The 576,716-nt window shown below is 37.9% G+C and overlaps 6 protein-coding genes across 14 annotated transcripts in view; 4 read left to right on the top strand and 2 right to left on the bottom strand.

Annotated features, from left to right (window-relative positions):
• Window positions 1-15,649, top strand: part of LOC135984787 (carbonic anhydrase 2) — an 18,040-nt gene extending 2,391 nt beyond the window's left edge. Inside the window, exons 2-7 of one of the 2 annotated variants that reach the window (XM_065627332.1) lie at window positions 6,500-6,544; window positions 8,765-8,883; window positions 10,422-10,514; window positions 11,280-11,342; window positions 12,347-12,502; window positions 14,846-15,649. In XM_065627332.1, coding sequence (XP_065483404.1) covers window position 6,544; window positions 8,765-8,883; window positions 10,422-10,514; window positions 11,280-11,342; window positions 12,347-12,502; window positions 14,846-14,965 — 552 coding nt within the window. In that variant the 5' untranslated portion in view covers window positions 6,500-6,543 and the 3' untranslated portion in view covers window positions 14,966-15,649. The remainder of the gene's footprint in view (window positions 1-6,499; window positions 6,545-8,764; window positions 8,884-10,421; window positions 10,515-11,279; window positions 11,343-12,346; window positions 12,503-14,845) is intronic. The other variant, XM_065627331.1, reaches the window with a different exon arrangement.
• A 144,342-nt stretch (window positions 15,650-159,991) lies between these two features.
• Window positions 159,992-178,799, top strand: ATP6V0D2 (ATPase H+ transporting V0 subunit d2). The gene is made up of 8 exons (XM_065629584.1): window positions 159,992-160,156; window positions 165,601-165,772; window positions 167,985-168,163; window positions 171,096-171,175; window positions 173,018-173,095; window positions 176,354-176,530; window positions 177,903-177,980; window positions 178,513-178,799. The coding sequence occupies exons 1-8, from the start codon at window positions 160,027-160,029 to the stop codon at window positions 178,672-178,674; spliced, it is 1,056 nt and encodes a 351-aa protein (XP_065485656.1). The 5' UTR covers window positions 159,992-160,026; the 3' UTR covers window positions 178,675-178,799.
• Window positions 178,800-200,471: 21,672 nt separating this feature from the next.
• WWP1 (WW domain containing E3 ubiquitin protein ligase 1) lies at window positions 200,472-263,053 on the top strand. Of its 2 annotated transcripts, none has more exons than XM_065627166.1 (24): window positions 200,472-200,893; window positions 223,115-223,205; window positions 228,033-228,171; window positions 230,549-230,673; window positions 233,407-233,544; window positions 233,642-233,708; window positions 235,828-236,009; window positions 239,114-239,459; window positions 242,751-242,846; window positions 243,484-243,658; window positions 246,411-246,465; window positions 246,560-246,644; window positions 246,746-246,874; window positions 247,805-247,877; window positions 247,969-248,040; window positions 249,085-249,173; window positions 251,947-252,106; window positions 254,901-255,034; window positions 255,119-255,259; window positions 256,630-256,750; window positions 257,949-258,053; window positions 259,273-259,369; window positions 259,686-259,758; window positions 260,899-263,053. In XM_065627166.1, the coding sequence occupies exons 2-24, from the start codon at window positions 223,136-223,138 to the stop codon at window positions 260,996-260,998; spliced, it is 2,772 nt and encodes a 923-aa protein (XP_065483238.1). In that variant the 5' UTR covers window positions 200,472-200,893; window positions 223,115-223,135; the 3' UTR covers window positions 260,999-263,053. The 2 variants fall into 2 exon arrangements, with proteins under 2 accessions (XP_065483238.1, XP_065483239.1); XM_065627167.1 differs by having other exon boundaries at window positions 233,645-233,708.
• An 878-nt stretch (window positions 263,054-263,931) lies between these two features.
• Window positions 263,932-278,930, bottom strand: RMDN1 (regulator of microtubule dynamics 1). Of its 2 annotated transcripts, XM_065627172.1 has the most exons (10): window positions 278,731-278,927; window positions 278,123-278,234; window positions 275,358-275,445; window positions 273,462-273,621; window positions 272,698-272,787; window positions 272,003-272,058; window positions 269,812-269,899; window positions 268,148-268,178; window positions 266,126-266,259; window positions 263,932-264,120 (listed from the first exon to the last, which is right to left on the bottom strand). In XM_065627172.1, exons 1-10 carry the CDS (start codon window positions 278,872-278,874, stop codon window positions 264,082-264,084), a joined length of 942 nt encoding a protein of 313 aa, XP_065483244.1. In that variant the 5' UTR covers window positions 278,875-278,927; the 3' UTR covers window positions 263,932-264,081. The 2 variants fall into 2 exon arrangements, with proteins under 2 accessions (XP_065483244.1, XP_065483245.1); XM_065627173.1 differs by lacking the exons at window positions 263,932-264,120; window positions 268,148-268,178 and having other exon boundaries at window positions 278,731-278,930.
• Window positions 278,931-279,357: 427 nt separating this feature from the next.
• CPNE3 (copine 3) lies at window positions 279,358-412,357 on the top strand. 6 transcript variants are annotated; one of them, XR_010605708.1, is made up of 19 exons: window positions 279,359-279,713; window positions 285,940-286,079; window positions 286,666-286,845; window positions 287,985-288,059; window positions 288,509-288,580; window positions 289,428-289,511; window positions 291,079-291,168; window positions 292,776-292,793; window positions 294,626-294,724; window positions 297,381-297,467; window positions 298,051-298,110; window positions 299,037-299,170; window positions 299,615-299,669; window positions 299,767-299,818; window positions 300,453-300,586; window positions 302,821-303,057; window positions 387,357-387,515; window positions 411,286-411,377; window positions 412,197-412,357. XR_010605708.1 is itself a non-coding variant. In XM_065627170.1 (17 exons), the coding sequence occupies exons 2-17, from the start codon at window positions 285,948-285,950 to the stop codon at window positions 386,106-386,108; spliced, it is 1,575 nt and encodes a 524-aa protein (XP_065483242.1). In that variant the 5' UTR covers window positions 279,358-279,713; window positions 285,940-285,947; the 3' UTR covers window positions 386,109-386,120. The 6 variants fall into 6 exon arrangements, 3 of the variants coding, with proteins under 3 accessions (XP_065483242.1, XP_065483240.1, XP_065483241.1); XR_010605710.1 differs by having other exon boundaries at window positions 387,360-387,515; XR_010605709.1 differs by lacking the exons at window positions 411,286-411,377; window positions 412,197-412,357 and adding an exon at window positions 403,982-404,040.
• CNGB3 (cyclic nucleotide gated channel subunit beta 3) lies at window positions 310,322-374,710 on the bottom strand. Its single transcript, XM_065630256.1, has 18 exons — window positions 374,603-374,710; window positions 371,849-371,924; window positions 361,267-361,378; window positions 343,495-343,649; window positions 341,893-342,078; window positions 341,133-341,341; window positions 339,225-339,275; window positions 337,232-337,318; window positions 335,876-335,940; window positions 332,395-332,517; window positions 325,138-325,279; window positions 323,023-323,182; window positions 322,523-322,620; window positions 321,437-321,520; window positions 319,199-319,317; window positions 314,579-314,725; window positions 312,567-312,747; window positions 310,322-311,393 (listed from the first exon to the last, which is right to left on the bottom strand). Exons 1-18 carry the CDS (start codon window positions 374,708-374,710, stop codon window positions 311,151-311,153), a joined length of 2,346 nt encoding a protein of 781 aa, XP_065486328.1. The 3' UTR covers window positions 310,322-311,150.
• Window positions 412,358-576,716: the final 164,359 nt, after the last annotated feature.

Consider the following 576,716-nt stretch of genomic DNA (forward strand, 5'->3'; position numbering starts at 1 on the left):
TTTGGAAAGACTGAAAATCAGCTTGTATTTAGTAACTTGTGGGGAAAAAATGGCAGGAAAATATAATAATTTAAAGAAATGTCTGTAGGAAGAATGCTTTTTATGAGAAAACTCGGCGCAGAATCGAACATCTGTGACAGGGATCCTCTGACAGACAGGCAGTAACACAGCTCCAGAGTGGGAGGGTAGGAGATGCAAGTAGCGCTGTAATCAGAAACTGATTATTCTTCAGAAAAAAACATTAAACAGATCTCTATGAAGCCAGGTAAGCGTGGATCTTTCAGTATCGTGCTTCCTATTAAAAACTACAGTGCATAGAATCTACCTGGCAGCACACGAATGGCTTCATTTGTATGCAGTTAACTAGGTAACCTACTTTCCTTACACAAAATAGAGATGTCTTTGACTTGACTCTGCTTGATTCACTCCTAACTATGAGTGTAGCGAATTCTCGGTTAGACCACGCAACAGTCACAAGGAGAAACTACATGAGATTATGTGATGTGCTGATATGTTTTACAGAAGACAATGGAACAAAATCCTGTAAATACTTCCCACAGGCTGCAGCGTGTGTTCCTATGAGCTGTCCCACATGCAGTAATGAATTATCTGTGGTAGTAGGCGCAACATGAAGTAATAAGATAATTGTGTGTGATTACTCATGTCTTTAAGATTATTCACAACCAAAGAAGCAGATCCATTAATTAAGAATCTTCAGGCACATAACTAATGACACTGAAGTAAACTGAGCAGCCATTCTAGGTATTAATGTCTGGTTGATTCCTGCTTTCTAGGGTATGCAAAATGATTTCTTGCAATAAAAAAAATACAGGTAGCAAGAGTTTAGTAAAAATAGGTAAGAAAGCTAAAATTCATGTTTGGATAAAACTCTTTGAAAGTAGTTGTTATATATTTGCTGAATCAAAGAAATAAGTAATGTGAATACTGTTGATCACAAGTAACAAGAAGTAGATATCAGAATATTCAAAACTTTGATGTAAAATACTCTTCCTCAAGATGTGTATTTCTTACATTATGTGTCTGCATACAAGAATATGTATTATGAAGCTTCTGCCTTTATCAGTGGAAAAACTAAAAATCTAAAAGAAAAAATAGGATTTCTTAAAGTGATATCCCATCTATATTCTTTAACATGGTAAGGATGTAAAATAAAAGTTTAACTTTTTAAACAAAAATAATCTATGTGCCATTTGCAACTAGTGCATCTTCACAGAAGTAAATGTTTTCTTCTCTGTTCTCAGAAGATCTCATTACTAACAGGTAGAGCTTTATAGACATAACTCTTGATTCAGGTTGTAATTATGCTTATGACCTATACCATTTTCTCTTACAATGATGTTTTAACAGAGAAATTATGTTAAAATCTTTGATAGCTTTAGAATCTGACTTTGTTTTACTTCCTTGCTAGTCTTCTTAGGTATGCTTAGATGTTACTAAGCATGCTTAGAAAAGCTGTCTTCCTAAGCAATTACCCCCAAATCTTCTATTTCAGTTCTTATAATGCAGCCTTTGAATTTCTTGGTTTATGTTACAGCTGTTATATTCCAAAATATACTTCTAAAGGCTTAGTCAGTTCTTGAAGTGTATTCCCTTCGTATTTCATAGTTGCTAGTTGGTAGAAATTGAGTACAGAAAGAAAATTCACAAATCAGCATCGCCATGTTTATGAACATTTTTTATATTTGCTGAAATTCCATTATTTTCTCTTAGAAAAGGTTGTCTTCTATCTTGTGTCCTTGTAGTTTTTGGCATATTTTCTTGGACTTGTATGTAGAAACTGAATAGTGAACTTCCTCTTCCAGTTGCTGCTTAGTTTCTCTTCTCTTTCAGCTCTTACAGTTGCTTTCTTAGTTCTCATGTCCACTGTCTTTTAATAATGGTGAAAGTTCAAGTATTTATAAGCATTATTCTTGAAGATTTTTGAATTTAAATAAAAGCAAAAATTTTATATTATAAAAGTGTCACTAGGAATAAAACTACAAATTCAAGTTCATTCAGTCTTGTATCCCATGATCTGACCTTGCACATACGAGTGAAGCAAATGGTGCTGATAATCGTTAAATTATAATAATGCACCTTATTTTAAGAACTTTATAGCAAAAGAATGTCTCATTAAAGGTACTTATTAAACACTTTATAGCCTGCTGTAAGGCCATGTGTGTCATTTCACTCACTTTGGAAGACAGAAGTAAGCAGGGACTTCTCAGAGCTGTAAAACCACAGGAAGTGACTTTGCTCAAGAAAGCCTCAAGACGCTGAAAGAAGAATTTGTAGCATACTTAAAATGTGTTCTCTATGTTAAGTTTCACAGAAGACTTTTCAGAATTCACCTAAAACCTGCAATTCAGATAGGAAATTCTCACAGCGGTAGGCATTGTATTTTGTGTTTTCTGATCATGAGTATGATGAGCTTATAAAAGGAGGAAGTCAATCAGCAATTAAAGTATTCCATAACAAGAATGTTAAAATATAATATTTTTAGCTGCGGAATCTGACAAAAGTGAATTGCAACTGTGGGGTAAGGCTCTAGAGGCATTACTGAATGTGCTGGTAATTTCTGCTGGTGGACAAGTCTGTTAATTATTCCATTTTTCTTTGTTGCTGCTGAGCTAGAGATAATATTAAAATCCAAGACCGAATTCCAAGTAAATCTGACAGTTTTGCAGATATTTGGTCATAGTAGAACTTTAAAATTATGAGGAGACCCAAGGAAATGTAACTGTATTGACCTTGTAACTAGCACCCCTTGGGAGACTTTCAGTAGTCGTAATCAAATATATTACACAATTTTTCCTATAATTGTGTATAAATATTAATGAGGAAGCTTCAGTTGTCTGGAATTATGACTCACTGTAAACAAACCAATTTATTTTCTTCTATTTGTTATTCAGTGCATTAGCATTGCTTGGTTGGCAGTGAGTTACTCTGAAAGTTGTGCCACTTGCTATTTTCCTACAGTTCTGCTTCAGCAGGTAAACTGAGGAAGAAATGCAGGTCTGCTGTCCTTAAGGCACAACTTTTAATCCAAGTCACTGCTACTGGGCTATTCTTAGGCTTCCCAGCTCCGAAGGTGTAATATTACCTATGCCAGAATAATATTACATGTTATCAGTATACAGTCAAGGATCAAAGGTCCACAATACAGTATAGCCTAAGCAATGTGGTGACTCTTCGGAATCATAAATCAGGGAACTGATTGCTTATAGCTTTAGGGGACTGTATTCAGACACTTGCCCACGTGTCACAAGTACCTTTGTGCACCGGCTGACTAGAAAGTCAGAGGTCCCAGAGGGTGTGTGATCATTAAGTTGTTTCTCTAGTGAACCGAGATCCCCAGAAGCTGCAAAGCCTATGGGAGCAGGTGAGTGGAGTGTCGCTCCGGTGCTTCCAGGAACTGGGAAGGAAGATGAGAGGGCTGGAGGTCAGTCCTGCATGTTTCAGACCTTCTTTTCTTTACAGAGCCCAAAAGTGCACTTCACTTACATAAGCTTTTTATTTTATTTTTTTTTTTTAACGTAAAACTTCTGAGCAGAAATTCGACATGGATTGCGCATTTAAGAATCATGGCAACATCCTTCCCTTCTTCCAAATTCCTCCTCTAGAGGTACTTTTAGTGCAAATCCAGGAGAAACAAGTCAGCTGTTAACAGCTAGGGCCACTTGGAAAAGTTTATTTTTAAGATGCAATGAAGCTCTGTGCCAGATGTTGCCAGGACTGCTCTTTCCAGCTGATGTATTTGTTCATTTAGTTATGGGCCTGAGTGACTGCTGAGTACTTAGAGGCAATACTCACACCTTGAGTTTGTTCATCCTTCGTTAGATCTCAGCATAGTCTGAGCACCATGTCCAATGCACAATTTTCAGTACTGTAAGCAGTTATCACTATCAGAAATTAAGCCCATTATTACTTTTGAGAGAATTTTAATGTTCCAACTGAGTTCTTACAAAGTTGTCAGCTCGTGTGGGGTAAAACATGAGGACTAAAGGCTGATCAGGGACACAGGACAGCGCCTTCCAACTCACAGAGAATCTCCGTTTAAGAGACTACATGAGAAATAAATTCCACTGGTCCCAGGGAGCGGGAGGAAAGTCAATAACCTAAATAGGTTTGTCTCCTTAAGCAGGTCAGAGTCTCTCTGGCTGCTACCCAGTCTGGATGAAATAGTTCAACTGAGGTGAATCAGAACCACTGACCCACTGCCGCTACACACGTCTGCAGACCTGCTGCATTTTGGCAGATGTTTCATTCTGGTCTGTCTCTGTGGAACATCCTTGTTGCCTTATCAGGCTAACCCTCTAGCAAGGTCAGAGTAGGCTGTGGTTGTTTGTGTGTTTTTCTTATGAGATATCAATTACGTAGTTCTTCTTCTGGTGAAACCAATTACAGATGTCTTCTACAAGTATGATCCCTACAGCTCAGTGCTTGCGTGCTGCCTTGCTCTCCTGCTTGTCATGATACAACGTCCTAGGAGGGATGTCCGATAGAGATAACATGCAGAAGGAAACATTTCATAAAATGTGATGCTCTGTAGTTTACATTTCACAGAAGTGGCAGCTCACCCTAACTGAACTCCTCAATCTGTCAGACCGGGAAGCCCATTCTTGCATAAGAACACAAGGCTAATCCCTGAGCATCCTCATAAGAGCCTTTTTTGTGCCATTAATAGTGCATGGTGCTCAAGGCTCTTTTTTCCTCAAGTAATGCTTCGTCTACTTTGTCTCCTCAAGGCCTGTTTCTATCATTCAGATACCTGTGTGTACACAAAAGCTTACACAACATTAACATTTATGTATATACTCTGTGTATATTTATCTACGCACATACCTACAGCATCATATACATGTGCATATCTACTGTAGGCTGATACAAAATCATGGCTTTTTGCCAAAGCAATGTGTGTGCAAGCCAGCTGTCCTCAAAGGCAGATGCTTGAAATGTCCTGCTGCTTGGTATTTGTTTGGTGGTATTTCAATTAGGACTAAATTTCTGAAGTTTTGAGGTCAGGCCGTCCATCGTGCTGTAGCGGACCCATTGTTTCAGCTGCTGGAAGGAGCTTCGCTGTCAGAGGTTTCCATTTGAGGAACGTTTTCTCATTCTGCATTTTCTCAGAGTGATAGAGTAGTATTTTTTCTTAACCATGCTAATAATTTGTATGACAAGATTTCATTCTACCTCATGAAACTACCTTGTAGTTCAGCCATTTCGATTACTTCCTTGACAGGTTTATTGCCTTGATGACATTTATTAGTCTTGTGCTCCATATAGAGAGAACATCCCACAGGAGCTAGCTAACTAACAGTGATTCCACAGTATTCCTGTGAAAATTCACACATGTGGCATCTGTTGCTCCCTGAAAAAAGGTATGAAGTGGGCCACAGTATTTTTTTACAAAGCTGTTCTGTTCTGCATGGGAAAGGCAACTACCCAGTGACTTGCCTTTACACAGAACTGTGAAGTTGTGTGGCCTCAGTAAACAGCCGGCCCAGATGCAGCAAATTGGCCTTTCATTTCTCCGTGTTTCCAAGTATCCTAAGAAAATGTAATGGAGACAAATCTAGTTCACCTTGTTTATTCAAGAAACTCCACACGGTTCATGTGGTGGTTTGACTTTCCAAATTAGCTCTGGTAATACTTATTTTTACCTAATTTAGAAGATATTATGAGATCGTTTAATACGCAGTGCAATATAATTACTGGATGCTACTAGTGTAACTTCTTCAGTAGAGGGTAGAAGGTTGAAAATAGTTACTATTTCTTAATCTAAGCAAAGTAGCTCCAAATTCATCTCACTGTAGCTTTTCAAGTAACTGTAAAATAGAAAAAAAGTTTTGTTTTCAAGTTGTCACCTTGGGCTGTTACACATCTATGGAGACCAGGTCACTGACGTAGATTGTGTTGAGAAGGATGAAACTGTAAGAAAATAATGTGGTTTCCAGGTTGGCTTGTGCTGTCTTCACCTTGCATCTGAAGCTGTGCTATATCACAAATGGGAGCACAGCTATGTAGTTGTTTCCAGGATGGTGTGCACAAATACTGATTTCAAAAGGAAGTGAGCTAATGACGAGGTGCTCAAGTATAGATCAGAATTTTCCCATCCTTCAAAAAATGGGGATGGAAAGACTGGACTTCTGTCATCAATGTGGCCTGAATCTGTGCTCATGTCTCATGGGACAAGGATGGGGAAGTTCCCAGTAGGAAGTTGCTCTGATTCTTGATGAACTTTTACTTTGCAAAAGCTGTTACTGTTTATTCATGGTTGAAAAAGCTTGTGCTAGAAAAAAAAAATGAAGCTCTAACATTTCTACTTTGCCTTTTAAGTTTAATTTTAAATCTTACTTTGGAAAGGCTGAGAACTATTAAAAAAATAACTGCTTAATGTAGGCTAGAACAAGAAGGGCTGTTCTGTAATTAAGCCTGTTGAATTTGTATTCATTTACACTAATCTAATTATTACTTTCTTTGAATGTTCTGCTATGAGTCAAAATAAGCTAGTGCTGGATTTGAGAACCGCAGAATGAGAAAAGTAAGCAAAAACTGCAAAGAGATTTTTTGTGCATCTTTTGAGTTTTATGAGATGTAGCAAAATTTGTGTAGAGAAATAACACTGCAACTGGATTTAAGGAGATTGCATGGTTCTGCTTTTCAGCATGCTTTCCATTGATTAATAATGGCAGACTAACCTGTAATGCGCTAGTGCTTTCTGAGGTTGAGGAATGGTGGAGCCTCAGTCCATTTGTACCTGCGATGAGCAGCAAGTCCATTAGCCAAAGGAACTGAAACATTGCAACTCCATTACATTATTTTTAAATTAAACACAATATTGTGTGGATTAAATGATTTTGCATCTGTAAAGACATAGCAACCAATTACTTCATGTTCAAAAGGAACTAATGCACATTCAGTCGTTGTTCTGAGAAAAACTGTTATGATTTGTAGTCCTGTGCTTGAAACAGTTACGCTTCTTGGCAACTAGCACGTAAAAGTAGAATAAGAAACATGAAAGTAGAATAAGACATGTTCCTATTTAATTACTTTAAGTAGCCATTCTTCTTTGTGTCACATAGCTTGGCAATAGGTAGGGCAAGTCTTGGTCTCTTGACTGTTCAGTGTTGGCTACAGTATCGGAAATTACAAAGACTGCACTGGAACATATATTCACATTTTTCAAAGAGAAACACATGTTGGGAGGCTTCTAAATATATTTTTCAAAGAGGGAGCCCCAGGCAAATGGTAAATTTGTCCACTGAACCCAAATTTTGCATGTGTAAGGCACACCAGTGAAAATAAATGTATTTCATATATATATTATATTTAATTGTCATGTATTCCAGTTGTTTAATCAAATCCTTCTCACCTTATTGCCAAGTATCCATGGCTGCTGTTGTCCATGCTTGCACAAAACCAGAATTTTCCAAACCTGAACAGACAGTGACCTCTTCCTATCTGCATTTGATGCATATTTTCACATGTGCACGTATTGCGATAGTGTCTAGACTAATTGCAGACGGAGAGGAAAGCATCTGTACTCCACAGAACCATTTTGTTTGTGGCACATACACAGAGCACACTTCCATACGTGTTATATCTGATGTCAATGCTCTTCTGTCACTTCATTGTGTATATATTTTTATGTATATTGATCTCTAAGATATAACTTCAAATTACATTTTAAAATATTTTTTAAATATCAACATCTTAAAGATTTAATTTTGAATTTAAGATGTTTAGCAACAGAAAAACAAAACCAAAACACACAAACCAGTGTGAAACCTTGCTCTAGTAACTTAGATAAATAGCTCTATTTAATAGAACTATTTGTTATTGTTCTGCGCTTATGCTGCACTGGAGGAGACATTGTCTGTGCTGTGCGCATTTTGCAGTAATAGGGCTTGATCCTGCATATCGTAATGGTGGTTGGTTGCAGTTTAAGTACAAGGTTAAAACCTACAAGCAGAGCGAGGGAGCTCAGGGGAACTCGCTCCGGTATAATTGAAAGTGTGGCTGGGCATTCCGCTCACAGCAGTCCCATGGCAGGAGTAATGTCAGGTAGTGGAGAGCGTAAGTAAACACCTCATTTCCAACCCATATTTTTAAAAATCTGCCTCCATGGGTATTGCCATTCTCACCATCGTTTTTTTAAAAACTCATTCTTGAGGAGTGAAGGATGGGAGGGACAAGCAATGTGAATTCGCATCTCTGCAGTGCCTTGCCCCGTGCCTGGGCACTTGGACTTGCTGCAGCCCTTGGCTAACAGGTGTTTCGCTTTAATGTGGAACCAAAAGCATTTTACTCAATCCAATCCACCACAGGATTTGCAGGATTAAGGCCTAAATGGATAAAGAGTCTAAAACGAAGGGACACAGTACATTGGTAAATGAAAGATGATTTGGCCTTCAGGTGCGCTTTGATGGAATAACTATATTGGGGGTCTTACAAAGCCTGTTGGCCTTTTTTATTTATTTGGTGACAGAAAAGTTACATCCTTAGCTCTGCCCTCATCACCTGTAATATTAGCATGCCTGTTCAATGAGACACTCTCTGTCACTTATGTTTTTTACACATTTATTACTGATTTTGGCATATTGCAGCAATGTACCATTGAGGATGATCTGGAGCAGCATGGCCGCATGCAGAGCAATGAACTGTAACTCACTCGGAAGACTTGAGATGGATGTTCCCGTTTGAAGTGAGACTCCACGGCAGAGGTTGTGGGACATGCTAATGGAGGCTCTTTGCTTTGCAGTGCTGCAAGGAGGAGCGCTGGATGGGGCCTACAGGCTGGTGCAGTTTCACATTCACTGGGGATCCTGCGAGGGCCAAGGGTCTGAGCACACCGTGGATGGTGTGAAGTGTGATGCAGAGGTAGGTTATGCTTTACCTTCTTCAGTCTTTTGTGTATAATGAATATATATATACTTAAAAAACCAAAACCAACCAACCAAAAAACAACAACAACAAAACCACTATGGAGGCAACTTCTCTACACATCTTCATAGGGCAAGACATTCTGGGGGTTACCACAGAAGATTTTGGTACAATGCCACCTCAGGACCCTGCAGTAGCAGAGGTTAGAATTGGAGGAGTCTTGTATTGTGGTGGGTTTGTTGTAGTTTTTGGTTTGGTTTGGTTTTTGTTTGTGTTGTTGTTGTTGTTGGTTGGTTGGTTTTTTCAGCTACTTCATATCAAAGAGACTACAGAAGTGGAAAAATCCACATTAATTATCCCTGGTTTTTTTTCCCTGCTTTCTCGATGACTCATGAAAATGATGAAGAAATAGAATCGCAGCACCTTTGTACAGGCACATCCCCTTTCCTGGCTTGAGTTTTTAACATCAGAGACATTTAGATAAACAGGATAATTTGGGGTCAGACCCTTTAATCTTTTGGTAGCAAAGAATCAAGGGGAGCTGCGAAGAGGGCAGGGAGCAAAGCGAGACCTTGCAGGCACTACCTGTGATATCCTCAGGACTCCAGATGTCCCTTGGGCCACTTAAGGCTGTATTACAGTCTCATTACGGAAATTGAGTGACTTCAGTGCCTTGCATCCCACCTTTCCTTGTCCCCTGTTTAGAAATCTACCTCTGGATGCTGTGACAGACTTTTTTTTAACCCTTTCATAAATGCACATTGCCTGAATAAACCTGTCGTTTGCATTGACAGATAAAAGAAATGGCCCCACAAATTCATTGGCTCTGCTGCTTTGTCATGAGATAAAGTAGCCTTTGTGTTATCTGAGAAACTTTCCATTACCCGACATCTCTTCATAGTACCATAATTACTTGGTCAACTTGACTTGCAGATATAAGGAAACAGCCAGATGAACTTTATTTTTTAATTTCTGAGTTATTTTGAATTAAAGTAACATCCTGGCTAACATGACCTGGAGATTCATTTAATATTCTTTCAAAAGGCTTTCCAGAAAAGGATGGAACAGTTTTTTAAAACTCTCTAGAATACAGGTCAGATCTGTAGTTAATGCCTCTTCTCCCTAATACTGGACAATTGTTTTTCAGTTTTGATAAGAACTCCAGGATACATAGCAGTAAAATACTATATCAAAATCCTGCAGTCTGCATGCAGGAAAAACTCATGGTGAAGATAACAGGAGCTTCACCAGACTAAAAGCAGAATGATACAGCCACAGTTTGCATTTAAAACTCATCTGGGAATAAGAGTGAGAAGCAAAATAAAATGCATGACAGAAAACTCTTTGCATAAATAAAACTTAAAAGTAGATGAATGATTCAACAAATTCTTAACTGTACACAAGAGTTTTTAAATCTCAGCAGTAAAACACCATCTGCTCTTAATGTTTAATAAATTACTTCCCTGCATCCTCCTTTGTAAAATATTGTGGATGGAATATCATCTTCATAGTTCTTCTTGTTTTCTTGCTCCTAGCTCCATATTGTTCACTGGAATGTAAAATATGGTAAATTTGCTGAAGCTGTGAAGCATCCTGATGGTTTGGCTGTGGTGGGCGTCTTCATGAAGGTTAGTTAAACTTTTTCTTTCGTATTATTTGGATGAGTCCAGGATGTTCATTGTGTTGCAGGGGGACCTAAGGGCCTAAAATATAGAATAAGGCAGCATTACGCTATACTGCGTAAACCCATAGCAGACTAGATGGTGCTACAAATTCTTGACTTTCTCTAAAAGCTGTACACCAGCAATGGAGTATGACTGCCATCCATCACTGTGGTGGCCTTGGAACAGCACTTGGCTTCACCACGACGATGACACTGCCATAACTCTTGCCAGTGAAAGGTGATGCGCATAACTGACAAAGTTGTGTGTGTACGAATCTGCAGTTGGACCAGCCTAAATAACACCTATTTTCCCTTTCCTGTCATTGTTAAATGTCCAGAGCATTTTGTCTTAGTGGAATTGTCTTCACAGCTGGTTGGAGAAGGTGATTGTGCCCCAGCAGTTTGCACTCTGTCCTGGCCTCACTGTATTTTATTAGGAGGGTGACTTCTGTGAAAAAAAGAACAGCTGAAGTCCAAAAATAGGTCCACATACTGTAAAGAAAATATCTTCATTCTGTCCAGTGTCCTTGGCTGACCCATTTGTGCTGACTGTCAACTGGCATGATTTTACAGAGACAGTTCCAGTTGCTTTTGCTGTAATACTCCTGTTATGTAATGAAACGGTGCAGGGAAAATGTGCTATAAAATGTTTCCTTGAAAACTGTATCAGAAAACTAAACATATCATGAGAGTGCATGGTTATTTTCTTTTCATATGGTTTGTATTACAGGTAGGAAATGCCAGGCCCGAAATACAGAAAGTTGTGGATGCTCTGAACTCCATTCAAACCAAGGTAATATTTGCTGTCTCTGATTGACACCAATCCCAACTTTGCTGTTGTCTTCTCCAGAAAGTGGTTTATTTACTACTTCCCAGTCTGCTACATGTACAAAAGTAAAACAAATCTTCCTGCCATCAGCACTAACGCTCCTGTAATCTTAAATGCAGAAGAGATTGAAATGAAGTTGCGGTACAGGGCAGGGAATACTAGGAATGGTGATAATTTTTGTGACTATGTTTCTCTGTCTTGTAACTGCATTTAAACCTATAGGGTAAGATTCAGTGTCTGAATCTAAACTACTCCGCTAGGTACCTTTTCTAGTCAGCGGTGACAGATGCAGAATGCACTTCCCCTCATCTCTGTGTCTGGGGGATAAATTTCCTTCCTTCTCCTCTTGGCTATTTCTAGAGAGAGTCCAGATAAATTTGATCAGGAGATATAACTCTTCGGAAAAAAAAAAAGCGCCTTTCTGTAATTTAAACATCATGTGAAGTGTGTATGTGGTCTTAATGAGCTGAGTAATGAGAAATGAAAAGTACTTCCTGAGTAATTAGGTACCTTCATAGTGGATAAAGGACTGTCCCAATGAGAAATGCGGGCAGGGAAAATAATGAGACTACACGGTCATATCTGTCATCAGGCTCCCTTTGAGGTGAATGGATGTTGCCATTTACTGCAGTGGACTCTCAGATCTCCCAGGTTCTCTATTTTGGTGTACATGACATGTGAAAAATTGTTCCTTCAAGCAGGGTCAAATCATATCTCTAGGAGCAAGGAGCATAAATTCGACATTTGAAACGATAAACAGTGTCTTGAAAGTCTTGAGACGTAAGAAATATATTACTGAAAGTCTTTAACCTGAAGGTGCTGTAGGAGACACTCAACACTACACGCTAAACTAAGTTTCTGCCTTGCTCCAAACATGAAGTTTCCTGTAGAAGTTTTTATTACTGCAAGCCCAGTGTGTATACGTGATCTCTCCCCTGATGCTAGCCCACCTGCTCTCTTTGTTGTAGGGGAAGCAAGCTTCCTTCACAAACTTTGACCCTACTGGGCTGCTTCCTGCATGCAGAGACTACTGGACATACCCCGGCTCGCTGACCACCCCACCACTGCTCGAATGTGTCATCTGGCACGTTCTGAAGGAACCCATCACTGTCAGCCCCGAGCAGGTAGGTCTCCAATGGCTGGTGCCAGTAGATGTGTACTGGGGTCGTATTGATTTCTGTGGTTCAGCCCTCCTGCTGATCCAGGGAATGTCAGTTTCTGTTACTGCACAGCTATGCAGGGCATTAGCTGGCATCACATGTCAAAAATATATATGTGGAGTGGTTATGCTTTTCTGGTAGGACTCCACTTCTATGCGTGGAAGTAGCTTGCTGTAAATCATAAGGCTGTCCCGCATTTGTGGACACAGTCCAGGGAAAATTTGGGGAGGTTTAAAAATGTAATCAGGCTTTCCAGATGACATGGTTAGAGCTGCCGTGTAGTAAAAATGTGGGAAATTTGTAGCACCCATGAAAGGACCATTTGCACAGGCAGAGTTTGCCTAGCATGTATTGTGAGCATCAGCAGGTTTGCTGTACATGCGCACATCATCTATCTGGGTGTGCTTGCCCTGAAAATTCTGGGTTTACCAAGCATCTGAAGAACATGTATTCTGCATCCACAGCCTCACAACGTAGACCTGTAGTTGGTTTGTTGATCTTCCAGCATTTCCAGGACACAGAGCTCATTTTACAAGTTCTACTCAGCGCAGAACAGACTGGGAAGTCCCACGCAGAATTGTGACAATCATAACAAAACTGCCTTGTTTGGAAGAGAAAACTTGCAAATTCCAGAAGTCTGCTGCCTGTAAAAATCCTTTGTTCTGCTGAGCAGTTCGAGGAGGACAGAGTCTTCCTAGCAGGAAGGAGATTGTGCAGATTAAATCACTCCTGGCCCTAGCTTTCTGCACCATCCATTAATGAAATTGCATAGAGGCAAGATTCTATCCTCGGGTTCCCATCTGTGCGCTTGGGAGATAAAAATAGAATCTAGAGCCTATAAATATAAACTAACCCTGAAGGGCTTTAGTTTACCCTTCAAACTCTTAAATCCCCTTTATAAATGGTAGATGTGCTAACAATATACACATAATTCTAGGGGTTTTATTCAGCTGATGTGAAAAAAGTGCAACTGAGCTGTCATGGGACTTAACGTGATAAAAGATAGAAAAAATGACAAGTAAGAACTATTGGAAATAATAATTAAAGCAATGATTACCATTAATAATCTGCAAGGGAGCATTAAAGTTGACACTGTGTACTTGTTCTAAACTACTGGTATTGCTATTGATAGTCCAAGGTTTACAAATATGGTTTTATTATAGGGCAGGAGCACATTTACCAAAATAGAGTTGTTTTTCCTACTACACCTACATTAACCACCTACAAGTGGTAAAAGACACCACTTGTTTCTCCCCCACACAACCCTCCATATTACCATCAACGTTTCAAAAATGGATTTGGGATCAAAACAGCGTGTGTGGCAGCTTGCCTTTTCGTTCCAAACCTGATCAAACAGGAAAACACAAAGCAGAATACTGGCATTGGCTTTAAGTTGAACTGGTATTCCAAAGATAGATAAAAGCTGGATATTACAGCAGGGTGTAGTGAGCCCGTTGTCATTTGCTGTAGTGGCACAGCAGTTCGTGGCAGAGGTTGAGCTCTGAACTTTGTTCTGGTCAGTCGTGAGGGTGAAGTCCTCTCCTGGGCTGGGCACTGCTGGGGGCTTTCTTCCTCAAATGAGGGAACGCCTGGCCTGCAGCCTGACTCGTGAGATCTTGTATCCCACCTACATATTTCTGTCACCAGTTCCAGCTGTCTTTGTGAGACCGTATTTGGGGTGGCGTATTATTTTGGCACAGTCTTTTTATTAGTTTTGCAGATGCCAACTTAAGACATAAAAGAGCTTTCATTACATCAGACTGTACAAACACTGATTTTTCATGAATAAGCACTAGAAGCTTGCAGGGTGCTACTGTTGATGTGCAACAGTTTTTCCACTCACAGCATTTGCAAATCAAGATATCTTGAATGAATTTGGCTGGTTTAATTTGACCCAAGGGTAAGGGTTTTTTGTTTTTAATATATCAACTGGACACAAAAAAATGCTACTTTCAAAAGAGCCAAACCAGTACAACTTGCAAAGGATTCTGAAGGGATTTCAATTCAGATCTGGATCAAGGACAAACAGCTCTTTGTGCATGGGGTTCAGAAAGTGTGTGCCTATGTCTTTGTGCTTCCTTAGTTCTTCTTGCTGGGATATTTTGTGGGCAGGAGAGCCTGTGTCAGGAAATGGTGAGGATGAAATGCAGAGATGCATGGGTGGGCGGTGATGCCATTTCTAGACCATTCATTAGTGCGGGTGAAACTTTTGAGCTGGACCTGTGGCTGAGGCCCAAGGTGTATAATGCCAATAGCCCTGCTGAAACAAGAGCAGGCGTTTGAGGATGTTTGTGCCTTTTTCCACAGATGTGCAAACTCCGTGGCCTTTGCTTCAGCGCTGAGAATGAGCCCGTGTGCCATATGGTGGACAACTGGCGGCCGTGTCAGCCCTTGAAGAACAGAGAAGTCAGAGCTTCCTTCCAGTAACCTCAGCACCGAGGCCGTTCGAAGTTGCTGTGTTTGTGAGGAGCCCCTTTCGCTAAGCACAAATCAAACCTTTGCCGCAACATCTTGTTTCCCAGATCTGTTCTTCGTTTCTTTCACTTTGCATCTAAAAAGCCAGCTGATTAAATGTGAAAGGCTCTTGGCCAAATAGGAAAGGGTTCTTAAGGTGTGGGGTTGGGGGGGGGCATTGAGGGATGGCTGTGTGCATTTTGGTGACTATTATTGCAACTGACACTTGGGTATAACATGTCAAACAGCATGTTGGCTACTTGGGAGAGGATGTGGATAGTGAAATAAGCCATTTTAAGAAACCTCATCCACTGGTGTGATAGTACACATAACTAACGATAACTTGAAGCTTTGTGAAAAGCAGAGGAATACAGAATCTAGATAGGCTTTAGGAAAAAAAAAAGGTATTTTGAGAAAGTAAAGCAAAATGAATATTGAGAATTAGAGTTCTTAGATTTTAAGAAACTGACGTGTAAATATTTTTGAGACCGTTTTACATTTTTACCCATGTTATCAAAAACCTTGACTATGTCTTAATAGTAGTATTGGATTTTTTTTAATTAAAAATGTTCTAAGTTAAGTATTATCTCTAAAAGTTATTACCATAGAAATAATACAAAATATCTTTTCATTGAAATAATATATGCTCTAATTTAAACAGGAAAATAATATTGTATTTTAGATAACTTCTCTAATAAATCTATACTTATATTTTTTGCTTCCATGCTGTTATTTTACCTCAGGAAAGGAGTCACTAATCTGTTTGCATTATTGCATATTAAACATAATTACTGAACATATAGTGTATTGGGAATTGGTTTCAATGGCACTGAAGATGAATGCAAACTATATGGATGTGTTAGGAAATTTTCTCTAAGTAGCTCTCTGATAGACAGCAGAAAGAAGTGTTAGTTTTGAGCAATCATTACAAATTATCATCAAAGTTGACTGCCTAAGAAAAGATCCTGTCACAAGAATTTTGAACAAAATCACACTGAAGAAGGGGCTTTTCCAAAGCAGTTGCTTAAACATTGCCCTTATGTGACAGCCCCAAAGCAAGGTGCCTCATCTTTATGCAGAACCTCTATTCATTGAGTTTCTCCAACTAGACCAAACCTTTCAAGACTGTGTCCCCAGCATTTGGGTTTTAGCCTAACAGTATCATATCATATATGAATGCTTTCAGTGCAAGATCTTTTTTTCAACAGAAATATCGCTGAGCAGACAACTTCCAATAACTTCTGTTGCTGGATCTTTACTAGCTGATTTCTTCTGTTTTCATGAACACATATGCACTAGATAATGTGTTTTAAATCCACAAGATCCTAACAATGCCATGGGGCTACCTTCCTTCTCAGGCTTCTGGCTGTTGTGAGAAAAGCCATCTTAAAATCTCATCTCATTGGATTCTGGTCCTAGGTTTTAAGGCAATTTATTACAAGCTTCCTACTCCATCAGGCATCACTCTAATTTATAAGATATCAGTTGGGAAGCTGGGATCTTGAAACGTGAGAGATGGGAACGAAGCTTTCTCAGAGTGTATACAATCATTTTCAGAAAACTTTGTCAAATCTCTGAAAAGCTTCCCATTTAAAACACCTCCCCCATCCAAAACAAAAACACCAACCCCCAAAAGCAGAACAGAAAAACAAAGTTTTCCTTTGACACAGGTCATTTGTTCTAAGTTCAGCTTTTCTGAATGGAGCCGTGAAGGTACTTGCCTCTTCATACAGCTGTGCTGACTAATACAAGTTCTTCACATTGAGTGGTTTGAATACTTCTCTGACCCACAGGCCTGAGTGCTAATGTAAGTGTCCCCTAAACAATCTAAGGGAGGTTACACCTCTAAAATTAGAGTTATATAATAGATCCAATACATTGTGGCTTAAAGCTGTTGAAGCAAACCGAGAGGGAATGCTTTACAGAATCACAGGATGGCTGAGGTTGGAAGGACTCTGGAGATCATGTGGTCCAACCCTTCTGTTCCAGCAGGGCCACCTAGAGCAGATTGTGTGTCAGTATCTCCAAGGATGGAAATTTATGGGCTTATGACCCACTTATTTCAGCAGGCAGCATCCTTTTGCACTTGTCAGCTCTTTCCTGGAATTGTGCACGTATGCCAGAACTTAGTCTCGAAGGTGGCAACCCTACTCTTTGCATAATGGTTACATGTTATGGCAGTCCTAAAATTAAAAAATAGACACTGAGAGCCCCATATTTTTGAATTTTAAACCCGTATCTTGACAACTATGATACCTGGACTACTAGGTAATAAGACTTTTTGAGAAATGGTAATCTCGTTGGTACCTGTACAGCTTAAATAGTATCCAGGTTGGTGTGTGACAGAGGATGTGAACTGCTTAATGACTAGGGTAAAAACCTGGACACGCCTGTGAAGTTCCAGCCACTGCTGCAATAAAAAGTTCCATATCTCACACTCCATCGCACTTCAAGGTTGCTCTATAAATAGGAAGTAACAGCAAAGACAACCAACATCAGCTGTATATTTATCATCTTGTTTGCAGAAGCCTGTTTACCTGGAATGTTGCCAGTATCATATGTTTGCCTTTGCAGAATATGAAGTATTTTAGTTTTCAGCCAGACAGTGCAAGCTGGTGTTCCCACGTCATACACATGGTGTAAAGGAAGAGCCTGCTGTGTCTCTTACCTGTGTGGTCTACCAGGGAACACTGATCTTCATTTTCCATTTTTTTTCCTTTCTTTTGAAGTGAACAATTTTTGAGGACCACCCCCAAACAAAAATCCTCACAAAACCCCTTCTCCAGCATAAAATGGTACATGGGCTTATCACAAATTAACACTCTGCAGTTAGACTGTTGTGCAGTGGATAGCCTTTTCAAGGAAGACATGTATATTAAGGCCAACCCAGAAATGAAGAAAACAATTTCCCTGGCATTCACGATCAATTTCCTTAATGGTGAATTCCATGAATGTGAACAGAACCATCCAGTTCTTCTTCGTGACTTCTATTTTCCTTTGCTATTTGCTTGTAGGAAGAGGTTATAATTAGGTCTGAAGAGGTTATAATTAGGTGCTGTGTTCCACAGCATGCTTAACACCCATTCTAACATCACACTCAAGACTTGTTTCAGCTGCAAAACTGTTTATGAATTCATAATGAAAAAGAAGAGACCACTTTGGTCATGGAACAGAAGATGCTCCACTGCAGGTAATTGTGTTACTGTCAAGTAGGCAGCTCTGATTAAAGGGAAATTTATTTAGAAGGAAAAAAAAAAGAAAGAAGGCTAGTGTGTTAATCTGAAGTCATTGTAAGATGCTCAGCCAACACTTTGATGGAGGAAAGAGAGAAACACATTCACTTGCAAACTGTTCATTTTGCACAGTTTGTGATCTTGTCTCGCACTTGCCTGCCAACTCCATGTGTTAGAACATTTTATGATTTCTCCACTGCTATTTCTAAGGGTTGGATGTGTCCTAGATTGACATGGGCGAGTAGACTGTGATTAGTGATGTTCCCTGGGAGATTAGATAATAATGCCCTGCATGGAGTCAGCAGTATTTATAGAAGTCCAGATAGTTTGTAGAAGAGTATCACTCATTAAATGACAGCTTTAGGATTTTCTAGCTCTTCAAAGAAAAGCCCTGCAAGCAACAGCTGTGTCAAATCTAATATTGTAGAAACAAGCAGTGATGAAAGTGCAGGCAGGGGCTTTATTGAAACATCAGCCACTTCCTCGTCCAGACCACAGCATCTCACGCAGTCACGTAGCACCTGGTGACAGTTGCTTACACTGAGTGTTTGATATATTTTAAGTCTACCTGGCAACTGGACACTCCACTGCTGTCGCCCTTCCTCTTTCAGTATGACAGTAAAGGGCTGTGCTGCCTCAGTGCCATCGATGGTCCGCTCAAGCTGTGAGACTTCCCAGCCACCAGCCTGGTAAAGGTACGAGTGCTACGGGCGCATGTTTGAAGCCACCATGGCCCCATACCAGACAGTGAGAGGTACAATGATAAAAAATTTCAAGGATCCCTGACTAATTTTACACCACAAGTTTCGCTGTTCTTTTATCCAAGCCACAAACCAAAGCCATTTCAGGTGTGTCCCCATCCCAGTGAGGATTACAGTGTAGTGATTCCGCAAGCTCTCATGTTCATCCAACATCAAGCTCTTCAGGATGCTCGCTTTAGTTCAGAGCTCAAAGGGACGCAGCTGTGTTGCCCAAATTCTCAGCAGGACTCAGTGGTAATATGGTGTAGCTGTGTTTCTCCTGATCCCGGAATAGAGTCAGTTTTGAATAGTGAGGATGTCAATGCACTGCAGCATATGAAACAATACAAAGATATCCTCAGGACTTTTTGAAAAAGGCAATATGTAAGCCCTGATTTTATGATCCTATGTAGTATGAGGCATTGTATATACACATGACAAGAGGTACTCACTGCTCTTTTGAACTCACACCCTGAAACGTAGCAGAAATGCATTGAGAAAATATGCAATGAACACGTGATTAGGGCAGACAGCTGGATATCAGCTACATATTTTTCTTGAGGAGTGGCTTTTAAGGAGTCCCATAACATCATTCAATATTCAAGGACCTGGAAATTTGCTACAAAGTACTAGAATAGAATAGACTATTTCAGTTGGAAGAGACCTATAATGATCATCTACTCCAACTGCCTGACGAAGTTAAAACACATTGTTAAGGGCATTGTCCAAATGCCTCTTAAACACTGACAGGCTTGGGGCATCAACCATCTCTCTAGGAAGCCTTTTCCAGAGTTTAACAAGCCTCTCAGTATATAAATAATTCCTAATGTCCAGTCTAAACCTTCCCTGGTGCAGCTTTGAACCATTCCCACGTTTCCTATCACTGAATCCCAGGGAGAAGAGATCAGCACCTCCCTCTCCACGTCCTCCCCTCGGAAAGCTGTAGAAAGCCATTAGTTTGCCCGTCAACCTCCTTTTCTCCATACTAGACAAGCCCAAAGTCCTTAGCTGCTCCTCATAGGACATTCCTTCCAGCCCTTTCACCAGCTTTGTTGGCTGCTTCTGTCTGGAAAGCCCCAAGATCAATCAGGGAAAAAGTCTATGTGGCACTTGGGTGCCTTGGACCAGGCATAACACAGGCGGAAACCTTTCTCTGTCTGCCGTGCTACACCAAGGCTGTCTCTCAGAGGTACGTCAGACATGCCGAGGCTGACAGGTTTCACAGAACGCAGAGCTAGGCTCTCCTTCTGAATGCTGATCTCCAAAGGCCAAGTCTAAAGGTTCAGCTCAGTCCAGCATATTGGGAGGACTCCACCTGCAGGGTTCACCAGTGTAAGAAGTGGAACCATAATCAGTAAGAATCATCTTTGCTGATCAAGTGTCACCCCATACATAGAGGAACGAAGCAAGCTAGGTTAAGGACTCATAAGAACTTCTCTCCCTCTCTGCTCCACAGCTGTGCCTGCTCCAGTGCCCCTAAGCAGGGAAGGACAGTGGAACGGGAGTGTCCTTTCCAAAAAAAGGAGGAAAGATAGCCAATCATTCTCATTTTGCAAAACTCCATAGCGGCAGGATACTTCTTTGGAGTTACTCAAAGGTCAGGGAAGAGTTTCCTCTTTGCCTGAATTCCTCTTCAACCACCTGACTTGAACTCGACACAAGAAGAAGAACATGAGACTATTTAATAGGATGATACTCATATCAGGTGATGCAGGATATTATAACCTGGATGATGCATCGCTTAATCATGTTATTGATCGTATTTTTTCCAAAAGTCACTGTGAATACTCTAATTACATTATTCTCAAATGACAGTCTTAAATAATATATTCCTTGAATCAAAATCAAAACCAAAAGGCCTCTAGATACTTGCACTGAGCATGTCTTTTAGTTGTTTTAGTCATTAATAACCGTGCCCCAAGAAGGAAGATAGAAGTATTAAAGAACACAAGAGCGGCATTTTTGAAAAAAAAAAAAAAAGAAGATAAAAACAAGGCTTGAAAAAAATACCATCCTCACTCAGAATGTGTTCCTGGGAGACTTTTGAGTGGACAGCATTTTGCAGATCATCTTAAAAGAGGGTGGTAAACATAATTTCCTCCTACTCTCTGCAGAAGAGCATCAGACTCTCTGAAATGCTTTTTCAGTAGTAATGGAAATCATACCCAGATGGCATTTTGAAATGGAAGTATTTTAAATTATTTTAGAGACATAAACAAGCACTCAATGAATGATAAAGCCAACAGGAAAAAAAATGCAGTAATCCCAGGATGAGTAAAATGCCCCTACTGAGACTTCTTAAATACCATGTTCTGCTCTGTGTTTCTCCCTCTGGAGAACTCATCACATCATCAAGGGTGTGGGAGAAGCAATATAAAAAATCACGGCCTGATCATGAAAACTCTGATGTGACTAGTCACTGACATGAGTAATCCCTTCAACTAATGGAAGTTCAATTGTCTTGCCACACTCCCTGTGCAAGAAAGGCCATTTTCCTTCCACGACAAGTGGAATTAGGAGGCTGAATACCTGAAAGGTCAACTGCCCTGTTCCTTTGGATTTCAGTTTAGGAATTAATCCTGAGGAATAGTGGGAAGAGGATAAGATGGAGGAATCACCTGTCATGAAGATGGCCAGGGGAAACGCTCTTCATTTCTCCTCCAGCTTCAGAGATGGTTCCCCAAAGATGTGAATGTGAAACAAGGACTCTGCTACTCTCGTTAGCATCGCACATGCATGGAGGGCTATTTTCAGGCCTTGTACTCCAGGTGCCAGTTTTGAGTTCACAGCCATTGTCATGGCTAAAGGACGAGAAAACCATGAGCTCCTGCTTTTCAAGGCTGCCAGAGTGCCCTATAGAATCAATAGAGAGGTCACCAATGAAGTGCTGTATAACACATGGTCTCTGCATGGCCTCAGCCTCCTACGAGGACCTTGACTTTCCAAGTGTCTTACAAACTCACAGCCTCGCAGGTAGTGGGATAATGTAGCCTTGCAGAAATCTCTTTCTCCATTTGTCACTCCAGAGATGGCTTCTGTCCGAACGGGAGTGAGCTGGCTGGTGGGACTGTTCATGGGAAGAAAGCTGACCATGCTCTGAAGTGATTTGCGGGATCCAGCTCTTCATTTCTGTTAAGTTCTATTTCCATCTAGTTATCTAATCCTTGCAAAGTCCCCAGGTAAAAGGAAATGTCAGATCATTCCCACATGAAAATCCATTCTTATTTCTCAGAGGATTGTGCAAGCATTGAGCAGCTAACTAGGTTAAAGGAAGAGAGGGGACTGTGAAATATCTTTGCCTTTCAGAAAGAAAAATAGCAAACAGGAAAAAGTCTAAGCTTGTGGAAAATTGTGTTTATTTTCATTCTGAGGAATAACTATGTCAGTGTAATAACGATCTGGTCTGTCATGCAACCACCATACTGTGCTTAATAAAGTTATATGATAATAACAAAACACAGGAACAATGTTTTATTAAACCTTGGGCCTCATATCTAACCATTGCAATATATCTGGCTGCATGATAAATGTCAACCCCAATTCATGAGAAGGAAAAGCTTTTCTTCCTTCAATGTATTGTGCTTTCAGTAATATAAACCTTTGAAAAAGTGTTTATTTTTGTCATTCTGAGAGCATTTGTCTTAGAGAGGATATGAAATAGAAAACCAATATACTGATCATCACCCACAACAAATAATCCACATCAAGCCAAACAAAATATTTCGTATTTGGTTAGTAGTTGCTTTTTCTTTGTCTTCTACCCTTTGCACTTAGATCAAAACTGTACCTTTGAAGTATTCACTACTAATAATATGGAAAAACTGGGTCATATGTCTGCTCTAGCAAAAAAATACTATGCACTTCAGACACCATACATTTGCTTGTGGTTGCTTACAGGAACTAGAGATTCCCACTAGGGTTGAAAAAAATCTTTATTAAAAGATGTTTCAAGGGCTCAAACAAAGCTAATTGCCCAAGAGGGATAGAGAGCCAAGTAAAAAGCAGTTCTGTCATAGTCGGCCATCACTCCTCATCATTGTGTTCCCAGGGACTGAAGAGCTAATGACACCGAACTCAGGAAATTCACAGCCTGCAAGCTTGATTAGGTAAGACAGCAAGTCTAATCTGCATTTAATGAATGATTCAGGAATAACTTTTAGAGCCTAACTTTAAGGTAGCAGAGTATTAACAGAAATAGGTACACGCTGTATGCACATCTTGTGACCCAGCTAATTATGGGGATCTGAAAAAGTTGTTACACTTTCAGACAGTTTCAAAATCTGTTCTCTGCTTGTTCTGCCAGCTAAGAAAATCTAGCGTTTTGTTAAAACTTATGCTACTGTGTAAGCACAGGCTAGAAATAGTGAGAGAAAAAGGAAAGCTGGCTAAACCTGTTATTTCTGCAGTGTAGAATAGGCAGACAGATATTTGTGCCTGATGGAGCCCCAGTGTTATTAGTGTGTATTCACAGCAATGTCTGCGAATCAATAAGAGGATCTGGACTGACATTGTTCTGAATACCCCAAGTAAAGATTGCTGAAGATACACAAGTAAATGCAAAGAAAGAAAATTGATCAAATATAAAGAGAAGATTGGGACATTTTCATCGTTTTTAATATCAATTATATTTTCCCTTAAGACAGGGAAAAATAACAATATCTTTTTAAGAGATGATTCTTAGATGTATTATTTTTCAACTAGAAATAATTTGTCAATGTTGGCAGCACTGCAAAATGTCATGAAGGGAAAACTGTATTGACATGCACAACCTGCAGTGATGCCATCAAAGTATCAGTCCTTCCTGAAGTCTGAAAACCCTCCAGCAACTTCCTTTTAATTTAGCAGGAAGAAAATGCTGAGGCATATTTAAAGCTGACTACATGTCAAGATTCCAGTAAGGAAGAGAGATGTTCAAGAACGAGGTATTTTTTTCAGTCCTTCGTCCCTCCATCACTGAAATTCAAGCCCAGAATTCATTCAGCAGGTACCACCACCACTTTTCTCCCTGCCCCTTGCTTCAAGTCTCATGCAACAACCTCCACTGTCCCCTCATCCTCAGTCAGGACCCCAGCACAGTGATCTTGACCTATCGCACACTCTCAGTATAGATTCCCATTTCATTTTCCCCATCTCGAAAATACGGACCTTGGGATAACCAGGGCACTGCGAAACAACAGACACACTCTTTGTGACAAGAAAATATTAGCCGCAAAAGCAATATAGAGGCAGCTTGCAGCAGAGCAGCCAAGGGACAGCGAATTGCTCCTTTGTCGTGGTTAGCAGATTATGATTCCCCTGACTCTTTTGCTGTGTCTCCCTGCTTTCCTGTCCAACAGAGTTTCTTTAGTGCTCTGGACAGCAGTATAGATAAAATCAAAGCATTTGGAATAGCTGTTACCTGCATTTTACAATGGAAGAGATAAAAGCAAACACGTAAATAAAAGTGATCTCCAAAGTCATAGTCTGTACAATCAGAAATAAAACCCAAGGTTCATACATTAACTATGAGACTATTCTTACTTCCCAGCAGTCAGAAATGAGCTACTGATTGCAGGAGCAAGAGAGATGTGCCTGTGAGAGTGAGGGCTCTTGGCCCTTTGAAGCAGCCAAGGGAATCTGGGTTAGACCCAGACAGAAGCATCACTGCTCGTTCAGCCCCTGCTCAAACTGCCAGCTTTGCACCACGGAGCTTTTCCCCTGCATGCTGCTGTATATGCCACCAGCCTTGGGAAGGCTATGACTCAAGATCTCTGCAGACTTACATAGTCGAAAATATCCTCAACAGCTTCAGCTCTTGAAAGGCATTTTAGGATGTAAGAGAAACCTGCAGCAGCAAGCCCAGCCTGAATATGCAGAACTGAGAAAAGTGGCACACTGTGCAGTATTTCTATTATAAATCCTCTGTTCCAAGGGACTGGAATGCAACTGTAATTAATCCTGCAGGATGGAGCTAAGCAAGAGAACATTCTAGAAACATCCATATTAGTTTTCTTTCAGCAAATCTGAAAATATTGCATGTGTATGTGAAACACTGGGCAGATTACTCCAGGGCCTTCAGATTACTTAATTTTCCATGTTAATAAAAATAGATTTAACAGCAAAAACTGGTATACAACTGGGATTTGTAGCAATGGAATTTCATCAAATAAAAATTCTACGACCAAATTAGAGCCTGTCTACCTCTGTTCCCATGTCTCAATCAATGGTCCTTTATTTAGCCCTCCCCCAGTTATGAATTCCGTAGGGTTTTTTTTCACACAAAATCTAGGCTTTTTCTAATGACCATAAACTACATCAGTGCCACAGAATTCATTGACAGAGAGCCATTTGTGGTGCTCCTTGAGTTTGGGCTTTAAAACATGATTCAGGAAATGGATACACCTTAAAGTCCATTTTATGACTGTGGCTCTGTGTCTGCTCCAACTCCTGCTGGTGTTCTAGTAGAAGCTGCGCTGTCAACGTCTATCAATATTTTTTTCAGTGCTTTTTTCCACCTACTCTCACCGGTCATCTGTGAGTTCTACATCCAGACCACCTAGTTAAAAAGAAAAAAGAAAAATAAAAAGGAAAAGACAAAGATACTCTTCAGCCAGTTCAAATATGTTTCCCAAAGGGATGGCAAGCAGAAGTAGATTTAACTGAGATTTTGTTCTTATTTTCTTCTGGATAGGGAAACTCTCTGATAAGTTCATTAATGGCAAAATAACCATAAGAAAAATGTTACTCAGATGGTGTAAGGACAAGATATACTTGATCTGTTGTACGGCACATAATCAGACACTGTGGAAGAAGATGATGGTCAACTTTGTGATTATTTATAGCATGTAAAGATAGACTCTGAAACTGAAGCAACCACAGCCTCTGGTAAATGCTCCACACTATGAACATCAGCAGCTGTAACCATGCACCAGTGAGTCTTTTGTCACTCTTTATGTGCTGTTTGTTTCATTTCACAGAAGATGAATTGCCACAAGTCGTATTCCTTATAATTTTCTTTGGTAAATCTCAATTTTTTTTCAACAGATTCATAACGCTCAATGAAAACTGAGTCATTCACATTTTACCTATTCAGCTGAATAGGTTGTTCTAATTGGAACTTTATGACAGTGTCAATCCTAGTACTTTCTTATGCTAAAATGTTTTTTAAGCGTTCATCTATAGAAATGTGCTGAAGAAAGCTTGGAGTTACAAACTTTAAAGGGATGCTATGCATTTTATATACATTTTTTTCGGCTTAATGCTCTACTTCTGAGTTTTTTGTGGGCTAGGCCATAGTTTCATTGTCACACTGAAAGCAATAAAAGAGTAACATACAACAGAGAGACACAAAAATAAATGTTTAAATATCTCAGTTATACAATAAAAGCTCTTGAATATATCAAACCAAGTACAGAGGAGCCAACCAAAGAAAAAGAGATGGCAATAACTGCATTACTTTCTGAAGGTAACTGACAGGAAATTTTCTACACTGAGATTATTCTTTTTTGCCATAAAGATTAAACATTATCAGTGTTCTGAAAAACTCAGGAAACTACTTTCAACAGTTCCTCAGTACTTGATGGTGTTCATCCCAGAAATCAAGAACAAAAGCTACAAAGGCCCTTAACACTCTATCAGCTTTTAAGAGGTCACTATTGACTCCAGTAGGAAATCTGTTCTAAAACCAGATAGCATTACATTGCCCAGTGTGTTAAGCTGATAACAAAACAGGTAATTTATCATTGAAAGTAACTATGTTTTTCTGTACTTCTTATCCTTATCTTTTAGAAAATGCATGGACTGGAGTAACTGCTGTACTGGGGTTTGGTCAGGAGCAGTGGAGTCTTGTAGCCCCTGCTGAAAGTTACTAACTTAAAACCAATCAAAACAGAAAAAACAGTAAGATAAGAAAAAAGTATCTTTTGTTACCTAAACAAACAGAAAACCTTTTTTCTCATCTTACTGTTATGCAGTTTCTTCTTCATCACTGTAGACTAACACCTATAATCACACTGAACATTAACTCAGATTTATGGTGACAACTCCTGAGTGGGAACAGGAACTGAGATTCAAATCAATAATTTATTAGAGCAAGTAGACTTATGTCCTTGCTCTGCGTGAACATGGAGAGAGGTTTAGCTCCTGCTTTCTTGAGGTGAACATAAAATCAATTCCTTACAATACCCTTTCCCTCCGGAATCCCATTCAGACTTCATGAAGAGTAAAATCTTTCCAGGATTAGGTCTAGTACCTTCCACTAGTACTATACTAACTTAACACCAGTTTCCAGGTTTTCATTTGAATACAGCACAGAGTTGTGGTGGGAGTAAATTACTCTCTGTAAAATTGAACATGATGAGGCATGCAAGGACTTTTAAAAGGGCTTTGAATCATCTTAGTCATCTTCACACTTTCCCCACTGTTTGGCAAATGGTACAAGACGTCTCGTTTCTAAAGGTTCTGTTGCAGGCTGCCTGGTATTGCTTGTGATTCAGCCTTGTCTTTCCAGATACAGTTTTTTTGCAACCCACACACCAGGGAGGCTGTGAAACAACTTTATTTCACTCAGGCTTCGAGTCCTGAAATTGAGTGGCAATTTTCAGAAATATATCAGTACAGAAATCACTAAAAATCCCAGGTATGTTACCAAGGATTTACTTACTTTTGCTGCAAAACAAAACAAAAAAACTAACCAAGGTCAACCAGCCTATATTTACCTGTATTTCTCTCTACTTATCCCTCAGCTGCAGCAGTGGTGAGAATGACTGTTAGAACTGGTACCTCTAGAAATCAAAACCATCAGGCTGAGTGAGATCTGATTAACAGTATCTCAAGATATAGCAACTTTACCCAGTAGTATAGGAAACTTAATTTATAGAGGTTTTTTCTGTGTCAATTTTTCTGCAAGTAAAACTCCAAAATATAAAGCCTTACATGGGCCCTAAATGTATGGGTTTTTTTAAAGTTTAAGTCCAGATAACCGGCTCTGTAATGATCAAAATGCTTCCACATGTTTTTTAGAGCAAGAAAAAAGAGATGTTATATAGATACTTCGAACAAAGTATATATTCTGATTATGGGTGAAATGAATGAATACAAAACATTTGGAGCAATTTTGTCCAGTTATAAACAAAAGTATCACGCAATGGTTTACAGCCAATTTAGTAAGATACGTTTATCCATGACAAGTGTTCTAGAAGTGCTTATGGGTTTGATTATGCTAATATTTCATGTTGGTTTTGCCAGGTGGAGATTCAGACATGCAATATTTTCTGAAGCTAATAAGGGCTACAGCAGAGTGGGGTCTGAGACAAGAGCTCCATGGTTCATTGGGATATGAAACTTCTGACAGCCACAGGAGTGAGCTAGAACTGCGCTGTTTTAATGACAGGGATTTGTACTCATGTTCAGAATTTAAGAGAGCTGCTATGGCAATTTTCAAGAGGATAACACTCATAGCATTATATTCACTTACCAAACCTGACATTTACTGGATATCTAGATTTCATGATACTCAATGCAACTTTTTTTCTTTGGCTTAGCATATAGAAGAAGATATAAGCACCCATTCTGTCTTTAGCAGCTCATCATCTAATTGTAAGTCTTATGTAAATCAACACAAAAATGTCTACTTCTAGAAATGGAATAATCATGGAATGAAAGGAACAGCACTACAGATTCCAGCTCAAGCAAAAAGAAAGGGCATTAAATAGCTGCAGAGTTTTCTAGTGTCACTCATTACATTTGTTTTTAAACTCCTGATGTATGGGGCATTCATATAAGTATGCTTCAGACATTTTGAAATTTTGTCATATGTCTTGTCATATGTATTACGTAATGAGTTATACTTTTGGAGTCCCTATACTCCCAGTCTGGAATTTTAATCATTATTTTTAATGACCTCAGAAAGCCTATAAGTTGCTTTAGGCATTCTCTACAAAGGTCAGCCTCACGCTCAATCAAATTAACATATTTTGTTCTGTCTTGAAATTTAGTACATTTACAATATAAAGACAGCTACGTCATCCACCCTGAGGTATCTGACAGTGATCGTATCCTCTACATCCGTTATCTGTGGGGGATGGAGAAGGGTGAAAGGGGAGTTAGTTATCTTCTGGAGTCTGATTCTACCTGAGCTTCTCACACACCCAGTATGGGCCACCTCTTGTCACTGACTATCAGATGGAATGAAAGCCAATATGAGCGAGCTGTTTCAACAAGTGATCACACAGTCTAAACTAAACTAATCTCTAGTCTGAATCCTGAACCAGGACTTTATTTTGACATGGTCAAAACTCACTGGCCTATGAGATCTGATCTGTGAGACTGGACAAAGAATTCTGGGAGAGAATGGGGGAATGCCCCCTCCCTCCCAAATCCCAGATGGCTGTAGACAGCCATTTCACTCCCTTGACACATGGTTGATTCAGCACCTACATCCAGACGGCCCCAAATAGCTCCAGGATTTGTCACCCAACAACGAATCCCTCGGGGAAACATAACGACCAGAGACATTAACACATGGCAAGACTGCAGACATCTCTCCTCGAACATGGCCACAGTGGCTCCTACTCAGAGAAAAACCTGTGACGGGGCATCAGAGAGATGATTTTGCCAGGTCTCTGCTATCCAAGAATTCCCTCAAGGCAAGGGATACCCCAAATAACTGATTGGTCCTCTTGGGGCCCTTGAGGATAGAAAGGGCATGCCATAACCATGGACGTGTCTTCACAGGGATTTTAGTTGGAGGAAGGTCTGCCACTCTTTGCAGGTATAACTCGTTAATGATACAAGCGCTAATAGGAGATGATGCTCAGCCATGTGAGAGTGTGCGTAGAAAACGAGGTGGGTGGTGATGGGGGGGAAGCCTCTGCAGACGAAGAGGAATGGTCCTGTCAGGATAAGGTTACTTCGTGAATCAGGAACTACAAATCACATGAACTAAAACATTGTTATTAAATGAAGGTCTGCCAGTGTTGTAGCATTAGGATTCAAGACAATTGCCTTTCAGCATATCTTATGGGCTGGCTGTTTCCTTGAAACTTGGTGCTTGCCTAGGACCTTCTGTAAGAACAAAGAAAGCTACTTATCTCTCAGAAGACATCAAATATTTATTGAAATCTTCATTTATTTAGCCACCCACAGAGAAATAGATACAGGAGATCTTAGTTGCTGGGTTGACCTTGACTATTTAAGGAGAAGTATAATGATGCCATTGCAGCAAACAGAGCCTGGCAGAACAAATGCAAGCAGCCACTGCACTAAGATCTCTTGTTTTCTACAAAAGCAGCAGTGGGGAAAAAAGGTAATATTAGGTGAAGGAAACAAGTCTCAGCATGTGGCATCAACATATGGTGGCACCAAATATCAGATGCGAAAGGAGAACTAATGCTATTTGCTGCCCTATTTCACGCCATAATTTCTTCTCTGTAAGATGACTCTGGCATGTATCGTAAGGAACCTGCATGCTGTATGGCGGCCGGTAGCAGCAAATTTGAAATTACTCAAAATAAATGCTATTTGAGTAGCTTCTTCCCTTCTCTTGTATCTTTGCTATTGTTTACGTCTGTGCAAAGCAAGTGTATTGTACTCACAAAACACAGCCATTTTGAGTTGCTTTTTTAAGAAGTAAATGTTTATCTAAATGTTATGGCAATGAAGGAAAAAAGCCCTTTCCAAAAGCTGCAGAGAGTGTTAGAGGTCCATTAAGCTTGACACCATATAAAACTGCAAGATGTGCTCCTGCTCAGAAGACAGGATTGCACTGTGCCTGTAGTTCTCCATCTGGGGAGCCTGTAAGGAAACTAAACATGATTATGGTCCCTTGGTTTTCTTTATTGTACCAAGGGATGAAGTTTACAGTGCACAAGTACAGAGGGAGTGGGATGCTTTGCCTGCTTTCTTTTTTTAAGCTTTCTTGTTTAGGAGGAATATTTGTCACAATCCTGCATGTGTCTTCACCCCAAAGATTTCACTGAGCCAGAGGTGAGGACGGCTGCCCGCTGTCCTGGTTCCCTTTATGCCAAGTCACTGTGAGAGACAGATGCCCAGCAGTGCTGCGTTTTATACACGCTAAAATACATTCCAGTTGTTGAGGGCTTTTAAGACATAGGCGTTGTTGTTAGCTTTTTAAGTCAACTGCTCGTTGCATTCACCCATAAAGGTGGCCTGTGTCATGTAGATATCTTGGAAAAAATTGCATATAATGAGGCATGTGGAGGTAGAAAGGTCAACTGCTTTATAATTCAGGTCAAAGAGGGATTTTTGTGAATGGGAAGGGCTGGGTCAGAGAAAGTTCACAGTTTGATATAGGGGAAGGGGATCAGTATCCCTGAGAGATGCACATATGTTTAGGAGAAGGAATTCGTAAAGATTTCCAAGACAAAACCAAAGGTTCATTTTTCAGAAAAAGAACAAATAAACTCGATTAAGAAAATAAATCCACTTTGCTTATCAGTTTCCTTGAGGAAAGCCTCTAATCTGGAGGTAGTTCACTGAGAAGTGACAGAGGAGGTGAATTCACATGTCCACTAATCGCTCCTTGCCCCCACCCCTGGCCCCCGTGCGACCAACCCGACCTCAAGGCATCCAGTCTAAACCAGGTGAACTCTCCCAGTCTATCTGACCTCGCAGCCAGGCACACTCTTCTAAAAAACATGTTTCTAATGGCCAGAAAGTTTGTCTTCAAAGCAGAGTAGTAAACCAACCTGTCGGCTATGCCTAACCCGTAGGAGGCTGGCGAATTTCCCAACGGGATGAGCAAGGGCGCCAGGTGTACACTAAGAATATCCACCTTGGAGTACATTTGCTCTCCAGCCTCTCTGTGCAGACCCATCTGAGGAGAGTTTTTCTCCAGGCCAGCTACTGCCAATGTATAGTAGCTGCTTTAGCCAGGGGAAATGGGGATGACTTAAGTCAAGGATCTACCACCTTCTTGCTCCTTTTTAACAGGACTGTAAGCAACATTTCTAAGAGGCCCCTTTCCTGTGTGGGTTGTCAAACTCTGGCGATACAGAGGGTAGAAATGTGCCTTTTATGTTCTTTTTCCTTGCATAGCTCTGTAACTCAAGTCAAGCCACGGAGATTTTTTTTTCTTCTTGGCCTGCATAGTTTCATGGCAACAACTTTTCCACAAGCAATACCAGAGATATGTTATTTCTTCTGTAGTAGAAATCGAAAAAAAAATCTATTGTAAAAGGCAGTTTTACAATCACTTTTAAACATTTTTTTTTTCCCTGATATGTACTTAGCATCCCAGGTTGATTATCTCACCAGAATAACAACCTTGTGATGTCACCTTCATGTTACATTCGCTGTGGATATTCTCATGGACATTTTACAAAGAAAGAAATACTTTGATCATCTCTGTATTCAGTGGAACTCAGAAGTGCACCTAAGAAGCGAGATTAAAAAGTATTTTTTAAATGTTGTATGATTTTTTTTTTTTTTCGCTGCAGAAGAAAAAATCTTGGAAGACAGGTGATATAAAATAAGGTAAATATACACTAGAGAAGTATCACCAAACTGCATCAAGCAGTTAAGACGGTTTATTAAGAGACCTATTACAATGCAACTGCCGGGGGCTAATGGTGCAAAAACACTGAAATGAGTTTCCCTTGTTAAGGTGTCTGTGCAGCCTGGACAATAATTCTTGGGCCAAAGCTTATTGACAACACAGGGATATTCTACTGGATTTGACAGTGTCTTGTGAGATCTCTGTATAACATTCTCCTGAAAAAGTTTTCTTGTTGAAACTTTTTAGTTGTCAGTCCAGTGACAGAGATCCTCTGGAATTTAAGAGTCTGGTGATAATCTATAGGGTCAGCTGCATTGTGTATTATCTTCTATACAGGCCATCCAGAAGACTGAAATCACAGTCAAAGGATGGAATGTTTCTTAAAGAAATGTTTAGATTAGACCACTTAAATCTTAATAGATCTTCAACATATATGTTCTTTGCTTTGAATTACGTATTTCCCCCCAAAATGTAGACGCAATTGCCACTTTTTTAAGCAATTAAATGGTGCAAAGATGAAAATATATAATCTGTAGAACTTGATTACAAGGCTAGTTTCCCTTTTTGAGGAATTCAGAAGGACAAGCAAAGGCTTTATGGCTTGGGCATTCTACTTTCACCTTTACAGTACATAAAGACTGCAGTTACATTGGCATTGCAATGGGTAAGGACAATTACGTCCCCATCTGGCTCTTGTGGGGCAGAATAACCTTAAGGTTTGAAATTTGGGGAAGAATGAAATGGAGGATTCCTGTTAGTAACACACAAGAGGCAGAGTTATGTTCTGGTTTTGCAGGCAAAGGTGCTGGAGGTTTGTTAAATCCGTGCATGTCTGGGAATGGGAAGGCCTCGGTGCGTGCACCTCACGGGGAAACAAGAGACGTACTCACACGTGCAGCCAAACTCCAGGCGCCTCTTCTCCCTCCTGTTCTGACATAAAGCCAGAAGGTTTCAGGGAATCTGAAAACTTTTTCACTTCAGGGGCCTAGCCAGCACATGTCCACCCTTGACAGAGGGAAGAGACCAGGGAGACTGTGGCTGCTTTTCTCCAGACGCTGCCATGAATTACCTAGATTTTGTTTGGGACAGTGACTACCAGAAACTCAGAGGATCTAGCCATCCAGCGCAATTTACACCCACACGGCAATGCACAAATTACAAAACGTCTTACCTCATCCCTGTATTTGACCTAAATTGCCCACACCCTTTGCACATATCTCAACTGACTTCTTAGAGTCTCCCACAAAGCAAGGGAAAGGAAGATTATAGGCTGGCTTTTCCACAGGAAAGCAGAGTATCATAAGACTTAGTGAGCTCTAAGAACATGTAAGGACATATCACATAATAACCTCATATTTGAATATTGCCATGAGAACACCTCATCCCAGCTGATCCAGAATCCTTCCTTGGGGGAATGAAAGATCTCAGCCCTCTATAGGATGAAAGAAAATAAGTACCAGGGCAAAGCAGCGACTAAGTCAGCACATTTTTGTCAACCTACAATGAAATGAAAAATGGGTACATTTTCTGTGGTAAATTTCAGTTAGAGAAGAAATTAAGGAAAACCAGAAGCCTCTTTAAAAAAAAAAAAAAAAAAAAAAGAAAAAGAAAAAAAGAAAAAAAAAAGAAAGCAAAACCTTTGTCTTTTTGCTGCTTCAGTTTATTATCTTAAAAAGATCCATAAATTAAGAGATTTTTTTCATGGCTGATAGTTCCCTGCATCCTGCTGCTCTTTGGTTCCTGGGCTAGTTCTGTTGCTGGGTGAAACAGAAAGATATCTTAGAGCCAACACCGCTTTGCACAGTGAGTCACAACCTGGAATAGCTAAAAAGAGCTCCCTGATTTATTCCTGGTCTTAAATGGGAACTGACTTCATTTTTTTTGATCGAAGTGCTGCTGGAAACTGCCCCTCGTGAGCCACCATTAACACTTTTCATCTTGTGTATTTCCCTCTATATTACACGCAATAAACACTGAATTAGGGAATCAAAAGCATATTTGAGGGAATCAAGGACATTCAGAGCATTTCAAGGCAACTTTCACTTAGTGAGTAAATGGATTCCAGATACCAGAGATTTCATGTAATTTCAGATAGAACTGACAGTTCGAAGTCCAGTTTGTGTTCGGTTGTAGGGGATAATACATAGAAAGCAGCCTGCCAAGAAGGGAGCAGAATGATTAAATGAGAGACCCTTGTAAGCAACAGAATTAATGTCATTCCATCTCTCTAGATCAGGTAATCTAAGTCACAGAAGAGTTACTCAAGATATGCTCACACTGATTATCCATTTATTAAGACTTTTAAAGGGAAAAAGAACTTCAAAACTACCTGCCTATTAGAACAATTTAAATAATTTGGGGTTGTAGGACTGATGTAGCAGAGCTTTTTGGTTACAAACACTGCAAAAACACGCAATACACTTTGTCGAGTGACTCCGAATATGTAGCAAAGTATCAAGACACATTTAAAACATAATCCTTTCAGGCTATGTGTTCCCTTATGTCATTAATTTCTTAATGTGTTTTAAATCTACCGACTCACTGCCAGTCTGCAATACTTCTACAGACAGCTTCCCATTCGGAAGACGGTATCCTGAGAGCTGACATCAATGGAAAATGCAAGCATTCAGTTCTTTGCCAGATTTAGCCACACACTGCTCAACGATCTCTTAGAAAACATGACATTTTTTTCCACTACAGTTACTTCACTTAGTAGATGGCATATTTCAAATTACAAAATTCCTAGAATGTCAGCTTCTAGTCCTGGGATAAATTCAGTCTCCTTAAGAAAGAAACAATGAAAGGTTAGTGACTGCAAACAACTAAGTAATAGAAAATGAAGTGTGGATAAACTTTCTTATTTAGCCTACGTGAGGAGTAAACTACCCAAACTGGAAGTAAGGAACAAACTCCACTAGAATGGGTTTACCCTTGACTTAACCTTTGACTCCAAATATATAAACCCTTTTGTGTTTCCTGCAAGGAGTTCAGCAAGTTTCCACTTAAATTCCTCTGCTGACCACAGTTCTGCCTCGTGCTCTTCACCAGCCTTCAGAAAGTTTAAAAGATTCTTCTTCAGATATCCTCATTCCCCAAACATCCTGCCTTCCACTCCTCAAAGGCTATTTTGTATTCATGTACCCTTATTTTTTCAGATAGCAGAATCAATGCACATTGCAGATGTGGCGTTCCTTATTTTAGCCAGGGCCTCCAGTAGGGACGAACGTGCAAACTGGAGCAGCGTCCCAGGAGATGGCTGTTTGCAGTTTGCCAATCTGGGCCGTCTGTACGCAGCACGGATGATTCACCCTGCTGATGCTGACTGTTTCGTCAGCTCTGGGGCAGAGTCAGAAATTGCACAGCTCAGGAGCGATTAAAAATAATATTATTCTCTTTGATACAATATTTTCAAATGGAACTGAATCATTCAATTTCAGATAGTTCTGAAGAGCTGAAATGCTTTGTTGAAGGTCATTTTCTAAATGAATCTTTTTTTAAACAAATATTTTCTTTTTTTTTTTTTTTCCTTTTTGTTTAGACAAGGACCTGTTTGTCTCCTCTTCCTCTGAAAAGCTGAATAAACACTGAAAACGCTTAGCTCCATATCTGAATGCTCAAAGACGCATGGCTAGGAAAAAGTTTCTTTCATGTGCAATGTCTTCTCCAACGCGGACTTGTGGCCCATTTGTAGCCACATAATTTTGTGACTCTTGAGGAAAATCTTCTATACATAACCCTGAAACCAACAGCTTTAATGGCTTCAGACCGCTTAGCCATTCAGTTGCAAATAACATCTACTGAGAGGGCTCACCTGAGAATTTAATTGGTGCCTAAATATTATTTGATTAGTTTTTAAATACCAGCTCCCATTCAAGATTTCAGTTCCCTGGATTCATGTTACCTGAAGGGTGGTGTAAGTCTGGTCATAATCTTTTGTGACGACTACATCCATTGAAATAATGACACCATGAATCACAAGAGTAAAACCTGTATGTACAAGAAGCGGAGTTTTCTTGGCGACTGACCCACTGAGCTAACACTCACCTCTGGAAGATGTCCAGAAAACTTGACATCTTAGCAATGATATAAAATAGCAGCATTTCTTCCGGCTTGCCTTCCTGAAATACAGTCAGGAGTGGAGACTGAAAATGTGAAATCCAGAGCTAGGCTCACAAGGAAGTTTTAACTCACTATTAAAGGGCCCAACTATCAGGATACCTCAGCCCTGAGCTAAGTAGCTGATTGTATGCGTTGCTTCAGATGCATTGCATGCAAAAATGCAAAGCCAGCAAGCTAAGCAGAAGGCACTTGAAACAACAAAAACACATCAGACAACAGAAACTAATAAGATTTAGACCACATCGCTAGCCTGTGGGGAGTCCCCTACTCCCGTATTGATTTCAAACCACTCAACTTCCCCTTGGTGTGAGGCCCCTCTGCCAGCACTTCTCACAAAGCATGACTTTTCCATAGGTGGACCTATCTGAGCATTTATGCAAAAAAAGTACAACTAGAATAGATTCATTCCTGTGATACAGGGTACTTGAACCTACATTTTCCAGTCCCAAACCACTGGAGCTGATGCTGCTCTGGGGTGGGAAAGAGAAGGTTGTTCTCAGTTTCTCTTGTAGAAGCTTTCTCTACCCTTGCAGACTTGTTAAATATTCATTGTGTCCTAGAAAAAAAGACAAGAGTGAGCATGTCACTATAGCTCACTTCTTTCTTATGATTCTCATTTGGGGGAAGTGAAGAATCTCACTTTCTGCTCTCTCCTCCAATTCTAAATTTAAATATTTGAAAAGTAGTACTCTGTTCCACAAGAAACCTAAGGCTTTCTTCTTCTACCCAAGAGCCTTAGCCACTTAATCTCATCTTCTTTTTCTTTCCTGCCTGTGGTCTAATGAATATTTAATTATTCCTTAGAAAGTGGAAGTTAAGAGAACTCGACTCCAGTCTGCTATTAGGTACTCTCTTACAAAGTTTATTCTTGTCCTTGTTCCGCCTTCTGCGAGGGCTCAAACTGTTGGTCATTAGATGTCTGAGGCACAGTAGCACCAACTTTTATATTTTGTGCAGGGCCTTATCTGACAGATAGCCACTGAAAATGCTTGTCACTTGGGCAAGAGAGATGGAGAGCACCTCTTCCACCAAGCTTCAGGGAATTGTGCATCAACTGGTTCCTGAGAATTTGCTATTGTTAAAAATGAGGTATTTCCAGCATACTCAAAGGTGAAACTTAGAGACTTTGCTCATGAACACATAGGTGATTGTGGATTTGGAGAACTCTAAAATAAGGTAAAGCAAAATGTTGCATTTTGATGACGAGAGAAGCAAAGAGAATTCGAAGTCCTAGTTAATTTATTTTGTACTTTTCAGACTGAGTCTTAAGTCCTCTCGTGACCACAGTTTTCTCATTGGAATGATGTGCCAGGGTTTGCATGCAGAAGGCAAGGGAGAGTGTCCAGGTGTTACCTCAGCATGGAATTACCATAGATCGCTCCGAGCTGCCATTATGTCCACCTCAGACATAAAACGTGTTATGAGATAAGGAGGATGTGTGGGGCTGTGCCCACCACGCTGCGAGGCAGCTTGATGGATCAGGCCATAGAGGGCTTGCAGGCACCACTCAGAGGAGGAGCCACTCTAGCACATCTATAGCAACACTGACACTTCCAAGAACCTTTCCCCAGATGCCTTGAGGAGTTTGACTAGCAGTTTCATACTCTGTGTCATGATTGTATTACAGGAGGAACTCTGAAAATAGCACAACATTTTTGATCCTGCTGCCAAAGGCAGAGATGGGATATCTGGCAGCAGAAAGCTGCTGGTTCTGGCAGTAGGAGGGAGGCAGGAGTCAGCACTTGGACTGCATGTCAGGGATCCAAGTTGCTGATTACTTCAAAAAACACCTTTGCAAGTCTGAGCTGAGATAAAGTCAGTCTTCTGTTGTAACCACAAAATTTACGAGATATCCATTTCCCAGGTGTTTAGATCAGTTTGAAGATTACTAGACACTCCTTCCAGATTTATGTTTTGCAGGCAAACATGCAAGATGCATGTTTACGAACAGCTTAGCTACTAAGTAAATGCAATTAGAGAGGGGCACTGGAAATTTGTCCCCAGAAATGCAGCAGTGAGAAGGTTACTTGAATAACAGGAAGTTAACTGAATCCCTGGACACTCACAGTATTACAAACATGAAGTTTGCACAGCACGAAAGAAGTTTATGCAACAGGAAGTGTAACAAGAAGAAATCCAGCTGGCGGCAAACTCAATCAAATATTAAAGATTCCTTAGAAGAGCAGAAATACAAAACCTCAGAAGACCTGCTGCTCTGGTCCTCTGGATTGAGGCTGATCAATGGTCTACACTAAGATCATTCCTGACAGATGTTTGTCTAACCCATCCTAAAAACCTCCAGTGAAGGAGGCTTCACAATTTCCATAGGAGAACATTTTCCGTGCTTTAACAGCCAAAGAGAAGCTTTCTCTTATAATTAGTGAGATCACTTTTGGTGAAATTTAAGCTAATTTATGTTTGCTCTTATGCCTGTTGGTCCTGAAGAACAATTTATAATCATCTTATTTGCGATAACATTTTATTGCAACGAAGGGAGAAAAATGTTTCCTGTCTTACTGGGATCAAATGGAAGAAATAATTGCCTCCCACATCATTGCCAGCTATTGTGAATGCAACCCAGAGTGACTTGCCTGCTTAGCTACAGTGTGAAATTTTTTTACTCATCTTTAGTCTGTGATCTACTGCAACTCCAATTTTTTTCTGGTATCCTATAGCTAAAGGAAAACTCCAAAATCTAGCCTTCTTCTGAAATACATCTTGTGTTCTTGTTACACTGTTTGATTAATTAGCCAGTAAATCAAATTGTTAATTATTTAACTTTTTAGTCTAAGGAGAAATAGAAACCATTATAAGTATATAGCGTATATACATGTCCTTAATTTTTCTCTCTAAAACAGATTTGTTCTTCCCTCTTAAGAATGGAGCTCCCCACTGTGCTGGAAATTACTCAGCATAAAGTGTTAGGAAAATCAAGAGGTATATTTTATAGTTACAAAACTTTTATGAAGGTGGAATGATACTTGCAACTTGTTTATCTATATATATATATATATATAAAATTGACACCAGAGGCATCGACTTGTGTCCTCTTGCTTTGCATAAGTTTAAGGAAATTGTTTCAATATATAGTCCCACTGGAGATCATTAGTCACCTTCTCAAACAAAAACCTCTTAAAAAATATATATCTATTTTAGACATTCACTAACCCAGAGGTTTCAAGAAGAACCCATTTCTGCTTCCAGAATCTGCACTGATACAGAATTAGTCACCATGAACATATATACACTGAGATTTCCAACCGAATGCAATAAAACAGAGTGTCACTAGTAAAAGCATTAAGTTTAAAAATGTTACAATTAAAATACATTTAAAATAACAATGCATTAATAGCTGAAAATCCTGCACTGTTTAGTTTTGTAATTAAGAAGTATTCTGACCCTAGTAATGTTTTCAATATATGGGAGAATATTTAATAGCTAAGAATTAATGATCACAAAAAGAAAAAAACAACAGCAAAAGACAAGTAACTATATGACAGTCGGTAATCTTGGAACAACTGTACTGATGCTGAAATTCTCTTTAAGAACTATATCTTAGGTCATGTGAGTAAAGATAAAGAAAATGAAGTTCACATCCTTGTTAAAGCATAAATAATATTTATTCTTCTTCATCTTTCTTTATTGCATAAATATTCAATTTGAGTGAACCTGTAGCTTCAATATGTAAATTTTTAATAGAATTTTTAATGTGTTCTTCAGTCTCCAATCTTTCTTAATTGCAGTGGGATTATAAAAGCATAGCAGAAGAAACAAAGTAAATCCAAGAATTCGAATGATAAAATAAGATTCAATTTTTATGTAAAAGACTTTTTTTTTTGTAAGAGTAAAAATAAACGGTTAGAAATATCTCTGTTAATCTAGGAAACCTATGCAATCAAAAGGAAGAATGAAAGAGTACAGTCTGAAAATGGCCTGCATCACCTGTATTTTCTGTCAGAAGACAAACAGAAAGAGAGAGAGAATAAAATGATTAAGAACTTATTGAAATACACATGTTCTATATGTTTTGAATGTGTTTTCATGATTCCTTAACTATTTTGCTCTCAACTCAATAAATACTGGCTGTCTACAAATAGGAGGAGCCTTATGCAGTTAAAAGTATACTACACAGAAAACCTAGTGTTACTGTTTATATAGTTATATATCCCAATGTTATTAACAGCCATGCTCTGGGGTTCATGAGGCCATCTTATAGGTAATCGATTAATGTGATATATTTTAAAATCATTATTCAAATAGAAATCAAAAATAGATTTCTCACTATCAGATATTTTGTAAGAAAATGCTATGTGGTTCTGTAGGTTTTTCATAGCTCCTGTGTGATGCAAGTCTAATAATGTACTGTAGGCTTTACGAATGGGGTTTATCTTCTGGCAGAATTTTGTTTTCTGTGTCTATATACCTCACTATGATTGAATTAAAATCTCCTCTATATAACCCTGTTCCATTCTCCACTGCAATATAGTCTTGTTATAGCAATATCTTTTCACAGCAAGGAAACAACAAAATTTAAAACAAAGCTTAGGAAGACCTGAAAAATGTGTTGCTGTTGTGTGAAAAATGGGCCATCCTTTGTGGCAGCTCAGTATAACACTTGGAGTTAAACACTATCTGTCTCACTGTCTTTAGTTTCTCAGACTAAAATTAATTAAAAAAAACCAAGCTTCTGATAAACATGATCCAGGATAAAAAGGAAAAGATAATTTAAGGGAAAAAGTGAAAGGTTTAGTGACTATGCAAGCATCTGTTCATAAGGGTTTGGTTCTTCGCACGTTGTTCCTCCACCAGCCTACAGCGCCCTCACCACTGGCTGCTCCAGTCCCTGCTGCTTTGTACCACCCCCCCACATGGCCCCCTCCTGCCGTCCCCCAGCCCCCTCATCCTACGAACCCCCGGCAAATCCACCCTGCCAGGCCGTGCAGGGAAGGGCTGGCAAGTGGGGAGGACCAAAGCATGGGACCCAGAGCAGCTTCAGCTGCCCAGACTCAGCAGATTGGGTGCTTGGACACCCTGCTTTCCTTGCTGCTTTCTCCTGCTTCCCCCATGGCTGGTGGATCAGATGTCCTGGTCCATCCAGGAGACAGGTGGGAGGGGGCAGCTTGTCTTTGCACTAATGGCCAAAGGTTAGAAAACAGGTTGTGTGAATGTTTCATACCTCCTGGTGTCTGTCCTAGAAAGAAGGAAAAAGGAGTGGGTGAAGGAGACATGTCTCTGTGAGATGCCCACTCCAACCCCAGGAACAGGGCTCTGAGCAGCCCTGGAAGGTACAGATGAAACATAGGAAAAGGTCAGGTGAGCTGGAGCAATGCTGCTCATCTGCTGGGCAGACCATTTTCTGCCTGTAAGTATTGCAACCTTAAATTAGGCTCTATGTAGTTTTGCAAAATTTTTTTCTGCCACACAGCACATACTAATAGAGACTTGTAGGTTCGATTTATGTTATCTTCTGCGGTGTTGTAAAGCAAAAAGAGTATTGCAGTAAGATGCAAGCCTAGGAAATGAAGTAATATCTCACTTGTTAAGAACTGGATGAAAAATAAGATGGTAACAATGCCTACAGTGCATTTCCTTAAGAACTGTGGCTGTAACATTGGCCAGTCTAGAGTAAAGTAAATTCATTAATTTCAGCCTTTTACTTGTTTTACACCAGAAGAGAACCTGGACCTATAGCTCCTTACCATAAAACACCTAATACTGTAACAGAACTAAAAAGGTCTTTAGATTTCACTTTCTTGATAAATATGGAAGAATAAGTTTCATCTTTTTCATTTCGGTACTGACACTGGGAGACCACAGCTCTGCCTAATGATAAGTTACGTAGAGTATGATAATTTGTATACAAGTTATTTATAATGGTATACTGATACTGAATAAAATAGTCAGAACTTGCATTAGGCATATCTATCTGAACACTCAAATAGTCACATGTATTGTAGTAACAAACGAAATAGCCACATGAGAGTGTGGACTGTAAAGATGGTACTAATAAAACACAAAAATAACTCTCAGTGCTATTTCTTTCTTTGGCAATCAGTTTCAATATTTTTATTCTTTAATCTGAAATAAACACAAAATTTTCCATCTATCGGGCAGTTTTCTTTCAGTTCAAATCCTGACAGATGAGGTTTGCTAAACACAAGTATAGCGAGTCTGAAGGTTGGTGAAGTGTCAGTGCTGGTTAATGTACAAACGAAAAGAGGGGAAACAAATACTCAGTCTAATCCATGAGTATGAATTCAATGGTTGTGGCAGATACACCTTTGTATCCATATCCAGATGACAATGCCTATGATTGGGCAGCAGGAAGGTAGAAATACAAGAATGGGTGGCAGATGTGATCCCAAAATAGAAGAATCATTGAGCCTCAGACTCAGAACAGGTTCACAGTTCTGGAACAGGTTCACAGTTCTGGAACGAGAAGTAAACCCAGGGAAAAGGACTGGGCTATGTTGTCAAAGGTCTATATTACATGACAGCAGCCACTTGCAATATCTGATAGACAAAATGATTTATGGAAGCACGTTATATGTTTTAATTTATATTGCAATAGTGGTTTACCTTTATGTAACTCTCTGATTCCTCAACTGCTAAAGAAAAGCAGAGGCTCACCCATGCAAGTAAAGTTATTACAAATCCTGAGTATCATTAGACGTGATGCCCAGTGCACGGAACACTGAGCAATTCTAGTAAACAACAATATCTTCACTGAAACTCCCGAGGTCAGTACTTAATGATCGGAACTTTCTCAGCAGCTGATATGCTGTTGATATGCTGAATAGTTGACTCATGACTGGCCTCACTCAAACCACTCTGTAGCCCAAAGAGGAACTACACCTTATCTAAAATCCCAGTTTGTGCCCATGGAATGTTTTGATGGGCTGTATGTCTTCAGTTCTTCTTAGCTCATGGGGAAACTTTGAAAAAAAGTAATACTTACTACATTCACTTTTCAGTAAGAAATCTCCCTTTTGCACATTTTCAAGATATAATTTTAACTGCTGCTTTGAAAACCAAAGGTGACAAAGCAGAATGGTAAGGGGAAGGTTCAAAGATCAAAGCTTTAGAACTTCCTACAGAAACCTTCCTACTGCTGCTGAGAACATTAATTCCACAGGAAATTTTTCATTTTCTCCGAAGCCCAATTTTCAAAAATATTTTTAGTCACGAATTTTGAGCATCTAGGAAGTCCACTGCCATTGCTGCTATTAAACAGCATTATCAGAATCAGTTTCTTTGCAGGTTGTCATTCTCATTGACACTGGTATAATAGGTGGTTTTCATGTAATACTTGGCATGTGCACACTGTATTCTTATGAGATATTACAAATCATGATAAAGGCAAAGACAGCACAAAGTGCAGGAAATGTTTGTATAGGGCTAGAAAGAAATACACTTGAAAAAAATTGATTAGGCTCTACCAGTAATGAATCCTTCATTTACTTATCCTTGAAGCTATTGCTTCATAGAATCCTCAATCAGACATGTACACATGGATGGACATTTCTTCAAAACACAAAAGCCTGCTTTTGTGTAGAAGAAAGTTTTGCAAATTAAATTGAAATATATTTTTTTAAAAAAAGGGAAGAGTGTACAAGCTAATCTGTGTAATATGAGGACACTGTATTTGTAAGTCTCAAGTGGTTTATGTGATGGCATCCTGTAAATGATAAACCAGAAGTGATAGACAGAAAGTGGAATAGATTTTTGGCTGAATCCTCATGGCTGTTCACAAGACTAATTCTAATTTCATTTAATGCAATTTTCCAAAAAAACCCCTCAAGATTTTCTTCTCAAAGCCCTTTCTTTTCAAATAAGTAACACTAACAAAGTCAACCCTTACTATATATACAGAGGCAGCTTTCCATTGTAACTAAACCCATATGCACATATAGCTAATCAGAACAGCTACCGACTGCATGCGTAATGTAGTGATGGACAGAATGCCTTAATGTAGCAATATGGGTGAGGATGTCAACGTGAGGTTGGGATACATATCCTACTGGAATTTTAATGAGCCATCAATAACAATAATGAGACGCAGCGCATAATAAGGAGCCCTGTCACAATTCCTGGGGCATTTCCCATAGCTGCTCTGGCACAGGGAACAGTTAGCAGATACTGTGCACCAAACGACAGGTTGGATGGAAACTGCCTTGGTTAATGAGCACAGGATTAGGATTCAGAAGTCAAAGATAATGTCCAGATCTGCCACAGATTAGCTGAGATATGGAGGATAATTCAGGTAGCTATTTATGGTGTTTTCTTCACATGCAAGCTTAGGATGGTACTCCCAGTGGGTAAAACACACTATTGGGTCACTTGGGCACAGTGATCCATGACTCTGTGCATGCCCAGAGCACCAGGGAAAAGGCAAGGAGCTGGAGTGTTTGTGACCTCCATGCTGCGCTCCTCTATTAGCCTGCGAGTGCTCTCAGGGATGGTGTTTATACTATACATTTGAGGAAAGCTCTGGGAACTAAACAGATGGAATTAAAGTCATAGAATCATAGAATGTCCTGAGTTGGAAGGCATCTACAAGGATCATCGAGTCCAACGCCTGTCCCTGCATATGACAACCCCACAGTTCACACCGTGTGTCTGAGGGCCTTGTCCAGTCTCTTCTTGAACACTGTCAGGCTTGGGGCTGTGCCTTCTTAAAACTCATCTTTTCTGCCCTTTCAGTACAGAGTAGATGAAGTAAATTGTATTTCCCTTTCCCGTTCCTGATGCACATCAGAAGTTGCAATGCCATGTTCATATTTACAGTATTTTTATATATTTAAGCCTCCAACTGACTACAAAAGGACTGCCAATGGTGATGGAAAGCTTAAAGAAAATTCTTCAGAAGTTTGCCCTTGTAAATCTGAAAACTTTTCTTTTTTTTCCAAATTGTCCAGTTTATATCCTGAGCTGTAAAAAAGAGAAAAATTCTCCCACGCACTGTAAAGCTGACTCATGCACCGCAGGATTACGGCAGCATCACTTCCCTGGAGGATTATCGAGTTACCCAGGGGAAACTGTAGCACATTTGTTCCTCCCTCTTCATGATCATTCATGAAAACACCTACTGAATATTTTGCTGCTGCAGGCAACCTCTCTGATCTGTGTTCTGGCAGGAAGATATTTCTCCCCTTCTGGTTTAACTTTTGAGCTTCAGAAATGTAAATGACCTGAGAAACCTAATGAGCTTTCTATCTGCCCAAAATCTAAAGAAAGACCATGACTTTTGCTGTTGGCTGCTTCAGTAAAATAGTTACTGCAGGTTGGTTTTCATTTGCTTTAGACCAATGCTGACTTTTGAGTTTCCAGTGGACAAGTTTCAGCAATAGGAAGACAACATTGAGAACAGAAACTTGCCTGTAACTGATGTATGTCAGATATTAAAAAAGAATAAATTAAACTAGCACTATTAATTACCATGGAATGAGCTTGCAATAAGTGTTTGTTTGTATTAAGGTTTTGCTCAGCAAACATGAAGAATTCAGACTTTCATTAATTGCAAAGTGATTTCTGAGGCTAATGACAATTAGAGTGTTGGAAGAGAAGTGCAGCCCATTTCATTTAAGAAAAACACAAAGGAACAAAAGGATCGACTCCTGGAAATTGCTTCTGTTTAAAGCTATCAAAAGTCAGCCTTTGACATATGCCATGAAATGTTTGCCACCCTTGTAGAATTAGATCTGAAACACCCTTTCCCCTCTTTTTATGGTTAGGATTTTTTAAGTGCCCAACACCACAAGCATTCATACATGTGATTATCTTTCCATACACAAATAAATATTCAGCAATGGTGTTGCTAATATGTACAAATTTATTTATCTTCTTTAAATCCTGAAGGAGTAGGAACTGTCTTTGTAGCATAAAGCTGACATGCAACGCCCCAGGTAAAACAGCTTTTCACTGGTACTTGGAGGCACTTAAAAAGTACTTTAAAATAATGCTGACAATTTTACAGAAAATGTCAGGAAAATATTACTTCTCATTGCAAAATTTTATATTTTCTTTTGGCAACTGTTTGCCCCAACACAACAAGCTCAGTGTGATTTGAAGACTACATGAACATTAGACCTGAAGGTTAATTCCGACACTTCGAGGAACCCTCTGTGCTCTTTATTGCTCCGGCACTATGTACAAATCCACCTAATTCTCACTGTCCCCAGCCTTCGCTCTCAGAGGAGTGCTGTGGACATTTATTTTCCTTTTTCCCTTTGGGCTGGAAGCCAACTGGCCTTCTCCTCCTCCCTGCCCAAAGACTTTGTCTGACATTTGGGCACCTTGGCCGTAGGCCGAGCTGCTGCCCTCCTCTGCTCCTCACAGGGTGGTGGCTCTGGCGGCTCCTCTAGGAATATTACAAAAACCCTACTGAAGATCCAGTTAGCCTTAGGCCCCAGTTCAGCCAAGCAGCGAGGCACAGGTTTAATTTTAACTGTGATTGCAGTGAAATTGGTTATGCCCTTAAAGTTAATAGGTAAATTATTAAGTTCCATGAGGATCAGGCCTTAATGAATATGCCTTCACTGTCGTGTAATGTTACACTTACAGGGAACTGAAATTCATTTTGAAACTTCAGTATCATTTCTATTCTACACAACTTACTTTTCCTTCTTTTTTTGATACATTTATAGAAAAATCTATCAACTTCTCTCATTAAATAGTTTTTAAAAGTCTTATTTTAAATTTCAATATTCCCCTGGAAATGTGCAAGTATTAGTAATTTTGCCATGAAATTATGGGTATAAATAAAAAATACCTTAACCACGACATCATTTTTGCACAAAACTTTTTTCATTGGGAGGTCATTTTTAATTTAAGAAAATAATTTTCTGCATAATGTTTACCTACATTGTCCAGGCAGCTTTCCCTATTTCATTGTCAAGATGCTCAAAAAGCCAGCGTTCTGCAGAGCAGAAAATGAGGCGCTGCTATTCCAGATGCATCAGATCCCCTCCAGAAGACAATGAGATACTTATTCAAGATCACAGACCACAATACTGAAGTCAATAGACCTTTGTCATTCATATCAGCTGGAACTGTAAAGCACTTACTGCCTTGAAGGATTTGCATCCTTCCTTATTCTTTAAGCTACATATTATGTCCAGGGCACTTTGTATCAAAAAAATTTACTGTTTCTTCTTTATTCTGTTGTAGCATGTTAGAAAGCATATAAGACAGGTATTTTTCTGTTATTTCTGGGATATTAAGAACTGTAGCATTATGGAAGCAAATACATAAAGATTCACTAAGATTGTCTGAAATGAACTCTCGTCTTCCCTGCTGCTTTTTGTCTAGACAATTTTTGCCCTATTCTTTCCCCTCAGTTCCCTCCCATTCCCATTGTTGCTATCCTTATGGTACGGTAAGTATTTCAGAAGATTACTTTACAACTGACCAGACTAGAAGGTCATCCTTGAACTCTTATAGCCTGTAAAGATTATAGAGAGGTTTTTTATACATCAAATTAAAGGGAAAGACTGGCTTTTTTGTTTAAAAAGAGGCTATATTTTGACTGTTCCTTGCACCACACTTAAATTCTGTCACATCTATCATTTTCCTCTGCTGAATAAACCATGTGCTGGATGTCAGCTCAGAGTTCAGCTGAATCTAAACTTGACTGTATCTTGAATATTGAGTTTTTAATCTTTTGTCTCCCTCTAAAAGTTGTGTGGTGTCAGCTGTCTTTGTGCTGTGATTGCTATGCAAGGTCTTGGCTCTATGAAATCAATGGGGATTTTGCCACAGGATTCAGTGGGGCTAAGGTTTCACCCAAGCTGTTTTATTTGTACCCCTTCCGTTTTGTTCTATCCTAAATACACTCACTACAGCTTTTAGATTTAGCTCTCAGATGAAATGCTTTATCTTCTTTGTCAGAAAAAAATAAAGAGATGCTTTTTAAGTTATACAATGTGTTGCCTTTAAACTACTTGAAGAACAGCAAAGGACAAAACGGCGAAAATCTGGATTTGCTTATCTATTAAACTTTAATGCTAGGTATCAGATTAATTTTCCAGACAAAATTATGTTATCACTGTAGAAGTAAACAGGATACTTTTAGAAATGCATAAAGTATAAATATTGATTTTCTGAAGCATAGCATTATGCAGATATTGCCTAACAAACTTTCTGGTTATAAAAATACCTCTGTTCAAAGCCTGACTTGTTAATTTTTCTCATGAAAACATCAAATTTAGCACAAAGCCAGCTGAGTTTCTATGTAAGTTACTTTGCCTTTCTCCATATTTAGAAATAAAATTAAATTGTCCTGATTAGAAGGTTAAAGAATGGAGAATGCAAAGCTGCTGTCTCGTTCTCAGACTTGACATTACCAGGTGCTCGAACAAAGGGAAAAACAACTTAGCCTACCTGGAGCACAAGGCCTAGCACACCAGGTAGCAAGCAAATTAAGTGTTCAGAAAGGCTGCTCAAAAATATGCAAGAATTGGTGAAAATACAGAGCAATGAATAGTGAGTCTAAACTCACATTTTGGTTAAAAAAAAAAAAATAAAGACATTCAAATGATCTCAGCTGGAGAGTTGGATGTTGGTGGTGGTCCAACACTTCTTGGAAAACCTGATCAAGAAGCAAGAACAGAATCACCTGCAGAGCAGGGGAAAGGAGGGACCCTCCACCCACACCTGATGCAGTGTGGGCTTTGCCAACAACCCCACTGGGATGGGGTGCTTCTTGTGGCCTCTGCTTCCACAGCTCACCCCTGTCAGACGAGGCTGGGTAGTACCTGAATTGACTGTTGATTCCCTTGGGAAAAGAAACTTTACTCACCTTCTGTACTTCAAAGCAGAGCCTGTAGAATGCAGAAGTAGCTGGTGACAGAGGAGTGAAGAATTCAAGAAGCAAAGGCAGCAGGTGAGTATGTCTTGGACATTTGAAGTGTCTTTACAATTCCGCATTGTCATGGGATACCTGCAGCACTGTGGGAAGGGAACATGAGTCTTTCCTCTGCTGGAAACAAACCCATTTGTGCGAGCTTGTGTCTTTTTCTTCTCATTAGGCCTCATTTTAGAGAACAAGTTTTTGGTGTATTTTTTTCCATAGACTTAGGATCCTTTTCACCAGTCTTCCTTTGGTTTCACATTTTGAGTAGATAATACAGTGGCATTAGCATTTTATCTGGTGACAGAGGAGATGTACTAACACACCTACCAGACAAAAATGATTAGTGTATAGGCAGACACAAGTGAAAGACATTTAAGCTCTAAGAAGACAGAAAAGAATAGAGAATAATTTACAGCCTCCTCCATAGAACCCTGACTTCAGAAAAGCTCTAAAAAATGTATACTATACAAATAATTGGGGTTTATTATATTAGCTGTGCATGTAGTGCTGTTATGGCAGACATGTTGTGATAGCAACTCATGCATAATACAAATGAAGTGTAAGGTATCCAGTATTTGGCATTGCATTCTTTTCCTCAGTATTTCTGAAACATTGACTGTGACCTTTATTTTTCATTGCATGTGCCTGAAATTGAAGAGTCTTGCATTTTACAGTATGTACACACGCTGAGTTAGGAAAGCCACACAAATATTTATAACATGAAAACTGCACACGCAAATATCCACCTGGTTTCTCAGTTTGTGCACTCAGTGTCTGAATTTGACACCTATGGGTATCAACTGTGGATTCTTAGGCTCTATTTTTAGCTACTTTAAAAGGCAGAAAGAGCTTAGATGGGGAAGAAATGACCTTTCAACTCCCATCAGAAAAAATGTGCTGTAAAATAGGCATTTTTCATACAACCTCAAAAAAAGCTGTAATTTTGTTCTGCATTCTTATGTTACAGTCTTCATCCACTATGATAGCACCTTTCAATAAATATTGCAACTGTGAGAGGCTGTGGGGTCCGGGTTTTGGGTTAGGGTCCAAGTTCTGCCCCACAAGATGTTTGTAGCTTTTCCCCATCTGCTCACTGTGCTTATTTTCTCCAAGGATCTTCCGCTTTTTGCAATCATTCCTCATTGTTGGGTTTTTGTATTGACCACAGGGAACACTCAGAAGCACATGTGAGACTGATGCTTATCTTGCACAGCAGTTGTGGCCTTATTCCTCCAGTCCTCCCCTTCTATGCTGTCACTTCCTACGCCCCACCTCCCCACAAACATTTCCTGCATGTATGTATCACCATTTATATTCTTGCGGGTGTGTATGTAAGCAATTGCAAAAATGTAGTTGACATTTTGGCCTCAATGTGGGCTGGTTTGTGGCCACTTCTATTTACTTCTGCTGAAGAGATGTAAGGAAGTAGCTGAGAAAATTTTGTTTTCTGTTTTCACATGTTAAATGCTTAAGGTTAGTGGGTTTGGAACTTCTAAGGAGTAGAACTCTTACAAATAAACCTCACAGAGAGGAAGGAGAGGTGCTCTTTATGAAATTGAGATTGAGTTAATGAAGGCCTTTGAAGATTAAGATGAAAGACCTGAGTACAAGAACCACCCAACAAAAAAGCTTCATTTCCTCTGGGTACGTGTTGGAATGCTCATCCAAGTCACCGGGAGTTGCCTTAAAGCTTCATAGCGATAACAATCCCATTTGTAATGAAAAAAAAATCTAACCCTGTTCTAGTCATTATTATGGATGCTCTCTAGGAAATCAGACTAAAAATACCAGCAGATAACATTAGAGCACTACAAGATAAAATCTCCACTCAAAACACATTAAAATGAAAGTTGATTTTCATCAGTCCTGGTTGGTATTTGGGGCTAATTCTGTATCACTGAGATGTTCTTGCTGATTTAGCTGCGGAGTGGCAAGAGTCACGGACAGCACAGGAAGAGTAACATATAAGTACCTGAAGAACAGGTTAGTGATCTCTACCAAGAGCTTTCTATACTCTTTACTTATGGCTGTGCAGATGGAGAGCTAACTGTTGTACTGAAGTCCTACATGTGTTATGGTATATTCACAAGGAGTCAGGACTTGCTGGCTGAATAAACGAAATGCCAGTATTTTAATGGGTTGGGCTATATTAAAATTGAGTGTAATTAAAGTGCATAGCTCACTTAACCCTAGGAACACTGAGGTCTGAAAAGGGGCTCAGAGATGTTTTAAATTCAGCTGAGACCAATGTTTCAAGTATTTCATCATCAAGTGATTAACAGTTTCATGACTATAAAAATATTTCATAGGCATCTTTAGCAACCTGACAATACAGTGTTATGGTATTACAACATTATGGAAACTTTTCTTTGTTGGTCAGCACTGTAGCACAAAATTTCTCATGCTAGTGTAATCACAACAGAGACTCATTCCTGGGAAAGTGGGTTGTTTGATTGTTGTTGCAGTCTGTTCTGTCTAATAATCTACGACCCTTTCCAGTAATGATTTTTTTTCAATTTGCTGTAATTCCTATAAAAAAAATTCAACTTAATTTCATAACTGGAATTTAGTAAGCAACAAAGAAAAGCCTTTTATGTTTCTTTCCTAGTACTACTCTGAACTGTACCATTTGGTGTACTGAGTACAACAGCAGAATCCAGAAAACAGGATCCAATCACTATAACATCTCGCTGGCAGCCAGATCTGTGTTTTGCTGATGAACTCAAGGCAAGCTGCTTCACTGAAGACTATTTCCTAAGGGCTTCAGCTGATTAGCTTTAGATAATTCTTAGGTTGAACAAATACTGTCTACAATTGGAGTGATACAGCTGGAAGGTCATCCAAACTTCCAAGTGTCTTCTTCATCCCATGCTGGGGCAAGTCTAGTGGCCTGCAGTTCCTTCTGGGCTCTTTCTGGTCTCAGGCACTTTCTCAGGGGAAAATGAAGCAGCACCTGCTATCTATGCTAGGTAATCAATTTACAGCACACACTTTTTAACCAGCTGGAAATTCACTGTCTGTTTCATTGTTGGTGATGGAAAATGCTGTGTATTGCTTCAGTTGAATATTTTCTTTTTCTTCCTGATGCTGTAAAACTGTAGAACTTCACTAACATCGAAGTGTTTAGTATCTTCCATTTTTTGACAGTGCACAGGAAGGCAATAATCACAGATTCTTGGGTCCAGAGGAAAGGAAATACTGTCTTTATTTTTCTTCAGTGCAGCTCTCCTGTGCTGAAGGCATCTACCATAACTTATGGATAAGTTCTTATTCTGGGAGCACTATCAGTTTAGTGCAAACCTCACTGAAGTTTCTGCCAAATATCGCGGTGATCACACTTACTGTTCTTCATCTCTATTTAGCCTTTTGCAGGAAAACCAGGAGGTTCGTAGGGTTTGTGGAACTAGGGTAGAGTTCACCATGGTTGCTGACAGCGGCACTTTGAGATTCAGATACCAGTATATTAAAAGAAAGCATTCTCATCCTGCACACTGAGATCCCACCAAGCAGGGAAATAGCCCAGTGGTTATTGACAAATCAGGATAGAAACGCATTTTACACAGACTGCCAAGGGTCAGCCATTCTTGGACTGAGCTAAGAGAGAGGGTTTTTTCCCCCCATTGACTACCGGCTGAGTGTAGTCCTAGTTCCTCTGCTAAAGGGGATACAGACTCTGCTCTCTGATGTGCAAAGTGGTAGAAAGCAGGAGAAAGGTTTTCTCAGCAGTGATTGCAGCTGTCCATCTCTACAGGGTGGACCAAGATGGCTCAGGGTCCCACGCGGCACTTCCGTGTGCCTGGAGTTAGAGGAGAGAGTTGAGCTCTTTGGCCGGGATGCCGTTCCAAGAGGAGCAAGTGTTATGACAACACATTCATATTTCAGAGCATTTGCTTGAAAGTAACATCATCTAAACGTGTGCTGGAGATCTGACACTTGTATTTGCTGTGAATGTTACTCTACACTTCATTGTAGACTGCCACTAGGACACAGTAGTCATAATTGGGATTTTTTTTTTTTCTGAAATTTAGGCAAGAAGCTGTGAATATACAGAAAATGTGCTGTGAGCAAACTTAAGAAACACAAGTAAAAATAAAAATCCAGTGGTTCAAAATGTAAGTGTAGGGAAAAATGTAACAAGTCAGACATTACCTGGGAAACCTTGGTAGGAATGTTTTTCCTGCAGATCCCATTCTCTATTCCCATGAAAAGGGCAGAGAAGATACCAGCATTTCCCCCATGAAAAAGAAAAATAAAATACAGACAGATAACTAAGATAAGACCAATGGATTTCTAGAAGAGATAATTTTCATTTTTAACACTCTTTAATGACTACCATGCTGCATAGACCACATCAAAAGAAAGACATCATGCTTCCTTGGGGGATCGGACAGGCTTCTAGCTTTACAGTGGGGGAAAGTTGCACAGACCACTTGAGAACTCTCTTCGGGCACCCACTCGGGGTTTTAAGTGCATAAAACCAGCAGTGCTAATAAGGAAATTAATGAGGCTTAAGACTCATACTGTTCACAATGCAAAGATGCCCGAAGCGTAGTCAGTGATGGGAAGCAAGTTCATTATAGGGCCAAACTGCACATTTTTCATAGGCAGAGTAATGTAATTAAACTCATTCACATGCAAGATGTTATTCATATGAAATCTTTACACTCAGGCTAGAGGTCTATATATTCTACCACCAACAGAAATGGTGATTTGCAAGACCTGTGCCCACATTTGGCTTGTGTTATGAGAACAGATTAGACAATTCCTGCTAAGGTTCATTTTTACTGCCAGAAGGCTATGATTCTTATTTATCAGACTATAGAATTTCAGAAAGGGTGATTTTCCAGGATGGTAGAAAAAGGGAATTATGTCGGTATAAAAGAAGACAGAATTCAGGTTGCCATTTCCAGACATTCTGCAAAGCTTAGCACCACAGGAATGTACTCTCACACTATATCTCTCTATGTGTGTACTTAATGTACGGACAGATATATGAATGTATCTATACACACACACATATGTATGAATAAACACATGTATGCATACCTGCATATATGTAAGCGTGTGTGCTTAAGGTAAGGCTGAGATGTTTTCTCAGCTGTCGAAAAAAAATTTAAAATTGTGTTACGTAAACTGATGGCAAAAGCATTCACTGTAGGAGTCACATTTTGCACAGCTAGTACTTAGAAAGCCAGCACTGTTTGGATTCTTTTCTTGTTGTGTGGCTGGATCAGATTTCTACTTGACATAGTATTACACTTCCAGTGACTTTGTTTAACAGAGGTACAGCATGAGGCATTTAGTTGCTATCTGATGGAAGGGAGCTTGGAGCTATGTAGGCACTATTTTGAATGTGTTTTGGGCTAGGCTGGGGTAAAGAAGGATACTCCTCCATACACTGCTTCAGTGACTTCTCATTATAAACAAGATTTGAAAGATACTGGAAGTCTCATGAAGCATCTCTAGGAAGCTGACAGTGTAAGAAGAGAGTGTTTTACCCATGTAGCTATTAGAATCACAGATCTCAGGCAACCTCTTCACAAAGTGGGACTAAATCTGAAGTTAGACCATGTTGTTCAGGGCCATGTCCAGTCATGACTTGAAAATCTCCAAGCATGGAGGTTCTACAGCCTCTTTGAACAACCTAGTCCAGTGATTCACAACACTCATAGGGACTTTTTTCTTTATATTCAACCAGAATTTCCCTTGCTGCAGCCCGAGACCTTTGCCTTCCCTCCTTTCCCTGTGCACCTCTGAGAAGAGTCTGGCTCTCTTTTCTGTAACTCCCCATTAATCACTGAAGGCAACTAGATCTCCCCTTAGCCTTCTCTTCTCTATATTGAACAAATCTAGGTCTCTTAATTTCTCCTTGCATGCATTTGTGCCCCTCCCCTAATCTTAGTGGATCCATGCTGAACTACACAGTTTGTCCATCTCTCTCTTGTGCTGGGGAGCTCAAAACTTTACACAGTTTTCCCAGTTTAACCTCATTACTGCTGAAACACTAATATTTAATTAACCACACAGATGATATAAAGGCAGAGTCGATTGACATGTAAACCCAATATCAGAGTGAAGGTGTAAGAGCTGTTAGCATTTTCCAGTAGTGCGTCAACATGATAAGTTTCTGAGAATCTAGTAAGTAAGAAGTCTGAAATTACACAAGAGATGTCAACATCCAAATAATATAGAAGACAAATTTTTATAACAGAAACTCTTGTTTCTCTATTCACAGTATGTACTAAATTATCTTTATTCCTTGCAAGACAACTATTTCATACCTTGGTGAATTTGAACAAAGTGCTATTTAAAAATTAAATGTCAACTTGACTGGAAAGAAATTATCCAGAAGTCACTAAAAGGAAAAGGCTGTGATGGATATTTTTTTTTCAGTCTTGCTTACAATTATGATTCTCTTTCTAAAGTCTGTGTAACTTGGTAGTATATGCAAAAGGCACACCGGGAACATGTTGATTTCAAGAGAGGTACTCAAACTTTGTGCAGCAACCTCTATTTTTCATTGTAACTCCCTAGACAATTATTAAGGTATGAGCAATTTCGTGTTATAAACTTCCCTGATGTACTCCTAGTCTTTCGGTCACTGGCGTAATAGGCACTATTATGATGTGGAAATATGCCAATGCACTCACGCTTGATAAGCACATGGTCAGTTGACTTAAAATACAGTTGCTATGCAAAGTGAAGATCTACTTTTTCAAGAAGTGATTCTTGTCCTAAATATAGCCACAAGTGTTGGTACAATTTTTAGAAAAATAACTGTCTCCCATAACTTCAAAAGGACAAGTCAACAATTTCATTACAAAAAAAAAAAAAAGAAGTTATTCCAACACCTACTCAGTGTCCCACTCTTATCCAGTTCTGACTAAGGCAATGCTGACATTGATTTAGGTTTGGCTTTTAGATAGTGCAGTGTTGCCATTAAGCCTTAAAACGTGTATGTTTTGCAGTGTTGCTTTGGAGCATTTTTCAGTGCAGTGTCGACATAAAACTGAGCTCCTCACTCATGAAAAGGTATTTGTGAGATTCTGTACCCTGAGGGCCAGACCAGCTGGGTAATAACCAAAGTTAATGGGGGCAAGGAGCCTCCAGCTTTCGAGCACGACTGTTCTCAGGAACCCAGCTGCAATCTCCATGCTCTCCAGAGAAATTACGTCAACCCAAGGGAGAAAGATAAGTGATAGGATGGAAGGACCTCTTTGAGGTTTGTTTTCTTCTGTCCTGTTGCAGCAGATTATTGTCACAGGAAATGGAGCAGTCTTTGCAGTCAGAAAGATATGGAAACACCATTGTGACTGGTTTGCAATGGGAAGAACTCCTGATAATCAGAGGTCAGATGTAGCTGAACCCTTCTAACCTCCTCATTTTTGTAATAGTCCTAAATAGAAGAGCATGTCAGTTTCTGGTACTGTCCCCTCTCTGCCACAATAAAAAATGAAGTAAATATGAGAAAGAAATAATCCTTGGCATGTTTGCAATATATTTTGAAAGGTCCTATAAGGTTAAGAACATTATCTAGAAAGCCAGCTGTACTCTTTACTCCTCCCTGTTCTTGATAAGTCCCTTACTCAAATGGAGGACAAGTCGAACCTCATTGCACTGACGTTTTGAACTTTATCTGCAGGTTCTTATCTCTTCTGCCACGCAAAATATGTACATGAGAACCCTAATTTCTGCACGTTAGCAGCAAAAAGATTAAAAGAATAAATGCCTTTCATTCAGCTGTTCTCTACAAGCAGAAGACCTGCATGCTGATGAATGAGTACAGTTCGGAATATCAGAGAAGAATGTCAACAGAGCACACACACCTTCCGTCAACAGAACTGAAGACCTTGTTGCTGCTGCATCTTTCTCAGTGCACACGTTGCAGGATGTTTTTTCTCTCAGTTAATACTATTATACACGTCCAGTAACAGGTTGCTGCTCTTATTACTGCTGCTGTGTCTAGCAACCCAAGTAATGAGTGAGGTTGTATCATGGTAGGCACTTCATACAGACAGGGAGTTGTCTGCCTCAGAAAGCTTACACTCTGTATGAACCAAACAGGCTAATGAGGGTGAGAGGGTAAACAATACACAAGGAACTGAAGACCCGTAAGAAAGGCTGGAGGAAGCTGGCTCTTCTTGCACAGTCATGACCCCAATGGACAGATCTCTTCTCTACTGCTTCAACCTGTACTTTGTGGCCAAACGGTGAATTCGGGCAGGGGCCCATCATTTCCAAAGGGCACCTGGAGCTCACAGTGCAAAAGAGCTTAAATCTCTTAGTTTGCCAGGCCTCTTCCCCCCCAGCCGCTGCTGTTGGCCAGCGCAAGGACTCAGTGGTGGTGGGGTGCTCCCAATGGTTTGTGGAGCTCAGCTCTGGCTACAAGAGCAAATAGAAGCTGGCATGTTTTGTATACCCCTCTCACTTGTACCTGATCTGTCTGACTTTGCTTTCTTATCAGCTGAATAATAAAATTAATAGGATAATTGATTTTTCTTTTAATAATGAATACAAATAAAATAAATATATGCTCAGGTTTTTACTTAATGTTAATTGTTATGTGATTAGGACCATCATCTGTTTTGCTTACTTGACACATCAGCACAGTTTGCTACTCTTACAGACATGAAATAATCTAGATTCATGGAAAAATAGAAATGTTACTCAGAACATGTGCACAAGGATCAGTGAAACTCACAGCTGAAAGGGAAATGTAAAGTCTAATTTCTAGTGCATAACATGAGACACAACATTATATTAAGGACTGTAACAATGCATTACAGTCAGTGCGTGACAGAATTTTTAATGTTATGCTTTAAGCAAGAAAGCTACAATTTCCAAAGCTTTTCAAATGTTCCACAGCTTAAAACTACCTTGGTTACCAGAAACACAGCATTGTATGAAGTATCAGGGAAAGAAGGATAGCAGTGATATTTTCTGTTTTGCAATGGCATTGATAAAGCCACGAGCCTGGCAGATGAAAGCATTATCATTATTAGAAATAATACTGTACATAACATCATATGGACTACAAAGTACTTAGCCACTTGTTAAAAACAAAAGCCTCCTTATGCTGACAAATATACAGTCAAAAGAACTAAGTGGGTAAGTTCAGTGTTTCATTACTGAAAGAAATGATGATATGTACAGCGTTATTGACAACTGTGATGTTTTGGGAAACTATTTGCCATTACAAAGATTTTAAAAAGCATATTGTTTTTCGTGGAAATGAATCTTCTATGCTGATAGATATTGTGTTTCTTTTAGAGACAGGCAAATATTTAGAAACTGTCTATTATTTGGACAGAGGATATCCTCTTGGCCAGACACCCTGGCATTTATAAACAAAAATATTTTTAAAAAAGTAATTTCTGTGGGAAATGTTGGTGCTCCAATGTCAATATTAAACTCACCCCTGTTAAAAGGACAGTCAGATACAGGTTATTGGTTGCAGCTTATAGTAAAGGTTTGGTTGCATAAATTGAATCTGGTTTCTATTACTGATATCTCTGTCACTCCTCTTTAAAAATGTGTCTTTTTTTTTTTAATGAATTTTACCAACATGAAAAAAATAATGTTTTGCCCTGTTATGTTTGCTGCCAGCTCTTAATTACAGTATCAGGCTTTATTCTGGTAGTTAACAAATGTTAGCAAGTTTAGAGGCACAGTAGAAGTGATGGGAATCACCATGTTAATGAAACTCGGGTTTAATAATTAAATCCTGGTAACTAGAGAGAAGGGTACGCTTTTAAAAAATCCCTTCAAGGCCTGTGGTTATGTAATTGTTGTGCAGTTTAAGCCCATTACAAATTCCCTGAAGTGAACTATTAGGATTTTTTACTCTACATTGCATAACTTCTTGTGCACCGTGAAGCACATGTGTGGGTACTACCCTTATGCTGGTGGTAGCACTGAACACACTGACATTCAACGGCGCTTCTACGTGTTCCTCAGTCGCGCTGCAACAAGCTCCTGCTGCCGTACACTGAAAGCTTTGCTTTGGCATGCTCCACTTAATGGCAAACTGCCTGGGTACAGGCAGCTGCGAGATGGTATTTCATTACATTTCAAGTCAAGTAGCACTTATCTGTGCACAAAGGGTAGTGCTGGTAGTATTTAACTGAGTAAAAAGAAAGAAGGAGTCATTTATTAATTCTACAAGCTTTTTCTATGACCAAAAGAATTACCCTGTGTGAAAGAGTTCATAGCTCTGAGCACATGAGGTGCTACATTAGATAGCTATGTATTATCCATACTGCTGGATCAATAACACTGAGCAGGGGGTGGTCTATTATGTGGTTTATTCCTTCTTTTGGTCAGGTCAGTTAGTTCAGCACGCATTTGAATTATATTTAATTAAAGCCAATTTAATAATGACAGATTTTCTTTGTACCTTTTACCATTAACAAAAATCTTCCTTTTGCTAAAAAGGGTTCTTGGCTGGGAAAAAGCCAATATTCTTTAACTTACCTTCTGCCCTGAATAGATCCCTTACGTAGAAACTCAAGCCATGTTGCTCAGCAGGCTCGAGTTCATGACTTCTTGAATGTTGAGTGATTACAGAAGATCATTAATGCCTTCATCTGCATTATTGTAGTTGCTAATACGTTATGGAGTTTTCATTTGCTGACTGGTGTAGAGGATTAGAAGAGGGTGGTAATAAAGCATACGTTATGTATAATGTATAAATGTAGATGTGTCCTTCCTCCTCTATATTGCTCTACGTGAGAATCCAGTTCAAAATAACAAAAGCTCCACTCTTACTTGGGTGCAAGGTCGGTGAAAAATATATAAAAAGTGTTCTAAATTTGCAAGTCTTGCTCATATCTGTGGGAGAATTAAGTAAGAAAGCCAGTGTTTTGGAAAACAACAGGAGAAACTGAAATTACAGTTTTTTAAGATATAGGATTTAATAATTCTGTTAGAAGGAGTGACCTGCTTTGAACCTTGGGATGGAATGTGTGCACGTATGCACATGTGTGCATATGCTACATCTAATGGGCTACAGAGATATAAACCATATTTAACATCTTATTTGATGAACTTTACATTTTTTTGCAAGACTATTGCTCATCTGTTCCTTCTGATGAGTTAAGTTACTTCCGTGGCGCTGCACATTTGTGATAACACAGGCTGCTGGGGCTAGTCTGTATAATTTTATCATACCACGGCCAAAAAACCTATCCTGTCCTAACACACAAACATTTTATTTATAGGCCAGTACAGAAACCTTCTCATTCCTTATCTTTTATAACACTACACATAATGTGATATCAGGTAGTGGACAAAATGAAGTTAATTTCAGCTCCATGGGTAACTTGTGGTGTGACTGTTGAAATATAAAAGCAGAGCAGACATGAACAGTGGGATGCTGCAAGGGATCAAACTGTTGTGCTAACATCTCTGAAGCAGCTGTCTCTCTCTTGAGATGGAATAAGTTATCACTTTGGTTACTGCTATTTCAGCATGCAGGAGTGTGACCTGAAACATACAGGGCGTCATGCATCCTTATAAAATCTACAGTGTCCTAATAGTGAGGCAAAGAAGTACTGGGGTCAGAATTTCCACATTGTCACGTGGCTTTTGCTTATCTAAGCAGCAAATGTAGCTGAGTCAAATAACCAGAAATTCTTTTTAATTTTACACCATGCAATCCTAACCTACTTAGGCTACCAAAATATATAGACTCATTTCCAACCTCAAAGAGCACTGAGAACTGCACTGAGAGAGGGTGCTTTGGTCTGCAGTGCTTCTCACCCCTGCATCGCAGAGAAAACCCAGGATTGTCGCCATATTGCCCCAAAACTGGGCATCTACTAAGAACAGCAGATCAAGGAAATGCCTTAATATTTGCTTGAATCCTTGCTGAAGGAAAATGCAATGCCCTATCGACTTTGCTTGATTTTTGACTCAGACCCTCCCGCAGACAGCCCGAAGTAGAAGTCTTGAGACTGTTTAGTTGTTTTTGCCAGCTGAACCACTCTGCTGTTTCTTGTCTGGCACCTGTAAATGTGCCTGCGTGAAAAGGGGTGGTCTGGGCCTCCCACATGTACCACCTTATGATTCCTATCTTTGTCCCAGAGGCAGCGGCTTAATCTTGGAGTAGCAGAGACCTCACACAGGTTGTGCTCTCCTGCATTAGACATGAGATTATAAAAAAAAAAAAACCAAAAACCACACAACAGAAGGAAGTAAAAATATAATTAAGAACTGACACATTCCTTTTGTTGTGTTTCAACATGAAGTAGAATCATTTTTTGGTTTGGATAAGGCATCCATGTCAGTGTTGGTTAAATCACGTCCTTGTCTGCACAAATGAAAGAAAAAAATTCCTTTTTTAAAGGCTTTTGACCCTGGTTTGGGTTGGTTTTTTTTTTTTGGAAGATGGTATTAATGTTGCCTGAATCAATGTTCTGTTTCCTTGCATAGCAATTACACCCACTTTATAGAGATTCAGCATTAATATTTCTAGAAGCTTTAACAGCCTGCCTCAGGACTTTAGAAATGACAGATAAAAGAAAAGTTTTCAAGGTTGTTTACTGTTTCGTAAGACTCAATTCTTTTATGCCATGCATTTTTTATTTATCAAAAACTTATTTGACATTGCCACAGAAAAAAATGATGACTGAGAAGTGTATTTTTTCTCTCAGGTTCAGTAGATATTCATAGTTTGTAAGCCATTTCTTTGAGTTCAGCTGCAGATTTGCTCTCCCACCACTTTGCATCGCTGTCTTTTTACTGGGCAATCTTTGTGAAAGTCCTCAGGCTCAGAGATAGCATCACATTCCTGGAGAACTCGTTTCCTACAGTCTCAGACTATAAGGTCACCTTGGGCTATAGGTTCACACACTGGTTGTGCAGTTCACAGTGTACCAGCAGCAGCAGCCGCTTCTATAGTGGAAAAAATGTATTCCAGTAACCAAAAAATGCCAGTCACTGGTGTATGTGATTAGCACCAATACATGTGCAAATGGAGAGTGCAGATAAAGGACCCAGAGGACATCCTCGAAGAAGAACCACCAAGCAGAAAAGCGTGGATAGGAAAGAAAGAAATTGTCTTTCATATACCTGCCAATAATGGTATGTACTCCATAGAATAAAATATCCTGGGAAGTGAAGACACCACACAGTTCAGTATTGTTGTTGGAGCAAAAAAGTTACTCTGACAAATGGGTGTTTCTCATTCTAAGTTTCAAAGTTTCTCTTTTAAATAGATTAATCTTTTAAATAATGAACAGACACGACTAATTTGCTGAGCTCTTATATAACACTACAATATTTTAATTTGCACATTTTCTGCATTCACATTATCAAAAGTGCTATCCATTTTTGCTTGTATTTCATCTTCAGTAGTTTATTACTCAACACTACAAATGAGTCATTTCTTTTCAGACTGCATTACAGAAAGCAGTGAAGAACAAAACATAAAATTTCCATGAGAGGGAACCAAGAGGAGGTGTTCTGTGCAACGAAGCTGTTTCTGCACCTAAAATCTCATTACAGGCATTAAAATGTCACCTTAAAGGCTCTCTAAACCCTTGACTAGCAGAACAGTGCAGTGTGCCCAACAGGTCCCTGGCCGGAACAGGCAGAGATGAGGTATAAAAAGAAAGATGTCCCTGGCAATACGTTACTTGACTGACATCACTTTCCTGCAGGAATCCAAACCTGACCAGTATGTTCTTCTGACACACACTTCAAACCAAGTCCTACAGCAGCTCTTATTTGTGAGGTGTTAAGAATAGCGGCGCATAGTCCAAAAAATCGCGGAGTTAGATATAAACACTAGATATAGCTGCTGTGAGGTGTGTACAGCTCAGCAAGGCAAACTCTTCAAAGCAAGCCTAGAGAGCATGGGTTTGCCAGGCCTTCAAGCCTAGCACAGGAGCACCATCCTTAGGATGGACAACCTTGGAGAAAGCCTGATGCTCTGCTGTCCCAGGCAGTTACAGCCATATGTGAGCCTAAAGCCAGCCTGGACAACTAGAGTTTGGATTCCCTGAACACATGAAGACAAAGTCCAATGCAATGGTAAACTTGGCCTGCAGTCCCAGAAATTCAACAGTGTGGTACATACAACATAAACCACCACAACTTCATAATCATGTATAACAAGGTACAGTATTTGGTTTCTAACAGATTTGCAGCTCCTCCTGCTACTCCACTTGTTTTTGGAGTCTCATCTCATCTAATTGGTTTTTGCACGAGCAACAACAGAGTTAGAGTCTGAACTCAAGGGATCTGTGTTAATAAAACAGGATTATGATCTTTATGGACCTCAGTCAAAATCTGAGTATTACAACTTCAGATATAAACAGCATGCACAGACGAACTGTTCAAAAGCAAAATTTCTGTTAGTAATTTCTTTTAGCAATGAAAAAAAAGGAGAAGAATATTACATGACATACATGCCAATGTTTCTGCAAGCAGAATGTTTCTCTCAGGCATTACCAGCCAAAGTTGTGTAGGTGTTTCATTAAAAATTTAGAAAAATGCAATAGAAGTATTTTCTATACAAAACTACAGCAAATATTGCAGAGTTTAACTATTATTGCACAGCTCACTGCTTGGGGTAATCAGCAGGACTTTCTCCTCACGGAGGAGCACTCCAAGTAGGGGTCCTAGCCCCTTGCTCAAACACATGAGCCCTATAGCAGAGCAGGCAGGACACAAATCACCCCTTTCCCTATACCGTGCTACCAGTGAGAAACTCTGTGAGGTCACTTAGCTAAATTATGTATCCTCTTGTGTTCAGGAAAAGAAAGGAAACTGATGCCCGGATCAGAAGCACCAAATCCAACTGAAAGCAGTGGGAGTTCGGTGGCTGGGCTCAGTGGAGAGTTTTGAAGAGGGTATTTAGCCAGAATTATGTGCCTATGGGATGACAAGGAGTTCAGAAAGATCCTGCACAGCTCTAAATGAACCTAAACTCATCAGCATTAATCTCCTGGTCTGCACGTTCCTCCTGCTGTGAGCTCTCCTTGCTGACCGCTGCAAAGGCAAATAACACGCTTTCTGCTGACGCCCTGCAGCGGCCTGCTAGGGATGTGGTTTAGGATTTCTCTCTGGATCTTGTCCTGTGTAATTTGTCTTTGGTAACGCAGATATAGCAGGGAACAGTACCCAGAAATAGAGCAGCTAGTGATTTGGGGATTCTGCATTTTCAGTCCCAAAAGTCAGTAATCAGTGAGCACAAGCTGAGCATTTACCATCAAGAATTGCTTTTGAAAACTTGTCTCACTCTTTTTTTTCTTTCTCCCTTCATGACTCATGCTCAGTCTTGCCTTCCTTCACTAATAGTAAAAAAAAGTGCATATTACCATTAAAAAATCTGAAATGATCGTAAAGGACATACTTTTTATAGCTTCACACTGTTAATATTCATTGTACCAGATAAATCGTAACAAGCATTCACTTGCCGACTTGTTCCAAACTAGGTAAACAAAAAATATCCCCATCTTGATGTTAATTTCTTTATTCATTTGCTGACTACAATCAGTTGTGCTCACATTAAGACATGAGAGACACATGACATTCTCTGATGCTTTCTGCCCAGATGGACAGTGAAAGTTTGTCTGAACATAGAACTCTTTGTCTGAGCGCTGCAATGGGTCCGAAGAAGGCAGAAAGTATCTATTCTACAAATATGTATTTATGTGTTCTTAATAAAAACCACAAACAAAATGGTCTTTTCTTCCAGCATTGGAAAAAAATACATGGGAAAGAACTAATTTTTGCTTTGATCCTCATTAGATGCCTTTAGCGGCTGCTGCACTTACAGAAAAAGGTTTCTTCCCTGTATAAGGAGAAGTTGTGTATGGGAAGCAGTGATAAAGCCCGAGGTATGGCTTTCTGAGTGCTTTTGCAAGTAGCTCAGTGGAGCTCACAAATGCCTGTTTAAACTGTTTCAGCTTTGAAGAATTGGCACGAGAATCTTAAAATCAGAAAACACAATATTTACAGCTACTTGACTGAATCTTTTTGAATGAGGGATTATAAGTGCATGACTGCATGGAATTTTAAATTGTATTAAAAAAATACAATATTTATGTAACTGTCCTTCCTGTCGTTTTTTCAGACCTCCAGTATTGTTTCAGAGAAACAGCCCTGCCCAATGCATAAAAATGCATCACAGGACCCTGTTCTCATAGATCTGAAATTTCTTAGTTTAATCTTCACCCAAACAAATATTCCCTCAAATAAAATAGAATAATATTCTCAGTGGCATGCGCTGAATGTTTTCAGTCATTTAGAAGAGTAAACAGGGCCCCCTGTCTGTTCCTGTTTCCTTCGGTCCTGCTTCCTTTCCCATGTGCTTTATTTCTCTGACTGTTTGACCCATGCTCGGGCCTGGCAGGTTCCATCTTCCTTTCTCAGCTCCAACAGCGCTGTGGCACTGCGTAGCCAATGAGCCACCAAAACGAGCTCTGACTTTATTGGGGAACCACGGCCGAGAATTTTCTGCTTCACGGGAAGTGATTCCATGTGGGTGTCAGAGAGGCACTGGACCCTGTCCACATACCAACACATTGCTTCTCTTATCTTGACCGCTGCCTTTTCTTCAATTCCCTACATTTATTTACTGAACTACTGGATTCTTGGCTAGTTTTACTGTGTTTGCTACAGAACAGGCATTTGGGGTTTATTTAACCAATGTATTCTGGGGAAATAAATGCTTATTTTTGTCAAGATATGAGCTAGACTAAAAAAAAAAAGTTCCCTTTGAATTCGCACACCTCAAGCCCCTAAATCCAGACATCATTCCTGAAAGCAGATTTTCAACAGGAAAACAATTAAAAGCATGGTAGCTTAGAAAATTCTTCTCAGCTTGATTGCTGCTTAGATGATGTACAAAATAAGTAGGTAAAAATACAATGCCACACTCAGAGGAATTGTTCTACTTTGAAGCTATATCCAGCTGGCACCTGTTTTGGTGTCATTGATGTCACAGCAGAATATCAGCTATGTTTCTCTTTTTCCTTCTCCCGCTCATTTACCAAAACAGTATGGTGTTCAGTGCTTCCTACCCGGCTTTAAATTTTCACTATTATATACATTTGATAAAGGTTTATGGTGAATATTAATAGTTAAACATTACATGAATATTAAATATTAAATGATGAGTATTAAACAGTTGAATATTAAACAGTTCAAGGATGGCGCAGGAAGAAATGTCTTGGTGATAACTGATCATAACAATATTGCAAAAAACACTAATAGTAATTATTCCTTTGCATCTGAATATACATTATTAAAAAGGTCTTCAGAAATTACAGTCTTTTTGTGATATTTTGTGATCTTAAACATGTGTGGGCCATGATACCAACTACTCTGAGACTTACTAGAGTTTACAAACTCTGTTCTACATCGTCCAACAAGCTGTTTAAGGAGAACAAACAGATTTTTGCTCTGAGCTTATTCACTGGAGCAGAAAGACTACTGATTGGACCCTTGTAGTAGCCACATTTTGTAGCTTCTATTATGATATTTTATGAATTCTTTTGATTTGTGAACTCCTACGTATTTCTGATAGAGATATGGATCCACACAGAGATGTTACTAGCAGAAGGGTTCGCATACCTGCCATAGCATACGGGAATTCTTTTCTTGCTTTTAAAGACTTCCTAAGGAATAATCCACAGAACTCAGGAATTTCCAGAGAGTAGACTGAAAATCCCTATTCCACAATATATTCTTTTGAGTATTCCCTTCTCTCCTCAATTAGATGTACTTCACAAATGCAAGATATGATTATTTAAACCCAGAATAGAAATGAACACCCAAAATGCGGATGACTTAAAAGGATGAAATGGCAATAAAGCCCACCAAGTTTATCAGGAAATAAGAGGCTACAGCCCTCCACATACAGGATGAGTACTTGGTCTTGCTGAATTTCAGGATTCACAGCAAAGCTTGAATTTATCCAGTCTAATTATGTCAAGAATAAGAAGAAATTGCTGTGGACCAAGATACCTTGGCTTTCCAGAAACCTTGTATTTGATTAGAAAGTCTCTATGGAACTATGTTGCCTGCTCTTTAGGCATGGGATGCTGATTCATATTTATAGAGTAACCAGGGTCAGCATGAGACCCCGTGTTAACATTAACAAGCGATAGCTAATATGAGATTGGGAATTCTTGTTATAGCCACTATCTGTAACTCCCTGATGGGTGTCTGTTTAAGCAAAATTCATGGCAAAAGAAAGTCCTACACCAAAGCTTGCAACTACCTTTGGATTTGACTTTGTCAGCAGAAAAGCAAAGAAGAAAGATATATCCTTTGAAAATTGCAGTTGGGCACAAGCAACACCATCAGACACAATTACCTGCTCATCTGTTGTCATGTCAGATAATTATTGGTGCAACTAAGATCAGGATCAGGAAAGATGTGCTCAGTTTTGCAATAATAGCTTGCTGCTAAGGCAATTTCACTGGTAGATTTTGGATAAAGAACGGACACCATCTTGTACTTTTTTTAAGATCACAGTGAGTGAGAAACAGGTGCTTGCGCCTCTCAACAAATCACTTATAGTTTTGGTGGTCTGCAAGGAGCTAGTAAAGAGCAATTTAAGATGTACTTGATGATGTCATATTTCTTGCTTAATAATATACAGGCACTTGTTTAGAGGCTGAGTATAACAGAAATGTTTAACTAGGCACATGAAACCAAATGCAAGCATGAATCTGTGTTGGCATACTCCTGGATAACCATCTGTATCTGCACATACCTGTTATTAACCATTGAAGCTTCTTAAAAGGTTCAGTTATTGATCTCAATTCACAACATCACAAAGAAGTGAATGCACTAAGAGGAATAAATGTTAGCAGGGAGGTACTGATTCTGACCATCTTTTCTTTCTTTTCCAAGCCATGGAGAAAGGCAGCATAATCTGGTCTGACCATGCAGTGCCTAAATAGCCAAACAACTTCTAAAATGCCCAGTAAATTCTTCTGACTTTACTGTAGATTAATTTGGGAACTTAAAAAAAAAAAGTCTTTAAGGGTCTCCAAAGCTGTGTCAGTTCATCAGTTGTCATTGAGGAATATGGTGATCATTGAGTCTCAGCAGCAGAGCAGAGATGAAGGCCTCTTCATCACAGAGAGGAAACAAAAGGCCCCTCTGAGAGACGATACCATCAACTAGGTAGAGGAGTCACTTCCCAAGGGGAAGTGAAATCAAATATCAAATATAATACACACCAGGAAATCACAAAAATCTGCAGGATTCATTAGTTTCCCAGAAGACGTAGATGTTTCTCTAAATCTCAAAAGCTAATGTACATGGTCTTTGTTTTCAGCAAGTGCAACAGGGAGTATGACAAAGATCCTGTTGTCCTTGCCTCCAAACTTATTCATGTTTCCTTGTAAGTTGCTACCTGATGAGCCATTTATATAACTGCCTCCCCAGTTATTTCCTCTGGTGTCTGTGCACCAACAATGTCTAATTTGACTTTGCTTCCTATGATTCTTATCCAGTGCTGCATTTAAATGTCAGCATCCAGCCCAAAAATCAAAGTAAAACAAAATCAACCTATCTTACCTAATATTTTCATGAATTGTTATAATGTCAATAGTCGTGAATATAAATTTGGCTGTGATGGCTCCCTTTCTGAGACATTTTATTCTCTGCTGCTCACTACATCAAAAATTTGATTGTTAGTATAGCTACAGCTCTTCCTACTTATCCGACTTTTCCACCTTTTTCCTCCCTCTCACCTAGACTGCCAAATACTCTTTCTCTTGGTCCCTTTACTGCTCTTTATCTACTTATATGCCAACCAGGGAATATTTTGCTACTAAAGAAATAATTTGGAGATCTTGAATGAATGGCCATATCACTTCAAGCATCTCAGAGTTTCCGCTGTACTCAGAATTATCACTGTCTTACAAGATCAGGTAGAAACTGGCAGGAGCCAACACCTGGTGTTTGTACCACCGCTATTGTTTCATGTAATCCTAACTTGTCTAATATCTAAATGGATTTCTTGTCCACTTCATACAATGTCGTTTTATCAGGAAATTGTTCGTACAATCGTTATAGCTCCTCCCAATCCTGTGCATCATTTTTGCGCTCATGAACTAGCGTCCAAGTAGTATGACAGTGCACTCTGGTGAAGCTATACAGATAATGGTAGCTGTGGTGCCACATCAAGATATTACTTCTATTTACTTAATCATTGATAAGTTAACAGTAAAGGTAGGAGGGGAAACACTTAATTAGGAGGCTTACTTATGATAATGAGTCACTCTATAAATCTGAATGATTAGGACTAGCTACTCAGAAACAGTGTTTTCCACCCCATAAATCTCTGTGGTATTCATTTTGTAGGCCAAAGGTGTACTGAGCTAAAGATCATATTAGCAATCTGTACACCAACTTCAGTGGTGCACTTAATTTGCATAGTAGGGAAAAAGGTGCAGGAGTGTCTGCTTCAAGAGGATGGTGTGGAAGTGGAAGTGGAAGAGGAAGGGATACTGAATTCAGACAAACAGGTTAACTAGTTATCTCTTTAAACATTCACTGTAAGCAATGGAGAGATTCCTCCAGAAGGTGATGCAGGGAATGTAAATAAAGTTCCTGATGTAGGAAGATGTAGAAGAGCTCCTAGCTCTTCAGTGGTTCTTCAGGGAGTCTGTTTGGCTAATTTACCTAGCCAAAGTTGAAGGGTATTAGTATGTCCTCTCACCTCAGTTGTCCTCTCCATTATGTCAGTAGCTGCCACTGGCAGCGTTCAAGCTTCAGGCATCATCCAGCATGTCATTAAAGACCTCAAACTGCTGACTACACCGTGTTTCCCTGTAAAGCTTTGTTTGCCCTGTGAGCTCCGTTTTGACTGTTGAATAGGTGTTTTCAAATGACTTCCATGTAAAAAGATAGATCTTTTCCAAGAAGACGAAGTACAGAAACTCTTCTGAGATCTTGGGCTGAATTTCAATTTTTGTAATAACAGCCTTCTTCTGGAAGCATATGATCCATATTTTTTACAGAAACATTGGTACTTCCTGAATAAATGCTTATTTTCTCTAATATAAATTGTTTATTTTTTTGTCATAAAACTTAGTTGGTCTTATCACACCCCACTGCTGGTATATGCAATAGTCAGAGTTCACTGATCCATTCTTAAGTGACCAGAGGTGTAATGACCCCAGATGCCTGCACACCACTATGCTCAAACACACAAAGACAAGATTTGCATCCAAATGGGTGTTTGGAAGAATACTTTACAGGCCATAATGAAGCTATATTGTTGTGTAACCACTGTTAATGGGCTTTTGCAATTGGCTTTGAAACTGTATTTGAGCATTGCAAAATCAATTACGTGAAAGAATTCAAAACTTTTAGAAAGGTGCAATTCACATTTGATGTCTAATTTAAGGTCTCCAAAGAAAAGCTGGAGCACTTGTCAGTCCCTTGTAACAGATCTTTGCACAAGTATTTCTTTTTAGGTATTGGACTGACTTATATATTGCTCTTTTTACATGAAAGCACTAATTTTAATATGAATCTGAGGTAAGTTTCATAAGATCATATCTTTTTTTTTAGATTTGGAATTGGGAAAGTGTTAAAAAGTTGGCTTTTCCTGGATTTAGTAAGGTAACACTTCTGAATGTCACTTCTGAAAATCTACTCTCTGAAATATTTTCCACAAGGTAATTGGCCTGTTATTAAAATTTTTTGCAAGGCTTCAGTTCTGGCGGTAAAAACACCAATCATGTAGACATACACTACTTTTATTTGTCTGAGTTTCTCCTTTCTATTCAGTAAAGCAGCTTTTGCAGCTAAAGTTGCACCTGTGCATTGTATGGATGAGAGTAAATCTCAGTGAATGATAGACACACCCTACATTAGAAAGCTAAAGACTTCAGCTGCAGATTGTTTCTTGCCTGCTATCTTCTGTGTATCTATCAAATGTCTGATGAGCAAAACTGGAAATTTCATGAAAGCAAGAATTCAAAATAGCTTGAAGTCCCAGATCTGTTAAATTCAGCTTGACTGTAACAATAATTTCCAGCAATAAGTGACTTACGTCTACCACCTCATCATTTTTAGTTAAAGTTGCACTAAGAAGCCTTCAAAATGAATTTAAGCAAACTGAGTTTATATTCGTACTACCCTATGCTTAACAGTGAAATTTGTTTCCGTGTAAAATTTGTTGTATCCTTTCAAAGTTTACTGTTATCTAATTGTACCTTTATAAAAAAAAATCATTATAAGATTTATCAGATTATCATGAGTTTTCACAGAAATATTAGGAAACTTCACGAGTAACTGGCTTGTGACACTACTTGAGATCACAATAGTGTGGCGGATGCACACCCCCGCGACACATATGGAGTAAAGGAAAGCAACAATTACTTTTGATTTGAGTCCAGTAAAGCACTTAGGTAAATGAAAACTGCCATTGTCGTCAACAGAACTGTAGATATTATTAAAGAAAGCGAGATTTACACACTCACATAGATCATCATCCAAGATCTTACTCATTTATATGGATGTAAGGGTTGCATGAGCATTTTTAACTTTCTTAAGTTTGGATATTACCATATAAATGCCTTACATTTTGGCAGTCTAAGGAAGTGAAGTAAGCTGATATGAGTGATAAGGCTGACTGGAGGCTGCAAGACTAAGTACAAGCTAAGTGGTCTGTCCTCTTTTAAAGGTGGTTCACTGTCCCCAACGTGAGTATGGGCTGTTGGCACCCAGTGTGTCGCTCAGTTGTGTCCCTTGCTGCAACTGCCTGAGCTACCTGCATAGACTATGTGTGTGTGCATGCTTGTGTTTTTATCATAAATATGGGGCTATGTGAATCCATCCAGCTTTAAGGAAAAAACATTATATTCTTAGGTGAGATCTAAATGAAATTAATTTAGCTGCTGGAATAGTACTTAAAGGTTGCTTTTCTACAGGCTTGCTTAATGAACAGTTGCTTCATATTAAGCAAAGGGTAGATCCCCTTTTTACATTTTACAAATGAAACTTAAGATTATTCAAAGCAATCGATCTACATGGTAGTAGTAGCTTTTGGAATTTTCCACATCCCTACAAATTTGCAAGTCAGCTTTCACGCTCCCAAATATGCTCTGTCTTCTTTCCTTGTCACTGGTGTCAAACCGAAAGCTGAGTGAAGTCTTATTGCTCACTCTGCTAACAGAAGGACACACAAAAGAAGCAGCTGAGCAAATAATTTTGAAAGAAATAGTCTTGCATAAAATGAGACTATCTTACTCTCAGAGTCATATTTTAGTCAGACTGGTGCTTTAAATTTATAAAAGAAGAAATAGTTTAGTGCCTGTAGAGCTGAACTGATGTTTCCTTTCATTTGAACACCTCAGCCAAGTCCTTGTGAAAAGCAAAGCCTCGCTACCTTTTTGAGCTGGTAAAACAGGCCTTAAGGCTTGCATCTACTTTATATTTAGCTGTTCTTTAGAAATAAAGTTATTTTTAATAAATTACCTTCAATAATTATGAAAGACTAATGCTTTTTGTTTTGTTTTAATTGCCTGAATACAGATGACTCGAAAAGTTGTTGCTGTGATAGTTACATTTTTTTCTATGTATTTATAATATATATGTTTTCTTGCATTTTGTCTATCTTAACTCCTACTGACAGTTTGCTTCAAGAGCTTCCTATGCATCCATTTTAAAAGGCCTATGCCAAATGGAGGGGATTACCTCTAAAAAAGCAGGGAATGCAACACCATCTTCCTCAAGAGTGAAGACTTCTGAGGCTTTAGGTCATGCTTTAATCAAGTAGAAGTTGAGCTTGGTGTAGTTCCTGCTGAATAAAAAAGTTTGTGGATAGTATCATGCCATTATAATACCTAATGGCCCTTTCCAGCTTTCAAAAGCTACACGACCATGTAATGCTCCTTCCCTTGAAAGAAGTGTGAATTTTAAGTGCTGTTTACATGATCAGAAGGTGCAGCCTTCATCAAAATCTGAGCAAGATTCTGTGTTCAAAGATCCCCAAGCCTTGTGAAAGATCATTAATCAATATCAGCCATATAATCTCCTTAGATATTTTAAATAGCAAATGTAATAATTTACATTAATACTGTCAAGGCTAAAATTGGATTTGATTTTCAAATCTAACAGGTGTTATTTGGACAGGTTGGAATGGAGCAGAGCTGCCCCAGCAGGGACTTTGGAGACAGAGGACCTCAGAAGGTCCTCTTCGAGCTTCGGACCACAGAGGGGCAAAAGATATAAACAAAAGCAAGCTTCAGACCATAGGGATAACAGATATTATTACAACCCCTTCCCTACAGCTTTCTATTCCCCTCAGGGATTTGAAGATGTGGGTGGGAAGAGGGGAACTACACAGTGCTCATGTTATGTGACCATATGCTCAAAGGTGTCACCACTCAGTCTTTAACGAGAAAATTTTGGTTCCTCAGTCTTCTGGTAAAACATAGTTTGAAACCCCTGTAGACTACAAGCTTGAGCAGTGGGATTGGCTCCATCTCCTGGGCAGGTGTCGCAGGCTCTTCTGGAGACAGAGACTGTCCTGGGGAAATACTGAGAAGGCAAGTGCTGTATGGAGAATAGCTGCAAATCCCCCATCTTTTACAGGACCTTGCTAGAGGATGGAAATTGTTTAGAGACCATCTTGTTTCTCTGGACTCAGCAGTACCAGCCTCGTCCCTCACCACCACCACCAAAAAAACCAACCAAACAAAAAAAGTGAGTTGTCATCAAAACTTCAGTTTGGTTGTAATAACAAACAGGTTTAATCTGACCTGCATTCTGACTCCAAAGTCATGCTGTCCTTTGGCACTTTAAGAAGTGTACTTAAAGATCCACTAATACTGTCTAAAAAACCCCAACTTTCCATATTTGTGTCACAGGGAGAAGAAAGCGCAGGTGTCTCCACGGGGGAGCCGTGGTCTTCAGCTGTCCACCGCTTACACAGCCCTCTGGACAATACAACTGAACTGGAAGAGGGGCAGGGAGAGGGCTCCCTGTTTCAAAGGATTTGCTATTTTCTCCTCTCCTTCTTTCCTTTCTGTTGTTCTGCCTGATTTTCACTGTGCTCTGTAATGGCCTTAAGGTCAATCTATTGTTATTTAGGAGCGTGATAGAGATATCAGACTGAGTCATGCAATATTTGCCAACTCCACACCTTTCAGCAATCTGCTGCTGTGAGTGGAGGTAAAATAGCTGCTTTTGATTAATACTGCTTCCTAAAGAAAAGCTGTTTTTTAGAAGAAAGTGAGTAAGAAAAGGAGTTATAAAAAGAAAATTACTTTTTAATGTGTTTTCCTAGGGTCTTCATAAGCCTGCAATGAAACGGAAGCTGTCCAGGGCCAGCAGCGTTCACAAATAATGCCTTAGTAACACGTGTATGTAAGTCTGAGAGGGAGAAACAGGAAGGAATTCAACACAGAAGCGTATTTTAAATCCACTGGGGATGCAGGATAAGAATCAATAAGAAAAAAAGTCTGTCTAAAAATTATGATAGGTTACTGAAAATCTGCTTTTCTTTTCACAGAATTTTACACTGATGACATGCAAAACAAGCCCTTAACTGGAAATGAAAAAGTCTACATAAAGCCAACTGTGTGTGAATCATATCTAATGTGAGGCATTACATAAGGCACTAACCTTAATTTTCTTTGCAGCAATCTTGTACTTCAAATTATTTTGCGTTTGCCTTTTAACAGTGTCTAACAAATACATTAAACATCTGTATTGAAGCCCCAAGTGGGCAACCTGTGATGGTTGCACATGTGGTGAGGTACTTGTCAATTTGGAATTTCTCCACTTGCTTGTCATTAAGAAACTATTAGAAACAAAACATGTTGTACTTCTGATAGGAGACAATGCTGCAGAGCAGCTACTGACTGAACTAAAGCTCTGGCTAGATACGTAGGCATGTGTTTACTTTTGCCGCCTTAGCTCTACAAAGCAAATTTTGATAAGTAAGTCCAAACAGAAGGTTAGTGGGGTTTTTTGTGGTTTTTTTTTTTTTTTTGGTTGGTTGGTTGTTTTGTTGTTGTTTTTTTTTTTTTTCTTCCTTCTGGATTTGCCCTTGAGGTCATTGCTCATTTCCCTCCTCCCTGACATATTACAGATATGTGCTCGGGATGCAGCTTTCTAGGCTATCCACAGCTTGCTATTTTAGCTGAGGTTAGTCAGCACTCAGAGTGTTTCTACCTGCATTACTATTTCTATAAAAATAATTAATGTAATAACTAATGATTTGCCCAAACACTCATGTTGGCCCATTTTGAGTGACTTATCACACAATATAGCTGTAGATTTCATGTAATATTTCTCAACTTGAGCTAGTAGCTTGAACCCAAGCTATAGCTTCCAACTGAAATGAAACTTGCCTTTCAGAAAAAAATATACAGGCTTCTCCAGTTCATGGGAAACTCACCATGGGCCTCAGGAGTCTCTTCCAGGTGTTAGGGAACTTAATCAACTGTAGTTCATTTCCAGTTTTTTTAGCTTTATTGGCCTGGGTCAGTGAATTTTGCAATATGAAGTGAAACAACGATCAAGGATTTTCTTGCCTAGACGCCAAGTATGGAACTCATCCACTCTCCCCCAATCTTTGTTCTTTAAAAGCTGGGCATCTAAACTAAATAAATTGTATAACCTCCTTTCCTAGCTTGTGAAAAGACATACGCAGTTCATTTAATCAGCCTTAGACACCTAAACTAGGGCTGGCCAAAGAGAAAGAGGCTGTTTCAGGACTCTTCCCACTCTGTTAACTATGGAGAAAACATGGGCAGTTGAATTGGAGGCCACCTTTTAGGCCACTACAATTACATGAGGTGGACAGCCAAAGTGGATGTGAGTCAGAGTTATCTCCTTCTCGTTGAAAAGCTGTACCATCTGAATTTCCTTATTCTCTCACTGTGTGCCTGTTAAAATTGCAGCAAGTTCTTGTGGGTTTTCTCTGAATCATTATTTGCCCTTGAAGCCCACTATGAAAAGCAACTTCTCAAGCAACAGCAGAGTTTTCTTTCCTACAGGGAGAGCTCTCCTCTACATGAGCAACCTCTTTTCCTGAAACTTTTAAGAGTATTCTTTTTTTAAGACATGACTACTCTTCTGACATATTTGGTAGCAACTGACCAATGGGTTAAGAGTCCTTGGTTAAGCATGGAAGTGTATGGACATGCACCCCCACATGCATGCCCATCCGCCTCACCCCCCCGGCATGTACAAGTGATGTAAGAAATTTTAAATAAGACTGCAAGTAAATATTTGGGGGTAAAAATAAGTGCATGTTCTTGCTTTCACTGAGTAGCTGAGAAACATGAAATGACTGACTGGTAATGAGAAAGCTCTATATTTGCCAGAGTTTGAAAGCTGATTCATAAGTCACACTGATTTAGATAAAAGTGTCAAGTTAGGTGCCTTCTGTGGTTGCTTCCCTTGAATTATTAATTCCTTTCATATTAATTGCTTCAATTACTTCTGTCTACCATTCCTGTCTCATTGCTGTTAATGACCCCTGTAGACTACAGGGTTTTGCTTTCAACAACACTAAGTTTGTATGAAGTTATCCTGAAGTAAGCTATTCTGATAACAGAATGGAAGTTCTGCCCTAAACCAGGGAAGACTAGGAAGAATAATTCTGTTTTTCTGGATTATTCTTTCCACAACAGAAAACTAAATTCAGTGTTTGCCCTTCCATATATAGCTCAAAAACAACTCTGTGCAACACCTTAAGTTAGATTCCACCAGCTCAGCAGTACTTGGATGGAGGACTTGTCAGAATGTGGTGGGGGTGACCACACAGTGGCATCTTGCTTCAGTAAGCACCAAAGTATGAGCATTTGCTTATTTAATATACTATGATCTTCTTGAAACTTGAGAATTTTATAAGAATAAGCTTTTAAAACTCAGTGATGAAATTTTACCTTGGGAAATTAAAATTTATGTAGAATTTCTGCCTGATGAAAGAATCTTCCATATCCCATGCTAAACCGTTGTACTTTGTTGGATGTTGATAAAAAGTTGTCAGGTTCCTTATCAGTAAGCAGCTACATTTAATCAGTGATGTATTATATGTGTGAGGGTGAGTAAAACATTTGGGAATTCTGTGTTACTTGCTAGATTTTTGTTATTGTAGCAACATTGGTTTGTAGCAGCTGTGAAACTTCTGGGGTCTGTTAACAAAAGAACACACAGACATAAGAATGGAAAGACTTGGTGAGAGAAGTAAAATAAAACTAGCACTTGCACAATGATTGGAGACCAATTACTTTATTTTTTTCAGATTTTTTTAAAAAATTATTTTCTGTGTTTTATTAAGTGATTCTATCCTGTTAGCTCCATTTAATCTGTGTGAAAAAGTTGCTCATCTATATATAATTACATGTTGACTTGACCCTCGGCCTCCACCCCATATGAATATACGTGTTACTCTAATATAGGTATGTAATGGAGTTATGCCTATTTACACTGTATGAAATCTAGCCCAGTATCTGCACCCTTTGAAGACACTATGATCTTAAAAAAAGAGAAGTGTATGAAATATCTACAGTAGAATAAATAATGTAATCAAACTGCTGTGAATATTCATTATAATTCTGAAGAATATTTTGCCAATTGCCACCACTTTCATGTATTTTTCCAACAGTTGTGTTCTACTAAGAAAAAATAAGCTATGAAAGATGAATTTCATGGATTCATGCTGTGAAGATTCACAGTAGAGTAGATGTATTAACATTCAATACTGCACTCTGCAAGAAACTCAAGTGACTTCATCAGGGATATTCATGATATGAGATGTAAAACACCATGGTTGTCAAAATATGTCCCTAATCTGGCATGCTCAAATAAATAAGGAGAATGAATTATATAACCCTCACTTTTTGCAAGTATTCAAAAAGAAATGTGGTGAAGAACAAGTTTGTTCAAGACCTGTATTTTGGATCTGCATCGACTTCTACTCACATCAATAAATGCTTGTCAGGGAAAGTAAATGTTTCACAGACTGGATCAAATGCTGGTTAATAAGTTATTTGAGAATCAATCTGTATTTATCCAGGTTCTGCCTTTTAATATGCATTGTTGACTATTTCCGCTTTTAACTCTACATTTCTCTGTGAGTTTACCACTGAGTATTCCAAAAGGAGATTGGTAAAATGCTCTAGTTGAAAAACAAAACACACTGGAAAAATAAAAATGCAATAGATCTGGAAAGCTCATTTTAAATTTATGAGATATTTGAATTTGAATATCTGAATTTGCCAGTCCACAAAGGAGCAAAGAGGAGGCTGCTGGTGAAGAAGTTTCCTGTGGTTCTTCCTTTATAACAACCCACAAAGGAAAGAACTCTCTACTCAAGAAGGCTTTGTAAAGTTGTTCAGTCTGTGCCCACATCAATACTGCTGTCAGGATGGTGACGGAGCTCAGGAAAGCTTTCTGGGCATTAACTTGCCTTACACTTATGTCTGTTCACACATCCACAGCATAAAGACCCTGTCCACTGAGCTGCAGCCTCAAGAAAACACAGAGGTTTTGGTACACTCTGGGTTCAAATAAATTGTAAGGTCTTTTCTAATAGGATGCAGAGTTTGACAAGCTCTTTCAGTATTTACTGTTGGAGGTAACTACATGTAATGCATCCAAGACAGTTTTGCATAAACCAGGGATACTCAGCTTCCACAATGTGGAGCACATCCAAACAGAGGGATAACTTTTTAGTCTCAAATGCCACATTCAGTCTTACAGGCAAATAACAACCCTACGACAGCATTTTTTACAAGGAGTTTTGATATCTTTTCACAACAGTAAGCTAAAAACCAGGCGGTAACACCTAGAACAAGGCAATCCAACAGTTTCCAACAGAACACAGAAGTGCTGACTACTGTCTGGATTGTTCATGGTCTGTAGACCATGAATCATTGCATCCTTTGTAAAAATAGACCTTGGAAACCTACATATCTGACTACCCTTGATATGTGCAAATAAATACTGGATGTAGGGTAAGAAGGCAAAAGGATACAGAAAGAATGATTAGATTTCAGATAATTTTGTGACTCAGGGAGTGGGATGCTGCTTTACTCAAGAGCACGTGTATGCTTCTATGACAATCACAGACCAGTGAGGGCACTGTTTTTTGGAAGACATGAAAGTAGGTTTTTAGCCATTTGGGCGCTAAGAGGTCTCTTGACATAGAAAACTGGGAAAATAAAACCACTTATTAGAAATGGTGAAGTGACTTTAGAGAGGAGCTAGGGAACTGGAAAGGGCAGGTTTGAAGAGGAAGAGTCACTCCCTGGAGCTGTCGAGCTTGAGCAAGATGCTGAAATAAATAAGTATGAAAGCAATAGTTTTCAGGTAAAAAACGCTCCTCTCTCTTTGGTGCTACTCCAGAAAAAAAAAAAAAAATAGAAACCTGTCTGAGAAAACAGATTGCCTTTGTCACGTCTTAGTGGTAAAATTTTAAAAAAACAATGTTGGCTCTCAGACAGCCAGCATAAAGAGCAGGGATGGAAGGACCTGTGCCAGCACAACGCACCTTTCTAACTGTGAAATGGTAACTATGACATCGTTCCTCAGGTTGGTTTAACTTCTAAGAGATAAACAGACCTAGTAGAGGGTGAAAGGAAATTGGTATAGTTCATGACTGAGGACATGTCTTCCTTTTTGTAGGAAATGAAGAAATAAGCAGCATACTTTTGAATTTGGAACAAATCCAAGTTAAATGAACTGATACCTGGAAGGCTGATGACATTCATGCTTTACACAATGTATTAATTCAAAGAAAACCACTAGCAGCCTGAGGCTGGAACAGGTACTTTTAACTCATGTAAATTAATTTATTAAATTAACAAATGATGAGGCTAAAACAATAGAGTTGAGAGGAAATGCAGACATGATTATGAGGGTCAACATAGTGTTGGCTAAGATAAAGCACAACACAGCTTTTCAGAGATGACAGACTGAAGGATTGCTGATACGGAAGATATACAAAACAAATGAGAAGTGAATTTAACAGCAGAGCCATGTTATTTTTCCATGGCCTTGAACTTTCAAAATTTGGCAGAGATTTTTAACAGCATTCATAGGTAGTTATGTTTCTTAATGCTTCTACTAAAAGAATGCTTCTATTACATCTATTAAAATGTTTATAGTTTTGCACTTTTGCATAGTTATATCTGTCCCATGAGAAAAAATTCTGGTTTACCAAGTACTGTCACAGTTGGTAATGGTGACTCTGATTAGGATACACTAGTTATTGAATTTAATAAATAAGAGTAGATGCAATCAAGAAGTATCATTGGCATTTTCAGGTGTGGGGTGGGTTTTTTTGCTTGTTTGTTTGTTTTTTCTTTTTTTTTTTTCTTTTTAAAAGTTCTGTTAGGAAGGCTGAACTCTTCTGTTAAAGGAACAATGCAGATGAAAACTAAGCACTACAGGAAAATGTATTGTTGGCAGTATTGGAGATTTAAAAGTACTGCATTCAAATTGTTAATTTGCTGAAGGAGTTTACATCTCATTCCACCTTGTTTTCATGGCAGATTTCAAAACAAGTTTTCAACAAGATGAGCTGCAAGATCAACTTTGTATCATATGATGTAGGGATAGAAAATCACGCACTTGAAGAAGGGAAGTGTAGGGCTGCTGTACAATTAAATGTTTCCTCTTTTATATCTTGTACATACATCTGAATAATGACTGACTGTAAATTATACTACTTCCCATGGAAAACTAACATCAAATTTTAAAGGCAATTTTTCTGCACTGTGATTGTTCCTGGCTTCTATCACATTTACTAAATTTTCATATATCTATCTGTGCCTTAAGAGACCCACTCACCTGTATTTTGAAAATAAGCCTTAAAAACCTTCCAAACTCAGGGGTAGAAAAGGAAGGAAAATCAGAACCAAGACAGAGTATATGCTGGAAAGAAGAGGGAGTACTTCAGGAGACTATAAATTTCTCTTCATCTTACCAACATGTAGATTCATGTTGGTTATCCACATGGCTGCTGAATCATAGATTTATTTTACAAGTAACCTGTAGATCTTGCAAATAAAAATTCAATGGTGTAAAATCTTTGTATGGACACATAAGACCTGAATAAATCACACCCATTTCAAATATTCTGGTTCTGGAGGTAAGCAACACAGAATATGCAGACAAAAGCAATGCCATCCAAAATATCCTCAGTTTGGGGTCTGTGGAGACAGCGGCAGGGATGTGATGTACTGAGGCTAGAATGGTCATTTTCTGCATGTTCAATGTTAAACAAGATGATAAATCGAGGAGCCAGGAAGTAATTTTTCCCATATTCATTTTAGAGGACAGTAAGAGAAGCTTGTCTTCGTAACATGTGAATGATTCGTATTTTATGCATTTTCAACATGCCCAAGATCTCACTTGCCTCATCCCAATACAACTGGTACTCTAGAGTTCTGTGCTTCAAGTTAAAAGCTTGTGAAAAGGAGTTAAGAGGATTTTGTGATTTATGAGAGGTAGCAACAAGTGTGGAATGGATGTGCTGTGACATCTTCAGAAGAGAACTGATCACCTGTGACCACGGCAGACCCTTCCTGGTGATTACATTGTCCCTCCCAGTCCTCTCACCTATTTTTGTCATGTACCCACCAGTGCTAGAGGCTGTGAAAAGCTATAGTGTCTGCTTGCTGTGTTTATGGAAATCTGTGGGTTTCACACTTGATTCACAGACACCTATGTTACACCACTGATGGCACTAGTTTACAAAGATGGAAAATGATGAGGGCTATCAATTTGTCTACTGACCATATGCATCTGGAGACTAAGAAAACATCTTCACAAGATGGACAGAAGCAGTTTTCCATTTCCACCAGTGTGACTCAGTCCTGACTATTTGGGATTTTTGCTTCACAGTTCAGCATCTGTGCTGGTCTTGCTGCACCTGAAGTCAGTAACAGCAGTCAAAAGTCAGCAAGAGATCTCCCAACAATTCCAAAAGCAAAGAGAAATGATGCTGAACTACCAGGTATCATTCTCCCAGTTCAGGATTAAGCAACACAGTAAAAAAGATACAGCTACCCTTGTCCATTTCATATTGTGTGTAGAGAGAATTTTTGTCCCCCAGTCTTCTAATGTCATCATTGTCTCCTTTCATTGAAAACAAAAAAAAGCAAAACCAAACCACAGACAAATACATATAACAGACTTAGCAATATATTTATATGTATCAGGCTTAGCAATATACTTAAATGGACAGGTGAAAAAATGTCATCTGTAGCTACCCATTTAGCAGCTTGTCATTCTGAGAAATAGAGATGAAAAGTTAAAAAAAATCAATGCATTTTAACTCTGCCATTCCTAGGATTATTCATCCTGTGTATAATTCTCTGCTTCACAGGGAAAACACGTAAAACAATGAATAGACAAGAAGCACTACCAGCAACAGAGAATTTACAAATCTTCAAACGATGTTGAATGTATGTGGGCAGACCATGGCAAAATGTTCACACTGCTTCATCAAACGTAACTAGTTTGCCACTATGTCGTTATACTATAAACAGTGAACTGAAGTTTCTCTGTGGGAGAGTAACCCGAACAAAATGATGGGAAGCAAAAAGACAACTGCTTTTGCAGGTATGGGATGGGACAGGATTTGCTGGTTCCCAGTTCTGTTTATATAATTGAAAAAGTCTTTAAGAATCCACTTCTATCATCATTATTTAAATGGACTCTTAATTTACTCTGAGAACTAGTTGCATTTATTCTGGAAATAAAATCAATGAAATAACGTCTTTAATCTTTGCCCTTGTTGAAATGGAATAATAATTCTGCCTGTCTCAGTTACAGGTTGTGAGGCTGAAACTGTACATGTATGAAAGCGTGCATATTCCACAGTAGTAGATGCTAGTTCAGGAATTACATGTTTTATGATCTTTAGATAGAAGTATCTTCAGAAAAGGTTTTTTGTTAAAAGCAGCAGTATCATTGCTTCTTGTGCTGATAGTACACTAATTTATGGCCACAGTGCAAAACTTTCAAGATTTCCCAGTGCAACAGGTTTATGACTTCAAAATGCAAAGCACAGACATTTTATTTGTAAATCACTGTCTAATATTTACATAGAGATAATCTACCAAGACATCTCCATAGAATTTATTGTGTGGTTTTGCAGTAGTCGTGCAGAAAAATACTGACTGTTTAAAAATACAGTTATTGATTGTTATGATATAATACCATGTAGACTGTCAGTCTGATAAATTTAAAATATTTTTATAAGTTAAATTTGAAATTCAAGAGGTGATTTCAAACATGGATTTATCAACATAATGGATCAGACAGAAATTTATTCCTTCACTTACATTGTAGCACCCTTGGCTGGATTTCAGTTTCTTAGAAGTCAGCTCTCATTAGACTGTGCAAGTTTTAGGCCCCCAAGACAGGAAAGACATTGATAAACTGGAGCAGTTGAGCAGAAGGTCCCCAAGGTGCTAAGGGCTGGAACAGTTGCCCTGTGATGAGAGGCTGCAGGAGCTGGGCTTATTCAACCTGGAGAAGAGATGGCTTGAGTGGGGGCTCACAGCAGCCACCAACACGTTCAGGGAAGGGACTCAGAAGCTGAAGCCAGACTCTTCACAGCAGTGCATGGTGGGAGGAGATGAGACTACGGGCAGAAGTTGAAAGCAAAGAGGCTCAGACTGGAGATAAGGAGACCCTTTTCCACTGGAGACAGCTGGGTTGGGTTCCAGGTTGCCCAAGGAAGCTGTGCTGGCTGCATCCTTGGAGGTTTCCGAACGCCAACAGGTCAGCCCTGAGCAGCCTGGTTTGAGCTCAGATCTGGTCCTGCCTGAGTGGGAGGCTGCACAGAAGACCTGCTGACCTTCCTTGCCACCCGGTTTATCCTGTGTTTCTGTGTTAGCAACTGTCAGAAGGAGACTGACCCATCTAGACATGCCAATGAGCCAAACCACACAACCAGATCCTACAATCCACTGTTCCTTGGGGAGCTCAATAAAATTCTAACATCACCTAGGTCAAGAGCAAAATTCCCAGTGATTTTACCAGAATATCCCCCATTCTCTTTTGTCTTTATGTGTGGAGAAGGAATACTGGAGTTTTGCCATCAGCTCCAGAGAGGTCATGTCACACCAGACAAATAAGGGTGTCCAAGCTATGCGGACCAGAGAGCCTGGGCCAGCTGGAATCTGCACTCAGCTCTTAACTAAGTACCTAAAATTAGATGGACTGAATCCAGGCACGAGAGTTAAAACAACATTGAATATTTGAGGGATTTTTTTCACATGTACCTAATTTAAGGTTGGGCAAAGCTCACTTTTACTTGGGGGCAAATATGTATGGCTAATATTCAGCTTTCAAAGTTAAGCATGTACAATGTGTACATACATACATTTGCCAAAAGTGTGTGGCTGCCAGACAGTGAATACAACTGATCTAATTTTACCTGCTGACACACAGCTAGATATGATCTTATGTCCATAAAGAACTTCAGTCAGTTCTCATGTTGATTAAATTCATAGCTTCTTACATTTCTGTAGGCATGTAATACAAATACATATATGAGACTTGGATGTCTGTCTGGAGTTGCCTCTGCTTCTCACTGAGGGGAAGTTAAAGTACAATGTATTTGAGATCTAAATACTGACATTAGCTAAACTATTTGTTACTTTAAAACACTAAATGCAACAATTCTGGTTTTGTCAGCCTGCCCAGCCCCTGATGTGTGCTGGTTTATAGGAGATTCAGTCTCTCCTTACATTTCTGTGCTCAGTCTCTCAGAATATGGTGGGTTTTTGGTCGTTGTTGGTTTTTTGGTGGTTGTCGTTGTTGGGTTTGTTTGTTTGCTTTTTTGTTGTTTTTGTTTGTGGTTTTTGTTTGTTTGGTTTGGTTTTTTGTTTGTTTGGGTTTTTGTCTTTTTTGTTTGTTTGCTTGTTTTGTTTTTTGTTTTTTTCCTTTTTCCTGGGGAAGCTAGTTAAAAGACAACGGCACTAGATCAATGAAACACAAGGAAAATTGCTGTGAACACACTGAGAATGGTAACTCTGTCTATTGCCATTTTACTCTTTGGGGAATTGGTCTGGGTAAGAGCTTCTTAAGTTTCTCACCTCAACTGAGTCAGTTTCCTTATTTGCCCAGTTAGAGGTGTGTGCCATTTGCTACCCTTTTTTCAGTTACTTCATTTGATTTAAACATTATTTCACCAGAATGATTAACATACAAATTTGGCCCTTAATAAAAATCTATTGCAGTGATGAAACATATATTACGTCATTGTATTACGTTATGAACCACTTATGCAAAGAACTCCAACAAATTTTACACTATGGAAAAATCTATGGCCTAATGAGGGCTAAAGAAATACTTGGGGGTACATAATTAAGAGAACCATCATTTTGACAACATGCATTGTAAAAATTTGTAGTTTTTGCAACTCTGAGAGGAGCTCTCTTTTGTATCATCTTAGACACACAGCTTTATCTAACGTCAGGTATAATGAAAGGTTTCAGTATCAAAACTGTCTTTTAAGTAGGTAAATTTGCATTTTGAATGACAGTGATAAACACGAATTTAAAATATACCACATTCCAGTTAAAAAACCCAACAAACAACAATGAAAAACAACAAACAAAACCAAAACAGACCAAAACAAACCCAAACAACAACAACAAAAAACCAAAAACCAACCAAACAAAACCCGAACAAAAATTCAAGAAAAAATATCTACTTTTCAAGATGTCCCCATAATTAAAGCTAATTTTACTTTCTGGTGTCTATATTACTATAACTGGATCTTTAGACCCACACCCCTGTTTACAGTTCTTTCCTGCCCTTTGTTCTGCCAACAGTTTTTTTGAGGAAAATTACAGGATTGGCATGCTTATAGTTCCTCATGAATAAAGACCAATTCCTGCTAGAAAAGATATATCTGGCTAAACAGCTATCAAGTGGTAAGGGTTTGGCTTGCTTCATCTGTGTTGTTGGCTCAAATCGACTTTCTATTCTATCCACAGGGCACTCCCATAACAAGGCAAAAAGAGGGGAATATATTTACAGGTCTTTCACTGCTCCAAAGAAAGTTCACTAAGATGCTACACCAGAGGTTAAAAATAAATTGTGTAGCCATTTCCAAAAGCATACAATGAATATGACTTTAAACATCACAATATATGGATTTTCTCTACTGTGGTAGTGTTTCTCCTACATGCAGATGCAGGATATCTGTGTTTGAGTTCTCTCTTATGCTTCTTTTCAAAGGTCGAAGGAGTTGCAGCTAGGAATGAAAACTGAACTCTACTTAAAAGTACCCCCTGGTTCTAATAGGATTTGAATTTGGGCCCTAATGCTGATATTTGGATTTGCAGAAAACTTCCAAAGCAACTGGAACAGTCACCTATTCCTACCACAGCCAGAAATCTGGCACTTGCCTACCTAGACTGTTTTGACTTCTTTAATTACAAATTACAATGAAATATGCATTCTGAGGATCTGTGGCACCCCATTCTTTAATAACGAAGTCCAGGTTTATATATGTAGAGGAAATTCCAGGTTCCAATATAGGTTGGGGAATGACCTATTAGAGAGCAGTGTAGGGGAAAGGGACCTGGGGGTCCTGGTGGACAGCAGGATGACCATGAGCCAGCACTGTGCCCTTGTGGCCAGGAAGGCCAATGGCATCCTGGGGTGTATTAGAAGGGCTGTGGTTAGTAGGTCGAGAGAGGCTCTCCTTCCCCTCTACTCTGCCCTGGTGAGACCTCATCTGGAATATTGTGTCCAGTTCTGGGCCCCTCAGTTCAAGAAGGACAGGGAACTGCTGGAGAGAGTCCAGCGCAGGGCCACAAAGATTATGAAGGGAGTGGAGCATCTCCCTTATGAGGAAAGGCTGAGGGAGCTGGGTCTCTTTAGCTTGGAGAAGAGGAGACTGAGGGGTGACCTCACTGATGTTTATAAATATATAAAGGGTGAGTGTCACGAGGATGGAGCCAGGCTCTTCTCGGTGACAACCAACAGTAAGACAAGGGGTAATGGGTTCAAGCTGGAACACAAGAGGTTCCACTTAAATTTGAGAAGAAACTTCTTCTCAGTGAGGGTGACAGAACACTGGAACAGGCTGCCCGGGGAGGTTGTGGAGTCTCCTTCTCTGGAGACATTCAAAACCCGCCTGGACGCCTCCTGTGTAACCTCATCTGGGTGTTCCTGCTCTGGCGGGGGGATTGGACTAGATGATCTTTTGAGGTCGCTTCCAATCCCTAACATTCTGTGATTCTGTGATTCTGTGTGAAATTCAAAATCAGTACTGTGCCACTTAACCAGTGAGTCCCAGTTGAACCACTGGAAAGGATGAGGAGCCTGGGTGGGATGGAGGAAAGGTGCCAGGGAGAAGGCCCTAGGCCTGGGTCTATCTGGTGTGCACAGCCCTGCCATGGCGCGGTGCCAAGGTGGTTTCTGTAATCACCTGCCTTTATGTAGCTTCTGGATGGGTGTAAATTTGAGCCTGAGAAATGTAAACTTCATCATCACAATGATTAAACAAAGTGGAAGCTTTACCTGGTAAATATGTGCCTCAGATAAACAGAAAATGACTCGCATGTATGTGTTGTCTCGGCTGCTGTAACAGGCTGTTAACTGGCACCGTTGCCAGCTAAAAATTGCTGAAAATTTTGGAAAATATTTTTATACCGTGTCTTTCAGCAGTGAAGTTTTATTTTGCGTTTGTTTGTTTGTATTCTTTTAAAATTGCAGCCTGCAGAGAATCATGCTTGTAGTTCATTCCCTGAGCCATGATTTCACTCTTTTTTTTCCATTAAAGAACCTGCAGTTGTTTTCTTTTACAGGTGCCGGAGCATATTTTCAACTAAAACACATTTTTTTCTAAGAGATAGGACAGGTCATTCACGGTAACATCACAGAGTAGCCTTGCCAGGGGAAAAAAACCAGCTTGTCTGACATTTAGAGATTTCTGTTCCTCTGTGGGCTGTGGTAGACGTGTGGCTGGTACAATGATTTCATACTTTTTCAGGTCAGGAGGGTTAGCTTATTACTCAGATCTAAAGCAATGAAGTAAACATTTACAAATTCCTACTTTGCTGATGTTTAATTCGAGTGGGAAGATGGTGAATATACCCAGAAGGTGTGTTGTTTGACATGCTCTGGCTTCAATGCTCCCCCATAAGGTCCATGAATCACAGGCAGTTAAAAAACTGTCTCAGAGAACAAGTTAACTTTAAATAGTTTTCTTTTTAAGGGCTTTGCTGAAAGCCAGGAGGGTTAGCTGCAAGATATTAATAGGCAGCAAAAAAGATATACTTTGATATACTAGAATAAAGATTTCTTTTTCTGTGTTATATAAGTTCATGAGGCATTTGTCATCAAAATTAAACAGGACATGGAGAAAGGACAACACTGCATCCTGGCCTGTAAATGCTATTATTACCACCCTGACAAGGGAAAAAAGTTTCTTCTCCTAGTGTCTATTGAGAAAAGTTCTCTTAATGATTTTATTGGTTATTTGTAATGGTACAGAGATGTTCCTTACTGAGAGATGTGCAAGTTTTTAATGGGGGCTAATATAACACAGTGATACGAAGCCAAGTGACAGCTTTGTATGCCTACAACTTCCATTTGCAAAACCAAATGATAAAGTAGTTCAAAAGTAATTTACAGACAGTGAGCTCATAGTTGTGTCAGCAAGAAAGGAGCAAAGAGCTATTCCATGGAAAGACTTGGGGGACTACTGTAGTTTCAAACAGCCGATTTTCTGCCACAGTTCACAAGAAGATGAACAATAAGCCAGGTAACCTGTAAGGCTCTGGATTCGGCCATGTCTATTTTTGGTCTCAAAAGAAAGACATTTCCCTCCCGATTACCACAGTTCTGTACTAACAAGAGGCAATGTTTGGGAATCTCTGCTAAAGAATGGTCTTCATAATACATGAACATTGATTTGAAATGTTGACTTTTATGCTGGCCCATCTCAGACAAGATCTGAGTCCAGACTGACATGCAAAGATAGACAAGGGTTTCAAAAGAATGTAGTTTTACTGATTAATATCCAGAACTTGAATTTATGCGTCTCCACTTTACTTACAATTTCCAGGATAAAAGAGAACAACCAAAGCTCTTATCATACCAGATGTTAGTCACCCTCCAGGGCGCACATGCCTTCTCTTTGGAAGCCAGTTACTGAATTTGCAGATGTGATTTTTGATTGCTCCACTTGGGAGCCTGTAGGTGTGGGTCATTCTCTTAGGAAGAAGTCAAGCAAAAGTCTGAGTTTATCTCCGAGTCAGATAAACTGTGTTGTCTTCTTAACTGACTTTCAGTCATGCTTTTATTTATGCCCAATTTGATGAACAAAAATAGTGTCAACCCACCCTAGACTTCCCTCCACTAAGTAGGCAGAGAATAATCAGGACAGCAAATAATTTCTATAACACGGAGTTTTTCTCAAGAGGGACTGTTGTCCTTACTTAGATAAACACAAAAGTTTATCATGCGGTTAAAATTCACAGGTAACTGAATTTTAACTGAAAGTGCAATGCAACCATGTCGGTTTAGTAGGGTTATTTAGTCCTAGTCTCATTTTATAATTGAAATACCTATATAAGAGATGTAAATACATATATATTTTCTCGGCTAGAGATGAAATTATTCTAACAGATCCAAAGAGGCTGTGGTCTTTTCTTTGTCAAAAACAGACAATGAGATTGGAGAACACTTTGTAGATCCAAAAGTATCCAGAGTGTCACAGAAATTTAAGGTTTCTCTCTGCAGAGAGTTTGCATCAGGGAATGAGTGCAGAAGGTACCTTCTGGTACCACTATCCCTAGGGGCACCCTGCACATTCAGAGCACTGGCCAGGATGTTAATGCTGCTTTCTCAGTTGCCATTATTTACATACATCTTTGTCTTCATTGCCCTTCTCCCTTATGTTCCAGAGAGACAAGAGCTGCAGCCAGCAAGGTGCTGGTGACAGAGGCTGGAGGCACAGCAGTTCCCTGCTGGAGGAAAGTAAGAAATGTGATGGGTTTTGTGTTGAACTTTCAGCCAATAAGTAGGTAGTTATTCTTCTTGGTAGAAGTCACCAATGGAAAGGAAAAATAAAGGGTCTACCCTGATGTTCAGAAGAATGTGGGGCTTGTCATCATCCAAAACGCAAGCCAATATGGAGGGCAGTGCCATGATTTCTGCTAGAGGACACTGAGGGAGTTCTAGGAATCGCTGTATGTATCAATACAGGGCATGTTCTTGCTGCCCTCTAAGGTTAAAAAGTCACTGGCATGTTCACGGGCATACTGAGCACTCCCAGTAAAGGTGACCTTAGCAGGCAGGTGATCTTGCATCGCGTCCTAGAACAGCATGGTTTGCTTTTTTCCTGCCACACTGCGCCTGTGCTGTCCCTGCTCCTACTTCTCATTTATAGTATCAAGGATAACCCTTATAATCACCACCATTTGGCTATTTGCATTCTACTTTCTGCTATTCTTCTATTTGCTGTCTACTTTTCTGCTTTCTACTCTTATTTTTTGGTTCTTCCTCATGCATATAAAAACAAAACACTGCAGAGGTGCTGACAGAGGTGGCAGAACTTTACTGAATGCTTTGCAAGCAAAGGAGAGACACTCAGGTTTGTCAGTGGCCAATTTAACCTGCATTCCCGTACACATCAACTACTTTATAGGCTTGTGAATCAGAGGAGAACATAGGGTTATTCTAGTAAAATATCCACAAGTCCGGGAGTACATTTGCGTGTGCACAGGAGCTCTGAGATAAGGCTGGGCAGTGAATAATATGGGAGGACAATAAGGAGCAATAAATAACCTGGACTTGCTTTCAGTCATAGCTCTGTGGGTGAGGTCTGTGGGCATAAATGCCAAGCACTAGGAGCTGGTGTGCTGTTCTAGATGCAAACTGTATCTGCCCTTTCACCTAAAAAAATCAAATTAATCTTCAGTGTTGAGCATTGTGTTACCTTTTAACTATAACGAGAATTTAGGTACCTACTGGATGTGTGAACAGCAACGTGTCATTGTTTTAGTTTCAGACTGAACCCTTTGTTCTCTAATTCTCAGAATACATGGCAGAAGAAATTCAAATCTCCTGAAGTGACAGCACAAAATCCCATGGACACGTGAACCAGATTATTACTGTTTTACCCCTAAACAGGAATTCAGAGCAAACCAACTAAAATTAGTGACCTTCTAAAGAGTGTAAGGAACGAGACTAACCTTGTTTAAAGTCATCAGCACTCAAACAGTTCATTAATGCCAGGGTCTAACTGTGCCTGGCCGTTCACTTTATATAGACCTACATTGCTCTAAGACAATTTGCAAACAGTATGACAGAATGGAGAATTGCCTACTCTTGAAATACTCTATTATTAATGAACTCACAGCAGCTCTCTACTGCATTTCAGGATAGGAAGAGAAGAATACCATGTGCAAGTGAAACTGTAGGCTTGTTTGAGTAAGCAGCATGTAATTATCCAGACTGGAAGGTGGCCAGTGCAATGAAGCTGGCACTCTAACACTAACCTTGCAGCATTCAGTTCCCAGCATATTTGCAAACTGTTTGCTGCAGTTCATTTTCCAAGGTTCAGCATTAGATGGGAATATATTCTCTATTATTTTCTGATGGCAGCACATCCTCCTTCTGATTATGGTCCCACAATCTACTTATGCTGCCTAGCTTTAATTCTGATACCTTTAACTTTTCTCTGTTAGGGAAATGGATTAATGAGAACAATAGCTTATTCCTTCCTTTCCAACAGCCTGGATACATTTAAGTGGCAGTGGAAAATTACTCCTCAGAGTCTCCTCTCAGGTTCAGACAACATAGTTCTTAAAATGGTGAGAGCCACGTACGTCAGGGTGGAGGTCATGCACGTCAGAATGAGGGTAATGCTCATCATGAGCACCTTGCGAACAAAGACACTCTCTACTGTGTCCCAGAGAGTATGAGTGATCTTTAAAATCACAACCATTAATAAGCATGCCAAACTTTGCTTATTTTTAATTAATTTAATTTAATTTAATTTATTTAAGCTGCTGTCAAAAGCAATGTTGCCTCTTTCCTCATTCCTCAGACAATATCAAATGACTAAAGGAGGAAGCTCAACAAGTCACTACATGGAATAACTGAGAGGGAAAGGTCATTTGGTTTGTGCTGAGGAGGGAGCAGGAGCCAATTCAGCTGTGGGGTTTGTTTTGGAATGATGTGAAATTAGGTCAGAGGTGCAGAGATTTGTCGAGACAAAGGTTGGTACCTGCAAGGAAGAGGCTATACAGGCTTGATGGCAGAACTCAGTTTACAGGAACAAAACATTTTATGAAGCATAACTTACGAACTCTGCCACCTGGGACTCAGGCAGGGATGCTTAGATCAATGGAAATATCACGCGTCCAGATATTGCATCAGCTTTTGGAAATGGAACCAAACAATAGGTCTTTTAATAATAAAAATATTTCTATTGTGAGCTACCTAGTTAACTCAGCTTTGCATTATCCCATAATGGCAAAGGTTTGGGCCCTTATGATTACATTTTCCAGAGGGAGAGAACAAATTTCACACGGTTTTAAATTTTATGTATATAGGAGCGGGGAGTGAGCCCGTTGCTGGCTGGCTCAGAGCAGGAGGAGTCAGCCCCTAAACAGAAAGCAAAATTGTGAAAAAACAGATGTAACAACAGACAGGAACACGGGCCTCATTGTTCTTCAAGTACATTTCTGCAGCAGGTAGAACGCAGTAATGCTTCATGATTAAAATCTGTGGCATGGAATGACTGCTTGTTTTGTTGTTGGTATTTAGCTAACTCTGATGGATGCCCCTTGATATTATGTCAGGCAAGGTGTAATACTTCATTTTTTTTGATAGAACTGGCTCCTCAGAATAGTAATTTTTCCTCATTAAGATTTTCCTGGGCATCTTCTGTGAAAGTTGTGCTTTGGACACTTTTTTTGTCATGCACCGTTGAAATTGTTGACGTCTTTACTAGGTCAAACAGTAGGATAATTTTGAATTTCAAAAATACTTGTGAGGAGGCTCACTAGAAAGTTCCAGAACATTTTTGAAGACTCACTGTCCCAGAGCTGCCTGCAGATGTTTATTTAACTAACTGCTCCATCACTGAGAATTTTGTTTCGCCTTATTTACAGATGTCAGCATTGGCTCCAAGACAAATCTCTTGAACAACAAAGCTTTTTATCATCATTACTTCTACTGTAGGACCTTCTAAGCATTCATATTCCAGTGCTTCTGCTGCCAAGCGTTTTTGTACTATCTCCTCCTTCTGTGGCTGAGGCCTTTGTGAAAAAGCTGGATAGAATGTTCCATTCACAGCAAGTGCTCATATTTTTTGAGTCTCTACACTCTATCTTTCTTCAAAATGTGGGGGGTTTTTTTACCTCTACATTGTTTCTTTATTAAACTAACTACTTGGAAAGCTGTAAGAGAAGGAAGAATTGAGTTAACTTCGGTAGCAGTATTTTGACCTAGATAGCGGGAGGTTTCCACTCAGAGGCATAATTGTAATAGCATAATAATGAGAATATAAGTGCATATAGCTGCTTAGCATTAGCTGATGTAGTAGCTTGTTAGTACATTGATTCCAGCACTGTTAATATCGGAATTTATCAGTTTTTTTTCTTTCTAAGATTCAATCATACCTGTAATATTTCTACTTCTATGAGTTTCTCTATAGCTAGATAAACATACTCACAGTTTACTCCTGGTATTAGAACCCTCTGTCAGGAAGTAATTTTTGAGATGGATAGGTTCAACTTTCTAAAATATCCATAGAGTTGAAATCTCGCTGTCTTTTCTTCACTTTTCTGTCTGGTACTACCCCAAAAAGCACTTCTAATCTCTAAGATAGCTCATCAGAATTTAATTGCATATGAATATGTTATACATGACATAACATATTATACATTTATGTTCTGATCAAAATGGCCACTATACAAATAACAATTGAGATGTTATTTCAAATGTCCATGAGAAAGCCATAAAATAAAACAGATGGCAAGGGCTAAACAAAACAAATGGTAATCAAAATGGTATTAAGTACTTTGCAAATAGGACAATAGTCTTGATTAGCGTCAGCAGGAATTATAGAGATAATGGGAAGGTCTACAGAGCTCTGAAATGGTTTTTGGTATCACAGTCTGAAATAATCTACTGTGACAGAAACAGATATCACACCAGTTAGTCAGATCAGCTTTCTACATTGACTTCAGAGGGTGTGTTTTCCTCTATGGAGAGCACAGGTCATGATGAAAAATAGAATATGAAAATTCAAAGCTTATTGAAAATTACTTTTTGCTATTTCCTTTTTATTGGTTATGGCAATGAGAGTTAATAACAATGGTGTAAAATGGGAGACTTGTACTTGCTTAGCAACCAGCAGCTCTGAAAAGACACGAAAGGATTTTGTAGACTACTGCAAAGAAAAGTAAAGGTTAAAAGGGGGCTAATTTCATGATAATACACTGAACATTACAAAGCGTACAAATGCTAGTACAATATATAATATTATTTTTTAAAAATGAGTTTTTCTTTATGTAACCCAGCATCCTATCAAAACTGCTCAAATTCAGTTTTTAATGGACCTTTTAAATTTCTTGTAAAGCAGGGTGACCTCCTTAGTAGGAAGGAACATATGGGCAGTGTGATACAGTTCCTCAGATGTCAGAACGGGCTTTGCTTACCAGAGTAGATCTCAGCTATGCCTGGGTATGAATTGGAGCAATTACATACTGAGTGGAACAATTATATTCTGGGAACATATTGTAGAGGCAGATTTACTAATTCAGTCATCAAAGTTATGAGCAAAATATTTACAGTTAAATTAAGGTCAGAAGTATGAAACAAATGAACCCCTGCTGAATTCATTTTCAAAAGTACATAGTAGGATGACAGTGTTTGAGCTGCCAGGGTCAAAATATGAGCCCTATATCTGAAATGTGCCTTTCTCTTGTTTACCTCATAATAAAAATGGAAGTACAACCTCTCCCTTTTATGCGTTTTCCTCCTTCCCTCTACACAAGGGGGAGGGGAATTATAACTCTAACAAAACTATAGAAAGAAAAGACCACAGGGTAAAGTTTATCCTTTAGCTACAGCTGTTGAACTCATTAGTTCCATGGGACCAGCAAGATCCAGCAGAACAAAGATTATGTCTCAGGAGATTTAGCTGATGGGTCCGAGAAGGTCTGATCCAGCTCTCAGAGAAATCAATGTGAACTTTTCCAGAGTTTTCAGAGAAAACTGGATCAGATCCAACAGTCAGAGAATTCTGGGTTAAAGCCGAAATTGATCCTACTTAGTCTTATGTGCTATTTCAGCTCCTTCTCCAGTTAAAAACTGTGAGAGCAAATGAGAAATTACAGAACAAAGCCTGGTTTAATATTGCTTGATCTATGTTTTCCCACAGCTACTCCTATACACTCTATTATCTCAAAAACCATCACATGAAACAGTTAAATACATAAAGTTCACTATACACACAGTTGTTTATTATAAAGACAAGCCTGCTCCCAATGTAGACAATAGAGATAATGGGAAATGCATGTGTTTTAAAAACTGGCTTTAATATGCAAATAATTTTATTTAAAATAAGTATTATTTGTAAGTTGAAACCCAAATTGTCAAAAACGTTGCTGAAATTCGGACTTTGAGTTTTATGGATGTTGATTTTAATGGAACTATTTGGAAATCTGTGTTTTCTAAAGACAAACATCTGGAAAAGATCTTCAATTCCTTTTTAGTTTTCTAATTTCAGTTACTCCAAAGGAAGAAGAAAGCTGGTGGTGTATGAAGTTATACCGATACTCTAAAATATTGCAGCATTAGTTCTATAGTGCGAGTATGAAATTCCTCTCCCTCTACCAAACAGACATTTTCCTTCACATTTTCTGTTTAAAAAATACATAAGACTTGTCCTTCAAATATTTTTTAAGAGAAATATTAGTTCTGGCAGCCAGTATGTTGTAGACGGACCTTGGCAAAATAGAAGTATCTTGCTTAAAAAAGTACCTGCCCTGGAGCATTTAACAAGAATGTCAGACCTTAAACTAGGTCAGCCTTGGAATCCTGAGCAGTCTTCTTGTGACAAGAGTAATGTAAACAACGTGCTGAGTTTTTCTATGCAGTTATCACCCTCATGTTTGCCATATGTCTCTTGGCCTGTTTTTATTATTTCTTTGTTGCTCTCGTTTGGTGCCCAAAGCTTTATTTATGGACACCAAAAAGTTAGATAGAGCTCAGAGCTGGTCAATGTGTCTTCTCAGGCCACAACAGGCAGAGATGCAGGATGGCGGTTCTTGGGGTCAAAGCCGGGAAGATTCATCTCTGTCCAAAAAGCTGGATCACTTGTGTTCCTAGAAGAACTTGACCCCAAACCTCAGGATTCCTTACATGTTTTCTTCCTTTGCAGTGGATGTTATTGACTTTAGAACAGCTCAGAAGAATATGGATGCTTTCAGAGGCTCAGGACACTCCCTGGTGGAGGAGGTGGCTGTTGGGTGTTGGCTGAGCCCAGCACAAGAAGCAAGTGCTGGGAATGGAACTGGGACTGACAGATGACACATTTCCTTCCCTTTACCTCCATGGGATATTTCCATTCTGGAAAACAGAACATGTCCATTTTCCTGGGTCAAAGTCACTAAGGAACAATTAGAAATGTTCCAATTTTATCAAGATACATACGGCAGTCTTTTACAGATGTTTAAGCAGGACTCAGATGAAGCATTGCAGGGGCAAAGGCAAATAACTTTCCTGAATGGATACAAAAATGAAGAAAGTTAGAAACAAGAAAGAACGCTTTATTTTAAGGAGGATTGTAGGAAAACAAGTTCTTTTAGAGTAGCAAGTATTTTTCTGTCAAGTGTATATGTCTCAAACAGTTCACTGTCATATGCCACAATGTGTGTTTTAAAATGGTTCTTATGATCAGGTGTACTACACTTCAAGATATTTTGGGGGATTTTTTTTTAATCTGCACAATTGACATTTACTCAAAACAAACACTTAGGACAATTAATACTAAACAGATTCCTGCAATCAATTCAAGTATGTTTGTACTAAAAATATTTCAGAAAGAAAAATATTCATTTGCTCTAATCTCAGCTGATTTCAAAAAATGTCAACCAAAAATTTAAGAAGTAACGTGTAGATGTAACCTATCTTTCATTGGCCACTGGAACATTGTGCTCTGCAATTCTGCTATCCTGAGTGTATTTTTGTTCGCTATTATTAATAATTAACATTTTGTCCATGAAACAAAATACACTATGGCAGCACACCTGTTAATGACATCGATGAAAACAACAAACTGGCAATAAGCTTGACAGTAAACACAGTTATTATTTAACGTGCAACCTTACTCCTTAGTACTTAGTTTAATTATGTCACTGGAATGCTTGCTTAACATTCCCCATAACGGTTAATGAGCCGATTCTTCCAAAGTCACCTGCTCCTATTAACCAGTAATCTAATCAGGCTAACCCCTATATTTCAGGGAATAACCAATAAAGAAGGCAGCAAGTAGTCGTGAACTCTGCACCCTACTTTGACTGTCATTAATATTAGACTTGTGAATTAGCAGACCACTTGCCAGTACAAATTTAATCTAGATCAGACATAAATCCATAATCATATTTCTGTCAAAATAACCAGAGCGCACAGTTTGCTGTTTTGTCAGTTTTTTTGTTGGCTGAACAGGGATAAATAGTGCTAATCAAGCATAAGGTCTTTTTTTTGTGTGTGTTTAATTGTTTTAAATCACAGCTGAACCAGGAGAATGAACTTATTCCAGTTCAATTCTTTACTCATGTGGCTATATAATTTTCTACCTCAAAGATCACCAAAGTAACTGTTGCCCCAGAAGGTATGAGATTGAATAGGCCAGATTTAGTAAGTAAGGACAGAGAAAGAATTGGGAGGGACATTTTGTACCTCACTAGTTTATGCTGCTGCACGTGACAAAATGAGCAGACATCAAAAAACCTCAAGTGGAAACCCAAAGCCAGGGTAGCGAATTCTGCCCAGCAAGCCCAGCTGGTGCATTTCTCTGACATGTGGGTGGTGTCAAGGCAACAAAGCAGCATCTGTAACAGCTTCGCAGACTGAGGGTGAGATCATTATGTGGGACGTTTCCATTGCTGTGATGGCAAATTTCAGTGCATCGATTACAGCTGAAGGATTCCATCAGAAAATAGAACCAATGGTCAGGAAAGCAAATCCAAAGCATGGTGTGGAGGAGCTGGCTACTCTCTCACCTAAGTAGTTCTCACACAGGTATTCTTCAATCTAAACGTATCTTTTGCATGATCTCTTTTTTCAGTGGGATTCAGCTATTTTACAGGTAGGCAGGGCATAAAATTTCATATTCAGTAACTGTATGGATAGGAAAGGCAGATATATTTTACATTTTGAATTGTAGATTTCAATTTAAAAAACAAGCAGAGAATGACTCCAAACCTACAAGCTGTGCATTGCTAGTTTTTTTAAAGCCACTGGAATTAGAGGCAAAGTTTACAAGACAAAATAAGCAGTCAAACCTGTTCTTAGAAAGAACAGTGTTTCCTCATTTTTGCTTTCTTTGTGCAGTTCCCTAGAAAGCTGACTGTAATGGATGTACAATATGTGGATTAAATATCCCCTCAAACAGCTTTTGGAAGGCAGATTGCTGCCAGCTACTGTATAATAAGTTCTTTGTGGATGTCTGTTGATATATTACTACCAGTTATATGGGGTTCTTCACATTAGCTATTGTTTAAATTGTAGTTTAGTCCTGACAACATATTGCACTTTGCACTGGTTTATTCCCTGATGTGGCATTCCTGTCACTCAATGACTGTCCAGGAGAAACAAAATATGTTGAAGTGGAAACAGACTGGAAATGAAGCTGAGTGCCAAAGAAGCAGAAAAGCACAGACGAGAAAAGTAATTTTCAATACGATCTTCCACCAAGCTGTGTATTTGTTAGAGATTTCAGATTTTTATTTTAAAATATGAGAAGCAATGAAAAACTCTCAAAATAAAAGAAAAACAGGTCTTCTTTATTGTAAGGTTGCTTTTATACCAAAAAGAAGATCTCATTACCATCACAAAATCTGCCACCACCTATTTTCTACTTGTGTAAGGAGAACAAGGCTTGTGACCCTGCTCTTAATCTCAGACTTACACTACTGTTTCTGATATAAATATCACAGATGTGCTCTAGATGAGAGTTACCTCAAAAGTATTTCTTTTGTCATATTTTAATGTGAAGCAGAGCTGGTGTCTCAGGTGATTGCAAAAAAGGAGTACAAAATAATCTAGAGTCAAATAATTGGAATTAATCTCATTAAAAAGGGAATATTTTAGCGAGGACAGGCACACGTGCAAAACTGGGCTTATAGATAAAAAAATGACTAATCTTATTGTTTGGACTCATATTCTGAACAAAAGCTTTCCACAAACTTCAGATTTATAGAGAAAGAATTAGCTTCTGTACCTAAGCAGCAGATTAAGTTCTGGATATGGTAATGACATGCTACAATGTGCTATTAATGGCGTAATCATTACCAAATATTCATAATGAATAAAAGTCTTCAGAAAAATTGATCAAAATGGAAATGTGTTCTGTGCTTTACCTGTATGTATTAGATAAAAAAATCAGTCCCTTCACTGACCACATAATATGGTCCGCTAAGAAAAATCATGAGCAGAAATGCAGGGCTAAATGCAAGCTCAGAAGGCGATGAGACGGATGAGCATCAAAGTGCTGCATGTCCATCCCTTTACATTGCATTTATTCACATTTTGTGTTTTCAGAACTTTTTGTCTGGACTTTTTTCAATGTATTCCCCTCACACATTTTCAAAGTGTGGTAGATAAAAGCCAATGTGATTTTCGAGTGAGTAACTAGGCCTCAACAATGTCAAACAGATTGCAGTAATTTTTCCCCCAGAAATAACACACAAGATTTATTAATTAGCTAAGAGTTAAAATTAGCCTTTGATGTTGGTTTGTCTTGAAAATCATAATGTTTTTGACTCGAGTTCAATTTGAGAGACACAAAGGATTAGTCTGATACATTTTGTTCTTGACATACATAGAACTTGCTGCTTAGCATTACACTATCCCCTAAGAGCCTGCAAGTTTATCATTTAGTAATTTGTTTTAGATTCTTCCCTGAAGCACCTTCTGTCTTCTTTTAAAAAATAGGTATTACAGTATAGTTGTCCTTCCTGTACTCTGTGATGTTACCCTTCATAGTCAGTGATATAGGCACAGTAGTGATTAGTTCCTGAAGTATTTTAACACGAAGTTCGTTAGTTGCTACTGATATTTGTATATCTTGCTATTAAATACATGGTTTTTAGTAAGTCAACTTGGGCCCAAAACAAGAAAACATGATAACCATTATATAGTACTTACTTTTTTGACTACAAATTGATAGAAACAGTTTTAGTCATTTTATGAACAACTCTGGACAGTATCTTCAGCATTTTCAAAAGTATCTGGTGAATGTGGGGGCTTACTGTGTAAGCAGTCAAGCCAGGTTCATCACAGGGAGTGTAAACACCACATAAAGAAAAAGAGAGTGGACTTTTTACACAAATTGCAAGTAGGGAATTCAATAATTCCAAATTTTAATCATCTTCAGCTATGTCTGTAAAAGTAACTCAAGTATTGGGGGGAAAACAAATCTGGGCACTTGCTTTTGTGTACTGTATTTTGGCAAGTTTTCGGCAGCCCCATTTGTACTCTCCCAGAGTACCTCTGGAGATCGTTCAGGGTTTAGCATAAGCCAAAAGTATTCTTAGCTGGCAATTGGCATGGAGCTATAATACATTACTTGTTAACTAAGATGTGGCTGCAGCTATTCCATGCCGGCACTAAAGAACAATCAAATGCATCCTTAATTTATTATGATAATGTATCTATGTTATACCAAAAAGTTAAGATATGGACTCTAACTTCTCCAAAGTTCTGTTTAGTTTTGTGGAGTTTTGCTGCATTTTAATTTATTAATATACTTGAGGACACACCGTCCAACCAGTTAGCTAAACCCACATCAAGGAACCCCTGAGCCTCCAAAGTTTGTGTACATATGTAAAGCGAAAATACACACAGACACATATACACACAGAAAGTACAAATAAAACTTGTTTAAGGCAAAACATCCAAGGTGTGTTTCTTGGAGAGCTTGCTATGTGTGTCTGGCAACATTTTTCACCAAGGATGACTTGTGTTCAACAAAATTCCATTAAAATTGGCTGGGAAAGGAAACAATGAAACTTTGTAGCACCCAGACCACTATAGTGACAGAGAAAATGCCTTATGATTTTCATGACAGTAGGAGAGAACAAGGACACTGAAACTGCAAGTAAATTTGACAGATTTGTCTTTTGTAGTGCAGTTTTCTAGCACAAAATCAGCAAATGTTGAGGAAAAGTGCAAGCAGAAATGATGTGATTAGCATCTGTTCTAAAATAATTAGAAAAACAATAGTATTTGTAAATTGTATGTTTAATATCTGAAGATGAAATCTGTAGATTGATCAAAATTTCACTGTTCTCAGATAGGGAGTTCTCCCTGAGGAAAGGATGCAGGAAGAGGGCTTTGCCCCCTTTATTATTGTTAGAGAAGGCTATTATTTATCACGAGAGTTACATGCACACATATACACACACACACAAATAGTCTAAGTCTCTAGGATTCCTACAACGGAAGTTTGAAGTCCACTTAACTAAACTGTAGAGCATCAAATATGCCGTTCCTCACATGCTAAAGAGCTCTCACAGACTGTTCTCTGCATGTGCTCAGACAAACAGAAGGCTCCGGCAGATCGCTCTGAAGGGAACCGCATCTGAGCTGTGCTGGAATGGCAATAAAGCTTGTGTAGAGTGTGGAGTCCCCCAGTCGCTGACCTCTGTTGTGAGGTCCCTCTGGGAGTTCCATGTGCAGGGTATCAAAAGAAGGGAGACCTTTGAAATAGTAAAATCTCAACTATTTCAGGGCTTCGTGAATCAAAAATCTTACTTTGAATCCAACCAGGAAATTTCAGGGTCTCATTACAAAGGATGAAGGACTGGGAATAAGGAGAAGATAAGGTGATGAATCTGTGATTTCCTTCATAGAGAGGACATGTTTGGTACTCATAGGAGAGGTCAAAACACTGGAAGTTGGTGCTGGGCTGCAAATCTAACAGCAGACTCAAAACAATGGAAATTGAGCTAAACACATCAGGAATGTGGTTGGTTCTCCATCTGTGCCATTTAAAAATCTAGTTGCATAGATTTTAAAAGATATGCTCTGGCTCAAACAGGAACTAGTTCAAGGATTTCTGTGCCTACAAGGTCAGACACAGATGATCATAAAAGTCCTTTCAGTCCTTATAGTACCTGAATCCATATTTCTCCATAAAGTAGTATTACTTAATTCATGTAATTTAACTTAGTCATGTACAAGAGAAGCATCTAGTCTTAAATGGTCATAGGGAATCCCTTTATAAAATCTGGAGAGAGACAGGTGTCCTTAGAGGGCAGTTTATTTTGTCTCCATAGACATTGAGAAGATGAAAACTATCTTTCATGCTGGCATTTTTTGAAGTATGGGTTAGGAAACAAGTTTTTCACCCAGAAGTTGACATTTTTTTTCCATTTGAAAAACAAATGCCTCTTTGACACAGCAGACATATTATAAGCAAAGTCGTATGGAATTTGTAAACATTCTTCCAAAACTCAGTATCCACATCCTTTCAATTTTCATGGTGCCCTAACTTTCTTTTTCAGTCAACTACTTTATATAATAAAAATTGAAAGCAGAAATACCAAAACTCTGAGATGGCAACATTTGCAGCACATTGCAAGTCAGAATGTCCCAGAAGACCTTGCAACAGATCAATTTCTTAGTCAAAAACTTATCAAATATGTTTCAATATTCTTTTTTAAGTATCGGAGTGACTACACCCTGTTTCAAACCATGGTAGCTTAGCTTTCCTGCAGTGACAGTTCTTTCTGATACTATATTAATTAAAAAAAAATAAAGTACTACATTTTTTCTTATTATGGTTAGAGAATGATTACTATTGAAGTGATATTTTTGTGCGCTATGTGTACCCCCAGCGAATATTCACTTTGGAAGCTGCAGACGTCAACTTCCTGACTAGTAGGTGAGCAGACAGATCTCCTACATACACAAAAGACACCAGTCAGCGCCGAGACAGCAGGGAGGCCTTGAACACTTGATCTCAAACAATTAGAGGAAAGCAGTAGCCGAAAGCATGGAATTAGGCTCTTTGAATTAAAGGATAGCATTTCTAGCGAGAGATACAATTCCAGCTTCAGACTGGTTAGATGTGTTTCAAAAGAGACTACATTCAGAATTTAATTAAAGCACATGGGGCTCCATGCTGGTTTAACAATCAGGCCTTACTAATCTGATTTCAAGATCAATGGTATGGCTCGCATGGGTGTCTGGTCCTAGGAAAATTTACAGTAAATTATTGAATCAGAAAAGAGCGTTTATCAAACAAAAACCTGCACTGATGAGACAAACTAAGTTGTGTAAGTAGTTGATCTGTTTGAACAATTCCCTATTTGCTCTGTCTATGTTACTATTGGCCTAAAGTAAGCTTTGATGCAGAACAGTACTGGAAAAACTTTTTTTTGGTGCCTGTAGGCATCTTACTTCAGTTATGATTGGAGAGTATCCACAACTCCTCTTCATTCCAAAGCAGAAAAGGAAGTCTGAGAGATTTCTAACAAAAATTCCTGAAAAGATGTTTACCATAACATCCTTTAGAGTATCTGAGATCTTCAGAAGGAAAACAACTAATAATCCACCAGATTCTCAGTCTCCTCTGTCTGTCAAAATCAGCATGTCCACAGGGAAATCTTATAGTTACACTTGCAGGAGGAGAATTCAATGGCAACTGGTTTGTTTGCTCTTATATTTTCTACGTTTCAGCAATAAACCTAATAGAAACACATATCTGAATGTGTAAGATACTGGTGGCTGCTATTCAGAATGGAAAATTACAGATAGTATAACTGATCATCATTGTGCTGCCAGCAAGTGAAGAGTTACTGAACTCTGCTAAAATGACCTGAAACAGAAGACTCATAGACCAGCTAAATCATAAGGATTCCCAAAGGGAAGGTTAAAAAAAAAAGCAATTTCAAGGTCTGTAAAATTAGGTCTACTTTGTCTATAGAATAAATATTATGAAAGTAAGTTGTAAAAGTTAAATATAATGTGGCCACCAAAAGGAGAAATATTACCTACTAGGCTGTAATAATACATGAACTGTTGTTTTGTTCTGTCAAAATGTTTTTAGTAAATGCAATAGCAGAACTAGCATCTCCTTTATGATTTATACGGATTTTTGTTAATCTGTAATGAGCTATTAAAATCCAAGACACAATGGAATTAATAGCAACAATAACAATAGTGCTTAGTTGCAAGGAGTGATTCTTCCAGAACAGATTTCCTGGTATTTAATTGGAGTAACCACCATGGTAAGTTACTTCCATAGAAATACAGACAAAAGGTGAAGAACAATAAAAAAGACTGGGAAATAATTATGGCCAAGGTAGTTTACACCACAGAAGGACTCATTTATACATCTGTCACTGTTCCTAATCTGTCTTCAGGCCACATATTCCTTCAGAAAGAAATATAGGGCAGCATTTAGCCATCTGGGCTTCCTTCAGATGCATTACTCAGATTATCAACTACACCTCTGGGCATCATAATTCCTGAGCAGAGCTGGCATCCAAACAAGCCGTGTGGCCAAAAGGCACTCAAATCCTAAGACCCCAAGACAGACCATAGTATTTCTTGTTAGTTTGTTTTATAATAAGATGCAAATTCTTAAATTCTACCATAGCTGTGGTACCTAGTTCTGATACATTAATGATCTCAAAGCATATTTCTTTTTATCTTCATTTGTATATAGGATTAGAGAGGTGAAACAACGGTCATCCATGCACTAGATAGAGCCAGACTGCGAAGTATCCAGGTCAGCTATTGCTCTACCTACTAAGCTGATGCATTTTCCACTGTCTATAGAAATTGCTGTATTTAATATGTATTTGTGTTTGTGTAAGAAATCTGTATTCCTTTTGTCTGGATAAAAATGCACTTTTAGCTAACATCATATATTTCCTAATTGCCCATTTGAGCTGTTCCCAAGCACAAAGACATATTTTGAAATAAGAAAACCTTATCTACCTTATCTGTCATTAATATCTGATAGCAAATATTTAGTTACTAAATGGCAAAACAAAAATCCCTATGCTTATTTTAAATGTGATGCAACTCTTCTTCCTGTATACAGACTATGAGTGAAAAAAGGATAGAAGTCTCTGGAAACTATTAAGACCAAGCACAGTGTCAGCAGTGGTTACTTTGGGAACTTGTTCCTCAAATACATGTAAAAAAAGTATGGCTAGAAGGCACATTTGATAAGTCACATCATCCTAACCTACAAATAAAAGTCTAAAGCTTATTAACAAAACTTAATTCTGATACCTCTTGTTGGCCATATCCGGTGACTGCTGCCATTGTAACTATTGTCTTTTATTAGCAATGCACCGTAAAATTACTACTATTTGCCACTCATTATAACACTCAAAAACCAAATTTTTGAGACACTGGTTATGATTCGAAACTAGCTGTCGCAACTGTCTCCTCTAACAATCCTTATGTTCCCCTATATTATTGAAATGAATATTTGTTAACCAAGTCAAGAAAGACTGGATCATTTCATACATTCAATAACAGATATTATTAGTCATGAAACTCTGAGTGTTGAAATGTTTTGATGCATTTCAGAAAATGTAGTAATATTTTGTAGACTGAGTATGATGATACAGTCAAGCACGGAAGTGCATTTTGAACATTAATATTCCTTGCTCTTCTGCAGATGTCTTGATACAAAGGCACCAACTACTTAAGGAAGTGGTGGATTTTCTCCAGACCAGGATGGATGTGTTCGCTACATGCTGAAAATCTCAACCTCTCTCTGACAGCTAACAGCAGATTAACGCTAAAGACAGACTACTGTTTTGCAGCTAGCTGTGCAGACTGCAGAAAACCCCTGCGTTCCTTAGGTTGCTTTCCTCTCTTCGATGGAGGCCATTGTCCCAGCATTCAGATGGCTGAAGGACTATCTGTGTGTGTCCCAGCTCATTTCGGACAATCCCAGACAGGTTTAATCTGGTGGTAATGGTGAATATGACCCCAATTTTTTGCCTGAAGAACCTATGAAACTTTACATGAGCTCTTCAAGACTCAGGAAAAAAGGAACACTGCGTACAGGAGAAAACAGCTTGAAAAGGTACTACCTTGGTCTGCTGACCTCATATCCCAAAGAAGAGAGCAGCTGCCTCAATGCCGTCTGGCCCAATTTATCAAACTTGCCTTCTGCCACTCTTATTTTTTCCTTGAAAGTAATGCAGGAACAGATTGTTAGAGCAGCCCATTCTGACATTTTGCCCAGCCTTAATAGTTTCTAGGGACCATTTTGTCTTTTCCATGTGTGTTCAGTTAGATACACTGCAATGCTAAATACATTGGTGAACATACATATGGATGAACACTTCGGGAACATCTATAGTAGCAGAAGTCTTACAATCTAATTGTACGCAATCAGCAGGACATGACTCTCAGAGTACACAGAGGGTTTTATGTCTGGGAGGTTCTCAAACAACAGGTGCTTTCCAATATGGCCTATGAACAAGTTAACCAGCAGGTAAACTAGAATATGGATTTTCAGCATGTTTGCTCTTTCCTATGAAACCTTTTACCGCAGCTAAACCAATTCAGATCACACAGCACCTGCTCTCCGCGTTACTCAGGGAGCAGCCTTGGAGACCTGCCACTCTAGTAAATGTCATCCCAGAGGCGGGAGCACTCGTGGGCCTGCAGACCCGTTTCCTCAAGTCTGCTTGAACTCAGTGTGATGAAATATTAAAAAGCTGATCTGAGGGACACTGGGCTTCGCTGTATCCAAAGGGAAAAACCCAGGCACAGAGACAGCAGCATGTGCTGCATGATAAATCTGGGATTTTCTCTTCCCCTTAAGCCAAATAAATTGTAGTTCTCTACTTGCAACATGGAGTTCAGAGTCATTATCTTCAGACTTTAACATCCATTCAGAAATCCCAGCAGACAAGAGTTTACAATTAGGGTGGTGACATCCTGTCCACACTCACGAGAATGTCTTTGCATTTTTATCACCTTCCTGCAGTAAAAATACACAATATCATCAATAACAAAACCACTGGGCACAATTCAGTTGCCTAAAGATAGTCCTTTATCACTGAAGATTCCTAGAGTTTCTCACCTGGTCTTCAGCTGTTGCTTCAGAAGTACATGTGTCTTCTGAAGACCCTGTGTGACACAATTACTACTGTTGATGTCTCACATACCCTAAGGCATCTCAGCTGTCATGGGAATAATCAGTCTTCAATTATTGCTACAAAATCCATTATTGATCATCTGTCAAAATATGAGACGCCACTGATCAATGTGTAGGTAAACAGCTTTTCATAAGTCACCTAAGGGCAAAGGATTTTATGAACAGCTGGTCCTCCTGTGAGGATTATGTCAAGCCCTCATTTATAGTCTTAAACTTGTGAGGCTTTTCCTTCATTTTTCTGCATTTGCCTAAAATAAACCTTGCCATCTACTGCTTACTGCTACAATCAGTTAACTGCAGTGCAAAGGTTCTGCATAGCTGCATTTCACTCCAAAACAAGTGACATATGTTGTGTGTGCTACACCATGATCCAAAAATCGTGATTTAGCTTGACAAAGCTGGAATATGTGCCTGTGGAATTTGTTTTTCCCTTTTTTTGGGGGGAAAATAACATTTAAAGGCAGCTGGTAATCTATAATTTCTGTGTCATTGACTGAAATTTTCGAGAAACAGGAGAGAGGTAAGGCACTTAACATAAGTACTACAGTAAAAGTGCAGAGAGATGACAATGTAATAAAGAAATCAATTCCCCGAAACAAACAAAAACCCACAAAGCATTCAGAGTGGATTTTAATTATGTCCCATTTTCATAACCATGTTGAATTGAGGCATTTCTAAAATAGATTCTTACCTTACTACTAAGCCCCCAGATTCTTGTTTTAACAGCAATTTTTAATATTTAAATAAAATCTTAAGTGTTTCACTGCCTAAAGTAAGCACTTACATGTGAATGCTGGAATCTAGGCTTTGCTGTCACTTACATTAATTTGTAATGCTTAACGTTTTCATTTTAAAATGGTCACAGAGAAAAAGCCCGTCCTCAGCTAAGAATGCACGCAACACATGATTTTGATGGGGTGAGAGGAACATCCAGGAAACATAGAATATTCCGTTAAAACCTAAAGAGGTGATTAAAGCATATCCTGTCCTACCATCCACCCCTGTACGGGTAACCACCTCTGCAGCAGCATGCTCCCTCGTTGAGCCCCATGGACTCCCCAGGGCTTTTGCAGAAGGCGTTTGGTTATGGCGCAGGCAACCTCCTTAATATCCAGCCCAAAGGGACAGTGTTGATCGGCTCTGCTCCTACAACCACCAGTCCAGGGGCTGTGGAAAACTCACACTCCCTTAATCCATTTGCCATTTAAAGCAGAAATCAATGAGCTGGTGCTGAATTTCTTTCTGTGGTTTCCCATCCCACCCTGTAGAGTCTCTCCCCCTCAGTCCCTCCCCATGAACATCTCTGGGGTTTGGCTCTCGGCAAGTGACGCAGAGGTGACAGCATCACTCTCTCTCAGTTTTTCTGCTCCCAGGCATTCCAGCTCCTCAGCACACTTCTAATCCAGCCTCTGAGCTCTCAGGAGACATGTTTGGCCTCACTGTCTACCCTTGGCTTTCTGTAGGCCTCAGACTTTTCTTCTGGGCATTCAAATACTTTTCATGGGAGAGCACTCCTTGACATCTGCCAGCTCTACTCTTCTCACAACCTGTTCGTGCTTGATTTAGGACTGCAATCCCAGTCCAATAAACTAAAATTGACCTGAGTTACTGTTGACAGCACAGAACAGTTGCTGATGGGAATCACCAAGAACCTCCCAGCTAAACGTGACCACTTCCTTACCTGCAGTTTACTTGCTTTGTTGTGAGGAATCTGAGTTTACAAACATGGGAGAACAAAGAAAGTTTTCAGAAAGGAATCCACAGCAATACTATGAGCAGCAAACTGACAACTCTTCTACATGTCTTTTCTCCGCAATTTGGCTCTTTGCAAGACAATTTATTTGTGACAAAGAAGGATTTCTTATGTGAACTTGTAAGGAGTCATTCACACCCACAGTGTTGTACGAGTCATTCAACATACAAAGTATTGTGAATAACAAGGAAAACAGATTCAAACTGAAAATCACTGCTCTCCAGATTGCAAGGACCTTGGTCATAATCACACCTTCCTGCTTGTGTTGGTGTATGAGCTGGCTAGGCAGGAGAATGGTCTCCAGGTGCAAAAGAGGCTGAGAACCTCTGCTCCAAACAAAACCTATCTGTAGTCAGCACGAGTGCTTCTCTCAGAGCAAGTCAGACACACTTCCAAAGAACTGAAGTCTTATAATGTCTTTTTTTCATTATCTCTGCACTTGTTTCTCTGCCTTTCACAGATATTTGAAGATCACCATTGGACGTAAAAATATGTTTACATGTAAAAGTCTCTTTTTCTCAACTGGTATAAACCAGTCCTTTGAAGCACAGCACCTGAGTGTTAGCTTTGGATGCCAGTCTTTGATCTGAGGAGGATGGCCTAGTGAACCTGCTGAGAAAGTAGAGTCAACCATAGGAATCTCAAACCCATGCAAAGAGACTGGTTTAAAGGGAGGATCACAAGACTTATCTCCCTTTGCTTCTAGGACTTTGCTTCAAGCTTTTTCAGGTCATTGGCAATAGAAAGTTTCTCACTTCTGCTGGCTCTGTGGTGACTCACGAAAGTGAATGTGGTGTGTTTATTCCACTTATCATGGCCTGGCAACCATATTGCAAAGCCGTAATTAGCAGTAATGATTAAAATCTCAGCAGCCATACTTAAGGCTGAAATCGCTGGTGATTGAACTCTCTGAAAGTTATCCTGCTGTGTCAAGGTTAGACCATGCTATTGTCCCTGCTCCATGGACAGAACTCACCAGGACTGCTAATCAACACGTTTCACAGGCACTATCTGCCCACTCAATTTCTCTTTAATCCCTTATTCCAGGACTGGCAGACCTAATAGCTGTTTTTTAAAATGGAAGGAACATGTAGAAAGACCTATTTTTTAGCATGCATTACATATAAAAATATCGGTGTCAGCTGGCAGGCAACCTTTTCTTTCAAAAATACAGCTTTGCAAGCTAAAGTCCAGCTGGGTTGAAAGGCAACCTTACATAAGCCAGTGCTGTTCTGCCTGTTATTCTCTTCACTCTCAAAGTAGTGAGGGCTGCTCACCACCTCATGTAGAAAAGAAGAAAGGGACGGAAGGAAGGAAGGAAGGAAGGAAGGAAGGAATAGAGAAAGAGAGAAAGAAAGAGAGAAAGAGAGAAAGGGAGAAAGAAAGAGAAAGAGAGAAAGAGAGAAAGAAAGAGCAAGTTACGTGCATTAAATGATGCCAAAAACAGTTGCTCAGGATGATCTCTGTGCTTCAAAGCATAAGAATGAAAACCACCAAGATTTGTTACTATTGTGGCATTTACTGGGAGATGCATCCTATTGAAACCTTTGTAAGCACAGGTCCTGCAGACGTTATGTGCATGGCTGCTCAGGCTTCAAAACATAGGCACTCCTCATACACCATGGCTCGATGATTTTCGAAAGTGTGTTTGGGCTTTATCATTTCTTTGGTCTTTGGATAGGTTTGCAGTATCCAAATTAATCTCAAATGTGACAAAGGTCCTCTTGCAAATTTTCCTTCCTTCCTTCCTTCCTGAATTCATTTATGTGATTGTTATTTTATATGATGTGTTAAACAATTCAAGGAATTAATTTAAGCTGCTCTCCATTATTTAAACTTAAATAAAAAATGCTTGCAGTCAGTTTAGTCCAGAAGGACTGTTATTCTATCTTCTCCTTACCAAGTATATCTTCATTGTTTCCTGATTTGGAGTTCTCCATTTGGAGTATTTGATCTCTGCTCTTTTCAAATAAAGGTTTGCATTTTCACCATGGAGCATTTGTTTTAGTTTGTTTTAGATCAGGAATTTTCACATTAAGGCATCCACTGTCAGAAACTGTTTGACAAATACAAAATGTACATTAAACTCCATAATCAGGTTTAACGCCAGCTCCAGTCAGTAGGAGAAAAACGTTCCATCAATAAATGCAGCACAAAGGGGTTTGCTGTTCTCCACTTTTTCCTAAGTATTTTCAGCTCTAAGGTAAAGCTTTACATAAACCTTGTAAAGAAAATCTCTGAAGGATCTGAATTTCTATCCTGCTAAGCACAGAAAGCACTGATGACTCACTGCAAAGATCTTCCAAACTTATCTGAACACGTCTGATGTGGGATTTGGGTTGGGAATGCATAGGCACAAGTGCGCTCAAAGCACATCCTGGAGTTTCTGGCTGCAGTCTAGTTGGAAGGAGCTTAAAGCAGCTTTCCTTTGGGCTGCCTAGGGCTCCATCGGGCAGAAACAAGCATATAGATTTGCAAACATGAAAAAACCCCAAACGCTGAAAGCCAAGCCACTTCAAATGCTCAGTGTTTCAGGGTTTGGCTCATTTGTATTTCTAGTGAAGAATCATAATAGTATCAGAGCCTACAGCCTCCAGCTCAGTTGCCAAACTCGTCCATGACGCAGTGGGAAAGCAGTTGGAGGGTTTTGGCCCCGTTTGTCTGCACCTGGGAAAGCGATGCTTCGGTGCTATCTCCCGGCTTCCTCCTCCACAGAGAGGGCTCATGCAGCAAGATACGGTGCCACTGCTACCTGGTGTTTGCTCTGTGGTATTGAACAACTCTTCTATTTTTTTTTTTTTTTGAATATAAACACAGAGCTCTGGAAATCAGTTTGTTATAAGAGATAGCGCATATATCTGATGAACAGCTGCGGTGCAGTCAATGCTGCAGCTCACTGGAGCAGCTGGTGCTCCTGGATGGGGCTAGGCAGCTGCCCTGAGGAGACCCACTTGGAGATAGTCAGTAGGGTAAGAGCAAGCAGGTGTCCTCAGCATTCCCTTCTTCTCTCCTACTACAGCACCTTCCCCAGGGCTGCCAGCAGCCTCCTCCGTTCACTCAAGACTGATCTTTCTGCTGACAACAGCTGTCTGCAAAGGCCATGAGGGGAGGGAAAGGTACGGCCAGGCACCTCTTGCACTAAAACGTAGGATACCATCTTGCACTAAAACGTAGGATACCATCTTGCACTAAAACGTAGGATACCACCTTGCACATACATACTGAAGTGTCGCAACGAAGCCACAGTACTAGTGATGAATGGGGACAGGCAGGAAGAACAACCCCTCCCTACTCTCTTCTTAGACAGCGTCAAAATCATACAGCCATACTTTTGTTTATGGAGTCTCCTCACAAACCCCATTAATTTTCCATGTTTAGCTGAAACTGCAACAGCGCTCATCGCCTCCCACAGATGCTGCTGGCCTGGGGTAGCCCTTTCAAATTACACGAGGCTTTGCCATGCTTGGCTTCTACTTCTGTATTGAGCTCCAGGTACCAGGCAGGGCAACTCAGACTACTCAGACTCCCAGGACAAATCCAGGAAATACTGAACACTTCAGAAAAAAAAAAAAAAAAGGACAAAAAGGCAGAGTCAGACATGATGTAATTCAGACTTAAAGGGAACTTGCTAAAGAAGAAACAGAGAGCTGGTAGAGGCATCATCCCTGGAAACAGACATTCTAATTTTTGAACTGTTTGTGTCTGTAGTGTCATTATATGTATTATAACATGCCTTTTTAAAATGAACATGAAAAAACATCAGTCTTCGGCAATGACTGCTGGGAAGATTAGTTTGAGAAAAGCTGCTGCCACAAGCATTTTTAGGGATTTATTACCTGCTCTGGCAGCCAATCCAAAGTCTTGATTTAATTTCTTGTGTTTTGTCAAGATTATAATTAGCTTTAAACTTGTGAAAAAAGACCTGCAAAGCTGAGGTAAGCAAGTTGTTTGTAGCTTGGACCACAGTTTTGCTGGGTATCCCATCCCAAATCCTCCCGGGGACCTTGCCTATATAGTGACTTACTGTAATTTTCCCTGTGATAAAAATAAATTAAAAAGGCCTAGCATCTATTAGTCAGTAAAACACTTAGGTTTTCATTTTCTGTTTGCTAACTAGCAGAGTCCTTCTAACATCCAATGCAGACACAACTTGATTTTAGATTCCAAGATGTTAAAAACTGTCCTGTGTCTCCTTTCCTAATCACCAGCATTTGTAACATGCCCATCTGCCCCCAAACTCCGCACAGACACTGTATTTGGAAGCTGTGAATTTCTGTACAACTCATTTCCTGCAAACTCAGCCAGACTTTAGGACGTGGAACTTGCTTTAATACCGAAGTGGATGTGTTTTATGTCAATATGTTTACACATCAAACAAAACTGAAATGCTACCTTGCTTTGGAAAATATATTCTGACTCAGTTTACCAGGGAAATGTTGTAGGTAAATATCACAGCGCAATCTCTACACAAATGCACTTTTTTTCTTCAAGGACATGTTTGACATTGAGCATTTTTTTGGTGGAAATGGTATTCTGTTAACAACAGAAAAAAAAAATCTCGTTGTAGAGTTTACCACGACTGTTAAAAAATGCATTTTAAGTACAACAAAGAGCCGTGAAATGATATTAACAACACAAAACTAACTAAAGACATTAAAAAGGCACATTTTTTTCTTTTTCTGCTTTCTTTCTGGTTTTGAAGACTTTTTGTCGTTTGGTTACTTTGTCACCATTTTTAAATGCCACATCTATCAGAGACCTTTCTCCTGGCGATGTTAAAGAACCCATTTTGTCAACCTAATCACAGTAATTTCTATCCCTGCAGGTATCCCAAAACAATGTGCTAGGATTATTCATGGAGTTCCAGGGTGAAAAATAGGAAAAAAAAAAGTCAAAATTCTTCTGACTTTTCTTTGTGTTAACCCTGCTACTTCTAAACACAGTGAGTGTGGAATCTTGTTTTATACGATACCTTTGCAGTATGAAAGAAAGGAGGCTGAGAAGAACATTGTCTTGGGACTTACTTGCTTCTGACAGTTTATGTCACAACATTACATTTATTTTAATGAGGGGGTGTTACTTTTCATGTCTACCTATGATAACTAGATTAAAACAAATGGCAAAAGACATGAAAGCAAATTCTAAAGCATTAGACATTTTTATAGGTAATGAAACCACTGTATTAAATTTAAAAATTTAGTCTATTAAATCAGAAAAGATAAACATCGTCGCCTTCCAAAAAAGGGAATGAAATCCCAAAATCTTCATTAATCAGTTATAAAACCAAGCCACGTTGGTTAAAGGTAGACAGAAATGTTTATTCCTCCTCAGAGTTTCCCTGAAGAATTTCCTCCAAAGTTTCTGGTGCTTGTCACTGGCAGAGGAGACACATAAACTCAATCAGGCCAAGAACATGTGCTTGCGTGGCAGCTTCCACGCTGTTACTGTTCCTTGTGTGAACGGCATGAAGAAATTTCAACACACTAGCTATACTGTTAAGGAAAAAATTACCTTTAGCTGCTGAAAAATACAGTCCTGGAGTTCAGCCTCTCATTGAAACAGTGCGTGCAACTGTTTGTGCGGAGAGCACTGTGCAATGCCAGCCACTATGTGTTATATTTTCTTACAGCCCTACGGTGTGGGCAATTCTTGACTTATTATACATCTCCTTCTATCCCCATGTAGCAGGGAATGAAGGGAAAGAAAGCTGCCAGCTACTGGCTGTTAATGCTAACAAACTGAAAGGGGTTACATGGTCACCTTTGCTTCCATCTCACAAAAGTGGAAGAGACATCTGTTTCCTTGGGACTGTATTTATCCGCAGATAAGAACTGTCAAAGAAAAGCTTTTTTTCTTTCTTTCTTTCTTTCTTTTTTAATCTTTGTTTTTCCTTAAAGAAAAAAAAAAGCTTTGTTGTTAGACTAGATAACAGAGCGAAAGAACAAAAGCATGAGGAATAGGACGTTGCTCCAGGTTAGCCCTTATACTGAATTTGGAGAATAAAAGAATCAACTCATATTTTGCTATGAGACAAACAAATGCGAAATAACAATTTTAAGCTAAATACCACCCAGGCCATCATTCTTATGGCTTGATGTGACGTTACAAACTGCAGCTGATTCTACCATTGAAAAGAAGATACTGCTTTGAATTCAGCTAAAGGATAAGAAAAACCAATTTCCACTCAGTCCTCTACCAGCTTTTGCTTCATTCTATATTTCATAATTTATTTGCCCCTCAACAATATTATTTTCTTTGTAGACGGGGCAATTCACTCTTCACCTGGGCAAATAAAGCTACATGCGTATACACTCACTCATGAGATTTTTATGAGCTATTCAACACTTTTCAAATAACCCAATTAACGTACTTTCCTTGTTAAAATTAATTTTTATATTTTCTTCATAAAACTGCCACCTGTACACCATTTGTTTATGGAAAAACTGTAAGGGATTTTAGTATAAGCAAGACATGTGAGTCTAATCTTTCATTCTTCATTTTAATCTCTCTCCTTGATAATTTTATATCAAAGTGTTAATAACATCTTTCTGTTCTTCAGCACAAACTCAAAATACCACATAACTCTTTTTCTACCTAATCACATTGTTTATTGTTTAAAAAAATAATATTTACATTATATGATGCCTCAATCTGTCAAATCTTCTGTTCTACTGCTAACTTCTGTAAACTGTCAGCTGTATGTATTTCTCAAAGAGTGTGAACCATCATGAGATATGTGTCTCTTTCATAACCACCTGAAGAGAACTAGATGCGTAGGTATATTGTGGGTAGAGCCATACATGTTACCCAGCTCTCTTAACCTAACATTGTTAAGACTGTTATCACTGTTGCCTGAATTTTTCCTCTAGTTAATCAACCAAACTCTTGTTTTGAGTCTCGAACCAGATCCAAAGACTTCAGGTGCAGGTTGGTGCTGTCAAGGAAAGAACATTTTCTTTTTCTTTCAGAATAGCTAATGCACTCTCTCAAGGAAACTTCCAGCTACTCCATTCATGCTATTTTACCCTTAGGAAGGATTCAGTTTCAACTTTAATTTTAAAATTGCGCAGACCCATTTAGGTTTAATTCATTGATAAAGTCTTTGGAGGGAGCATTTTCTTTGATGTTTCCATTGATTTCTATGTTTGCATTTCCGGAAAGGGTGAAATTTATGGGCCTGGTATGCACACTCTATCCAGACATAAAATTTGGTAAAAAAATTCCAGACTTGCTACATGACCTCTATGGCTCTCACAGGCACATTAGTTTCTCTACTTCTTATCTGAAGGAAATAAAAATAGATCCAGTCTCTCATAATGCTTCCTAGGTATGAATCAGTACAGGGCCTCCTCCAAAGTCTAATCAGGGTAACATATAAGATCCGCGGTGCACGTCACCTCAGTCTGCAGAGACACAGAAATAACAGCTTTGGTAGAAAGCCAAGACGGCTACTCACTAAGCAAAAGCTGCCAATTTTATTGTTTCTTTCTTTTCTCACTGCTTTTATTCAACTCCCATCTTTCACTGTGTCTTATGATTCTCAAACCTGTTAACTGCCTAGAGTGGATATCACTGCTTCTTTACTACATTTGTACAATGGATTCTTTTGTAAGATAAAGTGTTTGGAGAATTTTAGTCTTTTCTAACAAGGAAGCACAGGAACAGGATGTACAATAACTGTCTGAGCCACCAGAAAGTACAAATGCTGCCTCCAGAAAGCACAACTGTTTTATCATACACATGGCAACTGTGATTTGGGACACTTCACAACTTAGGGAAAATTTTCCTGAGGCAATCTCCAAGTTACTTACATTTCAAATAAGAAATATCTTGCTTGCATATGCGTTTCATTCCTAGCAGACCACCACTAGAAGATGTCTCTGCCATGTCTTATTCTGAAGGTTTGGCTTAAGTGCGCTCCGTCCCTTGTAAGTGAACTGACATATGAGCATTTACGGCTCTTAATCGTTGCAAGCCACACCAGCAATCATCCGAAATACGTTTCTAAGACAGGTTCTTGGGAGTAGAGCTCTATGTGGTGGTAGAGACCGAGGCAGAACGTGGCGCTGGGTGTCTGGGAGAAGTGCCCAGTTTCCTGCTATTGCCCATCTCTGGCCGATCCCTGCACCAGCGGCGCTGGCAGGAGTTTGCCTGTTCTCTGCTCGGAAACAGCCTGCAGCTCTGGGCACCATGTGCCCTCCCGGCCTGGGCACTTGCAGAACAAGGCAGAGAGGATGGGAGCTGGCTGGGGGAGAGGTCCGTTCTCCTCCAAACGACAGATAGAGAAGCCCTTGGGCATCGCACTGAGCAGCAGGGGTTTTCTTTTTAATCTGTCAAAGAATAGTTAACAACTGGAAATGGGCTGTGTAGTTTAGGCATGCATGGAGCATTGTAGACAGTTCAGACACTGAAAGATTCAAAGCAGAAATGAGTCAGTTACTAGGACCATCTTTAAGATGGCATAAATACATATTTACACTATGTAGAATTTAATCAGTGGTTTAATCAGTCACAGGTTTTTAATGGGAGTAGACCTTTGTTCTTTCCCTGGTTATAATTTTGCATCTTTCGGTTCTTTCTTTGTGAAGCCAGATGTGTTTTGCCATGTGTTAAAGTTTTTTCTCCATGTCTTTGTTTTCCTTGACATCTACTTGCTCAACACATCTTGAAAACTCCCAGGAGAGGGACTGGCTTGCTTTGGGGTGGTTGGGGCTCCTTACTCCTGACTGTCTCTCAGTGATTCCTTTCCCTCACTCAGGTAACAGATGGGCTCAGAATGGTACACTTGCACGAATTTCAGGTTACCTAAGGAAGCAAAACTGTAAATTTTGCTGGCTAAATTATTTCACGTGGGCAGCTGAGTCATCTATGCAGCTGGGATAAAAACTGCAAGAAAGAGACGGGGCAGAGAGCTGGGGGAAGGCAGTACTATGGTAGCTACTTTATAAGATGTCCATGCTTGGAAATGGGAGACCATGGTTTTGATTCTGGGAGCCCCCGTTGTGCTCCTTTGTTATATTTCCATTTACTGTTGTCCTTCCTAGTCTTGGCACTGCAGTCTTCTGTTACCAAACTGATGTCCTATTTTGTAGTACTTCAGTGAAAGTTTGTAGGCAGTTGTGGAACTGACTTTGACAACAACCTGTGAAATGTTTGGCGGTGCATAAGTGATTGTTCTGCTTTGAAAGGCATAGTTAATTCTGCTCTAAATGTGTGCGAGCTGTCTCACTTCACTGAATGCATTATGACATTATATTTTCACATTCAAACTTTTATTAGCAGTTTCTGCCTATCAGTGTTGCTTCCATCAAGTATTTCCTACTGGATCACAAGAAAAATAAGTAATTGCTTTTTCCTGTTACTCCAGTGTCCTTTCTAATTCTCCTCCTTAGAAATCTCTACCTTCACCACAGTTTATAGTCTTTTCACTGTTGTGGTTTTTTTGTTTGTTTTGGTTTGGTTTTAATCACATGACAATCTTCCAATGAAGTTCTGAAGTGAGGCTGCATAAAACAAAAAATCTATCAATACAGAATAAGTTTCACAATATGTATAAAAGTATGAGTCTGTACTAGCCTCTGTTTGCAGAGTTTTCCTTTGCTTCATATCCTCATTTTCATATATTTGCCTTGCTTAGACTTTTAGGATCCCAGTCACATAGTCTGAGCCAAATCAGTGAGGTTTCATCCTTATGGCTAGTTATGCCTCCAGGTATTTATGGATTTTGTGCATTGAAGTGCAGATTTTGTGTGTAGTTTTGTATTTATTTTTCCAAAGAGCTATAAAAATGTACAGATTGTGTAACAACAGATAGATAGATAGATAGACAGACAGACAGACAGATACATCTGGCAGTATAAGGCTCACACCTCCAGAGAAAGCATCTTATGTGGGTCTAATGGAAGATCTTGGGAACTACAAACCATCTTGCTAATATTTCTGCTGAGAATCTGATTTAGAAAATTTTATCTTTCCCCAACTAGCTGCCTAGGTGATATGAAATTATGTTCTTACATAGGAAATACCAATTTATTACTTCAGAATACATTAGGCATAAGTCTGTTCTCAAATAGGCGCAACTCGCTCTTAGATACAATTTATTAATAATGATAGAGCAACAGAGTAATTTACAATACTGTGGGAAGCATGTGGCAGTGGTGAAAATATAGAAGTTAAGTAGAGAAGATAAGGACGAAAAACTCACACAGAGTAATACAGGCAACAAACTATGTTTGTTTTTCAATGTGAAGTAAGGCTTTCAAGACTGAAAAATATGGGAGAGTAGCAACTAAGTATTCACTCCATAACATTCAAAGTTCCTTGCCTTTTAAAATTATTCAGTGAATATATGCTAACCAAAAAAGAGAACCAAATAACACACATTCAAGAAGACCATACCCTAACTTATTACTCAGATTGCAGGTAAAACACAAAGACTTAAAACATTTTGCAGATTATGACAAGGATTTTCCCAAATCTTTTACAGATGTTCATCCCCATTGCTAGTTTTAAGTCTATAAAGTCCAACATGGAAATACTATTCATTGCTTTTCTGTAGTAACAAGAACCTTAATTCATCCAGTTTCCTGAAGCACTGTGCTAGAGAATAGAGAGTGCAGGAGAGATCCAAGCTTGTACGATCACTCAGAGGGGTGAGTGGAGATCGCAGAAGAACATGTAAGTCAGTGTACTGTGTCGGAGTGAACATGACAGCTTGGCTTTAGGTCCTATGCTTGTTTGTTTTTCTGTCTGTGCTCATCTCTGCCCATTCACCTTGTCCCACATCTATCTCTGTTCCCAAATCTAGGCTCATCACAACTGATCATTGCCTTTTCCCTGCCAGTCAAACCTATCCTTCATCTTGTTCTTATCCTAAAGATAACAGGTCCATTGAACTCTACTGCACTCAGCCCATATCTACCCTGCCATCTGCTTTGTACTAATCTAATGTAATCCTCAAAAAAAACCAAACCAAAAACCCCAAACAAACCCTCTTGCAAATTCCTGTTTTATTTCTCATGAGATTGTTATATCCAAAATCCAAGAACGTTCCTGTTGTCAGTCAAACCTTGGTACTTATTGAAGGGGCTTCTGTTTTGATCTGCCAGTGAGCCTAGGCCTGGACTGAGCATAACTAAACATGTGTGTTAGAAAGGAAATATCTCCCTGGCAAATGGTAGTTATATGATAATGCTACTTGAGTAAAGTAATGCTGGGGAGAGGGGGCTTTGCCTATGGAGAACTTCTGAAGGATCATGAGTTACCTTTAGGCCACTTGCTTCTGTAGGAATTGAGCATCGCTCTTTAGACGTGTGTGAAATGAAAGCATAAATACCTTGTATATTTATAACTTACTGAAGAGGTTTGGTGTGATTGGTGACTACTTCTCTCACTACTGATTTTTGAGACGTTCCTGAGTTCCTTTGCAAAAGCAGAAAGCTGTCTTTCATATCCCACTGAAACTACTCTGACCAAAAACTCTAAAGATACTTCTGCAACAAGGTCAGAGCTCAACTTCATCCATAAAATGGATGACAGCTAGAGTGACAAACATGTTTTATGGCACCAAGTCTTCCCTCACCCTCCATGCCACATTTCTTCCTTCTGCTCCCCAAAATCTTGCATCACCTCTGCCCCTCTTTGAAGCAGCTCCTGTCTTAATCACCTTTTTGTATCCACCTTATTTCTGTTCATCTCATTTAAAAAAAATAGCTCAAGTGTTATGTCTATGGCATTTACAATGACATTGATTTCTTTACTCCAGATTTCTCTCCTCATATGCGAAGTAAAAATGTTATATTATTTTTCTGACATCTTCTCCTGTTTTTGAAAGGAATTCAGGAGGCAGTAAGAAAAGGTGCAATTTCATTGCATTTGGCTTCTGTTTATAAATGTCTCTGGGTCTCCTCCTTGTATGACCAGGGATTGTGCATTTGGTCCACCGTGCCATCCCACGTCATCCCCATCTTCAGCTTTGGCACAGTTGCAGAATTGCTCAGGTACCTTTAAGAGCTTGAGGAAGCTGAGCAGGGCAGGTAGGCAGCTAAGGTGTTGATTAGATAAAATCAGTGCATACCTAAACTGCAGGCCTTCTTTAAATATATCACACAATACAGCAGCCATTCCTTTCTAAATGAAAGCTCATGTTCAACCTGGACAGATTTGCATGAGCTATAAACAATCCTTTCATTTTACTGGAGAATAATGTAGTTGGATATATATTTAAGTTTAAATAATAAAATATATTATTAATTTTCTAGTCTGTTATGTTTTATAGCTTAACATAACTGATGATACCCAGAACTGTGGGGGCTAGCAATTTTCTTTGAGACAAGTGCAAGCCACAGATTTTCTCTGGCTTGGTGGCTTGCATTTAAAATATTGCATTTAACATTTTTCTCTCTATTATGCTTATCTCTTTTAACATTCAATTATTAATATCTGCTAATATACACTGACATTTAAATATTTTTCTCTATTATTAGTAAGCTCTTCCGTTTGCTGAAAAATGTAGTTTATTCAATGATTTGAACAGAAACTGAACTTTTTGTCAGGTAGCAAATTCATTACAAACAGCTGGTTATCTTTGGTATATTCATAAAAAAGTAATACAGAAGCAAACCTGTGTGAGAAGGAAAGACAGGAAAGGCTCTTTTAATACAGTTTTGTGTTATTTATGTTGAAAAGTATGAGTTTTGGTTGTTTGTTTGTTTTTTTGTGTTTGTTTTTGGGTGTGTGTTGGTGGTTTGTTTTTTTTTTTGGTGCCAGACACTTGCATTTAACTACCACACATTTCTTAGCATGTTCAAACCTCACAATTTGACTGCCTGTGTTTTCACTCCTTCCTGCTGCACTACTGCACTGAACCCTGACCTGTAGAGATTAGCTCACCCGAGAGAAAAGGGTAAAAGGCAATTTGTTCTCCTAACCCTTTTGATCTAATCTTTTCTTCCCAGACTTTCAGGAGGATTACCAGAAAAGGTAGAGTCTGTTAGTACTTTGGTGATTTTTCTGTATTTTATACTTGTTCTTTCCTCCAACAAACGAGTATTTAAATATTACCTTCTGTAACGTGTATTATCAGATTGTAACTGGTGATATGGTACTATAAGATAATCAGCTGTTGTTGAAGTTACAACATTTGTTAAACTAATGACAAAACTACAAGGGCATTACTGTACATTCTCAACATACACAGTCGAAAGGCGTCAGCATGACTGAGGACTTTACACTGGATGTGAAATCAAACAATCATGCAACAAAACTGCTTGAAAAGAATCATGCAGATCAATAAAAGACCTTTTATTTCTCTGTCTTTTATCTAATATTGCCATCCATTGAGCTACCAGTTATTGCCTTCTGGCTACAAGGGCACACACTTTGATGTTCGCACATAGTGAATGAAAGGATCTGACCATAGCAATGGCAAATACTTTGATCTAACAGTTTTACCCAAACTGCACAAAACATTAACAGAATAGCACAAAAGTAAATTAATTACTGAACAACAGGATCTGAGGCTCTTTAGATTCCAATTGTATATAAGAAATATAAATCAGTTTTTGCAGTTCTGAATTACTTTTAAATAAACATGGTGGATGCTATCTATATGCGCTTTTGTAAGTGTGGATATACTTCCTTTATTTCAAGAGAAATAAAACTGAACCCCGACAGATGGAGCATGAGCAAAAGTATATGGAGTTTTTCATTTCTCTAGAACATCAGATTTATTTTTCTCCAGATTTTATTCACCAAAAGGGTAGGTTTACGCTATTTTATTTTTTTTTTAATTTACTACTAGGCTTACAAGTACGCAAAAAGCAGGTCTTATTCCTCAATAGGAACACAGAGGCAAATAGGTTATATGGTCGTACAGCAAATCAGCAGCAGGACTCTACGCAACGCCTAGAAGATCTAACCCCACATACATTGCACTAACCAGCAATCCCCCTGTTTGAACTAGGATCTCATTTCTGTGCAGTTTCTCAAATGGCAAAACCACAAGATGCTCCCAAGCTCATCTGTATTGAAATGCTTTTTTATCTTTTCTGGAGTTCCTCAAACTGATGTACTCTCCTCCTAAACCTGACAGAACATTATTCAGCACCTTGCTAGCCTGATACCTGCACATGCAGGTTCACCTTTGCACCCACTTCTGTTCAACCATTCTCATCTAATTATTCACCCGGTACTGTAGATTGGAACTCTCAACAGGTTTGTAAGGTACAAAGCATCAAACACATCCTTTTGGCCACTTGCCCCTTTAAAATCCAGGTTGTGAATTGATTATCTCAGTCTGACCTTGATTAAAATCCATGCAGTGTGAACCATGGCAGCAGATAATGAAGATGAAAACCTCCCAGTTGCTCAGATGACTTCTCACATGCCATAAACAGACAACATTGTTTGTAACATATATTAACCTACGCTGCATTTTATCTAAGAGTTTAATTGTGAATCAATAAAACACACATTTCTAGGAGGTGTTTGGGCCTTTAAGTATTTGCCAATTAATTACAATCTGCATGTACCATATTGTGCTCTGAACACAAACATCTACTCTGTGTTCTAGATATTCTGGAAATTGTGTACTTTTAGTTTGTATTTTCACCCACCTAAGCAAAAGCAATGCCATGCCAGGACTCACATGCTTCCCAGACTCTGGCATTCAGCCTTCTGTCAGGACAAACATACATTTCTCCTCAATACCTACGTGTGGGAGCCGAACTTTTTGTCGGACACACACTTTCCTTTAATGAGGCTCTCAACAAGCTGACTTGACAAAGCTAATTGTTAAGTTTCCTCTCCTCTTGCACTTTACTTTAGCTACGCTATTGCCCAGTGACTAGATGTGAATAGTTGCTATAATAAGCCATTATTTCTGCAGAGACTATTTGAAGTTTATCTTGCGCAGAACACCAGAATAGAGGGCTGCATGTGCTTTGTTTTACTGAAGCTTTTAAGTTGCTCAGTGAACTGTGATCTTTAAAGAAGCTTGACTTTGATAGCTTTATGTCCTATCAGATTTTTGTCAAAACCAGTGCTAAGCAAGGATCCCATTACTGTTCAAATAGCTGTGTTAATGAATTATAAGCAATACAAGATGACATGGCTGCGTCTTACTATTTTTTCCTTCTCTTCTTCAAATCTCAGTCTTCATTCCTTCTCCTGAAGCCCACCTACAACTCCAAAGCCTTTGGTTAGGGAAGGGAACTCCAAAAGGAACCCGCAATGTCACACTCCCTCAGGTTCACCCCCATTGTTAGAGGATTCAGCCTCTGGCCAACAGTGATACCAGTTCGTACCTGCGTTCACAAAATTTACTATTGTTTTCCCAAGCTTTTCAAGCCTAAATGCAACTGGACTTTCAATGTGCTAAATTTGCTGAAAGGCAGCAGGATGGATTCTGGACCCGCCTTGGTGTCTGACTGGGCTTGTAATGGCCTTTCATACGTTTGCCTGTAAAGGGCTATAAAGGTTGAAAATTAGTACCATGAAATACCGGGGGTGGAGCTGTGTGCGTGTGAAGGATGGGGAGAAGGATGTAAATGCCCACAGAACATATTTGGAATGCAAGTTTAAGAACAAAACCAAAAAAGATATGTCTGATTATGAAAAAAAGACAAAAAATGAACAAGCAAACCACAAACAAACAGAAACAACACAAAAAATAAGGTTCTCTTTGGTCTTACATGGGTTTTTTAGGGCATAGAAGGAAACTTGCAAAGATCATAATACTCATCACAGCGAGTTCTCTGACAAGCGTCTGCAGTTTTGTGAAATGGGCTGTTTTTCACTGATGAAAATCTGCTGCTCTGATTCATCGTCATGTAAAGGGCTCCATCCTGTTTAAATATAGTTATTATCCAAAGTACAGTCCTAAGATGGAGTTCTGTAGTGCCTAGAAGCTGGTAAAGCAGGGTCCAGGCATGGCTTTCTACTCTTTCCAGCTGCCAAAGGGAGCAGGAGACCAGATGCTGGGACATGGGTTCTCTAGTGTTCAGCCAAAGGGAAATTAGCACATTCAGCCACAACCAGTATGTTTTCTTTGTCATTGCAGAAGATAACTGTGCATTTTTAGCTCTGTATTTGGTGATCTTTAATATCAGACGGGGCTTCCAACAGATTCTCTCCCAGAAGCCTGTACTCAAAAAGCTTCAATGAGCAAAACAATACTGAAAGAGCATTTTCAACATACTGACACCAGAGAGTTCTTTCTAGAATAATCCAATACAGACTCTTTCCTACAGTCATATCTTTGTTGTCCAATTCAGCTGCAAATTTCAATATACTATAGAGTTGCAGTAGACTAAGTTATTAACCTACCCATTCCTTGTTCTGTCGCTCTTTTTGCTAAACTGAGTTTACTTTGGTTATATTTATTAAACAAAATCATCTCAGGTGTAAACACTCCAGCCTTAGTGAGAAATGAACACAACAACAGTTAGCAAGGGAAAGGGAAGAGATTTGAGAGTACGTGATAAAGACTGAAAAGGGTCTAGATTAAAACACAATTCCAAAGATAAACGACAAATTCAGCAGAACAAAAATAACTACTTTGACTACATTGCTACAAGTGCAGGTCACCTTGTAATCTAGCATCTGGCTAAACTGTGTGGCTTTCTCTCTAATGGAATACTAATCTGGTTTAGTTGTAATTAGCAAAACCAGCCATCACTTAAATAACAAACATTGAAGATAACTCACATTAGGCCTTCTAATTATGGCAAAGAACATGCACAGCTCTCTTTAATGGCAGCTGTGACTATTATTCAAAAAGGTTTTAAAGAAAACATTAACAGGCAACACATGCATGCCATCAGCCAAGTGCACTCTCACAGGTGCAGCCTGAAGGGCACTTGGAACATCGGGTTTGTTTTTTCAATCCATATCTCAAAGGGCTTGTAATTCGTGGGCTGCCTCAGCAGCAGAGCTCGCCGGGGCCAAGCTTTGTCCCCATGTTCTCCAGTGTGTCTCCTGGGGAGAGCAGGCAGCACTGCCCAACCAAACCTGCTGCGTGCTGGACACCAAATACAGACTCAGGTCATTTTCTAAATTGTCAGAGTCCAGCACAGGCTCTCTGACTATTTTTTTCTTTCTTAGTGAGAGCATACCAAATGATCTCTTAGCAATGATGAGATTTTTATGGCTTAAAATAATTATGCACTAGTCTCTGGAGCTTAATACGTACTATTTAATAGTACGTTGCTCCTTGCCTTCTGGCCACAATATGTCTACAGTGACTCCTTCATGACAGAGTGCTGTAGACAGTCATTTTAACAGCAGAACTCTTACACATTACATAACCTACATTTTTCTCAGCAGTGTCCCATGAAATTAACTGCCTGGATAATTGCAATATTGCATGGAGTCATTAAAGTGCAGTTTCAATCAGTTCGATCAATACAGTGTTTCACTGGGAGAAGTGGAATATTAGTCCAAGATCTGAAGTCTATGATGAAATTGTCAACCATTCCCATGTCTCGTGTCCAGTAAAAAATAATTTTGTCACTTTGAACACTGATGTTCACCAATAGCCTTGGAAGATCAAAATCCAGATTGCCTGCCATGCTTCAAATATATTTCTGCAGACACATCAAGCATGAGAGACTTTTCTCAAATAGGTTCACTAGCCCATAGTAATGGAAAAAAGGAAATAAACTCTTTTGGCACATGCACCTTTTAATCATATGAGTTTGAAAATATTTGAATCCACCACCTTGAAGCATGGCTTATGGCATACAACAAATGTGTGTCCTGAGGGAGGCTCAGCTCTTGTTCCAAAGTCCATGGCTTAGGCCCATGTATGCTGAAGATGTAGGATTGCAGTAAGAGCAGAACAACAAACAAAATTCCCATAAAAGTTTATTACATGCCCTGTTTTGGCTACAGTGAACTTTGGTAAAAGGTGACAGTAATAACCTGTTCCTTGGGCCACATTGTACACATACATTTATTCATCTCACTTTTCCCTCCTTCCTCTCTGGAAATGCTCTGATAAGTGTAATGAAAGATGCTCAGCAATTTTAAGAGCAACAAGTTATTCTTATCTGATGTGAAGACACAAAGATACTTTCTCATCTGTGAAGAGAAAAAAGCTGAAATATAGGACAAGATGATGGCAAATACAAAAAACCCCATACAATTCTATAAATTTGCATGGTGCTTTTCTCAGAGAGATGACGTAGCGTAGCTTTTCAGGGGGATCAGGAAGGGTTGGGGTGAGCAGCAGTATGGTGCAGCTGGGTGACAGCGCTGACAGAGAAGCTTATTCCAACAAACATTAGTACCTCTCACATCAAAGTACAAAAGGCTTCAGGGGTACAGCCATCTCCAGTTTGCTGCCCTACAGTCCTTTTCAAAATCTCTCCTTCCAGCAGGAATATCTACAGCTAGATCTGCAGAAAAGAATACAGACATATCCTGGTTTATACTTATCATTCCTAAGAATAGGTCAAAATCCCACAAAACCTGAGATCCATACCAACATTCAGCTCTGAGAAAACTGAACTTAACCCAGATTTTGTCTAAGTTTAAGGGGAGTTGCTAGTGACACCTGATTCTGGGTGGGTAAAACTTACCCAGAGAAATGAACTCAGACTCAGTTTAAATGGGCAGACAATTACTATTTCTGTGATAGATAACATGTGGCCACATCTACAGAACCAAATGATCTGCCATTTAATCAACATGAAGTCTCATAGTTTTACAGCTTTAACTGAAATTATGCATGGAAACAACATTTCTCGGGAAAGTTTATTCTTAACACTCTTTAAATAACTTCTGATAACACAAAGTAAACTCTAAGGAAAAAAAGGTAAAGTGTTAATAAGATTGGCATACTAAAAATAATGCTGTAATTTTCATTAGTAGCTCTGTTATTCCAGTAGAAGACAGCAGACTGTTGTGACTATATTGGCAAAGCATGATCTGAAGGGAGATCTGTTTCTTTCAGCCAACTGATGTAATTGGGAGAAAAAAACCAACGAAACAGGTACGGTTCAGGCAAAGCTCCAACCTTCGGTTTAGCACAGATTGAAAAAAAAAACCCAAACAACGTGCACTGAGTTTAACTAGATTATGTTAATGAGCTAGGCAATCTGAAAGAGAAGATGCTGATGTCTGTAGAGAACAGGGGAGTTTAAGAAGAGATCAGAAAAGGGAAAGAGAAAGAAAGAAAAATAATGATCTTCGGTGGAACCTTGAAGTCCCTGCATTCCGACAGGGGATGGGGAGGCTGAGATGTGCCATAGAAGTAATAGCTCTCCTCTGTGATTTTGAATTTCATCACAGTAATGATCTTTTTTTCCTAGATGGATCTCTGGAAGGTGCTTCATGTCTCCCTTCAGGACCAGAAGCAGTTCAGAGATGCTGTGTTTTGTCTGTGAAAAATGCAAGATTTTATGTCATAGTATTTACACAAAATTACTTATCTCAACTTTTCCTACTGGAGAAAAGCCTGATCAAATCAAATTCACAAACTCTGTTTGTTAAAAAAACCTGATCTGAATCAAATATCAAAGGCAGTCTGAAACTGGAAGATCCTGGGGATTCATGTACCAGTGCAGATGATTTACTGTTTTACAGCTGGAAGGTTATTTCACAAGATCTCAGTGGTATGAGATCTCAGTCTACATGATACTCACTATCAGGGGAATACTGGTACAGAATTCATAATGAGTACCCAGCATCACTGGTTAAAACCCAGTCTAGGCATGGCAGTGCCAGGCTGAAGTCACCACAGTTATCTCGCCCTTGTCACATTCCCATAAAATCTGTGAAGCATTGCCTAGCCTAGCACACGTTTGGGCGGAGCGTTTTTTCCCCTCTTGAAGCAATGTTAATACAGAACTTGGTTTCCAAAAGTAGCTTGTGAGAGACAGTCCTAGGTGACCCTGAGACAAAAGGGTAGGAGCCACATTGAGCTGCTGGTTCTTGAGTCATAGGGAAGTGGCAGCAGAAGTGTTACAGTGATAACAATTTGACTGTGCGGGAAAGGATGGAGTGGTACCTCTCTCAATAGTTTTGCAAGTTCAGGTCAGGAAATCCCTACTGTCTGAGATGAAACATCATCACTTGCTGAACTACAAAGTTAGTTTTCCCATATAGTGCCGGATATCCTATCTGAAGATATCCTGTGGAAGCAGGATGAGCATGGAAGAGACGGAGTGAACAATAAGTCTGTTTGACTTCACCTTGGAGTCACCCTTTAGAGAATACTGCTCTTCAGGGAGTGTTTCTAATGGGCTACATGGGAACAATCAGTTCTCAACAACATAGTATTTAGGGAATAAGAATGATCTAATTCACCTGCATGTAGTAGAGAATATTTCTTCCAGTATAACAGTAAAGACTTAGAAAGCAATACTACTTACAGTTACCTTCACGAGGAGTATATTTTTAAAAAGCATCTAAACCCGTACGCACACACATACATAAAATGGAACATATTTTGATCCAATCTACTCGCAACAATTGAACTGATGTGAAAGCCTAGTATTCCTGACTTCTTAAAAATAAAACCTGACATTTAACTTCCCCTCCTTTTTTTTTTTTTTTTCCCCTCAGGCGATTTCTATAGACTCAACATCTCCACACACTGGTATGCAGAACTAGGAACAAAATGTACGTTTATTTTCCTTTTTTTTTTTTTTTTTTTTCTGAGAAAATACATCACACTAAACTGTTTTCTAATAGGTAATAACAGGACACTATTCTTCTTTACATTGCATAAATACTTGTTGTGCTATCCCATATTTTAAAGTGATTTTCCAGATGAAAACATTGGTAGCAAAGAAACATACAGGTTTCCTGTATAGAACTGCAGTCATACACAAAATTGAATAAAACTGGCAATATTTATATAATGAGACAACTTGTTAATGAAAGCAGATTAATTGGATATTTTATTCATGTTGCGGGGGGGGGACATTTTTGACTTTCATTTATGTAGTAATTTTTCTTGAGGAAAAAATTCCTGAAATAAAGCTTTTGTCTTCTCTCCAGGCCTCAGTCTCCCATGATGGTGCCAATTTGAAAGTACGGAAGAATTTTCTTCTAAAACCCCTGTTTGTCAAGTATTTTCATAGGTATGCTAGCCCTTGGTTTCTATAAGCAATGTATTTTTTTTCTTACATCGTTTCTACACTGAGAAGTATCCAAGTAGGGCGGCTGAAAAGTGCCATCTGCTGCCTCTGGGAGAAATCGCTGAAGCTGAGCAGTCGCACCATAACTGGAAGAGCCAAAAAAGTTCTGGCACGGTCCTTCTCAGGACACTACAGGAAAGATTAGGAACTTGGGAGGGGACGACAGCATTTTTCTCTCTTAATTTCTGTGCTATGTCAGACTCACAGGGTTTTATTTGTAGCAGCAACAAGATGTTTTCCACTTGGAGAAATGCACTTCAGCAGCATTGACCTTTGTCACAGAGTGCATCATCTGGTACATGTTTGTGGCTTTAAAAACCACTAATGAATATAGTTAGCTATATTCTATGTGTATGTGTATACCTATGTATTGGTATACAGACACAGATCACTCACTATGTTGCTTTTTTGCTTTGGCATACTGGAAATAATTTCATAGGCACTTGTTTAGCACCACAGTTGAATTAAAAAGAGTTGTCAGACATTAAAATTATAGACATAAAGCTCATTCCTTCATCTGTTTCCTCATTCTTTTGTTCTAAAGCTCCTTACCTCTAATGACTTTTAGACCTCATTTCTATGCAGCAGACAAAAAATCCTTAGCTTGTATCCCCATGAACTTCAGAGGAGTGATCCTGGTATGGCTGTCCCGGTTCACTCAGAGGGTACCTCTACCTGAGGTTATTTTTTTTATCTATTCCTGCTTGTGTACTGACATCCTAAATCTGCAAAAAAATCACTTTTCCTTCTTATTCCGGGAAGAACTGATATCTCCTAAAATAGAAGCTGTATTGCGTGCAGATTGTGTGAAGGCTGGGTGGCAGCGCACTAAACCACTGCAGTTATAATCGTCTTCCCCAGCTCCCTGAAAGCTGGAGGACTTTCCAGTTCCTAAGGATGATAAAGAGAAGAGGAGGAGGCAAAAGAAGAAACAGAGGAAGGTTGTTGGGTGCAGCATCACTGCGGGACCTAACAAAGGAACCCGAAGACTCCAAATTAGAAAGTATTCAAACAGACCTAAATCCACTAATTTGTATACCTGTGTTTTGCCAGTGGTTTATTTTTAGCCACTTTGAACATACATTAAGTCTCAGAGAGATGTAGTTGACAATTAATTGCTATTAGGAACATATTTATCATGCAACATAAAGACTCTGAAAATAACTGACCATATGGAACAACTTAATGAGAAATTTTGGTTCTTATATGTAGACAATTATCAGCTACTGCTTTGATCTTGCTCTAGAATTTGGTGACATTCAAACGCATTGGATTACTTTTCTTACAAAAGCCTATGTTTATTCAGTTGGAAGGAGCATGGGACGGCCCACATAATAAAACTTGAAAGTCTTTAATATTTTGGGTGGACAGTTTTTTTTGGGTGGACATGATTTTTTAGTTTCACCCCACCATATGCTATTTTATATACTTCACAGACTGCATCATTTCTTGAAAATATGCCAAATATAGAAACCAAAATAATGTTTTCCAAATAGTCTGTTGTGTTTGTGCATTCCAGCCGAATTCAATCGAGAGTTCACATCCTGTAAAAGATAAAGCTACTTATACTGCATATGAAGAGACATAACCTTCTTGTCATGGTAAAGGGACTTGAGACATCACTGTCAGTTCAGCTTATTTTTCCCACGATGGCTGAAGTGAACCTGATCTACCTGATTTGGGAAGAAGGTGCTCAGTAATTTAGTGCCTTGTATCTGAGTTTCAGTATTTGCTTCCAACTGAGGATACAATAATACTTTAAGTCAATTTGTCTAGTCTAACTTATAATCACACTTTTGACTAAATGGAACAGCACATACAATAGATAGATAAGTCTTGTAAGAAAAAATGTTTGAAGTTTAGATGATGGCTGCATTCAAATTATAGAATTACAGCATTATCTGTCTGATACCCATTTCTGAAGGAGATCTTATGGTACATAAAAGGATAAAATTCAATCTGTGATCTCTTTAGATGAAGAACTCTTTTTATTTCCCCCACCACTACACACTTTTTCTTATATGTTTTTATGTACTCAGCACTTCTCTTAATAGCATAGCCTAAAAAGTATATTTAATGTGATTAAAATTTACAACAGGGGAGAAAAGTAAAAAAACCCACCCTTAACATTTCTACATACGCAATTTAATCTGGAAACAAGTTGGACACATTTTTTTCTTGGCTCAAGGAATTAAACCAAGAATGAGTTCAACTGACAGTTGATTTTTATTTCCTTTGTGACTAAAGAAAAAAATATTTTAATTGATAAAATATCTAGATGTCACTGAAGTTGCAGCATGAACTACATGTATCAATGAAGTGTAAAGCCATTTTTTTCTCCTACTTGTCTGCAGGATGTTTATTACAGCCATAAACCACTTTGCAGCTCTGGACACATAGAATCATAGAATCATTTCATCTGGAAGAGACCTTCAAGATCATTGAATCCAGCCATAACCTAATCTAACTCTAGCACTAAACCATGTCCCTAAGAACCTTGTCTAAACACCTTTTAACACCTCCAGGGATGGTGACTCCACCGCTTCCCTGGGCAGCCTGTTCCAATGCCTGACAACCCTTTCCGTGAAGAGTTTTTTCCTAATATCCAATCTGAACCTCCCCTGGTGCAACTTGAGGTCATTTCCTGTTGTCCCATCACTTGCATGTCCTTGCTTGTCCTATCACATGAAGAGCTTTCCTGTGTTACTTGATAAGCCAAATTAATTATCTCCACAATTCTTTGAATAAAAGTTCCTGATATGCCGATGAGTATAGGAAAACGTTCATTACTCAGTTGGTGAAGACAAAAAAAAAGTGATTGTTTTGTCAAAATAAATAAATGGTCTACAAATAAAATTACAAGTGAGAGACAGTTATATTGGTATATTCCTCACATGAACAAAAAAAAAAAAGATATTTGTAAATACACTCCAGTATTACTATTAATCCATCCCACAGTTTGGATTTGACAATGAGGTTACTGAAGATGTTGACTGAGAGAGACTTGCAAGAAAGTGCCTTGAAATATGAAGGAAAATGAGACTTCGTAGAAAATTGGTTTTGCCTTTTTTTTTTTTTTTTAATGTCATCCCTTACTGGTTAGGGAAGGAATATTGCATGTGCTTTCTACAATGCCACAATGGGTTGTTCTGGAGTCACACAACTTGAGGCCTGGGAACAATGGTGTCACAGCACTCAGAAAGAATAAATGTGTTGTTATATCTTGGAGAACGGTATACTTAATGCCTGTCCTTCTGCCAATTTCCAGGCCTAGCTTGATAAGATCAAAGGTGAAAATAATAGGGAAAAGTTGACTTACAAAATATCTGGTCTAAATTTCCAATACACACTTTCAAATGTTGCCTGCCAACAAAGATATGGATTACATATCCCAAGGCAGTGACAGTTTTGAAAATCTGGGACATTTATAAATAAGCATTTTGAAAAGAATATATTTTGCAGATTAACTGAAGCAGTCAGTGCCACTGCCACTCCATTACCACAGTCAAAAGCATACAGCCCTTTGCCAGGTCTTTTCTCTTGGTATCTCAAAGCCTTTACAGGCTGCTTGAATCCTATAGCCTTTCAGACAGAATATGGAGGTAAGTAGGAACTCTATGTTTATTTGGTTTCAGATACAGATATATGATCCTCATGCATATGTATAACTTATTCAGTAAAATGAAGAAGTTAAACTGGAAAAAAAAAAAAGAAAAAAAAGAAAAAAAAAGGAAAATAAAAGGAAGAAGGAAACATCTCCAAAAATACTGCATTCCTCACATACAGGATACAGGATCTCTCTGCTTTTCAACAGCTAACAAAACATGAGAAATAAAAATCAGAAGAAAGTGCTTAGAAACATCCCTTGACATCTACCAAAAGTCAGGTAGAAATGACTACAGCTGAAAACTAGATCCCAAAGTCAGAAATCCATCAGATCAAAGACTGGTTATTTCTACTGTACACCTGGCATTGAAGTTCTTTAGAAAAGTTTGGGTGACAGTGTCCATTCAGTCAAGCTCAAAACCACAGACATTTTATATGTTCTTGTTTTCTACCTTATACACTTTGGGGGTACACAACTACATTGGTCTTTTTGCTTTATTCTTCCCTTTGCATCCCTTAAGAATCAGGTAAAAAAAACATGCTGTAAGTGAAAGAGAGCATCAGTGACTGGGAAAAATAAGTATGAAATCACTGTAGAGGTGGTCTCATAGCAAACAAGATGTTCTTCCAAAAAGCCTGATGAAAAAGGAGAGGGAAAAACTATCTTCATCATGTTTCTAAAAAGCTGCTGAATAGTTTTGCACCACATGTTCTTCTTTAGTAGGAAAAAAGTGTCTTCCAAGCTCTTCTAACATATAACACTCTACCCCCAGAGAAATCTGCTTCTGCTTTCCAAAAAGTAAGTACTGAACTGAAATGCCACATTGAAAAGTTACTGAGAACGATTTTAAACATCCCAGCCTGAAAAGCAGCGCAACATTTATTGAGTCCATGTTCAACATAAAATGAAATCTGCGGAAAGCATATTCCAGAGGTTACACAAAAAACTCCAGCCTTTCCTCTCGAAAGGGCAGAAATACAAGTGGAAAGTTTTCAAGCATTTATGGTAGGTAATTTTTTTAACAAGAATGCCACCATTGGTTCTCATGGTCTCAAGACTGGAAGAGTAATAGGGCCACTTAGGGGTCCACTCTGGAACTCTGGCAACCAAACCAGTCACAAAACAACATGGTATTATCAAGAAGCAGTTGCTAATTTGAACATTAACTCCTTTTCCAGTTGCTAAAAAAGGCATCAGAGGTGCAATGTCCTGAGAGGTTCAGCTATGTCACACAGAAAGCAGCAAAGCCTCAGGTGGCCATAAGAGTCTGCAAGGAAGAAGAGACAAAACATGGAAGATGAAGAGAATGGCAGGGAACAAATATGAGTAGAAACAAGATTTCTAAAAGGAAAAACCATTCAAAACTAGTGATGTGATTAGCCCTACCTGTTCCTATCCATGTCTGAATCTAACACATCATGTTTTCACCCCATTTCCTTTTATAGACGCTCACACAAGAAAGTAAGCAGTCCACCGTGTTGTTGATAACATCCTATGGTAGGTGATACATCACAGATCTATCCAGTTTCTATCCAACTTCAGCTCTGAGATTCTGTTTCTCCCCTGGCTTTGGTGACGCGTCATTGTAACCTTGGCTACAGGGCAGCTATTGATTTGAAATACAAATACAGTGTGAGAGAATTTCACTGCACAACAGGGTTATTGTGACTGATCTGAACAGCGTCTGTTTCAGCAGCAAATGCAGAACCCCTTGTATCTGATCACCTTGTTAAATGTTTCACACTGCAGTCTGATTTCTTCTTGTGTTTGTCCATGAACTTACAAATAAGACATAAAAACCAGAATGTACACACAACATACTATTCTATTAGTATGGCACAAACGTAGTACTGCAAGTATAGCAACAGAATGATGTCTTTTTCCATTACCAAAGAAAAAAGAATGGTATAAAAATCACAAGACCAATAAAACAAACAAAAAAATTGCCACCAATGCCACCACTGCAGTTATGGTCCAACGTGGACAGAACTTCTTAGGACCATCCATGTTCTACAGCTTAGCTCAACCCACCTACTACCATCATGACCGATGCTCAGGTATTTTTCTCCAAGATTTTTATTACTTCATTTTAACTTCATTGTAATAAAAGCTCTCCCTGCTAGTGAGGCTGTGTGCTGCTGATTGAAGACGGAACTCTGACTTAAAAATTTGGTTCAGATGAATTATGTATTTTGGTCAAAAAATGCTTGGATACAATGCTATTTTGCAGCATGCTTATGATTTTTAAAAAAATAAGTATTGCTATTTAATCATGTTTCAACACGTTTGCACTAGCATGGCTTGTGGAATAGTCTATTCATTGCAAACCTCATGTGGAAATAACCTTTTTTACAGCTGAGTAATATCATATAGTCATTTTTACTTCAATGGAGTGGAGGGAGGATGCAAAACCATACTGAGTTAAAGCAAAATCATTCTACCTGCGTTTGAATAATGAGCAAAGTTGCAGAGCAGCAGTGAGTCTTTGCACACTAGCCCCAGGCTGGCTGCCCCGCCAGCCCCACACCTGCGGGAGCAGCAGTGCAAGGACACCTGGAGCAGCATCCAGGAGGATTTGTGCATGTGTAGCCCAATGCAGCATCTTCCTTCGTAAGCGTTACCTGGGTTGTGCTTCTTGGATCAACGAGACTTGCTCCTGAGGGGAATTGAATTTTCATTAGTTTTTCTCTTCATGATGTAGCACTCATGGTTTGGGCACGATTTTTCAATAAATTGTACAGATGAAAGCATAGTCACTGATATAGCATGTCAAAGCAATCACAATATTATACAAAAAGAGGTCACACTCCTCACACATCTTCTTTTCTGCAAAATAAGTTTAAAGACTCATATCAACTGTTTCAAATGTCTGAGTATTCTTCCAAAATTAATTTCTTACTTGGAGATCAATTCTGAATTGAATCATGGACACTCAGCTGACTTCAAAAACATATGTTCAAAGTCTTTTTTTACAGAAGTGAGCAAACTCAGACGATGGTTACTTCTCAGCCAAGTGACTGCTCTGTCTATCAGACTATAGAGTCAGCCTTTGTCACCAATAACAAAAAGTACTTTTTATTTGAGCCCTAGAAATAAAACCCTCATCGGACAAATGTTGACAAGGCCAGTTACCTGAAAGGGGAGATCTCAAGGAGGCTCCACTCTTTTAGAAATGTGTTTGCCACAGCAGAGCACAGGGCTGAAGAGGTAAAGTCTTAAATTTACCCCAGTACAAATAGGCAGAGCTCTTTGATAGCCAGGTCCTCCAAACCAGAAGCAATTCATGCTTTAGTAATAGTGAATCTCAGTCAGAAATTTCGCATCCATCAAAAAGGCTACATATATTTCTGAGTGAGTCTTGGTCTTAATGAGTGCCTATTTTGAAATATTGCTGCAATAATTTTCTCTTTTATTGAAATTTAATTTCTTCTGGCGAGTGATTGTTTTGGTACCTATTAATGTGAAAATTGTGTAAATTTATGCTATTGTGAAATTTTAATAATTTAATATGACATATTGTACATCCTTGTAATTGTTAAAGAAGTTGCTGGTTTTCTACTGTTACAAAAAAATGGGGACACAGATTCTATATTTTTCCTTGCATCATAAGGACTATATTATGTATGTAAAAGAACTTTCATGGGAATAGAAGTTTAATTTGCTACATTACTAAGTACATTATAATTAATGGAAATTACACATTAAAATATTAGTGCAACATGCTAAAACTTCAATGACTTGCTTACAAATCACCTTTTTTTAATGCAATAAAACATAAAACCACAGGATAAACTTACATTCCAGCCTCTTACCATTTTATTGGATCCCTTCAATGCACTTCTTTACCTAAGAACATGAAGTCAGAACTTGAAGATGTATTTTTATAGAATAAAATTTGTTTGCAGCTGATATATTACCAGGTCTTGGAAAGCATTACATTTAAATGCATGACATTTCCAACAGCAAAAGAAGAGATGTGTCACTGCATACTCTGTGTTTTCACACTGACCTCAAGCATCTGGCTGGACTTCTGCAGGGGAGGAGGTTCAGACCTGAAAATTCTCAGTCTTTCTCTTTCCTCCTGAAGTATTTTACATTTTAGATTCACTAGATGAATTTAGTTTGAAAGTACTCCCTTCCCACAGCAGCAAATCTTTCTGCTGAGTTTGTACCAAGAGGTCTGATCACAGTTTCTAGGCCAGGTAAGAGGAGAGAAGTAGAGGAGAGGAATCCAGAGTTACAGAAACACGAATCCTGCTCATACTTTGGAAGTTCTTATTCAATTTGGATCTGAACAGGAGAAATGTAAATGAGCACGTGTTTTCAGTTAGCCCAGTTACTCAAATTTGAAAGATAAACGTGTTCAGAAATTACAGCTGAGACTTTAAGATATTTTCAGCAGTGGCCTTATTTTATTTCACTTTGAATTCATGTTTAATTGACTTGTTTCACTGTGAAAAGGACATGCTAAATGAAATGCTGAGCATGCATGAACAGATAATAATTTAATATGAAATACAATTGTAATACAACAATAATAATAATATTTTAAATAAATTTAATTAAAAATATTAGGAACACACAGAGAATAATTTCTATTGTAAAAAGCTATTTTTATTGCTACAGCAGAATAACCTTTCTTGTCAATGAAAGGGCCACTGAGAAGGCCTTATACAAACTTACTTAAACACAAAGTGTTTTCTGGAGAAAGTTTTCATAATGGAAAAATATACTCAGAGCAGTATGGCAAATACCAGCAGCAGGAAACTGGAGATGGGATTATGCCAAATTATTTGGCTGCAGTAACATGAATATGCCCTAAAGCCTACTCTGTGAATCAAGGACGTTTATCACACTTAGGTAAATATCATGTAGGAGGTAAGAGAATTTTGATAAAGTTATTTTTATCAAAGCAATTTGGACATGGAGCTTGATTTTCATGTACATTTGGGAACCGACAATATCCAGGTGCAGACTTCAGTGGTTTTGCACATCTGTGCCCTCTGCTTTGAGCCATAAATTGTAACACGGAGTCTTCAGGTACAATGACTAAACCTGCTGCCTACATCGGGGGCCTTATTTCAATGAAAGTGCTTTGTTTACACTTTGAATTACATGATCAGGCAAGCAATGACTTACAACTATCTAAATGGAAAACCATTTTAGGAGATGTGAATTAACATGGAGGATTAAATGATATCTAAAAAAGACTGACAGATAACAGAATATATTCAAAAGCATTCATGTACTCAAAATTCAGTCAAGGATTTTATCGCTGATCATCACAGTTTCAAAGGCGTTTACTCTGGACTACATTAATAATGAAGACCAACACATATTGAAGATATACTCCATCTATTTGTAGGCATCACTTTGCAAAGCCAGACGCTCACAGAACACCATGAGCTGCATCATATGGTAGACAGGAAAATCCTGCAGACGTCTTGGTGAGGAACTCATGCTCTGCAATGCATCTGGGCTTCCATTCTAAAACGTATTTAGAAGCTCCAGTTCTGATTCAAGTAACCAGGTTGTTTCCAAAATGGGATATTTACAGAGGAGTGCGAGAACTCTCTCACTGAGGACTTTGTAATTCACATACTTAAGAACCTTTTCAATACACACTGTGAATACATTTCTGTTTTGAACTTTCCTCCATCTCAAAGTGATAGTCTGCCATGCCTATTCCATGCTTGTCTCAGGTGCAGTTTTTAAACACTTGCAAACAGGATGGTTTCAAGTATTCACAATATCCAAAGTACTTTGTTTTGTAAAGAGCTGGGACCATTGTTATGCTGCATAGCAGCATTTTTAGTAGCTTTCATCTCACTTTTGATGGAAGAGCAAATGACGCTTTTATGCAATTTAGTTTGTACATCCATATTTTGAAGTACCAGACAGTAACTGGAATCTCTGTATCATGAATCCTAAATAGTTTATCAGCTCACTAGCTGAACTAGAGATAGATAACATAATTATTTCATCATTACATCTGCTTTCTCTTCACAAATTTGTAATGAGTTAGTCTTTAACATTAGCTAATAATACACTTAAATGGGGATAATGTATTAGAATGTGTATATGCTTATGTCCCTAAACCCATTTTTTATATATTATGTTTACAAAAGAATCCCATTGAATTGTGACAACAAACTTTTTGAATTTACATGCAAGGAAATTATTTTTAAAAGTTCTACCATCACCATGTCCTTCATATTGAAGTCATCACAATGAAAACCATATACTCTGTAAACACATGCATCTGTAGTAGTCAGACAGATTATGTAAAATGTCTTAAAATAAAGAGAAGTAATAATTAATAATATTTAGCAAGAGTGACTGTGAATCTTTGCTAACTGAATTTTGCAGACTGCTATGTCCACTAATGAGCCCACAAGCTGATTTAGTAGAATTAGTCCTTTGTATTCTCTAGAGTAATATATCCCTCTTTGTATTGCAGGGACAAAAGAGAAGTGTCACCAGGGAGCTGCCTGCCTGCACACACAAACACACTCTATAGAAATTGCCATGTTAGTGGAAGTATGGAGGAATGTCACTAGGAAAACACAGGAAACCCAAGCCAAGGTCTGACATAGTGAAATTCAATTATCAGACATTTTCATTCAGATTTGAAACTGGTATTCCAAAAGCCACTGTTTTGTTACTGCCTGTTAAAAGCCCCTATGGCATTCTTTATGATTATTAGTGAAACAGAAATTAAATGGCAACTGACCCGTACAGTGTTCACTGGAGTCACATGTTTCGGAGACCTAGATACTGCATCTGCATCACTGTGTGATGAGCAGCACGTACATCCCCAATTAGGATCTGCTTTGGAGTGCCAGTATAGATGAATGAAGGAAATTTGATGAAACTTCTTAAATTGATGCCATGCCAGGAATTAATCTTGTTTTCTGTTTTAAAATATACATGATTGGTAAGCTTCTGTTCAATTTAAAAAAAACCAAAACAAAAACAAAACCAAATTATGATGGCTCAGTAATGTTTAAGAGAAATACATTAATTAATAGAGAAGCCCAAAAGATTCAAAATGCCTCTTAAAAGAAGACATAGGAAATATAACTTTGCTGTTAAGTAGTTATACATCGACATTCTGTGATTCTGTGACTATCTCAAATACTGAAAAAACATTGCCATGCACTTTTTAACATGCAAAAGGAACAGCAACATCCTAATTACAGACAAAATAAATCTGCTAACAGCACTGTGCAGGAAGAGCATTGTTTCCCAGGCAGAGTATCCTGAATTACTGTTTGTAAAAAAATACTTCAGTGGCACCTGTAGCTTTAAATATAAAATCAAACTGATCGCTAATTGTGAATTATATCAACCATTTTCTCTGTTTTCCACAGCAACCCATACACTGTCAGCACTAATTTCCTATGGCTCTAGTTCAGGCAGCAATCTGCTCTTTTGCAGCAATCTAGAAAACCAGAAAAAGAAGTCTGCTCTTTGAAGATGCCCGGAAATTGAACTGTTGGTTATAATCCTTTCTATTATGTTTAACTGGTTGAGTATGTTCAACTGGTTGAATGTGTTAAAGACAGACAAAGGTTATCACTATTCTACATGTATTACTTCTGCCTAAACATATGCTACCGCATCATGCAAAAGTATTCATTTCATACAAGCTTTCCCAATTATCTTCTTTTTAATTTTTTTCCAATAAGACATGAAAAGTAGGTTATAATTTCATCATTTCTTAATGCTCTCTAGTGAATCACATTTGAAAGTGTTCAGTGACAAGCGTTTGAGGAACCCTCTGTGTATTTTCTTCTGCTCGTGTAGCAGACATACGGTATCCCATCACACATACACCAAGCATACACATGGTGGATCTGGGAAGAATTAGTCTCCAGCTAATAGTTTCTATCTCTAACCATAGCTCGAAACTTCGTATTCTCCACTATTTGCTTTATATGGTTGGTTTATATAACAAATTTTATAAAAGTCACATTTCCTAATAAGCTTCTGTGAGGCTTGCAGACCTGGTGCCTGCACAGCTCCAGTCTCTACTATATTTTCCCAACACCATGCCTTTGCAGGGTCATGTTTTTTACCAGCAGAGAAAACTTCACTACTGCTTCTCCACACACACTCTAGCAAACTCTTTTTGAAAGCACCTCATCTGCTTCTAGAGATGCCATTTTCTGCAAAGCCAAGTTCTGCACTTGCCTCTGCAGAACAACCAGCGGCTAAGCCTTTCCTAAAGGCTTCCTTGCTACAACAGAAAAGGAACGCAAAGGAACCAGAAAGAGATACATATTAGAGAAGGGGCCCGCCAGTAGTTTGAAAAGCAGTTGAACACCAGTCAGGCATAAGGCACTTCCATTAAAATTTTGTGAAGACCTTATTTAAAGTGTCTCTGCAAGGAAGCCCCAATTTGCCATTGTTCAGCAGGATCTAACATTTTTCTCTGTTAGGCTAGATGAGGGAGATGGAAGCTGGACCTCCCTACACCAGACAAGCTCCAGCTAAGGCTGCCTTCCTTTGTTACCATCAAACTTGCCCAAATGAAATGAACCTAAAATATAACAGCATCTTTAGGCACACAAATGAGAGTCTGGCCATTGAATTTGTATTCATAGAGGTTTGTCCAAATAATAACCCTCTGTCTGCAGTCACTTTCTTATGAACAACATTATTTAAGATGATTTCAGGAGCAGAAAATCAAATCATTCACAGTGGATAGATCTTCTCATAACAAGACACTTTTATCTCAGAAGCAGCAGTGTTGTCAGTACTTGTACATAATTAGGACTAGAAATCGGTAATTTTTCTGTAAAGCAGCTGACTGAACAACAGAGACTATTTTAAATAGATTTCAGTTAAAATCTTTAATATTGAGTCAGATTGCTTATTTGAAAACTTACACACAGCTACGTGGCATTTTGCTTTGCTAAATATTAATGTGCACAGCTTTTAAGGTAAGTCTTGTTTTCTAAACAGTCACTTCCCCTGTGGATTATGGATCCATAGTTATTCATATCCCCTTAGTTGACTGGGGCTGGAAGCAAATTTATCTTCTGGGATTTTGGAAAATCTCATCACGTAATGGAATCTTTAATGCAAAATACAAACTTATCTTAACCTGAAGTTTAGAGAAGGGTCGCATGGGCACCTAGCGTTTTTAATAAAATAATTGAGTACCACAAAATCCCATAGGAATGTGAAAGAAATGTAATAAGCAAAATATATTAAGTGACAGGAAGGTAAAAGTTATGATTAACATTTGAAAGTAAGAAACTTCAAAGCAAAACTAAGTCAGCATTTCCCTCTAAAATGCATGTCTCCTGTCCTCTTTCTTTTAAAGATTTAGGAAACGATAAATAATCCATCGTACAAGTATATACTGTGTTTGATATGAACTTTTAAAATGTGTTACAAGTCATGATACTTTATCATCCCACAAGACTTTTATTCATTGTCATCAAGATCCAAAAAGTATAAATCACCTTGAAATTTCCTTTAAACCCCTTCCTTCACCGTGGTCCCATTAAAGGTATTGCATAGTACCCCACAAGCTTATCTCGTAAGTGGTTTATAGGCTATTTAGAAATATTCTTACATCAGGCACCAGTATTTGACCTTTTTTGCACCATAATTTTGCTGCAGGAGGTGCAATGTGGCAAACAGTAACTAAAAAAATGTTCCAGGTCACTCACAGCGTCTTGGGTCAAGGAAACCATGATACTAAAAGAATACAGGGTCAATGTTGATGTAAAATTTGGCCATTTGGCCATTTACTGTCATTTGTTTTGTGGTTTGTATTTGTCTAATAGCCTGGCATCCAAAGGTATGCCAAAATATTTTTTTGAAGGTTAAACTGATTTCATATGAATTACATGAATTTTAGTATTTTATTATTTGCCTCAGCTTGTTACATTTCAACACTTATAGAAACCAGTAAATCTTTTGTAGGATATGACAGTCATAGAATGTGATAGTACCTGGTCATCATGTACCCATATATCATAGGATTTTGACATTTGTAAATTGTAGTTCTTGTTGCTGCAATAACAAATAAAGCCAAATATTTTAAGAAATCATGAAACACCAGCTTCTTGAAGTTTTAGCTGCAAGTTGTAGCCATGACATCACAGAATCCTTTAGGTTGGAATAGACTTCTATTCCGAAGGCCTGCTTAAAGCAGAGCCAATCTGCACATTAGATCAGGTTGTTCCAGCTGAGTTTTTAAAATCTCTGAGGGTGGTGTTATAGGGGAATCGGGTGGGGTAACCACAAAACCAGAGCCGTACATCTCATATAATCCAAAAGTTATTAGCTTTCCTATTAACAGGATGGAAGTAGCAGCTGAGCAGTGATTTCTGTCCCAAGATTTCTACTCTGCCACATGCACTAATATCACACCCCAGCTCCTCTGAGCCGGTGGGTGCAGATCTGCACCATGAACCGGGGTGGGGGGAACAGGCACTCACTGACCACTCAGTGTGTGAGGTGGCACTTGGGTCCTGACACAGAATTGTTCCACCTCAGGCTCTGCCTTTTACATGTCTGGACATCCTTTCACAGTGTTTCCCTCTCTTTCCAGCCACTAGCGACTGTTGTCTTAATTATTTATTGCTTTCTAAATTAGATTGCAAACATAAGCTGTCAATGGCCTCGCTAATCACACAGCTCCAGGCCAATCTCTTTGACTTTCTCCTTATCTAAGACCAAATACTGACTGTCCCTAGGGAATCTGTCACCCTCCGGTCTCCTGCCCCCAAAATGTTACAGAAAGTGTGAAGCCAGAAGCAATTGCATAACAAGGTTCACTTGTCCTTTTTTGTTTTCCAGCTCATACTGGATTAACCTGGTCAGAGCTGGGCAAATGCAGTCAAGGTCTCATTTGGTTTTGCAGTGGTTTGCTTTGTAAATTGACGGGTATTTGCCTCCTTATATTCAGTCAGAATTCCTCTTGCTGTAATTTGTAGCGTTGTCTCTTGTATTTTATTGCACACCTCTGAGAAGAGTCTGGGTTTATTTTCTCAATAAATTCCCACTAGCCAGTTGAAGTCTGTAAATTAATTCCCCTTACCACATTGGCCTTTTCTGCTGACTCATGTACAGTTCGTTTAAAAAGAACAGAAAGTAAAAGAAAATAATCTAAAATATTACAAAAAAACCCATTCGGCATGCTCCTCCAGAGATAAAATGGCAATTTGTGTACATAGCAAAATATGATCTTAGAAAAATATATGAAAAAGAAAACTTTAACTTAGGGTTTAGGTTTCTTTTAACTTCTTTGTTGTTCATCTTATAGGTAATTGCTTTGTAGATCCATGAGAACGTCAAATTCTCAGAAGTTTACGGGAGGCTTTAAGAAACCTTTCAAGAATGAGAAAGAGCATGGATATTCTCAAATATATTAATTCCATTGAACCCTTCTAAAAATCACATAATACATGAGAAGAGGACGTATACGGCCTTTTCACAAACATTTCCAGTAAAGATTGACTAAGAGGAAATTTCGTTTTAGCAGCTGAAACTTCAACAGAAAGCATGATCAGCCCAGAGACAGCTGTTTGAAACAATCAGTTAGAGCCAGAAATGTAGAATAGTTCAACCCTCATGTTTTTCAGATGTTTCCAAAGTTTACTGATCAACGGAATATATTTAGGTTGCTAGTGCTTATCTTCAATGATGGTGGTAAAACAGGCAATTGGCTACAGGTGGGAAGGCCAATGTATACACCTAATATTTGCCACTGCTGCCATGTAGCCTCATCAAGCTCTTCAGCTTTCTAAAAAGCATTTTCTCTCATCGTAAAAAAAAGGTTGCTAGTCGTTACTTTACTGTGGCAGTGTTAAAACCAAATAAGTAAAGTTCGTTTACTAGTTTTGAAAACACAAGTCGCCATTTAAGTGCTAAGTATATTAGCAACATTTTCAGCCCCTTAGTGCTAAAGGAAAGTCCATCTCTGTATAAATTTATAGGCAAAATACCCTAACATTCCCCCATCTCTGTCACTAAACCATAAGGCTGAGAACAAGAAACAATACAATTTTCTTGAATTAATGAAGCCAAGTTTATGTGCCAAGTTAACCTGCAAAGACAGTTTTGAAGGCAAGTCATAACAAGCCACAGGATTTCCATAAGAAGATTATGGAAAAAGGTGCCTCACTAGAGAAGTTTTACATTGGCTCAAAAGTGTTATACTGAAGCAGTTATGTCTTGAATCAACGCCTGGTAGCTAAAATAAATTAAAGCAATGAAATTCTATATATTTTATTGAATTTATGCTGTAATATATGATTGAGTGTGTGGACAATTATTACTAACATAACTATCTGTAGATAGTTAAGGAAAAAAACTAATCTGAAATACATTTAAATTAATCTGAAATACAGTCTATTCAAGTTTTGGATGATAGAATTATGACATTTCAGATAATTATTCTTATGTCTCCAGGAGCATGGCAACTGAATGAGATCTATGGCCTGTCTAATTCTCTAGCAGTGCCAGAATGTGACTATGTAAAACATTTGTAATGCCCCCTGTCCACAGAGGATAACATCAGACTGTTTGTCTGTAACTTGTAATCCGAAGAAAGTCATATGGATTTTGATTTAATTTAGATTTTATAGATTAAATAGCTATGAATTCTAATAAGTTATTTCCTCCTTTTAATTCAGTCTGTAAGTATCCTCATATAGCAAACTGAAACTTCAGTTTGTGTGCTGCTTGTCTAAATGACAGAGAATAGATATGCCGCCAAAGAACAATCTACATTTAGAGGGGAAGAAAAAAGATTTAAGATTCTCATTGAAATTCACTTTAAATAGGCATAATTTAGTGTAAATGGTGAAGTAATCATTGTTTGCTGAAAGAAATTATGCCATACGTGCAGGATCACAAAAATACTTATAGGGATTTTCACATGCTTCTCACCTCTGATTGCAACTGAGGACATCTAAAAAAAAAAAAAATCCCTAATCTCCAGTTCATGTACAAATTTGGCAGAGTCAGATGGGGAGTCCTGTCCTGCTCAACTAGATATCTTCTTAGTTTGCTCTGCCTTGGAACCTGACATGAGAGCATGTCCACAACACAATACGAGGAGGATGAACAACAATTTAGACCAAATACTAAAAGCAAAGTAGCTTTGATGACACAGAGTTTTCCTGCAGCTGCAGCTCATAATGCCTGTGCTCTACTGAAGGTATTTGGTAGCAAAGCTCATTTATGGCTGCATGAACTGTAGCACAGCTCTGGAATAGAGAAGCATAGATAACATTAATTTATCTTGTGAATATTGTAATTGGCCAAACGTCAATATTTGAAGCCTGAATATTCTCCAAAATCTTGGGACAATAAATGTCTTGAGACAACAATAGTGTATAATAGCATCACAAAAACAGTCTTATCCAGAACTTCACTTTGGAGTATGCTTAATCATACCTTAATCCATCCTAGCTCAGAGGCAGGCAAAGCATTTACTTAAGTTCTGTTGCACTTTAAGAGAAATATGAAGCAACTGGAGGGCATCCAAAGAAGAGCAAAAAGAATGATCAGAGGTCTAAAAAGCATTTACTGTAATAATATATAAATAATTACATAACAGTAATAGTAATGTTTTTCTATGTGTCCATATTGGATGAGATAAAGAAGCAATAAATTCAAATTGCAGAAAGGAAAATTCATATTAGATATTAAGAGAAGCTTTCTATGGATAGTACCACTATGGACAGTGGTAGACAGCAGCTCATAAAGCTTTAGGAATAAGGCAGACAAATATCTGTCAGGAGATACCGCAGAGAGGGAGGGGTCCTGATGATCTTTCCAGGTTCCTTCCAGCCTTGCTGTGCTATTACAGAAGGGAATTTTGTGAGGATGCAGCTTTGCGCTCTTATGTTTTCTGGAGTAAAATGAAAGTACTTTACCAGCTAGGGCTTGACTAAACCAAAAATGGACATTCAATTTCAAATGTTTTTAATAGATATCTAATGTTTTAATCAAAGGTGATTCTCTGCATTTTCAGAGGAAGGAATGGCGTTTGCAAGGGATATTATGATGGTGTAGATTTATTTGATGCTTTGTCTTACAATTTTCAAGCACCTTATAAACATTCTACAGATTTGATGAAAAGGTGAAATATTACAAATTACCCCATTTGGTACCATGCATTTATTTTTTCTGACACTGCTCAAGCTAGAGTGTTTTGGAACATTTTCTATTAATTCAGTATGTTTTACTTGTGCTGCAACTGGATGAAATATACATGATGGAATTGAAGCCTCAGAGCTCTGCCTTAGTAACTAAACGTAATTTTGGTCTAAGAGACAGATCGATATAGAAGTCAAACACACAGAAAGATACACAAGGGCAGAATAGGCAAGTAAAGGAACTGCAGGGCTGAGTTTCAGTTGCGTTCACTAAAGCCATTAGTTTGAATCTTGGAGGTCAGATAACGACTAAACTTTCTTTTCCTGTCTAGATACTTAAATATTTAGGAAATTCTTTAAAAGTTGTAATTCTGAAAGATATAAGTGCTTCATTTTGTATTACTTAAAAAAAAAAAAATCTGTGTAAAACCAGCATTAATTAGACAAACTGGAAACTAAAAGCACTCCTAGATACCAAAAGTCCTTAAAAGAGAACTCCCATTTTTTTCAGATATTTCTGTAGCAATCAGAGCAGAGCACAAAAACAGTCTAGTTATAGGATCTGAACACCATTTCATTTCCTTTCCTTTCATTTCATTTCATTTCATCTCATTTCATACAAAGGCCACTTTGCCCCAATTTTAGCTACTGAAAAAGTTTGCACACAAGTGCACTTATCGTCTGTGAAAGTACCATCAATAAGCCATACTCTGGCCAAAGAAAATGGTAGCTTGATAATCAATGTCCTTTAAGGCAGATAAGTAGATATGCTGGTTTGCAGATGACAGTCAAGGTTGGGTATGCCTGAGCTTAAATGCTATTTTATTCTACACAATTAAGCTGAGCTTATCCCCTTTGAAACATTAACTTTCCCATAAAAAACTACAACTCCTTGGATCAAAAAAGTAGCAGCATAATGAATGTACCTAAATAACGTATCATTTAGCAACCTATGCTGAAAAACTCTGTACTTTTATGAATTTAATTTTAAATTCAAGATAATAACCAGCTGCTGTTCAGGAACACCTCTTAGTTACACCTGTTCCATATTTCCATATTTGTGCACTCTACGTGACTCCACGGGAATCAATAAGTTTACCTGAAATTGCAGTAGCAGAGGATTTAGAGAAGTATAAGTTAAAGCAATTTTTACTGTGAGAAGTCCAACCTAACTTTTTTTCTGGTAAATTGTCTTCTCTATAATTGCAGTTCTTTCCATATCTAATCATTTGTTCACACATGCACCAATTGGAGTGCAAAGACTGTATGTACAGTACCAGCCTAAACCTTTGCTGTATTTTGCTTTTGTTCAAAATATCAAACACCAGGAGCTATAAATGTAATTTGCTCAAGATCATATACAGACCACATGGAGATAAGGGAATTAACTAGCCATTTCATGGTGTTATTTTAAAATATGTTTTTCACCTATCTTCTATGACTGCATAAGACCCTCACATTTTCTTATAAAGTCAGAGTTTGATGAATCTGCTTTCATATATGTAGACAGTAATGTGCTGGTTATTTGTCTTGTGGACCAGATCCTGCACTCTCAAAGTATTTTAAGATTTTCATACATATTTATTATAAATTACTCTGTGAAAACAGCAGCTACTTTACTCATTTAAGCAAGAAAATGATTGTATTTTAAAAAGAGACAAGTATCTTTAAGTTTCACAGTTTCTTTCTCTACTTGAAGTCAGACAAAGTTCTGATCTGTTTGCTGGCATTCATCCTGTCCATAAGACTGTGAATATTTTGGTAACATTATCTCTTATTTCTGATGCACTGGGTCTGGGATTAAGAGGGCCAGAGATGCAAAACTTCCAGACATTTCATTCAATATTCCTGGTATGTGAGCCACAGAGATGCAAGTTTGTACTTTTTAATGCTAAATCAGATCCTAAATGGCCAAGTAATGGATTAAAAAAAAATTACTGTCTCTCCCACCTGTCCCTTGGATCTCTCTGCATACGGATAATCAGGCCCTGGCATTAAAGCTTGTATTTTTCAGTAAAGGAGACAGCTCCAGAATATTTACTGCACTTGCATTAAATTGTAATCTATTACTATTAAATATTTTTGCATTTTTTGTCCAAAGTATGTGACTCTTTACTGGAAAAGACAAAAATGAATTCACTGTCCTGAAGTAACCTCTCCCATGATTCATGTGCTCATTTGGGTTTGTAGGAAAATGAGGTACTAAGAAATTTATCCTGAATAGTCCTTGCATTTCTTCTAGTGTTCAAATCCTGATAACAGTGTGCTCTGGCAGCGCAGTCACCCAGGGTACTGCAGAGTGCTCACGTACAGCTTCATTTCACCAGAATGAACAAAGGGGCTCAAAGAACTCCATATCCAGACTTCAAAAATACACAGTAATTGTTTAAGAACGCGCCTGCCGTTTTACTGAACACTGAGATTAATTTATGAATGGGATTCCTGTGTGTCAGAGGGAGAGCAATCTATAAACAAAAGAGCTTACACAGCTAGTAAGAGACTTATTGAAATGTGGCAGAACATAATTTATGTGTGCATTCTTTCTAAAATTAGGATTTATTTTATCAGCCTTTCCAGCTGCAGTCCTAAGTTATCCTTCTTGTATCTGATGGTAATTTATTTTCTAAAATTTTTATGTAATTAAACAAACATTTTCATTCTATATGTGAAGGAAATGAAACAAACACACTATCAGAGTAAATTTCCTCCTCAGTGCAAATCAGTATCTGATATATTGATTTCATTTTATTAAATAATTGTGGCCACTAGTGTAACCAGTTGCTTTTTCAAAATACATCTGACACTGAACAAATGCAAGATGGAAAAATAATAGTCATTTCATAAATCATCAGAATAACACACATTCAGGTGATACTTTCTAGGCCTGAGGCCAAAGAACTGAGATAATATAACAGGAGCAAATCCAGCTCTGAACTAAAATGTATGGATTAAAATGTAAAATAAACAAATACCATTGAGTATGGAATAAAAAATTGAAAACTATCACCTTGACATTTTCTTGTAAAATAATATTGCTGTCTTTCTTCTGAAAATACGGTCCTATAGAAAAGATTCATTAATCTCTTCATAAAGAATCATTATTCATGCAGGTATCAAGAGAAGGATCTTTGCCACAAATGCCATATCTTTAAAAATTCTAAACCTTATCACCAATATTTCTTGAATCAAGAATCTTGAGAATTGTGATTTAGAGGCTTCTTAATTTATTTTTTAATTTAAGTATTATTATCTTTTAAAGTAATCTAACTTGAAAAGAGAGTTTTGAACAAAATGTAAAGAAAAGATCACAAACATTTTCATTTATATAAAATGATATTTTGGAGAACTGTAACTACACAAATATCTATTTAACAAATCAGCCAGATTTTGCTTTTCTTTCTTATTACATGTGTTAACCAAACAAAAAAAAAAAGTAAGTGCTACTTTATTATCTCCACTGCTATGTTACTTTTTCCATCAGTTACATACGATGCATGAGGATGAAACAGAACATTAATAATCCTACATTTGAATAATTCTTAACAGGTACCAGAGTTAACAGAATGCTTATCGGAAATTAAAAATAAATATTCAAATTGAGTAAAAATACATTCCGAAGTTTAAATGCCCCATTTACAATACACACTGAATTAGCTCAGAACGTCCTTGCATATTTAAAGTTCCTGGCATAGCTGTTCAGTGAACTGCTAGCATTTTAAGAAGGATACTATTGCTCCATCTAGTGAAAAATTTGTAACACATCAGCCTTCAAATCGGAAGCTAAACAACATACTTTTTGATTCTACCCAATTCATGTAGCCAATAGAATTATATTCATCAACAAGTTAAATTATAATCACCCCTCTCTTGGAATAGAATTCTGATCTTGCAGTACACCACATGATTAAGACTTCATTCATAACCTTTTCAGACAGAAGCCATAAATGGAATGTTGAACAGTAACAAGTCTTCAGTGATGCTCACTGATATCATCTTCACTTACTAAGTAGTGGGAAAGTCAATGAAACTAAAACTAGAAAAACATGCCCTCCAGAAAGATTTTTTTTTTTTTTTTTTCCCCAGGTGCTCCACTTTCAGTCAGGTCAGGAAGTGGAAGCAATAGCTCCAGGGCTTGCTGATTTTAAAATTCATTTCTGTGTTGTTTGTTCTACACTGAATACTGAAATGAAAGAAACCAGTACATTCATTCTGGACTCTAATTCATTTTGGACCCTATCTAATGCCTTCTATTAGTTGAACGGTTTGTTGTGTTGTTTTGTTTTGCTTTGTTTTGGTTTTATTTCACACGTTAAATCACAGCCCTTGTTAGCCCATGTGAAGAGACCCATTTTGCATTGGTGCACATTATTATTTCTACATGATGTGCATTGTTCATTTGCACATAATGTTTGTAGAATGTAACATATGTTACATAAGTTGTAGAAGCAACATAAAATGCTGTGAAACTTGCTGCAACACCCTGGGTTTCATGAGGGAAGAAATAATAAGAGGTCTCTTTCATTGCCATGAATATATAGCTGCTCTTTCTCGTATAATAAGTATTTAACAGGGAATCACTGTAGTTAGCAACATGTTACAACACATCAGATTGGAAACTGAGTTTAAAGTGACAGCATATTACAAAAAGAGCCAAAAGTAAAAATTTAATGCTTCTAATTTTATTCTCTTTCATTTTGGATATAAATCTTTAACAGGCTTCGCACTCGCAGCTTTACTCTCTAGTCACAATCAGATCGAATCCATACTATAATCTGAGTTTTTGTCATGTTTTCTGGCATCCATACTCAAGAATAAGAGTTTAGGTAAGTGGTGGTGGCAGCTAGCAAAAGGAAAACAACAAATCATAATAACAATCAGAATGTTCTTCTGCATTTAGTAAACTCACATCAATTTTGAAACTGAAGGAGCTCAGATAGACCAAAGACCATTATGTCACTAAAAGCTATTACATGTATGTATAGCGGTTAAACTTGAATTTTGACAATACTTGATAATACTTCATCTGAAACAAGATTTTTTTAATATATAATGTGCTAAATGATATTCAAAAATTAATATTTTGCAACTCTATCCACCAAGGAACTACCATTTCAAAGTACAGAAAAATATTCCAATTCTCTTTTTGTCTTCTTATGGAGTTTGCAATTATCAGCCATAAAAGGCAGATAGTAGACATCTGGTGTGACACATAGGGTAACACCAGTACAGTCACAGTCATGTTCATCACTTCAGAGTGCTTAATTGCTATGTTTAGAGTAAGAAATAAAGAATCCTTCTGTAATCTATAATCAACCTAATGTTATGTTAACAGAATGATGTATTTTGCATTCATGTACATATTCTGGCTGTTTTTTGAACTGAATATAATTGACAGTCAAAAATATATATTAATGAGCAATCAGAAAAAAAGCTGTAAGAATTTGTACCTGTGCTAGAAATCATTACGGAGAAAATGAAACCATGCAAGTTACAATCATCAGAGTGGCGGAGCTGGTACAGCAGAGAACTGTAACTCAGGGAAGTAATGAACCATTTGCACTTTGCACTGAGTTTTTTTGTACTTCATATTTTCAAGTTTTATCATCCTTATTTTGCTTTCAGAATAGTTCAAGGATAAAACCTTTATGATACCTGAAGGAATCTGAAGATACTACCTGTTGATTGTGATTTTTTTGACAGTTAATGAGTAACTGGTCATTGAAGAAAAGAGTGTTCACCTGCATAAAAACATCTCAGGAAGAGGACTAAAAATTATGATAACAGAAAAAAAGAACTGACACCGTGCAGGGAAAGCCTTAAGGGCATTAAAGATAAACAAAATATCTGAATTCTTGCCATCCTCATTAGAATTATCCAGATGTTGAGTCCTGAGCAGAAGGCTGCTGAGTTCATGTGAATGTCAGCCCCCAATTATTCACACCAAAGTAGCGCAATTTTGTAGGCGAGTGTACAAATTTTGTAAAATTCCAGCTTCACTTCTGAAAACATTCTAGAGCTTTGTTAATTCTCTCAAATCTGCTTTTCGCTAGGTTTACATCTACTGATAATGATTTTCTCCTGGCTCCTCTCCACAGACTTACCATTTTAAGTCTCTGATAAAATCCTTCTTATTATGCTGGCACATAATTCCTTGAACAAAGACCAAAAATCAAAAAGGCTCACTGACCTACAAAGCTGCTAGATTATCTTTTGAAGGCAACGGAGGGGAGAAAGGAAGCTCTTCGATATTTTATAACATCAGTGAGTGATGTTTGTGAACCCAACACCAAAATAACTCTTTTAATTAGGAACAGGAATAAAAAACATATTTTATGTAAATGCAGTTAAAAGCTAATCAAGTGATAGGAAAGTTGGGGGCGCAGAATTGTTGTGCAGACTCTCAGCAAAGACAGTGTGAATTGGCCAGCGGTGAGTTGCACTGGGTGTGCCAGCTGGGTACAACTTTTTTGTTGGTCACAAGGATGGTGCCTCCTGTGCACAAGGGCTGAGCTGTCAGTGAGATCTGCATGGGAATGCACCTTTATCATACTTTAAAAATAGCTAGAAAGCATGGCAGCTGGATTGTGTTCATACAAGTGCAGCCCATCATAATTGTCAATATTTGTGCATTTCATGAAAATAGAACAAATATATTATTTTATTTCATTTATTTTCTTTTTTAAGCAGTTGCAGCTACAGCTGCATTTGGGCTGTTTCTTCGTGGCTCAGAGCAGTTCAGCAAAGCTCAGAAACTGGGACCAGCACAATTGTGTTAGCTGTAGCTGAGCTATGGTTCTGCTACCCACGCTAGCACAGTTCTAGCTTAAAGTGCTACAGTCCATGGGGTATCTAATTGTGTTTCATATTCGTCGTACAAGAACCTCAGGTACTCAACACCTCAGAAAGGCTGAATCTCAGTTTACATATCACAATCAGAATTGTTCTGCTATTATTTCAGAAAATGAAGGATTTCAACAGATCATATTTTGGAAAGATTTTTAGGAATGGCTTTCAACATCAGAAATGTACAGCAGAACCTTCCAGAATTTACAAAGTTTAAGGAGTTTTGATGTAGTTGACTTTCAATGCCAGTGTAAAGATATAAAAAAACAAAACCAAAACTAAAACAAACATTGGAAACATTGCATTCCAAAAGTCTCTAGATCAGTTCAGATACTATTAAGTTGTATTAGAAAATTAAAATAGTTTTAATTTGAATAGCGCGCAGCTCACAACAATATTTATCTAGGTGATCAAAAAAATATCCATTTTTGGTGAGGGAAACAGCTGAAACAACAGGTTATATTTTTAAATCACCTCTGATTTATTAGCAAGGGAAGTGCATTTTGCACTGACAGGATAGGAAGTATAGAGTCAGTGTCAGGTGAAAAATCTCCCACATCCAAACAGAAAGAGTCAGTCTATACAGAGATGAAGAAATCTGTTCCACCCATGCATTGAGCAGCATGATATACTGATAACACTGAATCTGTCACACATAGTGCTAATTATATGTGCAAGCAATTGCACAGTCAAGACTTCAGTGAATTTTGTTTCTGGAAAAGCAAAACTATAATTTAAGCAGAGATCTGCCTGGCTAAAGCTGTTACAAATAGGCTTCTAAATGAGATTCCAAGGTGAAAATACAGCATCTTTAAGTATTTCTAATGAAAAAAGAGTAACTTTGAATTCATGTGATATAGTCGACATTGCACTGGTATAACACTGCTTACTCATCTTCTGCTGATTCTTTGTCACTTGTTCTTCAGTATTAACCTCATGGCTAGGAGCTGTCAACACTGTTAGAAAAAAAAAAAAAGAACAAAAAAGAGGAAGCTCAGAGAAAATCTGCATATAGCAAAAATACAGGTAAAATGGAAATACTTCGTGTGTTGCTTCTGAGGAAATAATCTGTGTTTGTGGGTTTTACTGTTAACCTTAGATTAGCTGAAAACAAACTTTAAAAGCCAGAACTTTTTAATCATATTTATTTCCAAGTTCATTTCTTTCAGTGGAGGTGAAAAAAGAAAAACAAAACCTGAAGAAAGGGGATTTACAGCAGTGCTATGATGACCTCTTGTGGTTAAATAATATATATTTTTTGTTTCACAGTTTCTCAAAAACTATCAGTATCCAAGGTTAAATTCTGCTCTTAGATCTGAACAGTTTTGTGTTGCTAATTCTGCTTAACCTGAACTTCTCTCAAACCTGCTACTAGTATTTGTTTACCTCACTGCCAAAAATTATTTTAAAAATATCTCACTCCACCAACTTACCAGGTGAGAGCATCTTATTTTCTCATATGGTAATTTGTTAAAGCCAATTCACAGCTCAATATAAATAAGTTCATCAATATAAAGAACTGTACTTTTTAATAAAATCATACCCACTACAAAATGCTAAAGAAATCATATGGTAATAGCCACTCATTATAAGAAATTACAAGGATAATGAACTTTCTCTTTTACATAGTTTTAAGGTAAAAATTTAGTGCATTATCTAAATATATGCATTGTGTATAAATAGCTGCTAAAGCTCTTTCCTTTCATCATTTTTTCTTGCAGCAAAAAAATCAGAGAACTGAGCATTTTCTGATGTTGAATGCAATCTATGAAGCTGGATCATGTCATCTGAGACCTTGTCCTCTAAGAGATAAAAATCACGCTGTACTTTAGCCTGATTTTGCTTTTTCCTCAAATAATTCAAAATTACACTGATTTCATGAAACAATATTGCTGAGTGATAATCATAGAATCATAGAATAGTCTGGATTGAAAGGGACCTTCAAAGCTCATCTAATCCAGCCCCTCTGCAATGAGCAGGGACATCTTCAACCAGATCAGGTTGCTCAGAGCCCCGTCCAGCCTGGCCTTGAGTGTCTTCAGGGATGGGGCATCTACCACCTCTCTGGACAACCTGTTCCAGTGTTTTACCACCCTCATTGTAAAAAAATTCTTCCTCACGTCCAGCCTGAATCATCCCTCTTTTAGTTCAAAACCATTACCCTTTGTCCTACTACAACAGGCCCTGCTAAAAAGTCTGAGCCTTCAAGTGATGTTCCTGATGGTATTTATGGATCTTGTGGTAGCACTTTCTCACTGGAGGATCACCAGTGGTGGTATTTGCACCTGCCAGGCAGTATTCACATGACCCTGAACCTTACTAAATTTAGGACCTATTGCAAAGTCATTTCTGCACTGGCTCTTGCTGTCTGAAGTTTTGGAAGCTCGTCGGCAGCATAACCTTGGCCTGCCACCAGCTGGCCATGTGCCACATTTCTGACACGCCGTGATTGCAGCTGGGGGAGGCCTGAATTCAGCTGCCGTGAGACATTACTTGTTTATGTAACACACGCTTTAGAGATGTGTGGGTTCAAAATAAACGTTGCTCTTAGTGTACACAATAATGAGTCCCTGGTGTTATTACTACTCCTGGTTTCTTCTCCTTGAAAAAATGAGAGGCTATTGAGTGAAACACACTAGAACAATGACGACAACAGCAACAACAAAAAAGCAGGTTTAAGTTAAAATGTGGTTATCTTCACCTGTCAATAAGGAAGCACCGACAGTGGTCATGTATCCTGAAAAATCCCCTGGCTTTTGAAACATCATCCACAAACTTATTCTGACAACTTCTGGCATGAGGAGCTGCTGAGCCCTGCTGGCACGCAAACCTGGGAGACAAAACCAAATTGTTTGTCTTGGGGAGAGAGCTGGTTTATTTCTGTTGTCTAATGGGCCTCATCTGTCTCATTCTTCTTTAGCTGGGTTAACTCTGCAGTGCTAAGAACTGGAAGCCTAATTTAGAAGGAGCAAAGTTCAGTACTCTAGGCATCACTTGAACTCCGAAATAACTGCAGTTTGCATATCTGAGCATGCGATTTTTTTTTTTTAATGTCTAAATGCTGTCATTATTTCTGCTGCAGTCAGTTACAGGCGTGGCAATATCCAGCCTGAGACAATTTTAATTTGACCCCCAAGGTGCAGTAGTATTACTCTCTTTGCTGAGCCTGGCCTGCCAGGTGGCTGGTGGCTCATGGCCACTTCTTGCCCTTTAGAGGCTCCTGGCCAAGAAGCCAGCTAGCTGGTGACCTTCTCCCTAGAGAAGGTAGAGGGGTGGCTACTTGGGCAGCAAACCCAGGCACCTCACGCCTTGTTATTTGGCCTACAAAGCCTTACCGTGGCCAGGAGCGAGGCAGCAGAGACAGGAATCACCTGGTGAGCACCAAGTTGTCATCAGTCTCTCTACTCCCAGGATAGGGAACAAAGCCTTATCCCCATGGCTGCTGACTCACAGCTCTTGCTGCAGCCACATTTCAGTGCAAGGGACCAATAGAAAAGCCAAGCCGCACGTCTTCTGCTGACACGATACACCAAACATGTTCAAAGCACTGAAAAGTAAGTGTTGAGATGCAGATAGCAGACAGCTGCTGTAGTTTCTGTTACTGGTGTTGACCCTCCAACCAAGCAGCAGACCTCAGACACCACATTGCAACATTCCCGAGCTCCACTTAACTACATATCTAAATACCACCTAGTGTGCCATAAGGCTTGCCCTTCTAGGAAAGCTTGAAGGCATGTGTTGCATATGCTAGAGAAAGAGGACTTTTTGTGTTGATTACAGAAACATTAGGCACTTTGAACTGTCAGCTCTGGGGCACCTAAATCTGAAAGGCGGCAATCTTAACAGTTCAGTATAAAAGTCACTGATAGATTTAGCAGTTTTGAGTTTAAATTGAATCAAAATCAGGAAGTCTAAAAAGGCACTAAATCTGCATTATTGAAATAGAGATTTATGTTTTTATAATCTTTATTTTTTAAGAGGAAAAATATGAATTATTTCCACATCTTAGTGAATATAACCAGACTATTTTCGTTGGAACTTGGACAAACTATAGTTTTGAGTTAAGTTCTGGATACTCACTTTAAAGGCTAATGAAAGTCGAACCTTTCAAAGATCTTTCACCTATGGGCATGTTCTAATGTTCACTGTAATTATTAGAAAAATCTTATGATTATATTATATTATATAAATCAATAAATAAATCAATAAATATTATACATATTTATTGATAGAGATGTGCTGTAGAAAATATCCAGCAATCAAAAGTGTTAAAAACCAAAAGGTATGCAGAGACACTAAAAAAAGTCTAAGTTTACTGAACAGGCTCACCATTTTAGTGCAGAAATATTTTTTCAATATGTATTCACAGATAACTTCCTGTTTATTTAAGAAATACAAAAATGCTATCAAACTTTGTAATAAGCTTTCCCGTTTTCCAACAAGTACAGTGCATTCTTGCAAGCAATGGTTAAATCTTACACTTCCTTTTTGGCTTCTCTATCAACGATAATAGCTTCATGTGCTGGCTCTAACAGGAGTGAGTTAGATTTGCTGGCTGGCTGTTGTGTAAGCATCAACTATATTGGAACTACACTAGCAGCAAGAAACAGGAAGAAACCAGTTGGTGAAACACAATCATAGGCTGGCAGGAAATAAGTGACTATTTGTCACTCCTTCCCCAGAGAAGAAAAACAGTTGGTGGCAAATATTCAGTACCATAAAGTACCCAGCAGAGAGATTAAATCTCCTTTTCTCCATGCCGGGGTACTCAGAGTTTTACTTCAATGTGGACCATGGCTACTTGGAGGGTCTGGTCCGAGGCTTCAAAGCTGGGATCTTGACAAGTGCAGACTATGTCAACTTAGCACAGTGCGAGACACTAGAAGGTAAGTCTGCTGGTTTACTTTATTTAGGAAGAAATACTGTTTCTTAGGCCTTTGAAGAAGGGAAGGTAAAAGACTAAAGTATTGAGAGCTTATCTTAAAACAGAGATAAACCTGGCACACTTTGAAGAACTGTTCTCGTAATTAAGTTAATAGCTTTCCATAGAAATTACCCTAGGTTTATACAGACTGTGATTTGCAAAGCAATACAGATGATAGGATTTTGTAGTTTACTGATAGAGTTTGGAAATCCCGTCCACAGATTTCCTATGAAGATTGGTACCCTTCTTATAGATTTTAACCTTGCTATAGAACTGTTCAGGTATAGAAGTTTCATATAATTTCAGTTGGATAAAGTAGTTCACAAAATCTTATGAAAAGATTACCATTTGGCACTGAGTTTCTCTACAAAAGATATCATTTTAGTACTTTATTACTTCATGAGTTTTAGGGCAGTGGGAGACATTCTACTTACGAGGAAGAGAAAACTAGACTTCTCAAAGATAAAACTGAACTACTCTCAGGTTTAAGAAAAAAAAAAAGGCAGCTTTTTTCAAGGTGACTTTGCCACAGTAATAAAGAGAACACACGCTAGTTTCCAAAACAGCTTTCTGTGACCAAGACTGGTCACAGCCTGACGAAGATGGACTTGTACAAAGAATCATATGACATACCTCTAGACATCTGGCAGGAAAAAAATGCAACAGAAAAAAAAATCACCTTTCTAAAGGAACATAAAGTTTATTTCCCTCACTCTAAATACAAGCTATAATTGTACACTGAAATAATTTCTATAACATGCAGTATATTAGATTCATTTGGAAAAGGAACAGGGAGAAATAATAAGCTCCCTCTGTTTTGAACATTGGTTGCTTCGTGTATGCAGTAATGGATTTTGTGAAATGAGCAGTGCAGAACCTGATGATTCCCATATACAACCGAGTTTTGAGGCTCTCTAAACTATTCATATAATAACAACATAAGTCTGGAAAAGGTTGCATGCCATTCATCTTGCAGATTAAAACAACTACATTTAAATAGATACATGTAGGTATTCACCTGTCAGCAGGATAAAGTTCCTCTTATAGTTAAAGAAGAGATTGTCAATACAGCAAATGGGATCCAGAGACTATTCAAGTGACTGAGTGCATGTACCTACTTCAGCTGATAAGCTGGAGAGCTGTGTCAGCTCTCCATTCCATACAATGGCAGTTTAGACAGAGAGAACACATGTACACACTTACCCTGAGAACTGAAACCTATTCCTTATGCCAGCTGGGCAAAACCAACAGTTTCTGTAGCCTATTTGTACCAGCAGTTGTGATATATGTGGCTTACACAATTAAATACACTTCTCTTTTTTCTCTGTTCAGCTACATCTCTTTCTCCATTGTAACATTTTCTACTTCTTTTAGACAGCTAACAGATTCCCACCAGTCATCTACCAAATGTATTATTTATAATGAAAATATGAGAAATATTGCATTTGTACATGGGGCTAAATAGACTTATTTCTATGCACATGTAGGATGCTATAATATTGAACTTGCACCACAAGTGTACAGTGCACCAAAAATACAGACCCTTACTTCTAAAGTAAAAAATGCAGCTTTATGCATGCATTGTATCATGTTTCCAATTAAAAGATGCAGCACGTGGATCGGTGCTGTAGTACTATCATGCTTGCCCAATAGTGCCTTCAGCTCATGTGTTCACATTGAAAGGTAATAAATGTATCCCATTCTGTGGCATAGCACCAGACCACAAAAACTGGCCTAAGTTAAAAATACTATAAATATGCTAAAACAAACAAACAGGAACAAAATCAAAACCACTCCAAGTAACGCATAAATAGAATCAAAAAGGTCTTTTAATTTCAGAGTGGTTTTTATATCTCTAGAAGGAAAACCATAATGTCAGTACAGAAGAACTACAAGAAAAACTGTAGGTTACTACTTTACATCTGCTTGGCAGTCACAAAGTACAACAGTGGGAGGGAAATCAAAAAGGGAGAATGCAAATTGACATGATACCATTGTGCCCTGTCAAGTCAGGGCCATACAGAGAGGAGAAGAGGCCTTCAGCTTAACTTGGACATCCTTTTGGGCTTGTTTGAATTATTATAACTTCCAAGGAGCTACCTTGTGGGCTGCAGCTCTGGCTGAAACTTCTGCTGCACGGCATGCTGCTAGTTTGGCCCAATGTCATCACCTCTTTCAGGGATCCCCAGAGAAACCCTGCTGACAGTCTTTGAAGAAGAATATGGGGGCGGGGGGGTGTAAATTCAATGCTTTATTCTTTTCTTGCTTCCTTGTGCGGTGGAAAGACTACTGCGCTCTAGAAGGGGGGCTAGCTTACAGAAAGACAAGCAGCCCAGCTCTGGTCCCACCAACATCACTGAGATAAGTTCACACAAGTTGCCAGAGCCAGGACACTCCGGCAGGCAGTGGCTGAAATAACTGGTGGCAGCTGGCTACCAAAGTGAGGAGCCAGACAAGGCTCCATGTGCTTGGTGCCAAGAGACCAGGTCAACGCTTTGTTCAAGTTCTTGCAATACTCCTTCTTTCTGATCAGCGCCATTTCTGTCTTAACTGTGTCCATTTCAAACTAGTCTCCCTCTGTGCATTATTTCCCTTTAGACATACTGTTGTGTTTGTTTGCTGTTCCATTGTGAGTAAAATCGCGTGATTTAAAATCACGTTACTTAAAGTCATACATTTCCTACATATGATTTTCTTGCATATACTTGTATGAGGAAATACATGACACGGATGGCAATAATACTGACAGCCAAAATACAGGAATTTTCTTTCCTAGGGATCTTGTAGACATGCTGAAAAGTTCAGGGTCTTGTGTAGGTCTCCAAGAGCCTGAGAAAAGGAGCAGCTACAATCACAAAAAAGTACTGGTGAAAAGGTATTTCTGAAGCCCATGTAACACTCAGCCATCTACTCCTGCCGGGTCATCAGCTCATGTTAGTATAATAGTAAAAGTGTCTGTGTTAGTCCTCAGGTATTATTTATGCCAAAATCCAAGAGAAGACTATCATTTAAGACCAGCAGGGCAGTCTCTGAGCTGCACTGAACTCTGTCATGGTGTGAACTCGGATCGTGACATTCCTGATTGATATTATATGGTATTGGAGCTTGTGGATGACTATTTTCTCAATTGTTTTGGCCAAGGCCATGAGATAGGGTTGAATATTCTTTCTTACATAGAATATGCCTGCTGGCATTTATTAAATTGTTTAGAAGAAATACTTCTCTAAAGCAGGCTGTGGAAGTGGTCATAAATCCAAAATTCCCGGGCATAGTATTTCTTGCATAGCTTTTGAGAGCCAGGTGGAGCTATATAATGTGTTACAGCTAATATTTTTCATGCCTTACTTTAGGGCATGGATTCTGAAGCCTCTCAGTCAGTCAGAGTATCAAGGAAGGTAACAGTCTTGTCAAACTACTCTCAGTCAGCAGTTATGGTTTCTGTTCATCTCATGATGATGTTAAACACATCTCAGAATGTTCAGTACTTGGGGCTGATATTTGGGTTTTGCAGTCTGCTTTAGGTACTAAGCCCCTGAAAACCACTGCGTTCAGAATGCACGGAGAGAGTGTGACTCAAGGTAGATATCAGTGGTTCACCTGAAACAGAATTGAAGAAAGCTGGAATTCAGCTCTCTGCATGTAATGAGGTAGTATTATCTGATCGCAGTGTATGCCAAGTATTTTTACCTTTGCAGTAAAAAGAGTTTTCACATGAAATGTAGATGTAACATGAAAATATTAGTGATTTTTTTATAAGTCATTTTACATATTTAGACTAATTTCTGGGCATAATTCTGCATTTTTCTTTATCTCTTAATATTTCTTACCTTTCTCTCTTTCTTGAATTAAGTGGTTTTCATTTTACATATTCTTTCTTCTTCCCTCATGGAAGCCTGTATTAAAACTATGACTACTTCCTAGTATCTGACCGTTGAAAAACCTCTGCCTTCTTTTGTCAACGGTTTTGTGACAATCCATATAATTTTAAGAAGCAATTACTTTACAGTGGTAGTATAAATTCAGTCTGTTGCAGGACAATCTAGAGAAATGCTAACAGTTCAGAGAGCTGAGTGAGGCTGCCTTGTCCAAGGGTCTGTTGCTGAAATGGGTAAAAGGAGCTCGGGTGGCAGCCAACCTGCGGAGAAAACTCTGAGGGATATCTGTCTCAGGAAGCTAGAGTGCTAGATGTAGGAGTCTGAATTTGCAAAGTATTCCATTCATTCTTTTGCTTTACATCTCAGTGTAGGCAGCCTTATTGCATTCTAAGAAAGTATATGCATGGGGAATTAAGAAAGAGCAGCTGCCATACTGATAAATGCACACCTTGCTAACTGCATATTAACTTCCCTTACAGGTACACATTTTTTTTCAGTCAGTGGGAGTGTTGCTGTCTTTTTCCTTAAATATCAGTTCAGATTTTATCTGGAAATCTAATCGTTGTGAATGCCCAAAACAAATCTTTAATTTACAGTAGTTTTAATATAGCCTTTGAACATACTTAGGAAACATAGCAGGGGCTTTTCTAAAAGGAAATGTTAAGCTGCTTTCAACACCAAGAACTATTCAAATGTTTACTTTTGCCTCATGGTAGAAAATGGTTGGCAGAGGAAAATTATCAAATGAATTCTTCGATGCTACAAAAACTTCTTTCAACTTTGTTGTCTAATTAACCCATTTTCCTCAGTTGTCAGGGTCAGGAGCTCAAATAGAATATGTCATGATAACCCAACTTTCTGGAACAGCTTCTTAGGATCTGGTAGCAGCAGCCATAAATCAGACAAATCCAAACCAGAAATGCCAAGAGTGTAACTGTGCCCCTTCAACTGCTCCACGGCAGAAGCCATTTGGAGCCCTGAATCTGAGCCAGGCAGGATGTGTTCTCTTCTTCAGGCAGCCTGATAACATAAGATTATAGTCTTAGGTTATAGTCTGAGATGTAAATGCTTCATATGAAAATGTAAGATCTAAACAAAGCTAAATGATGATTCTTATTGATGTGTAACTGTCCACAGGAGTGCAGGAGACAAAACGACTGACCTGTTATAATAGTGCAAATTAGTCAAAGAGAAATATTGAACAAACCTGAATGAGAAGGGGCACAGGACAACAGTAATTAGCACTGTGCCCAGTGTGGCTGCAAATGAAAGCTGCTGGTGAAACTTCTGACAAACGCATAGATTATTTGTGCTTTCCTGTGGTATACAGCAAGTCTTACTGGTAGAAGGCAGTACAAATTTGCATTAATTATGCACTTACTCTATATTAAATCATGTAAAAAACTTTTCAATAGAGTATGATCACACCCTTGATATAAAAAGATAATGTTAGAAATATTTTTTTAAAATTTGGTTTGTAAACAATATAATGGCAGTTTATTCTCATGATCTTCCTTGAATCTCATTCCAGATTTGAAGTTACATCTACAGACTACAGACTATGGCAACTTCCTGGCTAATGAAACTGGCCCTCTCACTATTTCCACCATCGATGATAAACTGAAAGCCAAACTACTCACAGAATTTCATTACTTTAGAAACCATGCTTTTGAACCACTTGCCACTTTTCTGAATTTTATCACGTAAGTACTGTTACCACATAGCTTATATTATAGACTCAAAGCAAAAGCACAGCTATGAGTTAAAACAGTGCAGATGCATTGTACTGGAATCTCTATTATGTCTCAAAAAGATCAAAATTACTTTGATACTGCAATATTTACATAGTTTATTTGCTAATATACGTTCTGAAATTTTATTTATGAAGAGCTGTTGTCTTTGCAACTAGTTATTTTAAAGAACACAAGCAGGATTTTTTTTTCTTTGTACAGTGGCAGGAGGAGCAGTAGAGATTAAGAAAAATGGTTATTATTTTCAAATATTATCCAAGCCAGAGAACTTGCAAAATATAATTTTGTGAGGGTGACTAATGCAAGATGGGAAACTGGGGCTGTTTAGCCTGGAGAAAAGGAGGCTGAGGGGAGACCTTATCGCTGTCTACAGCTGCCTAAAAGGAGGTCGTAGCATGAAGGGTGTTGGTCTCTTCTGCCAAGTAACAAGCAACAGGACAAGAGCAAAGAGCCTCAAGTTGTGTCAGGAAACATTTAGGTTGGATATTGGGAAACATTTCTTCAATGAAAGGGTTGTCAGGCATTGGAACAGGCTGCCCAGGGATGTGGTAGAGTCACCATTCCTGAAGGTGTTTAAAAGATGTGTAGATGTGGTGCTTAGGGACATGGTTTAGAGGTGGACTTGGCAGTGCCAGGTAGCAGTTAGACTTGATGATCGTAAAGGTCTTTTCCAACCAAAACAATTCTATGATTCTATTACCAATTCTGTGATACACAGCGAACTGATTTAATTCCCAGGCATGCAGCAAGCTCTAGATTTTTTTGGAAGGGGGAAAAACTACGCATCATATACCTACCATACTTCTAATACCATTTGAACATTAAGAATGGAAGAACTTTATGTTGCAAGATACTTAGATCCAAGAGCTGTTTGATGTCAGATGAAGAGAAAGTTCTTCTCCCAATACAGTTACAAACAGACAAAACTTGTAAATAAATATTTTTAAAAGAGATCTGCTTCATAACAGTATAACAACATGGATTAGTGAAACACCACCAGGATATTTAACCTGTTTACTCCCTCTGATCTTATCTTAATATATTATAACAAGGTCACTAGACCGTTCAGTTTACTTTAAAAGGGGTATTTTTATCATAACAGTAAAATAAAGTACATTTTTTTTTCCAAGTGCAGCTGACCAGTTTTACGGTAAGATATCAACAGGACCTTAGAGACTGCCCTAGGACAGCTGTGACCTGAGGCATATAATGTTTACATTTTGCTTAAGTGAAATGAAAGTGAAAATATGAAAATTATAGCAGCCCTTTTCTCACACTGATTGATATGTCTGTGTGCAAGTGTATGCACAAATTCTGCACACTGTTTTCTAGTAATGGAAACACTAGTTTAAGATATTAACACAATTATGAACTATGTTTCATCAGATCCTTGAGCTCCCTCACAGATTTTGTGTGAGACCACATTAATCTCTATATGTCTCTAGCTGCATTCTGAACCAACACCACAAGCTGAAGACTGTAATTCTTGTTATAAGCATCCCCAGGGAATAGCTTCCACATTTTCTAGTTACTGATAAGACTCTTATCAGCCTCTCTGACAGTAAAACAAGTAAGAAGCTGACAGAAAACTTCTACTGAAAACTTTTAGCAATGAAGAAGAAATCTGTGAGAACCTGTTCTTAGCTTCCCAATGGAAGGTTGTTTAAAGCTGTGTGAGAAGAAAGCCCTGAGACTGGTCCATGTGCATGAACTCCGTACTTTTAGTACCTAGCTTCCTATGCACTTCTCTGTCCAGCCAGCCTATAAGAAATAACAAAAACCGAAACTAGAGAAGTTGCTAGCTCAGATGATTTACTTTTTGATACCATTCATTGTCACTTGTTATAGTGAATCTACATTTCACAACTGTCGTGGTTATCATATTCATGTTTCAGTTTCCCCTTCTTTAAAAACGTCCCTCTCCCAAACTCAGTCATGTTTAAAATTAATACCATGTGTTACCTACTTGCTATTTAAAAACTTATGTTTGTTTTTGATAAATGAGACATTGATACAGAGAGAACATACAAACCTGCAAATATTGTGGTCATTTCTGATGTTAGCATTATCACTAATTTTCAAAATTCTTGGGTTTGTATTTTTTCAAAGGAAACTTCATTATAAAGATAAGGTTCATTGCTTTTTCTTTTTCTTTCAAATACAGATACAGCTACATGATTGACAACGTAATTCTTCTAATAACTGGCACATTACATCAGCGGCCCATAGCTGAACTTGTTCCCAAGTGCCATCCACTGGGGAGCTTTGAGCAGATGGAAGCAGTCAGCATTGCCTCCAACCCCACCGAGCTGTTCAGTGCTATTTTGGTTGACACACCATTAGGTAGGAACATCAAATTATTTCTTATTTGCTTCTTGAAACTATTCTTAAGAATATCTCAGATGGAATAACGTTTTCTGCTGAACATGCTTTGTTTTGTTAACAAAAACAATGAAGTGGGGATCAAGCATTTTTGAAGTGGAGTTTAGGACATTTTCTAGTAACATTTATTAACAGCTTCTATATCAACCTTGGGTAGCAGACACAAAGAAAACATTCTACTCGAGAAGTGTAATGGATATCTTTCGTACCCAAAGTGGCCACTGATTTAGAGCTTCTAGATTTTTATTCCAACACCTGCATCTATAATTAAAAAATATAAGATGAAATCTTGCCTATCTCTAGCTAAGGATAAAGAAGAAGACAGTTACTAATGAATATTAGATGTTGTGGTAGAACCTGGATTCCCTCTTGGGATTTGGGCGTGATTCAAACACAGAAAAAAAATCCTTATTTTGAAGAACTAAATCTAAAAGCAAACCAGCGAGGCTTGGGAATGTCACATCCTGCAATTGGGATGAAATTCTGCTCAGTGTGCTGCAGCAGCCAACATGAGCGCACAGAAGCTTACCAGCTGTGGAGCACTGCTGGGAAGGGTACTGAAAATAAGACAGAGCTGGATGGATTTAAACATATATGAAACCACTGTGTGTCCTGAAGTACTGTGAGTGGTTTGCGGTTCTGCTTCTCCAGAAGACAATGTGGGCTGGCCCCAGATGGAAGCCAAACTCTCACTCAGCCTCCAGCAAGAACAGGGGGGAAGAACAAGGGAGAAAAGCAAGGAGCTTGTGGGTTGAGGTCACTGACTACCTACTGCTGCAGGCAAAACAAATTAAACTTGGGGAAAATTGATTTATCATTGATTAATACTTATATATTTACTGATTCAGGCATTAGGAAACAAGCAAACAAACAGAAAGGAACAAACATTTACACACTTTGGGGAAACACTTTTCCTCCCCGCTTTTCCACTCCTTCTCTCCAGGCTCCTCTCCTTTGCCCCCTCGTTCTTACTGCAGGTAACGCTCAGTCCCTGCGGAGAGGCAATGAGCGGTGCCAGGAGCAGCGGGAGTTTACAGTCGGTGTGTGGTGGTTACTCTCTGCTTCTCCTTCCTCCTCACACTTCCCTGCTCCGGCGTGGGCTCTCCACGGGCTGCAGTTCCTGTCAGCAGTATCTGCTCCAGCGTGGGTCCCAGCAGGGAGTACCTGCTCTGGCACCATGGAGCGACTCCTCCTTCGCTCACCTTGGCGTTCCCTCTGCTGTTTCTCAAGGGTTTTTTTTTTTCCCTTCCTCCTCTCTGCATACTGTGTTTTTTGCCCTTTCCTAAATATATTTTCCCAGAGGTGCCACCTGCCTGGCTGAAGGGCTCAGTTGTGCCCTGCGGTGGGTCTGTTGGAGCTGGAACCAGCTGTGTCTGGCACGGGGCAGCCCCGGGCTCTCCTCACAGCAGCCGCCCTGCAGCTCCCGCCGGCAGCACCTGGGCACCCACACCCCGTGCAGGGAAACCAGAGGAGGTCCAGAGCAGAACAGCCAACGTGAACGAGGAGATCGCGCTGCCATGCACAGGCAGACTGAAAAGGCTGGACTGCAGTTTGGAGAGGACAAGGCTGAAGGGAGATATGGACAGTGTTTGCAAAGTCCCAAGGGCAGTAGTTTGTCCACAGTGAGATATGAACCGTTGCTTACCAAATCCTTTAGAAGACCAACCAATGATAAGACAAGGGGCAATGGGTATAAACTGGAACACAGAAGGTTCCATTTAAATTTGAGAAGAAACTTCTTCACAGTGAGGGTGATGGAGCCCTGGAGCAGGCTGCCCAGGGGGGTTGTGGAGTCTCCTTCTCTGGAGACATTCAAAACCCGCCTGGACGCCTCCTGTGTAACCTCATCTGGGTGTTCCTGCTCCGGCAGGGGGATTGGACTGGATGATCTTTCGAGGTCCCTTCCAATCCCTAACATTCTGGGATTCTGTGACCAAATCCCAGCAGAAAACTAGTTTTAAAACAGGTAAGATAAAAGAGACTTTTTACACAGCTGGTACTAAATTTCTAGGAAGTTTTTTGCTGAACAACTTTGTAAAAGCAGAGAGTAGTTTCAGATCTTTAAAAATATAGGACAAATTCCCGTGAGATGGATCTACGAAGAGATACTAAAGCTAACTGTCAGGGCTACATCCTCCAAAGTTCTTCATCCAAAATCCAAATTCTGAAAGAGTAGGAAGGGAGAAGACCACAAAACATGGCCAGGCTCACATGGTCTCTTTAAATACCATCTTCCATTGGTACTGTTTGAGACAACATTCTCTGCCGTGCAGCGCTGGGCTGCCCCGCTGGCATAGCTTAGGAACAGTGAAGGATTGGCATACTTGTGTTGGTTATGAATATAGTATTTTTTAGTGATTCAGCTGCACAAATGAACTTCGCCCTCTGCCTTCCTGTCCAAAAACTTGCTCTTTAGCCAGTTCTGCAGAGGACCTGGAAGCACAGATAGTCAAGGTCAAAGCTTGTGCCCCTGACTAGTTGCAACCTGTTGCCTTTCCCCCACTAAAGAGGGAAAATAGGATTCTCCTTAGCAGTTGCAGAATACCCACATGATTTAAGACAAAAATTATTTTTCACGTTCCTCACTAGGAAATATCCCTAATGCCCAAACCATATAATTCAGAGAAGATTAGTGCTTTCATCAGCATTTCCCATCTGACTCTCTCTGGAGATGTGGACTCTGGCTGCAGCACTGATTGATTCCCTTCACAGCAGATTCTTGCTAAAAAGGAGGGACTAGGAGGATAAGGGGAAAATCAAGAGGATTTCTCTTCCTTTTTTGTACAACAGAAACCTCAGATCCTTGCTCACACACTGGTGAATGGCAATAGACAAGAGATGTATATTATCAGCATGTAGATTTATACTGCAATATAATAAACTCTGCTTTCAGCTGCTTTCTTTCAAGACTGCTTGTCTGAAAATGACCTGGACGAAATGAACATTGAAATAATGCGCAACAAACTCTACAAGGCAAGTTCTTGCAACATAACAATAATACTTGGGGTTTTTCAAAGTGTCTTGGAAAAGGAGGCCGGTATCATTAACCCTGTTTTATGGATGGGGAAACAGAAGCATGATGAAATAAAGCAAGCTGTCTAAGGTCACCTGGTTGATGACAAGTCCAGGAATCAAATCCAGCTCCTTTCATTTGTACTCCACTGTTTGGCGAGCATTCAAATTTAGGTCTGCATCCAAATTCTAATTTAATATCTCATTAATGAAAATGCTTTAGATGTCAGGCTAATATCCGCACCCATTTGTTTATGGACAACTCAGTTATCCACCAAATGCCACGGAACTGTTAGCTCCTAAATGAGCCTAGACAGGCTTTTGGCTAACATTTATTTTTATTTATAAAGCAGACGTGTGATTTGAAAAGGTCCAATTGCTTTGAGTCTAGGTAACACTTTTTTTACTTAAGGGGTTTGTTTAATTTTCATTCCTTTTTAAATTATCTTTAGCATTGCTACAGCACACTGCTGTAAAAATATGCATGTTAACATGTGCCTTGCATTTTCAGAGTACTTTACAAATATTAGCACACAAGTCGATACTTTTAGGATGGTTTATTTAAACGCCATACAATTTTCATTCTATTAATGCTTCCTCTTGGCACATTCTCTCCAAATTCTTTGTTATCTTTATTTCACAGTGGATGCCCCAGACTGCAAGAAGTATTCTTACAGTGATCTGATCACACTAGGGGGGAAGAAAAAAATTCTTCTGTTTGCCTTTCAAATTATATTTATAAATTCCTGAGCCAATATTTGATTCTTAAACATTCTGCTACTTCCTCTCATTCAAAACATCAGTTATGCTAATGTAATTTTAATTATTTCACAGTACTACTAAACTCAACACATCCCATTTGATAACATACAGATTTTATTCCTATATCCATACATTTACACTTACTAAATCTATTATTTTGTTTTTTCTTCTCACTCTTCTAAGTATCAGGGGGATCATTCTGCAAACACTTCTAAATTATTAATAGATCCTTTCTTCTCTGCATCAGCTGTCAATGTGATCAATTCTGTTTCAGCTCTACTATCAGATAGCACAGTACAGAACCTAATGCATAATCTCATGCTGTAGATCCTCCTTGAGATGTCTCTACTTAAAATTCACTTACTTGCATTGTTAGTGACAGCTTCTTTTGACAAGATGGTGTGAAGTTGGTGCAAACGCATTTTGATAACATAAATGTTCCCTGAGACAGTACTCTGGTGGATGGAGAGGCAAGGGAAACAGCATCTCAGATATTTAGGTGCCTTCCTGCACAGGCATTTTGAAATGGATGTGAAGGCCAGAATCCTTAATGGACAAGAGGACTCTGCAGACCGGTATTACAGAAGCTTTGTTTGCTGTTCTGTCCTAATCCAGGGTTTAGGCTAGAGCAGCAGGGATTAGTTTATGTATCCTCGTAGTGCTGGCGCAACAGCCGTGGCATATTCCCAAATCCCCTCCTCCACACTATAAAATCAGAGTTTCCATCAGCCATCTGCTTATTATGCAGTGGAAGCTCAATGGAGCTCAAGATGTTCCATCTTTAGAAAGCAAAGCAAACACAATATTTGTCATATAACATTTTTGAAAACATTTCAACCCATGTTGCAGTAACAAGACATTTGCATTTTAGTATTTCAACTTTCAGTCCAGCAAAGTAATTAAGCACATACTTGAATTTAAATTCATAGGTAGAATTATCAAAGTTAATGGAAGTGTTTAAAAATGAGGTTCATGACTATGTGCTGTTCTGGTCCAAGTCTTAAGTATCATTTAAAATATTTCTCTTCTTCTTTCATGTAGTCTTATCTTGAGGCATTTTATAAGTTTTGTGAAAAACAAGGTGGTACTACAGCAGAAATAATGAGACCTATTCTCGAGGTAAGAAAAATTCAGTCTTTGTACATAAAAGTACTCCATAATGTTTTCATTATTAGGTTACTTTTTTTTTTTTCCTGTTCCTTCTCTCTCCATTTGCAAAGTTACCTGCCAAATGTTTGCTTCTCCACTAAATACTAACTGCTTTTCTAAGACGTAGTGAAGACTTTATTCCAGGATGACTTTTACCTCTTGACTAGAGAAGCAGCTAGTCCATTACCAAGGAGGAGTTAGCCTCAGTTAATATTTTTCTATAACAGATAGCAGAACAAAATCAATGGTTCACTAATCTCAAACTGTTGCCCCTTAACATTTTTCTGCATTACGTATAAAAACTAAAGGGTGGATTGTTCTTACACCTCCTAGCTCAACATTAAATTTGAGATAGCTAAGGTCTGACATTACCGTATATTTACTAATCAATAATCTTTAAGCTTCACAGCACTGTTATGTTTGTTTACTCTCCTATTAAAAATAATAGTTGAAGTTAGAATTTAGTGGCCTTCGGAACTAGTGTCATACAGAAAACTCCAACATACCATGTTTTATTTTTGTCTTAACCCAGAAGAATTTAATATTTATTTTTCCCATTACATAAAAAAATTCCTAATGTCCTCCTCCCCAAAGCATACCTGCAGTGTAGTGAATGATATTTTTGTATCTGTTACTGTAATAAAAGATGCAGAAATTTATAAAATTTAGTTCTCAACATTCAGGTTCATTTTTTTCTTTTCACATGGTTTGTCACAATTCTTTGCGGAGTTTGAGAGCCAGATCACCCATTTGCTTCCACGAGTCTTTTCTTCTGAATGAGCAAAACTTACACTCTGGAAACTAAACAAAATTCACTGAGCTCTGATGATATTACATGAAAAGTTTGCACTATAGGAGAGAGATAATAACCATGGGAGCTCACCCCTGAAGAAAGAGTGAGCCCAAATTACGTCTTACGGAACAATGTCCTAAAAGGGAATGCAATTTCGTATTTTATTTAACGCGTTTATGTTCTAAAGAAAATATTCTTAGTCAAGTTAAATTGGACAGAAATTAAGTATTTTGACTATTATTTTCTGAAAAATAAAAATCAAGAGATTGGCTGGCAGGGGTAAACACATTTCCCACAGTTGATTCAGATTTTTCAGAAAGTTCATTTTTAGCTAAAAATTTATGCTGAGAGCAGACTACTTACAACATTAGTTTAAATATGTTGTAAAACTCTCTTAATTCTAGTGGTAACAGTTTGGTCTGTGATAAGCTTCTTTAAAATCCCTATCTAATGTCAATCGGGTAGGAGGATGAACTTTTCTGTAGCAGATTCCATTTTCCATAACATTTTAATGATCTGAAGACACACATAGAGCAGATTGCTAGTGGCTGAACTCACAAAAAGCCAAAGTTTAATTATTCAAAACAATGCTTGCTGCTTATTCTGTAATCCTATATGTAAGACTACTAACCTGATCCCATCGGAACGAGGCTGAGATATTTAGCTCCCCAATTCCTTGACCACCAGTTACGATGCCAGCCTTCCACATTAAAAGTACGGACGATCTCTCTTCCACCACGGACAACAAATGTTGCATGTTTAACCCTGAATCTGGCAAGAAATGGCAGGACTGCACTGCAGCCGGTGCTGTGCCTGTTGTTAGGGCCACGTGCTAATTCTGAGGTAGCAGACACACTACTTCAGTTTCCCAGGTGGAAACTGAAGCACTTAGGAAATGCTCATCCTGCGACTCCACCTCTACCTGTAGCAATTGAATGGCCCAAGTCACCAAGTAACTGCCTTGTGGCCTTACCCACTGTGTAGAACCTCATGTGCCAATAATTTGATGGGACTGATCCTGCAAATTTTCTCAAACAGGGGGCCACCAGAAGTAGGCCCCAAACCTGCTGGCATTTGTTGCAATTGCAGCTGAGCATACTTTTTTCCAACAAAATATTACAAATCTAACAGCTAGATTTTACATGGCTTTAACAAGTCAAAAAAACAAAGCATTTCTCCTTCCAAAACAGTTTCACTAGGGCTGATATACATGTTCATATTAATAAATTTCACCCTGTTAGTCATTAGCTACAAATCTTTTCAAGTACACTTATTTTCTTCTCATTATTTCTCTATTGTTTATTCATTTTCCTTACTCTGAAGTCAGTGCCAGAGGGCAGCTGGGTCCCTGTTACGCTGTGTTCCAACACACCGGAAGAGGATCTATGAATATGTGCTTATCTGCTAAAGTTGTAGAACTGTGTTGCAACTGCAGACCTATTATTCATCAGAAAATAGTACCTTTCTGCTTAAACAGTTCAAAAATTCACAGCATGAGAAATTTTGTAAACTGCCTAAAATGTGCATATACTGTACACCCTTCACTTGGAAGATTTTCCTGCATAATCCCAGCAACTAGCAAGGGCTCTGCTGTTCTTACAACATGCAAGTGAATAATAAAGGAAAGAAATAAAACCATAGTCAATTTAGATCTCAAGACAGAAGAACAGATTTAAATCAGACAGAATTGAGTAAAATTATTTTTATATACCATTACATTTTTAATTCATACTGTAAGAATGGCAAGTGAAATTTTGCCTAGTACAAAAGAACAACCAGAGATCTAGATATTAGAATGACTTTCAGCCTACTGGTGCAGGGAAAACACAGATACTACAGCATCTAAACCTGGCAGAAGAAATATAGCCCTTGATTCTATGTGTTAAAAAATAACTGTTATTTGAAACACTTGAAAAGTTTGACTTGGCAAGTAAATAGCCTCCTCCACCTTATTAAACTATCGTTTAAATACACGCATTCAGAAATTATTTTTTTTCCAGAATTTCCATTCAGCCTTTACTTTCAACAGCACTCTGAGTTACCCTAGAGTTACCCCTATTGATTCTTGGTCCTTTCCCATATTATTTATAAGAGTATTATTTCATAACTTCAGAAGAGTGTGTGATGAGATTTTTGTTGTCAACATGTGGGTAACTAGGGAAACGAGGAAGTAGCAGAGATGATATTTTCAGTACAAAAATCACAGAAGAAAAAAGCCATGCTTGCAAAATACTGTTTGATTTTCTAGTTAAAGGTTAACAAGTAGTTGCGCATAAGGATTTACAATTTTTAAAATAAGGTATGTTTCTAATGCTCTGAAATCCTTTTTTTTTTGAGTTTCTATAGTTTAGCTTCCTGAAAATAAACATATCCTGGCCTTATTTTAGGATGAGATCTCTAATAACACATCTTTATTCTTTGTTTTGCGTACTAAGTTTGAGGCAGACAGACGTGCCTTTGTCATCACCATCAATTCATTTGGCACTGAGCTGAGTAAAGATGACCGAGAGAAGCTGTATCCAACCTGCGGAAAACTGTATCCAGAAGGCTTACACCTGTTGGCCAATGCAGACGACTACGAGCAAGTGAAGAGTGTTGCAGATTACTATGCAGTATGTAATCTAATTTCTTAAAACAAAAAGCCAAAACACAAATACTGAACATCTCTTGATGTCAGCAAACTTTCCAAGAGTATTCACATAAGTTAAAAGCATTTTTGAGAGAGAAAAGAATCAGCAAAGGAACAAAAGAGGCCATAAAGATGTATATGGAATCAAAGGCCTTTGATATGAAGACATAAGACGTATTATTACCTTAGTACAATACCAAGTTCCTCTTATAGTGATGTTTAAATGAGACCAAATCGCATTCTAGTAAACAAAACCCTTCTTACTTCATTAATCCTCCCCAAACTGAGTTTCACTTCACAGCTGCTCCCTCCAAGATTCTGGAGGAAAAGCATAAGTCATTTCAAAATGAGCTGACCAAACAATTCAGGTCACAGGTGAGTGCAAACCTGATTTATTGCTACTGTACCATCAGAATGCCCTTCTGAAAAGTTTTCTCTAAATCACTGATTGAATCAAAGAAGTAGCTGAAGTTTTTAATACTGATGCTAATAGTGTTGTTATTAAAGACGAACCAATACTTGCTCTATGAACTAGCTGTGATACTCTGACTACCTATAATATTTAAGTTACCTCCAAGTAGGTAAAGAAAACAAAATTATGTGTGGTCTACTGCTTTTTCCACAGAAGAAACAAAGCTGGAGATGCACATTTGTTCCTGTGCATAAGCAGAATGTTAGAAGCATGTGTCACCATGTCAGTGTGTTATAAAGCACGTCTGTTCAAGTGATGGTGGGATATTTAGATGAATTTGGGAACCATTGTACTAGGCCTATACTGTGCTGCTACTTTATAGGAAAAACAAAACAAGTACACAGAGAAGCAAATTACACAGAAATGTATCATGTAAGAAATGGAGTCAAATGTATCTGTGCAGAATATTCCAGGATGACATATCAGGCTAATGGATTTAGATCCAATATTAATGCAGATAAAGCAAATCCGGCTGACTACTGGAAATAAAATGAGCAGCCATGTGAGGATCAGAGTTCAGGGTCTTGGCTCCATTTACAGCTCTGGCTCTGATGGATACTATTTGTACAAGAAGTTCAGTGCTCTCTGTCCAAAGGAGTGAAAGGTCATGTGTCATTCTACAATAAGTCTCTTTTAGTGCCTTCAGTAAATTACTTTAAGCTGTAGGAAATGACAGTAACAAATACAAGAACAAATGTGATTTTTCTTTCTTTTGCTGACTATATGCTTTTAACTTTTGATTTATGTAGAACTGTAATCTATACATGAGTTCTTCTATACAGAAAAATTGTTTAATGTAGATTAATTAATAAAGTAATGTAGGGTGTCTGTGCTGCACAGAAGTAGTACCTTATTTCCATTGAGTGGTTGTCTATGCTTTTAGGAATACAAGGCTGTGTTTGAAGGTGTAGGGAGTGGCACTGGAGAAAAGACATTGGAAGATGCATTTTTTGAACATGAGGTAAGAGCTTCTAACCTTAAAATATCCAAATGAAAGTTACCTACCTGGAATAACATTTAAAACAAGAATGAGGTACTAGGCCTTTGATTCTAGTATACCGCATCATTCAGCTTCATATTCAAGAACACAGTATTTCTATGGCTGTCAACATTTGGCTGCATTAAAATAGAGGGATTTACCTTTTTAAATGAAATAAATCTCAGGATATTCTTCTGTAGACTACTTATAGAACCGTCAGCCTTGACAGCCTATTCAAGAGCCATCTCATATAAAACACTTAATGAAATTTCTTTTGTATAGTCTACTGAAGAAGGTATTTCATCACTGTTCTTTACTTACCTGCAATGTTGCTATAGTCTATTACCAAAATTAATCCAGAGATGACATTTCAATTATATTTATACTCAAAAGACTCCTAAATATAGTCATGGTTGCAAAGCTACGTAGAAATCTTGATCATAAAAGCAATCATACAAATCACATTTGCCTTCTTTAACATTTTATCATAACACTTGTTTCATCTTTTCCACAGGTAAAGCTGAATGTGCTTGCATTCAACAACCAGTTTCACTTTGGAGTATTTTATGCCTATGTAAAGTTAAAGGAACAAGAATGTAGGAATATTGTATGGATCGCTGAATGCATTTCTCAAAGACACAGAACAAAAATTAACAACTACATTCCGATTTTCTAAATCTGAGAATTTATAACCCTACAATGCCCAAAAAAGATCCATTGTTTCATAGAAAAGAAGAAAAATCTTATTTCAGAAGTTAATTCTTATTAGATATTTTAAATTGTATTAATGATCCTCCATAAATACAGCAGTATAAGAAAAAGTAATGTAATTAGAGATGCGAGTAGTTTATAAGGAAATATTTATGGGCTTATTCATAATTTTTGTTGATAGATTTGTTCCCCACTGTGTTGTTTTAATTTAATTGATCAATAAAAACTCCCCTCAAGGCCTCACATACCTACTCTTTCTCTTTTGTGGAAGCAAGCTTTATATCAATAATGTTTGAAAAGCTCTTTAATGGCTTAATTTTTAATTAATGGTTTTCTCAAAGGGACAACTACAACACTACTTCTTTCTTACACTTACGGTCTTTTTCATGGCATATGAGATTGTGTGAAGGACTCAATACACAAACAAGAGAGAAACTTTAGGGTTACTCTGAGATTCTCCTTAAGGAGATCTTCCTGAACCTTTCCAACTGTGACACTTCTCTGCAGCTAAATGTAAATAAGTAACTTCATTTTCATGAAAAAGTTTTCACTTATTCCTTTATGGTCACATGAAGAGCACCATACATTTCAAACAACGGGTGTCTGATCTGCTCCACAGCAATACAAATGTCTTCTCCCAACACACCAAAGACACCATCTTCATGTAGGCTCTAGGAAGATTATGAAACTTGAATGAAAATACCAGCCAAGTCTGTATCAGTTCTGCATCAGACACAAACAACACCAGCTCTGAGCTATTTGAGGACCTGGCTAAAATTGGTAACTAAAAATAGTGCCAACAGTTGAAGCCAGATTGTAGCAGGACAAGATTAATTCTGCTGAAGAAAAAGGAAGGATTTTCAAAAGCAATCAACATTCTGCCTTCCTACTCCATTAAAAAAAAATGCTCTGAAAGAGGCCATAACTTACTTTTCTGCATGACTCCTTAGTTTCAGGCTGCACAACAGCAAATTGCAATCTTCAACTGACTATGCCTCCAGTAATACGATACAGAAATAAAATCCATTTCCTGCTGAGTAGACAGAAGAATAAAATAAATCTGATGTCAACACCTCAGAGTTATGGAAAACATTCAGGCATCATGGTTTTAAGAACTGAGATATATCTCTATAATAGATACAAGTCTGTATGCAGACATACCTAAAAATTAGAAAATTTTACCATTTTTGTAGCTAAAACCACACTTCCTAAATTATAAACATAGCAAAGGGTTCTATCCCAGATCATCTCATACTGATTTAATAGAGAATTAATGAGATTTTTAATATTTTGCTGTATTGTGAATCATAGAGAATTACTTTAAAAACATTTTCAGAGAGTTTCCTTTAGAAATAATTTAGTAGGAATTTAGAAAAATTGACTAAAAAGAAATAAGTGTATCAGAAAATAATACAAATCTTATCTCTATATTGAGGCTTCTTTGTTTAGTTGATCTAGTAATTCAGAAGAAAAAAAAAAGAAAATAATTGAACTATAAGATTTGTAGATTGCAATTTCATTTTGGCATGTGTAGATTCTTCCCTGCACTGCTTTTACTATCTTACTTAATTTTACTTCTTAATTTGTATTCCCCAGTCTAATCTGTGACCAACACTTTCCAGTTCACACCTATATCACAAACTATATCGCAAACTGCAATATAGGGCCACTTTCTCTAAAATTTGCATTTTTCTATATTTTTTAGTAATTGCATTTAAAAATTTTGTTGAGAAGAGGAATAGAAAAGTCACCTGCTTTGGGACACAGAAACTGAATTCATACAACTTAGCATAGCGCACAAATACTTTTCCTGTACTGATAAATCAAACCTCCCTACTTGAACAAAACAAATTAGCTGGATTTCTGCCAAGAATTTTCTGAAGTGATTTGAAGGGGAAAGAATCTGCTCTCCACCCTAAACCATTCTGTGCCAGGGAAGATATGCAGCTGCTATTGCTACGGTCTGTGGATACTGTTGGCTCAGAAAGAAATGAGCAGGAATTTCAGCTTACATGATTGTGTTGTCAGCAGAACTGGTCTCTAGACTATGGAAAGGACAGCAACAGTCTTGATTGATGCTTTTTTTCAATTGATGCTTTTTTCAAAACAACTTTCTAGATATTTGCCAAGTAAGGACAGAATGTACTAGGCACCAATTATACTCAATTTAAGAATAAGCAAGAGAAGCAACAGAGTAAGAAATGATTTAGGACTTTAAAGTTACAAGTCCTCAAGCACCTAGCTTTTTCTGTAAATAATATGATTTACATTAGTCTCTTGTTAGTAAATTAGTCTCCATGCTGGTGTATAGATATATTTACAAATATATATTAAAAATATGATCATATATCCTCTCTAACAACATCTTATAGTGGAAGCCCAGATCACAGAATCACTACTACGAGCATCATTGACTTCTTAATGATAATGTCAGTTCATAGGATAGGGCACCATGAGGTGATGAGCTACTTTTCTTATTCTTCCTCACACCTCTGAAAGAACAGAACCTTGTGTTCACACTTGTAAGTGGCTGCACCTATTCAGACAAATTTTTCAATATGATTATGCAGCCTATGTGTCTCTCCGTGAGAGGTGAAGAGCAGGACCAGGAATGAGCTTCTGATGAGCTCTGAGAGCTGTGAATCTTTCCCATCGTTTGCTGTATCTTAGGCTTGAAGTGGCTGCTGTCTGCTCACAAACAGCAGAGCAGCAGTGAACTGTGGATGGACAGGGCTGGAGTGTTTGAAGCCCAGTCCCTCCTTCCTGCACAAAAGATAATTTGTGTCCATGTGAGGAACTGAAGATTTATTGAATGAATCATATCAGAGTGCGGTCCTAAGACTAACTCTGGACTCAGAGTCAGTTGACAAGAGTAGACTCTCTTATTCTGGTTCTAGCAATTCCAGCATGACTTTCAAGTAACACAAAAAACCAACCCGGTACCATACTTGGCTTATTCTGCACATTTATGGATATTAAAGGTCATATTGTACAACTTAATTTTCTTTCATACATGACAATAAGATGCTTTATGCTTTTACTAAGTATGCCTAAATTACAGAGTATTTTTAACTCTTCAACAACTCAAGACCAAAACAGCAGATCCAAAGTATGTGAACGGAGTGATAGCTGGCAATCATTTGGATTTGCATCAGAATTATAACGCTGTTAGCAAGAAGATCACTGTAATGGTTTAAACAAGAGATAAGACAAAATCCAATGATGTGCTGGACAACTGGATTGCTTTACCAAAGAGTGTGGAGAAATAGTGTAATATAAATCACAGAAAAAACAGATATGATAAATGGCAATAATCCCTATGAGGCAGTTAAAACAGTTTACATGACACAAAAACTCATCTCAAACACACTGAAAATCACTCAGTATATTGCGATATCTCCCAAATGATAAAGAGAAAATAAGAAATGGGATTCAAGAAATAGCAAGACAAACTTCTCAAAGAACCCATGTAAAAGTTTTCATATCGATGATACACAGTGAGAAACATTTGACTGCTTGGAATCCATATTTATTGGGACTTCCAGTTTAAAAAAAAAAAAAAACAAACACACAAAACAACCCACATAACTCAGCTGGCAGAATGCAAACATTCCAGATGTGAAACACGGTCACTGACAATCCCATCTTAGTGTGCAAGCCAGAAATATGAACGCTGTGTTTTCTATTGGTTTGGAGCTTCTCCAGGAGTAAAAAGAAGAAAAACTAATTGCTCTGAAGGTATGCAAGAGATACAAGAGATAACTGCAACAAATATAGGTCACAAATCTACCGACAAGTGCCATTTTTATAGCATAACTCATCTGTTAAAATGAAACTTCAAAGTTCTGAGTCTCTTGGAAGTTATAGGCCTGAAGCAATAACCTTAAAAATTATTAAAAAGTACAGTCTCGTAAGGAGGTGATTATTGCAGAATTTCTTTTTTTTTTTTTTTTTTTTTTACTCTGCCTTTGCAATTATTGTCTGTCATCAAATGACATGCCCAGGGCGGCTCTTACCCTTGGGCATGGTGGAATCTGTTGTCACTGGTATTTTAAAAAGCTTCTTTTTTTGCTGTCTTAATAGTGACATGTAGCAGTGGCATAATGCAGTGAAGTTTAAGAGGAAAATATCATACAAATCAGCACAAGTTATTTATTTTCAAGAAAATACTAACAAGGTGAAATGAATGGTTATATTTTTGAAATGGAAGAAAATGGTCATTTCCACACAAAAGACCTTGTAACTTTGTTGCATGTGCCCCTTTCCACACTCAGCCCAAGTTGCTACCTGTTCTCTGTCAGCTTTGGGACAGTGAGTGAAACCCTCACTGAGTTCTCTAGTCCAGGTACAGGGATACAGAGAACTCGGCAATGCTTTTAAGCATTACTTAACAAAAACAATCTATGGAAATTCATTACGTGTTCTAACTTGCTACTTATAACATGTAACAGCAACTGAGACTAAGCTTGAAAAGGAGCAGGTAGAAGTCACAAAGTCCTTGATAAGATAATGGCCATATTTTCTTGTTTTCCAATCTAGAAAAACTAAATATTCTTGTTAGTATCATATTGAAAATATATACACTGTTCTGTGCCATATTGTTCTCTTAAACTTCTATTTTGTTATATGCACATAGATGTACACACACATACACATACATGTGCATCAACTACCAAATTTTCTACTGAGTCACACACCTGCTAGAATCTGAGAGAGCCAACAGCGGGCAAATCAATCTAGAACAGATTAAAAAATGTTGTTTCACAACACTTTTTTTCCAGTGAAAATGTAAAGAACAATTTTAACATTTGAAAGATTTGTAATAAAATTCATTTAAGTCAAATAAAGCAAAGGAAACTTTTTGCATTTTCAACTACACTGATTAAGATCATTCAGCACAAGAGGCAAATGAGAGCAATTAGATTACAGGCTTGACCTAAGCTCATAACAATTCTTTATACTTATGAAAATACTTCAGTCAAGTTCAGCTGAGCCCTATACCATTGTTGTTTACAACCTCTGACAGTGTTAACCAAAAAACCCAAACAAGCTGGGGTATGGTAGAGTTTGGGACAAAAGCTGTCCCTTATCTGGACAAACCAAAAAACAAAGACAAATAGGCCATATATTCACTGCCCTTAGTAAGGAAATTTGTTAAATTCCAAAAGCCGAAATTATTCTTTTAAAAAGTCTCCCCCCTCAACCAGAATTTTGACGGAAATAGCTTAATGAAATATATATATATTTTAGCAAAAGATAGGACTGAACCATCATAACTGTTAACAAAACCAAAGTGTTTTATCTATCATCTGTTACATGAAGAGGGAGTACTAACACTGTTACAAATGTGCAGAAGCCAAAGGAGCGAAAATAAAACAGATGAAGTTTATTTATAGCAAATATTATGACTTTCATAGATGTATGAAAACCACAAACAAATTCCAAATTACTCCAAACAATATGTTCTAAAATCATTTTATGGCACAAAAAAATTAACAAATGATTTAATAAAAGCATAGAAATACACTCAGTAAAAGCTACTGGAGGTAATAGCCCACCTCTCTGCTCTTGTGGAAAAAAATGACTACTGAATTCGGTGGGAGCAGGGTTAGAATCTCCGGGGCGAGTTGCTGTGTTCGTGTGAGTAGTATACACAAGGTTTATGAGAATAACCTCAACCTGTCTGTATAGCTGCCCAGTGTAGCAGACTGCTGTACGGTGTCCTGCAGAAGCACTATGGTGTGAAGTAGTCAACCAGCACAGGCACTGCGCCCAGCACAGGGCACACAGCACTGAGCAGCTGACTGGAAAAGATAACATTTTCTTAGAACCCTTAGATGTACTAGTGTCGGTGGCTGATGCTGTCAATGCCTTTGAGCACACTTCTTTACCACTCCTCATTGGCAGGAGACAGTAACTGAGCAGTTCTGCCAACACTATTATCACTATTTCCCTCTCTGGTCTTCATGAGCTACAATTAGGGCACTTCTGAGGAGGTGCATTTCAGTTCAGGATCAGAGGTGTGACCACTTGACTAATTAAACAGACCTATTCAGTTTGGACTAGTTGATCTCCAGAGGTCCCTTCCAACCCTAACCATTCTGTGACTCTGTGATATTGAGAGCCAGTCTCATGAACCCTCCTCATTTTGCTCAATATAAGCACACAGAAACCAAACAATGAAAGCCACTGAAACCAGTGAAAGCCACTGCTATTAAAGTGCACTAGTAAAAGTGACTCCATAAAATCATGTCATGACTTCCATATCACAGCCTTATTTCTATCATTCTAATGCAAGGAGTCTGTCATTTAAAGGTGTGAACTTCAATGTTTTTCTCTTAAAAAACCAGCAGTTACAGTTTATAACCTCCACCGTGAAACAGAGGCTATCAGTCTAAATGTGAACATATCAGCGTACCTTTTTCCTCCTATGGTTTTTAGATCAGTCTTTTCTATTGAGTCATGACAAATAAATTATAGTTTGCAGTTTATCTTAATCTCTCATGACTTTATCATTACCAAAGCACAAACCAAGTTTTGCATTAAAACAAACCCTTGCCAAAAGTATTAGCTCACTGATCAAAATGCTGGCCTTTCCAATCAGAGCTACTCATTCCAATCACATGAGCACTAAATGCTATTTTATCTGTTTCTCAGCAAATCAAATGTTTCATTGCACAAGCCTTCAAGAAGTGTGGGCCAGATCTTGAACAAACATTCCACCTAGCTGTCCGGTCTTGTCCTTGAAGTGGGCAGCTCCACATTTCTTGGAACTAACTCCAAAAAAAAAAAATTAAGTTACTAAATCAGATTGCTACCATTCATTCAAGAACTTGGACTACTGTGAACTCTACAGCCCTGAACTGGATTTGAGACCTAGCAGGAAAACAGGATAATGAAGAGGAAATCAAGAAACTAGAAAGTTCGTTCTTATAAGTATTACTTAGGATACAAGGATGTTATTCCATATCCACTGGAACAACTTTATGGATGGCATATGCATTTTTAGGAGTGGGATATTTAAACTCCAGGGCTATAAAACCAGTGCAAATACTAGAATCAAACATGAAGTGAACTAAAGGTAAGACGAGTGATTTCATAACAGGCATTATTGACTGGAATTACACTAAATAGTCCATATATGGCTCTAACGATCTCAAGAATGAAAAAAATAATTCTACTGTCTTCTTAAGAAACTCCGCATGGGATTAATCTCAGAAGCCCCTTTATTGACAGCCAGGACTTCCAACTCTGAAAGAAAATCACTGCTATGAGAAGATCCATATTGTTCTTAAACATCACTCAACAAATGGTATCAGACATGACTTGCCCCTACAGGAGAATTAAAGAGCACAGATCACTAGGCAAACTAAGCTCACTTGATGTTTCTACGGTTTATAGGTAGCAAGACAGGCAGTGAATTGCCATTTTGTGAGAAACAACAGACAGTTAGTAAATAAATGGCAGCTCAGAACAACAGAGACACCTTCATCTTTGGGTGTAAAATATACAGATATTGTTTAATATCCCAGAGTATTTTTAAGCAAAACCCCTAACGCTGTAGAGTTTACTGCACTTAGTGATAACTACGGCTATACACACTGGGAAGGGTGGGAACAGGAGTTTAAAGTAGCGACAACAACTAATGTTGAGGAAGACAATTCAATAAGCTAAATAGGTACCAACAAGGAGGTACAGGATCCACACGTGTACAACCATAATCAGCATTACATTAATCATGATTAGGTTCAGTTTTAGCTGGTTGCTGCTTTTGTTCAAATGTTGAGATTAATAATACGGTGAACGTGCCTTCTGAGAGAAGAATAGAGGACAAAGTTGACCCAGCTCTCCGCCTTCTAACAGATTTAAAGTACTGCAACAATTTTTCTTCTACTTAGCCTCTGTGTTCTTAGGGAATAAAAGTGATAGTATAGTTCCATATGAGTAATGAGCCTCTGAAATGCTGCAGACAAAACATATTTACCAAACGATACTCACTTGTATTCTAATGAAGTGATAGCAATTAAAATGTATGAGCTTTCAAATATGTTCTACTCTTTGATTTTACTTACAAAATAGGTCAGGTAGGTAGCTACATAGGTACGTTTTAATTTGTATTACAATGCCTATAGCTCTTAATCAAGATAATGAGTCCCTTCACCCACCGTCAGAATACACAATCCCAGAGCTAAAACCTGAAGGACTGCCAAGTACATGGCCTCTTCACAGGGTGCCCTAACATTAAGATTTATTTCAGCCCATGTGCTGTCTGGACAGCTTAAGCAACTCAAAGTGGATCCTGCAGACTGAGCGAAGAGATATATATTGCTGATCAACAGCAAATGCTGAGCGCAGGGCACAGCTATACTTCCCCAGAGTGTAAGTGGGCTATCCAGTGCTGGAAAAGGAGGCTGCTCCCAGGTACAGATGCCAACAACTGCATTAACTTATCAATTAAATCCCTCAGCAACCCTTGGGGTTGGCCTCTGCTGCCAGAACCACTTATTTATCTATAGCCAACAGTGAAAGAGCTGAAATTAGTTTTGGCTGGCTGCTGAAGAGCCCAGGCTCAATTAAATATCCTAACCAGAATAAGTTTAAGGCATGAACTTGCAAGTCTCAGACACTGAAAACCAGCTGAAAGTGGGCCCTGAAACCAACAAATTTTAGGTCTCTAGACTTCTCGCAGATGCACACAGTGACTCTGCAGGACAGGAAATAACTTGGAATTGCACCAGCTCCTGCTCCTAAGTGAGTTCAAGCAAGACTGAGTGACTCGTTCAGACTGAGACAATGCTGGGCAAAAGAGAGGCAGAAACCCAGCAAACCAACAGGAAAACTTTGAAATCAAGTGACAGGTGAATTTAGACATTTTGAAGAGTCAGAGGCTGAACAAGGTTTGCTTGGAGCAATTTTAGAATCAATAGCTTCAAGCATGCCAGGATTCTGTTTTCAGTGCCAAAGTCCTAATTGGTTTAAGCCCCATAAACAAAACAGAGTGGAAAAATATTAACGTGTTAGTGCTGGCGGATCAAAGAACAGAGTGATTTCCCAAGGCCGCTTTGGCGAAAGACACAAGAACTGAGCACACATTTCTCAAGTCTTAGCCCAGCATTTCCATCAGAAGATTATTTGTAAAAGATTTATTTCCCAAATAATCTCACCAATAATGCATAGTTAACCTCCCCAAGAGTAGGTCAAATTATTATCAAAGAACAGCTACCCTGAAAAGACTCTCTGTTTTCTCTTTCGTTGTGCTGAACAACCTAAACAAACTGAGTCTTTCCTTGTACATTGCATTTTCTAGATGTCTGATAAAATCTGTTGGTTTGCTCTGGACTCTTTCCAATTAGTACACATCTTCTGAAGTGCACCAATTAAGATTAGTTTTGGGCACAGGACCAGGCACATTAACAAGAAAGATGATTATTAAAAAGCCTCTCAAAACATTTCAGTTTGTGCACTCATGAAGTACACAATATAAGCGAAAAGAAAAATAAATAAAACCTTTCAGAAATTTAAGTCTCCCAGAAGAGTTCTATCACCTACTCAAGGATGCTGGTAAACCAAGTCAGATTATTACTCAGACAGTATTTGTATAATAGTCACAGAAAGAGCAAATAACGGACATATTCTGGCAAAGCCACACAGCATCCAGAATGGGGACAATGATCTAATTCTACTGGAAGAAAAATGGTTAGACAGTCTGTCTCTACGAAATCAGAAATTCAGAAATATACAGACCAATACCAAAACCTGTCATAAACCTGAAAAAACAAAATGACGTCACTTAATGGTACTCTGAGACCAGTTCAGAACTGCTCAACTTTATAGAAATTTTGCTTGAAGACAGTATTGTATTTATCTCAAGTAATGTGTCTGAATGCGAAGGGGAAAAAGAAGCTGTTTTTCAGGAGGTATCAGCTAACATATAGAAAGTTAACACTAGCTGCAATAAGATGATTTGTACAAGAGAAGCAGTAGTGCAGACCAAGTCATATTTTATCCAAATATGTTTGGGTGCAGCTTCTCCTTGTTAGGAAAAAATGATGCTCGCATTCAGCTCAAGGGCTTCTCTACCTGTAACACAGTATTTTATGAATCCTAACATAACTAATACCAAAGTTTCAGGAAATAATATATCAGTACCCTGTTACACCAATTTAATAGGAGTTTGGACAGTGCATGGTGCATGATATAGCTGCACCCCTGCCCTCCACAGTCAGGCACATTCTTGTATTCTTAATATATGAAAATACTTCAAAGTGAAGGGGTCCTGTCTCAGAAAGAAGACTAAACAACAGTACGTTTATTGCTAAGCTGGAAAAAAACTTGTTCTGTGGCAAAAAAAAGAAAAAAACTTTTGTCAAGATGAAACCAGTTGTGAAGAAAAAACCAACCCTTTTTTTCTGTCTTCTTAAAACAATAGCAAAGAATTTTTACCTCCTACCTATAAATACCCTTCAGGTATTTATAGCCTATACAAAGACACAAGTTATCATTATCTATAATAACAAACACAATTAGAGTTGCTTTTTGTCACATTTACAATATCTTGTTTCCACTTTCTTCTAGGGTGAAAGCCACTTGAAATCAATTAATGACCTGCTATCAAGCTTTGTCTTACTCCCCTCCAAAAGCAATGAAAAATTAAATTTATCATATATTATGCCCTTGTTATCTCAAAAAGAGTATTGTGTAAAAGCAAACTTAGAAATGTATGTAAAGTAATGAAAGCATAAGACCTGACGAATTTAAACTAAACTAACCTCCCTGGCTTTTTAAAGCCTCACTGGCTTTTGGAAGCTAGATGCTCAGGAATTCTACTACCTTGTCAGACAGAACTACATTAGTTAGAAAATGAGTCCTCTGGCAAGAACACAGAAAGAAAAAAAAAATCAGAACAACCTAGTTTTATATTAAAAGCAAAATTTAAACAAAACAAAAACACTTCAAAACCGCTATTGCTGCACATCTTGGCAACTCCTTATAGAAGTCCTTGTGAAATTGTCAACATTTCATGCCACCAAGTGAACTGCATACATCAGAGAAATTACAACCAGTCTGTTTACTGTCCAGGTCTAAGTCAATTCGTTTCCTCAGCATGTGAGTGACTGAACTCAATGGAAAAACTCCCCATACAGAGTGACTTTCCCTGATCCACTTTACACTTTCTCTACAATCACCTAACAGTGATTTTCAGAAGTTGGGTGTTGGTTTTTTTGGTGTTTTGTGGTTTTGTTTGTTTGTTTGTTTGCTTGGTTTGTTTTAATTATAAGAGGAAAAACAACAACAAAAATATTTTTGAAATTTAGAAGACCGATTTTGAATTAAACCATGCAGAAAAATAATGTATTAAACTCTCATAGACCTTCCAGAACAGCAGTACAAGGAAACAGCCCTTTCATAACTGAAATACTGACAATGCTAAAGACCACAAGAGATTTTAATAACTGACCAACATGGGACAAAGAGTTAACTCCACTAACTAATGATTACAAAATAAACTCCTTCACAAAGATCACTTGATTTGAGTCTTCTGATTCGAGCCTATCCAGTTTTGTCAGTTACATTGGTTGCAATAAAACAGTGCTTGCAGCTCGGTCTTGTTATGCATTATTAAAATGACATTAACATCCATTATTAAAATGACATTAACATCCATTATTTTAATGACATTATCCACCATTAAAAATGACAGTGAAATTTTAGAATCCTATTAAATATAAAAAATTTGTAACTTTTACACTAAACCTGTATGTTCAAGCTTTGCTTTTTAAAAGAAAATATCTTCTCATCTCCATTACAATGTAATCCAGATTGACTGAAAATGCAATTACAACATCTTAGCTGTTGTCCAAGTCTTGCGTTTGCTGTTTGGCCACTGGTAGTGCAGGAAGCACAGCTGCTGAAAAAATAAAAGTAATACCTTGGAAACAGCAAAGGCTAAGTATGTGGATCACTCGTATGCATAACATTTTAGGAAAGAAATCTGATTCAATTACTACCAAGAGGCTAATGTAATTGAACAAGAACAGATTGCCATAGCTTTGCAGAAAGCCCAAACAGTTGTTTGCTATGAGCAATCTATTTCAGCATAATTCAGGATTATCTCTGCCTTAGAAGGAATATTACGTATGCGGAAATACAAACACTTCCTTCTACTTTTCTTATCATTTCCCTTTCAAATAGGGGCTGACCTTGACCCTTCATGAGTGTATAAAATCACTCAGATGCAAGGTGAGTGACCATTAAAAAAATTACAGATCCAAAATCATATGAGTTGTCTCTTTGTTTCTATATGAATCTTTTACTCCTCTTGTTTCATTGAGTTCAACTTCTGTTAACATCACTCTCATTTTCTTTTTATTTTACTTTCATAAGATAAATGTGAAAATAAACTTATAACCCAAGACAAATCAACAAAATTGGTCTGTGACTTCGCTGAAAGCAGCAAGGCTAGCATGCGCCTCAATGAAGTTAATGTGATACATCTTGGAAAAAAGGGGAGAAAATAAAAAACTTATATTTGAGAAATGCAAGTTAACCCTCTCCTCCTGAATGTAGTTTTTAAGTTAATTCATAATAAAATCTATATCATTAGGGAACTTGGTCTTGCTAACTGATATTTTAATATTATTATAGGTATTTAACACAAGTTAGAATGTTTCAGCATTTTCAATTAAACTGTTATACACCAAAACAATATTTGTCTTTTAATTCTAGACAGGAAAAATAACACATCTTAAAAAGAACTATGATGGTACATGTTTCATTGCCATATGCTATAGATTGTTTATCCTTCAGGAATAGTTAGAATTCTTAGTAGGAGTAATAGTAATAGTAGTAGTAGTAGTAATAATAATAATAATAATGTATGTGGATTTTGCTGATTTCTGTTATTCCAAACAATCCATCTTCCATCACCTTTTTTTTTACAAGCCTACTTTCATTTTTCTCCTACCTGCCACCCTTCAAACATAAGAAAGCTGATGGGTAGTACTATTTTCTGAAAATAGGAACTATCCCTGAGGCCATACTCATAAAGGAGACTTTTTGTGCATACTATCTCACGTCAGTTCTGTAATTCACTCAGTGCCTGGTAGAGAGCCAAAGGAGAGGCCTACAGTTCACACACAGAGATGTGCAAGATAGGACTCACCCTTTAAAAACACAACAAAACAAATCTATTTGAGCTTATCTCCCACATCCATCTTCTACATACCTTTGCATATAGGAATCTATGCACTTGAAATTTCTGAGCTAAATCTCTTCTTCAAAGTCTTACATCAGATAGAGAAAGAACTATAGAAAAATCTGTATTTTCTGAACTAAAAGCCATGAGCTTTCACTCAGGGAAGAAGCTCACATCCCTTCACTATACCACAAACAGCTGAGACTACAGCAGGAAATACTGACTTAGACTCCATTGAATTACTTGTGACATTGCCAATATTTGAGTGACCGTGTCACAAATAGGCCCATCGAAGCAACCGATGTCATCTAGGTGAATGCAGAAGACAAAGGAAAGCGTAAGAGCAGCTCTATTTCAAACGTGTCTTGTAATTCCATCAATTTGTGCTAAAAATTTTACATGTTAAATTGAATGTACAGAATGTAGAAGAAAAACTGCAATGCGTTTTTAAATTAATGAGCAACAGTACACTGATTTCTACAGTTAACATGCAAGTGTTGTTCTATATTAATATGTAATTGGTTAAAACACTCCTGTGTAAGTCATAAGAAAAAAAGTTTTAAAAATAACAATTTAAAAAAATTATTACTCCCTTTTGTGCATAAAAGATTTTAAATAGCAAATTAAATATATATGTATAAATTTTGTACATAATTCTAAAATATACAACATGCACAAATTGCTAGTGAAACTTTAATAACATTCTGGGGACAATGTATCATAGCTGCATTAAAACAGAGAATAATAAAAAAAGTCAAAAGTGGCAAAGTTAAACATTCCCTAGTTTATTCCTGTTAACAGTCTAAATAGTCATTGAAGGAACCATTCACCAAGATTACTGTGTTCTACCAAGGGTCTGTATTGCCTTAAAATTGAAATACATTTAACTTACATTAAACATTGGAATTATACATAAAGGAACAGTACTATACTATAACTGTACTGTAACAGTACTATACTGTAAATACTTGACAAAAAAAGACTTTCACAAGTTGTGAAAACACATGCATGGATTTGTAAAACTATTTTATTTACTGATATACATACAGAACCATGGTCTAATTATTTTTTCCAGTTCGGGAAAAGAAGAGAGGCTTTTCAGAGACAAAAGAAGTACCTGGGCTTGAGAAAAAAGGGCCTGCATGTAAGAATCCAAGAAATGTCAGGGGCAGGTCAGGAGAAAGCTGAGGTTCAAGGTCTTTGTTTTTCCTTAGAACAAAGGAAAGTCAAGTCAAGAGCTCTGCACAGAAATGCAACATGCCCATGTTCTGTCTTAAAGGAAGAGAGAGCTCTCAGCTCTTAAATAACCACAAACATTATAACAACCACTGTAATGTTAAGAGAAAAAATAAATGGTTAAGTCTCAGAAAATACCAAGCTGAAGATTCAGATTTCTTAGTTTTTCTGGTTAATGCTCAAAGCAAGAAAACACAAGAGTAACTTGCAGCTCCAACTGATGGCTGATTGTGGTTCACTTAGGCCATGCTCTCACAAAGGATGAACATCCACTTGAGCATTTTCAGTTATGCTACCTAAGTAGGGCAACAAAGGAAAAAGGACCTGTGGTATCTTACAACAACCTTAATTCTCTGATTGTGGTGTCTAGACCACTACATTCTCAACCTTTTTAACTGAAGGAACTCTTAACCTCTGGAAGGAAAACAAACTCAGAGATCATCTTGTGCTTACTTTGCTGAAGTAGTCATAATGGCTTTCTTTTAGAGGCAAATAAAAATAAAGATTAAAACTTTACCCTAATTTTTATTCTCCTCTTCCATTTTGCTTGTATGTATGGGAGCATACGGCTGTGCAGAAATGTCTGGTTTTGACTTGCTTTTTGAGCTCCCTTTTGATATTTTATTGGTCATCAATTATCCACAGACTATGGGCTGCATAGCATTGCTTTAGGTAGTGCTGCAATTAAATCACATCATTCAGTGAGTACTGGAACTAATGAAGCTTGGTCTCTTAAAGATTTGTTTTTCATGGTTGATTGACTTTGGTGCCTAAGAATGCAAACTCCAGCTGAAGCCTTCTCTTATGGCAGGCATTTACAAGGGCTGCCTGGCTTACTGTTTACTATTTCTCTCCCTGCTCTCCATTCTCCAGCGGTTAATAGTGAGCAGTTTAATAATGTAGCTTTTTCTTTGTGTGTAGCCCTTCCAGGGAACATTTACAGAAGCTTTTTACTATACTCTGCCATCTATTTTCTCAAAGTTTGTAGGAATTTATCAGACTTTGTAAGGCATGTTAGAAGTTGGCCACTGAATTCAAAAGTGTTATGGAGATGTAGGGGTAACTGGTCACTGAACACACACTCAGTAGACGTGTATCTTGCTTCCATATGAAGTGAGGCTAAAATAATTCACCATATTTCAACTTTCTTTTCCAAAACTCAATTGTCCATTTATTGGGGAGAAAAAAATACAAAATCTTGCTACCGAAATACGAACAAAATGAAACAAACTGTTCCCCTCCCTTTACTTAAATGCCCTCCCCGTTCCTCATGCTATGCTCCCACGCTCTCCCGATGCAAACCACTTACTCCCACACACTGGGACCAGAGTCCCTCGTTTTCCATTACCTGTCTCCATACTCTGTCTCAGACATCTAAGCCACACTCAGCCTCCTTATTATCTGCTCCCAACCTCACCTTGTCTCAGTCCTGCTTCCCAGCCAGAAGTGCAGGCAGGCTTCAAAACAGCAACCCTGTGTGCAGCAAGAGACTTCAAACAGTAGCTCAGCATTTATCTGCTACAATTTCAAGAGAGAAGTAAATATACATTAATAAATGTCATGCTGTTGTCAGTGTGAAATCAGTACTTGATAAAAAGATAACTGTAGGCTTTGTCTCCCTTTCAAATGCATTCCAATATGTTCACATAAAAACTGAGTTTTCTGAGTTTAGAGAAGATCTTGCAGTACCAGACTTAAAACAAATTTTTTGTTCATTACAACAGCAGATGAGATGTACTGGTTTGTAATTTTTTTTTCCACAAAGTAAGTCTTACATCCCGTGCTGCTAAGAGATAGCACACCAGAAATGACACCACTTTGACAAGTTGTTTTTGTAGATTTTTAGGATTTGGCACACAAACCTCTAGGCTTACATGAAAAAGTAATAAATTCATTGCTGATTCACCAGTACCTCAATACTTCTTCCAAGTAACAAGTAATAGGATGAGAGGAAATGGCCTCAAGTTGTGCCAGAGGAGGTTTAGATTCAATATTGGGAAAAACTTATTTGTGGAAAGGGTTGTCAGGCATTGGAACAGGCTGCCCAGGGAAGTGGTGGAGTCACCATCCCTGGAGGTGTCTAAAAGATGTGCAGATGTGGCACTTAGGGACATGGTTTAGTGACAGTGCTAGGTTATGGTTGGACTCGATGATCTTGAGGGTGTCTTCCAACCAAAGTGATTCTATGATTCTATGAATAACATCTGAAAAGATGACAATGTCAAAGTATTGAAATAATTGTATTCTCAAAACACAGAGTCATATTCGAAGATGTCTGTACACAGCAAAATACATTTTATAAAATTGTCAGCAAAAATCAATGGGTTTTAGCCCTCTCAGTCATTCACTCATCCTTTGAAGTTACAACTTTTGAATTAATACTTTTTGGTCCAGGATAAAGGTGTAGGAAAAAGACTCTCCTCATAATCCCAAATTTATAGAGAAAGAAACTAGTATTGTCTAAAACCAGAGGCATGCAATTTTACTGATTTCTACTAACTGGAGTCAAGACTTTGCAACTCGTCATTTTTGAATTTCTCCACAATGCTGTTAAAAAAAACTAATCATTTTAATGCAGACACCAAATCATTCCTAGGTATCAAGTTAAATTAAGTGAGCCCAAGGTGATTACTGTTATGTATTATTTACACTGCTACATATGCAAAAATCCTCATATTACAGACTAGAACCTTATTGTGTCAAATATTGCATAAATGGTAGTAGAATGCATATGTCATAACTTAAATTAGATACAACATATGCACACCCCGGAGATGGGAGGAAATAGGAGACAGTAAATAACTGGAAGGTGCAGTACCCAAGTTCCTTAACCAGTGTAAAACTAGAAACTTCAAATTATACGTAGAAAAAACATTACTAAGGTAGGATTCTACTTAAGTATAACATAAAACAACCATATACCACCATAAGGACAAACCCCTGCCCCTTACTTACCATATAAATAAGGTATTTTGTAATGAGAATACATACTTAAGATATAGTTTTACAGACACAACCATATATATGTATATAAATAAAACATACACATAACTATATTCAGTCTGCTTTCAGAACATAATAATCATGGAATCAGAGAGAGAAATATGAGGAGACTGACAGAATGCCAACAGTGCAGACATTCTGTTGTTTCAGGCAGTGTTTATCGTCCTGGAACGGGTACCAATATTGTGCATTGAAAAGCCATTGGTTTAAATGCCTGGACACTGTTGGGAAGAAGGACCAGAAACTAAAACTTTCCAGCTGTTGTAGCTATGTTCCCTAATTGCTGAGTTGTCTGGCAATACTCTCTTGTGCTACTTCAGTGTGCCTTTGTGAAGCTGCACAGAGCTGCCACAGGAGAGAGAATCCTGATCCCAAATCAGACAGCTCTTGTTGGTCACAGTCTGCCTCAAGAAGAGAGACTAGTGTGAGGCTAGGAGGGCACAGAACACAGGTTTTCTGGGTGCCGAGTCCTCTAATCTTTATGATACCATAGGCCTGTTGATCACTGCTCCCATGTTTCCCTCTGATTCTGTCCTTACTGCAACTTCTGTACTTTGTGCTGATTTTGGATCTTTTGTGTACTGGATATACCCTTAACCATGTCTCTCTGATCCACCCTGCCATGGAGGTGAGATGATCTACTGCCCACTGTCTGGACCTCAAACAAACCAGGCATGAGTCAAGCAGCAATTCGTTTGCTGCAGTGAAGACATGAGGTGCCCACTGCACATGCCTACAGACACTGAGTACATCCACTAGCAGGCTTGGATTACTACATCTACAGGGTTTTGTGGCTTGTGCTCTTGAAGACAGAATTTAAGTTCTACTTACATCACATTTCAGGTGCCTAAATGCTTTTTTGAATATGGTCCAAAGAAACTTATCCAAAAGTTTTCTTACTCTATATGAATTTTGTAATAATAAATCTCCATGTAAAAAATAATAATTCCCAGGGAAATCTGTCCTCTACTTTCACCAGATACTGCTTTTTGGATTTTTCATGGTTGGAAGACTAGGGCTGCATAGGCAACCAACACAACCATTTGCATTTAAGACTTGTATGATAAAACTTTGCTCATTTCAAACAACAGAAACCACACATACACACAGACTAGCTCTGCATGCCTTTGCTCAGGTAAAATCAGCTTGTATTTGAGTCTATGAAAGGCAGAAAGATTTGGTTTCAACCTCATCTTTTACTACTGTGTTACTGTTAAGGAAGTTGAATTATTACACTTCACTTTTCTACAGAAATTTTTAAACTATTCTGTAGCATGAGGGGATTATAGTTTAACATAAGGCTTTTGCAAGATATTTAAGAAATTTAAAAAGAGCAGAAATGCAAATAGATGGCATTGTATAGTAATTTTATGTGCTACTAGAGACATTAATTTATAGCTTTACTTGTTCATTTCCTATTAAGTTCTAGAAGAGTTATCCAGAAGTATAGTTTGAGCAAAACTACTGCCACTCACCTAGAGCTTCCAACTAAAGGCTAGCAGTGCTCACTGCCCATTCTCTGCACGCAGTAACAACAACAAAATCATGCACCGAAAAGGAACGGTACCATTCCAGCCAATGAACACTCTTGTCTTTTATAACCTAGATTTTGCAAAAAGCCCATCCTAAAATCCATGCTTATCAAATGTACATTGTTCAACTATACCAGAAAAGATCTATTCGTATCTAAGGAAAACCTAGTGTATCCTGCAGTCTTAGTGTTATCTATTCTGAATCTGAGTTCTCCAAAACTCTACTCACTTCACAAGGAAAAAAAATGCCAGAAATACACTCAAGGATATGCCATTAAAAACTTTCAATGGGCTCATAAATCACTATCACAGGAATATTGTGTGCAGATGATGCTTTTACATTTGTTTGAAATAAATCTTCATGCAGACTCTTTTGCAAAGTTCCAACTTTGGTTGGCTTATGTTTTGATAAGTTTAGTGGCTTGTGAGACATTTCCTGAGGTTAACAGTGTATTTCAACCCTCTAAACAGCAAAACTTGAAGCAATGCGGCTACCAATCCTGCATTAATTCCTCCTGGCCTTGAGCACTGCATGTTAGAATCTGCAAGCTTTACTGGCCACAGCACAGTAAAAATATAAAGGGGGTTATCTGCAAAATGAAGAAAACTGTGTTTGTACTTTTTCAGATACTTAACAAGTATAACTCTTGAGTATAACTTAAATGTTTTCAGCAAGTTTTCAATGTATGGCTTCTAACTGTTATATGTTTATTTATAACCTACTGCCCTAAAAGTAGTCGGAAAAATGCAAGAATCTTGAGGTTTTGTAAGACATTTAGAACCAAACTTGTGACATTAACAGACTTGTGACATTTTGCATTCATGAGTGTATCAAATGTCTTTTAAGAGGGAATAATACTTGGAATGTCACTGTTCCCCAGGGTGAGACAAATATATGACAAAGCTTGTTTTGAAACAGGGAGGAGACAAGCCAGAGACACCCATAACTTCTGTATTGTTTCAAGTCACTACACACTTTTAATACTTCATAAGGCAAGAACGAGGCACTTAGCAATTTTACACATATAATCTATTAAGAAATATACTCATACTTTTCATGAAGTATCAGATTACTGATATTAGTAACAAGTAAAGTCTAGGAGTAAAGAAATTAATAGTTTATGCAAAGGGCAGAGATCGAAATATTGCCATTTACACCTTTACTCACCCTTTGCTGCTGGGAATACGCTGCAGTCAAAAGTTCTTAAATATAAGTTTTCCCCCATTAAAAAGTGTTCCTACCTAAAGGTACAGGTTTGGGGTGGTGGGTTTTTTTTGTTGTTGTTGTTTGTTTTGTTTTGGTTGTTTTGTTGTGGTGGGTTTTTTTCCCCCTATAGATTTCAACTAGATTGCTTTACATCAGAAAAACAAACAAGCAGGAAAGAGAGATGGACCCTAATAGCAGACTCTGGAAGTGCTACCAAAGGATTGTAAAAGTAGTCCCTTGGACTAATTAAGTACCTAATTTTGGACAATCTCAGAACAAAAGCAGGACTGTAGTTTGAATGTCAGCTTAGTTGATGCACAGAAAACAGTACTTCTTGAATTCTGCAAATCAGACGGATTGACTAGGTAACTGTAAACAGTCTTAATGCCCACAATGGATTTTGCAAATGTACAGTTCACATGTTGTGTTACAACTCCTAATTGCAAATACTCAAACTACCAGATTTTTCAGGCACTTGTACTAGTATTACTAGTTAAGAGAAGACTAGTATTGTTTTCTTTTAGAAAAGTCTAATCGAAAATACTTTTGAACTATATATAATATTTCTCTCTTTTCCAAACTTTGTAGTTTAGTTTTCCAATAGATTTTCTATGAATAGGTTGAAAAGTAGTCCTTTTAAGAGCTTCCTTTGTTTTCCTGAAGGAGTTTACATGCCTAAATCAGATTGCTGGCCCTCATGCTGTTTTTTAAAAACAACGAAATACCAGACTTTGCTGGAAGTTGCTTCAGGGTCTCATACTGTAAGCTTTTGTTCCTTTCAATTAACAGTGGCGCTGGACTTTGAGACAAGCACTCAAAGGCCTTGTTTACGCACAAAAGCTCTTGCTGCTGCTGCCTCCATGGATGGTAAGAAGCCAATTGGATGCATAAGAAGCATATTGGATGGTAAGAAGCCAAAGCTTCATTAGCCTTCAACGTAAGGCACAACTTAATCCTCATGTTTGTGAATACGAGTACTTTAGGTATGTCAATCTGCACGGAACGCCGATGCCCTTTTTAAGGGTGGGTGAGGACACGCAGCCCCGCGCCCGCGGCGGGGCAGGTGCTGAGGTGCTGCTGCGGCGGAACTCGCGCTGCAGAGCCGGCCGCGCTGCCGCCCGCCCCCGCCAGCTGCTGCGCCGCCGCCGCGGGGACGCGCCTCTGCCCCATCTCCGTGTGTCCCCCCAAGTGCGGGACGGCAGAAGTTACTCAGGGAGAGAGATCAGACGGCAGCGAAGGGGAGCAGCCGCACAGACCCCTCCGGCTCCGGAACCGGCCGACTGTCAGGGCGGCGGCGGAGCCTCCCCACAGGAGCCCTGCCTGCCTGCGCAGCCGGAGAGGGAGGCGGCTGGAGGAGACACCCCCCGCCTTTATCGCTTGCACACCACCGGGGCGTGCTGGCTGCCGGCGGCTCTGCCGAGCAGCAGCTTTCCCGGGTGGGCAGTGACTGACACAAGCCTTCCTTATCCTGCCCCCGCCAGCGCTGGGCCCGGCCCCTCCTCCCCTGCCTCCGCAGAGGTTGATTCAGTCCGCTCGGCTCTTCTCCCCGCCGCAGCGCCCGAGTTGGTTCAACCCGGGGCAGGCGCTCAGGAATAAGCCCTGTCCCCTTTGAAGAGCGTCGGTTCACGCTCCCCCTCTCCCTCCCACCGCCGCTGCGCACTGCCTGGTTTCGACTGGGCCCTCCCGCCCGGGCGGCGGCGGCAGCTCCACAAGTTCCTGCTCCCCGTGCCCGGGGCGCGCGCGCGGGGCTGGCTCGGCCGTTGGGGGCGCGCGGCGGCGGCGGGAGCAGCGGGAGCAGCAGCAGCGGGAGCAGCACCAGCAGCGGGAGGGGGGTTGTTGTGCCGGAGCCGCCGATGCCCGTGTGAGATGGCATCATTCTGCGCGGCGGCGGCGGCGGAGCGCGGCGCGGAGGGGTGAGGAGCCGCCGCGGCGGCGAGGAGGAGGAGAAAAAGAAGAAAAAGGTGGGAGGAAGGAGAAGGAGGCGGCAGCAGCTGTGAGGCTGCGAGCCACGGTAAGGAAACAAAACAGGCTGTGCCGCAGCCGTCTCGCTTTGCGGTCTGGCCCGGCAGAGCCCGACCGGCCTGAGGAGAAAACGGCGACCGTTTTTCTCCCTCTTCGCCGCCGCTCGGCCGTGGGGAAGCGGGGGCGGCGAGGGCAGGGGGGTGGGCTCTGTGCCGGTGCGAGCTGCCCCTGTCACTGAGGGGCGGGGAGGAGGGGAATGGGCGTGGGGGCTAAAATGGCGAAGGGAGCTGTAGGAAGGTCTCGGTCTTCGGCACTTCAACTCGTCGCGCCCCCCGGGCCGTGCTGCAGGGGGGGTGGCGGCTGTTGCTTCTCCCCTTTCGCTGTCCCCGTTTGGTGACGGGAGGACCGCTGGGTTTCCCTGCCGTCTCCCGCCCTGGCTCATGTCTGGACGGGGCTGAGGGCCTCTCGGCCCACACCTGGCACGGGGAGGGGGTGTCGGGACTTGGGAGAGCCCGTGGAGGTACCGGGTGGGGGTGAAGGAGAGGGCGAGTGTCGCTGGTGTCCAGTGTCAGGCGAATAACCTTGTTTATTCCTGTCTGCGGCCTTTCGAGTGAGGGTGACTGAGGGCTGAGTCCTGACCTGTGTCAACGCTGAGTGGATGGCAAGAGGCATTAGTGACTGGGAGTCAGCGAGGCAGTTCCAGGGCCGGCCCTTGCTTGGCTATCTGGGGGATCAAAGCAGAGGAGAAGGATATTGTTACGTTTCAGTTCACCTTCCTTTGGTGAAACTGGAGAGGGAGGAGGTGAAGAGCCGTTTCCTCACTACAATGAGCTGCTGTCACCCCTCACAATATGTGCAGTGTGCCTTCTCTCAAGAGGAGGGGGCACAGCAGTCTGGGAAGTCGTTACGGTTATTGCTCAAGTTATACGTGTCTGCCAGTCTGTCTGGGTCCCCTTAATGTGTGTTTTGCTGAGCAGGCTGTGAATTCAAGACCTCGAAAGACCTGTTTATGTCATCTATCTTTGTTTATATTGTGGCAAAATGTTATAACTCAGTGGAAGTGTTTATTTACTTGTTTTTATTTGTGATGTCTTTTTTTTGTTTGGAACAATACCAATTCCCATCGCAGTTTAACTAGGATAATCTAGCGCTGCTTCCAGATCTATAAATGTTTAAACTGTACTTCCAAGAGAGAAAAGGACTTAACACTAATAATTTTAATGGGAGCTCTTAAATGTTTGGGTGAAACTATAAAAAGAGCTTTTCATATTTCAGTTGTATTTTCACATGGCACCTGTGTCCTGTAGAAAATCATCAGGATATTTTGCATTAAAGAGACCCCAGGTTATGCAAGTTTAATAACACTGGCTTACTAGATGATACTGACTACAGGTGGCTGGGTTATATTTGGTCATATATGTGAAACACAGTATAGCCTTCATAGTAATAAGTGTCCCCTTAAAATTTGTATTCTGGTTTGATTCCATTGTGATATAGGAACAAACTGAGTACTGGTGGGCTGTGATAAATCCTTCACTAACTTGGGCTGTTGGATTTTTCTTTCATTTTTGTACGCTGCTTTATCAGAGTCCATGTTGGCCAAGATATAAGCTGAATTATTTTCATTGATTTTAATGCTAATAAAGATTAAAGAAATTTTACATAGAAAAAAATCTGAAGGATTTTTTCATCCTTTTGAGAACAATTTTGCAGTTGTAAAAGCACAGAGTTTTTTTGGATTCTTGACAAAGATGCTTTCAAGTGGGGCAACTAGAAGTACTTGCAGCTGATGTTGCTTGTGAAATTGTGGGTTTAGAATCTTTTTGTTGCTTCTCTGGTGTGTATTTTGAGCTATATTTTAAAGATCTGATCCTATAAATGCTGCTAGCTTGAGTAATTTACCACTATCAGTAGTCTTTTTTTCCATCGATACTGTGGAACAATTCCCTTAAATACATAATTATAGTTGAAAACATGAAAACAATTTTACATACCTGGGACTGATTTAATCTCTCTGCATGGGACACCATGTTACCAAAAGGATATGGATTATTTTTGTTGGAAAAATAGTTTACATTTGTTGCTAAACATCAGTGAACAAAACATTGTAACTAGCCTGTGTGTTTTTGTTAAAGGGTTGGTAATAAAGTTTAAATAATCACCTGTCTTTTCCTGAGTCTGTGGAACCCTTGTAAGAAGGAGGAATGTGTGCTACTTCTATTACTTTTCATTTTCCTTCTTATCTTGCCATATAAAGTTGGAAATTTTGCTAAGTTGGAATTTCTACTCAGTTTCCTATTTTTTCTCTTAAAAGAATGTGTGTGGAGAAAGATTTCTCCTGGTCTTTGGATGTGAAGAAGAATCGGGGGTAAGGATCTATGAGAGCAAGTTGGTATTGCATTCAGTTCATTCATGCTTCAGTATTCCTATGCCATTAAAACACTAGATTTGAAAACTAAGATACCATAATAAAATAATAATGACCCAAGCTATGTTTATTATTTGGAAATGACTTGTATTTATGCACTTAGAGCAAACACTCATTGATAGCTTTAAAGAAACACAACCTAAATCCTGCCGCTGCCCCTGCCCCCCGCCCCAACCAAGTTCATCCTAGAATTTAGTTGCTGAAATGCAGATAATTAAGTGAAAAGGCTTAGAGAACGAGTGGATGGAGTGAAAGGCAAAAAAAAAAAAAAAGCTTCCTGCAAACTATGCTTTAATGATTCTTGGAAGTTATTTTTGACTTGGTCATAAAGACTTTCTTCATAAAAACTGAGGAGAAGCAGTGAAGTTACTGATAAACATGTCCTGTCTTTTAAACTAGGTTAGTACTGCTCTTCTGCACAGCGTAATGTTCACTTTGATTTAAAAAAAAAAAAAAAAAAGGCTTTCTAGCTCTGCATCAATTGCATAAAACTCAAAGTCATCAGAAAAGCTGCTGCTGTGTGCCTTCCTGTCTGAAAGTACGTAAATTGGGGCAGGGTTCCTCAGTTTCTATGGCAGTGTCGGATTAATCAAAATCCTGTCGTTTTTGCTGTACTAATTAAACTTGTAAACTAGAACTGCCGAACTCTTCCTTTGAATACGGAGTTAGGCAATGTGTAGTGACATTCTTCGATCTTGCTTTGGTATATGTACCAATGCAGACGTTAGGAGCTGGTTACATCCTGGTCCTTCTTTAAAAGTTTGTTTTCGTTGCATCATGAGGCCACTTCCTTTCTCTGTAGGTGTCAGTTCAGATTTATCATAATTTGCTGACCTTCTCCTGTAGTGACATGAAATAGTCATAGGTAAGGACCATTGGAAGTATCAGAGGTCTCACCTCTCTTTACTTGAAGGAAAATTATATGGCTGGAGAGAGAAGTCTCCTCTTCCTCATCAGCAGGAGTTGGAGTGTCCAGAAGAGGCATTCCAAAGGCTTGTAGAAAAGATCAAATCTTATGAGTGGTGCACCCTCTTGTTTTTTCTTATACAACAGTGACATGGCATGGTTTTTGCTGAAAATTTACTACAATACCTTTTAAGAGGGAGTTTTTGTTTTTAATTGTTTTCTCTAAATGAAAAGTTAAATGCTTCTTGGGATATGTTTTGGCTGTGTTTGAGGACCTGATAGTTTAACCAGGAGCATACTGAAGTTTAGTTCTGTTTTGCAACTGTAGTGTTGCTTTACAGAGGAACACCAGAGATGCCAGGGAAGCTGTCAGAATTACAGTATATCAGAATTATTTACCTGTGAGGCTGCAATGTGTTGATTTTAAATTTCTGAGCATTTCAGGGAAACCTTTATCCTCATGTTACATGTCAGTCTTAGTAGCTACTATGCAGGTATGTAGTATGAAGCAATTAATCATTGCAGGTTTGCATGACTGTATGCTGCTGTGGTTTTGTTACAGCAGATATATGGCAAACCAACCATTTTTTTTCTTTTTTTTTTTAATTCCCTCTCCTCTTAGTCAGTGTTGAGGGTTTTTAAGTTTGTAATCTAATGTATAGTTTGATAGTTCAGTATTGTCAAAAATGTACTTTCAAAATCCTATTTAGAGAGAATATGGATTTGGATTTAACTTGTAAGTTCTACTGACTTTAAAGAATAAGTTAAAATTTACTCAGCTGGTTGTGTTACTTTATAATGGCTTTTGTCTAAAATAAGGTCTTTAGTAAAAATTGGAGTGCAGCATATGTTTTAAAAAGCAGATTGCATTCTTGGGCTTTTGAAACTTTTTTTATTATTCACTGTTTTTCTTTTTGCTGGAATATGTTAGAGATGTTTATGTACTGCTTTAAGTGACTGGAGTCTGAGCATACTTAAATGTAACCAGTTCAAAACCTGAAGATTTCTTAACATCCTCACAGTTAAGGATGTTAACTTGAAGTGATGTAACTGGTACAGCCAGTAGTCTTTCATAGTGAAATTCAGCCTCTGATGTCTAATGTAAGGAATTTTTCATTGGTTCAAATCACTTCAGAATAACTCTTTCAAATATAAGTGTCTGTTACTGAAAACAAAGTAGGACATTCTCTTAATTTATCTTATGTCTAAATGGCATTGAGAATACAAATGTGTTTGTAACTGACCTTCCAAAGTAGTCATAATGGCACAGAATTACTCCATCTACTTTTTTTTTCTATTAGGGTTTTAGAAAATCATTGTGGAGATGGAAGAAAACAATTTAAAAAATGATGAGAAGAGGATGTCACGTTTTAAAAATAAACAGCAAAATAACTTTGTTTTACACATTCAAGTATCTTCACTTTGCAGCCTGAAGTGGGCAGAAGAGAGCTCTTATCTGTACTGCTCTGAGTACAGACAAAAGTATAGAGAGTGTACTCTGCACGTTTCTAGTTACTGGGGTTTCTAACTAAGATTTTTTGCTATAAGCATTAAAATGGAGCAGGAGATTAGCATAAGAGTCCTTTAAAAGAGGAACGAATTAAGGCTTTTAACTGTTCCTCATATATAAGTGGGTGAAAAATATGAGAGAACTTTGGATAGTTTGTGCATTTCAAGGTAGCTAGTGATTTCTCAGTATAAGTCAAATGAAAGGAGTAGTAGTTTTAGAATAGGGAGAAGTAAACAGGAAAGGCAAAATTCGTAATCCGTAAAATTGCACAATATACTTGGGCATCAGAACTGAGAAAAAAGAACACATCTCTAGTTTTGAAACACAGGGCTCTGCTAGTTCTTGAGAAATTCAGTAAGTTTTTTGTTTTGGTTTGGTTTTTTGATTGTTTGTAAGCTTGAACTAAAACTGCTGAACAGATCAAGGTACAGTCATCTTAAAAACTGACCTTGTTTTTACTAACTGTTATATTTGAATTAGTGCTCTTTCATTTTCCGGTATACACAGTGACATTGAAGTATCTCTATGTAAACAAAACAGTCAAAAAGCAAAATAAGTGCATAAGGAAGGCTAAATAGAAGATGAAGAGTAACAGGATTGCCAATCTTCCCTTTTCTCTTCATCCCAGGTTGGAAGCGTATAAGCTGCTTTTTCTAAAATGTCAGTTCCCTTTATTGCTTCATTCTTGGCACTTTTTGTTTTCCACTTCCAGCTACCTTCTTATGCTGTTATCTTTTTAAAAAATGGTCACTGTCTTACTGTAGTAGCTGGAAAGATTTTGTGTTTGAAAAAAATAAAAGAAAAAAGCGCGTTTTGCTTTCTGGATGCAAGTTACAAGGACAGGAAAAAAATAAATTAGTGTTGAAAAATATGGTGGAAGACTGAAAATTGTGTGTCATTTCAAAAATAAAATAAATCTCCGACTCAATGCCTTGTGAGTGATTGCTGACAAAGCTATGTTGTCATGGGATAGTGAGTATTGTTAAGGGAATAGCTATGGGAAGAAAACTAGTTGGAGTCTTTGTTTGTAATATGACAAAAAGACTGCTACTAATGAACTGGCAAAATCTGTAGGTGGCGAAACTATTTATTGAGTAATGGAAGTGGAAACTTCAGAGACATAACAGGGGCTAGTGTAGTATTTGGTAATAGGTACATTTTAGTGTTTACACAAGAGACCTAAAGCGTATTGGAAGGAGTAACTAGAACTATCCATCAAAATGGGCTGTAAATTTAGTATTTAGTAATAAGAGCCCAACATAATTGTGAATTACTCTATGAAAATGTCCCATCAGGAATGGAATAAAGAATAAATGTTGGAATGTATTAAGAAGATAACATATAATAGTTTGCATGCTATTTTTATATGAATTACCTAAGTGAATTTGAAAACTGCTAAATGTTACCATTGTATGACAAGTGGCTCTGGGACTACATGGAAACCTCCTAACTTCAGCTCTTTTACAAATGGACTGTTGTGTTTATTTGTTGTTTGTATTGCATCTTTCATCAGGAAAAATAACTGATTCAGGAGTAAACCATTAGAATAGTACTGCTCCTGTGCAAATAAAATGGAAAATATTGTTTATTTTTAGCATGAAAAGAAGGGAGAAGAGGCCTCCAGCAGAGAACAACAGAACATTGACTAGAATGAGTAAATTTCAGCTTATGCTTTTAACCATTTATTATACAAATAAATAAGGAGATGTTAGAGCACGCTTAGAAAAGTTGAGTACGGTAGTCTATCAAGAAGTAGTTCTTGACAAGATTCAGTTGGGATTGGCTGATGTATGATTCAAAATAAGGAATAGATTGCTATACAGACAAGGAGAAAATCCTTTGCTAAGTAATAGGAATTTTAATTGTACTTCAGTGCTTAAACTAGATGTTTAAATACTTCCTATGAGCAAGTTAGTGTAGACAGCTCACTACAGCCTTTCTTGTTTTGTTTGTGGTTTTTTTTCTTTTTTTAAACTAGTAGGCACAGCTTGTTTTCAGAGTTGGTTGATGTTCTTGTCTATTTTGAGTAAATCTATTATGCTGGTTGCTTCGATTTCAAAGCTTGAAAGGCCATAAGAAATTAAAATAAATCTGTATTAGCAGAGATGTACACTTTGGGCTTATTTTCCTGCATGCTTGAAAATGCTGTGTTTCAATCCCTCCCTATTAAGAGAGGGGAAGAAAGAACACTTTTCCAGATGTTTATTGACACTTCCCCCAGCTTAAAAGTTGATGGTTTCAAAGGTTGGTGTAGAAAAGGTAGGAGTAGAATAAAGAATAAAACAGACAACATAATGGTGCCACTGTTTATATCCACAGTGCATTCCTATCTTGAGAGAATGCTTTGTGCATTTTTTTCATCTTTTCCACTGTCCACCCTATCTCAAAAGATGCATAGTAGAACTGGACAAGGCGCAAACGAGGACAGCAAGGATTGACTGATTTATATGGAAGAATGACAGAATGACTAAGGATTCTTAATACTCTTCAGGCTGGAATACCTGTGTGTCGACCATGTAATGCAAATGGAAGTTATATGGGTAAAGGATGCTGGAGACGTTCATCCCTTTCTTCTTCTGTCTCTAGTATCTGCCCTCAAAACTTCCTTGAAAATCAACATGAATAAGAGAATAATTCTGAAAAGGTTGGATGACCTTTTCTGTGCTGTTTTTGTAGTCACTTGATGTCAAGGCACTGTTGCTCTCAAGCATTAGCTGTTACTGATTTTAGGTTATATAATTTAGTCTTTAGCTTTTCACCAGAAAGGATGCTGACCCTTGTGAGAGTATCTGCATTTCTCGTGAACTCCATCTGTTCACCTAAAATTAAAATAACTAATATTTCAAACACTGTTTTACTGCAAAATTTTAGTTTTCTTAGAGCCTATTGACTCTTTTGTAACATTGAGTTAATATGAAATGTATTTATGTAGTCCAATATTGATCCTTGAGAAGTCAAGCACTGGGCTTTTCTGTTAAGACTTGTGTTATTAATTTTCATGTGTTCAACTAGTCATTTTTGTGTAGTTAAATTCTGGAATCTGATTAACCCAGGTTAGAATCGTATTGGAAAATAATTGGTAGAATCAGGTAGCTCTTTGTTTTAAGAGGTGAGAATTATTTATCACTTGGGAGCCTTGTTAAGGATCAGGTTGAATTCTCGAGCACTGTGGAGACTGAAAGGCTATTTTTTGAAAAAATAAGTGACAGTGCTTGGGTGAGTGCTCTCAGGTAGTAATAGGTAAGATCAGTGCAATCTGTGATTTGAATTAGGACAGACATGTTTTAGTGTTTTAACACTGCTGAGATTGACAGCTGGAAAGAGGCTTTCATAGCACATTTTAAAAAGCAAATATTCAGAGAAAAGAGAGTGAGAACATGCAGTGAATTCTACTTATACCTCTTTGAGCTATTTTTTGAGATAGTTACTGAGGAGAGGTGGATCACGTCAAACCTCTTACTGCTGAAAAATGTGCAAAGGCCCTTTCTACCACTTTAGCCCATAACACTGAGTATAATAGTTTTTTCTTCCCCTTTTCTTTGAAATGTCATCTTCTACTGACTTATCAGAACTGTGGTGAGACTGGGAGACCATTTTGTTAGACAGTATTAATGTATTTCCCATTGTTGGTATTCTTTAATCATGGCTTCTTCATATCCCCACAAAAACAAGGGGAAAGGTGTAACAGAAACAGCAGCACTCTAGGTTAATATCTTTAGTGTTGTTTTATATTCCTTTTGTATTTGTCAGTGTGTTAATTTTGGTGTGACTGCAGTAGAGATGTGCTTACAGTAGTCATGGCTATTGTGACTAATAAGGTGGTGATGACAGGCATGAATTCTTGTGAGTGGATTTTATAAGCTATCTGGGCACTCTTGGTGTGTGCTTAGGCTGCCTGCCTGTTCTGAAGCCAATATTTCTCCATTTTCCGTATTGTTAACGTAGAAATAATATTTGATATGGAAACGCCTACATGAAACTATGGTAAGGTTTTCTTTTTGAAGTGTAGGTATACTAAAATCTGCCTGTATTTTAGAGATATATCTTGGTATGTTACTTTACATTGCACTCGATGCAAGTCTGATAAACAGTAATTTATACCAATCATTAGGATTATCCATAGCAGAAGTCAATCCAGGGAGGCTAAAGACTAGTGTGTACTGGCATGTTATGTATTCTGGCAGATATGAAGGCTATTCAGTTGAATATTAAAATGAGAGAGGAAAATATTCTTCCCTGATTTCTAGACATATGTCTTGGACTGTCAGCCTTTAACTACCATTGTTCTGTTCAAGCAACCTGGAAGTTGTTTACTCCATTCGTTTCTCTGTGTGTGTGGTACTATCTGTAATACACGGAGAAGGCGTTGTGATATGTTTCATTATTTGATATTGTGGTAGGCTCTAGAAGCGTCATCATGAGTAAGATTCACAAGCAATGTGTACCCTAAATATTTTGCTCATAGGTTACTCTGTGAGCAGTAGTACTAGGCTTCATACAAATTCTTACATCATCACAATCCTCTTCTCCCTCTGCTGTTTGAGGCCTTTCTTTCTTGTAGTAAAAAAACACTATGCAGAGCTCCCGCTCAGACTGATTCAGAGCTGTGTCTGTGGTGATTGTGTAGCCTCTGAGCCAGGCAGCATAGGCAGCTTGAGTTCATGCTGCAGCCCTTTGCCCAGCAAGCACAGGAAGTTTTGTCTTTTTACTCTACATAGCTGTTGGTTTTGATAAAGCTCATAGGAACTTGGTATACCAGAAAACATTACTTCTCAGTTTATTTTAACTGAATCTGGTGATGAACATATTCATTTAGAGAGATGGAGATGAAGGGTAGGAAGATGCAAGTGAACAGTATACATCATAAATGTGATGCTTGTTTGGGAAACCCATCTAAAAAGGTCTTTGCTAGTTGTGAGTATAAGGCAGAGCAGAAGAGGCAAACATGTGGTGGAATCGTAATCTGTCATTTGTTTTAACCTCCTGCATAACACTCTGATAAACAGTTTTTAAAAAACTTTTGTATTTGTACCATATTTCTTTTTCTTAGACCCTAATACGAGGCCGGCAATATGTTGTAGATGATGCATGGGTCAATAGTGCAGCATTGGAAACAATGGTCAGGGAATGTGTATGAAAAACAACAACAACAAAATGCAAAACAACAACTGGAAAAAAAAAAAAAAACCACAACCCCCAAAAATAACAACAACAAAAAACCAAAACCAAACCCAACCAGAAAATGAAGTATTTTTATGTAGCTTGCTCTCCATGACAATATGAATGAACAAATATTTATTTTCTGGGCTGAGAGAGTGGGAACTGCATATAGGTCGACTTAAGAAAGATGAATACAGAAATGTTTGTATCAAACCTAGTGTGTGAGGAATATTAGAATGTGTCCAAATGAGGACAACAAAGATGGTTTGACTTAAAGGGTGTGACTTATGAGGAACAGCTGAGGATATTCAGTTTGTTTAGCTTAGAGGAGACTGAAGGGTAATCTCATTGCTGTCTACAACTTCCTCATGAGAGTGAGTGGAGAAGGAGGTGCTGATCTCCTTCTGGTGTCCACTGATAGGATGTGACGGAATGGCTTAAAACCGCATGAGAGGTAGTCCAGATTGGATATTAGGAAACAGTTCTTCACTGGAAGCATGGTCAAGCACTGGAAAAAGCTCCCCAGGGAAGTGGTCATGGCCCCAAGCCTGACAGTCTGCAAGAATAGAATAGAATAGACTATTTCAGTTGGAAGGGACCTACAGCGATCATCTAGTCCAACTGCCTGACCACTTCAGGACTGATCAAAAGTTAAAAGCAAGTTGTTAAGGGCATTATCCAAATGACTCTGCAACAGTGACAGACTTGGGGCATCGACCACCTCTTCAGGAAGCCTGTTCCATTGTTTGCTCATACTCTCTGTAACGAAATACTTCTTAATGTCAAGTCTGAACCTCCCCTGATGGAGCTTTGAACCACTCTGACATGTCCTGTCTCTGGGTACCAGGGAGAAGTCTGCACCTCTCTCTCCTTCCACTCCTCAGGAAGCTGTAGAGAGCTATGACATCACCCCTCAGCCTCCTTTTCTCCAGACTAGACAAGCTGAAAGTCCTTAGCCGCCTCTCATAGGATATTCCTTCCAGTCCTTTCACCAGCTTTCTTGCCATCCTCTGGACACATTCAAGGGTGTTTACATCCTTCTTAAATGGTGGTGCCCAGAACTGTACACAGTACTCCAGGTGAGGCCACACCAATGCTGAATACAGCAGGAGAATCACCTCTTTTGATCAGCTGGTTATACTGTATTTAATACACCCCAGGGTGTGGTTTGACCTCTAGGCTGCCAGGGCTCACTGCTGACTTATGTTGAGCTGCTGTTGTCCAGCAGCCCCAGATCCCTTTCTGCTGGACTGCTCTCCAGCCACTCCTCTATCAATTTATACTTGTGCCTGGTGTTACTCTGTCCCAGGTGCAGAATCTGGCACTTCTTAAAGTGCCATTGATGACTGTCCAGTGTTCCAATCTATCTAGATCCCTCTGCATGGCCTCCTGTCCCTTGAGAGAGTCAACAGCACCCCTCAGTTTGGTATCATCAGCAAACTTGGTAATGGAGCCTTCAACTCCAGCATCCAGATAATTCGTAAATATATTGAACAGAACTAGCCTTAGAATTGATCTCTGAGGAACACCACTGGTGACGGGCCACCAGCCAGATGTAGCCCCGTTCACTATCAGCCTTTGAGCTCTACCCTTCAGCCAGTTCTTTGCCCAGCACACTGTGAACCCACTCATGCCACAGTTGGACAACTTGTTCAGAAGGATGCTGTGAGAGACAGTATCAAAACCTTACTAAAATGCAGAAAAACGACATCTGCTGCCTTCCTTTTGTCTACAAGGTGGGTGACCTTATAAAGGATAGTTAAACAGGAATTTTCCTTTGTGAACCCATGTTGACTGTATCTGATGATTACATTGTACTTTAAATGCTTTCAGTAGTATGTAGTATAATCTTCTCTGTAATTTTTGCAGGAACTGTGGTTAGACTAACAGGTCTGTAGTTTCCTGCATCTTCCTTCATGCAGGGACCTCCCTAGACCTTTGATAGATGATAGAGAGGGATCCTGCCATAGCATCTGCTGGCTCCTTCAGCACTCTGGGATGAATCTCATCAGGCCCCATGGACTTGTGAACATGCAGCTGATAGAGCTGGTCCCTTACAATTTCAGTATGCACACATGGAAAGTCACTGTTTCTGCACTTGTAGTCCTCCGACTCAGGGGACTGGGCAGCCCAAGGTCTATTAGTATCGTTAAAGACTGAGGCCAAAAAAGCATTGAATGCTGCTGCTTTTTCTTCATCCCTGTTAGTCATGTGACCATCTTCAACAAGTATTTAGACCTCTTCTTGCTATTAATGTACTTAAAAAAGACATTCTTGTTATCCGATACAGCACTGGTCAGTTCCAAAACTAACTGAGATTTGGCCTTTTATGTCTTCTCCCTGCATAAATGAAGCACAGCTCTCTAATCTTCCTGCGAAGCCTGACCTTGATTCCAGAGATCGTACAATTTCTTTTTCCTCTTGGGCTCCACGAGGAGTTCCCTATTCAGCCAAGCTGGTCTTCTGCCCAGCTTGCTTGACATACAATGTAGTGGAATTGCCTGCTCCTGTGCTCTTAAAAGGTGTTTCTTAAAAACTGACTAGCACTTGTGGACTCCTAAGTCCTCAAAAGGAGATTCCCAGGGTACTTGCCAAATAGCTCCCTGAATAGCATAATGTTTGCTCTCTTGAAATCCAAGGTAGCAGCTCTGCTGACCTTTTTTTCTCATTATAGAAAAAATTTTAAACTTGACCGTTTTGTGATCACTGTGGCCAAGACAGCCATCTGCCATCACATTTCCTATGAATCCTTCTCTGTTCACTAGTAACAAGTCTAGGAGCATGTCTCCTAGTTGGCTCACTGAGTACTTGTGGCAAGAAGTTAGCTTCCATAAACTCCAAGGATTTCCCAGACTTACTTGTCACTGCAGTATGATATTTCCAGTTGATGTCTAGGAAGCTGAAATCTCCAATAAGGACAAGGGCTACCGATCCAGTGTTTTCTCCTAATTGCTTATAGAATAACTCATCAGTGCTTAGATCTTGGCTGGCCAATTGGTGGTAGACATTCACAATATCTCCTTTGTTTTCCATTCCCCTAATCCTCACCCAGATGCTCTCAACCACATCATTACTAACGGTAAGGGCTGTACAGTTAATCCCTCCCTTACATACAGTGCAGCTCCTCCACCTCACCTGCACTGGGTATCCCTCCTGAACAGCCCGTAGCCCTCCATCGCAGCACTCCAGTTGCTGGACTCATTCCACCAAGTCTCTCTAATCCCAGTGATATTATACCTCTGGGAACTGACCAGTGCCTCCAGTGCAAGACCTGTTCAGACAACGGTCTTAGATACATAATTTAACGTTTAGGTTGCCATTTGTGGAATCAGGAGCTGGACTCAATGATTCCCCTGAGTCTCTTCAATCTCAGGATGTTCTGTGATTTAACAAGAATGGCAGCTTGCTTTCCAGTTCAGGTCTGTAGGGTTGGCAACTAGGAACTTAGTTACAAAATATTTTCAGTGTATCATGGATGTTAAAGTATCTCTGGAGAAGCTGTTAGTTGTCAGGATGAACTAATGGCTTGCCTTGCTGACAAGGCCTTATAGACCCTGAGGAAGAGACTGCTGAAGCTGAAATGCTACTAATGTCAAAACATATCCTAATGAAGCCACTGGTATGTGCTGTGAGTTTGGTGAGTATGTGCTGTGGGCTTGGTGAAAACATGAAAAATTAAATGCTACTCTGTCCCTTACTGTTTTGACTGGTCTGAAGATTCACTTCACTAAGTATGTTGATGGTAACAGAAAGTATGAGGACTTTCTCATAGCTTTATTCTTCTTTGTTGTGTCAAAGTTGTATTTACTACTTAACGTTTTTGTTGGGTCCTTTTTTGGTCCTCTCAGCCTCAAATAAGTCCTTTCTTTGGAGAATGCTTGTAAGCTACTCATAGGTAAAGAACTGAAGGATATTTTCAGTTGAAGATGGTTTTGGTAGTGCTTTTTAGCTTAAACAGGAAGAAGCAAGACATCGTGCTGGCAGAAAAGGACCCGGGGGTTCTGGTGGTCACCAAGTTGAACGTGAGCCAGCAGTGTACCGTTGGGGCAAAGACGACGAGTGATGTCTTGGGCTGTGTTAGACAAAAAATTACCAGCATGGTAAGGGAGGTGTTCCTTCCCTCTTATTCAGTGCTGATGAAGCCACATCTGGAGTCCTGTGCCCACTGCTGGGCTCCTCAGTACAAGAGGGACATGGACATACTGGAGAGAGTTCAACGAGGGGCCATGAAGATGATTAAGGTGATAGAGCACCTCTGAGGAAATGCTGAGAGAGCTGGGGCTGGAGAGTTCAGCCTGGAGAAAACTCAGAGGGACCTCATCAATGTATATAAATACCTGAAGAGTAGGTGCAAAAAGGACAGAGCCGGGCTCTTTTCAGCGGTGCCCAGTGACCAGCAGCAATGGGCACAAACTGAAACACAGGAGATTCCCTCTGAACATCAGGAAGCACTTTTTCATTGTGAAGTTGACTGAACACTGGCACAGCTTGCCCAGGTAGGTTGTGGAGTCTTCCACCTTGGAGATATTTGAAAGACGTCTGGACACAGCCATGGGCAGCTGGCTCTAGGTGGCCCTGTTTGAGCAGGGATGTTAGACCAGACAACCTCCAGAGGTCTTCTCCAACCTCAACCATTCTGTGACTTTGTGATTTGGTATTACAGAATCATAGAATTGTTTATGTTGGGAAAGACCTTTAAGATCATCAAGTCCAACTGTTAACCTAACACTCTCAAGTCTACCACTAAACTGTGTTCATGACACATCTACGTGTCTTTTAAATACCTCCAGAGGTGGCGATTCAACCACTTCCCAGGGCAGTCTGTTCCAATGTTTGACAACCCTTTGAGTGGAGAAATTTTTCCCAATATCCAATCTCCTAGTGCAACTTGAGGCCATTTCCTCTCTTTCTGTCTCTTGATACATGGTAGAAGAGACGGACACCCACCTCACTACAACCCCTTTTAGGTAGTTGTGGAGAGCGATAAGGTCCCCCCAAGCGTCCTTTTCTCCAGGCTAAACAAACCCTCATCCTTCAGCTGCTCCGTATAAGACTTGTACTCCAGACCCTTCACCAGCTTCATTGCCCTTCTCTGAACTCTCTCCAGCACCTCAATGTTTTTCTTGTAGTGAGAGGCCCAAAACTGAACACAGTATTTGGGGTGCAGCCTCACCAGTGCCAAGTACAGTGGTACGATACTTCCCTAGTCCTGCTGACCATGCTGATACAAGCCAGGATGCTGTTGGCCTTTTTGGCCACCTGGGCACACTGCTGGCTCATATTCAGCAGCCTGTTGAACAACGCTCCCAGGTCCTTGTGACTGGCCGCCAACTGGATTTAACTCCACCACAAGTCTTTGGGCCTGGCCATCCAGCCAGTTTTTTACCCAGCAAAGAGTAGGCCCATCCAAGCCATGAGCAGCCAGTTTCTCCAGAAGAATGCTGTGGGAAACAGTGCCAGACTCTTTAGTAAAGTCCAGCTAAACAACATCCACAGCCTTTCCATCATCCACTAATAAGGTCACCTTGTCATAGGAGATGAGGTTAGTCAAGCAGGACCTGCCTTTTACAAAGCCATGCTGACTGGGCCTGATCACTTGAGTGTCCTGTACATGCCATGCGATGGCACTCAAGATGATCTGCTCTATAACCTTCCATGGCAACAAGGTTAGACTGACAGGCCTATAGTTCCCTGGATCTTCCTTCGCACCTTTCTTGTAAAAGGGTGTCACATTTGCTGACCTTCAGTCAACTGGGACCTCCCTAGTGAGCCAGGACTGCTGATAAATGATGGAACATGGCTTGGTGAGCACTTCCACCAGCTCCCTCAGAACCCCATTCAGCTCCATAGAGTTGTATATGTCTAAGTGGTGTAGCAGGTCACTAACCTTTTCCTCTTGGCTTATGAGGGCTTTATTCTTCTCCCTGTCTTCCAGCTCAGGGGGCTGGGTACCCAGAGAACAACTGGTCTTACTTTTAAAGACTGAGGCAAAGAAGATATTAAATACCTCAGCTGTTTCCTCATCCTCTGTCACTATGTTTCCCTCCATATCCAATAGAAGATGGAGATTCTCCTTAGTCCTCCTTTTGTTGTTAATGTATTTACAGTTTGTTGTTTTTTTTGGGTTTGTTTTTTTTTTTAATTGAATTTTATGGCAGTAGCCAGCTAAGTTCTAGATTGGCTTTGGCCCTTATAGTTTTCTCCCTGCATAACCTCATGATGTCCTTGTAGTCCTCCTGAGTTGCCTGCCCCTTCTTCCAAAGTTCATAAAGTCTCTTCATTTCTTGAGTTCCATCAAAATTCTCTGTTCAACCAGGCTGGTCTTCTTCCCCAGTGATTCGTCTTTTGATGCACAGGGACAGCCTGTTCCTGCGCCTTTAAGATTTCCATCTTGAAGAATGTCCAGCCGCCTTAGACTCCTTTGCCCTTCAGAGCTGCCTCCCAAGGGAATTTGCTAAGCAGGCTCCAAAACAGGCCAAAGTCTACCCCCCAGAAGTCCAAGGTGGGAGTTCTGTTGACCCCTCTGCTTCACCAAGAATGGAAAACCCTTATCATTTCATGATCACTGTGCCAAAGATGACCTCCAGCCATCACATTGCCCACAAGTCCTCTGTTGTGAAACAACAGGTCCAGCAGGCACCTTCCCTAGTTGGCATTTTGAGATTTAGAGAAAATTCTTCACAGAGGTGGAAATTTATAAATGCTGTTATTGTTGACTAGATCGTCTTCCATTGAACTGTTGATTCACATGAATTAGGAAATGATCCTTTGATTTCTTTAATAAAATACTATGTCAGCCATTCTGTGGTTTTGCTAGGGTTTTATTTTGTCCTAATGGATCTGTAGTTACCCAAAATAATTTATAGAGCTGAAGTAATACTAATTTTTAACATAATCTGTTATAGGTGTTAATAAATAGATTGTACTCTGTCGGTTGATGTAACGGTTATGTATGATGAGGATGGTTTAAACAGAAGCATTATGATAACATGATCGTTATTTGGCTTCCAAGACTCTTTCTTAATTGATTTTTTAATGTCCAGAAATTTTGAGGGAAGTGGGTTTGTATGTGGCAGTGAAACAGTTCTGAAAGTAAAGCTTCACATCCTTTAGACCAATGATGTTTAACCTGGAACTTGAATAGAAGTGTAGCAAGTTCATATTCAAGAATGGGTGGTGCCTGTAGCCCTTTTAGAATTAATCCTCTAATTTTCAGGAAGATTGTAACTACAAGATGGTGACTCTTACATTGCTGTATGTAATCCTCTTTTTAAGGTTATGTAGAGATAACCTCAAAGGTTTTAACCCTTAATCAACATGTTCAGTAGCCAAACTGGGCATTTATTTTGAGTAATAAGAAAAAGGGATTTAAGGCTGAGGGGAAAAAAAAAAAGTGTGTGCATGATGCAAGAAAGAAGTAACTAGTGCCCATAGGTCATAGTGTTCCCTTACCCATGAATAGCTAGGGCTTGCATTATTTGAAATAAAACTTAAATTTGCTTATTTAAAACAACCCAAATATCTTTCTGTGCTTCTTCACTACCTGTTTTCCTTCTCAAATAGGCTTTCTTGAAAACTAGATCAAGAAAATACTGCTGTTTTGCTTTTGACAACCCTCATTGTGAAAACTTAGCAATTCTCCTAATGAATATCATAGCTTTGTTTAATTGCCATACCATCCTTTCTTTCACCAAGTTCAGACTTGCTTGGTTGAAATTTTGGTTATTTTTGGCCAGACATAGTTTCTTCTGACTCATAAAGACAGGAGGCTGCCAGTCCTTGAAACTTACTGTTTTTTAGTATTTGAAGAATTTCTAGTTGTAGAACTTTTAAAAATCTTTCTCAGTTTATGGTAAATTTTTCTTCTAATAAGGCAAGAGAGTGATGGTGTAATCCCAACCTAGTGCAAAGTCTGTCAGTCCCTCTGCTCTGTGACTTCTTTACTATTCCTGCTTAGTTTCATATAGTATATGCTTGTTCACTCTCTCTGCTGCAACCTTGTCCCCCAGAAACCTGTGATTTTCTTGAGAATATGTATGTTAACACTATTCTTCTAATTCAGTAGCCTTTATTTTTGTTTTCTGCATGTTCCTGATATATTTATAGGTAATGAGCAGATTTACTTCCAGTCTTTATTAATTTCTAGACTGCTCTTTTGTTGTCTTTATTCTCCCAGTAGTGCTCTTCTTGTCCTGTCCTTTTCTTGACTATGACAGAGGGTACTAATACCTTACACAAGGTAACTAATACTGGTTTTATCACTACTGTAAATGGTACATGTGATAAATAGGGTTGCTGTCCTGTGCTGTACCCACCCCCTGCCCCCGTGGCTGCATCATGGTAGTAATTTTCCTATCAAAGGCTCAGGGACCAAGTGTTGGATTATGCTTGTCTTCTTCCATTGTGCAGCAGTGTTTGTCATATATCCAGACCAGTCTTCAGGGAGTAATAGATGTCCAAAGCTCTAGATAAGGTACTTCATCTTGTACAATGTCACTTGGCCAACTTTTCTTCCTGAAGGCTTTGTTTACCTGGAAGAAAGATGTTTGACTGGGAGTGAGTGTGATCCAGTGTGCCTCAGACACTGAAGACGTTTGTTTGTTTGTTTGTTTTCAATAAGACAGCTTTTTGGATCTTGAATGAAAATTACAAACATCATGATGTGAACAGGTCCTTTCTTCTCCCTCCCGGGAGAATCAACCTGCATCAAGGCTGATTAGACAATAACCTATTAACTTCATTTACGAATGTCAGTAGCTGAGTTTGGATAGTTACTAATGCAGGTTGAACAATAGGAGGAAAAACCCCAGTAAAAATAATGATAATTTGTCAGTTACAAAAGTATGTCTAAACTAATTTTTTTAAGGTATGATTAGAAATAGATGGCAGATCTTGGTTTCTTGTTATGAATTTGAGTTTACTTGCCATGGAGTTGATGGCATGTGTTGCTCCTTTGATGTCTTCTGTATCAGTGGCCTCCAAACTGGGGTGTGCAAGACCATCCATTGAGGTGTGGGAAGAAAATATTAGGACTTATATTTTATCTGAAAAATAAGAAAAAAATTAAGCTCTATTTAGGATGCATATTGATGCTGGTGCCCTCACTCAATCTGTATGTCAGATGCTTCTGTGTCATGTGTGGTTTGCGGGTGTCCTGAGGGCAGATTTGCTGTTCCACAATATGGGGGGGTTGGCAGTCACAGTAGCACCTTCACTTGTTCGTTCTCTTTCAGTGTATTACAAGGTATGTAGTTTGTGTGCCTAGTTAGGTGGAATTATGGATTATAATATCTAGTTTTGATTAAACTAACCCTCATAAAAATGGGCAAGTGGCTTAAAAAAATTCCTGCAAAGAAATCATGGATTGAAGGTAAAACTAATAATGTGCACACAAGTGAACAACAAGAACATGGGAGAGTTGATACTTCTCCTACTCCTAATGTGAGCTCCTGGACAGCTGCATTACAAGGTAAAAACAATGGCAATTAGATCTGACAAGACATTGGCCAAAAAATCTGGCTTTATCAAGAAGGCTTTTTGAACTATGGATGTACATCTACTCTTGTTAAAGATGAACCTCACCCTAAGAGGATATTGTACCTGGAGATACCAGCTAATGATAATATGAAGCCATCGCAATTAGCAAGGCATTTAAAAACTAAGCATCCAGAACATGAAGACAAACCTCTACAGTTTGTTCAGTCTTGCAATACTCAGTCTAGTACTTTACAAGATTTAACTAAAGCTAATGATATATCTTTAGAAGCCTCTTTTAATGTTCTCAATGCAAAAGACATAGAAGCCACATACTGTTGGGAAAACACTTGATCTTCCTGCAGCAGTAAAATTGTCTGAAATAATACATGGAAAACAAAATGGTGACAAACTAAAATGCATTTCTTTGTTGGCAGATACTGTTGGATGATGTCTGGAGAACACTGCCAAAGATTTGAAGAAATAAATATTAGAACAAATTACACAGTGTGAGAGGCTTGCTATACAGCTGGATGAAAGTATAGATGTGTTTAATGTGGCTCAGCTTATGGTAGTTTGTAGATTGATTCTGTGTCGATAACGAAAGAACTAAGTCACTAAGGAAAGATGTACCAGAGAACACACATTTTTAACAGTAAATAACTTCTTTAATAATAATTTTTTTAAATGGAAAAACTATGCAAATATCACCACCGATGGAGTGTCTGCTTTGACTGAAATAAAACGAGATTCTGGGGTAAGGTTACAAGGAGAGCACCACACGTGGAATTCGTTCACTGCATCATGCATAGGCAAACAACAAGGAAGTTGGAGCCAGAAATGCACAGAGTGCTGCAGGATGTCACCAATATGGTGAATCGTATGAAAACAAGACCTTTAAATAGTAGGATGTTTACAGTAATTTGTAATAGTATGGGGACTTACAATGAAAATCTTTTGTTCTATGCAGAGGTTTGCTGGTTTATCACGGCAAAGTATGTAGAAGAACTGTAAAATTTAAAGATTAATTATGTGTTTTTCTTTCACAAAAAGACGAGTGTTCTGAATTTGCTGACCTGTAATGGCAAGCAGCTGTCAGGAGTATGCCGACTAACAGACATTTTCGAAAAAATAACAAACTTAATGTGTCAATTCAAGGTGAAGGTGACATTTTAACAATGAGCAAGAAGGAGACTGCTTTTTGAAAGAAACTCGTGCTATGGAGAGAACACTTTGAAAATAGATGTTTGGAAACCTTTCCATCATTGTGTGATTTTGCTGCCGGAAGACACATGTGTCACCTATAGAAACTTGTATCTGTATACTTAAACTTGGAAGCAGAATTTTTTTCACCTGTTTAATAGTCTTCCAAATTAAGAGTTTCAGGAGGTTTTGAATACATTTGTTGAAAATATAAATATGCAACACCTTCCATTAGTTTGCAATAACAACGGATTCGCATGGGAGGAGATGGAAATTTAATGGCCAAATTTCAAGAAAAACCTTTGCATAATTAGTGGATGGGAATTAAAAATGAGTATCACAATTTAGTAAGTGGAGCCAGTGATGCACTTTCATTTGGATTTACATATCTTTGTAAATTGTCTTTTCTGGCTATGACTGCCATTAAAACCAAGTATCGAAATGAACTGAATTTGGAATTGGGCTTTCAAATCACTGTATGACAAAGTGTTAAGCCAACATTTAAAAAATGATGAAGCATTTTCAATCACATGGCTCTCACAAAAAAATCAATAATTTCTTTAGCAAGAGCAAAAGTTTTATACTGTTACTAATAAAAAGTATGTAAAAATACTGTTTATTACATCTTTATTTCATCCTTTCTAATTTCTGGTTTTATGTTTTATAATGTGCATACTATATTAGTACAGTAGTACTTACACATAATTTATAAATATGTATACACATATTGGGGGTTCATACTCAAATTTTTTACTGACAGATGTGCATGTTCAAAAAGATGTGGTGACAAATATTCGATATTATTGATACCAATTAATGTTCACATAAATAAGCATGTGGAAGTTCGTACAGATAACGTAAAACATTTCAAATGTACATATTCTTTTCTCATGACAAACAGTTGTCTGATAGAAACACTGAATATTTCACTTCTAGTTTTGTGTCAGGAGGATGGGAGTGATGTTTGCTCCTGCTTCAAGTGCAGGGATGCCCCAGCTGAGATCAGAGCCACCCTATTTCAGTCACCGAATGATAAGATAGGATGGTCCTTATAAAATGCTTACTGTCTCAATAGATGAGGGAAGTGATTTGTGGGTGGACAATACTGGTATAGAAAGCTGACTGCAAATCTAGGGATAGTATTAAAATGTTCTTTGTCTGAATCACTTGTGTTATTGCTTGAGTTTATTGTTCAGGGGACAGCTTGATTTTCAAGCATGTAAATGTTTCAGACATTTTGTTCATATGAAGTTGTTGATGCTTAGCTCATCTAAAATCAGACCATAAGTGTATCTTCTGGAGACAGGAATACTGATATATCACAGCTGATTTTTGTTTCTTGCTTTGCACAGTTCTAAACTATGTAAACGAATGCATTACTGAAGTGTCTTGGCATCCTCAAAGGTAACTTGGGACAAATTTCTGAAGTATTTATTTTTTTTTTAACTGGTGTTACAAAATAATGCATTCTGCCATACCTAAGTAACATTTGGTAACTTGCTAATTAGTTGAGCATTTTATTTAATAGTTGTAACTAACATGCAGAGATACATACTTTTTAATAAGCTACCTTTGTGCTTTTCTTTCAGGCAAAAGCCTAAACCTCTGACATGGCCACAGCCTCACCAAGATCTGATACAAGTAACAACCATCATGGAAGATTGCAGATGCAAGTAACAGGCAAGTAGTGATTTGTATCATGGTGATTTTTACGGGAAAACATGTTCTAAAAAAACAGTCTTTGAAATGAATGTAAAATATGGATCGGTGTAGTTAATATTTTAATTAATAACCTGAATGTTACAGTTCAGAGTATGACTATGTTATATGTAGATGAATTGAAGCTAGGTAGAGGTTGTGCAGTGAGTTAGATAACAGTTAAATGATCTCTTCCAATTTGAACTAAAAAGAGATTCAGTACAACAGTAGGGACAACTGTAAAGAATTTTGCTTGGAAACAAATAATTTCTGGCACAAATTCTATAGAGGGAACATATATTACTGAAATTCTACAAAGCAGATGAGTGGTTGTAGTGAACCCCAAGCTGAAAATGGGTGCAATGTTATAGTAAAGCTGGAGAAGAACTGGAAGGGATCATAAAATCTGGTAGCCCTTCAAAAGATTAAGGTCTTTGTTTACATATCAGGTAAACATCTTTTGAGAATAACATAGGCGTTCAGTATTATCCTTAGGGCAGCAAGTTGTATTACACAGCCATATGGAATAATTTAGGTTAGAAGGGACGTTTGGGGATTTCTTAGTCCACTTTTCTGCAGAAGGCAAGGCTGCCTTTGAGGTTGGATTAGGTTGTTTAGGAAATTGTCGAGTTGAATTTCGGGTATCTCAAAGACTGTAGGTTACACAACTTTCCTGAGCAGCTGGTTCTGGTCATAAACCACGTCACTGTGAAAATGTTTTCCCTTTAATCCAATTGGAATTTACTATGTTGTGTCTTGTCTGCTTACTTTTTTCCTTCTGCCGTGCTGGTTCTCATAGTTCGAGGCAGAATTCAGCCATCCCACTATCTGCTAGAAGGGAAGCACAGTGGGCTGGCTACAAGCAACTCTGGAAATTTCTGATTGTGTTGGGGACACCATTTTCAGTATATCTTGAACTGACCATGTAGGCTAGGCATTCTGCTACTCGTGGATAAGAACTGGTCAGGGATGTGACAACTGGTGTCAGTCTGTGGTGGATTGACCCTGGCTGGATGCCAGGTGCCCACCAAGCTGTTCTGTCATTCCCCCTCCACAACTGGACAGGGGAGAGAAAATATAATGAAATACTCATGTGTCGAGATAAGGATGGGGAGATCACTCTCCAGTTACCATCATGGGGAAAACAGACTTGACTTGGGGAAAATTAATTTGACTTATTACCAAGCAAATCAGAGTGGGATAATAAGAAATAAAAACTAAATCCTAAACCACCTTCCTGTCACCTCTCCCTTCTTCCCAGGCTCAACTTCACTCCTGATTTCTCTACCTCCTCCCTGCCAGTGGTGCAGGGGGTTGAGGAATGGGGGTTGTAGTTGGTTCATCACACGTTGTCTCTGCCGCTCCTTCCTCCTCCAGGGGAGGACTCCTCACACTCTTGCCCTGCTCCACCGTGGGGTCCCTCCACAGGAGACTGTCCTCCATGAACTTCCCCAATGTGAGTCCTTCCCACAGGCTGCAGTTCTTCACAAACTACTGCAGTGTTGGTTCCTTCCATGGGGTGCAGTCCTTCAGAAACAGACTACTCCAGCGTGGGTCCACTGTGGGGTCACGAGTCCTGCCAGCAAACCTGTTCTAGCATGGGCTCCTCTCTCCACGGAGCCACAGGACCTGCCAGGAGCCTTCTCCAGTGCAGGCTTCCCACAGTGTCACAGCCTCCTTCAGGCATCCACCTGCTCTGATGTGGGGTCCTCCCCAGGCTGCAGGTGTATCTCTGCTCCACTGTGGACTTCCATGGACTGCAGGGGGACAGGCTGCCTCACCCATGGTCTGCACAACAGGCTGCAGGGGAATCTCTACTCAGGTGCTTGGAGCACCTCCTCTTCTTCTCTCACCTCACTGTCTGCAGAGTTGTTTCTCTCACATGTTCTCACTCATTTCTCCCAGCTGCTGTTCCGCAGCAGTTTTTTCCCCTTCTCAAATATGTTATCTCAGAGGCGCTACCACTTTGCGCTGATGGGCTCAGCCTTGACCAGTGGTGGATCCATCATGGAGCCGACTGGCTTTGGCTCTACCAGCCATGGGGGAAGCTTCCAGCAGCTTCTCACAGCAGCCACCCCTATACCCACCTGCTACCCAAACTTTGCCATGCCAACCTGATATGCAGTCTTAGCTGCTGTTTCTGTGAGATGGCAGAACAGAACAAAGAGTTGTAGTCCAAAGATAAGCAAAATGCATCTAGGTAAGCAAGTTTGATAGCTAATTATGACAGTGTTACAGTAGTTGAAAGTGAAAATGTTGCCAGCAAGTAGTTAGATATTGTGGATAAATATATATACATATAAATGTATGTGTGCGCATGTACGTATATGACTATTGTTTGACCATTGATAAATAACTTGAACTTTCCAGGGATCCTGAGAAGTCTGGGAACCCTGAAGCAAGAATTAGTGCATGACCAAGAATTTACAAAGACTATCTTGAACAAAGTTTGAAAAAAAAATGATTAAGATAAAAAAATCTGCATCTCAAGAAAGCAACATCATGCTGCATGGTCCATAGATAGTCAGGTTATCAGAGAGAAGATACATTGTTAGAGAGTCCCCTAAATGGATATTTTATCAATTAGATAAGAGAGGAACCTTAAAACTGATTAACGTTGTGCAAGGATGACATAACTTGGTAACATGATGAATCACTGAAACTGGCAATAACTAATAGCATAGATAGAGCCACCTGTAGACTGAATACATATAACTGTAGTGAACCAAGTTACACAGATGTTCTGTAACTTCAGATCTGTGTATGCAGAAGTGATCACATGATATCCTATACTGTACTGCCCCTTATGTAACTAGTCTTGTATTTTTCTGGCACTGGAGCTTCCCTTGACTTGAAGAGATCTGGTTCAAGGATCAAAGTGGAAAAATCTGTACAATTTTTAGAATTAGTTTTCTGAAGGTTTAGTTCCCTAACCAGTCTTAATTGCAAGATCAGAGGAACACTGGTGGCACTACAGGGAATGAAGTGGGAGACAGAGGAGTGTGGGACTGTAGTATTGCTGAGCTACGCTGATTTACGCACAGATTAGTTTATGCTGCTGTAGAATCTAGACTTATATTTCAAGAACTGTATTTTGAAAAACACTTTTATAAAGGCAGTAAGTAGCATATACTCATTTTATAGACAAGGAAATTCATATGGAGTGGTAAGTGACTTGTTTGGGTTTGGACAGTTACAGCATGTTGCTGACAAGTTTTACTGTCAGTATTTTTTTCAAATGTACTTGGCAAGATATCTTGTCTTGTTAGCTCTTTTTGAAGTCTTTGCTAGTATTTGTTACTTCTATTTTTTTAAAAAGAAGTCTTAACCGAAAAGTGGTAGTAGTCTCCTTTCATGTTTAGGGACTCAAAACTAAATAACTTCAAATGTAATAAGGTAAGAAGGGAGACTAAAGGGAAGCTTGAATATTGTGACTAAAGACCTATATGTTAACAAATGTTGCAGGTGCTTTTAGAAAACAAAATATGGAGGAAAAAATGTGGAAGTAGTAAAGATTGTTAAAGCTTAAAAACATACCATGATTTCAGATGAAAAAATAATACTTGTGTGGAATTATGTTTTTAGTCTTCTAAATTTAATCTTTCATCGTTATCAAGGCTGCAGTTCCCTTTTACAACACATGAGGTACGATTTAGACTGGACTTTCCAAATGTAAGGGAGTTAAGTGTGCGCCCTTTAATTGAAATTAAGTAAAAGTCTGTGGGTAATGCCTTTAAAATCTTGGACGGTTGCATCCCACTAACTTCTAAGTAACTAATGTATGTCTTAGAATACTGTAATCCAGAAATACATGACAGAACCTTTTTTTGTCTTCCTTTCAGACAGTTTAGTTAACTTCCACTTATTTTTGAAATAGCAAGTACCATACAGAAAAGTAACAGGGAAGGATTATTTCAGCTTTGCTTTAGTTTGAAAGTGAAGGGAAAGAGAATCACACTGAAGTACAGGAGGAATGAGAGAGCCAGCAGGTAGGTACAGCTGTGAGTCCATCAGCATGGTCTTCTGAAGACATCATCTGCCTGAAATACAATTTAAAATGTTGGCAGTTAGGCTGCTGTTGGTCTTTATTGTGACTTCCTCAGCTGGGTGAGGAAATGGGAGAACAGATTTATGTTCAGGACACTGAGGACCTCAACAGTGATTTGGAGATTCTTTGGTCATGTGCTATTTCTTAATATTGTTGAATATTTAGCTGAAACTTTAAGTTCTTCTGCAAAGCTATTTAAATAGGGGAAATTTGAAAGTTGATTTCTTACTTGTAACAAATTGATGTGTTAAACTACAAGCTGACCACATGGGTAATACAGGCAAGGAAATGAAGCTCTGTATACAGGCTTTGCTATACAAGGACATTTTAAAATAGGCCTTAACTGCATGTGCTTTCATAACTACATATAGTTTTTAAAAAAAATCTGCCTGATAACCTCTCAGATATATCCTACTTAGATATTTTTCAGTTAAGGGAAGAGTAGGAAGAACAATGAGAAAAGAAGAAAAGAACTCACATGATTTTCAGTGTATACCCTTAAAGTAATTGTTGTGCTGTATCTCCAAGCCATCCTGCCAGTACATGGGGAAAAGAGTATGTCATGTTTGTTTCAATTATCTGACAAAGTAGCTTTTGAAAATAAAAGCTACCATTTTAGCGTTGACCTCTTTATGTTCAGTAGCAACAGAAAAGGTGAGGAACAACATTGCTATGCTGTGTTTCATATGTTGTGGAGGCAGTAAATTTCCTGTTTTTCAGCAACCGTGTGCTGTTACACATAAAGCAATGTATTTTATTAGTTTCTAGTGCCAAACTGAAACGGAAAAAGAATTGGTTTGGAACAACTTTCTACACGGAATTAACTGCAGATGGAGAAATTAAGAAAACAGCAAAATCAAGTAGTTCTTCAAATCCAAAATGGGATGAGCAGCTGACAGTGTAAGTAGATTTTTTTTGGTTGTTTAATACTATTTATTAGGCAGACATTGCAGGCAAATATTTACTAAGCTTCGGTGCCTGCATAGTTTTCTCTGACTGCTTATGACTAAATGTAGACATAAAATGATATTTATCTCAAATTATTTTTTTTCTTCATTCTTACAGTATTTTGAGAATATTTTTTTGTAGAAAGTGTCCTTACCTACGGTTGCTATACATGGTATACCCTTGGTATTTGTTAGCACTGTGGGCTATTAAAGTTTAAGATGCCTGTCTAGAAGATGTTACTAATTGTAGCCATGTCATTCTCAACTTCAAAATGAAAAAAATCTCAGCTGGATGCATAGTATTTATGAGGAAGGTCGCTTTTCCCTTTAAATTTCCTAATGAAGGGATACACACACGAAACCAGCTTACTGCAAAGTGACCTTGCAACCTATGCTAATATTTTACCTTTTTATTTTTCTTGTGGTTTAATTTGATTCAATTCTGCTACAGGTGTAGGTACACCTGAATAGGACTCTATGAAGAACTGGCAATCTTACACTGTGCAGTTGGCTAGAATGCATTATTATACAAGCAAGATTGTGCTGTTCCACGTCTGGATCTGGAAACAGCAGAGCTATTATCAAATGGCACTGAGCATGGGCCAGTACGTTTTTACAGCATCTGACCTGTCTTTGTGCAATATCCGCCTTTGTTAGTAGTTGGAACCATACCAGGTTCCTGTAACTGACAGTGCTGGAGAGTGGGGAGTGGTGCAGCATACGTAGCTTTGGGGAATTGTTTGCTTGGGAACACTTACTTGGTACGTACAGACCTGGACTGAAGCAAGTAGGGTATTCCCGTGCCACATTTCTCAAATGTTTCATGTTTAGTAGGGCTTAGTAGCCCTTTGCAGTATTGCAAAAGAGAATAATACAGTCTTGGACCTGGTGATGATTTCCAGGAGTTTTTACTAGCACAAGTACAGATCTATCAGTATACTCACAGAAACTAGAGTTTCTCTTGAGGAGGCTGGTTTTATTTGGTGGGATTTCGTGAGCTGATAAAAATGAGGTAATTTGTCATGCACAGTACAGGCAGACTCATTCCACCATCAATCTTACTTAGGATCTTACCCTTATGTATACATGCAAGGTATTCTGGCCCCCTCTTCCTCTGGCTATCGGAATGATATAATTGCTTCAGTTGCCCAGTCTATCTGAGGACAAGTGAACTCTCTGGCTTACCAAATTCCCCTCACTTCTAATGGGTCTGCGTGAGCAAGAGCAATATATTCTCTGTCAGTAGGTGTTGGTTGGTTGGTTGTTGGTTTTTTTTTTAATTTTATTTTTTGAGCTGGTCTTTTTGTAAGACTTAGGTTAGAAGGCAGCCTATTCAAAATGCAAAAATATATTTGCTCACAGGTTTCAGCAAAAGTGATCCATGTTGTTCAACATGTTCAAGTGACTCTAAAGCTAGCCCTGTTTCTGGGAGGGTGGGGGTTGTTTTTAGTATTCTTTTCATCAATGCTGATATAACTTCCTGTATTCAATAGTGATGGATATGTGGCCTCTGACTTTTTGCAGTACGGTCATCATACTCCAATTTCACAGCCAGGAGCACTCTTACAGTATTAGACCCTGTACTAAAAAAACTTACTCTCCAGGACCTAGCATAGCTTCCCATTTTCCTTCTTGAGCAGGGGAGAGATCACTGCCAAAGGTTATGATCATATTACTGTAATTTGGTCCTTTACCTTTCTGCTTCAGTCCAATTTTTACTTTAGCTGCATTATTTGATTTTTGCTCTCTGATTTCTGTGAGTAGCAGTATATATATATTTTTTTTTATATAAACCTGTGGATTCGCAAAGAATGTTTTATCAATACTTTCATGGCAAACTAGAACCTATTACATGAGTTCTTCTTGCTTGCAAGTAGCCGATTGGTTGCTTTTTCATTTAAAAAAAAAATTTAACATTTTTCTTTCTAGTGGCAGACAAATATACTTACTACTTTTTTCTCCACATTTAATAATTTGAGCTTTTAGTTAGAATTCTGGAATAGCGAGGAATAAGGAAAATATATTTTTCATAAATAAAGCTAAGTTTTATAGAACTGAGATCTGAGCTTAGTGTAGGTTATTCTGATACTCTTCAAATTCCTTATGCTATCATAGTAATGCACTTTAAGTTTGATCTGAAGTATTAATATCATAGTGTTTGCAGTTCTTAGTTAAAAATTTCCCCTTGCAGCACAGAAACTTATTTCAGTTACTTACTACCAAGAAATCCACTAAATATGAGAAAGTGAATTAAGTTCAAATACTCCTAATAACAAAAACGGATACTTTAAAATCTGTATATATTTTTAAAAAATGTATTTTATATGCAGGAATGTGACTCCACAGACTACGCTGGAATTTAGAGTGTGGAGCCATCACACTTTAAAAGCAGATGCTTTATTAGGAAGAGCCACTGTAGACTTGAGACAAGCTTTGGAAATACACAATAGAAAATGTAAGTTATCGTGAAGGATATTTTGAGTGAAATAGAATTATTTTTACTAATCTATATCTCAAACTGGCAACCAGACTACTAACTATATATGTAATTACAACTGACTTACAGTTGCTGTCTTTACTTGTCTCTTCTAGAGATGTCTGTGCTATTGAGAGCAATTTAAATATAACAATAGGATATAATAATTTTGAAACAAACATTAGAGTATGAGTTACGACAAATAAAGTAAAAGCGAAAGTGATTAAATACAATGTTTTGTGGCAAAATAATAACTATTTTGCTAGAAGATCTGTTTTATACTTGGTATAAAAAAGTCTAAACTTTCAGAAAAGCCGTTTATGTAATTTTTCATGTTCTTCTGTGGAATCACTAGTAGAAAGGCTTGGATTTTTTTCCCATTGTAATTTAGCTGCCCAGACAGCAGCAGGAACCACTGGTTAGTGAAACAATTGAGGACTTCTCTTTAGTACGTTAGTGATTGTTGTGTTCTATGTAACTGTTATTTTCATTGTCTTTAATGGAATTAAAACAGGTCTTCTGTATCTAATTAGCCTTTTAAATTTTTTTTCATTAGTACAAGGAAATGGCGAATCCACACTTTAAATTCCACTCCAGAGTGGCAGTAGAATTCCAGCTAAACCAATCTTTAATCTTTCTCACAAGTTAGATAAACAAACTAAAGAGCTCTGTTTAGGGAGCTGGGGGGAGAAGAGCTGGAAAAAAGCTTCATTTTTCTGGTTCTTGCAGAAAATTGAAACAGAATCCAAATAGGAGTGAAGTTTTTTCAATAAAATTATAAAGATTCTGCCCAAGATTCCATAGTTAAACATAAAAATTGCTTCTTTTTTAAATGAAAAAACAGTATCAGAAGAAACTGGGTTGTAATAATGATAGCAAAAAAAAAGTTAATATTTTAACTATTTCTAACAAAACAGTAAATATTTTATTACTGTAGATCCAGGGGATGTAGGATCCAACAAGATGGCAGATTTTTTCAAGAAATGGTTGACTGTGAGTTAGCTGTACATTACACCAAAAGCAATTTATGTGCAGTGTTTCTGATTTGGGCAAGTCAGCAGTTTGACGCACACCCGTTATCCAATAATTCAGTGCTAGAATAATCTGATTGGTATCCTTCAGTCAATCAGTTATTGAACACTTCTGTAAAATACAGCACTTGAAAGGCACTTTACTGAAGAAAATGTAAAGAGGAAGTCCTCTAAATGCAGAAACTTCAGAATTAGTGCTGTTACTTTCTCCTGCTAAAGACCACCAGTATTCGATTGCTGCCCGGGTGTCTCCCAGTTTTCTTGCCAGCTCAGCTGGAGTACAGCCACCTGCTGATCTGGTTTGGGAAGATAACCTGTTAAAATAACAGAAGCTAAACCAATCCCTCTTTGCAGAAATGCTGAATTATAAATAAGTTAATGTAACAACATGGTGGTAGGCTTGTTTCTTCTTTGTCTTCTTTCAGGTAGTACCATTTTCCAAAATGCAGATTGCTAAATCAATAATTCTGTAGATTTGGCAGCTTTGTGCTTGCTACGGTGATTTAAAGTACTTTGAAATCTGTGGTAATATAGCAGTGGGTGTCTGCTAGTAACTGCTGCCCAACTACACTGTTGAACCTACTCTTTAAAGTTACAGCTTGGGAATATCTGGCGATAGCTTGTGGTAGCCTTCCCCGTTTCCTTGTTTATTTTTCATTTGTATTTGTTGAGAATGGAGAAAAAAAAAAAAGGAAGTGCTAGTTTAATACACAGAAGTGCACAGTGAGCTTTAACTTTAGCTTGGAATGCTGCCATATGGAGCGAAATATGGTGGTATATCTTGAAAAAGTAATCCTTTACTCTGAGACCACAAATATGAAAAGGACTTAACCATTTTAACCTGATTAATGTGAAGTAACAGCTGACTGGGTTTGGATTTATGACACGTAGCTTTTAACTGCTATACTAGTAACAGTTGATTTAGAGAGAGTTACGCATCATTCACAGTGTGTTTTACCTCTGGATTAAGTATGTCTCTCTGCACGTGTGTGCATTGTTTATCAGTCATATTGAAATCTTTTACTGCACCATGTACACTTTTTTTGTATATCACAATTATCTCAAAGTTTCTTTTGGTGAAAATAGTTTTTGATTTATGTACATTCTGTTATTGTTTAATCATTGGAGTTGGGATCTATGAAAATGCTAGTAAGGATTTGCTAAAAATAATTTTAAATGAGGATGGACTCTATGCAGTCTCTGCATTTTTTTTTTTTTTTTTTTTTCTTTTCCCTTCCTCAAAAGTTGTTCTTTCCAGTGGTCTCTTAGAATTAGTTTTGGAAGATGATATGAGAAAGTAACATAAGCTCTGGTTGTACAATGAGGTTACCCGTGACTTGCTATATTTGGATATGTAGTTCAGAAGTTGTTTGACTTTAAGCCTTCTCATGTTAATGTAAGTAGTGCATAATTTCAAAAGGGCTTAGTGGAAACAGCAAACCTGGGAAATAATTCACAACGAAGTGCTGAAACCATATGGATCTTATAGCATACCTATGGAATATAGGTATTTATCTGTGTTGATTTGAATCATCTGAACCGTTTTAACATTCAGTTTTGTACAACTGAATATGTGTCACATTTTTGTGCTGAAAGTCTCTTTTAATGTTGTTTAGAATGTAATGTTTCCTTTATCCCTTCTCTTCTTCTCTCCTCCTACCCACCCCAACTCCATTTTTAGTGGAGAAGGTGAAAGAACAGTTGAAACTCTCTTTGGAAAACAAGAGTGGCATGGTGCAAACAGGTGAACTCACAGTTGTGCTAGATGGTTTGGTTGTTGAACAAGAATCTCTTACAAATCTCAGTTCACCAGCAACCAGTAAGTTAAAATAATTAAATCAGATGGTAATATTTTGATTAAGATTTCAAACAGATATAATGGAATATTTCTGTTGAATTTCTTTCTTACTGTTCAGTAGAAGTTCAGCAAAATGGCGAGGCTGTGCATGAAAGCAGAGATGCTTCAGCAAGAAGTACATCCAGGTTGGAATTTATTTTTGTGTTTAAAACTATATGAAGCATATAGCAAATTTATCAGTTGAAATGTTTGGATTGTTCGCGTTTTAATTTTTTCGAAGGATTTTAATAGAATTTTAATAGAATAGATTTTGACTGTCAAGCCCTAAATAATGTAACCACGGGTTTTAGAAACATTGCTTGTATGATAGTTATGTAATTTAGCTTGACAACAATGAAATATCTTCTTGCTCTGCTGGTAGAGTCTGCTCTCCACTACTTTATCGTTGCCTCTTGGATGGTTAGCCCTCTGAACATAAAACTTAAACTGACTGGAAGTCTACTGAATGCTGCAGCAGAGATGAGGTGAACAGTGGTTCAGTGTGGTTTTGTGTATTTATTCCAATCATTTTCTTCTGCTGTTTAAGAACCATTTCTACTCATGTTACCTACTTGTTGCAACATACCATCTGAATGGAAGGATTAAAAAAAGCCTAACTTATTTCCCCCTCATCCAGTTCCTTTTTAAGGTGGTGATCAGGGAGTTGTTTAAGAGACTTATACTGAGTTTAGGAAGTAGTATTCAGAACACTGAGGCAAAGGGTTTGTCTGCTTCAACCTGAAGTGGCAAGAAAAAGGCTTTGGGATCAATTTAGAGCTTCATTCTTGGCGTCTCTACACCAGCTCAAGGACTGCCTGCAGAGAGCTAGGTTTAGGTTGTTTGCCCCCTCACCAGTCAAATAGGTCAACATTCAGATCAGTTGAATGTTACTGGCCTGCTCAGTTACCCTGCAGTGAACCCCTTTCTGTTTAAGTTCTTGACACATCATGGACTGAAAAAATATAGAGTTGCTATGCAATTGTGTGACAGGGACACATTTGTCCTTGTATGCTTGACTTGATTCTTTTTGTGAATATGTGGAGGTTTGTCTCTGTTCCCCCATGGGTGCCCAGTATGATGGAGTGAGGGTAAAGAGTTACTTCTTATTTTTCTTTAGAAAGGTTTGTGACTGTTAAAAGTGGAACACATCTGCATACAATTTTGAAACTGTAGTAATAATAATTTGTTTTCATTCAAGTATTGTTGCTGGAGGTGTGGCTTTTACTGGGATATTGCTCTTGATGTTGGTATTCTGCTTATAGGAGTTTTCCACATGATTATCCAGCAGTTTTGATTTACAGTTTTGAAATTAAGAGATGAAGAAAGGTTTTAAGGTAGCTTATGTGCATGTCATAGGAAGCAAATCACATTTGTAGTCTAGAGTTGAAAAGGGATGGTACTTTAATTCTGTTTATACTACTCCTTTGGAGTTGGGTAAGGTAGCATGGAAATGCTGCTTCTTCCTTTCTTACTCGTCAAAGTGAGACTTCTAACAATTCTCACATTTTTTGTCATCTGTTTAACTTGTTTTTAATTTTTAGCCTCTACTTCTTAAGAAGATGGAGAGTTAGCAATGAATTTAATTTTCACAATACCTGTCTCTGGTGGATAGCTTTAAGCATTTTGGGATAGATTTAAGTGAAAACAGTGTAATTGAACAAGACTTTCCATTCACAAACCCTTACACTAGATTTATTTCCATGTGGCCTTATAAACACAGAGCTGCCTGTGTATATCCATTCTCATAATGTCCCATCCTGCCTATGCATAGAGAAGCTCATCTTGTTTTCCTTTTACTGAAGGAGAGTTTTGTTACTTTCATACGTTATAGCTAGAATAATTTTTGGAGAAATGACAAACAGAACCAATTGTTCCACTTGCTTAATGAGAGAAAAAATGGTTTATTGCTCACAGCTGCTTTACAGAAGGGTTCCTAAGGCAGTTTTGGAAGATGTGACAGGTGCATCAGTCTGCCCAACTCAATTCTAATATGTCATTAGAAGTAAAAGATGAAGTGGAAATGGAAAATCTTCTCTAAGTATCTGAAATCCTCAACCCCAAAATTTTAGTTTTGTTCCTTAATTGTTTTTGTTTTTCACTTTACTGTTACCTAGGCTACAAACATGGTGTTATAAACTGTTATGAATTTACTTCCATTTCTTTATTTGTTTCTTTAGTGTGATTTAGTGTAGGGTTTGGTTTAGTTGCATAACTGTTTAACATGTTGTTTGTAGTAACCTAAAATGATCTTTTATTTTTACGAAGATCTGCTTGTGACATTTCTAATGGGATAGACAATCAAGTACCTTCCAACTCTGTAGTACAGAATACTTTCTGTATAGAAGCTGTTAATGGAGACAGCACACCATCTCCTACTCATGTTGCAGCCAGACCCAAAAATACACCAGTACCAAAACCACTTGCAGCTCAGCCTGTCAACAGCACTGGTAAGAATGAGAGAGTTATGAGAACATGTTCCGTAAGACTTTTCTATCTGGTTGAAATGTATCTGAAGTTGAGCCGCTTTTCTATACAGTTTTGGTTGCATTTCAAAAATACTGAAAGGATGTTTCTGGGCTTCAGTTTATAATCTTGCATGTCCACTTCTGTGAATTTTTCTGGAGTAGATCTCTTCTCAAATGTACTAACTTTTGCACTTTCCCATCAGTTCTCTGAAGAAAGATGTAAAGCATCCAACATTTCCATTTCTGTGTCCCAGATGACTAAGCTGTACTACTGATTGTCTGGAGGAAAAATCAGATTTCTTTCACAATTGATTTGACTGACTATAGTTAAGTTTCTTTTGCCATTAGATGAATCCAATTTTTAGTGCTATCAGGGAGCTGTTGTGCTCTGGGTTGAGGTGAGTTCCAGACTCTCCTTGCCTTCAATTTTTCCGAAAGATATGCAGTTTCAAAACAGGTATTGGCAAATACTAAATTTAATTTTCCTCTTAAACACAAAAACTTTGATTATGACTACAAGTACAGTAAAACAAATGAAAGTATTTTTGTTTTTGTTCCTCTGGCAAAACTTTGCATCTAATAATGACTGTGCTTTCTAAGCACTTTCTGCCTTTTCTCAGCTGAGATTACAGTGATAGCAGAGGAAAAAGCCTTAAATAGAAATAGGCAAGCTGTTAATAAACAGTAGAACAGAGACTGTCAAACTTTCTGTAATAGAGTGGGAAGTGTGGATATGGTGGGAAGATAGCAGAAACAATAATGAACTTGAAAAGATAATAATTAAATTAGGCCTTCTCTGAAGCTTTTCTGTGTGTGAATAACTTGAATTTCATTCCCCTCTCTTTTCAGTTGAAGGCCAGAGGGCATATATATTATTTAGGCATTGCTCCCTTTTTCTTCAATAGCAGAGAGATCTATTTGAAATCTGTATTAGGGTAGGGTAATTGCAAAAATAATTGATTTGTTCAAATAGTAATATTGATGAAATCTTCACTGAGTTTGCACTGAGGCACTGATATAACAGTTTTCCACTACTGTTCCAGTTGGAGACTTTTTTAAGGCAAGGCATAAAACAAGTCTCCAGCATTTGTTGATGACAAACTTTTCTTTTTCCCTGCACTGTTCTGCCTAGCAGGATTGTAATTTCATGTGATGTTGCCAGAATTGCTGGTTTAGATCTAATTGGTGAGGTAATCGGCTGATGTAATGTTTTATAGATCTGTTTTGGAGATCAGCTTACTAAAAGAGCTGATGATTTGTCAGTTATTTTGCTCTAACTTTTGTTATATAATCTCATTCACTCTTTCATGTGGATGAATGAAAGGTTTTTTCAATGAAAGCTGAAATTTCACTTGGCTTTTTTCCTGTTTAAGTAAAATTGTTGCTAGTTAAAGCAAAAGTTAGAAGAAACTTTATCAGATTGTCTGTAGATATGATATTTTTAAAGTCATGCTTTACATTTGCTTGAAATTGTAGAAAGTCTTGACATGTCTTAATGTAGATAATCTGTCTAATGTGAGCTGGAAATAGTGATATATTACCCTGGGATAGTTGTGTTCCAAAAGCAACACCGTTACAGATCTTACAAATGCTGCTGCCAGTAAAATCATGCTTATCATTATGCATATCAAGAAAATATTTATGACCCTGTGGTAATTCCTTAAAGAAACTGACTTGCTAATTTAAATAAATTGCCGATGACTGTTCTATTGCTTGTAATTCTTTGACTTTTCTGACCATCTGAAAAAGCAAGAAATTCCTGACATTATATATATATTGCAAGTAGTAAGTAGAATCTAGCTATTTTTTTATTTGTAAAAGTGTTATACAGAATTAAATGAACTCTTTAAAATGATGGAACAGGATTTTATAGGCACTGGTCTAGGGTTAAATTTTGCAAATCTGTATCAATAAGGTTATAAGTGTAGAACAACTGTACTGGCCTCAGTCCTTAGAATTGTAAGCTGATAGTGTGCAGTTAAAGAGAACATTACTTGAAGTCTACATTGCGTATTATATTTAGTCTTGTAGAAAAATAGTTCCAACGAGGTACAAACTGAGTTTAAATAAAATTGTCACTGTTTTGTGTTGATTAGTAGTGGTGCAGAAAATGAAAGCTGTGAATGATGTTACACTGCGTTTTGTAGGGCCTTGGCTTTTAATGGGGGTCCTACTGACTGCCGTTCCTGATTTCGCTGTCTAAGGGCAGATCTTGTTGTCCTGAGATACCATTCTGTTAAGCTTTGCAGGTGATTGGTATTGATGTATTGTTGACCAAGTGGGCTTCAGAGTAATAAAGACTTCTTAGCCCCCTTTTCCTGCTAAGTCCATGCCTGCTTTAAACCTTTTACGAAATTATGCTTGCTTGAGTTGGACAACATTTGTATTGTTCTTTAAAAGACAGAAATGGATTTGATTCTTCTGAAAGAATTTTCTTCAGTTATTGTACTACATAAATTATGTTAGCCAAATACTAATTTTTATATTTTATTCCTGCTTTTGGAGGGGGATTTTTTTTTTTTTCCAAGTCACACACAGGTGTTTTTTGCTTCATTGTAGGGTTCTGTACCTCAGCTCTGAAAGGGTAAAAAAAAAAATTCATCTGTATGAACTACCTCTTAGTTTTTCCATATTTCATATTTCATAGAGTTATTTATCTCTTAATATTTTTCTTTCATGTCATACTAATCAAGATTCTTTTTTGAAGTTGATAGAAGTTCAAAGTTTCAAAGCAAATAAACAGTACTTTTTTCTAGTAAGCAGGTGGGTACCTTTTGCTAATCTGAAGAGTAAGGTATAACATCAGGTTGACCAAGATATGCAGAAACTAAGAAATTACCTTAGCAGGGAAGTATGGAGAATGCCAGGGAAGTATAGAGAATGCTTTGCAGACTGTAGGTTTTAATTACAGATTTAACTGAGGCAGGTACATTGCGACATTTTATCTTAGACAAAAATGCTGCTTATGACGTATAGGTGTGACTTAAACATATTCCTTCCATGTTGTTTACTCTAAAAGTTGGTCATTTGAAAAGTAAATCTCATCAGATTCTGATACACAAATGTTCTTACTTTCCATTTCTCAGTTAATGGTGAGTCATCCGCCTCTGCACCAGAAACTGGTAATCCTTCTGTCTCTGAGGCTCCAGCAGGTTCAGTTGAAGCTCCCATGTCTTCAGATTGCACTAACACTACAGAACCTCAGTCAACAACAGAAGCAACTGGTTGTTCTGAAAGCCACATTTCTGCGTTACCTGTTGTGTCTGCTGAACTAGAACCTACAGCTGCAACAGACTGTGCTCAACCCAATGCTAGAAACAGTACAGCAGCAGATGCAGCAAAACCAAGGGAATCGTCCTCCACCTCAAGTGCATCTGCAGAACCTGTGAGACAACAGCCTGGTAGTACCAGTACAGAACCTTTGCCACCAGGGTATGTGGGCTTGAATTTAATGGTATAATTATGTTTCATCTGAACGTGTATATAAAGAAACAGAAATGTAATTCTATACTGGGATTGCCAAATGCAGTTCAGTTGGCTGTGATGGGGTTATTTGATCTAAAATGGGGTTTGTGCTGCTGCTGTAACTGATTTGCTGACATGGTATTGTGATCTGAATAGAAAAACTCTTGGGCATTATGGATGTGAAAACTTTTCATTTGATATATTCAAACTTATTTGGGTCATAATTTGTTACTCCTTTGGTTCTTAAACTGTGAAAATGTAGTAGAGACCAAATACAGAGAATTAAAAATTAATAAAATAGTCTAGAAATACTTGTAGGTGCTTGCAGTGTAATGAGGCCAGTAATATTATAGGAAAAAAAATACAGATTTTAAATGTATCTCTGTGCTCAGAATAGCTAGAAACTTTTGATTCTAGTAGACTGTTAGAAACCTCTTCTGTAGTCCTAAAGCTTAAATGCAAAATTAAATATGTGCTTAGACATTAAATGAAAATTTGCTCAAATATATATATTGATCTTAACATTGGGTGAAAGTATGTCTTCAGTAACTAACTGGAAATACTGACATTTCCTTAATATTCTAAATTTTTGGCATTTTCTGAACATAGAAATAACTACTGAACCCAAAGTGTATGTACCTTGTGTCATTGTAGCTGATCTTTCAGAGGTCCTGTCTTTTACGTGTTCCCTCTGAAGGAGGTTCAGTAAATTATTGGTGACACTTGAGTTTCTGCAGTTGAATGAACATGAAAACAAGCATATAAAAAGATAGAAATATTGTATATATATTGTTGGGAAAGAGTTACTTAGTTTTTAATTTTCAAATTCTTTGACAATGGAAGCTCTTTATAGGTGGGAATTCCTGTGGTCATCCCTGCTCCACACACACTTCTGCTTTTTAAATTAATTATAGGCTTTCCCATTGAGGACAGGGTCATGAATTCCAGGCATAGTGCACACTATGGCTAAATGCATTTCTTCATCGTTCCTCTGTGATCACATTTCTGTGGTGGTCCTTTTTTTGGTTCTCTGCTCCCCACCACCCCCAAATCTAATCGAATGTCCATTATGTTTAGCCCTGGTAATTCTGTACCATGCTGCTGCTCCTCCATATCTCCTGTAATCTTAGCATTTAACATCTTGAACTGCAGAAAACATTTTGTAAGAGTTTTATAGATACTCTGTAATAGTAAGGAATTGCACGTCAAATCCTATGAGTAGCAGGCAAGGTGTTCCACCTGTGTGTTTGGGAGCTAATTAATTATGTATATAAGAGAAAAGAACATATATCTAATGCAAGCAAGGACTTCAACTTTTTGTCTAACATTTATCCTGGTTTCTTTTATTGCATTATGGCAGTTCTCAGCAGTATGAAATTTAAGTTGTTATAATGTTTGGTCGCGGAATCACAGAATGTTAGGAGTTGGAAGGGACCTTGAAAAATCATCTAGTCCAATCCCCCTGCCAGAGCAGGAACACCTAGGTGAGGTTACACAGGAATGTGTCCAGGTGGGTTTTGAATGTCTCCAGAGAAGGAGACTCCACAACCTCTCTGGGCAGCCTGTTCCAGTGTTCTGTCACCCTCACTGTGAAGAAGTTTCTTCTCAAATTTAAGTGGAACCTCCTGTGTTCCAGTTTGCACCTATTGCCCCTTGTCTTATCATTGGTTGTCACCAAGAAGAGCCTGTCTCCATCCTCGTGACACTCACCCTTTACATATTTATAAACATTAATGAGGTCACCCCCTCAGTCTCCTCCAAGCTAGAGACCCTGCTCCCTCAGCCTTTCCTCATAAGGGAGATGCTCCACTCCCTTAATCATCTTCGTGGCCCTGTGCTGAAATCTCTCCAGCAGTTCCCTGTCCTTCTTAAACTGAGGGGCCCAGAACTGGACACAATATTCCAGATGAGGTCTCACCAGGGCAGAGTAGAGGGGCAGGAGAACCTCTCTCGACCTACTAACCACTCCCCTTCTAATACACCCCAGGATGCCATTGGCCTTCCTGGCCACAAGGGCACAGTGCTGGCTTATGGTCATCCTGCTGTCCAGCAGGACCCCCAGGTCCCTTTCCCCTACACTGCTCTCTAATAGGTCATTCCCCAACCTATACTGGAACTTGGGGTTGTTCCTGCCCAGATGCAAGACTCTACACTTTCCCTTGTTATATTTCATTAAATTTTTCCCCGCCCAACTCTCCAACCTGTCCAGGTCTAGCTGGATGGCAGCACAGCCTTCTGGCATGTTGGCCACTCCTCCCAGTTTGGTGTCATCAGCAAACTTGCTGACAGTGCACTCTATGCCCTCATCCAAGTCATTGATGAACATATGGAATAGTACTGGCCCCAGAACTGACCCTTGAGGCACTCCACTAGATACAGGCCTCCAACTAGACTCTGCCCCATTGACCATGACTCTCTGGCTTCTTTCCTTCAGCCAGTTCCCAGTCCACCTCACTACCCGATTATCCAGACCACACTTCCTCAGTTTAGCAGCGAGGATGTGGTGGGAGACCGTGTCACATGCTTTACTGAAATCAAGATAGACCACATCCACTGCTTTGCCGTCATCTATCCACCTGGTTGTGTCCTCATAAAAGGCAATGAGGTTGGTTAAGCATGACTTCCCCTTGTTGAAGCCATGTTGACTGCCCCTAATGACCCTCTTATCCTCTGGTCCTCTCTCGGTGTTCAATGTAAGTTTGCTTTGCAACTAAAACTGAAGAAGTAATCCCCAGGGATTTACAGAGGATTTACCAGGATAGGAAATAGAAACAGGGGAAAACCATCTGATGGCACACATCTCAGGTTCACGCTCAAAGATCCTGTTGTTTGTTGGATATAGGGAACAGTGCTTCAAAGTGTAAACTCCTTTTTTTTGAGAGAGATATGTTTACTTAGAAGTGCAAAGAATGCATCTCTAAGCACTTTTTGAGTGAGGTTATTTTAGCATCCAAGCATTGAGCAGATAATTATTTGTCTTTGTTGTCAGATTACTTAGATAGAATTTGAAAACGGTTGTGAATATTGATGTATGCTCATTTTATGTACCAAGTTCTTTAAATAAGTCTTTATGGTGACATCAGTTCAAGTAGGAAATAACTGGTATGTATTCTAGTGTGAGTTTTCTTTGGTATTTTAGAATGAGTTTTGCATCATAGTCTTTTCATTCAATACAAAGGTACTTCTTTGGCTTATTGGGAAATAAGTCCTAGGAAGTATTTTCTCTTTGACTTATATGAAAGTCTTTCTGTCTTGAAGGTGGGAGCAAAGAAAGGATCCTCATGGTAGAACCTATTATGTTGATCATAACACACGAACTACAACGTGGGAAAGACCACAGCCCTTACCTCCTGGGTAATGTAGATGTTTTTGATTTAAATATGATAAAGGTACTATGGTTTTGCTTGTTTGTTTGGTGCAGGAAAAATACTAGCTTTTTTAAACAGCTCATCAGAACTGTTTTATACATCGTATATTAAGAAATTCTAGCTTTCAGTTAATTTAGAATTATATTAATTGCAGCTATTTAATAGGAATGTTGGTACTGTATATTTTGCTTGTTCTGATCACTTGTTCAAATAGAGCAACTAAGGTATTTTTTTCTTCGTTTAAAACTTAAGCATTAAGTAATGCACATTCGACTACCTTTATTTAGGTGGCACCGCTAGATGTGGAACACTGGTTCCAAACCTCACATTTCCAGGTGGTGTTTTCTGTGAAACCTGCCAGCATTGCTTTTGGTCACAGGCATGTAGAGAGTTAAAAATGAGGTGACAGAGAGCTGAGGATGTAATTGCTTGAAGTCTGTCTTTGCTCAATGTGATTGTCCTTCTATCAGTAAAGTTGGGGAGTACTTTGGTGCACTTTAGAAAGGAAAATCATGCCTGTGACTCCAGTATTGAAGTACTGTCTAGGAATTTAGCATGAAGAGAAAATTAGTTATGTAATATTACCGAAAACATTACCTCTTAACATTCGTGTTTCTTGAAAGCTGGGAAAGAAGAGTTGATGATCGTGGAAGAGTTTACTATGTGGACCACAACACCAGAACAACAACGTGGCAACGGCCAACAATGGAATCTGTCAGGAACTTTGAGCAGTGGCAATCTCAACGGAATCAACTGCAGGGAGCTATGCAACAGTTTAACCAACGATACCTCTATTCGGTAACTTTTACATAAAATTTAGAAATTAGTAGAGAGGTATGGGTGTACTTTCTGTTCTTTAACTTTTTCTAAAGTGATTTTATAACTATTCAGCCACATGCATTATGCGACATTTGGCATCAGTAATTCAGATTCTGATTCTGTTGAAAATGTGAACAAAAATTGTCCTTAGAGGCAAAAAGTACTCCCTTCTGAGTCTGTTCCCTAACTTGAGCCTTGTATACTGCACGATACTGGAGACTTTTAATGACAGTAGTAAGAGGTAAAGCTAAAGAAGTCCCTTAACTGAAAAGGAAGGTAAAAGCTGAGTTATGGGCATTTTGAACATTAAATGGCCTTCAAAACTCTTGTATTGATTAGGAGTCATTCATTAGTACAGGTGGCAATTCGTTGAGCTCATTTTGAAGCTTATGCACCTGGTCCAGCTCTGGAATTTCCTGCGTGGTATTCCATTACTCTCAGATAGTCCCTTACTTCTGCCTGAAGAAAATATCATGAGTAGCTTCAAAGAGGATGTTTCTTGAGATGGATTTTTCTGTCCGTGACTGGATAAATAGGATAGTTGCTTTTTCAGAGTTAAGAATGATGGTGCCTGCATGTCACTGTCACTCTAAACAGTCCATTTTAAGAATTGTGCTTGGTCTCTTAAAAAAAGATTCAATCCCAGAGGCTTCATAAGTGATATGTAGCAAATCTCGAGTGTTCTAAGGAAGAAACCATCGAAGTACAAGTCTGAAACAGCTTCATTGGACTAGGACTCTATGCATGCACAGACCTAACTTTGCTTTGAATTTGATGGACTTTATTCAGGTACCCCACTGAAGTAAAGGATGCTGCAGTATTCTTACATTTAATAGTTCTCAACCTCTCATTGTCTTAATTAGACATTATATCTCATCACTAGCAATAGCAGAAACACGCATTTTACACTGATTTTCTTAACTACTGGAGCTTTGCATCAAAGTCAGTTTATCTTATGGAATTAGAGTAAGATAGAATGGTTGAGGTTAGAAGGAACCTCTGGAAGTCATCTGGTCCAATCCCCTGCTCAAGCAGGGCCACCTAGAGCAGGCTGTCCAGGACCTTGTCCAGGTGGCTTTTCAATATCTCTGAGGATGGAGGCTCCACAATCTCCCTGGGCAACCTATGCCAGAGCCTGGTCACCCTGATAGTGAAAAAGTGTCTCCTGATGTTCAGAGGGAACCTCTTGTGTTCCAGTGTGTGCCCATTGCCTCTGGTCCTGTCAATGGGCACCACTGGAAAGAGCCTGGCTTGGGAAAAAGTTAATTAATGCTTTTAATGAGTAAGATAATTCAATTACCTTGAACAGTAAAAACTAAGCTATCTGAAGGAAGAAAAAATGGATAGGATATAGTTATTTTAGTTACTTTTAATTTTACCCGAGTTCATATATTGTACTCCTTTTGGTATTGAATCTGGCTCATCCCATGCCACTGTCTAGTGTTTCAGTGCGTTCTGTTAAATATACATTAGCTAGCAGCCACACACAAATCCTTAGACCCTTTAAGAAGATCAGAAATTTCCGAGTCGTGCCACCATTCAGTTATTTGGCAGACAGCATTTTCCGTTGTGCATTATTCTTTATATATTCACCACAGAGAAGTCTTTGGTTACAGGGTCATTGTGACTGTGTAGTTTGCAAAAGCAGAAAAGACTAACTGCTTTTGTTGCTGAGATAATGATAATTTTCTGCTCACATCTAGTAGCTGGTGGCTGGAACAAAGAGGCAGCTTGGTTTTAAGTGTAACTATTGGCATTTTCTTCTGATCCTTTCTCTGTTTCTGTTTCACAGGAAAAATATTGTAGCTTTTTTTGCCTGAATTTTCTGTTGTAAACTCTTAAGTGGATTTGAGATTTTTGGATTGCATGTCCTATATAAAGCAGTATTAGTAGCACGGTGATCCTTAAGATACTCTCTAGAAAATGTTGATTGGTTTCCATAAAACAAAATTCCATTCTGCACAAAAAAGCCCCAACCAAAACCAAACCAAACAAACAATTTTAATGTCCAAAAAATTTTAGGGGGTGGATGCTTTTAGTTATAAATCATAGCATGGATCCTGCAGTCTGGGGGATTTCTGCCCTTTACATTTTATTTTTCCCATGTTTTGTATTCTTGAGAGCTACTGTGAGACTTCTGCAAAGTTACAGTATGTTATGAGCTTAGTATGGTTTTACATAATAATGTAATCTGTATGGTTTTTTTTCCTTTTTACTTTTTCGTTTTACTGTATGTTAGTATAACTTTAACCATCCACATTTTTAATGAATGCAGCTGCTTTTGCAAAGAATGACAAAGTCTGAAAATAGCCAAACAGCCAGGGAAGACATCATGTATTGAGGAAGCAAAAAGCCCTGTGTTGGCAGTTATCACTGTGCTTGGAAATGTTTATTATGGTAAAGCATGTTCTTAAGCAAGAACATTGTGTTTATCTGCTTATACGTGCTTCCGCAAAACTTCTATGAACTGTACATCTTGAAGACCGCTGACTCTCAAGTTTGCTATAGGAAGGAAAAGGGAGGCTGCACTGGGTTGGAAACAGTGGAGGCAAGAGCACAGATCATATCTTATTATAATACAATCTATGTTTCTTCACAAAAGCAGACTAAAAATGGCTTTTTATTTTTTTTTCAGAGTGGATAGTGTTCAGAACCAGTGATAATCTTAAAACATTGAGGAAAAAAAATAATAATATTTGGCCTAACTGAATGTCCTCTTGTTTTTAAATAGGCTTCAATGTTGTCAGCAGAAAATGATCCACTTGGGCCTTTACCACCAGGTTGGGGTAAGTTAATTAGCTGTTGATTTCAGGAAGTGACAGTTACAGAAATATGGAATGCAGTTGTTGTACAGTGTTTTTTCTCTTTTTTTTCCCCTAGAAAGGAGAGTGGATTCAAATGATAGGGTGTATTTTGTAAATCATAACACAAAAACAACACAGTGGGAAGACCCTCGAACTCAAGGGTAGGTGTGTATATTGACTGTGCAGTTAAAAAGATCTTGCTTAATTCTCATATGTCATGATATGGGGGGGAAAAAAGTGCTGTCTGCGATTTCTTCTGCAGTTTACAAAATGAGGACCCTCTTCCAGAGGGCTGGGAAATCCGATATACCAGAGAAGGTGTCAGATACTTTGTTGACCATAATACAAGAACCACCACCTTCAATGATCCTCGTACTGGGAAATCTTCTGTGTAAGTGAGAAAATGTTTTTTAGCATTTTTAACTTGTCGTAGTTTAATAATGCAGTCTTTTCATAGCAGGAAACAATCTATACTTTTAGTTGGAATCGAGCATTAAATTATGAACAGATTGTTGTCTTGTAAATTTAATCTATTTTTAAGCTTTGTCAGTTTATCTATGACACTCTTTGCTGTATTGCTCTAAGGTTCAGTAGTTTTTATACACTTTTCAAATACCAAGACTGTAATTGTTTTATAAATAGAGTCAGAAAGTGAGGTGAACGTGAATATTGAACTAATGTAACTAATAGTTAAATTTTTAAAGAGCGAGCAAATGATTGTAATGAGTATTGCTTATAGTTATACACCTTCTAGCAACATCAATGTCTAAACAAAGTACTTCTAAACACTTTTCAATAATTTTACATGCAAAACTTTTAAAAAATTATTTAATCAGAAGTACTGACCCAACCTATGGTGTCGGTTGTAATGTCTTTTATGTTAGGGTAGGGTTTACTTCTTCTGATCTGTTGATGCCTTTTCATTCAAAGAGCCTATAGAGTATTTTGCTAGAAATTCCTGCAGAGTTCCACAAACAGCTGAATTTATGAAGCCTAATTTGACAGTAGCTGTCTTGCAGTGAAGGCATAAATTAGAAGTCTCTTTAGTTGGCTTGCAATTTTTACAAGAATGATAGGATTAAAAATCCTCTAGCCTTTCTTTCAAATTTGGTAAGCTGACTAGCATCTTAACCCCAAAAAAGGGGCAAGGCGGGGCAGAAAGGAAGACTGTCTAACCAAACTATCTACTGCATTTTGTTTCTGGTCATATCTTACAATAACAATTTTTGCATATTTTTGAAATCTGCATGCTGTTGTTTAGCATTGAAAGTACTGTTTGGTGTCTGTATGGTTAATGTATCTCTCATATATTTCCTTACAGAAATAAAGGGCCACAGATTGCTTATGAGCGTAGCTTTAGATGGAAACTTGCTCATTTCCGTTACTTGTGTCAGGTACTGATTAAGTAATTATTTACTTTTTGAAACTGTTTGAATTTACAGTTATATGTGCTGGCTTTTTAACATTATTGCCTTATGATTACAGTCCAACGCGCTGCCAAGTCATGTGAAAATCAATGTATCAAGACAGACTTTGTTTGAAGATTCCTTCCAGCAAGTAAGCCTGCAAAGATTGTTGTGTTCATTTATCCAAAGAAAGCAGAAGAACAAAAATGGTCATGGCCAGTTCAGATTAATGGTCCTTCAGGCACAGTCATCTTCCTCTGTTATTAACCAAAGGGGCATTCTTAGGGGAGACTGTAAGAACAGAAGTAATGTATATAATACTTCTACCAAATGATCTTTCAGCTCCCACCTGTTTGCAATTTAAATGGTTTTTGAGCTTGATGTGGTTTCTGGGTATTTAATAATCCTCAAGAGACTTCTCTTCTGTCAGCTTGACTGTGCTTCTCTTCTGAACTTTTTGCATCCGCAGCATCTTGTGGTAAAGAGTTCCATAGCTTAACCACATTGCATACCATATTAACTTAACCACATCGGATTTGCTTTCCTGATCCTTGTATGTGGTTATATACATTACAAAATGTTGTTTTCTCTGATTAAAACTGGTGTCCTGCTTGTCCTTCAAATGTTAAATCTGTATAATTGAAACTTACAGTTCTTGGGCTGTTAACAGTCTGCAGCCATCGTATGTTCCTTCCTTCTTTCTTTTAACAATCAAAATTCTTGTCACTGTCACCATATAAAAACCTCTTGAGAGGGATTCTCTATAGGTAAAAAGTATGTTATTAATGAAAGTATATTACACTTATTTTGGATTGGAGTAAATGACTTTTTTAGGTGTTTTGCCTAAAACCAAAAATCTGTAACATGTCAGATGAAATGCCTTTTTGCCTGTTTTCCTTTAATGATACAGAATTACTTCAGAAGTGTATAAGAACAGGGCGACCATATAGTGATACTGTCCAGATGTGGTCTCCCTCTTGGTAGCAATCTGCTGCTCAAGGATTTTAAGTCCAAGTTGGTATTTTTGTGTGCGGTCATTGATTGCATGTTCTGTGAGTTGGTCTAATTCCTTGTCAGTTCTGTGTAAACTTGACATATATGGCATTTCTGTATCAATTAAATCTGAGTAAAAAAGAGCAATTGTATTGACAGTACATATTTTATAACTTATTACAATTTTGGACTTTTTTCATAGATTATGGCATTAAAACCCTATGATTTGAGGAGAAGATTATACGTTATATTCAGAGGAGAAGAAGGATTGGATTATGGTGGCTTGGCAAGGTAAAAGAAAATGTATTTAAAATAGTTTTTATTTTTCTTAATAGCAAACTAACCTTGATTTCTAATGTCATTCTATTGGCAAAAAAGCTGCTTGCTTTTGCAGTCTGACCCTGGTTACCTTTTTAGCTCCCCTTAATGGATTAAAGAGGTGGAACTGGCAGCACTGGCTATTGTTCTAGATTGTAACCTTGCATTAGTATAACTGTGGTCTCGGTCAGTTCTTTGACAAAGATTGATGTTTAAATTGGTATTTTTTATGCCTGTTAATTGCTCTAGACTGAGTTATTTCAGAAACTTTTTATCAGAAAGTTCCACTTTCCTGAAAGTGGAGACTATGGAAAAACAAAGTGGTTTGCTTATTTGGGAGAAAACAAGCAAACACCAGATAGGGGCTGATATGAACAGAAAGGACCTAAACAAGAGGAGGGTAGCACAGGCAAGAAGTAACAGCAGACGAACAGACTAAGTAGGCTGTGAAGGAATGCGAAACAGCTGGACTACAAGAATCTAGAATCTGAGGTGGAACTCGGAGGCAAAAATCTGGTAACAGGAAAACCATACACAAAGCGTGTTTCCTCTGTTGACCATATAGAAGACAACCTCTGACTACTGCTGCCAGTGACTTGACTGAAATGTTACTAGTTGGATGAAAATTTCAGTACTACTGCAGCTCCAGGGTATTAGAAGTAGTCATAGGTAGTAGAATTATTCTTTTTGCCTTTCTTAAAATGTAAAATAGTTCTCTTTTGATTTTTGTTTGGGTTTTATGTATCTTGCTGTGTTAAAATGAAGTATAGTAAAAATGTGTAGAATTTATAAGGAAGGAAGCTTGCCTCTGAATGTTCGGCTTCTTTGGGTCTGTGGGTGGTTGTGCTTCTGGATTACAATATTTGAAGGGCTTTTGGGAGATGAATCCAGGGAGGAATCGAGTTTTTGCTTTGCCTGGGTTTTATTTGCTTGGTGTCCATACCACAATGGCTGCAGGCATAGGATGAGGACCAGGAGAGTTCCAAGTAATCTGTTCCAGAGAAACAAAGTATTCCAAAGAAGCGATGTTCAGAATAATTGAGCTGAAGTGTTAGTCACAGAAAATAGCAGAATAAATAAAGAAATAATAAGAAAAAGTAGAATAATTTCATAGTTTTAGGAATAAGTCTTACTCAAGATTTTGTATGTTAAGTTGAGAAGCAGGAAAGATCTTATTGTAACCTAAGCTGAGAATTCACTGAGTAACATGGAGTAAATGTTCAATTACTGACTTGCTAATGTAATACTGCATTAATACAAATAAAGCTGATGCACCTGATCTATCACGTCTCTCTTGGCCAGCTAAACTCAGTGTTCTCTTGAGATTTTTACCTTGTTAGCGGGACCAGTCTGACAGTGTGTCCTGTTGCTAGTTCTAGCTGTTGACATGAAAAATTCATTGCTTTTGCAAACTTGTTATTGATGGCTGATATCTTTGATTCCTCCCTTTTTATCTGGCTTTGATCTAATTCATATGGCTATTAAATGTGATACAGAGTTAAAATAATTGTCTCAGTATACAACTTGCATAGAATGCTGTAAAGTATTCTCACGCTTATTAAAGATACACAGAACCCATTAGGGCAGGAGTAGTTACATTTATACAGTCCTAAAATTGCATTCGGTCCTTTGAAGGGGCCCCCAGTAAAATGAGTTTGACACCCTTGCATTAGAGTTATTGTCTCCTGGCTGCCTTTCTCTGTTTACTCTTTGTACTTGGCCTTTGGGTTGGAAGAGAGTTGTAGTGAATCATGATCCGTGACTTGAGTTTCTTAGCATGGTTAAGAGAAACATGCCAGCAAACCTCTAATTTCTATTTCCGGATGTCAGGTAAATATAGTGATAGAAAAGATGCCTCTTAAATGTGACAGCTGAAAGGCGACAAGGATGGAATTCAGTCTCTGCAGTTATTATAGGATAGACTTTTAGCTTTTTTACAGGTTTTCACTAAGCCTGGTTGTTTAGTTCCAAGCACTTAGGCCCTGAAAGAAAAAACTCCTGAGTCTATATGGCTGCTTCTGAGGTCTCTGATTATATGCAAATACTGTAAAGCAAAAAATATTCAAAAAATCAGCTGTCCTAACACTGAAATACCAGATTCTATTATTATTTCGGGTCCAACTGCGTTGGAAGCTATGAAAGTGGTGGATGGCATGTATTAGTTAAACCTCAACAAAAAGATTTCACATTGTTGCGTCCCATGGGCTTAATTTGTTAAACCACACTACCTCAGTGTGTGCTCTGTGGACAGATTGGGAAAGCAAATATGTTATGCTGTGGTTTGTTTTTTTTTGTTTTGTTCTGTGCTATGTAAAGTTGTTTATAATAAACACTGCCCATGGAATAGTCTAATTTTTTTGAATGAAGATTTGAGTTGTATGCAGTAAAGCAGGCATGAGGAGGATAAATACTGTATTCTGGTTGAGGCAAGGACTCTGTAGGTAAAAATGTTATTAACATGCAGCTAAAACCTGTGCTATGAGAGTGTGTTCAAAGTCACAATCCTAACAATAATTTCTAAACTTTGGAAACCATGACTTTCTAACATTATTGTTTATAATTATGATTTTTTATATTTAAGAAGTATATAATGCCATATATTATTCTGTGATTCTAATACAACACTGTTTATATTATTCTTCTAAGTTTGCTTATATTTTGACCATTTTGCTAGCTACCTAAGGGGAATGGTGATAAACATCTGTATTTGATGGTTTTTATGTGTATACGTGTGTTTTTTCCTTAGAGAATGGTTTTTCTTGCTTTCCCATGAAGTACTGAACCCTATGTACTGCCTATTTGAATATGCTGGCAAGAGCAACTATTGCCTGCAGATAAATCCAGCATCAACAATCAATCCTGACCATCTTTCATATTTCTGTTTCATTGGGCGCTTTATTGCCATGGTAGGTTAGATTTTTAAGGTTTTATTGTTTGCTGTAGCTATACATTTATTCCTGAACAGTATTTGTTTTTACAGTTTTTAAAGGTTATATTAATATCTTAGAAATGGAAGATTAAGGCATGTAAGGTTATTGAACCAAAATATTCCTTGAGAGTTAACTCTCTTACACATTTAAGTTTCCTGGGATAGTGCTAAAAGTCAATGATATTCAATATAATATTTTTAGCAATTGGATGTGTGTACTTCTGCAAACTGCTGTTTGAGTGTCTGAATACTGATGCTCTGAAAAATGTGACTAGTATTTTGTGAAGAAGGCTTCTCAGTTAGATATGGTATACCTTACTGTATTAGAAAAAAAATGAGTTTTGCAGACACTGTGAGCCTTAATTGAAACATACGTACGTGGACACAAAGGTTAGATAGTGAGGAGAGCAGGAACTGGCAGGGAACTGATTCTCTGCCACCAGGTTTCCCTTACACTAAAAGCTGCCGAGGTGTGTGAGATAGTTTCCTCTTCTGGGATCACTGAGTCAATTTTCTGTAGCGGACTCCTGCTCTGTCACAACTCGTTCCTCCCATGTAGTGATACCGTCATCTTTCCACATAATGATTGTGGTGTCTGTGGGTAGTCCTCAGCAGCATCCCTGAACATGGCGAACAGCAAAACCAAAAAGAGTAGATAAAAGTGCATTTTCAGGTTGAAGAGACTGTTGTCTTCTCTCCTGTTGTTCAGGCTCTTTATATGAAATAAGTACAACCAAAGTGTAACATAAATGGAAAAACACTTTTAGACTTCAAAAAAATTAGGTTTGGGGGCTTTCTTGGTTTTGCTTTTCTTATAGATACTTCTTGAGAAACAAATCTGTTCAGTTTTGATGATAACATCTCTGATTTCAAGGATTTTATGATCAAGTTCCCCATTTCTGTGCCGTCAGGAAAATTTATTTCCTTGAATTAAAACTTTCAATAGGCTGCCAACTTTTTTCTTTCTTTTAGAACCCTCAGCAAGCTATAGTGCCATTTAGCAGGAAGATGTGATGAAGCCAATTAGTGCTAGAGCCAAATTCTGTTTATTTTAGTCAGTGAATTTTGATCTTGCACATAAGATAAATCCAAAATTGAAATCTTAACTTTCAGAAAACTACTTCACAAAAGTACAGATCATGGAATAGAACGTCATTAAAGTGTTTAATGTAATTAAAAGACAAACTTTTCTTTCCTGAAGTATTTTTGTATTTTTAAATTCTCTAAGAGGGTGGGGGGTGCAGAGAGACCTGTGTAACAGTGTCGCTGTGGCCAATTGCAAGGTTTGAGTACGTTCATGTTTTGTAGTGGATGGCACTGCCCGCGGCACTTCCAGGGTACCCTCCAGTGCCTTAAAAGAGCTCAGGTAATAACGGAAATGGGAATCATTTTAAGAAGTCCAGATAGGCTTTTTCGGTGCAGTTGTAGTTTCTGTCCTTCTCACAGTTCTAAAATAGTTGGGATTTCAGATCATAAAGACTTCTTTTGGTTTTAAGTACTGAAGTAACCACAGACATTTTCAACTGAAACGGGGCTGAACATAAAGAATACGTATCTTACTCTGTAACAAAAAAGTATTAATTGAGGCTGGCCGAGGCAACCTTTATATTTTGCTGTAAGATTGTCATAGACATTAAATGAGATGATTGAAGAACCAAGTTTTGCAAAAAGCAGGAAATCGTATGGCTGGATGCTGCACTTGACATTTAATTTTTCCGTTTTTATCAGCTTGCTCTCCCATGAGAAGTATAGACTAGTTTAAAAATAACGACATGAACAAACAAATAAATAAATAGCAGCCTCTGAGAGAACCTTTTTAAGCTCTCCTAAAGCAGAAGAAAATGCACACTAAAGAAAGCCCTTAGTGGGGAAACTAGAAGGTGGGGAAAAAGATGGAGCCTTGCCTTTTTCTGGAGGGAATAGGCTTCTATGGCTCTTCTGCTCATAGGATTTCAGCTCTAAGGAAAGGCAAGCAATTAATGCCATGTGTAGCCTAGTTAAGGATGATTTTTAAGAGGTATTTTAGTGAAGAAAGTGTAGCTGATAACTATGAAAACATTTTTTTCCTTATAGCTGTGTTCAGCTCTCAGATGCACTGAGTCAGTACCAAGGTGAACACTCTTGTGTGTGTGATGCTCTGCTTCAGTACTAGAAATTACCTTACACCCTCTGTGCATGTGTGGTGAGACAAATGTGACCATATTTCGCTTTTATTTTCAATTTCATTTTCGCAGCAGAAGGGAGAATCTCATGTCTCAGTTCTGTTACTCACCTATAGAAAATGTGATTCTCAGAGCTCTTTCTGAAGCGGTCTGTGGTTATATTTTTAAACCTCTTTACAAGCTGCAGTAGCGTTCTGTAAAGGATGATTTTGCAGGATGTATGTGTGTAGTAAAAAATAGCAGTAGTATTCAAGTAGGATCACATATTATGATCAAATAACACTTGTCTTATGTATCTATCCACATAATAAAGAAGAAACTTGGTAATTTCCTCTTTTTATAGACTTAATCCTTTTATGAAAAGCTTTTTCTAATGAAATAATTTCTAATTGGTAATGTTAACATATATGTGGATAAATTTTGTCAATTACTAATTTTTTTTCTTCCCATTTAATGTAATGTTTGGTTGTTTTAAAATACCAAGCTGCTACTGCTACTTGGTGTTTTTTATTATTTGAAGGAGAAAGGAAAAAAAGAATTCAAGTCCAAAAATACTTCAATAATTCAGTAGTTCAATAAAAGCTAAACAGTTTTTTTTCTGTTCAACAGGCGTTGTTTCATGGGAAATTTATTGACACTGGTTTTTCTCTGCCTTTCTACAAACGAATGCTGAGCAAGAAACTTACTATTAAGGACCTGGAATCTATTGATACTGAATTTTACAACTCCTTAATTTGGATAAGGTTTGTAGATTATTTTCTTGTGTGTGAAGTTTTATGGAATTTTTTTTGTTTATATAGAAGTAATGGCATTTTTTTTTCTTTCAGGGATAATAACATCGAAGAGTGTAACTTGGAAATGTACTTTTGTGTGGATATGGAGCTCTTAGGAAAAGTAACCTCGCATGAGCTGAAGTCAGGAGGTTCAAATATCTTGGTAACTGAGGAGAACAAAGAAGAATATATTGGGTAGGAAGGTGTAGATGTTGACAAAAAAGTGTTCCATATTTCTTCTGTTACTCTTTTTTTGACACAGTACATTATTTTTTTCCTCCTATTGCAATATAATTCTTGGAACTATTCTTGAAATGATATCAATGATATCTAGGTACATTTTGGTATCTTGGTACACATGGTCTCTTGGTACATTTTGATCTCTCCTATTCCCCGTTTTGCTCTTCCTCTATCTCCACTCTTTGCCCCATGCCAGGAAAAAAAAAAAAAAGCCTGATAGAAGATCAGAATATGACTTCCCTTATTATTGCATGTACTCATAATGAGAGAACAGGTGAAACTGAAATTGAGAGAACCTGTTTTCAGTAACTTCAGGTAACCATTCCAGGTGGAGGGAAGACATTTATTTGACAGAGGATTTCAAAGTTGTTCAGAACTTTGCTGTCACTATGGAAACTGAAATTCAGGATAGTATATAATATGGTGTGACTTAAACTACTTTTTTTCTTTGTTCTGTTATGCTGCCCTTTCCTACTTCTCTCCTAATCTTATCACTGCCTTTGTTTTTCTGAACCTGTATTTCTGATCCATCTGTTCAGAGCAATCTCAAAAGCAGATGTTCACAGATCCTCTTCTGTGATACAGTGTATGTCCAGTGCTGCATATGAAGTTCCCACTTAAATTAGGAGTCTTGAGTTGCTCAGTGGAATAGTTTCTATAGTATATTTATTTATTTATTTATGTATTTTATTCAGAAGTGTCTCAGCCATTTTAGTTGAAACTTAAAAACTGTTACCTCTTTCTCCAAATCTTAGCACAAACCAGAAGCTCAGAACAGAAAATAACTTCTCTTTGTTGAAGCTGGAAATAGTCTTATGCTGGAAGTGTTGGGCAATCATAGTTATAGGTATTATAAGTGACAGTATTTCTTATTATTCTCTGCCTACCTGGTGTATTTTGCTCAAGAACAGAATATTTTAAAATCAGTGGAAATTTTTTTTTCTACCAGTGAAACACTAGGTTTATGCATTTTTTGAGACAAAGCAAATTTTACCATAGCATAAGCATAATGCCTAAGTAGCATTATTTTCATGAAAAGGCTGCTACATTTTGATTCGTGAAAGGTTAATAATATTTTTTTTTAAACCAGAATGGTAATCTTAGTACGTCTTGCTACTTTGACTTGTGTCTGGGTTTGGAGATTTGTGATATTAGTGTGGTAGGTCCCATATAGTCTATGGAATCATACAGTACTCTAAGTAAAATTGGAGGGAGTGTTACCTTATGGGAACAGACACACAGTCATACATGTTTGAACTTCTTAATGTTGAGTGATAACTGACGTTTAATTGATGCTTGTTGTTTGTTTGTTTTTTCCATCCCAGGCTAATGGCTGAGTGGCGATTTTCTCGGGGAGTTAGAGAACAAACCAAAGCTTTTCTGGATGGTTTTAATGAAGTCGTTCCTCTACAGTGGCTCCACTATTTTGATGAAAAGGAGCTGGAGGTGAGGTTTTCTGTTCAACATTTTTACCTTTTGCAAAGGTAATAGATATGGAATGATTACATGGATAGGTCAGCTTGAATCTCTCGTCTGTGGCGTGCTGTGTTTGACAGCTTCTGGGACAGGGAGAATTTAATAGGAGCAGTGAGCATGAGTCATGGTGAAAAGCCAATATCTCTATTGAACTGGTGTTCCGTGGTGTTCAGCAGTCAGGAATTCTAGATTCCACCCTCAGCATTCAAATATGCTTTGCAAGTTTCTGTGAAGGATCAGGATATGAGGTCACAGATGGATATATTAGTCATAGAAAACTTTTCCCTCTCTAGTAGATGGGTAGAATTACCTTGTAACGGATGGCACAAAAGTTGGTTCTGATGTACAGTGATTGCTTAGTTTCACATACATAGTCTAGGATAGGTTCTAGGGTTATTACACTGCAGGACAGAAAGCTGGAGGAACTAACAAGGTTTGAAACTGAATTTTGCACATCCTGAATATGTAACCCAAGGGCTGATAACAGGAATAGCTTGCATGCGCCATATTTATTTAACAATCAGCCTGAGCAGTGTTCACTTGCAATTTGGAGCAGGGATAAAAGGCTCTGTAGTGCTCAGCTTATTTATTTCTGTGGGACCTGCCAAAGTTCCTTGTATATAACGAGCAGTGTTCTGAAGTTAAATGGGAGTTTTTCCTGAGCAAGCACTTTGATGTTCATATTTAGTGTTCCGTTTTCTAGGACGCTTTGCCTTTAGCACTTTCAGCTTTCATTGCCTCTTGTAATGAATACTTTGCAGTCTTACACTTTGCAGTGTGTTTTAGCTTTACTAGCAGTAGCAGCAGTGTAGTAATCTTGGAATACGAGTCAAGGTTTTAATGGGAAAGGTAATAGTCTGTTTAATAAAAAAAAATCTGTTATGGAAAAGGTATTGTATCATTGAATTCTTAGTCAGAAGAAACTTAAGTTTCTGGTATGCAGGCTTTCAGACCACTTAAATACATAAACAATTCTGGAGGAGTTCTGCAAACTTAGGATAAAGGAAGATCTAACTGTGGACTAAAATTAAAAAGTTACCAGTCCTTTTTTTTTTTTTTGGAGCAAGAACCTCCATTTTGGTTAGTGTGTCTCATACAAGGTAAAAAATTGATGCATAATTTATGGGTGTAGACATGTATATTGCCAAGTAATCATTCTCTTTTCTAGGTTATGCTCTGTGGTATGCAAGAAGTTGATTTAGCAGACTGGCAGAGGAACACTGTTTATCGTCATTATACAAGGAATAGCAAGCAGATCATATGGTTCTGGCAGGTATGTTGATCAGTAAAATTTCCACCTTCTTTAGATTTTGGGTTGTTTTGTAACACAAATGACAAGTGGAGTGGAGGGATGCCTTCCGAACAAAGGTTCTTGCTGCTTCCTTCCTTTTTTCTTTCCAGACAAGGAAAGGAGGATTAGGGAGCATAGTTTAGGATGGGAAGTGACAGACAGATACCTGCATTATACTTGAATGGTTGGGTCATGAATACTTTTTCTATATCGAGTCCTTCTATTGGTTATACAATGATAGAGTTTTTTGTATTGTTAGCAGTGATCTACCTTCTAAATGTAGTACACCTGTACATCTGAAGTGCTACATATTATTTATGATTATTGTCATATTAAATGTGCTAGTCTAGCACAGTTTGATTATAACTCACATTTTAATGAAGTTGGCTAGGAATTATTTTCAGAAAAAACCTCCAAAAATAATATACAGGCTCATAGTTTCTGTGAATTTCCCTAAAGAGAAGTCACAGCTAGGCAGTTTTTGTCTTGTGATAAGTCACCACTTAGAGGTGCTTTTGACAAAGTTACAGTAAGAAAATGATGCAAATAATTTATTTCCTAGCTCATTTATATTGCTAGAATAATGTAAGATCTGATTATATGATTTCTTTTAAAGAAGCTTGGTACTGAAAAAATCTTAACCAGAAGTTCAAGTAACTTGGATATAGTTTCAACATTTATAGAAAAAAAACATTCATCTTGTTATCCAGGTTTTTCTGAGCCAAAATGCCAGTTCTATCAGTGCCCCCTCTCTTTTATTTCTCTTCCGTTTCCCAGGGAATTTCCTCACAAAGTGTTAGAGCTGTTACAGGTGCATTTTCTCTCTCTAGACTCTCACATGGAGGGTTTACTTCAGTTTTGAGATCCCCAGAGCTTGTGGCAAGGCTATTGCTGCGTTTAGTCAAAATGGCAATAGTCTTCATATAAAGCATTGGCATGATTCATATTTCAGCGTAGAATAAAAACGATAAAGATGCTGCTTATTTGGTGTTCCCAGCCTTCACATTTTGATAGTCAACAGTGTATATAATCTGAAATCAGTGTCTTCTCCTTCCACCCCCAATTTTACTGAAATTGAGAAAGGTAAACTGTTCTCAAGGCAGTGTGGACTTATACCTTTTCAACAGTCTCGTGGGCTTTTTGACTTTTCTTCAGCTATGTTAAAGACTTTTGGTTAAATAACTTGAATTTCTGTGCGTAGTTTGTAAAAGAAACAGACAATGAAGTTCGCATGCGACTTCTGCAGTTTGTCACTGGCACTTGCAGATTACCCCTGGGTGGATTTGCTGAACTCATGGGTAAGTAAAAGGTGACCAAAATTTATACTGTAACTGTTCCATTTGCAAACGAATCATGCTGCATGTGTACAGAGAGCAGGGGCTTCATGTACATCAGCTAAAATCTAGAAGGGATTTTTATATCAGAAATCCTACTAATATATCTATAAATGATGAGGAATTTAGCCCATTTGTATGAAAACAATGTTCATGTAACATCGAGTAGCACTTAACGAGCTCTCTGCTGTATCTGAGTTCTATCTTATGGAATGTATGTATTATGTGCTACTTAAAAGGAACATATTACACTTTTTTTTTTTTTAATCTTCCTTTCTAGGAAGCAATGGTCCTCAGAAATTCTGCATTGAAAAAGTTGGTAAGGAAACATGGTTACCAAGAAGTCACACTTGGTGAGTTGTTTCATGTGAACTTTCTGTACCTTTAGTAATTCTCTCTTCTGGTCTTGCACTTACCAAATCAAATGAAATCTGAGTCAGATCTCTATCTCCATCTTCAGCTTCTTTGATTGCTCTGACATGCCAGTATTGAAAACGCTTCTGTCTGCCCTGTTCTCAAATTTTGCTACTGCACTGTACGCAGATCTGTCAGAAATACAATATCATCCTTCTCGCATAGAACTGAGAGGTGTCTCCCTAATTCTTTCTTTTAGACAATATTACATATTAGCAACTGAACAAAAATCATGTTGGTATTAGGTATGTACAGTTATTAGATACACTTACTGTGCAGTAACGTTAGAAATGTATAGTCATGGGAGAAAGTAATGTGAAAGAAATCACAGCAAACGTTCAAACCAAGGATGCTCAGGCAAGAATGCAGATAATTTTTCCCTGCCAGGCTTCAGACCTTTATTGTCTTGGCATTCCTGTGCCAAACTGGAGCAACAGGTATATACTGTGTGCAAAATGGGCACACCTTCCCTTGGCAACCTTGTGACAACACTATTAATCTACTTTTAAACGACTTCAAGGCATCCTTCATTTTACCATTTTCTCCTCTGGTGCTGTTTTTTCAAGTGATTATGGCAAGAGTTAAACCTCCCTCTTTGTCTAAGCTGATTTTGAAGAAGACATGGAATGAAACAATTTTGGCAGAAGCCTTTTAGGGCAAAGCTTAGAGGGAAACAAAATAAAACACAATTATATCCGGGCATGTGTAGGAAGGAGAAAAATTCATTTTTTTTTCATGCTCTTGCTAGAATTCAGAGATGGATCAAGCTAGGATGACATTAAACTTCATGGTGAACCTTTCCTTTTCTGACTATTGTAGTTCTCTTTATCTTGGGCTGTCTTTAGTCTTCAAAGGTTCTGGTTTTTATCTGATGTGATAAGTCTTTTGTTTCTTTATTCCTCTCAAATTTTGCCCTTTTTTACTGCTCACAGAAATGTCAAGACAGTGAGATGCACTGATTGCTCTTTGTTTCTAATCGTTTGATCACGAGTTTTTTAACTTCTACCGTGGCAGTTGAGTTCTGTAGCGTTTTATGTGGAATTTAGACATAAACTTAACAATTTTTTTTTCCTGCTCAGTTTTAATCGTTTGGATTTGCCGCCATATAAAAGCTATGAACAACTAAAAGAGAAGCTGCTCTTTGCCATTGAAGAAACAGAGGGATTTGGTCAAGAGTAGAAGTGGCTTCTAGGCAAAAAGAAGATCTTGCATAACAAAAGGCCCAGCCAATTAAAATTGCACACTTAATTGTATATAAGCTTTTTGTTCTGTACAGTGATCTTTCTGGAACTCTAAAAGTATAATTGTTCTCCGTTCTTCCACAAAGATATGCAAAACAGTTCAGCCTTTTCTACTTTTATTTATTGCCCTTACAAAAGACCAGAAAAATCCCTCATAATTTTGAAAGCAGACAAGACTTATTTAAAATATATATTAAAAATATAAATATATATACTAATAGGCTCTAGTTTTATAGAGCTTTAAGTGTATGAAAAGTTGCAGCCATTTAAAAGGGCCTGGATTTGCTTTATCTTGGCTTTACTATTCAGAAAAAAATGTTTAAACTGCTCTGTGTTCTCTCTGAAGAAACACCTCCAAGTTTGGTTTATTGCATGGCTGTTCTAAAAGGTGTTAAAGGCTTAGGCCAAACGTATCCTAAACATGTAGAAAGATGCTGCTGGTATTTGAGACGACAGAATATATTGTTCTGTCAGTTTAATTTTTTTAAATACGTAAATAGCTGATATATCCCTCTCTACTGATGTAGCCAAGGTCATGAATAAAGCCTTTACTACTTGCACAAGTCATGTACAATAAGATGAATGTGATTTAATGTTGAAAGAAATTGGTGCCACTGTTCTGACTTATTGTAGGAGCTGAACAGAATATTTTAATTCATTTGAGCAGCATTGAAATTTGTTTACATATTACCTTGGGTTATTACCATGAGGATGTTAGGTAATCTTAAAAGAAAAAATAATAATAAAAGAGAAACTATTACACATTCTCTTCTTGGTCTGGTGTCTTACAGGTTTCTTTTGTTTTTTTCTTCCCCCTTTCAATCCATTATGTCCTTTTGCAGAGTATATTAATGTAAACTGAGATATAAGGGTATACAAAAGGTAATGTGAACTTTGCTGCTTTCTATGTTCATGCTCAGTTATTTGATCTAGTAAACCCAAATAAAGTGAAAGTTACATAAGCTTTGCACAGATATATTCTTAAGTATTAAATACTCTCATTCCTCTTAAATTCTTCTAGAAATTCAGATGTACCTGAATTAAATATGTCTAAAATCTGTCATTCATTTATGTTGGTCAAGTTTGTCCTAAGTGCACAATAATATAAAGCCATTTAAAAATTAGTTTCATTGGCATTGAGGGCATTTGCTGAACTGCAAATACGTGTTTTAAAAAAAAAAAAACACCATAAAATTTAATACCTTATTCATGTGAATATTAAATGCTACTTTTAGCAAACCATCCTTCCTTATTATACAGTAAAAACATGTTTAATGTTACCATTTGTATTATGCTTTAAATAGTAACTGTGAATTTCATTACATTTAACTTATACAGAATTTTGTACACACACAAAAATGGTTTCTTACAATGTGATTAAAAACACTTCTGTAACATATCATATTGCACTGTTAAAAGTGTAGATGCAGACAAAATAGCTATATCTGTTCATGTATCTTTCCAATACAACAACTGAATTCTGCCAAAATTTTATTTTTCTACATATTGGATTCTTTTGAGGGTTTGTATTCAATATGCGCAGCTTATGTGGAGCTGTGAACCCATACGAAACGTTGGCAACACCCATACTGCTCTGGGCCCAAGAGATTGTGATCTCACAGGAACTTTTTGGAAGAGTTTCAAAAACTTCCCCCACTTTGAGGGCTTTTCGTACTACACCAAATATCTTCTGCAAAACCATTTTCATAAATATGGCATTAAATTAATTTCAAGTGCAAATCCACTTAAATTCTGACTTATGCTGGTTAGAATGGAGGAAGCTTTAAAAAAAAACCAAAACATAAAACCAAATGTGGAAAGGCTGGGCAACAGAAGTGCATGTGGCTTACCTAAAAGACAATTAAGAGGGCTAAATGTCATAGAGTTAAACTTCATGAATTTGCACTAATGAATGACTTGGTGACCCACTACCAGCTGCTGAATTTTGTGAATCTGTGAGTAAGTGAACAAAAAAAAATAATAAAAAAGACAGCACATCACAAGAATGTACTCGCTTTATTGTTTTCATAACTGTAGGTGTCTCTTAACTTCAATAGTTTTTCCTTAAAAAAACAAAGCCAGTGGCCTTCTACACATCTGTACAAGTGATTAAGTGGTTTCAAAGGAATGACTGAAACCATGGCTCCTGACCAAAAAACCCAACACAATTTGTTTACCGGGGCGGGGGGGGCGGTGTGTGTACGGCTAATGTGGATGTTCTGGGATTTCAGTATTAACTGCCTTGTTACGTTTTCTTTCCCCGTTTACACTCCAGCTGTAGTTGGAGAGGCGGGGAGGAAGACAGCAAGGGCTGGGGATCAGAGGGAACTGGTGAGACAACACTACCCATGGTTCATGGTTTATTTGTTCCTTTCTTCCTGGAAGCAACTCACATTCTCTAAACACTGAACAGTCTTCTCTTGGTACCTTGATAGACTTTCTTGCAGGTGCTGTTTTCTGCAGCTGAAAAGACACAGAAGATGTCTCTGCCACAAGGGCTACTATAGCAGTTTTGCGTGTGGCAAATGTTTCTGTAGTGTATGAATGCAGCAGCTCAACGTCTTTGAAACACTACATGTCATCCACCCTGAGACTTCTGACATATCAAACACTTCATTTTGATGATTTACCAGTAGAAAAATAATTACTTCACCGTAGTGGAGAAAACCATGTTTTAACTAGGTTTTGTGAATCTGAGGCTAGAATGAAAGCTCTAGATTGTATCTTGGCTGTGGATTTTTACTACTGACTTGGCATAGGTTTGGTTTGTTAGTCTGAGCAATTTATGCCCTTCTTCACCTTCCTCCTATAGGTCCATGAAGCCCTTTATTCCCATGTAAATCAACAGACAGGATCACGATGAAACAGATCTTCCAGCTGACAGTTTAATTGAAACATGATGGAGACAGTAAGTTTAGGCTGTACTTTTATTAACAGCTTCCATAAACCGAAGTAGTATTTGGGGTCTTCTTCCTATGCTGCTCAAACCTGAGGCACTGAATTCCTGTTATCATGTTTTTGTTATATAGAATTAAGCAACTCCAAAGCTTCTTTCTGTACCTGAAAGAAATAAATGTAACAAAACAGTGCCAGGTAGTTACAGGCACTTCCAGCAGAACTTACCATGCAAGCACCCAAATGTTTCACAGTTCTGTAAATTCAGAACCCTCCTAAGAGCAGTCAGTTTTTTTTCCTGTAGTTCAAGATGTTAAACACATGAAACATGAATAGAAATAAACCCACTTAAACCGGTGCCTTCAGTGTAAATCACTTACTAAATACAGTAGGTTTATTTGGGTTGAATACTAGATAAGCTCTTCATTTGCTGTAGTCCAGTAGCAGCATGTAGTCAGTTGTCCTACATCTGACCATAACCAGCCAAGCTAGGGTTTTCAAGACTCTGAACATGGCTAAGGAAGCATGAGGAGACTGTTTCTCAGACTGTTTGTTTAGGAATTTCTGGCTAAAGTCTAATAAAATCCAAATATGGCCTCTAACATTTATATTGAAAATAACAACAAAAAAACCCCAAGCAACAAACTTCTGGCCCTGAGAGAGCAAGCAGTGCAGATAACGTAAGCCAGATACTGCAGATATTCAGAGGTAAAAAATGTTCAGAAACCCTACTTACGCCTACCTCTGCCAAAGGCAGAGACAAGAATTCCAATTTGTTTCCACAGGCCAGTTTCCTTCTTATTGGACTATCAAGCCTAGTTCCCAATGAATGCTGCACTTTACACATTCACCGAGAGAATGGAGAGAATTCCACCTCTCTCGGTTCAGCAGCTCTGCACTCCTCTAGGACATAAGGAAACAGATGTTTGTACCAGGACGTCAGGCACTGCTGCAGCAGATAAGCAGTTTAACAACTTGTCTACTGCAACAACAACAAAAAAATCACTCCCAACGCCTTCACTTCTGCCTCCAGCTACTGCTGTGAGAAGAACTGACCATTTTCATACATACCTGCTACCAGCACTCCTTCCTTTAGGCTGTTTCATTCCTATACATTTTGCAAAGCAGTAGAGGTACAGAACACTTACTTGTAGTTCTACTGAAAGATGTTACTGAAGAAGCTCGCTTTTGGGAGAAACAGTCTGAGCATTACTAGAGCATCTACAGAGGAAACCCTGAGTAGTGTTTTTGCTGAGGTGTGAAATGCAAAATCTTATCAAAGTGTTTCTTACAATTAGGGCATTCAGAATGTCACAACACTTGGATCTTTTCTGTAACAGTTAAAGCATGACCTCACACTGCAGCTTAATGCTAAGTGAATCAGAGGTCAATCGAACCTAAGAAAACTCAATTGGAAATCAGACTTTTGTTAGTCCTGATGTTAACAGGATTGCTTATGACAGATAACTGCACCTGCTGTGGTTTATACTAAATACAGCATTAGGTCTGAACAAGTCTAATGGATTACCGTCCTGGACGTACACTCTGTATGTTTAAGTAGTAAGGAGATGCCTACCCAGTCAAACCAGCGTCCTTCTGAGCAGTTCAAAAGGGTCATTAAGTGCCTTGTGTCAGCTAGCAAAAGAGATTTGCTGTCAAAGGTACATTACTTCCATTTGTCTCAATTCAGATCGTCTGCATCTGTCCCTCGGGGCCTGGAAGGACTGCCATGTCTGCAAGACTGCAATCTAGCAAGTTTTTGATACATCCATTTTTTTTCTTCCTCCTGTTCATGTAGTTTTTAGCTCTTCCAATAGAATATTTGTACTTTTCCAGTTTTAGGTGTATGAAAAGTGAACCTGTGCGCACACCGACGTAAGTTAGCTCAGGTGCCTGCCTTAATTTGAACACCACACTTAAGGCTGGGTTGTTGTTAGGGCTACAAAAACATCACAAAGAAGAAAGAACAATTCTCTATTAAGAGTATTTCGAACTATCGTGTTCAGACATGGTTACAACACACTAGAATTTTTTGGTGTCTGGATGTGATCCTGGAGTACAAGTGCTGCACTACAATTTAGTGTGAGGTAACTTCATAAAACATTCCACTGCCATGATGTCACACTTGTTACAGTATATAATTGTACTGTTACAGTACTTAACTCCCTACCTGTTTGTCCTCTTCTGTATGTGCTGGATAATCTTTCGCTTTGCTTAACCACAGAAGTGCCATCTTTTTATTGTTTAACTTCAAGTATGTCTTCCCCAAATAGAGCAGATTTTTGCTGTAGAAATTTGGCTCTGCTGTATGGAGACAGGAGAAAAGCTTTGAATGATAATGTTACATACTATTAAAACCATGATGTAGTGTCACAGCTTAAAAACTTATTTCAGAAAAGATGAAGAGTATTTTCGCTTTGGATTAGAAGGAAGCCGATGCAAAACTTATACTTGCTAGATTTTGGTCTCATACACAGTTACATTAGCTAGCAGCTTGTTAATATATTAAATGAAACTAGATTCCTCACAAAGAGCAAAGCAGTGAGCTTAATGCGTAACAGCTTTGCTTTTCAAATTCTGTGCTTTTCTAGGCCCAGTAGGTGCAACAGGCAATGCAACCAGCTTAGTGAGTATTGGCAAAGAAGTAACGTGCACGTTTCCTAGCTTCACGCCATGCACACACAGACAGTAGCTTAGCTTTTGCTACACAGGAAGAAAACTTAAAACCGTTGGTACCCACATTTCACTTAATTTCTAAGGAGGGATTTAAGAGTTGCTTTTATAAAGTTTGCTTTGGCTATCAAACATTATTTAAGACTAGTGCTGCCCACTGTTCCTACTTATAGCACAAGCTTGCTCTGCTGCTAGATCTAATGTCAGGATTCAAAATGCTGGTAATCCAATTTTGTACTTCTTGTGCAATAATTAAAAAAATATGCAAAGATACGTAAATTCCTGGTTAAGAGTGTAGTTGGTACCTATAACAGAGGCTGACAGCAGCAGTACTGCCTGCTCATCTTTTAGCAGGTGAACCCACTACCTGCTGTACTCCAGGGTACACAACAGCTTCAGTAAAAAGCTCCAACTATGCCCATGATTCGTATATTACTCTATTAAAAATGGAGTGACACTACATGTACAAAGAAAGTAGATATACAAATATGAACTATAATGATACTTTCAGAACATCCTCTACGCTACAACCTCCTTTCAGGTAGTTGTAGAGAGCAATAAGGTCTCCCCTCAGCCTCCTTTTCTCCAGGCTAAACAGCCCCAGTTCCCTCAGCTGTTCCTCATCAGACTTGTGCTCCAGGCCCCTCACCTGCTTCATCACCCTTCTCTGCACTCTCTCCAGCACCTCAATGTCTTTCTTGTAGTGAGGGGCCCAAAACTGAACACAGGATTTGAAGTGCATCAAATTCCAGCAAGCAAAGTTCACAGCTGTGCAAAAGGATACAGAGCTTGCCCCACTAACACCAGTCAAGAAAAACAGTAGAAGAAAGTTATGTCAAATATAGGTAAATATATGGAGATATTCTGGAGGCAAATTTTAAGATTAAGTCCACCCTGGTTCCAGTTTGCAACTGCATTGACACCCAGGGGAAGATACACAATGAACCTTTCCTTTAAACTACAACTCTACAACTATATACAAATCTTTCACAGAACACTCTCTTCCTTTGTCTTCCTTTATCTTCTGGCTAGTCAGTTTTGCTTATAGCTTCCCTCCGGGACAAATAAAAGGTCCATATTTTCTTTTACATGTGGACAGTTTTACTGCCAGTTAAATGGGCACTCCGATCCAAATAGCTTCTGGAATAATAAAAAGCGTGCTTTCTCTGCTCTTCTATTTAGAATACAGAGGACTTTTGAACTTTAAGAAAATTTAGAAAAAGTGACATAAAATTCCCTTTTTTGCTTGCTTCTTCTCCCTGCATTCCAGTCAAATGCCTTGGGGAAGAGTACTTTGTACTAATAAAGGTACAAATTTCACTTTAACACATTCTGAAAGAAGACTCGCAATACACTCTAAGTGATGATAGTGATGAAACATTCCACTTTAACAGTCTATTGTGCTGACCAGCACAAAAGGCTGATATGTTTATCAGCAGATGATCTGCTATTAAGAGAATACTAAAAGCTAGAGGTTTATGTCAAGTCATCAGTCAAAAAAAACAAATAGAAATAGTACCTTCCTCTGCCATATGGAAGTAACGAAGAGCCTGCAAAATACAAAGTTGTCTTCTTTAAAATGAAGAATAAACTGAACACAGCAGCCAAACTAAAGCTTTATGTGCACGCTTAACCCAGCTGAAGGACTTCCTGTCCACAATCTTTCTTTTATTAATTTGGCATGCTACTCATGGGTCTTATTCAATGTACAATCAGATTTGACATCTTCTCAACAGAACTACTGCTTCTTCAACGATTCCCCTGCCACCTTCTCCATAAGTACAGTACGTCGTATTTGCCAAATTGGATCATGTTTTTCCAGTCTTTAAAGTGTCACAATCACTTTGAATTCTGTTTCTACCTTCCAGCATATTTACAGTTCCCTCCATCTAGTTCTCATGTATAAATTTAATGGATGAAACAAATCTTATTATTCAGGTCATTATGTTGACAAGTACTTCAGGGAGAACTGATTCCCACAGAGCACCAGCTGGTATCCTCCTACTTGAGAATAAACCTTTACAAAATCCACACACACTTCTCAAGTACTTTTCCATCCTGCACATCAGAAATTTCAGTCCATTCCTACCTCTTCCTGATGTTACTACTGGGAAGGAAGATATTGCCAAAGAACTTAAAAGTGTGGATGTATCTACAAAAGAGATTTTTACCGAAACTGCAGAAGTCTTATCAGTATGGCTCAACTACAGGTTCTGGGACACGTTTGCTTCTTCAGCCAGTTTAAGCCTTGCAGAACTCAATGCTGTGACTGACATGATTCTGCAGTATTTGAAATTGTGGCTGACACTTTGTATTCTTTCAAGGGTGATTGTCGGCAAAACTTACAAGCTTGACATTCCATTAGAAAGTTTTATTTCTTTTTCAATCGGAGCTTAAACCGCTTTCTGTGTCACAGCAAGCAGCCTTGTGCAATTACTTGCTAGTGACCCCTGCCCCCACCACCTTAAAGAACAAAACATAGTGGGCCAGTTATTCGTTGATCTAAACAAACAAAGATAACAGTTGCAACAAACTTTCCTATCACCAATTTAATCCTCAAGATTCTATATATGTACAAGTGTTTAAATAAGATGGATGCTGCGTTAGCCTAAAAGAAATACATCTGGACAGTATGCTTCAGGGTATATGACAACAGGGATTTTTTTATAGCTAAGATGAACAAACATACTTTCAACTGAAAAAAACCCACATCATGCGTAACCAGAGGATGAGGGGGTATTTGTTAGTGGTAAGGAATAAAACAAGCTGTTACTTTTTGCATTTAATATAAAGGGAAAAATTCTAATCATACTACCAAATAAGTACATGGTAAACACCACCAAATAAATGGTCGGCACTGGAACTAGTACAGACAGTTATCTGCAATAGATCATAATAGTAAATGCAAACTACATTACATATAGCTTGTTATTTTCTGTTGCACAAACTACATGAAATAATTTTCACTATTCTGTGTGTGCCATAGCTCAAAAAAAAAAAAAGATTTTTACGTTTTCAGATGTCCCTCCCTCCTCGTTATATTTTTTTATTAATGACAGTTAAGGACTCCCAAGTCCATGCTTATTCCATAAGCAGAGGTCAGCTTTGTCCAGAAAATTAGTAGAAGACTATCAACAGCTCTGTGGGGGGAACAATAATCTGTGAAACATTTTCATATTGTACCTCTTCGAATGTGGAGGTTGGTGGTGTGGCAAATAGCGTTGCAGCTATTTTTCTTTGGTACCATGGCATTTCAGCAAAGGAGTAACACCTGGAGCAAAAGGAAACACTTGTGTACACCCTTCACATTTTCCTCTAGTTTCCCAGTAACATTCTCATATCTTGGATGCCGTAACTGTTGTGTCCAAGAGTCACAACAACTCCAGCCACACTGCAAGTTCCATAAGCAAGTTCTTAACAACTGTACAGCAAAACAGCAAGATGTCTGAAGTTGCTGCATAGCTCTGCTAAAGAAATTTTGGTGTGTCTTTTAGTGGGAGCTGCTATTATATTGTACGAAAAAAACCACAGTTATTAATGAAGAGATAGCTTTTGAGCTTGAATGATTTTAACAACTCGTGTATTTGATAGTGTTCCAATATATTTGCAAAAATAGGGCACAACTGAGTAACGTCATTGCCTTACCTCAAAATTACCTTGTTTTTCTCAATTATTAATATAAAGCAGATCTGCAGTACATTCCTGAAAGACTCTTTTATCTATAAGAATGAAAATAAACCCAAGAATCAAACTACTGTGTTCTAGGCTCAGCCATTCTACACTGTTTTTTATCTACTGAATAACAAAGGTAATCAGTCACCAATCTTAGAGATGCTGAAAGGATTCAACATTTGTTAAATATTTCAAATACGGAGAATATTCCAGGTGTAAACCTTAAACACTATTCATTTTACTACCCTCCCACAATAAGTAGAAAAATACTCTTCACTGTGGAAAACAGAGCACTTGGGAAGAGGTGAAAAATTAATACATAAAATATGGAAGCATTCAGAAGAGACGGGTGGCAGGGCATCGAATACACAGACTGAGTTGAAATTTAGCCATCAGATGTGCTGTATCAGAAATGCTAATAAAAGAGGTTCAACCCAGGATAGACTAGAAAGGAGAAAAATACTCAAGAATTGGCTGATACCAAATTCCAGTTTCAGATGAAGACACTCTGGAATTCAATAATGTGTATATTTAAATATACAATATGGGGATAGTATAACACCAAAGGCAGTAATAACGTCACATTTCTGATCATCTTTTCTTATTTTCCTTAGGAACAATGTCTAAAGCACTTTCCCGAACAGGCTTCCTATCTCAAAAGTGACTTTGAGGCTCATTTAGCTGGTGGCACATAACACTTCTGTTGAAAAATTTGGACTATTGCAATGGCTAGGTCATGTGGGAATCACAAGTGGACGCTGAAAAACTGAAGTAATTTTGTAAACTAGTAAAAAAAAAAAAAAAAAATTTGGAGCATCACATTGCAGTTTACTCTGATACTCAAAAGAATCCGGGGGGGCGGGGTGGGAAGAGAAAGTGGCTGTGGTTTTTAGTATTTTTTTTTTAAGCTACAAATACATTGGCTTTATTTATTTTCAGTCTCTCAGACAGTAGAGATTTTTCTGTAAAACAATGTAGTAGATTTGGTCTCTTTCAGACAAATAACCAGAAATGCTGCCTGAAGTCTCTCACTAACACATGAAAGATCCTGCTTTCAACCACCCCACTTCCACAGAATGCCCTGGTTAATATGGACAGTTGTACTTCTAGTCCCTTCACCTGCTACGTAACAGTAACTCTTAGTACCAATTTCACTGAACTGTAAATTCAATTTCAGAGATTTTTGTTACGGCATAAGTATTTATAAGCTCCCTTTACTTAAATGTAACTTTTAAAATACAGTATCATGACAGATAATAACGGAAGTATTTTAGGAACACATCTCTTTCGATAGCTTTGCACAATACGTAGATTGTACTGAGTAGCAGCAATCTCTGAAATTCAATGTAAATTCAGTGTTTTGTCTCCCTTCACGTCAGTAGAACAAAATGAGTATTATTCACATCTCTGATGTCTATGTAAACATACTCATGTCTGTAAAATGAGCTTTTAATAGTTCCATACAGTAAAACAAATAAATTGAATGAAAAGCTATTTTTCATCTTTCTGAACTGCATAAGAATTACCAGCCAGACTTTTTCAAGGCATGACATCCTACACCTGTTCAATACGTTTTTACGTTTGCATCAACTCATTACAAGCCACTGAATTATTCCAAGCATTTTTGCAATTCATATAAGATGTTTTATATTCTGGCATTTTTCTTTACCACACGCTAACTTTTGTTTGAAATACACCTTACCAAATGCCGATAAGATGAATTGTTGTTGCATCTTTTGGATTCAGTTCAACGGCTCTCTAGTGAGGGAGAAAAAACACAAGATGTAAAAAGTTGTTCTGCCACATTTGGATTAAAATACATTAAAAAAAGCAGACCTGTAACACTATTGTTCATTAAACCAGACCAATGGTGTGTGGAACTTCAAGATGATACAGTATTTATTCAGTGCACAACTGAATCGGCTCACTTCCAAAAAACTAGAGACACTGACAGATTTTTAAGTACTTCTGTTTAGTAGGTCATTAAGAGTTTTATGTGAGACTTGGCATGTTCACTTTTTTATATAATTTCTGGTGATATAAATACAGTAGTCCTTTATCTTCTCCAGTATTTGTTCTTCACTGCTACACAATCCACAGTTAAAAAGGTGGCCACACATCCATTTCTCAATAGCACAGTTACATTGCATCTAGTCCTAAGAGGTGTCAAAAGCACTTGGCTATTTCACAGCTCTCTTTTACAGAGGCTTAGTTTACTGCAGGGGATCCTTTGTACTCCTTGTTTTTGGGGCATTCCAGACTGTTACAATAACCCAAAAAACAAAGTGTCACCAAGAAATTTGAACAGAAATACTCTTGGAAATTTTCGCCAAAAAACAGGTCACAACTCTCACGCACTCTACCTATTGGACCCATTAATGCTTTCATATGCACTACCTGGAAGTGCTCTTTGATAATATAGGCATTTCCAATTTTAGTCTTGATTCCTTCAAAATCTCCAACATCACTGAGGCAAATTCCATACCACTGTAATTCAAAGAACAAAAAGAAAACATTTAATAAAGCACTATAGCTATTTACAGTAATTAAAAAAAACAAAAAAACAAAAACCAGAGCAACTGCCACCATCATTAATGACAACAAGCAAGAAGCATTTGTTATGAACAGCTCAGGCAGCACCAGAGAAACATGCTGGTCTGCAAGCATAAGGGAATCAATCCCCTCTTCTTACCCAAGACACCAACACAACTGACTGCACTTTGTTACCTCTCTGCCTGTGAGAAGCAGCACCAAAAAAAAAGGGCAGTACAAAGCCAGAGCCTGACATATTTGCAATGAAACTCTAGAGAGCTACTAGTGTGCACAGAACAGCATGCGAAATGTAGGGCACGTACGACATTTTTTTGGCTACATTAGAGAAGAATGAGCTGATTACATCAGCTGTAATCAATCTAATTAGTCACCTCTTTCCATGGTCCCGCACACATTTAACCAGTTTCTGTTTCCCATATACAGGAAATTTAGCTGCAAATGTCTGAACTCTGATCTTCCACAAAAGTTAGGGAGAATTAGAAGTCTCACTCATTCACAACTGCAAAGTGAAATTATGCTGAATTTTGCCGAAACAGCATAAAGACATTTGTTCTGGTTTCTACTGGCAGAAATCGGAGAACGCATTTCAGTTATTTTGCTTGGCTCACCTTGTGCGCTGCAAAATTTGATTCATTTTTTTCAAGTGCCTTTTTTGTATACTCAAGGGCTTCATATGCCAGTTGTTTTTTCTGCTGTGCAGAAGTGCTGCTAAGCTGAGCGAGATCTCGTGATGCCCTCGCCAGCCGCCATAACAACTCTGCGTCATCACTAGTTACAAACAGAAACACAAACATTTTAAAGCAATAATGGAAACAAAGCAAGCAAAGTTCTTAAACCAGTCCATCAATACCTATCTCAGGTGGGTGATAAGACAACAAAATATGTGTCATTCTATACAACCCAAAGGTAACAAAAAAATAAAATCCCTCCCATTATAGACTGTCTGACAATACCTTAGTTCTGCCATTCTGGTCTGTGAAGCAAACACATCTGAAGGAAAGGACTTGGTTTTCTCAACAAAGATGCATATTCAGAAAACTGAACGGTACTACACCAGAAAGATGGTAAGAACTACTTTGTTCTTAGCTAGATGGTACTTTTTCCAGCATTCCACTGATTGGATATTAATGTTTACTAGGAATGTTCAAAATATTATGAATCTTTTTCCCTATAATTGTACCTAAATAATGAAATTTTTCCTAGAGCAACAGTGAAAAAACATTGAATAGCCCTACCATCACCACATAAAGCTGTAAATTTATATCATTATTTATATCACTATATGAAATGGTGTGTGGTATGTTACAGCCAAAGATAAGGGATTTTAAGTTTTATTATTTTGTTAACATACTGTTTTGAAACACTACTTGCACTTTACTAGACTTTTACCTAACTACTATTTTAATGTTGGCTTGCTATTTTACCAGAGACTTTAATATTAAATTAAAGTTTAAAAAGTCTTTCAGAGGTTCTGGCTGAACCTCCCCCTCCTCCCTCCAGTGGAATACTGAACTCAAAACTACCAGAAACCAAAAATATTAAAAGGCATACACAAGTAATTGCTAAACTTGATATATCACTAAAAGCCAGTTTTCTTATCTGGAGTAAAACTGAGTCACTGCTCATAGCACAGCAGTCCTGCTCTAATTAACACCGCAACACAGAACTAGCAGACTCATTTTTCAGCCAAGTCACAAAAATATTAAGTACTGCTACCGGAATCATTACTTGTCACAGAATAATAAGTATTGTTATAGACCGAGTAGCAAGTTAGCACCTTGCTTATGACATGGCATCTCTTACAGGCTAAGACCTTCATTTTAACTTCCCAGGCATTATATTTGTGCCCCTGGCAAGAACGAGGGGGTGAGTGGTGGGGCAGGAAACAAACCAAAAAAACCTAAAACAACCTGAAAACTACTGAAAAGAACTGTTTATTTTTCCTCTAGAAATGTTCTAGGAGTGAGATGCCTTGTCTCCTCCAAAGTAATAGCCTCTTCAGTTTGCAATGCATTTTCTGCTTTTTCCTTAAGCAGCTTGTCCCAGTTTGCTTATCAATAACGTTTTGTGCAGTTAAGAGAGAACTACATGAGTAAAGAGCTTTTTTTGTTCAGGCTCAAATCCTAACATCGAGCACATGAAAACAGAAAGAACAGCTGGTCAGCAATGAAAAAGAAATGAAACAGTGACTCTCAAAAATTTTTCAGATACTTTGATCTTTTAGTAATATGTAAACACATTATGAGGTTTTGCATTGTATTTTAAAGGATTCTTAAAATAACAAAACAAGCAAAAATGCCTCCTTTGCAGGACTGAAAAACATGAGTGTTAACCCCCACCTTCTACAGCTACCAGTCCTTTCTTCATTCATTTTTCTATCAGGAAGAAAAAGAATCAAGTCGATGAAAGCAAGGTTTTGCAGCATACCACCAAGAGAACATTAGTTGAAAAATAGATACAGTAGAGCACAGAAGTCACAGCAATGTCTCAATGCAATCAAGTACCTATTTTTATGCTGAACCAGCAACTGATACAGCTTTTCAGTTTCTCCACTTCCATACAGGTAGTCTGCTTGCTCTATAACTTCTTCCACTTCAGAAGGAATTAAAATTGTGGAAACAGAAGAACAAATTATATGTAATTACAACATTATAGCATAAACGAAACATTTTAGAGCAAGACAACCTAGCTGAAACAAATTATGTAGTTCCATCATTCCAAACAACGTATATGCACAGCAGGATTGGACAAGCTACATTTACAACAAATGACTAGGAAGAGTGGTGAATACACACCTCTCCTGTGGAACTACAAAAGAGCTTTTAGCAACAGAGCTTTGGATGCTTAATGGATTTAACATTCAAAAGTGCCTTTCTCAATGCATCAAACTACTAGAAGCAATTTGATTTCTTCTTAGTGAAAATGACAGAAAATTAAAAAAAAAAAGAAAAATATGACTAGGAAAGCAAGTGCAGTAGATATCTGAGGGTAACAAAGCCCCTTCGTTACTATATGTACAGATTTTAAATATAATAATAATAAAATTCCTCATTCTCAATATGGTTCCATAGTTTTGCCAGAATATGACTGCAGATGGAGTGGGTCCCATAATCTTCCTCAATAAGCCAAAACGAAACACTGCTCAAAGGTTTTCTGCTTGAAGTCCTTAAGATTTTTACAAACACAACTCCAAAAATACAGTTTGTCTACTGAAATCTTTAGGTGTTCAAGATACTAAAAGCAAGAATACTTTGAAAAATCACAATTGGCTTTCCAGGGTACCAATTTATGAACTAAGTAAACACTGTTCTTATGATACTTAAATTCTCTTTCTAGAGAATACTTAAAACATTGTCAACAGAAATAGGGGAGTATAATACTTCCACAACTGGTGGAATATGATAATATATAAATAAATATAATATGTATAGAGTACACAAAACAGCATTCCAAAAACAGAAATATCAAACAATAAAGGTTTCAAACATGAGAACAGATCAAATTAGAAACAAAAATACCCAAAAGGAAACAGGTACATAATTCTATTGAAGTATAGAACCGCACAGGAGAAGAACAAACTTTGAGTTTACTCTTCTGCAAATATCAAAACACAAAAAAATGAAAATTGAAAAAACGTGAAAAATAAAAAAAAGTCAAAAGCCTTGTCTAATTTCTTACAGAACTTTTAGCTATGTTCATTGTCTCTTTGGTATTACTCCTGGGTCCGTGAACAAAGTTCTAAGTCAAAACATAAGCTCTACTCTCCCTCTTTGGAAAAATTGTGCTTATAAGCTTTCTTTTTTCAAGTTATCTCCTGAATATGGTAGTCATGTTTCACAGCAGCACAGTTTTACTTGCAGAAGAGAAAAACACAAAAGCCTCCTCTTCAGCTTAAAAAGATTTTAGAATATAAATCACTGAAGATTAGGAGAGCATTCTGGATAGTTTTTAACCCTGCCATCTCTAAATGCCTTCCATCAACCATTTCAAAGATAAGATAACGGTCTACGTGGACTTTGGATTTTAGTGTCCAACATTAGCTTCGTGGTACATTTTCAGTATTTCTTCAGTGAACTGTTAGGTTTGCTTGTTGAGACTCCCTGAACACTACTAATATATCTAATGACTAACTGCTTAGAATACACACTTCTGAACACAATTCCCACCAGGTGCTTTACATAAGTTATTAGACTTTTATGTCTTTAAGAGTATTTTTCAGGTATTTCATTTTTACTCTTATTTTCACCATTTCTACTACTTGCCTTGCGTAGAAAGCACACTAACATTGCTTTTCTTGGCATTGGAAATGCCAGATTCAAGTGAGAGCACTAAAAAGACCAGAGCCAACTAAGTAGCGTTATTTATGTTCCTTATGAGAAATTTTCTTATTTGTGTACCGAATAGCTATCTTAAATTTATTCACTGAAGCTCCTTCTACTACAGCAAATGAAACAGTTCCTTATCCATTCAAAAGTCTATTGTCTGAAGTTTTATTTCTATAAGCATAAACGTCTAAGATGTTGTTTGAGACACAGAGAAACAAGTTATCTGAAGTGACTACTACTTAATTTACACAGTAAGCACACATTTGAGTTAGACTCATTCTCCGTTCAGTTAGGCTTACTCTCAAAAACTCTTAATTTACCATGTGACAGACAAGTTCTAAGTCTTTCAGCTCCTCTCACAATTGGGACACTTGCGGGGCATGTCTTCTAGTAGTGACACTACCTTTATTCTGATCTTGAAAATCATAGTTTATCACTTGTTCTGTTCTTTTCTGGTAGGTAAAGCAAGGCTTTTCTTCCCCTTTTTCAGTGTGAGAGATAAAAGACATTTCTCAATTTTGTCTGAAATGCAATCTCAGAGCTGTTTGACCAGATTAAAAGGGAACAGCACTGTGCTCATATTGAAAATCTGAACTATGATTTCTAGAAATTGATTAAGGTTTGGTCTGAATCCCTAACCAAGCCACGTCCTTCTCAATAAGAGTTATTTAAAGCTTGGGCAACAAGTTGGATATCACAGACCTTGTTATATCCTACACAGGATGAGCTACTAGATCTGCTTTCAGTGACACCTGAAAGACAGTACTTGTTAGACTGCTACAAGGCTACCCTGAAGCAATTTGAAAGCATCCCACCCTGGAAACACACTGCATGCAGTCACAATGGAAAAAATGAAAAGCATTACACTACTTTCCTAAATCATTCTGGCACTAAAAATTTTCCCATTACAATAACCTATGTACTTCAGAATTTGAAAACATTACCTTTGAAGCTTGCATGAACCTCAGCAAAGCCAGAAATCAGCTTGTGAGCTTCATAAACTAAAAAGGACCCTGCTGAGAGCATAACCCCCCTTTGAAGGCTTTTTCTAAGCACCTGCATGGGATCAGAAGCCATGTATTAATAAACGTCATCACACTGAATTTAAAAAGTTTCTCTTGTCACTAACAACAGTTTTATTTCAGATTTTGAACAAAGGCTTTTAAAAGTTAAAAAAAGCCCATAAGAAATAAACACTATACCATCAGAGGGTATTTTAAGTTTTTTCAACAGAGGCTCGTAATTGTGCTTTAAAATACAAACACAGCACTAGCCTGAAAATAAGCCATAATTATGGCGCAAACGCGAGGTAAGAAGGAAACAAAACGCAAACTCGCCCTTTCCAAACGAGCACAGGGATGCCAGCTTTTGCCAAAATAAACCAGCCCTTCGCTAAGTCCGGCAGCGCCGGGGTCTCCACAGCTGCTCCCTCCGCCGCCTCCCTCAGCGCCCGCCCGGCGGCCCCGGGCAGGTGAGCGGCGGCTACGCGGCCGTGAGAAGCCCCTGGCAGCGGCCGCACCCCCCGGCCCCCTCAGAGCGGCGGCCCCGCTACCTCACTCCCGCCGGCCCCGCGGCGGGCTCCAGGCCGCCCCCGGCCCCACGGGCCGCACGTCGCCCCTCCCGCCTCCCGCCGGAGCAGCCTCCCCAGGCAGGTGGGGCCGCGGCGGAAAGGCCGCGCCAGCACCAGCGCCGCCATGACAGCTGCCACCTCTACCGAGCGCCGACACCGCCCTCCCCAGCGGAGGAACCGGTCCGTCCCCCAGCTCTACCCGGGCGGGGGGTGGAAACCAGAGCAACGACCGCCCGTTCCGCCTGCCGGCCCGCTGCCGCCCCCTGCGCCGGCCATGGCGTGACCCCGGCACCCCGGCCACGCCTCGGCCCCAGGGCGGGCGGCAGGGTGTGAGGGAGACGGGGAGCCTGCGCATGCGCCCCTCGCTCGCGGCGGTCCCGGGCGGGGCGCGCACGGTCAGTGTGGGCGTGGCCGCCGCGGGGCCAGGGTCGCAGCTGCGCTCTGCGCCGGCGCGGCAGGTGAGGTGAGGGGTCCGGCTGCAGCCGTGCGGGACGGGACGGGACGGGACGGGACGTTATGTTGTCTGCGGGCGGGGCAGGGCAGAGCAGAGCGCTCGGGGGCCCATCTCCTTCCCGTGCCTCAGGGGCGAGTCCTCCGCCCGCGCAGGGTGTGCGCCAGCCCGTTTGCCGCGGGGTTCGCTCCCTCTCCGGCCCGGGGAGAACGAGTCGATGTGTCCCGCGCCTCGTTCCTTCAGTCTGCCGCCCGCCCGGCCCGCTTCGCCCCCTCCGGCGGGCGAGGGCTGCCGCCTCGTACGGTGAGAACCGTGCAGGGTGGGAGGCAGGGCCGGGCCGGGGCCGCCCCTCCCCGCTGCGGGCGGCGGTTCGCGGCTGCTCCAACCGCCTCCTCTTGGGAAACTTCCCCTCAGGTGGCCGGGCCGCCCCCGGGACAGGCCGCGCTCTGCCGGGACCCGGACACGAACTTGTGCAGAGCTCCAGGAATCGGTCGGCTGGTTCGCCGTCCCTCAGGTAGCGAAACTCGGTGAAGTTAAAATTTGGCTGTACCCGGAACGTTTAAGTCCTGGGTGCCGGTCTCTGCGGTGGTGTAACGCTTTTCTGAAAAGTGCCCTCACCCTTCAGGAAGGACGCTGTCAGATGTCATCATCATTCCTTAAAAAAACATACGCTCTTCCTCCTTAGCTGCTGTTAGAGTGGGTTGTTGTTTTTTCTTTCTTTGCAGTTTCATGATATGTGTAAAACAAACCTTAACTGATATGCGTGTTGTCATAATTTACTCTTCCACTAGGGAAAAAATGGGAAGCTCTTCACTTTTGCTTCCATGCTCATATCTTCAAAGTGCATTAAGTATACTCAAGGTAATATGCACTGCTCCGCCTCCAAAACTTACATTTGTTGTCCCGAAAGTTCAAGTTAAAGATATTTCTGTGGTGGTAAAAAAAAAAAAAGTTTGTTTACTGTAAGTAATTAGAGTCAAGCTTAATCCCAGGTTTTTTTTTTGTTTGTTTTCAATTGAAGTTTTAAATTTTAATTTTTTATATATATATAATCACGGATGTAAGATGTTTCAAAGGGTATGAAGAACACCAACAAGCATTAGAAGAAAAAAAAAAAAAGGTAAGCAAGAAGGATGTGTAGAGGGGCAAGGGAAACCTGACAAAGTTGGGTTTTTTGTTCGGTTTTAGGTTGGTATTTTTTGTTTGTTTGGTATTTGTTTTGGGGTTTTTTTTGTTTGTTTTTTTATTATTTGTTCTGTTTTGGGTTTTTTTTTTGTGTTGTTTTTTTTTTTTTTAATTACGGTGTTAGGGAGAATGCAGTGTTTTCCCAACAAGTATGTTTGTGTTCAATATCTCAGGATTAATCTATATAAATGCATTTTATGTGACTGTTAGACTAACTTTAGTTTAGCTGTTGAAAGCAAAAGTTCATTTCTGGTAGGGTGAATAACTGAGCCAGTATTAAATGTCATCTGCCAGAATTCCAAGGTAGCAGTGCTGTACCACGGTGTTTTTACAGCCTTGTGTTACGTCCAAGGTGTTTTTGTTTCTCCAGAAATTAAGACTAGATGGGAGCCATAATAGCTGTTTTGTACAAACAACAAAGATCCTTGTTTCAGGGGTAATACGACTAAAATCTCAACTCCACAGGTAGGTTAATGTTATTACTTGGAGTGGAGTTCAATTTTTTTTTTTCCTTTATTCTGATTTAGAATCAGACGCTCTCATTACTATGATTTCCTTTAGGAAATACCATTAGGTACAAAGTTAAGTAGTAAGATATGTTTTTTTTCCTTCTTATTGTGTTTATTTTTCAGTTAAAATCAGGATCCTCTTACGACATAAATAATACATGGTCAAGTTAGTATTTGTAAGTATTAGTTCCTGTTAAACCCAACAAAGTTACTTCTATTCTTGGATCGATTGGGCTAAGATTAATGATGGCCCTTTCTAGCATCGAGTTTGAAGTTGTGTGGCTTGTGGAAACGAGTAGACAGGAAGTAGAATTATGGTGCTCTTTACTGTTTTATGTTGAATTTATTTGGGTTGTCTTTAATGTTTCTTTAGATGAGATGCTGTTGCTCAGGTATTTAAAAATGGCATTATTAAGCATGTGAAGGATTTCTGAATGTTGAAGTTTTGGGGCTGGGTTGCTGGGTCTGAGCTGTTTAAGACATAGCCTTAATGATTCGAATCACTTGCTTCATACTTTCTTCTGCGGTTAAAAGAGGACTGTGTCCTGTAGATCCTTCCCATCCATCCTGTAGCTGGATCGAGTGCACGTGTTCCCTCAGTACTTTATCCAAGGCACAGTTAGGGGCCAGTTGAATTAGTTGTAGTGGTGGCAACTTGCTGCTAGTGCTTCTCACATCCAGGAGGGTTATTAGCAAGTCCTCATGGTAGGCGATTAGCATATAGCAATAATCTGATTGTTCCAGGAAGCAGTGTGATTGCTGTGTGCCCATGTGCACAGCCACTGCCTAGATACATGCAGAGCATGGATGATGCCTCCCAGCACACTGAATGCAAAGCACAAGTAGCTGCTACAGTGCAGAATTGCAGGACAGCTGACTGGAGAGCTCTTCTTTGCCTATAGCAAGGTTTGAAATAACATCTGGGCTATACTAAAGTGTAACTTTGTCAGTTTGAAGTTAGTGTTATTTTTTTATGCTGAGATACAAAATGATATGCCGGACCATTGTGGAATAGTGTTTTTACGTGTTTTTCTTAGGCAACCTTTATCAGTGTAAAAGCATAGGTTTCTTAGAGTGTAAGCCACATTGGGAGCTTGTAAGCTGCTGATTTTGGTCTACTTACTTTACAGCACTATTATCTTATTGGAAAAAAAATGAATAGGACAAAAAAAAAAGCTAATTTGATCTTTGTTCTCAAAATGTTAAAGGGCTTTTCTTGCTGGACTTTTGAAATATCTAATGTATATTGTACTTTGTTTGCTAACAAAGGCTCTGAGTTTCCCATAAATAATATTTACAGTGCTGCTGTCATGAACACCTGAAACTGTTGGACAAGTTATGTATTTTGAGAGGAGCTGTAGTTCCTCGAAGTATATACATTTGAACTTGTTACTTTGATTGATATATGGGGATAACAGTTATTGCTTTAAATTTCCTTTCATTTCACATTTTAATGCTACTATTGAAGCTTTAGTGTTCTACTAAGAAACCCAGAGGCAGACCTCTGAGGTACGCTAACCATGAACTCATTTTTAAGAACTGGTATTTGTAACCGTCAAGTGTTACAACATGCCAGACTTGAAATGGACTGTAGGAAGGATTAGTCTAAAACGTGCTCACTTCCATCTTGTTTCTGCAGTAAAACGCAGCAAGTTTTAGTGAGATACAAGTTTTTCTTTCTTCTGGATAATGTTAATTATGTACAGTCAGTCAGTGGCTCTACACAGAGAAACTGCAATGAAGAATAAACCATTTAAGATACTATTTAAATTACGTAATTGATAAATTGTTTTCCGTAAAGTAATTGACATAAAAATACTCTGATAAAACATATATGCATGAAATACATTTTCTCTTTGATGAATACTGTCTTCTTAAAACAACTAAATTTTGAAGTCAGGAGATCTTTGTTTCTTAATTTTATTTTTCAGGGCACAATATTATCTTTTATAGTTTAGGTCACTTGGATCAAAGCATCACCCAAAATACTTAAAATCCTTTTGTGTGAGAAGGATGCGTCAAAGATATGCCTAAAGAGTGAACACACATTCAGGAATAAAAAGGTCAACAGAAGGATATTTAGAAATGGCTTTTTTAAGTCATCTTGTGAACAGACATCCTAGAAGTCAAATTAAGAGTTTCTGGTCTGTGCAGTGGGATTTTTTTTTTAAGTAGAATTCTAAATATGTTCTTTGGTAATGTAACTTAATGATAATTTATTTCCATGTTGTCTGCCCAGGTTCGTGGGAAATACTTAATAATCCAAGAAAGATCGGAGCACTTCTTGCATGTGGCATTGACTTTTTCAGTCTGGCACACTTTACGATGCTTAAGTGTAGCATTAAGGCTAGATTAGCTGATCAGGAATAGACTATTAGCAAGTTCTGAAATGTTTCTCCTGCTTTTTCTGTGTTCATCTGGGCCCTGAGGTAGCTAGAAAATATGGATTTTTGGTCTGCTATCATTAGTAGTTCACAGGAACTAGGAAATGTTCTCTGACAGCACTAGCTTACATCAGAGCAGGTTTGAGACTTGTGACGAAAGGCAGTGACACTAAAGCCAGCTATTCTAATAAAAAGGACTATTAAGCTGTCATCTGGCCCCACTCTCATGTGCTTTACCTCACTTCATGGTGTACCCTGCCTGGAGGACAAACAGTTGATAGTTTGAGAAGAGCAGAGGTTTTAATTATATTTGGCCAATCAGGAGCATAGTTACTTTCATAACAATAACTAATTGAATAAATAAGTCTCTTGTTATATGATGTAATTTCCTGGCAGTCAAGGCTCATCCCACCAGAGACTAAACAATATCATCTGTCCATGTGAAGTTATTCCAGTGTCCCAAATGTGCACGTAATCCAATCATGTATCTAGAATATTGGGCAGGGAAGCAGCTTTTTTATTCTTCCTTTCTCTGTGTGTTAAAGGATGCTTTTTGCACAGAACCTCTTTTGCTAAATCTGCTCTTTTCCCACACTAGATGCATAGTGGGAGAGTCAGTGACATGTGGAGGAGGAGAGGAAATAACAAAATTGACATATTCATGTAAGAAAGTACTTGTGATGTAAGAGAGGTGGGACATGCACACATACACAGGCTAAGTAGAAAAAGCTGATGAGATTTTTAGGTTGTCTGGATGCTACCATTTACCAATGATTTTGGAAACATTACTTTAAAAAAACAAATGTGGCTACAATCCTTTTTGGGAACTTCTAATAATAAGGAGTTTCAGGGAAGTCAGAGCAAGAAAATTTTGACTGTTTTGAGAAATGTGTCTCAATTCAAGTTTGAATTCTATTGAATTTAGTGAAAACCCTTTCTACTTGCTGTTGTAGCATCGGTGGGTATTAAAGCATCATTTTGTCAGCAGAAAGTTGTTTTTCTGGAAACTGCAATTAAGGAGTTGTGCACTGGTCTGCACTGGAATCTGTGGGCAAAGCCACTGACTGTTAATGAGCTCTGTCTGGCAGCCAGGAAAGCAATAGGGAATGGAAAATACCAGTATAAAAAGAGGACCAGGAAAAGGGGAGCAGACTGCTTCTGAAAGGTATGCATTCCTAGCCTAAAAAACATTGGTTTAAAAACAATTTAAATACTTACAACTTGGAGCTTCACTTTTTTTTTTTCCTCAAGGACAGTGACTGAAACTTGGTAAAGTCATGGGAGCAAGATACTCAAAGATGGAATCACGTTTAGGTGTTTGGGAGGTGCAGGAGCATTTCCATGAATCTGACGTGCTTCTTAACAATAATGGCTGTGCATGGATGTTTAAGTGGTTCCTTTACAGATGATTTATATTTACTTTAGTCTCCAAAAGGTCCATCTCTGAGATAGCAAGACAGAGGTGGAGAGTCAACATGTTAACTGTGTGTGTGGAATACAGGAAACCTCAGGAAAATTCTCTCAGACCACAGTGTTTTCTTTTTTCTGTTTTCAGTTCATTGTTTCTGTTTTCCATCTTACTTTTCCGTTTTGCCTCTAAAAAAAGTTCTCCTGCAGCAAAAGTCACATGAATGCAGTGAAAGGGAGATGGATTGGGTTAGGTATAGTTTTCGTGTTCAAGTACGCTGTATGTGTATGATGCAAGTGAAGTGGCTAGAGAGAAGCAGATGCCTTCCTCATTCTGTTGAGTGTCAAGGGCAATTGTACTGTAGAGGTTCACCTCCCGAAGAGGTGTTGGGAATAATCAAATGTATTTCCAAGGAGTATAATTATAGAGAGGTTTTTTTAATATAGAAAATAACTGCTGCTCAGACCTAATTAGACTTGCAAATAGATGTTATCCCGGAGTGGGGTTCATAACTGATAATGAAGTTGTTTCTGTAGGTTTCTAATATCTGCCCCTCTTTTCAGTTCCAGTGGAGAATGATTGAGATACTTATGAGGAAATGTGAGAAGGCTTTCAGTTGTTCTTTTTTTTAAATAAACCTCCAGAAAGAACACTTCCTCCTAATTCTCAGTTGTTACTTGACTTCAGAGTTGTTTATCCTTATCGTTTAAAATTGTAGTTGTTTTTTAAGATTTACTAAAGCATGATCACCTGTTCGTCCGTTAAACTCCTTTTCCAATTCTGCCATCCTCATGGCTTCAGCATTTTGTTATAAAGGTTTGCTGGAGGAGTATATCATATGATTTCTTTTTCCTTATTCATTAAATTATTGTTAATATCGACATTATACGATACTGGAATTCATGTGTGTTTTACAAGATGTAATTTAAAGGTTGTGAAGTTTTATTGTCAGCAGTTCAAACCACTGTACTTTCTTTCTCGTGTATCCTGTTCCTCAAGCATTCTAAGAAACCTGATCTTATGTGCGGATTTTGAAATGAAGTTTTACACCTATGCTGCAAAGCCAAGAATATGACAGTAATACTGTAATGTTGGTACATCATAAATCTTTAAATTTGCATTTGGAGCTTCAAATCTCTCTCCTGACAAGCTAATGATTCTAATGATCAGTCAGAGAATTAATGCATTGTGACAATCCCATTGTTTGCTTTTTAGTCCATTTTAAAAATAATGATTTCTGTTGCTGCTTTCTAGATTAACAAATGGCGGCACAGTGTGTGACAAAGGTGGAGCTGACTATTTCCTGCACCAATCTCTTGGATAAAGATGTTGGATCCAAGTCAGACCCGCTGTGTGTGCTTCTCCAGAACACAAGTGGTCAGCAGTGGTATGAGGTACAGTGCGGCGCTTCTCCTGAGTCTGCTAAAAACAGTCTAACTTGTTGGACCTTTTAAAACACTGTAGTGTATGATTTCATTAAAATATTTTAATTATATGCCAGCACCTCTGAATACTTTTCTTTAAATTATAATACTTATACAGGTAGCATATTAATAATAGTTTTCTAATAAATTCTTACACCTGTCTGATTTTTAGCGGTTCCCCCAGCCCTGTGTGGACCAACAGAAGAAGCCTTCCACATAAACACATAAAATGTGTTTTTATAGATACAGTACTCCAAAACTAGGGTCTTATCCTGGATTTGGCATTTTACCATTTTTATGCTGGTCTTCCCCATGCAAGAGTAGATATTCCTCACCGGGAGCAAAGAAAAACAGGTCCTCAAATATCTCTGACCTATAGCAGTGGGTTTTGTAATATAATGTGGTCATTTATATTTCATGAAAGGTTGGTAGGAAGATATGTCTTTATACTTTATCCTAAGAAGAACTTTTGAAAGTCTTCAATACTATGTTGTTTGATTTGAGTACTTGTTTGGTTGGTGAAATATTGGATAAAGCGATATCTTTCTAAATGCAGGTTGATCGCACAGAAAGAGTTAAGAATTCCTTGAACCCAAAGTTTGCCAAGAAATTCCTAGTTGATTACTATTTTGAGCTTGTTCAGAAGCTTAAATTTGGAATATATGACATCGATAACAAAACCTTTGATCTGAATGATGACGACTTCTTAGGAGAATTTGAATGTACACTGGGACAAGTAAGTATGCAGATGATTTCCTTCAGAATTAAGAAAATATAAGTTAGTGCAATTATTTTATCTTAAATTTATATCTATGTTGTGTAGTAGGAGTACTCTTAAGTTGAATAGGATGACCTTCATTTGTTTTTTCAAGCCTCAGTTCAGTGTATATACATTTTATTTGCAAAAGGTCTTGAGATGATACCCTGAAATGTACTTTCAAATGGTGAATGTCCAGATTGCTGTCTGAAAGTAAGTGGACTGTCACTGAGCACAAAGTAGTAGCTGCTGTTTATTTACTCTGATACTCCTATTCTTATTTTTACGCTCCGTGGGAAGAGAATAGGTGTATAGCAACATGGTAGTGTTCACAAGGGTCATGTTAACCTTGTAATTTGCTTTCCACGCAAGGCAAGCAGTGATTCTGGTTCTGCCTACTGTTGATTTCAGCTGTCACAATCAGGCAGCTTCTTTTTAACTTGTTCATTCTGATAGATCCTTTGAAGGCATTTCTTCTCATGACAGTCTTCTTGGGATTTTTCTTCCCTTGTGTCTAAAGTCCTTTTATTTTAAGTGCATTATGAAGATGGAGGTGTTGGGAAATGAAATTTAGTAACAATTTAAAATTAATTATTCATTCTTAAAGTAAAGAAGGACCTGTAGAATGAGTTAGACATGCTTCTGAGAAAGAATTGGTTGAAGAGGATAAAATAAAATCAACTAGAAACACTGCAGGGGGAGGCTGATGTTTGTTTGCATGACAAACGTTGTGTTTATATATCTGTTTGCTGAAGCCCTTTATGAAATGTAGCTTGCATGTGTTTGACTGGTATGTATGAAAAACTTCAGAACAATTTGAGATTGGAACTTAAGGTGTTAATGTTTGTCCGTGTATGTGTATGATGTTACTACAAAACACTTTATTTCATATTGCTCCTGAAACTTTGCATGTGTTCATCTGCCTATGTATTTTAAAATTTTGAAGTATATAAAATATCACCTATTTATTTATAGGAGGTCATGGGAAGTGAATATAATGCCGTCATCTTCGTGATGAAGGAAAAATTCCTAAAATGAAAATACCTCACTGTCTCATTCCTTCAAAAATCTATTAAATTGTGTTAATAACTCTTGATACTCAAATTTTGTCTTGGCAGATAGTTTCTAGCAGAACTCTAACAAAACCATTAGTACTTAAAAATGGCAGACCTGCTGGAAGAGGAAGTATTACGGTAAGACAATTAAGACAATAAATCTCTTCAGTGTTTATCCTTAAACGTTTTAGTGGGATTTTTTTTTTTTAGTTTGTTAGTAGCTTGAACACAGCGTGTCTAAACTACAGCACTGCAAAAAGTATCTTGAAGCATTTTTTTCCTCCATTAACATTTCTTTGTCCAAAAGGAGAGCAGCCCACCTTCTGCATCTATAAGTTTCATTGCATCCATCAAAATAATTAGGACATCGGATGTGCTACTGTTTGGGCAGTATCTGTAATTGTCATTGTCATCATCTAGTGAATCCCAATGTCAAATCAAATTGTTCTTCCCTTCCCCCACCCAATTTTTAATGTTTCATTTGTGAGAAAACATGATTTTTTTAAAATAGACCTGTCATAGGAGTGTTGTGTATATGAGAAAACTATGTAGTTCCTGAATACAAAATGAGTTTTTTAATTTTCTAGATTACAGCAGAAGAAGTGAAGGATAACAGGGTGGTTATACTGGAAGTAGAAGCAAGGAAACTGGACAATAAGGTATTTAAGTACTTTCTGTCTCTTTGATAAAGTAGTAAAATCAGAATTTTGTCAAAACAGGAAAAAGTTTTTTCTTATTTTTTTCTGAAATAATTAAATCCATTAATATTTTTCTTACACAAAAAAAGAAACTGAAGAAAAATTGCTTCAGAGTAACTTCATTGACTCTTTTGAAATGAAATATATTTCTAAATAAGAAAAGTGCATTGTAGGGATATTTGGTGAATAGCATGCTTCCACTTACATATTAATCTTTACACTTAATCATAAAGATAAGGGAGTTCTATACAATATTCAAACCAATGGATATACCAAATGATTAGCTCTTAGCACTCTCAAATAAGTGGTAAAGAGTGTACTTGGAGTGTATAAATCTGTTATGTTAAATACTTTTGTTAATTACTTATGTTATGTTATGTTATGTTAAATACTTTTGTTAATTACTTAAATACTTATGTTAAATACTTTCCTAAAATGGAAATAATGGAAATAATGGAAAAAAAAGTATTTTTCCAGGTTGATTTAATGATATTTTTTTGAACTAGATTAAATCCTTGGTTTCCTAATTATCCATCGTAGTACCCATTAGCGTAAGTATTCTTGGGCTTGAACTGTCAGATATTATGTATGCGGACACTGCAGAAATGTTATCCTAAATTGACCGATATGCCCTGTTTTCTTCCACTCTTTCACAGGTTGTAATATAATCAGACTTGCATTTCTTCATCTAAAGCTTTTGTTCCCTGATTATTTAGTTTTTTTGTTAATCTAAGTGTGTTTTAACTAGCATTTAATGGAATTCATGCTGCAGGCTGTTCTGGAATAATTACATGTTCTTTAAATACAGGATTTTTTTGGAAAGTCAGATCCTTATCTGGAATTCCACAAGCAGACTGGAGATGGAAACTGGGTGATGGTTCACAGAACAGAGGTAGGATATTTTCAGTAAACAACCTAGAGATTTAGGTTATTTGATTTCCAGTGTGTCACAGTGCCTGACAAAAAGAAGAGAATGGTCTGGTAGTCGACATGCAGACCAGTTAGAAATCACCTCAGCTCTTCCTCTAATTTTTCTGATAGGATGGGAAGCCTGCCTTACTCTGGTTTTTGTTTATGCCATCCTATTTTTAAAGGAAAATACTCTTTTTTTTTTTTTTCCCCTCCAAATATTCTGCACAGGGACATGTCTCGCAGTGCTCCTCTGAGGTTAGAACTTGGGCATTTCTGTGCCTGTGCGGTCCTTATGTCAGTGTCACCTGGCTGTGCTGTTTGCTAATGAAGGTAATTATACCCAATGCTTGCACAGCAAGGGCAAGCCAAGGGTAATGCTGAGTGAGGGGAAACGTGCCGGAACAGCAGCAGCAGCAGCCTTCGTTCCACCCAGGTGGAGGTTCCAAATGTCTCACTGTAGTGGAAGCTCAGGCCCTGGTCGCTACTGAGGTTCTGTGCGCATTCAAAGCAGTGACCATGTTAATTTTGAAGCACAGATGTTGAAGAAGGTCAAATCCTTTTTATGTCAGATGTATAAAACCAGTTTCTCTCATGAGGTGGTTCTTCTATGTAAAATGTATCTTTTCTATGAGGATTACAGTTGTCTTCAATTACAGTAATGGATCCAGAATTTACTGTTCCAGCCTGGAACTGTCTGGAGGATTATATTTTTATGTTGCAGGTTTTAAAAACCTTTTCATGTTACTAACTATTATTTACTGGTTTCATTTTCAAAAGAGAATCTTTTTTCTCTGCACTCCTACAGTGCTGGAAGTATAAGTATTACTATTACAAGTATGATTAAGTAAGTATTGCACGTTACGTGTATTTTCTTGTGCTTTTTAAGATCATTATTTGGTGTATTGGGTATATTACAGGTACTTTCCAGTTAACAAATTCTGAAGATCCTTCAGTATTATTCTTAAATATCACTTATTTAGCATTCAGCTTGAGAGACTGTGTGGGGCAGGGTGTCTTTTTTTTTTCCTTGTGCACTATTTCTACTTAACTATATAATGAATTTATTGAGGGAACATTTCCGTAAGTAGCATGTCAGAATAAATATACACTGGAGTGAATTGCAATCTCCAGGGCACTGATGTATTAAGAAATTCTGGTGTAATCTTTATCCATATTTTTTTGGTAAGTCATGCTTTTATATATGTTTATGTGTATGTATATATGTGTGTGCTTATTAAAAAAACCCCACCAATACTTATGTAAAAATAAAGAAATTTAACTTTTTGCGGTATAGGAGCTGAATGATAAAGTAGATCATAAGTAGAAGGATAAGGAGTTGAAGGATGTCATCTCTTTTGGGCAATAGTTCTGCATGTTGGGAATGTTTAGTTTGTTTATGTCGTGTACGTTTGGATTTGGATTGCAGGAAGGGAGTGACAGCAGCGTTGGTTAACTTTCTTTCATGCCATGATTTTTGTATCACCAATTACAGTAACTACTTTCCACTCTTGTGAACAACACTACTCTTGACTTTTTTTTTTTTACAGGTTATTAAAAACAACCTGAATCCTGTTTGGAGACCCTTCAAAATCTCTCTCAATTCTCTGTGTTACAGTGACATGGATAAGTCAATCAAGGTAGTGTATATGAAATGTATGTATGAATCAACATGTGGAAATAAAAGTAAGATATGTAATAAATGGAAGATGTGTTATACTAGTTATAGCCTCTTTTTGGTTTTTATTCTTATTTGAAAGTCACAGAGATATACGCGTGCTTTAGGAAAAAGCAATCTCAGGTTTGTGATGTATTATCTGGTAAAAGATGGTCTTTGAAAGTCCGGGAAACCAGTTGATCATAAGTAGTTTTGAAATGTCCTCATTTAAATTATGCAGTTTTTAGTGTTGCATCAGCCAATATTGGTGGTGTTAAGACACTGTATAGTGAAAGATGCGTGGTAAAGGCTGGAATATGCTTTGCTGTATGTTGAGGATCTTGTAATGCTTTGTTATGGGTGTAACAGGGAACACTAATGAAATTCTTAATATACTACCTGATACAATTAATTACGCTTAATAGACTAGCTGAGATAACAGATGTAGACCAGATATATCTTGTGGATACCAGATGTAGCAACTTTTCTCAGATGAAACTTGGTCAGAGAGTCAACCTAACCTATGAAGTGATAGTTTTACCAGGACTGGTTTTTAACTCTTTCTATCTTCAAATCTTATCTTGATTAGATTATGTTTAACTTCTATATGTTTTTCTTCAGGAATTCCCTTTAGGGGAAGTTAAACAACCAATCCAAGTGCCATTTATAAGCTATTATAAACATGTTAGGAACCTGGTATTTTAGCATTTAAAAAAAAACAACCAAAACCAACCAACCAAACAAAAGAAAAAAACCACACAACCAAAAAACACAACCAAAATCAAATGAGTCAAACCACTATACTTGCTGTTCTTTCTCTAGGAAGGAAAAATAAGAGCATGATCTGCATGTGACAGATTTTAGTCATATGACTTGAGGCAGTACTGGAAAATGCTTAATAGCCACAGGGGTCTGGGTGTTAAAAGCACCTGTCTAAATTTAAATACGTAATTATAGAGTAGACTAATGAACAACTTTACAAGCCCACAACTTGCTTCCTTTGCTGCTTCTGTGTTTTTTCTCCTTCTCATTCCTTTCTGCTTCCCTTTTCCACCAAATAACTATGACAGCTCTTATTTTTCTGTAAATATATTTCTTTTTTTCAGTAAACAGCCATACTAAAAGTATAGACCATTTATTAAAATATTATCCATTAAGATGGAGTTATCGTCAGATCTATTGTCATTTTAATAAAGTCTGTTCTTTGGAGTCTTAACTTAGAAGTGCAGGTTTATTTCCAGAGGAAACAGATTTTACTTGAAGTTGTTATGGACTTGCAGACAGATGGTAGGATTATGTCTTAACTTAGAAATCTGGGAGCTATCACTTCAAACATTAAAATGTAGACGGAATTGTATTATAATGTTGTTGAAGGATTAAGCAATACTTTTTAACAGTTTTATATGCGCACAGTTGCACACATAATGGGCTGTTTGTCATAGTAAGTAAAAACACCAACTTTTCCATAGTGAGTGGCTTTTCACCTGTTTAATGGCTTAGTTTGTGTATCCCCAGCAATGCACAAACCAAGTCAATTCTTTATCTTCTGGATTTACTGCTGTATTCCGTGTGTGTTTGCAATCGGTGAAGTCTTTCTGTGCTGAAAATGTGAGTCTTTCATCTGGAGCAAGCATGCCTAGTTTTGCTGGGGAAAATATATACATATGCAATTTTATCCCATGGTTCCCTTGCGCTATTGCATGTCCAGGAGAGCATACATGGAACAAAAGAAATATTTCTGTCTTGCCTGCAGTAAGTGTTGAAAATTGGGTTAGATGGGTCAAATATATTCAGCAAGACAAACTTTAATCCCTTTAAAAGGACAAAGAAATAACTGCTAACCGTGAACAGGTATCATAACTTTTGGCTCAGGACATGTCTTCAGTTCTGAATTTCAGGTACTGAAGCACTTGGCTGAGTATTTGATTGGCTTAATTTATGGCATTCAAAATAATTTTTACACAGCATCTGCCATTAACATTGGTCTGTTGGCACTGTGGCTGCTTGTATGAGATTTAAGTTGCTATTCAGTGCATGTGCATGCATTTTATTTATTTTTTGTGCATTCAAAATGTTGGAGTAGTGCAAACCGCAACATAGAGGTGTGTTCTGCACAGTGTAGAGCTTGCAATCTACACATCATATTTTGTACTTCAGCATTACCGTTTGTTTTCAGAAAGCTAATTCCTCTCAGAAGCTTAACTGTATTTATTGTTTGCTTTACTTCGTTATTCCTAAATGAAGTGGGCAAGCAGTAATCTAAATTGTTTCTTGAATATAACGTAGGATTTTTTCAGTCTGGAAAAATGGATGTGAAAATGGCTGTTCAGTTTAAGCCATATATATTCAGAAAAGTTTTTCTTGGAGTTTGTTTTGATTCCAAATAATAGGGGATTCCTACTTTGACTTTGTTATTGTTATTTTTTAATTTTTATTTTAATTTGTTTTCTGTGATTTGATTAAGTTAGCTAGCATGTCTCTGTTGCTAAACTGAAATAAAAATATCAGGAGTGGATGGAATTAGCATATGCTATTATAGATAAATACCAAGCTTTTTATCTAGAAAGACAGTTGGGGTGCATTCCTAAGTTGAGCTTTTTAAAAACAAAAATTGAGGACACTATAAGAGTGGTAAAATGATGCTCACTCAAACTGATAAGCTTTCAAACACACACAAAAAGTGTATTTTTCCCTTGTTCTGCCTTCTTTGGTGGGTTGTCATGTTAAAAGATGCATGTATTGCATAGTAAAAATTTGCCTTAAACATTGAATACAGGAAAAAAGGGATTTTAGTTGACATTCAGATCCATGAAGTATGGGTCATAGTGACTGTTTAAATTTGCTAATCTTAAAAAAAAAAAATCAAGTCATCTCTCTAGTTTTAGGGCTGAACCTTCATCTACTTTTAAATTCTGAGTTATCTCGAAGATTGATAAAGTAATATAAAAGAATTAATATAACTTTTGTGATCACTGAATAGCTGATTTACTAAGTTTTTACCTGGATGCTCAGAGAAAGTTTTTCAGAGGTATTAGGGAAATTTAACAAAGTCTCTTAATCTGTGAGGACAGTAAAAAAACTTAGATAGTTTTCCTCTTCTTCTTAACACTTCCTCACTCCTAAAACATAGTTCAGTATAATTGCTGTTACCTGCTTACGCAGGAGCTGGCACTGCTTAGTATTCTTGTCTCTTCCTTCGCTTAAGTGGAAGATCTGATCTGAAACCGGGTATATTGGCTTTTACCCAATCTTGATCTGTAATTTTTAGATGCAACTCTGTTCAGTTCTAAGACTGCAGTGTGAGAAAAATCTCCGTGATATAAGAAATTTAAGTATGTTTTTGGACGTTCAGATATGCCTGAACAAGAAATGCCATTGCAGTGTTTATTGCTTTTGTATGGCCATTTCTGTTACTAACACTGAATAATGCTTCATTTTAGGTTGAGTGCTACGACTATGACAGTGATGGGTCTCATGATCTCATAGGAAGTTTTCAAACTACAATGTCAAAACTGAAGGAAGCGTCAAGGTCCTCACCTGTAAGTCTTACACAGTCTGAACTGCCTCCGTGTCCTTGATAAGCTGATCTACTCATTCTGGAGTAAAACTTATGTCACTTGTCTTGTAGGTATTGAAGCTGAGTTAGGCTACACATCAACAATCTACTGTATTTGCGGCTGACTCAGCATTTATGTTATTCATCCACTTTCCTAGGATGAATATCTTGGTTACAGTTTTTAAATACCCAGCTGTCATCACAAATTAATTTCATTAATCATTACAATACAGAAATCAAAGAATTGGGAGTATCAAAGAATACACTACCAATGTCACTGCAGTTAAAAGGCAGATTTTACTCATTACTTTATTTCAAGTGTGGCACTTATCAACAATCATGCGTATTCTAGTGAATATGAAAAAAAATGACATTTAAAGCACTGCATGAAAATGCAATTGAATGTGTTGCCTTAGATGGCTCTTCTTTAAAGTGAAATTACCCTTCCTGTTCTTACAAACTGTAATAATTTGCAAACGTTTTAATAGGCAAGGTTAAATTTTGAGGAAGGTTAGTGTACCAACCTTAGCGTGAAAGTCTGGTTTATGGTCATGTATGTTGTTAAAATCATTCACCATTTTTTCCTTTGTTTCTGTAAAACCTGCAGAACTGCTCCTGCATTAATAATAATGGGATATAGTGAGTGTCTGCTTGTACTTTTCTAACATCTTGAGTGTTGCATTTGTACTTAATCCTTCAGAGCTGTTGAATATGAAGAGTCAGCCTTGACTGTAGTGGTTTTTCAATTGCTGCTTTGTGCCCTGCTATGCTTTTCTTCTAAATACCGGTTTCTGAATTCATTTTGAGTTATGTATGGTTCAGTTTAATGCCTCTTAAGGTTTTATAATGTTTGTAAGGAATTTTGGACTCATATCGTATGCCTAGTTGGAGCTCTTAGGTGTTTTTCTCTTTTTTTCTAGATTTTCTGGGGGTAGATGGTGTCAGTTCAGCTTTCAATGCTGACAGTGATCCTTATTATTGTAATTAAAGCATGCAAAAAAAAAAACACGAGGGAGCAGGAGGATTTCATAAAATCATTTTTTCTGCTTTTTTAATGAAGATTTTATGAATTTTTAAAAAAAGAAACATCTTGCTAACTTGCACTTTTGTTATAGAGCAGTATTGTAAATTAGGCAAACCTAGCAGGTCTCTATGTTCACATTTTCAGGCACATATTTTTCTAAGAACTGTGACAGGGAGTTCCTGTGCAGCGTGAAATCTGTTGTGTAAAGGCTTCTTGGGAATACAAATATCTGTTTTCATTGCTCCCCTAGTAGCATAGCAGGTGCAGTCTCTTGTGAATTTAAAGAAAAGGTACTTTAAGTTATAATTTGCCTGTGCTAGTTTGGAAAATGCTTTAAGAAAGTTGGTTTCATGAGAACTGTGGCTGTACCTATTCTAAGCAAGTTATTGTTGTGTCAGTAAGATGAAGTGAAGATAAAAACCAACACAAATAATGTGCTCCAGGCTTCCTCTACTTTAACTAACCTGTAATCCTGCGTGATCTGATTAATTTGATAATGTCTGTAAAATATTTCCACTGCATATTAGAATTTGGCTTTATATATTCCATGTGTGATCTTCAGTTACTCCCACAGTTCTGACATCAGCTGTACCTGTGGCAGATTTGGCACAACTTCTTTCAAGTTTACTTGAGGTGAACGCAGGTGTGACTCTGCGTCCTTAGTCGCTGAAGAAGCTGATCTTGCATGACCGGAGTGAATGGGTGGCTTCTCATTCTCTGGAGAATTTTTCCCCCCGCCCCGGTCCCTTAAGGTGTATCTTCCCTCCAGGCATGCTGTCAGTGTGCACTGGTTGGAAGATTGTAACATGTACTTGAAAGATTATACATCCCATGTGTCCCATGGCCATTATTAGTGAGAACCTCAGCAACTGACATAATACAAGACAACCCTGAAAGACCACATAGAAAGATGCTGGTGGTGAAATGTCCAAAAAAGAGAAGATAAAGAAGAGACATGTAGACTTCTCAGATACTGGCCTTGTCAGTGCTTTTTTGCTTGAGATTAATTGCAAGATCACTTTTTAGAACTTATTTAACTTAAACCAAAGCAGCGGAACCTATTTCTGACAGAGACAGGAGGTGTGTCTGGAATATCTCCTCAGACTGCTTGTGCACCAGATATGCTATGTGATGGCAGGAGCTGCTTGACCTGACTACCTGGTGATTGCACTTGGAGGTTAGGGTGTTGGCTTAGTTGATGAAGCCCCAACAACTGAGTTTGGAAAGCTTAAAAATAAACCTTTTCTTTTTGTGCATTACTGCCGTGGCTGCTGGAAACAGTGAAGCTTTGCCTGAATCACTCTGTCTTTACCAAAGAGAAAGTTGTTAGCAGGATTCTCAGAGGGAAGATGGTACAGGATTTCTTCGTCTGGTAGAAATGCAGTTGTTTAAACAAACATTTTTGTAAGCCTTTGGGTAAGAGAGGATTTCTGTCTTGATAATGAGGTTTTTCTTGCTGATTTTGGGCAGACTGGGTTTAATTTTTTTTTGATAGTGAAATAAACTGCATTTTTAATACAAGCCCAAAGTATCAATCCTAGAATAAAGAATTTTTAAATTTGTTGTGGAAATAATATTTATAGTGCTTCTTTTGGATTTGTTTGCCTTCACGCAGGTTGAATTTGAGTGCATCAATGAAAAGAAGAGACAGAAGAAAAAAAACTATAAAAACTCCGGTATTGTGAGCGTTAAGCACTGTGAGGTCAGTAATATATTCTGCTATGACTGTTTTTTAAGTGTTTCGGCTTAACAATTGTCATCTAGTATGCTTTTACCCTCAAACTGTAGGAAACTTTGAAATGTCTGGAAGTTCCAGGTAAAGTAAATATTTAAGGGCTCTGAATCATATGAGGAGACAGATTGACAGCTGAATCACGTGTCTGTCTTCCTGCCTCCTCACTTTCTCTTGAAGATGCCATCTACATGGCAAAGGTTGCTTACCATTTGTAAGGCCATTCCCGAACCTCTGCACTTCCCAGCTCACCATTTTATGGTAAAATAAATCTGTTAAGTCTGTCATAATATGTTGTTTTATAAATGATAGTGCTTTTGGAGCTGCTTTGTTGCCTGCCTGTAATTTTGTGAAAGGCCTGATTCTGAAGCACGCTGCAAATATCCTCACTGCAGTGGGTGGGTGGGGTATCTATACAGTAAAAGCAGTGCTTTGCTTTGTTGTCTTTGGGTAAAGATAACAAATCTGGAACCTCAAAAATTGCTGCAATAATACTGTTTTTCTCCCATTAAAAAAAAAAAAGTTAATTTCTGGTTTTAATTTCCATTTTTAGATCATAGTAGAATGTACGTTCCTTGATTACATCATGGGTGGGTGTCAGCTGAATTTCACAGTAAGTTAAATTGCTCATATAAAGTAGCTTTTGAGTTTTAGAACAAACTGAAGTATATCATTGATTGCATGTGCTCTTGAGTTGATTATTTGTTTGTTTGTTTTTGTTCTCTAGCATGGAAGGGAGGAAGCCATTTTGCCAGAGTCCATCTAGTCTGTTTAGGAAACATTATTTTCTTTACTCATGGCACAAAGTTCTGAACTTTGTTACATTTGTTAGGAACTAACTGAGCTGTCTGGATGGGAGACCAAGCAGAAATTTACAGTTCTCTGATTTATTTCAAGTTTCCTTTTCATAAGAGCTTTTTTTTTCCCCCTTCTTCCTTCCTCTGACCAAAGATTTCACTTTTGCACTTGATGGTGGTTTTCAAGGCCCTTTGCTTAATAAAAGCAACATATAGAGAATCATATGGGTTAGGACCCTTAAGTTATATAATTTGTGAACCAAGTGCAGCACAAATAACAGTAAGATGTCTTTAACCCAGTAATATGCCTCATCACCAAAGCAGAGAAGACCCATTGGGTCAGACAGAGACGGATCTATTGCTAGGGCTTCTGTAGTGCCCGCTGGTTGTATGTCTGAGAGGAAAGACGTGTATGGCAAGATACAGGATGAAATTAATTTAACAGCTGTTGGAGAGCTGCTGTGAATGGTAACTGAAAGTAAACATAGTGAAAACCTGACACACGACAGTCATTTCAGCCCTTCTGAGAGATGCAGAACTTCTGCTGGTTTTGTAGTGGCGTTGCTGTAAGCGTGTTAATATTCCAAGAAACCTGCATCTAAGTATTGTGCCTGATAGATTTGTAGATGTCCTGGTAGTGACTGTTTACAACTTGTCCATGATTTTCTCTTTGGCTTTGCCAGAGATAAGAAGCATATTCTTACGTCTAACAGTGATTTGATATAAATATTGCATTTGACAGGTGGGGATAGATTTTACAGGCTCCAATGGAGACCCTCGCTCTCCAGACTCTCTGCATTACCTCAGCCCTAATGGAGTTAATGAATACCTGACAGCCATTTGGTCTGTGGGAATGGTCATTCAGGATTATGATACGTGAGTTTTAGATTTTTATTTAAATAATTTTTTATATGTGTGTAGATTTCTGTGGTATTTTCTTAAACCAGTGTCGAAGATGCCAACAGATACATTGGAATGAAACTTCTGAGCTGAAATGTAGAGTTAAAAAGGATTTCGTAATTACTGCACAATCACAACCAGAAGCTTATGTTTACAGCAGACAAGTAAGGCTTTTCATCTGTGCTGTAAAGAGCAGCATTAATTTAAATAAATGCTTGCATTCTTGCCGATTTGGTGTTAAAGACTGGTTTTGGTCCTAGAAACAATTACAGGGGGGAACTTCTATTTAATTTTGCCTTTTAGTGCTTAATAGGCAGCATTTTTACTGATCAAAAGCAGCACTAATTAGCTAAACTTACTGAACTATATCAGCATTTAAAGAAAGTCACTCACTTCATTTTCTCAAAATTGCTTTTTTAGAGATAAGATGTTTCCAGCCTTTGGATTTGGTGCACAAATTCCTCCTTCCTTTCAGGTAATGGAATATGTAAATGCACTGCATAAGACAACTAAAAGCACTTCAAGAGGAGATTGTATATACAGTCCTGACTATGTCTTTTGTGTGTTGACAGGTGTCACATGAATTCCCAATAAATTTTAACCCATCAAACCCATTCTGTAATGGTAAGTCTGAGAAAGTAACAGCAGACCTAGAGAATAAAACGTCGAAAGTGAAGGGATAAAAACACTTGAAAGGTGAACTGTGAAGCATGTTGTTCTAATTAAATAATGAGTTTAGTTGTGTAGCAGGAAAGAATTTTATAACCATTTTCTTAGTTATTAAAAATAGCATTTGGTCTCTCTTCTGTAACGGTGTATGAAAGACGTGTTTTAAACAGCCAAGGCACAGCAGAGGTGAGCTGTGAACGGTTCCCTCATGTTGTCAAACCTCTTCGTTCTGCTTCGCTGCAGGTGTGGAGTGGTCTGGTTTGAGTATGAAACTTCTAGTGCCTGTTCAGTGTGGCCTCTCTGATCACACTATGAACTGCCACAAGCTTCCAGGAGAAGAGAACTGTTATAATTCAGCTACATGCACTTGAGTGTATGGTAATTGGCCCTTCTATTTGCAAAAAGCCAAGCATGTTAAGCATGGGTGTTAAGCACTGGTCAAGCTGAAGGCCTCCATTGCTCACGTATCATTTTTTTTTAATCATGGTTAATTTTAAGTCTTTTCATAATCTCTTTAAATACATGATATATACAGTGTTTTAGGAAGATCGAGTGTGAAAAATTAATATGATCTATTTGTGTTCTCTAGGAATCCAAGGCATTGTTGATGCATATCGGGCTTGTCTTCCTCAAGTGAAGTTATATGGGCCAACAAATTTTTCTCCAATTATAAATCATGTGGCAAGATTTGCTGCTGCAGCTACACAACAGCAAACAGCATCTGTAAGTTCTTTATGGTAGTGTGTGTATTTTTCTTACTTTTTCTTTCCCTTCTAGTTTATAAATATTATTTTTCTCTTTTAAGCTTACAAGTATACTTGTTTAAACAGCTGGCCATGTACCTTGTGGATTGGTGTTTGGTACCCTTAAAATGAGATAAAGCTAATTGATTTTTGCAGATTGTACATAACAATTCTCTCCTAAACTAACTAAATAAACTCTTTGGATTTGAAGTATCAACTTAAAAATACATGGCACCTTTATAGAATCTTCTGTTCAAAGCTATTACAGTGCTATAAAGGTGTTAGCATCTAATTTAAGCCTTTGCATGTAGGAGAGTTATTTTATCTCACCTGGGAAAAAAAATAGACCTTGTTTCACGTCAGATAGTTGAGAGAGAGAATTAAGTAAGGTAACAAAGAAATGGAGGATATATAGCTCCTGACACCTCAGTACTAACATAGACAATTAACTGTCTGTACTATAAAGCTTTGGGTGCTGTATGGTGCTGTGCCCTCCTCCCTGTTAAGATTGTATGTGTGAGTTGTTGAGCATATTAAGAAATAGGAAGTCTGAAGAGCAAGTCTTGAGTATCAAATCATTTAGACAATAATCCCTGCGACATCAGCAGATCCAAAGCCATAAATACCCTAAATCATTGATGACAGCACATACTGTTATCTCAGAGGTCGTGTAAAGTCAGAAAATAAAATTAATTATTTTTGCATACAAATGTACCTGTGCAAACCAATTTGGAAAAGAGTTATGGATTTTCATATGCCAAGAGGTTTGTAAGGTTTTGCCTTGGTAGTCTTTCAGTATCAACTGCCATCAATATGTATTATGAAAGTAGCAAAACTTCTTGTACTCTTTTTTTCTTTTTTTTTTTTCCTGAGAGTGCAATATCCCTAGCAAGAGATTTATTTTTATTGCCTGAAAGAATATATTGAAGAAAGTTTGCTGGCTTGGCATTTAATGCATATCGTAGATACTTTGAGTTGGCTTTCAGTTTTGGAGTTGTTTTTTTTTTTCGAGTATGTGGGAAGTATAAGAAGAGAGAAATAAATCCAGCATGATGTACCGTCATCCTGCTGGTCGTAGCCTTCTCTGATCATGGTTGCTTTGTAGACATTCTTGTTGGAGTAGGGAAATGGAGTGGTGGGAAGCAATGAGAAAAGCTGATACCTGAACACAGGAGATGAGGGACAACCAATTATTTTGGAGACAAATAAGGGAAGATGGGTAGCAAAGTACTGAAGAGGAAGACTTCTAAGAATACTGGTAGTACCTTTGGAACTTCAATTTGTGCTCTCCAGTAATCATCTGAAATGAACCAACTGAGAGAAGACCTGAAGTCTGAAAAGTGTTTGACAGTTTCTGAACTTTGTACTTCTAGCTTGTTCTTGACACTTCAATCCAGAACAGAAGCTAAGATGCCAGCTTTTAGAAGCCCTGGCACTATAGTGGAAGTAACTCAAGTGGTGCTTGAATAAATTACCAAAGTACTGCAAAATGGTCTGAGATGCCTTGGTAATTAACTTCATAAAGCAGCTAGAAAACATGATTAAAGGAATTTGAAAATGGTCATGCTGGTTTTTTGGCAAAAAATGTGGTTTTGTCTATATTTAGGATTTTAGGAAGACACTGAAAAAATGAAAGCCTGTTCCATTACCCTTGGTAGAACACTTTGTTCATCTTGCTCTTAACTGAATCAAGCGAAAGGCAGCATTTCATAAAGGTATTGATAGACCAGAAAGGAAACACGAGTTTCACAGGTAGCTGAGAGAGAGAATTAAGTAAGCTAACAAAGAAATGGAGGGTATATAGCTCCTGACACCTTGGTACCAGCCTCTGTCCAGATCCTCAATAAATCTCTCCTCTGTCCAAAACCTCAATAAACTGCCTTCTATCCTAGGATAAATACTCAGAAGATAGGTTAACTGTTGGTTTGTCTGGGGCTTTTGGAGAGAAGAAGGGGTGATGCCATCGAGTTTTTGGGAGGTGGCTTTTAAAGATGACTCCTTTTAAAAGATTGACTATGTTTGCCTTATAAATTTATTTGGACCGTACAGATGAAGCCTGACCACAACTTAAATGTTTGATTGTGAAATTCAGTGAGTGCATTGAATGTGCTCAAAGTGACAACAGTGTGTAGTCCGTATGTTCATTTTTCTATATGTACATACCTGCGTGTTTTCTATTTCTTTGTCATAACACGGTGTTTATTGACTTGACAGCAATACTTTATACTTCTGATCATAACGGATGGTGTGATAACAGACCTTGATCAAACTCGAACTGCTATAGTTAATGCATCAAAATTGCCCATGTCCATTATAATTGTTGGTGTTGGAGGAGCAGACTTCGATGCTATGGAGTTTCTTGATGGTGACAATGGAGTTCTTAGGTCCTCGTCAGGAGAACCAGCTGTCAGAGACATTGTCCAGTTTGTGCCATTCAGAAAGTTTCAAAATGTAAGTAATCTTAATGGTGTGATTAATGAATATTGTAGAGGCATGCTGGGTTTGCTAGGATATCCTACTTATAGTCCTAAGCTTCTGCAGTGTCTCCAAAATGAACTCTGAAGTCTGAGAAGTTTTTTATCAAATGATAAAAAAAAAATAATACTTCAGCAGCTGTAAAATTTACATTAGGTGAGCTGGTTCATGTTTTAAAAGGGTGTGTTTCTGGTTTGAGTGCTGCATTTCTGACAGGTTGTTGCAGGAGAATGACGTTTGTAAATCTCCCTCAGACTTGATTATGCGAATGTGGTTTTCATTTGGGAAGAACAACTTACTGTGCTTTTGTTCTTATGGAAGTGTTTTTTATTGTGGATGCCTATTTGTACGTGTGGATTAGTCTCACATTTTAGAGCAGGGGTAAAATTCAAGACTAAATCACAGAGGTCATAATCAGTAGAAGCCGTGTGTGGGCACAATAGTGGTGATAGTTTTCATTGTCATTAAAGCAAATAGACTAAAAAAAACCCCAGGCAGTGAAAGAATGGAGTCCTGATTTTTTTTTTTTTGCTGTAGAACCCGATAAAATATGCACAGGCTAATATAGTCTGACTTTTAAATATCATATCGCTGGAAAAAATTGATTAAAAAAATGCTCAGGATGGGGAATGTAAGATGAATATTTTTACTTCCGTCTGTCAAGGTTTAATTGCAAGGTGACAATAAACTGTGGCAGATGCTCACTGTCACCCCTTCACTCACCCTCCCCTTAGACAGGAAAAAGTGATAAGGAGGAAGGGAGACTTCAAGTTGGAAAGGTTTTAAAGGCTTTACTAATGCTACTAATAGATAGAGAAAATGATACAAAATACACAAAACCAATCTTGAATGTCTGGGGTAGAGTGGTGTTTAACCCCTCCCTGGAAGTCCTGGGCGGGACTTCACAGCAAACCAGAACTGGATTCAGGCCTTGGATCACAGGCACAACTGGCAGGGTCCTCTTCAGATGCTGGCCATGGTTGAAGAGAGCGAGACCCTCATGGTCACCCTCTTTTATAGGGTGTATGACGTGTATGGGGTGGAATACTCAGTTGGTCAGTTTTAGTCACCTGTTCTGTCCGCCCCTCCTTGCAAATACGTCCCCTTATCAGTTAACCTTGGTTACCGTAGTAATAAATCTAAACATGAGCTTCTTCTGCATTCCATTGGTCATCAGCTTTGGAGCACAGTGTCTGAAAAACATGCAGTTACTTAGAAGAAAAGTGCAGTTACTTAGAAGGTACTTAGAAGAACTTAACTGAAAGGAAAATTCACTAAGAGAGAACTGGTCTTGTTTTTAACAAAACCAGGACACCATCCCAATATGTTCTAATTTTTTTTTGTTTCTTAGTATTAACCGTGTTACTCATACTCCTTATGCCTTCTTATTTTGCTCCGTATTTTTGTGTTTACTTTTGAAACAAGTTCTTTGTCTAATCTCAGAGCAACTTGGGCAAACTGAAAGGAGGAAGGAGAGCAAAATGAATACAGAATATGCTTACTGAATAGTGTGCTTGGGTGTGGATTAACTAGGGTCAATGTTCAGTATAAAATTATATATTCAAATGCTTTCAGTTTCTGGAAGAAGAGATGCTTTTTTTCCCCATGGGTACTTAGACTTTCAGTAAAAACAGTATCTCTGGGAGAGCTGCTCTGTAGCAGGACAGATATTGTGAATGAGAATTGGTTTGCAGATGCTGAGACAAGCCCATGAAGGGTCACCTTGGGCAGATAGTGGAAGTGTGTTTACCTGGCTGAACTGTAACATCTGCCCTCTATGTGTATTTCATATGACAAGAGGTATCTTCAGACATGGCAAACCCTTTGCACACCCAGCTCCTGTTCCTGTGGCGGTACATGGCAGATAGCTGGTGCCCGGGAATGGGAATGAGATGGTGAAGATGTCAGGGAAGCTTCCATCTGTCCCACAAGGGCACTGCGTAAATTCCTCTATAAAATGTCAGACTTTAAATTGGCCTAATGGAGGAGGTGCTTGTTACCCATCTTAGGATCTCCGTTAACAGTTGATGGAAACTGAAACTTGATGTTCTTTTTTTATAAGTCTCCAAAAGAAGCTCTGGCGCAGTGTGTCCTGGCAGAAGTCCCTCAGCAAGTGGTGAACTACTTCAGCACCTACAAACTGCAGCCTCCCAGGAATCCTGCTGCAAAGTGAATGGGCTGAGCAGGGCAGCCGAGACTTCGTGCTTGCTTTCCTTGCTTATCTACAGACTTTGGTTCTCGAGATGCTTCTGTCTACGTGTATGCACACACCACTGTATGGTCATGTCTGTTAGCTTTTGCCTGCAAATCACTTTGCCAAGTGTGCCTTTCAAGGGCCATAGTTGTTATTGTGTTAATATTTGATGTTCATTTGAGAGACGGTGCTTATGTGGATGCATTTTATTTTGAAGAGTGGGGGGAAAAAAAGAGGTTGAATATGCAGAGAGAAGAGGGGAAACAGCTGGAAGGGGAGCAGCTGCCCGTTCGATGAATATGGCCAGTGGGAGTGTTCAGTTACTTTTGTGGGGATCAACACCAGGGACTGCGGTTTCTCAGTGATCATAAAGCTAGCCAGAAATGAAAAAGAGGATGTATCCCACCAACCAGGTAAAAGTTTCTATGTACTTCAACGAACCTGCAGTACTTCAGGCATCAGTGTCTATTAAGCCACCATAGCACAATTTTGTCAGAGGAGTTTCAGAATGAGACGAGGGCCAGAACAGAACGCAGGGCCCCTCCTTGCGTGCCTGTGTCACATTTGCCACCTCAGTGCCTTTAGCCAGTGCCTGGGATTGGGCCTGTGTGAACATGAGCCAATAAGTCATTAAAGTATATACTCTTTCATAGAGTGCAGTCCCTTAAGGTAGTAGAGGAATAAATAGTGTGAATCAAGGTAAACCTCTGACATCTCAGAAGAATACTGTTGGCTTTTGAGGACTGTAAAAGCTGAGTGTTTCATTGTGTACTGTGCTGGAAAGCAGAATGTCCACATTTTATTGTGGTTGAGTTTAGGTTTTTTTCATAAAACAGTCATGACTATTGATCTTTAAAGGGCTTTTTGTGAAGTGGGAATGCACTTTTCAGGTAAAAAGGTTGTGTCTGCATATTTTCAAGCAAAGACAGATCTTGAAAGTGCTACCCAATTTATATTGGTTTTGTTGTATTTTGAATCATGCTTCTTTCTAATGAGCTCTCTAATGAAAAGTGCCTGCAAAAATGCAATCTTGCTTTTTGCCTCCCAGTAGGAAGACATAAGAAAGTCTATAAGATCTAATCCTGTAATCATGTTTCATTTCCCTGGGGCAAATAATTTCTGGTTTATTTTCTTGGCTCGAGCTTTTTATTCACCATTTACAAGAAGTGTAAAAATCATGTTGTGTTGCTTAGTGGAAAGATGAAGCGTTCTAGTCTCCCAGCTGCATGCGGCATTGAGGATCAATTCTGATCCTGTTAGTATGTGTAACATAGGTGGATGTAAAGGTCTCATTTATCACTTCCAAAATGCCCATCCTGAACGTTAATTTTGCAGTTTCACGTTTGAAGTGGTTTAGTGTTAAACGTCCGACTGATCTGATTTTGAATGGTCTAGTTGTAACATGTCAGAACAGAATGGACTAACACTAATTTTATCATCCTTGAGCACTCCAGATGGCACCAGGTCATAATATATGTGACTTTTTTAGTTGCTGGAGGTGCTCTGCCTTTTTTTTTTTTATACAGATACAATCCTGTCAAAAATCTGAATTCACATAAACATTGGTGGATGAAAAATGTATGTATTGAGATTGTCTTATACATCCTGTAAAACATACCAGATGTTTTGTAGACAGCTGACTAGTTGTCAGTCATGCCTATATGTGTTACTCTCCACTCCATTTTCCTTGGTGGAAGGGGGTCCTAAACAGTTTCGGTAGTGGAATACTAAGAAAGAGATTTTTGTTTCATATTAAGCCAAGCTCTTTCTTTTTTGAAATCTAATTCATTTGCTTGTTTATATAAAAATATACAGTCATCTTACTACTTTATATATAAATTATGATGAAGTGTCATGCCAAATACACAACACAAAATATAAAGATCAAGGAAGTAGTTATAATGAACATAAATCACACTGCTGCACATTGATATTGTATGATTTTTGGAACAATAAACTGTTTCACAGCTACTTGCTCCATGTATAGAGAGAACTGGATGGGGGTATTAATGTTTGTCAAGGTTCACTGATATGGATGAGTACTACTGATAGGAGTATTGGGTACTACTGAAGTTCCTGTGAGCTGTCTGCCAAAAGTATAGTGCTGTATTGGAGTTCTGTTACCAATTCTGTTTTAAGTTGCCATGGAAGTGCATTTAAATGCATTTAAGTATGTTAATAGCTGTTATTATTTTAAATATCTGCTGCATATAAAATACATAAACTCTTTTGTCTGTATTATGTGCCTACAGTAGAGAATTCATGATCATTTGTTGTAAAAGTACCCCTATGTTACTCAAGCTTAGGGAATTAAGCAGCTTAGCAATGACACCTTCTTCTCAATGCGCCCTGTTCTGTGTAAAAGAAAAGTGTTTCAGACCTGACAGCAGCAAGAATAATTTTCCCAGTATAACTTCTCTTAGAGGTGCACAGTAAACAGCTTGTGGGGAAATTTGGAAACTTCCAAGTTAGGCTGGAGCAACATTCGGAGTCACAGAATGCAGCAGATTGAGACTCAAGAGGGAGGGGAGTTATTTTGTTGTTTTGCCATTTTTTCTTTGTTTTGTTTTACATGTTAACAATGCCTGATTAGCTTGAGGGTACAAAGCAAAATATTGTCAATTTGTTGGAAAGTCAATGTGCTTGTAGGTCACTGGCACCACCTTGTGATAAAAATGATGTACAGCACTTTTTATAATCCGATGCTTTTTGCCATTTAATAGTCGTAATATATACATATGTACAGCAGAGAAATAACCTGTAACAAGAATTTTTTACCTTCCTATGTATTTCAGTTCTGATGAAGTTAACTCATTTACTATGCCTATGCATTAAAAATATAATTTCAGTATACTATTTTTCCATTGTGCTTTTGTATTAAGCATTGCCTGTATCATGCTAAGTGCTGCTTTTGCAGTTCCTCTGAGTATTCCACAAGCTGAACAGCTCAGATTTACAAGCGTTATCAGATGAGAGGAAAAATGCTTATTCACTCCATGGTTATGAATGTGCAGAGTATATTTCATGAAACATCTCAAAATGGCTTTTAGCAAGAAGATAGTCTGAAATTGGACAGTTTCAGCAGTGAGTGTTTCATGTTCTTTGTCACTTTAGAGTTCTCCTGTGCATGCTATTTCAGACAATTATTATCAGCTTTTCCCAAACTTTTCTTCAGAACAGCATCTACATTTTAAGTAGAGAGGTATGGAGATTTGGTTATTTTTAGTTTTCAAATACTTTGTCATATTCCACCGTTCAATTTCTTTACATTCAAGTGTAGTCAAGTCTGAGATACTTTATTTGGAAACAAAGATACTAGAGACAAGCGTTGCAGCAGAGTGTGATGCTGTACAGAACCTGAGTGAGCTTTGATACTCGAAGTTGTGTCTTCTAAGTGCTCCAGAGTAATTCAGTCAACGTTTCCACCAGTCAGGAATCATCAGGGTAGAATTAGTTCCTGAAAGGATTTACTACATCTTACATCTTGACCTTTCTTGTGTCATTCTTTCTGGTGGAAACCTTATAAATACTTGCAATGTGGATTCCTGAACCCTTCCTGCCCCTGCCCACCCCTAAAAATGGAGGAATTCTGGAAAGGGAAGAATACTCCAACAACAAAAAAACAGATGGATGCTACCTCTGTGTGGCCATGATCTTCTGCAAACACTGACATTTCTGCTCTTTCGTTTTGGGTCTAAGAACTTGAGAGCTGTGCATCATTTGGTAATTTAGCAGACAGAACTGACAGGCTGATCCTGAGCTGTTAAGAGCTGTAGCAAAGCAGCAACTCGTGGGATGCTCCGTCGCTGCAGCGTGATGCTGCCGCCGCCTCAGCCCCTACTTTGTAATTTACGTCAGTGAGTGACTGATGAACTTAAATATGCCAACGGTGAAAATGTTTGAAGTTATCTTGGTAGCACTTGTGTAGGCAGAAAGGAATTGGATCTGTTGCAATGAGAGTGTGCTTTACTCATTCATACAAAAATGTTAAAAAGGGGGGTTTATGGGTTTTTCTTCCCCCTTCGGTAATGTTTTAACAACTCTCTCAAAAAAAAGAGATGAGAACCATATATTGTAATAAATACATAGATCATTACTATTTGCAGAAGGCCTCATTTGTGAAGCATTTCTGCAATATTTCTGATTTTGAGATTTTATTGAGATGTTCCTGGATGTGCAGTAGATGAATAATTTTTTATACCGCTTCTTATTTTCTACCTCTGTTGTGACATCCTTTTTTCTTACAAATCAATTAACAAGTAACAAAGAAATAAAGATGGTTCTTCCTGTATAGCAATTGAATCTTGACCTCACTGCTAATGTGACAAAACTTTCTTTTTGAAAGAGATTTGGGGATTTGTCATGTCAGAGGATGTGTGGAATACGCAACATCTAGAATTCAATCACCTGGCTTTTACTCAGGCAAAGCTCCCACTGATTCTTGTTGGGCTGCCACCTTGGCCTGTGATGAAGGAAGTTCAAAGGCTTTAAAGAGCAGGCCCGCAGAATGCGTAGCCTGCAGGACCATATATAGCCTGCAAAGTGAATTGTTTGGTTTTGGCATGGTGCCTGCCTTGGTTGGCTGGTCAGCTGAGCAGCTGTGAAGCCTGCCCTTAGCATTTCTTGGCTTGGCCTCCGCATGATGGTTTTAGTTCCCAGAGCTGTTCATCCTGTGAGGACTGAAAGTGAATAGGGAGAGAGAGGAGACGCAAACCCGCGGAAGAGAAAAGATTGATAATTAAGCTTAAAACACAGCTTCAGCCTTTGGTTTAGTATCGCATCTCTTTCTCTGCTGAGTCAGCACACAAGGCTGATGGTGTGGGAGCTCCTTGTCAGGGAGCTGTGGCACTGGGAAAGGCTTCACTTCAGTTCACAGGTGAGATGTGGGTCAGCCCCGGTGATGGGCCGCAGCTTGCGCCATCAATCGAGGTCTATGATGAGGGTGAAGAACTGGAGCATTGGTTGAAGCTATCCACCACACAGACAGAAAGTGTGAGTCTTGCTTTTTGTACAACAGCCTTTATTTTTGAAGTGGCTAGTGTCAACTGCTTGCTCTTCCGAGAGCATTATTAATGCCCAACCCCTTGAGAAGATCAAATGTGTAAGTCAGCAGCCCAAAGTTAAAGGTCACCCCTGGGGTCAGGGGCAGTGAACATCCAAGTCTTTGCCATGGTTATTCACCAGAGTCAAAGACAACTGGAACAGATTCTCGTGCTTTCAAAAGGCTGGCAATAATTCTCCAATCCACTTCCCCCTTTTGTATTTTTTGGTTTTTATCTTTTGACAATGGTTTTGTTTTGTAGCCCTCTGTCCAAGCTAAAACATCCCAACACGCGGCATCACAGCTTTCTGCACTGAGCCACCCTGGTCACAAAGGCAGGTCGCTTATTAGAAGTATAACAGGAGGAGAGAGAAGCATTGAGAGAAAGTTGAGTAACTTCAGCAACAGTAGGGCAGTAACAAAAAAAAGGATAATGATGGGAAACCAGAAAAGAAAATAGAAAAGAATGCATACAAAAATTAAAAGCAAATTGAGCAACAGGAACAGCAATAAGAAAGTGAGGATAAACAGGAGAGGCAAGAGGAGAGGCAGGAACAAGACAGAGTAAGAGATAAAGGAGGGCATGGATTAAACAAGAAACAAGTGGTCCTAAAATACTGTCCGAGCTCTAATTCCTATTACACCAGAAGCTCCGTTAAGGGGTAGTTATATAAATAATTTGTCTGGTTGTCTCAGGAGAGGAGGAAGAGGGGTTGTTGGTAGATTTTTCTCTTGAGTGGTCTCTACTTTTAATCTTTTGTACCCAAAAGCAGAGCCACACTAGACTTCTGAATTCAGCAAGACAATAGATGGGGCCACAGCCCAAAGCACCATCTATGTATTTTTTTTCTCTTTAACTTCAACTTTAAGGATCTCTCCTTCTCCTGCTCTGGGGGATGGAGACATACTAATGATCAGAGACTCTTTACTGGTTCCTCTTTGCATAACTGCAGGTGGTTTAGATTTAGCATCTGTATTTGGCTCTTCCTTTTGTGCAGGTGGGGGTGCAGACGTGGCCGCCGGCTCCACGGATTTCTTCTCTTCTTCAGGCTTTTTCTCTGCTTCAGTTTGAGTTTCCTAGAAACAAGAAGTTACATGTTTTCCAATGCTGCAGAAGAAATTCAGGAAGTATTTATGTTCTGTAATATGCAGTGGAAAGGCACAGCATGGACACTGTGATTAATGGTAGGCAACCATAGGTAAATTTGCATTTAGATGCTGAAAATCAGTTTCTAAATGAAAAATGCAATTTCAGAATCAGAATGTCAACATAAGACCTGGTAAAAGCTTGTGGATAGTAATAGTATCTGCTTATAAATACAGCAGGATGAAACAAGTGCATTTTGGGGCACACAACCCTTCCTTAGGTCTTGCCTTCATTTATGTACTTACACTAGTACAGAAAGGAAAAGTGTTATCTAAATCTTGACATATTGCGCAGTGCCCCAGTTCCTTGGCCAAGCCTATTTGCTATGAAGTTCACAAATACACATTAAATTGAGCAATGTTTCTGATCCAATCATAATGTTAAAATCATTTGTGTAAACAAAGTTCCTTATTTAACTTAAAAAATAAATAAAACCAGTGCCAGTTCACTTATAGAGACGGAATGCTGCTGCTTTTGGGTAAATACGTAGAACTGAGCAGATTCTTATTAGCATTTCTCAGAACACAGTATACTGTGGGAATTATTTTTCATCAACTAAAATAATAATAATTTTCTCATAAGTACAATATATTGGAGATTTAATCAGTTTTAGCTGTGTGGGCTAAACTTTAAATTTTGTCTTCAGGATTTGTGACACCCAAAGATCTGACTTTGAATTGGAAAGTTAATTGTGTGCTTGAGTCAGCTCGATCAGATTATTATGTTAGGATATTTCTGTATTTACTGTTGCTTACATGAAATTAAAAGATCAGATTCCCTTAGGGTCTTTGTAAAGTCTATTTTATCCTTACTTGCTTTGAAGATTTTTGTTTGCTTGCTTTTTTCATTACTTTTTCTTTGCTTTTGTTTTCTCTGCTCAGCATAGAGTCCAGGTCCAAGGAGGTTTGAGCCAAATTTTAAAATTGGTATTTACAGAGATTATGTACAGTGATTATATCTCAGCTACTGAGAGTGGGAGTTTTTGCCGTTGATTGCAGTAAGGCTACATTTTCATCTACTCTATTTCCCCGGTCCCTCCCCGTATCTTTCCTGTTTCACTCTTCAGCACCTGGACTTATCTGCTCTCTTTGCTGTGGCATTACCTGAATGTCTTGTTCTCTCTTCAGCTGCAGCAGCCTAGCAAGGCCTTCTTTTCCTTTACCTCCAAGCATTGCTTTAAACAATTTTGGAGTTTCCTGTTTCCGCGTAAACAGACTGGCTAAACCCCGTGGTTGTTGCACTGGTGGTCCTGGAGCAGGTTTCCCTTTCTCCTTCAGCAGCACCCTGGAGACAGGAAGGAATGAGGGCCGTGAAACCAAGCAAAGTTCCTGCAAAGCTAAAATGTCACATTCATGGATGAAAATCTGGCAGAATTTCCAGGGATTTTTTTAATTCCAGGTCCAGTGACAAGAGCAAAGCTGGAAAGGGTAAAGGGTAACAGTTTTACCCTGGGCTCTGGTAGAGCTGGAGGCTGTTTAGTGTTAGAATCATAGAATCTTTTAGGTTGGAAAAGACTTGAAGATAATAGAGTCCAACCATTACCTAGCATTGCCAAGTCCACCACTAAACTATGTCCCTAAGTACCACATCTACACGTCTCTTAAGTACCTCCAGGGATGGTGACTCCACCACTTCCCTGGGCAGCCTGTTCCAATGCCTGACAACCCTTTCCATGAAGAATTTTTTCCTAATATCCAATCTAAACCTCCCCTGGCACAACTTGAGGCCATTTCCTCTTGTCCTACTGCTTGTTACTTGGGAGAAGAGACCAACCCCCTCCATGCTACAACCTCCTCTCAGGTAGTTGTAGACAGTGATCAGGTCTCCCCTCAGCCTCCTTTTGTCCAGGCTGAACAGCCCCAGCTCCCTCAGCTGCTCCTCATGAGACTTGTGCTCCAGACCTGTCACCAGCTTCATCACCCTTCTCTGCACCCTCTCCAGCACCTCAACGTCCTTCTTATAGTGAGGGGCCCAAAACTGAACACAGGATCCGAGGTTTGGCTTCACCAGTGCAGAGTACAGGACGATGATCACTCTCCTAGTCCTGCTAGCCACACTATTTCTGATACAAGCCAGGATGCTGTTGGCCTTTTTGGCCACCTGGGCACACTGCTGGCTCATATTCAGCTGACTGTTGACCAACGCCCTCAGGTCCTTTTCCACCAGGCAGCTTTCCAGCCATTCTTCCCCGAGCCTGTAGCGCTGCCTGGGGTCGTTGTGACCCAAGTGCAGGACGCGGCGCTTGGCCTTGTCGAACCTCATACAATAGGAGTTGACCATCGATCCAGTCAGTTCAGATCCCTCTCTAGAGCCTTCCTCCCCTCCAGCAGATCAACATTCCCACCCGATTTGGTGTCATCTGCAAACTCAGTGAGGGTGCACTCAATCCCCTCATCCAGATCATTGATAAAGAGATTAAACAGAACAGGCCCCAATACTGAGCCCTGGGGAACAACACTCGTGACCGGCTGCCGATTGGATTTGACTGTTTGGGCCCCGCCATCCAGCCACTTTTTCACCCAGCAGAGAGCACTCCCATCCAAGGTATGAGCAGCCAATCATCCATATCCTGCAGAATAAACAAGTGCAGGCTGAAATTAAGGTATTGCAAAGCAGATGAGAGTTTTATAAGGGGAGAAGCAGTGTGGAGGAGGATGGCTGCCTTATACCTGAGGTGGAAGTCTCTTACCTGGCCTTCAAGATGCAAATTCAGCATTTAGTTCTCAATTTGGAGTCTAGCTGATGCTTGTGGAAGAAATAGTTTACCAAACTACATCAGTATGTCCTTATCTGTCATCTGTCCTGCAGTTTCTTTCTTGACTATGTAAAGAGTTCTGGTATGCATTTCCATCTCCTGTTTGTTTTGTTACCTTTAATACAATGGAGAAGGCAACTACGTTCAGGACTTCATTCCTCTTACAACGTTTTCACAAGCCTTGGAATCCCTGCCAAGACTATGGCTTCCACTAAATACTACCAGTCAAATCTGGCCTCTAAATAAAAATGTGTTTACATTTGTTACTCTTCCAAGAAAGGAACGCAAATCTGTCCAGAAGCCACAACTCTCCATTCTGCAGGAAAATAATGTGATTTAAAAACTGCTATTAGGACGTACTTTGCTTTCTTCATGAGAAGTTTTTCTGAGTCAGGATAGTGCACCAAGATTTCATTGAGTGTTTTCTTGTCCAGAATGAAAAGGTTGGCAAAACCATGAGCCACCACGTTGGCAGTCCTTCGATTTCCTCCACCTGCAGCTAATAAGCTGGAATGAAAATAAACATGATAAGTCACACCGTTACTTGCCTTAGTGAGGAATATCTTTGCTGGTGGTTCTCCATTAAAGTAATCGTAAAGATCGCTTATGTACCCAGCTGTTCTATCTGATGTTCTGTAAAGGCCCTTTGCAGCTGGGATTAGAAATGTCTTCTTGCCTCAGGAAGGCAGGTTGTCACTGCTGGTCAGGAGGATGGAGATGCAAAGGACTGTGAAAGGTCTTGCTAGACAGAGACATTTCTCCCAAGAGACACCCACTGCAAGGACTGCATTTGTTTTAGTCCTCATGTGAACTTGGCATTTCCTCAATTTTATTGTTGAAAATGATTTACATCAGAAGTAGAGCAGCACAAGAGCATTATTATTGAAAGAGTTATTTACAATGAATGAATGATTCCCCAAGAATTTTAATTTTCTCAAGCGAATAAATTCTGTGGGGCTCTGTTTTTCGTTTTTCTCACATAGCACATCTCATGTTTGAGTGTTGGCAAGTTGAAAGATAGGGATTAGGAAGGTCTTTCAAGCTGACAGTTACAAATGTGTCCGCCAGAAAAAGAAGGCTATTTTGTTTTGAAAGTAAGGCATTAGACCAGTTTAGCAAGCAGAAGTTGGCCGTAGGAAGGATATCCACTTAAAAATTAGATGTTGTACAAGTAAAAATTAAATTCTTCCTCTTACATTAAGAAGAGACCACTTCTCAGCTGTAGTCATAAGCAAGAGAAGTTGCATTTTGTTCTTAGTTCTAAAATTGCTTTATTACTGTATTCAAGGAGATTCACCCTAAAAATCTGTCCCTTAAATATTTCCCAGTAAGTTAATAGTTTTAGAGAATATTAGTAACCTCTAAATTTAAAAGTGATTAATAAAGGATAGTCTGGACCCTATAAAACATGAATTAATACTTCTCCTAAATATTAATCAAGGATATATAAATAGGGGGTTTCATATTAAATATATTTCTATAACATATTATAAATATTAGACAATACAAATAATATATTTGACTTATAAAGGATAGCATGAGACCTCTGCAACTGTGTGTAGAAGGCTATTTTTACACATGCACACACACAGAGTTTTTCTGCAACCCAAGATAGCAATCAATACATGAACTCAAGCTGAAAATGCAGTGTATAGTCTTCTTTTAAACAATTCTGTACAATTCCTCAGATAGAAGAAAACTATTTGCACAATAAGAGAAGCAGCTAAAGAAAATTGCAAACAGCTTTTGAGTTCTGATGAATCACTTCTCAACAAGTCATTGAACAATCATTTTCAGGCTTTCCTAAGAGAAAGCTCATTTTATCGAGGCAGACTAGGACTAAAGAGATCAGCTTTTTCAATATGGTGATGATGTGAGCCGAATTTTACAAAGCAGTCCTTCCTCAAACAGAATGACTATGGACAGCTTTATGAACTTCATGATTGAATCTGTTTTGGCTAGTGTGCTAGTTACACAATAGCCAAATTTAAAAAAAAATAATTGCATTTGTCTTGCAATGGTTCTTGATAGTGTAATATCTATATTAATAGAGAAATTTGCTTTTTTTTGCCTTTCAGTTTTTAATCCAATTGTTAGCCTGAAATACTGTAATATTAGTATGATAACTTTGAGTTCTTATGCTAGAAAATTTAATTTACAGGTATAAAGTTTTGAAAGCAATGACTCAGCTTATCTATTATTTTTTTTTAGTGGCTGATCTCTGTAGGAAGCTGACATTCATTGAAATTAGCAAATTGATCCAGGGAATGGCGTGTGCATCAGCTGAACGTGCAGGGTTGTGGTGGCTCAGCTGGGCTCCTGTGTACGTATGGAGAGAACTGGTAAGTCAGGAAAGGGAAATAGATCTCGATCTTGCTTCTGAGTACGATGTCAAAGACCAAAGAGCAGAGTTCACTGAACAGCAGCTGCTGTGGCAAATCCTGGGACAAAGTGGAAAATGTAGTCTTTCACAAAGCTAAATACTTCCTTTAGTGTTGATTTTTTAAAATGAAAGTTCAAGTTACAAAATCGCTGAGCGGCTAAAGCTAAGACCAAATGTTTAGAGATCTTCCTGTCAAAAATTTACATATAATGGAGAAGTGGTTTCATTTTTCCAGAATTAACATTTTCTGAGGGGAAGTTTTTCTAGTGAAAAATCAGTAAATGGATGAATGAGGACATCTGGCTTAAAGTGTAAATTTCTCTGGGCTAATGAAGTGATGTGTTATAGATGAATTTCTCTCTCAATTGTCTGTGCAGACAGGTTCTCATTAAGACAGCAATCTGTTTGCCGCTGATTCTGAGATTATTTTGCTTCCCCAAACTGATATTATCTATACAGGAAAGTAGTAATGAGGGTAAGATGTTAATTGGAAGGCAACTGCTATTACTTCATCTGTTTCTGTAATAATTTTCAAGGATGAAATTGTCAAAGGACTTGTTTGAACATTAGTCTTGCGTTCTGGTATAATTCAGGCAAATTTTTTGAAATAAACATTTTTTGTTTTCTTCAACTCCTTTGTCCTCAGAGACTCTTTAAACATCATTTACATGCATTTTGAACAGAGTGAGATTAAATAGCAAGTGTCTTATAAATCATGTAGTTTTACCACTCGGAGTGAAGCTGACATATTTCTCTAAACAACTCATGAATGAGAAATTAGAAGGAAATCAGTCTAATTTCAGATGATAACCATGCCATGAATAGTGAGGGGAAAACTTGGATGTGATAAATGAAGTAATATTTCATCCATTGAAGAATACATTTTTTTCATTTTCTTCTGCTATACAGTATTCAGAAGAACTTGACAAAGCGTACATAAAGAGATGCTATACGAGCTCATTATTTTCTAACAATTCTCCACAAGGAAGAGGGTGAATCTCTACCGATACACTTGGTGCTTAATTTCTTTGCTTTTCTTCAATTTTGGAGATGTCTGCCAGTTGCCGTGTATTTTCTCCTTGAGTTTATCCACTGCCTGTCATTTATATGCAAATTACATGTGTCTGAACTGTTATGCTGCTGCAGTAGGTCAATGATGAACAAAACAGGACTAGAAGTGAAGGATTATAGCATTGCTGAGAGTTTTACTGGCCATATTGGCAATTATGTGAAGAGTGACACGTATTGGGAAATGCATCTTTAATGGCTGTTGTGTAGTTCTCATGCGGAAACGAGTCCTCATCTGTATTAGATCAAAAGTTTGAAAATACCCATCCTTGTTTTAAAACCAATCATTATAATTTCTCAGTTTAAAAAACAAAGTCCTAGCTCCAAATACAAGACTAATAAATAATGGAAAACTATGTGTGTGTTGCATACCTGGGCTGCTGTAGCTTTTTCTTTTATCTTTTCATTATTCAGCCTGTACCGAAAAGCAGTTAATTCTCAGCCTTTCGACATAACTTACAAAACACTATTTTGGTTTGAGGCTTTGCTCAGGTATTATATTGTTACACAGAGAAATACCTTTCAAATAACCTCCTCTCAAAGAGCTAATATAATTTCACTTTCCCACTCCATGAGAAGTCTGTATCTATGGGATATATCAGGTGTTTCCCACTTGAGGTCTAAGCAAGTTCTGTATGCACATCACTGGACAAATGGGAATGTGTCCACTACCACAAAGGGAGACACAAGTAGAAGATAAATGTAACCCTGGCACAGAGCTGATTGCTGCTTTTCAAAAGGTAGATTAAAGCTACCAGCAAGAGGATTAACAGTAACAGGGAGGCAGCTGGAAGAAGTCAAGAATCCAGTTTATCACCTGCAGTAGCACATGTATTTTATTACTTTTCCTCAGTCCAACCTCTATAGGAGATGTAGTACCTAAAATCTAGCACGTGGTTGGCTAATTGGGGAAAATGGCACGTAAGAGTTAATGGATTTTGCATAGCAACCACATGGACAATATGAAACACATTTGTAATCACCAGAGAAAAATATTCTCGTCCAGATGAACTTACACCCAAAAAACTGGTCTGTCCATTTTGAATGCTCTTAAATACATTTTCAAATGTGAATGCCTGATTTTTGGCAACTTAGTCCCTACTTCAGCTCTTGAACCAGTCTTATTTGCTATTCTAGATTTTTTTAATCTCCTTTGATTAATATTAATTATCATTTTTACCATCTGCTCTGTAAGGACACCTAGTCTTACTGTACAGGCAATAAAATACATTTGCTCTTGCTGTATTGCAGACCTCAGAACATGAAGATGTGTTAAATTTTTTAAATCTGTCTGTATATTCTTGTGTACATTGCCCAAAACACTGGTCTCGGATCTTGCTGGATTAGTCTCTGATGCTTCACTTAGATTTTCCTCCACTGACCTGCATCTCCTTGCTGTGTCCTCTAAGCTGATCCTACCAACTTTCTAGGCTTCCATGGTAGCTGTCGTGCTTACCACAGAGAAGTTGAACAACGATTCATTATTTGATTAGTTCTAAAGAATGTGTTAAAAATAGCGATGGACCTACCTGATCTCCCCAAATACAGCTCCTGCTCTGAGTGTAACCAGAACTTTTGTACCATCGGGGCCTCCAAGGACTTGAACTTCACCCTGTTTGATGATGTACATCTCTCTGCCAATCTCTCCCTGGGAACACAAACATATAAAGATCTCATATTTTGGCCAGGCAGTGATTTTTTTGTTAGAATAACCTGACAAACTCTTCTTTTATGTTTCCCCTTTCCTATACATAGGTTTACTGATACTATGGAGAAATGAATGTTTGCAGTACTTTTCCTAGCACTGGGCACAAGCACAAGGACTGACTCTGGCAGACGTAATTGTGATGTGGGACAATATTTGAACAGGAGTAAGACTGTCAAGGCCAGCCTGGAAAAAGAAGACTTAAATAATAGTCAGGATTGTAGCAGTCAATTCCATCAGCTGTTCTGGGGGAAACTGAAGTACTTCAGCAGCATATTTAATAACAAGTGCAAAAAGGCCCATGCTTCATGGTCTAAAAAGGTTCAGTTTTTACACTACTATTTCTAATCATCAGTTACATAATTTAAAAGGAAAATAAGAATAAAAAGTCATTCAAAACTTTGTCTACTTTCATGTACATCACTGGATGTTTTAAGAGATTATTAGTTGATTTATTATCCTCCACATGATCTACTAGGATTCAAAGCATGACATTGGTATATTCAGTAAAAGGCAGGCAAACTGGAGTAATATAATGAACTTCACAAGCATGACCATAACAGTCTTCACATCATCTCAGTAGACAGGCAAATAGGTATTTTTCCACTCATGCAGCCGGAGTGATTGAGGCAAAGCAGAAATTTCATTTTAAAAGTTAAAAGGCAACAGGAACAAAGCCGGGACTGAAAATGTCTGGCTCGTATTTCCTGTCCCTTCGCTTGTGCCTCCAAGCCTGGATGTTGGATCTCCTCGGTAAAGTACGGTGAGGCCAACATACATCCAAGGAGGAGGTGGTTCCAACAGAGTTTTATTCCCTACTACACATTACGGCATTGATGGGATTGCTATGATTGTTGGCCACATAGTAGATCCATACAAGTGAAAGGCCTTTTAGCTCTGAATCCAGCCAGAATAAATTGATATTTCCATTTCTCACGATCCATTCTTGTTGAGAACTGCTTGCATCTGACTGCAGTATGAAGACCTTGAATCTGTTACTGTCATTTTTTATCTCTGTTGTGGCAGAGTCCCGGCCGTAGTCTAAGATCCTTTCACACTGTGCATCGTACAAGCAAATACACCAAACTGCTCTTCCACCCTTCCCAGCCAAAAGTAATTCTGGGATTGGTCTAATCCTTCAGTGCATTCACCAATGTTTTAACTTTCTACACTGTGGGCTCGATGGGACTAACTCAGCGTTTGGGAAGAGAAGCATATGCTTAACTCTTGGAGGAAGCAGGACCTTAGGGAACATGCTGGACCAGAACTGCTGAAGACGTGTTAAAAGGTTCTGATGGTCACTTCTGGGTGTGGTATGAACTGTGGGTCAATTGCCAGAGTGGTAACAGTGCTGATACTTCAGCCTCCCCTATGCTTTAATTATATCCAACACTGCCTGTAAGTATGTTTACATGTCTTCTGAAAAGAGACTTGGGCTCACCTGGTCAGAAGCTGAGCTATCTACCTGTGTTACTCTAAGGCCATGTTTGATCAAACACTATGAGAAGACAGGCTTCTCTGCTGAGGGACAGTGTGACAGCATTCAGCTGCAAGTCTGGAGATGGCTCAAAGCTGTGCCTGAAGGTCAAGCAAGATCAGGTCCTGCTGGAAGGAGCAGTATGGGATGCTGTGTGTTTTCTACATTCTTTGATAATTCCACTTAAGAGTTTCTGAATACACGAATGAGGCACATACAAAGTATTGTAGAATGAGATCTGCACGCTAGGTTTCTGTGTATATATGTATAAAAATTAAGCTTGCTCCATTTTAAATGTTAAAACTTCATGATATATCATCAGATAAGCCATATTTACATTAAGTACTTTCCCATATTAATGTAATTTTATGTTTGATAATGTAAGTAATGAAATCCATATTGTCTTGTTCTAGGTTGAAACTTGAGAGCACATTTGTTATTATTACACAGAGTACCTTAATAACTTTTATGCCATCTAATTCACTCAGGATTAATTTTATTTAAAAGACACTGTTGACCCACATTTGAACTCTTTTTCTTAACTACATGCTATAATTATTACTTGAAAGAGACAACAATTCTCACCTTTTTGCAGACAAAATCACCAGGTAAATACACAATGGATTTCAACCTTAGCAGCATGTCATATATCATCTGGGTATCGCACCCCTGTTAAAATCATTAGAAATGTTGGCTCTATTAATTCAGTAACACAAGTGATTATTAGTGCTTACACTGGGCAGCAAAATCCAACAACACATGAATGATCCAGGGATCCTTAAGTGGAATGCAAACTCAAAACATCGTCAAGATCAGCTTTTACAGCAGAGAAAAGGCTGAAAGAATTGTCATTTCAGATACTTATAAAGTTTCCTCTGGGTTAAACACCTCTCCTTTTTTTTTTTTTTTTGTAAAGTAAGCTTCTGTACATCTAAATTTGCAGTGGAAGCTCAATTAGTGTTACGTTCGCAGCTTTATGGGTCTCGTGATTTTTTTTTTTTTACTGATCAGGGGAAAAAAAATAGCAGATCATGTTAAATGTTGGTATGAATCTATGAATTTCATGTCTTCAGCAAATGTGTCAGAACGCATTCAGAATGTAGTGTTTGTACAGAGATACCATGATTTTTTTTTTTTGCAATTATCCAAAAAACAAATTAGCTTTGAGGTTACGGCATATCAACACTACTTCTAAAAATGCTTTGTCTCCTCGGTTTTGTTGCCAAAAATCTAACCTTAAGCACCACATTCAAATTGTATCTCTGGAAAACTATCATGATAACAAATAGAAAGTTTCTAGTTGGGATATGGCAAGGCAAGGTGGACCGTATTAAAAATTACATTCTTCTATGTCTGACTCTTGAAGTTAGTTATACTCTGAAATCACTTACGGCCTGACCATAACATCAGCTTTAATATACAGATACAACAGAACTGTGTGTTAATCTCATTTACTCCTTTTGGTTTTTTAAATCTCTGCTTTGACACAAAAAAATCCAAGGGCAGGCACTTCGCTTTGTCCTGATGTGTCTTCACTGACTGAAATATTTTTTAGACCTATTTTGCCTCGCATATTAATAAACATGTTCTTAAGTGTTGCAAAATGCACAATACAAGGTTTCTGTCTCAGGAATACCACATATTTCTGCATTCTCCCGTGAAACTACTTGCTTTGAATAAGTCAACTTTATTGACAATGGCAAAGTTCACGTCAATTGCAATGGCTAATTGCATTTTGGTTGGCATCTGCTCCAGTAATTCTGATTCATCTGTAAAAGAAAAAAAAAAGGCAAACAGTTAGAAAATGTAAAGGTAGAATGAAAGAATATCCATTAAAAATGAGCATTGTACAGAAAAATAACTTAATGGAGCTATTCTAGGATTTATTATTTCAAATGAAGAAGCTGTTAATATGCTTTTACTAAGATACGATCTTTTAAGTTACACATTCTGTCTAAAGTTACAACTAGAACATTATATAAATCAATAGAATTGGTGATGTAGTAAGCATTGTATTACTTTGCAGTTCTTTTATTTTGTGAAGTAAATTGAATACCCTGCTCTCCTCATATGCAATTCAGAAAAGGAGAAGTGTGAATTACACCTCATACTATATCTGTACAAACGCTCGCACTTGGAGTTACTGCGTAACTGGAATTGGAAAGCCTTACCCAGCATTCCCTGGGAGTCCCACGTGTATTCATACCAGGTTCGAACACGATTTTGGACCACTTTTGGAATAGAATAAGTGTTCATATAGGAGACAGTGTTATCCATACAGGAACGGTAGTAGTTCTGTCCTGCTGTAGCTGCTCCAATGACATCTCTCATCTGCAAACATCAGTTGTTGTTACTACACATTTCAGCAAAAATAGTCCTGATTTTAATATCTTGTTAATGGTGTATAAAAAGAATAAACCATTTGTTTGCAAGATCACTGATCAATTATACATTCAGCTGCATGTTTTCAATAGGTACTTTATCCACTTTTTAAGAAGCATTACAGATTTAATCTAATTGTGTTGGAATAATCTCTATGATTTTAAAGAAATCATTTGTGGGTTTTAGCTTATTCTTCTGTCTCATATTTCTGGACATGGATGAAAAATATAGATAATGCTTTTCTTAAAAATCCATAATAAAGCTACTCTGCATTTGGTGTGCAATGCAAGTCAGAAGTGAAGCAAACTGGGCTAAATTTCTGTGATAACATCAGATGGCACATCTAGAATTAAAATCCCACCATTGTTTAAATATTTAAGAGAATCTAGATCAGTCCTAAAAATGCACTTTGAGCTGAAAGGGGACCTTAGAGATTTTAATGCAGGAACATCATGTAACATTCCAACACAAGTAGAATTTAGTTTTTAGAAAGTGGATGAGTTAATGTTCATAGATATTCATTCTTCAAAAGGATAACTATACAGACAGGTTTTTGGTATGATGGCTTCATATTGCAGTGGCCAAGTGTGCCAGTGGGCTGAATTCTGCTTTTTATTACAGAGGTGCAATTGATTGCAGTAGGAATAACAATTTTTGGGTAAGTGTGCTAAAGCAGGAATAGCGCAGTAGCCTTAAGAGCTCTTTGTAAACAGGAATTACAGTAAACTGCAATGGAACTGTTTGTGTGTTAAGATTTAAGGTCTGAGTCTGCAAATGACTATACTGGCTACAAAAACTAATCTGCAGAATATTCTTAGGCAATGGTGCTTTCGTTGGCAGTTATAACAATTTAGGAAAAAAATACAAATATACAAACTCTGAAGTTCAATCCAATATACTTGAATTCAGTAGTTTTCCAGAAGAAATATTTTATGTGAACTACTTTCTCTTAATTTGTGTAATTCTTGTTTATGGATGAGATTTAAATTCTATAGGCAAGAGTCTGTTTCATGATGGTTATTTCTTGCATTTCTAAACAACACGAGACATATACAATTTTTCAGTGTTTGATTGAACTTTTCCAATCTTGTATTCAAAATAAAAATTACATTTTAGGTGTGGGTTTTTTTTTCCTTCATAATATTTCTTCCAATATCAAGCATGTAGCAATCAAAAGATCTGGAATGATTTCTACAGGAATTTGATAAGACAGAGTCTCACAGAGAAACCATGACATTTGTTTTTCTGTAGGCAGGTTATTTTAAAACCTATGGATCTAAACCCCAAGTTTAGCAGTTACAAGCCTGAAATATTTCAGTTATATTCATTTTGAAATATATCTGATTTGCTGTGTGAAGGGCTTTTTTTTTTTTCTCTCCTGCCAAATGAGAACCAAGAGAAATACAACACAGTCAATCTTCAGGTTAACGAATATATTGTTATTTATGGAAGAGAGCAGAATCCTAGTATGACAGGATAATGGGATTTCCATTAACAGTATTCTATTGGCAGTAATATCGAGTATGACTTATTCAATAATTTGTACATATTACTATCATACCTACAATTATAATTTTATATCAGGTTTAACAGTATAATGTGAATGTTAAGGAACTGTCTCCTTGGCTGTGAGGAAGAAAAGAAGGAATTATACGTAGTTTCAAGAATCATCCATGTCCTGCAGAGTGCTGACTTTAAATCAGCTTGTGTGAAAAAGGACTACAAAACTGGGAAATAATTAAACGCATGTATTTGCCAGAAGAATAAGTACAAATGACAGTTAGATAGAGGGATGTTCAGATGGAAGCTCAACTTTTTCCCAGAATTAAACTCCGTTAAATTGAATATATTATTGCTACATTACAAGGATTTGAACGTATCTAGTTAATGATTTTTTGAGTTACCTGACCAATTAAGCTGGAGAAGACAAAGACACCCAAGAAAAAATTCAGCAGTTGAAAAACTATCTCAAACAGAGTTTGTGGTTCTGGAAGGCCACCGATGGTGATTAAAGTACGAACTGCCCAGTAGTAACATCTCAGATACCTGTGGATACAGACAACATTTTTGTTACTGACTGTAGGTACTTATGTGGTTGAAGTTAAGCATATACCTACCTGAGTTGGGCCTTTCAATGACGCTTTTCAATCCAGAAGACCAGCATTTTCTATGAAGGGTCATGATTTTACAAATGATACAGTTAGGTGAATCGGATTGAGCTGAATGTTCTCGCTGATAGCAAACTAAGAATATCTGGGAAATGCAGCAGCTACTGTTCTTCAGTAACTCTATGCAGCATTACAGAAGACTTCTGTGACAAATTGCCAAGGTGGACACTACAGCATTAGAAAGCTACCAGTGAAGATGCCATGATGTTAAAAGCAGTGTAAGTGTTAGAGACTTCCCAGAGTTTACCTAGAAACATAGAAGCACAGAATGTCCTGAGTTGGAAGGGACCCACAAGGATCATTGAGTCCAACTCCTGTACCTGTATATGACAACCCCACAGTTCACACCAGGTGTCTGAGGGCGTTGTCCAGTCTCTTCTTGAATAGTGAATATTGAATATACCTGTAGCATACTAGAAGCACACACGTCTCTTCCATGGCTTCACCTGATGACACCAGTGTGAAGCCTTATGATGGGCGTGACAAATGCAGTGTTGTTCTTGTGTCCATTGATTTTCCTACCCCTTCAACCACATCGGTCTTCCTCCTACTCTGCTTCTGAGCATCTTTCATTGGCTCTGCCTCCTGGGTTATGTCAAACATAAGTTACATGTTTCCACAAGCTATGTGTTCATCCATCTTCTCCAAGCCACTTCGCTTATTCAGCACTGAAAGGCTGACTCCTGCATTGACTTGTCCTAGTGGGTGGCCTCCACTACCCCTTCTGTCACCTTAACAAACACTTTCTTGCCTTCTTCAGTACTTTCCCTTGTGTCTGGGAAGAACTATCTGTCAATGGCTACAAAACCACCTTGTTAGTGCCCTTCAAGACTTTTCTTAGAACTCTCTTGATCTAGAAACCAAATATAGCAGTGAGCAATGGTCAGAAACTGACTCTGCTTCAATATACAGCTTGTATTGACTCCTTCACAGTATCCCTCTGCTGTCTGTCGTTCCTCACACCTGAAGTGTGAGCTCTTCGGACAAATACTTTTTATTCTGTTTGTACAGCCCTCTTTGTACAGCCTTGTGCATGACAGAGCCTATTGCATTCAAGCTGTGTATTTCTATTATTATGATAACACAAGTCTGTGAAAACAACAAAGGACCTAGACAGAATTATTATTTTTCTTTAATTTTGTGAGGATAGTCATACTATCTCTCTTTTAAAAAATATTTCTATAAAGTGTCTTGGCATCTCTAAGCTTCTGTTTTAAATTTTGGTCTAGAACATGGCACCACTAGTAATGCAGCAGCCCCCACACTGTGCAGTGGAGATTAATTAGTTCAAATCAGTGTCATGAATGTGCTGTCATTTCCTTCTTTTCTGATCTAACAAGTAATTGGTTTAGGAAAATTTTTAAAAGCCTTCTATTAATTAGAATTTGACTTCCTATGTCTCTGTACAATCAGACTTCAGCTTCACTCCTGATTAGGAGTTGAAGTTTGTTTTCCTTAATTGGACGATAAGATTTTCTGTTATTTCATCTGTGACTATTGCTTTTAAAGCAATGAAGATTCCTTCTATTTGTTGAATTTTACTGAGTTTGAAATTAAAACAAACAAAAACCAAACACAGAAGAAATCTTTTTGGAGTTGTTTGTTTTGAAATAGACAGTATTGCGTGCATCTTCTCATGCCTACCCTGAATCTGAGGCCACCTCATCCGCTTGCAGACTTCAGGTGTACATTTTAATTTGGTGGCCTCCACTTTTAAACTCTGATCTTATGAAGATATGACCTCCACTCCTATTAATAAATGGCCCATGTAACAATACAATTGGAGGGTCAGTTTTGTGCAAATATGAGAAAATAAACTCACAATAACAACCAATTCCAATGAGAGTTTTTATTTAAATCACTTAGAGGTGTTTCCAAGTCTATCACCTAAAATTTCAGGCTTTACCAAGCAATCAGTGTTTGGTTTTCATTACAAAGTCATCTTTTTCTTGGTTGCAGATTAATGATATCCAGTAACAATGATCATTTTTGCCATAGTTTGCTACTTTTACTTTCTACTTTAGCCAGAACTGTCTGTTTTCATTCAGAGTCCTTAAGTCAAAAAATTCATTGCGTGTCTGCCATCGTATCATTTTTCCTTGTTAGGGCTGCAAAATGAACAGCTGGATTACATCACTATAATATTTTCACTGTAGCTCAAAAAAAATCATCACCTATGCATGCTTCTAGTAAAGTATGCATAAGTGGCAGCTTTCTCTTAGACTTCTGTAGCATAAATAAATAGCAAAAAAGATCCTCACATCTGTTTTGGAATAATTGAAGATTTAAGCATAAAATGATGTCTCTAGCTTGTCTGAGAGGAATTATCATATAAAGCATATTAATATCATATTCATTTGACATAACTGAGAATGTTGTAGTGCTTGAAATATGGATCATTTATTAATGTAAAAATAAAGACATTAACATTACTTCTGTGCTAGTTACTATAGGAAACAAAAGTAATTATCCAGCTCCCTCACCACCAATGGTCTTGGATGCCAAGCTTGCTAAGTCTACCATGATGGACAAGATAATGTCTATTCTGGGAATGTCTACAAATAATGAAAGCAGCTCCTCAAAGCAATTTAGGGGTTCACATTCTTTGCAGTGTTGTATATTCAAAATGTGAGAGATTAGCTTCAGATCTGCCCATCCCTTTCTGAAGATGTAGTTAATATAGTACATTCTTCGGTAATTTTACTTCAAAAGAAACTTTCTGCTGGCAAAGTCATATAATATTCATTATCTCTTAGGCACAGGTTTTATATTTTCTCCATTGACACATTTTATTGTTTTTATTTTAATCTGAAATGAAAGTTAGACAGCTGAAACATAAAGCAGCTTTTTTTTTTTTTTCCCTAAGAAAGGGAGAAATGAGATTGTAAATTTTGTTTAAGGAAAGCCAGAAAAAAACAGACTCCCATTTCAACAGTATTAGCAGCTCTGCTTCCTACTAGCTAGTGCCTGGAAACCATCATTGCTCACTATACGGCTTGCTAGCCTGCTATAAAATGACTGCTGAAGCAAACAACATGAGACAAGAAAGGGATTTTCCCTCTGCACAGCACAGATTATGTTTATCCTTCAGGCAAACTACTAGATTTTTCCCTAAAGTAAGTCCTAGGTATGAAAACATTCAGAAACACTGCAAATAAGATACCTTATAAAATTATGTCTTTTTTTTTTCCATAAAAGTCTATTTCAGAATACACTGAACTTCTCACATGATTTTGGTTAATAAGGATAAAACAAATCTTTGTGCACGTGGCTATCAGATTTTAAGGTAGTACTCACACATTCATTTCTGCCCAGGGAAGTATTATTTTCGGGCTGTCACGTTTGACTCCTCTCAGATTACAACCATGATGGGTTTAAGCAGAGTAAAGAAGTGACCCTTATAAACTGGTAATCTAATGACCTCCTTCTTGGTGCCTCTTTTTCTTGAGTGACTCTTTTATCAGGTGGCTGTGGGTATGATGATCTGAGACAGAATGGTGTAAACCAGGAAGCTTTTGCCTAAACAGTATGGCTGCAAGTAGCAGGTCTGAAAGCATGAGGTCTGCCGTGAGTCGGGTTGTGCATTCACAGGTTGGAGGAGCAGAACTGCCACTGCACAGCAAGCACTGTGAGAAGCAGAGTTGTTCTAGACATGTACGGTGACCATTTTCTGGGACTTGCAGATATCTGCTGAGTTTTTGCCCAGAACAGGAAGGCAGCAAGCCATACAGAAACATCAGCGGGATGCAAATAGATGTCTTGATCAATAAATATGCTGGAGGTTTTTGCAGACTACTTGTGGATGACTTGCAAACAGCAGAATATGCCATGAGCAAAGTGGGATGATTTGTTTTGCCTAAATTTAATGCTGACCTGGGGAGTTTGCATGGGAATTTCAGCTCCCTAGTTTTAGTTTCCTTGATGGGTGGTGGTGAAAGAGACAGATACTTCCATGGGACAATTCAGAACAACGACATTACATACCTGCCTTGAATCCCTTTCTAGAGAATTTTTCCATTTTCTTGAAGAATTAGGGGCACTGATCTCTTACTTAGGTAATTAAATTAGATTGTAAATAACGCATATAGTTCAAATTGTTCACTTAGCTGTAATTAAGAGACCTTTTTGGCATCCTGCTTCCCTGGTTACAGTGGCTCTACACTATGGTGTTCCATCAGGGATGCTATCCTGCTGCATTAGGAGAGACTGAGGTCTGTCTGCCTAATTATACTAAGCTCATGACTGCAGATTTAATCCTGGGAACATCTTGTGTGGCTAATTTGGGTGCGCTGCAGGGGGGTAAAGTTGACTCCCTTTGACTACACCTCAGGTCAAAGGCTTTGATTGAAGGCTGCCATGCAAAAGACCTCAAATCTTGGACTAGCACTACCATTTTAGAGTCTGGACATGAGCTGGGAAAGAAAACAGCTAGCAGAAATTTGCAAAAAGAGCTACTTTGATGTTTGGAGCTCTATGTGCAGCTGTTATAAACTGAAGTTCACCAGTTAGTGTGCCTGCTGAGGAATGTATATATAATCAAATTGATAAGAGAATCTGTTGTCTGTGTATTCTTTTTAGCCTGGAAAGGAGCAAAGAAAATGATCCTAGAAATGTTGACATTTTTAAGAACTGGTTTTGGCCATAACTAGCAACACTTTATGGACGCAGCAGGAATTCTACATAAAACATTCATGCCACCAAACCAGAGCCAGATCATTTGCTTTGGGTCAGTGTAATCTGAGACCACTAGAATTTTGATTAATTTGTCAAAATTCTTATGATCACCTTTTTTTTAATTAGCTAAGAAGCTATGTTTGTCTTATCTTCTTTCTGAATGTGGTCCCATTGTATATGAGAGCAATGGCATATCTTTCTTTGAATATTGGCAACTCTGACTGCTATGTGAAAGGAAATTACATCTACACTGCTCTGCCATAATATATACTGCAGTTCTGGTTACTTTTTCTGACAGATTTTTCCCTGATTGTTCTTAATTCCTGATTTCCAAAGAAATTAATGTACCTGGAAGTATCTTGTCTGGTATGTTTAAATTCACATTGCATCTCCAGTAATAACTAATGTTCACACAACGCCTCTTTGTCAAAAATGCTCAAACATTCAACAATCAGATAATATGTCATGTTGGATTCTCTGACATGATGACTAACCCATACAGAAGGCATTTACTGTGAAGTGGGATACCAAGCTGTCCTTTACAAAATGCAGCCCAACGTGGGATACCCTTTGGGGTTCCATGTACATGGAACCATATAATCCAGTACGAGTTAGACACAGGCAAAAGAATAAAGTCATACATTCACAACTGATGTCAGCATCAGGTAGATTAATGCCTTAATGAGGCTCACATGGATACATTGTAGTCGGCATTTTATTTCAGCATCTCAATATAATGCAGACCTTGAATTATCAGTTTATTATTGTTTATAAAAAATTCTGCCCTAAATCCCATGTGATTTCAGTGTGATGTCACTTGAGAAGTGTTTTTGTCTCCTCATGAAAAGAGCATCACAAAATATTAAAAAAACTCACTGTTGCCTCTGGGCACAACTGCATTGTCTGTGATCAAGCTAGCAGATAATTTCCACCAATTGTTTCACTGAGTGAAATGTAAAATATTCTCGCCCATGAAAAACAGAAAGACTTTCTTGCTTGTTCTCTAGGCTGTTCTGAAGAAGCATTAAAATCTTGAAGACTGAGTAAGTGCTCTACTTTTGGAGTTTTCATATTGCTTAGTCTTAGTACCTTATTTTAAATTATGAGTCAAGTATTCCCAAGATTGACTTCAGTAAAAATGTCTATAATGGAAATTCTTTCTACATTTTTTGTCAGATTTCTGGAAGCCTTGATCCGGCAAATAAATACCTGTGTATAACTTCACTTACATAAATGGTCCCACTGAGCTCCGTGAGCCTGCTTGCACGTGTCTGACTGCAGTATCGAGCTGTGTATTTTACTGGTGTGTGGAAACTTCAACCATGTCATTTTTTTTTTTAGAGAACCCTAATTATAAAAAAAAAAATCAATGCTGCTTTACACAAAGTGTGCTTTACTCTCAAAGGCTAGAAAAGACCTTACCCTTCAAGAGAGTGACTTCACACCAAACTCGTGAAGTCTGACAAAATTACAAGCAAGAGGAGCAAATCTACAAGAGAAATGTGAAAAGTTGTTTAGAGAGTGATTTATGACAGCAGTAGTGTATTATATGTGGTTTTGCAGAGAGTGTTAATTGATGAACAAATTGAGCTTCTGTGGCTTTAACTATATCATAGCTTTGAAAGAAATGAACATTCGTATCTGAATATACTGGATATATTTTAAGTAACTACACACAAAATATATTACGACTGCGCTGTTTTCTCTTGCTTCCTCTCCATCATTTTAATGAACGTCCCTTTCATGACACCCAGCCTATCGCTGTCACAAGGAGTTTGTGGAAAACTCTGCCGATATCCAGTCCTTCCCACTGGAGATGCTGCCACATGTTTAAGCATGACCTTCTCAAAAGATCAGAGAAAGTGGGTGAATTTTTTTCAGACTAATGACCATGGTGTTTAGAGGGACTAAAATGTTGGATTTTAATGACACAATGCTTTGTGGCAGAAAAGAAATCTGTGCCTCTGATTCCTTTGAGGAATTGTTCTGCAATCCTTCTAACGGCTCCCATGTGCATATGCAATCAGTAAGTTTAATTTATGACCCTTGTTGCTTTCTTAATGTTTAATTAAGTTACTGCTTAGCACTGACTCATAAACCTATAAAAGCTGAAAGTGGTAAACTGATTATTCCCTGCACCTGCCTTCCAAATATGTGTTGGTAATGAAAACTGCTAATCAGCAGTCATGCTGCTAAAAGTTTGCTATCCAAGCACTTGTAAAGTAAGGGCACACCCTGCATGCCAAGGCATGGGAGCAGGAGGGGGATGCAGGAAGGAGCAAAATCAACAAAAACCTCTTGGGAGAGAAAAGGACTTACATGTTTCCTTTGCCATCGTACACCCATCTAGTGCTGCCAAGTCCTTCGTAGTCTGAAGCCCAATAATACACACAGGCATTAATGTGCAAGATAAACAGCAGGTATCCAGTTGTTCGAATGACCCTATAAAAGTCAACAGATTCCTGTAAAGCAACTTACATTCTTCCTTCCTTTTAATATGGAACCGGTAGCTTTTTTTGATCAAAAATGTTTATATTAAGCGCCCACTAAGTAGTTCCCCACTTGTATTGACTCTGTGAAAAAAAATAGCTGGCAGTTACCCCTCTCGCACGTTTGTCCAAGGTCAAATAAATATCTTTCCCAGAATCTTTGACACAGGGTAATTTCTAAATTATGATTCCATGAGGACTTTATAATCCACTTCTTTAATTGGCTATGAATATTTACAGAAATTTGAAGTTATATTAATGAGGCTAGGGGGGTTAATGTGTTTGCCAAACTGTTCAAGATAGGCTCTGAACTTGTTAATCAAAGCCAAGAAATGTCTGAGGTCAGAAATGAACTCCTTTACCACAGCTGTGCAAGGAAGTCTGCAGCAGGTCTACTACATAGTATGATTTAGTGGCTACAGCAGGAGTTACATCATTCCTAATCCCTGTTCTTATGATTATGACCAGTTATTTGAAGAACATCAATGAATTACTTAAGCACCAAGCAGCTTTCTGTTTAATATGATAATGCCTTCTTTTGCCCTTCCATGCAATCCAAGCAATCTACCTATATGTACTCTTCTTCTTTAGGATGTTGACAAATGAATGTCACTTCTCCATTTAAATGTTGGTGTGCTTCCAGGGCAGCTCTGTTTAGGGTTGCAAGCTGTTGAGAACAGCAGATAAGTTGATTTGATCTACTCAAATTGCAATATTGACCATACTGGTGCACAAGTTGGAATCCACACAAGTGGACTCCTGAGGTCTAAGTAAAGGTTCTAGAAGCCTTCGTTGCAATATATATTATATTTCTCTAGGCAAGTATCGAATCTGCCACAATAAGATGTAGTAACTTTTGCTAGCTCTATTCCTACAAACTCAAACTAATGAGGTTGAGAGGAGAATCCACTCAGGCACATACACTTGCTGTGTAGAATTTTCTTTGACGTTATGCAGTTAATTGGTGCCTTATCGCTCAAACAGTGACCATACCAGGATCTCAGATCAAAATAACATTACTATATTCAAATAAAATACAGTAGTCTGTACAAACAGCCTGTCTTTTTTATATTTTTAGTTCCCATTTGTACTGTTTTTCTGTATAATGAACTCTCTTCTCCATTTGTAATTTTCCTTACCCTAATGCCTTCTGGCAAGCCAATTAAAAGATCTCTGCCATATAAATGTTTTTTACCAATGAACACCTCAAAACTGAGAATTAGTGTTTTCTGAAGTATGTTTTAAAGCATTGTACCAGGGCATGGCATGACATGACATATTTAGTAAGTGTTCTTGCAAATGCAAAATATGACATTTTGGTAACACAGTATGCAAGGCATTTTTTTATACCACAAACCTTAGCAATGCACTAATGGGAAAGCTTATCAATAATAAAGCATCAATACTGTTAACCCTATATATGCTGGGCAATATTGAAGTCCGTGTGCTTTACCTCTGTTTTTCTGCACATCTTCCATGGGATTTAAAATTGCATTTTATTTATGAAGAGTGCTCTATTTCACACATTTCAGGTTTCTGTCCTCTTATGTGTATGAGGTAGATAATGAATTCAATTTGTAATATTTACATTCTGCAGTTGACATTCTGCATGCGATTTGATATTGGAAAATATAAGTAAGCCTGTGACCAGAAGCATTTCTAAATGAGCACCTTACCTGTTTTTTGACACACAAATCAACATTACATCCTTCAAAGCTGGGGTAGTTCGAAGATATACACACCTTATTCTCAAATTGCCCTTTAAACAACTATTTCCCGTTCCATACTTTCATACAGTGTGAAACTCTTTCCCTTGCAAAACTGCCTATTTGGGTGAAAAAGGGTTTGCTAATTTGTTCCCATTTCCTTGAAGTCCATATACACACAACATTGTTGTTACAAACTAATTACTTGATTCAAATGCATCTATGTTAAAAATCTGTATCTCCCAGTACTTACTGCAATAGGAGATACAGAAAAGTCATTGAATCATGACTCTAAAGCAAATGACATAATGGATGTAATATGGAAAATAATTAATTTAAAAAGTTCTCAACATTAAAAAAAGTTAAAAAATACAAAAGAGGCAGGGGAAAATAATTATTTTAATGACATTAGAAACTGGAGATGGTAGGGAGGCAGTGATTCAGAAAGTGAAAAGCAATTTCTTCATCTTGTGGAAATTCAGAGAAGCCTTCTCTTGTACCAAAAAGATTTTTTTTAAAAGAAAAATAAAACAAACCCACAAAAGACTCTTCAGTAGGTGAAAGGAGAGGGTAATATAAGAATGAGCTTTGTGGAGGTCAACATCTCAAAAATAATTTAACAGAACTTTCAAACTTGTAAGTTTTGTTTCACAGATATACGAAAATATGACAGAGATGATTTTTGAACCTCATTTTCAAATTTAACTAGTTTCTAAGTCTCATAAAATCTCGTATTTGCAATGTATAAATACCAAGTCTACCATTTAAGTCCAATAATCTCTGAAACAGAATGAGATGGTAAACAACAGATTCTCATTGCTGCTGCAGCAGCACACAGGAACAATACATGGCCCGAACTGGGACAGGGCAATAAAATCTGTTGGCTTAGCAATTGCAGGGGATAAACTAGGGCTGATGACACTGACAGTAGGTGACAATAATGGTGACACAGTAGATGGGTTCATTGGGTCTTTGCAACATCACTGACTGCTGATGGGCCTGTGAAACTTGCCATGGAATGCTTGAGTTGAATCCAACATTCTTCTAATCAATGCAGAAGGTGAGAACATAGTGCAGTGGACAACAGATATAATCACAATTTGAGATCTGTGCTGAATTGATTTTCATTCCAAGTTTAGCCAATGCAGTGGAGGATCAAGTTTCTGTATATGCCAGGTTCATGGTGAGAGCATATTTGAAGAAAAATGTTGACACAGGCTCAAGTTCATGGCTCTTATTAAGTAAAAATAAACAGCTGCTGAGGATTTGGCACTGCTATTAGCAACCTAAAGAAACCATTCTTTAGTTCTTTCACTAAAGAAACTTCTGATACTTCCGATCTGCTAAATTTTCACAGGAGCCTCAGTTTGGCGAACATTTTGCCTGAACCAAGGCAGCTGAACTGAGCTAGATTTCATATGTGAGTGAAGCTTTACCTTTGTTATTGTAATGATTAAAATAAAAACAAATATTTTAAAAAGTCTTAAATTGAACAGTTAAAGATGTATCATATTCTATCCAGTGCTCCATTGACAACCCATGAAATCAAATGAAATGCTTTCTGTGCCAAGCTTTGCATCCTACAAGAGTTTAATAAGCACATACCTGTAGATGTATGCTTTGTCCAGGATAGCTTCCAAACGATCATTAAACTCAAAGAATGTGTTGTGCTGAATGTAAAAGAAATGAAAGGAATCCAATCACTATTCTTCAACACGTATCTTTTTCTAATAGTACTGACATTAGTCCGCATACGCATTTTCAAAATAATGGTATTTTCAGTAGTCTTTCTTTAAACATATAACTATAAGGTGAACTGCAAAGCAAAGATGAAAACTGAGTTAAACATTGTTTCTGGTGTTGGGCGTCCCATTAATCTGATTACAGAAATAGCCTTGCTGTTTAGGTCAGACTACTGCAGATAAACGGCTTCTGATTCCTCAAACATATGTAATTGCTTGGGCATCTTTATCAGACAGAATTACACACATAAAAATCCCTTTTTACTCTTTCTGAAATTCCAGTAATTCTCAGTAAGTGATCATGTATATCAACCACTGCATACCAGGTGATACCGTGTAATAATAATTGATGCTGTATTGAATTCCTCCTGTTAATTATTTGTAGTTTGCCTTTAGTGATAGCCCTTAATATTTTCATGTAGCTTTTTTCTTTGTTTTTGTCTAGTACATGTCTGTTTGCCTAATATAAGGTGCTGTTTAACTTTTCATTATGTCATATTGTTTTGGTTCTGATTTATGGAATTTTTAAGTTTTGTTGAAAACTGAAGGGAAGAGCACCCTCATTTTATTCTCAGAGTTCTTGTTTCCCCTCCAACTTTAAGTGAAAGCCAATTCTTCATCAACATATTTCTTGTGTGAAAGGGAATGTGTTTAGCCAGAGAGTGGCCTGCTGGGTACCATGAAGTACAGGGAGAGGGCTGTTGTTTAATATCTTCTCAGCCCCTTCATTGCACAACTCCAGATGTCTTTGGACTGAGTAACAAAGGTGAGTTTATGCTTGTTAAATATGCTGTGTGTAGGTTATGTTGTCCTTAAAATTGCCTCCCTTGCTTTTAAGCACCTGATATTAACAAGAGAAGGGGAAAATACACTGGCATTAATTAGTGATCTTAAATTATTTTTTTATTGTTTGAAAACTAAACAGGTAATTAAAGGTTAATCGAATTTAAATAATGGAAACAAACCAGCCTTAATCACAACACACCTTTTGAAAGCAGGAAATTATAAAGTCAGAAGAAAAATAAGAGAGTAAGGGCTTAATTGGGCTAGATTATATCTTGTACTTTTTGTTGGTTTGCTTACTGATGTTGTAGTGTACCTGAAGATATTTTCTACTCTCTATATTTCATATTCCTAAATGTTATAAAGGACTTTCCATTGGGTTGTAAAAACATTTATGTGTGGGTAACTAACACAAACACACTAACACAGATCTTACCTTTAGCATCCTATTTGCTCTAAATGCTGGGTTAAATCCAAAGAAGAAGTATAAAACTTCAAACGGCAACACTGATACCACATCGAGCTGTTGAAGAGCAGAGAGGTCAATTTAAACATCACAATAATCATAATGCATTTACTTGCTGTCAAAAACCTACTTAGATGGAATCATGCTTGAGTATACTATTATATTTGAACAGTCAGCATGCTAAGTCTGTAACTTCCAAGTGCTGGGGGGCAAGATTATCTCTTTTGAAAACACCAACAGCTTTGCTCTGCACTGCTTTTAAATCCCCCACACTTGAGATCTTCATCTTGATTACTGATACATTCTGTTATTTCAATTACAGTTCTGACGAGACTAAAATGGTAGGCACGTGGATGGCGAGTGGAGGCGAGGACTCCATAAGCACTTTGTAGCAGTCTTATGGCTTTTAAAACCAGGCTGCCTAAAGCAATCTGGGGAAACATGACGAATTAGACTCCTTGCTTGCAACCTGCAGGAGCCATGTGTTCCAAACAACAGATTCATCATAGGATAGGTTTGGATTTTTTTTTTCTAGTAGATTTTGTCTTTCGTTATATTTAGATGCTTCTCCTTCCCGTATCCCCGTACCACTAAGATTTTCAACATCTCCCTGCAGTACATAGCTCTGTGATTACTATTCTTATCTGCCTACTTTATTATTTCCAAGAATTCCTTGGAAAGAAGGAAAGATATGGCAAACTTGGCTTTGCCTTTTTAAAAACTCTGTGATGCCTTGCTCTGTTGCTGATATCTGGGATAAAAGAGGGATGTGGAACTGTAGGCTTCATCTCACTGTATCCAGAGATGCCTTTGCCCTGAGAGTCATAACTTGTGTTGGCAGCAACTAACCTGCAGCACTGACCTTTTATTCCATGTCAGTAAGATGCAGTTAATACCTGAACTCTGGAAAAACCAAAGCAAAAAAAAAATGACTGAAGAGAAACAGCCTTTAAGGGCTTCTTTCCTTCTCTCAGAGACATCTAAGAGGAGGCAAAATTTAATCAGAAGTGCTTTAATATCAGTAACTGTTAATTAGTACTTAATCATATGACAAATTCCCAGATTATATCTATATCTTGCATGTGGTGAGAACACTCAACTCTCATTAGTTTCTGCAGAAACCAAAAGCACTAAACATACTGCAGGTGTGAACTTAAAATAAAACCATACATACCCACTTAGTTCTCTTGCTGTAAGTTTGACTCTGTCCTACTCACTTGCCTATACAGTGAATATCCTGCAATTTTGGATGGCTTTAAACTCAAGTATGTAAGCAGTGATATCAGAGTCGCTGAGACTAATTTAACTCCGAAACAAAGCAGGTGCAAAAATATTTATAGAAGAGGAGGGGGCAATGACTGAGCTTTCAGAGATGTGAGCTCAGTGTCACAGAACTGTATGTGTATCAGAAATACAACAGGCTACATATCATCTGTTGGCAAGAACAGTATTTAGAAACAAAATGAACATTTTTTCTAAATCAGATGCATCTTTGTTTTTACAAAGTGTAATGAGCATCAAAATCTTAGTTTGAATTTGTACTTACTTGTGTGAGTGGTGACCGATTCAGTAGGTCAGAGCTTGCTGCATAGAGTTATCTTCTAACATCAAGGTTTTTCGTTTTGTTTAATGAATCTCTGGCAAACTGCTATTGTCTTTCAGTGTGTGTGGGGATGACCTCACACAAATGCATCAAAACAGAGGATTTTATTAATTCTATTTCATTAATCTATTATTATTCAGAATTAATATTTACAATTACATTTAGAATTCTTCTGTTTTACAGTTAAACACTGTTTATGAAGATAGCAATCTTCAGCTGATGAGCACTGACATGCCATCGAGCCAATGGTTTCTGGTGATGTTCTTAAACTAACACTGTTCTTCAGTGAATAAAAAAAATCCTGTGAAATCCTACAGCCAGAACTTGCATATTGACATCAGTAACACAGGATCTGCTTACCCGAAATTTCATAGAGCTGTGGTAGAATTTCTTCATTTCCACTTTGTCTGACTACAGTGATAATGAAAGGAGAAAAAGGCATAGTCAAGAATAGAAAATAAAGAATGATCCTCTGCTACTTGACAATAATAATAATAATCTGCTGATAGTAAGTATGATGTCAGTTATATTATTGGTGCTCTAAAAGTATGAATGGAGAAATATCTGTAGGAAGAAGTATTACTTTTACTAGATCATTTTACATTAGACCAGATTTTATTAGACGTACTTGAAAAAATCAGGTCTGGCTGTTGGTCTAGCAAAACATGTTGCTTTTTTCCCCCAAATCTTCCCTCTCAAGACATGTGTACCCGTTGGTGTTTCATCCAAACCCCTTCAGTTTCAGGACCAAAACCTCCATTTGACTTTAGTAGTTTCAAGAAAAATGCAAAGAATGTTTCTGATGATGCCGTACAAAATTAGCGCTTTGAAAGCTAGCATTAAAATGCTAGTGTTATTAGCATTATAATAATCAACACTGCATTCATTAGTAATGATTAACTATTTATTTTTATGTTTCTCTCCATAGGAACTGATGCTAATACCTTAATAAGAAAGGGTAATCACAACTATCTAAAGAAATGTATCTATTATTATACTTTCTGTATTTATACCAGGGACACTTTAAAAATAGCTTTAAAATCTTAAGGATATTTCTATGCCTACTTTTCACTATTACCAGTTTAAGCATTAAACTAGATGCAGGAGATCAGGCAGTAGATGTTCTCTTCATGCACTAAAATCTCTGAATTTTACAAACAACTTCAAGAGAAGTACAAAGTAAGCTTCCTACATTAGACTTTTAACCTTATTCATAAAACTTGAGTTTTGTAGGATTTAGGCAAGATTGCCAGTTACTTAGTGTCTTGGCATGGAAAAATACATTACACTGCGCTGCATTTAATATCTATCTAAAATATATTTGCACAGTTTTATCTGAGATTCTTCTGTAAAGGAATCAGTAATGTCTTGTGTGCATAATGTGTAAAATTTTATGTAAAAGCACAGAACTAAAGCTAGTTCCAAATTACATTTGTGGATATATAATTTTTCATTTTCTGTCTGTTGAGTACAGTAGTGTCACACTGAAGTTATCTAAACTCATTTTTTCCCACATTAGGTTTTCTTCTATAAGGAATTAAAGAATAAAAAGTAGGGAAGTTTTGAAAGAAAAGTTAATGTTCTAGATGTCCTTTCGACATGTTAAGGGCAAGCTTTTACCTTTTTTCAGATACTTGCTTAGAGTCTTATTTTGCATTTTTCTATAAAAAGGTAACACAAAAATAGTAGCAAGATGCAAAATTGAATGTATATATTTTCCCAAAATAAAATATCTCAAATAAATTATTTTCCAAGCATCCTGAAATTACAGGGCTTTACTCTGGTTTTGGCAAAAAACCCCCACAATCTCACAATCTGTAACAAAACATGTATATCCTTTCCAGCCCTAGCAGAAGATACATGGTTTTCAACTATGACTCTTGTACAAGGTGAATAGAAAGCTGAAAGTTTCGCACAAACGCAAAAATTCATGTGTGTATGAGTACATAGTCATATAATCACTGATTCCAGTGAAGCTGCACCAGTTTCCTTTTGGTGAGAAAGAGCTTTATGCTTTTTCTGACTGCTTTTACTTTTAAATCCGTTTTTCTTTTTTTTTAAGGTTGTAGACAATGGATACATTTTCTTCTTCCAATATAGGATAATGGAAGGTCAGTGAAGAAGAACATAGGTATCCTTTGCTAAATAAAAAACCCGTTACATAGATTTGACACAGCAGGAAAAAAATGTGTCAGTTTAGAGGGAATTTCTATAACGTACTTTAACAGACAACTACTTACCCATGGAAATCCCACTTCCAATACTTACTATTATATCTCCACCTTTTAAAAATTGCACTCGGGGCTGGAAAACCAGTAAGTCACACAGATAGCAGATATCACAAATGATGTCAATGGTAAACCAATATATTGTGTTACTTGGGGTTTGATATGGAAACACAAAGCGAAGGGGAATAAACCAGCAATTCCAATTATAGGCGACTGTCACAAGCATGAGCCATGCTACGTAACGGCGATCTGAAAGAAAAAACATTGAATGTACAGGCATGAACTTAAAATATTTTCTCATTCTTTTAGGCATATTTATTTTACTGCAATCTCTGGGACTGTTTCTGCCTGGAGCAATCTACCATTCTTGCTTTTTCAAGGGCACAGGTTACTAAAGTTATATAGGTTGGAACTAGGAGTCACACAAAGAATTTGCAAAATGGAGATCATATAGGACTTAATGATGCATGTGAATAAACTTGACATATTTTGCATGCTGCTGGTGTATGTTATTACTGACTAAAGAATTATTTGGCCCTAAAATGGGACAAATTTGACATCAAGAATTAGAAGACCAGGGCTTTAAGTGTGGTTGGTTTGCCTACTAGCTTTGTGCATATCATCTTTACAGCTGTTGTCACTTTTCATGTCTTTTACCTGTTTGGAATACATTTTCTTTAGGGCAGGATCTCTGAGTTGCAAACTGGAATGTGGATCTTATAGTTGCTCACGGGTACTAGGTAACATGAGGTGACTTCAATACTCCTTTACCCCATTCAATTGCATAGTTTTTAATTTACCTGTGTATGAGTCTATGCTGTCTGGTAGTTTCAGGTACTGCATGTATTTTTTCAGTGGAGGTTTTTTGAATTTACAGCACAGCATATCACAGTAATGATCCTCCTCTGGCTTTGCTTCTGCATCTTCTTTCTTTTCTTCTTTCTTTTCTTCTTTTGGTGGGGGTGGAGGCTTCTTCTTTGATGGTGCTAGCCGCATAGAATGCCAAAGGGTGACATTTTAATAATGGCTCAATTACTACACTGTGTTTGAACATGTACAAAAGCCTTATCATGTTAAAAACTCTTCTAAAAACACTTGGCAGTGACTAAAGCTACAGTTCGTTATAATACTGAATGCATTAGAAAACAGGTTGGAGAATAAAATCTCCACTGGTATAATCAGGTACATCTTCCATCAAGAACAGGCACTTCACGTTACAGAGTGCAATATATATTGCTGTATTTCCTTGGATAGTGCCCACAACTAATGCCATAAAAGACTGACAAGAAATAAGATAATTCATAATTCAGCATTCATTAATTCAACTGGGCATTTGTCTTTATGTGACTGTTGCATGCAGTTAGGATGGAGATAAGGATGTCTTTGTCATGGGCTGATCTCTCGTCTCTCTTGAGAACTAATATGCAAGATGCGGCAGGTGAAACTGATGTGAAGCCTGTGGGTTTGCATGTTTCTGGGCTTACAGAAGTCTTGTGGCACTCCTTTGAGCCCAGTTCTTCCATCTCTGGGCCTGATAATTTTGTCTACACATTTGTCCCATTAATTCCGGTGGCTTTACCTCTGAGTAGGATACACAGTCCCAGCCATAAACTGGCAAACTGGATCTATAATGATTTAGGAAATAAATGTTTGTAAGTTCTACAAAGAGAACAAAAGAGGTAAATGAGCAAGGAAATATTTTTGTAAAATAATTCCTTTATCAGTTGGTGTAGTTTATAATACTTCAGGCACTATTTTTTCCAGCTTATTAAAAAACAGGTAAGCAATAAACAGTGTGTAAAAAAGTCAGAATATAAAATCACCACACTCAATTCTTTATGAAAAGGAAAAAAAAGTCAAGCTTTCCTCTTAAGGGGAAAAATATCATATTTGGTTTATGTTTCATATTTTGTCAAAAATAAATGTTTAATTTCAGATGATTTTGCTCTATTTGAAGCATGTACTTAGAGTTCTCAGTGTATCTAGAAGATTGCTGCCATGGCTAAAATTTTATTTACTTCTACACAGCATTTCTTATCTCAAAATGACTAACATCTACCCATAAGAAATGTATGTTTGTTCATATGTTTCAGTTTTATCGCCATATCTGGGAGCTACTTTCAAATACATAAAACTGCTTGACAGGGATGATTCTAGACATTGTGCAAGATTTTTTTCCCCAATTTTTTTAGTGATGCAGTTCAAAGGGAGCTCGTACCTAAGGATCTGGTTTACTGTAGACTAATAAGGATAAATTGACTACAATGGGCACAAACTGATTGATTTCAGTGGGTAAACACATACACTTACCTGAAAATTTTATCACAGTACTTTTCTGTTCCCACAAAACAATTTTCATCTTTTAACTCAAAAAATGCACAGCTATTTTTGGAGCTACTTACAAGCTGTAGGGCTGCCTTCAGGGGATGACAGCACTGGGTCTTTCAACTTTTCCTTATAGATTGTTGCCCTTTCCCGCAGTTTTTTGGCAATCTCTTGAAGCTGGGCATCAGCATACTCATTCGTTTGGAAACCTGAAGGTCTAGGCTTCTGCCTGCTAATTAAAACAAAAGGAAATAAGCTTCGTGTACTAGAAAGCACTGGAAGGAAACAGTGCTAATTCTACTTCTGAGCACAAGTCAGACATTAAGACTTGATCTTTATTGGCCACAGTGCTTATTCATATCACTTAATTCCTGGTAAGTGGGCACCTAAGTTAACACTCCTGCTTATGTAAACTGATATTGCTGGCTATGTGCAGCAGTCCACATCTTACAGGCAGAGGAGGTCCTGTACCCTGGGCTTTGTGTAGCCCACTACACAAATGACTTCCCACTGCTGCTTTTCACCAAGTTCTACTGTGGCCATGGAAGGCCTAGAGCTTATCTCATGTATTAGCTAATATATAAGGCATGCTCTTACCATCTGTGCATAAAAATGTGCTCATTGTTATAATGGTAATATCCTAATGATGACAGGACATAACTAAATGAAAGACTGAGATGTGGGGGTAGGGGAGGAGAGACTATGTTTATTTTATGCTTCCTAATCTTGGGAGAATTGATTTAATCTCATTTTTGTAATGGATATCAGCTAATATGAGGTTAAAAAATGCATATTTTACCAAGTGGAAGCAGAGCAATTGTGTTCCTGCTGAAGCTGCTTCTCTTCCCACTAAGAAGTTCCCACTGCCTGTTTATTCATGGCCACAGTAACACCAAGCTGATATTCCGGCACTCACAGCATTTCTTCAAACCTGAGGACCATTTGTTTTCAAACTTCTGTACTCTCACCTTCTGCACCAAAACTAATGCTTTTAATAGGATCTATGCATACTCTGCAGTCAATTAGAAGATCTGCCTGAAGGTGTTTTTTATCAACTCTTGAAATTTCATCCTTGATTACTTGTTAGTGTCTGATTATGCAAGCTGGGGCTGTCTTGGAGTACCATCCAGCTGGCAGCTGGACCACGCGTTTGGACTTCCTCTATGTAGAGACCAAGATATGAGATTTATCCTGTATCCTAGACTCAGTACTTCTCAGCTGGTGTCACACGCTGGTGTCACACGCTGGTGTCACCGCTGGCTGGAAATGGCTGTGACTGGGGCAGGGCAGCTCGATGCCTCCTCCCACACAGGTCACAGCTGGCACCCCTGTACCAAAACCCTTTCAGATGTGCTCAATACAGGGAGCACAGCAGAGAATTGTTCTTTCTTGTCGGTTTTTCAGTTCTATCCCAAATACCACGGAGATGTGGATGTTACAGGAAGAAGCAGACCAAGAGTGAGGCACATCTCAAGTTTCCAAATTCTTGAGAAGACCTTTCCAAAGATGAATAGAGGGAAAGTGATGTGACAGCATCTTGAGCAGGGAAGAAATTAAAAACACTCCGAAGTGATCATTGAATAAATACCGTGTCTCCTCAAGACCTAAGCCTACTTTGAAACTCCTAACAGAAGGAGCTGTGACTAAAACAGTAGAGTGTCAGAGTGGGATGCATGTAGCTTTTTGAGAAACACCGTTTTCTGGAGACACAACATATATCACGGTGCCCAAGGAAGTACGATTTAAGGATGTGAAAATTCTTCAGCAATAAAATCATTGGATAAAATGGAGATAAGCTGTTAAAAGCAGAAGAAGCAGAAGTCTGGAAGTATGTGGTTATCACTTCTCTAATTTAAGTCTTCTGTAGTGTCTATTTCTTAAAACTCCCTGGACAGGAGATTAATCAAACAGTTCTGATATACCTTGTAATCTCATCACAGTTCCTTTTGTGTCATGTATTCCCTTTGCTAAGGCCATCTGCATTGTAATGAATTCCTTTCTTGTTTTGAGCTAAGAGGTCGCAATTAGTTTTTCAGTTTCTGTGCAAAGAATTTCAAATTATTCTTACCCTTTGCTGTTGCTGTGTTTGCCCAGGGCATTAGCTATCTTATAGTAAAATACGCTTATCACTAGTGTCATGCCAAAGACCCCTTCTATCTGCTTTTGAAGGATAAGTTATAAAATGCACAGGATTTTCTTATTATTTCACAACCTTTCCAATGAAAGTTAAAGTCTTCTCTATCATAAAATTGGTGCTTTATCATTGCAGTTTAGCCCAAAGAAACCACATTGTTATTTGGTACTGATTAGAAACTATGTGAATTTGTTTTAAAGTGCTTTGCCCCACAGTTGATGAGAAATTGATTTTCTTTGCCCTACTTCTCATTTGGTTTGCATTGTGTCCTCTATTATTTTCTAGTAATGAAATGCTTACTTTAAATTTTCTCTGGTTAATACAGATGGAGGAGGCTGCATGTTGAATACTGCTAATTTGAAAATGTGTATTGTACCTGTGCTTTGTGTGGAGGTGCACTCGGCTCATGAAGGCTGCTCAAACTTCACTCCACTGCTTGCGTTAGGTGGTGCTTTGCCATGATTGTGTGACACCAGTGTCCTGCAGCTGCCCCTCACTGCATGCAGCATTCTTGGTGGAGATTATGGTCTGGCTCAGCACCTCCTGACTGGCCCGAGATCATTTTTCCAGCAGAGCTGAGATGCTTTCCTCTTTTTCTCCTCTCTTTTTTGTTTGGTGATGCTTCTTTCACTAGATGTGTGCTCTTTCATGTGGTAAACTTTTTATTAACTCTTTTCATATATGTTTTATAAATTCATATACATAAACACATAGCTGCCAGCAGAACGTGACAGCTGACAGGAACAAGATTACAGGCCAGAAACCCTGCAAGGATAATTCTCCTTGAAGAGACCACATTTAATAATTTTAATTTATCCATCATACTATACTGCTGTATTTTCTGGTTCTGGTTTACTACTCCTCAGACTTTCAGACCTTGTGCCTGTGAGAAAGTTTAGTTTGACTTATGTTTTTAACATGCTCTGTTAAAGAGATAATGCCTCATTTTGAATCCATAATTATACTCATTCTCACCTCGCAGTTACAATTACAGACTGTATTGATTTCATACCAGGCTCTTTTCAGTTTTATTCTCTCTATGAAAGCTCTCAGAGGGTGACTGAACTTGTTGATATCAATCAGTTCCTGGTTTGTCTCTTCCTGTGCCAGACAGCTGAATAGTTTGTGCCACACAGGGACAGATCAGCACAGTTGGAGATAAATCTGCTCCCTTACTAACATACGGCTTAGCTGGGCAGAAAGATGCTTTGCCTTTGGATTCCCATGCTGAGCTGTGCTAAGTGCTAGGATTTGTCTCTAAGCTGATATGTTATTCTTTAAGAAAATTTATCTCTGACCTTATAGAATCATAAAATAGTTTGGATTGGAAGGGACCTTTAAAGTTCATCTAGTCAAACTTTTGTGCAGTATATTACAATAGGCCTAGATCTATATTAGTTACTACACGATGTAGTCCTTTACAGAGTGGAAATGTTTATTCCCTGCAGAAGCAGCAATTTCACATGGCCTAGGAAATGAAAAAGTCAGGACCACAATTCACGTACTATGCACAGAGTTTTGTTATTACCTCAAACATATTTTGTTTGACAATAGCAACATATGTAACAACAGAAGTATAACAATAATGTAGTTTTCTTACATTTTCAATTTGTAGGTTTTATCTTCTAAACTTGTAGGTTTTAACTTGTTTGTTTAGTGAATCAAATTACGGTGCCTTAATTCTCCCCATGCCAAGAGAAAAGATTTAGACACCTATAGCATAGTGGAAGAAAATGGCCTCGAAAGACCAAGCTATGCAAATACTATGTTGAGTGTGCTTATGTATGTAACATCTGTTAAGTACTGTGACTTTGAAGTTTTCTGTGTTAAGAGTTCAAACAAAACAGAGATCAAGAAATGCAATAGCTTATTTCAGAATAAATCAAGCTTGCCTTTTTCTAAGTTACAGTCTAAAGTTTAATTCTTTCTTGCTTTTTGGCCATGAATACCAAATACCTGAGTTCAATTTCATCTTCTCTCTACCAGGTGACCTCTGAGAAAATGCATTTCATAAATGTATGCCGCTGCCTGAAAAAAATCCATACCACTTCTTGCTGATTTCAGTTATAACCCTTCTTCTTGCAATACTTAAGAAACTTTCTCCTGTCTACCAGGAAATAAAATTCTTGATCTTGCAAGAGAACTTTTAATACATTTATTGAGCACTGACATTATGATTTATGATCATATTTGCAATCTGTACCTTGAAAAAATAATTTTTTGTCTTGAATAAATTATGGAGAATCTCTAATTCAAATGACCAATTTTCAGAAGGATATGACAAGGCATAGGTATACAAATGTCCACAAAACATAGCTGAGAAAGATTTCAGTGAGATAGAAAGATGTAGTTTTAGCCATCATGAAAGATATTGATTTAAAAACACATTCTCAATTTGTGCTGATAGTCCCAGTGTGGGCAAACGTTAGAGAAAACAGAACCCTCTATCTGCCCCCAGTTCCAAGTCTAAGCTCACACATCCTGAATGACTAGGAAACCTGATGTTTCTCTGTAACAGAAAAAAAATGTTAGTTGTCTGCTTGGTACAGGATCAGGGGTATTCCAAAAAGCTAACTTTAGCTATTCTGATTATGCTTTCTTTATAGTCATTAGGAGGCTTCTCTGAGGACAGTTACTAAGATAGGTTTCCTCTCTGAATTGCCCATGAAAGGAACCTATCCTTCTCCTTTACCTGCACAGGAAGCTGATGGAGTTTTAGGAGTGAGATTTAATATTTTCTTTAATGATGTTGGTACAAAATGCAGTAGTTTGCTAATGACAGGACATTGGATTTGGAAGATCAAAAAGTAAGACAGATTCCTATATAGGAAAATTTGAATTATTTAGACTGAATAATAGAAATTAGAACAAATCTAATGCTACATAATGCAGACATGCATTTAGAAACAAATCGTAAGAATTTATTTTGTAAATGGTGGGATCATCAATTGCAGATGACAAAAGGATAAATATCCAAGTGTTTTAGTCGACAACAGGGTGCCTATGAGCCTTACTGTAATCTGGCTGTGAAAAACACTGGTGCAAATGTAACCCTAGAATGCATTTGACATAGTGCCAGTGAAGAAAATGTTAATATTGGTATATAAGCCAGTGACGAGAGTTATTCTGACCAGCTATACTCAAAAGGTGAGTTCATGTAAGAAACTGTGTAAAGTCTCTAAGAATGATCAAGGCTACTGGGAACCTGGTGTTAAAAAGGAGAGCAAAACAGTTTGAGAGAGAATAGGATCATTGTCCATAAATTCAAATTTTGGTGGAGAACCATGTAGGAAAAAGAGTTATTTGAGTGGAGGAACAGTATTTTAATAAGAAGAAATGTGAATAGAAACACCACAAATTAGTATGAGTTAAAGCTCTAAAGAAAGTTTCTAAGTTTTTGAAAACTGATTCTAGACAACCTTCTAATATGAGTGACTAGCAGTTGAAGTGTGACAGACTTCAAGATTATATTAGCTGAGATCATGAAGACTGTAGTAGGCAGTGATTCCCAAGAATGTAAGAGAATGGATGCAGCACAACAGGAAATCCTTTTCAGCAAAGAAAGTAGTAATATATAAAGATTTGGAAAGTGAATAAGAGACTCAACTTGTAGAGGCAGTACTGGGTCCACTGCAATGAAAAATCTCAACAGCTCACATGCGAAGAAAGTGAGTTTCTAAGGTAAATATCTTACCTTGAAGTCTTGAAACAAACTGTTGACATGTTAGATCCCATGGAATTTCAAAAAGCTCTTAATTACATTTTGATTTTCATTAGCAGTCTTGAAACAAGTATCTTCCTCTGCTCCATCACCTCTTTTGTTAAGAGGGAATGTTTCTGAGAGAGATCCATTTTTACTGAACCAGAAGATGATGTCTTTCTCTGTTTGCTGTATGTTTTGAAATGCTGGCACTATATTAACTTCAATTAAAAAAAAAGAATAAAGTCTATTTTTATTTTCATTCTATTTTAGGATTGAGTTCTTCTTCACAATACAATTTGAATTTACACCGACGTTACTTTTGTCCTACTACCTATTTTCTTGTATATTTCATTAATCTAAACATAGTGATATAATAATATTTGGGTTGGTTTTAGTTATACATAGAAGCAAGAACATTCCATAAGCATTAATAAGCTTCATGTGGATACCATGTAAATAAAACTTTCCATTGGAATTCATTACTTTTCCTTAGTTCAGAGTCTTTATATAGAAGTTATGCTTGGTTTGGTCCTAAGCAAGTGTTCTTGAAAAGAAATGCATAGATCATCCATTTCCCAGATCTCATGTTGTATTCATACAACAAACTGGATATAGAAACATCAATGTTCAAGGTAGCCACTGTCTTTCAGAGTTATCTACTGACGCTGGACTCAGAACAAACTTCTTGATGCAGTGTAGACTGAAATCTAGTAATTTAGATTGCATGGCATTCCTCCTGTATAGTACAAAGCTTTGTTACAGCAGCTTCTTTGACAATCCTTCCAGTTACTCAATCACAACTGACTGTGAATCCTCTAATCTTCTCTATAGTACTCTCTAAGGAGAAGTCTGTCTCAATGCTGAACACATGGAACTCTCACTGAGGCACCAGATTAAAATGTGAATAAGATTTTATATTAATTAGCAATTTTGCTGTATTAACTAGGCAAAAGAAAGCAGAATGAATGTTGAAATCATCAATTAACTTTGAAAATTCACCTTTCTTCAATGTCACTGCTGATATAAAATTCTTTAATGGCACTATGATATAAAAAATAAGGGCAGCATAATTTCTGACACTAATTGCTTTAGAATAAAGTATAATACTCTAAGAAAGTACCATATGATAATAAGTGAGACAGTCCTGCTTCACTTATTTCCTTATCTGGTGCTGTTGTGTCATTGGAGATTTCTTATCTGTAAGTGATTAAATCTGTCTGGGGCATCTGCCACTAATCAGGAACTTTTAAAGAGATTTCTTATCCTATACACATAACATCTGTTACATTCAAACACATTTAAATGCGAACTCATAACTTATTTACATAACCATATAATAATTTATGCCTAAGGAAAAAAAAGTCTTAGTCAGAATATGATCCAGTGCTGTACATAGCAAAAATCCTTCTTCAAACTCTCTATTCTTCTGTTTTTATTAATATGCAGGGAATAAAAGCTAAAATGAAAACACTACATTTCCCATAGCGAATTTTTTAAAAACTTGCAATAAAATGTCTCAAATTTGAAAAAAGTAATTTTCAATACATTCATTTCTTATCTGTTTTTGTACAGATCCTAAAAAATTCACACAAGCATAGGACTGCAGAGAACTTTGAGACATTCTTTAATCCCAGTCCCCACAGCTCAAAGCAAGATGAAGTATACTTGTGCAATTCCAGACAGATTCTTGTCTAACCTGTTCTTCAATATGTCTAGTGATAGCTGTTACAGAATTTTCCTAAAGAATTTATTCTAGTACTTCACTAGCCTCATCGCAGGAGTTTTTCTCAACATAAATCTCTTTTGGCACACTTTGTCCTATCCACTGTGAACATGGGATAAAATGAATAGTCCCTCCTCTTTTTGGCTGTTTGAACATTTTCTATTCATTTTTATTTCATTTTCTATTACAGGTTGTTTGTTGTTGCTGTTGTTGTTGTTTTGGTTTTGTTCGTTTTTTTTTTTTTCTTACAAAGGAAAAAGATTTGGGAGAAGGGTAAAATTATATGATAACTAAGAATATTAGTTAATTTTATAATTTGCAGTGCACAGAGGTGTGAGTACCTGAATTAGAATTTTTTAGCTGAAACATGCTTCAAGAAGCTTTAGTTCAACTAGCAAGAGTAAAAATAAAAGAGAAGGGAGTGGTGGTGTAGATTCAGCTGGTGCAGCAACTGAAGTTGCTCTGCTATTGGGAACCCTTGGCAGACTTTCACAATATACTGAACTTCATGCCACGTGCTATCGTTGCCCATGTCAGTTATATAAAATTAGTTTGGTGCAACCAACTGTGATGCAATTCTACCTTCATTAGGGGTAAACTGCTATACAGCCACTTGTGCAGGAATTCAGTTCATGTAGCTTTCCTAGTATTACAAAGAAACTTGGTGAGAGAGAGAAGGAACCTGTTCCTCTGAGGTGACTTTGAATTCCGTTCCCCTTCTGCAGGCTCCTGCCACATTCTTTTCCAAATTCAGGAACAAAGGAGGCAAGTTCTCTGTAGACACATTATCATCACGCATCTCCTCTTGACCATCACTTGTCCAGGGAACTGAATAAGACTGGGCTGCCACCCAGACCCGTTTGACTTCTCATTTGATCCTCATATTAATATCTTCGCTCAGAACTGTTTCATCTGTTCTTCTCTTATGCTGCACAAAATGTGATGTTTTAATCATAAATAGCTAATATTTGGAAAATGAGTAGATGACTGGAGACAGAGTATTTTAATGAAAGGTATTGGACATGATTAATTATAGACATGAATACTTACACTAGTCATGAAATAATCAATTTTTCTTTACTAAATGGTAAGAAGCATTATGTCTTGGATTTATTTGTCTCTTAGATTTATGAAGAAAGACACTGATATATTTGCAATTGTTTGGTGCAAATATATTATACACGCTGGTGTACCTGTTGCAATGCTTTGCTTTTTTACCCGCAATTGACTCAACAGATAATAGCAGAGAGAATATTTTTAATAAATTATTGTTTCTTCCTTCACTAAAAAAGGTATCTTCTTACTTTGAAAAATACTAGCTCAATGGAGGATTTACAGAAAATTCTTTTAATTAAAGAAATAAATCAGTGGCAAAGTATGACAAACTCTACCCTTGTTTTCTTACATATTCTAAACAAAGAATTTCTCCCATTTATGCAGTCAGAAATAAATATATATGAATACTATGAATATCTAATTTAAGATATTGCCAGGAATGAAAAAAAAAAAACAAAACAAGGAACATTTCAGTCTATATGATGACATTCCTCTCCCTTTACTTGCTTCATTTAGTCCTCAAGGAAGAACTTCCCAATTTGCTACTTTTTAACTTCAGGCTACCTACTTGATTGTTGTGCAGAGTGAATGGCATTAAATAGCATGGGTAACTGCATCCTGCAGAATGGATAGAATTTAAAGGCTGTAGGAAAGTACATCTTAGCAATGATTACAGCAAGTTTAATCCATTTTGGTACAGGCAGCACACCATCACCTTTTTATTTAATTTGCAGGTTCTCAATTTATCCCTTGCAGAAATTCAAATCCAAGCACTAAAAGTGACAAGCTCTGAAAGAAAGACCTAGGCAGGAGGAATATAAGTGCTAAGAAAAGTATTTTGATTTTTTTTAATGCATTAATGTCCTTTCAGTCAGGCTTACAAAATGGATGCATTCCATCTGCTTACAGTTTCAAGTAATGCAGTGATTAGCTGAAAACAACTAAGGAAAGCTATTAGTCTCTTTATAAAATACACTTGTAACTATATTTAAACCGGGATTTTTCAGGAGTGCCCAGCATTGGCCTAGTTTTACTTTATCTCAAGTAGGCTGCAGTTTAGATCCATGAGTGTCATCTTTGTTGGTCCCCGGTGTTCCTACAGCAATCAAGGATTTCTGGAGACTGCAGAGGGTTGATACTGGGTCTGTTTCACCAGTGTGCTGAGATTTTGTTCTTATGATAGGACATAGTTTCTCTAAGATGCATCTGCTTGGTGAATTGATGTGTTACAACTAGTGGATAGCAAGCACTAATAAGTACGGTAATTTTCTTGGTCGAGGTAATTGAGCTAAATGAAGTGCATTACTCACTAAGAACATGCTACCAGCAGGAGTTCTCTTTATTAACCTGGCTATGCACCACATAGCAAATTACTTCTTAATCTTTGGTTGTTTTGTTATCTTTTCTTTTTTGCTATTAGCCAAAATAGAGAGGAAAAAAAATCTCCTTTATGGGCCCAAGAAGGACTGGTATAGCCTACTAGGTAATAGGATGTGGCTATGAAAAGAAGGCAAATTACGAGCCCAAAACTCAGTCTTCCTGAACCACCTGCACTCATATGGCAGTTTGTAACACTGGACCTCCCTTTTTTGAAAATGTTGAAAGCTGGTTTTCTGCTTTTGAAAAGCAAATTCAGAAGAGTATGTTTACTGGGTTGGAATGTTAACCATATTTTGTATAATTTTTACATTTCTTTAAAATTTCTTTAGTGCATTTTATATGAACATGTTTTGTTTATGACACCTAGATTCTGAAGGTGGCATATAAGATATAATTTTTTGTCCCTCTCTAAACAAAACTCAAAATATGTAAGATCTTGAGGTGAAATCTAAAAGCACCTGAAGTCCCAGTTACCCACTGCATTTTTTTTCTTTGTATACTCTTGGGTATGCAGCCTGTGAATACGTACTGTCATTTTATACAGCATTTTGCGGAGTACGGTTCATGACCCTTGACTCGGGTTTCAGAGTACTGCCTTAGTATAAATAGTACATTGTAATCACCTTGGTAATCTGGCAAGATGAAACACTCTTGCAATTTTAGCCAGGCTTAGAGGCTTTCAAAAGACACAGAGGATAGAAGAGGTCATGGAAGCTCTTTATGTCCCTTCATTTTCTCTGATCTATGCTCTCAGATGCTTTGTTTACCATTCTTTCATACTTTTTCCAGGACTTGCTTCTTTGTCTTGTCTCCTGATGCCAGGCATCCACTACTACTTGCTCCCTAGGCATCTGTCTCCTCTCTGCTCTTACACGCCAAAACACTTTATACAGTCCTCCTCACCAGCTACCACACACCACAGGCTCTGTGCTGGTTCCCAGCCTTCAGTGTAGGATCATACGAAGGTCTCACATTTGCCTCTCCTTTGTGATCATCTAAATTGTGTAATTTTTTTTTTTTGTTAGATGCGGAGTTCAAAACAGCACCCTCACAAAGGATGTTTTCAATTTATCTGGTGTATAAATGGCTACATTCCTCTGCAGAGCAAGGTGGTCTGTAGACCTTTGGCTTCAGTGGCAGCTGTAGAGCTTGGCCTACAGCTACAACTCCTCTGTGTGGCAGGTGTGACTCTGCCTGGGCTTGGCCATGGGCCCCGTGGATCCTGACCCACACCCACAGCCCGACATCCCGCCTGGCCCCATCCCAGCCCTGCCTGGCTGCCCTGGGCCGTGTCTGACCCCAGATCCCCTCACCGGGCACTGGCTGCCTTCCCCTCTCAGCCCCGGACCTGCCTTGTCACCACAGACTTGTCTGGGGATCCGGGCTCTGGGCATGAAATGCTTGTATTGCATTTCAAAAAAGCGCAGGATTGTGTATGCGCATATGTGTTTTTATGAACCCTCCCCAACAGAAACCAATCTCAACATATTATAAAGACTGCAATGATGTTTTGTGCTAGTTCCTTTTTCATAAGATTTCACTGTCTTCTATTAGAGTGCAAATTAGGTCCTGAGTGTTGTTCTGTTTCCTCATTTCTTGCTGTGAAGAGGCAGCATAGTCTTCACACTCCCTCCCAGAGACTATTATTATTCAGCAAATAGCTATTCATGGAAATTACCTATTGTTCTGTTACATTATCATTAAAGGTGGAGGGAAGAAACAATATATTGGCAGATAGGGCTGACTTGTGTGCAATCCTATCAAAGCCATTAGGAAACAGACATTAAAAGTTTCAGTCAGCCATAATTCAGCACCTCGGCACATCAGCCATTCTTGTGTGTCTCTTCTTTCAGACATAGTGTTCAGGTGGCTGAGACCAGTGCTGTGTCTCTCTACTGTTTATTAATGTCCATCACTGTGTACTGCTGTATTTTAAAAATGAGGGAGTGCTTAGAAGGAAAGCCAAAAACATACCTTTTTTTTTTCCTCATGGATAAACTATTTCTATGGGAATTTTCAGGATTAAATGCAGTATTTGTCAAAGCTATCATTCACTTAGTAAGAGAAAAAAAAATTATTTGTTCTTTCAGAGGAAGGTCAAAAAATTATTTTCCTATTAATAGATAATACAGACTGTGCTGCACCATGAGTAAAAAGGCACTCTAGTAAGTTGAATTGGAAGAAGGACACAGCTGGTGCACAATCTTGCAAACTGTCATACATATAAGTAGTCTTACTGATTTCAGATAAGTTAATTACATCAGTATAATGTTCATAAAGCCATATTACCTAATATTTTAAAATTTAAAGTCCTTACTTGGAAGCTCATTACCTTCCCCTGGATTTACTGTGTGGAGACACAGAGGTCTGACCTAAATGAAAAGTGTGCTGTTTCAAACAGAATAACTACCTTCCTTTCTCTTCCTTACTATATGTATCTGAGCCTGCATAGACGCATTTTAAAAAATTTAAAGTCACAGTAACATGAAAATTGTGGTGCTCTGGATATATATGGGTTGTGAACAGATATATATCCACAAACCTTAATTTATTATGTATCGTACAGTCTATGGGCATACTGATGATTTCTTACTGTGCAGATCAAGTGACTTTTTATTAAGCTTTGATTCTTGGAGAATGAATAGTGTAAGAAAATAGTCTAAGTCAAAACATAATACCAGGACCCCAAGTACACCAACAGGCCTCACTGGCCCTGAGCAGCCTCCAGTGAGACTTCCATCCATACCCTCTGCCCATGGACCTGGGGTGTGTCCATTTAAGCTCAGGCCTTAGTCACTGCCTGAGCCATGTCTAGGTGTGTTTACATTCAGTTCTGTCTATGGTCTTGTCTCCTGCATGAACTTTCGAGTCTTGTCTCCAGTCCTGACTCCGACCCTGTCTTTTTTGATCCTGACTGGACTTTCTGGATGGACTCTAAACCTGGTTCATCACTTTTCCTCGTTGATGGGCCCTGTTACTAGGATCCTGCTCTGTTTGCTGTGTTCAGACCCTGCGGGACTGCGCCTTGTCGGTAAGGACATTGCTTATGCTGGTGTTACTCTTGGCTCCCATCTGCCCTTCCCTCAGGAAGCAGCTGGCCCTTGCTTCTTCCTGAATACAGCTGGAAAAATCTGGAATTCCAGTTAAGAAAATTCTACCAACCATTTCACCAACCTTGATTTCATTCAACCAACTAAATTATGTTCCCTTCCATGACATTACTATAGAATCATAGAATAGTTTGGTTTGGAAGAGACTAGTCAAGTTCCTCTGCCATGGGCAGGGACATCTTCCACTAGATCAGGTTGCCCCATCCAACCTGACCTGTAACAATTTCAAGTATGGGGCATCCATAACTTCTCTTGGAAAATAGTGTCTCACTACCCTCATAAAAAAAGAAAAAAAAAAGTATTCCTTAGATCTAATCTAAATCTACCTCCTGTTAGTTTAAAACCATTACGGCTTGTCCTGTCACTGCAGGCCCTGGAAAAAAGTCTCTCTCTGTCTTTCATATGTCTCTCTCTGTCTTTCATATAAGCCCATCTTAAATATTGAAAAGCTAGAATAAGGTTTCCCTGGAGAAAAGAGAAAATAGAAACCTATTCCTTTATTTCCTTTCTCTTCTCTGGGCTGAACAACCCCAACTCTCTTAGCTTTTCTTCACATGTTCCAGCCCTCTGACCATTTTTTTGGTTCTCCTCTGGACCTGCTGTAACAGGTCCATGCCTTTATTTTACTGGTAACCCCAGAGCTGGAGTTAGTATACCAAGTGGGTTGTCACCAGAGCAGAGTAGAGGGGCAGAATCACCTCCTCTGACCTACTGGCCACATTTATCTTGATGCAGCTCATAATATGGTTGGCTTTCTGGGCTGCAAGTTCACATTGCCAGCTCATAGCTGATTTTTCATCCACCAGTATCTCCAAGTCCCCCTTGGCAGGGCTGCTCTCAATTCATTCATCACACAGTCCGCACTGATATCCGTAAGTGCCCTGACCCATGTGCAGGACCTTGCCCTTGGCCTTCTTGAACTTCATGAGGTTCATATGGGCCCACTACTCAAGCCTGTCAAAAGCCCTCTTGATGGCATCCCTTCACTCCAGTGAATCAACTGCACCAGTCATCTTGGTGTCATCTGCAAACTTACACGGTCTATGTCATTAATAAAGATATTAAATAGTCTTTATCCCAATACAGACCCTCAATGGATACTACTTTTTACTAATCTCCATTTGGATATTATCTAAATGTAGAGCAAACAGTGACAGGGAAAACTCCTGGAAAAGGGACTCTCAGTTGACTATTCTGTCAAATTGTATGAACAGTCCTTGCTATGGTTTTGACTAGGCAAACTAGCACTTTTCCAAATAATTCCCAGGTATGGGAATACCCAGAAATTAGCACTAAGCCAAGATAATTCACAACTGACGCTTCTTCAGGAGGCCTTTTGTATTGTTCTAGCTGGCCTCAGTGGCAGAGTGATTTGAGTATGTTTCATTTAATGCTATTTTTGCAGACCATGTGTATCTATTTGACTCAAATTCTCCATATGCACACACATTTATGTAGCTTTTCTCATGTGATGAAGGCAGTCGATTTCATTAAAAATATTCTAGTGAGTAAACCTGAACACATAGACTCAATAAGGTAGTGACCTTGATCAAGGACAGTATCTGAATAGACTCCCATGATCTCCAGAGGCAATGGATTATATTCTCTCAAAGGCAGATTTTCAAAATGGTTCTCCCTCCAGCTCTTAAAGTCATATGATAGATCTGTTTAGTTTCATTTCATACCAATGCAATGACACCAGCAGCATGCCTTCCAAGCTCTACTGCAGAATTTAGCGGGTAACTGTTTTGCAAGTAGAATTTACTAAAGTCTTACTGTATTTTTAGAATCTATTGCTCAAATTAGACTGACTAGATATATCTAGGTGCACACATGACAGTGAGTCAGAACAACTCTGAGAAGAGAATGTTTAACATAAACATTTTGAATTTCCTTCTAACAGACAGAGTTTGTCTTCTACTAATAAGCAACATACCCCTTTGTTTCATAAGCATATTGTAATTATGTAAACCCTGGTTACGGGATTTACCAGTGGAAATGTAAGCATCTAATAACATACCCTGCAATGACATAAAAGGAGATGCTTTATCTAGCTTTTCATTGTTGACCTACTGATTTACATTCAAATTACCGAGTTATTTAATACATTTCTAGTCATTCTAGTCAGAGTTATTTTTAAGTGCACATATTATTTTATAGAGGAATATGCATCAGTATTTTGCTTGATTATTCCTTGTCGCTGCAGTACAAAGTCTGTCATGGTGAAGGAGAGGAAATATATAATCTTCTCTATAAATTAAATAACTCCATGTCAGGGGAAGCCTTTTGCTTTGTGTCATCAGGGTAATTGAAATAATAGAAGGCAAAAGCAAGCAAGAGGAGCTTTTATCCTGTTCTGGACTGAGTGTATCCATTATTTTCCTCTCAAAGGGTTCTTGACAGGCTGGGGGAACATGAAGCTTAGCAAAGGCAAATGCAAGTTTCCACGCCTGGAATGGAAAAACCTCATGCAAGAGCAAAGGCTTGGAGCTGACTGACTAGAAAACAGCTTTGCGCAAAAGGATCTGGGGGTCCTGGTGGACAACAAATTGAATATGAATCCACAGAGTGTTCTTGCAGCAATGAAGGCTAACTACGTGCTATGCTTTAAATAATCATAGCCAGCTGATTGAGAGGCAGAGGTTATTTCCTTCTGTGTGACGTTTATGAGGTTGGATCTGTATCCAGCTGTAGTCTCCCCTGTACATGAAAGGCACTGACCACATGGTGCAACACTACCAGAGAGGTATTAAGATTGGAGAACTGAGCACAGGATATATGAGGAAATGCTGAGAAAGCTGTGTTTGTTCAGACTGGAGACGGAAAGTTGAGAAGATGGAGATGATTGCAGTGTTCCGCTGCCCAATGAGTGGTTGCAGAGAACATGGATCCAGACTGTTCTTGGAGATACACAGCAAAAAGATGAGAGGCAACAGAAGCACATTAGAGAAAAGGAAAAATTAATTATATGTAGGGTATTGATTTTCATAATAAGGGTGGTCAAACAGTGGACCAGGTTGCCCAGAGGATCTGTGGAAATGTCATTCTTGGACACGTAAATCTGCAATTATACTGAACAAAGTTCTGGGCAACCTGATCTAACTTGGGAGCTGGGTCTATCTTCTAAATTTGTCCTTCTCCTAGCAGCAGTTTTGACCTCATTGTGTCTGAAGCAGCCTTACAACCTGAGCTGTTATATGAAACTGTTTAATATCTTAATCAGACAGTGGCACTGAGTGTACCCTCAACAAGCTTGTGGATCACACCAAGCTGAATGGTGTGACTGACACACCTGAGGGACAGGATGCCATCCAGAGGGACCTGGATGAGCTCGAGAAGTGGGCCTATACAAACCTCATGAGGTTCAGCAAGGCCAAGTGCAAGGTCCTGCATCTGGGTTGGAGCAACCCCTGGTATCAATGCAGGGTGGGGGATGAAGGAATTGAGAGCAGCCCTGCCAAGAAGGTCTTGAGGGTACTGCTGAATGAAAGATGAAAGACTAGACATGAGCTGGCAATATGTGCTTGCAGCCCAGAAGGCCAATTTTATACTGGGCTGCATCAAAAGGAGCATGGCCAGCTCGTCGAGGGAGATGATTCTGCCCCTCTGCTCTGATGAGACCCCGCCTGGAGTCCTGCATCCAGCTCTGGGGCCTCCAACATAAGAAGGACATGGACGTGTTGGAGAGGGTCCAGAGGAGGCCATAAAAATCATCAGAGGGCTGGAACAGCTCTGCTATGAGGGCAGGCTGAGAGAGTTGGAGCTGGTCAGCCTGGAGAAGAGAAGGCTCTGGGGAGACCTTATTGCGGCCTTTCAATATTTAAAGGGAGCCTATAAGAAAGATGGGGACAGACTTTTAAGCAGGGCCTGTTGTGATAGGACAAGGGGTAATGGTTTTTAACTAAAAGAGGGGAGATTCAGATTGGACATGAGAATGACACTTTTCACAATGAAGGTGGTAAAGCATGGGCACAGGTTGCCCAGAGAGGTGGTAGATGCTCTATCCCTGGAGACATTCAAGGCCAGGCTGGACGAGACTCTAAGCAACCTCATCAAGTTGAACATGTCTCTGCTTATTGCAGTGGGGTTAGACTAGATGACCTTTAAAGGATTCTATGATTCTATGGATCTATGCTTCTGTAATGAATGTTTACTATTCCAAGTATTTGCTAGACTTCATATTTATTTATATTAAACAGTTGAAACAAACAGCTACCTACGCCTTTTCCAAAGGTTAAATGACTCTAGATTTTCCCCTGAAGCACCATTACCATTCAATTTATTTCTCACTTCTCAGGAAGAGACAGTCCTAGTCCTCTGTTTGTGGAGACTAGTGCTTATTTAATGATATAACTCAGCAAAAAAATGTGCAGGGAAAAAAGCTTTTAAGCCAGAATGATGTGACAAACATTCCAGTAATTCAGGGCAACATCCTGGAACTCAATGCTTTGCTGAGGTAGAGTAATAGTAACTGAGCAGCAGCATTGTTAGAATTGGTATGTAAGTGTAGTTGAGCAAATCCTTTTCCTCATTCCTGCAATCTAGGATGACATACACAACAAACTATCAAAAGCACATACTAAATGAATGCCTCACATATATGGTTGCCTTAGAATTGAAATAAAGCTCTTTAGATCCTTACAGGACAAGAAGGACTTTTAAAGAACTGAAATATGGCACACAGAGATGTTAAATCAGGATGTCAGGAAAAAAGCCTCACATTTTAAAATGGAATTTACTCACTTAGCATCTTCTTTTCCATCATTGAGCTGATGCTGTTCCTGTTGAGTTGTCTTAGCTGGTTCAGTTGATTTTTCAGTTTTTGAAGGCTCAGGTGCTTTCACTGGTACTTTATCTAGAAAAAAGTTTTTAATTTTTTAATACTAATTTTTAAAGAATTATGATAATGCTTTCAGAGGAATCACAACTTGGATGCCATTATTTCTTCAGTGGACAAGCACTACACAACACTGATTCTGGCACCTGACTTTCAAATAATTTCCTGCATAAATCTACCTCAGCACCAGCTGTACAGAACATGTTTATGATTAGCATACCTTTTAGAATATATACCTTATTTGTAGTTTTTAAACTACATGCATCTGTAACCAGCTCAAGAATGGTCAATACAGAGTTCTTCCCTATTTGTAAGCAACAAGAACTCATGCAGTATGATAAAATTTTAGTGCGTGCTTATTTTAAAATAATATGTAGAGGACAGAGAGATCTGTCCAGAAATGCCTTGTGCAATACAGGAAGAAAAATGAAGAGTTACTTATTTGCTCGTGCATAGCAAATTCTAGTGGCATCATTTGTACTCCAGTGTTTGAATTGCTTTAAATCTTGTTGCTTCAGCTGCCGTGACAGTCCTGTTTGTTGCTGAGTAAACTATGATTGAAATATATCATTAAATATATGAGTATGTAGAATTCGGCTAGTCTGTTTCTTCTTTTTTTAACTTTTTAAATGGGGTTTAAGTGAGAAGTTTGTAGAGTTCGAAAAAAAACCCTATGCAAATTATATACTCTCTTGCCATTTAAGTGGCCTCATGTGATTAATTTTTACAATTAGTCCTATATCTTTATTTTAAATTTTCATGCTGAAAAATCATTTGAAAGCTCTCACATCAGTCTGACACTTTGCATAAAGGGGGAACAAACTCAGCCTTCATAAATACTTTAAGTAATATGATTATAGAGGAAGAACTTGGCAGCAAAACATCATAGCAAATAAATAAGGACCCTGTTATATATGCTGCATTCTAATTTCAAGACAGCTCAAAGAAAATCGAACCTTGAGTATTTTGGGTAGATAGTGTAAGAAAATTTCCTGATAGTTGATCTCCATATTTAGAGAGTTGTTATTCATTTCAGGGGGATAAAAGCAGTTACAACAGTAAACTGTTAAGCTGTTCAGCTGGAAGGTGTTTGCTTGAAATGGCATTGAAACAAAACCTAGTGAAGGACAGTGGCTAGGTTTGTTTACAGCACTTGATAAACCAGACTAGCCTCCTACCACCACTTATTCCGATTTGGGATCATATTTTCTCCCTATTAAGAACATACATAATGTTTCTTGAGCTTTCAGAATTTTACTGGATGGACAATTGATTACAGGACCAGTCGAGAATTTCTAGTATTTTTTCTTAGTATTTAGGTTAAGAAGCAAGAATGCCCTGTGTGATCCCTGATATTCTTGCAGGAATTAATTTCTTAAAGAGAATCAAAGACGAGACTTCAACAGCGGTATCTGTGGATGCCAAAAATACTCAAGCCAAAGTCAGACAAGGAACTGAAGAGAAGTCAAAGAAATCCATGTTCCCCAATGTGCTGGTCAACTGGGTTTTGCCTTAGCAAGCTTAGGGGTTAATTTTCAGTCACTTGGAATAATGTAGCACTACTGAGTATGAAGAGACAGTCTGCAGGATTTGTGTTATTTATCACCTGTAAGCTGGGAAGATTTTTGTGAAGAATTCAATTTAAAACTGTCATTTGATTGGATTTATGGCTTACATTGATAACAGTATCTTTCTCACTTAGTGGAAATGCACATTATTGTTTCATGTCTGCAGCAGTTAGTATTGCAGTACTATCTTGAGGAAAAGTCTGTTGAAAATATAACACTAGGGAATGTTTAATCTTACCTGAAGGATCTGCCAGGGAATTTTCAAATTACAGAATAGCACACATTCTCCAAAGAAGACTGTTGCTGTTCCTGTCTTCAGGAAGATTAAAGAAAGGATGAAAAGGTTTCTTACGGTTCCATTACAGTGGTTCAAAATGCTTTTTTGGGAGTTTCAGTCCAAAATTATTTATTTATTTATTTATTTATTTTTTTAAGAAGGAGGAATTTTAAAATGGGTTCAGACTTCTAGCACAGTATATACATTCTCAGAGTGAAATAAGATTTATTTATCCTAGGTATTCCATAGACATCCTCTGTAAGAAAATTACAGAGGAGCTACAGTTACAGAAAATAAAAGGGTTTTGGACCCATTTATAACTGACTAATTTTTCGTTCTTGCTACTGAACCTTAATCTGTCAAAATTCTCTTCAACCCTTTCCCCAGGGGATCTCTACAAATGGTGCTATTGACTCTGTGCTTTCCTTGGCACACAATCCTCCTGTGATTTTGTGGTCAACACGACGTGATGTAGAAAAGAAGATACAAGAGCCAAAAATTTCAGCACTTGCTGTGGTTTCTGCTTCCTTCTGAATTCATGGTTTATAGTTTCCCAGTTCTCCCTGCCCTGACCCCCCCAGCCAAAAACTCATGTACCTAAGACTGAAAGCAAGGCTAATCTCAACATTTCTGTAATGACCTCACTTTGGGAATTTTCTTTGTTATAGCAATTACCCCAAGTTATATCTGTAGTAGCAGAGGATAGAACCTGATAGGAACAATTAGAAGAATGAAATGGTGCTGGAGGCCCGGCACCCAAGCTATAGCTGTATTTCAAACCAAGTCTACTGGGACCCTCTGAAATGAATGACCATCAGCAGCTTGAGTAAAATATGTTGAGTCATGGAGTGCTTCTTTTGGTTTAGTTTTATTCCGAAGGAATCCAGTCATACATTCCTAGAGGTTTTTTGGTGAAAAAACAGAACACAGTGCAGCCAAATCAGGAGATCTGTTTCAGAAGATCATTCTTAATTTGAAATGAAATGCCCATGTAGACACACTATTTAGAGTAACATGCTCCTGAATAAAACAATCTATCTCTGGAATGACAACACGTATTCGAAGGGAAGACCGAAAAGTAAAAAATACAGTGCTTACACATAAGCATCCCATTGCAGAAGGGTAATGGCTTCTCAGTCTGCTAGATACTCTCAAGGTACTCAGTCTGAGGTCTGAACCCACACCAGCTGTTAAATGCTGACTGGACTCAGACTGATGGAGAATACTGTAATCCCACAAATATTCCAACCTTCACAGGTTTTTAGAGTTCATAAATCTCCAGAAGCAGCACTGGGATTATTTTCATTTTGATTAGGATATCACAGCCTAGCACTACTGCCAGCTGTGTGTCAAGCTTTAGTTGTTTCTTCCTGTGTGAAATTGTGAGGGCCGTGTGAGTAGTCATGTTTTAAAAAAAGCTAGTTGCTTTTTACTCCTTAAATCTAGCTCATACCTCTCTGACTTATGACACCAGCTCCAAAGGAAAGCCTTTAAGAACAAGGTGGTAGTCATTTGAGGGAACATTTAGGGTGCAACAATTAGTTTCTAGACTAAATAATGACCCATCAGGTAGATGACAAGGCTTACAGGACAATAAAGAAATCTTCTATTGTTTTTACATAATTTTGGTCATGGTGAAGAAAATAAGAGTGAGAAAAAGGAGGCAAAATTATGCTAAGGCACCAACATGTAAAGCAATTTTTGAAACAGAGATCCACTCTTACTCAACAAAATAAGGGATCTGAGTTTTTCTAAATGATTTCCATTCCCATTATCTTGGAATATAGCTAGGTAAAGCCACCAACATATTAGTAGTGGGAGTTGAGGAATGCATCCCACTGGTGTCTGAGTATTCTAGATCTGAGCAAGCAGGCTCTTTTCTCCCCTCTGACCTCTGCTTCTATCCATGCAAATGGCAGCGGGAGGCTTAGGTACAGAAAATAAAGCATTTTGTGCTGTGGAAACCTTCAATCTTTCTGGTTATTCAGTATCAGAAGGTGTGCCTTGGGAGCAGTTAGCCAATTTGAAGGGAGTTTCTTCCAAAAAGTAATAAAACGTAAATCCCTCAGTTACTAGGCTGGCTTTAAAATTTCTGTTTCTTGGATCATTCCATAGCCATAATACTGGCCTTTAGCTTCACAAATGTATTATCCCTATTGCAACAAATGAAGAGAACAAAAATGTCAAATAAAAGATTAGTTTTTAGTGATAAAGATATGAATAAATGTCAGCAGCTACATAGTTGCAGTTAAATGTATTTCTGAGTACAGAACAGAAAAAGTACTTTTGCTTTGCCATACTTCAGAAAGGGAAGACTTTCTGCCCCAGAATTCCCAGCCAGCTCCATTGCCCTGTACTAACTAGTCTGACCATTATCTTATCTATGCTTCCCCTCCCTTTCTGGACTAATTGGGCATATGTGAAGTTAGAAATTTTAATACCTAGCAGTTACTTATGGTCCTCATATAAAAAGCAAAGATTTCCCTGGGCCGATTATTTTGGCTGTACAAAAGCACATCTTAGCACAACTTGGTCACATCTGATATAGTCTCAATTCATTTTGAATCCACAATATGTTGTTTTATAGGACCATTTACAAAACCTTGACTCGCTTGTATATTTTTCTTTGGTGGAAGCACTAATTCCATCACAACAACCTGGTATAGTGTGTATTTTATATTAATTAAATATATTGTCAAATACTTAATTCTACTGCTAACTTCTTAGTGACTTTTACAAAAAATGTAGGCATTTTAAAATAAACTGATGCTTAAAAAATTCTATATTATCTCAATAGTGTCATACTAAATATAGAGTTGTGAAGATGTCGAGAAAAATAAACACACAGGAAACCCATGGACAAAGGAGAGAAGAGGCTTCAGCTCTGGCATTACAGAATACATGCCTTTGCAACTTCCCATGCAAATTTTTTTTTTTTTTACAAATGCTCTGTGCGGGGGAAAACAGTTCAGAAAGTAAGTGAAGTTAAAAAGTAAGTTAAGTTTGAAGTAAGTTAACTCAACTCTCAGCTTCAGTGGCTAACAAAAGTATTATAAAAGTTTGTTTTCCACGTAAAGAAATAAAGACTGTATGAAGAAGCTGGGTTTATTTTCCTGGCATTTAGCCCTGTCACTCATGTGAAAAATGAAGATCTGAAGGGAATTAAAAGACTTCACCTCAGCAGGAGTGTTAGCAAGCTGATCAAACATATTCAAGTTCTTGGTAATCTTTAAAAAATACATTTTATGGGAATAATAGCTGCCTGTTGACTGAGTTCCAGTGAAGAGTGTAAAGGATAAGAAGACAAGAAATAAGATTATTATTTAAAAGTCTCTTTGCATTGACAGGTGTGGTTCATTGAGCTGCAGCATATTATATCAAAATGCTGTACTTGATTTGTACTTTTTAAAATACAAACTAGTTATTCAACCCTGGATTTTGAGGTGCTAGGGGACAGGTTTTGTAAGGCAGCTTAAAAGTCAGTTTCATAACAGGACAAAAGCAGGTTTTAGCTGTGAAATTTCACATTTAATTCAAATCTCCCTTCTCAGGGCCTTAAAACTCGGTTGTAGTCCATGTAGAGTGAGTTGGTGCTTAATTAGCAGAAATTAGCTGCAGTTTCATGGCAACAGGATTTTGGTACCCTCAATAAATACATCTGCTTTATTTCTATCTTCAGGAAGAGGGAGTGACCATCTTTTGTATAGCAGCTAGTGATCAAAGCTTTCCTCTGAGAAGATGAAATCTTGGCTCTGGGCCTTTTTAATTTGTGATAAGGTTAACTACCTGTTATGAGAATTATTTTTTCCTTTTTTAGAAGATTAAACAAAGTTGTAACGTAAATACATACTGAAGTCAAAGTTCTTCATTCCTCCTAAAAGATTAGTGTTTCAATTAACTTCTAGGTTAGTTCCAGGCTCCATGTTGTACTCTGTCTTCTCAGAATTCACAGGTTTTTGTGTTCTATTCTGCACGATCGTCCAGCAATTAGGAAGGCCACAGAATTTCCTCCTACGTCTCTCTAGTCCAGACTTCATTTGGGTAGTTAGGGAACTCTACTGCAGTGTGAGAGCTGTGGGTTTGAGCTCTCTTATTATGAAACTGGGGAGGTAAACTAGTTAGGCTAGTGTATGAAAGGTGGCAGCTATCACCAGCTTTTCCACATTTAGTGGAAAAGCGAATGTTCGAGTACCTAAACGCCAGAGTACTCACTAGGAGAGAGTCTGGAGAGGACTGAAATACCTTTTGAGCACTGCTTCTTTTGAGGTGCTACATGTTCAGGGATGCTGATTTATTTATTTATTTATTTTTAAATACTGACTGCTCCAGCAGGGGGATTGGACTGGATGATCTTTCGAGGTCCCTTCCAATCCCTAACATTCTGTGATTCTGTGACTCTGTCTGGGCTTCTCGCTTATGATATAGATTTTCTGACTCTGTCAAAAGCACCAAAATCTCATGTGCTGTAGAATTGCGCTTGCATTTAATAGTGGTCAGGTATATAACCTTTTTTATATCCTCTGGGTACTTTCCAAAGCATCTAGACTCTGAAGATACTAAATAGCACTGAAAATTAATAGGGTAATCTGCCAGATAGGAGGTTCCATCTACTTCATGATCCAGAGGGGTGATTGCAGCATGTGTAGAAATACCTATGATAGTTTCAGTCTAGCTTTCTCACTCAGGTACTACCAGAAACAAAACTATATAAATATGGACTTTAGTAAAAGATGTATAAACATGTCTATGAATCTGGAAAAAATTGTTGAGGCACTTGTTGGTTGAGTAGAAATAGGAAGACCGAAAACCAGAATATTGGAAACAGGCCAGTTTCTAGTGATGGAAAAGTGAGAAGGAGTTGAGGACAGACTTCAGAAGAACAGTACTTCAGTGTGGTGCTGAGAGTGTTTAGAGAAAGGGATGAGTGGAAAAGGATCATACTGGAAGGATCTGCTAGGAGGATGAAAGTTATTGTGATACAGAGAATGATAATGCAGACACTAGCTAGCAGGTAGAGGCTGGATGTTGCCTTCTAAATAGCAGAACCACCAACAGAGCCGTTGAACAACAGTGTGTAAAACAAGTGAAGCGTTTATATAGCCAGCCAGTTACGGGAGATGATAAATATGCAAAGAAACCAGCAATTTGATTCAATATCACAGAGACCTGTAATGAGGTGAATCACACTTCACAGAATCACAGAATCACAGAATCACAGAATGTTAGGGATTGGAAGGGACCTCAAAAGATCATCTAGTCCAATCCCCCTGCCAGAGCAGGAAAACTTAGGTGAGGTTACACAGGAAGGCGTCCAGGCGGGTTTTGAATGTCTCCAGAGAAGGAGAATCCACAACCCCCCTGGGCAGCCTGTTCCAGTGTTCTGTCACCCTCACTGAGAAGAAGTTTCTTCTCACATTTAAGTGGAACCTCTTGTGTTCCAGCTTGAACCCATTACCCCTTGTCTTACTGTTGGTTGTCACCGAGAAGAGCCTAGCTCCATCCTCGTGACACCCACCCTTTATATATTTATAAACATTAATGAGGTCACCCCTCAGTCTCCTCTTCTCCAAGCTAAAGAGACCCAGCTCCCTCAGCCTTTCCTCATAAGGGAGATGCTCCACTCCCTTAATCATCTTTGTGGCCCTGCGCTGGACTCTCTCCAGAAGTTCCCTGTCCTTCTTGAACTGAGGGGCCCAGAACTGGACACAATATTCCAGATGAGGTCTCACCAGGGCAGAGTAGAGGGGAAGGAGAACCTCTCTGGACCTACTAACCACCCCCCTTCTAATACACCCCAGGATGCCATTGGCCTTCTTGGCCACAAGGGCACAGTGCTGGCTCATGGTCATCCTGCTGTCCACCAGGACCCCCAGGTCTCTTTCCCCTACACTGCTCTCTAATAGGTCATTCCCCAACCTGTACTGGAACCTGGGGTTGTTCCTGCCCAGATGCAAGACTCTACATTTCCCCTTGTTATATTTCATTAAATTTTTCCCCGCCCAACTCTGTAGCCTGTCCAGATCTCGCTGGATGGCAGCACAGCCTTCTGGCGTGTCAGCCACTCCTCCCAGCTTGGTGTCATCAGCAAACTTGCTGATGGTACACTCAATTCCCTCATCCAAGTCATTGATGAATATATTGAACAGTATTGGTCCCAGAAACACTTGGTTAAGTATATAAAGAAATGCAGAGAAAAAATAATTTAAAAAAATGAATCCATTATGGAACAAACTGACTAAGCACTGAGAATTAATTAGAGAGTGAACTAATTATGCAGAGAATTAATCACAAAGCAAGCTAGTGAGAGAGAGGGCAACTGAGGAGGTGGAGATGAGGCAATGAGTAGCCAACAAAGAAGCCAAAAGTACCAGATGTTGCTGAGGAATGTACATGACAAAGTTTTAACAAAACAAGCTCCAATTTTGCCCCCTGCTGTGTTCTCATCTATGCTGGGAATGTCATGCTGCCTTGTGAAGTGCTAGGAGAAAGGGAGAAGGTGATGGTTGGATTTGGCCATGTGAGAAGAAAGGTATGAATACAAAATCGACTCAGTCTATTGGTTTATGTTTCAAGACTATGGAGCTGCAAAATGGGACTGTGATTAGAGGCTTTACTGGTCTATTTTAGTCTGGTTATACCAGAGAAACTAATAAGAGATCTTGGAAAGGATTTTCTCTAAGTAGTTTTAACTTCTCCATTTAACTGATCTCCCTTAACTAGCACCGGTTGAGCCCTGGCCACGCTTTTAATAATTCTCTCTGAATTTGTACATACACTGCAAAATGCTTTCTCTCGTCTCTTGTTCTTTGCTTACCCACAGATATTCTTATTTTCTTCTTTTAGCAGCTGTCCACATTATTTTAGGTCTGATATACAGTTCACCAAGCTTTGCAGGAGTCTTCCTCTAGACCTTCCTGTGAACTGCTTGAGAAACTGCTTTTCCACCCAGAGACGATGGAGTTACTTATTCAGTTCAGATGGTGAGGGCTTAGGTACAGGGTGCTGAAATTCATAAGCTTCTCCTGAGATGTGATGTCTGTGTGAGTTCTCTGGCTTGTATAGTTGTTGTCTATCTAAATCCTTAATAACCACATGCAAAAGGAGAAACTGTCTTGTGACTGTTTGAAAATGAGACTTGATGCACCTTCCAGAAAACTACGGATCTAAAAAAAACCCAAACAAAAATGGAGACTAACTATGTTATTATATTTTCCTAAAGTCATTGATGAGGTAGTTCCTTCTATGACACCATTTATTTTATATTTTGGAAGGGATAAAAAAAAGATTAGTTTAGTATTCCAAAATACAGATTCATGAATTACTTTAATTTGTAAAATTAGATCAGATTTTGGATGGAAACAAACAAATTTTCTATAATGATACTTCATTCTGTTGAGCAATAGCATCTGTGATTTAATGTTGCTAAAAAGCCATAAAACATCAGATTTTTTTTCTCCATTGTTGGCTTATTGCTTAATTCATGTCAGATTTAGTTTTCTCTTGATTTAGTGCTGCATCCATTATATAGAAAGATAATTGCATTAAATGGACTTTGTTTAAAGTTTCATTATATGAGGAAAAGAATTGTGATACTTGCTAGAGTACACAAAGCACGAGGATTATGCAAGTTTCCTTGTACTCTTTTTTTCCAGTTGCTCCTGTCTACTTAAATCATCTTTATCACAGGAAACCAAAGATTTCTCAGCCTTTGCTTTGTTGTTCAAGTGGAATGAACCTGAATTCTTCTCTCAAAGAAAAAGCATGAGATGACAGGAAAACTGAGCCTAGTGTTTTTGTCTGGTACTGGAGGATGGAAGAGTGCTGCACTACTGATGCTGTGAGAGAGGGAAAAGGGGACATGGGCAGCAATAGTTACTACTTCAGCCATCCTGAGCCTCCATTTCGGTAATTCCTGCAGATGTCATTCTGACTATAGTATAAGCAAAACAGGTTGGCTACTGGGAGCTGGGCAGAATAGCCATGACCAGCTGCCACTGTATTCAGCAACCAGCTGCTTAGGCAAATAATTGCCCTGTATGACTGCCCTGAGCTCTAGGTTCCTATGTTCTAGTCCTGGATGTCTTCTGCATGGTGGTGGCAAATCACTTTTAATGGCATTGCTTTTTTTTTTATTATTATTTGTTTGTTTGCTTTTTTTGAAAAAGTTTTGATTGGCTGTTAAATGAAAGATTTGAATGTCAGATAGTTTAAACTCTGTCTCATATTTGTAGTTTTTTAATACATATGAGAAGTATGCACAAAAGATACATTATGCATATGCAGTTTTCTTTCTTGAGCTACTAAATACCTTTATTTTAAAGTAAGGTTTCTAAGAAGTCAATGTACAGTAAGAAGAAATACATGTTGTTAGACTAGCTGATTAAAGTGGACAAGTTCATGAAGTGGCTGCGTGCTTGAAAGCCTAAAACCTTTTATTATTGTTGGATAGTGCTCGTATTTCTGTAGCAAATCATTGGCTTGAGGTCACTGGGAATTCAGAGTTCTTAACTTCTATAAATAAAAAATAAGATCAGCACCTGGCAGAGCATTTGGAAGAAGAACAATATTATTTACAACCCTATATAGTGTACATGTATTTTGTCCAGATAATCTTTGAATACTCATAAATAGCTTATTACTGACCTTGTTGCTTTGGTACAGGTTCTTCTTTCTTATTGGCCTCTTCTTTCTGTGGTTCATCTGGTTTTTTATTTTCACCCTTAAAAAAATCAAACAGGATTAGAAACTGTAGATGTTTGTTGTTGAGAATGATAAGGATGGTTTGATGGCTGCAACATTCTCCTGGGAATTTAATTAACCAAGCTGAGACACACTAAGATTTCTCCTGGGTGTTCTCTCTGTGTTCTTGGACAAGATTCACAAAAGGACCTGGATGCCGAAATAAAAAACTGTTGTCTTCATATCTGCTGTGAAAATCCAGTTACTTGGCCCGGGGTTCTGCTGCTGCCTGTTCCCGGAGCCTCCTTCACGTTGTCAAGGCTGACTTGTTCAGTGCTGCCGCTTAGAAGGCAGTCTGAATCTCTGAATTAGTCTTCTGCCTAAACCTTCTGCTGCTAATAGACCTGGTATGTTTTGAGCTACCTTACCACAGTGATGTATCTCAGTCTTTACAAAATACAGAGACAGTATCAACTTTCGCTGCAAAAAATCGACTTCGTCCCACACTTTCTGGCTTGGATCTGTGAACCAAGTTCTCATGTATGTATACTTGGGTCCCTCTTGGCTTTGACAGGGAGGCCCTTAGAGGAGAGAGTGAGAAATACATGGGGAGTCTTAGTTGTTCAAAATACTTTGTAACAGTGTAGTGCTAATGAAGCCCATGAGCATTTTTATTCCAGATAGGTTAATTTGCCTGATGCTTCTCATGCTCACTAACAGAGAAAGATATTAGATAGTATAAGCATTTGGAAAGTTATTTGACTGTAGGAGATTTCAGGTCTTCATGTACTTTTCTTCCTCTCTCCAAACTCAGTGATCTTACCTTTGAGTTTCTGAGATTAATATGAGGGTTGTCTTTTTCTGTGAAAGTATTTGTTTTTTCCCCCATCTGCTTTTATAAAGAGAATCTCGCACTTAAGTTCTAATGTACATATATATAAATAATGGAATTTGATATTTTTTATATATATAAATGAAAATTGAAAGCCAAATCAACCTCTATGCATACTGGAGATACTTGTATGATGTTTTGTTGTAAAGGTTGTTTTATTTGTTTCAGGCTTTCTCCTAATAGCATAGCAAAAGAACATTAGTGTGAGAACAGTGCTCTGCAGTTACCAGATCCTATGTTCATTTCTTCATTTCTCTTGAGATGGTATCTTCTTGCAGACAGAAAATGTCTTAATCCTTGACCCATTCATCTGCCTCCATCTTAACATTATCTATAATAGTGGAGGCTGATAGTGATATGGTCTGAGTGCTGAGCTGATGTATGGAATTATTCTGGTGAAGAGAGTAATCCACATCTCCAGGGAAATCTAAATAAATATTTTTTTCCTAAAGCAGTTTGCCAAGTGAGGTGTCAGGCTGCACAGAAATAAGCTGCCGAGATTCAAGACTTTTCTTCTTTTAAGATAATGTTTTATTGACCCAAGAAAACAGATGTGCAGAACTTTAAAAGAAGCATGAACGATACTTTATCTGTAGATCTGCAGCATATTAAATTTATCGAACATAGACACTTTTGCTGTTTTGCGTGGATGGCAGTATGGATATGCCTTTTCATCAAACAATTGTTTTTTGCACATTTATAGTAATGACAAGACAAATTTGAGTTGTAGTTGTGCTGGATTATACTGCACCTCTTCTTGAGGTTGTACAAACCTATGAGCTTCAGAAAAGCGTCAGTTCTAGGAAATGATTTGATTTTATGAACATTTATGTTTTTATCAGTATTACGTGCAAACGTAAAATTTATGGAACCTTTTACATGAAAATCAAGGCTCCCAGAAGTTAAGTCAGAGTCTGTGTTTATGTTTGACTGTTGTAAATAAGTCACAAGACACTGCTTAGTTAAGATTAACTTTATAATGGTGGAGTTTCAATTGTTTCATTAAGCATGAACTGAGATTAATAGCTCAGGCTAATACTACAGAACTAATTTCACTTTCCTAATTATTTGATGAAACTCTAAATTGTTGCCATTTTGCATTGTAAAGTTTTGATTAGGTGAAGCTGGAAAAAACAAAATACTTTAGGACATTATCATGAAAATATAAAAATTAAAATGTAACAAGTGAAGGAGTATCTAGTCTCTGCATCATTTTAAAACTATTCCATTAATTAAAATGAAAAGAACGAATTAACTTTTACAGTAAAGAACTACTAACTAAAAAACATAAACTGTAGACTAATATGACTTACTGCATTTTTCAAACAGGAGTTATATTAGTAAAATCAAGCCAAACAAAATACTTCTTAAAAAAGCTACTAAAATACTTTGCCTTTTCAACAGTTATCAGGAAGCAGGTTAATATATACCTGTATACCATTCCAATATTCAGAAAGGATATACTGACATTTTCTGCCAGCAGGGAACAAGATGAAGAGCATTACATCAGCACATCAAAAGCAGCCATACTAGTATTTCTAATTCTCCATTTGCAATGCTGATCAAGACCTCTCATAAGCTTGCACTATTTCAGGTTAACCTTATTTGGAAAGCAATGTGCAAAAGGAGGAAATCTGGTTCTTTTTCATAAAGAAAAGGTGGGAAGGATAAGGGGAATAAAGGCATTTATTTGATTTGATTAAATAAAGATTGATACCCTGAGCAATAAGTATATTTGAAAATCTAACCTTTGGCACTTATTTACATGAGTATTTTCTAAACAAAGGCAATATTACTGAGTCTGTACCGAACAATAAAAACTGTACCTGGCCTGTAGATGCTTTGGGTGGAGGAGGGACACCTTCATTCTTGCAGTCTGCTCCCTCAGGTGATAATTTTGGTCTAGAAAATACTGCTCTTAGTTTTTTAAACATCTTGTCCATTCAACTCTACTGAAGCCTCTCTAACTCTCTTACCATGAACAGGTATATAGCACATGTTTTCCTGCCATCAGTAATCAGGCCAATTAGACACTTAATCAGGTTTAGGTCTGATTAATGCCTTAAAGAAATTCCTTGCACAGTCTGTTTCAGCGACAGCTTTTTCTCACCATTAGTACTTTTGTTTTATGCTGTAGACTAAGCTATTTCTAGTCTTGACAGTTACACTACATACAGACTCAACTGTGAACACTTTCTGATTACAATAAATCAGTGTCTAATCTTTTATCTGTTGGATATTAAGCATTTAGTTTATATTTAAAAACAAAATTTTAAGTCCTAAAAACACCTGTAGCTTAACCAGGAAATGAAAAAGATTAATTGTTCAATAATCACCAGCTACCCAGTAGGTTACATTAGAGCTCAAGAGGTTTAATTTCTTTGCAGTCCTGAACTTTTAAAAGTGTTTTTTTGTTTTTGTTGTTTTTGTCTTTTTTTGTTTGTTTGTGTGGTGTTTTTTTGTTTGTTTGTTTGTTTGTTTGTTTTTTTTCGGATGAATGATACTAAGAGGTCTTCTGTTCAGGTATATTTTAGCAAGCTTATACCTGGTTTTATTCCCTCCCTTCTTGCTTTAAATTTTCATCTTTGTATTTCCAATGTATTTACAGACAATACTATTATATGCAGAATCTTAGCTACAATTTTGGTAAGGTTAAGTTTTAGCTGAATGTCCTACAAATTAGTAAAATATAAATGTTCATACAGTTTATAATTAGGACATAATGTTGAGATTCTATAGGCTATGGATCATCCTATATAAAATCAAGCATGGTTTATTTTGTAGGTGAAACTCAATTTCAAATAACTTTAGTGCCATATTGATTCAGCCTCTCTTAACAAGGATCTTCACAACTTACTTGTCTCTCCTTGTCCTTAATTCCACTTTATTTATTGCAGGTTTATGCCTTCACTTTAAGCTCTAAATTTGAGCTAACAGCTTATAATTGATTTATGCTTGTCATCAGGTCATCAAGAAATGCAGAATCCTACTCCTTTGAGTTATTTCCATGATTATGTATGTAGTGATAATATGAAAGTATTGAAAATCTCCCAGTGGCTGCCTCCTACTACTATAGTAGTAACTGTAAGAACGAACCAACAGTTTTTATAGTTTGCAAGCCTTTATCCTACATTGACACTCATGAGGCAGACCTTGGGACAGCTGGCCAGGCTCATAGTTGTCAGCTGCAGCAAGAGCTTGGAAACTCCCTTTTTATTAAGGCCTGTGTTCTGGTTTACTTTAAAAGCAATGTTATTCTTGCTAATGCTTCAGTCTGTGTTTAAGCTTAGTGTTCAAATGACTAAATTATAAATTAAAGTATTTTCACTTATTTATGCAGAACTGGTCAATAAGTAGCTTCTTTTGGATGTGAAATTCTGCCTTTATACTCTTTTTACTTCAGCTCATAACAGACAAGAAACAAGTTAGTTCTTCCTCTTCTATGTAAAATCTTAGCAGATTAAATTGACTAGTGCAGGAAAGTTTAATCAATTGCCTATACAAACTCTACCTGCAGACTGAGCCTTTTTGAGAGCAATTGTTTTTTCATTATAGAAAAAATAAAGTCTTCATTATCAATTTTTCTTAGAAAAGATAATTTCATTCTTTGTTTATTAAAAATGGTAAAGTTTTACATAGAGCATAATACAATGAAAATATACAGCATTTATTAAAGGAAAATATGTATTTCTCGTATGAATTTCTGCAAAATTATGCACATTTTTCTTTTAAAAAATTCCAAGCAACGACATGATTTAATTATTTTTTTATCATTATGGTGTTTATGCCTGCTTTAATGTCTAATTAAAAGGCATGAAAAATGAATGTAACAGACCTTAAAAGGAAAGTGCCTTTGGGAACCTGTTAATAACTATTGATATCTGCAGTTAATGAATGTTACATTGATTCAGCCTGTGACTAACCCAATAAATGCTTGAAACCCCTTCATATGATGTGATTTTGTAACTAATAAGCAGACCACAATAAACCTAACATTTTGATACCAATGAAGGTACAAGTTTACCTCCTAACCCTGGTAAAATGATTAATTTGCTTCAATATCTCATTTATCTTCTATATACTATGGCTATTTATTTTTATCAGGTCCTGAACATGCTAAAAGCACTTCAGTTAATTGACTATTGTGATGCACTGTTAAGTAAGAAGATTAAGAGTGCTGCAGCAAAGCAGATAGCCTGTATCCAGTTAGCTTCTTAACTACATTGGCTTTGACCAGTGCTTACTATATGCTGTATTTATGGTAAACCCTACAGGGTACAAGGATTTCAAGCCTGTCTCATACATTCTCTAGATATAGGTGGTATGCTTCCTATATTTATTAATGAGGTACCCCCTTTCCCACTTTTTTCCTTCAAGGAATGTTGCTCCTCCATTTAAAAATTTGGCATATTCTTCAGTTTTCCAAACTTCTGATAGCATTTTTCTTTGAGGTTTTTTCTTTTAATCCAAAGTATATTTGAAACAAGGCACTCAGTCTGGATATTATGTTCTAAACTTGTGCAAGAGATTATTCTTAATGAAATATAACAGATGTCTTAGAAACAGAGGTAATTTAAATTCTGCATGTTCACTTGATTTATAATCTCTGCTAAAACAATTGGCAGGACTCTTTTCCAACACCCCATTTGAACCTGTATTATAGAGTGCATGATTTCTTTTTCTGAATAATTGGGATAGTTGCTAATGAGATTCCTTTTTTCAGAATTATTCTTGGAGGTGTTTGCCTGTGTGCATTTTTTTTTAACCTGGTACTCGTTATAAAATGCTTTAAAGCCCTGTGAGCTCACATTTAACTACCAGTGTATTTAATAGGCATAGAGTGAATTCCAAGGACTGCTTTGCATTCCTCAACAGGCAGTGTCTCTTGCTCCAGTTGTTTGAATGTACAGATCAATACATATCCTCTAAAGTTTTTATTTTTGTATTATATCAGCTGTAGTGTGTTAAAAAGATCAAAACCTGAGTTTCACTTGTATTCAGATATTCCCACAAAGCAAAATGTAACGTGCAGATGTTTTTCATAGGTATCTTTCTTCAGTTTCTCTCTGTGATTTGGGGATCTTGACAGATGCGAGTAGTACATCTTTCTTTAGAGCTCTGTAATAGTAGACATACAGAAGATTAATCTAGCACTTACCATATTTTTTCCTCTACACAGTATAAGATTTGACAATTTTGCCCATTTTTGTGGATTAACAAAAGTCATAGCACGAAGTTATCTGTTGTTCTGTTGTCCTTAATTTTGAGGACTTTTTTTTTTTTTTTTCTCTTGAGAAAAAAAGTGGTTCTGGAGCTCAGATTTTTCATATCTACTCATTGTCTCTTATACTCAGGTGATACTATCATTTAACTAACTATACCATAATAAAGAAAATTAATCCATGCTTTTAATAGAAACCTGTCTCCTTAAACATATTGTCACAGTCATGGCCAGCTGTATGCATTATAACTGTAGCATTCAGTGAAGTATCTTTAGAAATAACAAAGGTTACTTAAAAAGATCACTCTTTACTGTTTCAATTATAGCTAATTTTGCACTGATTCATAAGTCTTTTCTTATGTTGCATTTTATACACTGGCACAAACGTACCCAAGTCAGCTTCTGCATCCTAAATTTGAGGTAGCAGTAGGTCTTATGGTCTGGAGGAATCTGGAAATACAAAATAGTCTTGGTTGTTTTGGCCTTCAAGGAATGAAGACTATTTTTTCCTTTCAAATTCAGTTTGATATGTCAAATCCAATTAACAGGATTTGTTCAGTTTACAAGAAAAAACAGATGGGAACTTCTGTGGGAATAGGCTGGAAAAGACAGGGTGCTGATATTTCCTATTCCTTTTCACACTCTTCTATATAAAATTACTTAGTTAAGGTAGGAGCTGTATCCTAAAGACTCGTTTTCTGGAGCCTTCACCAGATCCTGGCTAGCTCTGAGTGTGATACTATCATCATGCCATAATGTGATGGGCGGGTTGGAGGAGGTGACAAAATTGACTGTCAGCCTGCCAAAATGATGATGATTGATGCCGCCTCTAGCTAGTGACCTCTTTTGATGAAAATAACATGTGAATCAAAGGAATGGAGCATAAGACAGAAGAAAAATGTAATTCCACTTATGTTTAGTTATGCCATTGATTTGCAGGCATAATAAAAGGTGAGGAGAGGTTCTTGTCTACTAGCAGAAAGTACAGTTCCCTTACCATGTCTGGCTTTTCACCCGCGCCCCACCCCATCTTTTTGCTTCGTGTTTTTGCCTTCAGAATAAAGAAGACACCACCACTAGATGTTTCTACCTGTATTTCTTATGTGTCCTTATGAGCAGAATTTCTTTAGTAACAGTGTGTTACTGCCTAAAATGTGACTCATCACATGAGGAAGCTTTATCAGCCAGGGTAGTGCTCAAAATTCTCTCTCACTTAAGTGAATATCCAAAATAAATCTCTGGACCTCAGGGTAAAAAGGAACAGCCCCTCCAGAAAGGTGGTCGTAAGACCTACCTGGAGGGTTCTCAGCCATGGGCTAGGTCACTGGAAGAATTAGGCTTCCTGCAGCCCCTCCTGGAAGACCACATAATCTCAAACTGACAATTTAGGGTCTCCTCACTACCCTGGTTGGTAAGCAGTACTGATTTGGAACGTGTAAGAGGTGATCTTTGTGTCAGAAGCAAAACACCCCCAAAGAAGTGCTCTCATGCCACATGTAGTAATTTAGTAATATATACTTTATACTACTGAGGCCATAGTCCCCTTTTTCTTCCCATTTTTCATACAACTCCATGGAGAAGTCCAGACTACTACAGAAGGGAAGAGATTCTCTGCCATGTCCTTTAGATGGGAAGCTGCCTGCAAGTGATCTGCAGATACTTCCCAGGAGAAGGCCTCTGTGTGTGAGCCACTTCTAGGGAGACTGGAGTTGTTCAAAGTGTGAAGTTCCAGTGCTGGAGTTTCTCAAAATACATGAGATGAGCTCCAACATCATTCTGTATTGCTACAATTTTTATGAATAAGTACTGCAGCTGTTTATGGTAGGGAAGTTGACAAGGGCTGCTCTGCTGAATGTCTTCAGTAGGAAAGTCCAGGAAGAAGATAGGGAAGACAGACAACCTTTCCTTTTGAAAGGGCTCACTCCTGGACTGGAACCTGTATTCCAGCGTGGAGCCGCCACATTTAAAAAAACTTTACTGAAAACCACTGGACAAGGGTGGTGGGGTTTTTTTTGCTTTGTTTTGTTTTGTTTTGGTTGGTTGGTTGGTTTTGTTTGTTTTGGTTTTTTGTTTGTTTTGTTGTTGTTTGTTTGTTTGTCTGTTTGTTTGGTTTTTTACCCTGCCTGAAGGTTATTTACATCAGGAGATTGAAAATAAGTCACTTGGGCAAAAATTCCCTCAAACGTTAGTAGGATCAGCAAGATCATCTCTGAACCATGCGAGTACGCAATGAAATAGTAGGCTGCTGAAAAGCTCAATAAAATGCCAAGATTCAAAAAAAAGATGTGGTTCTGCTGCTTTGTTTCCTAACCTTGTAAAATAGCGGTGACCTGGAATGCATCTTGCTGTTAAAAAAATTTAATATTTTTTTAATAAAAAGATACTGTGATATTGATTTCAGAACCACTACTTCACATATAACTTTATACTCAAAGTTAGAATGTAAGTCACTGCATTCATGTGATTTCACACATGACTGGCTGGTTCTGCTTACTTTTTAACTGCTAATCATTGTTTCTCTTATGTAGAATAGCCATGGAGAACGAGCATGGTAGTACTTATGGAGTGGTAGAAAGGAATTTCATTCACTTAAATAAAACTGTAAGAAAACATCAGGTGAGTCTAGCATTCATATGCGTGAGCACATCAGGAAAAGGAAACTTTGATGTACATGAAAAGCAGAGAAATTCTTGAACCATAACTGAATCTCAAATTTTGGTAAGGTTTAGGCCTAAAGCCTGTTCTGTTTTGGAGCTCTAAACCATTTAATGTGAGCTGATTGGCAGACCCCATTAAACAAAAAGACTTTTTTTTCTGTTTAAAAAATACTGAAATAAGTAGCTCTTGTTAAGAATGTTTTCAATATATAATCACGTGCTTGGTGTCTGACCAATGTCCTCTCAACATTCCTCAATTATGTTCTCTTATGGGAGCAAGAGTGGGAAAGACTTAGAGAAGGAAATATTTTTGTTTTGTTTACACTGAAAAACAACTGAAAGTGATCAGGATAGAGCTGGACTTTCATGTTCAAAATCTGTGGGCTTTTGAAGCTTCACTTTTTAATAAAATTGAGACGTTTAAGAAACAGAAGTAAATGTGATAATTTAAGTGATGCAGACTACTTTACTTCTCAGTTATTTTAGTTATAAAAGTTTGACATACTTTCTTTAAGAGGAACTGGGGAGATGAACACATGGCTTAGTTTGGATGAAAAAGGACCCAGAGGTGCAGGAAAGGCACCTGTGGGGAAGAGCAGAAATAAGCATGGAGGAAAAACATCTGTGGCCACTGCTTTCCTATACACTTTTGTAAGTGAATGATTATTGTGGGGAGGGGAGGGAGAGGGGGTGATGCATTTAGGGTGTTTCATGCCAATAACATTAACACTTGTATAATATTAACACTTTTATCTGAGGGAAATGGAAATAGGAATTTGATTATAAATTGCATCTTTTCTGGGAAGCTGAAATTTACTGTGTTATCAAAAGAAAGCAAGCTCTCAGAAGTGTTTAATGTATTCCTCTAAACCAATCATATTTTCTACGTACCCTCAGAGCATCCTCTTCCCACTGCAGTGATACTAAGCCTTATGTTTTTTGCTAACATAAATATTTAAAGCATGCCACCAACACAAGCTATCTAATCTAATCAACAACATAGCAACAAACTGAGAACGGAGCACTGCACAGTGCTTAGTGGAGAAAAAACCTGTTTGAAAAAACCTCTTTGAATATGGAGTTAATTTGATATGGTTGATAAAACACTGAATTGGGACTTGCCCCAGTTTCAATCAGTCCATCCAATTTTTACGATTTTCCTTTGTGTATTTTTCTCTACTAAAAGGTAGAGTTGTAATTACTGTCTGATGAGACTTTCACTGCCACGCATGGATTGAGACCAATATAGTTGCTTTTGATTCTAGTACATTTTTGTGCTTTTGCAATTATGATGAATGCCAAATTTGTTGTTTGAATGGGGAAACCTCTGGTGGAAGGGACAGTTCTTATTTTTTAATCCAGCACTGAAGGTACTTCTAAGGCAAATTAACAGTCCAGTTCACTCTGATGAGGTAGTGTGTTACAAAAAACAGATGTTGGGAAAACATTCACTTTTTGTGTAAATAGCTTGGTTCAAAAAATTAGTGCCTAACGTCATTAACTTCTTCAGCACGCTCTGTTAGCTTCTGCTTTCTTTTCTCATGTTCTTTTAAAAGAGACAAGTGAGAATATTTTAATGCAGCTATCTAGTGTGTTGTGTCCTAAGCTTAAATACAGGACCTGGCTTCGGTTCTGACAAAAAGAGATTAATATTCACAGTTCCCACTCTTCTGGAGTACTAGGTTGACCTTTTGTAGAGATGAAAAGAGCTGTTCTCAACGTCTCCTGTTGAATCAGTATAGCTGTATAGATTATAACTCAAAGATTAACTGAAACACAAAAAAAGGAGAGGAGAGAAGAGCAAGGGTTAGCCCCGCACTTCCATTCTTTGGGAAGAACAGAGCAGGGTGGTAGCTTCTGCTGTAAAGACAGGAAATTTTATGCAAATAATTTCATTTTGACTTACTAGATAAAGTAGGTGAAACTTATAGGAGTGAAAATCAAAAGGAAAATGCTTTGAATAAGCCTGGCCTGTATAGTACTCATGACTTTTTTGGCCTGTACTTCATGAGAGTCTGGTGTCGATGATCTGATTTGATTTAGCAACTCATTTGATTCAGTAACAAAAAGTACAAGAGTAATGACTCTATGAGCAAGTCATGCTCCACTTCTTGCTTCTTCTGGACCTCTCATTTGCAAATATGACATTGATTATACTTCTGGTAGCATGTGATCAGCTCTAAGAGGAGCTGTAGAGGCTAGTATTTAACCATTAAGAGTCACTCCTACTAAGCAGTGAGATAGGTTTAAAAAGAAGAGCACTACATGGCAAAAAATAAGTCCTTTGTTGATTTGGCTGACCTACTATATTCACTTCATATTTGCAGGTAGGAGTTTACTTATGTCCGGGTAATGCTGCAAAGAATTCGTGTTCCCTTTTTACTTAGATTTTTCAGGGAAATGTGAATGAAAAGTTGTTCTTCCATTTGCAAATTTTAAATTTATATATTGTTACTAGCACATGGTCTCCTAATTAAAAATAATAATTCTAATTCTGACTCTTCTATCCTGTGGATAAGAAAATACTACAACATCCACTTGAACCCTGCTAACCCCATCGATATTTTTAAACTTAACTGATTTCTTTTCATTTTAGTTGATTGTCTCTTTAACCTCAATATTCCAACCCCTCCACAAAAGCATCTTTCTTTACTTTTAAGGTTACCTCTATGCAGCTGTCACATAATTTAAGGAGAAGGGTAATTTAACCTTCTCTAACTCAATGTACTGAAATTAGCTTGTGCCCATTTGAAATACCAGTCTGTCTCCTGTATCCCCACATAACACTGGTGTGATTCTTCTATACATACAACAGTTGTGAGAGACAGTTATTTACATTACTGATTCTTCTACTTGCCATCAGCTATTGTGCTTTTTGATTCTGGGTTGTTTAGGTATGTGTTTATGGCTAACTTCTAAAAAAGGTAAATTCCCTCACTGAATTTGTGGGGGAAAAGAAATTAATTTGATGGAATTATTTCTTTGTTTAAAGTTCACCACGTCCATAAGTCTTTGGAAGATGTGTCTTAAGTGTTAGGAGTTATACCTGAATGTTCTTACACTCTGAAGTACTGTGTGCTGGAGATAAACCTAGATAAAAAGAGATTCTAAAGGTGATATAAAATGTTTGGTGGTAAGATGCAATAAAATGTTTGCTTTTATGCTCACTAGTGCTGGAAGTCTACTTCTGTTTAATGAGGAAAAAAACCTCACAGAACACCTGAAGAGTTTAAATGAGTGGTTAAAATAGGGCTTTCCTCCTCCCATCCTGTAGTAGACTTTGCTAATGTATTTGATATCATCTCAGGTTTAAGTTTGTTCTTGGAACAATGAAAGTTTTAGCAGTGTAGGAAAAGAGATTTATTTAGTATTTAAAAGCTCAATCAGTGCTGTAAAAGCTGGAAAGAAGCCATTTCCTTTCTGTTATAGAGCTAGCTTGGTTATGGCTCTCACTGCTCCAAAACTGCCATTTCTTATTCAGATAAAATATGACTTTTTTCTCTCTCCAGTCATTAATCAAAAGCACTGGTAAGTTTGTGATTAAGCAGTTTATGAAGAGCAGTAAATTTTATCAGGGAAACTGGAAGATTTATGTCTGGCTTTAAAATTATGTTTTTTCCAGTGTTATAAACCAGCAGACCAATAGTCAGTTTTCCTTCAGATGAAATCGCAGAAAAGTTCTTAGTTACAGTTTTCCAGTTTATTGTTACATGGATGTTTGGTCTTTAGCAAAGACCCTCTATTTTTAAGGGAATCTGACCAATGTAGGTGTGCTAGAAGGCAAAGCACTACGAGCTCCTGGATAACCCTGTTATTCTACGTCCTTCTATGTGCATGTGTATGAGCATGGAGGATGTCATCTGCTCACACCTTCAGTTACCTTGGTCTTTTGCATCCTCAACCCCTCGTGCTGCAGTCTCCACCCTCCTGCTGGAGAGTACTTAAAACTGTTCATGTATTAATTTATTCTAGTAGATAACGTACAAGAAGGGACCTATTGTGTCATCAGGTCTTGCTTCCCTGTTACAGTTGGTACATGTTTTGCAGTCTTCTGGAAATTAATCAAACTTCAACTTAGGCATTGATCAAACTTTCGTTAACACTCCCATCCTAAAGTTGTTGTTAGAATGTGTGTAGCCTGCAGTTAAATTACTGATTTGTCCTGCCATTTCTCACAAATAACGAAACTCTGCTTTCAGCACTAATGCTTTAATGGTGCCCTAAGGCACAGGTGAATGAGAAATTGTCAGATAATTGAACCACTGTCAGCTGGACAAAAGTGTAATCTTTTTCATACACTCTCAGCTGTATTGGTTTTGAAGGACAAAAAGTGGTAAAAACAGTAACAAATATTTTCCAAGCGTGAAGGTATGATCCTGGACTCACGGGAGGAGCAGCCTGTTTGGTAAGATAATGTCATGTCTTTGCACTTTCTTTTAACATAGACTGAAAATTGTATTTTGCTATTTCTGAATGAAATAAATAGTTCATACTGAACACACAAAGATTTTAACATAGATGTTTATTTAAGTATTTATTTTTTTGGGTAAGAGTAAGTAGATTTTGCTGTATTACTCTGTAGCACAATAACGTGAGACAAATATATCATGTAGGATGAGCTACACAAAAGAGTTTACGCATTCCCATTAGATTCAGTAACCTAACCATATGCAAAGCTAAAAACGGCTTTGAGGTGCTTACTGCCTACAGAATCTGCCAAGGAACCAAATGTCATTGATGGAAAAATACAATAACCTCAGCCACCTACTATGCTTTAGCCTTTGACAAATAGCAGGCACCAATTCATCAGTCGCTTTCTTGCTAACTCTTTGTGTTGTATTAATTGTTTCTTAATCCTGCTGTGTATTTTATTTGCTCTCCTTCTTATGCTGATTTACTCCTTGTCACACACCTGTCCAATGATTTTAAAAATGACAATTTGCAAAAGGATTCCTTTGACAATAACTACTGTGTTAAAAAACTCTGACTTCGTATGGTTTATTTTATGCCTGGAACCCAACAAAGTTTGTTCCAACTTGATTTGGCAGTCTGAAAAAAATATCTTAAAATAAGGAGATTGTTTTGCAAGTATACAGTGACAGAAATATCCTAGGGAGATGTTTTTGCCTTGAGATATTTGTTTTTGAAATGCAGGTTTCAGGAGTGCAAACCATACTGTTTCGACTGCTACATTTTCTTTAAGAGATATCATCCTTCAGGTTTCCATGTTAATATAATTTCAAGAAATTTATAGAATTTTTTTTCTCTGTTCATAGAATCATAGAATTATTTAGGTTGGAAAATACTTTTGAGATCATCAAGTCCAGCCGTCAACCTGGCACTACCAAATCCACCACTAAACCATGTCCCTGTGCACCACATCTACAGGTCTTTCAAATACTTCTAGGGATGCCAACTCAACCTCTTCTCTGGGCAGCCTGTCCCAATGCTTGACAACCCTTTCTGTGAAAAAATTGTTCCTAATATCCAACCTAAATCTCTCCTGGTGCAACCTGAGGCTGTTTCCTCTCGACCTATTGCTTGTTACTTGGGAGAAGAGACCAGCACCCTCCATGCTACAACCTCCTTTCAGGTAGTTGTAGACAGCAATAAGGTCTCCCCTCAGCCTCCTTTTCTCCAGGTTAAACAACCCAGATCTCTCAGCTGCTACTCACAGTGCTTGTGCTTCAGACCCCTCACCAGCCTTGTGTCCCTTCTCTGAACTCTCTCTGGCACCTCAATGTCTTTCTTGTAGTGAGGGGCCCAAAACTGAACACAGTATTCAAGATGTGGCCTCACCAGTGCCGAGTACAGGGGGCTAGCACTTCCCTCATCCTGCTGGCCACACTATTCCTGATACAAGCCAGGATGCTGTTAGCCTTTTGGCCACCTGGGCACACTGCTGGCTCATATTCAGCTGACTGTTGATCAACACCCTCAGGTTCTTTCCTGCCAGGCAGCTTTCCAGCCACTTTTCCCTGCGCCTGTAGCGCTGCCTGGGGTTGTTGTGACCCAAGTGCAGGTTCAGGCACTTGGCTTTGTTGAACTTCATATAACTGGCCTTGGCCCATCTATCCAGCCAGTCCAGATCCCTCTGTATGGCCTTCCTACTCTTGAGCCGATCAACACTCCCAGCCAACTTGGTGTTGTCTGCAAACTCACTGAGCACTCATTCCCCTTGTCCAGATCATTGATGTGTTGTGCCACATATGTTGTTGATCTCTGGACAGTGTGTGAAGAAAAGTATGTTTTGAATGGTAATGGTTACAGCCTGCTACCATAGCTTTGAAATAGCCTAGGAACAAGAATTCTCAGGTCTTATGGAAGTCTATATGTATGTATATGTTTTCTTTGTAGATCACTCTACTCCCTTTTTTAGCCACATGTTAGTTTTCTCAGTGGAAAATCACAATACCTTTAACTACTGATCCCTTATAAAGAAAGGACCACTGATGTACAGATTTCATATTTTTTTTTTCTTTCAGTTATGAAGCTAAAGGAAGAGAAGGAAAAAAATTGTATTTTATATAGACAAAATGTATTCTGAGGGAAAGGTTTTTGCAACATTGTCCACAAACTTGTGCTTGGTTTTGTCACTGTGTTTGTTTCCCCTCAGAATTTCTGAGACTCTGTTATCACAGTATCTGAGTACATGTACATCTTGTAACACATTTATTCTCATTTCTTTGCTATGTCTTACAGCAGTACCACTGTAGAGCTGAATGCAGAGACTGAAATTCATCCCAGCTATCTGGAGGGGGAGCAACAGACCTCCTGAAGGAGATGAGGTTCATGTATGCTTTTTTTTTTCACATTATGTAAAGAATCAGGACAACTGAATTCTTGAGCTGGATTATTCAGGTGAGTGCCTGTAGATGGAGTTACTTGATGTGGTCTCTTAGAGGTCTTGTAGCAAAGCCACAAGAATGTAAATTTCAAGATTTCTTCTCTAATATGCAAATCTTGTTCAGTGGTGCATGTTAACTCCACAGAAAGTCATAGCACAGAAGGCATTATACTGCAGTAGTACCCAGGGATGAGAGTGTCCTTTTATATTTCCTTCCCACTTCAGAAGATGAACAGCTTTTCTGTGCTCTGGACTGAGTCACCAAGTCTTACTCTTAGCATTATTTGTAGTTTAGAGTTCTCCAGGACCATCTTTATATGCCCTTTCCTTTTTGTATAGTGGAAGATCATGGCTGCTGTTCAATATTTTGTTTGTTTACTTCTACGAAGGTAATTAAAAAATAATATGGAGGGGTGGTGGGGTTGAGGATTTTGTTGTTTTTCCTCTACTCTCATTTGAGAAGAGATGGACTATCGGTGTAGACAGGAAAACTCCTGTAACTGTTCTTGACTTTGGATGCTAGATTAATCTAATGAATTGATACACTCAATATAACAGACATAGTTACTGGATATACGTAATATGAATAGGGGACAAATATTGGCTCATGGTCTATCAGAAATGTTGTCAAAATTGAATTTTGCTTCTTCAAGGAAGAGGATCTACTCCATGTTATCATGGCAAGGCTGTGAGCTAGGATGAGAGTACACTAGATGTTTGATTTTGCTGCTCCTGCATTGTGGACAGATGGGGGGGTTGAGGTTACCACTGGGAGCTGATCTCCTCTCACTCGTATTAGTAGATGGCAGACATCCTGATTAATTCCACAGATACTGAAGTGAGAACAGGTCAGCGTAGGAAGGGTAGCTGGTGGTAACACGCCATCTTAGATGACTACCTATTTTGCTTATACAGGTCTCAATTAGCTGTATATCTTAGACTTCCAAAATGTAGTTGCCTGTAATGTGAACTAAAAAAAAAAAATTCCCATAATATCCATGCATGTTATGCCACTTCTTATTTGACCAGCTATTTGTAAGGCACTGTGTCTGTTAACAGACCCATACTTCCTAATGTCAATGTGCCAAATACATACATGAAAGTCAAAAATAGTCAAAATCCATGAGATACTTAAATACAGAATTCAGTTTGTGATCCAACATATCTAAAGCATTTTATGATTTTACAGGCGGTATGAATATTTATTCAACTTCAGAAATTCCCTCCACAGCTCTGAACAGACAAATTAAATGTGGTCTCTGCTAAGAAAAGTTAATGGTATAAAAGATAAGCACAAAGAAGGCAGGATATTTTCATAAAATCAAGAAATACGTGCATATGTGGAAAAACTAATGAAGTGTTCTCACTTGAAACAGGATTTTGACAGAGACTTAGTTGAAGAGAATAGATTATATTCCATGCATGGGTTAAACATGGCATGAATGATTAAAAAGGGAATAGAAGTAGCAATTAAGTAAGCTATTGAAAATGAGACTGCTAAGACTGGAAGATCCAAGAGGCTATTTGGACATTTAGCATAAAAAATCCAAGATGAGAGAGCAATTTCCAAAGAATATTGAGATATTTGTATATTGTTAAGGGAGAATTTTCTATAGAGCACATGATGGTTATATTTGGCTGCATATTATGACAAGTGGGTAAATGTGACTTGAGGTCACAGTCATGATAAATTTGGATGCCCCATGCTCAACTGGCAAGAAGAAGGGGAGGAATCTTCTCCACCTTCTCATCTGCTCACAGTGACATCTTAATCCTGGAGCATGTCTTAAGTTTAAAGTCTGTCCCTCCTTTTCTGCTGTATTTTAGAGACATAGTGAGTGGCTTGTCCCACTGTTTTGAGGATCGTTTAATTGTTTAGCAAGCGTCTTCCTGGGAATAAAACAAATTAAGTAAAGAAAACTCTTCTTTATTTCTCCGTGGATTCTGCTTCATTCTATGAAGCCATAAACTTCGGAGCTGTGTTCTTGTATAGAGCGATCTCTCTTCTCTGTAATTTCCTCTCACACTGTTTTTACTGATGAAAAGTATGCCTATGTGTATATGTTTTTAATGCTTTGAAATAATCCCATAGGATTTGTGAATCATGGACTGTACTGTCTGTGATGAGAGTTTGTATTTGGATAAGAACGTAAATCTTGCAATCCCTCAGGATAAGAATTTTTATAGGATTTCTTCATATAGGTTTGTTTATTCAAAAGAAAAAGTTTTACAGTACTTGAAAGAGATTTTGAGAAGGAAATCATTAAACAAGACACATAGTTTTCTAGAGAAACTGACGATAAGCAGAGGGAAAAAAATGCTGCATCTTTGAAAGCAAGCTAGTGGAGCAGTTACTGAGCCATAAACAAAAGGAGGCTCAAATATATTGGGTTCTTAAACAAAGCATATTTCAAAAATACTAAATTCAATTTTCAACCATGCAATCGATCACTCAAATTGTACCTATTATGAAGGAAAGTCCTTGTCTTCAAATCTGTGCAAGGTGAAAGATTTCAAAGAATACATCCCAGTGGATTTGTGTTTCTGCAACATTTATTTCATATTTTCATCATTTATGGGTTTAGAATATTCTCAATACTCCTCAGTTTATAAAAGGTTCACAAGAGGTTAATGGAAGTTCTTACTAGAAGAACCCATTTAAGAATGGATTAATTCCTTATCCACTGTCCTGAGACAGAGCAGGAGTTCAGATGAGAGCGCCACATCATTAAGTTTGTCCTTGTCAAGTCCATTTTATTTATTGCTAAGGCCACTGTCACATAAATAAGCTTTCACAAGGCGTTGTATTACATATACTATATATATTGAGGGCTATATTTGCAATGACTTGACATCTCCCAGCTATGTCAAGTGATAAAATGCTGCTGATTTTACGATGAATTTCTTGTCTTTTTGATTGAACTTGGATGGTGATATATTTCTGTTCAGTTTCACAGCAGGTGTTTTTTTTTTTTTTAATGAGAAGCAATGAAAAATTATGAATTTGGAACAAGTATCTTGTAGAATTCTTTCTTATAACTATGCTACAAATTTGGAGAGACAAAGCCTAGTGGTCTTCTCTCTGCGGCTTACCTCTGGGGACATGTAGACTTCCTAGTGTATTTGGACAGCACAAACCTGTAAGATCTTGTAGCAGCACAAAGTCAGAATTAAGCTGCAATGAAGCAGTGTATGAGGGAAAGCTGGCTCTAAAAAAATGGGACTTTTCAGTATCTTGCCTTGCAGGAGCTTTTGCGCTGAGAAAAACTGTGTTGCAAGTAGGGGTGACTGGGAATCTCTCACTGTCGTGACTTCCCTGAATCCATCGGATGGTTGTGTTAGACTGGAAGATGCAACACAGCTGGGGACAGATGGCAAAAGGCTGTACCTTGTCTCATCAGCTCCATGGCTGCTGCTTTGTGCTCTCAGTGCTGAGGAGAGTGGAGGGTGGCTGCTCTGAGCCCCTGTGCAGTTCTGCACAGTTATAAACCTGTTGCATGGCAGGAGGTGGCCCTGAAGGACACGCAGCACATCTGACGTTTGTCATTGTTTGAAATCTTTTGCCATGTCAATTGGTTTCTGTGGCTGCTGCTCACATCAGCTTCAAGAGCAGGTATTTTAATATAGGGAGAGTGAAAGCTTCAGCTTTAACTGGGTTTTAGATGGGCAAAATACCCCTGGGGCAGCAATATAAGGGTTGCTGCATAATATTTCTAGAATGGCAGCGTGTCCAGTTTGAAGTAATGGTGAAAGCATAGCAGGAATGAATATTGTAACTCTTGTTATGATCTCAAGGAAGGGAATTGAATTAGAGCTAGTGAGGAATTTTCAAGTGGAAAGGCTTTTTTTCCATCAGAACATGTTGCTTCAAGGAAACTGAACATTTCCTGGAAAATCACATACAGAATCTAACATGAAACACTCTTTAAGTGAAGGAAGAATTTTTTCATCGAGAAAAGAGCAGGAGAGGGACTGACTTTTTAATTTTTATTTTTAGAAAAGTTGCTTGTGGTTATGTGGATTATAATTTGTATCTTGATTTATAACCTGTGTAAATTGAAAGGAAGATAAACAGGTGAAAGTAGAATCTATGGAGAATCGCTTATCTCATTTTTCTGTCAGTGAGATTTGGGGGCAACTCCAAACTACCTTATACAGAAACTTGAATCTTTACACCCCCACACATCTCTTGTATATTAACCACTCAGCTACTGGTTATTGTAAGGTAGCTGAAGATTTTTCACATTTTGTCCAAAAATTGGAGTTCCTGGTACAATAAAAGAAATATCTAAAACTTTCACAGTACAGTTAAGCCATTTAGTATATATATCTGAACTGAATGACAAAAATTCTGCATCAGGAATAATTACATATTTTTTTGAATGAGTTGATCTCCTTGAGTTATGATATAAAATTTTAAGAAAAATACCCTCAACCATAGAACTGAATTGAGTAAGAGAGTGATGATAGTGGTTCCCGTGGGAAATGTGTGCCAGTTGACCATCAGACGTTCACAGACAAGGTGGATAGTATTTTATATAAGGGTAGCTGTTCTTCAGTACTCCTTTCTCCACAGATTTAAATATTCTTCATGTGTACTATTCTATTTTCTAATGCTGAACTATATATTTTTTTTTCTGAAGGCATCACTCACTGTGAAATTAAGTAATAATCATCCTACATGCAATCCTTTATAGGTAACAGTTCCAGTGCTTTCATCTGTGAGGCTCACTAATTTCTTGGAAAGTTATTCCTTATTCTGCTTATAAATGGTTTTGTGTTTGCCAGTGTAAGCAGAAAAAAGTCCAAGTCTGAGGAGGAAAAAGAAAAAAAGGGTATCTCTACCTTTCAGGATATGTCCAAAGACAGTAAATTAATGAATTGCTAAAAGCTTCTTCCAGAGCTTTGCATTGTCCAAATTTGCAATAAATCCCAAGGCATTCTCAGGTCAAATGAATAATAGTGCAAACATAGCATTTCCATTGTTCTGCTTTAATTTAAGGGTGAAGTTCCATGGAGCATTGCATTAAGCTTTTAGAACATCACACAAATTTTTCACAGAACCAGAAGATGAAAGTACTTCCAGGGGACAATAAACAATCTTTTATTGGGATTTGCAGGATATACTTGTCCAGGTTTTCTGTGTTTTTGCAATTCTTTAAGCTATCAATACAAATGTGTAACAGAACAGCATTGCTTGCAATAACAAAGTGATACTACTTTTAGCCTGACTTTTTAATAAAATCAGGCTTGTACAGTCATGTTACCTGTCTCTAGTTCACTCCAATAATTTTTTTATGTTGTCCAGTTTTGCCTAATCTGACAAAAACTTAAAAAGTATAAAATCCTCACAAAATTAGACAGAACTGAATTTGTGTTGCTGCTGATGCTACAGGTAGATGTTAGCCTTGAGCTGATCAAAGAGAAATCAGACAGCCAAGAAGTCTATGAATACTTAGCAGTTTGTCTATAGCTCTGAATCAATCTACTGCATGGTGGCTTGTGCTTGGTTAAAGTGGTGGGGCAGGATGAAGGACAAGTCTGGGATCTAGAGTAGGAAAGGGAAATATAAGTTACTATCCTTGGGAGAGGTGCTGTGGGACACACACTCAGTGAGCACCAAGTTTTGCTATTTCTGCTTAGGAAATAACTTGGAAGGCAAGTGATGGCCACTTATTCTTTTTTTTTTTTTTTTTAAGTAAAACAATTAAATATAGAAATGTATCTATTTATGAATATTTTTTTTTTAGGAATTTTACCCAGTGCCTGTTTTATTTTTGTAACAATGTGGGCTTTGAAGCAAGTGCTTTGTCTTCAAAGCTCAAAATCTTACTGTTTCCACTTACAAAATCACATCTACATTTTGGAAAGAGAAAGTCCTGGAAGTTTCATAAATGCATCTAATATGAGGTATATCCCAGTATGACAGTTCATGTTTCATTTTAATTTATTTTGAATAATCCTCTCTAGTTGCTTTGCAGTTCTGCCTTGATAAAAAACTGTAATACCTGTTATAACCCTGGAGAATTTCTGCTGAGTGTTCAAAAATGTTATGTGTCTGAGACATCTAAGCTGAAAAATACATATTTTATTCAGTGCTAATTTCATTTCCCTTGAAGTAGAGTAAAAAGCAGGGAACAGGAAGAAATTAATAACATTAAGGTAAAGGGTGCACAAAACAGTCTATGTAAGTCAATGATTATGATGGACAAATCTCTTGACTACTTCTTCAGTGATTTTTTTTTAAATTTTAAAATAGATGTAATCAAATAGCTTAAGGTTCAAAACCAACCTACTGTAAGTTTCTTATGATTTTACGTAGATTAAAAGAAAATCATCCTATACATGTTTGGAGCCTGAGACTCTTCCTCAGATTAAATTTAAATGAAGACAACCTTCTTTGAAAATGGTGGAATTGTTCCAGTGTAAAATTTGCTCCATTGTGAGGGTAATCAGGCCAGTTAATGGCAACACAGAAAAGATGACGGCAGTTTTACCCACGGCAAGTAGATCTATTTACTTTAGTTTCTGCACAATACCTCTCTCAGCACACTTTACTTCAGAGAGTACAGTCAATAGAGTAAATACATTGGTCACATTCTGAAAATTGTACTTACCTAAGTTACTTTTTAGCAATTTGAGTCTCTAATGCTGAAAACATTTAAAGGTGAGATATGCAGCTCTGCATACTGAAACCCAAAGGATGGCAGATAGGCATACGAAGTTCCTCACTCGCCTTAGTGAAAAAAGAGAATGTAAGACCAGGGAAGCTTTAGCCCTGCTCAGATTGGAGATGGCTTTCCCTGGATCTCTCCAGTAACTCTGTATTTGAAAAATGGCCATTACCATTTCTTAATGTGGCAAGAGAAGTAGTCTTTCAGTTAAATCATTTACCTCAGCATCAAGGATTTCAGACGTATTTCTTGAATTTCCTTGCATTGTGTGAGTAGTGCAATTGCTCTGCTTCCTCATCTGGAAAAATCTGTGTATTTCTAATTTGTTTCCATTAAAAATCAGTTGTCACTAGAATAGTATTTTATATCATTGCAGTTTGGCCCAGATTCTCTTTTCTACCTAAGCTCTACTCAGTGCCGGAGTAGGCTTGGATAAGTAGAAACAGTAATAATACTTTCATCCTTAAAACTGAATGGTCCTGGGTCCTCCCTCAGTAGCATGTGGTCCAGCTACAGACACACCAGTAAGTCAGAGTCCAGTGCAATGTAGAAATACTCAAAGTATCTGGGTAAGTTACTGAAAGCAGTAAAATTCAGCAGATTTTGAATTTTCAGCTAGGGAAACTGGAATGCAAGGAAGAGATGCACAGCTAGAAAGTTCTACCTCAGGTGTTCGTCTGGATGTGCATCCATAGGGCACACTTGTCCACCTGGTGTTGCAAAGCTCCATCTCATCTGACCTCCACTACATCCTCGTCCGTGACAGCAGTATGTTTGTTGCCCAGTCAGAACCATACTCATAGTTACCTCTGTGATGTTTGCATATGATTTCTGAGAAATTATGATGTTTAGCTGTGGTGAGAAAATGTTTACATAGATATTCTTAAAGTGTTATTTTTAGGGAAGTAAGGTGAAATTTTGAACTGAAAAATTTCAACCAAAAGGTATGCAACAAACCAGAAACAAATTAGCTGCCAATTCAAAATGTCATTTACTAATATAAATAACACATTATACATGCAGAAACACCTTATTTACTAACATTTTCGGTCAGAAAATAATAATGGGCTTAAACAAAAGCCAACTTTGAATTGCACCATCCAAACGCATGCAGGAAATGTTGCCTAATCTGATTGTATAAATTTTAACAGACTTAATATGTTCATCTTTTACACTGAAAAACAGGGAGAAAGCAGATTTTCTTCAGTGTTTCAGAGTGGCAGTGTGCCCTGGAGAGGGATGAATATGTAGCTTGGGCACAACTACGTACATACAACTTTGGAATGTAAAAAACCCAAATGTAGAAGTACATAGACCCCTGCGGTTGTCTATTTCTTGGAGCTGCTGTAAGAGATCATTTGAAGTGTAGAAGTCAGTAAGATATTAGCAGTCACGGAAACTATAAAATTCTGTACTAGATTTTTTCTTGTTTGGTTGTTTGGTTTGTTTGTTTGGTTTGTTTTTGTTTTTAATACAGAGTAGGTACCCAAGAAAACTTAGTCTGTTTTACATTGCATGTTCTATTATGCTTTATTTTCCTTCTTCAAAGTGTCAGAGAAAAACTATGGAAAAAAAAATGAAGTATAGAGAGAGATGCAAATGCAGAATGGAAAAGCAAAGCTATTAAATTAGCTTTTGAGATGAACCAAAATATTAAATCTTTGGGAGGGATGAACTGTAGTTTCAAGTCACTTGAATTTGGATTACTTTACTCTTGCGTATACTTTAAATGAAGCAAAACTGTTAGGAAGCAACTTCAAGCATTTCTTTATGAGCATCAGAACTAATGAACTTTCACCTATGAACAAATGCAACTATTTGGAACAGAAGCCCAGGACTTGCTTCTGCTGAAGTCACTTGCCCAGTCCCAAACTGACTTTCTGACGTGAGTCTGGGACTTGCTCTGTAGAGTAGGCATCCCCTAGCACATCGGTGTGTTTGAAACACAGCTGCTTCAGCAACAGTAGCATGTACATAAGCTGGAACTGTAGAATAAAGAAAGGGATTTCTTGAAGTCACCTCGTCCAACTTCTGCTCAAATCAGGGATCGCCTAGGGCATTTGCTCAGAACCTTATCCAGTCCAGTTTTGAATACCTTCGAGGATGAAGATTACTCAGATGGATAAGTTGTTCCCATGGCTGATTGCCTTAATTGTGAAGTTCTTTCCTAATATGCATGTCTGTTACTCATCATAATATTGCTGTACACTGAGAACAGTCTGACTCCATCATCTCACTGCCCCATTAGGCAGCATCTCCAGCTAGATCACCATTAACCTTCTCCTGAAAACCAAACAAATCTGGTTCTCAGCTTCACTCCAAATGCCATGATCTTCTGCCCACTGTCCATCTGGGTAACCTCTACTGGACTGACTTCACTGTGACATCTCTGTGTCCCTCCTTAAGTTTATGTTAAACAGAAAGGGCAAGGGATGGTTTTGGTTTCTCTGGTTTATGCCTGCTGGAAAGAAATTAAGAGAGTTTGGCACTTGTAGCATCTCTTCCAGCTTGTTTCTGCTGCTTAGTGTAAGAGTTTCACAACAAAAGAAACTGTACATCTGCAACACAGATTTTTGGTTTTTTTTTAATAATTTCAAACCAAACTCTTTTAGAACTGAGTTGTAATAATGTGTCTGAATGACCTAGGACAAATGAGGTTGCTAGGAAGCCAAATGTTGTTTATCCAGGGAGTTCAGAGAGTGAATGAATTTAGATCCAGCTGTGTAAGAGCATGGAAATACTTATCGAAGACACACAGTCGTAATTCTGTCCTACTCATTCATTTGCAGAGGAAGATCACATGTAGTCATTAAACCACTTAATTTAACCCGAGTTCACAAATACTAAAATGCTATAATCAGAAGTGTAGGTTTTTGTGTGGTGTCAGAATACAAAAACTTAATGTTCTAATCTAAATGAAACTTCCTTGTAATAGAAAATATTACTCTAAATCTCCACATACAGATTCTGTACAATATTTCAGTGGCTTATAGTCGGAGATAAATGCAGCCCTGTCATGAATAATGAACTTTGCCTCCAATGACACTCCCAAAGTCAAGAGCCACACAGCACACTCCATGAGGAATCTCTTAATACACTTTTGACAAAGACAGCCTAGTTGTCTCAACCTGCTGAAACCTCAGGGATAAAATTCTACTTCCTTTGTCTTAATTGCCCTCTTCTCTTCCTTACCACACACAAAGTGCTTCAGAAAGCAAGAACTCCAAGTTAACATGAAAAGTTCCTGTTTCATTAAAGTGGTATTCTTTATCAGAGAAAAGAGAAATAGTGTTATAGGCCCACATTTTATAAATTAGGCTTATAGATGGCTCTTGTATTACACCTCACATCACCAACAGAAACTAACAACCTTTATTTTACTATATGTTTTGTGGGTTGCATGAAAACTTTGCAGTGATTGAAATTAATATTAAACTGATTAAACATTTTCCCCTTTCTCCCTATATTTTTTGCAAAAGTTCAATGTACATGTTAACAAAATTCTCCTGGAAATCCAGAAAGGTAAAAAGCAGAGCCTGCATACAGAGAGATATGTAATCAAATACAGAATACTAATTAAATGAAAGACTCTCTTGTTTCATAAATTGCCCTATTAATGCATTTTTAAATCCAGTCTTTTATTCTCTCCTCTCTGGCAGTCTCACGTCTCTTCAGATTGTTAATGTTAGAGGAGATATGAAAGTTATAATCTAAGGGTAATTAAAGTCAAGTTTTAAAGTTCTGAACCACTGAAACACAAGGATAATTCAGAGTCTATTGTGAGACTGAGTAGTTAAAATTAATACCTCTGATTTTTAAATCAGCTTGATGATACAGCTAGGTAGATACTGGTAAATGTTTCAGAAGTTCTGGATGCAAAAAGAAACTGAAGAACTGTGATGCACATGTCATCAAAGACTCAGCCTGGAGGCTGGATCCAATGATCAAAATCTCAACCCTGAGTTAAGTCAGGACCTGACCTGAGATTCACAAGCACTTGCCAAGTGCCAGGTGCCTAAATAGGCCAACAGACTGTGCCACGTAGTAAGAGCTTGCTGAAATTCTGCCTTACCTGAGTTTAGGTACTGAGGATATGCATTTGTGCAGGGCTGGCTGGATTGTCCCTGTCTCCCTTAAATGCAAATCAAAGTGTCATTATTCAGGGCATGCAACGGATTTGTGGTCATCAAACAGAGCAGTCAGTTTAAGGTCTACGGACTCCTTGGTACCGTGTGTTCTAGACACATCTACTGTGTTACAGGAGAGCACCAGTTCAGACAGGGTAGAGGGCAGTGGTGGTGTTTTTCCTCCTTTTTGCTAAGTCTGAATGGTTATGCATTTGGGAACACAAGATTCAAGGGACAGTAAAAGAAAATGAGCGTGAGGGAGAATGCCTCTGCATTAACGTTAGGGCACATAGTGGGGAAAGGGCTGGTGCCGGTCCTCAGTCCTTGCTCCTAAGGGTATTTTAGGCATTCTAAATCAAGCAGTTACTGAACAAAGCCCCAGATACTCATAAGAACAGAGTTTGGTACCCGTATCTTTCTATTTTTGAGGGAGTGCCCAAGCCTTACTTGTCTGGTGATTAGGATACTCTTATGGAATATATAAGCTTTGTTTCTTTTTGACATCTGGAAAACCCAGGTGTCCTGCTCCCTAGAGGAAAGTTCTGGGCTAGAGTATAAGGCTGGCAGCACTCCTTTCTCTTCAGGTCATGTATTTAACAGGAGCAACTGAAACTGCTTTATATGAACTTCTGCACTGGTGGTGTGTTCTTAACATTTCTATGGAGCTGGGATGCTGAGCTTGTGAATCCCAAACAGGCCTACATTTGAAACAGGGAGCACAATTGTCAGCACAGATGGGAAGCCAAGAGTCCTGACCATATGCAATAGCAAAACTTAAGGTATTGCAAAGTCCCTTCGGTCATGCATCACGTCATTTCAGTTTACAGTAGCCCGGACTGTTTGGATGAGACAAAGGGAGCCGAAATGGTAAAAATGAGTGGTTCTATCTTGCCTGCAGTGAAAATATGATGTCAGTCAGATTACAGTCTTCCTCATCAGCATGGCTAATTAACTTTTATACTCTCTGAATACAGTATTTTATTCAAAATAAAGATCAAGAGAAACAAAGTTAACCCTTCTTTGGGTTTGTTTACACAGGAGCATTCAGAAATATTGAAGAAAACTGATGGAGATTGTGAAGTCAATGCCAATGTTCTAAGGATTATTCTGTAGTTAATTAAAACCATCTTACTTTTCAGTCTCTTCAATGAAGGGGTTTGCACAGGGATTTAATGTACATTAAAGATGAGCACCGAATTTACACCCTCAATGTGTTTGTCTTACTCTTTAAAATATCAAAATTACAGTCTGAAAAATATAAGTGAGTGAGTACCAATAGTGGAATATCTAATGTAAAGCTTTGTTTTTTGTAGTTGGGGAAAACACTTACTGAGACATTTTTTGATGTAGAATTAAATATAAAACTCTTGTGAGGCTCAGACCTCAGTTGTGTCGTAAAGGAATACAAATGAATCTGTGCCTAAGCCTCAACTTGCAAGGAGTAGGATGCTGGTCATAGAATTTATCTATGGTAGCATGTATTCATTAATAGACATTTTCCAGTATTTAAGAAGGTTCACATGAGACCGTACCAAAAGGCAGTTTAATCCAATATCCTGCAATTGAGAATAATTAAAAGGGGATGTCTAGGGAAAGTTGTATGAAGAGTGGAACCAGAAACAAGTATCTTGCCTTTCCCTTGGTGTTCTCTCAGACTCCAAACTTTTTTAAATCAAGCCAATCATTCCTGTGCGATTAGGAACATCAGTGGTTTTTCTTTCATGAATCTCTCCGGTCTTTCACTGAAAATATTTAGCTTGTCTAAATGCTTAAAAGGATGCTGTCCTTCATTTAGATTCTACAGGTAAACACACAACAAACAGTGGAAGATGTGGAGGTAGAGATTTCCATATACAAAGGAAAAGTGGAGATATATAGACTCAATATAGAATCATAGAATCATTCCAGTTGGAATAGACCCTCAAGATCAGCAAGTCTAACCATAACCTAACTCTAGCACTAAACCGTGTCTCTAAGAACCTTATCTATGCTCCTTTTAAACACCTCCAGGGATGGTGACCCCACTACTTCCCTGGGTGGCCAATGCTTGAAAACTCTCCTCATGAAGAATTTTTTCCTAATACCCAATCTGAAACTTCCTTGGTGCAACTTGAGGCCACTTCCTCTTGTCCTGTCACTTGCTACTTGGGAGAAGAGACCAACACCCTCCATGCTACAACAGATCTCTCTTTTTTTTTTTTCCCCCTTTGATTTCAAATTATTTTCCTGCAAAATCTGGAGTACACAGTTCTTTGGATGTATTGAAATCCACAGAAATCATATACCAAGGAACATTTTTGGTTTTTATAGCATACTGGAGAATTTGGAAAGACTTGGTAATGCTTCCATTGTTCAGGGTGCCTTGACATTAGTAGTACAACAAACTCTAAACCAGATATTTTTTAAAGATGTAATAGTTTTAAATTTATGATTTTTACTTTCAACCAGTTTGAATCAGAAAATGTCTACCATATGGCAGAGAAGGAATATGAAACTGTATGCATGCAGCACCAGGACTGTGTTCCTGAGAAAAACCAGTTTGCTATTTTTATAGTGGCCAGCAGGTGTCAATACCCCAAAGTGAAGAAGCTGCCCAGCAGCCAGACACAGAAAGAGTGAGGCTGGTAGAGGGAGTGTATGTATTTTGGATGTCTCACTTTGAAAGCTGACTTTGTGAAGTTCTTCTATGCTTCATTGCCATCAGGAAGGAAGCCATCTTCTGAAGGGAAAGGGAAATTAAGCAACTCTTCCATCCAGAAAGGAGGTATCCTAGCAATAGTATTTTTATTCCCTGTCCCCACAACTCCAAAGCTGTGGTCTCTGACTTCATCCTTCAAGCCTCTGTGCTCCCTAACCAGTCTGGCCGAATCCGCCCACACACTGCAAAAGTGACTAAGAGTGCGATACGTGGCTGTTTTCATCAGTGCAGGGGACTCAAAGCTGTTGAAGAGCTATTGCACCCTACCTATTATTCTCCCAAAGGTGCTATTCTAATACACGTTAAAGGATATTTTTCTATTTAAGAAATAGATACCTGTCAGCTGCTAAAGTGAAAAACCGTAAGTGAAATTTGTTTTCGACACAAATTTCAGCATTTATATGAACTTGTGTAAGTAATGTCTTTTTGGACCCATTTTAGACTTTCATGACATAGAATCTTGTAATGTTTAGTGTAGTGACATGACATGTCCTCCATAGCGTAGACTTTGGAACTTTTTCAGTTAATAGTAAAAATATCCATCTTTCCATATAATTCTAGATTAAGCACTATGGGTACAGACGAGGCACCTCTTAGGAAAGATCTGTGATTCCTTGAGATATTTCAGACTTTTTTTCCTGATTTCCACAGAGGCAATGCCTACAGGTTGTATCCCACTGTTTTAAGCACTGCTTATCCATAATGAAATATTCATAACCTTGTCAAGCTTTCACTGTTTCAACTTGGTTTTGTTTGTTGTTTGTTTGTTTGTTTGTTTTTTAACTTTTACAATAGCTTCTCAAGGTAGGATATTTTACTTTGGAGCAGTTTTTTTAATGTCTGATAACAAGCAGATACTTCTTAAAAGCTGACATAATTTAGGCAAATCAGTTTATCATATTACTCTCACAGTCTTGGTCACTATCTACCACTCATGATGAAATCCTGGCTGAAACTGGATGTTTTAAGCAATTGAAATTCCGACTTTAACTTCCCACCAGCTGCTATTTTACAGTGAGCTGATAAGAGCTAGGAATTTACATACTCCATTTTTAATTTAATCAAGTGTTGTCAGTCAGCATCACATGTTAGATACTATTTCTATCAGAAGGAACTCAAAAAATAACAACCTGAAAGATTAAAAACCTCTGCCTCTTGAAGATAATAATCTTAGTGAATTTTAACAGATTGCTTTAGCAGATGGGGATGTGATATTCACTACAGTAAATTACATTAACATGCTCTCAGACAGAGATGTCACATTTGCCACAGTAATTTACATTAACATGATTTGAGACAGATTTGATTCCCCAAAAAGAACCAGAAATAACATTTTAGCAATTCACTTTGCCTTGTTACTTCTTCAGATAATTGTCAGTCTGAAGTGGGACATGTTTTTTACCAGTGGATGCAATGGTGAACAGGAAAGAAATACTGTTTTGCTGTGACTATCTATAAATAATTTGATATACAGAATCCTGAATGGACATAAAGAAGATAAAGCCCTATTATTGGTACAAAGCAGTGGAAAATAAGTTACTTTTGATTCAGTATAATAGATTAATTTGACTCCTGGATGTGACATCTGCATCTTTGCATGTCTATATAGCCTTCTAGCTCCGCCCCTAGGAGATTTTGTCACCCACTTTAAAAGGCTGATGGAAAGCACTCCGAAAAGAAATTTAACCACCTCTACTGTGTGTTAGCGTCTTCACCCAGAGGACTGTGTGGGTGCAACTTATCTGTTGTCCAGTATTGTGTAGGAGATCTGGACAACATGTTTGTGATGGTATCTGCTACACTAATTGAAAGTATGCCTGCATCTCTGTGGACTATCTGAAATGACTAATGGTCCAAGAAGTCCTTAATCTAGTCCTAAAATCAGAACAGAACATACAGAATTGATAAGCAACAGACACATCTAATAAAGATGCATTGGGAGAAAATGAAGCAGCTGCCTGATGATTTAAAGATGCGCTTTCAAGTTCTGCTTCTCTAATTACTGGATTTCTGAGTAACACAAGCAAGAGACTCCAAAGTTCCTGCTATGGAGCTTTGAAGAGATTACAGTCAGAGGGTTAGAGGCCAGCCTTGGAGAAAATGCCTCAGGGATATTTCAGGAGAGTTGCTTGAGGCTGTGGAGATGCCATTTCAAGTGATCGTCACTGTGATTTGACTCAAAATAGATCTAATCAATGACCAGAAAAGTTTGGGAGAAATGTTTCTTTGGACTCTGAAACCTTAAAGTTTTGAATCCAAACCTGCTTGGAGCAAATAAAGATACTCACATTTCCTCAAGTAGGCAATCTTATATCAAATAAAAACCTTTATCATAGAATCATAGAATAGTTTGGGTTGGAGGGGACATTTAAAGGTCATCTAGTCCAACCTCCCTGCAATGAGCAGGGACATCTTCAACTAGATCAGGTTGCTCAGAGCCCTGTCCAGCCTGGCCTGGGATGTCTCCAGGGATGGGGCATCTACCACCTCTCTGGGCAACCTGGGCCAGTGAGTCATGCTCCTTATCATAAAAAAATGTCTTCCTCATGCCTAGCCTGAATCTCCCCTCCTTTAGTTTAAAACCATTACCCCTTGTCCTATTGCAACAGGCCCTGCTAAATGTCTGTCCCTGTCTTTCTTATACGCCCCTTTTAAGCACTGAAAGGCCACAATAAGGTCTCCCCAGTGCCTTCTGTTCTCCAGGGCTAAACAACCCCAATCTGTAAAGCATGTTGACAACTTTTACAGAAAAGCTATTGCTGTACAATGAGGAATACTGAACGATATAGAAGACTGGCTGGAAAGAGATAGTGTTTTAATGTGGGATTCCATGAAAGCCACAATGCCTCTCCAAAATACTGCCAAAAGGCTGTGTGTGGTGGCACACAGTGAGATTTGCCTGGGTGTGGGGTTTTTTTTGTCTTTAACCTGGGAATTCATGCTTGAACTCTTAAATTGTGGCTAATTTTGTCATGATTCAGGTTTGCAACATCTGCAAAGGAGATCGCAGTCTGTGGCTTCCCTACCTCAACTATAAGGAAAGTTTTGAATCAGATGGCATTGCAAGTGGATCCTCCTTCAAGGTGATATGAATTCCACCTTGTAAAAATAACTGCTGATTCTACTTAGTCCACAGAGCTCCTTTTGGTATTAGGCAAGCCTTTTGATCCCCAAATGCCTCATGTGTTGGCTTTTGGGAGCTTGACAGAAGACCTTGGGTTCCAGCTTGCAGAAGTTTGTAATCCTCTGATAGCTGCAGACGGAGCAGGCAAATGCTCTGTGAGGCTGCTAAGAGATGAGTCACACACTTAGTACCTCCAACTAGGCATGTAGATTTGAGGAAATTTGGCTGGGATATCTCATTGCCTTCTCTATCTGTAAAATAGGGGTTATCCTCATTCATCTTAATTCAGGGACAGTTTAAGAAAACAAAATGTTGCTTGTAAAACACCTGTTAGAAGGGAGAGTATCATGGGACAGCTAGAAGAATTTAATCATCCCCTTCAGAGCAGAGTCTAAGGTTAGTGAATTGAAAATTGATAGAAAAGAATTTTCAGTTATGGCAAAACAAGACATGGCATATATGCTCATTCTATTAATACTGTCCTTTTTGTAATGTATGAAACATCTGTCCTGAGGACCAAGAGGTCTTATCACTACATATAGTGAAGCCTATCAAGATTTTATGGATAATCTTAATTGTGTAATTTCCTTATTTTAGTGTATTTTAATGCACTTTTCTATTCTTGATTTTTCTTCTGCAAGGAGGTGGAGTGCTCTTTACAAGCAGAATAATGGACTATTTGCAAGAAATAGAATAGCAGCAACTGTTTGCCTGCCTAATTTCACACAAATATAGCATGATCATGATATGTTCCGTGTTCAGTACTGTAATTCTGGCTTTCTGCATCATACACAGAGATTTAGTTCAGTTGATCCTGGCATTTGGTCTAGTCATGCTTTAGGAATATAGCTGAGTTGCAGTATCAATCTCATGTTGTAAATGACAGACAGTTATTTATTTTTGGATATAAGCCCCTTTAATGCCAAAGTCCTTTGAGGCATTTTAGCTGTATAGTCTACTTCCACTGACTGTTTTTTTTCAGTAGGGTTTTGCTGGTTGCTCCTGAAGTTCAAGTATTGCTCATTGCTGTGCTTTCTCAGTCTCATTCCCAGTTTTCCCAAGGTCTTCTCAGAGATGGTAAGAGTTTAGAGCAGTCTGGCTTCTACAGCAGTGTGAAAAGCTCCTACACACTACAGTGTGATTGCTGAAGCAAATTAACCTGTTGCCTGTGCTGGAAATTTATACTGATTTAAGACTGGTGCCGTAAGTAAACGATTCCACTCCCTCATCTCAAGTCGTCTTCCCATATTATAAGTATATAATTTATGGGAGATATATGCAATGACACGTGTCCATAATCTGTTCATTAAAGCATTATACTTACAATTGAAAGATTGTACCAGTAAAATCTTGAGTAGAGAGGTGGCATCAAAACTTGTCTGAGAAGAATTGATTGGTGTGCTCACATCTCACCAGAAATTGCTGCAAAGCTCATACCATCTGAGAGAAACTTCTAAAACATGTTTTCTGTCTGCTCTCTTCTCCCTCAGTCTGAGTGGGAAACAAAGTGCAATAATTTTATCCACAAAAAATATGTTTTGCTTTTAAACAAACAAGAGATCTTCACTCCTCTAGGTCACGAAAAGTCCTGTTTTCCAGAACCAATAATACTTTCCAAAGATCTTGTACAGATTGCAGAAGTCACTACAATTGTATTCTGCCAAATAATTATACAAAAAAAAAAAAGTGTTATTGCAAAACTTTAAAGAAAAAAGCACAACGGAGGATAGAGATTGAGTTAAAGAAGTGTTATATGAAGAGAAGCATGTTGGTGATTATCTTAAAGAATTCCATTATAGTACACATATTTTTTGCATGTAAACAAGCATAAGGTAATACAATAAATCTGGACAGTAATGTTGCTGCATTAGAGTCAATAAAAGAGAAATACAGAGACAAATGGTACTTGTCTATCGAAATCAAGAATGGATTTTGAACAATTACTATAAACAGTGAAAAGCACTGTTTTAGTAGTCTAAGATGACTTTAGTAAAACTAACATATCTAACACATTCCTCTTGAAGCTATCTCAAAGCAAGTGTTCCTAATCCATACCTTGTGGGGGAATGTTGTCTACAGTCCTGTAATGTTGCTGCCAGTCAGAGGGAACTAAGGGTTAAAATTGAGCACAGTGGGACAGACACAATACAGGGCTGCTTTCAAAATGCTGCTTTCACAGAATTATTACTCCAGGACCAGTGACATCTGGGAAATGCTATTCTGCACATCTCAGTTACTCTAAAAAAAAGAAAAAAACTTTTCAAGAGAACTCAAACTCTAGCCCGTGAAAGGTCTTGGACACTTTTGAAAATGTTACTCCACATTCCTGAATATAGTGTGATAAATACACTACTTAAAATTGCAAAACATGCTTTTCAGTTTGAGTATATTAAACAGATTCATTTTTATTGCACTGAGGAAATAACCTCAATCTTCTTATTTTCATGCTTTGTGGAAGCAGAAGTGTTGAGCTGAGTTTATTTTTATAAATGTTCTGCACTTGCAGGTGAAGTCTGACAGAATGTCACAACTTACTTTCCATCTAATTTCTAGTAATTGCCAGTCTACACCCTCTCCTGAATTAACAGCCTGGAGACATTCAGATTTCACATTCTGACTCAGTTGCACTCAGATTTCAGTGGTTGTTTTTTTTTTTTTTTTCCTTGAAAACTTTACTGTTGTGACTGGCAAACTGTAGTTTTAAATTCCTTTTTAAAAAATTAAACTCTAGGTACCTGCTCTGGAATCTTCTTTCCTGACACAAATCACAGCCCCCAATGCTGTCATTGCTGATGATTTTCCTTACCTTGATATGCGAGTTTGTATTCAGTCTATGGGGTAAACTAATTAAACAACTGAGACCTGTACAGATTTTCATGAGTCTCTTTTTAATTCAGTGCTCTCAGCTCCACTCTGCAAATCTTCTGCAGTGTGGCAGCACTGCAGTTATTCAAAATATCCCTTAGTGTTGTACGTCCTGGATACTCTGGTTAGGAGACATGAGGAGAGCAGATAGAATAAAGAGTTCAAGTTAGATTACATCAGTGGGGTGGACACAAGTAAATAATGTGTTGAGATAAGGTATTTATATTTCTGCTATTGCTACGGTTATTAGCAAAACTCTTGCTGGTTTAAGATTGGGAACCAGCTAGGCCTACAGTTAAGAATAATTGTTGTTGCTCTTTCGTGCAATGCCTTATGAATTCCTGCTGGGTTTATAATAAATTCAAAGTGCACTGGGAATAGTACATGGCCATGCAGGTTGCTTGATCCTTCTCAACATCTATGTAGTTTCTTAGACTTGAATGCTGGGATCTGGATCGACCTAGAATTCTGGCAAAAATAAGGTAAAAAGGCGTTATCTGACTACAGTGGAGTTAGACTTGTTCTCCTCAGGTCTCCTTGTTTTCCTTTGTTCCACTGGAAAACTCAGTGATTGCTATGGGGAAAATACAGGGATACACCACAATCTTATCCAGAACATGAAAGAGGGAGATCTTAGTTCAGATCTGAGATTCCCTTTTACTCATCTTGTCAGTGCCAGGATCCTGGATTATGTTTTATCCTGTGTATTAAAATTAGTGAGTGACAGTACCTGTGCTGTTGAGTTTGAGGACAGATTCATGATACTGAAGACTTTAAGGTCTTGTTTCCCCCCACTGTCTGCTTTTGACAGTGACGACAATGTGTGATTGCTCTGTGGTGATGTAAAACTTAGCACAGAAGCCTGTGGTCTCCAGAGACTTGGGTTTCAGCCCAAGGCTTTACATAGGTTTTTTCATCTGGAGATGTTATGCTGGGGAAACTGGTTGATTGGAAGAAACATCCAAACTAAAATCTTCAGACCTGTAAAAAGTCTTAGAGACTGTAGAGTTGAGAAGCCTGTAAACCAAAAATAGTATGCCCAGAAACAGCTGAAGAAAGGAAGAAATCTGGTTTATTACTAGGTTTAGTGTTTCTTTTCACAAGCCCTTAATTCACTGATGTGCCTTTTGATAGTCCAGCTTCAAATATGCAGCATTTGAGGCAATGTTACTGGCAGCCTTAAGTGGTACTGGGGATAAGGCAAATTATTAGATATGATAAATTCTACCACTGGAGGCACTTCTTCTGAGTGACAGTACTTTGCCCATAAGAATCACCTCTTACAGCTTTGGCAATTAAAGCCTAGGCTTCTAAATCTCAGATTATTATATTAGCCTCCTTCTGTTGAAAATAGAAATAAAGAAACAAGGATCTTTACAGACCAGTTTAAGTAAAACAGGTCAGATGACTTGCTTTCAATGCATGCCAGCCTAAACGTATGAAGTTAGCTGATATGAATGTCATCCTCAATTTCATTTAATATATGAACCTTTATCTCCCTCAAAAGTAAATTAACATGTAAAGTCATTAAGCCTTCTCATTTTAACCCTTAATATCTTCAAAAGTTGAAAACTGTTGGTTGTCCTGTACTTTGAAACCTTGTTCTGTTTTAGAGGACAGGATATCCTTTAAAAAGGAAGATATAGTTATACTTGGAAGGATTGTTCTTTGTCTAAGGACAGTTCTGAGGTCTCAGGCAACCATTTAAACTGGCCACCTATACGAATGCTTTGCATACCATCTCCAAGTTCAGAGGGAAATGAGATCAGAAATCTGGGAATGGATGAGAAATCTGAGGAAGAAGGGCTCTTATGATTAAAGATACCCTTCTGCAGGAGACTTGAGGGATTTTCTCGAAGCTAATGGACATTATATGAAACTGAACTTAATAGGCCTGTGAGGCGTATGTAACTAGGAGGAGAGCAGAGTCAAGCAGCCTACATGTCCTACGTAACTTCAAGCAGCCTTGAGCGAGAACAAGAGGAAGTGTGTCCAGTGAAGAAATCAAGAGTCAGCAAGTCAGCAATTTTGTAGGGAGGTTTTGCTGAATGCTAGGACTTGTGCTGTCTGTAAAGATCCAATCACTTGTTAGCCTGTAGTACGTGGACAAAGCAGCAAGATACTTAAGGAGACTTGTAACAAGCAATAAATGGCTTCAACTTGATTCACATTGGATTGTGTAGAGTCCGTGGTTTTTGCCCTTGCACCCTTCCGCTTTGCAAGATACTTCTGAAGATCTTAGAAAAACAAGTAATCCTCATGGGAGTAGTGCAATGAGCTTGGTGTTTCTGAGAGACTTACACTGTGGTGGGGCTCTCCAGAGCGTTTGGTCAAACAGGAGTGGCTGTGGATGCTGGAAAGCTCATCTTTTCTCTGCTGCTGATTCAACATGTGGTTTCTAATGCATCATTGAAATTATTGTCTTTCTCCATTATATTAAAAAAAAAAAGTGCTTGTGCTCTACAACATATCAGAAGAGGAAGTTTCTGGGCTCTGGTACGCATGTGATAAGGTACCAACAAGATAGAGTCTAAAACTCAAAATAGCAATTAATGAACCTCAAATGCTTTGGAGGTTATGTAATAACCTGGATGTCTGTGTATTCATTAAAAAAAAAAAGCATTTCGTCTATAATAGATGTTTGTTAAATGTAAGATCATTTAGGTATTTGTGCATTTGTGTTATCTTACCTGATGTTAGGTGTAGAACTTGGGTTTGCAGTGGTGGGGAGGTTCTGAAATTGCCTCTTATCACACCATTGGGACAAAGAGACCAACTGCTTTGCAGATGATGCTAAATACGCTAATGAAAGAGCAATAGGTGGCTGTGTTGATAGGGGACTGGATTCCATGATGCAAGATTTTCAACCAGGAGGCCTAGATTTATGATCCACAGAGACTATACAAAAGGGAATACAGTGTCTACAGTAATGTGATTTTTATGCCATTATACCATGATTTAAAATGTTACCATGCTGATCTTGTTTAAAATCTCCCAGGCAGGCATCTTGTTTATGTGTAAGTCTACAGGATATAGCATAGTAGAGAATGTAAACCTCTGAGCCCAATTACTGGTGTAATCTTATTGAATTTATTACAGCATTCTACTGTCTTTGCCAGGTGAACACTTTATAAGTGAATTGTCCTGGTTACCGTCTTGGTTAAATCTCTGAACGACTCAGCAGCACTTGCTTCTTCAGCCACAGACAGAGATAAAGTTTGCTCTTCAGTAGATATAATTCAATTCTGGTATAAGTGAGGGGCCATAAAAGCAATTGAGTTGAAGCTGTAACTTCTATACAGAACCTGGGCTTTGGATGTGATCTCATATCCAAGACCTTGTCATAGAGAATCTCACCAGGAGTGCTCTGTATTTCTGACAGATTTTAAATTAGACTGCTTTTTGCCTTGCTATCTTGACTGGCTTCTGATATTTTTCTTAGAGTAAAGGCAGTTCTTGCAGAGTACATCATTTATATAAAACTTGTTCTAGTGTGAAAAGCTTGTAACGACATATGGAATAACAAAAAAAGGCAGATCTTGCCTTAGTCAATACACTTCCATCATTCAGTCTTCTATTTTGAAAAAACCTCTTATCACGACGTTTGAAAAGCACCATATGAAACCACACTAATGTTCCAAAATGTTTTGTGTGTTCTGCTATTTCATGCTGAAAGCCAATTGTGAATGGTGCTTTTGAACTATTTATTTGTGGAAATGTTTTTGTTGCCTTTCTACATAAAATACCTAACACCCTCATTGTTATTTCATTCTTCCTGATGGAAACTAATAGGTGAACAGAAATTGTTTGATGACATAAAAACATCCAAGCGCACAAACCCATTGAATCAAGGCAATTGCACAAGACCCCCTTTATATTTCTTTTTGGCTGATGACAACACAGGCTGAATTTTACATGGCGGGAACCCTATATAAGGCAGTGGCGTACATTAGCCCATAACAATAGATGATCTATCCCACATGGTCTTTGTTGGGAATTTGAATTTTCTTTGTGCCCAGATATTCAAGGAAATTTCTCTCTATACAAGGGGTAGCCAAAGCTAGTAAACTTTGGTACCCAGGGCATTTCTCCTGTTTTAATTTTGTTGTGCTGGAGGAAAATACATTTTCTTCAGAACTAGCTTTCAAATTCCATCTTGGAAATATGGGAATGAACTGCTCATTGGATGTATGATCTGAATGTGGAGAATCTAACAAAGGCTTACTTCCTTGCATTTCAAAACTAATGGTTCCCTGCTCAGTGTCAGCCTCTTACAGAGATATTTTTATCTTCAAGACCCACTGCAGGTCATAAAGGAGATATTATAAAGCTGAGAAAAGCCAGGAGGATTCCTGTATAAAAGTGCCATCACCAGAGCTCTTCACCAGGTTAGTAGTATGGAATAACATCACCCTGTAACTGCAGTCTGACCCTGATTTATGTAAGTATAGCTCATACAGGTTCAGCTCTAGTGTGAATTTCCAAGACTGTAAAACTGCCATGGTTGGTTAATAACATTTCATAGGCTTGCTGTGTAATGAATGATATGTAGTTTCATACGGCGATTCACTACATCTGCTAGAGAACTTAATTTCTCTACCTTTTTTTCCCCTCATGTTTCTATTGTTTTTTTTCCATGTTATCCCTCTATACTCTGGATTAAAAAGCCACAATAGCGTAATAACAAGGAAGAGTAGTTTCATTATCAGTTTGAAGACACTTAGGCAAGGTCTGGTCATGCCATAAAAAACAATATATTATAACATATATTTATTTAAGGTAATGTGGGATGCGTGCTTGTCATGAGAAGTTTCCCAAAGAAAAAAAAAATCCTGTTCTTGAATCTGAGCAGCTTAACAAAGATGTAAAGTATTCAAAATGAACAATTTATAAGTTATAATAACTAAAATTTTAAGATGTGAAACGAGAATTCATTGGTCTCATAAAATGTTGTGTCCCAAGGGTTTTTCACTATGCTTAAATTACACGATTACCGTATGCATAAAACTCTGATATTCATTAGATTAAAGAACTTTTTCAAGACGGAATTTATCTTTCAACATATCTTTCATCTACTTGAGGGCATTTGACAGTTCATTCTATTACAATGTAGTAAGATTGGAATGTACCTCTTAATCTTTTTTTCAGGCTTTTTTTTTTTTTAATAACCTCTCTATTACTTATGCTAAACTATTTGACTTTCACAGAATCACAGAATGATTAGGCTTGGAAGGGACCTCTGGAGACCATCTACTCCAACCCACCTGCTAAAGCAGGTTCACCTAAAGTAGATCACACAGGAATGTGTCCAGGCGGGTTCGAATGTCTTCAGAGAAGGAGACTCCACAACCTCTCTGGGCAGCCTGTTCCAGTGCTCTGGCACCCTCAAAGTAAAGAAGTTTTTCCTCATATTCAGGTGGAACCTCCTATGCTTCAGTCTGTGCCTGTTGCCCCTCATCCTATCGTTGGGCACCACTGAAAGGAGACTGGTCCCATCCTCTTGACATCCACCCTGGAGATATTCATAAACATTGATGAGATCCCCTCTCAGCCTTCTCTTCTGCAGGCTGAACAGACCCAGCTCTCTCAGTCTTTCCTCAAAAGAAAGATGCTTCAGACCCTAACTCCAGACTTTAAATGAAATATCTTCAGGAATCTCATGAATGAAACTTTATGCCTTAATACTTTTTGACTGAAAATTCTGTGCATTGTTTTTATAATGTTGGAAAAACTTCTAAGTAAGCACAATATATTTTAAGTCTTTTACCATGAAACACTTCTGTTTTGTTCTTAAAATAACACTTAGACAGCTTCACCCCTCTACTGACAACTATTCTTGTGTATTATACCTTGCAGCTATCTTTCATGAACAAACCCAGGAAAAAGATCCTTAGTTATAAATTCGTCTTTCTTTCTAGTCAAGTGTATCTGTAAAAATTTGCTGCCTCCTGGCATTCTGTTTTCCATTATTTTTAAGAGCCATCTTGATGTCTACTGCAATGCACAGCAGAGTGGCAAAAAATTTGAAAAGATTGCTTCTAGTTTTGTAGCAAAAAGTGTTTGTCGAGTACTCTATCTTGTAATGAACAAATTCTGCTATTTTCTTTAGTTGCTGGCTCCAAGTATCATGACAAGAAAGGCACTCCCACAAATTCGATCTAATTAGCCCAATAAAAATCTGGAGCTTGAAATATCAAAACATTCCATTTTCTTTAAAAATTCCATACAAGCAAAATTGTGATATATTTTCCCAGTAATTATTTCATGTCCACAGCCAATTAAAGTAAAGGTTGGTATAGACTAAATATGTTTGTTTTTAATTAAGAAATTTCAGTGTGTATAGCTAGGAGAGAGGATAAATAATTGATCTATTTTCTCATAGCTGCATAGGCTTTGAGAATTTTATATGATCAGGTTGTCCAAAATGTGTATATTTATGCCTTGTAGTGAACTTCCTCGGTTGATTCCTGCAATTACTCTAAAACAGTTATATAAAAAATATGTAGCTTCACAATAGTTTTCCTTTTTATGAAGAGACAAGGTTATACTTTGAAGTATGTGATTGAAATAAATGGATTACAAGACATTATGTGCTGACTTCTTATATTTTTCTGTTAAAGAAAAAAATGTGAATATGAACAGGAGTCTAAGATAGATTTGTGGAGCTGTAGGGTCTAGCAACCTCTTATTAATTTTGTCTGACCATGTAAATATCTTCTGGGAGAGCACCTGGTTTCAAGAAGGACATATAAAATGGCTTATATCCCAATATTGCATATGAGGTATTTTTTTGTGTCATGAAAGACAAAGGTGAAAAGTAGCTTTAAAATTTAAGGTGTTGAGCGAGCACACCAACAAGAAGCCAATATGTAAAAGGCTGACCTTAGGGATCACTACCTTGCTAGTGTCACTCTTTAATTCTAGAAAGGAGTTGTTAGGTGAGAAGCTTTTGCTCACAGACCAGGTGGTGGTTATGTTGTCTGTCATGACCAGATCAGAATCTAGGACTTCAGCTGTACTACTTGGAGTTTCAGATGCTTCTAATCAATTGCCAGGTTGTTTTGAATTTGGTGTGGCATGTGTGTCATGGTTTGATCGTGGGGGGACAATCAAAAACCACCGCAGATGTATTTTCCTTAAACCTCTTCCCCCTTCCCCCTTTCCCCCCTCCTCTCCTCCCCCTTTTCACTAAGGACAGGCGATTTTGAGAGAAAAGGAAAAGAAGGACAGAGAGAAAAGTGAGTTGGAAAATTTGAAAACGTTTTACTAATGCCACTAAATAAACATAGAGAAAAATAAAGCAGAACAAATATTATAGAACCAGTCTTGCAATTCCCAGCAGCTAGTCCAGCAGGATCCTGCAGTGAACCGGAACTAGATTCAGTCTGTCACGAGGCCTCAGCTTGCAGGGACAGTCACGAGGCCTCAGCTTGCAGGAACAGCCACGAGGCCTCAGCTTGCAGGGACAGCAGAAAAGAAGAAGCGAAGCGAAGCAGCAGAAGACCCAGCAAAAAAGAGAGAGAGAGAGTCCTTCTGGTCTCCACCTTTTATATCCAGGAGGTCGTGAATGGGATGGAATACTCCAATTGGTCAATTTGTGGTCACCTGACTCAGACCACGTCCTCTCCTTGCTCCCCCAAATGACCCAGGACACATGTGCCAACAGGTCAGTGGGGAGAAAAAAATGTATATGAGCTTGCCACTTGGTGAAGATATGGAAAATTACTATGACCCTGTTTATTAAGGCAGACTGGCTAACAGAATTGCTGGTGGTTCTCTTTCCTTAATCTGTTCCACCTGAAAATTTTCAGGCTAATAATTGCTGGCTTTCTGAACTCTGTCAACAGTCTAATTAAAACAACAATTAATTGACAAGAACAGTAATCTCAGAACTATCTACCAATTGGAAAGTTGATGACATTCCTCATAACTTAGTTTTTGATGCTTTCCTAAATTTCTTTATTTGGTTGTAGACAGTATGAGATATGCACACTGGTTTTGGTAGTAAATGTAGGATTAATCTCAGCCAACCTCAGATATTTCTAGAGGGACTAATTATTTAGATTGACCTCTAATGCATGTGTCATCAGTTGCTAACAGACTTCTTAAATGAGTCCAGTGAATCATGTTTGTAAGTAACTATTTCTCTCTACTGCTTTTATTGGGAGAATCCAATTAGAATCATAGAATCATTTAGGTTGAAAAAGACCTTCAAGATCATTGAGTCCAAGTGTTAACCTAACACTGCCAAATTCACCACTAAGCCATGTCCCTAAGTGTGCCGTTTTACATGTCTCCACCACTTCCCTAGGCAGCCTGTTCCAATGCTTGACAACCCCTTCTGTGAAGACATTTTTCCTAATATCCCATCTAAACATCCCCTTGAACAATTTGAGACCATTTCCTCCTGTCTTATTGCTTGTTACTTGGGATAAGAGACCAACACCCTCCATGCTGCAACCTCCTTTCAGGTAGTTGTAGAGAGCGATAAGGTCTCCTCTCAACCTCCTTTTCTCCAGGACAAACAACTCCAGTAGCCTCAGCTGCTCCTCATAGGACTTATGCTCCAGACCCTTCATCAGCTTTGTTGCTCTTCTTTGGACACACTCCAGCATCTAAATGTGTTTCTTGTAGAGGGTGACTCCAAACTGAACACAGTATTCAAGGTGTGACCTCACCAGCACCGAGTACAAGGTGAGGATTACTTCCCTGGTCCTGCTGCCACACTCTATCTGATACAAGCCAGAATGCTGTTGGCTTTCTTGGCCACCTGGGCACACTGCTGACTCACGTTCAGTCTCCTGTTGACCAACACACCCAGATCCTTTTCCTTCAGGCAGCTTTCCAGCCAGTCTTCCCTGAGCCTGTAGCGTTGCATTGGGTTGTTGTGACCCAAGTGCAGGACCCGGCACTTGGCCTTGTTGAACCTCATAGAATCGCCCTCGGCCCATCAATCCAGCCTGTCCAGATCCCTCTGTAGACCCTTCCTACCCTTGAGCAGATCAACATTCCCACCCAACTTGGGGTCATCTGCAGGCTTACTGAGGGTGCCTTGACCCCCTCGTCCAGATAATTGATAAAGATATTGAACAGAACCGGCCCCAATACTGAGCCCTGGGGAACACCACTTGTGACTGGCTGCCACCTGGCTTTAACTCCATTCACCTTAACTCTTCGGGCCTGGCCTTTCAGCTGTTTTTTTATTCAGAAAAGATTATGCCCATCCAACCCATGAGCAGACAGTTTCTCCAGAAGAATACTCTTGGAAACAGTGTCAAAGACTTTACTAATGTCTCGGCAGACAACATCCACAGCATTTCCCTCATCCACTCTGTGGGTCCCCTCATCATAGAAGGAGATCGGGTTGGTCAAGCAGGACCTGCTTTTCCTAAACCCATACTGACTGGGCCTGATCACCTGGTTTTCCTATATGTGCTATGTTATGGGACTCAGGATGATCTCCTCCATAACCTTTCTCAGCACCAAAGTCAGACTGACAGGCCTGTAGTTCCCAAGATTCTCCTTCTGTTCCTTCTTGTAGATGGACACCACATTTGCTAAGCTCCAGTCAGCAGAGACCCTTGTCTGGGTCCCATCCAGCTCTACAGAATTGTGTATGTCTAAGTGGTGTAGCAGGTCTCTAACCTTCTCCCCTTGGATTATGGGGGGCTTCATTCTGCTCTCTATCCCTGTCCTCCAGCTCAGGGGGCTGTGTACCTGGAGCACAACTGGTCTTACTGTTAAAGACTCAGGCAAAGAAGGCATTAAGTACCTCAGTCTTTTCCTCATCTTTTGTCACTATGTTTCTCCCTGAATCCAATAAAGGCTGGAGATTCTCCTTAGCCTTCCTTTTCTTGCTAATGCATTTATAGAAAAAAAATTTAATTATCTTTTGTGGAAGTAGTAAAATTATGTTCTAGTTGGGCTTTGGCCCTTTTATTTTTCTTCCTGCATAACCTCATGACATCCTTGTAGTCCTCCTGAGTGGCCTGGCCCTTCTTCCAAAGTTCATAATTTCTCCTATTTTTTACGTCCAGCCGAAGCTCTCTATTCAGCCAGATCAGTCTTCTTCCCCACCGGCTCATCTTTTGGCACATGGAGGCAGCCTGCTCCTGCACTGTTAAGATTTCTTTCTTGCAGAATGTCCAGCCTTCCTGGAGCCCTTTGCCCTTCAGGACTGTCTCCCAAGTGAGGGAAACCTCTGTCAACCTGGCATCTAAACAGGCCTATGCAAAAATGCTGTGCATTCTAAAGTTAGTGAATATGAATTTCACTTCAATTTTTTATGCCACCTCTTGGTTAGTTCCAGCTCTGTGCTCTGACAAGTGAAAGAGGAAAAGGGAACGTATTCCAAATGCAGGAAGAGGTTAGATGGCTTTCCAGCATTTCCAGTTTTCTCAGGATATGTCATCTTGTTTAGCATAATGTGTTTTGAAAACCATATTTAAAAGAATCTTAGTCTTCTTATTCAACAAAAACAGTCCTAGGCTTCTCTCTGCCAGGTTATTTGAAGTCAGATTTGTGGAGAACTCTGAATTTACTTACACTAATTCTTTCTCAGAAAGTCTTTTAACTCCACATTTGTAAAATATATTCTGACATTTGTGACAAGTGTTGTAAAGTGTTGTAAATTTTTGTGAGCATTTCACGAGTGCCCACAAAGCTGTCTGAGGGCATTGTATGCACTTGCTATTACTTGGCAGGAACATTACGATGGATGAAACATTTTTCCACTGTATGGGATTGCAAGTTCGCAAGGTTTGTATGGTTAATCATCTGTGGCTTTGTGGAGAACTCTGAAGCAGAGACACCTATGCAATCCTACAGATGAGGGTTGTCCAAATACAAGATGTTTGGAAAATATATTTCCCCTATGCCATAATTAGGTACACCTGATATGTAGGCACTCCTGCTATTCTTGATTGGGTTCTTTTGCTCAGTGCACACCAAGATTGCGAGAGCTTGGATGGCTGGAACCACAGGTGCCCCATCAGTAATGACTGCTCTGCTCTGAACCATGGACTCCAAATTGGTAGGATTGTCTTCCATTACAATGTTTTAACCAGTCCTGTAGGATATACAGGGACGAGATCACAGCTTCCTTAACGCAATTTCTTGCTTGTGAAATTTCGCTGTTGCTCACTGTTGTAAAAGTAGCAGTTTCTCTTGGAAGCTCCTTAAAAACAGATTGTTCTGGTACCTGTTCATCAAGAAAAGTCTGTTCAGTAGAAAGGGGATAAATTAATGCTATTTATACCATTTACATACTCATCACATGAAAGCCCAGTTTACAGCTGGACAGCTGCTTTTGGCTGCCATAGTCTTCTCATGGAAGAATAAAACTAAAAGCATGTAATCTGTCCAAAGCATCACATAAAACCATCATTTTGTGTATATATATATATTTTTTTTTTTTTTGTATATATGTATTTGTAATTCTTACAAAACTCCTATTTCTCAAAGCAGGAGTAATTTTGTTCATTCTTACTCTCTGAACTTGAAACATAGTAAGTTGGCAAAACTTTAATATTTTTTTGTATTATGAGACAGGTCTATGTCTGATATATGAAGATTCAATTTTTTTCTTGCAAAATGAACAAGTAGGTCCAAGTAGCTTTTTAGGCTCCTCAAATATTATAAAGATATCCTTCCCTATGACATAATTAAAGTCTTGGAAATATCCTGAAACACTTGCGAGAAATGTAACAATTACTGATAAATATATATAGTCAGAAATTGGGTGGGTTTTGTACTATTGAGATTTTTTTCTTTGGCTGTGATTTTGCCTCTGCATCTCTCTCCTATCTCTAGCTGGCGCACATTGTTTTTTTGGACTAATGGAATGCACTTTTTTAAAAAACATGTCCTGATGTCTCTATCTGTTGTAGTTAGTTCTCTGGGGTGGATAGCTGTTCAGCCAGTTTCTGCTTATGATGAGAATGTCATCCATCTTTCATATTGTACAAGGGATACTTTTCAACACTTTTTCTCTCTCTCAAAATTTCCAGGTGCTGATAGTATTACATATGCCACTCTCGTAGTAATATATGTCCTTGTGAGATTTGAGGCCAATATGATTTAAACCTGGGAAAACTTTAATTGTTTATGCATAGACGACTTTGATAAAATATAAAAGACAGCCTATATTTTCAGGACAGATACCATCCTGAGAATTAATGAATTTGTTGCTGTTATTTCCCTTGATTTTTCATCAGGCAGAAATCCAGATCATGTTAGGAAATGCTGAAAACACTAACATTAACAGATATGTTTAAAACTTGCAGAGAAAATGCTTTTTTTTTTTTTTTTAATAACAACTGCTGCTGCTGACTGGGGATCACTGAAGTCAGCTAGAAGGTAAAGTTGTGTTTTCCAAGAATTTATCCTAGCTGCGTTTCAGATTTTGTATTCTCAAAAGATTCCTTAATCTATAGTTGCTTAATTGACTTTTTCAGATGATGAAACTTCTCAGTTTGACTCAGTGGAACAATCCTTAAGCATAAGATTTGGATTTGTGGGTTGTTTGTTTTCCTTTAAGAAAAACACTTGCATTTACTTGATTAATTCAAAGCTACAAAGGTGGCCCCTGAGGCAGAGTAGATAGAAAAATGTACACTGCAAAAGTAAAGGAGCATGCAGGATTCCTTGCACTGTAGCATCAAACTCAGAATTTAATGTGATTATCTGATAAATTTATTTATGAACTTATGAATATAGTCTTCCTGTGGCCTTACCTTGGAACTTCAGTCTATCTTTGACTAAGGTAATTATTTTACTAAGATAATTAACATAGTAACATGCTTGCTTAAGTGCACTTGCTTGCTTAATTTTAATAATAGTTATTAAAAGTGGCTAGAACAGGCTTATTCTGGCAAATTACAACATGAGTTACAAGCACAAGGATATTGGTAAATTTATGAAATATATTTGTAAATTTTTAGGACCTTCTTTCAGATTATACTGTAGTGTTTTGGGATTCACAGTGATGAAGTATTTGTGATCTTTCTTCAGTCTAATCTCCTGAAATGTTAGAAAAATGTCCAGGATAATATTTGCCTGTTGCTGACACAGTGAAAAATGTCCTTGAGGCCTGAAACTGAATGAGCTGAAAACCCAGTACCTAATTCTATTTCCTCTAGGTTTCCCCTCTACTCCTCTTGAACTAATTTATGAGATTTATGCCTTCTTTTTAATGCAGTGTATACTTCCTATGTCTTCCTGTTTCACAAAGTAAAATGTGCTGTATTATCGTCTTTACCCATGCAAGAGCTCTGTCTTCCTGGCCATGAGATATTGCAGAGGATATAGAAGTCAACATTTCTCATTTGAGGCTGTTACGATGCCTGTGCATGTCAGACTTACAAATAAATGCAGAATGAAAACCTCTAGAGGAAGCACTCCTAATGAACCATAGTCTGGCCAGCAAACTTCACCTTCTGTTGCATCAATTTAATTATCCTGACTTTCATAAGCATCCTCCTTCAAATCCTGAAAAGATCGACCCCCAAAGAAAACCTGTTGGATTTCTTCCTCTCTTCTACTTATTTCACTTATAATAAGCTGCTTTCGAAAAGAGTAAGTTCCCTCTGATAGCAATAGCTTTGGAGTTCTATTAAATGTAATTTATACAATTCTATAATGCATTAACTTCTAGAGCAATGGACAAAAAGAAATTAGATCTCTTCAGCTCTACAATTGTACTGTGCTTCTTCATCCTCTGCTGGAACTTTTTTCTACAAATTAATGTTTATCTTTGGTATATAGGATATTTTATAATTCAAAATAGCTAAAGAAAATCCTTAAACTTTCTATAATAAAATAACCTATATTTTATTGTTTCTGACATCAAGGATTCTTTATTTTTCATCCATAGCAGACTCCTTTGTGAAATGATATATTAGATTTTATTCATGTCATTCCTTAACCAACATCCCAACCTTCCTATAAATTTGGATTCCTATGGATTGAATCTCAATTCAAAATGTTGAGACTGAAAAATCCTTGCTGATTTTTACTTGGATTGTGATACTTAAGCTTCCTAGATGCACCATTTTTTAACAAAGTCTTGTCTGGAAACGCACAGAAATACTTTTGTTTTAATAAGACCAAAGCCCTCAGTTTAGTTTCATGTCTGGTTAAGGTCCAGAGCTAAGGTATGTCTCCATCTGTCTTCTCTGGCAGAGATCTAGTAAGCATTATCAGTGAGTGCCACATGCATCAATTCATTCAAGGTTTAAATACGGCAGCTGCTTTGCCACTAGGGATATCACTCCTTGTATACAGCAGATCAGAGTATAAAATGTGCACTGAGGACAAAGAAGACTGGACTTCAGTTCCTCCTGGTCACGAGACACAAACTAAAATCTCCAGTGAGTTTACTTTATCCATTAGATTATGGGATGGGGAATACATGTTTTTTAATTCCATAGAACAAAGAAAATAAAGGATCATTAAGATCATAAGATCAAATGAAAGTCCCATCCTCCTGCTAAAGAAAATGATTATTTTTTTTTTTTTGGTGTAAATACAAATTTAAGTCCATTCTTCAAAATTTGTTTAGCTATTTACATCAGTTATCTGGTTAACGCTATGAAAAGATTTATGCAGCTCTAAGTGTAAGTACATTATCATTAAGTCTGTATCCAAAAAGGAGAACCATTTTCTTTAGGTTTTAAAAGAAAAGAATTTTCTACTTCTGACATCCTAGAAGTTGTTCACTGAAGGATCCCAGGGGCTGTGGATTGGGAGGAGGTGCTCTGTGATAACACTGAGTATCTCTAAGTCCTTTGAAATGAAATGTAACAGAAGACAGAGCCTGGATCTACCCACTAATGATGTGAGCAAAGTATTTGACTTCATTACAAACACTTCAGTGGTTATGCAGGAATATCAGATAATATGATTTTTAGGATTAAGTCTAATTAAGAGATGTGTTATGACTGAGAAATCTGAGTGATGTTTAGTGGATCGCACATAATGAAGACTAAAGGGGAGAAAAAGAAAAAGATACAAATGAGAAAATGAAGCTCCAGTCATTAGCAATGCATGATTGACACTTTGATGGAAGTTATGGGAACCTCACATTAATTGGCCTGATTATGATCTCAGTTTCTCTGCCATAGTTGTTTACTTTGACAAAACTACTCTTTGTTCAGAGACAATAGACATCAGATCTAGGAGTCTTGTGTGAGTAGGGATTAGTGAAGTGTAAACATTACAAGAACAAACATTTTATTAGCTGAGTAGTACCTGAGAGTTTAGGAAGTTTTACTGCCTAAACTGGAGAAGGTCAGTGCTGCTCCATGTCAGGTGCAGTGTGGTTCCTGACCCGCTCCCACATCTGTCTGTAGCAAAGGCTGGTGTGTCTAAAGTATTTTATTTATCAACCACTGTCTTATTCTTTGAGTATTTATGTGTTAGGTGCTTTTATGGGGTAGTGAGGAGCCACTTTTTCCTTCAGTTTTTCCTCGAGATATCACTTTAATATTGAATTGTTGTAGACTGAAATTTAGGGAATCCACATCTCCCCTGCCATGCCTTGCTACAAGCAGCAGCTTTCGATGCTAGTCCTTCACAGCTGGGGATGGCTGCATCTGTGTAGAGCCTGGCTGTGCAGTGCGGAGACGGGAAAACTTGTTAGACTTGGTACTCAGCGAAAGCAGGAGGAGATGATGCAGGATGTTTCTACAAAATTGCCAACTCTGTATGTAGGAATACCTTGCTTATCCAGTCATGTTACATGTAGTGGGATTTAAAATGAAATAGATTTAGGACCATAGATGTAGAAAATCAAACCTATTAAGAAATTAATAAAATAAATTATTAAAATGTGTTTTAAAATAAAGATTTTCCCTTGCAATTTCAGCATCTAAGCTGGCCTTCAAAGCTGGCTAACTGGCCAAAACCGCCATTTAGGGATTGGAGCATCTTTGGGAGCTCTTGGAGTTGCAATTTTCCTGTTTGTGTTTTGGAAGGTGCTTGCTGAAGTCGTTTGGTTTAGGATTTGGGGCAAGACTTCTCTTCTTCAGTCCCAGATGAAATGATCTGCATTTCTGCTTCCCGTTTATTGGCTGGCTGACATGTCCTGTGAATTAGCACCAGGATATCATCTTCCAACACAGGGAACCAAGTCCTTTCCTTCCTCTCTTCATCTTAAGTCTCTTGATTAGTATCTGTGCACCTTCATTAGCACATTCCTGGCTTCAGGCTTCTTTCTTCTGTTACTGACTTCTGAAGAGAAACTGGTAAAATAGTGCTCTGCAAAATATTTATGCATAGTTTTCTTACTGGTTGCATAATTACTGTTTTTCTCTGTGAGCTTTATGTAAATATTAAACATGAGACAGCAAATGGTGAAACTGGGAATAGGTTGCTCCGAATAACAATCCCCTACCCTCCAATCCTGTAGTTTTAGGGGGAATCTCAGGGGGTCCTGCCTATTGTAGCACCAAAGCAGAAACTACATGTCAAGACAGTGATTCTCATTAGCTACGATTTTGTAACTGAGATGTTCAATCTGTCAAAATGAAGTGCTTTAGAATAACACCATTTAATAAAACCTCTGGTATTTTATTTACTTGGTTTTGCATTTGTAATTGGAAGCCTGTGCTCTCCTTCATCTCTTTCCTCAGAATAATCTACTGGTCACTTGGCCTTCTCTTTGATTATCTTCCTCTGCTGGAGCTGGAATATACAAGTGCTTCAGTCTTGTTTCTTGAAAAATCTCTGTTAAGACTAGAAGTGTTTCGATCAGTAGTATGGAATTGAAGTAATATATTCAGTGACTTACTTTATGTTGACAATGATCGTTCTTTTTCAGAACCAGACAGTACTAAAATCTGAAGCTAATTCCAGGAGCATGAAGCAGAAGCCAAAGAGGTCTTTGATCCTTTTGAAGACTTAAGCAGAGAACAGCTATCACAACTTGTTTTTTTACTCATAAACTCTCTAGCATATGGAGATTAAAAATCTCATCTAGAGGCTAAATGTGAGGTTTTTTTCCAACAGCTTAATAGTCGATTCTTTTAAAATTAATTTGACTTAGTAATACTGTTCCTCTTTGTCTCCCATATACTTTTTCTCAGTCTTTCGACTTTCTTTGGAGGCAGTGTCCTAGCCTATCTCGGACACTTCTGATAACACTGTCTATGATTCAGTTCTAGTGATTTAGCAGAGTGCCATCCGGAAACATCAGAGTGCTAAAATTTGATTTGTATGCGGCAGACCCTGTTTGAAGGCCTGCTTCTGCTTCTGATGTTTCCACACATATTTGCCCTTACTTGAAGAATGCCCACAGCACAGGTTATTCCTTGGAAGTGTGCCACTATGCAACAAAACTGTTTCCTTCCAGTTCCCCCAGGCTTGAATCCTGCTCCCTGCTATACACTTGCTGCAGGTTCTGATGTCCCAGCCTGTGCTCAGAGCCTGGATCTTCTCCCTGCCCAGAGTCCTCACTGCATGTTCACTGCTATCCTGTTAGGCAACATGCACAAGACAAAGGGCTCTCCCCCAGCACTGGCACTGTGGCCTCTTACACCCCTGGACAGTGTTGAGGACTGTGGCACAAACCACCAGATTGATGCTTTTCTAACACAAGCTAAAATTGAAGTTCTGAAAGTGAGAATTTAGTATCCTAGCCAAACTCAGGTCTAGATGTTTTAAAGGATTAAAGATACACTCTTGTGCCAAAAATGCTTCTAGGAATCTGAGTCAGCAGTTGCTTTTGAGAAAATAATTTGTGTCTTATCAAATTGTTTAGAATGCTTGAAAAGTAACTCGGATGCTTTTAAATTATTTAGGTGATTCGTCAACTTCAAAATCACATTCCTGCTTATGTCTTTCTTTGTTTTTTACAAGTAACAACATATTATTTATAATCAAGGGAGCAAGAAAATAATTATCTTTTACCTCTTCTGCATTCATTATGTGTTTGTGGCACACTGACAGGTTCTCCATGATCAGTTTTCCTTAATATCTATTCAGATCAATGAAATAGAAGTGGTAAAGAGAAACTTCTATATTAGGAACCAAACCAAACCAAACCAAACCAAACCAAACCAGAATAAACCACCTTAAACCTGTCTTGATTTGAGACTCAAGCTATTTATACTACTTAAAGTTACTTTTGCCTCTTATTTTTTTGTTTCATTTGAAACCAAGGATATGTCAAGGTCAGGTTCCCCTCATGTCTTATTTCTCCTAATAGTATGATAGTCTTTCATGACCATTGAAGGAATACTAAATGAATATGCAATCCAAGTTTTGTACAAGGGGTGCATATGTTTTACTCTGTATGACGCGTGTTTATTTTCATAAAGATTAGCATTCTAAATTAAGCCTAAAAAATCCATGTGTGCTACAAAGTCATCTTTTTATCAGAAACTTCAGAAAAAAAGGATGTAGTCGCTTCGTTTTCAGATAGAGTAGCAGCAGCTATTGCTGCATTGATTCATTAAAATGCACAATGCCAGTACTACTAATAATGATATTCCGATTCCTTTGTGCTCGTGCAGAGCCATGATTCAGGTTGGAAGGGACCTCCAGAGGTCTCTTGTCCATCCAACTTCCTACTCAAGGCAGTGTCATGGGGAAAATGATCCTCCTTACCTCCAGTCTGAACCTCCTTGTTTCAGTTTATGCCCATTGTCTCTCATCCTCCTATGGTGAAGCATGATGCTTGCACAGGGATGTCACTGACTGGGAGGATCATATAGGAAACCTCTTCTTATAAAATAATCAACCACTATTGCTTCAGCTACACTGTTGCACCTTCTTGTTTCAAGGCCATAGTGGGCTCATTGCTGTCCTTAAGATGGAGCAGTGGGTGGGGTTGCCCTAGATGCAGAGAATGTTGAGGAAGCAGAGTTTTTTCATATGAGCTGAAGCACCATGGCACTTTGAACTAATCAGGTTAAGACTGTGTCTGTTGACAAAACTTGCATCTAGTTCAACAGCAATAGAAAATATGAGATTTGTACCTTATGACACTTTTTTTTAAAATGTTGTCAAATGGCTGCTGCTCCTTTTTGGGTCAAACATCATCTTGTACAAGCAGGACAATTAGTCCATGCATTCTTGTCTGGAGACCCTATGAAAATCCCTGAACAGTTCAGAATACGAGCTCTAATGCTGATAGCTTTCCATCTATTACATTAACTTGCTAAGAAGGATTAGAAAATAAAACTAATTTACCAGAATTAAAACTAATTAAGTGCTGAATAGTAGTAAATTATGGATAAAAACAGGGAACACTGCAACTCTGAGAAGCAAATTAACAGTTTTATTTTTAAATACATTTGTCTTCAAAATGACAACGTACTTTGTGTTGCCAGGCTTTACAAGGGTTTTGTTTTGGACATTTCTTCTCCTCTTTGAAATAATTATGACTTTTACACCTTGAATGACACATATCTCTGACACTTATCAGATATCCTTTAGTGGGGCCCAATCATTTTCAGTGATGAGTCAGGGACAACTGAATGTGTTAACATACATCCAAAGGCTATACTAATACTGCTTAATTAGGCACAATCTGTATGCCCAGGGACACCCAAAGCAATTAAGCATCTGGGCCAATTTAGACTATAATGTTTTCAAAACTTTTTCTTTAAATATTTTGCATTTTTCCCCACCCTTTTCTCAGTTTCATCAGAACACACTCTTCTGTCTTTCAGTCCCATAGTGCAGAATAGGTGTTAGCATGTTCAGAATATAGGTTATTTTGAATGGGTCTTTATGAAGTTGCTTGAACACTGAAGGGTACGCAGCATTGTTTTAAAAGAAGACACATATTCACTCATGTGCAAAGCCTGTTTTGGTAAAGTAAATGTTTTATCAAGCAATAAGCCTTTATGGGCCAGCCTCTGGAAGCTACAGGCAACACCACCATCCTGCTATTTTTGTATAGGCTTGAATTAAGCATGTGCACACAAATTCCTTGTGTGTCAGGGTGTGTGTATGCAGACCCAGGCTGCAGCAGCACTTAGAACAGCAGTGCAGGACAGAATGTTATTCCCACACTACCTGCCCAAGGGCATTCAGGGATGTTCCCATTTGATGAAAATGAGCTCTGTATTTATGTGTGTGTATGTGATCACCCAAGTAATGCTTGCGTGCACTGTGCGTGAACTTTATGTATTAGGGGTACACTTCATATTTGAATTTGGTATTGTTGAAATTGATTTGGTACCAAATGAAAGACTCAGTGCCTTTTTGAGATTTTATCTAGCCATTTTCTCCATGAATATCATAACAATCTGACTTTTGAAACTTAGTATACTAAGTCCGTAAAATGCAGAAGAGTATTTGTATATCACTATCTCCATCATAAATTGCTTTGTTTGCTTGAGTGCCCTACTATAGGGTGGTAATGGGAGCTTTGAACTCAAAATGGAACTTCAGTGCCCAAGCAAGTATGGTTCTTCCAGCTTGATCCTCACAGGGAACCTTTTTTTTTTTTTTTTTTAGAGGAAGCTTTCCTTCTATTCTGTACACATCTTTCTCTTTTCTGACCTCTTCAGACCTCTATAGCCCCACTTCATTCAGCTGTGATCATCCTTAAATGTTTTAGCTGAAGATAGCACAGGAGATGTTGCTTACTCAGATGACATATCACTTTCTTTGAAGAGGTCCTGAGTTTTGAGATTCCCTCCATATTCTGTCACACAGCCCAAAATCAGCCCTTCATGGTGACTTTCTAGACTATCAAGTTTTCTTAGGTTGTTGAAAAGAGAGAAATTTGTGCAGGGAGTTTGTCTTTGGTTGTTTGTTCATTGTTTTCATCTGTAAAAGGGTAAGACTGAAATGTTTCTTTTTCTGTATTATTTGTGGCTTTAATACTGATAGATACTTTTGGTTACTTCTTTAAGCATCTTCGTACAGAAGTAACATGTAAATTAAATTTTCTGATTCAGAAAAAGCAATTTGAAATAGGTTGTATGGAATAAGTGAACTAATGAAACAAAAATATAGCAAATAGCAACTGTATTGCTGTAGGATTTTCATAATGAGGAATGGAGTAGGCAAATGTGACATACTTGTATAATCAGTCATTTAAAGTATTTATTATAATTAAAATTGTAGAAATTATGTGGATAGTAATCAGTTTTCATTATAATTCTTTGCACATTTCAGTGCTATAATTAGATTGTAGCAGCTGTCATTGCTGATTAGTTTGTAGACAGCTCTATCTTCCCATTAAGATTTACTGTGTACCAAGGCAAAATTTTCATTATCTAAATATATGAAATAAAATGTGGTAGCAGGTTGGGGGTATTAGCTTTTCCACTTTGTAATTTTGGAATTGAGAATATCCCAGCAGGATCTGTACCTTTGTCTGTGAGCAGCACTGGGTGGAAGGAGCCTGACCAGTTCTTTTCGGGCTTAGAAAATAACAGCCATTTCTTTCTTAAAGCCCTCTCCTGTAAGCTTACACATTTTGGGCTCAGCAGTCCATGAAAATCTGTTCTAACAGTAGGGAGATAAGAGCTTTATGAAATCAGGCTGTGAAGAATAACATTCTCATCTAAATTGCAAAAGATTTAAACACTTCTAGTGCTACTGCTGTGGTCTGTAGAAGCTTGGTTTTGGCCTCAGTTGTACTAGGATTTTTTTTTCTTTTTTTTTTTTTTTTTTAACCTGTATGTGCTATTTTGTCTGTTGTCTTGAAAAGCTTTCTGCTATGAGTAAATTAATAATAATTAATAATGACCCTGATCTGTTCACTCAGCCACTGGGATGCCAGAATGTTGTGCTTGTTTAATTTTTGCAATGGCATGTAATATATCTTACCTACAGAAAGACAAATACAGGTGATTGATGACCTGGGCTAGGCCTGCTTAGCTACTACATTGCTGCCCTTGTTGGCTCTACTTGGGCTGTACTTCAGGATTTGCTGGATTTAGCAGCAAAGATAATTTATGAAGTAATTTATGAAGTGGCTTCTCCTACTGCTTCTCACCTCTCTGCCAGATTTCACCATCTCTTTGACTGTGCTGGCAGGTTTTTTTTCTGTCTTCAGTAAAAGCTGAATCATTGGGCTGATCTAAACTAAAAGATAACCTTCTGAAAAGAAGGCACAGACAGCAACATATGGACAGAAATGGGGATAAGATCAAGAAAGATGGGAACTTTTTGATCTGTTGCTTTGCCAAGATTACCATCTTGAGACTGTATGGCCCCAGTCTAGTCTGCTGCATGCTGAATCACAGGGAAATTAGGTAGGTAAAAACATCAAACCAAGACATGCCTTGCATATGCCATTTCAGGATTGGGCATCGATCCTCAACCACAGCTTCTCAGATATGAGCTTGATGGTGGAGGACCTATTTGAACTGATTTTGTAATCATTTTCTTAATCCACCTATGTTATTGTGGCAAAATTTCTACTTACTGTCAATCTTCTCCCTCTACTTTTCTAAAAATTGGGATCTACACAGCAGGAACTCCAAATACCAAACATTCCTGGTTGTATGATAAAGAATGATAGTAACTTCCAGTGCTTTCAGCTCAAAGGACTACCAGAGATGTAGCTGATTATAACATGGAGCTAGGAAAATGTTTCATAGGGACTGAGAATAGCCTTTTCCCTGACCAGTTAAGGCAGTGGATTATGTTTGTATGATTATTTTAAGGTGGGAACTGTATGAGATATTCTTCAAATTTGTATATGGCCTGTCCAAATTCCATAGAGATTTTTTTTCTCCTTGTAAGCTTTAGGACTTCAAATAGTGAAAATTTACAGGCAGCTGTGGAGATGTTTAAAGTTAATGAACAATTAAGTGGTACATAACAAGCTGATGGAAATGCATTTGTTAGAGTAACACCAAATGAAGAAAGTAGTTATGATGACTCTTGAAGGATGGTTATGGCCTGAAACGTCTGTGGGGAAAACGTATTTGCTGTAATTTTCTCCCTGCTCATGTTCAGCATTGTCTTCTTTCTTTGGGACTGGGAATATCACAACTTATACTGAGAAACAGTACAGAATTAGGACAGCTTTGCAAAACTGAAGTGTACTATAGCATGGAAATATACTTCTTTACTTTTCCAATACTAATAAAAGTCTTCAGTGGTACTTAGGAGAAGATAATCTCTCCTGACACACATTGCAAGTAGGCTTAACACTGATGAGAAAGGCAACCATACTAAAACTAGAATATGCAAGGCAAGGTGGGTGACTCCAACAGATAGTTTTACAAATTCAATTATTTGTCAATATCATATGGAAAAATAATTTAAAAAACCTCCTTTCATGATGATCAAATCTATGCCACTAATATTAGTAGCATTAGACAAAAATACATACTAATAGATGGCTGTATTAATAATGTGAAGACATCACGTATGTTAAGTCCTGCGTTAGTATAGATGTGTTTTGTATGAGATAATTTAATGTAATATGGTCCTCTAAATAACACAAGTACACAGAAGTCTGTCCTTGAAAGAAAACAGAAGTGTTAGGCTGTCAAGATTTCTAAGCATGGAGAATCTCAGCCACAGCACTTGATTAATGCAGTGATTTCATTTATTATACTAAAGCTTACTTTGCATGTGCAATGAGTTTCATCTCTTATCTTTGCATGAGATAAATCTCACACAAATAACTTTTTTTTTTTTTTCTGTAGATGTGCAGCCATCCAAAATTTTTAAATAAAAGATTTTTGTTTTCTAATTAAAAAAATATTTAGGGCATATTAAGCAGACAGATCGCACTATGAAAAAAAGCTGAAATGAAGTGCACATTGTGACTGACTAATATATTGCAGATATCACTACCAGATTGTTTAATGATAAACAGCTCATGAACAGCAGCAAGAGAAGAGCAAGAAGGAAGACGGAATGAATAGACAAAGGGCGATTCAAACATTTGTACCTAAGCCCAGCAATGAGACTAGAAAGAAATCCAAGACAGAAACATAGGCGAGTGAGGCAGAGAGAAGGTTGTAGCAACTACTTTTAGGCATATGTGCTGTCACTTTACAGCAATTTCCAGTCATACTCAGGGTTATCCTAAATCTGGTGTTAGTATTCTTCTAAGATAATTCTAAAGGTGTGATACGTAGTGAAAATGATTAATGTCTTTCCCAGTCTTGTGCAGATTATCCCCTGGCAAACTTCACTTTTCTCAGAAGTTCTTTCTCTTGCAGCTGATCTTTCCACCCACCCATCCCAGCTCCCCGTCCTTCCCCCTCCCATCTTCAACGTTACTATGCCTTTAATAAAACCTAAGTGATAGAACTGTACCAGTAACTGGGATATCTTCCAAATCTCTGTTTTACTGCTAATAAGTAGCAGCCTTCTACTATAGAGTGCCCCCGTCAATGGGCAAAGGAAGAACTACAATGTAATCTACCTAGACTTCTGTAAAGCCTTTGATATGATCCCCCACAACATTCTGGCCATTGAATTGGAGAGATATGGGTTTGAAAGATTGACTGTTAGATGGATAAAGAATTAGGTGGATGGCCATGTCCAAAGAGTTACAGTCAATGGCTCAATGTCTAAGTGGAAACCATTAATGAGTGATGTCCCTCAAGGACACGTACTAGGACCAATACTATTTAATATCTTCATCAAGGAATGACATAGATGGTGGGATTAAGTTCATCCCCAGCAAGTCTGCAGATGAAATCAAGCTGAGAGGAGCAGTGGATTTGCTAAAGGCAAGGGAACAAGAAAGTAAGATTGCAGGCATAGATTTTTTCTTTTTTCTTTTTTTTCTTTTTTTTTTTTTTTTAAGATCATTTAAAAGGGACAGTATTCAGTAGGACTGATATAGTGTGTTTCTTCAAAGATGAAAGCTTACTGCTTTGTGTTCTGACAGTATTTCTTCCTTCAGGAAGTCAAATAGGATTGTCAGTTTCTGAGTTTCAGGAATTAAATACTCTTCTTCTTGGACTCCTATAAATAACAAAATGCAGATTAAAACAGCAGCAGCAAGGAAATTGTCTAAACATGTGCATTCATCCTGTTCACGCTCTGGAACTTCTTTGTAAATGAGACTAATTTTGATTACCATAGCTTAGAGAATTTTCCTATGTGTAAATAGATTAAAATCATGTTAGAACAGCTGTTAATGCCCAGGCACATGCAGGATAAGCTGATTGCTAGTATCAATCCTATAGCTGGCCATTTGCTAGGACCCTTAAGGAGAGTTTGAGTAGTTTGCTTGGAAAAATGGCTTATACAAAGCAACACATTTCTTCAAGAATTCACGTAGATAGGTTTTCACCCTCTGAGCACCGAAACAAACAAAAGGAAGCCTCATGCCTGTTTTTGTTCTTCCAGAGTTTTAAGACATCTTTGTCTCCACTCCAACCCAAACCATTCTATGATTCTATGGAGTTTCAACTCATTTACTTTTGTTGCTATTAATTTTTTTGTAAGTTTTAAAGCTTCTAGGGCATTTGCGCTAGTGAGAGAAATAGATGCCAGAATGTAGTGAGCACGAAGATGTTTAATGAGATGGATTTTAGCCTAGGGAAGTGTGTCCCTTGGCTACTTTCATGTTTGACTTGCTCAGTGGAAGAGTCATTGTCTTCTCTTTGGCTTCCCTTCTGTCCCTGAGGATGAAATGGTTGAAGAGGTGATCCCAACTTCCCCCACCACTGCATAACCCTAAAGCATTCACCCAGCTGCTTTTTAGGGGTATGCTGCTATTGATCCTTTGATAATATTTGATCCTCTTTTCTACCTCTGTTGCTTTGACCTTGGTGGTTTCTTTTTCAGGTATCCAGAAAAACAACCAGATGATTTCCATCTGTTACCAGTTATGTTAGACTCCAAGGAAACTCAACCAGCACAATGTGCACACCTCTCCTATAGGCCATGCTTCAGTTATTATTGCTACTAGCTAGTGTAGAGTTTACCCTGAACTCTCATGCTAAGGATATAATGTTTGGGAATTACTCTTTCTGTCATAATCTGTCAGTCCTGGCACCAGATCATCTTGGAAACAAAAGACTGGAAATGGGAAAACTTGACTTTGCTAGGAAGAAGCCTCACCAGTGTTCAAAATGTTTCTATATAACTGCAATAAATAATATAAGTATGTCCTCCATCAGAAAAGCAAATATCCTCTCTGCTGAAGTAGCATTCCTGTTAATTTTTTTTATATGGACTCCCACATGACAGACGTCCACATAAAAAATTTTGTGAATGATATGGTCAGAAAATTGATAATACAAACATGTACGACACTGAGTCTCTGTTCATTGTTTTTCAGTTTAGAAGAGATAGAGTCTAGTCTGCCTAATGTGACCCAAGGTGACAATTGCCACTGAACAAGCATCAGAAAAGATGGTATGAAGGCAACTTTGAAATTTAGCCTTATGCTTGCAAAAATCTTTGGAATTCTAAATGCCTTTTTTTGATTCATCTGAGAAAATAAATAACAAACAAACAAAAAAAATCCCCACAAAACAAACCAAACAAATGAAAAAAAACAAAAGAAATCCAAAAACCAAACAAAAAACCAAACTCAAAACCCAACCAACCAAAACAAAACAAAAACATCATACATGAATTAATACCATTTTTAAAGGCACAACAGCTGGTCTCCAAATACCTTACTTAAAGCAATACTGTGTTCTTTCAAATAATTTGTTGGGAGAGAATGAGGAGAAGCCAGAAACAGATACACAACAAACTTATATCCTTACCAGTTTTATTTATTTTTCTGTAAATATATGCATGCTGTAAGTTGGGTTGTTTTCTTAAAAAAAAAAATCCACAAAGAAAAACATCAAAACACAAAATGAAAAAGACCCAACAAAACCTACAAGCATTAAATGACTTTTACACAGCACTATATGCTTGTTATGGTGCTGAGCTCTTTAGTTCAGTGTGCTTGTTCTTTTCACTCTGTTTGAGTGAGTCCCTCATACAGAGCCAAAGCAACTATAGATGTTTACTGATCATGGTACAGAATATGTCTGACAGTATAAAATCAGACAGTGTGAAGAGAATTATTTAGTACATTTACGAAATCTGCAGACTAGGCTCTTTTAGTTCATAAAGAAATTCACATTTAGAACATGTCCCATGCAGAGCTTACCTGTTTACTTCTGCTTTTTTTGGGGGGAAATAGGGTTATTTGATACTTTGCCTGGGGAAACATTAAACTCGTGCTGTTTAGGAGAATAATTGCTTGGTCTTGACTACATAATTTTAAATTCTCCTTATGAATGTGCTCCTCAGAAGAGAAGAAAGGTATAATTTGTTGTTGCATTTATGATGAAGAGTTTATTGTGGAATGTGTTTTTCAACCTCAGATATTTGTAGAGCAAAGAAAACTGAAATCCACAACTGTGCCTGAAACTTTGAGACTACCTCCTTGTGCATTTCTGACAATGTAACTGCATTGAAGACTAGATTGAAACCTCAACTTAAATGTGTGCAACTGCTCTAACTCAGAATTGCCTCCTTATGAAGTGAAAAGGAAAGCAGTCACTTGGCAGTGAGGAACATGGTAACCATACACAGCTCTGCTCTTCTATGACAAACTGAGAAAATATGTAGTAACACATGTATCCAGAAGTAAATACTTTGAAAACATTGTGAATTTTCCCCTGTGTCTGCAAAATTTATTCATGGCAATAACCTTTTAATATGGGACATCTCAGGAGTGTTTTCCTGAATAATTAAAAAAAAAGTTTCTTCGAGATAGCACCCAGTTGAAATAATTCAGCTATGAGTATACTTACCTGTTTTTGAAACTGGTGAAAAGCATATCAAACTGCTTTTTTTTTTTTTTTTACGAAGTGTAAGATATAAATTTTCATTTCCCTTGACTCTTTCAACAAAAATATCTGCTTTAGATGCCTATTTCTATGTCTAACAAATATGAAGGATGATCTTCTTATGTAAAGAAAGAAGGATGAATGTCCAAACTTGTATATATTTATAGCCATACCAGACTGATCTTAGCTATTTTCTTCTCTTAGAAACTAATAGGCAAGTCTTCATTTGCTTTGGCAGGGCTTGATACTGTGTTATGGCATTCTTTGTTATGGGCATAATTTTTTTTATTTATTGTGCATAGTCTTCTGTATGCATGTACTCTACCAGGAGACAAGAATTTTTGGTTTCTTGATGCTTACAAGCAAGAGCAATACTTTTACGTAGCTGCTGAGAGATGAATTCCACTAATCCTGAATTCTTTGGTGCTCTGTTAAGGCTGTTTCAAAAGACTTTAGTCAACTGTTTAAAATCATTATAAGAACTCTGCTCTCTAGATAATGGTTTTATTTCCTCTGGAGAAACTAAACTTGAACATTTTAGTTACATTGTATTTGTGGCTTCTTTCTATGATATAATTTTATGTTTTCATTGTGGTGTCTTTTTTAAAAACAGTTCATGCAAGAAGTTCATCAAAATTTATTGAACTTTATCCTAAAGCGTTCTACCAGGAAAAAAAAATGTATTGCCAAGAATTCCTGAAGCATATCTCAAAAGGTAAAAATATTTTTTTTTTTTTTTTAAAAATTTTTAACTCTATTTTTTTTCTTTGGAGTAGAATGAAGTTTCTTTTCTTGCTTTTCTTGAGAGAGATTAAGAAGGAAGAGCATAAGATATTATCAGGTCAAGCTTTACTCCTGCATACAATGGAGCAGCTGGAGGAGACAAAGATTAGTAGCTAGTGGTAAATTCATTTTCTGCATGAGCAGAAACATCTGTTCATTGCTGAGAAGTTCATTTGTCCAACCTTTCAAAAAATTTTATTTATACATACTCACTTCTTGGCATGAAGCTGAGTTTGTGTGTTGGAAGGAGAAGATTAAAAGTGTGGCTGCTTTTATTTCTTGCTTTTTGTTCGCAAAAATGTAACCTGTATAGAAATCACATTGTTGATAAGAAAGTACATATATGCGTATATGTATGCCAGTCTAGTTACATGATACTTTGCACCTATGTTGTAAGCTCCTGCTTGATTATGAGATCACAGTTATTCCCTGTGGTAGGTTAACCCTGGCTGGCTGTCAGGTGCTCACCCAGCTGCTCTGTCACTCCTCGTCCTCAGTGGGACAGGGAGAGAAAATAAGATGAAAAAGAATTTGTGGGTCGAGACGAAGGTAGTTTAATAATGAAAAGCAAAGACCACATGAAGAAATCAAGAAAAACAACAACAACAAAAGATTTATTCTCTACTTCAGTGGGTGATGTCCAGACACTTTCTGGGAAGTAGGGTGTCAGTACGTGTAGCCGTTGACTTGGAAGAAAAATGCCTTAATAATGTATGACCCCTCTGTCCAGCCTCTTTTCTGTTAGCTTTTATTGCTGAGCATGACATCATATGGTATGGAATATCCATTTGGGTTAGCTGTCTTGGCTATGTCCTCTCCCAGCCTCTTGCCCACCTCCAGCCTTTGAGTGTGAGGGGGATGTTGGAGAGACACCCTTGATGCTGCGGGAGGACTGCTCAGCAGTGGCCAAAACTCTGGTGTGTCATCAGCACCTTTCTAGCTGCCCATACAAAGCACAGCACTATGAGGGCTGCTGTGGGGGAAGTTAACTCTGTCCCAGCCAGACCCAATACACTTCCCAGCAGTCGTTGTCCCATGGGCTGTGGTTAGTCTTGACAGTGGCAGTAGCTGCTTGAAGCACAGCTTTGTCTTTTTTTGGCCACTGTAGTGGTATGCAGACTGAACACTTTTTACCTCCAAAGTCTGTGGCTCATTGAATTAGATGCCCTTGATGAGTATTAATTTGTGATGATAACTTATAGATTTGGTTTGAACTTGTTTTTTGTACTTCTCTCCTACACAGTACACTTGTATACAAGAATAATTAATCTTTTTCCTTTAGATTTAAGTCAGATTTTTCAAAGAAAAACATTTTGGTTATTTTTTTTAACCAAGCCATAAAAATGAATCTGCTTGTATTATTCACATGCAGTAAAAAAGAATATGGATTATTGGGAGTGAGTTTTCTCTCTAAAGTTCAGTAGTGAGTCTAGTACTGTTTATTTGGTAATTATAATATTGATTATAATCATGTTTTAAACATAATACTTCTAAGGTTAATGCTATCCCAGTAATGCAAGAAATCATCAATGATATCGGAAAAGAACAGACTTCCTATACTTTACAATATACAGTATTCCAGGGATGACTTGCAGTCCACTTAAGGACTAGGAGGGACTTTTTAATTGGTATTAAAACACCAATGAAGTCAAAATGGCTCAGGAATGCATTATGCTTAGCACTTAGTATGTAAGTTTACCTATTGTAAAGGTATGTTGAAGATGACTTCTGAAACTGTTCTGTAGTAATTTTAAATTGCTACTTATTTTTCAACAAATATTTTCTAATAGGGCAGCATGCTTTTGCGTAACAAAAACACAGACAAATGTTCTCTCACATAAGCAGCATTATAAAACCAAAGTGCAATGATGGTTATCAGTATTATATAGCTACAGTTTGGGTGGGAAAAAAATAAAATCCCTACTTTTTTAGGCCACTGATCAAATTATTCCTTGACCTACAGATCTATGGACTTCCAAGGAGAGCTACAAATCTTGCTTTTACATGTGATTATCTTATAGAACTTTGATATGTGTAAAAGCTGTGTTGACACATTCGAACTAAGTACTGCAATTTTCCCTCTCGCCGTATTAGTTTCTTTGGGTTTATTTATTTATTTATTACTGAGGGTTAGTAGCATGGTTTCTTTGTTTCTTTCTCTACCTTACCCTTATTAATGCCGACAGGGACTGGGATCCAAACTTATGGAAAAGCTATCCTTTTTTTTTTTTTTTTTGTTTTCCTTTGGAAAGAATTTCTCTTACAGGTATTAGTGGGATTACTGCATGTGTATCTGAAGACAAAATTTGGCCTAGATGACTTGAACTTGTTTGTATGAGGCTTAGAAGCAGAGTGCTGTATAGGGAATTGTTCATACTACTAAGTAAATATTGTAATAGCTAGATTATAGACAAGAACCCTGCAGCAACATCATAGAACAAAAAGCAGTCTTGTACTTTGCATATTTAGATTTTCAGGCTTTGAGGTGATCTACAATTGTTTTCTTTTAGGGCTGCTGAAGTTAGAATGCAAGATCTTAATTATGTGCAAGTCCCAGCTATCTTAGGATAGTTTTCTGCTGCTTATTTTGGGCAGTTCTCTGTTTTATGGAAGCATGTCTTCCAGGAGTTTTCTGACTTTGTTTCCTAAAATGTGTATGTGTGCAGCATGTAGAATCACTGCAATGGAAGTGTGACAAGTACAGCATCTCACTTAATAAATCATCGGATGATACATGGGAAAGCTTTTGGCTTCCACACATGCAGGTCAAGCCTGGAATCCTAAGAGGAGCATTCTCTGAAACTTGCACTCTAAATATACCAAAAAACATCTCAAAAGGTTGGAGAGATGAAAAAAAAAGCAACATTAGTCTGTGGCTAATATGATGTGGGTGTTTTTTCATACATAATGCAATTTGTTCACTATAGCAACCTTGTTAAAGATCTGTTTTGGGTATCATATTCAGGAAAATTATGTTACAGATCAGAGGAAGACTAATGGAAAACCAGTCAACTACATCACCCGGTTAACCTGGTAGGGGATGTTGTAACAGGCTACAGCGGCCTGAGGAAAAGGAACAAAAAAGCACCAGGGTGCTTAGATGAAGCCAAGAAATGCTTCCAGCAGGAATTTAGAAATCCAAATGAAATGTTAGAATGAAAAGCCACTCTTAATATGCCAAGCAAATAGCTCACCAGAAGTCCTGTAGAGATGCAAGTGCCATCATTTTACACCTTCTAAAAGCTAGGAGGCTTTTATTGTAATAGGTCTTTAAGCATTTAATTCCATGAAAACGTTCAGGGCTGTGAGTCTTAATTGTCTTAAATAAACATACATCCAACCATCCTTTCTTTCAAGAGACCACCAGAGATGAAGAAAGAGGATGTAATCTCTTTTTATGCAGCATTTTTGTGGCTATGGCATCCATCTGGGAAGAGGGAGATCTGAAATAATTTATCTGCCTCCATTCTTGGTGTTTACATGGGATTTGGGGATGAAGTACTCCTTATCTTGTCTAATTTGAGCTGTTATTTCACAACATTTGAATATTTTGCTCAGAGAAAATGAGGTTCTTTAGCCTACTTCTGTTCAGTTGTCCTTGGGCCAGCAACAACAACCCAGCATCTTGAGAGCTGTTCTCATGTTTGTGATTTTTTCTCTCCTCCAATCCCTCCTTTCATCTGGCCTTTCTAGCTAATCCTAGATTAATGTCTTGGGTGTCTCACTGGTGGTGCAGCATCAACATAGTTGATAAGTGTGTTTCAAGTATGAATACTTGGAAGGTAGACTCCAGCCATTTGCATGTAGGGTAGGGAATGACCTGGCAGTCTGCGCCATTCAGCATGGAGCTGTGGCACAGTTGTCACTGCTAACGTCTAATGACCCTCCATGCATGCAGTGTGGAGTGCGTGCTGGACTGTACAGTGCTCTTCCTGACCTTTTAATGTTTTCTCTGCTAGCAATAATCAGCCTTGTTTCTTTGAATTGAGTGATACAGGTTCTCAGGCAAATATGCTGCCTTTGGTTGTGCAAAAGATGTATTATCCTGGGGCTTCCTAAATAGTACTGAAGCATGCAATGAAGACAGAGGTGGATGTTTCTATCATTCCACTAAGTCTGAGCCACAACCAACAATGCACTTTGGGGAAATTATTCAACCGCTTGTTCTCCTGCCTGCAGTAAGTAAGAAACTTTGAACGCTGAGTAGTGGGCATTTGGCCTGTGGTAGTTTTGGCTGACTCTAAGGTGTTTTATTTTATTTTTGTTTGTTTGTTTGTTTGTTTTGTTTTGTTTTGTTTGTTTGTTTGTTTTTTAAGTGGGATAAGTCTTCATCTCCCAGGTCTTTTCGAGTTCTGACAGCTTCAATAATGTTCCCCATTACATCAGTGTATCTTTAAGTCCTATCACAGAAGTGTATACCTGAGGTTGCTTTTAGGGAAGACAGAAGAACATCTTCCTTTATACACTATATCTAAGGTTCTAGTCAAGCTTATGTCTTGTAGCCAGATCAAGTAAAACCCAGGCTTACCACTATGATTTTGGCAGTTTTTTACAATTATGTGGAGCTGACCATTGCAACGTGAAAACTCCAAGGTAGGAGTGTAAGGATAGAGAATTTGCTTCAAACTTGCATGTTCTGCCTCCAGCAAGCAAAGTTTTAAAATCTGGTCTTACTTTGGCACTTTTAATGTACTAAAATATATTAGCAGGTACAGAGAACACAGCATCATAACTGTTTTCAATTTTTAATCCTGAAGAGCAATCAGGATTTATTATGTATTTAGCAGTAATCAGCTCAGTCAACATCCTTGAACTAACAGATATGTCTTGGAGGGAGATGTCTATAGGACAGAATGAATTCCTTTATGAAAATTTATTATTTAAAATATAATCTAGTCTAGTGTTTACAGCGAAAAGTCTTTGTAGCAGTCATAGACAGTCAATCTCTTTCCTTTCATGAAGCCATTCATTACATTACAGCACTCAGGGGGCTGTTACTTATTTTCTTACAAGAGAAAATCCAGATCAACAGTGATGATTCTGTGCAAGATTCAGACAGAAGAAATATATCTACATATATTTTGCAGCAGAAGATTTAATTCTTGCTGATGTACTGAAAACTCTTTCTGAAATATATTCTGAATGACCCATTAAATCATTGTTGTATATCCTGTGTAGTTTAGCTTACAAGTGAACTAAAGATGAATAAGCTAATAAGTTCACAAACATATATTAAATAGAAGGTATAAGGAATAAAGAAAGATATACATGCTAATGACTTGTTCATTGCTTGATAGACTATTAGATGAATGGGGAAGAGGAGTAGTCAATTGTTCCCTTTTCTTCTGGTTTTCTTGGAAGAATATAAATGATCGTAATGAAAATGCTCAAACATTGCAAAAAACAACAGTCTACTTTAAATTTTGTTTGATTAAGTTTTACACTGCAGAGAATAAAGATAGTATAAAGACAAGGCTTCAGTAAAGTTTCTCAGACTGGGGAAGGAAAAGTAACTTATTGGACATGGAAGTAAGAATGAAGACAACCTGTCACGTACTTTGCAAGAGCTGAAGTGGGTCCTCTGCATTGCATGGAAAAAGTCTAAACAATCTTTCATTGTAAAAAAACTGGGTTTGGTTGTTGTTTTCTACACTCCCTGCATTTAGAAAAAAAAAATAATTCCCCTAAAGGAAGCACAATTCAGTTAAAACTACCAGAATTCGCTAAGAATTAAATATATAGCAATTTTAATGTACCTGAAAGACCAGAATTTGGAAACCGGCTTTGTGACTTTTTCTGAAGTTACTTCTTGTATTTTGTCAGTTTTTGAAACTTTTGACACATTTTCTCATAAACCAGTATCAAATGTACCAATAAAACAATCTGATGAGCCAGATATCTTTAAAAAGCAGCATTCCCCAGACTAGGATGTTAACAGCTGGTTAGTATACATCATTGTAACTTATGGGCACCAGTTGAATGGTATGTTAACAGAATCAAGTTTTATTTAACTAAAAGTTTTTGAACTGGTTTTAAAACTTTATTTAGGTTTTCTTTGTTAGCTGGAAAATCGTGGTTTGGCAGTGTGCGTCTGTGCAGAGCTGTAGAAATCACTTCCTTTAAATGCGAATCAATTTTGCCAGCTATTTGATCAAAATGAAATAGATGTGGTCAAAAGATCCTTGTCTATAATGGTGCTCCCCAAGTGTTGGAAAGTTAACTTCAACTTTTAGAAAAGTGTATGCTTTCCATCGTATGAAGCCTGTGATGTTAGAAGTTTTGTCATGAGACTTGTTTAAAAGTAATGGTTACTACAGAGTGGAAGGCTCTTTGGATGGTTATCTCTGGTTGGTTTAAGTGGAATTGGACATAAATGCAAGCTGAATGGATATAAATTTAAAAGTGAATCTGCATTAAGTTAAACCACTGCCAGTTATGTAAGTAGTACTTAGAAAATTTTACGTCTCCTTTTTGGTTCCCATTTTCACTGCATATACAACTGTTTGAGCCATTTTCCTACTGTGATCCTTGTCATTAATTTTTTTTTTTTTTTAAGTGCAGATGACACTTGTGCTTGTGGGTAAGCTATGATGACATCACAGGATAGACAGGAAAATCTTCAGAACTATAAAAAGAATTGCAGATCTCTACTCATATCATTACTGCTCTATTCCTCACGTACACAGTGTCATGCTTGCTGCAGTCATATGGGCAAACTCCTGGTACTGGAAGGACATATAGTTAAATAAATGCCCATAAATTAAATGCTTATTCTTTCTGACAGCATTTGGAGAATTTTCCTCATCTTGTACACAAGTGCCATAGCTTGCTGTTCTCCCAAGTGAATCATGTCTTAGCAGAGGTGTTAATGTGATGCTGGTTTGCAAACCTAAAACACTTGCTGCCCATTTCCACAGCCATGTGTGGATGCTTCAGGGAGTGCATATATTTCCCAGTACACATAATTTATGCTGTGATATATGTAAAAGGAATTTCTTTATTTACTGCCCATTATGGGGGCCAGTCAGATATCAGCTTGAAACAATTCCTACCCCAGAGTGTGTAGAGTACAAAGCCACAAAGCAGAGCTGCTCTACTCAGCAGATTGTGGATCTTACATGTGCAGAAAACACTCATGACTTAAATTGTGTAATTACATTTCACAGAAAGGGTCCTTCACAAGTGAGAAACAAACATTTCTGACACTCATACTCTCATTGCTGCTAGCAGCATTTTTGTTTGCCTATTAGTGCCAGCTTCCAAATGCTGATGATTGTATTCACTGACATCCCTGTTTACCCACTCTCCCACCTTTCTCATCTTCCACCTTTCACTTTCTAGAGAAAATGATGTGAAGTAATTGCAATACAGAAGTAAAATCACTCTCAGGCAGTTTGTTTTATGTGTTTATTTTGCAAATGGCATGTATGGTTACTGTTGATTCTCTGGCTCCCTTGTTATTCTTTACGCTCTTATTTTTTTCTTCCTACCAGTAGCTATAGGTCTTCCAGTTTTCTCAAATGTATAGTTTTCTGTCCATGCCACTTGGAGCAGACTGCTGTGAGAAGAAAAGAGCCACCACATGCTTTTGTAGGCTCATGAGTTGCCAGTGCCCTGTTTGGACAGACACAATAACCATATCCTGAGGAATATCTCTGGGCTATCTATGTGACCCTGGTTCAACCATTTGCAGTTGATGCTAGCCTCACAACTTCCAAGGCACACTGTGACTGAGTGTCATGTTTTACCTGAGGTGTTTTGGAAGGGGCATTGCAAATCATGCTCCACAAACCTGATTACAATCAGGCAGAGGAACAAATGCAGGCCATTTTTGAGATTTGGGATCGAACTGTATCCTGGGCTACATAAAAAAAGTGTGAGCAGCAGGCTGAGAGAGGAGATTCTGCCCTTCTACTCCACTCTGGTGAGATCCCACCTGGAGTACTGCCTCCATCTCTGGGGTCCTCAGCAGAGGAAAGACATGGACCTGTTGAAGAGGGTCCAGAGGAAGTTCACCAAGATGATCAGAGGGCTGGAACACCTCTCCTGTGAGGACAGGTTAAGAGTTGAGGTTGTTCAGTCTGGAGAAGAAAAGGCTCTGGAGAAACCTTATAGTGGCCTTTCAGTACTTAAAGAGGATTTATAAGAACAGTGAAGACAGACCTTTTAATAGGGCCTGCAGTAATAGGATAAGGGGTAACAGTTTTAAACTAAAAGAGGGTAGGTTCAGACTAGAGATAAGGAAGAAACTTTTTATGATAAGGGTGATGAAACACGGGCACAGGTTGCCCAAAGAGGTGGTAGATGCCACATTCCAGGAAACATTCAAGGCCAGGTTGGGCCGGGCTCTGAGCAACCTGATCTAGTTGGAGATGTCCCTGCTCATTACAAAGGTTTTGGACTAGATGACCTTTGAAGGTCTCTTCCAGCCCAAACTATTCTATGATTCTGTTACTCTGATTAAATTAACAAGGTTTGCTATTTGTCCATCTGAATTGTTCCCATCCAGTCTCTCAGAATCAAAATGCTGGTTTTCATCTAAACATCCTCTTTAAAAAGTTTGTGTTGATCAGTTGTGAAACAGTAGCACTACCATGTGATATAGACCAAAGGGTTCTAAGAATTAATTGCAATTCTGTATTACTCAAAGTTTTGCTTGATGTGAACAAATTACATATATTCTACCAGTTTTGTATGTGTTCACACAAGCTACCTTTTTCTGAACAATATGCCAGTTTTTAAAAATAGTCTGTCCATGGACAACTCACAAACAGAAGGTTGATCTGAATTTAATAAATGTGTAATTTACTAGAAATACTCAGGGCAATTGTCTCACTTCTTTGAATGTTATTATTTATTATTATTTTATTCAACTGCTGTCATCCTCAAAGTCTTTGATTGTAGTAATGAAAAAAAGATTTTCAAAGCTGGTGACTTAGTCACACAGATTACATTAACTTTAATCCTTCGAATATACCAAAACTCCCTGATGTTACAGATGGAAGCAAAACCAGCAATCTATATTCGGGGAATAACATTCGAATGCAATTGCACTAGATAGTTTAGTATATGGTGTCAGAACTTTTTCTGTATGAAGAAAGTGCATTGCAAAGCAATTATAACTCTATGCTAACACTAGTAGAACTATTTTCTTTTGAAAAAGAACACTGTTTTCTGCTATACTTTAAATGGTATTTTTGTATACTTTTCATAATTTTAGAGCAATTTGAAAATTCAGGGCTAAGAAAGAATATGGTACTGTAAAACCAAAATGAATGTTGACATGGGAGCTATACCATTCTATTTTTATCAGTACTATTGGCAAATATTTTCTTATTAGGAATTACAAGAATCGGATTAGGAGGCTATACTGAGGGCTAAATTAAATCCTGACATGATCATGGCATCAATAGATGATAATTTCCCTATCATCAATGACTTTGTGTCAAAATCTAATTTAACTGGTATCTTAAAAATAGAGATGCCTCTTCTTGGTGCTTCTGTAACTTCTGTTCAGCCTGCTGCAATCTTTTTTTTCCCTTGTGTAGTTATTTCATTTTTCATGTATGTGGAAATAGCTTTCTCTGGTGTATTTACATCAAGTGAAACACAAATTGTATTGGCACCACTGGGCTTAATTAATCTTCCTTTTTCTCTTTTAAAGAAGATGAAGAGCAGTAATATAGGAAATAAATATTGTGGGAGCAGATTAATTTCCCAAGTGAGAGAAAATAGACTAGCTGTCTCTAAAGGAGGAGTGAGTTTGGTCTGTGGTCTGCAAAACCTGCAAGAACAGTAACAGTCATGGCCAAAATAAAAACAAGGGAAAGGGAGAATAATAGAAAGGCCAGGCTGAGAATATAAATACCTGATTATACTTCTTTACTTCTGGCTAGTCAGTGCCTCTTTTTATAGTTAATCTTCAGGTTAACACAGGATGCAGAAGTTGCAGTTATGCTACGCCAGTAGAAAAAAGCGGAACAGAGGTGAAATCTCAATAAAATTCATGGAGGCTGGATTGACCAAAGAGAAAACTTAAATCTGCTTTAGAATGGCATACTGTCTTAGGCAGCCTGTAGGAAATAGTAAGAGGAAAAACAATAGATAAACTTGCAGCATATTCACTTCAGGGCATGAATGAGAATCCGGCACTTTGGGGGTCATTGCCTCTTGCATGTTTGGCATTCTGCTAGCCAGAACTTTGTCACTTTAATCTATTCTAAACTATTACAGAAAGGAGCTTCTCTGTAAATTTTTATTTGATAATTTTAGATTTCCTTAATCTTTAAAATTTAATCAGGAGTCTACATTTTTTAATAACTTCCTTCTGTCTGGTGCTCTAATTTGCTGTTTCCTATGAGCAAGTGAAAAAAATGTGGTTCTAATTTCCTCTTTTTTAAATTAAGATTTAATGAAGCACATTTTGGTAATACTGTAAAACTATAAATGATGGTGTTTTATTAGCTTATAAGGTAATGCTCAATTTTTTTACCTTTTTATAGTGAAGTATATATTTTTATATGTTTTTAAGGTTATACAGTGGCCTAAAAGAGGAAGTGAAAGGTTTTTTTAAATAAAAAGGAAACATTTAGGAATTATATATTTTGTATGTAGGAAAATGGTAAAATGCACAGGTGATACTTGAAAAGAATCAAATTCACACATCATTATATGATCTAATAGATTCTAATGACAACAGAAAACACACTTCTTGTGGGTTAACACCAGCAGGGAGTCAAGCTTCACCCAGCTGCTTGCCCCCCAGCAGCATGGGGCTGTGAATTGAAAGGGTGGAAGTGTGAAAACTCATAGGTTGAGAAAAAGACAATTTCATAGGGAAATAAAAAGCTGTGCACGCAAGAAAACAGAAACAACAAACTAATTCACTACTTCCCATCGGCAGGCAGGTGTTCAGCCAGGCTGCGTCGTCTGTAACGGTCACTTGGGAAGACAAAAGTCGTAACTCTGAACATCCCCCTTTCCTTCTTTTTCCCTATAGCTTTATGGCTGAGCATGATGTCATACGGTGTGGGATGTCCCTTGGTGAGCTGGGGTCAGTTGTCCCAGCTGTGTGTCCTCCCATCTTCTTGCCCACCCCCGGCCCACTTGCTGGTGGGGCGGTGTGAGGAGCAGAAAAGGCCTTGGCTCAGTGCAAGCTCTGGTCATCAGTAACTAAAGCATCAGTGTGTGAACAACGCTTTTTTGGTTGCAAATCCAAACCAAAGCACTACACCAGCTACTATGAAGAAAAATAACTTGATTCCAGCAAAAACCGGTACAACAACAACAACTCACAGTCCTGGCAAATGTTGTGCAATCAGCACTTTAAGTGACAGGCCATGTGCTTTGGTAGCACACTGCCAATGGATCCCAAATGAGACCTTTAGGCCTCACCTAAATATAGGAATTAAATAGCAGTGATAAATTATAAAATTGAGGGAGCCCACTTTGCCTTTCAGGAAGTTTTTATCATTATTTGTATGCAAATGGAAAAAAGTCTAAGCAATAACACTTTTGTTATCTGGAGATCTAATACATCAGAGAACTTCCCATGGATGTGGTTTATTGAGTAGCCACTGACATATTAAAAAAAACCCCCAACAATTACAACAATGAAGAAAGGACTTGGTTCAAAGTAAGTTTATGTAAACAAGTGTGGGTGGGCGCTGAAGCTGGCTCTTTTTTCCCCAGAGGCTTCTGTCATCAGTTACACAGTGCACACTGCATGCAATACGCTGCCCTGGGAACACATTACACAAGGTTTGTTCAGCACAGTACCCAGGTTGATGTAGAATCTGCTCAATGAGCAAAGTCTAAATCTGAAGATTAATGAACTTTGGCATTTACTGTGAAAACTTACAACGTATCTCTGCTTCCTGTAATAGGTGGAATAAGAAGTGTGTAGCCACATGGCTGGAAGTGTTAGGGAAACTTAGATTCAGACCTGGATTTTGCAGTTAATATTATTTGTAGTGCATGTGTCATGAGGTTCTCAGTGTCTGATAAGCTTGTGCTATTATGATTCTCAAGTACAATTTGGAACTGGTCACTTTTACTAGTTGGCTTTGCTTTAATGAATCCTTAGGCTGCGAAATTCCCCTAAATTGTGAGAACTAAATTTATTTAAGAAGCTGCGTTAGCTTCTCCCCAACACACGAAATGGATTTGAAGATTTTTAAAAACTCTCCAAGACAGATCTCTAGTAGCACAAAGAAGAAGAAGAAAAAAAAATAGTTACCTAAAGTGAGCTAAGCACACACTTCACCAAAGAGGTATTTCGGTGCCTAAAAACATATAAAATGAACATATGAATCCTGTTTTCCACCAAGAACTGTTTTCAGGTCACCTGAGTAGTGGGCTGTTCTGGTAGTAGAAATGTTTGGTGTCTTTTATGCAGGATGCCTGAAGGGTTATCTTGAAATTATTGCTGATGGAGACCAGAATAACCAAGAATTTGGAGGTCCACTGTGAAGCAAGACCTATGATCTAAATATAGCTCAAAGCCAAATCTATTCTTTTACCACACAGTGCCAATATGAAAAACCAGCCAACCAACTAACCAAAAAAACTCATCACAATGAAAATAATCGTAGTCATGCAAAAATTAAAACAGACGTATCATTTTGTTCCAGTGACCTGAGGAGAATACTAATGAGGCAATCTCTGAATAAGAATCAGTAATAAAAACATTTCTATAAGGCAGTTGATATAATTTGCCCATAGAACTTGGCTAGTAAATGCACTATTAACATTTTAAATTCAAATTGTTTAACATAATTTTTAAGCCCATACATGAGCTGCATGGCATTCTAAGGGACAAAGCTGCTTCTGGAATACAAAAAGGTGAAAGTAGCTCTGGGCAAAAGTTAGATAGTTTTGTTCCACTGCTGTTCTCACTCAATAAAGAATCTTTGCTTGTATTCCAAATTTCTGGTTAGTTAAAGAAATTGAATTCTTGCCAAAAATGCAGGCATCATTTTTAAGTATACAGGTCTTTCTTTCAGTAATGATATTTTCATTTTTTATACTGTTGGAATTACTTATACACTTTAAAGAGTTAGAGGACCTTCAGCAGCCCGAAGTGTGTACAGCTGTATTATTTTAGGTGCATGAGACACATGTCTTATAAAACTGTATCTTATATTTTTAGGGCACCAGAACTGTCTGGTCAACTATTAGGCATAAATTTATGATACAGGTGCTTACCTTAAGAAGATCAGAGATGTTCAAAAGCTGAGTATGAATCTCTTTAAGAAAAGAGCTATATGGACTTCTTAATAAGAATACTCCAGAAACTTTAAGTATTATGGTTAAAATTAACTTTTGCCGTTGATACTGAAGGGAAAAAAAAAATTTCAAATGAATTGAAGGGGAAATTCTAAACAAAAGAAGAAAATACTAGTAAAGCGTGGAATATGACCTGTAACCTTCAGTGATCAGCCACAATTCTTTTCTTTTTGCAGTCCTTTCTTTTACTCCTGTTTTTTCTTTAGGCTGAAAATCCTTTAGAAAGAGGAATCTTGGGTTCACATCTATCAATACAGTATGTACTTTATTTCTCTCGCCATATTAACAAAATAAAAGGAAAAGCTGACGCATTGCACTACAAGTATATATTTTATTATCCTAAGTGATTACTACCTTTAGAAAAAGCACTTAAGTTAGTAGAGAAATTGAAAGTTTAGTACTGATTATTTTTGAAGACTTAACTTTATTGAATTTCTCTGTGCTGAGGGACTGATCCATTAATCATTACAGTTAGTGAATGATCTATTTCTTGTAATAGTAATTCTACTGACTCAAATTAAGTTAAGCATTTTAAGTACATTGTTCTTGTACTAGAAACTCGAAGTAAGTCTGTTCTTTTATTTGGCTGTTTGCAGTTGACCCAATTTTTTCTAGTCTGTGAAGGCATAAAACATTTGCCATCATACTGTAGTATATGCAATATCAGTCACATATTTGATTTGGCTGACGATTCTATCACTTTGTTATTACTTTCAAAATATTTTTCCTTTAAATAACCAAGTTAGTCTTGTTTTCATGCTCATAGTCATATTGTACTGTTTAATTTCAAGATGGTAATTAATCTGCCCTCCAGAAGTGTCAGACAGTGCTGTTGCCACCATTGTTTGCCAGCCTGTGTCTGCGCTGAGCAGTGTGCGTGTGTGCTGTCGTGAGGAGCTGAGAGTCGTGGGGGAAGGTGTGTTAGTGACTGACCGTGCATTGTGCACGGAACTTGTAATTTGTAATGTCGGCTGATTTAGTATTTGTAGATTCGACTTGGCAACAGAGGAGGAGAGCGCTGTACAAGACAAATAGTGGCGTTTGCTTTCTTGTAGCTGCAACACTGCTGCCACAGTCCTGTGGGTTCAAGCGTACAGGAATATTTAATCTCAGAAGCTGGACATTTTAACTTTGTCACTAAAAATGAAGTGGTACAACGTCTCATTTATTTCAGAAATGGTTAAAAAGGTGTTTTGTGTTTGCTCAGCTTTGGTAATACAAGTTACCTTCAGGACACATGAATGACGCTGTTGGAAGTAAAAGCAAACGGGACCGTAGATGCCCTTTGCTTGCTTCCTCCTATCATTTCAGTAATTTCGCTGGAGTTTTCTATCCCCACACTTCTGCTGACATAACTACATATGGCACTGCTTATTCAGATGAACATGTGAAATGATCTGCGTAGAAAGCAGCAAGTGATTATTTAGCTGCTTTTTTTTTTTAAACAGTTTTCATTTTCTGTAACCTAGATCATTTCACAGATCTGGTTTCAGGAAGGGTTAAACAGTTGTGTCAATGCAACTGGCAAGAGAGAAGTGTGGGAAAAAACAGCTGACAGTGGGTGAGAGGTGATAATGATTTAAACCAGACCCGCTGCTGAGAAGTCTGTAATATAAGTCCTTGATATAACCAGACTGCTATATTCCAAAAATGGGAAAATGAACATTTTTGGAGATTTTGTCAGTGTTCAATAAGACCAGAATTTCATATCGATAAAAGTTCAGTAACAAACTACCATTGAGTTTAGTTAGCCTGAAATCCACTGAAGTCAACAGCATGGAGCAGTCAGTAGATACTTTCTGCCTTTTGGTACCAGATTCTACATTATCCCTAATGTGGTGTAAATGTGAGCTGTGTTAAAAGAAACTCCCTCCCTTCTTCCACTCCTGCTTTTGACTGCGTGCGTCCAGTATTTGCCTTGAGTCAGATCCAATGACAGAAATTTAGCCCACCACTAAAAGAATAAACCCAAACCAAACAAAAATTACTTTTCCATTAAATTGGGTTGGTAAAATGACTCATCCTGCAGCTGTTGGGTTAGTTACATCTGATGTAAGGGAGTGAAACTGCAGCTGAGGCTGGGGATGAGACTGCCCCTGTCAGTGACAGCTCATGGTTTCTCCAAACATGCTCTCATGTTCTGGGAGAAGCAATCTCACCCTCCAGCCCGCTTCTCTCCCCTCCTGTCAGCATAAACATCTGTGCGGTGATGCTGCGGAGCTGAAGAACTGCCATGTGGTATTGCTAGCCCAGATGAAGATTACCAAATAGTGATGAAAACTTGTATGTTGCCATAAGGGCATTCCAAGAGCAGGGTTCAGTGGCCAGGACTAAAGTGAGACTGCTTTTTACAACCGGGATGCTTGCTTGAAGTGCACGCAAAGCTCTGGATTTAAGATATAGCTCTAAGGCACCTTAATCTTGTCTAAAAACATGCCTTCTGCACTCATTGTGAATCTTCCAGTTCTCCTCTTTACCTCTGGGCCAGTATTCTTGTGATGTGCTGATGGCAACCAAATTCACGGAAGTAATGTGATCAAAAACTAAATCCACTTAAATAATGTCTGGTTTTTGACCATATGACTTCTCAAATCACCTCATTGCTTTATCAGGTGAGTAACAACAGAGACTGCTTGTGGTAACTCTGGTTTTAGATCTGTTCAGGCAACTAGTCAGTCTTACCCTTAAATGTACCTACTGTAGGTCAATGCTAATCTGGTGCTTCCCCGACATTCCAAGTGCAAACAGTCATATGATAGTAGTTTCATTGTGGAGAGAATGAAAGACTTAGCTAGTTCTTTCCTGTTTATTGTTTCTCTTTTTTAGACACTTAGAATTTTACTCCTGCATTGCTAATTGGTGATCATAAAACTAGAACAATGTTAATCATCCGTCTGCTATTTCGAAGTCTAACACAGTGGAATAAATTAGTGATCAGAATCTACATCAGTAGAAGAAATAATTTTTCTTCCTGGTATGATTTCTTTATGCAGCCAAGGATAGGGTATAGAAATGGCTTTCCTGATAAAGACAACAATCTAAAGAATGATTCTATAATAATTGCAGCTGTGGAAAGCTATTTGTCTATTACAAAAAAAGGGTTTGTTTTTCTGAATTGTTTGAATTATTTCTGTGAAAATTTGTGTAACTCATTTTGGAGGGGAGATGAACTCATGAATCGATTGTGAAAATATTCAGTTTGAGCATTTAGCATACCATGTGGTTATAAATTCTCTTCATTTTCCAATCCGCTAGAAAGTTTCAGAGCCTCTGAGAGAAAATTGGAAAAAAGCACCAAAAAAACCAAACCAAACCAAACCCAAAACCATAAACAAAACACCCCCCCCCAAAACAAAACAAAACAAACAAACAAAACAAACAAGCAAACAAAACAAAACAAAACCAAAACCCACCAGCTTTTACTCCCATCCATTAAAGACTTTTTGTATGAGGGTGATGGATCTGAAGATCATTATCTTTCAGTAGCATGATGATACAAGGCTTTTTCAAGGAAAAGCCTCCAAAGAATTAGTCCCAGGAGTATAATGAGTTGGGAGTTCAGACTCTGGGCCTGGTGCCTGCAGCAAGGAGAGTGGGTTATGGTCTGGTTCAGAAATTCTTGGTGGCCAGAGAGGATCGTAACATGTTGTCTTTGGTGGCATATGTGACTGTGGCTGGTAGATGCTGCTAACAGTCCCAGAGGACTGAGGAAGGCTTCCCCTTAGCCAGAAGATCGTTGTTTTGCTATCTGTGGGCTGATGCATTTTATTACCTTTCATTTTCTCTCTTAATGCTTCTCTTGATTTTTGTGTCCTATTTGTACAGAAAGAAGAAATACGCAAGTGTTTGGTGAGAATGGACCGTATGCATGTTGTAGTTTGAAGGTTGAGCCACTGTTGCAGAACAAATTCAGGTTAAAAGGCAAATTAGGAGTAGGAAAGAACTCCCTACTTAAGAAAATTCCATTTATACCTGCAACTCCAAGGCAAGGCTGTTTTAACGATACTGAGGGACCCTAGTTTTTCCTAGGCACATGTACCTTGACATATCATTCACTGGTCCAGCTGCACACTGACTGATAGACCTGGGTAATTCTTTCAGAATTCTTTCAGGCTTGGAGAGTCTGGATGGCTTTTTTTTGTTTGTTTGCGTGGTGGTTTTTTGATTTTTTTGTGGTTTTTTTTTGGTTTGTTTTTGCTTTTGTTTTTTCCCCCGAGATTTTTTCTTTGTTTGTTTCAGAGATCATTTTTTCTGGATGTCTGGAGGTTGCTCCTTCCATCCCCCCTGCAGTTGTTACATAAATTAAAACCAAACTAATGATTAATTTGAGAACTCTGAAGTTATATTTTTTTTAGTAAAATTCGATATTTTCCTCAACACTCTATACTGCTCTTTAGATAATTCACAAAGCACATATGTGTAACTGTAGAAAAGCAGGTTGGCCTCCACCCTGTTTCATCCTTGTTCCAGCAAGAAATGTTTGTGTAGGAATTTGTGAGAATGTTTCTTTCCTGAGTGATCTTGCCACAGGTCTCTCTTTATGGAGTGGTGAAAATACATTTTGTATGTGCAATCTTTAAAATAACAAAAAAACCCACCTTTGTTCCATGATTTGATGAATTGATTCACTATTAGTATAATGTGCAACTAAAACTGAATTATGTTGATCAATCTCATAAGTGCATACAGTTGTCTCACCAAGTCTTTGCATTTTATTTTCTTCCATTATAATCTAAACCAAATATATTCTCAAAAGATGAAAATTCTCCAGTGTCTTTTTGGTGCTGTTCTAGTTACAAAAGTGAATTCCATACAGATTTTACTCTGGGCTCTTGAACCTTTGCTCAGCTAACTTTGGTACCATATTCCCAACTCTAGCATGTTAATAGGTCTATTGACGTTAATGGTAAGGAATTTGTCAGTTGTTCATTGTTGACCTGCTTCTGCTCCTTTACTAATTTCAGCTGAAGCAAAGTGAAATTATGCTGAACATTTCTGGAAATCCTTCCTTTCAGAGGAATCAAATAGATAGCTTGAGACAGTAATGTTTTCATAAAATTGCACTTATTATTTACAAAAAAAATTTCCCTATCTCCACATTCTACTGCATATGTGGAGTTTTTTTGACTGCCCTGAACAGAAGGATTAATAATAACTTCAGGATTTCACCCTGTGTTCTTTGATCTTACAGTATTACTTTCTGGTGATATTTATACCTTTTCTGTTGTCTTCCTTTGGTAAATGAATATATGTGGAGCTTTTAAAAATTGCTTCAGTGGAGACAGTGGACAGGGAATTACACAAAGCCATTCTCTCTCCCAAACAACAATCTATTTGAAAGAGCTAATTATTTTCATGTTTGTGGATGTCCCCTACATTAAGACTTTTCTGAGCTCCCACAGTTCTAGACTGCCTTGGTTTCTGGCCTCCCAAGTAAAAATTCCAGTGGAAATGCAATGTCAAAACACTTCTCTTTGATCTCTCTGAAAAGGCCCTTTCTTGTCATAATTTTAAGTTCCTCAGCTGCAAATCTATTAATTACACAATATATAATTAAGTCCATATAAAAGCCACAAAAAATCTCAAACTTTGAAATCACCTCAAAAGAGCAACAGAGGCTAAATCTCTTTCTAAATTAGCTAATAACAGTAAATGAGTATAAAATAGAATATCCAAACATATTCTTCCATTATTGTCTGGAAAAAAAACATGACGTTCTAAATATTGTCTCTTGGGCACTTCCATAGTGACAGAAAGAATTAATTTATTTTAGTTTTTTGTTTGTTTTTCTTCTAAAATTGTAAGGGCGGATTTAAAAAATTCCCAGAATGGCTGAAAATACCACTGAAAAGAGTCCAGCTCTGTCTTGTGGACACCCTCCTTTCAGGTATTTTTACACACTGATGAGATCTGCCCCAAGCCTTCTCCTCTCCAGGTTAAACGTCTCAGCTCCCTCAGCCTTTCCTCATAGGTGAGATGCTCCAGTCCCTTAATCATCCTTGTGGCCATTTGTTGGGCTCTCTCCAGTATGTTCATGTCTCTCTTGTACTGGGGAGCCCAGAACTGGACCCACCACTCAAGATGTGGCCTCACCAGTGCTGAATAGATCAGCAGGATCACCTCCCTCAACCTGCTGGAAATACTTTGTCTAATCCAGCCCGGGACAACACTTGCCTTCTTTGCCTCAAGGGCTTGTTGCTGCCTCATGTTCAGCTTGGTGTCCACCAAGACTCCCAGGTTCTTTTCTGCTGCTTTCCAGATGAGTGACCCACAGCATATACTGGTGCATGGGACGGTTCCTCCCCAGGAGCAGGATTTTGCACTCCTCCTTGTTGTACTTCATGAAGTTCCAGCCACTCCATTTCTCCAGATGTTGAGGTTATCCCGCTTTGCATGGCTAACATGATCATTTTGCTGGTTCTGTGAAAAGGTATTTCATCACTAAATGTAATGTATATCATGAGATCATTTTTGCTTCTCCTGAAGCCTGTCTCCAAATCAGAGTACACTTTTGTAGTCAGGATCAGGCTCTTAGCCTGTAACCAAGTATTTATTTTTATATGTCAGTTGTGGGTATTTACAGTAAAAAGTAGGTCTTGGGTTGCTTTCCTGCTAATTCTAGGCTATTTTGTGAATTTATTGAATCAATTTATATGTAACAGTTTGCTAAGGCAAATTTGCATAATTTTGTTATGTCTAATGTCTTTCTGTCTAATACATTCAATCTCATTAAATATAAAACCCCATAAGAACAAGCAATAATGATTTTAAAGAATCTTTTTCTAGATAAATATTGTGCTGATGTCTGAACAAATGTATTCTGGGTTACCATAAGGTCATGTGTGGTGGAACAAAGATAAAAATCTGTTTTAAAATGTGATCAGTTTATCAGTGTTATGTGATAACTATTATAGGCCTCATTTGTTTTATTTCCATGGCTCAACTAAATTATGTTACTTTTCTTAACATCCTATTTTAATAACAGTCATTTTGGGAATAGGTGCAGACATTTGGAGAACTAATACGGGAATTAATTTTTCTGAAGGCTTTGGGAAGATTGCCTATTTCAAAATCCTTTATGGAACTGTTTTTGAAAATGTTCTTTCAATAATTTATTCTGAAGTGAAGTCCTAGTCTTCTAAATTCAGCTTTCCAACTGTGATTAAAAGGTACCAAGTGGGTTTTTAAAACTTTTATTCTAAGATATATTAAATGTTTGGTTGAACGTAAATAATGTTATTACAGATTGATAGTAGTTACCACTGTTGGTGATACTGAAGTGAAAGTTGGTTTGTTTGTTTGTTTGTTTGTTTTTGTTTTGTGTTTGTTTGTTTGTTTAACACTGGAATCTTTACCATGGCTAGAAAAAAAACTGTACCATTTTTAACCTTACCAGTGGACTAATAAATTCCATAGATTTACAAATGATCTAAAGAAAATGAAGTAATGAAAATCTTTTCACTGACTACCATGTCCTACATTCTTCTGCCTTATTCAGAGTTAATCTATGTTAGTTTTTCCTTGAACCCTTTTCCCAGCCACTGTTAGGTGTTTCACTCCCTGTAAAAAGCCTGTCTCATACATCCCAACATGGAAAATGACTCTTCAGTATATCGATACTGGTAGATAATTTTTCCTCCTGTTTTGTTTGTTTTGTTTTTTTGTTTTTTTTTTTTTTCTGAAATCAATGTGATTTCCTAGAGAATTTTGATTTTTGACTAAACTTTTCTACCCATGTGATTATATTCCCAAGCTTTTACACCCATGAATCTGTATGTATAGTTCTTGAGTCACTAACATCTATTTTTTTAACATGCTGGAAAACTTTTCTATTTTTTCTTAAAAAACACACAGATACCTCAAAACCCAAAACCTGGGGGGAAACTTGGGGATGTAGCCCAGGTTCTTTATGAAGAGAGGAGAAAAGGTATTTTACATATTTTTGAATTTTTATTTTGTATGAGCTTGATAGCTTAAAACACCAGAACATTCAGTACAGAGTCATTCTGAAGAGCACCATCCAAAAATCACAGTTGTTCCCACAGCCCAGGCAGTAGTCAGCTGTTCCCACAGGGTGTGTTAGCAAAACTTTTCCACATCAGCAAAGTCTTTAGATCACATTTCATTTTTCCAAAAGTTTTCCGACACCATCGTTGCAAAAAATCTTACATAACTGAGAGTGAATATGCCCATATGGGACTGTAATTTGTGTCTTCAGGAAAGGTACATGAAACCTCAATTCACAAAAACAAATGCACTGTGAAAAAATAGAATTATTTGAAAGGGGAACATCTTCCTGTAGCTTTCCTCTATCAATATAAATCTGAATATAAACTGACCATGCAAAAGTTTGTAGTATATAGGTGAGGATTCAGAACGCCACTTGGTGCAGTTCTCATGAACATGTCCTGGCATGGTAAGAACTGAAGGTGACTGAGGGGAGGATGAAGGCATTTGGGTTATTTGAGAAAAAAGTTCTGGAAATAGCTTCCCCCCTGCCCTCATCTAGAACTTGCAGATCACAACTTATATCCTGTAGAACTTTGAAAAAGCTGCTCCTTACCTAAACTGGACTTTCTAGCAAATGCATGACATGTGACTCAAGTGACTATGACATACTAATTTCTGAAAGGAGATGAAAGCCAGTCATTTGTCTGCTTTTGTAATCTGCTTGAACCGCTTGGATCTCTTTCATGCAAAATCTGTTTCTGGCCCCTACTAATTGAATGTTCCTTAATCAAAGTTATTTTCCTACAACACAAGTTCAGTTTGCCATGGTACTTTAGCCTTTAAACCAGTTTTCTATTTGCTGAAGGAAAAGCTTATATTTTGCATTCATAAGAATAATAAATATTAACACCATGAATCATACAAATATAGTTCATCCCACCATTTGAATTCATACTAGAGGCTTGATACTGACATTATGAGTAATGTTGCTGAAGCTGTGGCTTCAAGATCATGGATGACCTTGCCAGTTAAATTGCCATATAGACTAGTCCTTTAAAATGGTTTAAATAGAAAATGAAATAAAAATATTGTAGCAGTGTATTGACTTAGATATCTGTCCTTTTCATGTAACTCAGGCTTTCTTTACTAGACTAACCCTGTGCAACTGAGATAGTTGAGTATGTGGTGTGGAGGAAGAAACATACTTATGAAGTTTAGCAATTTAAGGTATTCTTGCCCTCATAATACTAAAATTTTGCAGTCCATTATTCCATAGTAATAGCTATTCCTCTTTGGACAGTGAGATAAACGAGAGCAGCAACTGACTCAAGTAGCCGAATCCAGATACCAGTGATTAGCACCATCAAAGTAGTTTCTCTTTTACCCTTCAAAAGTACTGTGGATCCCCTTATTGTTTTTTTCTGAAAACACCTGTTGTCTAGCAAACACAAACCCAAGCAACTATGTATACAATGCCATGTGTAAAAATCCTACCCCCTTTGCATCAGGAAGCATTTGTATTTCAGAGGGAATCACTGAAAAAGCAACAGCTCACAGTGAAAATAACATTACTTCCTCATATCACCACTCCTTTACATCTCTTTTGGGCTACTTGTTAGTAAACCAAATGGACAGCATGATATTTTGCAAAATACTAATAAAAATGCTTATTTATTTCATTTTGTTTCTCTGATCCTATGTTAGCTCTGTTAGGCAGGATTCTGATCGTGGCAAATTAGATGCTGGCCAATAGGATACCTTACCACATGAAATTACAGGGAGAGCAGTATTTTTGGATGATCTTTTCAATTTACAAAACTTACACTGACCTATGGTTTATTTCACTTTCTTTTAAAGGTTAATGTCAGTCTTTCAATTTTCAGGTTACTTCATTACTGTACTGCTTACAAGTTTTCATTAACAGTGCTGCTCTATAAATAATGCCATGTTAAAGAAGTATGTATCAAATCTGTTGTTGGACTTTCTCATAATTTATCCTCAGCTGAGCAAATTGCATGGAGTAGTTGTTAAATTTATTAGCTTATCAGAATTGATATACAAATGAGGTATGCTGTTTGTTACTTTTTTAATCTAATATAAGTAAAAGTAAATCCATCAAATTAAATGGAACTAAAGTCAAGTTGAAGACTTACTCATCTATCTTCACAGTCCTGTACAAAATAGATATTGCCTCCTTGATGCTTAGCTGATAAGAAAAAAAATGTTGTAAGTATTAAGTAAAAGTTATAACACATTAATAGACAAATTCTGGGTCATGTCTATATATTTTGCAGAATGCAATATGCATTTGTCTTTCTTTGTAAATGAGTTTCTATTCTGATATCACCTGAGTTCTGAGAAAATTTGTGTCACTTCGTAACTTGTCATTCCTTATATTGCATTGTATTTTTTACAGTTGCTTGTTTTTCGTCTTCATTTTAAGTATCACTTGGTGTAGGAACTGAAATGAAACATTCAAATCTGAGTATTCTGTAGATGTTGGGTCTGGATACATTAGGCTTGAAACAAACATAAAGCTTTATGTATTCTGTAGTATGTGCAATGGAATGTCTTTGTTTTAAATGCCTCTGTTCGAGACTGACTGCTCAAGAATAACCTTTTTGGACTATAAGTACTCTTTCAAAAATACGAAGCAGCAAATATGAAAATATGAACCACCATCACTACTAGTAGTGACTTCCTGAATTTGCAAAAAAACCCCTGAAACAGTAAGTGTGTGAGTGGTGTCCATTTCTGTATTGTGCTGTTGTTCTGAAACTTTAGAGAGAAATGCCATCTTGCCTACAGTTCGTATTCCACATGTTTGAGCAGAAAAATCCAACAAGTATGCTTATCTCTCAATTGCAAGCTGCTTTCCTTGCTTTTTCAAGTGCCAAAAATTCCAGCTGCCCAATGACCTACTGTGAAAATCTTCAATTTCCCCTGGCAGCTTTTATGAAAAAGCAAACATTATCACTATAAAAACCTTATTGCAGATCTTAAGTTGAAAATGCCAGAGACAATCTAAAACCAACTGAATAAAAGCTTAGGGGTTGGCTGCTGGTTTGATTATTCATGCTCAAACTCATTTAAGGAGAATCTTATTTTCCTTAAAAGATCTGAGTTTGCTGTGAAGTTTTTCCAGAGCTGGAATAATAGAGGCCTCAGTGACATTGAAGATGCTTCACTTCAGTGGCTACAGGCTTGGCTGTCAGTGATTCTCTTTAGGAAAAACAACAACAGGACCCAACATGGGGTTGTTGCCTTCAGGAGTCAGAGAATTTACCAAATTTCTCTGCTCTGATAATAACCTAGAGAACACTTGCAAAGGGAAGGATATAAAATATTTGTGGAGAGGTTTTTCTTTCTTGTTTTGTTGTTTTCTGTTATTTCTAGGTGGCTTGCATAGAGGATTTTGCTTCAGTGACTGTGCTCATCAGGTTTTATGCACACAGAACTCCAATTCTGAGTCTCTTACGAGCTATTTGAACTAAATAGAAACTCTTTTTTATTACTGACCCAGCAGAACTATTTTCACCATCAAATGTGCAACATTTAGTTGCACAAAAAGTCTTTATGCTACGCTGTTCATGTACTTAAAAACCAGCATTTTATTTTTTTTCTCTGTTACCCTCTGTCTCACTTTGATTCTCAAAGAACATTTTGAAATGCATGAACTTTGGACATATGATGGCACTGTTGTGCCTAAACTAACTCTGTTTAGTGATTACATGCCCCTTGCCACGTGTAGTTTTGTGGTTCAGAAAAAAACCAAACCAAACCAAAACAAAAAACAAACCAAAAAACCAACCAAACAAAAAAACCCCACCCAAACCAAACAAACTACGAAGACCGCAGAAATAGTCTTTATAGTTTTTTAAACAAAACTTTTCTCAATATTTCATCTGTTTTCACCCCATCAATGACTTCAAACCTCATTGACTGACTTCTTGATCTCTTTCAATTTTTTCATATTGTCAATCATTTTAGGCACTGCTTTTTCCTTTCTATATTTTCAAAAGTGTAGGATGAACTATTTGATATATTTTGTTCTTGTTTTCTTTGTTTACTGTCAGCATAACTTATTTCTGGCAGCTCATGGAGGCTGATTGCAAAGCCAGTACTCCTAAGTGGGTTTTTAGCAAGTATGTATGCACAACCCAGTGAATCTTTTGTAGACCTTGGGGCTCCGTAAAACTTTCAGTCTAGTCACTCAAGAATGATAATAGAGTGATATCCTGCAGGAAGCCAGATAGAAGGCTTCCTGCTTCCTATGCAGGAGCAATAAATGGGACACTAAAGGTCAGGGGATCTGGGCAGGTCAAGTGAAGGGAAGTCTTGTCCTTTCATTTTCCAGCTAGCTGAAGGTGGCAAAGGTTGAGTGGATTGTTTTTGCTTCAGGGTTCTTATTTGAAAAGAAAAGCTAGCTGAAAAGAAAAAGTTTGGGGATTCATGGTTCTCAGAAACTTTTGCCGTGTTCTTTAAGTCACTTCATACGACTTTTAGTTTGCAGTGTCAACAGCAGTAACAGACACAGCTGACTCAGTTTGCAGTGCTTTGCTCTTTGGTTCCCTCCAGGGAAACAAGAGGAAAATACAAATAGTGCTCCTTTCCCCTTCAGTTGGCTCATTAATTGCAGGCACAGATCCATTTTTTTATTTTTTTATCTGTAACCGTCTAGAGCAGGGGTGCTAAACTCATTCTCACTGGGGGCTATGTGAGCCTCGCAGTTGACTTCAAAGGGCCGAATGTAATTTTAGGACTGTATAAATGTAGGAGTAGCTTATCGTAGTGTTTTAGACATCTGTAATTTCTCCATGTCCCCTATTGTGTGTAAAACTGTGGTATATGTCTGCCTGATAAGTTGTTACCGGGATGTCCAGATTTCTAGAGTTAAATTTATATCTGTAACCACTGAAGTGTCATTTTCTGACCAATAGGTGTTTTATCTGGTATCTAATTGCTCATCTGGAAGGTGACACAAAAGACTACTCTTATAAAACTGTTATGAAATTGCAGAATGAGATGGCAATGAGTAACAGCTTTTCAGGGAGCGTGTAAAGTTAGGGCTACAAAGTGAACAAGAGTCAGCAATCTCATGTGATCTTGAAAGCTGTCAGAGAACAGAGGGTGTAAGTAGAAAAATTACTTACAAGTGAAGCGATCCTTCCACCTTTCTGAGCTGAGATACTGTGTCTGGTTTTGAGTGCTGGGGCTGAAGGAAAGGAGACTGGCTGCAGTGTCTGAACAGAAGTCACAAAAATGATCACAGAGGTAGGAAACTTGTCTTACGAGTACAATACAAACACTTTGTGATTGTTTAGAGAAGACTTATGTAAAGTATAAATAAATGGATCCTGCAAAAAGGAAAATCTCCATGTTTTAGTTTCTGTTTCTTTGGTGGATAATAAACCAGTTGGATGTATGGCAGACACTCCCCTCTTCTCACTTGCATTTTTGATTGTGTGTATATTCAGCCAGTGACATCTGCTTGGCTCTCCAGTTCTGGTTGCAACCAGGAGCAACAGAAGTAGCTGGAGGTGTGTGGTCCTCTGAGAAAAAGACCTGAAATGAGGGAAAAATTGCATAACATCATCTTAACAACTGTGTCAAAAACTCTAAATGAAGAACAAGGACTGATACTTTTCAGGAATTATTGTTATGGGAGAAAAACAGTCCCCAGTGCACAGTCCATTCAAGTGGGAGTTCCAGCTGATCACTTTTATCATGCAGCTGATTGGCAAGATCCAAAGGCAGCACACCTCAGTTTCAGCTCCACCAAGCACAGTAATTCTTCCTGTCTGTGAATCCATTTTCCAGTTTCTGTCATTTTCAGTTTTTCCTTTTTTTCATCTGATACAGTACAGCATCTTAGGTCATTATGACATTTATTAAAGGAGTAGTGTGGCCTCTCTATGACAGAGATTTACTTAAATCTTCACTCCATGAAATATTTTTATTACAAAAATTAATTACATTTTGGATAGGAAATTCCCAGCCTACAATAAAAAAAAAATGCAAAACACCTGTTGATGAATTACAATGCTTCTTTTCTTGAGGACTTTTTTTGTTATCTGTGTGTGCACTGTTTTTTACCCCGTTTCAGTGTGTTGTTAGATTTACCTACATGTATTGTGGACACCTTGTGGCCTTTATTTTAAGACCATGTCTAAGCAGGGTGCACTACATTTGTTTCTCAGAAATGTGCTGGCAACATTCATGAATGCATTGCATTTGATATTTAATCTCCTGAAGTTCCTGTGAAGTTGAAAGAAGATTTTTGCTGTCTTCATGTTTTTTTTTCTTACTGATATAAGTATCTTTTTTCAATGTGCTTCAAACGTTAATATTTTATTACATGTAAATAAACTATTTTAGTCTTCTATTGAATGTCTTCTGTAGATGATATATTCTTATTACTCAGATGATGTAGTTAGCCCATGCTTTTTAACAACACAGTCATCTAGGTTTTAAGAGTTGCTTTCCTCACTTCTTCGATTCTGCTTCAATTAAAAAGCAATTTAATGGTGTAGAAATGGAAGAGTTTACTCTTCATTAAGAGTTAGCACTCAACAAGTGAACTTCTTTTTCAGACTTCCCAGCCAAGTCAAGTCAAAAACTTCACTGTAGCATATGTAGTACTTATTTTGATTTCACTTCTTTCCTTCTATCGTGTCTGGGCTCTGAGTAAGTCTTCAATGGGATTGAACTAGATGATCTTTCGAGGTCCCTTCCAATCCCTAATATTCTGTGATTCTGTGATTCTGTATATTCCCATTTGATTGTCATACCACACGTCAGAAAATGCAAGGCTTTTGCATAAAAAAAAGAAAAAAAAAATCTGTTCATTTATATGTTATTCTATCCAATATTTTGCTTGCTTGACAGAGAAATAATGACCATAACAATCCAAGGCTGAGATTTTAAGCAAATAACTAGTACATTTGGGGTGTCTGCACTAAAATAGACTTTTGAAAATCACAATGTTCAGAGATAACTTAATGTCAGTCTTCTGGTAGACAGTACTGTAACATAGAATGTGCTGTAACTTTTAGAATCAGTAGAAACAATCAAAAAATCTAAGCCAACATTTGTAGGAATATGTTTCTATAGAAATGTATAGAATTGATACTTGTAACATTTTCTAAACCTTTTTTATAAGGTAAGTCTTCAATTCTTCCGGCATCAGAGCTATTACCAGGTAGGAGTTCTCTCAGGCTTATTTTTTACCTTTCCTGTTTGCACTGTTAAATTTCTGATGCCATGAGATACAAATTATTGCAAAAGTCCAGGATGGGGTTTGATTTTAAATTTCAGGGACCTTCTCTGTTATGAGTATCTTTCATGAATGTTTTAGGAAATGCAAATAAGAGTGATAGGATTTAGCTTCTACTTGGCTCTGACTCCTTGATGATAGGGGATTCCGGGGAATTATTAGCAGCAGGATTAGGTCTTTAATATTCCTTATTAGAATCTTCCAAGCAGATTTTATAATCTTTTTATATCTCATCAGTATCCATAATTTTACTTTGTATTTGTGAAGTTAGTTTTAGGACATACATTTTTAATTCAACTACTCTCCTTGTGCTGGGCAGTTTTTGTTAGATGTCCTAAAAAGACTCAGAAAAGTGTCTGTTTCTTGAGAAAGTTTTTTTTTATTTTTATACCTATTATGTTTACACATTTTTCCTAAATGCTGTTTTTCTAGTTTTGTATCATGTAAAGAATTGAGTAGAAATCTCATGCATATTGCAAATTTCAATTTCAAACGTGTCTTTGAACAAGAAAAAAACCACAACATGCCATATTAATGTACTGCTCAGTAGTAGTCTTGCCTGTTCCAGTAAAAGAATGAACATACTGCCTATTTTTCAGTTAAGGATGATTACCTACATAGTACTAGAAGGATAGCTTAGATAATGGACAAAATGTATAATTTTCAATGGAGTAGCTGAAGCTTGAATAAGAATTAGGGCTACTTGCAACAGAGGACAGCTGACTAACATCTTAGTATTTTATCTGAAGTTTGCACATAACCATATTGGAAACTCAATAATGTCACTACTGTAAATGAAATTCCAAAACTGCAGAGCAGATCTAGGTCTATGATTTGACAGGTTCATGGTAATCATTCTCATTGGTATGTTAAATAAGTGCTGTTTTTCTTTTGGCTACTTAAAGTAAAACTGTCCAGCTTTGTCAACTGTAAAAAGAAAGTCTCTTTTTTTTTTTTAAATTTTTTTATTCTGCTTCAGAAGTTTAACAAAACATGCATCTTTTTTAAAAAAAACAAAAAAAAATATAACAGACAGCACAACTGCATATTACCTCTCACACATAATGTTACTTTTACACGTAGAGTTTCAGCGTTATGACTTACGATGTTGAACAAAGATGAAGTTTGCCATGAGTACTTCAGCAATCTCATCTTGTAATTCTGCAAACTTGCTACTCAAGCTGTACCTGAGAGAAAAATTCCCAAGTATATGCATTAAATGCTTGGAGAATTAGCTTGCGGTTCCCTCTGTATGGCCAGGTAGTGTTTCCCTGTGAAGAGGACACAAATAAACTATACGGAAGATGTTGTTCAATTCTGATTTGTTTCTGAGGAGATTTGGATGATCCTTTTGCTCAGAAGAGTGCCCAAACTGTCAGTCTAAAGGCTTTTTGGGGACTGTGAGGAAAGAAGGGGTATGGAAGTGATATGAAAATACCTCCTGATTTCTACAGCTGCTGCTGCTCTATGTGAAAAAAGAAACTTTCTTGAACAGAAAATGACATTCTACTTGCCTGGAAACATTTTAACCATAAACCTGAAGTGATATACTTTGTCTTAGGTTCACAATATCTAGGGAATCTTCCTTGCAAAACAGGACTCAATGGAAGGGAACAAAAGGAGATTTGCTCTCAGTCTAATGACATATACATGGTAAATGAAAGAAAATCCAAATGTTAGGTCTGAGTCAGCAGAGGATGATTTTGAAACAGCATCTGATACTGTTATCCTAATTTCCCTGGCAGTAGAGTATGTTTTATTCATTCCAACCTTTTCACTTTCTGTGATTTTTTTGCATTTCACTGAGCTAGACTTCAAACAAATGAAAATGACTCTCTGCTTGGTATGGGGGAGCCTTGGTGTCTAGTCCTGCTGTACTGATGGCTTGGTGGTTTACTCAGGGCAAAACAGAATTGTGCAGGGAAACTTGTCTCCTAACAAAGACTGAATGCCCCATAACATGATGGTTAGGGAATTATCTTAGCACATTGAAAACGTAGGTTCGAATGGTTCAATGGACAACTGTCATGAATACAGATAACCAAACCTGCTCTTTGGTAAGCATCTTTCTTTTTAGGAGTGCAGATGATCAGAATCCTCTGTCTCAAATTAGATAAAACAATCCAGTAGGGAGAGTTCAAAATATCAAATTCATAGAATCATGGAATCACAGAATCATAGAATCCTTTTGGTTGGAAGAGACTCTCAGGGTCATCGAGTCCAACCATAGCCTAACTCTAGCACTAAACCATGTCCCTGAGAACCTTGTCTAAATGCCTTTAAAACAGCTCCGGGGATGGTGACTCCACCACTTCCCTGGGCAGCCTGTTCCAATGCCTGACAACCCTTTCTATGAAGAATTTTTTCCTAATATCCAATCTAAACCTCTCCTGGCACAACTTGAGGCCATTTCCTCTCATCCTATCACTTGCTACTTGGAAGAAGAGACCAACACCCTCCATGCTCCAACCTCCTTTCAGGTAGTTGTAGACAGCGACAAGGTCTCCCCTCAGCCTCCTTTTGTCCAGGCTAAACAGCCCCAGTTCCCTCAGCCGCTCCTCATCAGACTTGTGCTCCAGACCTGTCACCAGCTTCATCACCCTCCTCTGCACTCTCTCCAGCACCTTAATGTCCTTCTTATGATGACGAGCCCAAAACACAAACACACGCATTACTTCTGCTACAAGCCAGCACAGATTGACCCAAAGTGCATCTTGCTTTTTTCAGAAGACTCTCAGAACAGTAATAGATGCACTGTTAGTCAATTTGAGTCAATCACCTCTATTTTATATCTTTTCCAAGCATAAGGACAGGTCATTGATGAAAGAAACAAATATTAGAGACAGATTTGGCCTTTATTTTTTTAAATGCTAAATGTTGTGCTGGCATTTTTAATGTTTTACTTCTCTGATTATGAAACTCATTTTGTCATGCCCACTGACACACCTCTCCACCCAGAGAAAAAGCTGTCAGTGTTTTAACAATAAATATTACATCCAGATGCTGTCAACTGTACAAGAACATAGGCCACAAGCCAGAAGTGATATATTGTTGCTATAATACACATGGATGTTATTTGTGTCTTAAGGAGAAAAACTAAGAGAGGATTATTACAGATACACTCTTCCACTCTGATAAAAGCAGTCTCTTATGAGTTTACAAAATAATGAAAGGGAAATATCTCCTTCTCTGTTATTTGAAATATTTGTTACTCTTTGTTTGCTATTTAAATCCTTCCACCATTTTATTGAAACTTGTCCTCCTTTTCAGCAGTTGTTTGTAACCAGCACTAAGTCATGCAATTTCTATTAATTTTGTCTCACAGAATCACAGAATCACAGAAATATTCTCAGTGTAGCTTCTAATTCTGAATTAAAAGAATTAATATACAAATAAAATCATACAACAGTTTGGGTTGGGAGAGACCTTTGAAGATCATCTAGTCCAAGCTCCCTGCTATGGGCAGAGACATCTTTCACTAGGTCAGGTTGCTCAAAGATCTATCCAACTCAACCTTGAACAGTTCCAATGGAAATCTGAAAGTACTGTTTATTAGTGGATCCTAAGCCTGGGGGTGTGAACTGTTGACCTTGTCTACCTTATCAGTCCTTCTGCCTTTTTTCTACCTGCTTGGGTTTGCTGTATGACATGATAAACTATTAATAAGCAGGATTCAATCCATTTCACTTTACTGATGTCCATACTCTGAAGTGTCCTCTTTACTTTTGCTAATGGAAGCCTTGATTTGTTGAAAGTCACACAGCTTTGGTGCCAATATGTCTCGTTTGGGTGTTCAGAGATTTTGATCCGGTAGTTTGAATGTGGCAGAATGGAGAAGGAACCCACAGCTGCTGGCTGCTCCTTCCTAGCCCGAAGATGAGATATGTCATATGAATTCTTTACAAATGCATGTTACATGACTTCCTTTCCAGATGGAAGACAGTTTAGAAAGGATAGATATTCAATTACAACTAAAAAGGATGTGACTGAACAAAAATTCTAACGTGTATAGAAAGGAAATCCTCACTTTTCTCTCCAAACTGAACCATGCATCTCACCCTCTCCTGTGAGAGACCAGAGAGAGAAAAGGGACGTGTATTTTCCCCTCAGTCTTACCTCCCTGAAAATTTTACTTCCCTTCCCTCCCCCGTTTCTCTTTCAATTGCCATTCCTGGCCATAGAAAGGACAGAAGGAGAAAAGACTTTTCATGGGGAAGAGAGCAAGAAATAAACAGGAGGAATACCTACAACATTTTTCTTTACTGTCACACATAAACACAAGACAGATGTTTGACTATATATGCTCAAATAAGAAAACATGTTACTTGATTCGTTTATATGACCTACCCATGGACACTGATTAATTTGAAATGATATTTTATAATGAAATACAGCTGCAAAAGAAGTGAAAATAAGTAATGATAAATTAATATTTTCAATGTATTATTTTACTGCCTGCCCTCTAAAAGACTGTTCAATATGGACTCAAGACTGTAGAATATGAAATGGTGAGTGATGAGACAGAATGAAGAATTGCTGGGAACTAATGAAGGCCATGTCATCAAAAGTTTCAGCCAACCAGCTTCAGAGACAAATCTGTGGCAGCAGGTTTCTGAAGACAATTAGATTTAATATTGTGAAGTATATATATAATACAAATATTATAGCAATCCTTTAAAAAATTAGTAATTCCATACTCATTGCAGAATGTGGACCATCACTGAATGGTGCTAAAACAAAGTATTTTGAGCAGCATGCCTACTACATACTGAATGAAACAAAAGGTCCTGTGAAATATAATGTACCACAATTGGAAGTCTTCAGTTTATGACACTACCTACCTTTAACCTAAGTTTTGCATAAAAGGTCTTGAATCAAGGCTGCTTGGACTGCCTGAATTTTTGTCTTCTAATATTTTGATGCTTGAGTTGCCTTGAACATGTTGCAAGAACATGAGTATGTTTCATTACGCTTACTGGAAAATTTAATCTGTATCTATGTTAACACCAGAGTTAAGACTGTCATATGGAAATTAATAGCTCAAATTTATAAATGAGTTCTTCACTGAAGACTATATAAAAATAAAGGAATTTCCAAATTAATATTAAGTCAGTGTTCTTGTTTAAGAATGGCTGTAACAGCTACATAACTGGCTGTCTGCTTAAATATTCTGATTACATAATAATTTTAAATTACGTTTTGGGCTATAACTTTATATGAAAGCTAGGAGCCTGAGTATTTACTGCTTATGTATGAAAAGGCACAGCAACAGAGGCAAAGCAGCTAACATTGATAGTCGTTGTAGTCTGTAGTCATTGTCTCCTGGAGTGCGAATTGCCAGTATGGCCGAGTTTACAACAGAGGAAATGGGATAAGCAATGGTATTCAGTATTATTTTTTCAGTCTGTGATAGTCCTGCTAAGGTAGTGATTTTTTAACTGGAAAGAGATAAAAAGATTACAGCCGCAAATGGGATTGTAACTTATATTAATGCAGATCCAATACTGCGCTATAAAATCAAAATTCTTTGGACTGAAAATTGAGCATTTTCTCAAATTTTAGAAATTCCCTCTTGTAAACAGTTTACCTATGAAGCATTTTGATTATATATAATGCTATTGGTCTACTGACCTGTGTCACCATGTAAAACTAGTTTGTCATACTGTGTATCATCACTATCATATTGTGTAATAGACGTCAGGTACACCTTTGATAAAAAGCTACATTTATCCTCCTGCTCAGCAACAGAAATGGTTGTCATGGGTAATGTGAGAGCAAGAATAACACCTAATACTATAACTGGATTCACAAGGGTAAACTCTTGAGGAAATTGCTCACTCTGGTTTTAAAGCTTCACCAGAACAGATCTTATTGCATATTTGATGCAACAGCATACAATGGTCTTGCAATCCCTTTGTATACAGGCAGTATTGCAGCAGACAGCACAAATTTGTTTGCTGTTATTTATTCTTAAGATTTTTATAGCTCTGCTTCATTATAAAGTACCAGTTTGTTTGAATCAATACCCAAAGCAAACTTATAACCTAAGCAGAATATTTTCTTTCAAGAGATTTAAGATCTCTTCTAATCTAGCATAGTAGGTTTTGGCACAGCCAGAATCTTGCATTGTTTAAGACTGAGATGCTTGCAGATAAAGGCTTTTCACAGCTTAATTTTCTTCTATAATGAGGCTATTAGATGAACTCATTCACTTAGTGTTGGAATATTAAATATTTCTACATCTGTTGTTCATATGTGCACATACAAACCTTTGTTATGGAAAGTAGCCATAAGCTCTCCCTTTCTCTTATCCTCTTTCTCTTCCCTCACTTTACATATGTGGATATTTGTCAGAATGAATCTACAGAACATGTCAATGAAAAAAAGTGGTAGTGTTCTGCTCCAAAGATATACAAAATAGGTCTATTATTTTTCAGAGAAGAAAACTTGGATCTTCCTTCAGGAAAGGACTTTGAGGGCCTTATAAAGCAGGAAAACTTACCTTTTCACATTGCTCTGCATTTAGAGGCAGGTAAAATATGGCTTCAGATAAACCTGTAGGCCATCATTATAATATCCTTCCGGTTCTACCGTCGTTGCAAGGAGTTTTTTAAATTTATATTATATATAAAGCCCTGCCTTCATCCTTGTTGTTTTATCCTTATATTGGGTATTTTACTGGATTCTGGACATTTGTTCTGCAGAAGGCACTTGTTGTTGTCAGTGCTCCTTCAGGACAGAGGGGCAATTCGATGACACCAGTACTTTAAAGAAAGAAACAAACGAAAACCAACAAAAACCAACCAACCAAACCAAAACCAAAACCAAACTAGTTTTAGAAATAGAGATGGAAAGGATCTCTGGAAAGGATTTCTTGGGTGATTTGTACTACATAATCTGTTTATGAAACTGGGGATTTAAATGTGAATGTGGTCTAGATCCTAATTAGTCTGCTCCTCCTGTACTTACTGTATAGAGACTGAGCAATAGAACCAGTACAGTACTTTGTGTACTATTTGTTTTATATTACATTTGTTTTACAAAAATAAATATCTATCTGTCCAGCTTTTAACATGCCACAAAGTTTTGACACAACTGAATTACATTGACCGGAAAGTGAACATTTTAATATACGGAAGGGGGGCTTACATCAGACTAAGATATTTGACTGTTATGCATGTATTACTTGTTTGATGGCAGCGACTGACAATAGAGTCTCATTAAACGACAAGAGTAAAAGGCTTTAAAGTTTACAGTTAACAGTCCAGTCAGATGAGAGGGATGCTTTTCATCTGACAGGTCTCTAGATACAAATGTTCTGTCACCAAAGTTATGAGTAGGTGAGTGCTGGAGGGTATAGATGATCTGCAGTTATTGATAGTTAGAAGGCTTAAAAAATTAGCAGCAGGATACTTTATACAAAACCATAGTAGAGTTTTCTGTTTCATCTGTGGCCCAGGCTCTGGTCCTAAAAGTGCACTTCCAAATATGGGATCAAGGTACACTATTACTTTTTTTGCACTTTTAAGATCATGGACTGATACAAAAGAAAGGAGAGTGAGCTGTAGCTGGTGATAATGGACAATATACAGGACAAAGCAGTGTAAGAGGAGCGAGCTCAGCTGTGAATGGCGTATTTGGTGCAAGGAAATGGGGTCTCCAGTAGCAGAGGAACCTGGGCTCATTCCGCTCTGCTCCTATCCACTTTTCATTCTGTACACACATCAAATAACAAAATATTCTCCCTCATGTGATAATTTATAATGCACAGAGAACCCATTTATGTCTCAGTGACTGACTGAGACACTCCTCAAAATGTTTGCTTTGATGTACTGTCTTTCACAAATGAATGTTCTGAGGTGGCGTGCATGGCAGAGGCTGTTTAATAGGGGATAGATTTCAGTGCCTCTGTGTGTCTTCCAGTGCTTATTAGTGTAGTACTCAAATATTTTATGACCAGGAAAATGGCCTAAGATCAGCGGCCCTTCAGCCTGACAGAGTGTGCACTCAGAGTATGCGTCCCTGCTCAGACCTGTAACTGGCCTGCTGTGGAAGACCCTGGCTGCATCTGTACTGTTAAACAAAAAAGAGGACCATTAGCTAATCTCTGCACCTGATTAGCTCTTAGCCTGATAAGCAGTAGCTGCAGCAAAAAATTGTTGAAAATTGTTGCCTGCAGTAGTGCAGAGCAGAGTCAGGGGTGGATTAAATGCCGAGCCATGTGGCTGTTAAGAGTGTCAGTGTCTGAGCTTGCTCTTGATCTTTTATCTAGAAGTATAGATATGACTCTGGATCCTGTCAAGCGAGATTGACAAGGATACCTGATCCTGAACTGATCTGACTTGTGCATGCATATGCATGCTTTTTTGTTGATTTTGTTCATTTTCTTCTGTTTTACTATTTTCACGTTTTTCAGTTTTAATAACTAAAACCAAATTTATGTAGCCGGCAAGATATTGCATATTCTTTCCATGCTTTTGCTCTTAGCCACAATTGTGCTTCCAGCATAACCTAATACATTTAAAGTTTATATACTTTTAAAATGAATATTTTTTCAATTGTAAATTTGGCAAATATTGTCTAAAAAGCACAGTTTTTAAAAAAGATGTGTACTGCTATGTTATGAATTCAAAAAGATGAGTAATTTTTGTGTCACCAATTACTCATTTTGTAGCAGGAACAGCTTTGCTTTTGTTTGATATTCACTTGGCAAATATTTGGCAAGAAAGATGCATCTGGATACAAAGTCAGTTTGAAATTAACCCTTTGTAGCTCTATGGACTAAATATATAACTACGAAACTTCCTATGAGATTTTTATAGGTGTTGACAAAAGGTAAGCAACAGTTCCTTTACTGTCTGTTCGGCCTAAATCTTTGATGCTAAAATTTCCATGGGAATACATGACACTACAAGAAACTTAATGATGTAATTAGAATATGAAATTAGATTATAAACTTGAATATTAAAAGATCAAAATTTAATACAACAAAAAGCAGAAAGGCAAAGTGTTAAGAAGTCTTTTCACAAATGACTTAATGTTTTTCCTGTCCATGAACATATGGAAAAGATAAAGCTTAGAAAATACGATTACTCAGATAACAGAACTTCCCTCCCTCAGCCCTAAAAGTGGGATTACTGCTTAAAGTCTAGATATAAATCATACTCATAGTAATGTAATGATGATCAATTTATAAGACAGCTTTCCACTGAAGCTGTAAAAATAAGAAAACAATAGCATTACAAACTTTGGAGTAGTCTGCTTCGTCAGTCCCAAATTTTTAAAACTCTCAAGGGTAGCTTTAAATTCATAAGATAAGATAATTTTGGCTTGTCTTTTTATAAATTTTTATTTTACTCTTATTTCAGCAGATTTTGTCATTTATGTTGTGCTTGCAAGTTTTTCTCAGTGAAAAGGTGTGATTTTGTTTCCTAACTGAAAGCTGAAACTCCTGTGTATCACTTGCCTTCCAACAGCCGAGCTTTTACCTATTTATGGCAAATAGCATTAGACTATCATTGAAAGAATAAGAGTTAATAACATTTGGAAATAGGAATTTGAGTAATATTAATGTTGTTTATGAAAGTACAAAGTGGACCAAACTGGAAATTTAGAAGTCTACTTGTAAAATTATAGAATTCCTAGTACAAAACCTAATTAATTGACTTGCGGTTTGCTTCAGAAAAAAGGTCTGTATGCATGTTTGATGTTCTAGCAAGTGCTAGAGTCTTAGATTGCTTTGACCACTGTATGTAACAGGAGTATGTGCATATGACTGTGTGTAAGTACAGACGAACACACCTATATAGAAAGCTAAATAGAAAGTGATCTCACCTCCTTTAAAATGAACAATATTAGGGTTAAGTTACTTTTCATATAGATGAAGTTGTGTTCTTGACATGACATTCAGATGTTAGAAGCAAAGTCCTGGTCAGCTTGATAAATGTTGGAGTGTATGCCTTTTGTTGTTAAATATTTGACTAAAATGGCCAATCTATTTTGGGTTCTGAAACAGAAGAACAGATTTGATCCAAAGCCATCTGTTGTCAACGGCAGTTTCTCCAGTGAGCTTTATGACTTGAGACAGGTTTTGATATACAAGTGTAGCTGAATGAATTTCTACCAATATAAAGATAACACAGTGATGACATTTACCATTTATTTCCAAAGCATTTTTATGTTTAAGGCTTGATGGTATTCTTTAGGCAAGATTTTTGTAAAACTAAAGAAATAGTCCAGACTTATTGCCTTTGCTGTTCTTGAAGGATATGTTGCCTTCTGTGCAGTTAACTCAGGGAATGCTAAAGGTGTGTCACAGGCAAGAATACTAGAAATACTAAAATACTAAAAATACTAGAAACCAAGCTAGCAGGAATGCTGTCTCTCATGAGATTTGCCTGTAGAAGTTGCGTTCCCTGCCTAGTATAGTAAAAAGTTAATCTGAGACTCATCTGTTTTAAAATAAACATACCTAGTCCAACTCAGACAGAAAAGACAAGACCTTCCACAGCTTCTAGGGTAACTCTGAGCTTTCTGTTCCAGGGGTGCTAAACATAAACCCTGATTACTTGGTCTGATGGTCACAGTTTACAACTAACAGTTCAAATTCAGTTTGACTTTACAGGTGCAGCACTTGACCACTCATGCTCAGAGGACAAACTTTCTGTCATCAGCTCTGATGCTGGCCTACTTGGTGACTACAGCCAACTGTGCTGTACTGTTCCTATCTGTAAATGAAGAGCAAGAATACTTCCTCCCAAACTGAAATATTTTCCTGCTACTATGTTCTTAACTAAAAAGGAAGAGAATGTTCTTTATTTTGGAAGCTTTCTTCCATAATTGCAAGTGATAATTTTCAGTGGCAGATGTAGATGTACCACTTCAGTTACTGAACATCTGGTCAAAATCTGCAGGATATAAGTGGTTACTGAAAGGAACAGCAAATAATTGTAGATGCTTGTGTATTAATCATACTTAGGTCGGTGGATAAAGTAGATATAAATGTATTTCAGTCAAGTTTTCAATGACTCCGAACTGTTCCTCATATGCATTTGGAAATGCAGTGTGGTGCTTTTGGAAATTCTGGATACTCTAAAAAACTAGATAATTTGCAGGAAAGTAATTTGTCAAATTCACAAACCCTTTTTATTTCAAGAAGAAAGCAGATAGTATTTCAGAATTCCTTTAATAAAATCAAATATGCCCTTTGAAACAGGTTTTGCATAAATGGCCTTATGAGCAATACAGGTTAGCTGTTGTTACAAAAGCATGAAAACTTCCTCTCCCTGTCCCTCTTCCTCACTTTCCCTTCTCTCCCCTCTGCTTCCAAGAAGATCCAGTTTCTATGTTAGACTACAGTACAAATTGTAGAATATACAGACATATATATATATTTGTTTAACTGTCTTAGGAAAAATTAGATTAAGGTTTTGTCTGCTGTTGACTGTGTGATGTATGGCTTAAAAATGCAAGAATATCGCTTGTTAATATTTATGGTTTTCCTCTATATGGAAAATATAAAGCAACATTAAGGACAGCAAGAACAGATGCAACACCAAAGAAAGCTTTTATTTGCTTAATGAGAAATTTAAAGATGATTTTAACTAAGATTTTATATGAAGCTCTAAACGTACAAGAAGGTCATTTCTTATAACAGAAGGTAAATTGATATGCCCATACCTATGCTTATGAATGGCTAGCCAGTTCTTTTATTCATTAGATAGTAAAGGATCTTGTATGTATGTCATAATTTTCCTTAGTGTGCCATTAGATATTTCATTAAGACAAATATTTCAACTAAGCTTATTTTTCTTAAAAACAAAAGAGACTGTAACCATGTCTCAGGTCTAGTGGATATAGTTGAATCAAGTCTGCTTTTCTGCAAGCTTGAACAAGAGCTGCCATTATACCAAATACTTACCACACAACACAGGCACATCCAGAAATGCTCTGTTTGTCCCTGCTATGTTCCAGTTCTAAGTGTAGTCTTTGGGTTGAGGCTATAAGCAACCCTGTACTGGTATGATTCAAGATCAAGATTTTCTGCAGAAAATCTGAGAAAGCATGCATTCAGGTTGAAAATTTTGAAAAAAACTGGGAGATGGAAAAGATGGCTTTGAACAGAACAGTCTATCTCAAGACTGTAGGAGCTCAGAGAATAAAAGGCACTAGGACCTAGAAAACTGGATGACCCAATGACAATAGGACAACAACCTTATCTTCCTGCTCTTTTGCTATTTGCCATTACCAGCTTCCATTACCAGCCTTAAGGTAACAATATTTTATTATTCTAGACAAATTTCCCATCTGGATACATTCAGGTACGCGATACTTGGCTCACGTTTGTTTAGTGGGCTAATGATCTAATTCGTGAACAAAATTCTTTAAATCCCTGTTGTCACTGTAGTTGCTAGAGAAAGACCAACCAGAACTGGTATGCCAGCTCAATAGAATGCAAAGTAGATTTTAACAAGCTTGCAGAAGTATCAAAGCAGTCCGCTTGTTATGGCACAGAGCTCACTACAAGGTAGTATCTACAGCTTTTTTGTATAAACTGTCCTAAGTACCCAAACTAGCTCATCTAAAGCTGTCTTGAGCATCCGCACACCATAGTGTAGACATGCCCTTAAGTAATGATTTTATGTATAATATATATATTTTTCTTTGTATATAAATACTGTTGCTAGAGCAACTCCATTTCAATACAGTGTTAATGTTTATTTTCATTCCACCTTGGAACATGGCCAAAACCTTTTGGAACACTGCAACAGAAATGGAATTATCAAACTCAATGTTTATGTATCAAAACATGTGGATATAGTTAAGGAACTGTCCTAGCATGGGAGAAACCCAGGTTCAATTTACATTATTCTATATTAACGAGGACAGACTGTTTTCTTACTAGAACGTGCTGGATCAGGCAGACTAAGGATTCGAACTTCTACTTCCTTTATTAATCATTCTATTCTTCTCTTTTCTTCTCTTTTCTTTCCTTTATCAAACTTGCTATTTCTTTGCAAAGCATCCTCTTTTGACTAAAAAGCTCATTTGATGAAGTCTCACACAGTGAAAAGGGGTTCCAGCCAAAAATACTCACACATTGATAGCATGCAAATGTAGGAACTTTCAGCTTGTAAGTAGAGAAATTCAGTCTCAAGTGTCAAGTAATATATGCACAGGATCATGATACTACTCCATAAAAAGGTGTTTTAGGACTCAGATTTATTTGTGCTCAATATAATAGACCACAGTGTTATACGGATGAGCCATGTACTTATTCAGATCTTCTTTTTCCATTTTAAAAAATATATCAACAATGGAATGCATGAAATATGAAAACAATCAACTTAGAATAATAGAAATTTTTACTTTAACTTCCAGAATCAGATGTAAGACCATGAGCACACTGGGTGGGGTTGCTCACATCAGCCAGTAATGAACGCAACTGGATGAGTGTATGCCTCTCTCCTACAGTAAGCCCTGGCCTGCATTTGGCAATAAAGGTCTTTCTCAAAGGTTGGAGTCTTGGCTCAAACACCACTCCTAGATTCAAATGCCCAAGCTGTCCCTCTTGGTTATGGACTATGATCACTCTGCAGTTGGAAAGTGAGAAGAGACAGAGCAGGGATTACAGGTCTAGTAACCTTGTGGTTTGAACACAGCGAGGAAATGAGAAGCACACATATATTGCATTCAGACTGAGGAAGTCTGAATCACAGTTTCCAAATCCCAGCAAACTTGGAAGCCAACCACCTGAAAGAAACACTAGGGGAAAGCCATCTCCATTTCCTCTGTTGATAGATACTGGGCCACTACAAAAAGAAAGGAAGGATTACACAAAGAGTAAACAAGGGAAATAGAGAGGCTGGCTTGTTTAAGGAAGAGAATGCAGGGGTAGGCGATATAAAAAATCCTGAGTTCCATCCAAGCTTCTGATTGTGTTTATGTAGTTATTTTTTTGTAGTGCCTTGTTGCTGCAACAAGCTGTTAACCAATGCAATTAACTTGTCTTCAGGAAACAGCAGTAAATGAAAGTTTAGTTAATTAAATATGCTTTCTCAATTATTCTGAAAAATAGATTTTTTTTCCCAATATACTTTCTAGAAAAGAGTTCATCTTGCATTGAAATATGCCAGGGAGATGATCAGTTTGTTGTGCTTGGTTGGCCTGTGGGAGCCCCTGAGCCCTTTCAGCTGCTGTGAAAGTGAACAGCAACTGCTGGTCTCCCTTTGTTGATATCTTCAGGCACACGTGGGACCTAGAGTGGAGGAATTCTGAAACAGTAGGCTGGCTGATTTGCAAACAAGAAAATTGACCTGCTGACTGGGAAAAAAAGGAGTTTAATGAGTGTTAAAAAGCAGCTATATGTTGCAGGGGTAAAATTTACTTAACTACACCAGGTCAACTAGGGTCAGATGTGTTATGTATTTGGTTGCTTTGGTCAGGACCAGCAGATCTCATTTGATTTTTAGGAATAAATTTAATTATCCAAAAGCTAATGTCTCTGATCTTTCGTAGACTGATCAATGGGGCTTTCATGTATAGGTACAAGTTTGGAAATGCATTTATTATTGCTGATGCTTGCTTCCACTACTTCAAAAGCAGGAAGGAATTTGTTTTGAATGCCATTCTACCTGCTGGTAAATAACTTACAGCTTCAAAGAGAGCTCATTAGAGGCAATTATACCTTAATCTAAATGATCATGCCTTTAATGATGTGGCTAATTTTGCTGCACCCACCTCTGCAAATATAAAAAGATCAGGTTCGTTCTTGGCTTTATCTGGGATCTTTTTCTAGGCCTGTGTCAGACCACTTACAAAATGACATGATAACTATCAGGTAAGATCTCATCTTCCGGAGGGCTGCTGCTATGCTGGGTAATGCTGGATAGCACTGGTGTTGCAGATGCAGAGGTGATAACAAAACTAAGAGGCCATTCATTCAACTTGCCCAGTGTGTTCTTGTACAGAATAATAATTATTATATAATACATAGCTAAAAAGTACATGCCAGTGTTGTTGCAGATATATGGTAAGGAGGTAGGTACCAAATGACCAGAATACTGATGGTGGGGAAAAGGAGCTACATGCAAGACAAAATAGGGACATAAATGTCTGGAGCCAAAGTATTATGTAAACCTATAAATTCAGTGATTATTTTGGGGTTCTCTGTGTTACTCATCAAGGTCATCTGCAATTTCATAATAAATTAATCTAATTGTAAGAAAATTGACAATCTACAAGTGAAGTGGATGTAAACTTGGAAAACAGCGTTATCTTCCTTGATATGAGTGAATGTAAATGCTTCATGGGAGTTTTCCTTATTTACCTGCATTCGTTTAAAGTTTAATGGTGATTCTGCTCCTCTGCTCTGCTCTGGTGAAGCCCTACCTGGAGTACTGTGTCCTTGACTGCCTTGAATGTGAATCTCTTTTTGTGGCACTTGTCCTCATTCCTCTTTGTGAATTACTGAGGATGTTTAATCTGGAATCAACACAGATATCTCACTGATTCACCTGTTTCTTTTTTTGAGGAGAGATGGCACAATCTGTATTGACATATGCAATGGTTTCTTTTTTTCTATAACTAATGCACAAACTGTTAAGCTAGGTATAACATTCTCTCCTGCAGTTTTCAGTGATCCAGTCTCACTGTCAGTTTTAACAGACTTATTTATTTTTTGACTTATAAGCATGCCTCATAGTTGTTCTCTTTTTTCATTCATTCTCTGAGATTTTAAAATGCAGATGACCCATTAAACTGGAACAGACTATCTGTATTAAACTTCGACAAATCAGGATGTGACCTTGTTGAATATTAAAAATTCAGATGACTATCCAATTTCCATTCATTTTCATGGTTGGTTACCGAGTGAATCTGTGTATCCTTATGGACTCTGAATTCGTGTTCAGATTGAGTATGGTTTTGAAATATCTATCTTGGAGATGAACCTGACATTTACTACTAGGGAAATGCAGTCTAGTAACTGCTGGGTCTCTTTAGCTTGGAGAAGAGGAGATTGAGGGGCGACGCCATTAATGTTTATAAATATGTAAAGGGTGAGTATCACAAGGATGGAGCCAGGCTCTTCTCGGTGACAACCAATGATAGGACAAGGGGTAATGGGTTCAAACTGGAACACAAGAGGTTCCACTTAAATTTGAGAAGAAACTTCTTCTCAGTGAGGGTGACAGAGCACTGGAACAGGCTGCCCAGGGAGGTTGTGGATTCTCCTTCTCTGGAGACATTCAAAACCCGCCTGGACACCTTCCTGTGTAACCTCATCTGGGTGTTCCTGCTCCAGCAGGGGGATTGGACTAGATGATCTTTTGAGGTCCCTTCCAATCCCTAACATTCTGTGATTCTGTGAAAATCTTCTGTATGTTGTTCTGGATTTAATGCCCTTTCTCCACAGAATACAGGTTTCTCTTAAAGGTAACAACCAAGAAATTGGGGATTTCAAGATCCTGAAGTGAATCAGAAATTCGATTAGCAGAATGCAGATTCTGGACTTCTGGAAAACAGATTTTGGCTTATTAAGGGAACTGGCAGACATCCTGTAGAAGGCCCTTCTGAAGCAAAAAGCTGGTCAGAAGATTTGGCAGATCTTTTAAGGACAACTTTCTCCAAGCACAAAAGTGGTCTATCCTAAACTAAAGAAAAGAAGATGACATATTAGGAAACAAACTTGCCTAAGCAGGCAACTCTTCAGTGTGATCTGGTTCAGAAAGGTTATATATGTGCAAAAGAGGATGTGCTACAAAGGAGGAATATAGAAACATTGCACTACAGGGGTAGTGCTGGAAAATCAGAGATCAACTAGAGGTGAAACTAGCAAAGGAAATCAAAAGCAAAAAGAAAAGCTTCTAAAGTTACATTATCAGTGAAAGGATAAACAAGGAAAATGGATGCCTGTTACTGGATGAGTCAGGTACATTAGTGATAGCAATCATAATTGAGGCTTAAGTAGTGGATGTCCTTTAGCCTTGGACTTCACTAACAAGGTTCCTTATGCTTTTCTGCCTAGACATAGGGTTCAAGAAGGAGTTGAGCTACTGGTAGTGGAAGAGGCACAAGTAAAAGATTTTTTGAGGGAAATTGGCTCATGCAAGTCCATGGGACCTGATGGTTTGCTCAGTATCTTTATCACTATCCTCCTAGAGAAGGAGAGAGAACGCATATCTGTTGAAATGCTGATGAGGCCACACTGGGGAGATGCAATCAATACACTTGAGGACAGGGCCACCACTCAGAGGACCTTGAGAAGCTAGGAGAATGGGACAACAGTAAGCTGTTTAAATTCTACAGGGACACATGTAGCACTATATCCAAGAAAGACAAATTCAGCCCCAGTGAACTTCGGAATCAAGTTTTGGCCTCTGAAATATAAAAAATGGATGCTGCTCAACTGAATTTGTAATTAATGGAAGCATTATTTGATAGCACCTACATGGGTGGATAGAGTTGGGGGCAAACATCCAAAAAACTCAATATAGATATCATTAACACACATTTTAACAGGAAACACAGGGGTAAAACAGGTGCTTCTTAATTTACCTTAGTAGAATCTGCAGGGAATAATATTGGTTAAAAAGTTGATTAAATTCTTATTTATTTTATAAATATGGCAATTTCCTTGATCCAGAAACTTCAAAAGCTTAGGCAAAGGCATTATACCCTATATCAGGACAATGGGAATGTATCTAGTGAATTCCTAAAAATGTTTTAAAGAATCTTTAAATCAAAAATCTTATCAAATGGGAAATGTTGAATTGTTCTTTATCATCAAAAAACTTTTCCTAGATGATAATTCCCAGGAGTCAGTTCAGTTTACAGTGCAACTTTCCAAATGGTTATATTGGCAAAATGAGGCAGTGAATTCTGTGACAGGTGAAGGAGCAAGTGGCTTGGGAGAAGGAACTTCTTAAGATCCATCTGAGCCAAGACTGAAGCCAGTTGTGTTGAATTGCCTTGCCTCAAGTGAAGTACCCTTTTATGTCAGCCTGTCTCAGCGCAGTTTCTGTTGAGCCTATATTTGGGTTTTAGGGTTTCCTTTGGATGAATGCCCTTGGAACAATATTCTCTCCCTAGTAGACTCAGCAAGCCTTCTCATTTAAATGACTGTGGACGAACATATGCATACAATGGAAATGTGCCTTGTCCTGGCACATCTAATAGGAAAGAAACAGTTATTTCTTTCTATAAATAAGAATTGAAATGCATTAGTGCTTTAAAATATACAATTTCAGCACTGTTTTATATCCCTACACAGCAGAACAATAGATGTGACTCTTTACTAATTTCAGATAAAGACCAGACATGAAAGTAAATAGAACAGCCTTCAGACTGTAGTGTTTTACTCGGTGACTCCTAGTCATGAACTATGATTTAGCTGTGACTCCAGCTTAGCCTACAACATTAAAGGAGAGAAACACTGGTTTCTTGTGAAAGGGAAGTGAAGTTTAATTTAATGGCAGTACGTTAAAATTAAAATTTATCATTTAAGTGCCAAACTCCATTATAAGGATTCATTTTCTGGTGCTAGACAATAGCAGCACTTTTATCTACGGTACACAATATTCGCTGATGCAAGATATTTGATGTGATGGTTTTACGTTCTCATAATCTGCCCCACTGATTTTCCAATAAACGGGAAATATCACTATTATGCAGCAGCCTTAGAAACAGACTCACTCTAGAACTGATAGTCTGGAGACTCTACTTGCTGCTTAGTAGCAAATCCTTTCAGTTTTATAACTGTATTTCACTATAGCATTAGTAATTCATGGTAATGATAGGTATTATCTGGTTTGCTCTTTTGGCTCAACTTTGAAATGTAAATCCAACATTTTTTCCTGTCCTTTTAATTTTGTTTTTCTCAATAGACTTCATTTTCCATTTTCTTGAAATGCATTTTATTACAGAATGTTTCAAATATTATCTCATTGTAAATATATTTGCTTTTTCCTACTGGAACTAGCATCCTGATCATCTTCGTGGCCCTTTTCTGGACTCACTCCAACAGGTCCATGTCTTTCTTATGTTGGGGCCCTGAGAGCTGAACACAGTGCTCCAGGTGGTGTCTCACACGAGCAAAGCAGAAGGAGAGAATCTTGTACACTTGTGATGAAGATTGATCCTCTCCTCCTGTAGGTCTGACATACTTGGTTTGGATGCCATATAAACTAGATTCAGAAATGATCCAGAGGAATAGAATTTAAAAAACAAACACCCCCCCCCCACAAAACCAACAAACAACAACAACAAACCAAACCAAACAACCAAACAAACAAAACCAACAACCAATCAAACAAAAAATGATCAAAAGAACATGATTCATTTACCCTTTAGAAAAGAAGGCTGAAATGCTACATGGTGTGTCTTCAAATATGTAAAACAGATCTTAATAGATGAAGGAAACAATCAAGTCTTCATGACTATAGTTCTCAGGATAAGATACCGTGAGCTTTAATTGGAGCAGGAGTGACTTAGTTTGCACATCATGGATAAATTTTAAACTAGACAGAAGAGGAAGCACACATTGTTCTGTGCAGACTGCAGAAATTCCAACTCTGAATTTTTCAAGCAACCAGTTCAGACAATCATCTAACAGAGGAAGTTTAGATTTTGGAAAAACATGACTTTGGCAGAGATTTGAATTAAATGACCTCTCCAAGGTCTTCTTTAGCTGCCTATTTTTTTTCCCCTCCTCCTATATGGTTCTGTGAGGCTTCTGACACCATGGTGGGGATTATTCTCACACACAGAATTTATCTTTGCTTCCTACCATTTAACAGCTCTGTATCTTCCTCAAGCAAAAATATTTCAGGAAAGCCCTGTCTTTCTTAACATATTATCATGAGAAATAACAATATACCAATCATTCCAAATAAATTGAATTTATTTGTTTACCAACTCTATTGGTATAGCGTTATATCAATACAAAACATTGACATACAGTTATACCTATAAAAAAATAGATGACAGAATATACAAACGTGGCACTTAAAAAGCTCATACTCGGAATCTCTCCTTCATTTTCCATGTGTTTCTTTTCCTCTGTACCTATTATGTTTTATTTAAGATCCTTACTGAAAGCTCAGAATGAAAATTTCTTTGCTCATATCATTGGGGAGAGTGCAAAACAATTTTGTGCTGGTTTTCTGCTTTCTGAGCAGGATGAAATATCATGAAGTATAAATTAAACTTTATGTGATATATATGAAAAAAGCCCACACATATGAAGTATTTTGGTAATGCTTAATAATAATAATGCCAAAAGGTAAAATTTGCAAATGGAAGCAAAATTATCTGTAAGAGTTGTAAGATCCTAAATAAACTAACATTATTTTAATTAATGTCATCCTGTTATTCCAAAACTAGTAATTTCCTGTATTTTGCACATCTCCTCCTCTGGAAAAATAAATAAATTGGCACACAGACAAAGATAAGCAGTGATTTGTCAACTTTCTCACAATGCTGTTGTGGTTTGTTAATATCAGAAATACCTCCATTGTGTCTTGGAGACCTCAAAACACTTTGCCAATGATGATGGTTAAACTCGGGATTGTTTTTGTCAGGATGATAAATATCCTCTCTATCTTTCAGAAATTATGCTTTGTCTACTACAGCTCTTACATAAAATATTCAAACATGTTGTTTGCTTGCTCTAATTTAATAATAGCTTTATTCAATAACAGTTCTTGTCAAATGATGGGAGAATAGTGTTCTCCTTTCCTAAATATTTTTCTGCACTGAGCCACATCAAAAAGCCTGAAGCAACTTTGTTTTTCAAGATTTCAAATTATGTGTAACCACTGCTCGTTTGCTAGGGTACTACAGGGACAAATTCAGTTTAGAGCAAAATAGACTGTTTCCTCCGTCTGCTGGTTATAGACCACTCTAAGACTTAAGGTGGCTTTATATGTCTCCCTATCTACTAGAAGATGAAGAAGGAGTGTGATTTAGAGGAACATTTTTCTAAGTATTACTAAGACTGTTCATACAGATTTTTCAAAATATGAATGATTTTTCAATACAATTCACTATGTTTTGGTTTTTTTGAGAGCTGGTCAACTACTCAGTATGAATGTTGTACTGGAGACAGCTATTTTCAGCTAGCATAGTGGATACTGTCCTCTTGATATGTTTTAAGTAGTTGCTTCATCTTCCTTTTTTGTCTTTTGTACTCCTCAGTTTCAGCCTGCACTTCTTCAACATAACCTACCTGAGTATGGAGGTAATAGCTACAAAAAAAAGCTCTAGCTGTTGTAGCATACAGAATACACTTCATTAGCAGTAAAGATTGATGTCAACACTTACTTTGTGGCTGTGTTGGCTTCCTGATCACATCAAAGCAGAGTTCAAAGTCCAGATCCTAATAAAAGCACTAATGACAAGATTGCAGAAGTGTTCAATGCACTCAGCAAAGGCCAGTTTTTCTAACATGCTCTATTCCCATTTGTGTAACAGATAAGTGGTTAAATTCTCAGAAAAACTCGTTGTGTTGACTGGAGAGTGGTTGAAAATCTGAAGATTAATGCCACTGGATGTTAAGCAATCCTGAGTATCTGCTATTTGACCAGAAGTCTCTATGGGAGCTAAAGCCTTGTGAAAACTCAGTCCGTTCTTATAATTTTACCAGGTTATCTCTCAAATCCCTTCCAGACCCACTTTCTGTTATTTCTATGTTCTATGGAAATCTAGTCTTGAAATGAAAATTTGTGTCTAATCATATTGTCATTTGCTTGGCTTTATGATATTTTAGTATAATCTGTGAAATAAGAAAAATTTTTGAATCTTACAAAACCAGTACTTTCTGTTTTGCAGATGTAAATCCTTGGAAGTGTAATCCTGTCTTGCAATTTATTGTGTATAACGGTGTTTTATCCTGAAGACTTGTTCTCCCTGAATATAATGCAAATGGTATTCCTCTTTAATATTGGCACACTGGTGGTTATTCAGGTGAGGCTTGGCTTTGACCAGCGCTGTACACACACAATGTAAGCTACCTTCACTATTTTCTATTAGAATTGCCAAATTAAATTCCCAGTGGAGATTAACCAGTGCCCTGCTCCCCAATTCTGCTCCAGATCACTTGTGCTCTAGGTGGAAATGGACTATAATTTTGCACTTTTCATGTAAGAAACAGCTAAAACCAGACTGTCAGCCATTGTGCCAGTTCTTAGATGGGTGACGAATCACCAGTGAACTGATCCCTTTTTTGTAAATGAGATGAGAGTCAGAACAGTTTTAAAATGAAAGGACAGGGAGGACAATGCTCCAGTAACCATTGTGTGGGCAACAGAGATGCACAGATCATCCACATCACTTCCCTTTAGCAGGGCTCATTATTTTAGTCACTGCGCTATTGACTGTGCATGAGTTGCTTCTTGAGTAAGCAGAGCTCTGGCAGGGGTCTATCAGGGCTTTTGGCAGACCTGGACTGGCTCCATGTGCATCCTGGACATTTCTATAGCAATGAGCACAAGGTCCTGACAGAAAGAAGCTGTGGAATGGCTAGGGACTAGGACCAGGCAAAAAAAAATTACCTGTGCTCCAGTTGTAACATATATTTATAAAGTCCCTTTCCTTGAACTTGCTGCATTGCCTAATGGAAAGCTGACTTCATGTGATATATGTACATAAAAACATAGACATGCTCATGTATATGTGTATGTCCCTGGAAGCTACACTTCTATGTATATGTAGATGGGCTCATAAGAGCCACAAAGCTCCAGGCTCAGGTCTCCACATACATGGGTGGCCCAGATAAGCAATGCTGGTGCAGTGCTGTGCTGTCATTGGCATGACATTTGCAGTCCTGTTGTCCCTGGAGCTGTAGGCTTAGTGGCTCTCGGAAACATAACCCTGCCCTAATTGTACTCAGTGACTTGAACTCAGGTCCTCACACGCATGGTGGCCCAGATGAGAAAGGTGTGGAGGGAGAAATGTGGGTGCAGTGCTGTGCTCCCCTTGGAATGCAATTTTCATCCCCAGTGTCCCTGGAGCTTTGACCAGCACTGTACACACACAATGTAAGCTACCTTCACTATTTTCTATTAGAATTGTCAAATTAAATTCCCAGTGGAGATTAACCAGTGCCCTGCTCCTCAATTCTGCTCCAGATCACTTGTGCTCTAGATGGAAATGGGCTTTAATTTTGCACTTTTCATGTAAGAAAGAGCTAAAACCAGACTGTCAGCCATTGTGCCAGTTCTTAGATGGGTGAGGAATCACCAGTGAACTGATCCCTTTTGTGCCTCTTGGAACCATAACCCTAACCATAGCCATAACTATAACCCTAGCGGCAGCCAGGTCCTTGGGCTTGGGTGTGAGATCCTGGGACACAGCTTGTCTTTGTGGCACATAAGAACTCCATTATATGGCACCTTCAGCATGGGCTTTGTATTAACTAAGTTATACTATAATTGCAAAGTGTTAAGTTCTGCTCTGATCTAAATTTTAAGCTGTCTTCGTTTTATTTTTGTTTTAGTTGACTCATTTGTCACAGCAGGAGCTCAGAAATTAATGTAAAATTCCAAGTGTGATTGCACTATAATTCATAACTCAGGCCTTTTCATGCCACTCTATTATAATATGTGGCTTTCGAAATCTCAAATATGGATCGACCTATTTTTATGTTCATTTCACGTTGTAAAACTATTTTTCAAACAAGCCATTAGGCTTTTAGAGTTCTTGGATATGGTCAGACTCTGTATAAATGTCATACTCTTTAGCCACACTCTTTATATATTTTTCCTCAGTGTAGAAATTGTGGCATTTGAAGTTATGGTTCTTTCCTCTTCCCTGGATTTGTTTAACATTTTGGAGCAAGAAGTTAGCTTCTGTAGCTCACATGGAGACTGGCATTTACTTCATTAGTTTGTGAAAAATGCGTTATGACTCTAGAGTAGTTCTATGCACTATGTAAGTATTGTCATTATTATTTTTTCCTTATACAAGTCAGATCTAACTGGCATGCTCAAATTACTATTGTATAACATTTTCCCTCTCTTGAGTGAAGCCATGGCGTCTGTATGCAGTGTTAGCTAAGTATTGCATTCATTTCAGACTTAGTCTGGAAAAAGAGGTTTCAATAACTTTTGCTTTAATCTGTTGCTTGTAATTTTTACATTTTCCTTAGCTTGTGTAGACGTTGTCTGATGAATCATGTTTGCATGTGTTACTGCATGATGGTCTCTGATGGTACTATGGATCACGGGAACTGAAGCGTCTGTCCTAGGAGGAAAGGCTGAGAGAGGTGGGACTGTTTAACATGGAGTAGTGGATGCTTGGTGGGTACCTCAATACCTAAAGGAGGGGTGCAGAGAGGACGGAGTCAGGCTTTTTTCAGTGGTGTCCAGTGACAGGACCAGAGGCAACGGGCATAACTGAAACTGGCAAGATTCCATCAGAACATGAGGAGACATTTTTTCCCTGTAAGCGTAGATCACGTACTGGAACAGGTTGCCCAGAGAGGTTGTGGAGTCTACATCCTTAGCCATCTGGACATGGTTGTGAGCAACTGGCTCTAGGTGATTCTGATCTAACTTCAGAGTTAGTTCTTTGAGAACAGCTTTGACCAGATGACTTGTAAAGGTCTATTCCAACCTAAACAGCAATTCTGTTTTATGAATACCTCAATTATCTTTTAAAATATCGAATACCAGAGGAAGGTTTACAAAATTCCATGTAGTACTTTTTTGACTTACTATACAAGGAAAAGAACAATTTGTACATGGCTAAAATTATTTCAGAGGCTTCCAACATGCTCAGGATTCCAGCAGTACAACTGAGACTGAAACTGATCTCTACAGCATGGCGTTTTTCAGAGACCCAGTTACACTTTGCACTGTATTACCAACACACTAAAGTAAATTCCTCAGATCCCTAATCAGTTCCAGCAGCCTTGAAGTTCTGGTCTGGAGAGGCCTGTGATTCCTCTAGCCATTTTCCTGAGTGAAGGCTAAAGAAAGAGAAGAATAGCAGCTCCACATCCTGTGAGTGGTGGAGTTAGAGAAAAAAGAAAATTTCAGAGATGTTATTAAGTTCTTTCTTAGTTGCTACTGATTGAAATTCTTCTCCAGGATCTGAAAAGGTATCACTACAGTGGCCCTGAGTGTTAAAGTGAATCTCTGAAAATAAGCATAAGTTAATAAGTAAGTTTGGGAAGTTTAATGTAAACAATTAGAGAACTGTCCTTTGCTGTACATAGTTACACTAAAACATGTTATTTTAACCACTGCAAAAATGGAGATGATGACAATCTTACTTCTCTTCTCCACAAGGATGCTGTGTGGATACCTTCATTAATCTAGTTCTTGGGTACGATGGCAGAAAAGGGAAACATAACTTGGGAAGGTAAAGAAAGCTCTGTGTTGGGTTTTCATGGCAAGATTTTGGTAGCAGTGAGGCTACAGGTGTGGCTTCTGTGAGGAAATTCTAAAGTAAAAAAATGGCTGAATTGTTGGGCCCTCGGAGCTGTGTCGAATGAAGTCAAATCCAGTTGGCAGCTGGTCACAAGTGGTGTTTCACAGGGGTCAGTACTGGGGCCAGTTCTGTTTAATATCTTTATCAATGATCTGGATGAGGGGATCAAGGGTACCCTCAGTGAGTTTGCAGGCAACACCAAGTTGGATGGGAGTGTTGATCTGCTTGAGGGAAGGAAGGCTCTAGAGAGGGATCTGGACTGGCTGGACGATTGTTGCATAGTGGTGCACTGCTAATTCATATTCAGCTTGTTGTCCACCAGGACCCTGAGGTCCTTTTCATCAAAGGTGCTCCCCAGCCACACAGATCATAACCTGTACTGGGTTCTTCGGTTATGTCATTCCAGGTGCAGGACTTAGCACTTGTCTTTGTTAAACTTCAAGTTGTTCTTGCCAGCCCACTCTTCCAGCCTGTCCAGGTCATACTGTAAGAGAGCTCTCCCTTCTGACATGTTTACCTCATCACTCTGTTTAGTGTCATCAGCAAACATGGTGACGGTGCTTTCAATTCCACCATCCAGATCATTTATGAAGACATTGAATAATGTAGGATCTAGTATTTATACCTGAGGGATTCAACTTGTGCCAGGCTGCCAGCCTGATTAGAAAACATCAATCATCACTCTCTGAGTGTGTCCTGTTAGCCCATTTCCTATCCATCTTGCAGTCCACCTGTCCAGTCTTTGATTCTTTACTAGTGCCTCTAAGTCTCTAACAGTTTCATGCCTCTGTTTTTAAAAAAGGTTTTATCATTAGCAGTTATGCTTCTAATAAGCAGTTCTCAGAATATTTCTAGCCACGAGGCTTCTAAAATGTCTTTACTTAGAGTCAGTGGTTAATTTAGACAGTGATATTGTGATTGAATAGTCAGGGGGTTTTTTGCATGCATTATTTTCTATTTAGTGACATAGAGTATACCCTTAACACTTTTATATCATCAGCAAACTTCTTCTTCACTTTCAACCTCTTCTTCAAGATCATTCATACATATGTTGAGCATCACAGACCCTGTACATCCCCTTAGGCAGCCCTTTCTCTGGTCTAAACTTTAACCACAATTTTCCTTTGTTTCCTCATAACCGTGAATTCCAGAGGACTTCTTATCTCATGATGGTTTAATTTCCTTAGGAGTTTTTAATGAAACAACTTCTTTAAATCTTTTTGAAAATCTAAGTATACTTCATTAATCAAAACACCTTTGTACACCTGCTCTTGGAGTAAAAAACTATGAGTCAAGACTCTTCTTTTTTTAGGGGAACAGCCCTCAGTATACTTTGTTCTGTCTGGTATGAAGGTCAGACTTCCTGGGCTATCATTTCTTGATCTCTCCTAAGAGATTTTTATTAGATTGTGTCACATTTGCTGCCTCTTGGTATGGAGGCTGACTTAAATGATAAGCTGTACACTGCAGCAATTTCACGTCTGAGTTCTTTCAGAGGTCTTGAGTGAATACCATCTGCTCCTAGCAATTTGTCACTCTTCAGCTTGCTCTAAATCCTCTTCTATTGACAAACCAGTTGGAGATGATTCCTTAGTCTCCCCTTCTGTAAAGAATGACTCTGTTATGGAAACCTCAGCTCCAGGTCTCATGAGGCCTTTCCTTCCTTGGATCCTTCTTTTGTATCCTGTTAAGGTGATCCTTTTACATTATGATTGACAATTAGCCTCGCTGGGTGTGTCTACACTGGCAAGGAGTTCCGACCAATCTGTAGAGTGATACAGCTGTTGCTGAGGACCTCGTACTCCACTATCCATATTTCAGAGTACTTTTTTTTTTTTTTTTTTAAATATACATTTTTTGGTCTACTTCTAATCTAGTCCAATGGACTGACCTCCCACCTGGCATGTATTAGATGTCCTCCCTTCCAGGTGAGTTTCATTTGCAAGTAATCACTCCAAGATTGCTACTCAACCTGGAACAAAGGATAGTGAAACAAGTTCATGTTCACAAAGATTTCTCTGTGGTGTATATAGCTGATGTCATACTTCGACTCAACCAGTGAAAGTTACTTCTGGGCATAAATTAAACAGGAGAGAGTGGGAAAAGAGAAAGAGATAACTCTGCTAAGTGGATGTCTGGGGAAGGGTGTGGTGGAGGAGTCCCAAGGCAAACATATTCCCTGGGCATTCTCTCCAGTGCAGTAGGGTCCCCCAGTAATACTTTGGCTATGGTAACTATACAGTTTTTGTCAGAACTCACTCAAGCTCCCTTTTGTTTGTTTGTTTGTTTTTCTTCTTATAATGGTATCGGCACTGATTGGAGCACAGTTTTATCAGGGATAGTTGCATGTTGACTGGGTGTCAAACTTTGTGTGTGCATTTTATTGGATAACATAAATTATATGTAAACCTGAATGCAAAAGCTGCAACCCAAAGGTAGAAAATAGGAAAAAGAAGGGGTGATTATCATGCGAGTGCCAGTTGCTTCCCCTGAGAACTAGCCGTAGGAGTAGTACGGGGATTTACGAACTGAAGGCCAAAACAATAACAGCATGAGAGCCATGGGGGAAAAATACTGCCCAGAAGCACTGGCAACCAGTGCCACGACAGCTTGGCTGAAAAAGCAGAGAGGCACAGGGGAAAGTCAAGCTACCGAGCTGCAAGCAGAAGACCCTGAGCAGCACAAAGGCACCGAAGGCTCCGTGCCCACCAGGGAGGGAACAGTGCAGGGACACTGCCCTCTCAATCCAAACTACAATCTACCACTGTGTGTCCAGCATTTCTGCCTCTAGGCCACATCCTGACTCCATTGTTTCCAAAAAAAACATTGCAAGAAAAAAAAACACACAAAAACATTTGACACAAGATATGGTCATTTTTTATTTAACTTGATATAATTAACAGTATTTTTATTTTTTCCGCTTAGATATGTCTTGGATTTTAAGGATGCCTTTCTAGTCCTATTAGATTTTTACTTTTCCATTTTTTTTTAATTTTTAAACCTTTTTTATGAGTTGTGATACATATTTACTTATATTTTTAGTAGTCATCATGTTGTGTATATTTTTTTCACTAAACACTTTTAGTTCCCTTTATCTCACCTTCTGTTTGTTTGCATTTTCCCTTTTTAGAAATTAAAGATGAATTGCTGTCCCAACTTTCTCTCCATTATAAGAAAGTTGAATTGCCATGCATATAGTATGAAGCAGCATATGGTATAGTAATTAATCGTATTCAGAAAGAGGTACACAGAGGTACAATTAGTTTCCAGCTCTCATTTGAAAGTCAGTGATAGCTGGTTGCTTCTAACTATCCCCCTTCCCACCCCCCCACCAGCTTTGGGGATCACCTACCTTGTGTTTAAGCAGCATGACACGCAGGCTGTGAAACACATTATAGTCCTTCCTACCTAGACATAAGGCTAAATTAGATCACTCAGTTTCTGCTGACTTTTTTATAATTTAGTTTACTACAAATCACATAAAGTATTTTCAGATCCATGACATATTGTTTCCAAACAGAAAATTACTTTATTTGTAGTCACTGGGAATGACACACTGTGCACTCAGAAAAGCTGTTCACAGGGAATAACTCTTTTAAATTTTAATTATTTTTCCTATAATTTTTGAAACAGAAACTAACTCATGAGGACTCAAATAAAAAAGGCCATTTCACACTTGAAAGGCTCCAAAATGGGGTACTGTCTGTTTCTGTGCAGATAAAACAGTTTAGGATGGTGCATGTCTGACAAACGCATCTTTCTTGGTGTCTCCCTTGGGCTTTCTGACATTAGAGGACACAGTGCTTGGCACAATGCTCACCAGCTGGAATTACTTGCTGCTAATAAAAAGACATCAAGGAGGTATAGTGGTGTTCTTTAAATAAATTTGGTGAAAAGATAATAACTCAGTATGATTTTTTTTATTATTGTAAAATATGATAGGAAAGAAAAGTAATGGATTTTTCTCCATTTGATGCATTCACAGCATCATGAATTAATTTCTACTTGACTTGTAGTCTGTTTCTATCAGACTGGTAAGTAAGGTAAGTAAGAAAGTGAGTAAAACCCTTGATCTCCACTAAATAGTCTAACAGACTTACTAACAAAGCAGAAGAAATGTAATAAACCTCCAAGGGAAGCAGTCCTCTTTTCTTTCTTTTCTTCTTCAGTTAAACAAACCTGATCTTCAGGCTTGTCAATTCTGGCATTTGTAGAGCAACTTTCTCCCACTTTACCTACTGACCCTACCCAGAGTTGTTATGTTTGGCTTGGGGAACTGTGTATCATATTTTAAACATAAGTTGCTCAATTATTGCTTAGTGGTGATTCTAATTTTGCCAGGCAAGATAATAAATAAGTAGGACACAAGAACTAAAACAGGCAAGTTAAATTATTTCTTTTAAAAAAACACCTAAAGAATTCCAATGTCAAAATCTAATATACATAATGGCTAATCACAATTGTTTTTTTTATTCTTTTGCTCACTGGATGATACAGTATGTGCCATATCTCGGTATTATTTTGCATTATATACTCCTGCGTGTTGTCCACTGTTTCCAGTAGCTGTCCACTGTTTCCAGGGTGGTTTGCAAATCTCTTTGCAAATACAGTAACACTCACCTAGCACAGTATCATCTGCAAGAGAAATGTAACATTAATACAATAAATTAATATTCTACATGGCATTTCCTAAGAGTGAGCTTCAGAGAGTAATGGAGGCTGTATTACCCTGTTCACAGTTTTTATAGTCTGTGACTCTGGTGGGAAATCTCACAAGAGTAACCTGTGTGGATTTTCAGCATTTCTAGCATTAGGCTGAAATTCTGTGATAATAGGTTTTTTCCTTTTAAATGTCATTTAAAAAGAAAAAAAACTTTTGATCAAAGCTGGGGAGGACAGAGAAGTATTGTGTATGTTTTGGGGGGAGAATTTGAGTCAGTTTCTACAGTTTTCAGAAAGGCTTTGACTCAATTTGAAGTGAAAGTCTGAGCTGCTTTATTTTTTAGGATCAAATTGCCTCTTTATGAAATTACTTTTCAAAAATAAAACAATACAATATATATTAAAAATATACTTGAAATAATGTCTACAAACTTAAGAGAGGTAAGGTACAAAAGCTTCAGACGACACGGCTAGCTCTTCAACCTTTGGGAGGAGCTGCAAAGGTGGTCAAGAGAAGCAACAAGACAGGCCATGAAATATGAGAGATATCATGGGCTCAGAAAAGGACTGGTGCACCGCCATTTGATTTCTGCTAAGCTTTCTTATCCACGCCTTTTGAAAAACTAATGGCATATGAAAGTGAACAAGTAAAACTTATACGTATTTATGTTATCAAGTGCGATTTCCAAGCAATGGGGGAAAATGCTGTATCTAAATGAAAGGTAGATAATTTTCATCTGTAACCTGCAGACTGAGATATTTCCAGCTTCAATAAGTATCTAGGGAACTTCTAATCTCATAAACATTTCCTGTACATCAGTTGTGTACCTTTTCAGTCATTATAAAAGCCTCTAATTGGGTACATGGATACCTTAAGGTGTTACCACAATTGAGTCTCACCCCCAGAGGATGAACTTGAGCTGCATCCAGGATGAAGAACTGTGGTACTCAAGATGTTAGTGAGGTTTGCACCTCATTTGTGCTCTGAGATTCCTGAAAGTAAGTCTCTCATTATAGATTCTCACTAGAAATCTTTTCAGGTTAAGTTTTCTTCATAGGACATAGGATGTTTTACTTTTGCTCCTTCAGGCTCAGTAATTCATTCTTAAAAAAAATGTCCGTCTTCTTCTAGTTATTAGGACATAATAAGGTTGCTAGACATCCAGTATCAAAAAGTTGATTATGAATTGTCCATCTCAGAACCTAGGGCATTTGAACATATATTCTCACTGCTACAACTCAAACATTTTTTGCCATTTTTACCTTCCCACTCAGAGAACTTGATCATAACTAAACTGCCATAACTCTTAAGATGACAGGCATTTTTATTCTTCTTTAAATGCCAATGAAAAAGATTCCAGGTTTGAAGAGTGCTTTAAAAAAGGAAAAAGCACATTCTTAGAAGTATGCCAACACTCTTGCACTAAAACCTAAGACTCAGACACTCATTTTCTGGTTGAGCTCATGCAGGAGTCATAGAAGAGTCCAAATCCTTTGCCTTTGTAACATTTAGAGAGCTTACAAATCCTCTGAAAAACAGAATACTCAGTGCTCTTTCTTTGGTTTACCTCTGCTTCGGATTTTTCTCATCTAATGACTGCTTACGTTATTTGAAACTGTTTTTTACTATCTGAATTTTAGGAAGATGCTGCTGTTTTCTTCTTGCAAGCACACAGATTCTGGTATTTTTTAAAAAAAACCCCTGATTATATAAAAATATGGAATTAGAATAACGTTTAAGTATTAACAGTAAAAGGATCTACAAAGATCAGTTCTCTCCCTTGCATTTACAATTAAAATTTACCAATTCTATATTTCATCCCACCTCTTCCTCCTCAGTTTGTCATACATAAAGTTTGACATTATTGTACAGTTTTATTTTCACTAAGGGGAAATGACAGTACCAGAAGATTACATTTCCAAAATAAACGCCTACACAAAAAAAAAAAAAAAGGTGCTTTGTGCATACAGTAAGCTGAGTGGCCAAAGCTTTCTCTTTTGGGGCACATCTGGGATAAGTTCTCCCTGCATTATACAGCTTTAGTGTCAGACACATGTATCTTGATGTATATAATTCTCCTGTAGCAAGGAATCCTGATTTTTAACCAGCTGAGACGTTGAATATTTGTATTAAAAACCAAACTTTCTTGCCATATAAGCACACTATTTCAGAGCTTTGTACTGAACTAGTTTCTACGTAATTGCTTCCAAAAGGGTCCTGTACCATAACAGCCCCACAAAAAGCAGTTTTGCGATAAATAAAAGAGAATTATATGAACTTGCTGTCCACAAAATTTACCACAAAAAGCTACGTTTCACAATATTAGTGTCTGATCTATTCTCAAAAATTTAGTCGTGTGGCATTCTGCTTTCACCTTTCTGCATTTTATATGTGACTGGTTAGCTGTTTCATTCTTTTTATTGTTGATGGCCTTGTTAATTTGAGCGAGAAGCTGTAGTTGCTAGCCAAAAAAAGATAAAATGCTGAAAGGTTAAGGCAATAAAGCACAGTACTATATTTCATGGTAGAGAAAATTACTTATCTGTAATTGTTGTTCAGTGAAGAAGTGAAACATTCAAGCATTTGTTTCTTAATGGTTTTCCTTGACAGTGACCTGGTGTCGCAGTGCCAGATAAAACAAAATGCAGAGCAGACTTTCTAATAGCTTTTGTCTCTCTGCTTAACCCAAGTGGCCTTTTAAAGTCCAGCCTGTGAAAGGAGTCTTGAGGGCTTGAGGGAATGGTTAGGAATAATACAGTGATTAAGGAGAGAGGAATGTATGATTAGTGTGCAGCTTTGTCATTTATTCATTCACCTTTATAACATTTAGGACTTAATTTTGTCTGGCAGTATGCTGATAAACACCTGGCTCTGAGAGCCCAGCAGCATTTTTTTTTTTTTTCCCCGTCATATACAATTCCTTCTCTGCCCATCTCATGGTCTGAAGTATGGGGAGCAAAAGGGTGATCTCCAGGTGGTCCTGAAGTTAGATCTCTGTGTTTAATGTCTCCTCACAGTCCTCTGGGTTATTCTTGAATGTCATGTCATCCAAGAATGGGCAACTTAGAAATCAGGTGAGGTATGCAGCCCTTGAGAAGCTGTAAGTCTCATAACTTCTAAATCTTGCAACTGAAAGAAAGGCAGATTTGCATAGGGCGTACAAAATACTGAATAATCTAAGAGGCAGATTTCATTCTTTGATACACGGTTGGCATCACATTTAATGCAAAATCATCTGTGTAGTGTAAGCATTGAGAAATAAATGAAAGTTCTGAGTAGTTTGTGTCTTCAAGTAAATTACACAGCCTGACACATCTGCTGACAGGATCCAGCTATTAATCGGATTTTCACCACAGTCTAGAAAAGGATTCACAGCATTTATTTTATCCCGTGGTTTGTTATGACCCTTTTCCTTTAACAAGCTGAGTAAATTATTACATATCTTCTTTGCTGATTCTCTGGACTTGTTTATTGGAATTGGACTGGGAACAGCTAGTGTTTGCTTTCAGAGCAGGTTATATTGAAATGCTCCCAGTGCTGGCTGTAAAACTTGCCTGTGGGATGTCCTTTGATCTCTATCCTGTATGAATCAATTCGGCCTGTGGCCTGCGGTGACTTACTATGGATACAGATAAAGCAAGATTTGGGTGCATATTCTATAGCTGTACAAATCTCTGGCACTGCTAGGATTTATCATTTGACATGACGAAACAGTTTGTCTTGCAGATAGAGTAACCTGTAAGATTGGTTAAATTTTCAGCCTCATGCAATAAAGACTGTAAGATGTTATATTCTGTTTAATTTAGTCAAGAATTCTTCAGAATATAAATGCGAACATATTCTGCTGCATTCTGCATTCTCTTTCAGGGTGGTGAGCACTGGCTCTTAAAGGTAGGCAGGTAGTTGACCTATGCAAGATGGACGGGTGCTGTGAGGACCAGATTTGTCAGCGACACAGATCAGTCATTATTGGGAATCATATTTGAAAAATCTAAAATTATAGATGGCCTAAAGATTTAGAAATATGTTTTGTAGGCTAATGTCATGCCAGACACATAGAATAAGTAGAAAGGCACAGATCATCCTTCTTTGTGGTTAAATTCAAAACAGTTGTTTATATTATTTATATTGTTTATCTTAAAATTGTCTAGCAGAAGCAGCCTGGCATGTTGTCCAATACCAATATAGGAAGTTCCAAGCAAATACACTGTGTACATGATTTTTACACTCTATTTTAGATATTAATTTTCTAATCTTTTCTTAATCACAGTGGTTAATGCAGGTGAGTGTAATTATTATTGGCGGCACAGATCGCTTTTAACAAAATTACATCCCTACTTATTATCATATTACCATAGTTACATTATTATTACAGAATAACCTTTACTTAATTACTAACCAAAAGCAATTATGGCAAATGATTTGAACATTCTAATTTAGTGAAAATATCTTACTTCCCTATATGAACAACAAAATGCCATCACAGCCAGGTAATAGGATAACTGGCATATATCAATGTACACTTAATGTAGTTAATGCAAATTCCTTAGACCAGTGTGTTCCTTCCTGTGTTCTCACAAAACTAAATGACTAAAGTACGGTTAACACAAAGGGAAAACCTGATTCTCTTGACTGACTGTTAAATGTTCACTTTATGTCGTACTGTAATGAGGGTTACAGCAATGCACAATACTTAGTATGTGCTTACTATGAGCTTGATATGAAGCTTTGGCTGAGTTTTTCTTGAAGACAGGTTACAGAATAAAAAAATTCTCTGTAATTCTGGAGATGCACAAAGTTTGGAGCTGTTTAACATCTGGACTTTTTATATAGGATTTATCTCTAATTGTTGCATACTGCTATTTAACATGTGAAATAAATTCTAATTTCAGCTCTGTTTTGGTAAGAGTCATCTCAACAGTACCTATAAATTTTGCCGATACATCATACTATTTCAGTTTATGCAACTGTTGAGATATCTCCTAAGAATAGAACAGGATATGGTCAGGCAGCTGTAGTACTGGGATTAGATCAATAAACAATAGCTACCAATATACAAATGAAGTTGTTCCAAAAGTTCTAAATGCTGAACAGGAAGTAGATAAGAAATGCCTGTCTTGGCTGTGGAATTATGGGAAAAGTTTAGAGAAAGCTGGGAAACCAGTTACCAAAATAACTACATATTAAGAAAAGCTGAAAAAGCAATGCTGAGTTCCATATACAGGTTCACAGACTGTACAAATGCAGATGTTCATGCTTGCCACATTGCACAGCTTTACAATACTCAGTCCCAGGGAGCAAGAGGGAATGGATTCAGGAGAACACTAGTAACAATCCCAGTAAAGCCACAGAGGTTTAGGAGAGAAAATGTCTTCTGTTGTGCAATGGAAATTAAAAAAACCAAACCAAACCAAACCAAAAAACCAAAACAAAACAACACTTAAGCAGAGCCTAGGTCAGAAGTTGGGAAGTTTCTAAAGCATAAATGAAACTGTTTTGTAGTTTGTGACAAAGGTGGAGAAATGTTATAGGTTATTTGATGTGAGCTACAACCTCTAAGTCAGTGGTAAATAGAATAAAGATTGCTGTCAAGCATATTTTGAGGCTGCAGCCCTATGGTTCTGCATTTCTTCTGAGTACTTTGCAGGTCCGGGAAACAAAAGCTAACACAGCTGAACTGAGCATACACAGAACAACAATTCTACTGCATGTTCTAAAATCGTCTGCGTCGCTTGCATGGTTTTTCTTGATGTGGTCAGGATATACGAGATGTGTGGCACTGACTTCAAGTCTGCAATTCAGTTACTTAAACTTGTGCTGCCAACAATTTGTGTATCCGAAGCAGGTAGTGCTTTCCTACCAAAGTCAGTGAGACTGGCAGTTCTTCATGAAGAAGGGAGGGAGAATCACTTACTTTTCGTGGAGGGGGTATATAAAAAAAAAGCAACATTTCTAATCTGCAATAATTGCTGTGAAGTATTTAAACAGTCTTTCATTGCAGCTGTCTAACTGACAGGCAGTCTGAATACAGAATGATTGACATTCTTTAAGGTAAACATGCAGACTTATTATGCCAAAGGAAGCACTGCCTTGAGATAATAACATCCATCACTGATGCTGTGTTGTATGTTATCATCTACAGCGTTACAAGTAATTTGACTGAAAACAAGGGCTTCTCTAAATAAGAACATGTAAAACGTCCTTGTAGGCAGTCATGACTTTCATCTCCGATTTTTGGGTTTTTTTCCGTCATAGACTTTTATTGCCAAAATTCATATGGTCAAAGAGATGGAATAAATGAAGGAAGTGCACAGGACAATCTGGTCAGAGAGAAACAGAGAAAGAGCGTACTACTTTCAAAAGATATTTCGTCCAGCTTTTAGTCATGGAAAATAATTCTTAAAATAATTACATGGTTTGCCACAGAGAAACCAAGTTTCTACTGCTGTATTTTTGCCTTTAGCTTCACTACATTTTTAGTTACCTATTTCAATACTAGACATCTTCACCCCTTCCCTAATTCAACATACTGTAGGTCTATGTCTATATGTCTACAATTCGATTTATTGTTACTATCTTGCGAATATTTGTGTTGAAAAGAATGCTTCAGGAAAATATGGCTGGAAATGTTGTCCTTGTTTTGTGCCTAGTTTCCTTTTGAAGGAGAGCATCACTGAGAACCAGACTGCAAAGTTCATTTTGATCCTTAAGCATCTTTTGGTTTATTACAGTTCAAGGAAACAGACTCCTCCAAAGGTGTGTAAAGGCCATGACGCTTTTTCCAGGAGCACCAGAAACACCTTTGAAGTGGTCAGCTCTAGTAATCATAGTACTAAGGGCCCTTCAGAAAAACTGGGTTATTATATTTCATACTAAGCTGCAGATCTGTTCTTGAAGGTAGGGACCTAGTATCTCTTAAATGCCTCTGTGTGTTTTTCCGGTATACTTCACTTGAACATCACACACACAAGGAAGGTCCTGAGATTAAATTAGCTCTGTGGACACTATAGGAAAGGAAAATATTTGATTGTTAAGACTAAAAGACTTCTTTTCACACTTAATATGGTCACCTCACAGCTACATTTAAGGCACTTATATGTAATGTCTATTAGTCCATTTCTAATTATATCTATCATAGCATGCTTATTTATGCTTATGTGTGTGCTTCATCAGATTATTCACTTGTTTCTCCTAAAGTTGCTTAGTTTTCTTTCTACAGTGTGCTAAGAAGCTATCAGTGTATATAGCAGACAAAATTGTTTCCGTGTAATTTTCCTTGCCATTGTTGATATATAATTTTAGCATTGTACTGGCCCACTTTATTCATTCTTTGCAATCTTAGAGCCTGCAGCATTCAACACCAAAAATAACTCCTCATGAAGAGCCTCTTTTCCAACTTTCTTTATTCACTTCTCCTATCAAGCCACTGTTTAAATATGTTTAACAGTCCTGATCCCCTAAATCACTCCACTATTAAATTATTTTCATTCTGAGAGTTACTCATTAGAAACCTTGAGAAACTGTTCTTGAAGCAGGACACTTGTCACTCTGAGAAAAAGCAGCATATTTTATTCTTATTTATTCCCATTTCTTCAATTCCTAGACTTTAATTTTATTCATTAGAACAGTTTGCTGTATTAATCAGCCAGTGATTTTTCAGACTCTTGTGTTTTGCTAAGGAACTTCTATTAAAAGCTTTAAAAATGTCTGAATAAATAGTAACTACCTGGTTTACTTCAGACCTTTTATTCTTCGATCTTTAATTACTAACAGAGGTGAAACACTAAAGCCAGAACTGAGATTTGTAATTTGTTTCATGTAGGCTAGACATGCATACAATAGTCTTATCTTACCTCATGGCAATAAAACTGTGTTTTTTTACCATGGATAATTGCCTGGTTACTAGCCAAGAAAGTCCTTTATATATCTAAACAAGCATTGCACAGAGGGGAATTAGAACAATAGCTGAATACTGATTATGGCTATTCCTGAATTTTCCCACAATTTTGATACCTGGAAATAAAAGCACTGTTCTTCTAGACTCAATAAAGCTATAATAACAGTGTAACCTTTAAAACACTCAGTTTCCTTAATTCACATCGTATAAAGACGTTGTTCTAGGTGAGCGAATATCGTTGTTCTAGGTGAGCAAATATTACCTAACTGAAATAATGTTTCTACTTTATAATGTATGCATTTTACATCTCGTTTATATTTCAAGTGATATTGCTTTAAGTGATTTTTCATAGGTATTGCATTAAAGCGTATGAGAGTTTAAGGAAACACATTATTTGTAGCTTATATGTTACACAGAGCTACTTCTGGTGCCTAATGGAAAGTCAGTGGAAATTTATTTAAATTCTTACCCTGACATTTCAAGCTATATATGTTAAAACCAAGCTGTAGTAGTGGATTTTCCTGTATTTTATTCTTTTTCTCAAGTAATGAACAGGCAACATGCTTCAGATTAGTGATGAACATCCTTTTCATGATGCATATTTCATTCTTACATAGTAATATTTAATGCAAGTTGCAAGCTCACATGCTAATGACAGCCAAGGCCTAAACATGCAAAGTTTAATTGTATCTGATTGAGAGAGCAAAGGTAAATAGAAAATTTTTGGCACTATTATTTACTTATTCCACTGAACTTTTAGCCCCAAATAAGGGGTTTACAATTGGAAGGGAAATCTGTTGGATGAGGTGGGTGCTAGATACAAGAAGGCTATTTTGTTAGGCACTTGCCATCAGACAGACCTTTTTTTTTTTTCTTTTTTTTGAAATGCTGCTCAGGTTCTCTGACCAGAACTCATTCCTCCTCTTCCCCAAACTCTCTAAGCTGCCTTTTTTGTTCAGAGAATAAGTATTTGACTAACACCAGCCTTATTTGCTGATGTCCTTACTCTTTCCTGAAACTAAAAAGCCCGTATCCGTGAACTGAGGAGAAATTCCAAGCCTCATAAGTGCTAGGGGAGATGCACCGTTGTTTTATAAGCATTGAGCTGCTCACTCACTTTCCTACCCAATTGAACGGGGGAGACAATCAGAAGGCTAATAGTGAGAAAACTCATAGATTGAGACAAAGGCAGTTTAATAATTAAAAAAAGAAAAAAATAGGAAACCCTCCCTCCCCCCAAAAAAGCAACCAACCAACAAACAAACCAAACCAAAACACAACCCTAAAAAACAATAAAGACAAAAAAAAAAAAAAGAGAAAATGAAGTCACGCAAAAAACCCAAATTGCCTACCTCCAACTGACCAATGCCCAGCCAGACCCCAAGCCATGGCAGCCCCTGCCAGCCTCCCTTCTCCCCACAGTTTTATTGCTGAGCATGGTGTCACATGGCATGGCATATCTTTTTGGTCAGTTGGGGTCAGTTGTCCCAGCTGTGTCCCCTCCCAGCTTCTTGTGCACCCCCAGCCTGTTTGCTGATGGGGTGGTGTGAGGAGCAGAAAAGTCTTTGTGCAAGAACTGCCCAGCAATAATTAAAACATTCTTGTATTATCAACACTGCTTTGGTCACAAATCCAAAGCATAGCCCCATAGAAACGACTATGAAGAAATTTAACTCCATCCCAGCCAAAACTAGTACAAGTGGAGATAAACAGAAGCAATAGATGAACTGCCAAATTCAAGCCTAATTTCTATTGGTTTGTAAATGAGAACAACAATTGTAGTAACAATATAGAACACCATATTTCACTTTGTTTGGTTTGTTTATTCAATTATTTTATTTCCTTTGTTTCCTTTTATTTCCTTTGATTTTAATAAATAAATACTGAAAAGTCCTGTATTGAAGGAGTGATTATCCAAATACTATGAAGGAACATGGGCAGATGGGTTAGAAAAAATGTTATGTGATGACGATTTATGTTTAATATTATCAGTCTTGATTTATGTGGGAAAATATATTTTTAACTGACCACTTTTTTTTTCTCAGTCCCTTGAAAAATTTTTTTAATGCTTCTTTGAGTATAGCAGAAATTGAGACAGAAATTCAATATCTATGGCACAGGCCAAGGAAGTAAGAGGTTTTCAAATTTCAGCTTCACAGCATGGCTAATAGTTTCAGAGAGAAATGCAGAGACACACTAACTTTCAAAGAACTAATACAGATGCAAGTTTAATTTCACAATAACTTTTTAATGGGAAAATTGTGATTAATAAAAATCACTATTATATTCTCATTTTACAAGCACTTTAAGATCAATGTTATTAAATGTGCTTTTTAGCTAAAATTTCCCTTTAGGTTACCAGATTATGATTTTTTTGTTGTTGTTTAAGAGAAAAAAAAAAAGGAGATAAAAGAACAAAGAGCCATTAGAAAGTAAGAGAAGGAGAGACAGAAGGAAAATTTCTATTTAATGGGCAGAGGAGACATTGATCAATACTTACAAGCACGTACAAACCTATATACTTTATATTTGAGTTCCCTAACAAAGGTATAGTTATTACAATAGTCCACTGCTTTGTTGCTGCTACTGAGAGTTAAATAATAATTAAAACAAATGGATTCCTTTTTCTGCAAAGAGCCCTGATAATCTCTCTCATGGTAGTCACTTAAATGTTCACATTGAATTCTACGACCTGTGTTACACAATCTTGTCTCAAGAAAATGGCTGAGTTCCTGCTCAATAACATTAAAAACACCTGAAAGAGCTTTTCAGTTTAAATATCTAAAATTATTTTACTTCCTGGGGCATTAAATATTTGTGGCTTAAAAGCACTAAAATTTATTTGGATCATTTGTTAAAGATGAGCACTGTTCTTTGGAGATTCTAGAAACTGCCCAAGGTAAGACTATATGATCAGTTGTGCAGTGCTTGTTATCACTGTGGAGTTGGTTTAGCTGAGTGTTTCACAAACACTGAAGCTAGCAAAAAGCTGAAAGGCACTGCAAGAATTACTTGTGATTTAAACATTAGATTCGATCAAACAACTTTGAGATACTTTAATCACTGTGCTGAATAAGTAAGCTGTATGTCTTGTGCAACATAAAGAGATTTAAAAGTTTTTCAAAGGGCATAGACACTTATATTTGTGACAAGATATTAGGAGATTGTATGATGGCGTAGAATCATAGAAGGTCCTGAGAATGTCCTTTTGGCTGGCAAGGCACACTGTTGGCTCATGTTCAACTTGGCCGTTGACCAGAACCCACAGATCCCTTTCTGCAGAGCTGCTTTCCAGCATCTCGTCCCCGAGTCTGTCTGTACAGCCAGGGTTGCTATGTCCCAGGTGCAAAATCTGGCAGTGGCCCTTGTTGAACTTCATGCAGTTGGTGATTGCTCGGTTCTCCAATTTGTCCATTATAAAATAATATGATGTTGATTTTGCAGGTGCTGAAACAGTTATGTTATGTATTCTGTCTCTTTTAGGTATTCTGTCATATTTTACACTTCTGCAAAAAAATACATTCTTTTTTCAAAAACAGAAATCAAGACACTGTCAAAGGTAGATTTCATATTCTTTAAGAGGAAAAATTGGATCATCATAGATAAGAATTCTATAAATGAATGTCTTTGCAGTGTAGTTTAGACATAAAATTTAAGTTCTAATTCTGTTAGGCTGAATAAAATAATATTCCAAGAGTCCTTATTGTCCTTGTTCAAGAAATGTCCTCTCAGATAACTTGCTAATTCAGAAGACTGAATACTAACTATAGGAAGTACTGCTCAGTTTTCTGAATTCTGACAAGCTGGAAACTCACCTTGATAGTTTTCTTTTCCTGTTCTATTTTGTTTCCACTTACAATCATTCTATAAAAATAATTTTTATTCCCCCCTAAAAATTTCCTGCTAGGTCCAACGAGATTTGGAAGAGCTATCTTGGTTAATTTAATGAGACAGTAATGTACTATTAATAGTTTAAATCCCTGTAGATTAGATACTGCTACGTGCTTTTTACAAATAATTTATTTTTATAATTAAGAGTTTTCCTGTGATTTCTTCACCATACCTACAATATCAAGAAAGACTTTTTTTGCATTGTACATGGAGGACCATCATTTTGATGATGTATGACTTTAACTGTCACTGCCTTTATGATGAATAACACTAGGCAACATCGTTCTAGTGATGGATAACACAAAGAGCCATTGCTCTGATGATGTATTCTAGTAAGGGGACAATTCTGATGTAAAATACATAAAATAGCAATTTGCTTGGAGTTATCTATCATTACAGCAATAATCATCAAAGCTATACCTTACTGGTAGCATTGGTCTGGCAGTACATAATACAAAATGGAATCTCTTTACAGATGTGGCATGGGTCACATTTATTGCATAAAATAAGGATGAAATGAAAAAAGCTAGTCCTTGTTTGCTATTTTTGTTCTATTTTTGAAAGCAAATCTCTCTTGAGACAATAGAGTAGTAAAAATCAGATACCATTGGTTAATAACACTGAACCTGTGTCTCCAGAATTAAGCACTGTCTGCAATATGCAATCATGCCTTCTGTAAAAAAAATGATGCTTCTAATGCTGCTTGTCCAGTTACAGAATATATTTCACCCTGACAATATGTAGAATATGGTAAGTTTTCTGTTGTCATCCATGGCTGCACTAGCCAGTGAACTGAATTGTGAACTGGGGGACTATGGCCATAGAGCTAATGATGGTACGATGGACTTACAGCTTCAGCCACAGAGCCTTGTTGGATTATAAAGATGCATCTAGTCTTTAAATGGAATATTTCAGTGAATGTTTGCAATAATGTGTTTAAAATTATTATACCAATCAAAATATGAAACTGAAATTAACAGGTAGACTGCACTAAGATGTGAGCAGACAGGAACTACATTTGCATAATGATAAGGCGATAATGAAAAAGACATGTGTAAAGTTGTAGCTCCTGACTCAAGTGATAGTTGTGAAAATCAGCTTCTTGATGTGGTATTCACATTCAAGAAAGAATGAGGAACTTAGTTGAGAATTACCCTATAAATCTTGGTCACTGGGACATCCATGTTATGTTAGATGAGGTGCTTTATTGATTTTTTGTAATAGCTAATTCAGAATTATTAGATGGTGTAACATGGTGGCAAAAACTGCTGATCATGAAAACGTGTGACAGAAAAAAGCTGATTTTAATGACTTGCTGTCATATTATGCCTTGTAGATAAAGTTTTTACACCCAAATGCAATCATTTCTAGTTCTTAAGCGAGACAAAACATTTTCAGTCTAATTTGATCCATGACCTCAAAATAAACAGTAAATTGATTTTATACTAGGTAAAACGGGCTTGTTCAAATAATACAAGCCAAGCGACCAAGAAACTAAGACATTTTTTCTTTATACACCCCAATGGTTCCACAACCATTTTCTTCCAATTACCTTTGAGATTAATACATCTGATATTTCTAATTCAGATGATTATTTTTGTCAGCATTAAATCAGAGACATCTTCCATTGACTTCACTACGTAAGGTGATAAAGTCCCAAAGGACTTATGCAGATACAGTGCTGTAAAAATACCAAGAAAGTTCTATGATAAAGGAGTCAATAATTTATGGTTGATGGGGCTGACTGTGTACTGTAGTTTTGGACTATAGATTAACAGTTTCATAAGTCTTATTATATAATTCTTGATATAAAATCTAGAAACCACAGAAATCCTCAGGTAATTGCAGTTGAAGATTTCAGGGTCAGAAATGCTGAGCAAATAATGGAAATTTTGGAGAAAAATGAATGAGTCCAGGGGGTGATGTGATTGGCTTGTGTAGGAAAGTGAGGTTTTTACCTTCCTGAGAAAAAAATAATATATGAAAAGAGCTACGAACTTTTTGAAGAACTATAATTATAAAGAGGACAAAGAAGCGTGACACATGGGATATAAACTACAGCAATGAGTGGAATCGACGTAAAACTTCTTAAGACTAACAGCCAGATACTAAAATGCTACTGGCACTAAGCCATGCCATAGCTATACCTATGATTTATACAACCTGACTGGCACAGTTAATTTAAGAAAAACAAACAATGCAGAATGTTTTGTGTTCACAAATCATCTTTTCTATTATCACAGCCACTGATCAATGCTGCTGAGTTACCCTGGTTGTTTGAAAAAATGAAGTGTATGGCATAAAGCATCACTTTCCTTCGTGACAGCTTCTTGTTTCATCTCTTGTATTCTAGGACTTAGTGTAGTGAAACAGCAGAAAATTTCTGAGGCAGAAATGGCTTCTAGAGCACATTAATGCAATAAAGAAGACAGAGATGGGGATGTATACTTTATATATATTGCCAGATGTAATGGTTGGCATATTGGCCATGAGATTACAAAGTTGTAGCTCTTGAAACTGCCAATGGAGAGCACGGTTGATCTAAAGGATCCTTTAAAGGTCATCTAACGGACGATAAAAATATTTCCTTTCATGTCATCTTGTAAAGACACAGATTCCAAAGATTTGGGAAGTCATTCTTCTGCCTTGAGTAATTTGAAATTAATTCAAGAAGAGATTCAGATCTCTCTGACATGAAATGATGTCACCAAAAAGATCCTGACATCCTGGAATACTTACTACTTGGTCTGAGCTTCATAACATCAGAAACATTTGCAATTACTTCTACTCAGTGTATATATGCCCAAATAACCCAGGACTGTGACATGATCGAGAATAAAATCTTAATAGAAACTTTCAAATTGGTTAAAAGTACTTTTTAAAGTGTTCTTAAATTTTTACTCCATCAAAATTGTTTATAGGTGTATTTCATACAATTTACAAGATAAAATAAATTATCTCAAAGAAGTTTTTCTTTTTTTAAAAAAAGAAAACACATGTATTTATGTCGTTAAGTGTTTAGCTTGTAATGTCAGTTTTTAGCTTGCACTTTTGCCTATAATAGGCATTTGAATGTTAAAAAAAATAATATTCATCTATGTATAAAATATACTAGTGATTACACTACAGCATGGTTAATTTATGTTAAATGATTTAAGAACATAATTTCCTTAAGTGAAATTAAAAAAAAAAAAAAAAAAGGCATTCTTACTTGACAGAAAACCTCCTATGACCCAGCTAATATGGCTTATCAGGAAAAGATAGACTACCAGAGATCTAAAGCAATCATAGGATTTGGAGTGCTTTAGCTAGGGTGCTATGTATGGAACTCAATTAAAAATAAGAAAAGAAAAAAATGTTAGCTCTTCTGCAAAGGATGTTTATACTGTAGGTAAGTTTTTTAAGTTTATTTTATTCTTTGTTACGAGCTTTTGTTACAAGCTTCTTAACATTTGCATTCTTACATTTGCTATTGCAAATAATTTTTAAAAATATGTACCTAGTAAGTTTGTCCAGAACAGCTTGAGAAATTGATCTTTTTCATTCCAGTGGTTGGAAACCAAGATTTTTATGCAATATTTGACATTTCTGATAGACATTAAAGAAGAGTTCATGAAACAATGTTGAGAGAAAACTTTGATTCAGGTGGAGACATCTCCTCAGTCTTCTCAGGGCTCAGTAAACGATTTATCCAGTCAAGTGTGAGTTATAGCAAAAACTAATACACTGAAGGTCATTTACTGTTCCTGTTAATATCTTGTGTCCAATGCAAGAGTATGAAAAGGTGTTAGGCTCAAATGTTATTTAAAAAGCAACTGCGCTACATCAGGTTGATGCTGATTTGTATCACCTCAAGTGATCCACTTAGATATTGAAGATCTTTCTTTGATCTAAGGTGTATGATGATATGCAGTTACATGAACACAAATACGTAATAACTATTGGTTTAATTAGTATTATGTAATAACGTCATGTTATATACACTTGCCCTAATTGTCTGCAACATCAGAATCTTACTCCCTACCAGCCTTATAGAGGCTGCTTTATAAAAGTAAGGTGAAGATCTGAGAATGCTTCTTTTCAGCCCTACTAAAACAGAGAAATTCAGCAAAGCTTTATATAACAAAGGTACTTTATACTTGTATTTTGTTCAATCATATTTAAAGAATTTCTCCCTCTCTAAAATTGGACATAATACTCCTGACTTTGAAATCTCTAGGTACAAAATTTCAATATAAAAGCTTTTCATTGCCCTTGAAAATTAGTCCTCAAATACCTAGCTGCTGTATCTATGCAATGGGTCCTTAAGAAGTCTTTGTGTTAACCTGTTTTAGACAAAAAATATCAGAAAGCTTATTTTAACTAAAATTTATTTTGTTAATTTTTCATAGATTTTATTTTTGCTAGTTTAATTAAAATTTCTGGTGTCTTACAAGACACCTAAACTAATAATTTCAAGATTTCTGGGTTTGCATTTTCTACTTAGTTCTCAATAGAAAGAAAAAAGAAAAAAAAAAAAAAAGGGGTAAGGTGTGGTTACTTAGTATAATAGGTTACAAAAAGCATGTGCCTACATCTTTAAGCTCAACCTCTGTTTCTCAGCTAAGGAAGACTACAGTTATATTGTAACCTGCTCATTCTGAGAAATAATATGCTTCCTACTTAACTACTGGTTAAAGGCTTATATGCACAAACATGGATGATTAACTGAGCACCCAGTGCTCATACAAAGATGATTTGTGAAAATTGAAATTGTTTGTCCTTGTTATGTAGTCTGAATAGTTCTTACTGACATTTGGAGGTTTGGGAAGTTGTTTGATTTTGTGTGGATGGCCTTGTCACTTGGAGTGAACTTACATCAACCTGTTGGCATTGACTCTGTTAAGCTTTCCTTCAAAATGCATTAAGCATTATTGTCACTGGCATATCTTGTCTCATCAAAACAAACAATAAATGAATTCTAAATGCCTTCAGGACTGAGACATTGTCTCACAAAAGGAGACATTGATGCCCTCTCACTAAATAAAATAGCTGACCTTGAGGGGAATGGCAAGGAGACAAGACTAACTCTCTTTTACTTTTTACCCAGTCCATTCAAAATTAGATCCTCTTTGCAGATTGCAGGCACTATTCCAAATATCTGTTGAGGTTTTTTTGTAAAGCTTTTCTTTGTGGTTTTGATGGTAGAGCTGATCTGACTTTTTTTTTTTTTTTGTCACATGAAGTGAAATGTTGTGTCATTCACCCGATCCATAAATTTGCACAAAATTTGTGCAAGAGTTGTACATTACTTATTTAGATGATCATGACTGCTGATTTTCTGAGCCTATTCATGTTAGAACTAAACCTTAGGTTTACTACCAGTCACTCGCAGAGACATTGTTTGACCACTGAAAAGTAAAATCAGAATCTCCTCAATTCAAAACCTAAAAAAAAAATAAAAAAGAGATGATAGATGATGGACTGTATTTATATCCTTCTGACAGTATTGGACAGTGGGTTACAGGACAGAAAAGGAAGTTTTGGTTTATCTATTTCAGTTCTTGGTTGGCTGAGACACTGATACAATCTGTTCTTGAAGGACTGCACCCGATGGAAAGGGCCCATGCTGGAGCAGTTATTGAAGAACTGCAGCCCATGGGAAGGACCCACGCTGGAGAAGGTCATGAAGGGCTTTGTCCTTGGGAGGAACCCCATGCTGGAGCAAGGGAACAGCATGAAGAAGAAGCAGCAGCAGAGACTAAGAGTTATGGACTGACCATAGCCCACATTTCCCATCCTCCTGCTTCTGTCAGGGGGAGGAGGTAGAAGTCTTAGGAGTGAAGATGTGTCTGAGAAGAAGCAGGTAGGGCTGGGGAAAGCTAGTTTTAGTTTTGCTCGTATTTCGTATTTGGCATCAAATTAATTTCCACAGGTCAAGTCTGTTTTGTCTGTGACAGTAATTGGTGACAGATCGTGCTGTCCATATCTTGACCCATGGGCTTTTTCATCATTATTTCTTCCCTTGTCCTGTTGAGTAAGGGGAGACTTGATGGACACTACCTTGAGATACTGCTTGTTTGTCAGTTATTTTTACCCCAATGTATCTATAAATAGCAAACATGACCCTCCAAGCATTTTTCCCTTCAAACTAAACAAAACAAAAAAGTATTTTCTAGCATTCTCTCTTAAAATAGACTTTCATAATCTTGCCCTTTCCCTTCAATTTGGTTCAACTAAAATTTTGAGGTGACTATAACCATGCCATGCAGTTATATTCTGATGGCATTAGTATTTCCATGTCCCCACCAGAAACCTCTCTCCTGATGCTGTCCTAAGGTTGGTATCGTCTTGTCTATTGTGTTTTGGCCTCAAGCAAATACCTCTATCCATGTTATGACCTCCTGAAAATGGATGTTTGCAGCATTAATGCTTATAAATGCTTAAAGGACAACTTTCTACGGAAATTCACTTAAAAATAGAGAGCATCTATATACAAAACAATTTCTTTGCCTTGCCATTGTCTGTATTCCCTGTGCTATTATTTGAGATACTTCATCTTTGAATGAGACCTCTCTCTTTCCCATTCTCCACATCTTGCAGAGAAAAAAAAGTTTTGTGTCATAATCTGTTAGAAAAAGAAAAAAATATGTGTAGATTCATTATTACTTTTTGTAGGTTTAGGAGTTGATCTGATGGAGCCCTGCATGTCTTAGCTCCATCTGACTTCAGGAACTCAGTGGGGGCTGTATTTCTACTTTTCTGTGGCTTATGGCTCTCAGTTCTGTTTTGTACTTGGCTCTTCCATTAAGAGTTAGAGAAGGACAATTTCTGTTTAAACAAAAACATTGTTGATAGTAAGCATGTGACCAAGAAGGAAAAAAAAAAAAGAAATAAAAGAAAATGCAACACAAATAGATGAACTACAATAGAACTCGGTATGGAAGGCACTCTTATTAGGTAAAAGCTGATGAGCTGTGAAGACAAATAATTTAATTTGCTTTATTTGTAAGAATACGTTCCAAACAAACACAGTGATTAGACAAAAGAAATGACAGATAAACAAGAGATCCACATTTTACTCTTGAAACTACAGAAAATTTCCTGCTACAGAAATACTGATTGTTCTAAGGATTATTTAAATTTATATGCCAATACTTCAATATTATTTATATGTGAAATATAAAAAAAATATAAATCTTCTCTTAGTGCTCATATGCATTGCACATCTAACAATCAGGAAGAATAATTCCCCTGATATTTAAATTTTTTCATTCTTTCAGGGATTTTGCATCTTATTTGGGGATTAAAAGACTCAACTACATACAACTAATATTTGGATTTTCTTGCTGGAAACGGATGTTGCTATTGAAGCTATTTCCAGCTGTGGGTATTTTAAAATCAGGAAATGCAATGAAGTAAATTTCATACTTATGAAATCACATGGAAAAAGTTTAAGCTATTTAACTGCTAATATTTTATTTTTCTGTTTCTCATAGTATGAAGTGCAGATAGATACTTGGCCTGTTCTATTTCATAAATTTAAGCCATGATTCAATACAGATTAAATAGTATGTGTGTTTACTAAACTTTGTATCTCTTTGGAGCTCTCCAGTTTGAGCATGTTGCAAGCTTCAAGCAAAATTACTGAGAAATCCAACCATGAATTTCTTCTTTCTGATGTGTGCGTACTCAGCACTGGCAACACACACGTACATCATGGATAAATTTGTAATTTCACCACCACATTGTCAGCTTATCTACTTCAATGAAACTGAAGTGAATGAAGGATGATTGAGGACATAATTTTAATGCATCAGCCAAGATAAACAGTAAACTGAAACTGCATCTGTGTTATGGCACTGGGCTGAATGCCATAATACGATTTATGCACCTGCTGAGCAGTTGGAAAACTATTTCTATATTAGGGGGAGAAATTCATTCTAGCTTCAAGGCTTCAGAGAAGTCTGGACCATTAAAACCTTAGTGGTTCACCCACCTTGTGCCACACAGTCCACAGGTGTGGCACCGCAGACCTTCCCTGAAGTGCTGGGTCTGGGCAGGGTGAGCTGCAGAAGCTCAGAGGACTTGGACAGCTAGGAAGTTAGATAGAGGAGCTTTGACATCTGCTCTAGCCTGAAAGAAGGAAAGTCTTTGTGAAGAAACAAAATTAGCTCTACACCTATGGCTGAGAGGAGGTAGCTGAGTTCTGTCCCCTGAGACTGTAATAATTCCTCTCCATAAAGGCCGGTATATTTCAGGTTTGAAAATGGGAGGCACATTCTGCTCTGGATGACTTTGATGGGATGTGTGTGCAAGTGGGGTTTATATATAGAAATGAAGGCAGCAGTATACAGCAAAATCAGTTTTACTTTTCAGCATTGGAGGATATAAGATACAAAATCATTATTACATTATTATAAACTGCAGTTTTCCACTTGTGGCATTTTGTGATTTATTATGCACATTAATTAAACAGTGGGACGAGCTCACCAGCTACATGGTGCCTAAATGTGTGTCCTATAAGATAAAGTCACATTAGGAAGAAAGGAAAAGAAAATAATTTTTGTGAAGTACTGTAAATTTGTTAGACACAGACAATTCAACAACAAAACTTAACAATAAATTCATTAACTCTTGGAGAGCAGATCTTAAAGAATTATATATAACTGCTTCTGCCATTGGGTAAGCACTGATAACTTGAAGTATGTCTTTGCCTCTGTATTCTGAAACATATGTAAAACATACACACAGCAATGCCAGAATTTGAAACTACCATCTCCTTATTCAAAAGGAAAGTGGTAGTAATGTTGTATTTTGGTGTCTGCTTTTTTATATATATATATATCTTTTTTAATTTTTTTTTTTTCCCTTCACCCCTAATCTTCACGCAAAACAGTTGAATAGGAACACGTTAAGCAGAAGTGAACAGTCTAAAATATAGGTTTGTGAGGTCTGTGGATATATGATTAAATAGATGTATTTTCCCACTCTCAGTGCACAGGGAAAAAGTAGCAGTACAAGAGTAAGTATTCCAGTAGGCCTAGTAATAGCTGTACAACAACCTGTGAGGGTGCCTTTCCAGGCATATTTGCCATGTCTAGTTTCTATATTCCCACATGGTGGAGGAGGCAGAACAGCCATCTGGATCCATTTGTTTTAAGACTCTTCTATAACCTATAAAGAGTGAGCATGCGCTGCCAAATATTCTGAAATGTTTGCAATTTTACTCTTCTGTGGGGTAAACATATCCATGGAACTGAATATATATGTACAGAATCATAGAATGTCCTGAGTGGGAAGGGCCCCACAAGGATCATCGAGTCCAACTCCTGTCTGTGCATGTGACAACCCCACAGGTCACACCATGTGTCTGAGGGCGTTGTCCAGTCTCTTCTTGAACACTGTCAGGCTTGGGGCCGTGACACCTCCCTGGGGAGCCTGTTCCAGTGTCCAGCACCCTCTGGGGGAAGAACCTTTTCCTACTGTCGAACCTAAACCTACCCTGGCACATCTTCCTGCCATTCCATTGGGATCTGTCATCAGTCACCAGAGAGAAGAGTTTGGCACCTGCCCCTCCTCCTCCCCTTGTGAGGAAGCTGTAGACCGTGATGAGTGAGGTCTCCCCTCAGTCTCCTCTTCTCCAGGCTGAACAAAACAAGTAACTTTAGCTGCTCCTCATACAGCTTCCTCTCCAAGCCCTTCACCAACTTCGTAACCCTCTTCTGGACACTTTCCAGTAGCTTTATGTCTATATGTATATATTTGAAGGGATATATATATATTTATATACATATATATTAATGGAGATGGAAAAAGTTAGGGTATATTGAATCTGTTTACTGCCACCCATTATAAAATACATGAAAATGTTAAATTTTATTGGCATGTATTAAATCTATTTACTGATGTCCTTTACTGAAACAATAAAGGCAGAATTTCATTTGAACATATTTAATCAATTTAAATTTATTACTACTACTACATCAGTGAAAAACCAATGCAAGACCCAAAACTGATGATCACCAAGTAGTTTCAGTTTGAAGATTTTTCCAAACATCCTGTTTCCATCCCATCCTATTAAAAGAGAATCTTCTATTTTGCTCTTCCTTAGGGATTCTCTTTTGTTGGGATAATTTATCTCATTTTTTATTTTACACCATATCTTTGTGATGTTTTACGATGCAAAAAGCAAAAATCAGCTATAGATCACTTATTTTCCTATTTAAGTAAGATTTAGAACAACAGCTGGTGTCTGTTAAAGAGAAACACCATCAATTTCTATTAAGTTTTCAGTGATACATTTTTTCCAACATATTCTATTAAATCTTCAAGGACTTTGAATCAGGTTATTTTGCAAGAGATGTTCCGTTATTATATTTGTGGGTTTGCATTAGATCACTGTTTCATGGTGTTTTGTTTACAATAAATTAATGTACTTGATAGCAAGTATGACAACTGTTTCATTCTCATAATTGCTTCTTGACAGTAAGTTGATGCTATCATGGAGCAATTTGCTGCCCATGGTTTAGACTTTTGAGGAAGGTACTTCCATTTAAAAGAAATTGCAGCTATAGCAGTTTCATTTAGTGAGAAACTGTTGAGGAAGAGGAAGCAAGGAAAACAAAGCAGAGAGATGCAGAAGAGTGATTAATTATGTAAAACTGTGCTCGAATAACATTTATCCTAAACCCAATGGGAGCTGTTTAACCTTCAATATTCCTATCAAAAATATAAATCCCTGATGAAGTAAAATCATTCTTGCAATGACATGTTCAGCAGCCTTAATAGGTGGCTGCATGAGTTATGTGGTCCATCCCAAAATAGTAATGTAATCTGGTTTTGGGATAGTACGTGTGCTAGCTACAATTCATGAACAGCACATAGTGTCTTGTGGTTTTGTACTGTACTAACTTCCATAGTTGTACAATAAAACTTTCTCATTAATTAATACACACTCCTAGTTTCTTAGATGGAGAAAAAACTCCAGGAAAATCTGCTGATAAGACAGATAAAAGCAGTTTTTTGTGAAATACTCCTGAGTATATGCTCTTCATAGCTTTTCTTGCCAGTAGGTTCAAATAGATGCTGTAGTGGCAAGACAGTATTGCAAGTTCTATGTCTGTGTGTGCCTGTAGCTTTCATCTTATTAGGTTAAATACTAATAGCAGAGAACCATCACTGGCATAAGGCTAACCTTGTAAGCAAAAACTTACAAGCTGAAGCAAGCTTGCAAGGTCTGGGCTTCTTGGGTAGTAATAGACTAAGAAGTTAACACAATGTGGTAACTCAACTTCTGTGCATTGAAATTACAACATTTCTGTTTTCACCTGCTTTTTTCTTCAGGTACAGAACATATCTTTGAGGGTGAAAGAATTCCATTTCAGATTTAGTAAGTTCAGTGATATAGGGATAGATAAAAATATTTTAAAAGCTGTTGTAACATATGAAATTCTGAACCATTCAGGTCTGATCTGAAGCAGCAATGTAGATTATAATGGCATTTTCTTGACATTTATTCTTATGGTCTCTTAAGTCTTTAATTATAGTGAATATTGTCCAGTGACTTCAGCAGCCTCAGTGAAATTAACAGCACTGCTTCCAGGATAAGGCATCATAAATATGACTGAGAACAGTCATTGTTGTGGGTTAACGTTGACTGGCAGCTGAGAGTCACACAGGCGGTCTATGCAGATTAAGCAAGCAGTTGTGGTGCTCAGCTGCCAACCCAGATTAATCCATAACAGTCAGATACCGAGTCCTCTCTGTCAAGTCACCTGAAAGAAGAATTTTTCACCCCCAGCAGTGACAAACCCTTGAGTAGATCAAACAGCAGATAGTTCAAGCAGTAGCCCTTGGGCCAGTCTGGACAGGATCAGAAGTGAGAAGTGTGCTCTGCAATGCAGTCAGGGAGCATGAATCTACCTGGAGCCTCTGGCAGAAAGCACACAGAGAGACCTGAGATTGACATCTAGGGTTTTGAAGACAGGGATATAGAGGATCTAAGATCTTCTAGACCGCAACTGAAAAAGAGATATTAGTAGCATATGAGGGAGGCTGAGCCACTTCAGAAGTAATTGATATCAAAGTGCAGCTCCTCTTGGCACCTCAGTTGCCTGTACTGTGCTGAATAGCCAAAGGAAGGGTCTCCACTATACATCATGTAACCAACATGATGTAGAGTAAGTGGGTAGCACTGATCACACAATGGGTCCAAATGAGGAACTCAAGCTGCCCAGGAGAAGATCACGGACTGGCCAGAAGGCAGAGGTTTCAAAGCATCATGTGGGAAGGTGACCTGTGCTGAGGAAGCCTCACTGTATAATACATTTCCAGGTCAAAAAGCAATATGCTCTGTTTACTGATGGGTCAATTGGAGATGGAAAAATGCTCCAAGGTCAGGTTGGACAGGGCTCTGATTAACCTGATCTAGTTGAAGATATCCCTGCTCACTGCAGGGCGGTTGGACTAAGTGACCTTTAAAGGTCCCTTCCAATCCAAACTATTCTATGATTCTATACTTTGTGAAGTCCTACATGACAAGTTGCTGAAAATGTCAAAGGAAAAGGTGAATCAAACTGGTTTGCAGAAGTGAAAGCCATGCAACTGAGCCTAGAGATTACCAGACAAGAAAAGTGGCCAGTACTCTCTCTCTACACTGACTCATAGATGGTGGAAAATGCCCAGTAAGAGTGGCAACATGAATGGGAATGGACGAACTGGAAGTGCAGAGATACACCCATCTGGTCTGCCGCATTATGCAGGACACGACTGCCAGGTAGAGAGCCTTGTTGTAAAGGTATGTCATGTAGACACTTGTGTGCCTAAGAGCTGTGCCACTGAAGAACATTGGAAAACTAAGCAGTGGCACGACAGAAAGTGGCTCATGTAGACCAAGATTTGGAACATAAGGATGCACTATTCATAGCTCAGTGAGCCTATATAAAATTGGGACAGCTAGAGAGTGATACAATGTACATATAGGCTTATGGTTGAGGAATGGACCGTACCACCAAAGCCATTGCAGAAGTTATTTATGAATGCAAACCCATAATCAAGCATGCCAAGTGACTAAAGTTTATCTGCTATAGAGGATAGTGGCTGCACGTCATTATGGGGAGGCCTGGCAGATTGATTATATCATACTGCCACAAACCCACCAAGACAAGCATCACATGTATATCACAGTGTGGGTGACCATCGATGGCTGGAAACATCCTTTAGCCCCTGACACCATCTAAAACAGCATCCTGGGTCTTTGAAAGCAAGTTCTGTGGTGGTCTGGTACCCAGAAAGGGTCAAATCAACCAATTACACTTATTTCTGAAACAACCTCAGAAACACCTGGCCCAAGAAACCTGTCATTGATTAGGTACATTACACTTCGTTACTTCACACCAGCTTTCAGAGAGACTGAGTAATACAATGAACTGGTAAAGACTATGCTGGAAGTTATGGGTACTGGGACATAAAAGTATTAGGCTGCCGACGTAGCAGGAGCTGCTTGGCTGGTTAATACCAGAGGATCAAATAACTGACCTGGCCCTGACCAAACAAACTTCTTACATTCTATAGAAGGAGATAAGTTCCCCACAGTGTGTGTAGGGAAATGGCTGGGAAAGACAGCATGGGTTGCTTCTCCCTTCAGCAAAGGAAAACCCACTACTCAGTCTTAACTCTGTGCCTGGCAAGATCATGGGGCAGATCCTCCTGGAAATTACACTACGGCACATGGAAAATGAGGAGGTGATTGGTGACAGTCAACATGACTTCACTAAGGGAAAATCACGTCTGACAAATTTGGTGGCCTTCTATGGTGGGGTTACAGCATTGGTGGATAAAGGAAGCCGAAGTCATCTACCTGGACTTGTGCAAAGCATTTGACACTGTCCCACACAACATCCTTGTCTCTAAATTAGAGAGACATGGATTGGATGGATGGATCATTCGGTGGAAAAGGAATTGGCTGGGTGATTGCACTCAAAGTGTTATGGTCAGCAGCTCAATGTCCAACTGGAGACCAGTGATGAGTGGTCAGTATTGGGACCGGCACTGTGTGATATCTTTTTCAGTGACACGGACAGTGGGACTGAGTGAAACCTTATCAAGCTGCTGATGACACCAAGCTGTGTCAATGTGCTGGAGGTAAGGGATGCCATCCAGAGGGGCCTTGACAGGCTTGAGAGGTGGGCTTATGTGAACCTCATGAAGTTCAACAAGGCCAAGTGCAAGGTCCTGTACATGAGCTGGGGCAATCCCAAGCACAAATACAGGCTGGGTTGAGAACGGATTGAGCAGCCTTGAGGAGAAAGACTTGGGAGTGTTGATTGGTGAGAATCTTAACATGACCTGGTAACGTGTACTTTCCACCCAGAGGGCCAACCATATCCTGGGCTACATCAAAAGAAGCATGACCAGCAGATTGAAGGAGGTGAATCTGCCCCTCTACTCTGCTGTCATGAGATCCTACCTGGAGTACTGCATCCATGTCTGGGGCCTCAACAGAAGAAGGACACGGGCCTGCTGGAGTAAGTCCAGAGGAGGGCTATGAAGTTGATCAGGGGCTGGAGCACCTCTCCTATGAAGACAGGCTGAGGGAGTTGGGGGTTGTACAGCCTGGAGAAGAGAAGGCTCTGGAGAGGCTTCATAGCAGCCTTCCAGTACCTGAAGGGGACCTTACAAGAAAGCTAGAGAGAAAACTTTTACAAGGGCATGTAGTGATAGAACAAGGGCTGATGGCTTTAAACCGAAAAAGGTTAGATTTAGATTGGATATAAAGAAGAAATTTTTCACCGTGAATGCAGTGAGGCATTGAAACACTTGCCCAGTAAGTTGTGGATTTCCTCTCCTTCGAAGTGTTCAAGGCCGTTTCGGATGGTGCTTTGAGCAACCTGGTCTAGGGGAAGGTGTTCCCGTCCATGGTGGGGGAGTTCAAAGTAGATGATCTTTAAGGTCCCTTCCAAGCCAAACCATTTTACAATTCTGTGATGTGTTGGACTGCATGACTTGACCATGGCATAAATGGTATGGAATAATGGGTGGAGATTTTACTGGGTCTGACTGAAGTGTAGTTAATTTTCTTCACAGCAGCCAATATGGTGCTGTGTTTTGGATTTGTGACTAAAACTGTGTTGATAACATGACAATGATTTGAGTGCTGCTGAGACGTACTTGGGTAGTATCAAACTGTTTTCTTTTTCTCCAGCTCTTCTCCCCCATCAAGCAGGCTCCGGGTGCAAAAATTTAAGAGGGGAATCAACCAGAAAAACTGACCCAAACTGACCAAAGAGATATTCCATGCCATTTAACACCATGGTCAACTATAAAAACTGAGGAAAGGGTGATTTTCAGGAAGGTAAACATTTCTCTGAGAATGGCTGAGCACTGGTCAGCTCATGAGACGTGAGTGATTGTCTTTGCCTTTTTTTTTTGTCCTATTTTCTCCCTCTTTCCTTCATTTATTAATCTCTCTTTATATCAGGTTGGTATTCTTCTTGCTTTTGATTTTCCTGTTCTCTGTCCCTGTTCTGTCTGGGGACAGAGGCAGTGAGCAAGAGACTTTGTAGTGTTCTGCTTCCAGCTGAGGTTCACCCGCAACAGTCTTACTTGCAGTCTGACTCTGTAAGGTACATATTGAATTCTGAGAAAGGAAAGGGGAAACAAAATACTTGTAGTTTTTTCATTTGTTTCCTATAAGAGGAAAGATCCTAAACATCCTGAAATGTAATGATTACTTTAAAATACCATTAATATTGTGCAGATGTACTTCACAATAGCCACAGTTAGACATTGTCACACTGTATGAGCTCCTAGGGAAAGGATTAGTATTGCCAATAGTGTTAAAGGTGAAGGATACTATCCTGCTTAGGGAACAAACATGGAACTAAACACAGGGATTTCTTCAAGGAACTACTGGCTTGTTTGTTGTGATGTCAGTTCTTGACGTCTGCTTTATTAAAAACACAGTATTTTCAGAAAAAAAAATTCTTTTCAGAATAATATAAACATTTTCTATCTTATGGTTTCTAGTTCTTCTCTCTCTGAACCCTCCTTCAGGAGCTCTGGAGGCCTGTTCTCATATCTCTTTCTAACCAGGTATAATTGTTCCTCAGCTGTGTGCTGGGTTAATGGAGCAATTACCCTTTGCCTTGCTCAAGCTGACTCCTTCAAAGATCTCTCCAGTAGACACTGGATAAAATAAAGGAGTGTGGGGGAAGGGGAGAGAGAGGAAACAGAAACAAGAATAAAATGGGACAGGCAATACTGTACTGCTTGATGGGGTTACTGTAGAAAAGCCAGAGTATGAACTTGCATGAATTTGGAAAGCAGTTGATTTGTCTGAGTTTATCACAGGTTGCTGGTGGCAGGGGCGAGGTGACTTGAGAAGGACTGCAGAAGGTTTGATCCTTGCCAGTCCAGAACCTCGAGCAATTCACACAAGGCCCACTCAGATTCATTGAGCGAAGCAGGTGTCTGCCACTGAGGGAGAGCTGTGGGGAGCGTACTCATTTATTCACTGCAGTAGTTGGGTTATTAGGGTCATCCAGCTCATCTGAAATGTGGGAGGCTGGTTTCAATCCCTCTTTGGCCTCTCTTGAAGCAGAGACTTTGGTCAGGTGTTTTCACAGTCCAACTGAAGGCAGCAGACACTAGGATATTGCAAATTTTAAGATGCATATATAATTTTTATGTTTATGTCAGTGTAAAAGTTAACTATAAGAAAGAATGTGCGATCTTGAATGCAGGAAGATACTCCTTTGACTGGATGTGGGTTTCATGTGTTCCAATCTAAGTGCCCTATGTCCAGGTCAACAAAACAAATGTTTTTACCCCTTGATTTTGCATTTACCTTCTAAGTAGGTAGTCACCTGATTTTTGCTAATATTGTCATTAGCCATAGAAATTATAAGACAAGGCAAAAATAGTTTGGCTCCTCTATCATGCTGCTGGACCGCTCTCCATCATCTTTGCCAAGTCTTGGGAAACGGGAGAGGTGCCTGAGGACTGGAGGAAAGCAAATGTCACTCCGGTCTTCAAAAAGGGCAAGAAGGAGGACCCGGGCAACTATAGACCGGTCAGCCTCACCTCCATCCCTGGGAAAGTGATGGAACACCTTATCCTTGGTGCCATCTTAAGGCATATCAAGGATAAGAGGGTCATCAGGGACAGTCAACATGGCTTCACCAAGGGGAAGTCATGTTTGACCAACCTCATAGCCTTTTATGAAGACGTAACAAGGTGGATTGACGATGGCAGAGCAGTGGATGTGGTCTACCTTGACTTCAGCAAAGCATTTGACACCGTCTCCCACAGCATCCTCATGGCAGAACTGAGGAAGTGTGGACTGGATGATCGGGTAGTGAGGTGGACTGCAAACTGGCTGAAGGAAAGAAGCCAGAGAGTCGTGATCAATGGGGCAGAGTCTGGTTGGAGGCCTGTATCGAGTGGAGTGCCTCAAGGGTCAGTTCTGGGACCAATACTGTTCAATATATTCATCAATGACTTGGATGAGGGAATTGAGTGTACTATCAGCAAGTTTGCTGATGACACCAAGCTGGGAGGACTGGCTGACACGCCAGAGGGCTGTGCTGCCATCCAGCGAGATCTGGACAGGCTAGAGAGTTGGGTGGGGAAAAATTTAATGAAATATAACAAGGGGAAATGTAGAGTCTTGCATCTGGGCAGGAACAACCCCAGGTTCCAGTATAGGTTGGGGAATGACCTATTAGAGAGCAGTGTAGGGGAAAGGGACCTGGGGGTCCTGGTGGACAGCAGGATGACCATGAGCCAGCACTGTGCCCTTGTGGCCAAGAAGGCCAATGGCATCCTGGGGTGTATTAGAAGGGGGGTGGTTAGTAGGTCGAGAGAGGTTCTCCTTCCCCTCTACTCTGCCCTGGTGAGACCTCATCTGGAATATTGTGTCCAGTTCTGGGCCCCTCAGTTCAAGAAGGACAGGGAACTGCTGGAGAGAGTCCAGCGCAGGGCCACAAAGATGATGAAGGGAGTGGAGCATCTCCCTTATGAGGAAAGGCTGAGGGAGCTGGGTCTCTTTAGCTTGGAGAAGAGGAGACTGAGGGGTGACCTCATCAATGTTTATAAATATATAAAGGGTGGGTGTCACGAGGATGGAGCCAGGCTCTTCTCGGTGACAACCAACAGTAAGACAAGGGGTAATGGGTTCAAGCTGGAACACAAGAGGTTCCACTTAAATTTGAGAAGAAACTTCTTCTCAGTGAGGGTGACAGAACACTGGAACAGGCTGCCCAGGGGGGTTGTGGATTCTCCTTCTCTGGAGACATTCAAGACCCGCCTGGACGCCTCCTGTGTAACTTCATCTGGGTGTTCCTGCTCTGGCAGGGGGATTGGACTAGATGATCTTTCGAGGTCCCTTCCAATCCCTAAAATTCTGTGATTCTGTGATTCTGTGATCATGAAAAAAGAAAAAGGCTGTAAGATATATAACTACTTTTTAGAAATACATTGGGAAAAGGACTGTAAACAGGGTAGTTATGTGAGCCAAAAGACAATCATGTTATAATAATCTAAGATAAACACTGACCTATGTAAATTTAGACTAAATTAGAAGAAGGTTCCTAATCATAAAAATTTGTATAACTACTTTTCAACCATACTTACTCCATTTACGGAATGGATAACAGCATCCTGTTTCCTGTGCTTGCAGGAGTTAAATTGTGTGCACGAAGTGGCCTTTCCATTTGCCGTACATTCCAGTGTAATTAGCATGATTGCCTTCTCCTTCAGGATGGACTTTAGTGTTAGGAGTTAGATATTTCATCTAAATATCTCTGAGACAAATTGAACATGGCAAGTATCTACTGGATGGTTTATGCGAGAGTTAAAATCCATAGAATGCATTAACCATCAAGTAAATATAAGATGAAATAAAATAAATTCTAGCATATTAAAAAGTGAAACTGAAGCCATAAAGTTTAGCAATGTCTTTGAATTAGCTATTTAGCCTTTGATATGGGTCAGTAACAGAATGTTTACAATCCTTCCAGAGGTCAGTTTAGCTATGATTACAAGAGTAAGAGTATACTTTTGCTTTCTATTTCAGTTGGTGAAATTAACCTTTAATTAACCTCTCAGCTGATGCTGTCAAATTTTTGTACTAAAAGATAAGTTTTACTTATCCCAGCTGTTTCTTCTAATTTCTTTAAAAACCCATATGTATATACACATATATGGTTTTTGTTTCAGAGAATAATAGATAATTTTAACAGATCCTTTTGGAACTGATGCAACTTTCTATGTTGGAGAGGGCCCCTCAGGGATTTTTGGTATTTAGAAAGGCCTTTGAATCCTTGGAAGCCCTAAAGTGAAACAAAAACCTGAGTAATTAAAGGGTCACTCTATGGAAAAAAACAAACCAAAACAAAAAAACCCCTAAACTAAATAGTAAACGCCTTTGCTGGGAGATTCCAAAACTGGTTTGTTTAATTCACTTTAGTAAAAATCTAAAAATGTATCTCTGCACAATAAGCTGTGCTTTCTGAGAACTTGGTCAAAGTTTTGAAACAAAGATCTATGAAGAAAACAGTGTAGTGTAGCAACAGAAGTGAGTTATACCTGTTTCTATAACAATGTCGTATCTACTCCAACATTTCTGGCCAGCTCAGCCACATTTTTTACAGTCCACCTGCAAAGACACAGTGGGACTGGTGCTTCAGGGAAGTGACAGACTTGCTGCACGTGCCCGAATTGATGGCACAGCATATGGGATAAGTGTGTGTGACACAAGGACTTCCCTGAGTTGCCACAGAAACTAGAGCACATTCCCACAGCATGAAAAATTCATGCGGCCTATTCCCAGCTGCCTTCCTTCCAAGGATAAATCAGAGAACAAGGTGAAAGAATTGTAAGCTGTAATAATGATCCTGGCAGTGTGAGCGGGAAGGAAGCTTTTTTCTTTTTCTTGTGGGCATGATTTTTCATTAATATTTTTAAAAGTGTTTCAGATTTTGGCTTTGTTGCGTGCTGTTTACTGTAAATACATGATACCCAGCATTTTACACAAAAGTTGTGCTGATCCAATCACGTTATTATATACGTAATCAGTATTATTTTTCTCATTCTGACTTAATAAACATAACTCTTATAGTCAGAAAGAACTGAAGGAAACATTGATGGTTTCAATTTTTGAGGAAAAGACTCTTTGGTAATAAAGGAGCAGGAGAAGTGAAGAAAAAATTGATTTTCTGGATAATGCTTATATTTCTGTTTCTCCAAAGTAGTAATCATAGGAAAATTAGTTTTGCAATAAGTTCGTAGGCCAAATACATAATTTTCCTCTGACACTCACATATAGTTAACACATGCTCATTTACATTCCCGGCTGCAGGCTGTGGGGTTGGATTCTTTCCCAGGCATCCTCAGATGGAGTCACAACTTGGTGGTCAATAGAAGGTTTGCTACTGGCACTGACAAGGGAAATATTTCAGCCTTTATTGCTTTTATATGAGGGATCTGAAGAAGAATTTGTGAACTGTGGCCATCTGCTAAGTGTCTAGGCCGTGTCCTGTGTTACCTGAAATTTATCTATTCTTAGACAAATGTCAAAATAGATGAGTTTGAACTTTACTTTCTTCAAATTTCAGGGCACTATTATTTGGGCAATTTATGTGAAATAGGAAGCAAAACAAAACCAGCTACCTTGTGTTTATAACTGTAAATTAATAATCTTGACATTTAGTACTAAATTCATAGGATGAAAAAGCTACTTATGTCTTCATAAGTTGCTTCTTCAGAAGCCTTATCCATTTCTGAAAAAGATTTTTTTAAATCCTGAGAAAAAACATATAGGTTAGCTTGTTTTAGATATGTTAAAAATGTAACTAAAATTTAGGATGATTTTCAGCTGTGTTATTTTGGAACTATTTTAAAAGTTATTATATAATTAAAGTCAATATATTTTTTCTTATATTTTCAAGCTAAATTAAAATGAGAATTGGGAAATTAAAAACCAGACATCTTAAGAAGAAAATCTTCCAAATAAAAATGAGAGCTTTGTTTTAAAGCTTGTCTGCATTTAAAAAACAAAAGGAGAGAAAGCAGAAAGTAGAAAAAATCATTTATTTCATTCTGGTTTTAAATATTCTCAGTTCTCAGTTGATTACAATATCTTCTTACTTAAAGGAACATGCAATTGTTGCAGTTCATTGTGAAAGCAACATTGAAAACAGAATCTTCAATTTCAGAGAAAATATTGAATTTTTCTTGCTGAAGTTATTTGTTACTTGAACAGTAAAGTTGATAATAGAGCAAATGGAATGAGGAAATAATGAGATCAGTAATTCAAAACCAACACATTCTACTTCTGTCACAGAAGTGTATGAACATTAGACAGTACTGACATTTTCAGCTTCTGGAATCATGAATATATGATGAGCTGCTGTCTCATTTAATTAACACTACAAATAATGCTACTTAGAAAAATTGTACAAACATTTTAAGAAAAATTGTCTATGTTACACTGCAATGTATCAACTGCTTGTAAAGGTTAAGCTTAAAAAAGATTATGCACAAGAGCATCTCCTTGGCATCAAAAGAATCTGATATATTTAACAAAGACAGACAGAGATTCCTATCCTTGCCAGTGCTGAGCTTTTCTAAAAAAGTTTTGATACTGTCCTGAAAATTACCAAATTGATAGCTATAGAACTGGATAAGATTTGCAGAGCATAATTAATTAGTACATTTGCCTTGAAATTTCAAGACACAGGCTACTGTACTGTATTGTGACCAACTATGTAAGGGCATATAGTGCAACCCAGTCAGTACAGTGAAAGAAATGAAAACCCAACACCTACACTACATGGATTTTACAGCATTATTTTTCTACTAGGTCTGATGAACAGATGCCCATTAGCAGTTTAATTTCATCTAAAAAGATGAAAGTTTACTCCCTCAAGACTGCTCTACAGTATGAACTCAAGTGTGGTAGATGGGGAAGGTCAGGAGAATATCTTCAACTGCATGTTTCTCACCTGAGTGAAAACTAAATGGGTGACGTAACTTTGAGTATCATTCAAGGGAGAAGCAGAAGAGCTCAATAGAGAGAAGTTAGAATATTTTGGAGCAGTATTTTTTAACATTTGAAGACTGATTCTCAGTCTGCAGTTGTACTTGTAGTTTATTTGCCATTTAAACAAAAATAGTAATTACTTATCTTTGGCTACTTCAGTACAGATACATTCAAACAATAGTGCCGACAAAGCCACTTTCATTCATTAATCAGCAGTTGCAGATAACCAGGGAGGTCTCAGTTGACTGCAGGTTAGCAAATGTGGCACCAATTTACAAGAAGGGCTGGAAGGAGAATCCGGGGAAGTACAGGTCTGTCAGTCTGACCTCGGTGCCGAGGAAGGTTTTGGAGCAGATCACCTTGAATATCATCATGTGGCACATACAGGACAACCAGGTGATCAGGCCCAGTTCGCATGAGTTTATGAAAGGCAGGTCCTGCTTGACTAACCTGACTTCCTTCTATGACAAGGTGAGCTGCATAGTGGATGGGGGAAAGGCTGTGGATGTTGTCTACTAGACTTCAGTAAAGACTTTGATACTATTGACCACAACACTCTCCTGGAGAAATTGGCTGCTTGTGGCTTGGACGGGTATACTGTTTGCTGGGTGAAGAACTGGCTGCATGGCCAGACTCAAAGAGTTGTGGTGAATGGCGTTAAATCCAGTTGGCATCTGGTAATGAGTAGTGTTCTCCAGGTCTCAGTATTGGGGCCAGTTCTGTTTAATACTTTTATCCATGACCTGGATGAGGGGATCGAGTGCACCCTCAGTAAGTTTGCAGATGATACCAAGTTGGGTGGGAGTGTTGATCTGCTGGAGGGTAGGAAGGCCATACAGAGGGATCTGGACAGGCTGGATTGATGGGCTGAGGCCAGTTGCATGAGGTTCAACAAGGCCAAGTGCAGGGTCCTGCACTTGGGTCACAACAACTCCATGAAACAGTACAGGTTCAAGGAAGAGTGGCTGGAAAGCTGCTTGGTGGAAAATGATCTGGGGGTGTCGGTTGACAGCCAGCTGGATAGGAACCAGCAGTGTGCCCAGATGGCCAGGAAGGCCAACAGCATCCTGGCTTGTATTAGAAATAGTGTGGCCAGCAGGACTAGCGAAGTGATTGTTCCAGTGTAGTCGGCACTGGTGAGGTTGCACCTTGAATACCGTGTTCACTTTTGGGCCCCTCGCTACAAGAAAGATATTGAGGTGCTGTAGGGAGTTCACAGAAGGGCAACAAAGGTGATGAAGGGTCTGGAGCACAAGTCTTATGAGAAGTGGCTGAGGGAACTGTGGCTGTTTAGCCTGGAGAAAAGGAGGCTGAGGGGAGACCTTATTGCTGTCTACAATTACCTGAAAGGAGGTTGTAGCATGGAGAATGTCCGTCTCTTCTCCCAAATAACAAGCAATAGGACAATTCGAAGTGGCTGCAGGTTGTGTCAGGGGAGTTTTAGATTGGGTATTAGAAAAAATTTCTTCACTGAAAGGGTTGTCAAGCATTGCAACAGGTTGCCCAGGGAAGTGGCTGAGTCACCATCCCTGGAGGTATTTAAAAGACAGGTGTGGTGCTTAGAGACATAGTTTAATAGTGAACTTGTTAGTGTTAGGTTAATGGCTGGACGTGATGATCTTAAAGATCCTTTCCAACCTAAATTATTTTATGATTCTATATAAACTGACAAAATTTTCTGTTTTACATCAACTTTGGTTTTGACACACCATCTCTGGTGTATTTAATAAAGTCTGTCTTTCATGAACACTTTTCTATGATCTTCCAGCAACAAACTTCTATTAAACAAAAGAGACAATCAAAATATTTGCTAGGAGATCCTGCACAGAAGTTGTTTACCGAACACCATTTCAAAGTGAACTCATTATCATACTGTTCTGATATACTTTCACCATCTTTAATTGCCACATGATTACATGTTTAATGCATAAAATATCAGTCATTGCCAAGGAGCACAACTTGGCTGTGCTTTGCAAAAGTAATACACTTCAAGACTTAGTACAGACAACTGTATCCAAATATTTGGCTGCATACAAAATTCTCAACGGCATTGGTTGCACAAAAAAATAATCTCTTAGCCTGTTTTACAGAGAATTTACCTGTGTCATTTATAGTCTTATTTGTTTATTTCTGGTGGCTTGCCAAAGGAGGCTATTTTGGAACTCTGTGAATGCTCCCATGAAGAATGCAGACTACTGAGTTATCCATCATGACAGAAGAAAACTGTAAAATTCTTAAAATTTCTTGCTCAGATTATCTGAGAGTGAGAGAGGTAAACTGAAATAATACTATGGCTGTAGGGCCTTTTAGTAATTCTTTTTCTTTTATGTAGTTTATTTGTAAGCTTAAATATCTCTGTCATTTTTTTTTTTTTGATATTTCCACTTATAGTCTCAGATTTAAACCACCTACCTTAATGATGTAAATAGAGTTGCTTTTAGTTACATTTAGACTGTATGTTATACCCAGTTCAAAATCTGAAGTGGCAACAAAAACCTTCCTTCTTCATAATGTTAAAAGCCCAAACCCAGTTTTAAAGTGCTACATCCAGACGTCTAAACCCCATCATCCACTCTGAGATGTATCCTCATCCATGAGTTATTACAGGCTCTTTCTTCTGTGAATTTGTTCTGCTTTCCTGCCAAGCACATTAATGAGACAACACCTAGTTCTCAAACTCATCAGTACTCACCTGACACCTCACAAATTGTCAAACGCTACCTCAGGCACTGAAGACCAGAGGTCTCTGTGGGGTTTTAATCTAAACTGAAAATTAGCAGTAATGTGCCTACCTGTGGCTAATCAAAAAACATGAAAAATTAATGTTTTATTGAGTGCTAAGAAAGGTTGGCTGAAAGGTTTGCTAGTTCTTCATTCTCCAGCTAAGCTTGAACTTGTGAACTTTCTGATCTTGGATATAGTTCCATGCACATTTTCACCAGCAGTAAAGTTAGAGACCATTCCCCTTCTTTCTTCTCATGTCTACCTCTTCTCCCTTTACCTCTTTCCTTTTATTTTTTTTTCATGTAATTAAGCTGTGTATCTGCATGGTCCCATAAGTATTTGTGCAGGCACAAGTTTAAGGCAAAGGTGAACATCGCATAAAATTGCAGTCAAGCAGGAAGGTCTAGGAGAAAGCAGGAATTTCTAAAATAGGGTGCCAGAGAAAAAGCATCCAGGACAACTTTTGTTCAGTAATTTCAGATATGTCTACACTGATATTTTATTTGGAATTTAACCTGGTACACTCCAATACAGAACTAAAGTTCCAGGCTCTCAGATCAAAGAATCAGACGCCTCACAGTTGAAGGACCTTTGGGAAATAAAATTTAAAAGCCACTAAAATGACAGAAAAACCCAAACCACCCTATGTATAAGAGTAGCCTTTTATATTATTCATGTTGAACATTAAAATACACCTATGAATGGTAAGTTACCAGAGACATTTTTCAAGCTGAATTATTGCACAGGCCAAATTTTCACCATGTTCAAAACAGAAAATACCAATGGCTCACTTGGGAAATTGTGTTCAAGTACACATTATATACTTTGGTTTTGTGTGCACAAATATGTGCACACATTCTCCGCTAGGCTGTGTAAGTAGGATACTTGGAAAATGTGGCAGCTCAGAAAAAGAGAGACATCTTTGGTCAGCCTCTCAGTCTCTGATTAGTGATTTCCCACGAGAGATATGTCTAAGATAAAGTGGCTATGCAAGTTGGATATCTAAAATCTCCCTGAAAGTATGAATCACAACTACTGAAAGTCTTGCAGCTGTGCTTGCTGCTGAGGCTGAGTTGAGGTGTTCTATGTTCTGACCAGGTTCCTGAGAGAGTTCCTCTGGTGAGTCCCAGGGAAGCATGCAGACTGACTTCTCAAGATCACACCAAGGCGATCTTCCAGGATTCGGCTTTACCTTATTATTTTGTTATTCTGCATATACGGAGCATGACTATGAACTTCTAAAAGTGCTTGGAAACCTAAGAAAAGATACCATAAGTTTCCTAATGATGCCTGTTATTCAGTGAAGTGCACAGTGCGGTATTGCAACTTTGGCAGTGATTGAATAAAAATCCAGTTAGTGGACTTTGAACAAGCAGTCATATACTCTTGTAAAAGAAAGTCTGGAATTTGTAATAGGCTGATTTCTAAAGAAGGAAAGTTTAAAACCAGCAGTTGCTGGATTTCCAGATTACATGGAAATTAATTTTGTATTGATGATTAGAACGGATGAGCTGAAGAAATACTTTCAGATTAACCTCAAGCCTTTTAAAACACTGTGTTTTTCCCATTCTTTCTCCTTCTATGTTCTTCTAAACATTTTTGGACAGCCTTTATTTTTCTCTTTTGACTAAGGAAAGTTATGTGCTAAAAGGTAAGATAATGTTGGATGGAGACGGACCATTTCGTATAATCCTGTAACTGATATGTGTTGTATAACACTATGTTCTTTGGCTCACTTTTCTCTATACTAGACCGTAAAAATTCTCAAACTGGATGAAAATGTGTTTAGTGATAGGTGGCTCTGTGGTGTCATAAATCTTATTGTCATGTTTGAAAGATCTCAGTATTAAGCCACTTTTAAGCTGTGGTGGGATATCATTCAAAGAGTACAGAAAGATATCCTGAATGGGATACCCCAGGGGTGTCAAACTCATTTTCACTGAGGCCCACGTCAGCCTTGTGGTTGCCTTCAAAGGGCTGAATGTAATGGATACCCCTTTTAAGTATAATTTTGTTGCTTCTTAGGTCAGCTGGTTTTCATTTATTAAACAGAACCTTAATACTTCAAAAGATCAGCACCTTTGTGCTGAGAATGACAAAATTGACTCTTGTATTTAATTTCTGTGCAGAAACAGGATTTTAGATCATGCTTTTGTTCACTAGAGAAAAATCCCAAAGCATTTTGCAATTAGAAAAATTGATTTAAAACCGGTATTTCTCAGGTTATAATAAGTAACGGTTAGTAGATTTGTCTATGCTCTCATAAAACCTTTTAATAATAAACTTCATGCTTCTGAAAACTCTCTTTGTTCCACAGAATTTTTAATAAGTAAATGTTGGGATTTTGTTTGTTTGTTTGTTTGTTTTTAATGCTAGCTCGTTTCTGCTTCTTTTATATATTGTCTAATGTTATTGTTCGAACATTTTTCAGGAAGTTGCTAAGCGTGAAGGAGTTGCCAAGGAAGAATTAATTCAGAACTGCTCATGTTATCAGGGACAACCACAGCTGTATATACTCCAGTTAGCACCTCATTTACTATGGAGACAGTTTCCTGCAAGCCATGGTTAGTTAGTCTCATTCTATCTTTTGGCTAAGCTGTAAATTCACAAAACAAAGTTGGTTTTGTGCTCACCTAGAGTAAAATAATAGATTATGTGTAATTAAAGAAGGATTTGTGTTTGTTCTCTTACACTGTTTTTCAATTATTTCTCATTTGAACTCCATTTAAGAGTACCATATAGACGTAATTAAGTAAGATTGTCATTTATTCAGTTCATGTGAAAACTGAAGGAGAGAAGCTTTTAATCAACTAGCTAATGTTAGAATGAATTATACCTATAATCTGCACTGAAATGAAAAAGCAGCAATTTTATCGGAAGATTTTGATTAATTGGCTGTTAAAAATGCCTATTATCCTATGAATAGCATTAAATGCTGCCCATTACGATTTCATAAATTCTCTATCTGTGTGTACAGTCAGACTCTAAATAGGTGAGAATAGACGTTTTTGATAACTGTCTTATAAATTCTATATAGCATATGCAATAAAATCTTGTTAGAAATCTTCATCTTTTTTCCCTTAATTTGATCTATATAATTACTTTATTGGGTGAGCTCATTGTGGTAATGTTTTAGAAAGGCTTCCATTAGTTTTAGGATATGCAATTGCCTAAATAAGCCAGTAAAGATCAGATAGATGTAGATATCACTGATCAGTACCATTGATCAAAGAGAACTTGTTTATATTACGTTTGTAATAGGATTTCTCCCTCACACACACACTCTATTTGTATCACAGCAAAGGAAGTTCTGCGAAGGATGTCTTTGGTTATTTGCCTGACTCTGGGCTGCACATAACTTTTAGGAATGAAAAAGATTCATAATAGCATTCATGTATTAGTCCTATCCATCAGGTACTCTTTTTATAGTGGGAAGTAAAGTTATTAATTTTGTCTTGTGATTACAATCAATTATAAATTATCAATAATCATGGTTGAAAATGAGAATAAAATTGGAATTTGCAAGCAAGCTAGAGCAAGCTGCATTACTCTAATATTCCTTGCTTTTTCCGCCGGATCTCCAGAAATCAAGGCATTTTCAATTTTCATTTAAGGTCACACCCTCTTCTCTACCCAAGGAGGATGTGTAATGCTGGATGATTCCATGATGTGTCCCACATCAGTCACAGACACAGTCGTATTCTGCCCAGATGTACAGCCACTTTGGCACCTGGCTCCTAGGTCGCTTGTTCTACTCAGTGGCTAGTCTGGATGACTATTTACTAGCCATCACACATTGACATACATGTTGTCACACGCTGCAGTTGCTGGCACCACAGACATGCAGATACTTATGACCCATGATTGCAGCACTCAGACACCAACACGCATGCACAAATGCTCACAAAATAGAGATCCCCTCACCCAGGAAGATGGTCAGAAATGAAATTTCCTGTAATAACTCTTTTGTAATCCCAAAACACTCTTTCTGATACCTCATAACACATCCTATATACCCTAGGAAATAACCCCCCTGCAGTCTGTAAGATGCTCCAGCTTCCTGTTCTTGCCTTTTTAAGGTGCTGGGTAAGGCTTCCAGCCCATGGGGCTGATGACCCGGGATGAGCTGAGGCAGGGTGGTGTTCTGCTAACTGAGTAGCTGAGGTTTATCGCCCCTGCTGTTTTGCCTCCACTGGGATCCTTACTGTATGTGAAGCGAGACTTTTATCACGTAGTCTAACAATATGTGCAGGGTGAAGCAAAAACATAATGTCATGTTACAGTGAGCAGCTTTGCAAGAACGTTTTTTTTAATCTCTGTGCCTTTCAAACTATGAAATTATAGGAAAAGATTGTCTAGACATGTCTACTCTAAATTGCAGGTGGGCTGAAACAGAGATTCAAAGAACTAAGACATATTCGAGCAGATAAAACAGCTCCTTTGTATGCATATATTTTTAATACTTTTTTTTTTTCAGTTTTTAAGTATGTTTTTAGTGGTCCACATGGGCATTCTCAAAGGCCTTCCAGCTAAGCAGGGTGGGCACTGATTTCAGCCGTACCTTTCTGCTGCTACAGAATCTTGGCCAAAGGTCGCCTTTTGGCTTCCAGTACAAGCTGCTTCCTGCCACTAGGGCTCAGCAGTGCTGCAACAATAGTCTTAACCCCAGGCATCCCATCTTGTTATGACTGCAGATCTTCCTATTGACATAATATTTTTTTCCCCTCTAAAAACATGCACCATAAAATTGTATTGAAAAGGAGTTTGATTGAAGCACTTGGCCTTTCCTATTAGACGATTAATTTTAACAGTATGTGAGCAATAGGATATATTTCCTGCTAGAAGCTCAGCAAGCAGCATATAAAATCATTAGTTCATCTAGGGTACAAGTAAAAATACCCCCTTACGCATGTCAAACAGCAGCTTGAAAATGAGAACATACTCCCTATTCTCATAAAAAGAAGTAATTTTTTCTGCAAGAAAGTGAATAACTGATGAGGAATGCTTGCACATTTAGAGAACATGTACTGCAAAATCATGAACTTCTTATAAAATACAAACCACTTGACATCATTGAAAAGAATGGAGCACAGGCAAGCACAATTGAAATGGGTGTGATTTTATTTAGGCTACGGAATTTTGCATTCACCTTGCCCTGTTCCTTTACTAATGTAATTTCCATCTCTACTGGTTGTATTTGTGCATCTGCCTCTCAATTAAACCTCACACCTGCAGTGGCTTCCGTTTACTGACTACAGCCATTAACCCTTTCCAATATACCTCAGTTCATCAAGTTCTATGTGACTTAGAAATTAAGAAAAAAAAAAAAAAGGAAAAAGAAATTGGGTGGTTCTTTTGTTGCATATATTCCTGGTAGACAACATGCTTTGTTGACAAAACAATTTCCCAATTACCTTTACTGTTTAACAATTCCATAACATATAAAGCATCGTTTTGGGTGATGACGCATCCTTAAAATTACAACTGTCATTGCTATCCCACTTTATAGAGACACAGAGAGGCAAAGTGAGCAGACATATCTACAGACTGAAATTGAGGGGTTACTTTTCTTGAGAACTAGGTCCTAAAGTTTACTACTTTCGGTTGAATAAATAGGGAAAGCCCCAAAGTTTAAATACAGGAAAGGTGGGGGGGATATTTTTTTTGCAAAGACACACTCTTTTTGAGGGATTTTCATAAAACTGTACACAGAGTACAGCTGGAATAGCTTTGGACTCTGTTGGAGGAGATGTGTAACTAGTTTAAACAACAAGTTTAAAATATTTGGTGTCCCTTCAAATTTGAGTCAGAGAGTCTGGCTTTCATTCTCACTGTGGGCACTCTAGACTGCACTGAGACAAAAGAAACATCATTATGGACAAAGTACCAAGGCTTTTGAAATGCATTGATACCAATGTAGTTCTGGAGTTGTGTTGTTTTTCTCCAAAATTTGAAAAAAATCTGGTACATGTTGTGAGATTAGGACTTTGCCTGCTGTTATTGTGAAAAGTTTCCCACTGTGAAGTAGAACAACTTGACAGTTAGTTGCTGCCCTTTTTCAAAGGGGCCTGCTGTGATTTAGCATTGCTCTCTCAGTCTAATTGGTCAAATGCCAAATGTAAGGTGCAATATAAATATAAAATATTATTACAGTGTACTCTACTTAATTGGGACAGGTTTTTTATTGAATACCTCCCTGGTAACTAATTTAGTCTAGTGATAGTAGATTGTAATGACTTCTTTTTAATTGGTTGATATTAGCATATATTCTGCAGAAAAGCTATATCTACATATGTAGTTAATGTCAAGTAGTTAAATAGTACTTTGACAAAATCAAACTTTAAAGAAAAAGAGTGGAATCCTGTACCCTTTAAAGAAATGATGAGTCATGCTGTGTGGACCAAGATTGTACCCATAATTTCTGAGCACCTCGATTTTCTCAAATTAAAACTGAAAGATCTTTTATAGGACATATGGGAGGCTGTTTCCCAGAGAAGGCCAACAAAGGATCATGGAATTTACATACTTGCAATTTCAGGCCTACTCATCAGTAGAAGACAAAAAAGTTAAGTGTTCTTTTCTTTTTGAAATTCATCAGGCACCCCAGGTTCATTCACTCCAATAACACTTCCACCCTTAGCATGCCTGTTACAATGCCTCCTCAGGTAGGTCTTCAGATCTGTAGAGGGGTGCTACAGCCAGAAGTGCTGAGCATTAATACACTGTTCAAAAGAAGGTGAGTCACAGCTGAGTCACAGTGTACTAGTTGGATGACAAAGCTGATTTAAAAAGCTTTTGCCACACGCCGCCTCGCATTGTTCACTCAGTTGTGCTACTATTTTTGTGTATGGACCCCACTGTGAGCAAGGTTACTGAAATGATTTGAGTTAAAATAAATGTGCAAAAGGAAAAGGTTGTTTTTTAATAGAGATGAAGTCAATCATCATCCCTGGAGTCCCATAAGTAGTTGGATTGACACAGCTGGTCTGATAATGAATCCCAGTTCAGATGTGAGCAGTTTTGGACAGCCTTGTTGTCAAAACCACCCTATTGTGAATCAGTAGCCTGAAGAACAAGATTGTAAACTGCTCCTGAGTGCTCCTAGGTGCTAGTTATCAGTTTATGGATGAGATGAGAATGAATTACTTAATGGAAGATGACAGATACCTGTAAATGCTATGATGACTGCTGACTGGTGCTGCCTTTTAGCAGAGAACAAAGCACGTTGCTGTAATTTCAACTTTGGATTCAGCTCAGAGGCAGGAGCTACTGATGTTTGCTCTTAGCTCAGAGCAGGATGAGTTGAAGCTTTCCTCCCCAGATCCATGTAACGAAGAGTCAAAAGCAAATACTTTCAATGAAGAACAGAATCTGCCTGGCTCCCCAAAATGTTTGTTATGAAGGATAACACTCCAAAGGTGGAGTTAGTGTTAGCTTTGGGGTGTTAACTGTCATGTCCTATGTGAGACCTGCCTCTCTGGTTGCATGACTGGCAAATCAGTAGTCTCAGTGAGTCAAATTTTAGACTTAAACCCAGTCTGAGTAAAGCATGAACTTAATGCTAGATTGCCGGTTGCAGTGTCAAAAATGATTGTAATTAGCTCGTATAAACATTCTCTACAGTCTGTCCTTTCCTCACTTTCTCTCTGCTCTTTACATGTGAGATCTTCAAGGCAAGGAGAACCATCCCTTTTGTGTGGAAAAATGAACACATTGTGACTATTGCAATGAGCAAATGAAGGTGGATTTTTGTAAAAGTTATGGCTTCTTAACAGCTCCCACAAGGAACTTCTAGTTGGGAGAGAGCAGAAGGAAGTATTGGAAATAGGCTTGTCTGAAAAGGTGGTTGCATATTTGCAGCTAAATGACAGTTATCAGACCTGAATTTTTAAAAAGTTCCTGGAAACAACCCAATCTGATGCATAAATAGGCAATATTTATTTCGCCGTCTTCTTATTATGTTAGCTGGAATGGAAATGTATAACGGCATAAGGTTTCCTGTAATTGACACAGTAAATCACATATTGCAAACAATAATTTATTCTTTATTTCTATTTACAAATACCTGTAATTCTTCATGCATGTTCTGGTTTCCTTTTTTAAAATGCAGACTGAGATTCGTAATGCAGATAAAGATAACTAAGAAAAATCCTCAAGTCAACAGTTTTGAAGTATTGAGCACTTTTGGTTTGAGATCATCTCCACCGTGAAATGATTCTGCTGCTAAGATGAAATTTAAATGCTGAAAGGTCTGATAATAATAGGTTTCTAAATGAAAATGGTCTTATAAGAATTGTAAAATAGAATTGTATTCATTGCTCTGGGGACAGTTTTACCACCTCCTGAATTGCTTTTACTGTATACATATTTCTGTTGCATATTGAGCCAGCTCAGCACAGATAGCATACAAAATGCTTGTGTTATTTAAAAGACATATGTAGCCACAGCGTACTCCTGTTATTGATTAAATCCATACTTTTCTGGTCAGGAAATGACCGTTTCAGGAAATTATTTGACTCCCAATTCTATACAGAAATCATAATCCCACACTTTCATGTGCAGTATAGTCAAAGCTGAATCTTATCTGCCAGGTACTTTTCCTTACCTTCTGTTTTAAGTAACAGTTAATGGGTCTCAGGTTCTTAAGCAAGACTAGGTATTTGTACATAAGAACTTGGAAGACAGACATTTTGTGAAATACCTCTTACAAGCATTGCCGAATTTGTAGATTTTTTGTGGGACCATCATCAATGACAAATCTGTAGATTTCATCTGAATATCATCTCTGTTCTACATAGTTTGAGACTTTCCTTCAGTTGTCTGTTTTACTGGCAATAAATTTTTGATGCCAGCAATAATTTTGCTCAACATAAATGATGTGATTGGCCTTCTTGTCTTTGAGTATTTCAAATTATTCTGTCTGTAAAAATAATATATTTATCCATGTTTGTCTCCTTGCATTGTTTAGTTTTTTTTAATTCCATTCTTTGTTGCTTTTTGTACCTCTTTTTCTCTATGGGCAATTTTAGCATTGTCTCCGTGTGAGTGGAGGTGATCCCTGGGGAGTCATCAATAATGTGATTCTTTGTGTCTTCTTTCATGCTTTTGCACCAACATTTGGGAAATGAAACAAAACAGAGTTTCTAATGATTTCAAACAGAGAGCTAGCAGCTGAGGAAATAATTATTGTCACTCTGCTTATTGACAGAATCATTTCTCCTGTACCTTTCTTTGTCCTTGATTTTAGAAAGGATCAGAAGTAGTATGAACTTCCACTGCCTTCATGTGCCTGTACCAGAACTGAATATAAAAAGATGCATTAATCAAGAGAAGAAAGCAAAAGAGCTGGAAGCAGAAGCCAGATGAATTGTAATGATGAATAAAATATATTCTTTTTCTTTTTAAACACTTAGAATGATTGACAAAACACCTTCTCAAGGGAAAAAATACTACTTCTCATGGCCTAGTCTTCCTGTCCAAGTCTGGAGACTTTTTATCTGGAGCTATATTGTAATTCGATGTACTTTATTAGGCTCAGGAGTAACTGCATGGAATTATAAGGCCTTGTTTACATAGTCAGGCAACTGGGCAATGACAGTGGTAAATGGTGAAAAAAAGCAACTGCAATGGTATTTTGTGTGGAATGGAGTCAAGTCCCTGTGCTTTGAGATTGTCTACTGGATTTAAGATTCTCAAGGTAGATGAAAGGGAATGATAATTTTGTAGATATTGACGGGGTTTAGGGTTGAAACTTCCATTTCTTTGCACTCTAAAAAACAATCAAAGATGTCTGTGTGCATGAATTTAAAAGTCAAAGTCTTAACGGATTGATGGTAACCTCAGTCTTGAGTATGTAAGGGTTTTTGAATCTCTGTGATTTGAACTGAGGTTCTTTCATTTGCCTTGAATTCTCAGGAAATGTGTCTCTTTTTTCCTCGGCTTATAGCTTCACAGGAAAAACAGAGTGGATTCTCTTTCCCTACATTTTTTATTATCTAGATCATTATGTATGTGACTTGGTATCCCTAACTTCTCTGTAAGGGTGCATGTGGCCAGGACACATTCTAGTTCAGTTTAGCTTTCTTGAGTTTTCCTATGGGCAACCATTTAAAATGTCAAGCGCTTTTTTTTCCCTGTTTTATCTCAATACTGGTTGGAAATTAGAACGTAATGTACCTCTCTTGCTTTGAGAAAAAACTTTAAAGAACATTTTAGTAGTTCTAATACTCTAACAGCAGATGTGGAATCTTTACCACCTAAATATCTAAAAAAATTATAATAAATTCCCCTGGCAACATTTTTATCATATAAATATTCTCATTAAAATATCGATTTATTTTTAGTTGGTTTTATTTGACTGTAAAGGTACTAGATAGGAAGTATATGTACAAATCATGGGAACATACTGGAATTAGGATAAAAATTTGGATCATCTTGATGCATCGGACAACTGGACAAATGCGATTATTCTGCTGAATTCAGTCTTGAGTTACAAAGGTTGTGAATTTTTATTGTGCTTTTTGAATATTTGGTCTTCCTTAAAACACATATGTAACCTTGTTACAGGTTATGTATGTGAAACCTGGTGTTTGTTTAGTTCGTATTCTAAAAAGAACGGGCACACTGAACCATAGAAGATAGTTTAGAGAATTTTAAACATCTTGGTCAGTTTAAAGCCTCGTATAAGTCTATTGATCTTGGTTAGGATGAATCTCACCTGCTCAATCCACATCACTGTAATTAATAGGTAAAAAAGGATAGCAGAAAACTCATCAGAGACCTGATCCTGCATATTCACTATGTGAATTGTAGATTATAAGTCTACCTGGAGCACCACTGGTTTCCATGAGACCATGTAGCACAATTATTTGCATATGTGGACCTATTTATGGGAGCAAAAGCCAAAGTGGTTTGTTCTGTGAATAATGACAGAAATTCTAAGGTAAATGCCTTTCTGACAGAATATTTATGGGAAATTGTTAACCATGGAAACTGCAACTATGAGTAATTTTTATTTGAGAGCTACTTAAGGCTTTCAAGTGTGTCTGACTTGACTTCCTGTGTAAAACGATATTTTCTTCTAGTATCCCAGCATCAAGGCCAAGAACACGTAGTTGCACTAAACATATTTTTCTAGTACAAAGATTTCACTCTTCCTCTAAAGTGATAAGTCACTTATATTACCCTATGACAAGTCTGTTTCAGTGGTGGATTGGTGTCTCTATTTTAATTACATTTAAGAAGTCCCATATCTAATTTAATTTAATCTTGCTGTAGTTTCAGCTAAACTATTGCCTGGTAGATCAATATTCAAATAATTTCTTTTTGTTTGAAACAGAATGTTAGTGTAATGCTAATGTAATATAGGCAGAGAGTACAAATATACTCGTAATAATATATCAAGCTGTGATTGCCAGAGAAATCAAACAAATGGCAACACAGATTTCAACTGGTTGTCACAAAACTGAAAAATGACCAATATTAGAATTTTATATTCTCACTGTCCTAAGATTTAAAAAACTTCTGTCGGTAATGATGTAGTGCATTGCTGCTTTTTGTTAAGGGCCTTACAAATCTGATTAATGGTGTCTCCATGAAATAACAAGCAAGCGTTAAAAACTCATGCTTCCCTTTTTTTTTTTTTTCTGATATTTGGTGTTGATCCAAGCAAAAAATATCTTTCATCTTCTAAAGACATGTAATGCAATGATTTTTAGAAAACAACAGCTATAAACATTGACTGATTATTTCTTTATTTATACATAATATATGTACTGTGTATGCAGAATATCTAATCTATCTGCTTTTGGAAGGATTAATTCAATGTTTATAGAAAATAAAATATTTTTCAAATAAAAGCACTTTCTTTTCTTCTCTGTAAAAGGGCTGATGCTCATACTATTATTATTTTGTTGTTGTTGTTTTATTGTTATTTCTACTTGTGAGACTGCTGTAAATGACCTGGAAACACCAGAGCCTTTGTCCTGCTCTCTTTAGAAACAAGTTAATACGTATGGCAAGCTATCACAATTTTCAAATGACACATGTAAGAAAAGTACAAGCTTACTCCTTACATCAACATGATGTATTTGAGCCTTAAAACTTTTATTTTCTAAGTGTCAATTCAATGGCTAAATAATTTTTTGTTTTAATTTTTTTTTTTAAATGAACACTTGAGAATTGAGGTACCTAATGGAACGAACCTATAAAGATTCAGAAATGTTCATGGACTAAACACATACACGTTTAGAGAAAGTACATTTATTTCATTACATGTAAGTAAACAAATCGTCTCACTACCTAAGATTATATTTGTAGAACAAATGAGACCAGAGGTCTTACCACTGATGGAAATCTGCTGAAGATGAGTTCTGGTTTTCTAGACATGAAAAAATGAAGGTGCTGAGACTAAATGAACCATTATTAGAGTCACGGTCATCTTTCACAGGCACTTCCAAGTATGTTTGTGCGCTTCACCTTCAGCAATGCCTAAATGCAAATATTTATTTATAAAATAGTCAACTATATGTAATAGTTAATTAAGTCAAGAATGACTGAAAACTTCGCCCTCTTCTGACATTCATTTGGACCCCATTTAGGTCATTGACTAAGAAATGGATGTCTGATTTTTGCCTTATAAATATAGTTAAGCCTTAGAACAACTTAACTTTCAGCAGCATTACAAAGATTACAGTATACAGACTTAAAAAGAAGACCCTTTATAAAGACACAGCCACTGGAGAATGTGGTGCTTCTGTATGTGTTCTTAATATGATAGTTCATTGGCAGAACACACCAAACATAAGACAGTCCCAGATTCAATCTCTTCTTCTGCCTCAGAACTGAAAATTAACTCCATGAGGCCTTGAAAGTACCTTTATCCACCAATCCCTTGGGTATTTTGTAGGGTAGAGGTACCCAGTACTTCTCTTTATCCACTTCGGATGGCATTTTTGAATGCTCGTTATAGTTTAGTAAGGTGTGAAGAGCAGGGGTGAAACCATAAATGCGCTGTGATGATGTACTGAGTGCTGGTGCCAACGCATTGGCAGTGGAGGCTGCAGGGTGGACTCTGGGGAGAGGCTGGGGCTGTCCCGTGCCAGACACAGCTGGTTCCAGCTGGGACCCGTTGCAGGGCACAGCTGAGCCCCTCAGCCAAGCAGGTGGTGCCTCCAGGCAAATGTATTTAAGAAAGGACAAAATGCTACACAAGCAATGAGGAGTAAGGAAAAAAGTGAGAAACTGCCCTGTGAGTGCCAAGGCCAGAGAAGATGCAGGGGGAAAAGGTTCTGCAGGCATCAGAGCAGAGATTTGTCTGCAGCCCATGGAAACACCATGGTGGAGAAGATATGTACACAGATATGCCTGTGGTGGACCCTGTGCTGGGGCAGGTGAATATTTCTTGCAGGGACTAAAGCCCATGGAGAGCTCACGCTAGAATAGGTTTATCCTGAAGGGCTGCAGCCCATGCTAGAGCAGGAGAAAAGTGTGAAGAAGAAGGAACAGCAGAGAACTGTTATGGATTAACCCCATTCCCCCTCCAGGTACAGTTAGAGGAGTTAGAAATGAAAGAATGAAGTTGAGCCTGGAAAGGAGTGAGACAGGAATTGGAGGAGAGATGTTTTAGTTTCCAGTTTTCACCATCCAACTCTATTTTTAACCCGGAATAAATTATTTTTTTTCCCTGAGTCAGGTCTGTTTTGCCCATGACAGCAGTTGGTGGTAAATGATTTCCTTGTCTTTATCTCAGCCCATGAGCTTTTCCATCTTAATTTCTCCCTCTGTCCTATTGAAAAGGTAGAGGGAGAGAGAATAGGTTAGTGAGCATCTGGCAGCCAGCCAAGGTCAACCCACCACAGACGGTTATGGCATTTATATCAAATGGTTTCATTTACTGCTCTACAGAGCACTTAAACAAAGTTCTTGTTTGATTCTCAGAAACTTTGGTGGCAATACATTTTAGTTTTCCTTTTGGAATTTATTTATTTGCTTTGAGGAATTTGTTTTGGTCTGAATGGGACAGACATAACTGTTTAAAAAAAATCTGGGGAGATAGATATGCAGACTTTTTCTATGCTGTTAAAAACTTTTGTGAAATATGAAGTTCTCTAGACCTTGCCAGGCTGTACTCTATAGCAGATTTAATTCACCTGGATTTTTGTGAAATTTTCTTGTATGTAAATTATTTCAGGCAGAATGTTATGGGTTGAGTGAACTGGACTTTTCCAGTGCAACTTTGACTTGATCTCCAGTGCTTATGTAATTAGCTTAATCCCAAACTTGTCACAGACTTGACATGTTTACTCATATTAAGTTCATTTATGTGAGTAATATTTGCACACCACCTCTGAAACACAGACAGTAGCTGGCTACTGAGCGACACAGAGAATGAATGGCTTGAACAGCTTTTTGAACTGTTTCTCAGCTGTTCTCTGGCTCTGTGAGCACTTACAGTCCATTTCATGTTACAACTAAACATTAGTTCAAACCATCACTGGAGGTATATGCTTGACTTTGCTTTGGAGCAGTCACAGCTGAGAGGGATCTTGCTGCCACTCAGCTGCTAGCTGGCGCTGGGTAATTGAGACAGTTTCTAATTGTGTGAATACCTTTTCTTTACTCTGTACCAGTACAGAACACTCTTGTTCCAGCCCACGCTGCTTCAGAAGAGGAGCAACCCTGTGACCAGGTACCTATCCCCACTGGGATTCAGCAGACTCCACCAGCTGCTGCTCCTCAGAGGTGTCCAGTACATGTGGTAGGGTTTGTGCGGTGCTGTGCATCCCCTCCTCAGCTTTCTGGCACAAACCAGAGGTGGAGAAAATGAGAGGAGGGTCACATAGACACTTGTCTCCACAGAGGAGTCACAGACTAACAGTGGTGGACTCCTTTGGACTGAATCTGATGGCAGATGGTGCAAACATTCCTTCCAGAGGCTCTGCAGTTGTTTTTTGCTGGAGCTGCTCAGAGTAGTATCATTGTTGTCATTATCACTTAAAAGAATGAATCCTGTCTGCAATTGCTAACCTAAAGATATGTAAATCCTTTCATTTTTAGGTCAGTCTGGCAAAGATAAGAGTGACCTGAAAACACCTAATTATGAACTACAGACACTACTGATCTTGTAGCTTTAGACATTTTGAAGCCTGCACAATTACTTGAGTCTTGCTTTAACACATATCTCAAGACTGTTGGATAAAGTGTCCTTTAGCTGAACACCACTCATTATATGTTAAAAGGGTTATGTAAGGCAATATGCAAATGTGTAACCAATTGGTTCTTTAGGACTGCCCTGAGTAGTGATTTTGTACATAGTGCCTGTTACTTTTCTTTCTTGTATGTTGGCTTTATTCCAGAATCCAGACTTGCACAATTCTATAATAATATAACATCTCTGTGTGCTAAATTTCACTCATTTGTATGCACATTGGGTAAAGAACCCTACGTTTGGGACAACACTGTTAACACAGCCTGTTACTGACTGATTCTCGCTTAAGAGGTAGTTACTAACAACTGAGAAATAAACAGCTTCCTAAGATGCTTCTCAGCTGCTAGTGTCTGATATACAGCCTTATTCCACTTCTTTTTCATTTGTAGATACCCACAAAGAACAAGGATGGCAAGCTCTGTCACAAGGTCTGAGTATGGATGTGATTTTCCTTGCTATCTACTTAACTCACAGTTAACTGAGCTAGCGCATTTGCTGCTTTGATATTTGGGACCTTGTGTCTCAAGTGTGAGTAAGCGTGCAGGTCTTATTCCAGATAATATTCCCAATGAGGTCTCGAGTTGTACGTCTAACTGCTGAATACACACTGAACAAAGGCTGAAGATATGCAATTTGTACCTTAGGAAAAAAATGCTTTATTAAAGATAGTTGTCAGAAGAAAACCCACAGTCCATGTCTTTCTATTTTTCGGTAACACTGTCTTCAATTTTGAGGTGCCCTATGCATTATGAAAGCAGTCTACAGACTTCTGAATGGGAGATATCCCTTCTTGAGACACATATATTTTCCATTCCGTTGCTCCATAAGAATGTTCTTCCATGCTCATACTACCAGTGAGGGACCCCGTCAAACCACGGAATCTAGCAGGTTTTGGAAGATAAACTGGTACGTTTCCATGAGAGCCTGAACTGCACGAGCCTTGCAGAGTATGGTCCTCTCTAACAGACAAGTTTGAAGTTAAACTCATACAAAATGGCCGCAGGCATACTGATCCCAGACTGAATTGTCTTGAGCATTGTGACCACACTTTTTAGAAAAATGTAGGAGGGCCAAATTATTTAGAGATCATGGATATGCAAGAGCAGACCACAGATCCTATTTATATTTGCCTGTTTCTTCAGGGTTATATTCAGCTGATTTTCTCTGGAAAGAAGACAGAGATGAAAATATCTGTTACATAATAATCCCCTTTTAAGCATTGAGGGATGTGTGCCATGTGTGTTAAAATATCAAAGGAAAACTTGTGCATAGTCCAGGAGTTTCAAAATATAATGTTCTTTCTAGAAAATAATTAAATCTATGAGTACAGACATATAGGTGAAATTCTAGTTCTGAGTGTTTGGTTAGTGGATGATAGGAACATTGGCTAAATCTTTTTGCGTGAATCTGTACATCTTGCAACATATTCCATTACTGCTGCTGCCTTATTTGACAAGTTACTGCTGATGATCTTCCCCTGATAGCAGGCCAGAGGAACATTACCTACATTTTTTAGGGACGATTTTATGACACATCCCCTAACTATCACTTATATTGGCTTCCTTAGAGCTCAGAATGTGTGCCCTTCCTCAGTTAGAAAGTTAATTCTCTGCTGTCCCTTGGAGAGAAGTTTGATTGTCAGATTAGATGAAGTGCATATTACACAGAATGGGGCTGCAGTAGAAATAAGACCAATGAGTACTGGACTGGTGACAATATTTCAGAAGTAAAAGTGATTGGTAGAAAGTAAGGTTTGTCCTTCTGTTCTTATAACAAGAAAAAATTGATGTCACATTTCTCACTTTAAACAGTGAAAAAAGTTTAGTTTTAGTTGTGCTTGGTATATTCATCTTGGGTCTGTATCATTGGGAACTCTGATGCTTATCACCGCAGCTGTAATTTTTGATAAGTTTAGTTGTAAGTTTTTGATAACATATTAGCCAAAAGGAAATAAGGTTGGTTTTGACAAGCCGATCTAGAAATCTAAAACAAATAAATAATTTTAATTTTCAAAATGGCCCAGCTAGGTTACATTTTTTGGACTTGTTACTTAAATGAAAATTCCAAGATTCTCAGGTCAAAATGAAACTTTTACATTCTAAAATAAACTTATGTAACATTCATGGCTAGAGAAATGAAAAATCTGCACTTAATTCACCTGTTTTCTCTTTCTTGTTGTTTGCTATTCTTTTTGTTTTCATTTTGATCTGTAACATGAAAGCCTTTCTGAAGTCTCAGAATTTCTCATAGTGGAGACTTAGTGCTCTTCTCGGAATTTGTTAAATTGAGCTTTTTTCAATTTTCATATGTTCAAACTCAAATATTATTTTCCTCATAACTTTTTGGAAATGTCATTTCAAATATCTTTTCCACCTCCCATTTAACACCTAAAGCAACACTAATGAGAACAGAGGTTGGATATGTTGAAAGTAGGACACCATTTGAGGAAGTATTAAAAAATATGGAACTCAAAATTGCTAGAAAGCCTAAACTTATCCTTATATTGTGTACTGAAATAGGCTCAGTCAAGTCACTAAATGATACACATAGGTCTGGAATACATTTTTGGGAAATTAACCTAGTGATGTCTTTTTTGGTATATAAAAAGCCAAAATGCAGTAGAAACACAGCCTGGTGTAACAAAATAGACCCATTTTCTGATTTAGTTGCAGTGCCCTCCTAAGAAAACAACAGCCAAATGAAGTCACATTAAAAAAATATATGTATTCTTATTCAATGTACTTACCTGTTTGGTGGCTGTTCACTGTTCATATTTATTAGTGTTTAGTGTTTCAATTTATTTCAATAGCCTATACAAAGAAATAACACACAAGTACCGTTTTTCCCTGCCAGACTCCCTCCCGTGTCCCCAGCGGCACCAGGGAGCCTCCTGCAGCAAAGCTCCATTCACGCTGTTCTCTGCCACCAACGTCCTTGGGAACACAGAGCCACAGAGCTCTCAGTGTTTTTCTGCCAGCGACACAGAAGGTGCTGCTGAAGCGGTATTTTAGAAACTCACTACCCTACGGTATATAGCAATTTACAGGAATTTGAAAGAATTCCCAGCATAACACAGCTTGTATAAATACTTTGATTGAAAACTTTCAGAACCTATGTCATTCTGAGGAAATGACTGCTCTCTCTTGCCTCTGTATATATTCTTTAATAGTCTGCTTCTGAAACTTCTGACAGAGCAAAAGATTATTTTCTGAAGAAACTGGAAAACATTTACAGACTATTTGAAACCACTTATTGAATCTGAAGGTCTTGGGGCAGCTTGAAACAATTATGCAGTGTGATAAGAAAGGGATAAATTTTTAGTATTTTCGGTGATTGTGTAAATAAATAGTGAAGCAATTTAAAGGAAATACTCTTTTAAAACATCCCACAAGAGCAACAAAACACATTTTGGTGGAGAGGGAATGTGCTTTTGATCTTTCTCAGCCAAGAGGCTGATTTTAAAGGAAGGGTTGTTTGTCCTGCAATGAATACAGAGCAATCCTTCAAAATACTAGTACCAGAATCCAGGACCTTCTGCACTTCAGTGTCAACCTCTACCATGAGACCTAAAAGATCTTGGTTGTGTAAGTGTGAACTGAATCACATCCTGAGGCTGCTGCCCAGGGAAAACAGCCAGTAGTTGTCCTCTTTTGACCAGCTGTTCTCAGAAGTTCTCTGTATTCCATGCGATATATATTTTTTTTTTGGCAAAGTTATGTTTGTGTTTCAGCTAGCAATATTTCAAACGTTTCTGTTTGTCCAGATGATATCTAGTTTCTTATATTTTAAGAACAAAATGTAATAATAATAATAACAAAAATAAATAAAAATTAAAAATCCAATAAAATTCAATAAAAATAAAATTAATAAAATAAAAATAAAAATTCAATAAAAATGCAATAAAAAATAAAAAATTCATTAGTTAATTCATTTAATAAACATTCAACTTATTCAAGTGAAGGCTTGTTCCCAAGACAATACACGGAAGTAAAAGATAAGACAAACAAGGTCGTGATAACTTTTTCACAATTGAAAAATTAATTTGTTGGAAAATTAATCACATATTTGATTACCCAAAAGAACAAATAGATTCTGTCATGTATTTGGGGGGGGCGGGGGTTGGAAGGTAATTAATACAACATCTCATGTAATGCTTACCTGGTAAATTTCTGATTATTCATATGTGAAAGGCCATTACTGGTAATGAAAGTGTACAATGTAGTACAATGTAGCTATTGGCATCTTTATTTAATTTTTCAATACTCTACTATATTGGAATTCATGATACCTTTAAACTAAATGAAAGCACAGACATCTAATCATTGTTTGGAGAAAAACTGATAAATAAAGATGAGGCTTGAAAATTATCCAGGCCTTAAGATAGCAAAATAGTGTATTATCACTGATCTTGATAGGCAGCTGGGATCATTAAGAAAAATCATTCATATCAACTGTAGAAGCAAACAAAGCTTGGATTTTTATTCATTCAAAGACCTGCATAGTTTTGACTAGACTTTCATCTGCTCTGATTTGACAGTTTGCTCTAATCTTCTGTGTCATTTAGAATGCCTTTTCCACATTTGCCCTTCTACCCTTTTTCATTGCTCTAACGTCCCCTCATTTCCTTTTTCCTCGTCTTTCAGTCTAGCTTCAACTAGCTCTAAGTATCCTTCACCCTATTAAAAATGTGAATTAAAGCATTGTTGCCAGCTATCAGATAATTTATTCCGTCTGCCTTTTTCTTCTTCCTTCCTGTGTTTGAATTGTTTTAGCTCACAGCCCTTTCAGATAAAAACATGTGTATTTCTCCAAGCAAAGGACTTAACATGTTTGGGCTCCATGCTATATTGATCCTTAGTTACAGTCCTAAGAAGCATGATTAGCATCCATAATAATACTTGATGTCAGCTTGAATTAAATACACTGCGGTCTGTGTCTGACATATGCTCATTTTATAAGTCCTTAGAAATGAAATTGACCTTAAAGAGAAGACTATCACATAGGCAGTACAAAGCTGATATGTTAATATTGAAAATGACTTATCTCAAAACTAACATTTATGGGGTTTTTTATTCCATGCTGAGAGCCTCTGCATATATAAATGACATCTACATGTGGAAGTATAATTTCAGTACCAACTAGATCACAAATTACATTCTCAAGACCTTTCAATAGTACAATTTGACTTACTGTCTGCCAGGTATTATTCTGAACATGTATTTTGAACACATGCATGTAGCTAACGAGGTTACATGCAAACTAAATCTGTTAGAGTTCACCATCCAGTAATTCACAAAGGATGTAGATCGAGTTCCACTGAAATGCATAGGAATTTCACCATGGGCTTTCAGTTACGTGATGAATAATGTGATGTTTCTGGGTTGTACACATTTCATTAGAAAATTTATATCATGCTGTCCTTTTATAAAGACCACATTGTCACATTATGATGCAGACTGAAAAAGCATGCTATTGTTTAAGACATAAAGAAAACAGCCAGTAGGGTATGTCTGTTTTGCACTACTTTAACATGAAGCATCGGAGATAAAAGAACTTCCCATCCAATATAGGTACTTCAATGGTCGCCATCCCTGGAATGGCTGAATACAGCAATCCTTTACAGCTTTAGGCTGTGTATTACTATGTGGCATAACAAGAACTGTGTTTGAGCAAATACAAACCATTTTGGGAGAATGCCTGTAAGAAGAGCAGAATATAGACAGAACAAGGCAGGAAATTTGAGTTACTTTATAGCTTCCTTGAAGAGGTTTCTTCTGGTTTCTAATACCAATGATATGCTGAATATGTTAATTCAATTTAGTTTTATATCATTATTGGTGGAGGTAAAATAATGACGCATTAAATTCAAGCTGAACTATAATAGAAATCCCATATTCATTATACGCCTATTAAAACCAAGTGAGTTCATTTTACCACTAAAATAAAACCCAAGGAAATTCAGGAAACAATTGCTAAACTGCTATTTTAAAGTGTCATCTGTTGAGTCAGTCTCTGTGAGTAGAGATTGTCTTTGATCTCTTTCCAAAAGCAACCAATCCTTTAAGCTTCCCGGAGGAAAAACATTTGAACATAAAGAAGTAAGCCAACTCCCCTTTCAAAAGAAAAATGTATTTAATACATTAAACTTTTTATTTATGTGAGGGTGACTGAGCACTGGTATATGTTGCCTAGAGGGGTTGTTGAGCCTTCATCCTTGGAGATATTCAAGAGGTGTCTGGACAAGGTCCTGGGCATCCTGCTCTAGCAGATCCTGTTTCAGCAGGTGGGGTGGACAAGATGACGTCCAGAGGCCCCTTCCAATCTCAACCATTCTGTGATTAAATTATAAATTACATTTTGTTGTTGGAATCACCTTCCCACATCCTTTCCAAATTCTCATGCAATGCGTGTATTGCTCATTGTGTAATGGCAAGAAATCCATAGCTGTAGATGGTGAAAAGAAAGGATTTGGGGACATAGCAGCTGCTGGTAACATACAAACTGGAGTCAGGCCTAGAAACCTATTATTCTTCAGAAAATACTTTCTGCTAGTAGAGACTGGGAGAGTTTCTCTACTATTTGAAAGAAGATTTGCTGTAGGTATTTTAGGAAAATGTTAATAACTGTAAATGAGGATGTTTTACTGTGGCTGCATTCATGTAAACATCCTTAGCATGAGAAAATTTAGTTTTAACTATAGCTTATTCTTCTAACATGTTAAGATCCTAAAATATTATACAATGTTATTTTTTGCTATTTACGTAGGAGGATACGGTAAAAAGTATGAAATAGAGTGTGGGAGATTTAAGAAAGACATTATATGGTTTCGTACAATTGTCAGTCTGACACTTCTTACATATAGGGTCTTGCTGTATCTGACATTTATTGGGCCAAACATTTACTTTGAAACCCAAGAGAAATAGTTGTTGTAAAGAATTCTGTTTTAAAATCTATTTTACATATGTCAGTTTCTATTTAAAATGTTCTTTTTGTCTAAATCAAACCTTCTTCATTGGCATTCTGGAAAGCACCCCTCTAAGCAGCATGTCTCTGCAGATTTCAGCTTCCCGGCCCCAGCTATTTCTGCACTAGATCTGTTTGCAAAAAGTGTCAGTGAAATATAGGATGATAAAAGTGTTTTGTTCAATAGTTGTAATTTCATTCAGTTGAACTGTTTCAACTCCCCCTTCTCATGTCCACAAAATTTTCCTTGAACAGATACTAGCTCTTGATATTTGGATAGGAGACAGAGAAAGGCTAAGAAAGGATTAGTGGATGAAATGTCAGGTAGCCTTTACTTTTCCAGAAATACTTCCACTGAAAATATCTGAGTATAAAATGTATATAATGTCCATTGTGCCTTGGAGGACTTGGTACTACAGCCACTTTTTCCACCATATTGAAGGACAACACAGACATCTCAGCTCATTCATAAACACACATAAAAAGTTCTTAGTGGCCCACCAGTGATCTACTTTCTTTCCCAATGCACACAACTTCTCAGAGGTCTCTGCATTCCCAAGTGAGTGAGGTCTTGCTCTGCTTGGAAAACTGACAGGAGATAGCAGGGTCCTTATGGCTATGCCTAAACTAAGGGTGTAGGCTACATTTCTGCATCTAGGCGAGTGCTGTGGTCTGTACCGGAGCTGATTTGACCTGCGTGTACACCAGCCTCTTCCTGCTGCTTGAGAGAGAAGGAAGCAAAGGCAGTGGTGTGAGAAGACAATGCACTCTGGGCATGAGTCTCATTGAGAGAAACAGGGCACTGGAATCCATGAGGGTTGCACCAAGATCAAGCTCTGGTATAGTATCTGTTTGACTTGGACGGGCAGCTTGAAAACTCTGCTGCTGTAAGCACAGGAAGCAACTTTTCGTATGCAGAGATGTTATCATGACTCATTTAATTCTTGAAACCACATCCTAATTCAGGTTAGAGTTATTGTTTATGTTTTGTTTCCTTCTGTTTTAAGAACTGTCTAGTAGGTCTAAAAGACTTGAAAAGGCTAGTCAGTTTGCTCCATTATTTGAATTTCAATTTGTGGCCTATTTTAGCCCAGAGTATGCTGTAATGTGAAAAAGACTGACTGATGTCTAGACAATAGTGAAAAAAACCACTCTGGCTACTTAAATATCACTGATAATGAAGCTTGGGGACTGTCATATGCTGTTTCTGCTAGCTAGACAACAACTGCCAAGTCAAGATTCAATGAGTTATATAAAGTAAATTAACATTTCATATGGTCAGGTTGTTATTTATTTTGTCAAGTCGCTGGATTGGGTAAACTTTTGTCTTTTTTTAATAGGTTCTCTATCATTTTCCCATTTCAGAGTGTGTTAGTTTTTATGGAAACATTTGTCATTGGCATGAGTCAAGCTTAGTCATAGCCACATGGGCAAAATAAAGCTGGTTTGTGTGTTAGTTGAACATTTATATAAAAGTTTGGGAACTAACAAAAATTTTTACAATGTTTGTGGATGTGCATATATGTGTATATACATAAATGCATATACGCAACTCATGAAGCTGTGATATCCAGTTTTTTATCTGCATAGGCTTGAAAGGAAGTTACATGAGGTGTTCTAAGAAAGACTACAGTGAAAACATTTGTCATATTACCATGTTTTATATTCTGTACGTTCTATATTCTGAAGTGAGGTCTTCTTGGAAGTGTGCTAGGGTTGTGCTAAAATCTACAGGATATGTAAGAAATACATCATAGTAATTATTTTTACTTCATTTCCCATACTGTTCTCTTTGTGGCATTCGTTTAGTGCATTTCAGAATAGTGAATCTCTTGGTCATATTTCTTCATGCTGCTCATTCCTTTCACAGCTCTAGAGCTACCTGCTAGCTTGAATGAAAATGAAATCTGTACTAAGGGAAGATCTGTGGTACAGGAAGGTAGAAGACCTTTTGCACGATTTTCACACTATATAAAGCCATTCTGTATGAGCTGAGGATAGCTACACAAGAGATAAAGTAAAAATAGCTATAGATTACACATATTTAATGTTAAATTTAATGTTAAATGTGTAGTCTTTGATTTTTTAAAAATATCCTTCAAAAGTCAAAGAAAACTCCTTGATTATAACTGAATAAACAACCAGGAAAATAGTGGCATGTATAACTAACCATAAATAACTATAAATTATAATATTTTTATTTTGATCACCTAGAAGGTAGAACATATATATAAATTCAAAAAAAGAAATGCTTATCTATAGATGAAATGAATTTACATGAAGATATCGGCACAATCCTTGCAAGCATGTAATTTTTTTTTTTAAGACTTTATATTTACAATAGCTAATTACTTTTTGTGTTAGAAATCTTCACCTGAGATTCAACTTTGTTTCATTTTGAATTGGACAAAATCTAAGGCAAGTAAAAGTGGGAATTCTTACGTAAAACATCTTTGTAAATTAAAATTAATAGAGCTAAGAGTATGATGACTTACCAATAGCAGTGTATGCTTAACACCCATATTAATTTAAAATGTGGTTTTTAGTTGTAGCTCTGTCCATAAAGTTTCATTCCCTCTTTCTGATTGCCTAATTGTCTGATTTCTAAAATGCCATACCTGGGAGAGCTGATCTGAATTTCTTGAAAGTAACAAATTTCAAAAGGATTCAGATTAATCTCACCTACCCTTAAACAAACGAAACTACATTTTCAATACTAGCGTAGCTGGCGAGGCTGGGCTGGGCTGGGCTGGCAATTAAACAGATGACAGATTTGCCTTTGCCTCTCCAAAAGGAAAGGAGAAAAGAGAGAGAGACTTATGGGTTGGAAAATTAAAACAGCTTTAATAAAACAATAACAATGAAAAAGAGTATAATGATAGTAATACTATTACTAATAATACTAGTAATAATGATAATAGAAATAATGAAAAATATACAAAACTAATACTGAGCTTCACCAATGATGATCGCAGAATTGCCTGTCATAGTGGTGAGCACACTGACGCTGCAGGGTAGGTGCTGGGAAGTCCTGGACAGGACTCAGCAGCAGATGGGAACTAGATTCAGGAATGCATGGATTGATATCGGAGGCAGATGAACTGGCAGAGTCCCTCACAGATGCCAGCCATGAAAGAAGACAGTGCAACTCCTGTAATCTCTCAGCTTTAACTGACTGTGACAGGTATGGGGGTGGGATACTTCACTGGTCAATTTTTGACCGCCTGTTCTGTCTGGTCTCCCCTGCAGATGCCACCCTTTCACTTGTGGAACATAAGAGATTTAGCAGTGACCTTGGCTTCTGTAGGGATAAGTATAAGCATGGGCCTTTCTGCATACCATGCCTACCATTACCTTGGTAACAACAGTAAACATCAAGCATTATCAATTCCAGGAGCAGACACTGTCTGAAAAAATGTAGTCAACTTTAGAAAGTGCAGTTGCTTAGAAGAAACTTAACTGAAATGAAAAATTACTGAAAGAAGAATTGGTTCTGTTCTAGCCAAAACCAGAACAGTTGTCTAGGCCAACTTTATCACTATGAGGGAGCAGAGTAGAGGGCTTCTTCCAAGAACATACAATGAAAACCCTATTAGTTACCTAGTTATTGATGGGATCAATCACTTCCTTGCAGCGCTCACTTCCATACACTGAGTGTAAGTGGGACTTAAACAACAAATGTAAAGTAGCTACACTAACGAGTAGAATCTTACATTGGGTGAGATCGATCCTACTTATTTTGAAATGTCTATTTTTTGTTTGAGACATTTCCTCAATATGAGACCATAACTTAATCCCTGTCCTCCTTGAACTAATGAATTCTATGACTGCTGTATCAAAAATGGTTTTCTACCTTACTTCAGTGTGTTAGTTAGCTTTGTCATTCAAGTCTTATGAAATGTAAGCTTAATGTACTTTCTTTAGGTCTCCATTGTATTAAACTTTTGCTTTAATTTGTGCTTTGCATCATTTCACAAATATGTCACCCTTCATTCTTTTACATGGTAGGTTTATTTATTTACTTTTCTATTTATTTATTTTCTCTGACAGTTGGTATTTTCTTGGCTACCTCTTCATAAGTTTTGTGTCTTTCCCTACAGCTTATAGTCTCTTGATAGTTCCCCTGATGCTTAGGAGGGTTTTCTCTACTGATTACGCGATCTTCAAAATAATTCCTCTTTATTGGTATCTTCACTTTTAGTTCAGGATGAGTTGTTTCTTTGTTTCTCCCTGTACCAGTTGCAAGAATGTAATTTAGATCCTCAGAAAAGATTACAGGTAGGTTTTTCAGAGGTGCTAAGCCTTGTCTTGTCTCTTCTCCCATTAACTCTTCCTAACTTCAGAGGAACAGAATTAGGAAGAAACTAACAGCTTTCATTTAGTGAAAAGCAATTCCTTTTTTTTTTTTTTTAACTCTTCCAAGATGTCTTAGAAAAGGTGCCATCCAAAGGTCATCTGAAACTTATAGACTTAGGTAGTAGTTTCTTGTTTATTCTTATTTCTTTAAAATTTTTATTTTTATTTTGTGAGGGAGAAAGAGTCAAAGCCTTTTTGGCTATAGAAAAAGCACGCTAAACCTGGGTTAGCTGGCTATTTGAACTGGGTTAACAGCTGCTTTACCTCACTGAATAGCAAACTATACCAGCAATTCATTTTGACCTGTGTCTAATTTTATTAATTTTGTTCCTTCCATCTATGGGGAAATACGATTATTTAATGAAATTTAGGATACATCTAATGTAGATTAGCACAACTTCACTGGAGCATTGCCTAGTTTCATGACTTTAGTGAGGGTGGGATGTCATAATCATTCCCAGCTATTTATGTGGCTCTTCAACCAGTTTTATTAGTACTGGCTTAATAAACATTGTAGTGGTGATAGCTTTGTTTGAACAGTAGAATAAGTAAGTAAACAAATAAAGAGTTGCAAAGATTTCCAGCAGAATTATGAAATAATTCTTTTCTCATGACATAAAGATTGGGTGGGATAAAAAAGAATATCAGTAAACAAATATTTATAAACAATGTTTATTAAAAAAAGGGTTTAAAATGGCTTATAAGTACTGGACTAGGTCTTTTTCTGTCACAGGTTTAAATTAACTTCAAACGAATTGAGCCAGTTTATGCCAATTTAAAGATTTGACTTGTCCTTGAGATTAGAATATCTTTAGTACATTTCTTTGTCATTGTGTACAGTAACAGTTGTGGCAAGAAGCAAAGAAAGAATTAAGAAAACTTTAAAATTCAAGATTTGTATATTCTTAATAGAATGGTCTTGCATTCAAGAGAAAAATACTTAGTACTGTTGGAAGACATTACTAGTTCTTTAGGAACATCAGTTTACTTTGCTTAGGAACAGTTTATACTTAAATGGATTGTAATTTCACAGAAGTTGATTGATATTAATATGTATCATTGTTATAGCTTTAGTACAGCAACAACCCTAAGTATAATTATGGTAAAGTTATGATCCCAACCCGAGATTAACAAAATCCGAATGGATCTCCATAGATATTATTGAGCTTCCCAGCAGTTGTCAGCATAGCGGAACAGAGCTTAATAGTGAATTAATGGTTTGATTTAAGTGTATATCTGAAATGTATTTTTACAAGGTATTATAAGCCTTCTTCTATAATTTTTTTATTTCAGAGAACTTCTTACAATATGCTTGTGTGTGTATGTGGTGTTTTTCTTGTTGCAGAGCAAGTAAAACTAGGTGAAAGAAGTACATTTGCAGGATATATTAGTGGTGGACTCTATAATATTTACAGAAAAGTCAAAGTATTTGTGGAGCTACCACTGGGCAAAAGGGTAAATTCAATATAATTTTGAAAAATCAACATTTTACCATTTTACCTTTTTGTTTGTTTTTTCGGGTTTTTATTTTGTTTTGTGATGTTTGTGTTTTATTATTTATATTTTGTTTGGTTGATTTTTTTTTGGTTGGTTGGGTTGTTGGGTTTTGTTTGGTTTTTACTGCTCTTGTCAGAAATTACCTGGTGATTTTACCCAGGGATTTATTTTTTATCTAAAAGGAAAAAAATATTCCTGCTAAAATTTTGTGATCACAAATATCGAAGAAATAACTAACAATGCAGAGGACAAATCAGTGGTATAAACCCGTCTGAATTGTTCACTGTGGTAAGTTTATATGTTTTATAAGTCCCAAATGGAAGACAATGTGTGCTGTGAGGAGCGTAGCTCCGGACATGAAATAGAAGAGTATGTTCTGGTAAGTAGCAACTGTGGAAAAAATTTGAGAACCACAATCAGGTTGAATATTGGGTCCCAGCATGATTACCAGGTGTCCTGGTTTTGGAATGTATGAACAAAATAATTGCCATAGAAACAGCTAAAACATATTCCAATTATAAAAAATATTAATGAATCCCATTGTGTTCATGTGGAGAATCAGTAGTTTTGAAAGTTTGTCAATAGATTATAAGGATACTTCTCACTCCCCAACCCCTGCAAAAACAAACAACCAACCAAACAACAAACATTGTAATCTGAAAAGGACCTGTTTGCATAGTCAGTGTGTGCAAACATTCATACATTCTGACCCGTGTGCCTTAAACTGGGAATAAGGAAGTTTGAACTACTGATTTTATCTGAATATCTGAATTTCAAGTCACCTGACCAATTAAATACCTGCATGGGGAACAGATTTCTGACTGAAGAGAATTCTTTATCCTTCCAGGAGAAAAAAAAAGGTCATTCAGAGAAGACTAGATTCAAGGACTGAAAGACGATAATAAAAAAAATAGGGAAAAATGCAAAACATATTTTTTTAAACCAAATAGCAATTAAATTGGAACAATTTGTTCAGAGATCTGGTGAATTTCATGCTATGTAGGAACTTCAGATTAGGACTATATAGTTTTATTGAAGATGTAATGTAGAGCAGACAGAAGTTGAGGGCTGCTATAGTAAGGTTCATTGCCCTTTTGCATGCAGGATTTGCTGATTTCTATTTCCAGTATTTGAAATTCTAAGCCTGATATTTATTAGGAGTGTGCTACTTGCAAAAGATATATGGGCCATACGAATAGCCAGAGTGCTGTTTTGGCACCCACAGCACTTCTCATAAAACAAATAAAGCCTGAAAAGACATCAGTGACAATGGCAACAGAAGGAATTCCACCGACATAATAAAAAAAAAAAAAAAAAAGAAGATATCTCCAAAAAGAGGGGCACAGTTCTGTAGCTGGACACAGCAGCATGGAGGTGGGAGGGAGAGACGGGCAGTGAAGCTCAATGTTGTTTACTTCACAGTGGCTGAGCAGCTTGGAGGATCTCCCCATGGATATCAGAAATGTCACACAAATGCAGCAAGTGATTTAAGGGCTCAGCTGAGCTGGATGCAACCTGTGGCTGCTGAATTTCTCCAGTGTGTCAGCTCACCTGGAAACACCCGAGGTGAGTGATACAGGTAGGAGGAACAGGTTGCTTCTCAAGAGTGATGGTATGCTCTTAGGGGCCATTATTGCAGCTAATCAAATCATAGAATCGTAGAATGTTCTGAGTTGGAAGGGACCCATAGGATAATTGAGTCCAGCTCCTGTTCCTGCATATGACAACCCCACAGTTCACACCATGTGTCTGAGGGCATTGTCCAGTCTCATCTGTGAAAAAAACGGTTCTATTTTGGAATGAAATAATGGGGTGGGGGGCGGGACAAGACTATTGTAGGGAAATAAACACTTTTTAAAATATTTTGAAAAAAGTGAAAAGAGTTAATTTTGGAATGCCTAAATGTCTTAATGTCTTTACTGTCTTTCACTTTCTAAGGAGTAACATAGGGTTTCTTCCCTCTTACTGTCAGTCATTGACCTTGTTACAAACAAATGGTACAAGGTATATGACCCTTGAGGCAATACAGTCAGATGGAATTCTGAGGTTCCTACGTATTCTGGATATGTATATATAACTGAGGGAATTCTGAAGTATAGGCCATACAGTCTCCCTTTCCCTTCTTCTCACTGAGTCAATCAGTATAGATTACCCAGAGCCAGCTTTTAGGATGTTCTACTTGCTAAGCCAAGTCAACAGCTGGCAAACTCAACTTAAGCCTATAGGCTACTTCTGCTCTATAATTTAGTTGTGGAATTTAAGTTTTATGGTGCTCTATGCAGTGCCCAGGTCAGGTTCGATAACACTAATTGCAGAACAGGAATGATACTCTCTCTGCTTGGAGGTAATGGCACAGAATCTGTCTCAGCTGCCAAGTTGCCTTCTCTGCAGTTGCAGGTACGCTTTATCTTTTAAACTTCTCAGGCTTTTCCATTCCTACAAATAAAGTGTGGATCAGCACATGGAGGAAATCGTAAATGAGTGGAGATGGGACCACAGGACTGCAATGTGTCTCTTCGTTTGAAAAAAATGTAACATTTCTAAAAATTACACTACATTGTACCTGTGTGAACTGAGGGAGGATATATGTTTTTAATAATTTTATTTCTGTCCTATGAAACCAATGCATCAGAAGTGCATCCAAATATTGCTAGCCACCATAAATGAAGTTAGATTTGTTTCTCCACCCAAAAAAGCAGTGTAGCAATGTCCCACAGTTTTCAGAAGACCAAACTACACTATTTTTTCTCAAAGTCACTAGTTCTGTTACTTTAATAATGTCCATAGGACTTATCAGTAAGAAAATAATGCTTAAAGTCAAATGGGAAAATACATAAATATCTTAATTAAAAGCAAAACTATTGAGATTTAATGCATGGCTGGTGCCCTTTTTTTGAACACGTCAATTTAAATTTCCAAGAAAAATAATAAGAAAATGGATCACTTGTAATTATACTCACAATTTGGAAGTAAATTAGCATTTGATTTTTCGCAGGCAGTAAAACTCATGACCCATTTTCTCATAGAAGAGCAGCATGTGGACAAGTGTAATGATCTCAGATAAAACATCTTAAGTCTCCAGAATATACATTTTGTGTGTGTGTATGCAGGAATATATATATTAACCTTTTGTTTTAGAGTGGATTAATTTTGCATAGCTATAGTGTTATGCTAAGCATAGAAACCTTTGTTTCTCAGCCAGGTTTGAAGAATGAGGAAGGTTGCTGTAGGCCATCTTCAGGATCATATGCTTTGGTGAAGCTGATGTTCATCAGATTCTTTCCACATGCACAATTGTCACTGCAACAGCTGTCAAAATGAGGACTGTCTATGCTGATGACATGCTAAATATACAGTTAGTTCTTGGCATGCCCATTCATTCACACAGATGAGAGAAGCTTAAAAAAGGTTATTTTTTTCAGTCCACATAGTCGAATTCAATCAAGTAGTTTAGTGAAGTTCTACCCCTTCGCGAGGTTGTGGGATGAAGAGAAAAAAAAAAAAAGATGAGTCTTTGCATGCTTCCTGTGTTCAATATCCACAGTTCTGGTTCTGTATTTTTATGAACTCTGGATTGAAACAGTGTTTTCTCTGCAACGTAGGAAATTTCAGATTTTTTTTGAGTCCTGGAACGAGATCTTGCAGCAGCCATGGATGAGAAATAGGCCCGCATTTCCAAAGATGGTTAGAACTTCACCTTGCAAGTTTCTCCTATGTCAAATAGTTTTATGTGGACTTTTCCACCATACATGACATTGACCCATCGCTATGCTGCAGGTTAGCCCAAAGCCTGTGTGACACTGAGGCTTTGCTTTGAACATTTTCAGATGAAGATTTACTGGAGAAAAGAGCTCAGGGTGGAAAGAGAACTTTCAATCCTGTCCCTTTCATTACTGGTTGACATCATACATGCACCATCTCATGTGACATGGATAAAACTTCAGAGTCCCTTGATATTCCCCACTCCATTGGAGGTTTCATCTACCTCTGAATTTAAAATAATATAAATAGTGTGTAACAGCCCTTGGCACATGGTTAACTGCAGTCACAGAAAATATATGATTAGCCTTTTTTAATCCTGTGTTTCTGCTGACTGTAAATAACAGCCTTAATATATTTTATGATACATTACATTATTCATAACCATGACATCGTATTCTCATCATCAGACAATAGTGATGATGCTTTGTTATGAAAAGACAAGTCATCTAATAGAATTTTTGTTGTCGTTGATTTACAGAAAGAGAAGAATATTTGAATAGCACTGCAATTTTTAGATTATTGCATTTTATTTACCACTGCATTGATAACTCTGTCATACAGTTGTTTCTCCATGCTAATGAGGTTAACTGAAGCAAGACAAATACACATTGGGCTGTTTTATGTAAAATTAACATTCCATACATGAAGGTGCTTTCTCTAAATCTATGTTAATGTCTTCTACACCATCTGGCAGATCCATCCACCTTATTGGTTTGATAAGGATTTTAGACCTGTTTAGATTTCAAATTTCAAGTTCTATTAGGCTCACTCTACCATAGGTTGCACACTTTTAAAAATAGATCCTGAAAAGCAGATAATTCTTGGACTTGATTTTGTGTTTTATCACAACATGATATATTTTCCTTCAACCTAATGATGTCCTGCAAGTACCAGGGTCAGAAAAGGAGGGGGAAGAGGTGCTCCAAGTGCTGGAGCAGAGATTCCCCTGCAGCCTCTGGAAGAGTCCTTGAAGGAGCATTAATTCCCCTGCACACTGTGGAGGTGACCATGACTGAGTAGGTGGGTATTGCCTGAAGGAACTACAGTCCATGGAGAAGGCAGACTTGAGCTGGTGTATCCTGAAGGACTGAAGCCTTGGAGAGGACCCATACTGGAGCAGGGGAAATGTGAGAAGGCAGAGGACCTGTTATGGACTCACTGCAAACTACATTCCCCATCCGCTTGTGCTGCTTGGTATGAGGAGTGGTGGGTAGAGGAACTGGGAATGAAGGAATGATATTGAGTCTGTTTTGCCCATGATGGCAACTGGTTAGTGGTGTCCCTGTATTTATCACTGTCCACAAGCTTTTCCATCTTCTTTTCTCCTGAGTCCTGTTCAGGAGGGAGTGATAGAGTGGCTGGGTGGGCACCTGGCTGCTGGCCAAAGTTAACAAACCATGCACCAAAATGCAGATCAGAATCTCTTATATAAGGGCATTTTTTTTCCCTGAAATGTGTTGAGGTTTTGACAGTTGTGTCAATAGTATATTATGACTGTTGATCTTACATTAAGTCTTATCATCTCACTTCCATATTGTGTTTCCTATATATCTACATATATCTTTCTCTTTAAGTGTGATACTTTAGATGCTCTCTGAAGTTGAGTCTTTATATACTCCTTCATTTAGAATTTAGGTGTTAGGATCAAATCTTGCCTTTGAACACACCTTAGACTTCATGGCTTACATTTTATGAGAAACTCTGTATATAGCATAGTAAAAAAATTTTACTATAAGAAATTTATTTTTGCCCTCACATTTTTCAGTCACTGTTCCTTTGTCTGGTTTCAATTAAAAATCAGAATTCATAGAAAAGTACACTGGCAATCTTATTTTTTGACATTTGCAATGGGTTGTCGATTATTATTATCCATTTTTTTCTTAGCAGTTCAGTTGGGGTTGTGATTTTTCACATACAATATAAACAATACCCAGTGCTCTTATGTATGCTTTCTTTTTGTCTTTTTTTGTTGTTGTTGTTCCCTTGTTAGCTGCAGCTTGAGAGAGGTAGAAACAGTATGACAGAAGAAAGAAATATGGTCAGTTTTTGTCATCTACAGTTTTTCTCTGAAAATGTATGTTTTACTATAAGCAGTGAACAAAAAAATGCCTATGATTTTTTTTTTTAACAGCTTAATAAAAAGCTACTACACAGCTGAAATGCGGCAGTTGACTACATGAGAACTCCTACTTGTATAAAATGAGAGGTAAATCACATGTACTTAAGGTAGTGAAATTCACTAAGCACAAAAAATCATCAGAGCATACCTTTGTAGTTCACCTTTAGATTTAAGGGACAAAATGTTCAGCATTAAATTATGATTACTATGATCCCCTTGCTTTCAACCTTATTATGTATATTCACTTTCATATTTAATATGTCTTATTATAAGCATCATTTAGAAACCACCCTTTAATGAAATACAATATTGATGATTTGCATATGAACTGTGTTCTTTGCCTTCATTGAGTTTGTCATATAAAATTGGTCATAATTTAGTCATAATTTTTTGTTAATTCAGTGAAAGTAAATGAGTAAATACCTGTTACTGGAAAGTCATAAATTCCCTCAGTATGAACAAGCATAACAATGACTTGCTATGGAATAAAAATAAAGACTATAGCATGCTATGGTTGTAGAGACTACATTTGAATATTTCATTAGCTTTTAATTTCAGACAGCATACTTTGGTGCCATGCTCTATAACACTGTGAGAACATAGTGCTGCACCTATATAATGCCAAATTAAAATGGTAAGAAAGCTACCATCTAAAATAACAACAGGAGCCAAAGATACCTAGAAAAGACAGTGCCACTTACAGTCAAAAGAAGGAAACTTTTCTCATGATTGGTGCAGAAAAAACTCATCTGGGCACTCTTTTTATGATGATGTGCATATCCCATAGGGTTTGGAAACATGCTAGAAACGTGGTCCAGTTTCTCCCTTTGCACCTAACATTTATAGCACTGAAGAGGGCAAGGTGCACTATTCTGAGTGGAAATCGTTAAGCTGGGTGTGCTGCTTGGCAATCCCTCCTCTCTCTCAAAGCTGTTCCTGAGGCAACTCTGCACTAAGACATCTTAGGACCATGCCTAAATCGTACAGTATTGGTTGCAGATTTATGCAGGTATGGATGTTGTCTTTATGATTGACAAAGCCACTTGGTGCAGTTCTCTGGAAAACTAGGTTTTCTCAGATAAAACCAAATCTAAATCTGATCAGTGTCTTATGTCAATGAAGACCTAATTCCAGTATAACTAAATTCTGCTGGTTTTCTTTGAGAGAAGCTGTTGACTGTCAAAGCAATTGGGACCTGATTCTATAGGAATTTTGTTCCTGCTGTTTCTTGGGAGCATGGCCAGTTCTGTAATGGGTTTTTGCTGAAGAGAGTATAAACCTTTTCTCAGTCTCAGTATTTTTTACTACACGCAAGTTCTTGTAGGCCTATCAACTGATGTAACTGTCATCTTACACAGAAAATCTGGCCAAATGATCTGCTTGCTCTGTGTAAGGATTATCCTTAGTTGCCAAATGTTTCTGCCCTTTCTATTACATTTTGAGTGGCACTTAGGTGGAGGAATCTTATCTCCCCTGAAATCAGTATCTGTTTAGTGAGCTAGAACAGTAAAACTTTCAGGGTCATTCCCATTTCCCCCATGGAGTGACAGTGCTTAAAAGAAATCTTCATCTTCATTCTCATAACTGAATCGTAGTGAGAAAATTCTTTTTTTTTTTTTTCCTGTGACTCAGAAAATTTCTGGACCTCAGCATAAAGGTCACCACAAAGGGGAATCTGAAAATTCAACATTGAACCTCTTAAACTACCAGGTTGCTTTTGAATTTTGAAAAGCAGATAATCTTCTCAAGCTGAGGCTCTCAATGATTTTGAAGTCCCCAGTTCCAAAGCAGTTGTCATGGAGGAGTCATCTCAGAGTCATAGATCTTAAAAATCTCTGCTGTCCTGCAGTTTACTGGGCAATATGGCAAGAATGTTAGGCAAGGTTTTATTGGATGTGTGGCTGCATTTTGGCAAGCATTAGTTGAAACAGATGTTTATATACAACATTTTTTTTATTTCGGAAACATGCTTCATCTTAAAACTAGTTTGGTTTATTGCCCTTGCTACTCCTGTTGGAAAGTTGCTACAGAATATTCTGTCTCTGATGATTACAACTTATAATTTCCAACCCAAATGTGTTTATGGTCCACTTAGAAATATTTTTATTAGGTTGAAGTTGTTCATTTTAAATAGCTTTTCTTCTCTTGTGTTTACCTCTAACCACTCCATCTATTTATGTACAGCAATCTTATCACATCTCAGTTCATTTTTCTAAATTAAACAAGACAAGACCTTTTTGTCTTATTTCAAATAGCTCGTGTTTCTCTGGGGACCTCATTGAATACATCTTGGAATTGCATTTGCTATTTGATGGACATGTCACGTTATTGTCAACAATAACCCAACTGTTTAGACCAGAACTTACTTTTGTTCCTTCTTAAGGGGTGATACACATTTTAGTGTTTTCCACTGACATATTCTTCCTGTATTGTGCTGTGGTCTGCTTCATATTGTATTCCTAAAAAAAATTATCAGCTATCTTTTACCTTTTGTGACTACATTAAATGTAATGTAATGTAAATATTAAACAAGATGTGTACCACTACTAATCCTTGACTAACTCTATTAGTAATTGAACCTGGCTTGATTATTCTCTTCTCAGATCTGCCAGTTGCCAGCTGTTTTTCAGTCAGTTCTCTATCCACCACGCAATTCTTGCAACAGCTCTTGGGTTCCCCCACTTGTTAATTCCCGTAGGTAATCTATCAGATGTTTTACCATATGTCTGGTAGTTTAGCTATATTGTTATTTCCCTACTTATGTTTTAAGCTATAGGTATGAGATTAATCTGATTCAATGATTCTTGGATAAATAACTCTGGATTTTATTCCATTTCCACTTACCATAGGTCCTGTAGTACTCCCCTAAATATATTAATCCTTTACTTTAAAATAACTTGTTTTCAACCTGTAATTTATGAAATCATTACCTTTGGATAAAGAATTGATGTAGTGTAGGGATTCTATGGGGCCTGTGGGAGACATGTTGAAGTACTTTTTCTGTCAGGATAAAGACTTGAACTGTGTTTTCCTAACTCTTAAAGGTGTCAGTTTCTTATATAGGGTATGCTAACCAGAGAATCTCCCATTTCCCTCCTTCTGAATCTTCTACCTTTCAGATAAAGTACTTAAATAGTCACCAGTATACAAAATGAGAAAGCAAGAATTAATCCACTCTGATGCTCTTTGGAAAGGGGAGGCATCTGTCCTCCATTCCTAACCATAATGAATATTGAATTATTTATACAAGATGGAACAGACTAGACAGGAGAGATTAAGGAGACTTCCTCTCCTGTTTTCCCAATCTATTTTAAACCTATTGGGACTCTTGGAAAGTGAGAGCTGGAGTTCCAGCACTCAGAGGAAAAGAAAAAAAAATCAAATTTGAATGCTCTTACTAATTATAAAATGATTTTTAAAAAAGTGTAAAATAACCTTTTATCCACTTCTGGCAGCTTTGTGAATATGGTCTTATGTTCTTGTGTAATTTCTCAGAAAACCAGAAAAGAAACATACTCTTGTAGATCTAAAAGAGTTCACTGTTTCACTTCATTTATATTTGTTTAATCGTGAGGGGAACTGACAGTGAAATGAAGGTTTGTTTATTCTGGCAAAAGATTTATAAATAGAAGTGGTTCATTTCCCACAAATGAGAGTAAAGGAGGATGTTTTTATTTTGGCTTGTTCACCTGCCGAAATGAAAAATCAGTTCATACATGGCTACAAACAACTCATTTCTGTTACTTTGTCCAGATTCTTGGTTTTCATAGAAATACCTAGCACATTGAATTGGGTTAAAGATGTCTTAAACTAAATTTCTAGGAAAATGAATAAATAGTGATTCAGGATTCTCAGTGATGCAGTCACATCTGTGTGTATTTGAAATACACATCAGGAGTTGTATGCACCTATGGATTTATATAAATTACTTACACTACTTGCACTTGCAAGTGTTATATTTTAGTCATCATGATGTTCTTTTTAAAATCTAAGATTACCAACAACCTTTTAAGGACAAAATCTAATTTTATTCATGAACATAATTTAATGGACTAAGCTTTATATATAACTTTATATTCTTGAATTAAAAAGGAAAAAAGTGTTTTCAAAACCAGCTAGGGAATAGTCGGCTTTTATATGTATATTACAGGTATATTACAATTTGTCTATTTATTACCAGTAATACTTGTGATGTAAAAAAATCCTTACCTCATGTTAATTTACACACTGAGAATACTCCCAAACCATACAGTTTTATTTCAATATTTAGTTACTATTAGTTGGGGAAAAGATTTAATATAAACAAATTAAGATAATAATCATTACAAATTAAGATAAAAATCATTACATTGTAATAGTGATAGACTATTCTAAAAGATGTCTCACCTTTTCCCAATTGTGGAAAATTAAATTAACAACTTGATGTTGCCTTATAATGGATCCAATTACCAACTTGTCAAAAAGTGTCTGTATTTACCCTTCACACATATTTACCCTTGCATATGTTATCACACAATATTGATCTTTAGGTACCAGCCACTAAAGGATGCTGCAGTTAGGCGTAAGCACTTGCAGATCACCAAAATGTTGCTTATAGCCTTGGACTCCTGACTAATAACCAGTCTTATTGTTATTATTTCATTGAAAGCCCTGAATTAACATTGTTTTTTACTGTTTCCTTGCATAACCTTGTAAGAGAAAATTAGACTTTCACAAAACCTTTAATTAGTGTGCTGCATTTTAAGATGACAGTTTAATTGTCTGAAAAGATATGCAGCATAATTTCAGATTTTTTTTATTCCACTACTTTCCTGTTCATTTATTTCAAAGGTTATACTGTAGAGTTAATAGCATTTGGTATATATATTTATGCAACATTTAAAATTTCACAAGAGAGACAGTGTACCACAGGCAAAGTTTTATGATATTTCTGCACCTGCAAAAAGGTTGACGAGTTGGATTCTCTTCTGGTGGTGGAGAATTTGCTGAGGGAAATGTAGTAGTTTGGTCAATTAGGGGAGACGCACTGTAACTTCCTACGGAAACAGCTCCTATATAGGAGCTGCAACAGCTGGAACCCCACATCAGAGATGAGTGTGAAATGTTGCCATCAAGTAAACCTACATAAAATCCAATGTGAGATTTAGACTTTGCAACCAAAGTGAGTTGTTTTATAAGGAAAACAAAGTAATGTTCCCTGACAATGTAAGTCCCAAATATTAATAGTTATCCACTGAAATCAGTGGGTGCCATAATGGTTCTGTTGCACAGAGATATAGAGCTTTCTATTTTTCTCTTGCCATCACAGGTGCTAGCATTATTAAGCTGGATAATGACGTCGACTGCATAATGCTGTTATAATATTATGTGGTTGTATTGTTCCCTGGCTGTGCAAGTACTCTCTGTGTAACTATATGAAATACAAAGATGGGGGAAAAACTTTTTTTTTTGTAATTTCAGTCCATTTGAATGCCATTTTCAAAGGAGATACTTAAAAGAAGAGATTATTGTGTACATTTCCACAAAGAAGAGACTTTCCTTTCTCAGAGTCTCAAGAGCTCTTTGGGAAAACATATTCTGATTTAATATATCTGCCTTATCCAATGACAAATAGAGGAGCTTTACTTGTCGTGACAGAAAATTGTGTGCCTGTAGGCAGTGCCTGGAAAATGAAGAACCATTTGCATCTTTCTTAAGGTTCCTGGATAACCTTTTGCCATAGCAAATGGCACAGGTCTCTCAGAATTTCAAGGAGTGGACAGGCAGGAGACAATGTGTTTTTGAAGAAAGTATTTTGCCATTGCCTTTAGTAGACTTTTCTTAACTTTCTGTCCAGCAAAAAGTGAGAATTTGTCCTACACGTGTACATGGAATTGCACACACAAATAATGCCTGAAATGTATTCTAAAATTTTATTCAGTATAAAACTGACAATTATACAAGTTACCTTTATTTTGTATAAGAAAAAGAAAATCAGTGTTGTCCTCTTTTAAGTTGGGTTTCAGCTTCTAAGCATTTGCAGATGTCTAGAGTTTTTACTCATAACATCAGGAGAGATGAAGTTACATTTACTATATAATTACTAGAAATTTCTATTTTCAGCACAACACTTGTTATACCTTATTTTTCAGGTCCCCACCTGGAGGTGTTCAATGTCTTTTACTGATATTTTCCTGTAATTCCCCTATTTTATCAATATCAGAGATTTGAAGTCTAATCCTCTAGTGATTGTACCTAGCATATATATATTTCTAATTCAGTAAAATCATTAAGAATGCTATGGTAGTACTCTAAGTTGTCAGGTTTTTGTTACACTTTGAACAAAGTACATTATCAGACAGAAAAGAAACAAGTGACTTTTCACTTGCATCCTTCTAGCTACCTATGTCAAAGATGGAATCAAAAATGAGTAATGAATTAATGGTAGTTTCACCATTCCTTTTTCTTCAATGTAAAGATACCTTTCTTTTAAAGAAGTCTTCTGCTTTACTGCTTATTGTTTAGACTTCAAAGCTTCATTAGATTCAGCCTTTCTCCAAAATTCCTTTGGGGACTTCATATGATAGTAGAGCTCCTCTAAAAATTTGCTGTTAAATATCAGACAAGATTTATATGCACACTTGAAATGGCACTATTTCAGCAAACAGACCTAACAAATCACTTTATGTGAACTGGTTGGGAATTAACCCCAGACAAATAAATGCCTGCTGACCTTGGTTTGTTATTGCCAGTTCTTACAGTTAAACTGTAGTCAGCACTAGCTCAGCTAAACTGACTGTAAAAATAGATCAAGGATAGACAAGACTGTGGACATTACATTTGTTTTCTCATTCAAACTCAGCTTTTCTGTAATTTGTCAAAACTACTGTACGTTTTTGTGGCTGCTTCTCTTAAGACACTCATTGTCTTTTCTCTCTTCCCCCTCTCCCTCTCTTTTCCCCTTCCCCTTCCCCTTCCCCATTCCCTCCTCCTCCCCCCTCCCCTTCCCTTCCCCTTTCCTATTCCTCCTTTCTTTCCCTCTGACTCTGTCTTTCCTTCTATGCTTCTTTCTTTCTTTTGATCTCTCTCCTTTGCTTTCATCCCAAATAATTCTACCTTCATCTATGAATTGCTAGCTGCCTCAGCTATTACTTGGCTTGATGTGAATTATTCCATTCTACATGAAGCTTGAAATGAGAGGAAAAAAAGTCTGCATAGAAGATTTTGCCTTGTGAATGACTGTGGTACATATTCGTGGTGAGAAATGTCACTTAGAATCCCAGCTCCTGCTCCCTCACAAAAGGTAACTGGATCACCACAAACTATAGACCAGATACGTCATGTTTCTACCAAAGGTAGCAGGCTGTTAAGAGAACAATTCCTCCTGTCCTCCTCGAACAGCAATATACACTGGTTTTTAAAAATATGTAAGGTGAATAAGTTCTGGAATAGCAGAGACCCACATTTTAACCACTGTTTTCACATACAGGACAAAATCAGAAACATCCTGAGTTTTAACTTCCCTGTTTTTCAAGAATTAGGGATGGAAGGGAGGGAACTATGGCTTTGCAAATCTGCAAAATTAAATCCACAAGAATTCTGCCTTATACACAAGGTCATCTATAAAGGGAGCTTGACTCAAAAGCCATGGACATCGACAGAAAACACTCTGAGAACTACCCTTAATTCCCATTTCATAATCTGCCCAGTTTAGTGTAGTTTCACTTCTCTCAGTCAGCATTGCCCACACATTTTTCAAAGTCAAATTTTAACATCTTTGGCTTATTTTCAAGCCTCTTTTTTAATACAGACAATTTTCTGTAACTTCAACGAGTGTATTTTGATTTTTTTTTTTCCACAGGAAAGTAATAATCTAAACAGTCTCTTTGGTCAACAATACCAAGAGGTAAGAACAGCTCTACTTGAGGAGACTGTACAAGAAAACTTACCCAGTGTTCTATTTCTTAGCATTGCGTTCAGTACTTGACAAGTTTAATATCTACAAAAATATCATCCAGGCAGGTGAAACTTGAATAAGTGGTCTAATACAGAATAAAGCATTCTATAGATGTATCAGGTGAAGCTGGAATAAGTGGTCTGTTCTGGAATAAAGGTTTTATAACTAATTTAACATATGTAATTTGGCTATGTATGTAAAAAACCCAAATAATCTCTTCCAGTCAGTAACTCTGAATACTGAATGTAGGAAATAAGTATGATAACAGGCTTCTTTTTTCTCAGAAGATGAACTTCTACTATATTACAATTAACCTTTGGCACAGGTGGGAATTTTTTGTAGAAACACTTAACTGAAAATTAATTTTGTTTACAGGCCATGGCCATTTAGCACAAATTTCTTTTGTCAGCATTTTTTTATTTTTTTGGTTGTTGTTGTTGTGGTGCTTTTTGGTATTTGTTTGTTTGTGGTTTTTTTTCTTTTTATGAGAAAAGAGGATAATTACAATGGAGAAAAGTATTAACAAACATAATCAAAACATTCTTGAGCATTCTTATGAGAGAGGAAACTTGTTTTTCGCCCAAGTTCAGTATAACTCCATTACCTTCAAACTATGACTTAAGGTTCATCATTCCTATGCACGAAAACTTATTTGGAATAAGGTAAGGTGCCAATTTCAACTGGGTTAACTAATCTTGGCTAAGTCTGTCTACAATTTCTCTGATTCCAGAAATTTTCTTACTCCAATTATTTCTTATTCCAGAAACTGAAGGTTTCACACAGCGAATTAATAATGGAAAACAACTGAAGAATGGCTATTCCAGAGTAATCTCTCCTGTAGAGGACCCTTAACACAGCATTTGAGGGTAATGGGATTGAGCTGGTGGTAATGGATTCAAATTTATCAAACACTGAAATCCAGCTCATTCATACCAAGATATATGGCTTGATAGGTCTAGCTAGGGAGCAAAGCACTAACACGTATTTTTATGACATAAATTGGCAGATTTCACCTTATATATGCAATAAGAACAGATCTACACTTTTTATGTAAACACTTCTTAGGGCTCCAGTGAATGAACATGTTGCCCCAGGGCAACTTGTTCTATATGCCTCCTGTTCTGTGGTATCTGTGTTTGTACATACTCTGGACAGGAGAAAACAAAAAATATTACAAACTAAATCATTCCCCCATGATAGCTGATGTTATAACTTAAGTTAGCATGTCTGATCTTTTTAGAGTCCTGACCAGCAAGTGTGCTGCAGATCAGATGGTATTTCATAACTTACCCATATGTCTAAGCCCCCAAAGTAGAATAAAACTATAAATGATCTGACTTTACTTTTTTAGGTAAGGCTTTGGATTTCATTCTCATTTTCCATGTCATCCATTGTGTGCAACCACAGCACTTTAATACCATTGATCCAAGAAAAAAGGAGAGAAGCCATACTCAGCTAGAGTGTTTTCCAGATCAGTGATCCAAATCTCCACTTTCTCTCTCAATTTCACTTGAGATAATTTATAATGATTCCTGAAATGGGCAGAGTGATTTATGAAACAAACTTACATTTTTAGTTACCACAACTCTCCAAAACCTGAAATACTGCTGTTTGAACAGAAGTGAAAACTGCAGATCAAGTAGACTGGTATCACATTTTCTGTTGTGGTGAAAATGTTTGTTAAACTCGCTCTGTATGCTAGCATTGTAATCAATTCTTATGTTAAACAAACAAACCGACAAACAAAAACAACCAACCAAACAAACCAACCTGCAAAAATCTCATCATGAATAAAAGCTAGAAAATTTCCCGCAGAACTGCCTACAGCTGTAGGAGAAAAAAAGGTAAAAATTCATAGGTAATCTATAGCTTGTTCATGTTCATTTCTATTTCCCATTAATTTACATACAGAAGCTTATCATGGCTGAAGAGTTTTTTTGATACTGTTCTTGCCTGAGATTTCTTGGCAGTTGGCTAAAGATCAGTCCAATCTATGCTGCCAACATCACAAAGTCAAAAGTCTTATTAGTAGGTGCCTGAAAATACGGAGTTTTTCCCTTAATGTGACTTTTTAAAATTCACTGTTACTTAGTAATGCTCATTTGTGCTGTATAGCAAACTCAGAGAATTAATATACAAAAGTTTGTCTACACAGAAAAGAATAATTAGCATCAGATCTAAAGAGGAGAAAATTTTTCATTTTGCTCAGGGAAAATAGGTGATTTAATACTGACCTTTTGGACAGGGAGGTCCTACTAATGTTGTGGTTCATTTTAATGGTCTGTTTATAGGCCCTCTTGTTGTGCACTGGGGAGGTACTGGTTCTTTTTGGATAGGAAGAAGAAAGGCATGGACACCCAAGGCTAATTAACTTGTTTATTGACCAAAGCATAGAAATAGTAGAAAAGGTAATAGCAATAAAATGGTAGAAAAGGTGATAAGAATCTTATGTCCATTCTGATATTAATAGAAGCAATACAAAAAGGTAATTTCAACCCGACATCACTGCTGGTGCTGTGAACATTGGCTGCAGCATCAGATGAGCCCCTCCATGTTGATCACCGTCCACTGCACAGATCCTCTCTATGGTAAGGTGCATCAACATTGTGGTCCTTACAGATTTACAGGATTATCTTAGAGGTAAACAAATCTATCATTTCTGCTGTCAGGCAGGGAACTGGTACGTGCAGGTATGCTACTTAATCATAAGATAACACAAGGTTTGTACATGGTGTCATCAACCTGTACTGTCTGGGAACCATGTACAGGCTTTTCTGTTACAGTTAATTGGTCAAGTTCATCCAGTGGTCACTGAGGCTTGCTGAGAGTGGTGTGCTCCTACACATTGCCATAGGAACTAGTCAAAGACAGTTACAGTACAGATTATCCAGTGGTTCTTCATGCAGGTCTCTACAATCAAGGTCTATCATTGCGCTCAGCCCAGGTTCTGCCTGAAATCACTGTCTCCTCCTTACATCTTCTGCAGTGACCCACTACGCCTACCAGCACAGGAAGGCACATTCTTCCAAGACGTGATCTGATTTTTAGATTATCTTTTCTCTTGCAGTCACACCCATCATATACTAAAAGGGTGGCAGATTCCTTGGCTGATAGTCTTCAGGAAGATGCAGCTGAGAGTGCTTGTGTGAGCAAATTGAAAAGTGCAGCCAGAACTTCCTGATGATCGAGCAAGTAATTTTCTTTGCTCTCTTCTTGGGCACTAGAGATGACCAGAATAACAGACCATTTGAGGGAGTGTTGCAGTACATGGAATAACACTGGGGAAAAACAAGTAGATCATGAACAGTCTTATAGTGTAAAGAAAACAGCCATATATTTCAGGAGCTACTAGGCTCTGGTAAATTAATTTTCTGAAGAAGAAAGAAAAGAAAAGAAAAAAAAAGGAAATCCAAGATACGTACTACATGCAATGTGAATTTTCTGGTTCCATAGAATACACTAGAAAATATCTAACAGATTGAAATTCAATCTTTAGGCTACCCTAGGTAGGAAATAAAGATAAACTTTTTTGATAAGAATGGAAGAAATTTAAAGCTTGATAGGCCAATGTTTGAACAGGAGTTTCTGAACGTGGGAGATATCCTTTAAAAATAAACTTAGCTAGGAAAGGTAAATTTTGAATGGACACATATAATTTAAAATAAATTATTAAGGCATAATAAAATAAACCATTGAAAAACTGAAATATTTGTTTTAATTACCTTCTTACCAAAATTAAATTTCATTATCTTCTGTAAGAATGGAAAAGGCATTCTATATGAAAATATAGCACATAGAAATCACTCCTATGTATATTTTCTCCTATAAATAGAAACATTCCTTTTCTTTGAATGATGATACGCTTCTATTTCATACCAAAGTGCACTGGTGCTTTATTGGGATACTTAAAATACTGGGCTAGATTCAGAAAACTTATTTTGCGAGATTCTGATGAGGATGTGTGGTGTTATTTACCACTGGTCACACTCTTGGCTATTCAGGATCCTTCATAAATTGAAGAGACTTTTTTCTTCTTGCTAAGACAAAAGGCCTTGTTCCTGTTGAGGTTTGTTAGAAACTAGGACAGGAAAAGCAAAGAGGGTATTTGTTCCCAGTCTGATTTTAAATACTATTGTTTTGATCTAGTGATAATAGTTGAATACAAAGAGTTCTGTTGTTTTTGCAACTGTTACCTATGTCAACTTTAAAGCTGTAAAGTA

Source organism: Caloenas nicobarica, chromosome 2, assembly GCF_036013445.1.
Source record: "Caloenas nicobarica isolate bCalNic1 chromosome 2, bCalNic1.hap1, whole genome shotgun sequence".
Lineage (NCBI taxonomy): Eukaryota > Metazoa > Chordata > Aves > Columbiformes > Columbidae > Caloenas > Caloenas nicobarica.

Coding starts and splice junctions, on each gene's coding strand:
- CNGB3 (XM_065630256.1), bottom strand. CDS start 374,710: ATGTTTAAAAAACTAAGAGCAGTATTTTCTAGACCAAAATTATCACCT. Junction 343,650..361,266: donor GATGGAAAAGAAGATGCTAA/GTGAGTAAATTC, acceptor TGTTTTAATTAG/CAGGCAGAAGCCTAGACCTT. Junction 314,726..319,198: donor GCTGTATTTGGGGAGATCAG/GTAGGTCCATCG, acceptor TTTTCATTCCAG/CTTATTAGCTGCAGGTGGAG.
- WWP1 (XM_065627166.1), top strand. CDS start 223,136: ATGGCCACAGCCTCACCAAGATCTGATACAAGTAACAACCATCATGGA. Junction 255,260..256,629: donor AACAAAGAAGAATATATTGG/GTAGGAAGGTGT, acceptor TTTCCATCCCAG/GCTAATGGCTGAGTGGCGAT. Junction 256,751..257,948: donor TTGATGAAAAGGAGCTGGAG/GTGAGGTTTTCT, acceptor TCTCTTTTCTAG/GTTATGCTCTGTGGTATGCA.
- CPNE3 (XM_065627168.1), top strand. CDS start 285,948: ATGGCGGCACAGTGTGTGACAAAGGTGGAGCTGACTATTTCCTGCACC. Junction 286,846..287,984: donor TTGAATGTACACTGGGACAA/GTAAGTATGCAG, acceptor TTGTCTTGGCAG/ATAGTTTCTAGCAGAACTCT. Junction 288,581..289,427: donor CAAGGAAACTGGACAATAAG/GTATTTAAGTAC, acceptor CTTTAAATACAG/GATTTTTTTGGAAAGTCAGA.
- RMDN1 (XM_065627172.1), bottom strand. CDS start 278,874: ATGGCGGCGCTGGTGCTGGCGCGGCCTTTCCGCCGCGGCCCCACCTGC. Junction 275,446..278,122: donor GGTTCATGCAAGCTTCAAAG/GTAATGTTTTCA, acceptor TTCCTTCTGAAG/TGGAAGAAGTTATAGAGCAA. Junction 264,121..266,125: donor ATACAGAAGAGGACAAACAG/GTAGGGAGTTAA, acceptor TATTTCTTTCAG/GTACAGAAAGAAGCTTTGGA.
- ATP6V0D2 (XM_065629584.1), top strand. CDS start 160,027: ATGCCGGGGTACTCAGAGTTTTACTTCAATGTGGACCATGGCTACTTG. Junction 173,096..176,353: donor TAATGAGACCTATTCTCGAG/GTAAGAAAAATT, acceptor TTGCGTACTAAG/TTTGAGGCAGACAGACGTGC. Junction 176,531..177,902: donor GTGTTGCAGATTACTATGCA/GTATGTAATCTA, acceptor CTATGCTTTTAG/GAATACAAGGCTGTGTTTGA.